This window comes from Gigantopelta aegis, chromosome 8, assembly GCF_016097555.1.
Source record: "Gigantopelta aegis isolate Gae_Host chromosome 8, Gae_host_genome, whole genome shotgun sequence".
NCBI lineage: Eukaryota > Metazoa > Mollusca > Gastropoda > Neomphalida > Peltospiridae > Gigantopelta > Gigantopelta aegis.
Window position 1 is genome coordinate 39,742,668 of NC_054706.1, and position 527,934 is coordinate 40,270,601.

The 527,934-nt window shown below is 36.8% G+C and overlaps 13 protein-coding genes and 1 non-coding gene across 25 annotated transcripts; 8 read left to right on the forward strand and 6 right to left on the reverse strand.

Moving 5' to 3' along the window:
* Window positions 1-474: 474 nt before the first annotated feature.
* Window positions 475-32,935, reverse strand: LOC121378333. Of its 7 annotated transcripts, none has more exons than XM_041506456.1 (5): window positions 32,198-32,935; window positions 19,410-19,501; window positions 14,711-14,932; window positions 3,023-3,222; window positions 475-780 (listed from the first exon to the last, which is right to left on the reverse strand). In XM_041506456.1, exons 1-4 carry the CDS (start codon window positions 32,279-32,281, stop codon window positions 3,030-3,032), a joined length of 591 nt encoding a protein of 196 aa, XP_041362390.1. In that variant the 5' UTR covers window positions 32,282-32,935; the 3' UTR covers window positions 475-780; window positions 3,023-3,029. The 7 variants fall into 7 exon arrangements, with proteins under 7 accessions (XP_041362390.1, XP_041362389.1, XP_041362391.1 ...); XM_041506455.1 differs by having other exon boundaries at window positions 475-1,095; XM_041506457.1 differs by lacking the exon at window positions 3,023-3,222 and having other exon boundaries at window positions 475-1,095.
* Window positions 32,936-39,946: 7,011 nt separating this feature from the next.
* LOC121380183 (ras GTPase-activating protein-binding protein 2-like) lies at window positions 39,947-78,714 on the forward strand. 2 transcript variants are annotated; one of them, XM_041508991.1, is made up of 12 exons: window positions 39,947-40,102; window positions 45,067-45,187; window positions 55,272-55,353; window positions 61,303-61,404; window positions 63,922-64,093; window positions 64,631-64,724; window positions 66,715-66,875; window positions 67,485-67,647; window positions 71,207-71,406; window positions 72,277-72,335; window positions 72,932-72,991; window positions 76,524-78,714. In XM_041508991.1, the coding sequence occupies exons 2-12, from the start codon at window positions 45,093-45,095 to the stop codon at window positions 76,752-76,754; spliced, it is 1,419 nt and encodes a 472-aa protein (XP_041364925.1). In that variant the 5' UTR covers window positions 39,947-40,102; window positions 45,067-45,092; the 3' UTR covers window positions 76,755-78,714. The 2 variants fall into 2 exon arrangements, with proteins under 2 accessions (XP_041364925.1, XP_041364926.1); XM_041508992.1 differs by having other exon boundaries at window positions 71,231-71,406.
* LOC121380277 lies at window positions 57,171-57,247 on the forward strand. The gene has a single exon (XR_005958912.1). It is a non-coding gene; the product is annotated as a small nucleolar RNA SNORD103/SNORD85 (small nucleolar RNA).
* Window positions 78,715-89,011: 10,297 nt separating the features above from the next.
* Window positions 89,012-248,478, reverse strand: LOC121379077 (dual 3',5'-cyclic-AMP and -GMP phosphodiesterase 11-like). The gene is made up of 20 exons (XM_041507541.1): window positions 247,101-248,478; window positions 139,804-139,965; window positions 136,213-136,302; window positions 130,816-130,953; window positions 129,559-129,579; window positions 119,951-120,021; window positions 115,838-115,901; window positions 110,948-110,995; window positions 108,925-109,068; window positions 107,923-108,066; window positions 105,133-105,279; window positions 104,620-104,727; window positions 101,710-101,819; window positions 99,676-99,763; window positions 97,897-97,997; window positions 96,928-97,005; window positions 96,147-96,210; window positions 93,228-93,302; window positions 92,540-92,623; window positions 89,012-89,660 (listed from the first exon to the last, which is right to left on the reverse strand). The coding sequence occupies exons 1-20, from the start codon at window positions 247,836-247,838 to the stop codon at window positions 89,484-89,486; spliced, it is 2,652 nt and encodes an 883-aa protein (XP_041363475.1). The 5' UTR covers window positions 247,839-248,478; the 3' UTR covers window positions 89,012-89,483.
* Window positions 248,479-262,252: 13,774 nt separating this feature from the next.
* LOC121379334 lies at window positions 262,253-271,497 on the reverse strand. 2 transcript variants are annotated; one of them, XM_041507906.1, is made up of 3 exons: window positions 271,413-271,497; window positions 269,196-269,635; window positions 262,253-263,327 (listed from the first exon to the last, which is right to left on the reverse strand). In XM_041507906.1, exons 2-3 carry the CDS (start codon window positions 269,633-269,635, stop codon window positions 263,093-263,095), a joined length of 675 nt encoding a protein of 224 aa, XP_041363840.1. In that variant the 5' UTR covers window positions 271,413-271,497; the 3' UTR covers window positions 262,253-263,092. The 2 variants fall into 2 exon arrangements, with proteins under 2 accessions (XP_041363840.1, XP_041363841.1); XM_041507907.1 differs by having other exon boundaries at window positions 269,196-269,737; window positions 271,413-271,487.
* Window positions 271,498-289,720: 18,223 nt separating this feature from the next.
* Window positions 289,721-310,900, forward strand: LOC121379659 (N-acetylneuraminate lyase B-like). Its single transcript, XM_041508308.1, has 11 exons — window positions 289,721-290,157; window positions 290,292-290,400; window positions 296,459-296,523; window positions 296,896-296,966; window positions 301,048-301,135; window positions 302,435-302,492; window positions 303,847-303,922; window positions 304,605-304,697; window positions 308,886-309,031; window positions 310,153-310,278; window positions 310,826-310,900. Exons 1-11 carry the CDS (start codon window positions 289,721-289,723, stop codon window positions 310,883-310,885), a joined length of 1,329 nt encoding a protein of 442 aa, XP_041364242.1. The 3' UTR covers window positions 310,886-310,900.
* A 7,524-nt stretch (window positions 310,901-318,424) lies between these two features.
* Window positions 318,425-371,198, forward strand: LOC121378521. 3 transcript variants are annotated; one of them, XM_041506727.1, is made up of 10 exons: window positions 318,426-318,616; window positions 329,549-329,781; window positions 340,650-340,761; window positions 344,500-344,822; window positions 346,079-346,109; window positions 348,008-348,032; window positions 349,009-349,430; window positions 363,271-363,512; window positions 369,181-369,232; window positions 369,362-371,198. In XM_041506727.1, exons 3-10 carry the CDS (start codon window positions 340,667-340,669, stop codon window positions 369,399-369,401), a joined length of 1,230 nt encoding a protein of 409 aa, XP_041362661.1. In that variant the 5' UTR covers window positions 318,426-318,616; window positions 329,549-329,781; window positions 340,650-340,666; the 3' UTR covers window positions 369,402-371,198. The 3 variants fall into 3 exon arrangements, with proteins under 3 accessions (XP_041362662.1, XP_041362661.1, XP_041362660.1); XM_041506726.1 differs by lacking the exon at window positions 329,549-329,781 and having other exon boundaries at window positions 318,428-318,616; XM_041506728.1 differs by lacking the exons at window positions 329,549-329,781; window positions 363,271-363,512; window positions 369,181-369,232; window positions 369,362-371,198 and adding an exon at window positions 351,478-351,712 and having other exon boundaries at window positions 318,425-318,616.
* A 3,399-nt stretch (window positions 371,199-374,597) lies between these two features.
* On the forward strand, window positions 374,598-392,697 carry LOC121378465 (bifunctional arginine demethylase and lysyl-hydroxylase PSR-like). Of its 2 annotated transcripts, none has more exons than XM_041506641.1 (5): window positions 374,598-374,714; window positions 380,937-381,655; window positions 382,479-382,614; window positions 383,320-383,449; window positions 391,618-392,697. In XM_041506641.1, exons 2-5 carry the CDS (start codon window positions 380,949-380,951, stop codon window positions 391,701-391,703), a joined length of 1,059 nt encoding a protein of 352 aa, XP_041362575.1. In that variant the 5' UTR covers window positions 374,598-374,714; window positions 380,937-380,948; the 3' UTR covers window positions 391,704-392,697. The 2 variants fall into 2 exon arrangements, with proteins under 2 accessions (XP_041362575.1, XP_041362574.1); XM_041506640.1 differs by lacking the exon at window positions 374,598-374,714 and adding an exon at window positions 379,538-379,687.
* A 12,551-nt stretch (window positions 392,698-405,248) lies between these two features.
* LOC121378238 lies at window positions 405,249-426,478 on the forward strand. Its single transcript, XM_041506316.1, has 9 exons — window positions 405,249-405,383; window positions 411,039-411,927; window positions 412,731-412,778; window positions 415,714-415,848; window positions 416,197-416,625; window positions 419,501-419,596; window positions 420,540-420,669; window positions 422,412-422,574; window positions 424,180-426,478. Exons 1-9 carry the CDS (start codon window positions 405,316-405,318, stop codon window positions 424,313-424,315), a joined length of 2,094 nt encoding a protein of 697 aa, XP_041362250.1. The 5' UTR covers window positions 405,249-405,315; the 3' UTR covers window positions 424,316-426,478.
* A 7,810-nt stretch (window positions 426,479-434,288) lies between these two features.
* Window positions 434,289-468,769, reverse strand: LOC121379661 (protein ecdysoneless homolog). Its single transcript, XM_041508309.1, has 17 exons — window positions 467,900-468,769; window positions 462,894-463,140; window positions 457,744-457,861; window positions 456,938-457,025; window positions 452,050-452,210; window positions 451,675-451,816; window positions 449,165-449,215; window positions 448,136-448,264; window positions 447,157-447,300; window positions 446,332-446,417; window positions 444,064-444,167; window positions 443,766-443,931; window positions 443,309-443,379; window positions 439,378-439,598; window positions 439,014-439,058; window positions 438,497-438,532; window positions 434,289-437,370 (listed from the first exon to the last, which is right to left on the reverse strand). The coding sequence occupies exons 1-17, from the start codon at window positions 468,767-468,769 to the stop codon at window positions 437,146-437,148; spliced, it is 2,904 nt and encodes a 967-aa protein (XP_041364243.1). The 3' UTR covers window positions 434,289-437,145.
* Window positions 463,138-483,319, forward strand: LOC121379009 (ragulator complex protein LAMTOR2-like). Its single transcript, XM_041507439.1, has 5 exons — window positions 463,138-463,206; window positions 469,834-470,068; window positions 479,300-479,462; window positions 482,252-482,341; window positions 483,086-483,319. The coding sequence occupies exons 2-5, from the start codon at window positions 470,001-470,003 to the stop codon at window positions 483,140-483,142; spliced, it is 378 nt and encodes a 125-aa protein (XP_041363373.1). The 5' UTR covers window positions 463,138-463,206; window positions 469,834-470,000; the 3' UTR covers window positions 483,143-483,319.
* An 845-nt stretch (window positions 483,320-484,164) lies between these two features.
* Window positions 484,165-502,373, reverse strand: LOC121378802 (probable endonuclease 4). Its single transcript, XM_041507124.1, has 8 exons — window positions 502,297-502,373; window positions 497,834-498,362; window positions 493,244-493,380; window positions 492,197-492,356; window positions 490,587-490,682; window positions 486,452-486,583; window positions 485,808-485,912; window positions 484,165-484,972 (listed from the first exon to the last, which is right to left on the reverse strand). Exons 2-8 carry the CDS (start codon window positions 498,360-498,362, stop codon window positions 484,758-484,760), a joined length of 1,374 nt encoding a protein of 457 aa, XP_041363058.1. The 5' UTR covers window positions 502,297-502,373; the 3' UTR covers window positions 484,165-484,757.
* Window positions 502,374-506,697: 4,324 nt separating this feature from the next.
* Window positions 506,698-508,086, forward strand: LOC121379662. Its single transcript, XM_041508310.1, has one exon. The coding sequence runs from the start codon at window positions 506,698-506,700 to the stop codon at window positions 508,084-508,086; it is 1,389 nt and encodes a 462-aa protein (XP_041364244.1).
* A 340-nt stretch (window positions 508,087-508,426) lies between these two features.
* On the reverse strand, window positions 508,427-525,418 carry LOC121379199. The gene is made up of 14 exons (XM_041507697.1): window positions 524,956-525,418; window positions 521,087-521,640; window positions 520,495-520,624; window positions 519,585-519,830; window positions 518,840-519,042; window positions 517,783-517,858; window positions 516,131-516,310; window positions 513,944-514,051; window positions 513,000-513,166; window positions 512,425-512,574; window positions 512,127-512,187; window positions 511,354-511,421; window positions 510,084-510,143; window positions 508,427-509,107 (listed from the first exon to the last, which is right to left on the reverse strand). The coding sequence occupies exons 2-14, from the start codon at window positions 521,618-521,620 to the stop codon at window positions 509,006-509,008; spliced, it is 2,085 nt and encodes a 694-aa protein (XP_041363631.1). The 5' UTR covers window positions 521,621-521,640; window positions 524,956-525,418; the 3' UTR covers window positions 508,427-509,005.
* Window positions 525,419-527,934: the final 2,516 nt, after the last annotated feature.

Genomic DNA, 527,934 nt, shown 5'->3' on the forward strand with positions numbered 1-527,934 from the left:
AATTATATATCCACAACTACGTTTACAAGATCTCTTTATTCCGATTAATTCTTTATAGTAATTGTATGCATAAACGTGCCTCCGATGTCACGACATAAACGTAACATTAATAAAAGCAGTTTCATTTTGTCAAATTTATATATATTCACCACACTTAGTACGGCCTACAACTTCTAAATTCCATAATAATGTTGAATTAAGCTAATTAGTTTACAAGAACAATTTGGGTTTAACTTGAGATTATTAATTAAATTTGTAAAATATTTTATACATGTAAATACATGTATAAAATATTTTACCATGTATTTTGATTCACAATGATTTCAACAAATAGAATTAATTAGCTTTAACATGTACAGATAAAATAAAAAATACATATATATATATAAATACACAGTGAAAAATCCATACCTTAAATGTATTTGTAAAAGAATAATAATATTATAAAAAATTTGAGTAAAAGAAATTAAATCACAAAACAGTTATTAGTAATAAAGTAAAAATCAAACGTGATGAACACAAACAACAAACATTGGAACCACAAACTAAAATAAAGTTAATTTTTTAAAAACCTATAGTCTTCCGTAGTTTGGTTTAAAGTGACAATGATCACAATGTACATAGGTTTCAAGTCCCCCCTTGCCACCATATGACAAAGAAGCCTCCCGGAACTTCAGTTCTCTCCTTAGTGAACGCCACGATTGATCATTGACAGGACCCATCCGGCTATGGTCATAAAAACGTCGGTTTCTTTCTGTACCCGTCCACATGGTGATGCTCCTGATAGCAAAACAAACAATAGTTTATCCAAATATCTACATTAGCCAATCAACTTAAAAGTCAATTCACATTTCAAGTGTCATTTGTTTTGGTCTCAAATTACTATGTTAAATTTTAACAATCCAATTTCATAATTTAAAATTAGCTAACTAGACCTATTAAACTTTAAAATGTGGTTTTCGTGGTGGCAACTGATCTGCGGGTATTCTGTAGTTCACTTGTTTAGGCTGTAATATAGGATATATTTTATCTTCAGAAACATTCAAGTAGTTCACTTTTCTATGACATATTCGGTGATCAGGCACAGTTCCATTTCTGAAATAAAATAAAGTTATAAAGTTATAACCACCCTGCCCATACCCAATCAATGTTACAGTTTTAGGACACAAATACCAATATTAAAATTGGTATTTGTTATTTAAGAACTTTAACTCCTGCCCAAACCAAACTTAAACAATATATATATACCAGGGGTGGAGAAAAATTACATTGTCAATCGGTCCGGCTTGATGTCATCATTAACGGGGTGTGTGTGTGTGTGTGAGGGGTGAGAGGGGGAAAAAGAAAGGAATAAAAAAAAAATTCACATCAGTTTCTCTCCCCCCCCCCACCCCCACAATTGTATATATTTTACATAATGGAATAAATAATATAAAAAAGGAATAAAAGTTATGAATTTAAATCCCATATACATGTATGTATAAAAAGTACGAGTATTCAGTACTGTGTCCTGAAAATTAATAAAAGATCGCACCGTTGAAGCGTTTGACCGCCTGAGCTAGCACATGTTTAGACAAAGAGATTAATAATGTCATCACTGATTGGACGAAATTTGACCTCTACTGGCTCTTGAGATAACCAGTACATGTAGCTATTCTGCTTACTCCCACGTGTTAACAAAAAAGTGGAAACCTTTTGTTAATTTTAAAATCCTTTATAATTATTGGATAGACTACATTGAACAGTCAACAATAAATACATTTATTGATTATTTAAGTATATTTTATGCTATTTCAAGCAGTTTGTATTGCACAAAAGTCTCTTGTTTAGGACTGGGACACTCGACCCGACAAAGCTCCGTACATAGGTGTCGACAGGTGTTGATTGTAACCAGTTGCAAACTCTGGGTCCTTTATTTTAATTGGAGTGTAATACCTTGATGGCTCTCTCACCAAGAATGGTGTTATTGTTAACGTCTGTTTTATCTCTTGACTGGCTCAGCAACTTTGACAAAATTAATGTCTAGCCTAGTGGCTGTGGACTGACACTACTGTAGGTCCGACTTCAGTGACTGACGCTATATACTTAGGCAGACTTTAAAATCACAGACGTCTGAAACACAAGCTGTACTGACCACTATTTATTTATTATTTTAAATAATGCATGAGATACCGATGTCTGGGCAGGCCGGTCCACTTGACGGATAAGAATTTGTTCCAATAATAGAAATGGACAGGTGCTTCGGTCCGACAAGAATGACATTAGTGGGACTGGCAAACACACGTTTTTAAAAAATAAATTCGGTCTCAGAGATCGAGAATCGGTCCCAGACCGGGAGAAAAGGGCTTTTCCCCACCCCTGATATATATATATATATATACAGTAACACAATTTATTGCAGAATGAGTGACTACTAGTCTTGAAAAGAAATAGGATAATATTAGTAATTGTTTCAGTTATGAGCTTTCACCATGACAATGGATCACAATCTTCAGAAAGTGCAACCTTACAAATTTGTTATGCTGAATTTAGTTAACCAAAAGATAAATTTAAAACCCAACCCACACATTGCACAATTATCATATTTAGTCACTTTATATAAAAGATGAAGTGAAGTTATGATTAAATATGTGTAACAAATAAAAATAAACTGTTATTTTCTTGTAGTTTTCATATATCATGTACATGTAGCTTTTGAGGTGTTATTGCTCAATTAATTAATTAAATGCAAAATAAATTAATTAAATGCAAAATTAATTAATTAAATGCAAAATATTTGATCAAAATAAACATCAGATGTTAGACAAAGTGGGAACACAAGCCAGTTAGTAGTAGTTACTGAAACATACCACCCAAAAAAGAAGAAAAACAAAACAAAAACACACCACACCTTGAAAATGGTTACCACAACTTGCAGATGCAATGATTGTAACACCAAAAATATGTTTACAACTACATGTACACAAGTGAACAAAACATATCCCATAAATTTAACTCTTAGCAGAAAGCACTCTACATGTACATGTATTTTAATCTTTGATCACATCTGTGTAAAAGTCATATGGGTGTAAAATCTTGAAAACATGACTGCGCTGAATCTTGCGAATTGATGGTGGTGGTGCTTTCTGCTCTGGTTCCAAAACAATATATGAACCAGGTTTTGGTTTGGGTTTTAACACTTGCAATTGTGCTTTATTAATGCTGGTCATTTCATTGCTTGTCCTGTAAAAAATAAAAACAAAGAAGAGTCATGCGACTCTGTAGTTCATCTCTTGGATTTGACAGATATTAAGAATACATTAAATAATGAACAATTTGGAAAACTGAAACTCCTAAAGATGCCCTAGGTATTTTTTTTCTTTATTAAACATCCCAAATCTTCAATTTAATCTCAAAAGAATTTCTAAAAAAACTACCAGCATTTTTTTATTATTATTATTATTATTGTCTCCAGACCATTTGACAGTGATAGTGATGGAGTACCCCAATACTTTGCATTATAATATATTCTACATGATCATGCACATTTAAATTTTTTATAATAATTTAATTTTTTTTTTAATGAAGTTTAAAGCCAGCAAAAACTCATGCATATGTGCACTATGATATATATATAAACATATAAAGTGTACATACATGTATACAGCAATCTGTGCTCATGTAGACATGTGCATATGAATATTATAACAGCTCAGCACAAAAATACACATCAGCTATTGGGTGTCCAACAAATACATGAATATGATCATATATGGGCAATTCCACGCTAAAGTGGACATGGAGTGAAAAAATCAAATCATGTTATTCCTTATATATTAAGATTGTTTTTAATGTAAAAATGTCTGGAGAATTACAGGATATCCAGAAAATGGAAAGTATCATTCTAATTACCAACATTATGTTTTTAAATGTATATAATGCGCAAAAAGAAAGCAACCGTTTTATAGTGTTAATCCTGTCTTTACAAGGAAATCTAATCTGAGTAAAATTCTTAAAATGGAAAGATGGCATGTTTGGTTGGCCAAAGAAGAAAATACTGGTGTTTTGAATGTTGTCATGTATGTTACCATAACCTCAGATAGATGAGGAATTTTATTATTAGGCATAATATCTTTCACTTATCGTAATACAATCTAGATGTTTGACGGTCAGTCTATATAATTGTAATTGGCCTGTGTTCCTTTGACCTGGTGTAATTCTCTTTGTTATTAACAATGTCACTGTTCAATAATATTTTTCAACTGCTGTCAAACATTTTAAACATTTACTATGTAATATGTACACAGTTTAGTGCTAGTTTAAATCTCCACTCATATACATATACATGTTACCGATATTGAAACTAGTTATCATTTGAAATATTAATATGAATGCTAGAAACAAGTATACTGAATTATTATTTAACTTATAAAATTATGCAACATATTTGTAAATCAAGTTTAAAGTAAATAAATATTGTTTTTCAACAGTAAATTCAGAGTGGTAATTCCATTACCGAACTGTGTAATTCCGTTACCGGCATTCAATGTTGTACAACAAAATTATGGACAGATAATTTGTAATATAATTTCTATTTTGTTAATCACAAGTCATTAGGTCATCATTCCATCATGAAGATAAATAATTATTTCATCATACTTCACAGAGTTTGTTGATGTTTTGCGGTGCCCGTAAAAATGGTGTCCGTTTTTACGTAATTCAGTTACCAAACTTTAATTAAGTACTCATGCACTACACCTTGCAGTAGGGAGTCTCACTTCTGCCCATGACAAGCACTAGTGCAGTACTAGTGTATTACATAGTTACATCATTATGATAATTTTTCTTATGTTGACTAGCTGAGTTTAATGCCTGAAATATCTCTCCAACTCGTAATTCCGTTACCGAGGAATTGCCCATATGCACATGCATATATATCCATACATACATGTGCACACACACACACACACACACACACACACACACACACACACAAACACACAAATACACACACAGTCAAGCCTGTATTAAACAGCCATACAAGGTTGCAGCCAAAAGAACAGCCAAGTCAGGTGGCTGCTGATTACAAGTTGTCACATGTACATGCACATCCTTGTTAGGTACAGATATGAAACAGTCCTTCAATAGTCATATGCACATTTATAATCCAGGACTTAAGAACAAAGTAAAACAAAGCATAAAAAGAAACTGGTGTTAATGATGAAATTAGATGACGGTGAGGAACAATGTGTGGGCCAGAGGTGTAATATTTTTACAAACTTTCTGTCTCAAAACAAGTTTCTCATTAGGGTAAATCATTACGTTAGTGTTCTAGATTTTCACTACATAAGATGATTGAGCCATTGTATAGTTCCCACTTTTTATTAAATGTTTCAACAGTTGCAGATTTGTTTTTTTTTTTTTGTTTTTTTTAATCTATTTCAAATTTGTCTCACTAAATATTTTGAACAGATATTTTGAACAGATGTGACAACAATTCCCCCCCCCACCCACCCCCAGCATTTTATCCTGAATTACAATTATTGTGATATCATAATGAAAAAAACCCACAATGTAAATAAGACATCAAATCGGTATGAGAGAATGCACATATGTACACAAATGAATAGACATTAATAAAAAGTAATAATAATCTGATTGATCAAGCTGCAAGTATTTCAGCAGGTGTGGTTCATTGTTTATTAACAATAAAATAGGGGCCCTAATTACTAGGGAACTGCCGTCTTTCTTCAAAAGGTAAAATTATATGCCTGTGTAGACCGAGCTAATTACTGCACAAACAGTTCTTTTGTTGTTGAATTTGTATCTAAAATCTGGAATAGACGGCATCCAGTTTAGGCAGAGTTTTATTGCTAACAGATTAATAGTAGCTGGATGGGATTCCGAAATCATGCCAGTTTACACAGAAATCTGGTTTTGGCAGTCCACTGTATATATATGAGTGTATGTGTTTGAAACTGTGTGTGTGTGGGGAGGGGGGGGGGGGGGGCACAGTCAGTGCTATTGCCCAGGAGATGGAAATTTGATAGGGGCTTCAAATATGATATTTCCAGCCTTTTGACCACAATCCTTGTTCTGAGGCCCCTACAAGTTGCCTTTTGAGTGGCAGTTCTGAATATTCATATCCATTCACAATGTTTTATTTGTATTTTTTTTTTTTTTTATTGTTGTAAGTAGTTGCTGAATGACAAACCAACTTTAAACCAATTTTAATCATATGAATTTAATATGTAGTAATGGGTATAATAAACAATGAAAGGGCACCTGTCAGCATGAATTGAAAGCTTGGTCCTGATCACCTCGATGTGGTTTTAGGACTCTGCATGGCACAAGTATTTAAAATTAAATATGAAAAAAAAAAGTTAATTAGAGATGGGGTCTGATGCCTGTTGAAAGTGACACTTTATATTAAGTATTATTTGTACATTACAGTTAAGAATTAATGCCTTTTTGTCAAAAATCAATTCCTAAATTAAATATCCCATACATTTATGATTAGAATACTAGTACCTTTTATTTATACATTTGTAGTGTAAAATAACAATTAGTTACCAAGAAGACCTGTAGTCCCGATCATGCATTCTAGTCTGAATTCTCTATAACAGTGTAAAATGTTCACTAAAGCTTGCTTAAGTGATACAGAAAACATCACTATATAAATATGATATACAAATATTAGTAATTTTATATTCTTTACATATTTTTTTTACAATGAAAATTTCATCAAACTGATAACATATATATGTATATACGAGTAAGTGCTTGCGCCTACTTTACACCACAATTAGCACTATGTGGATAAAACTACACGGACTTCTCTTTACATATGCTTATCATAATAATAAAAGAAAGATACATGTATATATGAAGATGGGTTTAAAAAAAAATCATTATACTCAAACAAATGCTTAAACAGAATCAAAATATATAAAGTAATATTCTATATTGCTTTACAGAAAAATCTACATATAAATGTAAATAACACAAAAACCAAAAGCACTTCATATCTGATTGCTAGTGTACAAAGAAAGTGGCCTAGTAAAAGGGTGAGATAAAGTATCAAGGTACATAGGGTTGCCATAAGTAAGATTAGAAATTAGCATGTTTGAGTGTAAAAGACAAGTTTAATTGGGATGGTTTTTGGGGGGCTGAAATATTTTTACTTGTCACCAAAAAGATCCACTGCATTCTCAACAACTAAAACTACATGTCTACACAGGGGTGGACTCCAGAACTTTTATATGAAAATCTCCATTGACTCTCCTTGCCACATCATATCTGTCCATCATTACATTCATACGCCGGTTTGTTCTATTTTGATCACATATGTAATCTGCATTGTCTGTGCCAGGGTATATCACTGGAAATACTTTGTCACAATGTGGTGCCAGACTCTGTCGGTTACGATACCGATTATCATGGCCTTCCTTTTTGACTCGAAACATCGGCAGTGGATTTCTGCAAATACATTACATATTTATAACTTGAATCTTTCTGCTTTCCCACCCATAACTACTCTACACATACAACACTACTGGAAGAAAGGACTATAACACAACTAATAAAGTAATACTGTATCAATATGATAGGTGGATACTGCATCAATATGACAGGTGGATACTGTATCAATATGACAGGTGGATACTGTATCAATATGACAGGTGGATACTGTATCAATATGACAGGTGGATACTGCATCAATATGATAGGTGTATACTGCATCAATATGACAGGTGGATACTGCATCAATGATAGGTGGATACTGCATCAATATGATAGGTGGATACTGTATCAATGACACGTGGATACTGTATTAATGATAGGTGGATACTGTATTAAAATGACGGGTGGATACTGCATCAATATGATAGGTGGATACTGTATCAATAAAACAGGTGTATACTATATCAATATGATAGATGGATACTGTATCAATATAACAGGTGGATACTGTATCAATATGACAGGTGGATGTTGTATCAATATAAACATGTGGATAGTATATTAAAGGCAAAAGTTATTGTGACATGGATTGTTTGGAGTAATAAATTTGTGAATGGATTTATGGATGTAAACCAAAGAAAATGTGCATGAAACAGCTCGAAGAAATGCAACCAAGCAGTTGTTGCAGCAATTGCATGCTTTGTGCAAGAAACACGGAATATTCGGGAGAAATCCTGTCCAGTGTTCACTATAAAAGACCAGACATTCAGTCGCAAATTATTGCCACTCTGTGCAGCCTTCAGAAGTCCGGAAGTCAGAAAAACACCATTAGTAACTGTTTGATGCAATTTCGTCATGCCACGCCTCAGTGAAAATGACAGATAGTGAGTCATAGGGATGATTGAATCTGGGACCTCGCAGCGTGACATCGCACATCAATTCAACATCTACAGAAACACAATATGGCACTTATGGCAACAATATCAATAAAACAACCAGGTCAAGGACTGTCTCCATAGCGGCCGACCACCCGTGACAACCCCTCGCCAAGACACATGGATCCAAATCACGCATCTGGAATGACATTCCCAGGAACTTTCTCCAGCATTTAGTGGCCTCAATGAGACGACGGTGCCAGGCCTGTATCAAACTCAAGGTGGACACACTCGCTACTGACTGTGTGAACTTCGCTCTGGACCCCTTCTAGTGATGTGGTTCATTTGCAAATAGCATGTGTGCTCTTTTCATGGACTATTGCTTGTTTCCATACCTTCGGACATTTCTCTTTCCATGTTGTAACATTTCATACACGGCAGTAAAAACTTATCATCAATTATCTTTGTCTTTTGTGTGTCACAATAACTTTTGCCTTTTAGTATATATCAATATGACATGTGGATACTGTATCAATGTGACAGGTGGACATTGTCACAAATTACAAAGTCAATGGGAGCCTTATGCCGAATGGCAAGCCGCAACCCATATTTAAACACTTGCTATATTTTAATGGCACTAAATTGTTATAAGTTCTTGTGGGTGACCAGACTGCCCATAAATAAAGGGTGAGGTGTATACCGGTAACATGTAACAATGTAACATAAGTCTGCAGGATGTTTCTATTATCAGTTCATTATCATTTAATCGGTGATCAGTAACAATGTACAGAATAGAAGCTTCCAGCCGAAATTATTTAGCAACTTTTGCTTTGAAATTATACCTTCAACTATTATGCCCATAATGTTTTACAACCTATTGATTTAATTTACTAAAAAGAAAACAACATTAGAAAACCTATTTATTAATTAATTAATTAATTAGCATTATTCCTGGGTACAAACTTCTATAATTATATAATGAGATTCTGTGAAAACAAAAATAGAAAAACAAGAAACCTACATGTATTAGTCTAGGCAGTTTGACTCTTTAATTTTCAGTTTTGTCACTAGTTGATAACAAATCATAACTTTATAAAAGTCCACCATAGAATATTCATGCATCAATTTTCAGAATTATATCCAGATAAAACTGTTTAAGACACATTTTTAAATTTGTAAAATAAATTATAAAAAAAAACACAGAATTTTTTTATTATGTTTGGACACCACATATTTTGGTTGCAATATATATAGTGGAACTCTACTTGACAGCTCTTCAGAGTTTACATACTAATTTCTATCACTTGAAAATCAGTTGTTTGAATGTTTGTACACCTGATCAGCTTGAAGTAATACAAAATATGAACATTCTGGGTATTGCATAAAAAGGTATCATTGTTAGAAAGTATAGCAATATATAAATTATGTTATGTTATGGCACCAAAATTTAGAACTATCAGATCAAAAATCTATAAGATAAAATTTTGAATGTGGAATTTCTATTTAAATCTTTTAAATTTAAATATCTAGGAGATGACCATCTTTTAAAAATTGTAAATGTTAAAAAGTTTTATTTATATATTTTTTTTAATTTAAAAAAAATTAAAAAAATTCTAAACTTCCTATATGTCTCTGTTTGTGAAGACTCCATGAGAATCATTATATTGGTTTCAGAACTACTGAATCAAAACAGGAGATAAGGTATAGCAATATATAAATTATGTCATGTCATCGCATCAAGCTTCAAAACTGTCTGATCAAAATCGACAAGAAGATAGAATTTTGAATGTTGAATTTCTATTTAAATTTTTTAAATTAAAAGATCTAGCAGATGATAGACTACTGAACATTATAAATGTTAAATTTTTATTTACAATTTAATACAAATTCAAAATGTCCACAATATCTCTCAATCTGTTTGTGAAGACTGCTGCTGAGAAGCATTAAGTACCGATTTTCGGAATTATACAATCAAATGCCTAGGACAAGATAAACTTTCAACTTTTCAATGTTAATTACATGACATGTATGTACTTAAATTTTTAAAATTTACTAAATATTTTAAGACTTGAAACTTTGAAGATATCTCACTATTAGTTTACAGTGGAAACTGCCCCAGTGAATCATAGCAAGTTTCAGAACAATCCCATCAAAACTCTATAAGACAGACATTTAAATGTTTAAACCGGCCTCGGTGGCGTCGTGGTTAGGTCATCGGTCTACAGGCTGGTAGGTACTGGGTTCGGATCCCAGTCGAGGCATGGGATTTTTAATCCAGATACTGACTCCAAACCCTCAAGGCTCAATGGGTAGGTGTAAACCACTCACACCAACCAGTGATCCATAACTGGTTCAACAAAGGCCATGGTTTATGCTATCCTGCCTGTGGGAAGCGCAAATAAAAGATCCCTTGCTGCCTGTCATAAAAGAGTAGCCTATGTGGCGACAGCGGGTTTCCTCTAAAAAAAACAGTGTCAGAATGACCATATGTTGGACGTCCAATAGCCGATGATAAGATAAAAAATCAATGTGCTCTAGTGGCATCGTTAAATAAAACAAACTTTACTTTTAAATGTTTAAAAACAACATTCATGTGCCCTAGAGGATCATTATACCAAGTTTTATAACAATCCAATCTTTAGGAGAAGATAAACTTCAAAGGAAAAGTTGATAGATGGACAACCATGGATGGACAATGGATGGACAACTTATGCCACACAAATCGGTATTAGAAAAGCTCTGCTGATAAATGTCATGGTGGAGCTAAAATATGACAGGTCTGACTGTACTCTAACAATGTCACAAAGAGAGTCAATTTTAATATTCCACACAAGAATGAGAATTATCAAATATTTCCTATTAGACCAAGTATCCTTGCGCTATGGGTTTTGAAGCAGATAAGCAATGATCTTGTATAGTTTAGAAATAACAATGTTTATCTTGTTATTATTGACAAAGACATAACCTAATGAATATATATCATTAAAATATCAACATTAAATTCAATATATATATTATTTATCAATATATATTTATTTTATCTCTGTATGCTGTAATATTCTAATCTTTTTTATGCAATATGGATTTTGAAGCGGAACATCCAGTTAACTTCTGAACAACCAATATTCAAGAAAAATAACTCAAAAGAAATGGAAACAATGTGTGGTGGTCCATACGGTAATTTCCATATGAATAATACACATCATAAATAACATCATTAAAAGTATTTTAACCATGTTGTCATATGTAAACCATATATAGCCCGCTAGCAACACAGTCTCTACCTGTACATTGATAGGGTGTGGTAAATTTGACAGCCCTTCAAGTTTTATTCTATTTTTATTATTATTATTATTATTTAAAAAAATGTCCACTACACAATTCATGTTGAATAGATGTGTTTTTCCAGTGTAATATGCACTTGAACGTTGTATAATCCTGACCCAATATATCATGGGGTGCATGTAAAATAAAGATAGAAGACTCATTCGGACGTCCACAGAAATAGACTGACGTAGGGGTGGTCCAATTGTCTTGTGTTTATTTCTCTAGTACTAACAGTAGGCAACAATGTCTTGTGCAGCAAGTGAATAAAATTCAATGTGAAAATTTGGGGATACAGGGATATTTATGTGTTAAAAAAGTGCCTTATACGTACCGCAAATTGGCAAATAGAAAACACTGCTTTATTTTTATCCCCCCAAAACACGTCTGTCAAAAAAATATTCTGATCTTTTGATGACACACAACTGCTATTTAAAGACAGCACTTCAAAACCCATACCACGCCATAATATATACCCAGATGATACCTTCTGTAATGCAATTCCAACATAAACAATGTAAGTTTGATGCAAGTAACAGATGCTAGCTATAAATCTGATTACAATTAAATACAAATTCATAAACCTTTCATAATGTAAATTAATTCTGAATTTAATATATTACAATCACTTGAACCATTGAACCATTTCCTTTTGTTTTGATCAATAGACAGAGTGGTTGTTTTAATATGTATGTGTCTCTGTGTGTGTGTGTGTGTGTGTGTGTGTGTGTGGGTATGTGTGTGTGTGTGAGAGAGAGAGCGAGAGAGAGAGAGAGAGAGAGAGAGAGAGAGAGAGAGAGAGCGAGTGAGAGGGGGGGGGGAGGGGAAGGACATACCTGTCTAAACAGGACACTGAATAAACCGTTATCCTGCCAAAACTGACTTTCATGATCCCCAAGTTTCTAAATTCTAAAATGTGACCTTTTAAACACTGGATCCTGTCTAAATCGGATAAATATTAAGTCCACGACGTCATCCGTGACAGATTTCACTGTATATACATGTATATAGAAGTTTTATCAGTGTTTTTCAGTATCGTCAATATCATATATTAGGAATAAAAACTGTATTATGTGAGCCTCTGGCAAGCATAACACATTATTTTTATGCCTAATATATGATACTGACGATACCGAAACACACAAGGGTAATAATCTCTTTATTATATAATCTCAAGCTTAATACAATGCGTTTTTGTAATTTTTGTAAACTGTACACGCAACTTTAATTTCAGTCCGCCGTTACTAGATATTCAAATGACGTAAGAATAGGTATGTGGTGCGGTGTCTTTTTGAATGGAAATGACGCCAAATTTGAATGACGTAATTTTGTATGTCCTTACATCAAAATAAATTAGTGCATAACGTTTTTTTGTTTTCTGAACACTGGACAGCTTACAGTGTAAAATTGCTATTGAAATGTTTTTGTTTGATGACTATAAATGCATACGTCAATTATGGAGGCAGGTTTTATCTCAGTCGGTGTCACCCTAGTACGTTTGCTTAAATGTCAATAAACCTAGTGCCATGACCTTGATTAATTTACATCTAATTTGCAAAGTTATCAAATTCTTAAAGTACCGGGGTATGTGATCTGAAAAATATCACAAACTTTGATTGCACTGAAAATGTAAGATATTATATGATAAAATTGTATATGTATGTATGTATATATATATATATAAGAATTAACGGCAATTATTTTTTGGTTCATGCAAGTATGAAGCAAAAAAAACAATGTATGACTATGCGTAAGGAATGATAAAGACACAAACACTGAAAGGACATACAGACCGACCAGTGAAGCCAAAATGTTGCTCTTTTATAGAAAAAAACAAAGCAATTATATTTTGTTGGCTTCAAAGTACTTTTGATACATTCCCTAATCAAACATTGCATTGGCATGCTATTTATGTATTGTATATAACTTACAGATTAGTTGTCAAGTGTACAGTTAATCTGTTAATCATGTTAATTTCCAGTCAACTGATGATACATTCATTGCAAGGTGTATTGGGGCGCTTGCAATATTTGACATGGAATGTGTATTCTCTGAGCCTGCAGTTGTAAATGTTTGTAATTACAAAGTACTGTATAATACTTTATTTTCGCGTGAATGAAATTCGTGAAAATATATTCCACGCGAATTATAAGGATTAAGAAAAACTGTAGGCGCTAAGCACTTTCTGTAAGCTTATTAACTAGTAAACAATAAAGTCTTGATTGGTTAAAGCAGAAAAACTATTGTTTTATGTGTATAGCACTCGTGTGTACATGTAGGATTAGTTCTACAGATTAGCGTAACAACCGGCAACACTAAGTTCCGTTTTTAAAACAAAATTATTGACATCTGTACTTCCTTTTTTTATTGATGGGGGTTGGGAGATTCGCGAAAATAAATGTTCGCGAATTAAGCCATTTTCATTAAATCGCGAAAATTTGATCCCGCGAAAATAAAGTATTCTACAGTACATGTAGCTGAAATAATATGAAACTCGGTTAGCTTTAATTATACTGAAGCAGTGTGTTAAACAAAACAAAAACATCTTTCTATTAATACAAGTTACTACATGTTCCCACTTTGACATTAACTAACTTCATTTCCATACTACAGACAGCATAAATTTTAAAAGCAAATGCCAAGCAAAACAACAAACATAAGCAAAACACTTTCCTGTAAAAACTGTGCAACAAACAAAAACATTGTAAAAAAAAAAAGCAGAAAGAAAGAAATGATGTTTTATGCCAGATGTTTTTCAACAATTAACAAAATTTAAGGATGGATGGAAAAACGGCTAGATGGGGTTGAATTTTAAAATATAATATCTGAAGAATAAATATTTCATAGATAATAAAGAAAAAAATTAAACTTATAAATTACAAAAATATAGCAAAAAATTATTGTTACTATATGGCTCAGATTGTAGTAAAAGATTTGCATGATTTCCACCAAGCACATAAATGTACATGATTAGACCAACTAAGTATTTATGTTTGCATTACATGAAATATACCAAGCAAAAACATCATTTCTGTGAAAGCATGACAGGGTACAAGTTAGCACCACACCTACATGAACACGAAGCCGTGTATTTAAACGATCCGGGATAGATGAGGCCGTAAATAGGATCTACATGGACCGGAGGCAAGCATGAGTGTCTGTGGAGTCTGTATTTATAGTTAGGATCATGTGTCACGTTCTCGAAAACTACACCACTGTCTGCACCAAGGATATTTGAGTCCAGTGCACCTATTTGCATCTTATTTGTACAGGTATTGGCCTTACGGGATCTAAAAATAGCAACAGAAAATATCCAGTTATTAAATTATAAAAATTAACTTGATTGCAATCTTAACTGCAAAAGGTACTTGCAAAAATGAAATACCACTTCAACTAATGACACTTAATCCATATCATCCATTAAATTTAATGTTTCTTGCAACAACAAAAAATGCATTTTAAAAACGTTATTTTACTGACAAAGAAATAAAACTGGTTACAGAGCAAAATTGTAGGTAGGTATCAAAACAAGGTATATTTACTTAGAGATGGGTACTGTACCATGTTTCTAAAATAGATTTTATTCATATTCAATGTAATTCAATAAGGTCATCACTCAGCAGTTCTGATTTCTGGCCCATCTACAGGTACAAGCACCATCCAGGGCTAGCTCTGCCACTTTTCAAACACAACTCGCAAATTTAATTTTAATTTGGTGAAATAATTTCATGTAATTATTGATATGTTTTAGAAAATAATATGGGTTTCTACAACTTTTTAGGCTAAATAGATAATTTTGTGAAATGTTCTGCACACCGAGAGCTAGCCCTGCTATTGCTTACTATATGTAAAGCTGCATTCTTGACTAACCATCCTTTTTTTTCACTTCATGCAAACTACAAAGTTTACACAATTACAGTTTTTGATAAAGTTTTATGCTTTCATTATTAACGAATATCTTCAATTGTTTGTATGCACAGTACAACATCTCTTACCACATTTTTCTGGAATGACCCATGATACCACAAAGTGACAAACACACTAAAAACAGGGCTAGCTCTGTCACTCGCAAAATTTGCCAATTGCGAATTTCAAAAACAACTGGCAAATTTTATTTTCATTTGGCGAAATAATTTCATGAAATAACTGATATTTTGTTAGAAAACAACTGGGTTTGTGCAGTTTTTGAAGTTTTATAGATAATTTGGCTTAATTTTCTGCTGACCCAGAGCTAAGGCCAGAAAAGTAAAAGTGCCTTTGAATGTGACCTAGACTGTATATAACATCTTTACAAATTGAAGAAAAGGGTGTTGTGTGAAGAAAAAGTTAATTGTCCTTTCTAAATGCTTATGTATTTTGTTTTTAAATAATCAAAATTGCAGCTTTAATAGTGTTGCTTCTATGTAGGGGTGTAACGAATATGATACATATCATGAAAATTAGGTTATAATACGAATGTGTATTCATGTCCATGAATACAAATGTAAAAAGGTTTTGCAGAAAGGAAGAACAGTTGTTGGTTTTTTTAAAGTAAAAAGTGATTAATCATGGGTGTTTTTTGATAGAAGCGAAATCAAGGTACACTTAGGGTATCAGTCCAATGCGTTAAATAAAAAAGGATTGGTCTAAGCACTTAATCTATCACAAAACAGGTCCGGAAATTATCAAAACAATCGAATCGGTATTACATTTTGGTTAATGTGAATTAGAAACAAAAATTGTACAGTTAGCATTATATATATATATATGTATTTGTGTATTCGTTTCGGCTAGCGACGACTATGAATGCAACTACGATAGAGATTGCTGTTTGGTGCACCGAATATTCAAGTATATCGTTACACCCCTATTTCTATGTGACAGTAACAGTTAGAACATCACAAGCAACCACTTCTATAGTGGAGTCAAGTATTTGTTGGCTTATAACCCAAGTTATAAGCCAACAAAGGTATTCCTTAAAAGCGGAGCTAAATTTAACCTGAGTGAAAGGGAGTCTTGACACGGATACAACTGCAGAATTAAAATAACCTGGGTTAACTGCTTTTTTTCAAATAGGGTGGATGCTTAAGTCATGTTACAAGACAACTGTGTAGATGGATCTATAGCCACCTAATTGAATATAAATAATACTTATTTGACATATTTTAAGATATGTTTTTATGGTTACCTAGCTAGGTCCATAAGTATAAATTATGATTTTAAAAAGATTTTAGACAATTTTCACTCCTATATCTATGGTACATAAGCAGCAGTTTTGAGGTATGTAGCCCTCGAAATTTTTGATGGCAATCAGAAGTGCTGCTACAAAAGTAGTTGCTAACATTAATTTGTGACATCATTATTGGGCATTTAACTTTGTTAATATCTGTACTACATTGACATCGCAAAATCAGTTAAATTTTAAGGACACGAAAAAAGTTTTGTTTTGTTTAACACCACCACTAGAGCACATTGATTTATTAATCATCGGTTATTGGATGTCAAAACATTTGGTTATTTTTAATTGATCTAAGACAGGATCTTTTATATATGTACCATCCCATAGACATAATAGCACATATCACAGCCTTGGATATACCAGTCATGGTGCACTGGATGGAACGAGAAACATCCCAATGGGCCATCCAACTGGGATCGATCCTAGTCCAAAAACGTGCACCAGGTGAGCGCTTTACCACTGGGCTACATAAAAGATTCCTTGCTGTTAATGGAAAAATATATACAGTAGCAAGTAGCACACTATTGTTCTAGGTGTACATTATTTTTCAATAATCAACACCTGTGAAACAATAAAATTTGAACTTTTTATGTGTACAGGTCAGGGATTCGAACCCACTACTGAAGGAATGCATATTCGTTGTAGACAAGTAGAACGCTTTAGTTCATGAGGATAAATATCTGCATCATCAAATAAATACATAATTTAAGACTCATAAACCTAATACTACTAATGATAGTAATGTATTTTGGTGGAACACAGTGAAGATTGTCAGAAACAAAATCGGAAATCCGAGGTTACACATTTAGCATGTGCATCATGCTTAATGCCAGCTATCCACTGCTGAGGATTTCTTGACTGAATCATTCAGGTTAGCTCCGAAAAGATCCTATTGTTTTGGGTTATTAGTTTTGTAAATATTCTTTGCCATTTTAACCAATATTTTCATTAAAAAAGGTAAAATAGTACTTAATTTAGAAATCAAGTAATTTGTTTTAAAGAATAATGGATTAAGTTGGAGAATATAATTAATGCACTCGGAAGTATAGATTCATGAAAAATAATTAATTCGCCCCTACATGGCTCATGGATTATTTTTCATGAATCTAGACCCCCTTTGTATATTCTCTATTACAGAATCCTGTATATACACTTTTGGCAAATTGAATGTTGATAAATCATAAAACTGAACACAAAACATTTTCGCTCAGAAATGTTCAAGAAACATGTATGCCTATTAACTCCCTCCCCCTTAATCACACGTCAAAAATGTAGATTTTGCCAGGGAAAATTCTACTGACAATTTTTAAAACTTTTGAAAACAAATCATGGCATTATCCCTCCCTCCAGCATATATGCTTGTGCATTTGTGAATCTGCTAATAATAGTGAATGGCCCCTAATGGCTATAATTTACAGCAAACTTGTATTTTTATATAGATAGTATGAAAACAAATGATTGCATATGCGACCACGTCTGTTGTAATGTAGAGGGCTGGATTCCATACACATTTGGTGGTGGGTCATAGCCAGGGCTAGCTCTGCCACTCACCAAATTCGCCAATTTTAAGAAAAGTTGGCAAATTTTATTTGAATTTGGCGAAAAAAAATTATGTGATAATTGATTTTTGGTTTGAAAATAGCTATAGGTTTTACATTTTGTAGATAATTTGGCTAAATTTTCTGTGATCACCCAGAGCAAGCCCTGATAACCCAGTGGTAAAGTGCTGGCCTGATGCACGACTGGTCTGAGATCGATACCCATCAGTGGGCCCATTAGACTATTTATCATTCCAGTCAGAGAACCAAGACTAGTATATCAAAGGATAGTGTAAGTTTAACTCATGGTTTGGTTTGTTTCTTGTTGTGGGGTGTTTCTGTTGTTTTGTTGTTGGTGGGGGGGGGGGGGGGGGGGGGGGGGGGGGGGGTAGATTGGAGGGTTGGATGATCACTTTGTCAGGTATGTTTGCACAGCAGTATTATTAAATAATTATTCATTTAATAATAAAAGAAATTTTTAATTCATAATCATATATTTCTTTTGAAAGGACCATGATCAAGGACATTTTCTGCAAGTTCCAAAAGAAAAAATATGACATGGTGTTGTGTTTATGATAGGATAAGCAAAAGATATTAACAAAAAGCAAAAGATATTGTCAAAAATTAGGAAAAATCTATAATAAATGGACCATATCATGGTGTTCTTTCAAATATGCTTTTTATGTCCACTTGTGATGTGTGAAAACCATATTTTTACTCACTGCTTCTTAATTGTTTAAAATATGGTTTTCACATATCACTTGTTGACATAAAAATCGTATTTGAAATCCACCATGAAATAACCTCTATTTATTATGCTATAGGCTGACAGACTAATATAAATGGTAGACTAGTAACATTTGGTTGAACTTGTCTGTTGTGATATTTCCTATTACTGCAAATGGTCAGAAATAAACCATTATAAATTAAAATGAGCAATTATTATACACATACATGGGTTAAGGTGTTAGCCATCTTTAAAAAAATATCATTAAGATTTAAACCTATTACCTCAAATTAACAAATTCACCCTGATCTGCGATCACTAGAGGTTCTTCACGTTTCTTAGTACGGCCAGTATTGTCAATCACAGGATCTGGATTCTAGAAAACATAAATGAATGAATGAATGAATGACGGGCTATTCACAATAATAAACATATTCGTGAATACTCAGTATACAAACCATATTATTAATAAATGTATATAATAATGTTGATTTCAAACTGTAAGGCATATTTTTAATTAACATTTTTTTCCTTTGATTTAAAAAAAAAGAAAGAATAAGTTGGCAATAATCACACTAGCACATTGTTCATAAGTTTGTGAAAATGCTGAAAATATAAGTTTAATATTTTTTTTAAATTCTTCGTGTACCACTACCACCATCTGTATGAACAAGACTGGCTAGGACTAGTACATTTTGCAATTTCAACTTAAAAGATTGCAAAAAACCCACCATTTTTTCAATCCATTATATGATTTTATTTTTAATCGAAATTCTCCAATTGTGTTTAAAATTCAGTGTTAGCAGTGGTGTTCTTGACCATGATAAGGCCAAACAAAAAAATAGGTGTGTTTCCGGTCGACCGACCATCCCTAGTTTTACCCCCCCCCCCCCCCGACCCTAATTTGTTTTCTCTTAAACTGAATTTTTTTTTGAAAAAATAAATAAATAAATAAATAAAACAAAAAATAAAAAAAAGTAAAAATAAAAGAGGACATCACCAAACAAGAGTATTTCCTTCCTTGCACATTGTTTACGTACTATTATACGATACATTTTGCACATGTAATTCCCTTCCGAAAAACATCGAGAAATTATGGAAAAGCTTTTGTAATAGTTCCTTCCCCTGATTAGCTACCACCGAACAGCTTAGTCGGTCACGGAAGTAACCGAATGTACGAACATAGCCTTGGTACAGGTTATTTCGATTAAATATAATCATATCAATTCAGCTTAATTCTCGTCTTCACTTAAATCAACAGGTCTTATTATATTAATGCATCTCAAATGTTTGCATAAAGTATTTAAATTAAGAACAACGAAATTAATACAAATGTCCCATTAATTTAAGGAAATACACAAACAGTGCATACCAATACTACTACTACTACTACTACTACAACAATGACAACAACAATAACAATAATGATAATGATGATAAATAATAATAATAATTATTATTATTATTATTATTATTATTATTATTATTATTATTATTATTATTATTATTATTATTATTATTATGATAGTATTCAATTTAAAAAAAATAAATAAAAAAAACCCTACCCTAATTTTTTGGGGGATGCAATCGGAAACACACCTATTTTTTTGTTTGGCCTAACAACTGATTCACAAGATGCATGACATTAAGATACAAAGTTTATGTACAACTGTGCTGATGACATTTCTAGTTGTAAAATGCAATCGGTGTGTACTGTATTTTATAAATTTATACAGATTACACTTACAACATACCCAAACCGAAATATATTCAACCAAAATATGACAATTTGGGTCAAAACATATCCACTTTTTGTTACAAAGGAACCCATATAAAAACACATCAACCGAAATGTACCAGTACAATTATTTTGGTCAAAATCGAAAAATATGTACCCATTTTGATTCAAAACATACCCATTGTTGGTCCAAATGTACCATGTCAGAACATACCATTATTTTAGTCCAAATGTATCCTTAATTTTGTCAGAAGTCGAGGAACATTTTTGTTCTCAAAATCTTGATTAGCGATATTTCTATTCAATTAAAAATTGATTAGTGACTACTGTTTAATGTTTTAAAATTGTATAGCGACTTTGAAACTTGCATATCAATACTGAACAAAATGTTTCCTGGAAGTACACTCATGTACCTATAATACTGAAATTAATGCAATCATAATTTTAATGTGAAAAATGAGAGTTTGTGTTATTCGCATTAATAATATTACACATTTATTTCTATGATGCTTTATGTATGTGTCCCACATTATTAAAACATAACCCCCTAAAAATTAAAATTCTAACATATTTATAAAACAGAACTGGAAAACACTTCATTGTAGGCAAGACAGACTAATTGTTGAATAGTCTAACAAGTTATGTGTCACACGCTATTGAAAAAAAACTAAGATTAAAATTCGAATACATTTATAATATAAAACAACTGGAGCACAATTCATATTAGATGAAAAAGACTAATTGTCCAATAGTCCTACAAGATGCCAGCCATGTGTGACGATTACTGGGTCTTAAATTTGGCCATCCTGTCAAAAGCCGACAGTGGATCTTTTCTTTTTCTTTACTGTTCAAGTTCCTTCAACTGTGTTGGCATATAATTGTTATGGTACACGTAAGCTAACATTTAGCCAGATTTAGATTTAGGATAATTTTCTTAATGTTTTTTCCTGTCCAACCAGTGTCCCCTGACTAGTATATCAAAAGCCTATCAAAGTGCATATAAAAGATCCCTTGCCACTAATGGAAAAATGTAGCTTATGATCTTGAGCTCTCAACTTATTATCGCAAGCTATCAATGTATTATGTTAAGCGCTCAACACATTAACTCTCGTCAACATGTATGTCTTTTTCTTTTGCAATTCTCTTTTTGGCTGTACAGTACTGATGCAGTCGAGAGCTCAAGATAATAAGTCGAGTGCTGGAGATAACAAATCGAGCACTAGAGATAATAAGTTGAGAGTTTAACATAATAAATTGAGCACTCAGTCAAATGCTCAAGATAATATAAGACAAGTAGCACTCATGATAATAAGATGAGGTAATAAGTCAAGTACACAAGTTAATAAGTTGAGTAGTTGAGATAATAAGTCGAGCGCTTGAGATAATCAGTAATGTGCTCAAGATAATAAGTTGAGTGTGCATTCAGCATGCACAAAAAAAAAAGGTTGATCGATGTTTACATGTGGCTTAAAAGTACTTTGATGATGTCAAATTACAAAAATGTAGATATCAAAATGCACGTTTCCACGTCCATCATACATGTACATATCACCTTAATAGAAAGTGGGTCTTATGTTGAGATCGCAACTTATTATATTGATGTTGAGGGCTGAACCTATTTTATTACCCATATGAACTCAAATATATGGGGTAATATTTTTTCGATCTCTGCAGTGTGCAGATTGCTTCTATAGCCACCGATTAGCTGGCTTAAAAATCACGACGTTTGGTTGCTTGCTTGCCATGGCCGGAACTTCACTTTCATTCATATAATGTTGCCATTCATGAGTCAGATTACACATACGTTATACGATCTACAAACATTTACAAAAACAAATGGACTCATTTGTTTCATAAACATGAAATCGTATATTTTCATAAGCAGCGGCTTTAGTAATATATAAAAATAATTATTTTCAAATGCAAATACAGTTGTATTATTTTGTACCGTAAACATTTGGCTGTAAAAAGAATGCCGTTATGCCATGACGTCACTTACATTATGTCATGTAATGCACGTAAGATTATATAACATAATGGCTGATGGCTTTTTTGAAGACTACAGTGGAATTTTTACATTAAAAATCAGTTAAAATTGACAATGGGTAATAAAGAGAATAACCAACTCGCTACGAGGAGTTACAAATTATCTGTCCCTTGTGAATGAATGTTGTAAAACCCGTGCCAAAGGCTCGGGTTTACAACATTCATTCACTCGGGACAGATAATTCATAATTCCTCGTAGCTCGTTAGTTATTCTCTAAATCTTGAGCTTTCAAATTATATTGTTGAATGCTATACCTATCTCTTGTTAATGCGTACATACCTTCAGTGGCATATAGTCATGATAACAGGTTGAGAGCTTGACATTATAAGTTGAAATCTTGAGATAAGATGCCGACATTTCAAAATAATAAGTTAAGCATTCGATAAATCAAGTTCAGATTTTGAGATATAAGTTGAAGTTCAGTATCTTTAATTTAAAAAGTAAGAAAAAAATGTGTGTGTCTTAAATATACCACCATACAGTGTTTCTGCCAGAAAGAAATTTTTGGGTATGGTGCTATGGATTGAATGCAATCACAGTCAACAGGGGGTATGGCAGACCTCCCCCAGAAAGAAATGGAGTATCGTTTAGGGTTAAGGTTAAGAAAATCATATAATAATGATAAGAGTAATTAATTTTGTCAAAAGGTTAACTTTAAAAAAAAAAAATCTGCCAAAAAATCTGAGTATGGCGCCATACCCATTATACCCTCTGGTAGAAAACCCTGCCATATTATTTATTTTATGGGTATATGAAAAGAAAGTTTGAGGCCTTAGGACATTTTAAAATACTTGTGTTTAACATAATAGTAGTTATTTTAACACTGTATGCAGGGCTTGAACTTAACGGCGGAAATTACCGTCGGTGAGATATAAACTGCCGTCGGTCGGGGGCGTCACCGATGGCACTTTTGTGCTGCCGGATAAAAATTACTGCAGTCAGTAAAGCTCCTCACCGACTGCAAAATGTATAAACTTGTATAAACATTATTTGCAAGTATTTAACATGGGCATTCGAGTCCTGGTTGTAGTTAATGGTTGTTCAATGGAACGAGTCATGCGCTTACCATGTATTGTTGTTTAATATACGTTCTCACTGCGGTTTGCCGCCTCGCTTTCGTGTTATGCCGCTCCCCTCCCCTATTTCAAGTTCGGCCGTCCCGCATTATTTTGTGTGCGCTCCTTTATTTTTTCTGCATCCCCCTATACAATTTACAGCACCCAGCTCCGCTATTTCAAAATGAAGACTTTTTTCACACTAAAAAATATCGATCAGTCTGCACACTGGACATCAAAGAAAACAAGCCACTGTGTGTACAAAAATGTGAAAGAAGAAAACTTCAGTAACTTACAACAGTTATCCTAAAGTAATTTAACAATATTTTTAACAGCCTTATTTGTGTCCCATATCAATATTCCAATGATATCACTTTACATCTCATTACAATAACAATACACTGGGTAAATGTTTTTGTTCGAACATTACTAATCAAGCCATAGGATTTCAAATTTCATGGGAAACACTTTTTGGGTTCCGTGCCCTGAGATCATGGGAACCCATCACAAGCTGTTTTTAGGTTCCATGAAAACAAGTTATGGGAACCCATTTCTTATACCATAATGCAATGGATTGTCAAAATGCTATGCAGGTTGGGTAATATGTTCGAATCTTGCCAACTGACTTATTATTTTAAATGACAACAAATAAAGGTTCCAATCCAGCCAACTGACTGTTGTTTTACATCAAATAAAGGTTCCAATCCAGCCAACTGACTGGGTTTTTAGGTTCCAATCCAGCCAACTGACCGGTTTTTTTTACATCAAATAAAGGTTCCAATCCAGCCAACTGACTGTTTGCATTACGGCCAGGTCTGGGCTGAAAAATTTGAGTCTGCCCAAGCTACCAATTATCCAACGCACAAACCCGTGGAAAGAGACACGTTTTCAAACTCAATATTTTTGACACAGTCGCGCCCCTTCCCCTCCCCTCCACATTATAATTTACATATGCATGCTGTTTTGACCGACAGCTACATAAATATAACAGTTCACGTCATTTCCGCCCTTAATGAAAAGACAGGAAACAGTGGAGCTTATTCGATTGTCACCTTCAGTACTCAAGTGCGTGCGTGATATCAGCAATAAATTTGTTGACTTCAGTGACAGTAATAAAAGGTTAATTATTTTTATCAAATAATATTTGAATTAAAATCTTATTTTAGGTCCCTAAATTTAACAGCGACACTACAAATAATTAGTGCCAGTGATTTTGGTTCAAATGTGCAATGTACATATGGATCAATTATTTATATATATGTGTACGCGGGTACAATGTAGGTCCATACCTATTATTACCTACATCATCGAAACGGGAATGGACTCGTGTTCTTTGGAGTAGATACCATGATGTCAATATGGTCGGGTTTGATTTGAGCGCGGTGTTGAACTCTCATTTGGGTTTACTCGAACACTGAGAAGTATGGCGAACACTAAAATCTGAATCGGGTGTCGTGATTGTGTTGAAAACTATATCTCCAATAGTTTTATATGAGAAACATTATTTGTATGAATTTATTACATATAGATAAATATTTTATTTTTTTAATCGACATCATAATCATGGGAAACAAAATTTCAGTTCCGTGGTTTTGCCGACACGCTACCGGTAACGATCGTTACCGTGAAATCCGATGGCCTGCTAATGCACCTGGAAGAAGCAGGTCAACTTGTCCCAGCGGTTGATCAACTCTCCCCACACTAGCTGTTTAGTTAATTTTTCCCAAAAAAGTTACCAACTTACCCCACATGCACTTTATTTTGTTCAAAGTACAATATATTAGATTTGATCGAACTGCAATATATTTCATGCCAGAACATACACTGGGAGTTCAAAGATGTAAATTGTCTCAGCAGTAAATAATATATATTATATATACTTATTGCTGGCTTATTAAGATTGATATTATTACAGAACATTGCAATGCATGCCCGTTTCATCATTCCACAAAAAATCGACAGATTGATATGTTATAGTTTCTTCAGTTTTAAGATGGATACATGATGTGATGCGTTTCATAACAATTAATATGCTCACAAGAGGATGGATTCATTGTGCACAGGGTTTTTACCAGAGGGTAAAACGGGTATGGCACCATACCCAAATGTTTTGCAGATTTTATTTTTTAAGTTAACCTTTTGACAAAATTAATTACTCTTATCATTACTGTATGATTTTCTTAACTCTAACCCTAAACTTAACCCATTTTCTTTCTGGGGGAGGACCCCCTATACCCCGTTGACTGTGGTTGCATTCAATTCCATAGCACCATACCCAAAAATTTATTTCTAGCAGAAACATTGCAATGGGGTGGATCAAAGTGGCTGTGCCGTTATTTGTAATTATCTGTCATATCCAAAACAAAAATACATGCTTGCGGCTAGGTTGTTGCAAGGTAGTACAAGCAATGCAAGCTATTTGCAAGCTAACATTTAGCTCGCGTAAGGTAGTCAATATTTTTGCAAGCTTGCCGCATGCATTTTTTCATTTGTGAAAGCATGCGCAAGCTTGCTGCATGCATATCTTCAACTGTGCAAGCTTCCCACAAGCATGTTTTCATTTTTGCTAGCTTGCTGCAAGCATATCTTCAAATGTGCAAGCTTCCTGCAAACATGTTTTCTTTTGCAAGCTTGCTGCATGCATATCTTCAACTGTGCAAGCTTCCCGCAAGCATGTTTTCATTTTTGCAAGCTTGCTGCATGTATATCTTCAACTGTGAAAGCATGTCTACACTTGTGGAGAAAAAGCTAAGTTCAAATAATTTTCATGCTTATTTGTTTTTTAATTCATAACTTCTTGTATGATTTATCAAATTCAGTGGGAACAGTGGCTAAACAACCAAACATACATGTAACAGATTTAGATAGTATTTACAATAATAATTAAAACAAAATTAATATTAATACATACGAATGATAATACAATATGGTTAAAACAGAATCATCTTGTAATGATTGGATTTTCAATTGGCCCCAAAAATAATAACATATGCATGGCCATGAGAGGATGACATGGGCCATGTTTGGTTGAAATTAGCCTGGTGGAATTTGAGAAGATGTTGAAAATGTCTGATTTTGAATCAGCCACGAAAATAACAACATTTAGTAAGTCATGAGAGAATCATTTGGACTAAGTTTGATTGAAAACTGCCTGGTGGACCTTGAGAAGAAGCGAATAAATGTCTCTGTCAATCAGAGGCCAGGGTAGCTATCTTGATTTTAAATCTGCCCGAAAAATAACAAACTTGGTCAGGGCCATGAGAAGATCATTACGAATACATATCGTTTAAATTTGCATGGTGGAACTTGAGTAAAAGTTAAAAATGTCTCAGTTATTCAGAGGCCAGGGCTGCCATCTTGGAAATTTTATTGGCCTGAAAAATAACAACACTTGGTCAGGTCTATAAGAGGATCATTTGGACCAAGTTTGGTTGAATCCTGCTTACTGGAACAGGAGAAAAAAGAAAACAAGAAGAAACAAACAAATGACTTTACACCACAGTGTGATCTCCAGATAGTGGAGGAATATAACCTAAAACAAGAAGAAGAAGAATATAGGACCAGGAGCTTTTTAGCATATAAGTTTAGTCAAGACTATCTCACATACATGGAACATGTCTATCAGACAGGTAAACTAATTTTGTAGCCTAAGTATCTGACAACATGTAGCACCTATTTTTGTTTTAACTGTTCATATTTTCCACTTTCAAACCATTGTTGTTTTTTTAAAGAATTATACAAGATGCAAGATGGCTGCCACTGATGATGGCGCAAGCTTACAGGAAGCTCGTTGCAAGCTTGCAGAAAGCTTGTTGCAAGCTTGCAGAAAGCTTGTTGCAAGCTTGTGGGAAGCTCATCGCAAGCGTGCGGGAAGCTCGTCGCAAGCGTGCGGGTAGCTCGTCGCAAGCTTGCGGGAAGCTCGTCGTAAGCGTGCGGGAAGCTCGTCGCAAGCGTGCAGGAAGCTAGTTGCAAGCTTGTGGGAAGCTCGTAGAAAGCATGCGGGTAGCTCATCACTCGCAAGGTTGTAAAAAGGTTCCAAATACTAGCTTAAACTGAACAAGCTTGCGGGAAGCTTGTCGCAAGGTTGTAAAAAGGTTCCAAATACTAGCTCGAAACGCAGTAATTAGGCCTACTACCGTGTAAAATATGCTTGTACAACCTTGTCGCAAGGTAGTTACAAGGTAGTTACCAGCTATTTATTAAGCTTGCAATTTTTGTTTGGGATGTTTACAATTTTATTAATTAAATATACCAATATTTTTTTTTGATTTTAAGCAATAATGTGCATTAATATTGTTCAATATGCACACCAGTTGGAAGTCCAAAAGCCTTGCCTAATCATTCCTTTACGGAAATAAGAGTAAACTCACAAAAATAATTAGTGCACGGGGCACGTTAAAGGTAGACTAAACTCCAGCAAGAGCTTTGTGTTGGAAAGATGCATACTCGGACCACCAACACACACTGACACTTTAACAAATGAAAAACATGTAATTTTAGAATTAATAAAAAAACATGATTATTCCTGCTAACTGGGGGCAGCCATTTTGTTTTGTTTTTGTGACATCCGGTGGTATAGCTTGGGGCGAAGTGACGTCAGCTCAGGTCCAACTTCTCTATTATGCACAGTGTAAACAAACGCTCTAATTTACGACAAGGCGCTTCGCTTTCATCAACCTGACTTGTAAAACAACATAAATGACGTGATAGTATAATAAACTATTTAACTAAATATATTTCAGTTTGCATCAATATAACGAAATGGAGTTATAGTATTTTTTTCTTTTAAAATGCATATTATTGGTAGGATACGTTCGAGCAAAAACGACCACTCTCGATACCCAAGTGATAATTTTATTTTCTTTGGGACTACGTAATTGGTCTGTTTTGTGATTTTAGATGGAAAAATCTACTTAATCAAGGGTTTTACAGAATTACTTACAGTAATAAAGCAAGACGGCTGGTAAAGTCCATTACGATTTGAAGTTATCACACAATACCCTGTGATCTTAATAAAAGAGGCACGTCTTTTTAGTGTGTCTAGACACAGTGTCTGGGGATCGTCTAAATATACACCTGCCAATCAAGAACCACAGTTACAGGCCATGGAAAGAAAAGACCAAGTAACCAAGAAAACACTCCGACTATTATGTCAGTACGTGGGTTAATTTATATACAAAATATAATACAGTTATTTCAACACTTTGACAATGATGGTATATTTTGTATTGAAAAATAAACCACATATACACATTGCTGTGTTACTGGGATGGATATTATTACAGAACATTGCGATGCATCTGCAATAATCAGGTATGTTTTGTTTCTTCAGTTCGAAGACTAATTCCTGACGTGACACGTTAGGTATTACGTAACCATCAGCTCGCCAGAGGGCGTATTCAATGGGATGGTACAAAATGGCTGCACCCGTTATATATAATAGCCGTCACATTTAACCGTTTTATTAATTAACTATACGATTATACTTGTTTATATTAAGCAATAATGTGTATTATGTATCGTTGAATATGCATACCAGTCCAAAAGCCTTGCTTTAGCATTCCTTCAAGTCAATAATTTTCTTAATGTGCACAGTGAGTTGCTTCCCTCTACTTAGAAAATTTAACATGGTGGGGATATTTTTCAAGGTTGTCGTTGAAGATTTATTTTGTCAATAATGATGCAAGTACTTCAATCGGGATTTTGTGAGTACGGTAGGTTATACATTTTTGGTTTGTGTGTCCATTTATTGCACTATTTCGGTTGAGAAACGGTTGAAACAAGTTTTTAATACAGGCTATATAAAATTACCAAATACTAGTACGAGCTGGTAACTTTTGGGAGACGAGCTGACTAACCAGTTCGAGGCAGGTTGGTAGGGGGCAGGTTGGTTTTGGGGCGAGCTGACTAGCATTCCACCTGTATGTGTTTGAAGAAAATCTTGTAATAAAAAAATTGTGTACTGGGGTACCACAATATCGCGGCACTTAACTATTTGGAAGAAATAAAGAAATATACTAACATATATGAAGGTAAATATACTTGGGTTGCAATTTGTGCTATATTTGCATCATGTCCATGCCATTGTGTCGACAAATAAATCCAGTTCTAACATTAAAACAGTTGATGGAAGTACGCCATAGCACTGGCTTCCGTCCAAAGGGAGGTTACCACGATATCACGGTAAATCACAAACGTTACAATACGGTGGACCGCACGGGTCAAAAATGGCTTTTTGTACACACATTTGTAGTAGTGTCTAGTAAACAAACTTCAACACAAGAACGAAGAAAAGTCAACTTAAAACATTTTGTTTTGCAAATGTAGTAAAATATTTACATTTTCCAATGGAAAAGTCCGTAATAATAATTATTATTCTTCTGCAAGACAGTCTGGGCATTTTTTTAAATTGTTCATCATATTAGTAAGATTCAACAGTTATATTATAATCAATATTTATCAAGTGAAACCAAGAATAGAACATATTAATAGTTGTGTGTTGTTTAAATTTGCCAATAAATATAGGCATGGCCCTTAAATTTTTCCATACTTTTCTAGAGGTCACGCATTCTAAATATAGTACCACTGTGACGTGTATAGCCTCGATTTGATTGTCAACAACTAGACAATAGTCTGATGATGTCAGAGCAGAATTATATGCATGTATGGTTAAGTACTGGGGCTATTTATAAGCATGGGGGTGTCAGTAAAATCACTCTCTCTGCTATTGTATGACCAAACAGTAAAACTATGAATACTTATAAATCCAAAATATTGACATTTCTTCAAATTTGTTTACGGGCAAAACAATGTGTTGTCTGTAATCACATTTCTAATAATAAACATGCCACCAAGGAGGGTTGCATGCTTAACCGCAAAAAAATAAATGCCGCGATATCATGGAACCCGTGATATTGTAAGCAAGGAGTACATGTATGTAGGAAATAGGAATTTAATAGGACGGTGCGCTGCTCCTATCCTAGGGTATGCAACATGGTTCTATACCATACTTGTATGCGCTAGGTTTCTAAATTAAAGTGGTGCCAGCATCTGATGAATGGCATAACGTTCTGTTTCTCCAGGATTATAGAGAGGCGCCCCTGGACTTGGACCTGGATGTTTTTACATTGCCAGACTCACCAGACACTTAATTTTCCCTGTTTAAATACTTTTTTTTCTCTTTTTTTCTGGTAGAATCGTTGGCCCTTGGGCCTAATTTTTGATGGGGGCACCGAGACTGGAGGGTACGGCGGTTGGGTTGGCCGGGGGGGGGGGGGGGGGGGCTGGGGGGGGGGGGGATACTCCACCGGAAGATGGTTAGGGCGGTAGGTGTAGGTTGTTTTGGCCATAAGAGTTGTTAGGTTTGTCCAGGGGACTGCCCCCCCCCCCCCCCCCCGAGCCTTCCCCGGTTTCCAGGCCACACCAAAGTCCCCAATACGATGGGTGTCCCTAAGTAAAACATATCCCCCTATTAAAAAAAAAACCTCCTGTGGCTGAAGCCTAACCTCCTAGTCACCTGCCACCCCTATTTTGAGGGCTAATTAATATATTTAAAAATATATATATATATTGTCCTATATATTTAGGACTGCCCAATCTAAATTTGCGTTACAAATTGTTAGTTGTTTGCTGTATATTAAATATTGTTTGGGAATATAACGCACAAAATTATTTATTGTAAAGTCTTTTTTCCGTGTTTGTTTAAATATCAAAATTGCCCCAGTAATTGTTCTGTCCCAGGTTGGACTACTGGCATCCCGTGGCCGAACCTGGGATAGACATGCTCGAAACCTTCGTGGTATAGGAGCATGTAAATATTTTATTGATTGACATGTATGTCATTTAGGAAATTTGGATTTCAAGTGAAATTACGGTGAGATATGTTATATTTATTGTGTACAAAGCCAAAACAAAGGTGAGAAAAGTGACTGTCGTCAACCTTATGTCAAAACTACCGAATGTTTGACATCTAATAGCCAATGATCAGTCTAATAGGCCTAAATCAATGGGCTCTAGTGGTGTCATTAAACAAAACAAATTACCTTTCTTTTGGCAATTAATTTTTATGATTTACAGTGTACATGAATTGATGAATATAATAGAATTAGAAGGTGGCGCAACAGTTGGGGAATTCCTATGAATTAGATAAATTCCAAATGCCGCGATTCAATGGCCTCCGCGATACAAGAGAGTTCGAATAAACAGTCGGCGTTTACTATGCCGGTCTCTTACCTGTAGACGTCTTAATGCCTCTCTTTTTCTTTGAAGTATTCGCTCTTTTCTTAAAGCATCCCAATGGTATGCGCTTCCAGACATCTTTACGGACTTGTTTTAGTATTTGGGAACGATTTCCGAGAATTTTTAGACCCCAAGGCTAAGCTGAAGTGGTGCAAGAAAGAGTTCCGTAGTTGCTATTGGCAGTAGACATGCGCAAAAAGAATTTTTACCTAAGCGATATAACGAAATCTCAAAATAGATTTCTTGATTAAGTGCAATTTAAAATATACGTTTCTTCTTCTTCTTTTTTTTAATTAGTGTAAAAAAAAAAAGAAACCGAAAAAAAAAAAAAAAAAAAACCGAAAAAAAAAAAAAAAGTCAAATGATTGATTGATTGATTGACAGACAGGCCCGCCCCGGGTTATAGCTAAAACGGAACCGTGCCAAAACGGCACCAAGCGAAAACGGAACTAAATTGGACAAAACGGTACCTGCGTTGGCTAAAACGGCACCGAAATTTATGGCTAAAATGGCACCATAATTGAATTTTATTTGAAGAATAGTAAATAAGACCCAAAAAACCAACAAAACAACTTAACTTAACATGGCGAAATCACATCGATTCAGCTGCTTTCAAGCTGTTCTGATGTCCATGGCTCAGTCCATTTTGATTAAAATTTTGCAGTACATTTGGTGTCAAAGTGTCACATCACTATTAAACAAATAAAATGTTTTAATCTTGTCAACTTTGTTGTTAGTGTGTCATCGGCTATTGGATGTCAAACATATGGTCATTCTGACACAGTTTTTAGAGAAAACCCACTGTTGCCACATATGCAACTCTTTTATGATAGGCAGCAAGAGATCTTTCATTTGCGATTCCCACAGGGAGGATAGCACAAACCATGGCCTTTGTTGAACCAGTTATGGGAAAGACTTCCGAATTCACCCCCCCCCCCCCCCAACCCCTATTCATCGCTCTGAACCCTAACCCTAATCCTGAAATTAAAAATAAGATAAGTTATATATATTTATATATGGTGCCGTTTTAGCCATGATAGGTTCCGTTTTCGCCAACAAAAATGGTTCCGTTGTCGCCAAAGAAAATGGTTTCGTTTTGGCACGGTTCCGTTTTAGCCTGGACCCCCCCCCCCCCCCCCCATAATTTTGGCTTGTTTTTTTGTTTTTGTGGGGTTTTTTGATAACCTTTACATCTCGACTGAATGTAAAAGTTATAGGGAAACTAACGGATCAAGATTAACGGCGAGAGTTACAGTAACGGGCAAATAACCTTTGAATGATGCCCCCGGATCCACCAAATAACTCGCGACTTCGGCGCTCGTTCAATTGCCTCTCCTCCACACACACACACACACACACACACACACACTACGGGCCTGACAGAAAATGAGCTATTCAACAATAATAATAATTAGGCCTGAAACGGTTATCACTGTGTTTCGCTGCAAACGTTTTATTTCTCTGACTTTTTGTGCTTGGAAGGGAAACGTCGTCTTGAGGTAGTTTTTATGTAGTAGAAACTGTTCACCGTTGATTAAAGTATGTCGTTTGAAACGAGATGTTGCATCGATACGTTATGAAATAAAATAAAATTTCGAGCAAGCAATGATTGTATTCCCTGTTACGGTACTGACTTGTACGTTACGGTACTGACATCCGTTACGGTACTGACAAACATCACAATTGAAATGTTGTCTTTCTCAAAGAAAAAAAAGAAGAAATTTGGAAAATTAAATTGCAATACTATGCAAATTAATTTCTGAACCAAACAATAGTACAATAATTAAACAAACAAATTTATTAGGCAGTTCGTTTAAAATGTATGCTAATCGGAAAAGGTAACCCTTCGCATGGCGACTGCGGGTTTCCTCTCTCATTATATGTGTGGTCCTTAACCGTATGTCCGACACCGTATAACCGTATTTAAATTGTTTTAAACATTTAATACCTAACAGTTCCGATAGCGATATATTGCCAGGGCTATCATCGATATCGGTGAATAATTAACAAATAAATAAGTTTTTGACATTATTAAAAGTGTAGGGGAGGGGGTTCATATTACAGCATGTAAACATAAATTTTATTTACTAAAATTATTTTGGAGGCAAATGTTGCCAAATTTCATGTCTGTACCGTAACGCGACTTTAACTGAAGCAACATTAGCGTAACCTATGTTGATTTAAATAAAGTTATTGTGTGATCATTTGAAAGTTGTCATTACCACTATTTTACGAGCACCGCAGGCAAAATCGCTTGTGTGCTTAAAAAATTTCGGTCAATTTGTAGATTCGCAATGAATTCTGTGTCTTTGGCAGTTAAATGACCATATGTGAAAATGAATGACGTGTTGGCTATGGCACCATGAAACATTGCATACAGCTATGCAATTTAAGTAAATAATGTCATTTCTGTAAAATGTAGTCAGTACCGTAACATATTTGTTCGTTACGGTACTGACAGTGTTACGGTACTGACACATTATTACATAATTACTGACAGAATGGGTACCATAAAGTGCAAAATAGATATTAATATTTGTAATTTTATATAATAGTATAGTGACTAATTTAGTATACTGTATACTAAATTAGACCGAAATAAATCAAAACTACCAAATAAAGTAATCGTACCGTTTCACATATTAAATCGAACTTCTCAAAATCTTAAATACAGTATGTTTTTGAAATGGCAGGAAACTATGTATGGCAGTGGCGTAGGAAGTTACCAAAAAAGGGGGGGGGGGCACACTTTTATATTTACACACTGTTACACTATTATAAAGCAAATATAAAGCAAAATATCTAAAAAGTGGGGGGGGGGGGAGCACGTGTCCCCTTGCTCCCCCGCTTCCTACGCCTGTGTATAACAAGTTTATAGAAAGAAAGAAAGAAAAATGTTTTATTTAACGACGCACTCGACACATTTTATTTACGGTTATATGGCGTCAGACATATGGTTAAGGACCACACCGATTTTGAGAGGAAACCCGCTGTCGCCACTACATGGGCTACTCTTTCCGATTAGCAGCAAGGGATCTTTTATTTGTGCTTCCCACAGGCAAGATAGCACAAACCATGGCCTTTGTTGAACCAGTTATGGATCACTGGTCGGTGCAAGTGGCTTACACCTACCCATTGAGCCTTGCGGAGCACTCACTCAGGGTTTGGAGTCGGTATCTGGATTAAAAATCCCATGCCTCGACTGGGATCCGAACCCAATACCTACCAGCCTGTAGACCGATGGCCTAACCACGACGCCACCGAGGCCGGTAACAAGTTTATAGCTACTTAACTATACCAGATTTTCTGGTGAGTACCCTGTCCTAGAGGAAGATGTTGGAATACTTACCCCTAAAAAATATATTTTCGTACGTACGAAATTATTTGAAGACAAAATCCAGTTTGGGCTTCTTATAAATAATAAGACGACCAGAAACACATTGATTATACAGACATTGATATTCTAAGCAAGGAAATATATTTAATATGTAAGTTTAATCGTAGAAATATGTTATTAGTCGGAAACATCTTACAATGCAGCAAACTCAGGAATGTCCCTTTAAGGTAAATGAAACTGACACATATCGATCAAAATGTGTTATAGTCTGTTCCAATAAAGGTCACAAATTACCTGTTTACTGACAATGTTCTTTTAAAGGGACATTCCTGAGTTTTTTGCAATGTTTTAAGATGTTATCAACTAATAAAATATTTCTACGATTAAACTTACATATTAAATATATTTTCTTGTTTAGAATATTAGTGGCTGTATATTAAACGTGTTTCTGATCGTTCTAATATTTGTACTAGGTTAATTTTCATTTTATTTCCTACAAATATTTTTTTTCGTACGTATGAAATTATTTGAAGACAAAATCCAGTTTGGGCTTTTTACAAATATTAAGACGACCAAAAACACATTGAATATACAGACATTGATATTCTAAACAAGAAAATATATTTAATATGTAAGTTTAATCGTAGAAATATTTTATTAGTCGGAACCATCTTACAATGCAGCAAACTCAGGAATGTCCCTTTAATTTCAAGAGTAAACACCACCTTGTACATGAATGAGAGCCCAAACAAGTAAATGCTAAATTAGGTAGACTAGCATTAAATAGATATTTACAAAATATTTACTTGTCAGTTTAATATGAAAGAAATAATTGACGAAAATCATTTTAATTCTATTCCGACACTAGCCTACTTCTTTCTTTTTTTTTCTTCTTGTTTTTTTTAGTGTATCAACTGCTTAAGTGACTATGGCAGTTGGCAACGTTTACATTCATGGCTTTGAAATTAATTTACCTGCGAGAAACAATAAAAATTATAGTAATGTTAGTCAGCTGGCTACTGACTCAAGACACCATGAATTCACGTGATTTGTCAGTAACGGAAATGCTGAACTCTCGGAATAAAATAGTTAACATCTCGACAAACAGAATAGCAAATACTCAAGCTTCACTGCTGTTTCTTTGAATACTATGCTTTGATGTTTTTAAAGCATTTAGGTCAACTACATCAACTTTCTCGTGACAAGCAAAATATGCGTATGCATTCGAGATAAAGAGAAAGTGAGGCGGGGAAATACAGCAGTTTTACAAAGGTACATGGACTTCGTTACATGTGACATATTATTGTAATAAATATAGAGATGATGGAGAAAAAAAAGAGTGAAGTATGTAGACTTCTGAATATCTACCGAAGTCTACCTTTGTTTGCCTTCACTTTTGGCACCTTGTACGGCGAATTCTGCTAATTTACCAAACTGATGACACAATAGTGCCTACATCGCATACCGCTTGAAACTAGAACACGCATTTGAAGTTGTGCTTATCGGTCAGTATTTTGAAGCGGTGTTTCCCATCAACGTCTTGAAACGTTTCAGAACCGTTTTGAAAATGTTTTAAGGACAAAAATGTTTGGTCGTTCCTATACAGTGCTTTTATTACGTTGTGAGAACGTTTCAACCCAAAAAGAGTCTGGACAATTTTCACACCGTTTCAGGTAAAGCGGATAGGCTGGAACGGTTTAGGTATTTATTGTGTTTTAACTAAGGCGTTTGCATCTTGGAATCAAATATGACCTAATACTAACAATGTATTGAGTGTGAACGTTAAAACACTTTCAAAACGATATTAAAAGGCTTGTGGGAACAGCTAGTGGATTGATTAAAACATTTTTCATAAAACATTTTGGGGACGTTTTAGAAGTAGTTTTAGTGGGAGCTCATATTAACATATGATATATTCAGGCAGATTGTTGATGCTGACGAGGATATTGGAATGTATGAAACTGGTGATAATCGATTTTCTTTTTCTTTTTTATTTCTTTCTCCCGCCGTCGCCGTGCGAAGGGTTACCTTTTCCAGTTGGCAGCAAAGGATCTTTCCTGTGTGAATGAATGAACAACACCCCAGCACACAAAACATACAGACTAGCTAGGGATATTTTATAGGCATGACCCCACAGACATGATAGTACATACCATAGCCTTTGTTACACTAGTTGTGGAGCACTGGCTGGAACGAGAAATAGCTTAATGAGTACACCGACGGGAATCGATTCTAGACTGACCGCGCATGAGGCTTAGCGCTTTACCATTAGGGGAATTGCGTTAAAAATACATTTTAAACGAATGGAACTGCCTAATAAATTTGTTTGTTTATTTATTTTGCTGTTGTTTGGTCCGAGAATTAATTTGCATAGTATTGCACTTTCATTTTCCAAATGTCTTCTTTTTTTCTTTAAGAAAGACAACATTTCAGTAGTGATGTAGTAACGGAAGTCAGTGCCGTAACGTGTAAGTTAGTACCGTAACAGGGGATACATTCATTCATGTGTGCTCCAAATGTTATTTTGAAAGTACAAACTTGAATTTGGGACTTTATCTGACAATAACCCATATATATATATATATATATATATATATATATATATATATATATATATATATGTGTGTGTATGTGTGTGTGCCCCCCCCCCCCCCCTTGGCACCTTCCTACGCCACTGGACTACCCTTACAAATGGGTTGAAATTGAACTCCTTAACTCCTCTCAAACGTGCGCGTACGGTAAGGCTACAGCTTAAGTTAAAGTTTGTTTTGTTTAACGATACCACTAGAGCACATTGATTTATTGATCATCGGCTATTAGATATCAAACATTTGGTAATATGCCCTATCACACAGTGCAAGCCCGTAGCCAGGATTTTTGAAGGGGGGTTCTTTAGCACTTCAGAAAAAGGGGGGTTCGTTCGAACCCTACGAACCCCCTGGCTACGGGCTTGCACAGACACATACCACGATCTTTGATCAGTTGTGGTGCACTGGCTGGAAATTGAAAACCTCAGTCAGTTGAATGAATCCACCGAGGTGGTTCGATCATGCAACGCAAGCACCTCATGCGAGCAATACAGTAATTATTGTGAATGGGTCGTGAGAGAGCAGGTTGTCACACGGTGTTGGGGGTTGGTTGTCACATACAATAACACGTGACAATCAACCCCGGTAACGCAAAAGCATGGTGAATTGCAATGTGCATTCCTGCATACGTACATGCATACATACACGCATACATACATACATACATACATACATACATACATACATACATACATACATACATACTTACATACATACCAAGGATGGTATATCAATTACTGTGGTATGTACTATCCTGTCTATGGGATATATGAAAGATCCCTTGCTACTAATGGAAACATGTAGCGGTTTTCCTCGGCCTAAGGCGAAGGCATGAGTGACAATCGGAGGCCAAAACAGATTTTTATCCCCTGTGCCCGTCAAATCCGACATGTATACAATATATAGAAATTCATACATTTATAAATACATACATGCATATACTTTTGAAAATTCATGTAGGCCTATAATCGTTCTTGTTTAAAGTATGGCATATTCAATAATTATTTTGTTGAAACTATTCTTTATTTTTAAATTAATAAAAGTCTTAAAACACTGAGTTGTGATATCCAATCACAAGAACTTCAACTTATTGTGTTTTACTGTATTTTCATACATTAGGGCCTAAACATATAGTGAAAACGAACCTCAGGACCTGTGATAACCAATCCCGTAACGGGGCAGGTTGTCTCAATTTTTATATTTTCAATAGCCCGAATCCTATAGGCCTATTTAAATGAAGCTGGGCAAAATTTACTTTTACACTATATGGCTGATATATAAACGACTTCAACTTTACAAGAAAATCAGTTGACAATAAGATTTTATAAATTGTAAAAATGTAACGACATAAAAAAATGTGACAACCAGTCCCGGTCTCCCCTAAATATTTGACATCCGGTAGCCGGTTATTCTTTATTTTCTTTTTTTATTTATTTTTATTTTGTAGTTAAACAAAACAAACTACGGATAACGCCTCTTAAGTAAAGTTTTTATGTTTAACTTCATGTGTTTCTCAAAAACTAGATCAACGATGACTGAACAGTTTTATGAACTTTAGGCCTAGGCCTACACCATTTCACTTTCATTTATTTATATTTATATTAGGCCTAACTTGTAACCTATTATATTTTTGTTTCCTTCTTAAACCAACATTTAATTAAGTGTATCTGTTATTTATTATTACAAATGATTTAACATTATTATGGAGGTGTAAAATTAAACTGTTAATATGCATTGTAAAAGACCAAGATGGTTCTATTTGCGATAACACTTCTTTTGCGGAAGTGGGGTTTACACTTTATGCAACGCGGGCTTTAATTGCGCAGACCGCTTCTGCGCATCGTGCATGTGCTACGGGGAAAATTCACTTTCCACTAACGTTGAAACTTTAACGAATATATAGTTGATAATCATATTTATTTTTCAATGTGTAAATAATTTCTTAACTTAAAAATACTATTTTCATCTTTAAAGGTGAGTATGAATCCCGGATGTAGCTTTTAAAAGACAAATAATGCATTTATTTGGAGTAGGGGTTATCCAACGTGATTTTTTTTTTCTTCTGGTATCTTCCGTGTGAAAAACTTCCTTTTGTTTTGATGATCATGTTCTGGAAAATACGCCCAACTCTAATTTATTTTGTGTGTTGTTTTCACTAACATTTTTGATAGTCAGTTTTTATTTTTACTTAAAAGTATCCAGTAGTATGAGATATTTTGTATGAATATCTGATCGAACGGTTGTTATGCATCATCATGCCAACTTCGATGGAGTGAAAAAATGTCTCATTCAAGTGAACTTTCTTACAGGTGTTTTTATTTTTTATTTTATTATTATTGCAAGGGTCAGAGAGATTAATTCTGTCAATGCTAATGTTGCATTATGATATGATGATTATGCACTACAAACGACTTTGTCATTGCTAACGAATCCATGACATTTCATCCCCTAGTCAGTTCAGTGTCAGGAAGTTTCACATGTTCATGTACATGTTAGGCAGAAGAAATTACAATACTTAGATAAAATTTAATAACAAAACACCAGTGACTGAATAATTTGATTTAATAAAACAACAATAACCGGGGCTGAAACGCTTTCCAGACGGTTCGTCCTCTGGACATTTCGTCCACGTACAATTCGTCCACCCACCTCGGACAATTCATCCACTCGATTACAACATTTAGACCAAGAAATCTAAAATGATATTTCTTAGCTATTGAAATGGTCAGTTATTTTCGTTTCGTGGTAAACTACTATAGTATATGAAACGAACTAAATTTTAGTGGCACTATCAGCTGGGTGCAACAATTTACCCAATACTACCCAGTACTTGCCCAATACCACTACTAACTATTATATCATCACGCAAGAACCCCTAAACCTGGATATTTGTTACACGTGTTTGCAGCGAATTGTATACACAGCAGACTCCAGTACGTTGACTTGCCTCCCTTCGTTCACCCTTCTATAATGGCAATTGCACAAGTTCCACACGAACACCGGTGCAATTTCGTACAAGAAAACGAAATGCGGAAGTAAATTCATCTAGTGGACACTGTTCCAATGACTATAATTGCTTGCAATTACACAAGTGCGTGCGATCATAGATGCAATTCAAAATTATTCATTGCGAGAAAATAAAACGCAGAAGTCCGGAATGCATTGCCTGGTTTATGTTCGGAAACGAAACTACTGTTAGTTGAAATTTTTTACTTTTCTTACATGTGGTAACCACAGGCCATCGGATTTCACAGTAACGATAGTTACCAGTAGCGTGTCAGCAAAACCACGGAACCGAAATTTCGTTTCCCAGGATTATTATGTCGATATAATTTTTTACTTTTTTTTTAATCTATACATACATATATATATATATATTTATATATATATGTATGATACAAATAATAATGTTTCTCATATAAAACTACTGGAGATAGTTTTCAACATAATCACGACACCCGATTCGGATTTTAGTGTTCGCCATACTTCTCAATGTTCGAGTAAACCCAAATCAGACACTGCGCTCAAATCAAACCCAACAAATTTTTTTAACATTGACATCATGGCATCTGCTCCAAAGAAAAAAAAGTCTGAATCCGTTTCTTTGAAAACTTTTTAAAAATGGCGATTTTGAAGTTGCAGTCGATAACGATCTAATATCTGTTAGATGTAGAGTTTGCAGTGACCATTACAAGTGAGATGCTTATGAAATTGCCCAAATAATTTTTTTTAAGATTAAGATTAAGATTTTTAGTACGATAAAAAAAAAGTTGTGATTTTCGACATCTTTCTTCCTATTGTACATGTACAATCGAATAAGCTCCACTATTTCCTGTCACAAAGCCTCAGAACGATGCTTACACATACGTCACAGCAGAAGGTGGAATTAAAGGTGCATCATAACCATCATATAACAGTACACTAATCTGACAGAAAAGTCAGTGATAGAGATCGAACAGTTATGAATATATTGAAAAATAAAGATTACTGCTGGCTTAAAAAAAAAAAAAAAAAAAAAAAAAAAAAAAAATATATATATATTGAACAAAAAAAGAAACTTCCGATTTGTACATATAGTATTTGTTGTGTTAAAGAATTCATTGTGTAATGAAATTATATAGGTAGTATTAGCCTTGAGCTGTGTTATCAGGATTCATGAATTGTATCGATTACTTTTGCACTGTTAATCGTCGACAACATGAAATTCAATTTGCACGTGCATGCATGGTTCGACTTGTCCCGTGTAGTATTCGGTCAATTTGTTTTACCTGTCTTACTGACATTGTTGTCAAGCGAACGAAAACGCTTCAAAATTTGTAAAAAGATTAATGTTTTTTACATTGTAGCATTTTTAGTATGCCAAGAATACCTAATAATTTACGCGAACGGACAATTGGCATGCTTGATGCTGGCATGTCGACAGAAGACGTTGCAAGGCATGTTGGGAGTTCTAGTCGAGCGAAGATTTCGAACGACAGGAAGCACCAACGATTTGCCACGCCGTGGACGTCCGCATGATCAAGACCGCTATATCATGAACACGCATTTGCGCAATCGATTCCAAACTGCCACTGCTACTGCTGCTAACACACCTGGGATTCATAATAACCGACCGGCGTCGTGGCAGGCCATCGGTCTACAGGCTGGTAGGTACTGGGTTCGGATCCCAGTCGAGGCATGGGATTTTTAATCCAGATACTGACTCCAAACCCTGAGTGAGTGCTCCGCAAGGCTCAATGGGTAGGTGTAAACCACTTGCACCGACCAGTGATCCATAACTGGTTCAACAAAGGCCATGGTTTGTGCTATCCTGCCTGTGGGAAGTGCAAATAAAAGATCCCTTGCTGCCTGTCATAAAAAAAGAGTAGCCTATGTGGCGACATCGGGTTTCCTCTAAAAACAGTGTCAGAATGACCATTTGTTTGACGTCCAATAGCCGATGATAAGATTAAAAATCAATGTGCTCTAGTGGCGTCATTAAATAAAACAAACTTTACTTTCATAATAACCGAATCAGTGGGAAAACTTCGTAATTGTCTGCGGGAGAACGGTTTACATGCACGATGTCCTTAAGTCGGATGCGTTTTGTCGTAATCGTCTTAATTGGGCACGTGTACACACTCGTTGGATACGGCGACGCTGGAATACCGTTCTTTTTTCGGATGAATCCAGATTTTCTTTACACCGTAGTAGAAATGAACGCTATGCTGACTGTTGTGTTCTTGAACGAGATCGTTTTGTGTGCGTGGGGGTTCTGTCATGGTCTGGGCAGCCATTGCCCATGGTTATCGTTCACCACTAGTCGTCATTGATGGCAAGTTAAATGCTCAACGTTACCGCGATGACATTCTCGCCCATCACGTCATTCCTCTGTTCCATAACAACGCCAACATCTCGATGATAATGCCACCTCTCATACAGTTAGACACACTGTAAATTTTCTTAGGACAAATAACATTGATTTCATTGATGACTGGCCCGCTAAAAGTCCTGATCTCAACCCCATCGAGCATGTCTGGGATAGTCTGGACAGACGATTGAGGTGTCCCAACCCACCCGCTAACTTCAACGAACTTCGTCAAGCGATCATTCAGGAATGGAACAATATTCCACAGGCAGAAATCAACACTTTAGTCAATTCTATGCTCCTGCGATGCACTGCAGTGGTCAATTCAAGAGGTGGTCATACCCGTTATTAAGTGGGTTTTTTTTTTTAAAAACCCCTACCACACTTGGTCAAAATTTCTCCCGGTTTCTGTTAACTTATGGCCATGATTTTTGCACCAAACGATGCACCATGGAACACTCTTTAAACACATATATAACATTTATTCCCCCGGTTTGATTTCATCACGTTATGTTCAAGCAAATTTAGCGGAAGTTTCTTATTTTGTTCAGTATATATATATATATATATTAGATGGATCCAGTAATAAGATGCAAAAGTACAAATTATATAAACACAATATTCAACTAGAGCCATATTTATTACACTATACCGTAAAGCTTTGACTAAATTACTTCTCAGTGACCACAAATTAAAAATAAGAGACTGGGCGCCATACAAAAAAACCCTTCACTCCAGTGGAAGAACGTTTATGTGACCACTGCAATGTAATTGAAGATGAACACCAACATATCACAATATGTAAGAAATATAATAGTCGTGTCAAATTATATGCATATATATCTAACTTTCCATAATTACCTATTGGGTCATTCCGTGTCAAATCACCCCAAAAAACAGATATTTAAAACCCGACTGTCTCAGATTTTTATGAAACTTGGTATACTTATTGATTGGGATCCCACAGCACTGAATTCCAAATTTTAGGCCAATCGGATCAGTGGTGTGGGAGATTTGGCCCCCCAAATTTTGAGATTTTCTGCCAAAATGGGCGTGGCCGCCAACCTTTGAACCCTCATATCTCAGGAACTACTGGGCCAATCTTCACAAAATTGGTATTGTTGGAAAGGCAATTTGACATGGATTCCAAATCTGCCATTATTGTTCAGATTGGAGAATGTTGGGATACACTGACCGTTTGACCTTTGTTATGACCTTGAAATTGACCGTGTGGATCATGTGACCTTGAAATTACCTTTCTTGTAATTTAATCTCCCACATGTTAACTAAAACATATACAAGTTTCAGAGGTGTAACCAGATTAGCCCTTGGCTAACTTTTACAAAAAAATGGCTAATAAAATGTGGAAGTGGCTAAAATTTTGGCTAAGCCATTTCAGGGCTCGAACCTAACAACGGCACTGACGGCAATTGCTGTCGTTGAGATATATTTGTCAATGTACATGATAAGCCCTGTTATGAAGCCGAATATTTAAGGACTGAGTGGCCTGCTTGGGCCAGTATTACATTAAAATGATTGACCCTCCGTTAATATCGGATCCTGTTTTCACCATACATATATTTTTTTTCAGGTTGCCACCTACACTAGAGATACGTCATGGTCATGGAAACTCCAAGTGCACAATGTGTCGGCCGTGAGTTTGTGAGGCAGTATTACACCCTGCTTCATGAGGCTCCTATCCATTTGCATAGGTAATGATGAATTATTAGTAACTTGTGTAAGAAAATTGTCAATGAAAATGTAGGCATAACAGATTTTGTGATTTCATGTTATTACTGGGCAATTCCACGGTAACTGATGCAACATTCAGACATATATTAACTTCTTAATTATCTTTTTTTCTTATTTTATTTCTTTAAAGGCATTCAATTAATTTCTTAAAAATATTGCAATAAATATGTCATACCTAAGTCGTGTCAAAAGAATATTTCATTGCATACAATCTTAGAGCAACTATAATCACAAATGAAGTGTGGGTAACTGACGCAACACAAAAAGTCACATGTATGTATTTGACATATTTTTGAACTCTAAATTTGAAACATCGTGTTTTCAGGTACATACAGAAATGTGTAGTGCACAAGTAATCTCTGATTACAAGCACAATAAAACAAGTTTTCTACATGGTATTTTTTAACTTTAAAAAAAAAAGGGTTATAAACGTAATACTGAAAGTAACTGATGCAACATTTGCAAATCATAAAAACTGACAAGAGCATATTTTAAAATACAACATTCGTCTTTGGCAACTGGTTCATCTAAATTAAAAGAAATACATTATAAAAGGGTATTTGAAAAATGAACAACATGATTATGTTGACGGGTGGGTTGAGGGTCAGCACCCCATTCCCAAACCTATCCCTGCTCAGAGCTTATTATTATTAGGTTGCCAAGGCTGGCAACCTGTTGTTTTTGCAGGCTGAGAACCTATTGTTTTTGCTGGGATTATTATTATTGTCTCCTCTGTTGTCATCTTGTAAGAAAAGTTCTGAGCCTATTTAGTTGAAATTTGATTGTATTAATATAATTGAGTGTATAGGTGATGTATATTGGCCTTTATCGAGAATTATGTATAATTTCTGTTTGTATGGCAGTTTCTGTGAATCTGACAGGTGAAATATCTTGAAATTGCAGATGTAATTTCTACTGCCTATTTACAAAAAAGTGTTAAAATATTGAATTAATCCGATGCCTACTTTCGGAGGAATAGGGATTTCTAATGTTGACCCTTGCCTGTTTCAGATAATGAAATGAAAATTGCACATATTTGTGCAGTTTGTATCTTTAAATCTATTATGAACGTGACAGAAATTTAATTTATATATTACGATTAATCATTTACTGCTTTATTATATCATGTGAAAAATAGTCTGCCATGTTATGTGCTTTCCAGTCATAAAAGATCCCTTGGTGCATTAGGAAAAATGTAGCGGGTTTCCTCTGATGATTACGAGTCAGAATTTACCAAATGTTTGATATCCTATAGCCGATGATTTATTAATCAGTGTGCTCCAATGGTGTCATTAAGCAAAACAAACTTTGTTACAAGCTGTCATGGGTACAGATGACGACTTACGCAGGAAAGGGTGTGGAGGTGGGGGAGAAGGGACTGCGGCCTGCCCACGCTTGGCAAGTGCATGAGAGCACAAGCAGCCCGACCAGGCTCCATATTGTTTTTTGTAAATTAAGTTCTGTGCCGATTTGATTGAAATTTGGTAGTTAGTTAGGTGACAGTATATGCATGTTGGGGGTGGGGTGTAATTATTGCTGTAATTAAATAACAAATATGTCTTGAGTAATAGGTATATGTGGGATTTGATGGTGGTGGTGGTGGGGGGGGGGGGGGGGGGGTAATTATTGCTATAATTAAATAAATATAAATGTCTTAATAACATACAGCTATTACAGCTTGGGAATCGGTTATTACCACTTGCAGTTATATTTATTATTTTAATATGCATGTACCTGCATTAGTTGTGATGAATTCTACTTGTAGAATGCAAGAAATTGCATTTTAGGACATAGGCTTTCACTATTTTCCACCAGCCCATAATAGCTTGGGCCCTGGATGTCAGAAAGCCAGTCTAGACACACACACATCCCCCCCCCCCCCCCCCCTCCAAACCACTTGTTTACATGTATGTACATCTTGATTGGAAGTGTAATGATTTTATTTTTTTGCAATTTCCAAGGGTATATACTGCAACCACTTTCTTAAAGGGGAACTAAACTAGTATGAGCTTTAAGCAGTTCATCTACATAAAATATAACAATGTATAAAGGAGATCTTAAAATGGTCTCGCCAGGATGACATTTGGATTAACAAAAATTACTATAATTTACAAAATACAGTATATCGCATTAAAAATGAAACTGAATATGAAAATATATGACTAAGATGTGATTAGTTCTTTGAAAGTTGTATAATTTGGAATGGAAAGTGCCATTTTTTGTGAGCACTCTGAAATAAATTGCTTGTTTGTTTTTTCTCACTCTTAGGATAGGGGCTAGAATCGTAAGTCCATTTACCTATCGGTGAGTCCAGTCACAAATTAAAAGTAAAAATTTGGTACATATAGGTATACATAGTATGCATAAAGTAAATTCATATTAAAAGTTCCTATAGGTGAAATATGAAAATTAGATGAGAAATGAAATTGATAGTGGTGGTGTTGTACGATACATACATGTATACAAACAAGTATGTGTGTACATTAAGACTATATCACCTCAACAACTCGTCGCTAGGGAATAATTACCAGTATTTTTTAGATCTTTCTGGATACATTTTGATTTTATAAATTAAAAAGTGCAGTTTTTGTGCACTAATACAAATGTTTACTTTGTTCACGAGCTCTTGTATGTTTTTTGTTTTTTTAAAGTTCATTTAACTATCAAGTTGTTGACTCGCAAAGTCAAAACTTGGTACATATATAACAAATGCACATGAGTTACTCATGTTAAAAGCTCATGGGGCTCAGTAATTGCCTACGTGGTCAAACTGCCCCTGGTAACTAAACATTAATATTTTGTTTGATTCACATAAGCTTTCTTATAAAGAAACATCTATAGGTATATATTTCAAATAAAATAACAGTTTGTATCTTTGATAGTCAGGACGTAATAGTTCCCCAGAATATTTCAAAATACCATTTCCGAATGATAAAAAACTAAACTTTAATGGTTTCCTGATCAGAAACTGACAGATATGTACAAAATGAGTACAATTATAGATTATAGGTATGAATTAGCTAATACAGCAAATTGCAACTTGATATCTTTATAATTGAAAACGTTTCTAGCATCCAAAAAGCCTCCAAAATCACTTGACAATTTCACGAGCTCTTGTACAGGGGTTATAAATGTAAGTTCATTTAACTATCAAAACTTGGTAGATATATAACATGCACATGAGGTACTCGTGTTGAAAGCTCATGGGGCTGGGTAATTGCCCACGTGGTCAAACCAACCCTGGTATGCAGGTATATTTTTCACAATTTAGTTTTTCTTCTAACTTTGGACCCTAACTACACATTAATAAAACATTAGATTCATATAAGCTCTCTCATTAAGAAACATCTATAGGTATATACTTCAATTCAAATAACAGCTTGTATCTGTGATAAATAATAAGGGAGTAATAGTCCCCCAAAATATAAAAAATATCATTTCTGAATTATAAAAAAAACCCTAAATTTTAAGGGTCTCCAGGTCAGAAACTATGACAGATATGTACAAAATGAGTACAATTATAGATTATCCAGGTATGAATTAGCTAATATAGCAAATTGCAGCTTGATATCTTTATAATGAATTAAGTTATTAGCATTCAAAAGGTGTCCGAAATCACATGACATTAGCAAAAGTAAAAAATGGGACAAACGGCCCTGCATTTGATCAACCATAATTTCAAAACAATTAGATTTTGGCCCTAAATGTTTGCATGCGTCCATTATTTATATGGAAGTATAAATGGGTAAAAATTTTTATAAAATTTGGAGATGGTGACCCAGGAACCTCTGGTTAAGTTGGCACAGAATGACCCTAAGTTAAATTGGCATGTATGCAGGCTTGTCTGTTCTGGTACATGTACAGCCCCATTGTTTTCCATTTCTTCCAGTTAACTTCGTTTACATGGTTACTAAGTATGAATTACAGTATTATTTTGCTTAATTTGGAGTTCATGGATGATGTTGGATAAAAATCTTTTGTTTCTGCTTAATGAGCATTTGGTTTCATAAACAAACGGGAAGTGAGATGGATTCTGTAAAAAATTATAGCACTGACCTCTTTGGTAAATCTCTGAAACTAATTTAAATGCTATCGTGATTAGAAAAATTAAAAGAAATCCATAACATTCAGTAAAAACATTGTGACTCGTGTTACTCTATCTCTTTTTTGTGACTCTTGTTAGATATCTATGCCTAATATTGTATTTAAAAAAGAGAGTCCTGTTGGTATCTTTTTCATAAGTAAGGACAGGGGATGCAGATATACCATTGGCAGTTTCATTCTACCAGGGGCTTCAGTGTGGTAAGAAAAAAGGGACTTTTTTGTGACTCATGATTTTTAATCCTGGATTAAAGCCACACATCCTAGTTCCATCCAGCGAAAATAAATTATAATTTGGTTAATCTACAAACCTGTAACACACTTGGATCACGTTTTTATCAAATGGAGTGAAAAAGCAGGTTTTATATCGATAAATACCATGGGAATCCCCATGTCCCAATTGCTTGAAATAATTTTGAAAGTTAGTATTCTGAAGCACAACAATGCCTACGTCACGACAAATTTCACAGACTTGGGGTGCGTTCCTTTCACCCCTCCTGGACTTAGCAAAATTATTGGTTTTAAGGGTTTGTAATGTTTTGTATTGAGACACTTGTCTGAACTTTATTGTTACTGAAAATGTTCACGAATTGTGAAGAAAAATCTCACAAATGAACAACTACAAATCGGATGTTGATTGCGCGAACCGTGCACGAGAAAACAAACCAAACCAAAATGATAACGGTCATGTGGTATACCAACATCTGTGACATTGAAATGGAAATATTCCCTCTAAAAATAGATTAGACTTTGTCTGCTCAACGTTTTTTTCTCAGAGGCCCGTGTCATTTTATGAAATACGAAAAATGCATTTTGTGGTATTACAAAAAACCAGGATTACCAAAAAACACTTCATGTGAATGGAAATGTATATTCTAAATAATAAAATGTAAGTAAAGTGCAATTTTATTTGTGAAAAAATGGGTTTAATAGCGAAAAACAACGCCGTAATGGTTAACAACTAGCCGTAACTAGGGTGTGTCCCTTTAACCTTCTGAGTACTGCAGGCAAGATATCTCACCCGACGTCACGTCAGTCGATATACTGTACACTGTATACAGTGCATTCCCCAATTCGTATTTCCCGCCGTTTTGCACACGACACGAAACGGAAATATAATTAAAGAAACGATTTTTTTTCAAAATGGTGGCTTTTCTTTTGATTTTTTCAATAGAAAATATCTTGAAATTTTGAGTGGTTTTCGGCAAGTATTTTCGCTTGACAACAATGGCGGCACGTCGCGGTCATTTTCAGGGATCGATAGCTGATTGTGACAGCTAATTTGATAATTTGATCGTTTTACCAACAACGAAAATTACCAAATATTGCAATATGAATCGTAGTTCGGGTTTAAAAAAAAATTCTGGTCAGAAAACCACTGTTGTCGGGAATAATGGACATAAATACTGGACAGCTGGCCACAAATGCCCTTAAGTAAACGCAACTTTTTCGAATTTTTTTTGCCTAATTTTAATCACCATTAGCCGATCTAAAATTTGGTGAACTAATCTAAAATAATAAAAATTACAAAAAAGACACGAAAATAATACTTACCGATTCATATATGAACTTTATTTCATGTATTTATAAAACATTTAAATGAATATATGTGAGTAAAAATTATAAACTTGTACCCACTAAACGTGGTTTTTGTTAAAAATGTATCCAGTAGTCTAAAGGTTAAAGAGACTGCCATAAAAAAAAAGTAGATTAATTAGACAATGAAGTTTTAAGACCAAAAATGTAAAGAAAAAAGCCCAACAAAATTATATCAGCAGTGAAATGTAGAGGGCATTTAAACACTGGGCTGTAGGGGGCCAACACAAATGCTACGTGGAATGAAGAAAATGAGAGCTTTCTTTGTATCAAGTTTGAAAGGTGGGATTTCCATGAAAGCAGTGTACAGTCATAGAAAGTCTGTTTTCCTGCAACTACAACTTATTTCCTGTCAATTTTTTATTATAATTTGACCATTTTCCCTGGTGGCATGGAAATCATTGGGTGTTATGTCAGTTACCATCAAATGTTAATTCTTTGTATGCCTATTTACCGGCCTCGGTGGTGTCGTGGTAGGCCATCGGTCTACAGGCATCGAAATAAGCATTGTCTGGTAACCCATTTACAGGTTACCACAAAATATAGTCTGGTAACCTATAGGTTTCCACAACTATACTGAACAAAAAAAGAAACTTCCGATTTGTACATACAGTATTTGTTGTGTTAAAGAATTAATTGCAGGGCTGCCAACCATTACGATTTATGCGGAATCATTACGATTTTCCATCTCTTATTACGCCATTACTCCCGTAATCTGAAAGATTACGGCAAATCCGCATTTTCCTGTTTTTTGGGAGGTTTTTTGTTGTAATAACCTACAACCCAGGGGTGGGGAAAAGCCCTTTTCTGCCGGTCTGGGACCGATTCTCGATCTCTGAGACCGAAATTATTTTTTAAAAACGTGTGTTTGCCGGTCCCACTTTTGTCATTCTTGTCGGTCCGAACCACCTGTCCATTTCTATTATTGGAACAATTTCTTATCAGTCAAGTGGACCGGCCTGCCCAGACATCAGTATCTCATGCATGATTTAAAATAATAAATAGTGGTCAGTATAGCTTGTGTTTCAGACGTCTGTGATTTTAAAGTCTGCCTAAGTATATATCGTCATTCACTGAAGTCAGACCTACAGTAGTGTCAATCCACAGCCACTAGGCTAAACATTAATTTTGTCAAAGTTGCTGAGCCAGTCAAGAGATAAAACAGACGTTAACAATAACACCATTCTTGGTGAGAGAGCCATCAAGGTATTACACTCCCAATTAAAATAAAGGACCCAGAGTTTGCAACTGGTTACAATCAACACCTATGTACGGAGCTTTGTCGGGTCGAGTGTCCCTGTCGGAAGCAAGAGACTTTTGTGCAATACAAACTGCTTGAAATAGCATAAAATATACTGAAATAATCAATAAATGTATTTATTGTTGACTGTTCAATGTAGTCTATCCAATAATTATAAAGGATTTTAAAATTAACAGAAGGTTTCCACTTTCTTGTTAACAAGTGGGAGTAAGCAGAACAGCTACATGTACTGGTTATCTCAAGAGCCAGTAGAGGTCAGATTTCATCCAATCAGTGATGACGTTATTAATCTCTTTGTCTAAACATGTGCTAGCTCAGGCTGTCAAACGCTTCAACGGTGCGATCTTTTATGAATTTTCAGGACACCGTACGAATACTCGTACTTTTTATACATATATGGGATTTAAATTCATAACTTTTATTCCTTTTTTATATTATTTATTCCATTAATGTAAAATATATACAATTTGTGGGGTGGTTTTTTCCCACTGATGTGATAAAAAAAATGTTATTTTTTTATTCCTTTCTTTTTCCCCCTCTCACCACCTCCCCCCCCTCCCTCCTCCCCTCCCTCCTCCCCGTTAATGAAGACATCAAGCGGGACCGATTGACAATTTTATTTTTCCCCACCCCTGCTACAACCCCTACGAATCACATAAATTGGACTCCCCCCAACTAGCCGCAAATGCGCACGGAAGTTTTTCGGGATAGCTTGTGAAACGACGCCATTTTGTAAAGATGTCGAAAAAACGCAAACGATCAGAGCCATATGAACTGTGCAAAGCTCAGAAAAAGCTAAAAGCAGTACAGAAGTATAAACAGGACTACAGGAATGAGTGGCCTGTTTTGAAGGCCAGTTCTGTTAGTAATACTAGTGCATTTTGCACTTTATGTCGTTTTATATGGAAATATTATTGCCAAAGGCACATCAAAATGAAGAAACACCAGGACATCGTTGAGGCCAGCGATAAAACAATTCATAAACAAATATCTGGATATTTTACACAGCAAAAGGGTTTATACGACAGGCCACAATTCACACGAAACTATGTAATTGTGTAATGAAATTATGTCCCGTGTAGTATTCGGTCAATTTGTTTTACTTGTCTTACTGACATTGTTGTCAAGTGAACGAAAACGCTTCAAAATTTGTGAAAAGATTAATGTTTTTTACATTGTAGCATTTTTAGTATGCCAAGAATACCCAATAATTTACGCGAACGGGCGATTGGCATGCTTGATGCTGGCATGTCGACAGAAGACGTTGCAAGGCATGTTGGGAGTTCTAGTCGAGCGAAGATTTCGAACGACAGGAAGCACCAACGACTTCCCACGTCGTGGACGTCCGCGTGGTCAAGACCACTATATCATGAACACACATTTGCGCAATCGATTCCAAACTGCCACTGCTACTGCTGCTAACACACCTGGGCTTCATAATAACCAAATCGGTGGGCAAACTGTTTGTAATCGTCTGCGGGAGAACGGTTTACATGCACGACGTCCTTACGTCGGATGTGTTTTAACGCAACGTCATCGTCTAAATCGTCTTAATTGGGCACGTGTACACACTCGTTGGATACGGCGACGCTGGAATACCGTTCTTTACAACGTGGTGATGGCAGGGTGCGCGTCTACCGTAGAAGAAATGAACGCTATGCTGACGGTTGTGTTCTTGAACGAGATCGTTTCAGGGGTGGGGGTTATGTCATGGTCTGGGCAGCCATTGCCCATTGTTATCGTTCACCACTAGTCGTCATTGATGGCAATTTAAATGCTCAACGTTACCGTGATGACATTCTCGCTCGTCACGTCATTCCTCTGTTGCATAACAATGCCAACATCTCGATTTTTCAGCATGATAATGCCACCTCTCATACAGCTAGAGACACTGTAAATTTTCTTAGGACAAATAACATTGATTTCATTGATGACTGGCCCGCTAAAAGTTCTGATCTCAACCCCATCGAGCATGTCTGGGATAGTCTGGACAGACGATTGAGGCGTCCCAACCTACCCGCTAACGTCAACGAACTTCGTCAAGCGCTCATTCAGAAATGGAACAATATTCCACAGGCAGAAATCAACACTTTAGTCACTTTATATGTGCCTGCGATGCACTGCAGTGGTCAATTCAAGAGGTGGTCATACCCATTGTTAAGTGGGTGTTGTTGTTTTTTAACCCCTACCACACTTGGTCAAAATTTCTCCCAGTTTCTGTTAACCTATGGCCATAATTTTTGCACCAAACGATGCATCATGGAACACTCTTTAAACGCATATATAATATTTATTCCTCCGGTTTGATTTCATCAAGTTATGTTCAAGCAAATTTAGCGGAAGTTTCTTATTTTGTTCAGTATATATGAAAGTTAGAATTGAATCCTGTTACTACTACGCGGTCGTTCTGAAATTGTAACGGTGCGCACGAACATCGGTACGAGAAATGAAATCCGGAAGTAAATTTATCTAGTGGGCGCTGCTTAAACGCGGATTGCCAAAATTGCTTTGCAATTGCACAAGTGCGCACGAACATCGGTGCAATTTTGTACGAGAAAACAAAACGCAGACATAAATTCATCTAGTGGACGCTGCTTAAACGCGGAGTGACTTGCACGCGAACATCGATGCAATTCCTGATGTGATAATGAAACGCAGAAGTCCTAAATGCATTGCCTGGTTTACGTTTGGAAATGAAACTACCGTGCGTTGAAATTTTTGTCGAGAACGAAAGACCGTTCTCGACTTCTCTAACATGTGGTAACCTCCCGGTAACCTGAACGACCGTTCTCGACTTATTTCGATGCCTGCTGGTAGGTACTGGGTTCGGATCCCAGTCGAGGTATGGGATTTTTAATCCAGATACCGACTCCAAACCCTGAGTGAGTGCTCCGCAATTTTCATTGGGTAGGTGTAAAGTCGGTTCTGCTTCTTTACTTCTAGATTAAGGCCTGGGTGAACCAAAAATGCAATTTGTGTTGACTAAATACTAGATAGGCTTATATCTTAAGTGTTTCAGCCATGGTGCCTAAGAACCATAATCCAAGTACACCCAGTGTGATGTCAACCAGTTTCTCTTATTGCAGGTTTTACAGCCATAACTCTTGCTTTGTGCACGGAGGCGTGGAGAAGCCCGGAGAAGAGCAACCACCTGTGATGGGCCAGTCTGTGAGTTAAAAAGAAAAATTTATTTTCTTTAAATAATTTCACTCGTATCTCCTGTGTTATTTTAACTTTCAGATTTTTTTGTTGTTGTCTGGTAATGTAATGGTGCTATTTGTATCAATGTCGATCTCTTGCCATGCCAAATGCTATTTCTTGTTCCAGCGGCATGGCATGTACTATTCTGTCTGGGATAATTAGTAGAAAAGAAGAGCCTTTACCTTTAAAAAAAAAAAAGGTGTTTTATTTTATGAATAAAAATGAGATATAGTTCAGGTTTTTAAAGTAGGCCTATGTAACTCGTGACCATACCCCTACCTACCCCATAAAATCATTTTGTAACACATCTCATAATTTCCACTCCTCTTATCTGTGTTTTAATACTGAATACTGTTCATAACTGTTTGGATTCCAAGTCAAGATTGTAGCCAGTCGCCTAAAATAAAGACAAAGAAAACGTCTTCATATGTTATTGCTGTCAAATCATTGGTGTGCGACTTGTCTTTTACAACTGGAAAATAGCTTTGGAAGGGGCGGAGGGATCTATAATGTCTGTGCTAATGTTATATCAGTAGATAAGGCACAAATAAATTATTTCCCAACTGAATATGTATAAATAAAATCTGTAAACTTTGAAATTTTTAACTAATAATGGTTGTATATATGTGAGAAACTATTCCTCACCAACACACCCATTTCGTGAAAATCCAACCATGTGACCTAGATTACAACATTAACTGATAACGACAAATCACTCGAAACATGACTATTAAAAAGCAAAATTTGTTGTACCTAATCATCAAACATTTATTATCAACAATGCAACATGCCTTAAACAGTATTTCATATTATTTGATCGTGTTTCTAGCTTTACGACGAGCAGACTGTTGAGTAGTAGACCGACGAAGTGGACATGCAAATGGTGCTTATTTATACCAGTTGAACAAAACTATCTTATGTTGTACATGTCAAGACATCTGTATTGAAATGCGGTTGCAATGTCAAAAAATAAAACCGGTTCTATGTCGGAATATCAAATGTTTGACATCCAGTGATCAATAAACCATACATGTGCATGTTTTGAATAAATTCTTCTATTAGTTAAAATACTTGCGTGATGTCACTTCAGTTTTGTAAATCTATATGAAAGAAATGTGAATAACGTAGTCTTGATTAAAATATTTCAACATGCATTGATTTGTCAATCAAGGTTTGGGATCTGGGGTGGGGTGGGGGGGGGGGGGCACGGCACACATGCTGCTACTGGATGAAGAAAAGTAGGGGCTCCTCCCTCTCTCTCTCTCTCTCTCTCTCTCTCTCTCTCTCTCTCTCTCTCTCTATATATATATATATCTCTCTCTCTCTCTCTCTCTCTCCTCTCTCTCTCCTCTCTCTCTCTCTCTCTCTCCCCTCCCTCTCCTCCTCCCTCCTCCTCCTCCCCCCCCCCCCCCCCCCCCCCCCCCCCCCCAGCTTCCTACGCCAGGGATATTAAAATATTGCTAAACAAAAGTATATTTTCTATAGGCTGGCGGACTAGTAAAATTTTGGCAGGCAAGTAAATTTTAGTTGGTTCTGGTCTGGCGGGCTAGTGAAATAATTTCCATTTCTGCACCCCTGAGTATGTCGTCTGGTGTGACGTCGGGCAAGATATATCTCGCCTGCAGTAGTCAGAAGGTTAATGTCTCAAATGAATTTGATTAGCCAATCAAAATTTGCATTGTATGCAGAATGAATTAGAATATTTTTTAGAAGAATTAATCAAACTTTATATTACAAGTAGCAAATTGTTTTTATTGTTTTTGTTTGTTAGTTGCTAATTTATAATTGGCTATGATGATTGATTTGCCCTCTCTGAGATCTGATGAGAGAACCATTCAAATATACGCAAATCTGAGCCAGTAAGGTACTGTTCTTAAGAACACCCACATTATAATTTTTTGTTGTAATTTTAAGATTGTTTCAGATTAGATTTAAACAAACAACAAAGGCTATGTATTTAGTTCTGGCAAAAGCAAAAGATTGACATCTATCAATAGTATGTAAACTCAAAATGTTTTACTTAATGGTTCTGCCAATATTATTGTATGACTGAAAAATGAGGATACAAAAACAACGACATCTGTAACTATTAATATCAATTTTATTAGACATATTCTTTCTGTAAAAAAAAGTAACCCCATTTTTCATGTTATATGGTGAACTTGTAGAATGTCAGTCAAGTTGACTATCCACTATTGGGCACAAGTTATCTCGGGGGGAAAAATACAGTATTATTAATTAAGAATTGACAGCGGGGTCATACAGTGTGCACATACTTGCATGAACCAAAAAATAATTGTGGTCAAATCTTATAATTAAATTTATATGCATACTTTAACAATATATAACTGAATTCATTTTGTTTAGCTTTAAATACACCTGTAGTATTGTTTGTGTGAACTTCATTGATACTTACGTCGCGTAAGAATGCAAACATTCATTCACTGTTATTTGAATTGGGTGATTTTGGTAAATGGCGTGGCTTAATTTTTTTCAGTTCGAGATATGAACGAAAAAAAGTAAGCACCTCTGGACCAAGCAGATTGCCATAAAGTGTATAGTCACATTTTTTTTAAAAATTATATACAAATCAATGATGAGAAGACCACATGAAGAATTGGAATTAACTATAAATGGATTGCTGCTTTAAAAAATATTTTAAAGCACCTAGGAATGAGTGATATATGGCAATCACAAAACCTTTCTATTCGTGAAATGGCTGTCACAACAAAATAGCATTGGACGAACGACCAGTATTACAAACATCAAAAAATAATATTTCCCAGTTGTCGAGAGGTAAAACCTAAAAACCTTTCAAAGAGCAAACAAATTTAGAAAATTATCTTAATATCATTCGTGAAAAATTATGGACTTGTTATGATAAAATTATGGACTTGTAAAAACTGTTGAGACAGAACATTGAAATACAATTCTATTTGAAAATAAGACTATGTACTATTTGCAATGAAAACAATATAGGAGACAAATTTCATTATTTATTTGTATGTTGTTTTTTCAATACTACCCAGAAAGAATGTCATGTCCATACTATTATATCTGACCAAATATATATAAATATGCCCATTCGACTATGCTTTGTGCAGAGATACGAACCTGATCATGTATTATGGTTGTCATTCAGATTACTTTGGATATTCCATCAATTGCCTTGACACTTGTAACACAATAAAAAGAGTTAACCATTGCAGTTTAATGGTAATTTGTAAACAATTTTTGTTTTAATTTACACTACACTTTTAAACACACACACACACACACACACACACACACCCCAAATAAAATGTTATTTGAGACGGTATGGTTTTTTATATGAATTTTATCTTTATTTATTATGTTGGCGCTGTCAAAATATAGAACATGTTCTATGTCTTCTGCTGCCAGATTTGTAATTCACACCAACATAGACGTGGTGTCTTTTGTCACATTCGATTCAGTATAACTGTGTTTCCTTTTTAATTAGTACCATACTCGCCAGACACTAAAACCAACTATTTATTTTTTAAACTATTTTATGTACATCATAAGTCAAATTAAAAATTAAACATTAAATATACAATTGGTTATATCAACTCTTTGTGCCCATATCCAATTAAGATTCAGGTATATTCATCCCTAGCCCTGTCTCGGACATGGCCAGTGGCTGGGTTTTGGACAGAATAACGAAAAACGATTGGTTAATTAAAATTTCTGTGGTCCTCTCACTCTGTTGCTTACTGTAGTTACAACAGTGTTTAAAATTTAGAAGATAAATAAAAAATATTTTCTTAATATCCCCCCAAAATAACCCTTAAAATAGTAAAGAATTATTATCCAAAACTGGAAATAACATGGCCACCTAAATTTTAAAATTTGGTGGGAGATGCCATCATTAAGTACACCTCACTTTGTTGTATCTGTAGTTTTATGATTTGAAACTAAAAGTAGTTCAATAATATCAAAAGAAATAACAAGGTTGAAAAGTGTCCAAAATCATTATTTGCAAATTATTAATTTTAGCACTGCCGATACCAGGCAACTGTTTTAGGCTATTTCAATTTCAAATATTTCCGAGAGAGAATTTTAAACTGGTAAAGGGAGAAATTTTTAGTAAACATATAAACATTAAACATATAATCCACAATAAAGATGAAAAAACCCTATTTGTAAACAAATTATGCGAGGACCAAAACATCTCCCTTGCCCCCCCACCCCACCCCACCCCCACCCCCACCCCGAAGGCTCCCAATTCCGACGCCCCAGATCATCAATGAATAATATAGTAGTTAGCTGTAGCCTATAGAAGAATGATTATAGTTCTACCAGTACTTCTTTGTAGCTAATTTATTATTTGATATTAGTGATATAAAACATCACAATACAAACCTGAGTAAATACAAGTTTATTAACAACAAAGCTTCCACGACCATCAGAATGACGGTAACTGTAACAGTTCTCTCTTATATTTTATTCAAACTGAGTTGATATCCTATTTAAGGTACATCTGATAGTATGATTGTGGTTAGGCCATCGGTCTACAGGCTGGTAGGTACTGGTTTCGGATCCCAGTCGAGGCATGGGATTTTTAATCCAGATACCGACTCCAAAACCCCGAGTGAGTGCTCCGCAAGGCTCAATGGGTAGGTGTAAACCACTTGCACCGACCAGTGATCCATAACTGGTTCAACAACGGTTATGGTTTGTGCTAATCTGCCCTGTGGGAAGCGCAAATAAAAGATCCCTTGCTGCTAATCGGAAAGAGTAGGCCATGTAGTGGCGACAGCGGGTTTCCTCTCAAAGTCTGTTTGGTCCTTAACCATCTGTCTGACGCCATATAACCGTAAATAAAATGTGTTGAGTGCGTCGTTAAATAAAACCTTTCTTTCTTTCTTTCAATGCAGTGGCCACTTTCCAATCAGCAAAACTAGTTATTTTGTTTGGTTGCACACATGCGACTTGGTAGTAATTTTTGGTCGCACTCGTGAATAATCCAGTTGCATATATGTGACCATTTGGTCTAGAACTGAGTGTTGCATAGCAATCATAAAGAAATCATAAAAGTGATATCCAGTGAAAAGTAATATTTGTGCTGAAAATATAGAAATCATATTTACTTTTTTTGTAAAAGTTAATGAATAAATTATCTCCCTTTGTCTCGTTTTTGTGGATTTTTTTTTTTTTGGATGATTGCTTTGTCAGGTATGTTTGCACAGCAGTAGTATTAAATAAATGTTAATTTAATAATTAAATAAAGTTAATTTTTATTCAATTTTTTTTGTTGGTAAAATCTATGGTCAAGTGAATTTTCTGGAAAAGTTCCATTGGAAGAAATATATCATGGCATTGCGTGTTTTCAATATAATAAGCAAAAGATATTGTCAAAAATTAGGAAAGATTTATATAATAGACCATTTCATGGTGTGTTTTTTTAATACGATTTTTATGTCAGAGTGACGTGAAAATCAAATTATGTAAGTTCCACAATAATCCAGAAGTCTGTTCTATGAATTTGTAATTGGCTATGATGATTGATTTGCCCTCTCTGATGTCTGATGAGAACCATTCAAATATACGCAAATCTGAGCCAAAGACCACCCACATTTTAAATTTTTTGTGTGAAAAGGTGTTCCTTGTGGAAAAGACTAGTGATACTTCAAGGAATATGATTTAATTACATGGATCTGCTTTCATTATGCCATCATGGTTATGTAGTAGAATGAGAGATGTAAGCTTTTTATCAAGTTTTATTAAGACACTTGTCCTTCACCACCTGTATAGCAGGCCTCTGAAAATTTTTGTTTGCTTGTTGCTCGCACAAATGTAATTTTACTCATATATTTACATTTATTTATTGTTTAGAAATATAATTGTGGGTATTACCGTAATACTTTAATTTGTAAATCTAATGTTTGTTTTCAGGAAATTCACAAGAAAATAATGTCACTGAATTTCCGCGATTGCCATGCCAAGATTCGTCAGGTTGATAGTCAAGCCACAGTGGGAAATGCAGTCGTCGTCCAGGTAATGGTCACTTCAGAATCCAGGGGGCTGGATATAGCCCTATGGTAAAGTGCTTGCCTGATGTGCGTTTGGTCGATGGCTATTTCTTGTTCCAGCCAGTGAACCACGACTGGTAAATCAAAGGTCTGGTATGTGCTATCCAGTCTGTGGGATGGTGCATGTAAAAGATCCCTTCTACTATTGGAAAGATGTGTACAGTATGTTGACTGGCGAGATATCTCGTCTGCAGTAGTCAGAAGGTTAAGTCGTGTAAATATGAATATCCTGTCCCTGCCTCAATCTAAGGGTTTTTAACCTCTATCACCTTTAGGTGACATATTTGATTATTCCTATTAATAAGGTCCTTGGGTTTGGACGTGTGGTGAGGTGAGGATTGCATCATTGTGGATTCGATTCCTCAGTTGGTCACTGATGGATCTCGGTTACTGTGATGGATCTCAGTTACTGCGTGGGTTTTACTTCAGGTCTCTTGGGCTACACGGAATGGTCAAAGAAATATGATGGAATCCTTTCGATTCCATCCAGAACTTTTATTGCAATTTCTTCGAGATACTGACTTTATTCTAAATTTTAATTTGATCTATCTGTGATATTTGTATTTTTTGCTCAGTTCTTTACACTGTTTCAATTTAACACTTTTATTTTTATATTGATGTTGATCATCACATTCAGGGCTTTTAGGATTTTAAAAAACCCACTAGTCATGGGATCAGTGTTTTTTAATATTTACTAGCCATGATTTAAAATTAACTAGCCCTACTTTACATTAAGTTAATATAATTTTACTAAATAATAGTCACAGTCAGATATGTTGCCTAAAGAGGGAGATTAAAAACACTAAACGTTGGGGTGGGGTCAGGATATTTATATTTACAAAATAGACGTAACTGCAACATTTGACTCTTCTTTTTTTTTTTTACTAGCTGTCGGGAATGGTAATAGTAGTTATTTACTAGCCCAACATTGAATATCACTAGCCATGGGAGTAGGGCTACCACAGTCTAGAAGCCCTGACATTCTTTTTGCCATTACCATAGTTTGACAACCAATAGTCGATGTATTTTTCGTGCTGGAGCGTTGTTAAACATCTATTCTATTCTGTTTGTATTAGTAAAATTGTATTTACTTAAAAGTTAGGGATGGGATGGTTTGGATTTAATTTTTGGTTTGATTTTCGGTATTTGGTCCACAGTTCGATTTATTCATGATACTTTCCATAAGTAGTACAAGTACTCCCAATTATCATACAAAATTTTTTATAAACTTTTTTTAACCTTTAACCTGGATTAATTTTTGACAAAAACAATGTTGACCTCGGGTGAGATATCTTGCCTGCAGTAGTCAAAAGGTTGAGAGCAAGGCATGTTATTTTTAATGATCATTTGTAAAATAATTGTAAATATAAAATTACATTTTGACTAGAAAACAAAAATTGCAATTTTACCATGTCATGTTAGCATGTTGGGTCACACATTGTTTTCCAGGATTTGAGTTCAGAGGGTTGGCAAAATAATTTTGGAGTGACAATGCTAGGGTTTCGGGGATAGTCTCCCCTATTTTGTTTCTTAATTCAGTTGTCTTTCTGGAGTACATAATATATGTGTCATATACATAATATAAAAGTCTAAAAGAAAGATATGTCAAGACATATTCCTGTAATGTCAAATCTTTGAGAATTTTAGTTTTTGTTTTGTTTATATATAAATAAAGAATAACTCAAATAAGCACAAATACATAATATATAGGTTTGATGTTGATTATTTAACTAAACACAAGTTGTATAAAAAGGTATCACTGATTTTAAAAGAAAAGAAAGCACAATTACATGCACATAATATATAATAGGATATTATTTAACTAGTAATTTTTATTTATTTTTTTGCTTGTACTGAAAGTGAAAAAAAAATCTGCAAAGATTTATTTAAAAAAATAAAAAATAAAGTGAAAGTAGTTCGCATACATTGTAGTTCTGGAACTGTGGACAATTTCATCCCTATAAAAATTCTTGAAGTTAACACATGTTCACTTTTTTCAATTTTGACGACTACTTTATGGGTCTATGGGATTACCAGCAAGGTATGAAAACATTTGTACATGTACCATTTAAAAAAAAAAAAAATAACTGCAGTTTGCAAATTGGGAAACGGTGTACCGAATCGTGGGCCTAAAACCGTTATTTTCGGTAATATCAAATAATTGTTTCATCCCTACTCAACGTAGGGCTAGTAAATTTTTAATTGTGGCTACTAAAAAAAATTAATCACTGATAACATGGCTAGTGGATTTTTATAAAAAAAAATTCTAATAGCCCTGAAAATGCTGTGGATTAAAAGAAGATTGTATCCATTGACCATGTCTGCATTACGCCTCCTGTAACCATTCTTACTTCATTATAATTTATGGTGACAAAATAGAATCAACCCAATGCCGGTAAAGGGAACGTGTTCTGTAAACCTTAGGTAAGGTATGATTTGCTTGCGTCAAATATAAAGAAAGCATATACATTTGCTCTTACAGGTCACTGGGGAGCTGTCCAACAATGGTGAGCCAATGCGTCGTTTCATGCAAACCTTTGTGTTGGCTCCACAGTCGCCAAAGAAGTATTACGTTCACAATGACATTTTCCGCTACCAGGATGAGGTTTTTCATGACAATGACAGTGAGGCAGATAATCTGGAAGAAGCTGTTGGTATGCAGTAAAGTTTTTCTACTAAAACAAAGATGTTAAAATGGGCGACACAGTTTAAATATTTTACTATGTACTTTGTATTGCCAGTTACGAGTAAAAAGTGTCATTCCTACTTTTCTTTTATGTAAGCATCGCAAATCAGCTTATAAAATATTTACGCTTAACGTTCCAAAGTTTTATTAAAAAAACAAAGATGACAGTCATGAGCACTTTTAGTACATCATTACACAGCTTCAGAAGGGGAAAAAACATCACAAAGTATGTCACTATTCTAGTCGTTTTCACTTTTGGTCAAACAGCACTTTTAATGAAATGAAAACTTGTAATTTTCTAATATTTGACTCCAAACTTTTATTTCTGTCTCTTTTCTTTTTTTTTATTGGAAAGTTAACCTTTATTTATTAATTGTGTAGCATAACGGTGGAAATGAGTGATTAAATTTGGTGTTCGTGTGCTGACTTTACAATCTTATAGATTGCTTTAGTTGTCATTTTTGTGTGAATATGTGTCTTAACTAATCACATTTACTCATTTCAGACTCTGAACATGAAATTATAGAAAATGGACAGCAGGTGGAACCTGTAGTGCCAGACAGCACAACAACATTTTACGAGTCACAAGCACCACTAAGGTACACTCAGATTACTTATTTTAACACTTTGACAGAAATCTGTCTTCTTAAACAGTCGTTTTGGAAAAGAAATCTTATGAACGGACCTAAATCTAGAATTGAAAAAGTAGAAGTGATAAAAATAGGTGAAGGGAACATTTATCCATACATTTTGTAATGTCTAATCAAGTTAAATGTTTTTTGTTTTTTTAAAGGTTCCAAGTTACACATACTGTTTTAATCATAATATTTTGTTATTAAATACTATTTCCTGTAATAAAATATAGGCAAAACAATATTTTTATAAAAAATCTTAATAAGTAACCAATTATTAATACATCCTTATGTTAAAATTAAAGTAATAATTAGTAATTTTCAGCATTAGTAAAGTGATTAAAGACGAGAACCAAATGGCACTTTACTGATTGCAACAATTTTTTTTAATGTAGTTTGACTCGCAAGGTGTTAAATGAGCTATATCGCTAAACAAGTCGAGTGTTTTGATTTTGGTTTTGAAATCGGGTTAGGTAAAAAAATGTTAAAGCATCTTTGACTTATCACTACTGTTTATATAACTTAAGACCTGAGCAGACGTAGCGAAAAAAGTGCCATTTCGTCAGCTAGATTAGGTTATGGAGGGTGGGGGGTCAAGGAACATTTTGTTCAGTATTACGTCGCAAGTTTCAGAGATCGCTACACAATTTTAAAACATTAAACTAGTTGCTAATCAATTTTCAATTGACTAGAAATATCGCTAAGAAAATGTTCCATGGGAATTAATTTTTTTGTAGCAGTTGTGTCACAAAACCTAACTTCAGACTGTAGAAATTAGAAATTAATGTGTTCCCTCAAAAAGTACATTTATTAATTCTCCATGATTTTTCTTAATTTTATTTGGATATATACCAATTGTTTTTTTTATAAGATGGCCACAAATGCCTGTAAGTAAAAAAACCCCATTTTTTTCCCTAATTTTAATCAACATTAACTGATCTAAAATATAAAAATTAGGAAAACCCACGAGAATAACTTACCGAGTCAAATATGGACTTTATTTTACATATTTATAAAACATTTAAGTGAATATATGTGAATAAAAATTATAAACTTGTACCCACTCGACGTGGTTTTTGTCGAAAATTAATCCCAAAGTGTAAAGGTTAAAGGGACTGTCCTGAGTTTGCAGTCATTATAAGATTTTTGCGACTTTTTGGGGAATAATATAACATATTAAATGCATTTTCTTTAGAATATCAGTTTCTGTATATTCAATGTGTTTGCAGTCGTGAACTAATGTTTGTTGCACCCAGTTTTCACTTTACATTGTGATATATATTTTTTGGTATGTATGAAATTATTGGAAGATAAAATTTGGTTTGGGCTACTACAAGCATTAGGACAACAACAAATACCTTGTTTATACAGACACTGATATTATAAATAAAATGTATTTAATTTGTATGTTACGTCATCGAAAAGGCTTTATTCGTCAAACACATTTACAATGGCTGTAAACTCAGGACTGTTCCTTTAATAGGTTTACTCCTTTAATAGGTTTACATACCATAGTTTGGTTTATGTATTCAAAGCCATTATTAACCTTCTGACTACTGCAGGCAAGATATCTCGCCCGATGTCACGCCAGTCGACATATTTTATACAGTGCATTCCCCAATATTTCCCACTATTTTGCACACGACACTGACCGGAAGCGGATTTATTAACCGGAAATGGAAGACAAGTCAGCTTCCTGTGTTTTTAGATTTTGTTTTTTCAGTGGATTATACCTTCAAATTTTGAGTTGAAAAAGTGGTTTTCGGCAAGTATTTTTACTTTACAACAATTGCGGCACGTCAGTCATTTTCAGGGATCGATAGCTGATTGTGACAGCTAATTTTCTAATAAATCTTATTGTTTTACCTTCAACAAAAATCACCAAAGTACAGTTATCATTTTTGTGATAAGGATGATTTTATGAAGAAGAATTGATTTGAAATTTGTTATCCATCAGCAATGGCTCGACTCATGGTGATGAGACGGACGACTCGCAAGCCCCGACCAGTCAGGAGGAAACTAAAGAGGAGGAAGAGGCTGAAGAGATATTTGAAGACAAGCCAGAGAGCAAGTCGCCAGAGCCACCTGCCGAGCCCGAACCTGTGGTCACGGAACTGCGTAGGAACCTTTTTTTATTTCTTTTTTTTTGTAATGGTTTATGTGTTGTAACATAGCTGAATAATATATGTATGGGCTAATTAAAATGGGTAAAAAATATACGAGGCCAGCTACTATTAAACCTCGGTTTTATTTATCATAGTCTTGAAAGTTTGTGTCGTCACTTATTTCTGGCATATATATACTTTAAAAATAAACATCATTAAATAATAATGTCCAACAGTTTTTAAAAAGAAATGTTTTAGAAATTGAACAGGTGTGCATGTGACATCATCAACATCGTTTACACAATTTGAAGCATTTTTCGTTTTATTTTTGATATTGCAATAACAAATACCAGTCAGTAAAATACACTGAATGTATTCGATTGTTAATCTACTGTTCTAGATGGATAACTCCTGTAAATACTGACAGCTGTGTTTAGGAAGGGAAAGAGTAAAACAATCTGGGCAAGTTAAAATTCTTAGAAGTCAAAACTGTTAGCTCATTTTTTAAGTCAAAACTGTTAGCTCAATCCTGTCAAAATAAGTGCAGTAATAATACTTCGACATCAGTCCACAGTATCAGATTTCCACCTGCTTTAGTAAACATTGTGCCTTGCTATTTTAGCAGCTGAGCCGAAACCATTCTCATGGGCTGCATTAGCTAGCAAAAACTCGCCCAATGTTACCATGCAGCCCCAGCCACCAACTGTTACCATGAAGTCCCAACCTGTCAGACCAGACCCCAAGCCAGACCCTGGTCCTACACCCCAGCCACAGAGAGGTCCAAGGTTTGTTTTAGCCTCAGTCTGTTTCTACTAATATTTATTTCAATCATCTGTGTCAAGGGGGAGAGAGAGAGAGAGAGAGAGAGAGAGAGAGAGAGAGAGAGTGAGAGAGTGAGTGAGTGAGTGAGTGAGTGAGTGAGTGAGTGAGTGAGTGAGTGAGTGTGAGAGTGTGAGAGTGTGAGAGTGTGAGAGTGTGAGAGTGTGAGAGTGTGAGAGTGTGAGAGTGTGAGAGTGTGAGAGTGTGAGTGTGTGAGTGTGTGAGTGTGTGAGTGTGAGTGTGAGTGTGAGTGTGAGTGTGAGTGTGAGTGTGAGTGTGAGTGTGAGTGAAAATGAAGTTGTATAATGTAAATTGACCTTGATAATTATAAGATGTCATTCCAGCTAATACCATCATGGACTTTTAAGTAGTTATTAAAATGTTACATTGGTGCTAAACTAACTTTAAAATATTGATAATAAAGTCTGTGAGTGTTATGTTTAAATACAGTAAATGTTAATTGGAGCAAATTTACCTGCTCCCTTTATCCAGTATTTCAAACTGTTTATGCACTATGCTAAAAACGCATGCAGTAATTTATGTATTGTTGTGGCGATGATGTTGTAAGTTGCGTCTGACACATGTTGTGTTTTGGTTGCCTGCCATGTTGTACCACATGTCTACGGTTGAAGTGAAATAACCACTGAGCTACAACAGCCATTTTGTGTTTAATTAAAATGGGGAAGAAATATACAATAACATGATAATTTCTAACAATTGCTTTTCTTTATCAAATGAAAAGTGGGAAATCAGCGCCCTCAATAGTTTAAGAAGTAGCAGGCTACAACAGTGATGATAGCGGGGGGTCTGGGGGCCCTCCCCAAGAAACATTTGAAAAATCTCACCTCTGAGATGCATTCTCATGGCCTCTGTTAGTGCAGAGTCACCATCCATTAAATTCAGCAACTGAACAATTTTACTCGAAAAGTAGGCGGCGGCAAAAGCTGTTTCAGGCGGCGATTTGCCGCCGGAGACCGGGTACTTTTGAGGGCTCTGGGAAATACTTCATTGTTTGTCTCATATCGGAAGCAATCTCTATAATAGTGCTATCTGATCCATAATTGTTTAATTGCCATTGATAATCATCTTGGTCAGGTAGTAAAAGTATTACTCTAGAATAAGACTGGACCGGTTTGGATAAAGACTGTTGGTTTGTTTTAAAAGTAAATGTTTGCAGATTTGTAAGTGTGTACAGGGAAATAACTTGCATAATGTAATTGCAGCAAATATATTACAAACATTTGTGGGACCATTCAAATAATATTTCTTGGCAGTGGAAAATGTGGCAACTTTTGTGTTTAGGCCAGTGTTAAAGATATCACATTGTGACAGATATACTACTCAAAAGAATTTAAGGGTCAAAAATTTATAACCAAATAAGTTTCAGAGTGTATTAGATTGATGATGTAAACTACACCAACAATTTAATTTATTGTTCCATATTTACAAAAAAACACAAATAAACGTCACTGTATACAAGAAAGTCACATGACATGCTGTCAAAGTTGAAGGTTGTCAAACATGGATTTTACACATTAGAACATTCATTTAATAGTGTGTGAATCCACCCCTGGCGCGAATACACTCGACACATCGTTGCCTCATGCTGTTGATCAGACGTCTGAAGAACTCTTGGGGAATGGCCTGCCACTCTGCCTTAAGAAGTTGACCCAGATCATGAAGGTTGGCCGGAGGGGCATGGTTATCCCGAACTCTCCTGCCTAATTTGTCCCAGGCGACTCTATTGGGGCCAAGTCAGGCGAATATGCTGGCCAATCTATCCTGGCGATACCTTGTTGTCTGAGAAAGTCCGTTACCACCCTGGCGCGGTGGGGTCTGGCATTGTCATCCTGCAGAACTGCCCCGCCGCCAATCTGCTGAAGGCTTGGGAGAACCAACTGCTGGATAATCTCATTCAGATAGCGGATTCCATTCAGATTGCCATCCACCACATAGAGGGGGGTCCTGTGGTGGATAGAGATGCCGCCCCACACCATGACGCTGCCACCACCGAAACGGTGACGTTGTCTAACGTTAATGTCAGCGAAGCGCTCCCCAGGACGTCTGTAGACACGAACCCGACCGTCGTTGAACTGTAGACTAAACCTGGACTCATCAGTGAACATCACTCGACCCCACTGAACACGTTGCCACCGCAGATGAAGCGTGCACCAGTGACGTCCGGCCGTTCTGTGACGTGGTTGGAGTGGTGGTCGAACAGCCTGGCGACGGCAGCGTAGATTATTGGCTCTCAGACGATTGCGTATGGTTTGATCAGACACTCGAGTTCCAGTCACAGTCCGCAGATTGCCACGTAATCGGCGTGCAGTGGTTGTGCGTTTACATAGAGCCATATTGGTGATGTAGCGGTCCTCTCTATTTGTAGTGCTTCGGGGTCTTCCCGAACGTGGGCGATTTCGAACAGAATTCGTTGCTTGGTACCGTTGCCACAGTCGGCCAACGACACTCTGACTGACACCAAGTTTCAGAGCAACATTTCTTTGCGTATTGCCATCCTGAAGCCAAGCAATAGCCCTTCCTCGATCTTCGATAGTCAGTTGAAGTCGTACCATTGTCGAATTTGGAGTGTGCACCGTACACGAACGCAAGCTCCAATTATACGGAAATTCAGCATTGGGAACATGGAATACACGTGCAAAGCATGCAAATGAAGCGCTTTGTGAAAAAGCAAGTTATGGGCACTTAGCAGACCTTTCGCTTTCGCCCTAATTTACGTGCGAATGTAAGCATGTTTTCGCCATTAGAACTAGTCGACAGTGTCAATGACAGTGGATTTTAATTCATTTATGGGTTGCTTAGACCCACTTTCGTCAAAATGGAACAATACCATGCATGACATTATGGTCTAGCTAATATAATTGACATTCAGAAAATAATGTCGAAAATATCGTCTGACCCTTAATTTTTTTTGAGTAGTATATATATTTAAAAGTACAATAGCAAAACAGGTGTGTATTTATGTAAATGATATACATGTATAATTATTACTGTAGATGGACTAAAATGCACACACATTAATGTACATATTCGCAATTAAAATAATACTTTAATGTTATTTTTCTTATTTCTGTGTACATGGTTACAGAATCTGTAAATGTTGCAGCTTTATTCCAGAATAGAGTTATTTGTATTTTTGCTTTTCATTTGTTAAAGCAGATTGTATAAGGAAGTTGCATGCTGCTGCTGTTACTCTCAATTTGTAAACTGGTGGTAGTGGTGACTTGTAACAACTGCTAAGTAGATGAAGATAAAGGATGAGTCATATCTAATATATTTCCTATAACACAACTAGATTTTTAAGTTTTAGATAGTTTTATGTAGACATTTAAGTCATTTCGCAACACCATCTGTTTTGAGGGGTTGCCATCTTTTCTGCTGTTGAACTGATCTGTTGTGTGTATTGGTGCATGTATGATCATATTGTATATTGGTGTGTGTAATTGTGTTGTTTGTACTGTTTGTTGTGCTGCATGTGTTGCTTATACTCTGGTTTTGGACTACAAGTGATGGTAGTCCTGATGCTTTCAGACCACCGAGGGACCGCACGGGTGACCGTGACCGTGTCAGCATCAGTCGCGATGACGGCGACAATGACAGCAATAGTGGGCGTCGGCCAACCACTCGCTTTCCAGATAGTCACCAACTCTTTGTGGGAAACCTGCCACACAACATCTCAGAAAAAGAACTCAAAACTTTCTTTGAAGGTATTCAGAATGCAAAATAGATCAAATATGCTTTTTAAAAAAACACCTTGAAAACATCTAGACTGGAGACTTGAAAGAACCATTGGCCCCGATTGTATTGTCACTGTGACTGCAGTTTCGTTGGACTGTAGATGAGACAAAGCTCCGCTTAACATGTTCAGATGATTTTTCATTCAACTTATTCCTCAATAAGTGGTATGCTTACTCACCAGATGGTAGTTTTTCAACTGCACGGCTACAAACCCAAGAACCATAACCCTAGGAAAATGTCAAAGTAATTTAGAATTTTGTTAAATGTTATCCATGCAGTCGGAGTTCTGTATATAACCAGTGGTCTCCACTCAAATTATGTATGGAACCAGTTTTAGCATGGTTCAGTTAATATGCATTCCTTTCAAAATGCTCATAGAAATTAAGATATCAAAAACACATTCAATTAGCTTTGTTATGAATTGGAGAATTTTACTTTAAAATAGTAAACTAGTAGGTTTATCCTTAATAAACTAGTTATTTGTTATATGAATAAATAACATGTTTCTGTGTTATTCAAAATGCTACATTACACGAATGGAAAGTAGGGTTTTTATCTGAAACAAAGAAATCATTGTCTACAAACATGTTGCTCTCTGTATTAACAGTACACAGTGGGGTTTTGATAATGTTTCCTCCATAATCCAAAGACAAAAATACCTAGGTTAGAGCAAAAATCACCATCCAAGATCACCAAGTATGTCATGGTTATAATATCCCTTCTTCTTGAACTATGTGATTGGATGGGACGGTCTTTCTAATTGATATTTACAGTAATAAATCCTTTGTGGTATTTGGTTAATGTGAGTAGCTGTACATACTGCTGTTTGTGTTTTTCAGATTATGGAAAAGTAATGGAATTACGAATAAACACGAAAAGTGGAGGTGGCAAGTTGCCGGTAAGTAATTTATTTTAGCATTAATTACACAATGAAAAAAGCAACAAATAACTAGTTCTGACCAGGGCTGGGGAAAATAAAATTGTTAATTGGTCCCAATTGACTTCGTCAATACTGCAGTTTTTGTATGTTTTTCTCTTGAATCATGAATATAGAATGATAAACATCTAAACATGGATAAAAAAAATTAAAAACTGTTTGATCACATCAGCGAATAAAATAATTGTAACCAGTTGCAAACTCTGGGTCTTTTTTTTTTTAATTGGGAGTGTAACACATTGATAGCTTTCTCACCAAGAATGGTGTTATTGTTAAGGACTGTTGATCCCGTAACCAGCTCTGAAAGAATGTCTAACCTAGTGGCACTGGATTGATTTTTCTGTAGGTCTGACTTCACTGGCCGGCGATATATCCTTATGGCAGACTTTAAAATCACAGACGCCTGAAAGACCAGAATATTTATTTCAATTTTCACTGGACATTTTTACTTAGATTAATGCTCAGTTAAAATGTTTGTAGTTTGTGTCAGTCCAATGAAACAGCATGTTGTAAGGTTGTTTGTACAATGTATCAATAATATACTATTTAAATTTCAGAATTTTGGATTTGTGGTATTTGATAGTCCTGACCCTGTTCAGCATATTTTAAAAGTAAAGGTAAGTTTCTTGTGTTAATTGTGTTTCATCTCTATGAAGGGATGGATGGATACAGATGGTGCTTATCTGATAGTTGTGACAGCGTAAAATTTTGCTTTTAATTTTTAGCTCTACATTGTTTTCTAATTGGTCCTCTACCAGTTCAACGGAGGAGACTGTACTATTAAAAAGTTTAAACTTTACACAGTGATTTATCCGTTTTTCAGTTACATCCCTTGAACTTGGGAGATGAGACAATTTGTTGGGCCATGTATGGGACATGTATTGCTTTAGCAGTATTCTCAGAATGCTTGTTTAGATCAGATTCTATTTTTTTTAACTTGACGAGTGAAGTTTTTAAGTCATTTGTGTCTGAATGCATGTTAACAAAAACTTTAGTTTTAATTAATACAAGTATTTTATAATTAAAAAATTAATCTGATTTATTTGTTGATTTTTATATTATTATTTAATAATAATTTTAAAAATGGGTGGTTACAAAGATGTGTAATTCTTTAGAATTCTTATTAATTGCTGTCACTGTCAGTAGAGAGGTTTTGTTACCCTGTCTGAGACGTTTTTCTTCTCATTCTCATGAAAAATTGACATTATATTGGAAAGCACACTGGTTTGGGATTGGCAAACATAAATGACTGTAAAGTTCACACAATTCTAACTGACCCAACACTAGTTTAATAGCATTTTGAGATAACATCACAGTGTGTTGTTCAGTTATGTTATTTGTGAAACTATTCTATCTGCAAAAGATCTCCAGTGTCTACTGCAAATCTGAAAGTTGTAGCAGTGATGTTTGTAAGTTGCGTCAGACTGGTAATGTGTTGACAAATGCCTATTGTCATATAACACCTACTTGGAATGAAGACTGCACATTCTGAGCTACAGTTTTCTTTGCCATCATCTATCGACTACCACTTAACATCCCATTGGGACATTCCATTTGTGATTAACTTGCTGTCAACTTGGCAGGCAAGAGTGACATTTTCCAGTGTGATAAGTTTTCTGGTTTACTCTATCCTCTCTGGATTGTAAATTTACAAAGACGACAAAATCTTAGCTTTGTCATGTTTGAAACTTAATTTTTTATTAATATCTTTAAAGTAAATAGGCAAGAGGAAGACTGGTGTTACTTGTATATTTAATAGTGTGGGTTTCATATATGTATATGTGTGTATGTATGTATGTATGTTACAATCAATCTGTGAAACCAGTCATTGCACATAATGCCTAAACAAATCAGTCATTTCGAGAAGTGCCTGTGACCACCAGGCAATACGCGAAATGACTGAAAATTCCAGGCATTTCACGAAATAACTGAAAATCATGGCCAGCCATTACGCAAAATAACTAAAGTGATTCAATTCTTATTGTTGACACTTGTATTCAGGCTTTTGGTCTTAAATATTGATAAAATCACATTTTAAGAACAAACAAGGATAAGTATATTGATTATACGATTTAAAATACTACTTAATATTAATTATTTATTATTATACAATAACTTAATTTTCAACTTTTGCTATAGTTTCAGATTAAAGAATCTTATAGAAAATATGCTTAATAACACTTGAATACACATGTATTACTAACAAACGGTTCTGGTAATTAATGTTTCTCTGGTTTATTCTTAAACAAACACAGAATCTGCCATATTATTGATGTCTTATTTTTCTAGGAGCTTCTTTTCAGCCCTCATTAGTTGTAATGGTTCGCTGGTTTATTTTCAAACCTAGTCTTGCTTTGTGTTTATATAAGCAAATGGATTAAGACATGGCTACTTTCAGTGGCTTCTTCTAATCCCTTGGCACAAATCTGTGATTACAGCACCATATGACTTCCATCTCTATAAAACTAAACTTTACTTACTGATGCTGATGTAAACCATACATAGTCAATGACTGTACGCCAAGCTTTTAATCACGAATCCAACTCTGGTGGACAGGGATACGTTAGGTGTAACTCTGCTGGTCCTAAGAGATGCGAGTCCAGTCAATGCAAATGTTTCAAAACCAAAATTCAATGTTCTAGCCATTGTCATGGTAGCCTTGTGTGCAAAAACAAGTGACCTTTCTATACCAATATGTTACTTTCATGATATGACACTGACTTCTTGATAACATTCAGCTTCATCTTCATGTACAACTTCTGAAATGATTTGTTTTGAGTTTAAATAAAACGTTACATTAGGACTTGAGTGGTGTGGTATTATAAATAGCTCTTTAGTCATTTTGCGTAATGGCTGGCCATGATTTTCAGTCATTCCATGAAATGCCTGGAATTTTCAGTCATTTCGCATATTGCCTGGTGGTCACAGGCACTTCGTGAAATGACTGATTTATTTAGGCATTACGTGTAATGACTGTTTTCACAGATTGACTGTAATATATATATATATATGTGTGTCAATTTATAGTCAGTTTGGTATGGATAAATATTGAAAGTAAAAGTATTTTTGGGGACCTTTTTCCTTTGCTTCACCTTTTTTTAATGCATTTTCCTTTGGTTCATCTCTTTGGTGTGGTTAAACATTCAGTTTATTTTTTGTAGCCATGATGATTGTAAGTTGCGTCAGACAGGTACCGTGTTGACAAATGCCTATTGTCATATAACACCTACCTAGAATGAAGACAGTTTATTTTTTGTAGCCATGATGATTGTAAGTTGCGTCAGACAGGTACCGTGTTGACAAATGCCTATTGTCATATAACACCTACCTAGAATGAAGACAGCACATGTTCTGAGCCATATTAAAAACATTTCTTTGTGACTGATGGGTAATGGTGCAGATTATATTGTAAGTTGCGTCAGACAGGTACCGTGTTGACAAATGCCTATTGTCATATAACACCTACCTAGAATGAAGACAGTTTATTTTTTGTAGCCATGATGATTGTAAGTTGCGTCAGACAGGTACCGTGTTGACAAATGCCTATTGTCATATAACACCTACCTAGAATGAAGACAGCACATGTTCTGAGCCATATTAAAAACATTTCTTTGTGACTGATGGGTAATGGTGCAGATTATATTGTAAGTTGCGTCAGACAGGTACCGTGTTGACAAATGCCTATTGTCATATAACACCTACCTAGAATGAAGACAGTTTATTTTTTGTAGCCATGATGATTGTAAGTTGCGTCAGACAGGTACCGTGTTGACAAATGCCTATTGTCATATAACACCTACCTAGAATGAAGACAGCACATGTTCTGAGCCATATTAAAAACATTTCTTAGTGACTGATGGGTAATGGTGCAGATTATGAGGAGTCATTTAAGATGTTACTATATTGATTCCATCTAACTTCAATGGTGAGGTCTGGTGGCATATTCCTTTTTGTTGCTTTGTAAAAAAAAAATAACAAATTCATAATTGGTAAGGACTGATATCAATAGGGTTAATTTAGCAAAATGGTAAATCTATGTAAATTAGCTGAAAATGGACCTCATGTTGAAAAAACCCTATTTGAGAAAATGCATTTCTTGTTGATTTCCCTGTTGATTTGAATTGATTATATATTTTGTTATTTTGACAGATGAGTCAGCCTATCAAATATAATGGTGAACACCGCTTGAATGTTGAAGAAAAGAAGCCACGTGATGGTCGGATTGGAGGTGGGCGTGGAGGACCACCGCGAGGAGGGGGCGGCGGCATGGGCCGGGGAGGATTTGGAGCACCTGGACGTGGCGGCATGCGAGGGGGTGGGGGACTGCCAAGGGGTGGCGGTGGATTTGGTGTGAGAGGGGGGGTGTCGGGAAGACGATGAGTAACTGTTGTATATGGTGCTTAAGAGAAAGTATGCAATTCTGAGCTTTTCTAGGTGGCCGTTATGTTAGAGTTGCTTCCCTTCCATTGCAATTATTACTGAACCAGAAGAGATTCTGTATTTTGATACAGTGTAACAATGCTATTAAGTATGAAATAAAATGGTGTTACAACCAAAGATTGAAGCACGGTTCCATAAATAAATCCTCCAGTGTAAACAATCTGGAAGTGAATACCAGTGTGTAACCAATTCATTTTTTTTGTACAGAATGAACATGCGCAGAACGGGTCTCAATTGGTTGACGCTGGTATTAAAACTGGGGCCTTGTCCTTAATGTCAACAAAATTATGGTTCTTGTGGTAACAGAATTGCATATTTTCATGTCTGTGAAAAACTGTCATTTGTGAACGGCTGCATAAAAGAAAGACAAAAAAAAATCATGATTTCCTGTCTGGTATTAATTCATAAGTTGAAAGGATTATAAATTTGTTGTACAGAATGTCCAAATACTTCATTATTTTTATACTGTTAACAAATAAAATACAAAATAGTTTTGTTTTGTTTGGTTTGACATTAAATTGGAAGCAAAAATCAGATTCATCTTAGATTCATCCTTTACCATGCCTTTTTGTTTTGGTTTCTGCATTATGTTCTTTGTTGCTATCATAGTTTGTATTTTTATGTGTGTATCTCTTTGTTGCATCATCTGAGTGAATTGAACGTTTGATAGCAACATTCCTTACAATCCGAGCTCTTTTCCAACTTTAGGTCTTAGCACATTTTATATTAGAAAATCTGTTACAAATAAAGTTTTTTTTTTTTTTTTCGATAATGATTCCTGTGTAGATCTGATTGTGGGTATTTATATTAAGTGGCAATAGGTGGGGGAAAAAAATCAGGTTGTATTGTTTGCATGTTTAGTTGCTACATTATTTACAGTTAAATTTTTATTTGAAGATAGTGTTTAGAAAGGTACCAAAAATGTATCGTGGGATGGGTTTGGGTAAAATGTTTTTAATGTTGAGCTATAGGTTTGTTTTGAATGTGTTATTTGCTTGTTAAAAGATATTTGGGGGTAAAGTAGAACAAGCAAAGTGTAAACAGGTGGTTAATTCCACTTTGACATTGTTCACTGTCATTAACTGGAACAAGTGCCATTTGTGATCTTACCACTTTATGTATGAACTGATCATGGATTGGTTGGTCATGTGTGAAAAAGTATTTATTTATTCCTTTATTTCCCCTCGCATTAAAAATTTTCTAAATAAATGTCATAATATATATTTCATACGTTGCTCACAATAAAATATCTATGGAAATATCTGCCAAAGGCATCGTTCACCAATATTTTAGACAACAGAATTTAGAGAGAAAAAAAGAAATTTGTTTGAATGAAGGTTCAACTTAAGCAGCATCACTTGGTGCCATTAGTCTTTCATTCACATATATCGGTATAAATTTATGTCTGAATTGAGGGTAAGTCCATCAAGGCAGTGGACGAGTTTTTGGTTGCTAAACCCACAAAGGATATTCAACAATTTTGTTTTTGTTTCTTCATTTACAATTGAAGCGTATTTGGTATATGATGTGGATTTTCAACCCATGGTCGTATTTAGTCATCGGATGAAAAATGAGCACATTGCCAATATTTAGTTTCAATGTAGGTAGAAAGAAAAAAAATCCTGAGTGGAAAACTGAAAACGTTCCCATTGGTCTTGGTTGTCTTATTTTCTCTTCAGTATCCATGTTTTCTGTGTAACATCTTGTCTGTGTTAACGTGCTATTCCTGGATTGTTTGGGAAAAACACACTGAAATGTATGTGCCTGGTACTCTACTCTGTCCCATGGGGCAGCTGCATTGAGTACTGTGGTATAGGTCCCAATAATGTAGACATTGACAAACATTTTATTGTCCAGCTGCACATTTTCAATAAAAGAAAATCTTTGGATTTTTTCAAAACTTGGTTTTTTTTGTTTTGTTTAAAATGTATTTAGTACAAATATTTACTTTTCATGTATGTGAAAGGTCAGTTTCTGCTGACTTGTAAGAGTAACCTATGTCAACAGCAAGGTCACACTTAAAACCTCCATAGCTGTAAAATAGCTTGTGTGTGTGTGGATCTTATTCCACTTGGTAATTTGTACATTTCCTTAATTTGTATGTTTCCAAGTAGTGGGTACATCACAAAAATTAGTGCTTGGAGATATATATATTTATATATATAAATTCTTTATTAAAAACTACTGATATGTGCTGTCCTGGCTGTGGTAAGGCCAGTTGAGGGGGAATGTTGTGGTTTCGTCTAAGACTACAAATTGACCATTGTTTAGCATCCAATGGCTGATGATTAAGAAATTGGTGTTTGGGGTGGTGTTAAACTAAACGGTATAAATTTTAAAAACATTTCTTTGAAAAGACCTGTCGGTGTACTGTAAGTAAGAAAATGCTAGCAAAGTTGTACAAGACGTTTAAATTCGGCAAATATGGTAATAGAGGGGCATATACCAGTAACATTGTGCACTTTGGTTAAAAGCATGAAACTGCACGTATACATCTTGATCCATTCCAAACATTCAGATATGGCCCCAAGTTGTCCTGAGTGGATCTACGAATTCCTTCCCCCATTCAGTGTAGGCATAGGCATTTCTTAATAACTAAAGTTCTTTTATTAATGCTACATCAATTCTAAATGTACTTATGAATAGATTAGAAGCATATGGGGAGAAAGGTTTGGGGGATTGATAAAGGGGGAGCAATATTTTGGTGTGAACGAAACCATTGGTATCAATATCTGACCATGTGTGTACGGTTGATCAGAAAAGGAGAAGCCATTGGAAAGATTAAAAAGCCTTGCGTACTATACTATAGATTACAGATTGAAAGCCTACCTCTTACAATTATGGCATCCTGGACGAGTGCATGGTTTGCACACTTTTAACCCTTTTGGCAGTAGGCCTACAGCACCTTTGCTCTGTCAACACTTTCAGGTTTATGGCATCCTGGACGAGTGCATGGTTTGCACACTTTTAACCCTTTTGGCAGTAGGCCTACAGCACCTTTGCTCTGTCAACACTTTCAGGTTTATGGCATCCTGGACGAGTGCATGGTTTGCACACTTTTAACCCTTTTGGCAGTAGGCCTACAGCACCTTTGCTCTGTCAACACTTTCAGGTTTATGGCATCCTGGACGAGTGCATGGTTTGCACACTTTTAACCCTTTTGGCAGTAGGCCTACAGCACCTTTGCTCTGTCAACACTTTCAGGTTTCTGGTCTTAACCCCACCCCAACTTGTGACAATACTTTGGCTTCCTTTGGAAATGTAACATCGAGTGAAGCTATGGAAGAGCGGTAGGGCCAATGATTTCTCTTTACCCAGGACATACACCATAGTGTCTGCTTCTCGACACTTTTCTTTTGAATTCTTTCTTGCTGCACCTGATGTATGTGTCCACATCAACTATTTTAGAATTGTATGAACTGTTAGTGATGTATGTAACGAGGAAGGAAATGTTTTTATGCAAGAATGCACTCACCACATTTTTTATTTACGGTTATGTGGCGTGTGACATATGATTAAGGACCACACAGGTATTAGCAGGAAGAGATCTTTTTTTTCTGCACCATCCTACATAACAAAGCCTTCGTTACACCAGTTGTGGGTTACTGGCTGGAATGGGAATCGATCGTATCATGCAAGCGCTGTACCACAGCTTCGTCCCACCCCTGTATGTAACAAATATACTGTTGGCATTCAGATCAATTATCAGGTTGCTAATAGGAACAAGATTCCAGGAAAGTAGGTAGGCGGTTAACATCATCCAACCATCAAGCAGAAACCTTTTGTATTCCTCACAACCAAAATTGTCACTATATACTGCTCTGAAGACAACAAAATAATCATTACACATGGTGTCGTAGTTATTCTTAAAGGAACCGAGTGTTAAATGCCACCATGTAACCATGAGGAAGCAGACACTAGGCTTTTAATTAGTGTTCAGGACGGTTTTGTCATCTTGTGTGCAACTGTCAACATGCGTATGCTTGTTATCCTGACAAGTTCTATAATTTGATTACCTTGAATCAAAATGGGAGTACTTTGGTTGCATTTGGTACAGGTAAATACTTTCCATTTTATGACGTCTTGGGGTATAGATAATTCCTGTCCCTACCTCTAAGGGTGTAACACTACTTCTGCTTTCCTTGGAAAAGATGAAATATCGGCCTGGGGTGCAAGAAACTAGTACCCATACCTTTATCTACATGGTCCTCAACCCTTACACCTTCAAAGATAAAGATGCTCCATACTTCCAGCCACTGAAAGAGGGACCTAAAACATGTTGATAATGCAAGGAATGTGATGTACTGTCGGTGCCAGAAAGGGAAGAGAATGGAAACCTTTCCACCCACCCAGGATGTCTTATTGCAGCACTTGGCATCAATTGCATACCAAGCTGGCATATGGTCCACCAATTAACAGCGAACACAATGCATCTACTCCAGAGGGGTGGGGATGGGTGTTTGTTTAAGACGGTCAATCCTGTATATTGTACAAGTGGCGTCAAAAGCTTGCTGTGATTTGGATATGTGTGGTTGCAAGATTCTAAATGGATGTGGTACTACATATGCACGTCAAAATCTTCACCTGCATTCATCTCATCTATTCACAATTACATTTAGAATTGATGCAGCATTAACAATGGGTGAAATCATGTGTTTGAATGCAGGCACATTAAGAAATCCCAACATGGAATGGGGGTGGGGGCTATTGTAGATTCTCCATGGCTAACGGGCACTGCTGACTGGGGTCCATATCAGAAAATGCTTATAATGGGTCAAAGTATATGTGTGCAAAGTTTCATAATTTTAACTGCACAATTGTGTTGTTGGCCGCTCCACTAAAAGTGGGTGGGCGACATTTGTAGACCCTCCCTGGCCACCAGGGGACGCTGCTGACTTGGGTCTAACTGAAAATGTTTGTTATGGGTCAACGTGTATATATACTAAGTTCCATGTTTTTAGCCAAAAGTGCACAATTTTTGTATTTGCCACACCACAAAATGGGGAAAGGGACATTTGTAGATCCTCCCTGGCCACCAGGGGACTTTAGGATAACAAGCAGTCATGGATGACTTAGTGGTCATGAGGATAATAGACGGTCATGGATGACTTAGTGGTCATGAGGATAACAGACAGTCATGGATGACTTGGTGGTCATGAACAACTCTGTGGTCATCAGGATAATGGACTGTTGTACATGTATGCCCTCGAGTCTTGGTAATCAACACTCTTTTTATAGTTGTTCAAATAGCAAATTGTGGAAATGGTCTTGTAAATGAACATTGTACATCACATTAGGGATCATATCAAATACTGTAGAAACTGGTTTTCAGAACAGTTAATGTGTCAAAATAACTGGATAATCCACAGATGTACCACAAAGTTGTCTGGAATACAAGAAGCTGCATAAAATAAAATTTGTTTCTTTCATCTTTCATCAAAAACACAAGTCTGATAGTGAATGGTTTATTGTGAATGCTAGTCGACCATTAGATGGTCATTTACATGAAAGCTACACTGAGGGAGGGGCTGCCACGTTGCTCCTGACATACATCCCCACTAATTACTACAACAGGAAAAAAGTAACAAATTTTTATGAAATATATTAACAAATTTTTTATGAAATATATTTTTATATTAAAAACAAATATCTGACTTGCCACTTAAATATTGTTTACATTTTGTGGTTTGCAAGATTTTGTTTTGTGGTTGATGTTTGAGAATTGTCATAAAATGTACCAGAAATTTAGGGTGAAACAAAATGGTCCTGGTTTCGGTCAAAGCAAAATAAACTTTAATCCATTTTGTTCAAACCGCAGGTAGAAAGATTTCTAATTAGTATAGCAGAAGTGGTGGCAGACAAACTAACAAATAATTGTTTGTGAATCATACAAGTTATTTACATGTATATTAAAGATACTTTCATAATAAGGGTTTTAAAGAAACTATCCCGAGTTCTCAAACCTAGCAAGACTTCAGTTTGTTCCCCAACAAAATAAACACACATCCTGCTTTTTCCCAGTTTTTTAAAACACCATCTTACTTTAAAAATTTACGTGATTTAAATATATGGATAATTACATTTCAAATTAACTTTGGCCGTTACAAAAAATTATAAATTTATACATATGAAATTATTTAAGAAAAAATTTATACTGACATGCTACAAAACATTACTAAGTCTATAAATACATTGGTTATAAAGAAATTCATATACTAAATTTAAGTATATTATAATTTTAATAATGTAAAAAAAAATATTTGCCAAAAATCTTAAAATGGCTACAAAATCGGTATAGTTCCTTTAATGCAGTTTGGTAATAAAAAGTCGAATAATTTTACTTAAAAGCTAACTGTATTACACACATTATGCACAACCAAGCAAGATTTGATCATTTGCTTTGATAATGATTCAACTGTCAAATAACCTACACAATTTAAATGTTTTTAAAATAAAGCTTTCAAAAGCATAACCCATCCTCTGGCAAAATTAACTAAGGAAATTAATATTAGAGTTTCTTAACAGCACTTAATGATGTGTACACATTTATTTTAAATAATATGCATATAATATATTTTTTAAATATAAAAGATATTTACAATTTTTAAAAGCCGGGTAGACCTATATTTGTAGAACACAATTTCACAACATTCACAAGTTTGTACTTAACTGTGAGCCTCCCCCCCCCCCCCCCCCCCTCCAGGCCAACTTCCCTAATTCTTCATGGTCAGAATTGAACAACATTCATAATGGTTACATTTCTTTTTAATATTTGTTTGCCAAAAACATCTTCAGTTGTAAGTGAGGGAGGGTGAACAAAAGAAATCTATCAAATGTTTCAGTTGGAAACTGGGACAACCAAGCCCAAGAGATCTATCTAACTGAAAAAGCCTTGGTATGTTTGAGGCAAATACAAAACCATAAGATATGGATTTTAAACGAGTTAGGCTACCAATCGTTACCAATCTCATGTCCCGAGTGAAATAGTTTCAGGATAATAAATGGTACCAAGTTTGTTATTCTATTTATTATCACAGCTAATTTTTTTTTAAGAAGCTTTCACACACCTATCCTTAAATTATGTGATATCATTCATGTGCTTGTCAAATTGTCATGTCATATATAGTACTGACAAGGTCAAGGGATTGTATGTGCTAAATTGTCTAGTAATTCTGTATGTGTGCCTGTTGGGTAATAAATAACTTTGACAGGTTTCCAACAAAATGGTTCTATCTTGAAGGATGGGGTTTTCATGTCTACAACAGAGACAAGTTTGGGGTTAGTTTTCTGTGTTTATAACTTTAAATAATAATAATAATAATAATATCAAAACACCACACTTGTTGCACAACACAAATCTCTCCGAGCATGTCTCGACCCCCCCCCCCCCCCCCCCGAAACTGCTCTTAACACATTAAGATCTTCCAGTGTAAATTCCTGCACACACTTAGAAGTGATGACAAACAACAACAACATGTACAACACTCACAAGTGTCATCTTCACAGCAGCATATAAACAAGTTTACCCACAGAACAAAAGAGTAGAACACTGAAGTGAGCCCAGTGAGAAATATCACAGCTATCTTAGATAACAACACATTCATATCCCCAACACTGAACAGTAATGACTAACAGTATATAATATATAGGTAAATATGTGATAATCTACGTATACGTGCATGTATGGCACTTGAACTTTTTAAAGAAAAACAAAGTCCAAGCGAGTGTTAAGTACAAACTCGTCTGATTATGCTTAACACTTTGTACAATTCACTAAAACAGCCAATCTAAACACTTGATTTGAGCACTGTGTATACATATGTAAATTATAAACAGTACATTGGCTTCATGTATAACATTCTGGTAGTTAACAAACACTCAGTAATGAAATATTAATAAGTAAACCTTGGATGTTGGTTAATTCGCACGACTAAATCTAGATCAGTATGATCAATTAGCAAATTAAGTTAGTGATTAAAATGTGTAAAAATTAACATATATATTTATTTAATTGAGATGTAAGTATCCCGACTTTAGTAAAAGAAGTTGAAATGTCATTTAAAATTCAAATTTAAAACCTCCAAAATGTGAACAGCTAGAATAGTGTAAAATTAAGTGTTGCAGAAATGAGTTTGTGAATGACAATGAAGGTGCTTGGGTAGAGATGAAACCATGGAGTGTGAGCATGATGAACGACTTTCTATGAAAATGCCAAACAATGGTCAAACAAAAGGCCACTTGTGTCAACCCAACAATGGCGTAGCATGAGCAGGGCCACGGCGGGCGGTTGCCCCGGGCACAAAATTCTGGACTGGTGGAATGGACTCGGGGAGTACTAACGGTCCACTGGTTAGTGGGTGCAATACTTGCCTTGCCCCGGGCGCCGACAACCCACGCTACGCCACTGCAACCCAATAATGAAGATTTCTGTGGCAATTATTTAAAACACTTTTACAAGACTGCACACCATGATCTATGTCTATATGCATATCATTGCAATTACTATGTCAGAATAATTCTGTTCATGTCACAATATCAAAAGGAACATGTCTGTCATTTTCTTAAAGTAAAATTACAAAGGTAATAGACATGTAAAAAACAATAAATCAATACATGTACCAACAGTTTTGAATTATTATTTCTATCTATTGTCTCATTTTGCTATTATATAAACCGATTTCCAAGCGACAGCAAACCATGTTGTACAATTGTCAATAGAGTAATAAAAATAACAAGTACCTTAAAAATACAGGGAAATTTAAATCTTACACCAATCAGTCTACCTGTAATTACTGAAGAAAAACTGAAAGGCATTTTTGGATTTTATGTTAATAAGTTTTAATTAAGATCCATGATCCATATTGTAAAGCCAACTAGGCTGCCACAAGTAGTAATGTGGTGTGGAGTACTTTTAAATAACTGCTCAGAAATATTCATTGGTGGGGGAAGAAGGGCAATTTGTCCAATACTCGTTATTCACAGAATAATTATTACCAGCACACAATACACATGTATGCATGAGTGAAAAATGTCAACCATCTACTTGGCGAGACAGGAATTGGCAAAAGTAAACATACTGTATAGATTTATATAACTGGGAAACAATGTGTTACACACCCATATCCAAAATATAAATCAAAATGGTCTTATCTGTATTAAAATATAATCTAACAGCCACACAACACACAAAGTAATGCAAGTGCTTCAAAGATATCAGTATCAAATTTAATTGATTTTTCTGTCCATCATTCTGAAAGAGTGAAATGTAAGAAATGCCTGGGCTCGTTGTGGTAAACAGTGATGATAAAATACCGGTATGCAGAGATTATTTTCTCGTTTCTGACAAAAGTAAGCCATGTATCCAATGCCCAGTTTATTATATTACTGATTACATTGCTGATGTCCTAGTGGTCAGACCTAACATCAAGAAATATGAAAAACACAAACATGTAGTAAAAATATCAAATATTAATATCTCATGACTCATGACTCATGTCATCAGATAAACTGACAAGATAATAAATATATAAAACTGTATATACAATGTCAGTACATAGAGATATAACTATATTGTCAAATGCAATAAAACAACAATTACATGTATAGTCCTGCATTCACTCCTCATTTGAGGCAAAGAGGTGGACAGTTAATAAATAAAAGCTAATAACAATGCTAAGGTACAAAATTACATCTGGCTAATATAATAGACCAGAAATATTAATGTTTTTTTACCAAACATAATGTGCAGGTATGGTCCCTGGCATATACATGGGCCAGTGTTAAACAGGGGTGCACAAAGTACTTGCCCGCTCACCAAATGCGAGTAAACATTCTGACAGACGAGTTAAAAAATGCAACTACCAGCCCGAAGGTCTATCTGTCTTTTTTTATTTCATTTGCCACGTGATATTGATCACTTATCAAATGTTATTAATAATGTTTTGTCAATATATTTATATATATCATTTGAAGTGAAGACACTGTATATTATAATATTGTTAATAATATATTGTTCTATAGACTGGTGGACTAGTAGAAATTCTGACGGGCTAGTAAATTTTAGTTGGTTTTGGTCCGGCAGGCTAGTGAAATATTTTCCATTTCTGCACCCCTGTTAAACAAACAACAGTCAAACACAAATACACATTCACAACACCTAAGTACCCTGTACAAAACATTCATCAACCATTTGTCTTCAACTTACAGATTGTCTATTATTTCAGTAAATCTATAAAACCACTATAAATACAGCTTTATAAAATAGTCCACTAGTAATTCCTTACTTTTCTTAACTAAAGTAGCAGATCAATTAATTTGTAACATTTAAAAAAACAATTATATTCTCTTTATATGAACTGTTGAACTTGGTTTAAAATGAAACAGACTACTTTTTTAAAAGATGAAATAAATATGTATGAACTATATTTTCGGCACGTGTGTGAATTCGATGACTGCCAATAATACATTGTATACTGGACCATAATGAAATACCCGTGCAAGAGAAGTGGATGTTTGTATGTGTTGATGTTTGTATGTGTTAACTGTAGAATGCGTAAATTGTCTGATCAATGAAACCTCTTCATAATGGTGGATAATGTGACGCATCAACCCAGAAACACCTTGGCAATTATTCAGATGCCACAATTTGCCAAAATGTAATCTGAATACAAGATTGAAGACTCCGTCTCATTTAAATAGATTTATTACATCACAACAAAATTCCCATAACCCAGTCCTGAGTCCTATCCACCACCACCACCAATAACATGTTACACAACCTTCAAGCAGGATGTGTCCTTCCATTTCAGTACATGATGTTAAGACTTATCAATTGCACAATCCAATAGTAGGATGTCTCATCAGTACACAATCCTACAGCAGGACAAGCCACCAGTCTATACAATCCTCCAGTAGCCTGTGTTGTCAGACTATACAATCCTACAGTAGGCCATGTTGTCAGACAATACAATCCTACAGTAGGCCGTGCTGTCAGACTATACAATCCTACAGTAAGCTGTGTTGTCAGTCTATACAATCCTACAGTAGGCCGTGTTGTCAGACTATACAATCCTACAGTAGGCTGTGTTGTCAGCCTATACAATCCTACAGTAGGCCGTGCTGTCAGACTACAATCCTACAGTAGCTGTATTGTCAGTCTATACAATCCTACAGTAGGCTGTGTTGTCAGACTATACAATCCTACAGTAGCTGTGTTGTCAGACTAAACAATCCTACAGTAGGCTGTGTTGTCAGACTAAACAATCCTACAGTAGGCCATGTTGTCAGTCTATGCAATCCTGCAGTAGGCCGTTGTTGTCAGACTATACAATCCTACAGTAGGCTGTGTTGTCAGACGACACAATCCTACAGTGGGCCGTGTTGTCAGACTATACACTCCTACAGTAGCTGTGTTGTCAGACTAAACAATCCTACAGTAGGCTGTGTTGTCAGACTACACAATCCTACAGTAGGCCGTGTTGTCAGACTGCACACTCCTACAGTAGCTGTGTTGTTAGACTAAACAATCCTACAGTAGGCTGTGTTCCTACAGTAGGCTGTGTTGTCAGACTAAACAATCCTACAGCACATCAACTGTCAGCAAGTGTTGTCGATCCTACAGTAGGCCGTGTTGTCAAACTATACAATCCTACAGTAGCTGTGTTGTCAGACTAAACAATCCTACAGTAGGCTGTGTTGTCAGACTATACAATCCTACAGTAGGCCGTGTTGTCAGACTATAAAATCCTACAGTAGGTCGTGTTGTCAGACTACACAATCCTACAGTAGGCTGTGTTGTCAGACTACACAATCCTACAGTAGGCCGTGTTGTCAGACTGCACACTCCTACAGTAGCTGTGTTGTTAGACTAAACAATCCTACAGTAGGCTGTGTTGTCAGACTAAACAATCCTACAGCACATCAACTGTCAGCAAGTGTTGTCGATCCTACAGTAGGCCGTGTTGTCAAACTATACAATCCTACAGTAGCTGTGTTGTCAGACTAAACAATCCTACAGTAGGCTGTGTTGTCAGACTATACAATCCTACAGTAGGCCGTGTTGTCAGACTATAAAATCCTACAGTAGGTCGTGTTGTCAGACTACACAATCCTACAGGAAAGTGTCGTCAGACTACACAATCCTACAGCACAGCGACTATCAGGAAGTGTCGTCGGACTACACACTCATACAGGGAAGTGTTGTCGGACTACACAATCCTACAGGGAAGCGGCGTCGGACTACACAATCCTACAGCACAGCGACTGTCAGGAAGCGTCATCGGACTACACAACCCTACAGCACAGCAACTGTCAGGAAGCGTCGTCGGACTACACAACCCTACAGCACAGCGAATGTCAGGAAGGGTCGTCGGACTACACAACCCTACAGCACAGCGACTGTCAGGAAGTGTCGTCGGACTACACAATCCTACAGCACAGCGACTGTCAGGAAGGGTCGTCGGACTACACAATCCTACAGCACAGCGACTGTCAGGAAGCGTCGTCGGACTACACAACCCTACAGCACAGCGAATGTCAGGAAGGGTCGTCGGACTACACAACCCTACAGCACAGCGACTGTCAGGAAGTGTCGTCGGACTACCAAATCCTACAGCACAGCGACTGTCAGGAAGTGTCGTCGGACTACACAATCCTACAGCACAGCAACTGTCAGGAAGTGTTGTCGTGCTTCACTTCATCCTCGTTCTTGTCTTTCTCAGTGTTCTCTGGGATCTGCTCGTCCTCCAGCTTCGTGTCCCGGTTCTCAGCCACCTTCTGCCAGTTGGATCGGTTCACCTGACAGCCATGTAACAATGGACTCAACGACGGGGACACTTTGGCAATGGCCTAATAGAGTGAGAAACAAAGAATATTTATAGTGACACCCCGGCACGAAAAACACACCATCGTCAAACAATGATGAATGATGATCAAGATGAATACAAAGCACTGAGTGTTAAAATAGATGTTAAAGAGTCACATTCATGAAAAAGACAACAACACATATCAACATAAAAAAAAAACATATATTCAAAAAATCGAAAAAAGTTGCGTTTAAATCTTCACCCCTATATCACACTGACTAATTAACGATCAACCACTGGATGTCAAATATTTGACAGTTTTGAGAGGAAACAAGAAACCTGCTGTATTTTCCATTAACAGCAAGGAATCTTCTGTATGTACATTGTCAGACAGGAGAGCTAGCTCTTACTACAGCCTTTGCTATACAAAGTGTTGGGCATTGGTTGGAAAAAAAACCAATGGGTCCACCAATGAGATTTGATCCTATGACTCGAGCACCTCATGTCTACAAACTGAGCTAAATCCCACCCCACAGATGGTGATGATTTCCTTACCTCATACACAGGCAGACACATCTCATGTCTACAAACTGAGCTAAATCCCACCCAACAGATGGTGATGATTTCCTTACCTCATACACAGGCAGACACATCTCATGTCTACAAACTGAGCTAAATCCCACCCCACAGATGGTGATGATTTCCTTACCTCATACACAGGCAGACAGATCTCATGTCTACAAACTGAGCTAAATCCCACCCCACAGATGGTGATGATTTCCTTACCTCATACACAGGCAGACAGATCTCATGTCTACAAACTGAGCTAAATCCCACCCCACAGATGGTGATGATTTCCTTACCTCATACACAGGCAGACAGATCTCATGTCTACAAACTGAGCTAAATCCCACCCCACAGATGGTGATGATTTCCTTACCTCATACACAGGCAGACACATCTCATGTCTACAAACTGAGCTAAATCCCACCCCACAGATGGTGATGATTTCCTTACCTCATACACAGGCAGACACATCTCATGTCTACAAACTGAGCTAAATCCCACCCCACAGATGGTGATGATTTCCTTACCTCATACACAGGCAGACACATCTCATGTCTACAAACTGATCTAAATCCCACCCCACAGATGGTGATGATTTCCTTACCTCATACACAGGCAGACACATCTCATGTTTACAAACTGATCTAAATCCCACCCCACAGATGGTGATGATTTCCTTACCTCATACACAGGCAGACACATCTCATGTTTACAAACTGATCTAAATCCCACCCCACAGATGGTGATGATTTCCTTACCTCATACACAGGCAGACAGATCTCATGTCTACAAACTGAGCTAAATCCCACCCCACAGATAGTGATGATTTCCTTACCTCATACACAGGCAGACACATCTCATGTCTACAAACTGAGCTAAATCCCACCCCACAGATGGTGATGATTTCCTTACCTCATACACAGGCAGACACATCTCATGTCTACAAACTGAGCTAAATCCCACCCCACAGATGGTGATGATTTCCTTACCTCATACACAGGCAGACACATCTCATGTGTACAAACTGATCTAAATCCCACCCCACAGATGGTGATGATTTCCTTACCTCATACACATCTCATGTCTACAAACTGAGCTAAATCCCACCCCACAGATGGTGATGATTTCCTTACCTCATACACAGGCAGACACATCTCATGTCTACAAACTGAGCTAAATCCCACCCCACAGATGGTGATGATTTCCTTACCTCATACACAGGCAGACACATCTCATGTCTACAAACTGAGCTAAATCCCACCCCACAGATGGTGATGATTTCCTTACCTCATACACATCTCATGTCTACAAACTGATCTAAATCCCACCCCACAGATGGTGATGATTTCCTTACCTCATACACAGGCAGACAGATCTCATGTCTACAAACTGAGCTAAATCCCACCCCACAGATAGTGATGATTTCCTTACCTCATACACAGGCAGACACATCTCATGTCTACAAACTGAGCTAAATCCCACCCCACAGATGGTGATGATTTCCTTACCTCATACACAGGCAGACACATCTCATGTCTACAAACTGATCTAAATCCCACCCCACAGATGGTGATGATTTCCTTACCTCATACACAGGCAGACACATCTCATGTCTACAAACTGATCTAAATCCCACCCCACAGATGGTGATGATTTCCTTACCTCATACACAGGCAGACACATCTCATGTCTACAAACTGAGCTAAATCCCACCCCACAGATGGTGATGATTTCCTTACCTCATACACAGGCAGACACATCTCATGTCTACAAACTGAGCTAAATCCCACCCCACAGATGGTGATGATTTCCTTACCTCATACACAGGCAGACACATCTCATGTCTACAAACTGATCTAAATCCCACGCCACAGATGGTGATGATTTCCTTACCTCATACACAGGCAGACAGATCTCATGTCTACAAACTGATCTAAATCCCACCCCACAGATAGTGATGATTTCCTTACCTCATACACAGGCAGACAGATCTCATGTCTACAAACTGATCTAAATCCCACCCCACAGATAGTGATGATTTCCTTACCTCATACACAGGCAGACACATCTCATGTCTACAAACTGATCTAAATCCCACCCCACAGATAGTGATGATTTCCTTACCTCTTACACAGGCAGACACATCTCATGTCTACAAACTGATCTAAATCCCACCCCACAGATGGTGATGATTTCCTTACCTCATACACAGGCAGACAGATCTCATGTCTACAAACTGATCTAAATCCCACCCCACAGATAGTGATGATTTCCTTACCTCATACACAGGCAGACACATCTCATGTCTACAAACTGATCTAAATCCCACCCCACAGATAGTGATGATTTCCTTACCTCATACACAGGCAGACAAATGCCATCAATAAAGTCTACTTGCATACTGGGAAGTTTGTCGATCTGTTCTCGATCCATCATCGCCTGCAAAGAGCAAAACATTATGAAGTAGCAAAACATAAAAAAGTAAAGTAATGAAGATATAGGGAATAGTAAATGAGTGTACCTTTGATACCATATATTTTACAAGTTCGATACAAATTAATCTTATGAGCAAAAGAGTCTTTAAACATGTTTTTAAATAATTTGTATGATAAATGGTATTAAATGGCCACAAATATAGTATTCTGTTCATCACCATGTAAACAATTAGAATGCCATAATCTATTATTAGCGGCATAAGAGCTGACATATTCAAATAATATATCAGAATTATACTTAGCCTGCAAACTTACAAATAACCCATCATAGTAAATAAATGTAACACAAATGAAAAGTCGTAAGTAGTGCTAGAAGATGCATTGACAAATTGTGTTAGCCCTTATATGAAGGTTAGTCACTGGAAAGCATTTGTCACAATATGATCTTTTCCGAAAGTTGGTGATAAAAAGCTTTATTACATAACAGTAAAATGTTGAGAAAATACTTATCTATGAAATAATACAGTAGCAGCAGCAGTTATTATTGGTTAGGACTTTGATAATGATCCTATGAATGTGTAATAAAGTGATGTTGTCAAGATACATACGACAGGTTTGATTTTAAGAGTCTCTTTTTCGATGTCTCCTTGTTCAAAGAACTCACTGGCAACCAGCATTGCTACCTACAATGAAAAACACACTACATAGACACTACGTTCACACAAAAGACACACACATGCTATTACCGTACTATACTCAGGTGTGCAGAAAATACTCACCTGTTCACCCAATGCGAGTGAAAATTCTCATGGACAAGTTAAATTTTTGGGTCTTTTTCTGACCGACTGTAAAGTTTGGCATTTTATTAGCATCAAGTCCTCAACTGCACGAAAATGGGTACAAAACATCCCGTAAGCTTTGGTGCAGGAGTTGAGGCTTGATTCACGATCCCATGTTTTTACACAATAGGGGTCTCAACCAGTTTTTGCTGGTAACATCACTAGGGACCAGGAAATATTTTTGCCTGTTATCAAGTTTTATTACATACCTATTCAATCTTACTATAGTGATAAAGACATTTTGAAACCATGTGATAAATGTATTTTGTATCACACACGTGTGATCTGGATCAGAATTTTTAAATGGGGAATTCCATTTTTATTTTTACTGCAGTTAGCGCCTTTTATTTACTGATGTCATATATGATTTACAAATACGCTACGTTAAAAGTTCCGGTCCAGATCGCACATATGCGCGATACAAAATAAATTTATCACATGGCTTGAAAATGTATTTTATCACTATAGTAAGATTGAATAGGTATGTAATAAATATTCTTGCACAAAATAAATTCGTGCAATAAATAAGAAGTGAAAACAATGTATGTGAAGTTGTGTATGTATATTCACACATTAGTTTGAGTCAGTCATGTGTGGTCTGGCTGGAAGGTTTTTATTCGGGCTGGCACAATTTGTAGCTTACTGTACAATAAGGGAAGTATTGCAGCTTTTATGTAAACTTATGTACGTTGATATACAAGGTTGATCATTACAGCGGTGACACACAAATGTGTTGACAGGTGATATGTAAACACGTTAATCGAGGCTGGCAAAAGTGTGACTTAAGTGCATTAATTCAGAGTTTTATTTAATCAAATTGTTATCTATCAGTATTATACATATTGTCCGAACCAAATTGTTAACAACTACGAAAAATTACTCTCCTACCTTTAATTGCTGTTAGATTTCCTCCAAAGTTTGTCCAGACACAAATCTTGAAAAAACCATTACAATGACACAGATTCCACATACCAGATGATAACCATGTCACCTATATCGACTTCGCTGAGAGCGCATAGGGAAAAAAGCATGAAAGTTTGTATCAGCTGCCATTTTGACTTTTTATGGAATATTCTTCAAGAGGGGTGAAAGGATAGGACTTAATCTAACAACATCATAACATGTTATGATATAAATCAAACGTGATGACGTCATATTATTAATTTTTATTATTATTATTATTATTTTAAAGATACCACTAGAGATCATCGATTTCATATTAATTGTGTCACATACTTTGGAGGCTTTCACCCCTCTTGAAGAGTATTCCATAAACAAGCAACATGGCAGACGGCAGAAAACTGCATGTATTTTTCCCTATGCAATCTCAGCAAAGACAATATCGGCGACATCGTTGCAGTCTCGTGTGTGGAATCTGTATATTTGTAGTGGTTTTTTTATGATTTGTGTTTGGACAAACTTTGGAGGAAATCTAACGGCAATTAAAGGTAGGAGAGTAATTTTTTGTAGTTGTTAACAATTTGGTTTGGACAATAGGCTATATTCACAATCAAGATGTGTTGTTTTGACAATTATTTTATTAATTAAATTAACACTGTTTGTTTATACAAACATACCCAACACTTGTTTCAACACGAAATGCAACGTAATTAACATGCACAGACATATATGCCACACAGACTTAGCGGGGTATGTGATATGGGTGTTCCGAATAACCAGCAGGAATGTCAGCCAATTGTGACCCCTGCATAAGGATGATTGCAGCCATCTTTGGATGTCTAGTAATTAATGCAATTAGTTTGTACCTGACGTAACAGAATTTTATTGGCTGGTACACTGACACTTGATGAACCCAAAATGGCAATATTAAAAAGTTAAAATGTTCTCAACTCAAGCATTTATGATGCATATGGGAAGACAATGAGCATAAACATGTATCAACAAATATGTCATTACGCCTGCTGCAATCTAAGTATTAAGCCTGCTTTAGGCTGAAAACCATTTCCACACAATCATTCTTCCTTCATATTCAATAAACATATCCAATGTTATTAGCCCATTAATCACTCATAACGGGGAAATATTTTTCATATTTTCTCAGTGGGAAATATTCTGCATTGGTATAATGTACACTAAAATTAGACGATTTGGTGCTTACAAATCAATGACTTTGTGGGTACTAAATATGACGATTTGGCGACTTGACGTCACATAGGTTAAAGAGCTTTGTTGATGTTTACAGCTTTCAGTGTTAAACTTGTAATAAAATGTCAGTTTATTCATGCAATTCATTACAGATTTTTTAACACAATATATAGAACATTGTTTTTTGAAATTTATCTGTGAACGTGATTAAAATACAAAGTTATAGCAATACTCAGAACAGTGTGTAAAGTGGTTTACATTGTTTCCGTATAGGCTACATATATGCATATCGAAAATAAAGGCTTTTTTTAAAAATAGCTGGGGGTAATAAATAGAATAATAAACTCGGTATCGGTTATTATCAAATTTATGTCCCTCATAAAATATTTTTTACTTGTCACTCTCTAAAACTCAGGGAAAGTGAAAATTATTTCACACAGGACATAAATTTGGTAACAATTGGCAACTTGTTTATTATGTAATGTTTTGATATCTTGTATTTGATGGTACAGTTTTTCATTCATCTTTTTAAAGTTAAATCTAAAGGATAAAAAGGCAAACAAGACTGAGTGATCAGTGTACCTTTTTCTGAACTTCCCATGGTTTCGAGATCGCAGCCACGTCTGACGCAGTCATCAGCATGGAACTAATGAAAAACAACACAAACACTTTAACACTGACCAAATAACAGTACACCAATCCCTACACTGAAAACAGAACATAATTACAAAAATGACATGCATGTTTTACACTAATTAATCCCTCCATGTCATTATTATTTCAATAAAAAATTAATGAAATCCTCACCACAAACCAAAAATTAGTTATTGCATAAAAAATCGCCCAGAAAGCCAAGTTTGATGTTCAGACTTATCAAATATGTGAACAGTGCATTTCATCAGCCACTGTGAAGTGATGTTGTGCAATAAATTCCTAGGCCTCTGAGGTAGGGATGGGGATGGGGATGGGTCTCCCCCAAATCAGAAAATTACGCATCTGAATGGGAAATTAATACATAGCTGCCCACCCCCCCCCCCTCCCCCATGTCCATGAGATTGCATTGTTTTGAGACAAGTTCAACAAAGCCAGCTATTGTAAAGTGAATGAGCACACTGAACACTGTACTTACACTCATATCGTCCAGCCAGTGCACCATGACTGGTATATCAAAGGCTGTGGTATGTGCTATCCTGACTGTGGGATGGTGCATATAAAAGATCCCTTGCTACTAATGGAAAACTAGCAGGTTTCCTTTCTGAGACTATGTCAAAATTACCAAATGTTTGACATCCAATAGCTGATGATTAATAAACCAATGTGTTCTAGTGGTGTCGTTAAACAAAACATGTTTTTGTATTCATACCGGAGCAAGTCTCGGTGGTCTTCGTTTCTCCAATCAGCACACTGTTTCTTCACCAGCTCAAAGAAAGTTCCACGATACCTGAATGAGAAGAACAACAACAAAAAACATACATTAGTATTTTTATTCCTTCAAAGGAAAGCCAGCACTAATGTAATATTATATAATATAAACTAGCATGCATGAAGCAGGTAAAGTGTCATATTATATAATATAAACTAGCATGCATGAAGCAGGTAAAGTGTCATATTATATAATATAAACTAGCATGCATGAAGCAGGTAAAGTGTCATATTATATAATATAAACTAGCATGCATGAAGCAGGTAAAGTGTCATATTATATAATATAAAGTAGCATGCATGAAGCAGGTAAAGTGTCAAGTGGATACTTCTAGTTATTCCCTCAGATGGCGGTATTAATTTGTTTTCATCTATTCTTGTCTTTAAATCCAGTAAAGGTTAAGTACACTGTTATGGGTATTCACATCGGGTGGTCTATCCCAGATAGAGGTGAATAACGTGTTGTTAATGGAAGAGAAGTCAGTGTGGTGGTCATAATTACAACTCTCTCAGCTGTGTACTCACCCATTTGGAAACCAATTGGGAAAAACAAATGATTCACAATAACCAGGTGTTGCCATGGAAGCAAAAATAATATACTGAAACAATAGGCAAGAGGTAAGAATATATCTATAATATATAAACTATATCTGAGGGGGAAAAGAGAGTGAAAAAAAATGTAGCAATGACCAATATAGTTTAACTTCCATTAAAAAGTCACACAAATATGAAAAACCCACCATCAAATTATCATCACAAATTCTAAGAGGTTTCAATTAAACCTATTTCAAAATATAAAGCTGTTGTCACAGCAACAGAAATACTTAATTGAAACTGGTCACAAAGGGGGTAAAACAAGCATATGGTGTGTGCAATGTATGCCCCATGCTGCGTGTTTAAAGTGATTCACCTGAAGTAGAGGGCGAGGTCGGTGGCGAGAATAGCACCTTCCAGGAGCTGGAGGATCTGTTCATAGTCGGTCTGCGGCACATGGCACAGGATGTCACTACCCTGAATAAACACACAATGTTAAACTTCACATTCACTCTTTTATCATAGTCGGTCTATGACACATGGCACAGGATGTCACTACCCTGAAGTAAACACACAATGTTAAACTTCACATTCACTCTTTTATCATAGTCGGTCTATGGCACATGGCACAGGATGTCACTACCCTGAAGTAAACACACAATGTTAAACTTCACATTCACTCTTTTATCATAGTCGGTCTATGGCACATGGCACAGGATGTCACTACCCTGAAGTAAACACACAATGTTAAACTTCACATTCATTCTTTTATCATAGTCGGTCTGCAGCACATGGCACAGGATGTCACTACCCTGAAGTAAACACACAATGTTAAACTTCACATTCACTCTTTTATCATAGTCGGTCTGAGGCACATGGCACAGGATGTCACTACCCTGAAGTAAACACACAATGTTAAACTTCACATTCACTCTTTTATCATAGTCGGTCATGGCACATGGCACAGGATGTCACTACCCTGAAGTAAACACACAATGTTAAACTTCACATTCATTCTTTTATCATAGTCGGTCTGTGGCACATGGCACAGGATGTCACTACCCTGAATAAACACACAATGTTAAATGTCATGTTTACTCTTTTATCATAGTCGGTCTGCGGCACATGGCACAGGATGTCACTACCCTGATGTAAACATAAACAATGTTAAACTTCACATTCACTCTTTTATCAAGTATTTCTCATGACCCACTGGTACATCAAAGGCTGTGGTATGTGCTATCCTGTCTATGGGATGATACATATAAAAGATCCCTTGCTGCTAATTGAAAAGAGTAGCCCATGAAGTGGCAACAGTGGGTTTCCTACTTCAATATCTGTGTGGTCCTTAACCATATGTCTGATACCATATAACAGTAAATAAAATGTGCTGAGTGCATCGTTAAATAAACCATTTCCTTGCTTCTCATGACCCATGAATGAGATCAAGTTCATCCTTTTGTCATATAAAGGACAAACCAGTATGAGCATTACAACCAAACAAAACCAACAAACTGCCTATTAAATAACCAACAAACCTTTTGACAAATTACCAACAAATGTTCTCAGTCAGCATGTTAATACAGTATTAATAGCATATTTAATAATACAGTATTAATATTTATTACAAGTATCAGCATGCATACTAATTATATAAAAGAATTCTTTCACAGCATGGTTTTTCACGGCACAGGCAGGAAGTAGACCAGTCTTAATGCACTTACTTGATGCACAGTCGATCTAGGATTGATCCCCGCCAGTGGGCCCACTGGGCTATTTGTCATTCCAGCCAGTGCACCATGACTGGTATATTAAAGGCCGTGGTATGTGCTATCCTGTCTGTGGGATGGTGCATATAAAAGATCCTTTGCAACTAATGGAAAAATGTAACAGGTTTCCTATCTAAGACTAAATGTCAAAATTTCCAAATATTTGACATCCAATAGCCGATGATTAATATATCAATGTGCTCTAGTGGTGTTGTTAAATAAAATAAACAAGCATCTTTCACGGCAGTTTACAATTTGCTCAGTGCCCTCAAGATACAATCCAAATGTTACAGCTGTTATTTCTATTTGCATTACTTAAATGTGTTTTTGTTTTGGTTCATGAAATGATATATTTCAAATTAATATCAGTGATCGTTTGGTCTTACCTTGGTTGTTAATATCATGATACACTGGTCAAAGTGGTGATGTTCTAGCGTTGAGGTAGAGTAGAGTTCGGCTAAAGGGGAGGATGTTCTGCAATACACGAGAGATTCCTTCACAACACAGGCACCATAAAGAATACATCAGTTTACATCTTAACTGAACACAAGCACATTCGTATTCAGCACTTCTCTCTCAAATTTCAATTTCACCAATTTAGTAATGCAAAGAGTTATACATGGATTTACAAAGTAAAACTTCAGAAATTAAATCAGGGTTATTCCATTAAGAAACAACACTTGTATGACATCAACGGCATAAGTCTTGATTACTCCCCTTTTCCCCACCACCACCGTTTATATTTGCCTGTAGCCCCATAACACGACTCATGAACAGTGTGGGCAGTGTTTCACATTAATATTATTAATACACACCAGTGTCGTAACAATTACTCAATATCTAACTAGTTTAATATTAGTATGCACATACTGAAATTGATTGGAGGTGGTTCGTTAGAACTATATTTGACCATGTGACCATGTATCATACGACTATCAAAACTAAACTGTACATTGCTGGCAATTAATTCTGATAGACAGGGTGTTCCATTTTGGGAATGTAGACTGGAAGAGAACACAGGTGACAGAACACATAATGGAATTGACAGCTGTGATAGATGAGTAACCAGACCATACTTAAGGTCGATGGGTGTTCAGGCACGAGTGCAGTAAATTGTGCTGGGGGAGGGTCTAGACTATGGCGAGCAATGTTTTTAGGGGGTTCGGGTAATGCTCCCCTGGAAAATACATTTTAAAAAAGAAAATTTACTTCAAGCAAGTGCTTGATGTTCAGTGCTACTAATGAAATGTTACAAATGAAAATGGCACACCTCAATACTATTTCAATTTAAAGTTAGGAATCCATTGGTCATTCCATTAACGTCTGAGAGAAAAACCAACCACAGTATATTATAAACAAGCATTCTGAAAGTACTGCTAAAGCAATACATGTCCCATGTTGAGCTCAACAAATTTTCATATCTCCTAAATTCAAGGGCCATAACTGTGTGAAAAATGGGTAAATCGCCATTAAAGTCAAACTTGATCTGTAACAGTACATGATAAAGTATACACAAACTTTCTGCTCAATATGTGGTGTGTCTGACACAGGTTTGTGTGGTGTGTTTTGTGCTCTAGTGAAGAATTATTGACTTATATCCTCTCGCTTTCAGCTGTAGCCGCCGGACAACCTGCCAAGGTGAAAAAAGTGGGCAGATGTACTTAAGTCCCACCCTTCCAGTACATAACCTCTCCACAGACAAATACAGCTTGGCACACCATGGTAACTGGACCTTTGCAGACCCAGGAGAGACTTGGGGGGGGGGGGGGGGGGGATCTCGGAGCAGCTGAAGCCCCAGAGGTGCAGTGTGCATGACCCATCGGTGTATGGACACGCACTAGCACTTACCAATCCAGACCCAACTATGGGCAACTAGCATGGTCAGACAGAGGATGTAAGTCACGAAGATTATCTGTTTAGGAGGAGGAAAACTCTAGGAAAAAACCACACAGGGCAGACTGGGCCAACCTTAAAATCACCCGGATAGGCAGCATTCATAAGTCTTGGTTGACAAGCTGTCTGTGAGAAGGCAAACTCGGATGTAACATCCGGGGAAACAGACCCATTCAGCAATCAACAAGCAATATGTCAAGAACTCCTTAGAAGATGGAATGTGCTGAAAATGCTGACTGTATACAGTAAGAGGATCTGCTTGAGAAAAACAGAGCACATACACAATTACCCATTATGGCCATTCAAACAGAAATCTGTTCAATATCTTTAGGCATTGTGAATTAAAGGTCTGAAAAACTATATGTCAGACAGACAGACAAACAGGCAGACTGAGAGATAGAGAGAAGGATGGAGACGAAATCTATAGTCCCCTCCAGTTATACCAGTAAGGGACTAATAACCTAAGGGTTAATTTCAGAGAGTCACTAATTTCATTTTATACTTTTTGTTTTCTGAAAACAACTTACTTGAGTTGAAACTGGTTATTTGTTCCTCGATGATCAAGATCGTGACTCAGACATCCAACAATAAGAGCCAGAATTTCTGTGTTAGTTAACACATTACCCATATGTCCAACCTAGAAAACAAACAACACATTACCCATACGTCCAACCTAGAAAACAAACAACACATTACCCAAATGTCCAACCTAGAAAACAAACAACACATTACCCATATGTCCAACCTAGAAAACAAACAACACATTACCCATATGTCCAACCTAGGAAACAACCAATCCAAATGTCCAACCTAGAAAACAAACAACACATTACCCATATGTCCAACCTAGAAAACAAACAACACATTACCCATATGTCCAACCTAGAAAACAAACAACACATTACCCATATGTCCAACCTAGAAAACAAACAACACATTACCCATATGTCCAACCTAGAAAACAAACAACACATTACCCATATGTCCAACCTAGAAAACAAACAACACATTACCCACATTACCCATGTGTCCAACCTAGGAAACAACCAATCCAAATGTCCAACCTAGAAAACAAACAACACATTACCCATATGTCCAACCTAGAAAACAAACAACACATTACCCAAATGTCCCACCTAGGAAACAAACAACACATTACCCATATGTCCAACCTAGAAAATAACACATTACTCAAATGTCCAACCTAGAAAACAACCAACACATTACCCAAATGTCCAACCTAGAAAACAACCAACACATTACCCAAATATTCAACCTAGGAAACAAACAACACATTACCCAAATGACAAACCTAGAAAACAACCAACACATTACCCAAATGTTTAACCTAGAAAACAACCAACACATTACCTAAATGTCCAACCTAGAAAACAAACAACACATTGCCCATATGTTCAACCTAGGAAACAACCAACACATTACCCACATGTCCAACCTAGAAAACAAACAACACATTACCCATATGTCCAACCTAGGAAACAACCAACCCAAATGTCCAACCTAGAAAACAAACAACACATTACCCATATGTCCAACCTAGAAAACAAACAACACATTACCCATATGTCCAACCTAGAAAACAAACAACACATTACCCACATGTCCACCCTAGAAAACAACCAACACATTTCCCAAATCTTCAACCTAGGAAACAAACAACACATTACCCAAATGTCCAAGCTAGAAAACAAACAACACATTACCCAAATGTCCAAGCTAGAAAACAAACAACATGTTACCCATAAGTTCAACCTAGAACACAAAAATGTCTGAAAATTACTCATAATTATTATCATTTAGCAATTTGAGTTAAATCACTGTTCAGGAATTATTTTATTTTGCTTCTGTTTTGTTACTGTTTTGTAGTCTGTAACTTGTCTGTCATTATAAACTGATGCAGATAATGAATAAGGGCCAGAAATATGGTACTGTAACAATAACAGTAACCGAAGAAAATGAACAGACTCCATGAAACCTGACACAGTAAATTCAGTACTGAATTAATGTCCGGTAATACATTTTAAAAATTGTATTATGACATACTTTATGCTATATGAAAGTAAATTCATTACTGTTTGAAAATACTTATATTAAGCACAATAATATAAAATTAAAATACCGTAAATCCTTCAATAGAGGCCTGCCTCGATGAGAGGCCGGATCTCAGAGTGCCTCGATGAGAGGCCGGGTCTCAGAGTGCCTCGATTAGAGGTCAGGTCTCAAGAGTACCTCGATTAGAGGTCAGGTCTCAGAGTGCCTTGATTAGAGGCTGGGTCTCAGAGTGCCTTGATTAGAGGTTGGGTCTTAAAGTGCCTCAATTAGAGGCCAGGTCTTAGAATGCCTCAATCAGAGACGGGGTCTCAGAGTGCCTCAATTAGAGGCCAGGTCTTAGAATGCCTCAATCAGAGACCGGGTCTCAGAGTGCCTCAATTAGAGGCCAGGTCTTAGAATGCCTCAATCAGAGACCGGGTCTCAGAGTGCCTCAATTAGAGGCCAGGTCTTAGAATGCCTCAATCAGAGACGGGGTCTCAGAGTGCCTCAATTAGAGGCCAGGTCTTAGAATGCCTCAATCAGAGACCGGGTCTCAGAGTGCCTCAATTAGAGGCTGGGTCTTAGAATGTCTTGAAAAAAAATAAAGGCCTGCCTTCTATAAAAGCCAACTTGTTTTATTGTAGCTTTATCAGGTTAATACTTGCCAAAAGCTTACAAGCATCTGGCAAGAACAGGAGAGGAGAAGGGGTTTCATTTCTCAGTGAGATGAGGTTTCCATATGTGAAAAAAGGTTTGGTTTACAAAAAGCATACATTAGCTTATGACTTTACAATAAAGCTGTGTTAAAAAAATTTGCATGCAAAAAAATGGAACTTTCCTTAAATAGAGGCCAGATCTCAGAGTGTTATAAAAAAAAGAGGAACTTTCCTTAAATAGAGGCCAGATCTCAGAGTGTTATATAAAAAAAGGGAACTTTCCTTAAATAGAGGCCAGATCTCAGAGTGTTATAAAAAAAAATAGAACTTTCCTTAAATAGAGGCCAGATCTCAGAGTGTTATAAAAAAAAATAGAACTTTCCTTAAATGGAGGCCAGATCTCCGAGTGTTATAAAAAAAAATAGAACTTTCCTTAAATAGAGGCCAGATCTCAGAGTGTTATAAAAAAAAAATAGAAGCTTGTAGTCCTTCCCACGGGAACTCCTTGTTTCATACTACAGAATTTACAACACATTATTTATTTCTGAGCCAAATGTTTTCTAAATTGTACACACATTGTTATTTCTAAAACACTTAATTTTCTTCTTATGTCAAACCAAACTGAAATTATTAAAAAAAAACATTTTTGTAGGAGGATGGGATGGACTATTCAAGGATTTATAGTATAACGACATGGTTCAATGCTAACCACATGCTGCTCAGCATTACCTTGATCATACAGAACATGGTCTGTGCCACATTAAAGGCATGTCTCCAGTTGTGGTAAGTCACATTGCGATAGTTTTTCTTCACACTCAGCAGCCATCTACACAGCGTCTAAACAAATTAAACACAAACAACTTGAGCACTTACTGTGATGACAAATCAAACGTACAGGTTTTCAGTTACAATTCTCCTTTTTTATTTATAATGAGTCAGTACTAATTGAGCACTCCTGAGGAGAGAACAAGCTCATCATAATCATCTTCACTACCGAATGAATCCACATGTACTCATGTGAATAACATTTTTTATGCATTAATGTGTGGGGGGTTTTAATATTAAAAACTGTGACAGTTTAGTGATACATTCTTAATAAACAATTCTGAATAATGTTTTTAAGCTTGACATGTTTTAATTAAAATTGATATTTAATAGTAATAGTTTAAGATCTATGTAAGTGTTAAAGTTACAACAACATTAAAACAGCAAACTGTCATATATCTGACAGCTAACATTTACCTCATAATTTATTCTAAAGTTTTCTATAAGGTCAAGGTCTATGAACATCCTAATTGTGGCCCTCAGAGTGCCGTCATCATCAAGACAGAAGTCGCTGAAATTGTAGTCCAGCAGATTGAAGTGGGATGCGGATGGAATGGAGAGTTTCTGAAACAAACAAAAATTAATGAATGATAGTACGCCCCAGCAGAAATATCAGCCACTGGTTCCACTTTTTAAAAATCAGATACCTTCTCACTCTACTGAGTTGCCTCACGACTTACTCTCTACATTTCAGTGCCATCCAGAAAGCAATCGGTTAAGAAGCACATACTCTCAAGTCTGAGAGTTTTTTCTAAGGAGTCACAGTCTGTATTTCTATAGTTACGATATGGTATGGTATGATAAAACCATAGTATCAGAAACACATACCTGCAACCTTCAGACTTCTATAGGAGCAATGGCATGGTAAGATAAAACCAAAGTTTCAGAAACACATGGCCGCTACCCAGTGTTTCTTCTACTAGAACGATGGAATGGATAGATAAAAGACATACCCGCAACCTCTAAGCTTCTCCTATAGGAGCGATGGCTTGGTAAGAAAAAACACATACCTGCAACCTCTGAGCTTTTCCTATAGGAGTGATGGCTTGGTAAGATGAAACACATACCTTCAACCTCTGAGCTTCTATAGGAATGATGACTTGGTAAGATAAAACACATACACACAACCTCTGAGCTTCTATAGGAGCGACAGCATGTCAAGATAAAACACATACCCACAACCTCTAAGCTTCTATAGCAGTGATAGCATGTCAAGATAAAACACATACCCACAACCTCTAATCTTCTATAGGAGTGATAGCATGTCAAGATAAAACACATACCCACAATCTCTAAGCTTCTCCTACAGGAGCGACGGTGTGGTAAGATAAACCACATACCTGCAACCTCTGAGCTTCTCCTATAGGAGTGATGGCTTGGTAAGATGAAACACATACCTGCAACCTCTGAGCTTCTATAGGAGTGATGGCTTGGTAAGATAAAACACATACCCGCAACCTGAGCTTCTTCTATAGCAGCGATGGCATGGTCAGATAAAACACATACCCACAACCTCTGAGCTTCTCCTATAGAAGCGATGACCTGGTGAGATAAAACACATACCCACAACCTCTGAGCTTCTCCTATAGGAGCGATGGCATGGTGAGAAAAAACACATACCCACAACCTCTGAGCTTCTCCTATAGGAGTGATGGCATGGTGAGATAAAACACATACCCACAACCTCTGAGCTTCTCCTATAGGAGCTATGGAATGGTGAGATAAAACACATACCTGCAACCTCTGAGCTTCTGCTATAGGGCGATGGCCTGATGAGATAAAACACATACCGACAACCTCTGAGTTTCTATAGGAGCGATAGCATGTCAAGATAAAACACATACCCACAACCTCTAAGCTTCTCCTACAGAAGCGATGGTGTGGTAAGATAAACCACATACCTGCAACCTCTGAGCTTCTCCTATAGGAGTGATGGCTTGGTAAGATGAAACACATACCTGCAACCTCTGAGCTTCTATAGGAGTGATGGCTTGGTAAGATAAAACACATACCCACAACCTCTGAGCTTCTCCTATAGGAGCGATGGCATGTCAAGATAAAACACATACCTGCAACCTCTGAGCTTCTCCTATAGGAGTGATGGCATGTCAAGATGAAACACATACACGCAACCTCTGAGCTTCTACAGGAGTGATGGCTTGGTAAGATAAAACACATACCCACAACCTCTGAGCTTCTCCTATAGGAGCGATGGCTTGGTGAGATAAAACACATACCCACAACCTCTGAGCTTCTCCTATAGGAGCGATGGCATGGTGAGATAAAAACACATACCCACAACCTCTGAGCTTCTCCTATAGGAGCGATGACCTGGTGAGATAAAACACATACCCACCACCTCTGAGCTTCTCCTGTAGGAGCGATGGCATGATGAGATGAAATACATACCTGCAACCTCTGAGCTTCTGCTATAGGAGCGATGGCCTGGTGAGATGAAACACATACCCGCAACCTCTGAGCTTCTGCTATAGGAGCGATGGCCTAGTGAGATGAAACACATACCCGCAACCTCTGAGCTTCTGCTATAGGAGCGATGGCCTGGTGAGATAAAACACATACCCGCAACCTCTGAGCTTCTCCTATAGGTGTGATGGCTTGGTGAGATAAAACACATACCCGCAACCTCTGAGCTTCTTCTATAGGTGCGATGGCCTGGTGAGATAAAATACATACCCGCAACCTCTGAGCTTCTTCTATAGGTGTGATGGCTTGGTGAGATAAAATACATACCCGCAACCTCTGAGCTTCTCCTATAGGTGTGATGGCTTGGTGAGATAAAACACATACCCACAACCTCTGAGCTTCTTCCATAGGAGCAATGGCCTGGTGAGATAAAACACATACCCACAACCTCTGAGCTTCTTCCATAGGTGCGATGGCCTGGTGAGATAAAATACATACCCACAACCTCTGAGCTTCTTCCATAGGAGCGATGTCCTGGTGAGATAAAACACATACCCACAACCTCTGAGCTTCTTCAATAGGAGCGATGGCCTGGTGAGATAAAACACATACCCACAACCTCTGAGCTTCTGCTATAGGAGCGATGGCCTGGTGAGATAAAACACATACCTGCAACCTCTGAGCTTCTTCCATAGGAGCGATGGCCTGGTGAGATAAAACACATACCCACAACCTCTGAGCTTCTCCTATAGGAGCGATGGCCTGGTGAGATAAAACACATACCCGCAACCTCTGAGCTTCTTCCATAGGAGCGATGGCATGGTAAGATAGAACCTCTAGTGCCACTTGCTGTTTGGCCATCGACCGCACTGTCATCTCGTACATCTGTGTGTTGCTGATTCCCATTCCACAGAAAATGGAAAATGCCTGCAAGCACAAAAGAGAAATACATGTGAAAAACATCTAACAACAACATATGAAATACACACAACTAGAGTAATACATGTGAAATACATCTAAAAACAAAACAGATTATTTTATTACCCATATGGGCAGTGAGGTGTGGGTGAATATATTTTTTATCTTTCTCTAGGGAAAGATAGAAGCCATTTTTCCCCACTGACGTTATTTTGGTGACGTCATCGGTTTCTTCGACTGTCAAGTCTCTCGTTGATGAGATTTTACAAACATGCTCTAAACTATTTTTTTGGTAGTTTGTTCACTTACAACTAGAAACATCAGTTCATTACGAATGTGACCTCTCTTGTTTAGTTGCTTACATTTGATTTGTGTATCTAAAGATAGCTTTTGACGTCATTGCTTTTCTTTCGTGATGTCATCAGTTTCCTCAGACTTTCACGTCTTGTAATTTGTATATTATATAGTTTGTGTCATGTAAGAAGTTTAAAGTTTAAGTTTTTAAACTATTTACACTTTGGGTAATAAATACAATAACCCACTTGATACCCGGAATTTTAGCGAGTGACTGACAACATTAATTTCACGAGGGACAGATAATCCCTAATTCCTCCTAACTTGTAAGTTATTGTTTATCTACTTTATGGCTACTTACTTACAGAAATAACGTATCCATCAAATCTGCCATTTTTGTTTCATTATGCGAACACAAAATGCCATTTACTATAATGAAGGTTTTATGACACCCAAACACAAAACTATACATCGGCTATTAAGTGGTTCCCATTTGCTACAGCTGGTTGTAGATTTAACATAGTCATTCTTAGAAAATTCATCATACACTACAACTAAGCCATGAACACAAACCTCAAAGAGATTTTCATCATTCTTTGTGAACGAGGTGCCATCCAGCTTGTTGACGAGCTGGCTCACTCCAATAACCTTGCCACTCGCGTTCCTGATTGGCATACACAGGATACCATGGGTTCGAAAACCAGTTCCTTCATCAGCCTTGTGAAAACAAACAGGACTGCTTATAACAGGAATAATTACAGTAGTTAAAAATAACGGTACTTTAATCCCTCTGGTTTATTACACTAAACCCTTATACACCCTGTAATTTTCAATAGTTTACTTGTACCCAAATAATGCTGGAGCAATAAATAGATTAAAAGCAACAATCAAAATTAAGTAAACCAGGGAACATTTTGTTTTCAAAATTTTCATTAGCAACATTTCTTGTTAATTGAAAAGTGATTAGCAACTACTGTTAAATGTTTTCAAATTGTGTAGCGATCTCGGAAACTAATGTAAAGAATAGCCATGCGATACTGAACAAAATGTTCCCTGTAAACATATCATAATTATTTTAACAATAAAATACATGTATTTTTAGAAACTGTACAATCCAAAATGTCAACATGGTTTAAAAAAGAAGCTAACTTCCCTAAGTTCAGAGCACCGAGGCCAATGTTCAGCTGATTCCAACATTACTGGTGTCGTTTATTTTCTTATTTATGTAATACATTCATTTTTCATAGCTTCATATTAACTATTTATTCACACTGTCAGAGCACCGAGGCCAATGTTCAGCTCATTCCAACATTACTGGTGTCGTTTATTTTCTTATTTATGTAATACATTCATTTTTCATAGCTTCATATTAACTATTTATTCACACTGTCAGAGCACCGAGGCCAATGTTCAGCTCATTCCAACATTACTGGTGTCGTTTATTTTCTTATTTATGTAATACATTCATTTTTCATAGCTTCATATTAACTATTTATTCACACTGTCAGAGCACCGAGGCCAATGTTCAGCTCATTCCAACATTACTGGTGTCGTTTATTTTCTTATTTATGTAATACATTCATTTTTCATAGCTTCATATTAACTATTTATTCACACTGTCAGAGCAACGAGGCCAATGTTCAGCTGATTCCAACATTACTGGTGTCGTTTATTTTCTTATTTATGTAATACATTCATTTTTCATAGCTTCATATTAACTATTTATTCACACTGTCAGAGCAACGAGGCCAATGTTCAGCTCATTCCAACATTACTGGTGTCGTTTATTTTCTTATTTATGTAATACATTCATTTTTCATAGCTTCATATTAACTATTTATTCACACTGTCAGAGATTACTTTCATGTCTGCATGTTAGTAAATGTTATGACCTGATGCGTTCATTTGTTATAGTTAATTGGCGATACTGTTAACACATCAGCAAGATAAATTCATTGCAGAAGCATCACTCACAGTAAATGGAATTTCAGGTACCTCTGTGTGCTTTTTTAATGAACCCGTTTCATTGGCACAATGAACATTATTATTTTGTAATGTCTGAGTAACTGAGAGGCAGTACATACCAATTGGATTATAAATTTCATATCAATCAAGCATTACACAATGTATTCTTGATTAATTAATTGGTAACACAATGTGAGGGACTAGACCGGTGAAATGTCTACTCTATTCATGGTTCAACAACCGGACAGTATTCTGACACATGTTTATTCAGTTGGGAGATTTCAGCAGTCTTGTTTTTTCGCAGGTTAATTGACAGAGTTCTAACATCTTGGTACTGAAAATCAATCCAGTTTTTGGAAAGGACAGGTTCCAGTTTATTCAGGGATTTAACATACTGAATATACAAGAAAATATTAGGGACCAAAACATTTGTCCGGTTTTAAGAGGAATCCCGTTGTTAAGATTCATATTACATACGTTTCACTGTGATAACAAATATAAAATAAATCAATTCACTCCTACAAAATAACTTAGTGCTGACATATATGCAGGTAAAAAAATATTAAAATTAAAAGTCAGTATTAATAACAAATGAAAACTATTAAGCTGACAGAGAACTAAAAACACTCACTGATGGATCAAATCTGTCATCTTCATAGACATCAGGGATGTTTAGAGTCTGAAATTTAATGAAAACAAAAAAACACAACTATTAAATATTTTCATACTTTTTGTTGGTTTGTCTTAAAATTTATTTCTTTGTGGTATTACATTAAAACCTTTTTTCGTTAAACAGTAATCAATATGCAACGGTACAAATTAAAAGCAGGCAAAATGAAAACGTCTAACTTACTAAATTTCACCTGGATGAGAAACAGCTTGTAGTTGACTATAAGAAGTCCAAGCAGCAACCTATTTTTTTTACCAAATCACAAAATTCAAATTTGCATCTGGAAAAATTGATTTCATTATTGGCACAATCAAAATGCTAAACTTGTGGTTGCCAAAATTATCCAACTCACTGTCACTGATACATTTAACAACAATGTGTTGTAAGATAAATCATCTCCAATAGATACTTGTGTATTATTCTCTATATCTGTGGTAATGTACCTCTCCTGTTGTAGCAACGTAACCAGTATGGGCTAACCACATAAATGCCATTATTAAAAAATCTTCTTATTTATTATACATTTTTCGACAGAACAGAAAATATCTTGACCAAAAGACCAGATTAATATTCTACAGCTCTTACATATTACCTCACTTAGACTATTGCTCCACAATTTGGGGAACCTGTTCAAAACATTCTATAGGAAAACTTCAAACAATCCAAAATCAAGCTGCAAGACTTATTACTGAAAAAAGCAAAGAAATGTCCACTGCAGAAATAATTAGCTCTCTCAAATGGCTTAAAATCAACGAGAGAATTGACTTTAGAACCTGCTAGTTTGTCTACAAAGTCCTCAACAAACTATCTCCATCATATCTAGAAACAATGTTTCAAACAACTTCAGAAATTCACTCCTTAAATCTGAGGTCAACTCAACATAATTATCTTTATGAATTAAAAGCAAGAACAGAATTTTATCGCCATAGTTTTTCATGCAGGGGAGCTAAACTGTGGAACACACTACCTTCAAAGATAAAATATTCTCAATCCCTCGCCTCATTCAAATCCAGTTATTTTAAGCACTATTCAAATAATAATCAATTTTAAGATATACCTTTGTTGTTGATTTTGTGTTTGTTAAAATAATTATGATGTATTGAGTTATCACGGACTCTTCTTAACAAATTGATTTAAATATTATTTATATATTCATAATATGTGCTATTGTTCCTCATGCTATACATATTACATGTATGTTGATGTTGTTTCTTTGAATGTATGTATGTATAATATCATGTATAGATTAGAGAGGGCCTCATGGGAGACCAGTCACCTTGTACTGAATGTGTTTACCCTCTGAAAATAAAGAATTTTATTAGTATTATTATTATTATTAGTAATGCCAATGTTAATGTATGAACACTATCTGCAGTGACGTACCTCTCTTGTTGTAGCAACGTAACCAGTAATGCCAATGTTAATGTATATACTACTCAAAAGAATTTAAGGGTCAAAAATTTATAACCAAATAAGTTTCAGAGTGTATTAGATTGATGATGTAAACTACACCAAATTTTTTATTTATTGTTCCATATTTACAAAAAAACACAAATAAACGTCACTGTATACAAGAAAGTCACATGACATGCTGTCAAAGTTGAAGGTTGTCAAACATGGATTTTACACATTAGAACATTCGTTTAATAGTGTGTGAATCCACCCCTGGCGCGAATACACTCGACACATCGTTGCCTCATGCTGTTGATCAGACGTCTGAAAAACTCTTGGGGAATGGCCTGCCACTCTGCCATAAGAAGTTGACCCAGATCATGAAGGTTGGCCGGAGGGGCATGGTTATCCCGAACTCTCCTGCCTAATTCGTCCCAGGCGTGCTCTATCGGGGCCAAGTCAGGCGAATATGCTGGCCAATCCATCCTGGCGATACCTTGTTGTCTGAGAAAGTCCGTTACCACCCTGGCGCGGTGGGGTCTGGCATTGCCATCCTGCAGAACTGCCCCGCCGCCAATCTGCTGAAGGCCTGGGAGAACCAACGGCCGGATAATCTCATTCAGATAGCGGATTCCATTCAGATTGCCATCCACCACATAGAGGGGGTCCTGTGGTGGATAGAGATGCCGCCCCACACCATGACGCTGCCACCACCGAACCGGTGACGTTGTCTAACGTTAACGTCAGCGAAGCGCTCCCCAGGACGTCTGTAGACACGAACCCGACCGTCGTTGAACTGGAGACTAAACCTGGACTCATCAGTGAACATCACTCGACCCCACTGAACACGTTGCCACCGCAGATGAAGCGTGCACCAGTGACGTCTGGCCGTTCTGTGACGTGGTAGGAGTGGTGGTCGAACAGCCTGGCGACGGCAGCGTAGATTATTGGCTCTCAGACGATTGCGTATGGTTTGATCAGACACTCGAGTTCCAGTCGCAGTCCGCAGATTGTCACGTAATCGGCGTGCAGTGGTTGTGCGTTGACGTAGAGCCATATTGGTGATGTAGCGGTCCTCTCTATTTGTAGTGCTTCGGGGTCTTCCTGAACGTGGACGATTTCGAACAGAATTCATTGCTTGGTACCGTTGCTACAGTCAGCCAAACGACACTCTGACTGACACCAAGTCTCAGAGCAACATTTCTTTGCGTATTGCCATCCTGAAGCCAAGCAATAGCCCTTCCTCGATCTTCGATAGTCAGTTGAAGTCGTACCATTGTCGAATTTGGAGTGTGCACCGTACACGAACGCAAGCTCCAATTATACAGAAATTCAGCATTGGGAACATGGAATACACGTGCAAAGCGTGCAAATGAAGCACTTTGTGAAAAAGCAAGTTATGGGCACTTAGCAGACCTTTCGCTTTCGCCCTAATTTATGTGCAAATGTAAGCATGTTTTCGCCATTAGAACTAGTCGACAGTGTCAATGACAGTGGATTTTAATTCATTTATGGGTTGCTTAGACCCACTTTCGTCAAAATGGAACAATACCATGCGTGACATTATGGTCCAGCTAATATAATTGACATTCAGAAAATAATGTCGAAAATATCGTCTGACCCTTAAATTCTTTTGAGTAGTATATGAACACTATCTGCAGTGACGTACCTCTCGTTATAGCAATGTAACCAGTAATGCCAATGTTAATGTATGAACACTATCTGCAGTGACGTACCTCTCTTGTTATAGCAATGTAACCAGTAATGCCAATGTTAATGTATGAACACTATCTGCAGTGACGTACCTCTCTTGTTGTAGCAATGTAACCAGTAATGCCAATGTTAATGTATGTACACTATCTGCAGTGACGTACCTCTCTTGTTGTAGCAACGTAACCAGTAATGCCAATGTTAATGTATGAACACTATGTGCAGTGACGTACCTCTCTTGTTATAGCAATGTAACCAGTAATGCCAATGTTAATGTATGAACACTATCTGCAGTGACGTACCTCTCTTGTTATAGCAATGTAACCAGTAATGCCAATGTTAATGTATGAACACTATCTGCAGTGACGTACCTCTCTTGTTATAGCAATGTAACCAGTAATGCCAATGTTAATGTATGAACACTATCTGCAGTGACGTACCTCTCTTGTTATAGCAATGTAACCAGTAATGCCAATGTTAATGTATGAACACTATCTGCAGTGACGTACCTCTCTTGTTATAGCAATGTAACCAGTAATGCCAATGTTAATGTATGAACACTATCTGCAGTGACGTACCTCTCTTGTTATAGCAATGTAACCAGTAATGCCAATGTTAATGTATGAACACTATCTGCAGTGACGTACCTCTCTTGTTATAGCAATGTAACCAGTAATGCCAATGTTAATGTATGAACACTATCTGCAGTGACGTACCTCTCTTGTTATAGCAATGTAACCAGTAATGCCAATGTTAATGTATGAACACTATCTGCAGTGACGTACCTCTCTTGTTATAGCAATGTAACCAGTAATGCCAATGTTAATGTATGAACACTATCTGCAGTGACGTACCTCTCTTGTTATAGCAATGTAACCAGTAATGCCAATGTTAATGTATGTACACTATCTGCAGTGACGTACCTCTCTTGTTATAGCAATGTAACCAGTAATGCCAATGTTAATGTATGTACACTATGTGCAGTGACGTACCTCTCTTGTTATAGCAACGTAACCAGTAATGCCAATGTTAATGTATGTACACTATGTGCAGTGACGTACCTCTCCTGTTGTAGCAACGTAACCAGTAATGCCAATGTTAATGTATGTACACTATGTGCAGTGACGTACCTCTCCTGTTGTAGCAACGTAACCAGTAATGCCAATGTTAATGTATGTACACTATCTGCAGTGACATACCTCTCCTGTTATAGCAACGTAACCAGTAATGCCAATGTTAATGTATGTACACTATCTGCAGTGACATACCTCTCTTGTTATAGCAATGTAACCAGTAATGCCAATGTTAATGTATGTACACTATCTGCAGTGACGTACCTCTCGTTATAGCAATGTAACCAGTAATGCCAATGTTAATGTATGAACACTATCTGCAGTGACATACCTCTCTTGTTATAGCAATGTAACCAGTAATGCCAATGTTAATGTATGAACACTATCTGCAGTGACATACCTCTCTTGTTATAGCAATGTAACCAGTAATGCCAATGTTAATGTATGTACACTATCTGCAGTGACGTACCTCTCTTGTTATAGCAATGTAACCAGTAATGCCAATGTTAATGTATGAACACTATCTGCAGTGACATACCTCTCTTGTTATAGCAATGTAACCAGTAATGCCAATGTTAATGTATGAACACTATCTGCAGTGACATACCTCTCTTGTTATAGCAATGTAACCAGTAATGCCAATGTTAATGTATGTACACTATGTGCAGTGACGTACCTCTCCTGTTGTAGCAACGTAACCAGTAATGCCAATGTTAATAGGAAACCGTGGCTCATGAGGACTGCAAGAGAAGAAAACTATGTAAAGCTCGACAATAGGCCTCGATATCTATATCATACTATATAACTGTCAATCAATGTTTTCATACAGACATGAAAATTAGGTAGAAAATACAATTCAATGACCACCAATGAGTTTCAGAAAACAATGGACTAGTACTTCATAGAAGTAAAATAATTGACTTTTGAAACAGTTATTGCTGAAATATAGTGCAAACAAATAAAAATAAAAAAAATTTTTAAAAGCAATAAAAACATGGTTCACTACGTGTGCTAAAGTCAATGAGATAGAGTCTTGCCTCTTTTTGTATTTGTAACACAGATAATCAGAATTATAAAATTTGTCCATACTGCATAACAAGACAATTAACATGACCAAACTATATTTCATTTCATTTTCATACTCATATCCAATTAAGATTCAAGCATGCTGTCCTGGGCACACACCTCAGCTATCTGGGCTGTCTGTCCAGAACAGTAGGTTAGTTGTTAATGGTTAGTGAGAGATAAAAGAGTTTAGTGGTCTTACACCTACTCATTGAGTTGCTAAAACTAGCTACAGGTGGGAGCCGGTACCGGGCTGCGAACCCTGTGCCTACCAGCCTTATGTCCGATGGCTTGACCACGACACCACCGAGGCCAGTCGACCCAACTATAGGTTTCTACAGAAAGAAAGAAATCAACACATGTTATTTAGTTATATGGCGTCAGACATATGGTTAAGGACCACACAGATATTGATAGAGAAAACCTGCTGTCGCCACCTCATGGGCTACTCTTTTCAATTAGCAGCAAGAGTTCTTTTATATGCACCATCCCACAAACAGGGTAGTATATACCACAGCCTTTGATATACCAGTTGTGGTGCACTGGCTGGAACGAAAAGTAGCCCAATGGTTTCTACAGACTTCCACTGTAATTGGAGTATCACATGACATTGCAGTATGATGTGGTATCTCATGGAATTGACAGGCCTAATACAAAGATCTTAAGTTTTGCTTGTGAATAAGTCTAATAGAGAAAAGTATTATTAGAGCAAAAAATGTACATTAGTGAAAACTGCTAACATGGACAATATAAATGCTGTTTTAACTCAAATATATCATTGTTAGTTTGACATGTAATATTTTTTTCCAGAGCAAAGGAAGATTTAATATCAGTACATTAAAGGTTAACTCAATAAAAAAAACCTAAACATAAATCCCGACAAAAAACCTGTTTTAGCAACATGTAGACAAATATTGATCTGAGATGTTATTATCTATCATTTCATTTCCATTAAATGCTATTTAAATTTTTTTCAATTATTGAAAATCCTGCATAAATATTGCTTTTTGGCTATGGGGCCACAACATGATGGCACAATGCCTCTGAAAATTATGTACATGTAATTTATGACAAAATAGAAAATAAATATAAACATTACAGTTGAGATATCAACCTAATGTTGTTAAATCACAAAAACCCCCACAAGAACTCCCAAAACAAAACAATCCAAAACAAAACAACAACAACAAACGAAAGGAGGAAAAGATGAAGAGATGAATGTGGATTATGAAAAAAGTCCAAAATGTATAATGTTGAATGGTTGTGTACCGAGACTGGCCCTAGTGCTAGAGTTGACCAACAGTTTAAAATGGCAGCCTCCATTCAGAATGAATGTGAAGCATCAGTCAAAACTATATTGTAAGTTTTGGACTGAAAATATAAAACATTTTGGACAAAAAGTCTGAAATTCTAGATAATCTGGAATACTTTCGTCTGTGTAGTGCAAGCTTCCTAAATCAATGGATGGGGGGGGGGGGGGGGGGGGGGGTGTTGGCCAACATCATACAGTAATTTGTTTTATCTATGTAGCACAAGCTTCCTAAAGCAATGGATAGGGTGGGGGTGGGGGGGGGGGACACCATACAGTAATTTGTTTTACCTGTGTAGCACAAGCTTCCTAAAGCAATGGATTGGGTGGGGGTGGGGGGGGGGGGGTAGGTGACACAATACAGCAATTTGTTTTATCTGTTTAGCACAAGCTTCCTAAAGCAACTGATGGGGGGTGACGACATCATACGGTAATTTGTTTTATCTGTGTAACACAAGCAATGGATGGGGTGTGTGTGTGTGTGTGACCGACATCATGAAGTCTGCTACAACCTAATTGGTTTAAATAAAAATAAATTATTTTGGGGGTGGTGGGTATATTTGTTTTTTAATAATGGCTCCTCCCCCACCACCTCCAATGTGATCTGGAATAACCCCAAGCATGCACTTTGATGTCATATTTTCAGTGAAGATTCCTTAGCTCAGTCAAGTTAAAAATATATATTTAGACATTATTTTGTTTATGACATTGTTTTGTTTTGACTGCAGTTACAACTGTTCATATCACACAACTAGGTGTTTATTTTTGTTTCAACTGTGTGGAATAGTTTTTAGTTCTAGTTTTTAATAACAAAATCTGACTATGTCTAGCATTATGTCTACATATACATACATGTATTTAGAGAATACTACATGAGCGACCATTAGATACCATTTATCTTACAAAGAGTTGTTTTAAAACATATCTAACAAGCAAAAGTGAGTTGGATACATTGTTAAACATCAAGCTAATGGACATGAACGTTGTATTCTATTTCTTACATATCCTAAAAAATCCCCCCAATTTTAAAATAAATTTAAATGCCTTTTCCAATGAAAACCTATTTATGGCGATTAGGCTTATAGTTAAATTGTGCGTGACAGATAAGTCAATTTCAGGTTACCGGGTAATTTGTACATCTTGGAGTGATTGATTCCACCGTTGTTTTTTTTCATTGGATGGTATTGCATTGGCATCTAGGAGCAGCCAGTCGTATGTCTTTAAAATGTTATCGGGTATGTAAGAAAACCCAATTATATTCATTCTTGCTACAATAACAGATGAAGCTGGTGATTTTGTGTGGATGATCATACAAAACAAACTGCACTTTAATGTCTGTCAGTAATACCATCAGCTGAGAAACAGCACCATCGTTTATTATAAGACTGGATTTTCTATAAAGTGCAAAGTATTAGTTGTCCAGAACATTGCAATTATGTCAAAATTCAAAATTATCTCTTAATATTCTCTAGTAATGTTGATGGGTACACCTATAAAAACAACCCTGGTAATCATGATAATTAAAGTCAGGATGTCTTTTCGCCTGATTTATAGTTTCAAACCAAACATTCTAACCCTGACTCAAGTAATGTCAACATTAACAATGATAAGCCATCAGGGTTTTTTTGGTTTTTGGGGTGGGGTGGAGGTGGAGAGGGGGGTTGTTGTTGAAAAATTTGGAATATTTAGCATGGTATTTTGTAAAATGTTTTGGAGTGCTTAGATAAAGGAAAAGGTTTCAACATTTGGTCATTGAGAACATAAAGTACAGTGAGACCTGTCTGAAAGGTTTCAACATTTGGTCATTGAGAACATAAAGTACAGTGAGACCTGTCTGAAAGGTCTCAACATTTGGTCATTGAGAACATAAAGTACAGTGAGACCTGTCTGAAATGTTTCAACATTTGGTGATTGAGAACATAAAGTACAGTGAGACCTGTCTGAAAGGTTTCAACATTTGGTCATTGAGAACATAAAGTACAGTGAGACCTGTCTGAAATGTTTCAACATTTGGTGATTGAGAACATAAAGTACAGTGAGACCTGTCTAAAAGGTTTCACTCCGGGGACCTAACATTTATCTCATTTAGATCCGGTGTTTAGAGGGTCGTGCTTTAGAACTGAGAAAATTTGACACCATGGATGCAATGTTTCTTCTCAGTCTGGTTTAGACAGGCTTCATTGTATATAGTAAACTTTAGATTTACATCCTGTGCATCAATGTAACCCATTTTACTGTGGACTTAACCTGTAAGGCGGTGACATAACAACTTCAATTACAAATGGAAGATGAGAAACATGTGATTTGAAAACATGCGATGGTGTTATATAATGAAAATGAACCTGTTAAAGGCCTTTGTGCAGCACAGACATGCCACTGCACACAAATACTGCTAATAATGATGTAGCTGATTACCCTTCTCGGTTGTACGTGTCATCATTGTCGAAGTCACTCGCCTGGAGGTCGTAGACCTGAGAAAACAAGCCCTACAAAACAAGACAGCATCTGTTCAGTACTGTAGAAATGGATTTGAAAACAAGCCCTACAAAACAAGACAGCATCTGTTCAGTACTGTAGAAATGGATTTCAAAACAAGCCCTATAAAACAAGACAGCATCTGTTCAGTACTGTAGAAATGGATGTGAAAACAAGCCCTAAAAAACAAGAAAGCATCTGTTCAGTACTATAGAAATTGATTTCGCTTCACTCGTCTAATGGATTAAAATAACTACCTTGAGTAGTTCAGATATCATTCTACTGCACGACCTGTAGGATGTTATTCAGAGACAAAATACATTACCGTCTAATTCATTCACGCACTAATGAACCTGAAATTAATTATTTAATACATTTGTTTCAGAGTAATGATACAAAAATAATAATAATAAAACATAATAAAACACAAACCAAAAATTAAAACATAAATATTTGATGAAGATGAAGTATGGAAATTATTGCTGTTCTGAAATAAGGATTTTTCTTAATAGAAAATGTTAAACCTTTAAACAAATTGAAATGAAACTACTTGATATGGACTTTTATTTGATTCAGGTATGTTAAAATAAAGATAACTTACATATGCACTTTCTCAGAGACAGGATAACACTTACCATGGGGAAGAAAAACAAATAAATGGGTCCACTGTGGGCAATAGATCCTATTAGAATTTGTGTACTCTTTTGAGTCAGTATATATTTATTATTAAAATAATACCAAGACACGCAAAAAAAAAAAAAAAAAAATTATATGTACAAGCTACTTTAAAAACATAACATAATTTAAAAAATATATCACAATGGATACATTCTGATGTTATTGACAAAAAAAAAGTTAAACAAAATAATGATAAATAATGTGAATACAAGTAATTAGTGGTAGAAAATAAAGATAAAATGCAAAAAGAAGTACAAAAACTGTGCTTTGTGATTATAATTCTACACCAGTTAAAATAAAAATGTCTGTATTAATGTTGCTGACCTCCATGTGAGTCAAATCAATGAAACAAATCACAAGAGAAAGGACTACAATGGCACCACATTATTTTCTTTATTTCCATGCAGCTAAATGTTAATACAATTTTATTGAATCAACTGTCCATATAACAAAATTATAAATTTACAACGTTGCATATTATTCAATGTATTTTCAATCGATTTCTTGATGCTCAGTATGGGTATTACAGAAACAACAGTTCACAGCTAGTACATGCTGGATTTGATTTTGATGAATAATAACACCATCGGATATTGGATGTAAATGGTTTGGTAATTCTGACACACAGTCTTCAGAAGAGACCCCACTACATTGTTCCATTAGCAGCAAGGGATCTTTTATAAGCACTTTCCCACAGACAGGACTGCAAATACCACAGCCTTTGATCTACCAGGTATGGAGCACTGGTTGAGATGGGGGAAACCCAATCCGAGAATGGGTTTACCAATGGGTTTCAGTCTGTCGACACAAGTCCCTCAGGTCAGCACTCACTGAGCTAGATCCCACGCCCTCTGCTGGACTTTATCCTCATCCTCTTAACAACACATCCTTCAATTAAGGCACTGACAATATCCTAATGTTTAATAATGATTTGAACAAAGTAATCATAAAACTTCATACTACACTTAAACAAAAAATTTAAGTAATTTATTTGCCTTATTTAATAATACACATTTTAAAGGAAAACGTTAATATACATTTTAAAACCCCAACAAAAATCAACAAATTTAGTTTTTTTTAATCACATTCATTGGATATATAAAAGAATCTAAAAGTTGACTAACAAGCAAGTCCTAAACTATAATGAGACTAACAGGTTTAATGCAAGCTAGAGGGTAATAGCAAATGTAAACATGGTGTTAATCATGTCAGGCATATACTGGTGCAGTTTGACAACCAACTACAAGTATGCAGACACTGGATGAAGAGTTAACGATACAATGCAGTGCTGTGAAACTTCATGAAATTATCAGGCACTGACATAAATTATGCAGTTTGACAACCAACTACAAGTATGCAGACACTGGATGAAGAGTTAACGATACAATGCAGTGCTGTGAAACTTCATGAAATTATCAGGCACTGACATAAATTAAGTTTATTTTGTGCAAATTCTCCAGTGGTGTCAATCTGAACCAGTGTTTACAGGCCTGGTACTTATAAAACTTAAGAGTCTTAGACTCAAGACTCTAACAGACTTTAATGTCAAGGCAACGCCATACAAACTGTTTGCTTGTGACGTCAGTTTAGGCTCTAAAGTTTTATAAGCATTAATGAAAATATGTCACCTTGAATTTGTTTGATGATGTGCTAATTATATTGTCATTGAGAAATAGTTAGTGACAATTACTATTAGTCAGACAACTGCACAACTTAAACATTAGTCTGAGGCAGACAATGACATAGCTTATAACTTAGCAGCTGCTATACACATAATGGCATGAATGTTAAGTTTGTTTTGTTTAACAACACCACTAGAGCAAATTGATTCATTAATCATTGGCTATTTTATGTCAAACATTTGATAATTTCGTCTCGTAGTCATAAGAGAAAACCTGCCACACTTTTCCATTAGCAGCACTTTTCCACAGACAGGACAGCACATATCACAGCCTTTGATATGCTAGTCAAGGGAAATGGTTGGGATGGAGTAAAACCCAATCAGAGAATGGGTCCACTAAGGAGCTTTAAAGGAGCCATAATATTGCAACCAACACACCTCTGGCCTGATCTAGATCCCACTCCTCATAACGGCATGGTTTAACAGTTACTGACTGTTATACAGGCAAAGACATTAGTTAAGAGTTGATGACTGTTATGCAACACTGACATTGCTAAAGAGTTAATAATCAATGTTATGCAAACATTGTTTGAGCGTTATGAATTATGCAGGCATTGGGATGGTTTAAGAATTATTGATTTATGCAATGATGTGGCTTAAAGGAATGCTTGGGCAAGGTTTTTGGACTGGTAGGCATATTCACTGATATTTAATGCACATTATTGCTTAATATCAACAAGTATATTGGTATATTTAATTCTAAAACATAAATGTGACAGTTATTATATATAACGGGTGCAGCCATTTTGCACCATCCCAGTGAATCCACCCTCTGGTGAACCAGTGGAAGGAAGGAAATGTTTTATTTAATGGTGCACTCAACACATTTTATTTACGGTTATATGGCATCAGACATATGGTTATGGACCACACAGATATTGAGAGAGGAAACCCGCTGTTGCCACTTCATGAGCAGACAATGAAATGGCAGGCTGTCCAGCACACCCTTATGAAAAAGTAGGACCCAAGCTGGAATGAAAATATAGAAAAAGTAGGACAAAAGTAGGAATGAAAATATAGAAAAAGTAGGACAAAAGTAGGAAAATAGAAGGAAAAAGTAAGACTGAAACAACAGATGTTTGTGTGTACTGCCAATGTGCTACAACATCTGTAATGTCATTATGAAGAGGTCGTTTCAGATTAATTTGCTCTGCCGGCATTGGAAGGTGTAAATTTCAGTGTAATGAACAGAATAACACTGATGTATGTTTGTTCCCTTTTGTGGTTGGATGGGGTAAATGTTGTAGTAATGATGGTCGTAGTAACAAGGTCTGACTACGGTATGTCTTAAGAGATAATGATTGTTACATACACACTGACATGTTTTAAGAGCTGTAACTGTTATACATACCCTGACACTGGTTAATAACAGTTATAAATTCTGTGAGTTTAAGAGTTAATGACAGTTCTGAAGACACCAACAGTGTATCAGAGTTAATGATGGTAATGCAGACACTGACATGGTTTATGAGTTAATGATGGTTATGCAGACAATGACATGATTTAAGAGTTAATGATGTGTTTGTAGACAATGATATAAAGAAAATTTAGGCAGATATAGGTAAAGCTTTCATGAGTGTTACGCAGACAATGACAAAGCTTTTATGAGTGTTAAGCAGACATTGGCATTGAGGACAAATTAATGTTAATAAAAAGTGTTAGAAAGACAGCCTGGATCGTGACCCCATGGTCTTATGCAGACAGTGACACAGATTAAGATTGAGTTAATTGTGTTGAGCAAATACTGGCATAGCTTTGGAGTTGATATACTAGTGGCACCGAGAGACAAGGATTATAATAGCTGTGCGCATGCAGATGAACAGTGTAAGATATTCACCACTTCTAGAGGCACACATGGCTCTTTGTTTTTATCCTGTAAAAGAGTGAAAAGATGTGACCAAAATGGCATGCAGTGTGCTACAGCTTGCTTCTAATTTGGATTCAGTTTTCACCTTGCTGTCAACTTTTAGCAAGCAAAAAGTTAGAATATATATGTAAGAAAAATTATTGAGGAAAACAGTCTTAGTATTAGAATTGTGTATTTAAATAAACAGAAACGTTGAGTTTAAAGAGAATCCTTGACATTGCCCTGTATCTGAAAACAGTCTGACAGTCTCCTTCTACGTTGTTACTGAACAGTGAAGCAACTAAAAAAAACTGCAGCAATAATTTTGCAGAGTGGAACTGAATAACCTGCTTTTAGCAACTCAAGGGTAAAATATTGCAATAAGACAACAGTGAATAAGTATGTGTGAATAAAATGCATGGAGCAGCCCACCTCAAGAGAAACAAGCACTCATCTGAACTGAGTCTTGACTTTCACACCATTGCAGCCCGCCTTTCCAGTTGTCAACAATCACAAGTGATTATTTTACTTGTCTACTTATCAACTACCATGTACATCTAGATTTATAAATTACAAATATTAATGTTAAAACATATTACAGCAGATCACTTGTTACACACCACAACAAACCAAGAAAAAAGACTGAATAATCTAGGGTACCTCAAAATAAGGTGATATCTAGTAGACAAGAAATATAAATAAATGTATTTTGTAGCTCGTGTCCGCATTATGAGCTAAAAGATAAATTTAAGCCATTTTCTATTATTATATGCTGATGATATGGTTATTTTTGTTAAAAGCGTTAAAGGTCTCAAAAAAATGTCAAATACTTTATATCAGTATAACACCAAATGGAGTCACTAGCACTGTCTCAATATTTCAAAAACTGAGATTGTAGTGTTCAGAAACAGCGGTATAATAAAAGATTATGACAGGTGGTATTACAATGGTGTTTTGCTTGATGCTGTAGCCCAGTTGACTTACTTAGGTATAACTTTAAAATCATCACCGACCAAGGATGGAAAGCCATGTATGCACTTAAGTTGAATTTAAGGACTTCTTTATCTGTTTATTACGTACATTTCAAGTATTTTGTAATACTGTTGTGAAATATGGGGATACTATAAAGTTAATTCAATAGAAAAGTTACATTTAGATTTTTGTAAGGATATTTTAAAAGTTAAAGGTTCCACAACCAACATGATGGTATATTTTGAACTATAGGTAGTTATCCCCTGTATGCAAGTATTGTATGTTAAAATACTGGTTTGAATTATTTAATACAAATAATTGTATATTGCATACTGCCTATGAGAAACTTGGGTCTAAATGTGAAAAGGATAATAATTGGGCAACTCATATCAAACAATTATTGTGCTCCATAGGATTTTAGGATTTATGGTTAAACCAGAATTTACTAGCAAATGCTAACTTCTATTTACCCATGTTATGGCAGAGAATTACAGATCAATGTAAGCTAAATTTTACAGGCATATTATAAATATCGACTAAATGTTCTTCTTATAGAGAATAATACATGGGCTAGTGGCCATTACATACCATTTATTTCACAATGAGTTGTTTTAAAATGTATCTAACGAGTTGTTAAATAAATGGTATCTAACACACACGAATGTATTATTCTATTTCTTACATATCCTCAAAAACCAGGTTTTAAGCACATTTTAACATCTTATTCGACTAAAAGTTATTTACAGCCATTGCACTTGTAGCTAATTTGCACATCACAGACACATGATTGTCAGGTTAACTATGTCACAGTGTAATCTATTTCCACCGTGTTATTTTTCATTGGATGCATGGCACTGGTGACCTGGTCATCACCTAGGAGCAGCCAGTTGTACATGTGTAAACAACCCATGTGTCATCAAAAATAACACATGATATTCTCACCAACAGGTGTATAAGAAATCTTTATAAATTCTTAGTAAAGGATATGACTTTACATAACTACCTTATAAAATCTATTCCATATTTGTATAAAAAGTGCCTCACAAGAATTCGATCGTCTTCACATAGCTTAGCTATTGAAGTTAGTTGTTACAATAATAGAGTAATAGAGTTTGCATATTTTGTCAACTTGGAGAGATTGAAGATAAGTTTCATGTTGTCAATTTTTTTATGATTTAAGAGTGTTATATATTAAAAATTATTATAGAGTGCATCCATCTATGTTCAAACTTTGTAAAACATGTTGCTCAGAGCTAATGGTTTGCGGTTTTCACTTGCCCACTGAGGCAAACCACTAGCTCTATTTCCAGATCAAATGTATATTGAAAAAAAAGTATGCTCAAAACTAATTTCATATATTTTTTTTTCTTTATCTGTTAAGTTTTTTTATTTCAATTTATTTTTAGAAAATAAGCTTGTGTTGTGAAACGTGAATGAAGAATATGTAGGGTACAACTTAAGTATAATTAAGCCAGCCATGATTGGTTTAGTGAAGAAAAAAAATCTTTCCTGTGTAAAGTAAACTAAGAAAAATACACTGGTAGGTAGATTAATTCTTAGAAATGAATCTGAAACTACTGGTGTCGGTATATTCAATAGTGAAGCTTTGATTTAACCCTTTGTTTTTAATTTTTTTAAATACTAGACCGTTGGGCTATTGGGTTAACATTTGTCACTAGCGCAAATTAAAAATTCTCTAGCATACTTGTCAACCTCAACAGGCCATATTGTTCATCAAAATGCATTAAACAAGACATACAAAATTAATATCCATCAGAAACCATTAGTGATTTGCAATCACAGCCTCCTAATTAGTCTTGATATTGAATACAGACTTCTAACACCGTGCCAGGATCGACTGTGACAGACCTGACCCTATACATTAACAGCGGCCAGATTGCTAATGGAGGAGGAGTGACTAAACTGAGCTGCAGTTCAATATTCAGTATTGTTATACATCTATAAAACTGCTCCAATCAAATTACTTCAATTGTAACATGTGACCAAACAGTAATTTCCAGTCTTGTAAACAAAAAGTGGTACTGGATACTGAAAAGTGTTATTGGATGCTAAAAAGTATTATATGAAGATAAATCACCCATTTTGCAATATGATATCACATGATTAAAAATATATGAAGTCAAAGAAGGTAATAACTTTGTTAAACCCTTAAAACCCCCCACCAAAAACTAAAATATTAAAATATAAGGTATGTTTTGTTTATTGTCACACAAAATCTGATTACTTGGATCTGTTTGTGTAGATAATTCTACAGGTACAACTATTTCTAGGCATACTAATATTCATGGAAGGAATCAAAAGTTAAAAGCTATTTAAAAAAGGAATCTTAATGTCGCAAACCCCAGTTTCAACCCGTAAAAATGGACATTAAGTTTAATTAATCTATAAACCTGTAACACATCTGGATGAACTTACAACCGAGTGAAACAAGAGTCTGTGACGTTGAAATGGTGAAATACCCTTAAAATAGACTAAAACTCTACTCCACAACTGTTACGCACACGTGCATTTTTAAAAATATGAAAAATGCATTTTGTGATATTAAAAACACTAGCATGACCCGAAACACTTTGGATGTCCGGAAATGGATAATCTAAACAATAAAATCTAAGTAAAGTATGATTTCAGTTATCACAAATGGATAATCTAAACAATAAAATCTAAGTAAAGTATGATTTCAGTTATCACAAATGGATAATCTAAACAATAAAATCTAAGTAAAGTATGATTTCAGTTATCACAAATGGATAATCTAAACAATAAAATCTAAGTAAAGTATGATTTCAGTTATCACAAATGGATAATCTAAACAATAAAATCTAAGTAAAGTATGATTTCAGTTATCACAAATGGATAATCTAAACAATAAAATCTAAGTAAAGTATGATTTCAGTTATCACAAATGGATAATCTAAACAATAAAATCTAAGTAAAGTATGATTTCAGTTATCACAAATGGATAATCTAAACAATAAAATCTAAGTAAAGTATGATTTCAGTTATCACAAATGGATAATCTAAACAATAAAATCTAAGTAAAGTATGATTTCAGTTATCACAAATGGATAATCTAAACAATAAAATCTAAGTAAAGTATGATTTCAGTTATCACAAATGGATAATCTAAACAATAAAATCTAAGTAAAGTATGATTTCAGTTATCACAAATGGATAATCTAAACAATAAAATCTAAGTAAAGTATGATTTCAGTTATCACAAATGGATAATCTAAACAATAAAATCTAAGTAAAGTATGATTTCAGTTATCACAAATGGATAATCTAAACAATAAAATCTAAGTAAAGTATGATTTCAGTTATCACAAATGGATAATCTAAACAATAAAATCTAAGTAAAGTATGATTTCAGTTATCACAAATGGATAATCTAAACAATAAAATCTAAGTAAAGTATGATTTCAGTTATCACAAATGGCTCTAATAGTACAAAATATGTTTTAGTGTTTAAAAACTAGGGTCTGTCAATTAAACAAAATTCAAAATGACCTTATACTAGAGGAAAGACTATATCACTTGGTGAAATTCACATCAGATACGAAAGTCCTCCTTGTAAAGTGTCATGAGTTAATTAAATGTTAAGAGAAAAACCGTAAACATATTCCAAATGTCTTTTATCTTGCATGAAACTTAAGATGCACAGTTGAAAGATTCAATTGGTGAAAGAAGGTAACTGGGTGAATACTCACACCAAATATTAAAGGCATTAAATAAACAGTTCAATAACTGAAACAAATTAGGGAATCTACAACTAGACAATAACCAAAATTTAATGTCTTCAACCATTTTAAAAATATTTTTTAAAACACCCTATAAATTCATCACAAAATATAACCAGCATGTAGCAAAACCTGTCTGAAAACATATATATATATATATATATATATATATATATATATATATGTACGGCCAAGAAACCATGTTCAATTGTGAGTACATATGACACTTAACCAATGTTTATCCTGAATTTAAGCCATGATTAGCAGCAGTCAGATGGCCAAACACCCAGTAAAAACATGTGCTGCATGCAATCCCAAAATAAAATAAACTGCCTTGAATGCTACTAAAAAACCCACAAAACAAATCTTGAATAAAAAAGTTGAAATTGATGAAAATAAATGTTAACTATGATGTTTTGTCTCAAACAGAATAGAATACAAATATATACGTATCATGCACAGAAAAGTTTAAAATATTGCAATTATTTATTCACATAAGAAGTCTAATGAGAAATAAAATGTAAAACCAAAGAGTGCATCGACAGAATAACAACTGTACACATCTGACTGTGAGGTGGAGGAAACGTCTACAGTGATAGGTTATAATACTCACTTGGTCACTGCCACAACACATCTGACAAATTAGTCACAGAAAAACAGTCAAACATATACACACAATCATTTCACTTTGCATAGCAGGAGAAAAAACTAAACATTCCAATAATGTGCCAAATACATGTACTTTAATGACTTGCATCAGAATTAAATCTAGGAAAAAAATCACCCTGTCATTAATTATACAATACCAAAATGGTTTGTTACATTTATTAATGTACACAGAAAAATAACAAGGTAACTTCTTCATAAAGGAATTTGTTTAAAATATTTAACATACTTAATGTATGATAAACAAAGATGTCACCACTATTTGTAAAAACATGGAGGAGAAACCCTTGGAAAATGGATGGACTAATGGTCAGATGAATGAATGTATGAATAGCTTGACTGAAGACATACACATACTTTATTGTGAATAGGCATGTACCTACATATTTTACTAATTTGCAAGGCCATCTACCAATGGACACACATGACATCCACATGACAAATAAACAAATGGAACAACAAAAGGATGTCATCAACAGATAATGGAAAGAAGAAAAAAAAGAAAAGAAATGTAAATGATGCATTTGACAAATGGCTGAGAAAGAATGTCCAATTGTTTGTCCCATGAAAGCCCCCAGCACACTGCTTTACAACAGCCATACCATGCCAATCACACTTCTATTAAAAGTGTCAATACAGGTCCAGTCTTCTCATCTCTCAGTTGTCTTTTCACCCAGCAATGGCTGCCCTTTAGGTCTGTGATGTCTAATTATTGTAATTAAGGTAGGAACCAACTTTTGTGATACACGTTCCTAACACAACTCCTGAAATTGCCCACGGCAATTGGCAATGTCATGGAGTTTTTAATTCTACAAAGCACTTTTTTGCCATGTACATTTTAAAGGGGTTGTAACAATGTAGCATAATAAATAGCAATATAAAGCCTAGTTGTGAACAAATTATGATGATAGTATCCCATTGTAACCAGCCAATCAAATTTGAATAATCCGATCACTTGGTTTGTTTTACAAGTTTCAAAGAAAGCTCTACTTACACACAGGTAGTTAGACCTATGTGGTATGGAGATTAAAGTATACAGTAGAGGAACCAGGCACCATTTGGGAAGTGACCACAAAATGTACAAATGGTACACATTGTTAGCATCGCATCTATCGCTAATGATAATGGCAACCAACGTGAAAACCAGGCAACATGTGGTAAAGGGAAATAACTCTGTTTGAAGGTGCTGGAGAGGAGTACTCACCTTGGTGAGCTCGTCGACGAGCAGCACCTGACAGCGCTCACACTGGAGGAGAGACTGGGTGTGCATCATGATCTTGTAGATCAAGTTGGCCAGGTTGTTCTGCTCTTCAAATATTATCCGAGCCAAATCCAACAAAACCTGTTTATAGAAAAGTTCTAATTAAAAAGTATCAGGGAGGCCGCATTATTGTAAGACATTGGTTAGAGTATCTAACTGAAGATTATCAGGGAGGTTGTGTGCATGTAAGACACTGGTTAGAGTGAGTATCTAATTGAAGATTATCAGGGAGGCCGCGTGCATGTAAGACATTGGTTAGTGTATCTAATTGTAGATTATCAGGGAGGCCGCGTGCATGTAAGACATTGGTGAGAGTGTCTAATTGAAGGTTATCAGGGAGGCCGCGTGCATGTAAGACATTGGTTAGAGTGTCTAATTGAAAATTATCAGGGAGGCCACGTGCATGTAAGACATTGGTTAGTGTATCTAACTGAAGGTTATCAGGGAGGCCACGTGCATGTAAGACATTGGTGAGAGTGTCTAATTGAAGATTATCAGGGAGGCCACGTGCATGTAAGTCATTGGTTAGTGTGAGTGTGTAATTGAAGGTTATCAGGGAGGCCGGGTGCATGTAAGTCATTGGTTAGTGTGTCTAATTGAAGGTTATCAGGAAGGCCACGTGCACGTAAGTCATTGGTTAGAGTGTCTAATTGAAGGTTATCAGGGAGGCCACGTGCATGTAAGTCATTGGTTAGTGTGTCTAATTGAAGGTTATCAGGGAGGCCACGTGCATGTAAGTCATTGGTTAGTGTATCTAATTGAAGGTTATCAGGGAGGCCACGTGCATGTAAGACATTGGTTAAGTGAGTATATAGCTGAAGATTATCAGTTTATTATGTATTCATTCCGTCTTTCTGAGATAAAAAATAATAATAATAAATTGAAAATAACTATTTATTATATTTAAAAAAAATTCTGCTATTCTTATGGAATAACTGGTGGGATTTAGCTCAAGACCGAGACACCTCAATTTTTCTTGTCCCAATCATTGCCCCATGACTATAATAGTGGTGGGATTTAGCTCAAGACCGAGACACCTCAATTTTTCTTGTCCCAATCATTGCCCCATGACTATAATAGTTTCTGGCACAAAACATGAGTTTCAAGAAAATCAATTCTTGGAGTGAGCTTTAGCAAGCTCCAAGGATTGATTTTCTTGAGACGAGTGTCAAGAAAACCATCTACAAAAGGACTTGTGCCAGAAATATTTTCTAGTTCAATGATTCTTATAATTTTAGTATAATTCTTATCAAATTCATTGCACTTTTTATTTGTACCACGACGTCACTACTTCTCTCAACTGATATATTTTACGTTACTAAAAGGAATGCATGCAGCGTTACGTTACATGACGTCAGGTACTATCTTTGCCTAGAGAATGATGTATATGTAATCAACAGGTAGTAACGGCAGTCTACCTCCTAAATGATGAGACCAGTTTAACCTATGAAAAGGGCACATTACTATCTAGGAGACATGTGCTACATGCTTTTTCTAGCACAGCTTTCTGACACCTTTCTACTGGACGATTGAACTAGATAGTATATCAAAGTCTGTGGTATGTGCTTTCCTGTTTGTAGGATGATGCATATAAAACATTTCTTGCTCATACAGGAAAATGTAGCAAGTTTCCTCTGAAAACTACCACATATCAGAATTGCAAAATATTTGACAACCAATGATCAGTGATTAAATAATCAATGTGCTCTAGTGGTATCATTAAACAGAACAAATATATTTAACTTTTAACATACGGGTATATGATCGTGGCCATACATTTAGCCTTTAAAAACACCTCATGGTTGATCCAATCACAATGAGAAGAGCTCAAACCTATATGGTAAAAACACTTCAACTGCATGTTCTAACATCTTCTCAGTAACAAAATCAAAGCTTACCAGGAGTCAAAATTGGCCAGTGGTGTTCTGAATGGCTGATCAAGATAATGACAATGTCAACTCATTACATGCCTTTTTTTTGTATTAACATGTTGTTGTATCACATTCTGACACCATGCTGTTCGGGATCTATTGAAGGAAACTGAATTGATCATCTGGAATGGATGGAGAGATCCAAGTGATGTAACCAATCTCAACAAACTATGTCAGCAAAATATTTGACGGTAATGCCGTTTATTGTCAGCTTGACGACCAACATGTATGTGTATTTGAGGTCAGGTCAGGTCAGGTCAGGTCAGGTCATAGGGCAGAAAAATATCCGCCCGGTCCCCCCTTCCCCTAACCCTAACCTTAACTCCAACCCTAACCCCAACCCTAGACCTAACCCCAGCCATAACCCCAACCCTAACCCTAACCCTCAACCCTAACCCTCAACCCTAACTAAAAATAATAATGGAGGGGACCGGGCAGATATTATACCACCCTTTTTATTGACAGCCAAGAGGACTCAGTTTAAACAGTGGCCCTAAGCCTTGTTTGTTTGTTTGTTTTGGTCAATGACACCACTAGAGCACATTGATTGATTAATTAATCATCGGCTATTGGATGTCAAACATTTGGTAATTCTGACTCGTAGTCATCAGAGGAAACCTGCAACATCTTCCCATTAGCAGCATGGGATCTTTTATATGCAACACTTTCCCACAGACAGCATAGTACATACCACAGCTGTTGACCAGTTGTTGTGTATTAGTTAGAATGGATGTACTGAGGTGGTTCGATCCTGGCCCTAAGCATGCGACATCAGAGTTTAAGTTGGAGTCATTTCTCTCTCTAATCTGGTGTATGAAAATGAAATTTTATATAATACTGAATTATTAAATAATCTATCAATATTTGCTCATTTAATCCATTATATTAGTTCACAATTACACTTACTATGAAGTATCAACCTCTCTGCTTCTTATATCCAGTGCATCAATAACTAATAAATCTTATTACCTACAGACTGAATGTTATAATGAGGGATTAATTTCAATAGATGTATTGCATCTTGTGACACTCGTTCAATGATATTTTGCTTTATTACCCCAGCTGATATTTTTTGCAGACCTTCGAGGTAGATATTTTCCATATTAAACAAGAGTATTGGTCCGTACAAAATTAAGGACCGCCTGGTAATCATAATCCTCCTCTGGCGAACAGTCGGCCAAAGTGGGAATTTCTCTGACCAAACCACACACTGATTTGGGGGGAAATTCCTTGTCTGAAGAAGACACCTTCTCAAACGACCCCATCGGAAATGAAATTGCATGGGTAGGACGTTGCGGAATGCCCGAATCCGCAAACTGTTCCATCTCAGGTCTCGCTGGAATCCCCAGTGGTGGAGGGACTGACGGTACAGTCACCAAAGGTGATGCCTGAGTAATCAACCCCAACTGAGGTGATTCTCCTAACCAGGCCATAAAACTTTAAAAAAGAGAAACATGGTCCCTCCGTGTCCGCCCCTGAGGGATAACGCCTGGCACCTCTACCCCGATTGGACAGGTCGGGATTGACCATAGGTGTAGTCACAGGCGCACCCAAAAAAGCCACAGTCTCCCGGATCCCTGCCAAAGGAGACAATGGAACTGGTGGCGTTGGTTGAACCAGGCTGTGCGAAAATTTGTACATGTATGAATCTTGCACCAAGTTCTGAACCCAGTGGACCATGTGAGGATTAGTCAACACAGGTGATGCAACCCCACTAGAGTGACCCAAATACTGATGGCGCTGCTCTGGCGCCCCAGCTACTGAAGTGACACCAACTGGCGTTACACCTGATACAATGCTGAATGGCTCCACGACCGAATCAGCACTGTGCGGCTTCGCGATAACGCTAAGTGGTGTGATCATTGAAGTAGGGCCGAGAGACACGTTGGTCAAAAGAACACCTTCAGGCACCATGACGAACCCACCACCTGAAGTCTGATATGAAGAATGGTGTCACGAAGCAGATGTCATTCTTGAGCTAATCGAACCCTCCACAGAGGGACCAATAACCTGGCATCCATCAATGCGATGGCAGTCAGAGCTGAGAGCCACAGCTGTTCCCAACATGACCGCACTCCCCACGACTGACGCCCCCGTTACCAATGTAACTGGCGCCACCTCCACCGACGGAGGCAGGTCCATGTCCCCAGGCGGAGTGGACCCCAACCTGGAAGACACCTTCTCTACTTCAGCCGATCAGCTGAAGCAGGAAGCAACAGTGTCCCCCAACACCAGTCGGCGCTGCGGGTTTACTAGCATCGCCATGACCTTGGCAGATAGATGAGGAGGTGCCCTTGTGCCTACCACTCGTCCGAGAGCTCTTCAAACTGGGCACCGACTGGCTGGCCCACAGCAAATCGGAATGGACCATGACCCTGAAGGTCACCTCTGCATTACGCCCGTCCCTTTTTCGTTGTACTATCCTCTTATGCTCCATATCGCGAGAGAGTTTCTTGACATTCCCCCCACGTGGATGTAGTGTGACATAGATGTCACACTACCATTCACACGAGCAAGAGCGGCAGGCCAGACACAGCAAATGCTTATAGAACTGTGGAAGTCATTTGAGACACCCACCCGCACCACACACATCTAACTGCTTCGAGCCAGAAGAAGCTGTATCTGACATCTTATGAAAGATTAAGAGAACTTAAGAGAAAATAAAACAAATATAATTTAATACACAAATTTACAAATGTTTTCAAGAGCTAGTACGAACACGACCGCAATGTAGGACTGCAGAATCAAAAACGAGGATATACGGTCTGCCCATGTGTGGGTGTATGTTATACATCTGGCAAGGGGAGATAATTCTGCAGTGTAGGTTATGATTCAGGGTCGTATAGCATTGTTGTTGTGCTAGTATGGTAAGTTGAATAAGACTATGAATATGTTATGGGTATAAGTCAGTTCTAATTATGTGAAATGTTTGCAATGGGATGGTTGAACAGTTTGGTTTAGACCAACTACTGATGATACTGTAGCCATTGGAGAAGGTGCTTCTGATTACTGAAGTTATTCCTTATTAGAAAGGGATTTTTTTTTTAGTGATCTAGTAATTGTATGTGACACCTCACCATCCTAAATTGTTCCTACATGTGAGGTTTGATGGTCCTGTATGCAAGATATGGTCCGGCAAGAAAAAGTTCACAGATGGGTGGACGTATGGACGAACAATGCCATACCATAACATGATTCGTCCATACCATAATATGACTCATCATTGATGGGCATATAAAAACACTGAATGAATCCTCTATTAATCCTACAAAAGCAAATATGAAGTTATTTTGCTTTTTCAGTTAATTAAGAGGTCAGGTGTACTTGGCACAGACAAACTATTTTGCCCAGTAACCTATCCCTCAAGTAATAAATTCATGATAAGCAAAAACCTAGGTCTGTTATGCACCTCATTCCTTCGATTCTCCATTTGTGATTTTTCATACAATTGAGCATTCTTCAATCCGATTCCACAAAATGCAAGATATGAAACAAAAACCTGAAAATTAAAATAATAAAAACCTGTAAAATGTTGTACATGAATAAAGGTTAATTTTATGTTTTAAATCCATAGCAACACCATATAATTTCAATAACTTTTAAAGCCTGTTCGAATTCACAAATTTTCAACAAAATAACATTAGCCAAGAGGCGTTTGGGGCCTGAACTGCTCACCTAAAATAAACTAACCATAGTGAACCATAGCAACAATGATTTACAACAGATTTTGTGACAGCTAATTTGACATTGACATAGGAAGTTAACAAATGAAGGTGTGCATACTTATGTATTTAACCCAAACCAATATCATTCACTTTTATCATAGCATATGCCTTGAAATTTTGTGAATTCTAATTTCACCTGTGACATAATTAGGGAATAAATGAAGATGTAAACTGGTGATGGTCAGAGTCATCAGAGGATCAATTTATACCAACTTTAGTGGAAATCTACATGGTGGAACTTGAGATCAAGTTAAAAATCTCTTAGCCAATCACAGGCAAAGGAAGGAAATGTTTTATTTAACAACACACTCAACACATTTTATTTACGGTTATATAGCGTCAGACATATGGTTAATGACCACACAGATGTTGAGGGAGGAAACCCGCTGTTGCCACTTCATGGGCTACTCTTTTCGATTAGCAGCAAGGCATCTTTTATATGCACCATTCCATAGACAGGATAGCACATACCACAGCCTTTCAGGGTTCCAGCTGCCGTTCGCCATTGTCGCCAATTGGTGAATTATCACAAATTTGGCTATAATCTGGTCAATCAGGCGATACAAAATAGCGATTTTGTTTTTTTCAACCAATGTTTCCCGAAATTCGGATTATCTTATTTTCCTAATATATATATATATATATATATTTAATGTCGCCGCCATTCCAAAGAAAATATACGCGCTAAACCCTTGCCCTTAATAAAATAAAATGTGGATGTAGTGAATCAACCAATCAAATCGTTAACAATTCCTCACGAATAAAATCTACATACAGGGCTCTGTTTGATCGAGTACTTCATTCGTATGAATATATTTATTTCAGTTTGCGTAAGCTCGGTATAACCTATTAAAACGCCAGATATGCGGGTCCACAATTTTTTATTTAAGTTTCACACCGAATTATATTCTTATGTTTTATCTACCAAGATAATTTGCATTTTGTATCATTGTTTAGGTTTAATTTTAAAACATTGTTCTAGTAAATCAAACGCTCGTTCAAATGCGATCTTTAATCACAGTTATCACGTGGTGACGCTAAGCGTTGAGGGACCGCCAGTGATTACAACACAATGCCACGACCAACCAAGTACAAACGGGATCGCGATTTGAAATCTCAGGTACAAATAACAGATATGCTTCTACCCGTTCGGGAAGTCCACATGGCTGACACCGACATCAATGAATCAACTGAAACTTGCGCCGCCACTACTGAGGATGAAACTAAAGATAATTATGGCGGCATGTACCTGGTTGACATTTTGACCACCGATAGTGATACTATTGGCGATTGGCTCTTTTGGCTATAAAATTTATATCGTGGCTATAAAAGTAAACATTTGGCTACAACTTTGGCTATTAATGAAAATTTTCCAGCTGGAACCCTGGCCTTTGATGTGCCAGTCATGGTACACTGGCTGGAACGAGAAATAGTGCAATGGGCCCACTGACGGGGATCGATCCCAAACCGACCTTGCATCAAGTGAGCACTTTACCACTGGGCTACGCCTCATCCCTCCAATCATAGGCCATATTAGATTTCGAAAAAGAACAACACTTGGTCAAGGCCATAAGAGAATTGTTTGGACCGAGTTTGGTTTAAATCTACATGGTGACCCCAAAAATAACAACACTTGCATGGTCATAAGAGGATCATTTGGACCACATTTGTTTCAAATCTGCCTGGTGGAACTTTAGAAAAAGCAAAAAATGTCTCAGCCAATCAGAGGCCAAAATGGCCATCTTGGATTTTGAATTGGTCAAAAACAAATAACATTTGGTCAGAGCCATGAGAGGATCATCTGGACCATGTTTGGTTGAAATCTGCCTGGTGTAACTTGAGAAGAAGTCACCAAATTAGAGGCCAGGGTGGCCATCTTGGAAGTTGAACCAGCCCGAAAAATAACAACCTTTGATCAGGGCCATAAGAGGATCCTGTGTGGTGAAATTTGAGAAGTTAGAAATGTCTCAGTCAATCAGAACTTGGCCAGAAAAATAACAGCACTTGGTCAGAGCAATGAGAGGATCATTTGGACCACATTTGGTTGAAACCTGTCTGGTGGACTGGAGTAGAAGTCTACATTGTCTTAGCAAAGCAAGAGGCCAAGATAGCCATCTTGGTTTTTGAATTGGCTTGAAAAATAACAACACTTGGTCAGGGTTATGAGAGGATCATTTAGTTAAAATCTGCCTGGTGGAACTGGAGAAGAAGTTGAAAACGTCTCACTCAATAACCTGTCAGAGTGGCCATCTTGGTTTTTTAATTGGCTTGAAAAATAACAACACTTAGTCAAGCCATGAGGGAATCATTTGGTTGAAATCTGCCGGGTAGAACTTGAGAAGAAGCAGAACATGTGAAAAGTTCATGTACTTAAGTGCATAAGGGAAATAAATCATAATTTTAAATGCCAAGTTTAAAAATATTACTCAAATACAAATCAAGAGTTAACTTTAATAACAACTGACTTAGTAAAGTTCACTGAAATGTTTAGATCAACAGTTGATTAAAAAAACAATTGTTTTAAAGTTTGACCCAAATATCTAATCAGTATACCAAAACTACGACAAGACAAACCTAAAAGACAAACCTAAAATTTAATCTTTATAATAGTTTGAATGAACTTAATTTATATTCTTTAGTTTCAACAGCTGCATGCTATACCATACACTTTTTCAGCAGCTGTAGAGATTTAATAACCTGCTTGTGAGGTCACAGCACACTCTTTGAGCAGCCGTCTTCAACCCAATCACAACATTTCTACTGGTATTAGCTCATGCTCATTTCCTTTTTAAAGCTTCAGCACGCAACCACAAAAAATGGCAAGCATTAACTGAATTATGTTGTCACTTGCTACTTTACACTTATCTACTGGGTAATATGATGAACCGAAATGTAATCAGCTTCGTGCGACACAATAAGACAATAATGGATATTTCATTAACAAGAGTAGCTAGGTGATTCCAATAGGAAGTTTAAAATTCATTAGTCATCATCAAAAAACCCATGTTTTTCATCTTTTATCTGCAAATATCACAGAACCATGTAAAATTAAACATGTGGAAGTGATACACAATTTGGTTTTCCTGCACACAGATTTAATTTTCCTGTAGCAATTTTATAACCTATTTTGTTGCATCTTAAAGTTAACACCATACATGAAGCCAAACATGATTATAAAGATATGTATTTTTGTATTACAGTTCTGAGTGAAGGAAAACCCTATTAGAATATCTGATATATTACAGTTAAATTAAAAACACTGATCCGATTCTGACCTTTTCATCATGTTCATCAAACGGCTCATCCTTGAAACTATTCTTGTTAATTGCCTGTGCAACTCCGATTACCTCCCCTTCAGAATCCTTAATAGCCATGCTAAGAATACTACGCGTCTTGTATCCCATCTGCACATCAATATCACTGTTAAACCGAGGATCCTGCAAGAAAACAAAATTAATAGCTATAACAGCTTTCTGGGTTTTTTTTACAAATACACACATCATATAAAATAACAAATAAAAAAACTTATGTCATCTTATACAGACCACCAAATTTTAATTAAACAGCTACATCATCTGTTCTTTCAAAACTTTAAATTTCTTTTCTTCCAAATAATTTTTCATAATGAATTGTCTGACACAGAAAATAAAAGTAATCTACTGAAATAAGTCGAGTACATGAACATATTATAATATGTACATGTGTTGGTAGTTATTATTTAGTAGCATTATCTGCATGATTTAAACATTATTGTTTTTACAATTTACTGGTACAATGTAGCTGACCAGCAAACTATCCAAAATAACATGTAGTAGCCCTAATCCACATAAATTAAATACATAGTATATTTTATTTGACAACTGAACATTTACTGTAAAATATTTCACACACTGAGGAATATTCAGTAAATAAAGTTGTGATTGTTATTAATTAACCAGTCAATTAAATAATTTCCCCATACTTGTTGATGATCCTCAACAGAAATATGTACACCAAAACACTTCCTTTGTGTCCACTTACATATCAGTGAGTAAGCATCAGCTCTGCCAACATCTGCTTCACACTCATTGCAGATTGTTTACATTATTTTAAACAGAATTTCTATGGAAGGAGACAACTTTTAAACTGGGGGTAGTGGGGATTTCCATGTGTATTTGTTATTACATCTGAATTGTTAATTTTCAACTATCACTGTGGAAAAAGCATCAATTTTCAAAATGCAAGACCACATGATTGTTTTAGTATTCTTCAAACACCAGATATATTGCATTTGTGGTGTCTGACATTTTCACCATCATATTACGACTGGTGTGAAATGAACAGGCACTGAACCTCACTGTAGCGCCTCCAGTCTTCATAACATGTCATATTACGACTGGTGTGAAATGAACAGGCACTGAACCTCACTGTAGCGCCTCCAGTCTTCATAACATGTCATATTGATCACAACGAGAAACAGTTTGAAAACACTAGACAGCTTATCAAGTCCATCATCTTCTCATATTGGTGATAAAACAAATTACTCGGTGTAGCCCAATGGACATGCTAAAGATGTTCATGTTCTGCAAATGTTTTGATCAGAAAAGACAATTGAAAACTACCTGTACAAATTAAGTAAAAATACTCATTATTTCAAGATGAAGCTGTCTATTTCTTCATTAATAAACTACTGACGGGCACGATGGGGGGGGGGGGGGGGGGAATTAGGAAGGAAGGAAATGTTTTATTTAACGACACACTCAACACATTTTATTTACAGTTATATGGCATCAGACATATGGTTAAGGACCACACAAATACTGAAGGAGGAAACCCACTGTCGCCACTTCATGGACTACTCTTTTTGACTGGCAGCAAGGGATCTTTTATATGCACCATCCCATAGACAGGATAGCACATATCACGGCCTTTGATGTACCAATCATGGTGTACTGGCTGGAGTGAGAAATAGCCCAATGGGCCCACCAATGGGGATCGATCCCAGGGAGAGGGGGTAGGGGACCTGATGCTAACTGCACCTGGGATGCTTATAGTTACTGCTAACACTGAGCTAGTTTGAAGGTCAACTTACAAGTACTAGGTCACTAAATATCTCTGGACTTCGTTTTATTTCCCAATCATACTATATTTATTTTATGTTTCATTCATTCTTTCAAGATAATATTACAAACAATACAATACTAACTACTGATGGTTTCATACAAATACACAAATATTTCTGTTGCTAATTTTTTGCTGGTAAAATGTGTTGGCCAGTTACTCCAAGAGGCAGATGGCATTAATCAGAATTTTTGGTAAAGACAGTTTGACAAGCCTACTTTATGTAAACAAAATGGTGTCGATTCCAAAAATAGCAGTCTTATTGACCCTACTTTAGACAAAATTGCCATTTTTGAGCTAAAATTGGCCAAAATCAGCTAATTATACCTAATGTACCTAATAAGCTTCTTAATCTTTTACAATTACTATTTTGTGGTGAAAGTCTGACCATAGAATAAAAATCTCATCAAAGTGACCAAATTTAGCCAATATTTGGCTATTCTGTTCAGTGGTATGAGACAACACATTTGGTATCTGACTGGTGGTAAACCAATGGCAGAAAAACTGCATTAGCTAAAAACAATTCTAGCCATGATCTGGTGTTTGTCAAATGCTTTCTACAAACGAAAAGAAACATGATTCTTTTTTTTAAATGTGAGGAACATTGCATGACAACAACCTATATAAACCTATTGGCTGTAGTCAAGCCAGCTTCTCAGCTGCAGGACAATATACAAGGGAAATATAAGAATGTCTTTGCTTTGGTGCTTTCCACCTCTTAAACAGACCAGGAACAGCCCTTAATGCCTTTCTGTCAGCCAAATACTAAAATCAGACAAACGTCTGCTGCTATATGCAGGGTTTTATATCTCACTAATTTGTGCACAACAGTATTTGTGTCTGTTCTGAGCACACTGAGGTCTTTTTAGTATAGAAATGTTAATAATAGTACAGAGTTGTACATACATTCAGAAATGCATTTCAAGTTATTTTAATCAATTACAACTTAACATTCCAATGCTTTTGAGGTGAAATGTTTTCTTGTTGGCATGTTTGTACTTGCTTGCTTATTTTAAGCATGATTATTTTGGACACACCCTTTATCGCCTCAGCTTTGGTGCAGTCTAAATCCCTGTGTGTGTGTCAAGCATATGGAATGGCTCTTGCTACTGGAAGAAACAGTTGATAACTATACATATGTGGTTTAACCTCTGGATTCTGTCCAAACATGACTGTCACCAGGGTGGATACAATATTTGGCACCCATGATGACCTGTAAAGGTTTGTGTAATACAATAAGTGTTGGCAAGTATATCTTTAATGCACAGCTTTTGAGGAACTAAATTCATATGAATGGTAGCTACGTCTTTTCATTAAAAATGAACAAAATATGTAGATATTTTTTAGCTTTATGTGAAATTAATGACATTTTCTTTACTACACCAGTCGTAATATGATGGTGAAAATGTCAGACACCACAAATGCAATATATCTGGTGTTTGAAGAATACTAAAACAATCATGTGGTCTTGCATTTTGAAAATTGATGCTAATCATTATATGTTAAAGGCATAAAACTAAATATTACATTTACAAGTGTTGACACATTATGCCCTAAACAATTCAAATATTCCCTAAAACAACTATTATTATTTATTAATACATGTAATTTGAAAGTTATTTAACACAAAATCAGTTATTTTTTCTTCAAGATCAGTGTCTTCTCTATAAAACAGGTGTATTTGGATATGTAGAATGCAATGCGGCACCCAAGTATGTAGTGTCACACGTAGAGGTTGTTGCTCACCAGCTGTACTATCTCAATGTGCTGTCAAAACACCAGGACAGAATGATGTTGATGTTATAGTCATCTGTCTGTATTAATCCTGGTAATCTAAACTTCAGTATGTGGATAGACTTCAGATATTTGCGATATTATTACAATAGAAAACTATAGGTAGCTTGGTACTATTGTTTGTGATACATTGCCAGATTTTGATGATCTGACAGCGTGTGACTACATAACACTTTCTTCATTCTTTGAAAGAAAAAGGTAAAGGAGAGAACACCATGTTTGTTGGTGTCAAGCTTAAGAGTGCTGTTGAAAAAACATACAATTTCATGTCTTGTTTTTGTGAACGAGACCAGGTTAAAATATCTTCCTACCATAATATACAAATCCACTTAACCAGTCAGGCAAATTTCCAACATGCAGCATAATGCAAATTTTAACACATGCAATTATATGGCACATCTAAGTGGACTACAAGAGGACATTCAAACCACGTATCATGGTTACAAAGAGGCTAATAGAGTTTTTCTACAACTTGGGTTGACTGACTATCATGAGATATCAATTTTTTGATACCATGGAACCCAAAGATTGTTCAGATAGAGATGATGATGGTGATGATGATGATAATGATACCAGAACTGATGTTGATTCAAACACTGAACATGATATACTATTAATGACAGTTCTGATAATGCACAACTAAAATCTGTTGTTTTAAAATGTTTTACTGTAACATATACAGTAGGATTTTATTACTGTACATGTAAGTTATTTTTAATAATCTATGTACCGTATATTGGTTAAGATGTAATAACACTGATAGTCATAATATGTCAGACTGTAATTTTTATTTGTATTTGGCTTTATAAATGAGATTTTTACATACTATTTATATTGAGTACAATATAAGTAGTATTCATATGGCAAATAACACACAGTGACCAAATATGGCCAAACATTGATCACATTGATGAGATTGTTATTCTTTGGAGAGATCTAGACCACAAAATAGTATTAAAGAATATTTAGAGGCTTATTAGATACATGTAGAACATGGTAACACCAGACTAACCATACAACAAATCTCTGATTTTGGCCATTTGTGACCAAAAATGGTCAAAATGGCAATTTTGTCTTCAGTGGGGTCAATAAAACTGCTATTTTTGGAATGAGCACCACCTTTTACATAATGTAGCCTCATCAAACATTCTTTACCTAAAATTCTGATTAAAGCCGTATACTTCTTAGACTGAGTGATCTTGGCCTTTTATTTTTGGCTCATAAACATGGAACCACCTTGCTCAATGAAGAACACACATACAGAACTAAGTCTTACCAAAATGCCTGCACTACAAACTGAGTTAATGCACTGGAATTGAAGCACGTGCTATGCCACCGAAGGCAGCGAAAGATGAACAAAGTAACTGTTAAGTGAATATGTCATGCTTCACAAGTCACACAAGAGAAAAACAGAGTTCACAAAAAATATCAAACACTGCAGTTGTCTTTTGCAGTGTAATTAATTTGTCAAAGCATAGCTTAGTGTAATGAAGTAATTATTTGATCTAAAGCACCGTGATCATGGCCTTTTGACATTTCAGTAACAAACCATTCCTGTCTTCAAAGAGATCCTTTATATCTTTTTGGCAAAAAACACCCATCAAATATTATCTAATTTAGTAAGATTTCACTTTACTTGGGGTCATCCTTTGCTCCTGCCATTTCTTTTTATACTGCTTTTTCGAAACCCCTCAGGTTTATTAACAAAGTTAACCTTGGTAAAATTTCCATACTTTGTAAGCATAAAGCACATGTGTGGACAATCGCAAACAAATCTTTGAAGTTCACATTAATTGCAGTGAGAATTCTGTGCCAATCAATGTGAAAGTTATTTAAAATGATCAATTTTTCTGTCATGCTAACATGACAGAGGATCATTGTGGAATGGATTTAATACTTTGGATCACGATTTTTATCAAGGAAGTGATCCGCTTTGACGTCACTAGCCTTATTAAAGACGGTTTGACGAGTTTTAACATTTCTAACCTTCAACATCTGTCAGGATTTCAAAACAGCTCAATTCACTCTTTTTCATTTCATACAAATTGACCATCTGGGTATACATACAAGTTGCAGTAAAACAGAACTATAGGTATTACACATATATCTAATACATTTTTGACATATTTGCAATAAAGCAGAAATAGGTTTTATTCATAGGCATATGGGCTTTCATAGGAATATGCCATGGGCTCCCATCAGTCTGATTTTTGCCCGAATTAAACGTTGATGCTTGAATCTGGAAAACAATTTTTTTCATATTTGCATTACTACTAACCAGCTATATAGGGTTCCAAACGAATCACTACCCATTTTTACAACTAATATTGTGAGTAGAATGATGGAAATACATGGTGAATTTTTTTTAAGCCAGCTCATTTTGCCCAGCAAACACCTCCATTGCTTTTTGCCCAAATGCAAGGACCTCCCCTGTCTCGTAGGCTTATGGTATTACTTCTCATCAATATTTGACATAAAACAGAAACAGGTATTATTTGTCATTGGTTTTTGACACAAGTAATTAGATGGTGAAAATTAACATGAGGGTTTTATGCTCGGTAGAAGAAAAAACCCCACCATAGGGGAAGAAAATTGACAAAATAATGGGTTTTCTAAAATTCATTTGAATGAATTATTCTCAGTGGGAAAAGTGTGAAACAAAAGACACTGAACATTTGAACAAAACCAATTAATTGTGTTGTTTATTGATGGTTAAAGTGTTATTTTAATAGATAGCATACTTTGAAAATGGCGCATAATACAAAATTAATAGGATTTTTTTAACATAACAAATCTACTGTACATACGAACACTGATGACCTATTGATCCCCAGTCTTCATGTTCCACAGTTCATATTCTATTGTTCCAGGATGACATGCACTTCCTTACTTCTTTAAGTCAAACAAAACAAACTTTGAGTTTTAACTTTTTTCTTCAAATCTTTGTATTTCATATTTTGTGATTTTCTTCTCCTGACCATCCCTATGGACTATTCAACATGGGACAATATTTCTCAGATGATGTCAACAGGTGGTTGACTGCAACTGTATGAACTATTCATGGTTGTACAGACAATTTCATGGTAGAAAAACTTAAAAGGGGAAATCTTGAACTGATGGGATGGTAGAAGGAAATACCGGGCAAACAACCTTCAGTTTAATATGTACAGATATTTAGTAGTTTTTTAATTGTATAAACAAAATTTGACATTAAGTTTAGTATCATGCAACATTTTAAAACATATACATTTATATAAATGTTTTTCACTGTACAATTTCAAAAAGTTGGATTTTTTTTTAATGAATCATGTAATGTATTGTGTATACAGAAAGGAGACTCAAAGATAACCTGGGAGGGGAGGGGGGGGGGGGGGGGGGGAGGAGGGTGAAATTACAATAACCAGGATTTTACACTTGGTATATTAACTATATTAAACAATTTTATACCAACATATCAATTTAAAAAAATGGGTATAACAAGTTGGTAGCTGGTTGAAAAAAGTACTAGTACTTATAGCGACAAATTATATTTATCAAAAACCCAGATGTGAGAAAAATCACCTTCTCAAAATAACCAGTATCTGAGGATTAAGTGCAATTTGTTGACATATTTTGCACCACATAAGAATAAATGTTCAGGTTAAATTATGCCGAGCCATTTAGTAGGTCAAAAGTCTATGTGATGATGTTTTTAATAAACACTCCATTGATGACAACGTTTGGAAGCTGAATTTTATAATTTCTAGTATTGAAAATGGAAAATAACTCAGTGGTAACGTGCTTGCAATGAACTGCAGGAATGAATCACTTTGATGAACATTTTGTGTTTATGACAATAAAAAGATGTCATGTGTGCTTTACCGTCGATGGGGAAAATGTCTTGCTATCAATCTGTACTGGAGAGTTGCCCATGTGGAGACAGTCAGTTCCTTAACCAGTGGTAGTTACAATATCTCAGACACTGTGGGCCAAATTTACAAAGCCTGTTTTTGTTTTACATGCATGTAACTACCTACATTTACAATGCTTAAACACCTGTTTATGACTTACATGCATGTAACTACCTACATTTACAATGCTTAAACACCTGCATTTAAGAGAAACAGGCTACATAAATTCAGCTCCTAATGACTACATATTTGAGAATGTGCTGGGCTGAACGCACATTATTTTGTAATTAAGTAACCAGTGTGATTGCAGTGAAAAGCACACAGTGTTGATTTCAACACCTACATGAAGTGTCATACGTTATGAAAACATAACTTATGTAACGCTGAGGTTTGTGTACTCCCTGTATTGATCTGCGTCTGAGACACACACACACACACACAATCAATAAATGTCTAATTATAAGCACCACTTTAAGAATGAGACTTTTTAACTCTTTATTGCAGGCCTAAAAATTCGGCTTTTTTCACGAGAATCCATGTAGTTCACGGGAATCCTCCAATTCTAAACATTTTCAGAGAACTTTATCAACACTGTTAGTATATAGACTTATGTGTCATGTGCTACTAACTGTATATGGATTAGTGTATATAAAACAACCCCTACTACTGACTGGAAAGAATAAACAATTTGTCAGTAACAGTGTATCCAAGTATAAAACAAAAAAAAAAAACAAACAAAAATGTGTTTTTTTACTAACAGTTTGTTTAGTTGTTGGTTCCATTTTCTCTTTACAGTCAAGTTTTTTTTAGGCGTCTTACCAGCCCCAAGTTCTGCCAGCAAACGTTTTGCTAATGGTCGCAAACTAATTGATTGGTTCCCAACATGACCATTTGGTTTACTGTGAAGCGCATAAACCAGTCTAGCGGACGTTTTTCCGCTCGGTTTGGCTGAACGCAGCCCAGGTTACTTTTCGAAGATTGCTTATTCGTAAAAAGCGCATGGGATACTTTTGCCGATGTATTTTGCGCATTGGTTCAATGTTTGTATGGATATTACTGAAGTACATTTCCGCTACCGACAAAAAGATTTATTGATTAAAAAGAGTAGGTAATTTAAGGTTGGCAATTTGGTTCATAGAAATGGACCAACAACTGCCAGACTATTCTCGATAAACCTCTATGTTTCGAACATGCATGATAACCAGACTATTTTTTATTTTATTTTTTTAATTCTGTAACGTTTTACTCACTGATTATTCAATTTCATAAATTTGTGTAAATATTTCATGCGAATCCAAACAGATTTGGATGTTTATGATTGTGCGAATCCTGGCGCAAATTGGATTTAGAGATTCGCGCGAATTTTTAGCCCTGTATTGAAAACACTTTAAGTGAGGCTGAGCTTGGCTTGTGATGATTTAGACAAACAAAAGTGCCTCACCAGAAATATGTTCAAATAAACACATTTGGATGTTAGTAAATTTCAGTCTTAGTTTTGTTTTTCTGTCTTAAACTGTTTTGTGGAATGTACCATCCTGTTAATGAGAGACTGCATATATCACATTGTTTCCCGTTTGTGGTAGAAGTAGCAGGGGGGTCTTTATCTCTCACTCTGTGTCTCCTCAATCAAGTGTCAAATTGTCATTATATTAGCTATAGTTTAGAAGATATTTGACAAATTTGACAAATCACTTGAAGATATTCCTTCCCTTTCCTTTCTCCAGTTCGTCTTGACACTAGATTTTAGTGTTCCCCAAAACACATACCGGTATCCATATATACAATTCAAAAAAAGTAAGGGAACTCTAATAAGAATTTACAATTGCCAAAATTGTAAGGTATATTAGCTGTGGGGAATGGTCATATGATAATAATTGGACAAACATTACAACCGGCAGTCAGTACAGAAGCCGAGGTCCCTGGATATCCAGAGCGTATATACAACATAGATGAAAAAGGACTAATCGAGAATCACAAGCCTCCAAACGTTGTTGCCTCCGGTAAATCAGTACCAGTTGCAGTAACACTTCCGAGGTCGAGCATGACGACAGTGATCAGATGTGGCAATGCCATTGGACATGCTATCCCTCCATATTTCATTTTCAAAGGGAAGCGAATGCGAGTCGAGCTACTGGAAGGTTGTTTGCCAGGAGCTAAAGGAACTGTCAGTGATTCGGGCTGGTCCAACAGTGAAATCTTCCAGAAGTATGTTGCAGAGCACTTTGTCAAGTACTCTGTCCAGCCAACAGCAGAGAAACCAGTGTTGATATTGTACGATGGTCACAAGTCGCAAGTCTCCATAGCACTGAGTGAATGAGCGAGAGAGAAACACATCATCCTGTTTGTGCTTCCAGCACATACCTCGCATGTACTTCAACCAATGGATGTTGGTTGCTTTGGGCTGTTTGAGAAAATCTACTACAACCTTAGACACATGTACATGCATGAGCATTCAACAAAGGGCATTGAGAAGAACTGTATATGTCGATTGGGTTGGCAGGCATACACAAGGGCATTAACACAAGCCAATCTGCTGGCATCTTTTAGAAAGTGCGGAATTTTCCCTTTTGACAGACATGCAGTAAACAAATCGCACTTTGTGCCAGCTCAATTGTTCAAGTCTTCTGAAGATCAGGCAGTATTACACCAGAAGAATCCAACAACACGAACAAAAGGAAATCATCAGAAGTCACCGATGTTACTTTGCCATCGTCTGCAACAGGATCCTTCTCGCAACTTGATGAGACTATGTTCGGTTTTGCAAAGCCCACAAAGAAAAGAAAAGTGATGAGTGCTATTGCAGATGGTAGAGCAATAACCGATGACAGTACTCTCAAAAAGATGAAGGACCACCAGAAATCACACCCGCCCCCAAAGAAACAGATTCAGAAAAAGTCATCTGTGGTGAAAAGATCCAAAGATTCTCCCATACCATCAACATCTGGTTACCACCTACTCAGGTAGATAAAGACTCGGATTCAAACACTGATGATGATGAGGTGTGTTGCAATCTCTTCCAACCTGTTGAAATCAAGGAGAGTGCCTCGATTATCTTTGTCACTTGGGCACAGTGTACATATCCCACGTGCCAACACTGGACACACTTAAAGTTTTGTACCCCGAAATTCTGAATTTTGGTGCCCTTGTCATAATAGATCTAGATCTTGACAATAAAATCTACTCATGTGCATCTTAACAACTCTGATCCGATTTCACAACAATTTGTTTATAGTTAAATACATTTGACTTCGTTGATAGTTAACTGCCCTATTTCTGGCGTGAACAGGGCACCATACACGGTTGTGACATTCCAGGAAAGCCCTGTGTGTGCTACCCAATTAGGTGTTCGTAAACTAATGACGTAACATTTGTCTAGCGGATGTTGACAAGCTATGTAATGATGGCCATACATGTTTATTTCATGGATTAAATAATCAATTTACAGGTAAGAACAACAATTTGAAGTTTCGTTTTGTATATTTCACGAAATTTGCGATCTACGCTTATCCATTTGGAAACTAGTAATCGGAGGATATTACAGTAGGTTTTATGACCACCAAAGATCTTGAAGGAAGATTGGAGTCAGAAGTGAAATTTGAAATTTGACCTTTTTTTATCAGTAAATCGCAAATTCAAACAATAAAAATGACTAAAAACAAAACAATAACAACTGTATGATCAACAGAATGAGAAAGATTAACAGAAATAATGTTCCACAGTGATTAATGGACCTTCCTGGAAATTGTCAAAATCGAGAATGACACCCCACACATGTGTACGGGGCAACTGCGTGATGCATGTGCAAACTATGGAATGTGTTTCGGTGTGTTGATAAACAGACCTGAATGTTCTTTACTAGGATGTCTGTGGTCAAAACGTATGTTCGATCTAATAGTTGATATTAACATTAATATTTCAGGTTCCCCTACTTTGTTTTAAAGAGTATACATACTGCAATGTCTACCAACATCTACAATACCAGAAATATCTACCAATACCTACAGTACCAGCAAGGCATACCAACACCTGCAGTACCAGCGAGGCATACCAACACCTGCAGTACCAGCGAGGCATACCAACACCTGCAGTACCAGCGAGGCATACCAACACCCGCAGTACCAGCGAGGCATACCAACACCTGCAGTACCAGCGAGGCATACCAACACCTGCAGTAACAGCAAGGTATACCAACACCTGCAGTAACAGCTGTAGTACCAGCAAGGTATACCAACACCTGCAGTACCAGCAAGGTATACCAACACCTGTAGTAACAGCTGTAGTACCAGCAAGGTATAACAACACTTGCAGTACCAGCAAGGTATACCAACACCTGCAGTAATAGCAAGGTATACCAACACCTGCGGTATCAGCAAGGTATACCAACACCTGTGGTAACAGCAAGGTATACCAACACCTGCAGTATCAGCAAGGTATACCAACACCTGCAGTAATATCGAAGTATACCAACACCTGCAGTACCAGCAAGATATACCAACACCTGCAGTAATATTGAAGTATATCAACACCTGCAGTAATATTGAAGTATACCAACACCTGCAGTAATATTGAAGTATATCAACACCTGCAGTACCAGCAAGGTATACCGACACCTGCAGTACCAGCAAGGTATACCGACACCTGCAGTAATATCGAAGTATATCAACACCTGCAGTACCAGCAAGGTATACTGACACCTGCAGTACCAGCAAGGTATACCAACACCTGCAGTAATATCGAAGTATACCAACACCTGCAGTACCAGCGAGGTATACCAACACCTGCAGTACCAGCAAGGTATACCAACACCTGCAGTACCAGCAAGGTATACCAACACCTGCAGTACCAGCAAGGTATACCAACACCTGCAGTAACAGCAAGGTATACCAACACCTGCAGTAATAGCGAAGTATACCAACACCTGCAGTACCAGCAAGGTATACCAACACCTGCAGTAATATCGAAGTATATCAACACCTGCAGTACCAGCAAGGTATACCAACACCTGCAGTAACAGCAAGGTATACCAACACCTGCAGTAATATCGAAGTATACCAACATCTGCAGTGCCAGCAAGGTATACCAACACCTGCAGTGCCAGCAAGGTATACCAACACCTGCAGTGCCAGCAAGGTATACCAACACCTGCAGTGCCAGCAAGGTATACCAACACCTACAGTGCCAGCAAGGTATACCAACACCTGCAGTGCCAGCAAGGTATACCAACACCTGCAGTAATATCGAAGTATACCAACACCTGCAGTGCCAGCAAGGTATACCAACACCTGCAGTGCCAGCAAGGTATACCAACACCTGCAGTGCCAGCAAGGTATACTAGTAATTACACTAGCATGTTTTGACCAACTGTAGCTAAACTGATTATCACTAATCTCCTCATCAGGCTGAAGCACATACTACCAGTACAGAAAGAAAGCAAGTGATTTTTACACTTCATAGCATCATTAGACAATCACAACATGGTGTAGTGGAAAGTCACTTCATGTTTATGCTAGCATACATTTATAATTCATATGTGACTGGTACATGAACTTAGAGAGAGAGAGAGAGAGAGAGAGAGAGAGAGAGAGGGGGGGGGGGGGAGGGGAGGGAGGCAGGGAGGGGGAGATAGGAGAGAGTGACGGAGGTTGTGCATAGATGCATATGCTATGGCCAATGACAGTTGCTTTTTGCACCTTTATTTTAGCTTCACACACAATAAATCTAACATATCCAATGGTAATTTTTAGATACTATATTTGACAAATAGTAGTTTTTATTTCTTTTGGATCATCTTTTAAAACTTAAACTAAATATTTTGTCTAAAATTATGAAAAATAAAAACATATTGACATGTAAATGTCACTGTCTGCTCAATACCTGACGGGCCAAGGAAGGTAGACTGGTTTTGTGTCAATGCATTGTAATAATATAGCTAATTCTGAGTTGGAATGATGTCAGTATTCCATTGACATCACTTGGCATATCAACAATAGACTGGTTTTCAGAATGCTGAAAAAATTGTAATACAAAATTACTATTGAAAACTTTTTGTTTGAAAACTACTAATGTACCAGACTGTGGATAATGAAATGATTAACTGCAAACATGACCTGGATATTACCACGAAACTGTGATCATGTATTCAAGTGCTCAAACGTGGTTCGGTTTCCACATTAAAATCTAGAGCTACATTATGTCAATACTAACACCGAAAGATAAACAAACTTTGAGATTGCCTCACACGCACTCTACATTATCAGGCTCGTACTATTTGTATTAGCAGAAATAAAATGGGTGCAGTGCAAATTTGATCACCAGGTATTTATGTTTTGATTGGCAAACATTATTACTGAAGATTAAATAAACCTGTGATGACACATAATGTGTTCTGGTGTATTCTTTGTGATTATTCATGCACGCATCATTATATCCGGAAATCTTTTATACAAACACTTCTCTAGTCACATGCTCAGACAGTTGTCTTCTGTTGAATATGCCCAGAGAGATTAATGATTTTCATGCTCCACTGTTATACTGGCAAAATCTAATGAAAAATGTAAGATGTTTCATTTTGATATTGAACACAGATGCATTAGCCTAAAGCATTCAATTTATTCAGTCAACATGATACACTATATATAATAATTTAGGGGATACACACATGATATACTATATATGATAATTTAGGGGATACACACATGATATACTATATATGATAATTTAGGGGATACACACATGATATACTATATATGATAATTTAGGGGATACACACATGATATACTATATATAATAATTTACGAAATATACACATTATACGATATATAATAACTTAGGGGATACAGGCATGAAATACGATATATAATAATTATGGAGATACACACATGATATTCTATATATAATAATTCTGGGGATACACACATGATATATAATAATTATGGGGATAAACACATGATATACTATATATACTCTTCAAAAACAGAAACTTGACATTGGTAAAAATAATGGTTTGGGATTATTTTTACAGAATCAAAGACATCGTAAAGACAATCAAGTAAGTGAGCAAATGGTAATGCAAAAAACCCACTATAAAACATGTTCAATGTTTGTACTGAAACGTAAAAGCGCAATCCTCAGAGAAGCATGTGCACTGTAACTGTGTATGCCGAAACCTTCGTTGGTGGGGCATAAAAGGCCACATCACCAGTGATTCAAACAGACCGCATAACGACACTGTGAGTAACACAATAATACCAAGATTGACATTAGCTCAACGCAATAATGCCATTGGGAGATTGCAAGCAAGGGCAACTCAACAAGCTATGGCAGGGCACTTTGGCGTCTCCAGACCGACCGTCTCCCACCGCTGCTCAAGATCGATTCATCCGAGTATGTCATCTTCGAAATCGAACCACAACAGCAACAACCACAGCAACAGCAACACAAATCCCTGGACTACACAGAATTTCTAATCAGACAGTTTGTAATCAGCTGAGGGAGACAGTAATTTTCCCAAGATACTGACATTTTGCCCACCCCTATGTCACACATATGTCTGTGTACATGTTTCAGGTGGATTCCCAGAAATACTGTTTCGGACATGTACACAGTAGTCCCCTTCCCATGATCTTTGGTTGCTTGCATCATGTCTACCAGGTTTTTTTATTTTTAAACTTTAAAAATCAATGTCGTTTCTTTTTTTGAAGAGTATATAATAATTATGGGGCTACACACACGATATACTATATATATATATATATAATAATTTAGAAGATACACAACAATGTGAAATGCTACAGTTTAACAGTTTAATACCTTTCAGATTCACAGATTGCATTTAATGAAATTTATCAAATGTGACACATAATATTTGATGACATTAAAACAAAGTGAATGATGTAATTGATAACACCCCCTTAATTGCTGTCAAACACGATGCAACGAAAGATGTGATATACTAGCTGTAATGCATCAGTCAACAAGCAAATTGATGAATATACTGTAAACCATCCTACAAGGACACAAAGCCATTGGGACATAACAAGCACTTCAAAATGTCCATTATTTGATACCCATACTTTGTGGAATTTTTCACGCTCGACAAGAAATTATACATAATATGTATTGCTGACTTGGGCTTTATTTTCATTTTCCATGCTTGTTGAGATAAAGCTTAGGAACTTCCATTAATAGTCAATTAATAAACACAACGATGCAGGATGGATACATTAATGTTCTGTTATAAAACAAAACTGTTATGAATATAGCTTTCGACTGCAGATTGGTTCGATTTGTCCAAAATACATGTACCGTAGTTGTTTTATGTCACTTATAAACTTCATTATTTCATCAAAAGAACTAAATCACTTCTTGTACAGCTTCAAAAACACAATGGCAGTGCACTTTCTAAAATACTTTATTTGAAAATTAATTTATTTTAGATCATTAAAACTGAAGAAAAAACCCCGATCACATGATTTAAGGCAATGTGTAGATGAAAGTATGATTATGTTGAGATTAGCTAGATTATGTCAACATTATCACACATTTCCAAACATTTAATAGGTCTTATTAAAAATATTCATCGTTCTTAAGAAGAAATTAGCTTCTGACTAATCTCTAAAGTAACTCATCTTTCAATCTACACAATAAATCCACATGAAAAACCAATAAACATCAATAAATAGACCACTTTTAACTAACTGCCAACTATGAGAAAAAGCCTGTCCACTTCCAGAGGTTCACTGTATAATTACTACATGTGTATATTCCCCGGAGAAGATAATTAGGATGTCACCTCCTGATCTCGAATAAGCTTATTATGTCTACAACTTTGAACAATACTTCTTTGACGGTGCTTTTGCACTACACACATGGTTAGCAGAAAGTTACGATCACCATATTCTAAAAATATAAAAAATTCACCAAATGTATAATTTGTGGACAAAATTATTAAATGATGCAAAGCTTCAATAATATTACAACTCATAATATTGTGATAAACAGTACTGTATCATTATATTTATTTGCTTTGTGAATGATAAAATGTTTCATTAATTGTTTAAATGCTCGATATAATAATGAACTGTGATTATTAACAAAATATTCATGGAATCATGTTAAAGCAACCATGACACATACACACACACACGCGCACACACCAGACCTGTCAACCCTCCCGGATTCCACGGGAGTCTCCCGGTATTTGATCAAATCTCCTTTTACCTGTGCGGGAGACAATTTCTCCTGTTAAATGACATTTTTGTAAGCATAAAAAACCCCGATCCTCTTTTGTCAAAATAACATAAGGGAAGTAACTCTGCCTTTTTTTCTCATTCGGAAAATGTCGACTACTTTCGGTTTCTGAGAATGCAACAGGCCGAATTGTCCCGACTGTTTAACCTTTGCCGAAGTGAGAATTGTGGGATAGCCTATTTATATTGTTAAAACAGCACACAGAGTTTATAAAATGACGTGTTATTATAATGTTTGTTGTCATCGTAATGGCTACGAAGCGTGTTGCCGCTAATTCAACAGGCTGTGTATTGACATTCAGTGTTGCCATATAAAAAAACCTATCCAATTTAGTTCTAATAACACCTCTGAATTGTAAAATGTCTTCCCACTGGATTACATAATGCAACTATGACGAATCTGAACTGCCAGACTCAGAGTTGACAGCGATACACACAATGCATGTTTAAATCACATGTCACAGCAAGACAACGAAAAAGATCAATTAGCTGTATAAACATACTTGTGTCAGTTTGTGTGTTTGTATGTTTGTGCAGTAAAATGTTGGTTATAAGGGTACACTTCAAGAAATTATTTTTGTACAATTAAAAAAGGTTGTGTTTGACATTGACATAAAGTTACTCACGGAAATGGGTATAATTCCAGTATATTTCACACGATGTCCGTAATGAGCTTTTACTTACGATTAATGAAAATAAAATGTTTATTGCATCATTATAATGATTTTAAATAAGTACCACGCCACCGTTCCTCATTATAGTAAAAACTTAATATTAATTTATAAGATTTATATAAATTTGTCTTTGGTACTTAGGTACACTAACCACAAATGATAATGTAACGCAACCTGTAAGGCTGTAAGTGTAATACCGTAAATGTACTAATTAATTTTTTTATTTCTTGTTCATGTTCTTAACATTTTTGGATAAAATATTGGGTTTTTTTTAAAATATGTATTAAATCATAATAATATTTAAACTTAAAAATTTAAAAAAAAAGAAAGAATTATTATTATTATTATTATTATTATTTTTTTTAATGCCAATATCTGAGGTTAACAAGTATATATGACATTATGTAGTATTCATATAACTTATTATAATAATGTTTTTTTTAAATCTTGCGATTTTGGGTTAAATTGTGTGAATTTAAAAAATCTCCTGCTTTTTCAACACGCACCTCCTGCTTTCTCTTGACTAAAGGTTGACAGGTCTGACACACACACACACACACAAACACACAGAGCATACTACATGGGTGGTCGTTAGATATGACGAAAAGCGAGTTGGATACGTTTTTAAACAACAAGTTGTAAGATAAATGGTATCTAACAGGCACACATATTGTATTCTATTTCTTATATATCCTGAAAAAAATCCCCAGTTTTAAAATAAATTTAAATGCCTTTTCCAATGAAAACCTATTTATGACCCTTGCGCTTATAGTTAACTTATGCGTCACAGACAAGTCAATTTCAGGTTATCGTGCATGTCACGGAGTGGTCGATTTGACCATTCTCTTTTATCTTTGGATGGTATGGCATTGGTGACCTGGTCATCACCAAGGACCTGCCACTTGTATGTCTTTAAAATGTTATCACACATAGATGTGTTAACAAGTATGTGTTATCAAAAATAACAAATGATGTTCTCACCAACAGTTATGTAAGAAACACAAATTCTACATAACAATAATAATAATAATAATAATAATAATAACAACAACAATAACAATAATGATAATAATTACTATTAATAATACTTGTATTGTTTTATTGGCAAAGGGTTGTTTGACCATCATAAAATAGTATGCTTGTTTTCTAAATATCAAATCTTTCAGACCTTTTGGTATATTCAACAGAACAATAAAAAATTTTTTTACATGCTGTGAGAACCCAATGTGACGACCTACAAATCGTTTTAAGATTCTTTCTGTGGCAAGTACAGGTCATGTGTGATGAAGAGTGATTCCACCAGCGTCAGGCCGGTCAGCACACAGAACCAGCAGGCCTGTTGTGACCAGACCTTCACACTGGACATAACTCTTAATTATCATTACTACCCAGCCTGTATTACAAAAGACCGGAGGAAAACTCCAAGATAAACCTTTTCCATTTGCATTAATCCCCGCCATTAAGAGCAGAAGTGCAATTGTCCACAGTTCATAAGCCTGTCAACCTGCCTGTAAGTGGGTTTTATTTGAGAACTATATATCAGCCAACTGTTGTGTGCGCTGAGTGAATCCCGTCCTATAATGTAGCCATTGACCTGCGCTATCACGCTTCACGCTCAAACTGTCCTATGGTCATTTTCTACCATTTAAAGCTTTCACTGATCCTCCAGCTGTAAATCAAACTTTGAGAGCAATCAATCTGCTGAGAAATGCTGGTATAGTTATACGGTGGGTATGTGACAAGATTTTAAATCTCCTCCATTAGCACCCTAGTGCATCGATCGGCCAGGCAAATCTGTGTTGCTGTAACAATATCTAACTTAGCAATGACGTCCATACCAGACCATCTGCCATGTATTTTAAACACAAATATTGTTTTAATTTAGGTTTTTAAAATGATATCGTTTGTTGCCCCAGAAACATCATGGTAATATCAGAGTTGATGACCGATATCAATAAATAGGTAAACAGACTGCCATAGTTTACTGTCATTGTAAGATGATTCCAACCAAAACATTATTTTAAAAACTAAAATAACACAGTTAACTACAGTTTCTTTTTTAGAAAACCAGTGTCTATATATTCAATGTGTTTTTGGTCATGTGTTTGGTCAAATGGGATTTGGTCTCCCAAATAATTTTCGTACATATGAAAAAAATAGATATTAGAAAATAAAATAAATATGAAATAGTACAAACACAACAGGATGATCAGAAACACATTTAATAAATAGCTACTAAAATTTAATACAGAAGAAATGATTTAATGTGTAATATTAGTCATTAAAACATCTGTTAGTTAATTTCACAAACTGAGCAGTCCCTTAAGAAAACTCAAAATGCTAATATTATGTTCTATTATTGCGTTTTATGAGATCTTGTTGAGAAGCTATAACAGCTCTCACATACCTGCTTAATGAATGTAATAACATACTACTGATAATTGGGCTACCCTGCACTTTGAATGCATCCAAAATAGTTCAAACAGTAATTATATACTCTGTCAAAAAAGAAACGCATAGGTGATAGGGAAAGAAGAAAAGTGTTTGATTTTACAAAATATAAATTTTTTGTACAATGTTGTTGAATGACCATGTTTGTTAATGTTCCTGGAATGGAACAGCTTGCCCAAATGCACCCTAAAACAAATTTAACACACGTTGTGGCATGTTGTGCGACAATTGCAGGAAATCAGCGTGAAATGGTCAGACTTTGGCGAATGCATGTGAAACTTGGAGAAAAGATTGGGGTAGTGATGGGTATTTAAAGCTGCAGTGCTCGCAATGATGCCTTATTTCCAGTTCGATGTAGATGAGTTACAAGATGCCAAGACTAAGCCTGCCGAATCGAAACATTGCAATAGGCCGCCTCCAGTTAGGTGAAAGGCAGTCAGCAGTCACATGCTACATGAAGGTCCATCAGAGCACCATTTCACGTCTCTGGGACAAGTACCAGCAGTTTGAATCAGCTGAAGACCAACCCAGAAGTGGAAGACCTCACATAACAACTGCAACACAAGATCGCTACATCCAGGTTCTGCACTTGCGTCACCGAACTGCCACAGCAACGAACACTGCTGGACGCATACCTGGTTTGAGAAGGGTGTCTGCACAAACCATTCTGCCCCGTCCTGCGATGTCAACATCGACATTTACGTATTCACTGGTGCACGAATGTACCGGGGTGAAACTTGGGAAACTGGTGGCGAGTATGGTTCAGCGATGAATCACATTTCCTTCTACAGTGATGTGATGGACGACAACGCAATGAATGTTTTGCCAACAACTGCATCGCCCAAGTTGACAGATTCGGTGGAGGGAGTGTCATGATGTGGGGAGCCATCTCATACACCGGCAGAAGTGAACTTGTGTTCATACAAGGCAACCTGACAGCTGTATGATACCGGGATGAAATTCTTCGCGATCACATGCTTCCCATTTTGGATCGACAGAGAGAACTCTTTCAGCAGGACAATGCCAGGCTGCATACGGCACATGTAACAATGGATTTCCTATAGAATGAGAACATTAATGTACTGCCATGGCCATCAAGATCGCCAGATCTCAACCCCATTGAACATCTATGGGACGAACTGGACAGACGTGTACGCCAGTGTGACCCGGAGCCTTGGACGCTTCCGCAACTGTCACATGCACTGCAGGAAGAATGGGCTAGGATTCCGAGACTCATTCAGTCTATGCCAAGGAGATGTCGCGCAGTGATTACTGCTGCTGGTGGCCACACAAGTTACTGATTTCAGCTTCCTCGTGCGACGTTGTTTTGTGACGAAAACGCCTCCACTGCCATCAGTTCATAGCACGAACATTGCCACATACTCATGTCAAATTTTACTGTGATGCGATCATAAATAATGAAATTATGCCACTTTGTATTAAAGAGATAATTCCGTGAATATTTCACCTACGTGTTTCTTTTTTGACAAGAGTATATATTGAAACAAGTGTACTAGTGAAGTATGGTACATGATACGCCCATCAAAAGTAGACTGTGGTGACCTAGTTATGGCATGCAACACACCACATCCCAAGTTGTACTTGCATGCAAGGTTTGATGATCCTATATATGAATTGATAACAAATATTTGTCCCGGACAAACATTTGTTTTAATGTGCAGTAATGCATCAAAAGTAGATCGTTGTGAACTAGTTATGGTACGAGACACACTGTCATCACAAATTGTATATGCATGCAAGTTTTGATGATCCTACATGTATACGCATGGATAGACAAAAAATGTTTTCGGACATACGGACAATGTCATAGCATAACACAGACGGATGGACAATGCCATACCATAATACAGATGGATATACAATGCCATACCATAATATGATCTATCAAAGATGGGCAATATAAAAATAATTATAGTGTGAAAATTGTAATAAATATATATATTTAATGCTCAGTATAAAGTATAATAATTAGACTATGTATGCAGACTACTTATATGTCTTTTTTTAATGGCTCCAGTAGTTAGTGCTAAAGTTATATTTCTCTTTTACATTAATAAAAGATATTAAACACTAGAAAGACGATACAACACACCTACAATCAAGCTACCAACAAGAGAGATCTGTGTGACCTTGGAAACCATCAACACTAACATTCACATCTGTGGTTGATGACTAAACCGACCTTGTTCAAATGTTTAGTTCATGCTTTAATCTTGTTTGTGGATGTTGCGTTGTTTGTTTGTTAGTCCCCTACCGGTCCAACCAGAGGGCACTATAGGTATCATCTCTTGTTTGTGGGTGTTGCGTTGTTTGTTTGTTAGTCCCCTACCGGTCCAACCAGAGGGCACTATAGGTATCATCTCTTGTTTGTGGGTGTTGCGTTGTTTGTTTGTTAGTCCCCTACCGGTCCAACCAGAGGGCACTATAGGTATCATCTCTTGTTTGTGGGTGTTACGTTGTTTGTTTGTTAGTCCCCTACCGGTCCAACCAGAGGGGACTATAGGTATCATCTCTGTCCTTCTGTATGTCTGTCCGTTTGTGGATGTTGCGTTGTTTGTTTGTTAGTCCCCTACCGGTCCAACCAGAGGGGACTATAGGTATCATCTCTGTCCTTCTGTATGTCTGTCCGTTTGTGGATGTTGCGTTGTTTGTTTGTTAGTCCCCTACCGGTCCAACCAGAGGGGACTATAGGTATCATCTCTGTCCTTCTGTATGTCTGTCCGTTTGTGGATGTTGCGTTGTTTGTTTGTTAGTCCCCTACCGGTCCAACCAGAGGGGACTATAGGTATCATCTCTGTCCTTCTGTATGTCTGTCCGTTTGTGGATGTTGCGTTGTTTGTTTGTTAGTCCCCTACCGGTCCAACCAGAGGGGACTATAGGTATCATCTCTGTCCTTCTGTATGTCGGTCCGTTTGTGGATGTTGCGTTGTTTGTTTGTTAGTCCCCTACCGGTCCAACCAGAGGGGACTATAGGTATCATCTCTGTCCTTCTGTATGTCGGTCCGTTTGTGGATGTTGTGTTGTTTGTTTGTTAGTCCCCTACCGGTCCAACCAGAGGGGACTATAGGTATCATCTCTGTCCTTCTGTATGTCGGTCCGTTTGTGGATGTTGCGTTGTTTGTTTGTTAGTCCCCTACCGGTCCAACCAGAGGGGACTATAGGTATCATCTCTGTCCTTCTGTATGTCTGTCCGTTTGTGGATGTTGCGTTGTTTGTTTGTTAGTCCCCTACCGGTCCAACCAGAGGGGACTATAGGTATCATCTCTGTCCTTCTGTATGTCTGTCCGTTTGTGGATGTTGCGTTGTTTGTTTGTTAGTCCCCTACCGGTCCAACCAGAGGGGACTATAGGTATCATCTCTGTCCTTCTGTATGTCGGTCCGTTTGTGGATGTTGCGTTGTTTGTTTGTTAGTCCCCTACCAGTCCAACCAGAGGGGACTATAGGTATCATCTCTGTCCTTCTGTATGTCTGTCCGTTTGACTGTCCCACATACAGTTTTCCAGACTTATTTCCCCACAATGTCTCAAGATATTACGCTGAAATTCTGTGTCTAGCTTTATCATGTACTGCTACAGATCAAGTTTGACTTTCATGGTGATTTACCCATTTTTCTCACAGACTTTTGGCCACTGAACTTCATAGATTAAGAAATGTGTTGGGTCTAGTAGGGGTCTTGTATACATGTAGCTATAGCAGTAATCGCTGTAATCTAAAACAAAACACTGCCCTAATACAAAACTTGCTTTGTTTTCACTGTATGAAAAGGCTTAAATGTGCTTAAACATGTACTGGAATAGAAACTTGGCAAATAAATAAATAAACAAATGTTTGACTCGATAATGAGTTGAACAGTTTGTAGTACACATTAGCACATCTGAAAATGCAATTAACATGTCATAAATCTCATAAAACTAGTAATAAAATGAGATCGACTTTTCTGACACATTTATCATGTATGACAGTGTTTTACGACAATATTATTCAGATTGTGTGGTGTGTATACATATGTTTACATAGAACATACAAAGTTATATATTATACGTTTAGCTACCTATACAAAATTATGCGTGTATGTTGGAATGTTTTTGTGCCTGAAGGCAATGAAATCAGAAGGACATCTGTACAATGAACTGAATAGCACTGGCGTTCTAAACCTTCAATGAAGTAACATGATATTTCATATCTCTTGTAAGGTTTGTCCCTGAAGTTTGGAAAGTCTGTAATAACTTGGGAGTAATTAATGAATAATAGATAAAAATAAGTACAGTATAAAACAAATTATACTGGTTATTTAACATTAAGTAGGCTTATGGGCCTTCAGCTGGCAAAGGAATTCAAGCAAATAAGTCTCATTTTGTCAGCCTCAAATAATATATTGATTTTTTTTTTTAACCAAATGCGGTTTGAAAATGTTTAATTATGTTTCTCCTCAAACATAATATGTTTTCTACTCTGCCTTTTCAAATGGAATACACACAAGTCAAATTACACACAGATACTATCTATAAGCTTTTTTCTGATGTTTTTATCCTGTTTTGCTGTCTTTTCAAGAAGAAGAGGCACCAACTAATCAGCTAATTAGTTTCCCTGATTTTCCCGTTGACCTAGCTTAAGCAGAATGTCATCACAGCATTGACCAACAACACAAGTACTATCTTAATCAAGACCATTACCAACATTTAGTCAAATCAACTTTGCCAGTTTGAGAATAGCTTTGCTTATCAATACAGCCAACAAAGGCAACTGAATGTAGCTGCTCCTCCGCGAACCTTAATAAAGTTAGTGGAAACATCTATAAGCTGCAGCGGACATAAAGAACCACTCTGTGTGTCAATAATCCTGTCTGAATGGAGATACTGACTTACCAGACCTAATAAATATCAAAGTTCACTCTTCTTTCTTTTTTGTCAGGATAAAATCATAGAGAAAAACTTGACAGCATTGATCTCTGCTAATTACGGAAAATATCATTATTCAACGGGAAAATATGTGATTCAACTAGGAAACAGACATGCATCAGTTAATACTGAGTAGATAAGATTCACAGGTATTATTCAGTGCTAATATTTACTGCTAAAAGAGTTCTTACACAATAAATCTACCAGCTAATTATTTTCAGGGTATACCAATATTCACAGGTGACTAAGAACAAAGTGTCATTCATCTTCTGGAAATGGATCACAAACACAATGAATGTATTTTTCGTACTGATTGACAAAACACCCACATTTTAAACTTGAATAGGTCAGTCCTGATTTAATCTTTTTCTAATTAATTCCACTGTATATAACAAGTCTCAGTTATACTGTCACTTAATATCTGTATGAGAAACTATAATGAAATTACTGGCAACGGTTTGATTTAATTTGTTATCCAATCTTAAATTTTACACTTATTAATATTCATTTTTGACACATCACAATGCACTACCAGATCCTAGCTGTTTGCTGCAACTTTACTCTGTAAGTTTACAGACATGGTTATTTTTTAAACAGATGACAGAACATTTTAAAAACAAGAGTACCAGTGAGGAGTTTGATGGAAAACCATAGATATTAATGAATATGTTATGGGTCCTCTATGAATCTGTATGCAAGATATGATCTGGACAAGGATTTACTGTTATATGCAGTAGAGCATGAACAGGTCACAGTTACCTAGTAATAGTACGCGACACACCATCCAAAGTTGTTCCTACATATGAGGTTTGATGGTCCTGTATGCAACTGTATGCAAGATATGGTCCAGACAAGGCTTTACTGTTATATGCAGTAGAGCATGAAAAGTAGGTACCAGTGACCTAGTAATAGTATGCGACACACCACCATCCTAAGTTGTTTCTACATGTGAGGTTTGATGGTCTTGTATGCATCTGTATGCAAGATATGGTCCAGACAAGGATTTACTGTTATGTGCAGTAGACGATGAAAAATAGGTCCCAGTGACCTAGTAATAGTATGCGACACACCACCATCCTAAGTTGTTCCTACATGTGAGGTTTGATGGTCCTGTATGCATATGTATGCAAGGTATGTTCCAGACAAGAAACAGTTAACAGACAGACATACATATGTACGGATGGATGGACGGACAATGCAATACCATAATACAACCCATCATAGACTGGCATATAAAAATACTGTTAAGGCCCCACACCACCATCTGTTGTCTTTACTAGCAGTAGCAGCTTAATACAGTCCCATTTGGAAAATAGGTCTTCAGGGGATAACTCAAAATTTGTGTGGTCAACCTATACTGATTTTTTCATATCACTTATCAAGCGTTATTATGTTCAGAAAGTGGTAGTCACTTATTCCTTGTGATATCATGCTATTTTTCACGGAATTTATCCCGAGAACTATCTGCACTGAAATGCATCTAGGAATGAATGGTGGAATGCACATTACCTGAACACTGGCCTGAAGCTAGAGGTGTAAGATTAAAATCTAGCATTCCTTCAGAGGTAAAGGACCACCAGAATGAATACTAGTAACTCATCCTTCTACTGTACAACTACTGGGACAGATAGTTAACATATAGTGCATCATAGTACAAAACACAAAATTAATTAGCATCCACGGTTTAACCTGTCAGTTGCCAAATCACCAAATGCAAATTAAAGTTGAATTTGGCGAATATATTTCATTATTAATTCGCCAAAAAGCTAATTTAAAAATAGTCTGTCACTTATAGATATACCGTCATTTTTGCTGTTTGGCTAAAATTAATGAAACTTGAATTAGGTGACAGATTGTCTTGGCAAATTCATCAAATTGCTAATATTATATGGACTTCAGCGTAAACCCTGAACATCTTTGCAATAGATTGTATGAGAGAGTGAGAGAGTGAGAGAGAGAGAGAGAGAGAGAGAGAGAGAGAGAGAGAGAGAGAGAGAGAGAGAGAGAGACAGACAGACAGAGAGAGAGAGAGAGACAGAGAGAGAGACAGCGAGACAGACACAGAGAGAGAGAGAGAGAGAGAGACAGACAGACAGACAGACAGACAGACAGACAGACAGACAGACAGAGAGAGAGAGAGAGAGAGAGAGAGAGAGAGAGAGAGACACAGACAGACAGAGAGACACACAGACAGAGAGAGAGAGAGAGAGAGAGAGAGAGAGAGAGAGAGAGAGAGGGAGGGAGGGAGGGAGGGAGGGAGGGGGAGGGAGGGAGGGAGGGAGGGAGGGAGGGAGGGAGGGAGAGAGAGAGAGAGAGAGAGAGAGAGAGAGAGAGGAGAGAGAGAGGGAGAGAGAGAGAGAGAGAGAGAGGAGAGAGAGAGAGAGAGAGGGGGGAGGGTGAGGGAGAGAGAGGGAGGGAGAGAGAGAGAGAGAGAGAGAGAGAGAGAGAGAGAGAGAGAGAGAGAGAGAGAGAGAGAGAGAGAGAGAGAGAGAGAGAGAGAGAGAGAGAGAGAGAGAGAGAAAGAGGGAGAAAGAGGGAGGAATGGTAAAAATTCCTGCAGATTGAGACATAATTTAGTGTTGATTGAAACCCTTTAGTCAGACATTTAGCCACCAAGTGAAGTTCATTGAGAAGACTGGTCACCGTACACATATACTGGTGGAAAGAAATAAGAGAACACATGGTATCTGAGGCCAAATTTAATTCAATACTTGTGTAGTGATGCCCATATAAAATATAGAAAAATGTAATGTATCACTGAATATAACTAATGTGGTCTTGACTGACAGTAACACTGTTAAATTTCCTGATACTGTGGATGAGGGTTTTGGTTACAGTCAATAGCCAATATAAAAATGTGTGTTCCCTTATATCTTTCAATGAGTATATATAGGACCATTTAACTGCCATACTGTGATCCCAAGGATAGCGGATTTGTTGATGTATTTATGGGTTCACTGAATCTGGTCACATATCTAAAGTTTGAGTAATCTTTCTGTTCCAATGAATTTAATCTGAAGGGCTTTGAGCATTTACTAAGAAATGCCTTTTTTCATTAAACCTTTTTGTTTCCGATTCATAAACCTATCACACAGTTCCCTCAGATGTTACCACATGTCACCATTAATAATATAGATTCACTGTCATTTTGTGGGAATTTGTTTTAAAAATCAGTACCTGTTCACCAAGAGAATGCAAACATTTAAAGAATGCATGTTTAAAAGAAGTTCAGAAATAAATGTACAATGTGCACTTTCAAGTTTACAATTAGGTGCTGTGGTACTGTTAGAGGCAGCTGTGTTTTTTCTCCTTTTTTAAATCATGATTTCATCTATACTGAAGCGGAACTTGTGTGGATAAATAAACATTTATACAAACAACTGGCAGGTTATTATTAAAGACTACTGAAATTTAATGGCTGCAAGGTATGCTCATAATACCACCTATTTATGTTGTATTTATCAATGTATGTCTGTCCCATTCATTCACAGGTTTAAATCTACCGGAGCTTCCCTGCATGGTCATGATCATGAGCATGTAATCCTGTTGAAAGCTATGTAACCCCCATCTCCAATATCACATATAGCAGCACAATAGGGATATGTTTTTATACTTTCTACATTCAGTTTGTTCCATAAAATTGTACATGTAGGTGTTTGGACATATTAAGTTTCCTTCTGAATTAAAATTGTTAAAAAATATTCAGTATGACAATTTTACTATAAAATTAAAAGTTCATCAGTGTTAAACATTTTTGTAAGAACTTGGCATTTTCAAATATTTTAATTGGCAAGTTTCAAATATTTTGTCTGGTCAGCCCCAGTATTTTTAATGTTGAACCCATGTCAACTAAAAACTATGTGAGCATTAACGGGTATACGTGCACACACTGACATACATATACGGCAAAGGTTGGTGCAATCTAAAGGTTTTTTTTTTAAAGCAAAATAGAATTTGTTAAAATGTATTTTGTCCATAAATCTGAAGAAGATACCCGTAATCATGACATTGATATATGTACAGAGAGAGATGGGGTCATAATTTCCTTACTAATGATAAGATTATATTCGGGTATGTGAATGATAAAGTGTAAAAAGGTACTATATATAGTACCTTCCTACTCACACCATCATTCCAGAATAAGAAGGCACATTTTAATGAATGCTACTCAATTCTGACAAGGGTATCGGAATTTAATGGCTTCCGGCACTATAACTGGTAGTGTTTTCAGCATCATTCAATTGAATGCAAGAAAGAATAAACAGTTTATTTGTGTCTAAGAAAAGCTGAAACATGACCTACAGCAGACAATGTGACAGAAGTGTGTCAGTCACTTCCAACAAGCTACAGCAGTGACACAAATATTGGTTGGGCTTCAGCTAGCCATACTAATATAAATTACATGGTTTCCGCTTGCCAACAAACAGTCTGTGTGGCTTCTGCCTACAAATGTTCAGCAATTAAAAAGAAAATAACTAATTAACATTCCCCTGCACGTTATTCCTCACTGTGGAGCGAGGTAGTAACAGTAGTGTGGAGTTTTTCAATGAAGAGGCAAATACAGCAAAACAATCACTCTGTTTAAAATAGGTTGTAAGCATTAATTTCATCTATGCCATTTATACACAAGTTTCCATTCTACAATGGTGTTGTTCTTTTTCAATGTTTAATGTTTAATCTGTATTGTTAATAGTTTATATTGTTTTAAGTGTAGTTTGACAACGGTTTAATTGTCTGAATAATAATATTCACAACAGCTCCATACACTGTGGTTTGACCACAAACTGTATCATTCATTCATTTATTGATTTACCAGTATATATGGTAATTAGTTTCATGCTTATATCCAATTAAGGTTCACACTGTCCTGGGTATATACACCTCAGCTATCTGCACTGTCTGTCCATTAGGTTAATGGTGGTTAGTAGTTAGTGAGAGAGAAGTCAGTGTAGTGGTCTAACACCTACCTACCGAGTCGTTAAATTCACTCTGGATGGGAGGCGGTAACGGGAGGTGAACCCAGTACCTACCAGCTTTATATCTGATGCTTAAGCACTACAACAAGCAGGCTGGTTTGTATTGTTCATATACCTGTGCCTGACAGCCAGTTTTCTGTTGTATGGGTTGTTACTAAATATCCAATCAATCAACATGCTACTATGTTCTTCCAACTGTTCAACTACATACTGTTGTAAAACAAAGATGTGAACAACCAAATATCCAGGTCCCTCACTCCTTTTTACTGATCAAATTAGCGAGTTTTCAATTTCTAAAAAAACAATACATTACATTCATCAGCTCAATCAGTTTCACCCAATTCTGCTGCCAGTAAAGAATATGATGCAAAAATGTTTGATAGAGAAATACTGTCCAAATTTTTCCAATTATGGCAACTGGAACAATTCAGCCAGTAAAAAGAAAGAAATGTTTTATTTAACGACGCACTCAACACATTTTATTTACGGTTATATGGCGTCAGACATATGGTTAAGGACCACACAGATTTTGAAAGGAAACCCGCTGTCGCCACTACATGGGCTACTCTTCCGATTAGCAGCAAGGGATCTTTTATTTGCGCTTCCCACAGGCAGGATAGCACAAACCATGGCCTTTGTTGAACCAGTTATGGATCACTGGTCGGTGCAAGTGGTTTACACCTACCCATTGAGCCTTGCGGAGCACTCACTCAGGGTTTGGAGTTGGTATCTGGATTAAAAATCCCATGCCTCGACTGGGATTCGAACCCAGCCTGTAGACCAATGGCCTACCACGATGCCACCAAGGCCGGTTAAATTCAGCCAGTAGTTCCCAAATATTAATTCAGAATTGCTCTCATCATACAGGGCTCGACCTTAGCGGTAGCTCGGGGTCTTTTAGCTACCGATTTCTCACTTGGGCTACCAGATGTCTAAACACGGTAGTCCGCCGGGCTACTAAATATTTTGGCACATCCAGTTACTACACAGTCAACAAGATGCTTAAACACCTAAAACAACATGTTTAAATAAAAATAAATGATTTGGTTGTTTTCTCGTTTTAATTTTTTTTTAATTAAAATTATGTGGATACTAATTTTTACCGAGGGATACCAGCTTTCATAACCTGGTAGCCCGGTGGGCTAACACTGAAAAATGTTATGGTCAAGGCCAGCATTATATGTAGTAGCATTCAAAATATCATTAATAGATTAAATTATTGCAACTCTATCTTGTCTTTGACCTCCACAATTATTACAGACTGAATCTTTTTTTTTAATTGGTGAAATCTTTGTTGCAATCGAGATGTGTTTTCAACCGTCATGAAACTTATCTGCTGGCTGCAAAAATATCTCATAACGGTGTCTATTACTCATCGAAAAAGATTAGAAAAAGAAATTCTTCGATATTAAACAAAAAATGTAATTTTTTCAGTCATGTAAAAGAAAAAAAAGGAATTCACATCAGATGGTCATGATGTAGTGACTGACAATGTTGATAGTACGGCTAATTTGTTAGACTGAAGCAAAGCAGCAAAATTAATTCCAGATGATGATATTGTAGCAACTGATCATATTCACAGTCACAGTGAGGAGTATGTGTCAGATTCACACACTGTTCTAACAATACTCTGTCAGATACAAAAAGTTCAATCTGTGGACACCAAATGATCATGCTGTGACTGATGATGTTATCCATGAGATGTTCTAAATGAAGTAGAGATGAAGACCAAGTCAAAGGCGAAATAAGATTCTGATGGTGAAAAATCTCATACAGAATTCTCAGTGTCAGAACGGTCCACACAGAAGAAATGATTATTTAAAATTATAACTAAAATATTTTTGGTTTTATTATAATCTCGGTGATGGTGAGAAACATTTCTCATCTTCACTGTGATCATAATATAACCATATCGTCCATTAATACTGTTTGTTACACTGATGCATGAATGCATTACAATATTTCTCATCTTCACTGTGATCATAATATAACCACATCGTCCATTAATATTGTATGTTACACTATCCATGAATGCATTACAATATTTCTCATCTTCACTGTGATCATAATATAACCACATCGTCCATTAATACTGTATGTTACACTATCCATGAATGCATTACAATATTTCTCATCTTCACTGTGATCATAATATAACCACATCGTCCATTAATATTGTATGTTACACTATCCATGAATGCATTACAATATTTCTCATCTTCACTGTGATCATAATATAACCACATCGTCCATTAATATTGTATGTTACACTGATGCATGAATGCATTACAATATTTCTCATCTTCACTGTGATCATAATATAACCACATCGTCCATTAATATTGTATGTTACACTGATGCATGAATGCATTACAATATTTCTCATCTTCACTGTGATCATAATATAACCACATCGTCCATTAATATTGTATGTTACACTATCCATGAATGCATTACAATATTTCTCACCTTCACTGTGATCATAATATAACCACATCGTCCATTAATATTGTATGTTACACTATCCATGAATGCATTACAATATTTTTCATCTTCACTGTGATCATAATATAACCACATCGTCCATTAATATTGTATGTTACACTATCCATGAATGCATTACAATATTTCTCATCTTCACTGTGATCATAATATAACCTCATCGTCCATTAATACTGTATGTTACACTATCCATGAATGCATTACAATATTTCTCATCTTCACTGTGATCATAATATAACCACATCGTCCATTAATACTGTATGTTACACTATCCATGAATGCATTACAATATTACAACAAAAAAGGTTTGTTTTGTTTAATGACACCACTAGAGCACATTGATTAAATAATCATCGGCTATTGGATGTAAAACATTTGGCAATTTTGATATAGTGTCTTATAGAGGAAACCTGCTACATTTTTCCATTAGTAGCAAGGGATCTTTTATATGTATCATCCCACAGCCAGGACAGCACATACAATGGTCTTTGATATACCAGTCGTGGGGGACTGGCTGGAACGAGAAATAGCCCAATGGGCCCACCGACCGTGATCGATTATAGACCGACCGTGCATCGAGCGAGCGCTTTACCACTGGGCTATATCCTACCCCTACAACAGTACAATATTATTGGATGATATATGGCACTTACAAACTAATTACCTTTTTAGTACTAACTATCATGTCAGCATGATTTGGCAAACACATATCAAGCAATTAAAAGAGTTTGCATTTACACCTCTCTGTTTTCATTGTTAAAGTTATAGGGATATTCAGACTAGTGTATAAAGTGGTTTACATGCATAGACACAGACAATGGAAATAAAAAAGGACCTTAGAGAGAAAAAAAATAGTTAGGTAATAAATAGAATAACCAGTTATTAACAAAGTTATGTCCGTCATGAAATAATTTTTAGTTGTCAATTGCTAATTAAAGCTCGTGACAAGTGAATATTATTTCACTCAGAACATATATGTGATACGGTACCAAGTGATAACTCATTTATTATCCTCTGTTTACTCATTCATAAATTCTAGCTTAGGCTAATAAGATGTTTTTGAAATGAAACAAAATATTTCCTTCTTTTTTGGGGTGGTGGAGGGGGGGGGGGTGGTGGGTAAAAATAATGGGCATCAAGTCAAATTTCAGAAATAAAACCTTGATTAGTATATAAAATCCATTGCATGTTATTTTTGAACTGTGGTAATCTTCTCTCAGCTAATATAGATTACATAATGAATATTATATGACATAAGCAACCTATGGCAACGGCCATCTACCATCTGAAAAACGAAATCAATTAACCCAAGAAAAGGATGTTTTACAATCAAGCTATAGTATGCAGACACATTTGTTTTCTTCTATCACCGCAGTGTATTAGCTAACTGAATTAGAATAACAGCATTGGTGGACAAAACCAATTCACACAGACCTGATGTCAGCCACCTTACAGCTTCGACATAAGGTGTGAAATCCCGGAGTGTCGAGTCTCGGGAGGGGTTTATCATCATTAAAAAGACATCTGTGTTTTTAACATTTGTTTCTCATATTAAATAAACTGTATCGTTAATGTGTGTCTGTGTGCGTGTGTGCTTACCTAAAGGATGACAACTCATTTGACAATTCCCAAACTGGTTTGATAATTTCATCCAGCACTCACACTGGAATAACAATCTCAGTGTGTGTTTAAATCAGATTTCTCCTGGGTAATCAGAAAGAATAAAGAGTTAAGTTCAATCATAGAGCAGAAACATTTATAACAATTATGGAAAGTCTTTCAACAGATGTTGACAAATATGATATACTTTACAAATGTCCTTATATTTGTTCTTTTAATAAAAATGTCTGGTAAACTTGGTTATTTTGAAGAGAATAATTAACCTATTTGTATGTCAAGACATATACATATATCCATCCTCCAATTCCCCCCCAAAGACTTCTGTAACACAAAAACTAGGTCCAAAATAACATAATGTTCAGATACAGTCAAAAAATCAATTCCTATTTGTGGATGTTTATGGGTTTTAGTCATGCAAATTAAAAATAGCATTTTGATCTTGAATTAATGTCTTTAATGTGTTCTTGGATTACAGCAAATAGGTTTGGTTATTTAAGTTAATAACTAGCAATCCACGACAATGAAACCACACACAGACTGACAGACTGCAGGACTAAATACTGACATTTGACACAACAGAGATGGCTTCCACAAGATTATGCACGAATCACTACCGTAATCACCCACCTTTCTTGTAGTTACAAACCAATGTAGATCTGATCAACATATGGTAGCAATCATCGTCAAATGATTTTTTACAAAAGACCACAACTTGAATCCACTTAACTAATGTTCATGATCTTAATAAACAAGATATGCCAATAAATATTCAGATATCAGGCCATAATAAAATAAATGCTAGATTTACATCCATTTTGATTTTCAAAATAGGGTTGGGGGTGACATTTTATTATTTTATTTGATATTTTCAGGATACTGGAAATACCACACATTGAACATCATATGTTAAAAGGATAAATATTGTTTTGGCTAATAAAACTCTCCAAGGATGGGCCATTATCCTCTGGGCAGGCAAGAGAAAATCTGGGATTTATTTAGGGCCTTATGACACATTAAGACTTGCATACAAAGATATGTAGAGTACGATGACTAGTGGAACACTCACTTGAGGTGTGGTGGGTTGCAGGGTCAATCCCCCTTGATGGATAGCCTCAGAGAATATTTTGTCATGGATCTCTACACAAATTACAGAGATTTCTTCACAAGTTACTAAATGGCTTTAATTAAATTAAGTTTCACAAAACAAAGATTCATTTGTGGTTTTCTTATTACAACCAGTGCTCTAGTGATACATCAAAGTCTGTGGTGAGTATTATCGTGAATGGGAAATGAATGTGTTTTCACGAGTTTCAAACAATAAGGTTATTTCTTTCCATTTGTCATAATTTCTACCTTGCTTTGGTGTCATATTTATGGACATGGTGCTGTGCAATTTAAAGAAAAACACAACTAAAACCTCTTAAAATGGAGGTTGGGGCAAGTTATAGAGGGAAAATGTCATTATATCAAATTGCATTACATATCTTTTTTCAAAAAAAGCCAAAAGTTTGAAAAAAAATCTAAAATTTTACAGATTTAATATCCGGGAAGATTTCCCAATTTGACATTAACATGAAAAAATTCCCAAATCTAATGTTACTGCTGCTGCTTATGATGATGATATAACTTGATTTGTACTTGCATCATTTAATTTCAACCATTTGGGCATGTACATCAGAAGCCTGGTGTGCTGGTTAAAACAAAGATCAATGTTTAGCAGGAAGGACTCTGACATCAGTGTGGAGTACTGTCTGCCTTACTTCCAGGCATATTCCCAGTGTTACCCAACAAGTGTCTTCGGTGCTGTCTGACCGGCTCCACAAATACACCAACATATTCATGTACAGTGGATAGGCAAAAAATAACACTGATTAGCTACTATTTAACATTTTATAATTTTGTAGCTGAAACTAGCACATCAAATTGCTAAGTGACAATCAACAAAATTCCCAGTGTTAAAGCACTCACCTGGATCAATGCCCTTCACCTATTGGGCTTCTTCTCATTCCAGCCAGTACACCAAAGGCCATGATATGTGCTATCCTGTCTGCTGGATAATGCATTTATTTTAATCCCTTGCTACCAATTGAAAAATTTAGGTGTCCTCTATAATAAAAGACTATACACATGTATGTCAAAATTACCAACTGTTTGACATCCAATAGACGATGACTAATAAATCAGTGTGCTCTAGTGGTGTAGTTAAAGGTCTACATTTATCAAAAATGTAATTCACTATTGTTTGGTATCTACGTATACCTTTTAAAATATATATGAAGTATCAATAAAATATTATGTGGGTTTTTTTACCCATTTTTAATATATTCGTAATAAAAAGTCACGTTTTTTCCATTGCTTGCCAAAAAGCCTCTGAACTCCAAGAGTCAAGTCACATGACCCCATGATGCACTAACCGGCATAACATGAATGCTTGATTCGCAGCCTTTCAGTCATTTTACATGGAAGTGCAACACGTGTATTTTTAAAACGTGAAAATGTTATTCTATTGAATTGAATTGTATGTGTGGAATATTATTTTGAAGATATCTTTTAAATGTGAAACATGGTGAACCATTGTTCGGTGTATGGATGTACAAAAGCTGCAGTTAAAGGCAAAAGAAGTTTGCATATTTTGCCGAAAGACAAACCGACATTGTTTGGGATTCGATTTGCAGTGACCACGTCACACCTGGGGATTACGACAATTATCTAAGATGGTCGATGGGAATGGCACCAAAACTTTTGTTAAAGAACTTGTCTGTTCCAAGCCTGTATCCCCCTTGTTCAGCCTACTTGCAGCCCGGAGCCCGAACGTCGCCAGGAGACAAAAAACAAATCCCGAATGTTAATGCCGAGGTGTACATTGTTCATATTTGGCACAAATATACACCTCAACATGATGCATTTATATGTTAAAAAAACTAAATGTAGGAAAAATATTTTTTAGAAAAAAATCGCATTTGTTATGTTCGGGCTGTACAATCCCGAACATCGCCCGAAGACAAAAACATTGTTAATGCAATTTTTTCTAAAAAATATTTTTCCTACATTTATTGTTTTAACATATACAGTCAGACCTCGTTACAACGACCGTCGTTACTGCGACATTTACATCAATCAGACCACAAATTGTCAGGAACAAACATACATCAGTGTTATTCTGTTCATTACAACACCTTCACACCTTCCGACACCGACAGAGCATATTAGGAACAAACGTGCATCCGACATCTGAAAACACCTCTTTACAACAACATTACATAATCACAGATACCGTAGTATATTGGTAGTACACACACAACAACTTAGATTCCTTGATCTCGTAGTGAGCTGACTGTGTCACATGCTGTGTCACATGCTGTCCGATGTCTGCGAAATCTGTAGACATGTATTGCTTTTGCAAATAAGCCTTTAGTTAACCAATTAAAGGATTAACTTCGAACAATAAAATCTTCTATTTTCATATTTTGTAAACGAAACAGGTACCAATCGTAGATGTCTGTAACCAAGTAATGATTAGACTGACGATGAATGCGGCTTGTTTAATATATTTAATGATGTTTTTTAAAAACATATTTAATGTATGTATGTGTATTTGTTGTTTTCAATAATAATTGCAATACATTAATTATTTAAATGCTATCCAGTCATCAGTTAATATTAATTAGTATTTTTTCTAAAAAATATTTTTCCTACATTTATTTTTTTAACATATATAAATGCATCGTTTTGAAGTGTATGAATATGAACACTGTACACCTCGGCATTAACATTCGGGCTTTGTTTTTGTCACCGGGCGACGTCCGGGCTCCGGGCTGCAAATAGGCTGACCGCATTTGGCTCGACGGATCATCGTCGGTGTACTATGGTTCAAACTGATAGGGAAGTACCCCTAACGGATTTTCTCCTTCTTCCTCACCAATCGAGGTAGCATTTGAATAAATAGACAAATGCGACAAGTCCAAAATGTCCAAAGTAATGTCCGATAAGAATGAGCTATTTTCTGAAGAATCATTACATGCTGTTGCCATGCTAACCTACTAATGAATGAGTGGAATTCAGCTGATGCTATGTCACAGGTCAGATGCAGGTGAAATCAACTGGATCAGTATTTTTTCCCCCCGAGCATTTTACAAAAAGTTGCTTATTAATAATTGGGGTGGTATTTTTGTTTTTTATGGTTCATAATGTAACCTTTATGTATTTTTTTAATATACTGTGTATTAATAATGTACCATGATTGTGGACCTTTAAACAAAACAAATGTGAACAAAATGTTTTCCGGTACAACATGGACATTTGCTTGGATGAACGAGTCACTAGCAGATATAAAATGATATCATGCTGGTTTAGACTTCTCCATCAGGCCCATTGCAGTGGTAATAAGAAAGACACTCCAACACAATAAATGTTAGACCAGACAGAATGTGTGAAAAACAACCAACACCGAAGGATCACACAGCAGGTGTTCATCATGTACTCTATGTAGAACTCTCAAGGATAGTGACATGGGTTTGTTCAAGCACATAATTGTTGGTTTCATCTATTCACAAGATGAAAAACCCTACCTAGAATTTCTGTTACCTATTTCACTGACAGTTTCACATTTCTCACAGGGCAAAATCAATTAGCTTAATTCTATAAATCAGTCCATGGTTAACAGTTTCTCCCATTCCACTCCATCCCCCAACATAAATTTGATGCCTTTGAGTTCACAAGCTCGGTCAAGTGCTAAATCAGATTTAGGCACAACCCTGTTTTGTCTTTTTAAAAAAAGAACAAAATAAAACAAAAACAAAAATTATTTTAATCTTATTTTAAATGGTTATTACCTACATGTAAGTCAAAAAATATAAACACTTTCATAATGGGGGGTGGGGGGTTAATTGGGGGGTAGAAGAGGAAAAGAAAGAAAAAGGGAGATAACACCCACACCCACTACAAACACATCAATAACATACACACTATAACATACAAAAAGTACATAATAAAATATTAAAGGGACATTCCTGAGTTTGCTGCAATTTTAAAGATGGTATCGACTAACAGACTTTTTAACAATTGTAATTACATATTAAATATATTTTTCTGCATAAAATATTAGTGACTGTATATTAAACATGTTTCTGATCGTCCTAATATTTATACTAGGTTAAATTTCATTTTATTTCCTAACATATATGTTTTCATATGTACGAAATTATTTGAAGACAAAATCCAGTTTGGTCTTCTTACAAATACTAAGACGACCAGGAACACATTGAATATACAGACACTAATATTCTAAACAAGAAAATATATTTAATATTTAAGTATTTAATATGTAAGTATTTAATATGTAAGTTTAATCGTAGCAATATTTTATTAGTCGGAAACATCTTACAATGCAGCAAACTCAGGAATGTCCCTTTAATGTACTCATTTGGCAGCACTGGGTGTGGCTTCCCACTTGTGGCATGTACCACCTGGCACTTTCAGTCTTTTGTCTGCCACATTGCGAATGGTGCGTCTTGTCTTTCATGATGAAATAACGTAAATATATTCTTTATTTTACTATAGTACAAAATAACATTCACATTATCAAACTGACATACTTTTCTATGCACTGTATATCAAGAGTTCCTTCATAATATAAGTGTTCTATAAAAGAATATTTTAGATGCCTATATATGGCTTTAATTTGGCAATCAAGGAATTTTATGTTTTAATCAATACAATACGAAAATGCTTTATTTCCGTGCTTACATATGATGTATACATATAACTATACATGTATATAAAGAGTCTGGTAACAATGGCAAGTTTTAGGTGTAGATAGTATGTACACAACTATGCATTCAAGTAACATAAACCTTCCATAATGTACACTGTCAAGTTTTAGAACATCCTACATTATCAATTACTGTCAATTACAATGTCCATGAGAGAGGTTTAGTGCCCAGGAGATGGCAGCTGTGTGAGGCTGTAAAGCACCAGCAAGAGACAACAAGGCCCCCAAGAGCAGATAATACCTCTGTCAGCTCCACAGCCAGGCTACTAGCAAATCTCACTACGACACTACCAGCACACTGAAATCTTTAACCTCTGTCAGCTCCACAGCCAGCCTACTAGCAAGTCTCACTACGACACTACCAAAAAAACAAAGTTTGTTTATTTAACGATGCCTCTAGAGCACATTGATTTTTATGTTATCATCGGCTATTGGATGTCAAACATATGGTCATTCTGACACTGTTTTTTAGAGGAAACCCGCTGTTGCCACATAGGCTACTCTTTTTTTTTACGACTGGCAGCAAGGGATCTTTTATTTGCGCTTCCCACAGGCAGGATAGCACAAACCATGGCCTTTGTTGAACCAGTTATGGATCACTGGTCGGTGCAAGTGGTTTACACCTACCCATTGAGCCTTGCGGAGCACTCACTCAGGGTTTGGAGTCGGTATCTGGATTAAAAATCCCATGCCTCGACTGGGATCTGAACCCAGTACCTATCAGCCTATGACGATACAAGCACACTGAAATCTTTAACCTCTGTCAGCTCCACAGCCAGCTTACTGGTGAATCTTACTACGACACTACCAGCACACTGAAATCTTTAACCTCTGTCAGCTCCACAGCCAGCCTACTGGCGAATCTTACATCGACACTACCAGCACACTGAAATCTTTAACCTCTGTCAGCTCCAGCCAGCCTACTGGTGAATCTTACTACACTACCAGCACGCTGAAATCTTTAACCTCTGTCAGCTCCAGTCAGCCTACTGGTGAATCTTACTACACTACCAGCACACTGAAATCTTTAACCTCTGTCAGCTCCAGTCAGCCTACTGGTGAATCTTACTATGACACTACCAGCACACTGAAATCTTTAACCTCTAGCTGTCAGCTCCACAGTCAGCCTACTGGTGAATCTTACTACACTACCAGCACACTGAAATCTTTAACCTCTGTCAGCTCCACAGTCAGCCTACTGGTGAATCTTACTATGACACTACCAGCACACTGAAATCTTTAACCTCTGTCAGCTCCAGTCAGCCTACTGGTGAATCTTACTACACTACCAGCACACTGAAATCTTTAACCTCTAGCTGTCAGCTCCACAGTCAGCCTACTGGTGAATCTTACTATGACACTACCAGCACACTGAAATCTTTAACCTCTGTCAGCTCCAGTCAGCCTACTGGTGAATCTTACTACACTACCAGCACACTGAAATCTTTAACCTCTAGCTGTCAGCTCCACAGTCAGCCTACTGGTGAATCTTACTACACTACCAGCACACTGAAATCTTTAACCTCTGTCAGCTCCAGTCAGCCTACTGGTGAATCTTACTACACTACCAGCACACTGAAATCTTTAACCTCTAGCTGTCAGCTCCACAGTCAGCCTACTGGTGAATCTTACTATGACACTACCAGCACACTGAAATCTTTAACCTCTGTCAGCTCCAGTCAGCCTACTGGTGAATCTTACTATGACACTACCAGCACACTGAAATCTTTAACCTGTCAGCTCCAGTCAGCCTACTGGTGAATCTTACTACACTACCAGCACACTGAAATCTTTAACCTCTAGCTGTCAGCTCCACAGTCAGCCTACTGGTGAATCTTACTATGACACTACCAGCACACTGAAATCTTTAACCTCTGTCAGCTCCAGTCAGCCTACTGGTGAATCTTACTACGACACTACCAGCACACTGAAATCTTTAACCTCTGTCAGCTCCAGTCAGCCTACTGGTGAATCTTACTACACTACCAGCACACTGAAATCTTTAACCTCTAGCTGTCAGCTCCACAGTCAGCCTACTGGTGAATCTTACTATGACACTACCAGCACACTGAAATCTTTAACCTCTGTCAACTCCAGTCAGCCTACTGGTGAATCTTACTACACTACCAGCATACTGAAATCTTTAACCTCTAGCTGTCAGCTCCATAGTCAGCCTACTGGTGAATCTTACTATGACACTACCAGCACACTGAAATCTTTAACCTCTGTCAGCTCCAGTCAGCCTACTGGTGAATCTTACTACACTACCAGCACACTGAAATCTTTAACCTCTGTCAGCTCCAGTCAGCCTACTGGTGAATCTTACTATGACACTACCAGCACACTGAAATCTTTAACCTCTAGCTGTCAGCTCCACAGTCAGCCTACTGGTGAATCTTACTACACTACCAGCACACTGAAATCTTTAACCTCTGTCAGCTCCACAGTCAGCCTACTGGTGAATCTTACTATGACACTACCAGCACACTGAAATCTTTAACCTCTGTCAGCTCCAGTCAGCCTACTGGTGAATCTTACTACACTACCAGCACACTGAAATCTTTAACCTCTAGCTGTCAGCTCCACAGTCAGCCTACTGGTGAATCTTACTATGACACTACCAGCACACTGAAATCTTTAACCTCTGTCAGCTCCAGTCAGCCTACTGGTGAATCTTACTACACTACCAGCACACTGAAATCTTTAACCTCTAGCTGTCAGCTCCACAGTCAGCCTACTGGTGAATCTTACTACACTACCAGCACACTGAAATCTTTAACCTCTGTCAGCTCCAGTCAGCCTACTGGTGAATCTTACTACACTACCAGCACACTGAAATCTTTAACCTCTAGCTGTCAGCTCCACAGTCAGCCTACTGGTGAATCTTACTATGACACTACCAGCACACTGAAATCTTTAACCTCTGTCAGCTCCAGTCAGCCTACTGGTGAATCTTACTATGACACTACCAGCACACTGAAATCTTTAACCTGTCAGCTCCAGTCAGCCTACTGGTGAATCTTACTACACTACCAGCACACTGAAATCTTTAACCTCTAGCTGTCAGCTCCACAGTCAGCCTACTGGTGAATCTTACTATGACACTACCAGCACACTGAAATCTTTAACCTCTGTCAGCTCCAGTCAGCCTACTGGTGAATCTTACTACGACACTACCAGCACACTGAAATCTTTAACCTCTGTCAGCTCCAGTCAGCCTACTGGTGAATCTTACTACACTACCAGCACACTGAAATCTTTAACCTCTAGCTGTCAGCTCCACAGTCAGCCTACTGGTGAATCTTACTATGACACTACCAGCACACTGAAATCTTTAACCTCTGTCAACTCCAGTCAGCCTACTGGTGAATCTTACTACACTACCAGCATACTGAAATCTTTAACCTCTAGCTGTCAGCTCCATAGTCAGCCTACTGGTGAATCTTACTATGACACTACCAGCACACTGAAATCTTTAACCTCTGTCAGCTCCAGTCAGCCTACTGGTGAATCTTACTACACTACCAGCACACTGAAATCTTTAACTTCTAGCTGTCAGCTCCACAGTCAGCCTACTGGTGAATCTTACTATGACACTACCAGCACACTGAAATCTTTAACCTCTGACAGGGGGTGAGATTTAGCTCAGTTGGTTGAGTGCTCACTTGAGGTGCTTGCGTCGTAAGATCGAAACACCTCAATGGATCCATTCAGTTGATTGGGGTTTTTCTCATTCCAACCAGTGCACCACAACTGTCTGCTTTCCTGTCTGTGGGAAAGTGCATATAAAAGATCACTTGCTGCATTACAAAAAAATGTAGTGGGTTTCCTCTGATGACTACGAGTCATAATTACCAAATGTTTGACATCCGATAGCCGATGATTAATTAATCAGTGTGCTCTAGTGGTGTCATTAAACAAAAAAACTTCTTCTTAACCTCTGTCAGCTCCACAGCCAGTCTATTGGTGAACCTACTATGACACTACCAGCACACTGAAATCTTTAAATGCCTAAAAATAAACTACAGACAACTGAGACCATTAAAGAAACCCAATCTGTTTACAATCTGCCTAACCTGGAGCGACATAGGGCATCAAACTCAAACTTGTAATCATTTCAGTAACTGCCATTAACTATCGGCATTTCATGAAGGAGTGAATTAATATGCTCCTTACGAAAGTAGTTCAATAGCAGACTACAATGCAAACAGTTTCATCATCATTTTTCAAATGGCAGAAATAACTTGGGGACATTTATGTAGTTATTCATAAAAAATATTTAGTCTCATGAACTTTCTTAGACAGGACAGCACATACCACAGCCTTTGATATACCAGTAAAAAAACAACGGGTTAGGACAGGGAAAAAAAACAAAAAAAAAAATGGGTCAACTGAGCTAGATCCCCCCAACCCCACCTTGTGACCCACAAATAAAACCTGCAACATCATATACTCTACTATTACTTGTTACATATTTTATCAGTAATCAGTAATTTGATTGTTAAAAACAAGAAATAATTTGAATGAAAATTATAAGGCCTCTTTTCATAATTTGATAAAATACTTTTCGTGTTTTTAGACCAAATATTTCTGTCTTGTAAAGCTATATTTCATATTTTATATTTATTTAAAAAATGATATGTGTATTTTATATTTATGTCTTATGTTCCAAACCACTGAAAATAAGACATAAATATAAAATAAACACATAATGTTAAAAAAATATAAAATATAACTTTACAGAAACGGAAATATTTGGTCCATTATGTTTACTACTAGCTACACAATGTGTTTAATTATGAAGCACTGAGCTGCTGCCCCATTTGCCCTGTCTTTAACATGGCCCTGATCGCCTTGTCAAAAATATAGTTAGTATTAGAGGCGATTAATACCTTCTAGACATTTCTAATCAGTTATTTCTGGATCGTCACGCTTCACCGGGCAGGTTAATCAGACTGAAGAGATGTAAATGATCAACATCACGGCCTCATCACGTAAGATGTACAAGACTCATTATCTGTCCACCAGCATCACAAGCTTGGGGCGTAGCCACGTGGTAAAGCGCTCACTTGATGTGTGGTCAGTTTAGGATCAATCCCAGTCGGTGGGCCCATTGGGCTATTTCTCTTTCCAGCCAGGGCACCACGACTGATATATCAAAGGTTGTGGTTTGGTGCATATAAAAGGTCCCTTGCTACTAATGGAAAAATGTAGCTTCTTCTCTAAGACTATAATTCAAAATTACCAAATGTTTGACACCTAATAGCCGATGATTAATAAATGTTCTCTAGTATGGTACAGTAAACAGAGAGGAAAATGTGTGTATAAATTTTGGACTGTTGGCACCCAACCTCATGTTGCAAAGCTTACACACTCACACATTATTGTAGGTATGCACTGCACATACCAAAGGTTATTTGTGAAATTTACATACCACGAATATGCTAATAGTACATATTTGTGCAAAAAACAACCACATATTAACATATTAATCTGGTTTATAGTAACTTTTATTAAGACTTGGGTATGTATAATTAAGCAACTTTGATTAAGCAAGTCTATATATAGAGGATTCATCATGAGTGTTTTTTAATATGGTAAATATCAAATACTGATTAACTAGACAAGGTTGATATTTTACATATTAAAAACACGAGTAGTGAATTCTATTTATCCTATAACACTTCTAAAATAACTTTTTCATTCGATATTTAGTAAATTACAGTATTAAAGTTGCCTCCATCGGTAATATGATGTCATCACGATTAGCACAAATTACTTTGACGTGACACACTTTAACTAAATCTTATGAACACGTTACGCTCAGGTATCATGGCTTGTAAACAAATTAACCATTCACAGCAACACATTATTACTGAGACCGTGACAATTTGCATAAACCTTTAAATTTGCATACCATTATTAACAGAGTTAATAAACTAAATTATCATATGGGTTTATGACATGGGTACATTATAGTATATATATATACAGGCTGGTAGGTACTGGGTTTCGGATCCCAGTCGAGGCATGGGATTTTTAATCCAGATACTGACTCCAAACCCTGAGTGAGTGCTCCACAAGGCTCAATGGGTAGGTGTAAACCACTTGCACCGACCAGTGATCCATAACTGGTTCAACAAAGGCCATGGTTTGTGCTATCCTGCCTGTGGGAAGTGCAAATAAAAGATCCCTTGCTGCTAATCGGAAAGAGTAGCACATGTAGTGGCGGCAGCGGGTTTCCTCTCAAAATCTGTGTGGTCCTTAACCATATATCTGATGCCATATAACCGTAAATAAAATGCGTTGAGTGCGTCGTTAAATAAAACATTTCTTTCTTTCCTTGATCAATAATCATATTGTAACTAGTTTGTATAACAATAGTACTATTATCTTCTTGACACCTATAAAAATAAAGACAACATGTAAATAACATGACTAATAGACTTGTAAACACATTTCACTGCAGGTTTTTTATGGTCTTGAATATCACAGACTTGCTATTTTGGATGTTACACATAACCACAATACCTACATATACATGTACATGTATGTTATATAAAGATGTTTTTTTTTTTTTTTTAACCACACCATTAGATCATACTGATTAATTAATCATCGGCTATTGGATGTCAAACTTTGGTAATTCTGACATCCCTCCCACCTAATACAGCAAGGGATCTTTTATATGCACTTTCCCACAGACAAGAAAGCACATACCATGGTGTTTGACCAGTGTGGTGCACTAGTTGGTATGCTATATGATGCATACTTCATCCCAAAGGCCTATTGTTATGATTTGCACATGACCATGTTCCAGTGCTACAAACAACCAACCCCCTTCATCCTCCTTTTACTTGAAAAATCATGTCATAGGCCTCCAAAAGACTGGTTTATTTGGAGCATCAGACTGAAATAATTAATGGGAGGAATAAATCAGTATTATTTTTTGATGAGCTATTAACCTGCTTGCATTTAGTTTGGGAACCCGATATTGCAACTGATCCATTAAAGTCTTAAATAATGCATGAAGCTTTGCTTCAAGATAAAGTTAGTACTGAGAGCAACAAGAACAGATAAACAGACGCCTACAACTTCAGAATGGCAGACGGGTTGAAGGATACCTATACAGTGTAATATTTTACTGTCTCACTTTCCATACACAAACTATACTGACGTCCAAAAATACCCTACACCAATACTCCGAGAGACTACTGAAGAAGAAGAAAAAAATATGTTGCATGTTTAAAACATACACATTCATGAGAGTGGTGTTTCAGTATGTTGGGGAAAAAAGTTCATTCCATAAAAGCAGAAAGATATTTAACACCATTTTATTTCCATTATCTAAATTATAAAAGATATTACATCAATTTTTCTTAGTATAGTTTCTTTTGGACATCAGTACAGTACATTACAAAGTACTAGTAATGGGTTATTGTTTACTATTTCCAAACATTAATTAACTTAATTACCATAGGCCTAATTCACAAAGCTCTTGTTAAGCAACATCACATCATCCTTAGTAGTCCTTTTGCATTGCACTGTGAAATCACAAACATGTAGGAGTTTAATGAATTAAATCTATTACATGTCAGACAAAATGTGAAATAAAAGTGTTAACAGTCATTACTGAAGATAACACCCTTTTTATAGTAAAAAAGTATTATTTGTATAATGCTCAAATTCAAAACTGAGGAAGTCAGTCAAGGATTAAAAAAAAAAAGAAGCTTATTTTTTTAAAGTTACAAGCTTTGCTCATGACAATGAGGGGTGGTGCAGATGGTATGGCCATGGCCATACCACCTTTTTTGTGTTATATTTGTTGTATCTGTAAAAATGTTCTTCACAGGTGAATTTGAAAGGCTAGTCTGGCAACCTCAAGCCGTACCACTGTTTTTTACACTGCACTGCCCCTGATGTTATATATAATATCATTTACTACTGCAAAATACAAACACACCAACAGGTTTAATAACCTGAAAACAAAGACAGAAAATATTGCCAAATAGAACATTAATGGTGATGATCTTGGTTTTAAATTGTAGAATTAATACATTTGTATGTGACATAGACAGCACCTATAGCCAAAATAGAAAAATACTCATGATGATCTGCACGTATACTAAATGGTTAAATAATAAAAATATACCACAGACTGATGCTTTAACCTTTGTTTCTGTTCTCATTTTTTATTTACCATTGTTCCATAAATATGGTTATAGGCAGGGAGTTTTGGATTACAATCATCTGTTCATTTCAGTACAGAATGATAGTAAAATATTAATCTTACTCCTGAGATTCTATCAACACTTGATACTTTCTGTATCATTTCAAAGATATGTTTCAATTGCCAGCTATTGGTAATCAAACATGCAGCAACTGTCATGACAACGACAATGATGATGGTGATAATAATATGGATTCCCATGTGTATAAGATAATATCCCAGCAAATGAAGCAGATAGAAGTAAATACATAGTGGATCAGTAGGTTAACAGGTCAGTGGGAAGAGAAGCCTGCTACTGTCACATGGGCTACTCTTATTACCAATCAGCAAACTATGGATTTTTACTTTTTATAGAATAGCACACACAATGTTATAATACCCTAGTCATGACACTCTGGTTGGAATGGGAAGATCAATCGTATATGTTGGCTGCAGTAGGTGCCCACATGCAGATCGGTCTGCATTATATAAATGTTCTCAAATAATGCTTACATGTAAACACACTGCCAATTACAGTCAGATTTGTCATTCATTTCGTAATCGCCATCTCTGTTAGTACCGAGTTATAATTTCATTTCAACTTATTTTCATGCTTATATCCAACTGAGGTTTAAGTGCACTGTCCTCAGCACACACCTCAGCTATCTGGGCTGTCTGTCCAGGACAGTGGATTAGTTGTTAGTGAGATAGAAGAGGGTGTAGTGGTCTTACACCTACCCATTGAGTCGATAAAAGATGATATGGGTGGGAGCCAGTACCAGGCTGTGAACCCTGTACCTACCAGCCTTATGTCCGATGACTTAACCACAACACCAAGTTATAAAACATGACTGAAATCACTAGAATTACTTGTTTTTAGTTACTAGGTCAACTCTTCAACACTGCTTCAACTACAACCACCCAATGGAACTGTCTTCAGTCTGCAGCCATTTGAATGGACAATGGATTAATCTACTTAAACATAACACACATGTGGGTAATATGGAACAAAGGAATGATTTATTTAACAAAACACTTAACACATCTTAACTGTCAGATGTATGGTCAGATGTATGGTTGAGGACCACTTATATAATGAGAGGGTACCTGCTGCCACCACATGATGGGCTATTCTTTCCAATTAGCAGCAAGGGATCTTTTGTATTTAGCATCCCACACACAGGATAGTACATACCATGGCCTTTGTTACACCAGTTGTGGAGCAGTGGCTGAAATGAGAAAATAGCCCAATGGGCCAACCAATGGGGATTGATCAAAGACTGAGTGCACATCAGGAAAGTGCTTTACCAGTGGACTACGTCCTGCCCCTTGGGTAATAAAGCCGTAATAATGACCAGAAATACCCTTTTATAATGCATGATATCAACTAACACTTATTTAGTACCTCATTTAACTACTACAAACATGATGATGACCAGAAATACCCTTTTATAATGCATGATATCAACTAACACTTATTTAGTACCTCATTTAACTACTACAAACATTATGATGACAGAAATACCCTAGATATACTTTCATATTTTAAACTAGAACATTTTGTTATACTGAAATTTTAATAATTAAAACAAATTAAATCAGCCAAAACCATGGTACAATTAATGGCTGCAAACTCGGGATTGATTGATTGATTGAATGTTTGTTTAACGACACCCCAGCACAAAAATACATATCGGCTATTGGGTGTCACAAATGGTAAGTATATGAACATATTTATATACACTCATGTAAAACCACAGTGTAAGGAGCTGTGGGGGGGAAGTATAATACAATATATAAAATCAAGTTAAGTATAGTCAGAAGAATATTTTTATTAAATCCAATTTTTCACCATTAATTTAACTATTTGTAATTGTAGGAATGCAACATTTTCATTAAATTTGACAGGAATATAAATCCCCAAAGTTATTTATCATTCATGCCTCTACTTAAGATATATGCCGCAGGTGACATCTACTGACATAGGTGTTTAGTAAACATCACCTTAGTCAGTCAATAATTTACGTTATCAAGTTGATGAGGCATGAAGAGTGAAAATGAATTGAGATCGCTATGATGTGAATAACGGCTCTAGCCAAGCAAAATAAATGCATTTTCATACAAACTAACTCAGGAGACGAAAAAATCAATAACTTTCTTCAAGCAAATAAAGGACCGATTTTTTCTAATCCTGTAAATCTATTGCCACCATTATAAGCAGACAATATAGGAGTTCGACTGTGCAAGAAAACTACCTAATGTCGGACATAAACAAAACTACCTACGTATCTAAAGCTAACAACTTGACATGAAATGTGGCTGCTCTACTCTAACAGACAACATGAAACCAAACACAATTCTCAGCCACTTGCCTCCACTGGGACCTTTTGTGTGGCAGTTAGTTCCAAGTAAACATAATACTACACAAGTTATTTACACTCAGCAAACATCTACATTCATTGAGTCAGAAACTCACACAAATTGCGGTCATAAAGAGAACACCAGTTACTATTGGTTTACACTTCATCATAGTGGATATTACAGTGAGCTGTAATCCTAAAAATGCATCTAAATGATAATCATGAGATTCCAGAAATACCTTCAATACAGTGTTTTTGTAATATAACCCAGTCAGTGCAAGCATTTTTTCCCCAACAGGGCCAGTAATTCTTCAGTGCATTTAACCATTAAAATCTCAGACCATTACAAACTGATTAAATAATTCATGATTATATTTTCAAAAGTTGTATTCACAAATGAAACCTAAATGACAAAGTTTGCATTTGTAAATGGTGTTTTTTTAATCAACATTCATTTTTCTTTTGTTCTGTGCTCATAATAAATAAAAAAATTAAGATTCAAGCAAGCTGTCCTGGGTCTATACCTCGGCTATCTGTGCTGTATACTGAGGACAAGAATCAATGGTTATCTGTTATGGTAGTGGATAGCGAGAGAAAAGTTAGTATATTTGCCTTGAGCTGTGAACTCACTCTGGGTTGGAACTGCAAATCCAGCACCAGCTGCCCTTGTAAAATTATCCTATTACAAGAGTATACTACTACATGTATTATAATTGCTTTGCAAATATTTAAAAAAACCCCAAAACAACCCAAAACAAACCTGTCATCACCAACTTGTATACTGGTCCTTTCACAGCTCATTGTATATTGATTTGCTAATTATTAAACCCTGTCAAATCAGTGAGACCATTGGTTTTAAAAACATCTGTTTGGCTTGCAATTCAGGGGTTGGGTTTTTTGGGTCTGCTTATTCAGGACAAAACAGGTCTTTTGTATGCACTTTTTCAAAGACTGGGGTAAGATTTAGCTCAGTTGGTAGAGCGCTCGACTTAGATGCTTGGGTCATAGTGTCAAACCTCTTCGGTGATTTAATTGTTTCCCCTGCTCCCCGTCCCATCCAGTGACCCATGACTGGTATATCAAACGCCTTGATATGTGCTGTTCTGTCAATATAAAACATCCCTTGCTACAAACAAAATAATTCAGTTTTCTATTGAAGACTACAGGTCAGAATTACCAAATGTTTGATATCCAATAGCCAAGGATTAATTAATCAATCAATGTGCTCTAGTGGTACCAGTAAACAAAACTAACTTTTTACAACCTTTTTTTCTCCGAAACTGAATTTAGTACGCATCACAGCCTTTGGTATGAAAGAAAGAAATGTTTTTATTTAATGATGCACTCAACACATTTTATTTACGGTTATATGGCGTCAGACATATGGTTAAGGACCACACAGATTTTGAGAGGAAACCCGCTGTTGCCACTACATGGGCTACTCTTTGTGATTAGCAGCAAGGGATCTTTTATTTGCGCTTCCCACAGGCAGGATAGCACAAACCATGGCCTTTGTTGAACCAGTTATGGATCACTGGTCGGTGCAAGTGGTTTACACCTACCCACTGAGCCTTGCGGAGCACTCACTCAGGGTTTGGAGTCGGTATCTGGATTAAAAATCCCATGCCTCGACTGGGATTCGAACCCAGTACCTACCAGCCTGTAGACCGATGGCCTACCACGACGCCGGTTAAATTCAGCCAGTAGTTCCCAAATATTAATTCAGAATTGCTCTCATCATTACAGGGCTCGACCTTAGCGGTAGCCCGGGGTGTTTTAGCTACCGATTTCTCACTTGGGCTACCAGATGTCTAAACACGGTAGTCCGCCGGGCTACTAAATATTTTGGCACATCCAGTTACTACAGAGTCAACAAGATGCTTAAACACCTAAAACAACATGTTTAAATAAAAATAAATGATTTGGTTGTTTTCTCGTTTTAATTTCTCTTGTTTTAATTTTTTTTTTAATTAAAATTATGTGGATACTAATTTTTACTGAGGGATACCAGCTTTCATAACCTGGTAGCCCGGTGGGCTACCACTGAAAAATGTTATGGTCAAGGCCAGCATTATATGTAGTAGCATTCAAAATATCATTAATAGATTAAATTATTGCAACTCTATCTTGTCTTTGACCTCCACAATTATTACAGACTGAATCTTTTTTTTTAATTGGTGAAATCTTTATTGCAATCGAGATGTGTTTTCAACCGTCATGAAACTTATCTGCTGGCTGCAAAAATATCTCATAATGGTGTCTATTACTCATCGAAAAAGATTAGAAAAAGAAATTCTTAAGTATTAAAAAAAAAGTGTAATTTTTTCAGTCATGTAAAAGAAAAAAAAGGAATTCACATCAGATGGTCATGATGTAGTGACTGACAATGTTGATAGTACGGCTAATTTGTTAGATTGAAGCAAAGCAGCAAAATTAATTCCAGATGATGATATTGTAGCAACTGATCATGTTCACAGTCACAGTGAGGAGTATCTGTCAGATTCACACACTGTTCTAACAATACTCTGTCAGATACAAAAAGTTCAATCTGTGGACACCAAATGAGCATGCTGTGACTGATGATCTTATCCATGAGATGTTCTAAATGAAGTAGAGACGAAGACCAAGTCAAAGTCGGTATCTGGATTAAAAATCCCATGCCTCGACTGGGATCCGAACCCAGTACCTACCAGCCTGTAGACCGATGGCCTAACCACGACACCACCGAGGCCGGCAACTTTGGTATGATAGTCATGGGTGGAACAAGCAATGCCCCAGTGGGGTAACTGCTTGGGATCACTTTCCATTAGTGGCCTCTCCACCACCGATGTGGCCAATGTACTAAGTCCTGCCCACCTAGCTATTACTGGTTTCTATTGTTGGCACAGACACTTTATCAAACTCACTATTATGTCAAACTAAGAGGGCTAATAATGCTCTAAGAAATGATTGCAAGTTTTGGTGTTCCAAGAAAAGCCATGAAAGCTTTCATTACAGCTCCCATACACAGGTCCATTTATCTCATTATTAAGAGCCAAAGGTAAATGACATTGTTAACACCAGCTTCTAGCCGAGATCTAACTTTAGCAACAGTCAGACTTGTCTTTTGTTGCTTTGACCTAATTCCTATTTAAGCTTCTGTTCTTGGGCAAAGTTTCCATCAAATGTCACTTTTAAAAATATCTTGTTTCCATCTGAGTGTCAGCCAGACAGTTGTAGCATTGCAGTGTATTCACAAACGAGATGCCTAAATGTTAATGTATAAACCACCAACTAATAATGAAATGACTTCATGAATCAAAATGTCTATAGTTATATGTCTATGTCTGACAGCAAAACATTCTGGCTATATACAAGTACAGCCAATGTTTGAATACATAAGGTAATAAATATCAGAAGATGTATGAAGTCAAGCAAATTTCAAAAAACTATTTACTATGACAATGACTATGCTGGAAGAGTATTGGTTTTAGGAAACATGTTAGTTATATCTTTGAGTACACATTACCTATAATTTCAGCAGTACTCATGTAAAAGTAGCTGGATGCAATTTAGAAACTCTTTTATTCATTGCAACTTTTTTGTTCCAGCAGAACTTGATTTTTTTTCTTCGTAATAATTCAGAAAAAAAAATCTTTAAAATCTAGGTCAAATACATTAATGAGTATTAGATTGTGAATAGACCTGATTGTGAACAACATTAGAAAACACTTATAGAACCAACAATGTGTTTGAAGAGTTCTTCAACTGTCTAGTACAGGGAAATGCATGGAGCACCAAGCACTATGTGAGCCTAATTGGCTGCCATTTACCCTTTGTCAATATTGACTTCAACAAGCCATAACTGCTTGTTAGTTGTGCCAACTAACCGAGTGGTTCAGACAACATGGAGGAAAACAAAACACTAATTGCTACAGACTCCATCTGTCCACATTGATTTTAATCTTAAGAAATATTAACAAAATCTGTTCCAACAAGTGATTAACACAATCAGATGTACATTGTTCCCAATGAACTTGCCAACTTCAAATCGATTTTGTTAAATTTCTTGTACAAAGAAAGTCTAAGAACCCACAATTTCCTTTATCAGATTATAAGATATACTTGCATAATATTATTAGTTAAGACATGGGCCTTACAGCAGGCACTGGCCCCTACCCAGACTAAGTTTTAATAGCTCCCTAGAGAGATGTGAGGCCACAAAACTGACCAAAATGTTTTTGTTTCTGGTAGTCATGGAGAAGTCTGAATCATGTTTATTTGGTAGTCTTGAAGAACTGAATATACTAGTGGTATGGAGACCTCTGAATTTATTATCTTTGGTAGTCTTGAAGAACTGAATATACTAGTGGTATGGAGACCTCTGAATTTATTATCTTTGGTAGTCTTGTGGAACACTAAATATATTGGGCCAAACATACGAAACCTGTTTTCTTAAACATAAGTGTTTAAGTAGAGTAAATATATGTACATGTAGTGTTTTATGTATATGACAAAAACAGACTGACTGTAAAACTGACCTCATATCAATTGTGTTGAACTCTGAATATACATGTATTATCTGTGACAGTCTCACAAGTGAACCTCTCAGTATATTATTCTTGGTAGGGGACTTAGAGAGTTCTGTTATCAGGAAAACAAAAGAAATATTTAACAATATCTGAGCACATTTTAAACTATGGTTATTTAATTTCTAACATATGGTTATTTCAAGATTTGGTTGATAAAAGGAGAGGAAACCTGCTGCTGTCACAGGCTCATCCTATATATGCACTTTCCCATTTACTACAGCTTTGATGTACTAGTCATGGGACATTGACTAGGATGAGACGCATCATGCGACCCATCCCACCTGAAGCAAACACTGAGCTACAAGTCCATCACTGATCCAGTGACCCATCACACCTCAAGCACACACTGAGCTACAAGTCCATGACTGATCCAGCGACCCATCATACCTGAAGCAAACACTGAGCTACAAGTCCATGACTGATCCAGCGACCCATCATACCTGAAGCAAACACTGAGCTACAAGTCCATGACTGATCCAGTGACCCATCACACCTCAAGCACACACTGAGCTACAAGTCCATGAATGATCCAGTGACCCATCACACCTCAAGCACACACTGAGCTACAAGTCCATGACTGATCCAGCGACCCATCACACCTGAAGCAAACACTGAGCTACAAGTCCATGACTGATCCAGCGACCCATCATACCTGAAGCAAACACTGAGCTACAAGTCCATCACTGATCCAGTGACCCATCACACCTGAAGCAAACACTCAGCTACAAGTCCATCACTGATCCAGTGACCCATCACACCTCAAGCACACACTGAGCTACAAGTCCATGACTGATCCATGACTGATCTAGTGACCCATCACACCTGAAGCACACACTGAGCTACAAGTCCATCACTGATCCAGTGACCCATCTCACCTCAAGCACACACTGAGCTACAAGTCCATGACTGATCCATCACTGATCCAGTGACCCATCACACCTAAAGCACACAATGAGCTACAAGTCCATCACTGATCCAGTGACCCATCACACCTCAAGCACACACTGAGCTACAAGTCCATGGCTGATCCAGTGACCCATCACACCTCAAGCACACACTGAGCTACAAGTCCATGACTGATCCATCACTGATCTAGTGACCCATCACACCTCAAGCACACACTGAGCTACAAGTCCATTACTGATCCATCACTGATCTAGTGACCCAGTGCCCTCAATAGTTTAAGAAGTAGCAGGCTACAACAGTGATGATAGCAGGGGGCAAAGCGGGGGGTCTGGGGGCCCTCCCCTAGAAACATTTGAAAAATCAAATTTCGATGTGAACTAATCGCATTTCAAGACAAATTAACAACTATTTTGGCACCTTGTTTGGATCCCTTTTGTAGGAGACTTTATTAAAGAAGAGAAAGCACTTTTTTTTTACCATCAACGAAAAGTAGGCGGCGGCAAAAGCTGTTTCAGGCGGCGATTTGCCACGGGAGACCAGGTACTTTTGAGGGCTCTGGTGACCCATCACACCTCAAGCACACACTGAGCTACAAGTCCATCACTGATCCAGTGACCCATCACACCTCAAGCACACACTGAGCTACAAGTCCATCACTGATCTAGTGACCCATCACACCTCAAGCACACACTGAGCTACAAGTCCATTACTGATCCATCACTGATCTAGTGACCCATCACACCTCAAGCACACACTGAGCTACAAGTCCATCACTGATCCATCACTGATCTAGTGACCCATCACACCTCAAGCACACACTGAGCTACAGGTCCATCACTGATCCTGTGACCCATCACACCACAAGCAAACACTGAGCTACAAGTCCATCACTGATCCAGTGACCCATCACACCACAAGCAAACACTGAGCTACAAGTCCATAACTGATCCTGTGACCCATCACACCTCAGGCAAACATTCTACTGCTGAGCTACATCCTGCACCACTCTCAGCCACCTCGTCAGATCTCAGAATGTCTTCTTATGTGGGTAGATTTTGACACACTTCCATCATAGAACTGTGACATATTCAGTAGGCCAAGCATTCGCAAACATATTGACAGGTACCATAAATCGTCTACTGTCACATCACATTCATCCAATGTTAGATGCGAAGAACTGCGATCGCTCACTCTCTTGAACAGGCTACTGTTCAAGCATGCCTGTCGTGGATATGACCTCCGACTTTACCCGAAAGTTCTGTCCAAGACAGGTGTCCTGCTATGAACTAGGAGCACTGGATGTCTGGTAGCCACAGGTGCAAGATTATTTTCTTGATTGTAACAGGTTACCAATCCAACCAGCTCCAGATAAAACACACATTATAAAACTAATCACAGAAACAAAAATATACCAGAAAGACGATTAAAATGCTGCTAATAGGTCACTGTTTCCGGAGTACAAATCTTCTTTAATTATATGCTTAATGGATACATACATCTTATGCATGGCTCAACAAAATTAAGCTGAGAGAGAGAGAGAGAGAGAGAGAGAGAGAGAGAGAGAGAGAGAGAGAGAGAGAGAGAGAGAGAGACAGAGAGACAGACAGACAGACAGAGAAAGAGAGAGACAGAGACAGAGGCAGACAGAGAAGGGGGGGGGGGGGGCATTTAATATACATTACAAAAATGTAAATTCCATTTTCCTCTGTGCTTTTCAACAGTTACCACATGTATACTTTGATTAACCAGTATCTAATCCCCACCACCAGTCATATCTGCATGACTGACAGGTTACAGACAAAGCTAAAAACAACACAAGATGACCAAAATATCAGAAGTAAATCGGTGAACAAAGGAGCTTTATATTATTATTCCCTCATGGTCAGAATCACAGCTAAGCTGGTTTAATCCCAGAGTCATCAACATATGTGTGAATTACATTTACCGTTAAACTCAACTGACTTTCGATAATTACTTAGCCACAAAGTATAAGGATATTCACTGGCAATCACTGGGCATACAATAGATTAGGCACTGATCACGACATGCATGGAGAACTAGCAATCTGATTAATAGGCCTTGAGGGCAAGGCAACTGAGCATGCACCAGGTTATGGCTGGACTAGCCATGGTATATAAGTACAGTAGAATACACTTGTAACGAATATGCTTAAAACAACTACTGCATAGAACGAACTAATCGTAAAGTCCCATTTTATATCCCTATATATTAATAACTAACCTATGCAAATATTAAACTTTGTTTTGTTTAATGACACCACAAGAGCACATTAATTTATTTTAATCATCAGCTATTTGATGTCAAACATTTGGTAATTTTTACATATAGTCTTAGAGAGGAAACCCGCTACATTTTCCCCATTAGTAGCAAGGAATATTTATATGCACCATCCCACAGACATTTGGTAATTTTTACATATAGTCTTAGAGAGGAAACCCGCTACATTTTTTCATTAGTAGCAAGGGATCTTTTATATGCACCATCCCAAAGGCAGGATAGCACATACCACAGCCTTTGATATACATGTCATGTGCACTGACTGAAACAAGAAAGAGCCGAATGGAGCAACTGACAGGGGTCGATCCTAGACCGACCGCGCATCTAGCTTTACCACTTATATAACTGGGCTACTATACGTCCCGCCCTTTATCAGTGAGAAAGTGTATACTAAAGATCCCTTCATTTACATTAGCAACATTCTCGTTTACTCCAGCAGTACGGACAGATGAATCGTGAGCCTTAATTGGATAGAGAAATGAAAATAAGTTACGTCATCTTATAATCAATCAAGTTTTCCAGAATACACCAGTTACCAGCAACTGAATTACCTAGTCGTTACCTGGGCCACCTTTCAGTGCATAGTCGTGTTGCAGGCACTCATTAATGATGGCCTGTTTTCTGCTGCCTTGTCATAGGCATTCAACATTAAGTGCAAAAAAAATGCACATGTTTGATAACACTATGAATTGCTCGCATCAATTAAAGTGACAGACCCTAGTTTTTAAACATGCGCCATATTTGTCACTATTAGAGTCAGTTTTTATATTAATGATATCGGACATTATTTACATTTTATTGTTTAGATTATCTATTTTTGTGCATCCGAAGAGCTTTTAGTCATCTTGGTGTTTTTAATACCATGAAATGCATTTTTCATATTAAAAAGGCACATACTGCTGAGAAGTAAAGGTTATGGGGATGAGCTCAAGTTTACTTTTTAAGAGTATTTCCCTATTTCGTCATCACAGACTCGTTTGTAACTTAGTCCAAACGTGTTACAGGTTTGTAGATTAACCAAACTTAAAAATCCATTTCCATTGGTTGAAACTAGGGTCTCTGACTTTCAACTGAATAATACAAATTTGTTAAGAAAAATGTTAAAATTAATACACTTCAATATTATTTTGAATGCTACAAGCAAGAGAATATGAAATGTTACAACCAGTAAAAAAAGTACTTCTATATCTGGTTGTTTCAACAGTTTGTCAGTCTGAGGTTATTGATAAAAATATATGTCTACATTCAGTTACTCCATCAGTCTGTGTGAAGTTATTGATAAAATATATAAGTGCATCTGATCATTCATTAACCTGCATGTCGTGGTTCCGATGAGTCTTAATTGTGAAGCTCTCACTTGGAACCCTGTCTGAAGACACAGACATCAGTTAATTGCAATGTGTTGTAACAGGTGCAGTAATTCCAGAATTGAAAATAAATTCCATTTTGTAGCTTTGTGTAAGTGTTAATCTGTATATTGATTTCTGCCCACACCCAGCACACTCCATGTCACCCTTCCTACCTGGTAAAAATATGCTAGTTACACTGCAAATTTAGCTCTTTTTTTTGTCTTCTACATAATGTAACAGGAATTCTGTCATGTGTAGTCCAAAAGTTCCATTTGCATATGTTCAGTAAATATAAAATGTAAGAAAAATGAACTAGATCATGCTTTTATTTATTTGAGACCCTACATAAAACTGCCAGATACTATCATACCTCATACCTTCTAACAAACAACATATTTAAACAAATTATGCAGGTGATTTTGTTGGTGGTTTTTTTTGTTTTCTTTCTGTTTTTGTTTTGTTCTTTTGTTGTTGTTTTATATATCTTTTCTTTTCTTTATTGTTTCATTAGGGTGGGAAGGGGGTGTTACAATAATGTAACAATAAGGAAGATGAAGTAGATTTTGACTTTCATGTGTTGCTTTAAATGTTTGAGCATGTCCCATTATGTTTGTGCAGTTCTTTGATATTCTTCAAATTTTCCACCTTCCCTCTTATATCTAGTTACTTGAAATTATTGTGCCCTAGCTTTTACAATTAGGTATGCACTATAAAAAATCACATTTTTTGTATAAAATATATACATGTATTACCTACATATAATATTAACAGATCACATATTTCAAAGTGCACATTCATCTCAAATCTCAGCATACCATATTTTTCATGAATACATCAGGAAACATTCCTGGACTAAGTAAGGTTTTCTTCTGAATAAAAGAAAAATTTGTACCATCATTACCCCTACGTGTAAAACAAAAATAATTTTGTATACATTACAGGTGGATGTCAAAAAGCAAATTGCTATCATTAAATGTAGATGTGTTTGTCAAACAAACGTCAAAAATCAATTACTTCTCTCAAACAGATGAAACAAACTGACATTCATTAACTCTGATAATGGCACTGTATTGAACATCTTTTGATAGCAATTTCATGTAACAGCAGGGTTGTAAATTAACATGAAAACCATGGTCGCCAACAGGGCCAGTTGAAGAACAATCTTACTGGACCTTCTCAAATTCAACTAGCCCTCCGATTATCATACTAAAATTTAACTGCACATCCAAAATAAAAATTAGAATGTTCTTTGTTGAATAATAACAATGTGCTTGCCGTATATAGTCTATTTGCTTCAACAACAAAAAAGAAGATAAATTGGCATGTAACTTCATAATGAATAAAGTTAAAATTCATATAAAACATGTTAAGTTTTAAACCCATAACAACTCAAATAAAAAAAATTGAAAAAGAAACCCAGTATGAATAAAAATGTTTCTTTACAAATTACCATTAAATTATACAGATTAAATCTAATTTTTAATACAGAGGTGAACACAAAATGCTAACTTAACTGCATTGTCTATGAAGTAAAATAGAATGCAGTACAAAGCAGAAGAAGGTAGAACTGCACGTGCTTTAGTATGGGAGTGGCAGTCATCTTTGTGGCGATGCAAGAGGGATGACACACTGGAGATGCAAGAGCGGTGAAATAGCCAGTAAAAGATTTCCTTGGGAGTGGCTGTCCTCCTATAGACAAGACACTAGATAGAGATCCATGGAATCATCAACTATTTTGCCAAATGCCAATTCGACTCTGCATTGTGAAGAGATATGACTTTGATTATGTATTACGGTTTTGTTGTTTATATTACCTTGGATGTTCCATCAATTGCCTTAAAAGCTAAATCAGAAAACAAGATTTAACCTATTCAGTTTGGTGGTAATTTGTAAAGATTTTTTGTTTGTTTACCCAAAACAAGGAAATGTTTTATTTAACGACATACTCAACACATTTTATTTACGGTTATATGGCGTCAGACATATGGTTAAGGACCACATAGATATTGAGAGAGGAAACCCGCTGTTGCCACTTCATGGGCTACTCTTTTCGATTAGCAGCAAGGGATCTTTTATATGCACCATCCCAGACAGGGTAGTACATACCACGGCCTTTGATATGCCAGTTGTGGTGCACTGGCTGGAATGAGAAATAGCCCAATGGGCCCACCAATGGGGATTGATCCCAGACTGACCATGCATCAAGCAAATGCTTTACCACTGGGCTACGTCCCGTCCTGTTTGTCATTTATATGATGTATGATTTTTCTTGATGAATTACCATTAATTTGTGTCAGACATGTACAGCCAGCAGTAGGTGTAATAAAATAAATATTGAAAGAAAAATAAATCTGTGAAAAAACAACAGATCATAACAGAACCAAACTTTATTACATACCTATTCAATCTTACTATAGTGATAAAGACATTTTTGAACGTGTGATAAATTTATCTTGTATCACACATATGTGCGATCTGGACCGGAACTTGTAAATGGGGAATTCCCTTTTTATTTTTACTGGAGTAGGGCTGTTTTGTTACTGACATCATGTATGATTTACAAATTACATCACAACGCATTTGAAACATTACACAAGATTGCCGCAGAGTATAATTTTTAACGTTAAGTAAATCCATGAAAGGAGGATTGATCATAGATTTAAGAAAGTGTCTTGATGACGTTTAAATTAAAAACCGATTTGTAAAAAGTAAAAGAAGGTATGTAATAAATACAGAACCTCACATATATTGTTTTTGCTTCATATTTATTGCACTCATTTATTTTGTGCAAGAACATACCACTCGACAGCTTCGTGTTCTCGTGGTATATATATTCTTGCGCAAAATAAACTTGTGCAATAAATAGGAAACAAAAACAACGTATGTGATCTTTTGTATTTTTATTATGCCCAGGACATTACACGTCATATTGGGAACACATGTATTGTTTATTACAGTAATATTTGGACAGTTATGTCGTCATTGTAAGTCTTGGTGTCAATACTTAAGATCTGATCTGGTATTATTTCATGCAAATCACAAAACTTATAACAATACCGACAAAAACAATTAACTGACCTTTGGAATAATCCCCGTAATAATGGAAAATTTCATATTGTTATTGTTTATTTGCGCGCATGCACACAAGTTAGTTTGAGTTAAAGATTTTGATTTTGACCCAGAATAATATAAGCTAATTAAATATGATTAATGTTTACCATAGTTCATTGAATAACAAATGTCAGTGCATTTCATTTTTAACTTGTACTATACTCGCCAGACTCTAAAATCGATGGTCGCCCAACGGACTACCTTTATAAAATTCTTAGTCTCCCTTAGCCAATAAAGGTCGCCGCGGGCGACAGCTAATTTTCAACCCTGTAACAGCATAATTTATTAATATGTAAGACTGTAAATGAAAGGCAGTATGAGAATAATGGAGCCAGCAGGATGTCATCATTTCACCCATCTCGTTACTAAGAACCAATATGTGCATCACCCCCATTGTATCACCGTAATTAACATGTTGGCTCTGTTTTCTCCACGATGCCATTTATTACAATACACATTGAAGTCTTTATTTCTAGAGTCACATTGAAGTCTTTATTTCTAGTCATATTGAAGTCTTTATCTCTTAAGAGTAATTTTCATGAAGGTATTGTTTCCAGTGGTAGTGTAATCTTCATAGCAGCTTTTATTTATAACACAGCAAAATCTAGATACAGTCAAACTCTGATAACTCAAACTTTGATCTCTCAAACTGAAGCAACAGTCCCAGCTGAATTGCTATACAAACTAACAGACTTAAAACAATTTAAACCAATTTTTGGGTCCCACCATAGATATTTAATTTGTTTTTGCTCTCAAATGAGTGGATCATGTTAAACAAAATTGAATGTTTCTATTGTAAATATTTTTATATATATATATATATATATATATATATATATATATATATATATATATATATATATATATATATATATATATGAAGAGTTTAGGTGCAAAACGCAATATATCCATTTTTTTCATTTTCAGTAAAAGTGATTTTTTTAATTGGCGTATATTGCGTTTTGATAAAAAAAAAAAGGGATTTACCCAATACAATTTCATAAGGATCAATCGCGTTTTGCGGCAAATCAGCGGGCCTACGATTAGCCCTTACTGACATACAATAATGGCTTTAACTAAAAAAAGAAAGAAAATGGTTTATATCGTGTTTTGCGCCTGAACTCTTCATAATATACTTAGTGTACTTGGCATTCAGAATTTCAATTTGTTAATTACGTTTTGCCAACTTTCAAGTGAGCTCTTTTCTTTTGTTATTTGCTTAAATTTAAAATATACACAAAAGGAATATGCCTTAGGCACTGGAAGATGACAGCAGCTAGGGGTGGGGTGTACTGCCATTTACATATTAAGTTTGGGAGGGTGCAATGCACCATACATTTCTTATAATATTAAAACAAAATCATTCATTTACAATGCACTTTCAGTTCTGAGGTGTGCTGTACGAATCTCAAAAACTCAAACTCCCTGAAATTCTCACTATTTCGATGTCCACTTCAAGTTCGAGTTACTGAAGTTTGACTGTATATAATTGTAAAATGTGACATCTCTAATGTTTGTAAAAACACACACCATAATCTTCCACCCATCACACTATCTAATCAGAAACTAATTAAGCCAGGATTCCTTAAGCACAGTATGCAGGCTTACAAGTGATCTGTAATGCATAGTCCTAACTACTCAACTAGTCTGTTTTCACAGATCGATTGCTTAAGATGGACTTTTTAACAACATATACTAGTGTAATGGCCGTCCCTTGATTGTCCATTAATTAACTGTATATTTTAAAACAGACCTTCAACTATATCATAATCATTGTAAAGCTTTGCATACATTCCTTTCATAAAACCAGATAGGTGAAATGTTCACAGCAAAACTCCAATTTTAAAACCCGACATTGCTACTTTAACTGGGAAAGAATAGGACTCCATTTACAAAAATGACATTAACAATCGGTTTCAATGTTATGTTTTTGTAAGTTAAAAAGAAAAGATTGATTATTTCAATACATTTCAGTTTTAATATTATTAAACATATTTATAATGTTTGCAAAGCTATAATTTATGAACCCACTTTATAAATTGGAATTAATTATAGCCATTTTTAGCTGTTATTACGACTATTAGTGTGAAAATTTTGTCATTGTTATGTCAGTATCTATACTACATCAATTGTTCGGCTGTTTTACTAAATATTATTTTAATGCCATTACCTATGTGCAAATTAATGATAATTCTATAAAGTGTACAGTTGTAAATTGCTACATACTCTTTTGTCCCACCTCAAGGTCCCACTATAATTTTCCACCTTTATGTCTGAGTAAGCGTGACCCATGTTCGAAACTGCACCATGGTGGACAGCCCGGTTATTGTTGTTGTACGTAGCTATTTGAATTTATGCTGCAAACCAAAAAGGGGTATTATGTATTACATGTAATAAAGATTGAACATTTCAAGTTTCCTACCCCCTCAAATGTTGTTAATATCTTCAGCAGACCTTCCAATTCTGTTCTAGCCCCCTTGTGCCACATCATGTTAGCTGCAAAATCCATGACAGCTGTCCCATTAAGGGAGCATTCTGATTGGTTAATCCCTTTGGCATGTCCCATCGACTAGGATATTCTTCTTCTTTCAAATTTGTAAAACTTGTCTCATACAGATATTCCGATCTGAGTGATGAATTGGGCAGTTGTTTGCAGGTCCTCCCTGGATCCCCAGAGCTTTTGATGTAGGTCTGTTCCATGCGGCCAGAAGTGGCTTCTCTCCGAGTTGTGTAGTGAACATTGTTGTAGGATATGTTCTGGTGTTTGCAGGCCTGTACCACATTGACAGTCACTTATGTGACATATATTAAGCTTGTGGAGATGGAAGTTTAGGTGGCAGTGGCCTGAAAATTGTAGTCTGGGCTCGTCTTTCAAGCATCTCCCATGGGTCGTGGTTTGTCACTCCTTGTAGTGTTTTCCGTCTTTCCTTCTGCTTTTGCTTGATGATCATCTTAATTTCTTCATAAGAGGTGGGGTCTGTTTCCTGAATCATCTTGCTTCCAAATTTTGCTAGTGAATCTGCTTTTTCGTTTCCAGCAATGTTGCAGTATGCTGGGATCCTCTGCAAAGATGTTGTTGTGGTTGTTAATAGCTGTGACAGTAGGGTGTAGATTTTTTGTGATGTTGTGTCTTCTGGAGATGGGAGCTTTTGGATTACTGATCTGCAGTCAGTGAAGATTACTGCATGTGATGGTGGGAAGAGGTCTTGGCTAAGGATCTCTAGTGCTTCATGGACTGCTTCAGCTTTAATGTTTGAAGTGATCCAGTTGGTATAGATCTCGAGATTGTTTTTTCCATTTGGGAATTTTATGTAGAACCCCCCTCCTCCATTTTTGATGGCTTCTTCTGCTGATCCATCAGTGTATATATGTGTCCAGACTGTTTTGTTGTGCTAGGATATAAACGGTAGCCATGTGTGATGGTCCACTATGGGCAACCTACACAGACAAGTCAACAGCAACTAGGTCCACTTAACGAGCTACTCTTGGCATACTAATCTTCCAAAACTATATGTTGCTCCCTATTTTATTTTTTGGTGGACTGTTCAAAATTGCGCCTAATTTCCTTCACAAAAAGTGTGCACCCTTTCTCTGTGCTCCCTTGCACCTGCCAGGGCAGGCAGTCCCTCCTTCAACCCACCCCACCCCTTTCCTGTCCTGGACAGAGGAGCCAACCGAGGCCAGCACTTCTTATGCCCAGGACAGACGTGTGGCTACAACAGCTTGTTCTGAATGTGCACGTTAAACACTCTGACCTGACCTGACGGCGAGCACTCTCAAACTGAAAGTCGCACTTTACTTGTGACAAGGGCTGATAGCCCAGCCAATGCATTCCCCTTGTCCTGCCCCAAGTGCCTTATGTGGCATTCAAAATTACCAGATCATGCGGTCTGTGACTGTAGCTGTTCACTGTATTGTCACATATGGTCATGTGACAATTGTGGGAGTAATTATCATCCTGAAATTCATGTTACGTTTTTTCAGTCGGTAATGTTAATAATGAGCTTAATTTATTTATGACATTACTTTACAGTTTAATGCACCCTCCCAACAAAACAATAATATTAGAAATAAACTAGTGTCCAAAAGAAAGTATACACACTAAAAATATTAATAAGTTTCATCAAAATGAGAAAAATTTGATAAAACAATACTTAAACATGTCTCATGTACAAACACAACATTTCCGGGAACAAAACGCGAAACAAATTGACACTGTACGCAAATACCACATTAAATTTATGGAAAAACGACTTTGGGTGATGTAGCACGAAATCCACGTGCAGACTACTGATATAAAACAGCTTGTCCGACAGGTCACGAGTACAGCAATCAAAAGCACACCAAAGTTATGCCAGGATTAAGCAGTATTGAGAGGGAGAGAGCTATTGGAATGGCCCAGCAAGGAGCCACCAACACTGCCATTGCAAGAACGCTCGGCTGCACCCGCGTCACGGTCAGCAGACTGATGCAACATCTACGACAAACCGGCCACACAGCAGACAGGCCTAGGAGCGGTAGACCACGAGTCACCATGCCAGGTGAGGATCGTCACATCCGGACAATTTATCTGAGGGACCGCTTCATGACAGCGACGTCAATGGCAGCGATGGCACTGGGACATCATATCTGTTGACAGACAGTGTATCGCCGATTAAGAAACTTCGGTATTCGAGCATGTCGACCCTACCGCAGAGTTCACATGACACCTCAACACCGACGTAACCGACTGATATGGGCCAGGCGATATCGACGTTGGCAAGTGCGTAACTGGCGACACGTGATGTTCACGGATGAGAGTAGGTTCTGCCTGTTCAGGAATGCTGGTAGGGCACGAGTATACAGACGATTAGGTAAACGTGTGGCGCCAAATTGTGTTCCACAAGTCCACCCATTTGGAGGCGGTAGCGTCATGGTTTGAGGAGGGATCTGCGGTGATCTGAAAACGAGGCTCGTTATTATTCACGGCAACCTGAATGCTCAAAGATATCGGGATGAAATTTTGCGGCCCATTGTGCAGCCATTTATGCAGCAACAACCACATGGCATTGTCTACCAGCACGACAGTTCGAGACCTCATACGGCAAGGCTCACCATCGACTTTCTTAATAACGCCAACATCAATGTTTTACCGTGGCCAGCATGTTCTCCAGACATGAATCCCATTGAGCACTTATGGGACTACCTGGATAGGCAAGTTAGAGGACGGCCAGTGGCACCAATCACCACTCAACAACTGGAACAATGTCTCCTTCAGGAATGGCAACGCATCATGCCTAACGCCATTCGTCGTCTTACGTCATCAGTGCGTCGACGTGTTATGTCGTGTATTAATGTGCATGGTGGGCATACACACTATTAATTCGACATTTGATGACATTTTGCTGAAAATTGAATGACATTTTACAGATTATGAAGACTTGTTGAACAATTATTGTACTGTGCATTTTCACAACCTGACCCCCCCCCCCCCCCCCCCCCCCCCCCCCCCCCCCGTTTGTGGGTCTCAGTCAGGCGCTATTTCCATGTTTGAATGATCTGACATTGTTCACACTAGATGGCAAGAGTCTCATCTAATGAAATATATACACATTGATTTTCTACATGCTTTTGTTTTCATTCCATGGTTTCCCAAACACAGTGTATACTTTCTTTTGGACATTAGTTTATAATACTTGTTTAAAGAAAAAACACTGTTTTGTATCTTAAATTTGCTATGTGAAAGACTGGTCCCAGCACAGGTCAAACAAAGATGGCGGACAGTTGGAAAGAATAGGTTTTTACCATTAAAATGACAATAAAACAAGTAATTTATTATTATTATTCATCAAACTTATAATGCATTTAAGAACAAAAAACTGCATAATATTGCATGATGGGGTGTTTTATTTATACTGTGCACAAATTATTGTTACTTAATATGTGAAAGGCCAAGGGTCTGATCAAAATTTATAAGTCGCGGTCGGGCGTATTTTCGATCGGAATTTTATACTCCAATTTGTTGCTTCCGTGTATAAGCCGACTCTCTTCTTTTGGAAAGTGTTTCCAGACTTCAAAAGTCGGCTAATACATGGCAATATACGGTATGTTTGGCAAATAAACAAATCTAAACTACTGTTTATTTATATTAAGAAATACAAGTAAATATACTGAGAAATATTTTAAAGTGAATGTACACAGAACTATAGTCAGTACATGTAATTAGTATTACTTTGTAACTTAAACAATATTTAGGCCATCAATTACAAGTTTTACATTAGTGTTTTTATTATTCAGTTCCAAGTCATCATTTACTATAGTCCTATTAGTCCTCAAAACTTTTTAAAATACCTTGGATGTGACCTTCATGGATTCAATGTACTGTATTATTGAACTTGTTTTACAAATAAACTTTTTGAACTTTACTCTGGAGTTGTTGTCAAATTTAAGTACAGCGGTACTAAAACTGTAGGGTCACCTGAGGGCTATTACACTAGAAAAGTTATCTGATTTAAGATTAATAGTTTGTAACAAAATGTTGAAACTGTACACATGGAATTCATTCTACCTATCAGCAAAGACAAATATTTTTGCAGACTACACACTACAGATTACATTGAAAACTTTTTAGGTGAAAAACTGACATTAGTTTATTTTGTTTAACACCACTAAAGCACATTAATTTATTAATCACCGGCTAATAGATGTCAAACATTTGGTAATTTCTGACAGTCTTAAAAGAAACCTGCTAGATGTTGTCATGAGCAGAAATGGATCTTTTATATGCACTTTTCCAAACAGAATAGCACATACGATGGCCTTAATTGATGGTATCATAATAAAAGTGTTTGCATGTATAGTGAGCCGGAAACCAATGTAGGGAGCCTACCATGTACCATGAAATAAAAACAAATTCATTCTGCAAACTCTGTATTATATTGTCAGTAATTTTATCACAAATCTTGTATTTTGCTTTATCACACACAAGCTGACAGCGTATCATTTGACAGATTAGTTCAGCAATAAACTGAAGTAACAAAAATGATATGAATCAAATCTCAAATATGATATGCATCAAATCTCAGAATGACATAATCTGGAAAAACAACAACTTTGTTTTCTGTTTTTCGATCTGCTTACTTGCTGTCATTTAACATCTATATATCATATTATAACATATATTAAAGACATGACTTATTTATATTAAAGACATGACTTATTTATATTAAAGCGATGACTTGTTTATATTAAAGCGATGACTTGTTTATATTAATGATAGTTTTGTGCCATTATAAAATTTGGCATGGTTTCTGGTTTCAGTTTTTATTGACATTTTTATTAAATTTGTTCTGTCAGAAAAACAGTCAAACAGTCATGTTCCAGGCTTGTAGGTCTATTAAAAAAATAAAAATACTAGTCAGTCGGGATAATAAATATAAAAATACATATAGATATTATCACTAAGGTCGATGGCGGCAGAAGGTTTCTCCTTCTGTTAACCAAGTGCTGGAAACTAAATAACAGTAACTTAAAAATGTATTCAGGTGTTGTCCAACAAAAAGGGGTGAATTTACGAATCCTATTTTTATTAAATGCAGGTGTTTAAGCATTGAAAATGTAGGTAGGTAAATACATGCATGTAAGACATAAAATGCTTTGTAACTCTGGCCCATATTCTTTTCCTTTTCAAAATGTGTATTGTTATGAATCTATGTTCAATAGCTTTGTTTCCAGTCAGTTACGTACAAATATGAAGAAATATATTACTAATATTAATATACAATTACATCTCATATAAAGCAAATCCATGAGGAAAATCATAGTGAAAACCCCCAGTTTGTTTATTGACAGCACACAGCAGAAGAACATCACTAACACACACAGAGCACACATTTAGCTAGGTCACACACTGGTTATGAGAAACACCCAGTTAGACTGACCAAACCATCCCGGATTGGCAAACACAGCTGGGTGTCTTAATAACCTCTTATTAATTGCAGAAAAATATTTGATTGGCAAAATCAATGAGGCAGGCAGATAAATTGAAAAGCAAACAATTCTGACATTTGCTGAAGAAAGCAATATTCGTCGCGCAGAGCTAATGCCCATGAAGATTCCGTTAATGTGTCCGGGGCTGGACTGGGATCATTCTCTTGCACATAAATCTCTAATCCTTCAACACAGAGTGGAGCAAACCATCATACTGGTAAAAATCTATGGCAAATTAAGGAACTGAATTTCAATATAAGGAGATCGTAGAAGCTATTTTAGTCAGTGTGGCGCATAAACTGGCCCCTCTATGTGGATGTCAATTGATTTATGGAGGATCAAGGGGATCAGACAGCTCATGGAATCATTACATCCACAAGAAAAGGTTAATACCCCTTGCCCCGGTGGCACAGTGGTTAAGCTACTGGCTTCAAAGCTGACAGGTGTGGGGATCATATCTCAGTAGTGTCTCAACTCCACTGTCAGGGTACAGCTCCTTGGGGAGGTGTAAGGCTATACGGTCTGTTTTATACATTTTAACAAACATTGGTGCTTTTAATTTACTCTTACATGTGGCTACACAGTCAACTATCTAACATGTCATTTCAACTATCTAACATGTCATTTCAACAAACATAGGTGGTTTCTATTTAAACTGTTACAGGGGAGTCTTATTACCAATAGCTTTATGATAAAAATTAATAAATCAGATACTGACAGATGTACTTTTTTGTACATCAACAACTGAAATGGTACACCATCTATTTTGGAATTGTAATATTATAAGACATTTTGGGTCATAATTCTTAACATGGATTGAAACAAACTGTCTTCATGTTAAGAATCTTAAACTAAATTCAGATTTAATATTGTTTGGTGTAAAACATAAAATGGTTGTAGAATTGAATTTTTAAATCTTATTCTTCAAAGTCTTTCTCTATTTAAATGCAAAGTGAAAAATATCTTACCAAATAATAAACATCTAAAAAAAAAAACTAACTATAAACAAAATATCAACTTGAAAAGTATTCTATTTCAGAAAATGTAGAAAAACAAATGTGAACCCAGTACCTACCAACCTTATGTTCGATGGCTTAACCACGACACTAGATTACTACAGGTAATCTTATTAACACACAAGTGTGATTAAGAGGTGCATTAGCTAGGATCAGGTATGGATAGCTGTAGCCAGTGTCCACAAAGATATCTATGGTTGTAACACAGCCACATTGGAGAGGTGTATGTCTAGGATAATATATAAATATAGGCACATGCACATAAAAATAATTCTGTTGCAACAACACTGCCATGTTAGAGAAATGCATTCTCTAGGTCACAACAACACTGCCATGTTAGAGAAATGCATTCTCTAGGTCACAACAACACTGCCATGTTAGAGAAATGCATTCTCTAGGTCACAACAACACTGCCATGTTAGAGAAATGCATTCTCTAGGTCACAACACTGCCATGTTAGAAAAATGCATTCTCTAGGTCACAACACTGCCATATGTTAGAGAAATGCATTCTCTAGGTCACAACACTGCCATGTTAAAGAAATGCATCCTCTAGCTCACAACAACACTGCCATGTTAGAGAAATGCATTCTCTAGCTCACAACACTGTCATGTTAGAGAAATGTATTCTCTAGGTCACTTAAGCTTGGCTTACATATAAACTCTGTACCAAGTTGCCGACTAAGGCAGACTGACACAAAAAGAAACGTTTGTTTGGGAACACATGTAATGGATGAGGAAATTTGAAACATGTTCCACTGTGTAGATCTGTTGCAGAACATCTGCATCAATTCCATATTTTATGGAAACCAGGCTTTAATGCAAAAATACTTGTATCACACTGCCCTTGAAAAATGATCTGCAGTTTGGACAAGTATGCTGTGTCACAGCTGCACATTAATTACATTGGATAATGATATATTTTCTGATCAGTATCAACATTAATCAACATCACCCACTGTATTTAAGAGAACATTGTTAAACAGTGTAAATTCTTTTTAAAATATATTACTAGCTGTTTGAGTTTACTCTTCAGATGATCAAAATAATACACACTTACTGCTTACAAGTTACATTGTCAATGTCACTTCAAACTTAAATATATTACTAACTGTTTGAGTTTACTCTTCAGATGATCAAAATAATACACACTTACTGCTTACAAGTTACATTGTCAATGTCACTTCAAACTTAAATGCAAATGAAAACTTGATTGAATCAAGTAAATATTATTAAGTCTTGAAAAACCTAGGTTGTTTTGAAAAGCAGTTTTATTTAACGATGCACTCAACACATTTTATTTACGGTTATATGGCGTCAGACATATGGTTAAGGACCACACAGTTTTTGAGAGGAAACCTGCTGTCGCCACTACATGGGCTACTCTTTCCGATTAGCAGCAAGGGATCTTTTATTTGTGCTTCCCACAGGCAGGATAGCACAAACCATGGCCTTTGTTGAACCAGTTGCAGATCACTGGTCGGTGCAAGTGGTTTACACCTACCCATTGAGCCTGGCGGAGCACTCACTCAGGGTTTGGAGTCGGTATCTGGATTAAAAATTCCATGCCTCGACTGGGATTCGAACCCAGTACCTACCAGCCTGTAGACCGATGGCCTAACCACGACGCCACTTTTTTTTATGAGCTTTTGTAGACAAATTACTTCTTTTTTCATTTTAGTGTAATCTTTAGTTATTACTTTACAAAACACAATCATACTTGTCACAGTGGCAGGCTAGATACTAATTTTATACACTCATTAATTTTCAAACAAGAATTATTTTAGAACATTCAAAGCATTTTTGTTGTTGTTTTTCTTGTATGCATTAAACCTGTTTACATCACATATACAAGCATGCTATTATTGTTTAATAATAGCATGCTACCAAAATGTGTATATGTGATGTAAACAGGTTTCATGGTTTTGACAAGATACCACACAAAAAATATCTTTTTCCTAAAATGTTCAAAGATTTACTATTAATGATCTGACTTTTATCCTTTGGTCCAACCGGCCTCGGTGGTGTCATGGTTAGGCCACATTAATCAACATTAATAAAATATAAAACAATATATCCTGATCCTTTACTGTCAAATGTTTTGCCATTTTTGTGACGATCAACGAAGTTCAAACGAAGTTGATGACGACACACCATTGGCTACACTTCATAAAATGTAGACAGAACTGGTGTGGTCGGCCCTGGTTTTATTATCATCCTGTACAGACAGCTAAGGCAGATAATTATCATCACTGATGAGTTGACGATATTGTTGTAATTATTGTAGAGATGACCATAACAAAACCATTCTCCAATCAGACCCTAAAGTTGAAGAAACCATACACAACATGACCTATTTGCAAGTTATATGGCTTCTGCTTAGAAATAAAGCAAACAAAAATAAGTTATTTAGTAACCATAGTAAATTTAATATCCAAGATGGCAGACTTCTGAAATGAAAAAGACCAAATTATGCAAATGTGTACAACAAATTAATTATCATGGTTCTTTCCAGTTTGTTATAAGAGTATTTTACTGTATCTGACAAGTCTGTTTTTGCATAACCCATTCCTCATTTACATATTAAATTTAAGATGCCATTTACATGATGTGTTATGCAAAAATGGAACGTTTTCTCAGAGGCGTGTTTATTTGACATGGATTAGCAATAGCTATGTCTAACAGGTTTAATATGTAAATACTTGTCATGGATTGGTATGAACAATATTTAATATGGGTTTAATGTGTAAGCATTCAACATGTGTTAGTATATAACAATATTTCACATGGGTTTAATAGTTAGTATGTAAGAATATTTGACATGGTGTTCCATGTCTAACTATAAATATTGGACTATTGTGCTTTTATCACTACACCACATCTATGACTGACAACATGAGTTTATCGATGATATTCATAAAATAGTTCCCAAATATGCTCATCACACACTAGCTGCTTGGTTTATCAAATTAATAATGACATATGTCAATTTCAGTTTGGTTTTAACATCACTCTGAAAATACAACGGTGTCTAGTTTTTAATCAATAGTAGTAAACATGCAAACACCATCAGAACATAATATATTGATACTGAGATGTATTTATAGAAATAAACAAGGTTATTAGGATGCTGTGCTGTTTAGAAGAAAAATCTACAAACTAGAAATGTATGCAAGGTTCAAAGATGCACATGCCTGTAAGGATCATAATTCAACCTTGAATTTAAAATAAAAAGAAAGAAATACAATACAAAGTTAAATTAATCCTTCATTTCTTGTTATTTTATTATAAATGCAACCTTGAATTTAAAATAAAAAGAAAGAAATACAATACAAAGTTAAATTAATCCTTCATTTCTTGTTATTTTATTATAAATGCAAAACTCCACTCGCAACTGTATCCAGCACATTACAACACCTAAATTTTTATGGACTTTTCACACACCAGACATTTTTATTGTCACGGTGGCCGATGCTCAATGTTATAAAATCAGTCTTTGTTTATAAATTTCTGTCATTCGTTTCCATGACTGGATGAAAAGCTTACTAACCACATAAAACAAGATGATTCGAGTTATGTCAAGTCAATGACTAACCATCATGAACCAAAAAACTAGATTATTAGGCCTACAAAGCACACTGTTGAATTAAAATTTAGTAAAGTTCAACTTAAAAAGTAAATAATCCATTAGAACAGCTATACGTTCCACTAATTGTGGGAATAAATGATGATAAAATTCAGTCCAATTCTTATAAACAACAAGTTGTGATTTCTGAAAAACCTTTTAAAAACTCACAAACTTATTACCAGTATCAGGTAGCAAAACACATATCACTGTATTCATCGAAATCCCTACCTGTTGAAGCAAATGTTTTCCCCCAATACAATTTCGTGGGGAACATATATAAACTTCGCTCGCTACAGTCTATTTCTGACCCTGCTACAATTCCTATACACATGCCTGCTGAGATGAATCAAAGACATTTTCCAAACAAGGTATTAATTAGATGGTTTCATCCAACTGAAAACGCTAGCAGACGACAATTGTTACAGAATGCAACTAGTCATGTGAATTGTCGCTTTGAGAAATAGAAAACTGGTAAAAGTAGGACTAATTTGTCTTGATAGGTTAATAGACCTCTTTCACATTCTCATTGCGCAAAGAGTACTGTCCCTTGCCGAATTGGACGGTATCGAGGCTATATACAAATTGGGGGGGCATGATCGACAGTTGTCATGAGCGTCGTGAGTAGCTTCGTAGGAGCTGTGAATCTCTAGTGAACCAACGTACATATTTCATATAAGATGTTAAAATGGCTGCGAAAAACGGTCTACTAAAGTTTACATCGGAATGGTTTAAAAGAAAGAAAGAAAGAAGTGTTTTATTTAACGACGCACTCAACACATTTTATTTACGGTTATATGGCGTCAGACATATGGTTAAGGACCACACAGATTTTGAGAGGAAACCCGCTGTCGCCACTACATGGGCTACTCTTCCGATTGGCAGCAAGGGATCTTTTATTTGCGCTTCCCACAGGCAGGATAGCACAAACCATGGCCTTTGTTGAACCAGTTATGGATCACTGGTCGGTGCAAGTGGTTTACACCTACCCATTGAGCCTTGCGGAGCACTCACTCAGGCTTTGGAGTCAGTAACTGGATTAAAAATCCCATGCCTCGACTAGGATCCGAACCCAGTACCTACCAGCCTGTAGACCGATGGCCTGCCACGATGCCACCGAGGCCGGTCGGAATGTTTAAGACCAAAAGCAGTGAAAGATTAACTTAGAAGAAGTCTCTGGAGCTGCCTGTCAAGGGTATTTTAACAACGCAAAATTAAAAGATTCATACAATAAAATTAACTTTAGTGGAATGTGTTTTTTTACTTTTAACAATTTGAATTATAGTTACTCACGCAGATTTTCAGTGATGTTTAATTCTTCACATGTATCAGTATTTAAAATTTAATAAAATATGCCTCCCCTTCCCCATAAAACCCCCCAACAAAACCCCTAACTTACATAGACCCTTTATCACAGCTCTATTTTCCTCTTATCGTTTCATTAAAAAACAAGACAGTCGTACAATTACTAATCAATGTTACATGTCTATCCACAATTTATTTATTTATTTATGTATTTATTTATTTACTTATTTATTTATCTTATTTTATTTATTATTTTATTTTATTTTATTTTATTTTCACTATCATTTATATCAGATACATACAACTTCACTTGAAATAATATCTGATATTTACAAAGTTTTAAAACATAATTATTATATGAGCCGTCACAGGCAAAAACCTACAACTTAGCATGACGTCAGAAACCGAGTAAACGCGGCTCAAAGTTTGACATCACATGTAAACGCAGAAATAAAAGTTGACATGCTGTTTGCGTTGTTTGTTTTGAAGAATTTAGAAGATGACATCTTCTTCTTTACATGAAGATCAGTTTGAAGTAAAAATATATCTGTATGTACAATGGTGTTTGGTTACTATTTTGTACCCGAGAACATTGGTCGAGATCGTTAGCGATACCATCAGCTCTTTGATACACATTTACAAGCATAGGGCGAAGTCCTGTATATTGATATGGTATGCAAGTATCACACGTTTTTATAACGTACATGATTATACATAACATAAACTGCAGCAACTTTTCCAGAGTGGTAGACCCATGCAACCCGATACGATCCTAATTTGATGTTTGGTCTAACTTATGAATAGTGTATATAACTTCAGGCCCATAGCCAGCATGATTAGCGGGGAAAGGGGTGGGTGGGGAGGAATCGAAATTTCATGTAAATGGAACTCATCAAACGCGAGCGCCAAAGGCGCGGAGCCGTAGACGGGGGGTGGGGTGGGGTGGGAAGAGAGGGTTTCCCCTTGCCAAACAATGAGATGACGCCGGTTACACTCGAGAATACTACACCAGGGGTGTAGCGTGATCTCGACCTGGGGGTGGGGTGGGGTGGGGGGGTGGGGTGGTGGTTTCGAATATAAACCAAGTGGACCTTTTCCTATTTTGTTTTTGCACCAACAGAAACTCCATATGTATAAACCTGTATGTTTTAGTTCTGAAAGCGGACCATTTGCTTCAGCCGGGGGTGTGTGTGTGTGTCGTCCGAACCCCCCTAGCCTACGCCCATGTACACAAACTTTTGTTGCGACATATACGTTAACAAGTTGCATTAAGTTGTGGTATCATACTATGCCTGTAAAATGGCCTGGTCACAGAGCCACAACAAGAAACTGTTTGTTTTCAGTCGTACCAATGTATTTATAATAAATGATACATGGCATACTTCTCACATCCCACAAACAGAATAGCATACACGATGTCCTTTGATGGATCATTGGTTGGGACTGGAAATAATCTAATGGGCCCACTGAGGAGGATCGAACTTTCAGGATGGGTGGGTGGGGGGTGGGGTGGGAGGGGGACTATAGCCCCACTTTTTAAACCCGGTTTAAAATATGGCTTTTGCCCCCCCCCCACCAACTAGACTGTGTCCCTCCACTACATATTGTGCCCCCTCCCCTCCCCCAACTCCAGATATCGTTCCTATGGGCCTGATTCTAATGTTTTATATACCATAGCTCAACTTTCATATGTATCATTTAATTTTATTCCAAATACCAAACAAAATTTTAAATAACTTGTTGAAAAGAAATCCCGACAAGAATCCTGAATGTATTTATCTGTATAATGCTTTATAAATATTTAAATTATGTTAAATACAATAAATATCTGCATACATGGCATAAAGATAAAGATTTTGCAGAAAGGAAAAACAGTATTTATTATTTATTTTTTCTTAAGTAAAAACTTATTAATCATGGGTGTCTATTGTCTAGTCCAGAATAATGTTCTTTTTATGGAACACTAACATGTCCACAGAAATAGCCATAGTATGTTGGGAGTTTCTTAATGTAAACGTTTGTGACCTTATTTTTTATCTGTTTGTTTTTAGGGAGTTTTGTTGTTTCTGTTACTTAAGCAATGTATATTGCTTGCTGTGATCGCCCCAAGCATTAGAAAACAGTCGGAAGTTCACTCGCAGCAAACAAAATGGCTGCCACAAAACCCGATTTGGAACCAAACATTTAATTTTTTATTTAAATAATAAAAAGTTAAAATAGGTGTATATCATTATCAGAATTTAAAAATATACCATTGCCTTTGCAAGCATATATATACTTATTTTTTAAATATTAATAATTGCTTTGATAATAATTCACATTTTTCTAGTCGGAATCAGACACTGCAAATGTGACTAACCATATAATGTAAACAGAACCATATAATGTAACCAGAAGTTATGGATAACTTTATTTTGTGTGTTTTGTTGTTTGATATGTATTAATCAATTTAAAACCATATTTGTATTGACAGAGTTCTTGTTAAGAATTATACAAGTTTAGTTTGCTTTAATCAGCTATTTAAATGCCTACATATTGAAGTTACATTGCATACATTGCCATACACTAACAAAATATGCTCGCTCGTGTCTTACATTTACAGGCTGGTTGAATGAGATTATGCGACATCACACAGGTGTTTTGACAGAAGCAAAATCAAGGAACACTTTAGAGTATCAGTCCAATTAATGCACTGAATAAAAATGGATTGGTCTAAATGTGCTTGATCTAATACAAAATGGGTCCAGACTCTGGACATTATCAAAACAATCGAATCGGTATTGTGTTTTATTTTTTCTATTTTTACAGTTTTGCATGACACATATGTAGGCCTATTCGTGTATTCGGTTCAGCGAGTGATGAATACAACTGAAACCATGATACAGATCGTTGTTCGGTGCACCAAATATTCCAGTATATCGTTACATCCCTAGTTTCCACTGCGCTGGTTTTATTACAGAAACTGAGTCAAGAGATTTGGAGCATGAAAGTGACCCCGATGACAACGATGTTCAAGTCTGAAAATACATGTATATATATTTGCCAAGCAACATTCAGCACTGTTTGTGTAGCTGTGATATTAATATTAAGAGTGAACTCTTAATGGAGGGGCACATTAGATATTATTTTTACCTGATAACAGAGAAAGACCGGCTGCAGCCGAGCCACTGTCATCAATATACCTGTCTGAGTTTATACAGCATATATATATATGTTCACCTGTCACAAAATCAATACAGCCAATATTATACGACACTAGTGTTACTCCATATTCATTTCAATGGAAATGGTCATCAACTGTGTATATCAATCAAATAATACCAATCTTGTAAGCTTGTATGGATTAACAGAAAGCACCTGTTTCCATAGGGACAGAAAGTGTTATGCCATGCCTATGCTCATATATAGTGAAGGTCCAATCAGGTAATCCTGGACACAAGCTCTAACACAGAGTTCCTGCCCAGAACAGAATGTCTTCTTACAGTGTTTACAAATTTCCATGGAGCAGCTCACAATAGTAATTACAAACATATTCACAAGTGAATGACTAAATCTGATTTGACGTCATCATAATGAAAAGAATGAAACGTATAACAACTGCCTTGATTCGATCTAAATGAATCAGCACATTAATGATTCTCATCTTATATCTCATTCTAAGTATTGGCATTCAGGAGGATAAATGTTGTTGATTTGTGCTACAGTATTTACAAATGTAGGTATAGAAAATTAGTATATGTATTATATGACAACAATAATAATAGCAGTGCAAATGGCATTTTCAGTGAAAGGAAACCAAAGGAATCTGATTATTCTCTACTAACACCTCAGCACATTTTAAACTATTTGGTGTCTAAAATATGGTGTGTTAAAATATATCAACTTCAATTACCACTGAATGGAAGTTGCCGCTAGGGACAGTTTGACATGCACAGGTTTCATGTAGTCAGTTTCTGTACAGTTTAAGTAGAGCTGAAAGTAACAAGACAGCTTGGTCGGGAATGAAAATAAACACTGATACGTTTTATTGACAAATCATCAAAGTTGTAGTTAGGTAGACAAATTGTCGTGTATTGGAATCATCGTCTATGAGGCGGGCTGTGTGATGAATAAGGTTAATCTGACTTACTGTCAACTTGAATGCACTCGGTCATTACAAACGTCTTAATGTGTCTCTCACAGATTTCTTAAATGTCATCATTTTCAGGTACAGACAAGAAGACAAAGTGTTACTTCCAATAGCAATAAAACATTTCCATCAGGATGGCCCACTTGAAAACAACAAAGGAATTTATGTTTAATGACATTGTGTAACCAGTGATTAAACTAGACAGGAATTAAGCAGCAGAGTTAATGTTTTAAAAAACCCTGGGGTAGTGACAGTTGCCAATCAATAATTAGCAACTTTTATTTAACATTTTAGACTTGTGAGTGCATGATTTTTAAAACCTACACAATGATACTTACTGACCAGACAGGACAGATTAAATGATCCACAAGGAATTATTATATGTATATGTATGTGGTGGGTGTCTTGTCCAAAACTATGTTTGACACCTAATTTTAGCTGATTAAAATGTCCAGCATGCTATAAGGTGTTTTATCAAACATTTCTTTCATTTCAAAAATCAGTCACCCCTGTCACACTTATACATGTTCTGTGTCCTCAAAATATGGGCTGAATGCAGTAAGAACTTGTATAATGTGGCAGAAACCCAGCAGAAACCTGTATGGATGTAGTATGGTCTTCACGGTCGCGATGGAGCTACCATGCCCATTTAGGACATGTTCAAAATGCACATGGCGGCTTCACGTTCTGAGCAACACGCAGTAAGGACTTAATAAAGACTTAATAAAGACATAATAAAGACGGCATTGACCAGTTAACGACTTAACTGACACCTCCATTGACATCCTACAAGCATTGTGCGAATGGCAAAGAATGGATGGGGTTCTCACCGAGTTGTCACTGGGTTGTCAGTGCGTAATTGCTATGTAATATGCATTACATCAATGGAGTTATCACTGTGTCAGTGGAGTTTTCACTACATCAATGGAGTTATCAGTACATCCTCTTCATGCTTGTGCTATGACCATGGTACATCCATACCAGGTTGTAGATGACTGCATTAAGTTCATATTACATTGTTATTATGTTGTTTGGGTGCTTACCATGTGCTTACCAAGTCTATGGCATGTTCAGAGAATTTAGTATAAATACTGGACCCTTACACCATCCTTTCTACCATAGACACTTGGCTATGAACACACACACAGCCAGCAACGTCTCCAGCAACTTGTTCTGCTTCAAGGACAACAGGCTCTACTGGATGCACAAGCTGCACTTGTGTTGGTGTGAAGGAGGAGAAGGAATAGAAGACAACCTAGATCTTGCTGGGTGCATCCTTGGCTTTCGGCTGAAAGAAGACTTCAATATAGCCATTATGACCAACTGATGGCAGAGTTAAGAATGGTAGATCAACAGTCATTCTTCAATTTCCTGAGGATGCCTCCTGAGATGTTTGATGAACTGTAGGCTTGGAGCTTCTTGTTGTACAAGATGGGGTACGCCTCTAGCCATTCAACCATGGACTCCTCCTCTTCTGTAGTTAAGTCAGTCACCACCTTGGCCACCATGGCCTTCTTGGTCTTCTGTCTGGCCACACTGCTATGGTCTGTATCATCACTGTTCTGGACCTTGAGCCCTCCCAGTCTCAGTCACAGGGGCCTCTGATGCAGCATGACTTGCCTCGGACTCAGCAACACTGGCATCTGGTGAATGACTTTGTAACCTCACTCTACCCTTTTCCCGGCCTTTGCCTTTCTTGGACACCCTCGACATCTTGGGTCTGGGCGGCATAGTTGTTGACTGTAGACTGTAGTTGAACGTAGTTGTGAACGTAATTGTGAACACAAGGAAACTTGAAAAAGCGCTGCGCATGGTGCAGTATTTATAGAAACCTGAAGCACACAATAACAATGTGGTAAGCGCGTGGTAAGAGTGTGGTGTGATCTGATTGGACGTAGTAAGAATGTGGTTTGATCTCACTGGATGTAGTGTGTGTGTGATCATGTGCGTGATAAGAAATCACGTAGTATGAACTTTATAAACGCAATTGTTTCCGAAAATAACAAGTTCCCGTTGCGTTCATCAATATTTTTAGGACACAGTGAGATCTTGATGAGTGTGATGGGTTCTATAAAAGCTTAAAGGTTACCTTTATAATAAAGTAAATTAAGTTCAAACCAGTAAACACATTTTTTACCAATCTGTAGTCAAATATCAGAAGATGAGATTACTTATCTTTTTATTTCCAATAAAGGCTGTTTCAATTTTATTAAAAACATTTGTTTAAATCTTACATTAAATTGCTTTTTGTCTAAAAGGGAAAAGTGCCATTGAATTAGGTGGCTGGGATATTGTTCAGTCGGTACAGCACTCACCTAAGGCATTGTCCAGTCTGTGGGAAAGTGTATATAAAAGAGCCCTTGCTGCTGATGGGAAAAATGGACCGGGTTTACCAAATGTTTGACATCCAATAGTCGATGATTAATTAATCAGTGTGAGTGGTGTTATTAAAGGAGACCGGACACCAAATCATATATACGGCGTAATGAATTGTTTGCCGTCATAAACCACAACACGCAACTACCGCGCTCCCCATATTGACTAAGTTAAGCGTGCCAGTCTTGGTTGGGGTTTTTTTTCGCCGATCTCCGATGTTTGCCGAAAACTGTCGACAATAGATGAGCTAGACCCGTGACGTCATCGATGAGAGGAAAACTGAAGAAACTACCAAGCAGCATGGACGAACTTAGCGATTCGAGTGACGAAGAATTGTGCCCAGCTTGTGCTAATAGCATCAAACCGTATCAGTTTGAACCACGTATCAGAGACTTTGTCCCTAATCCTGGAAATGTTGTCTTAGACGAAAATTTTGATGAATCAACTGCCAACGAAGACGAGGAAGCCACACAGTCATAGACTAGCATACAAGCATTTTTTTAAACATAATTTTTTATGACATTTTTAATGTAAATTGAAGCAAATGGACCTAATTAGAAGAAAAGCACACAAAATGTAATAATATTTCATCATAAATCTTGTTCAGCATAGTTGTAAATATGACACGTCAGTGGATATTCCAGAGGCCGATTTCACAAATTTGCAAAAAGCGTCCCCTCCTCACCAAAGCAAGATATAATAATTTAACAAAAAACTTTGTTCTCTTAACAGTTACCCTCCAAGTTTTAATGTATTTGGTTAAACCGTGTATTTTTAATTATTAAGAAAATGTGTTACCAGTCTGCCGAAACTGTCCACAGCCGGGTACAGAAACACAGAATGTTGGAAAATATTATACCGTTGCCACATACTGACAATCACTTTACAACTAATATGTCTTATCGACAATATTATTATGTAGTTTTTGCATTTATTAATATAAAATACAACAGGCCCATAGGAACTGGGGAGGGGCGGGCCTAGGGGCTTGTTCTCCATCACACACTCTTAGGAAGAAAATGTATGTTTTAAATTTTCACTACTTTGCATAAATAAAGACGATATAAAGATAAAAAATCTAGTTTGTATCCCTCACTAGAGACTGTATTTGTCCCTCCGCCCCCCCCCCCCCCCCCCCCCCCCCCCACACACACTTCCTTTTATCTTTATGATTTTGTAATCATGATTTCAAACCAACTGTTTCAGGTAGTTTGCTCCACATACTGACATAAAACACATTTGTTATATATTGGAATAAAATAAACATAATTACAATATATCCAGTGTTATTTTCTTTAATCATTCATGGAGGAAGAAAGAAGTCCTGATGAAAATATATTACACGTCAAATATATTACAGGTAAAACAAAATAATATATGATGCTTATTCCATGTGGTAACTATTGTTAATTTTGCTTTAAATTGCTAGATGCCAAAAGTGATTAATTATATTATTTTATGGCAACAGTCGAAAATTAGATGACCAATTGTTTCAACCTTTACCAAAGGTACCAGGTTTTCTGCCAGAAAATAATTTGAGGGTACGTAATAAAACAGGCCCGTAGGAACTGGGGGAGGGGGGGTGGAGGGGGGTGGGGTGGAGGGGTGCCCCTCACTTGTGAGCTTTTCTTTATCACATTAATTTTTGCCATTGTAACCAAAATCTGATGTAGAGTTTATACCCAGTCTGTCAGTGCCCCCCCCCCCCCCCCCCCCCCCCCCCCCCCCCCCCCCCCCCCCCCCCCCCCCCCCCCCCCACCCCCCCCCCCCCCCCCCCCCCCCAAGTTCAAGTTGTTCCTACGGGCCTGTAAAAACTAAATATATTCAAAGGAGTATATTGGGTGGTTATAGGTTTGAAATGTTTTTTTTATTGAACATTTTATTTCATGCACTTTTATCAATTTTAAACAGCAATTATGTTACTATAATCTATCGAAAAAATCAAACATTATATATATATATATATATATATATATATATATATATATATATATATATATATATATATATATATATATATATATATATATTAATTTCTGAGATTTTTTTAGTACATACGGTACATATAAGTTTACCCTCCGCACCCTCTGGCAGAAACCCAGGGTAGGTATTAAAATAAGTATTTGGTGTAGAGTATTTTTAATATGACATACAGAAAGCATTGAACAGTACAATTTTATTATGCTTTAATAATCAACACTAGCTTTAAAATTATTTAACCATCATTCCTTCTGGCCAGAGTACATATGTTGTTCTTGCCACAAGTGTTAGCATTTTAATTTTAATGAAAATATACTGAACTGACGATAAACATTGTTAACTAACGTAATAATTCACGTTTTGAAGGTGTTTTATTATGAGGTTAACAAACCAACTAGATCAAGAGACGTTAGTATGGAGTCGTTATGGGCTGTCGGTGAAAATTAATTTGGTAATTATAGGTAAATAAATATGAAGTTTAAATATTCGTATGTGAACAAATTGCAATACCTTTATTTAATGTATATCTTAAGTACATACTTGTTTTAATTTTCACATTGTAAATGTACCATAACCTGCTGTATTTAGTTGGTGTAAAGCCCATTCGACGACAATAATGCGTCCATGTTTCAAAACAACTTTCGGGGTTTTTTGGAAATCGAAACCATGATGTTGGCCGTTTCTTGGGATGCATTGCTGTTACTGTTGCAGTTAAACACTGCGCAGTTAACCATCATATAATTACGTCGACAGTATATAATAACACTAATTATCTTGTAAATTAAATTTCCGATAAACCTGGAGACAAAAAAACAAAAGACGACTAAAAGGCACAACCAAAGAATAAACACATGTACCGGTATTGCTTGGTAACTCTCACCGATGACGTATTGCCTCGCTTTCATTCAGATCTATGCATAATCCCGCCCACTTCTGTTTTTACCCCAAACCTAAGACACGCAGCTGACCGGTGCCTCGCAGCGAGCCAGACATTAGAGTAATGCGGTCTTTGACGCTAACTTAATCCATTACACACTACATGTCTTTTGGTGTCCGGTCTCCTTTAAACAAAACCAACTTTTAACTGCGAGTTAACTCCTTTGTCTGGTGACATAATTCATGTGATTTTCCCTTATAGTGATTTACTGAAAATTATTAACATATGAATAATGATGTCATTCTTCTTTTTAAATCAATTTTAAAATGTTTTTCATCATTATTTTAGTAAGATACTTAATTTACAGTGCTTTTGTGAAAGTGAAAGTAGGAATAAGACTTTTTACTCATTGTTGGGAATACAAACCATATACAGTAAAATGGATTTAAACCTGGTTAACAATTTTATGATAAAGTTCACCTTTAATATATTAATAAAGGTTTTCTCCTGACGATATATGTCAACATTTAGTGGTTTTAAACAAACATTACTTTTATAATATAAAATTATTTACACACACACACACATTCACTCGCTCACACACACACACACACACACACACATTCACTCGCTCACACACACACACACACAATAAACATCAATCTTAAAAAGTGAATGGTAACATGCGACATTAACATTATGGATATGGTAATAAGTAATCTACTGCCCTGGACAGTGAACACAACAGCAAAGTTTACAATATATTTCATGAAGCCAACCATCCAAGTAACCACATTATCCATGGCCAAACAATTCATTTCAGATTGACGTCAACTTAATTGATACGAACCTGCACATGAAATATGTTTGTCAATTGAGTTATTCCAATAGGAGTGCAGCTTTGTCAAATTCACAAAGCAAGTGACAATTTTTGACAAGTTAATGTGGCTTAAGTGTTTTGTATGAAAGTTATTTCAACTGAAATGAAGTGGCCCATGAAAGCAGTGCGTTCTGTTATTATTACTATTACCATATCGCTATTCTAAGAAATATGCAAAAGGATTTAGGCAAATCTTTGTATTAAACAACTCTTATTATTATGAACATGTATACATGGTATGTGAATGTAAGTGAAGCTTTTTTTAATATACAGAAATAAACAAGTCAAATTGTAATGTTGCAGTGTGAGAAATATTTCTAATTCCCCAATATTCTATCATAAACTGTCTTTTTACAAATTTATTATCAATAATATTAGCATACACATCCAACTAAAACCTGCCTTTATAAACATTTTGTATTTTAAATATTTCTTCCATTATGCTGCCCAATCCTCGTAACATAAACTACTGTTTAAACTTTTATTATTCAAAGTATATTCTGCAAATCAAAATTATTAAACTCTCACTGCAAATCAAAATTAAGTCTCTTTTGTTTGATTATATTCAGAAAGAAAATTATAGCTGAACCATTCATTATATGTTGAAATATAATTCTGCTTTTTTCAGTTATAAAGAATTTTAGAAAATAAATATTTGGCACAGCTATGCATGAACATAAAGTTATGAACATAAAACACTTTAAGTAGTATCAAGCTGGCAGTCTGGTAGCTATACAGTTGGGTGGTTCTTTTTGTGTGGCAACTCACAAAGATATGTATGTATCAGTTACATGTTATATCTAGGTATCAAAGACAATTAACCATTACACAGACCTACAAATAAAAAATCACAAATTAAATAAACAAAGCTCTATACACTGGTGCATCATTTGAGATTCATTTTATCAGGCCACAGATAGCTTATTACTCTTTAAGTAAATACAGTAGTCACAGGGACCACTGGTGTAGGAAGATCTAGTGTAAACACTTCATTGTTGTTAGGAGGCCTTGAGATAACCCAGTGGTTGGAGAAATCAAAGCCTACAGATTGCAGGTACAGATATAATACTTAGCTGGAGACACACATGGAATTGTTTACAATCTGATGAATAAGCAATATAAATATATATACACTGGAGACCAGCTTTTAGTCAAAATCAACATACTGTATATTAAACCAGATCTTGAGTGTAACTAAATAGCCTAACACAACTACGCTATGGTTCTGATAACTGAAGGCACCCAAATGAAATCAATTTTTAGTCTGTTAGTAAAGGGGGCAGAGTCTCTAGTGGGGGTAACAAGTCACATTTTTATATTTATTTATACAGAGTAGAATAAAACTGAACAGGGGGACCTGCTCTACCATATTTCTGTGGACCTGTTAGGTAAAGCTGGAGAAGCCAGTCACTAGTTATAACAAGGCATCAGAAAGGTTGTAAATTACCTCACAGTTTAGCTATAAATATTGTAAATTGCCAGTAGACATACTAATTTCTATTTTTGGTAAAAATGACCTTGACCATTGATGCAGATACGTGAAATACAAACTCATTCAAGATACCACAATATTATTTCTATTTCTATAGGTGAATCAAGTTTCACGAAAATCAGATGATATGAAATCGGTAACGTTGTAATTTCTATCTTTAGAAAAAGATACCTTATCAAAACAAAGAGGTGAAACACAAACTTGTTCAAGATATCATGATCCCATTCCTATATAATTATTATGAAATTTTCATGAAATTTTTATATACACAAGTTTAAAGAAAACTGGATGAGAAATGAAGTCAGTTGAGCAGTCATGTCGTTTTACATACATGTATACATACTTACATATGTACGTACATACATAAATACTGACATACAGACTGACAGGCATGCGGATAATAAACGGTTACATAGTTTACAGAAGGAACCTAGTAATAAACTTATTTGTCTGTTCCCAAGTATTACTATCAGTGCTGGAAGAAGACAACTTTGATGTAATGAAGACTGAAATACACACTGCACAATGGTGATCAGAAATTGTCAAACGAAAGTCCTCGGGTAACGTGCATTTCAAACTGATATATATGTGACGATTATGTATAATTACAGCCACTGTTTACTGCCCATGTATGAAGGTGGTGAAGACGACATTTTATCGACAGTGGTTTTAAAAACAAAACAGCTGAACTGCAGTCAGTGCACATGCTTTGTTGAGATCACCTGCTAATCACTGCATGGTCTCCACCTACAGGGTCATTTAACATTAACAACCAAAGCATTAAAGTGACAGACCATAGTTTTTAAACACTATTTTAACTATTTACAATCACTCAAATCAAACATGACTTATAGTTTATTGTGTAGATTATCCATTTTTGTACATAGGAAGTATTTGCAATCACCCTGGTTATATTCTAATACCATAAAATGCATTTTTCATGTTGTTAAAAATGCAAGTGCATCCGAGAAGTAAAGGTTATGTATACAAAGTTTTACTTTTACAAATATGTCTCCGCTTCAGCATCATAGACTTATATTTCACTCGTTTGTAACTTTATCCAAATGTCTTACAGGTTTGTAGATTAACCAAATTTATATCAAGTGTCCATTTTTACGGGTTTAAAAAAACGTTCTGCAAATTTAATTATACCATAGAGTGGACATGTCATTTTAACACAGCGCTGACGAGGTGTACTGAATCAAATACATGTATATATATGACTTTTTGTTTGTTTTGTTTAATGACACCACTAGAGCATATTGATTTATTCATCACTGGCTACTGGATGTCAAACACTTGGTAATCTTGGCATACAGTCTTAGAGAGGAAACCCGCTACATTTTTACACTAGCAAGGGATATCTTTTATACGCACTATCCCAGACAGGATAGCATATACAATGACCTTTGATATACCAGTCTTGGTGCACTGGCTGTAACAAGAAATAGTCCAATCGGCCCACCAACAGGGATCGATTCTAAATCAAACATGCATCAAGCGAGCGCTTTACCAATGACTGTTTGAGTTAAAAACCTAAAGCTTTGTCACTCACATGAACAAAAATTATGTAACTGCCACATATGAACTGACTAAAATTTCACTGCACTAATGTCTTTGTAATGTGGTTCTCATTCCAACCAGTGCACCACAACTGGTCAAAGGCTATGTGCTTTCCTGTCTGTGGCAAAGTGCATATAAAAGATCCCTTGCTGGATTAGGAAAAATGTAGCGGGTTTCCTCCAATGATTACGAGTGAGAATGAATCAATGTGCTCTAGTGGTGTTATTGAACAAAACACACTTCTTATTATGTGGTTTCCCTATATTAACTTGTAATACGGTTTTTAGCTTGCTTTATTTATTTATTTATAAACGTGTACAGAAATATGTAAAGTGATAAATGAAGGACAACGAACTGCAGGCTCTCAGGATGGTGAACACACCAGGATCAATAAAGTGGGGTAAACTTAACCAACGTGTTTGTCGACAAAATACACAAACTTAGCACCAGTGTCTGAGAATGACACTTTCTCCATTGTGTGTTACAAGACATGCCGCTCAGTTGGACTATTTAAACACCCAAGTGCCGCATGCCCCAGCTGGATGAGACACATTAACACAAGCCAGTGATTGTTCCACACATTTACATGCCACTTCAATCAGGGCTAGATGTCAGTCTCATCAGCAGAACACTATCAGAAAAACAATTACAACACATCTCGTCTTGTAGGGCTTTATAGTTGATGCCAAAACTACTTTTGAATCACTAAATCAATCATTAAAATGAATGGATGAATAATGGATGGATGAATGATAGATGGATGAAAACAATTTCCAAATCTTAGTTGAATTAAGGAAAAGAAAGGCTTGTTTTCTTAATGACACCCCAGCACATATTAAGCCAGACCTTGACACCATTACTCCCCTGAGACTAGTACCACGGAAGGTAATATTTAGCCCTCCTTTGCATTTGAATTTATATGGTATCAATATGGTAACAACTTAAATGGCTCCCCATTATCTAAATTAGGGAGCAATTAATCACTCCCTTAAAGTTTTGTTTCATGGTAAGGTCTGCTTTAAGGTATTGTCTGCAGGTTATTTTATCTGTTGGCTTTATCTGAAGGAATACCTGCTGCTTCCACACAAGCTACTACTTATGAAAAACAGTAAGGTGTCTTTTATATACATTTTCTTACAGACAGGATGGTACATAGCATGTGAGACACTGATAGGATGGTACATAGCATGTGAGACACTGATAGGATGGTACATAGCATGTGAGACCCTGATAGGATGGTACATAGCATGTGAGACACTGATAGGATGGTACATAGCATGTGAGACACTGATAGGATGGTACATAGCATGTGACACACTGATAGGATGGTACATAGCATGTGAGACACTGATAGGATGGTACATAGCATGTGAGACACTGATAGGATGGTACATAGCATGTGAGACACTGATAGGATGGTACATAGCATGTGAGACACTGATAGGGATAGAATAAAACATGGGTCCATGAGGGAGACCAGTCCTACAATACTGCACCTCAGGCGAGCACTCTGCCACTAAGCTACATCCTGCTAGATGATAATCACAAAATAAAGAAGTGTCCATTGTTAACCATGTTTACATGTTCACTATTAGATGTAAAAAACCTACCCCAAAAGACCCACACAAAAACCCCCACATTATACTCCATGATCAAGTATTAGCTGGACTGATTCATATCTCATGCCAAATCCAAGATGAATAATGAGAAATGAGCTTTAAAAAAGATGGAAAACAACATGTTATTAGTATCAAGAACGTTTTTCTTTTCTTCTCAAGGAACACAGCTCTCGGGTGAAGCCACTCGTTAATTAGGTTCGTCCTGTTCTCATGATTTATTTTTGTCATTTCCAAGAAGACCTGCTTGAACATGAATCGGATCTCCTCCAGAGGCATGCCATGCAGATACAGGTTAAATACAACACACAAGCAAATCGGTCTTCAGCAAACAGTTAATGGGTTTGTGGCCGAGGACGGAACGTTTGATAGATTATCTATATGACACCCTAATGCACATCATTCACAGCTCAGTGGAGAGATGACACTTCACTTACTGGCCGACATCTTCTTTATAGGCATCGGGCTGTAGCTCACCGGTACAGCTCTCATTTGAGGTGCAGTGGGTCATAAGATCAATTCCCCATTGGTGAACCTATTGGCCATTTTCCATTCCAACCAGTTATGTTGAAAAAAATATGCTACAAGTAAGTCAGCTTTTATCAATTTCTGTTGTATTATACTGTGTTTTCATCTCCTATTTTTAAAACATCTTGCATTAAGCAAATACTGTAATGATACACAGCATGTTACTACAGTAATGATGAATCTTAAATCTTACAGATAGGCTTGCAGATATTATTTCAGACAATGTGCATCTTCTTCCTCTTCAGCTAACACTTGCTACCATTCATTCATTCATTCATTCATTCATTCATTCATTCTTATCCTTGTGCTTATATCCAATTAAGATTCAAGCAGTGTCCTGGGCACACACCATAGCTATATGTCTAGCACTATGGATTAGTGAGTGTTTAGTTGTTAGTGAGAGGGAATTCAGTGTAGTGGCCTAACATCTATCTACCATGTTAATAAACTAATTCTGGATGGGAGCCGGTACAGGGACACAAACCCAGTACATACCATGCAGCCTTGTCCGATGGCTTAACCATTACACGGCCAAGGCCAGTCTGCTACTATATACCATAATTCAGTTATATACCAAAATACTGGTAACAAGTGGGACAGAATGACTGATATAGATGCTTGAATAAGATACGTTTGGGGACAATTAAACATATGTATTTTAGACAATATTTTGTTGGCTCATGTAGCAGGTCACAGAATATTATTTAAAAAATCTTTTCAACCCATTATTTTCTATTAATGTATTCCAGTGATTGCACCGTGACACATGCACTTGTTTTTCACTTACTTGCCCACACAAATTCAAGTTAAGAAAACTATGGTACATGTCAGACAGAACCAAATATCAGTGTGTCAATGGTGTCATTAAATGTAAAAAAAAATGTAGAAGCTCTTATGAACAATGATTTAGGCATGCTGTAGCATATGTAATTTGCTTAAAAGTATCACCACATGAATTATGAGAGTCAGGACAAAAAGCTAAAGTTGACAAGTGCCTTGTGGTGACACTCAAACATTAGTAGTGGCTCTTGATAAACAAAACGTCTAACAACCATGCATATGTATGAAGTATCATTTTCCAAATCATTTCATTCTGCTTCAGATAACTGAATGAGACCATTCCAGGGCTCCCAACTTAATGACTGCACCAACAGTAATTGCTGTCATCGAGATATAAATGACCATAGGTCAGGAGCAACAATAGCAAATTGTATACATCTGATGTACAGTATTATAACATTTGAACATTAGAAATATGTCTATAAGCAGACAAATCACCTTTCAGTCATGTTTATTTGCTGCAAAAGTCACTTTTTAAAAATTGTTGAAGGTAGGCTCAAAATTACCGCCGGTCGACCGTTTAAGCCACAACAAATTATTGTTAAATTGGTGTGGGAGACAAATTCTTGAGTTTGAGCCGTGCTATTTTATTCTTGGTACATTGTTGATCCCAATCATCTGGGATACTTGAGTATTGTGATCAACAATAATAAAAATATTCATGGTCCAGCATCAATTTATGTGTATTATGACAACCTACACTGATTTTGATATTGTCTTACTTCAAAAATATAGTGCAATTTTGTTCAACAACTGTGCGGATTGTTAAAAATCTCACTTTTCCTTTTCTGTTTTGTGTGTGGATTTTGATACTTTCCAAATGTTTCTACCATTAAAACAAATTCAATAGCCCTTGGTTCTGACTAGTACATTTTTGGTTTGGGCTAAAAAAAACATTATCAACAAAATTGCTATAACACATTGGACACTAGCCAAGGTTTCTGTAAGGGCTAGTAACTTTCTCAAACAGTTCTCAAACACTGCCATATAATGGGTCATATGATCTGTTCTTGGTGGATTTGTCCATTTTCCTGTCTCACATTAAAAGCTGTTGCATGCACTGTGCAGCATATGGGAAAATGCCTATAACAATCTCATGTTTCTTCTTCAGTTGGAATAGCATGTATGGTATCAGCAAGTTTTTTCTTTTGATTTCTCGACAAATTGTTGAAATAACTATATGTTAGACAACTATTCCTTAAATTCCTTCATTACCACAGCAGTCAATCATAATGGGAAACATATTTTTCATATTTTCTCAGTGAGAAGAAATATTTTGCACTGCTGGAATGGACAATATTATTGGACGATTTGATACTTACAAACCAATGACCTTGTTGGTACTAAAGATTACGTGGTCACCATTATGTGGCAAACATACAAATTGATATCAATTAATTTAAAGAGTTCACATGACAAGAGAAAATCATTTCACTTGGGAAATAAATTGATAATAACTGGCAACTCATTTATTATCCTTTATATTGATGATGGGGTTTCAATAATTATCAGTCAATCCACCCAACCCTATACCTATCAATGAAATCATTCATCCATCTATTCTTCGAACCTTGCTACAACCCTCCTACCTACCAAGATGATTATCAATCTAGTTATGTGTCCGTCCATTCTTCCAACCTTGCTACCAAGATGATTATCAATCTATTTATGTGTCCATCCATTCTTCGAACCTTGCTACAACCCTCCTACCTACCAAGATGATTATCAATCTATTTATGTGTCCGTCCATTCTTCCAACCTTGCTACCAAGATGATTATCAATCTATTTATGTGTCCGTCCATTCTTCCAACCTTGCTACCAAGATGATTATCAATCTATTTATGTGTCCATCTATTCTTCGAACCTTGCTACAACCCTCCTACCTACCAAGATGATTATCAATCTATTTATGTGTCCATCTATTCTTCGAACCTTGCTACAACCCTCCTACCTACCAAGATGATTATCAATCTATTTATGTGTCCGTCCATTCTTCCAACCTTGCTACCAAGATGATTATCAATCTATTTATGTGTCCGTCCATTCTTCCAACCTTGCTACCAAGATGATTATCAATCTATTTATGTGTCCGTCCATTCTTCCAACCTTGCTACCAAGATGATTATCAATCTATTTATGTGTCCATCTATTCTTCGAACCTTGCTACAACCCTCCTACCTACCAAGATGATTATCAATCTATTTATGTGTCCATCTATTCTTCGAACCTTGCTACAACCCTCCTACCTACCAAGATGATTATCAATCTATTTATGTGTCCGTCCATTCTTCCAACCTTGCTACCAAGATGATTATCAATCTATTTATGTGTCCGTCCATTCTTCCAACCTTGCTACCAAGATGATTATCGATCTATTTATGTGTCCATTAATTTTTCCAACCTTGCTACGACCCTCCTACCTACCAAGATGATTATCAATCTATTTATGTGTCCGTCCATCCATCCAACCTTGCTACAACCCTCCTATTTATGTGTCCATCCATTCTTTGAACCTTGCTACCAAGATGATTATCAATCTATTTATGTGTCCGTCCATTCTTCCAACCTTGCTACCAAGATGATTATCAATCTATTTATGTGTCCGTCCATTCTTCCAACCTTGCTACCAAGATGATTATCAATCTATTTATGTGTCCGTCCATTCTTCCAACCTTGCTACCAAGATGATTATCAATCTATTTATGTGTCCATCTATTCTTCGAACCTTGCTACAACCCTCCTACCTACCAAGATGATTATCAATCTATTTATGTGTCCATCTATTCTTCGAACCTTGCTACAACCCTCCTACCTACCAAGATGATTATCAATCTATTTATGTGTCCGTCCATTCTTCCAACCTTGCTACCAAGATGATTATCAATCTATTTATGTGTCCGTCCATTCTTCCAACCTTGCTACCAAGATGATTATCAATCTATTTATGTGTCCATCTATTCTTCGAACCTTGCTACAACCCTCCTACCTACCAAGATGATTATCAATCTATTTATGTGTCCGTCCATTCTTCCAACCTTGCTACCAAGATGATTATCAATCTATTTATGTGTCCGTCCATTCTTCCAACCTTGCTACCAAGATGATTATCGATCTATTTATGTGTCCATTAATTTTTCCAACCTTGCTACGACCCTCCTACCTACCAAGATGATTATCAATCTATTTATGTGTCCGTCCATCCATCCAACCTTGCTACAACCCTCCTATTTATGTGTCCATCCATTCTTTGAACCTTGCTACCAAGATGATTATCAATCTATTTATGTGTCCGTCCATTCTTCCAACCTTGCTACCAAGATGATTATCAATCTATTTATGTGTCCGTCCATTCTTCCAACCTTGCTACCAAGATGATTATCAATCTATTTATGTGTCCATTCATTTTTCCAACCTTGCTACGACCCTCCTATATCTACCAAGATCATTATCAATCTATTTATGTGTCTATCTATTCTTCGAACCTTGCTAGGACCCTCCTACCTACCAAGATGATTATCAATCTATTTTTGTGTCTATCCATTCTTCGAACCTTGCTACGACCCTCCTATCTACCAAGATGATTATCAATCTATTTATGTGTCCATCCATTCTTCCAACCTTACTACGACCCTCCTATCTACCAAGATGATTATCAATCTATTTATGTGTCCATCTATTCTTCCAACCTTGCTACGACCCTCCTATCTACCAAGATGATTATCAATCTATTTATGTGTCCATCTATTCTTCCAATCTTGCTACGACCCTCCTATCTACCAAGATGATTATCAATCTATTTATGTGTCCATCTATTCTTCCAACCTTAATCTATTTATGTGTCCATCTATTCTTCCAACCTTGCTACGACCTTCCTACCTACCAAGATGATTATCCATCTATTTATGTGTCCATCCATTCTTCCAACCTTGCTATGACCCTCCTATCTACCAAGATGATTATCAATCTATTTATGTGTCCATCCATCCAGAAACTCACCTCCCTGTTGTTCATGTATTAATTCATGTTATCTAGTGTACACCTATATATAGAATATCAGGATACTTCATTTTGATATCGTGGTTATTTGGTAAGGTTTAGATAATGGTGTAACCGGCGAACATCAGCTATTATCAAACCGAGTCAAATAACTACGATATCAAACCGAGTCAAATAACTACGATATCAAAACGTAGTAACCTGATATTTTTTAAAGCATGCCACCCCTTTTCAAGTTATAGTTTTGTAAAATGTTTCAGTCAAAAGTGGTATTGAAACTATTAGAATTATTGTGTAGAAACTACTACCAGTAGTCTAATAATAGCAGGTGCCAAAAAGGATTTTGGGAATGATATAGCCAGCCAAAAGTTATGTGTTTCCAAATTTTAAATAAAATACTTTGATTATATTTCAAAGTCTGTTGTGTCACAACATTACAATTTGTGTACCTTTTTCTGTAAAAATAAACAATTTATATGTGACGTGGATATTGACATCTATGACTGCTAGTGACTATGATGTCAGACGCTGTTACAATGTGACCGGCCTCGGTGGTGTCGTGGCAGGCCATCGGTATACAGGCTGGTAGGTACTGGGTTCGGATCCCAGTCGAGGCATGGGATTTTTAATCCAGATATCGACTCCAAACCCTGAGTGAGTGCTCCGCAAGGCTCAATGGGTAGGTGTAAACCACTTGCACCGACCAGTGATACATAACTGGTTCAACAAAGGCCATGGTTTGTGCTATCCTGCCTGTGGGAAGCGCAAATAAAAGATCCCTTGCTGCCTGTCATAAAAGGGTAGCCTATGTGGCGACAGCGGGTTTCCTCTAAAAAAAATCTGTGTGGTCCTTAACCATATGTCTAACGCCATATAACCGTAAATAGAATGTGTTGAGTGCGTCGTTAAATAAAACACTTCTTTCTGTTCCAATGTAAACATTCTTTGCTGGAAGCTACTTGCTTTTTTGTTTCAAAATGTTTAATTAAAAATGCTGGCTACTTTCGAATGGAAGCGAATAATGGAGAACTGAAAAATAAGAGGTAATTTGATGTTACAGGAAGTGTAAATGCTATATTTATTAATGCAGTTCAACAATTATTGCTGTAAATGGATGTTTGAAAAATGAGGCAATGACCTATCTGAAAATTGAGCAAACATCCGCCATGCGCATAATTCATTTCCTAGTGACATGACAACACATAGCAACACCAAGGTTATCATGCTAGCAGTGAAGGTGTTATCAGACATACCACTTTGAATTATCATGTAGTAGTTATCAGTTCACAAGAAGCATGGTTGCAAGACATGATAAAAACATGTAATTCAGATAGTGCTCATCTCATACTACTGCTTCTAGTTTCTACTATCACACTGTACAGTATGGGCTTTACAATATGTATCTTATGTATGAGAAACGTTCAGCTGAAGACAGTGTGTTTGTCATTTAAAGGAAGAAAATGCTCAACACATTTTATTTACGGTTATATGGCATCGGACATATGGTTAAGGACCACACAGATATTGAGAGAGGAAACCCGTTGTTGCCACTTCATGGGCAGCTCTTTTCGATTAACAGCAAAGTACCTTTTAAATGCACCATCCCACACAGGATAGCACATACCACAGCCTTTAATATACCAGTCATGGTGCACTGGCTGGAGCGAGAAATAGCCCAACCGACAGGGATTGATCCCAGACTGACCACGCATCAAGCGAACACTTTACCACTGGGCTATTTCCTGCCCTGTTTGTCATTTTAAATGATGTATGATTTTTTTCTTGATGAACTACCATCAATTCGTGTCAGACATGTACAGCCAGCAGTACGCGTGACAGAAACTGGTTGTCTAAATGCAGATGATCGGTGCTAAGGCATCCATCAAAAGGCCTGGACAATTAAACAAAGTGAACATATTTCATTACTGGAGACAATAGCCCCACAGTGAAGTGACCTGACCGACATGTGGCTCCAGTCCCCACCTACACTGTACATCAACACTTGAGGGTACACTACTTACTTACCTACATAACCTACTTGGCATTTAAATGCTCAGTTGAGGTTTTTACTTGAAAGTTTACTTGCATCGTGTCCTTTTACTGTACAAAATTGGTCAAGTGCAATTCATTGCAAAAACATAAAATTAAATTCTTTGCTGTTCTTATAACAAAAAATTTAATATTTTACTCACTTCAGTATTAACAGATGTATGATGTAGTTCAGAAACATGTGTAACTGTTTTAACATCTTTTTCATAAAACTAGAGTTTTGACAACACAGCCTCACTTTTGGTTCATAGCAATAAATTTAATGAAAATGAAAACATGACATGACTGTTTTCTTAATGTTTATAGGACACCACAGCATGTTTACAGGGGGGAAATTAGCACAAGTAAATCATACTTGGGACACTTTTTCAGGTCACTCAATGATGCAGTACACCGCTGATAAATTAATTTATTACAACAGACATAATGAAATACATACAATGGGAATTTTTAGCACAGAAATTGTGAATTTTCAGTGCTATTTTCTTTTAAGAAGGTGCCCATATTCGGACCCACACAACACCTGGATAAATCCCTGTGTGGACAACTCACTATTCAATTTGAACCATTATGGTCCATTAAAAAGTGGCAGCTATCTTTGTGACAGCATTATGATGCCTGGCCAAAAATACAAGATTGGCGCCAATAGTTTTCTTTATCTGAGATATAATAAACTGATTTATGATGGCCGTTTGTTTGCTTCAAACACTGCCCCAGGAGACCTCAAGACAACCAACTGCTGCCACATAAAATAAATAATTGATATAGCAGTAACATGCAATTATATTTCTCATACATTTCTACCAATTGAGCTGTCGGTCAAGTCTAAAAGGTGGAGTATAAAGCTTGAATGAGGCCAGCAAGCAGCACTGAGAATCATCATCGATCATCACTTACAACTGTTTCAGCCTGTACATTCACTGTTTATTACTCAGTCAGCTATCAAGTGTTCTCATATCATAAAACCAAAATGATCAACTGTTAGTTGATCCTAACTGATCATCAGAACATATAACAAGTGTTTATTTCTGTACTAGGTAACCCATGAATGGCCTCAGCTACTCCTCATACAGCCAACAGCACTGACAATACAAATACCAATACAGTCAATACACTAGTAACACCAGTAATTATCAGACCAGTGTCGGGTGAACACCCATAATACCAGGTGAACACCCATATTACCGGTCTACGTGACAGTGTAAACACAAATAGTAAACAGTCACTAATCTGTACACAGGCAATTCTGATAACAATCAATTTGTGATCTTAACATTTAACAAAACTCAAATAGGGCCTATGTGACATAAAATTTAGCAAGGTTGGCATATATATCAAAAATTATTTTTCATTTCAAATTCAACTTATTTTCATGCTTATATCCAATTAAAGGTTCAAGCATGCTGTCTCAGCTATCTGGGCTGTCTGTCCAGGACAGTGAGTTAGTTGTTAGTGGTTAGTGAGAAAGAAGAGGATGTAGTGGTCTTACACCTACCCATTGAGTTGTTAAAACTCGCTTTGGGAACTGGGAACCCAGTACGTACCAGCCTTCTGTCCAGTGGCTTAACCATGACATAACCGAGGACGGTATCAAACATTAAACAAATTTACAAAAATTACGTTTAATTTGTAAAGCAGCTGACAGAAGACTTTTGATGTATTTTGATAACATGCATTAATGTGCACTATTTTGTGTTGTAAATAGCCTCAATCATCAAAGTCAAGCTGCTTACAGAAAATTAGAATTTAGTGGGGAAAACCTGCAGTAGTGTGCAAAAGTAAAGTAACTGAATTGTGAGTTTACAGAACTTTACATGTCCTTCACATGTTGTTTACCATGTTTATTGGTAATAATTCAAATGTTATCACGATTATTTAGTCATGCATCTCTGAGGATTCCTATAGCTACACATATGTGCACAAATGCATAAAGACTGTAATGAAGCTGAATTATTTATGCCCCTTAGGTTGATGAAACAGACTTCTGTAGAAAGGCAAATGAATTTTAAAAAGGAAAACATGTCAGCCATACAAATAACAGGGGTTTTTTTTCTTCTAGTTTTTTTCTTTTTCCTTAAAATAAATAAATTATTATTACAGTACACAATACCACACTGTATGAAAACGTATCACTATGAAATACAGTCTCGTATTGAGTGAATCCAGACACTAGCTGGATGGCACAATTAGAGCATTAAAGAAAAACCCATGTCCTCAAGCCAAATAATAATTACACGTTTTAATAAGCCGCACATAATCTGCAGCAGTGCCGGCCTCCATCTCAGATCACTGTATTCTTAGCTCAGACACTGCCTACACATTCTGTAGGTCTCAACCATACATCACTTGAAATAACACTCAACAGGTTTAATACTCAAACTACTTCACGTACGTCATGTCAAAGTGTCATTGACTTGATGTTCATTATATTACATCCATTCATGTGCATGGTAAACACAAATGGGATTTTCAATCCTTTATACTCCAAATCATCTGCATGTTTCTCTGGTCATGCACATGTCTATTGTCACTGCCAATATATTGTTTGGTGTTGGTCGGTGTCAAGTAGGACACTATATAAACCAGACTGGTGTATGCTCATACAGGTATGTCACAGTGTTAAGCTTGCAGTATGAAGTGTGAAAAACTGCCCACGAATATATACTAGTTTCACTCACACAGGTGTCAGTGCACAGGGTTTACAAGGAGAAACACTGAAAGTCAGTTTATAAGTTACAGGTATTCAAATGGTATTGACCTACAACCAATGTAACATTGATATCCAAACGGCACAGCTGTTGTCTTACCTACAATATGTATACATCTGTAGATACACACATTTTACTTACATGAAGCTATAAGCATATAATATATACACACACACACACACACACATAGATACATACATACATACATACATATATATATATATAATTTCTACAGAAGTCTGTATATACACACACACACACACACACACACACACACACACACTTGTACAAGTGTATATACATATACAGAGCATATATTATACATACTGTTACTAATAGCTTATATGAGCACTTCAAATGCCCTGACTTAACATCAGCTTTTTCAGAGTTCTGCATTAATGCTCGTCAACATGCCCGGGACAAGTGGTTTTTGGTGTAGGACAAGTAAATCATATTAACAACTTGTCTGACCAGAAAGTCAAAAGAAAGTTACAATATATTGACAAAATGATAATTTATTACTAAATTAACACTGATATGCTTTGTTTTAATCGTGGGGAAGTTCTGATGCCTAATGAGACAATTATCCTTCACTATGTTTTGAAAACACTACCCAACTCACCAAACTCTCTACCCCATGTTTTGTATTAATGCATTCCATGATACCCCTTCCCCCATTACTGTTATGTAATTTGTTTTGAAGAGCTCTACTCCAAGGTCATTTCTGTGGCTGAGACAGCACTCAAATATTAATGATGTTCTTCTCATGTTTCTACATGAACAAATCTGAAATGTTACAGTTATCTAAAATATCTCCAAAACTGAGTCATAATATCTTTATAGAAAACATGAGAGAAGAAAAACATGCAGGATTTCTGTGACTGGTTTTATGTCAACTATGAAAATAGAGTGAGTCCTATGCCGTGTGTAACCTCCATTTTATTGTAGAACACACTGGACTATACATAAGGAAGAGTAAAGAAATTAATAACTTTCTATTCTTAGACAGCACTGGAACTTATGACTTCATTGATGTTTGCGAGTCCTTGTGAAATGTGTGATTTGTGAAGTTTGAGACTTCTGTGAAAGGAAAATGCTATTTCCATGAATGTAGAGATCTATATGTACAGTATTAAAGGGCTTCTACAATGTTTACAATATCCACTAGCCATGGGATCAGTGATTTTAAAACATTTACTAGCCACGATTATAAATTCACTAGCCCTACATTACTTTATACAATTTTACTAATAGTAATAATCGGGTATGTTACTTAAAGAGATTAAAATACCAAGTTTGGACGGTGGGGGTGGGGGCAAGATATTCATATTTACAAAATGGACTTAAATGCAGCATTTGACAATCTTTTTTCACTAGCCGTCAGGCATGGCAATAGTAGTTATTTACTAGCCCAACACTGAATATCACTAGCCATGGGAGTGGGGCTACCATCATCTAGAAGCCCTGTACTAGTAGGAAGCAAGCAAAACAGTTTCTTTTTCTTATCATTTATTTTCATAAACTTGCAAAATACAGATTATGGACAAAGGTAATTTACATGCACATACAGGTTAAAAACTACACTTCTTTATTTTTATTTAAAACTAGATTCTCAACATCTTCAAACTGCTGACAGAATAGTTGACCTCAGATGTTAAGTATATATAGATCTACACGTAGGCAGCCAGGAGCCATTCTCTTCCAATAGGCAGTTATAGAGGTTACCAGCTCTGTTTATGAAACTCAGACAAACCATTCAGTCTGGCTCCAGTACCCTGTCCAGGGCTGGAAGTAGGAAGTAAAATATGACCTGTTGTTATTTTCTTTAAATACCATGCAGCACTTGATAGAAATAAGCAGAATTTTTTTCACTAGTCCACCGGACAAGTACATCTAGAAATCTACTTGTCTGCCAATATTTTCACTTGTCCAAATTAATGGTTTGTTTTATTCAAGTACCAGGACAATGTTTTTGATTGCTCAAAATGAAACAGGATTATACATTTTTACTTGTCCACTGGACAACCATTGAGATACATTTTGCTTGTCCCAGCAGATTAACATTTGTCAGGACAAATGGAAAAGTGCTTATTTTGATCACTGGCATGTCAAAACAAATATGTCCTGCTGGAAATAAGACAGCATGAGGTGAGGCGAGGGTTTGGGATGGTGTGTGAAAAATTAGGACCTCCAAGATATATTATAGAGCATTATGGAACTAAAATATAGCAGAATCATGGGCAAAATACCAATTGAGATAATCTCTCTTGAAAAATGATCAGCAATTTTTAGTAGTTTTCTATTTCAGCTGCTAGGTCTAAAACATGACTGGTTTAACTTTTCACAGGCCGCTATTTGAGCCCTACAGTGTGTAGCCATTCTCAGTAACATTTTATGTTAGAAAATACCAGTACGTGGACAGCTCTCAGCTGCACATGGACACATTACATTCATAGCTCACAACTGACAGAGGCGGACAGCAAATGACATTCAATAATCAACTTCACAAACAGCTTTTGCTGTCTATCTTATTTTTGACAGTACCAGTATTTTAAATGATAGAAAATTCTTGATTTTTTTTCTAAAGCTATAATATAAATATTATGTTGCTCCCCATGTTTGTCTAAGACTTCCACATTGCCGTTAACAAAATACTTCTTAATCTTTAGCATTTGTTTTTATCTTGAAATCTGAGAAGCAATTATTAAAAACTGCAATTATTTAAAAACCACTTCCAACTCCAAACAATTTATTCCGAGCTTTGAGGTCTACCAGTGTCCAGAGCAGGGTATTGAAGATGAAGTCATATTCTGTCTGCATTCCTCGTCTTCTCTAGATGTTTTGACTTTCTTCTTTTGTTAATATAGCACATTCTTTGTTTCTCTTGGTGTTTCTTTGTGTACCTCCTGCAACTACGTACACTTTGTAGCAGACGTCTCGCTTGATTTGATTAATGTAATGTTCTCTCCTCATCATCTTCCTTTCTTTAGGTGTCAGTGGATTTCTGAATTATTAAACATAATAAAAATTATATATTTTTACAAAAAACAATGGATCACAAATGCTTTTAACAAATTAACATAGTAAGGCAATTGGTATAAAACTTATTTGAAATTTGTTTTATTTACTTTATTCACCATCAGTTATTAGCTACATGTCAAACATAATTTGGCAATTCTAAGATGTATTTCAGAGGAAACCCAAGTTACATTAAAACATTCCATTAGCAGCAAGAGATATTTTATATATGCTGTCCCACAGAGGGCAGCACATACCATGGCCTTTGATATACACATGTATTGAGACAGAAAAAGACCTAATCAATGAAATGGGTCCACTGAAGGGGTTCGATCCCACACCAGACCAGCATTCTACTGAGATAGATCCCGCCCCCTGAAACTTATTTCATCATTTGTTTTACTTAATATTACTAAACTTAAGCACGAAAAGCCAACCTCAGCCACTGGACTAGGCTGGTAGGTACTAGGTTCACCTCCCACCTGGAAAAAGGGTCTCAGTGAATATGTATAAGGCCGCTACACAGACGTCTCTCTCACTTAGCCACTAACAACTAACCAACTGTCCTGAACAGACAGTCCAGATAGCTGATGTGTTTGCCCAGGATAGCATGCTTGAATATTAACTAGATATAAGCATGCTTATTTCATTATAAATGAAATGAAATTGGCATGAAAAAAGGAACTTTTATTTTTAACTATCTGTTGATTGTTACAAATGTGCAACCGTTGCTTAGATCATTAGGGTATCTTGGGTCTGGAAAAATGTATATACAGTAAAACTCCTCTCTTATGACCATTTGTGGGTCTTATTATATTTGGGTGGTCCTGGTATAAAATTACCAGAATTCATAATATTAAATACACATTTGATCCTCCCAGTTTGTCAGTGACATTGTTTTCATTTTTAAATAACACTGATTAATTATGAGATAACACTATACTGGTATTTATGAAAGTGTCACGGAAACTGCAAAAATCTATTCTTGGACCACATCAAGTTACTTGCCAGTTTGTGACTGACATACACACACTTCAACTACTCATTTAATGTGTTGACAACAATTTCCAGGAAACAAAACACCATGAAGCAATATGAATTTGTTAATCTGATTAAATTTAAATTACCTTCAATTTTTGTTAGCAATTAAATATAGTACAATATAGCATGTGGTGGGTTTACACAACAACCAGTCAAATGAGTCACTATATAATAAGTCATTATTTTTAACATCCTTCAATGTATAACTTATATAATTAAAAAAAAGGAATAAATTTTGACACTATGATGCAGACATTGGATCAGGTCCAAGTATCTCCATTTTAGTCTTTACTTTTTGTCATTTGTACATGAATGTACAGGATAAGTAATGCTGTACCAGTCATATTTGTGTGATAAAAATGTACTGAAACCGATGGCCGAGTTCGACATAGTTTACTGGTCTTAATCCATAATAGTGGGATGGTCTTAATGCCAGATTAATTTTATCATCAAATTCAATAAGGAAATATTCATCATTCCGATGTTTAAAATATTAATTTTTAATAGTGGAGAGGTCGTAAAACCAGGGTGGTAATTAAAAATGTTTTCAATTAATGTTTCTGATAATACTGCCAATATATACAGTGAAAACCCTCTAAACTGGACAGCCTATGGACCAAGTCAAATGTCCAGTTTAAGAGGTATCGGGTTTAGAGAGATATAGTTATTTTCTGATTTTTTAAAAAAGGACCATGAAAATTGTCCGGTTTTGAGGGAATCCCAGTTTACAGAGGGTCCGGTTTTGAAAGGTTACACTGTATATATATATATATATGCCTTCCTAAGTGACTGAAACAGCAGTTGCCCCAGGTAAGATGGGTCACAGGATCGATCACCCTTAGTGGACTTCTAGATTGTCTTTTCAATCTTTGTTATGGAAAGGTAATGCATGACTTCTCTAAAAGACTCATAAAGATCAATTGATAAACAAATTAAAATACCTACATGTACATTATACATGATAAGAGGAGCTTAATGTATGTTGGTTCAATTTTCAACCTTTTTAAAGGAATAGAATACAATAGAATAGATGTTTAACAACACCCCAGCACAAAAAATACATTGGCTATTGGGTCCATTTTAAAAGACTGTTTTTAAAACTAAATATTTCCAAGTGATAAAATTAATAATACTTACTTTTGTTATTTCCATGGTATCAAAATGAGGCAAGATACATGTACATCTTCTCAGCTTAAAAAATATGAATTGATCACAATTCAGAATTACTGCCAGTACAGTATCATCTGTCAATGTCAGCCTGGATTCATCACTTGAGGTTTCCATGACAATTTCTAATCATAGAAAAACACAATACAATAAGTATTATGGGTTTTTTTTTGGCCTGTGGAAAATTGGCTTTACAGGAGGACACTTGAACAGGTATGTCTTCTTGGGTCATTCTTGTGATATGTCAACTCTTGGTGATATTTAACAAAATTACTTGTGTAAAGGTTAGCTTGGAATGGCTCACAATTGTTTGTATTATCAAAGAACATGAATTCTGTGAATCCATATTTGTCAGGCTCCATCGCTTTTCTTCAAGCTTTTGTAATGACTAACATTAAGGGCACAGATCATAGCTGTTATAGATTTTCACCATTAATAACTTTAATAACACATTATTTACAACTACTCATTTACATTATCAATTTTGAAAAATCCAGCATATTTGTAATTATCCCGAGGTTTGTAAGCTGCTTGAAATCCATTTTACGCCAAATTCAGAACAAGGATCAATGACTTTATAATGATTCTGTGATCACTATCAATAGAAACTAGTAGGATTTCAACGTTTAAATTGAACTAAACCCACTTACTTGATAGGCATCTGGTATGTTGACAACTTCTCCAGTTTTTCCAACATAACCAATGATCCCGGTACCCCATGGAATTCTAATCTCTTGCTCCCTGTGTTTAATATCTTCATAGGAAGAGGTGCTACCAACATCAAACAGTTTAGAGACAAGCCATTTCTCATTGGTACCTTTTCCCTGAACGAGAAAGAGAGAAGTTCTGTCTGCATTAAGCAGAATACACATGTTGAGGAGTATTTTGTAACAGAGACTGGTCACATCTAGATCATTACATATGTCAATCACAAGCTCATACATAAGTTCCTTCTCGTCAAGGGCTTTTAACTCACTTTTCGATTTGCGCAGTTTTGACTGTTGTGAGTTTAGGGATGCCGAGAGGTTAACGGGACCAAGGAAGGTAGGGGTTCCATCCACTGTTGATAATATAGGCTTCAGCATCCCTCCCTTGTCAAACTCCTGCGCAGAAATCTTTCGCACGGGTGTGTTGGTACCCGAACTTGGTTTTGAGTTGGATCCGCTGGAATTGCTCTGACTATCCGACTGGATTGGTAATCCACTGTGACTTATCGCATGAGCGATCAGCCATCCATCCACCATGCTGCGCCGAGCTTTGCGTGCAAAATAATCATGAACAAACTCGGTGTGCTCATCCATCCATCTTTCCATTATATCATACTCCTCCCGAACCTCTGGGGACAGGAGGGATTCGGTTTCCCTATCCCCCTCCCCTCCTGACGACATGGTCTTTACTCCTCTGTAGTTAGTGCGTTTGGTCCATGTGGCTGGCCGTGGAGATAGCCTGCTACCAGTGTTTTCCCGATTTGAATCCAGTTTGCTTTCGTTTTGATTGACAGCTTAGCTGCTATAGCGATGTGTATGTTTGAATAGGTAATGAAACAGCAGTCGTTCAACAATCGATCGTCAATTGCAAATATTTATGGTTGGGAATATGTGGACGACGTTCATTTGTTCGCTCTCTCTGGGTTTCAGTCGGTCCGCCGTCGCTCGGGGTTTCCCAGTGACTGGCGCTCGCTGGAACCCTCGTTCGGCTCGCAGTCGTCTTCCGACACACGCGTAGTCCACCACTCCATTCTACTCACAGCCCTCTGTGTTGTCGAACCCTCTATGTTGTCGATTTGTTTGCTGATCGATCCTCGAGGGTTTGTGTGCACTAACTGTAATCTAAGAGACGAGGCAAACCCACTAATTGGGCGACCAGTTATAACCAGCAAGTCGACCGTAAATTCGGCTCACCTAGAGCGGTAATCTGTCATAGTCTCCAGGCGAGATTATTACCACAAAAATATCGGCTCCAGTCAATGACGCACGCGCTTGCGGTTTTTCTCATGGGATATCTAAACAAAACGGTGAAATTCATTGGTTATGGGGTCGCCTATCTATCTGTACGTGTTGCTGGCGTAAGCTAACTTTTTATTGGATAAATAAACTTTGTAAACATTAGCAATAATGGTATTTTAAGGTTTGTGGCGCAAATTAAAAGTCTGTTATGCTGCGTTCATTAGACGTCGTGATTATCGTATCTCCCAATTCACAAGTTGTGAAGAGCGTTCATTTGGCGAAATAACCGCCGGCAGTAGAGGAGTATACTAGGTGGTTATGAGTGTGCCAAACTAGGGCCTCCATGAGTCCAAAATATTGGACTCGGAGTACTCGAGGGTCAAACTGGACCCGGACCCGAGTACCCGACACTTACATTAGAGGATAATGAAACCAAGGAATAAAGTAAAATAGCATTATGCATCTTAATTCCAGCGCTGAACATAGATGCCAAATCATGTATTGCATTCCACACGTTCGACATTTGTTTTCGCTCCATGCCTCATAGCCGTACAATGTAACCGGCGGTAAGCATATGGCAAAATGACGTGAAAAATAGAGTGCTCGTTTTTTGCACGGGTACTCGAGTCCTGTGTACGGAGTGTCTGCCCGTGCCCGAGTACTCGTGGAGACCCTACTCTTAATATTTTTAAAAGTATTATTATTTAACGACGCACTCAACAAATTTTATTTACGGTTATATGACGTCGGGCATATGGTTAAAGACCACACAGATATTGAGAGAGGAAACTCGCTGCCGCCACTTCATGGGCTACTCTTTTCGATTAGCAGCAAGGGATCTTTTATATGCACCATCCCACAGACACGATAGCACATACCACGGCCTTTGATATACCAGTCGTGGTGCACTGGCTGGAGCGAGAAATAGCCTAATGGGTTCACCGACGGGGATCGATCCCAGGCCGACCGCGCATCAAACGGACGTTTTACCACTGGGCTACGTCCCGCCCCTACTCTTAATAATGTCAGAAGTAACTCCGCTGTAAGTTGATGGGGAATGGCAGGTGTGTGGCACGGATAGCCACAAGAGACAAGTACCAGTCACACTTGGAGAGACAAGGACTGGGATGTGGAGGTGGACAGCGAAAGAAGTTGAAAGATAAGAGTTGCTAGATCGGGAAGAAATTAGATGGAATTCAAAAGGAGAGAAAGATAATAATAAAACAATTGCATGATGTATGTTTTGTTGTTGTATACACTGAATATATGAACACCACACTTATTTAAAGAGGGGCGTGACGTAGCCCAGTGGTAAAGCGCTCATCTGATCCCCGTCGGTGGCACATTGGGCTACTTCTCGTTCCAACCAGTTCACCACGACTGGTATATCAAAGACCGTGGTATGTGTTATCCTTTCTGTGGGATGGTGCATATAACAGATCCCTTGCTACTAATAAAAAAATGTAGCGGGTTTCCTCTAAGACTATGTCAATGTGCTCTAGTGGTGTCGTTAAACAAAATTAACTTTTTTTTGTACCAAACTGCTAAAATGAAATAAAAATGAACAACCGTACTATCCAGTAATTCGTTTGAATTACAACCGCAAACATCCTGAATATCTATCATTTTACAATGCATTATTTTCACACGCGTGTGTGTGTATGTGTGTGTGTTAATTTCAGGAGTTGAGGGCATGATCCCCCCCCCCCCCCCCCAAAAAAAAATTGAAAAGTAAATGTCTTGATATGCAATTTCCTGCGTTCTATAAGCACAAGCCATCATGGAAAATTTGGATAAATGCCAATATAACTTTTTTGACAACCCCCCCACTCCCCACTCCGCCGTACCTGACGCACGCACACACACATTTTAATTTGAAAATGTATTCATAACCCAATTATATTATAAATAATTGTCTGCAGTTTATTTCACAGGCAGGGTCAAATAAATGTTATTAACGAATAGCGAATATTTAAAGCAATTGAAAACTCGTCTACAAACGTAATGTAGTTGATTACATTAAAGGAGCTCAATCACGGATTTAGTGGGTCTTGTTGCTCTAAATATGCATTATAAATGAAACTTACATTCATTTGGAATACAAAACCTAGTTATTGTATGATCTAAAACATTTTAATTGAACTACGATCGAGGGAATTCCATGATACGCTTCATTTTAAAAATTTGGAACTCTTCTTGTGATGAGACATAAAACATAAGGAAAAACAGACTCGTAGTGATGAGGCTATATATATGACAACCGTATAATGTATTTTTGGATTTTATATAAACGATCGCCGTGTATAGAAAGAAAGAAATGTTTTATTTAACGACGCACTCAGCACATTTTATTTACGGTTATATGGCGTCAGACATATGGTTAAGGACCACACAGATATTCATGGGCTACTCTTTTCGATTACCAGCAAGGGATCTTTTATATGCACCACTCCACAGACAGGGTAGTACATACCACGGCCTTTGATATACCAGTCGTGGTGCACTGGCTGGAACGAGAAATAGCCCAATGGGCCCACCGACGGGGATCGATCCCAGACCAACCGAGCGCTTTACCACTGGGCTACATCCCGCCCCGCCGTGTATAGAGACTTGGCAAATGAGGGCCGGCTATATACATGGCAAATAATGAAAAATATATTATTTCATGACGAAAATAACCGCGAATACGTTGAAATAAAATAATAAACAGTCGGAAAATGAACTCACCATTTATTATTATTATTATTATTATTATTATTAGGCGCGTGTGCAAATTATTTTGACTGGTTTGCAGAGTGGTATTTCGGTTTTAATGTATAGCGTAAAAAACCCCCAGTGTACTGTTGCATGTTTTGTCGGCCAAAGGTTGGCTAATTATTACTTAACCCAGTTGAATCCAGTTCTACGTGCAGGGACAAGTTCAGCCTGCCGTTTGTGCGTGTGTGCGCACGCACGTTAATCTTGCATTTTTATAGCCAAAACGCCTCCAGATAAAACACCGCCCCTCCACCCCAAAAAGGGATACTAATAATAATAATAATAATACAGGGGCGTAGCGTAAGCTGGACCTGGGGGGTGGGGGTGGGGGTGGGTTCGAATATGAACCAAGTGGACCTTTTCTATTTTGTTTTTGCACCACCAGAAACTCCATTATTATGTATAAACCTGTATGTTTTAGTTCTGAAAGCGGACCATTTGCTTCGGGGGAGGGGAGTATTCCATTTGTATGTACTATTTTTTAATAACTTATTTTAACTTATTTTCTTCTCTTTTTTTTTTCTTCTATTTACCCTACGTCGCAGAGGACGGTCAAGCGTTACACGAGCTTGGTAAATCGTTTTGACACTGCGGTTATTCGGGGAATGCCTGTCACGTGACTCAAAATAATACGTCACACCTCTGCTCTCCAAACAGCCGTTATTTTTCTCAGAATTATGGACCGTAGGCCTACCCACAATTCAATTATTTTTATAAAATATCAATAATAAGTGTGATATGGTGGTTATGTAGATGATTCAATAAAGTACTTTTAGCTACAAATCAAATGTATATATTGTCATATAATACCTTGTTGGGTCAATAATTAGGTCAACCATCTGTGAGAGAGCGCGTTTAACTATGTATATACTTTTGTATGTACTACTAAATCATGCAAATTTGATTAATAATGTGGGTATTTTTTTACTCTAAATATGAACAAGATATGTAGCTTCTAATGTGTTCGAGTCACGACCGATTTTTTAAAATGTTATATTTTACACCATATTTTTGTTAATAAAGTGCTTATTTAAAACAAAATATGGAAAATGAAGTCCAAGGATAATGATCGGACATTGGGTATGATCCAAACCACCAAGGGTGTCCGACCCAAGATTAGACCACTTTACCCAAATTCCACAAATTGCATACTGGGATGCTATTTTGGAGAAAATAATATATATATATATATCCGAAATTAGGCCTGCCTGTGATTTAAAAGAAGAGTTGAGAACTGTTAATTCTACAATTAAAGGAAGCAAGAGTACCAGTGAGGTACAAGATACGCACGCCGGGAGGTATGGGCAATATTTCCTTTATTATGTAGTAGTGGGTGGAAAGTAGTTTGTTTTGTTTAACAACACCACTAGAGCACATTGATTTATTAATCATCGGCTATTGGATAGATAGATATCTAGTTTAACGTGCCCATATACCACTAAGGTTTCGAACACGCCTTGGCTATTGGATATCAAACATTTGGACATTTGACATGAAATTTTAGAGAGAAGAAATCCGCTACATTTTTCCATTAGTAGTTAGAGATCTTTTATATGCACCATACCACAGACAGGATAGCACATACCACGGTCTTTAATATACCAGCCATGGTGCACTGGTTGGAACGAAAAATAGCCCAATGGGCCCACTAATTTTATTACTATGTTTTGTAGAAATATGGCAGGGCGATGATCATCAGAGTAATGATAACAAACAGCAGGGCGACACTAAACTGGGGCATGGCGCATGGTCATAGGGCTTTACGTGCACATTCAGAGCAAGCTGTTGTAGCCCACGCCTATCATGGGTAAAGGTGCTGGCCTTGGCCGGCTCCTCTGTTCAGGACAGGAGGCACAGCGCAGCTAACGCCCTTCTGTATAATGCCAGCTAGAACACTATTCATTCAAGTGCTTTTATAGCAAAAGTAAACACATAGATGCCATTATGTTAATGTGTGACTTCATCCCCCTGGGTTTCATTCATTTGATAATCCAGTCATAATAATTCCCTGTTTTTAAGGCAAATGATAGTATTAGTAGTACAAAAAGATAAAAACAAGTTATTTTATAATTGTGCCACATGCTGTACATAAATCATAGAATATTAATATATGAATATACACAAAGATTCGAAAATACAGCATCCGGTCAAACAGTCCATGAGACGCTCCAAACATTTAAAATATTTAAAAGCACATTGTGCTAACTACTAAGTAAAACACAATTTATTATGCGTTTCTTATAAAATGCAATACTGATGCTAAATTTCAATTGGGTTAACCAGTATATACGGACAGTTCTACTATTAGAGTACAAGACAATGGAATAACAGTTCCAGTGTCTACACTGATTGACCAGTACTGTAGTTGGTGCTGAACATATCTAATGGGTTTGGTAAATGAGGAATAATCATGAAAGTATTCGCTGATGACGATTGCATAATTATTAATGTAATCTATTACGATTGCGATTATATGGCATTTTCAAACATTGTAATCTATTACGATTGCGATTATATGGCATTTTCAAACATTGTAATCGATTACGATTGCGATTATATGGCATTTTCAAACATTGTAATCGATTACGATTGCGATTATATGGCATTTTCAAACATTGTAATCGATTACGATTGCGATTATATGGCATTTTCAAACATTGTAATCGATTACGATTGCGATTATATGGCATTTTCAAACATTGTAATCTAATACGATTGCGATTATATGGCATTTTCAAACATTGTAATCGATTATATTTACTGATTACGATTACTCCATCTCTGCTTGAGAAATAGTTTGAAAGTTTGAATGTCAGTGTTTGATTAATGTTAATGTTATCCGAGTTTTAATATTCATATGAGATAATAGAGTACCGCGCCTAACATCATTATCTATAAGTCCCAAGATATTTTAAACAAGTGCAAAACAAATTAGAGACATATCATTTAATGTATTAGCTAATGTAGTTAAACACTTCACCTCTTTTACTATTATTACTGACAGACCCAAACAAACAGAACCTTGGTCGAGTACTTTTAAACAAATCCATTTGTTAAGTACCCAAACGACCCAAGTAAAGATTGTACCCGAATTGTCCATTATTACGCAGGTGATTCTATGATAAATTGCAATCGAGACGTAGACGTAATGGGACGACACCCACTTAACTTACTGCAGGCTTTGGAGGCTTCAGGTGAAAAAGCTGTCTTTATCAAAAGTCCATCCCCACCCCTCTAGAGTGGGTGCATTTTGTTAACTGTTCGCTGGTGAGCCATATTTCAGCTTTGATAGGAAACCTGTTTTGAGTGCTGCAGTCAGGCATCCTGGTGTAAACGAAATGGTTTCTATTATCTTCGCCATGCTTCGTTTACAATTTTCAGGTCGCCGAGCTTATCATACAAGATAACTGTATAACATTTCAGTAGCCGAAGCTGTGGATCATCTGTATCTGCGTTGGTGCAATGGCTGGATTTTTGATGACAAGCGTGGCCAAGCATTTCACTTAAGCCAGGATGCCTGCTTCCCTGCATACCTTTTCTTTGCTTCTCTCCTATGGATGCTGTGATTGCTGTTCATGATGTAAATTTTGTCCCACACCAACGCAAGGAGGTCATCATCGGGTGCAATTATGGGTGTCTCCCGAGTCTTTGATACCACATGGGGGTAAAACAAAAAGATGAGAATATGGGTTGCCTTTGGTACAGGTAAATACTTTACATATCATCACATCAATGGCATATATGACGTCCTAGGTCAAGGGAATAAAAAAATCCTTCATATGTGTCCATGTAGAACATTGCCATTCCACCCGAGGGTACATAATGTGTTGTCAGGGACGAGGCTTGCCGAGTCTCTGACATCGTATTATGTACCTGAGGATGGAATAGCCCTGTCCCACATGGATACATAATGTCCGTTCTCTACCTACGTGTCTGACCATTTTTTGGACAAGTACAGCTGTCCCCTTTTTGAATGATAACCGTCAGAAAGCGAGACAAAGAGTAGTACTACCTGGCAATGCCCATCCTTTAAAAGTGGGAGGGGCAAGATCATTGATAGAAATTATGCATACTACTTGCAAATTGTATGTGACTTATCTGCAAGTCGCAAATCTACAATGCTGCATCCTATTTCCCTGGATGGAAACGATGTTGGTGGTTGTGGGGAAAGAAGCCGGATATTATTTCCTAACAAAGACTTATACTTTGTCCTGCTGACACTTCGCTCATCACAAACAGTCCATGGCTTGCTTCAGATCAGCCACTCCATATTATATAGTGCACATCCAATGTTTTTTCTATCAAAATCAGCAAGAATTGCCACAAACAATTATCTCTTTGTCTTTTTTCTTTTCCGTCAATTTGTCAAATGTTACTTGTTATTTCTTAACATTATCATTGAATTTGTGGCATTTTTGTCTGAAGTAGTTACAAATAGTTGTTGAGTCTCAGAAGTGATATTTTTCGTGATACGGGCTTTCTGAATTCAGTTTATACAAAGTTCAGTAACTCGTTGCTTTGGTGCAATTCTCGAAATGTTGAGTGCAGCCAAATGATGTTTTATGTACACCCACGGCTCACTAACACAAACTCGACAGACCACCTGTCTTCTTGGAGAATCTGTTGATAGGTACTTCCATGATCTCATCCATTGGTATTTTAGTGTGGTTTTCACCATGCAGGGATCCATTAAAATATTACGTTCAAGAGACTCTAATAAAAAGAAGGGATTCGGAGCTTTTGGATATTTCTCATCACTACATTAAAGTAACTAATGCTTTGGTCAGTTTTGGTGATTAATAGGAAGTGGTAAGCTGTTTTAAGGAATCCTTCCCCATGTCCTGGACGTTGGAAGTGGACCACATTAAAACAATTTTAGATCCACATTTCTGTGGCCATTCCTCCAGGGTGTGGCGGTGTCAGTTGTAGTGCTTGATTGTTTACTACTTTATCAATTGTATCTGAAGCCTGTTCCTAGTTTAGACTTAAAACGGCAATTTCTGAAAAAAAACATTCTTATTTTCCATATTGTCTGCTGTTATGGTAACAGGACATTATAGACGATTGTATATTATCAGGATGAGGGTCATCACATGTTCAGTTTATGGAATTCATCTAAAGATGATCTTATGGGTGCCATAAACAACTGGTTGTGGTATACCCTGTTTAACAATTGTCCCCCTTCAGTTGCGATATCAAATTTGCAAGAAAAAAGTGAATGTGAAAAAAAGAAAGAAAGAAGTGTTTTATTTAACGACGCACTCAACACATTTTATTTACGGTTACATGGCGTCAGACATATGGTTAAGGACCACACAGATTTTGAGAGGAAACCCGCTGTCGCCACTACATGGGCTACTCTTCCGATTGGCAGCAAGGGATCTTTTATTTGCGCTTCCCACAGGCAGGATAGCACAAACCATGGCCTTTGTTGAACCAGTTATGGATCACTGGTCGTTGCAAGTGGTTTACACCTACCCATTGAGCCTTGCGGAGCACTCATTCAGGGTTTGGAGTCGGTATCTGGATTAAAAATCCCATGCCTCGACTGGGATCCGAACCCAGTACCTACCAGCCTGTAGACCGATGGCTTGCCACGACGCCACCGAGGCCGGTTGAATGTGAAAAAATAAACGTTTTCATAATACTGCAAAAAGAATTCATTATTATAATTTATGAAACAACTACTAGATCATTGATAAACTTCCACATTAATTATGTTCATCATCAACTATTTTCCAATAAAATATCAATATAATAGCATACTCGTAACACATTCAGCATAGGTATTATATCTGTGACGGCGATTTTTCGACATTCTGATTATTAACCTGCTACAAAGCTGTAACAATACAAATACATGATGTAAAGATTAAGGGGGTTTGAAACATGTTTAGTGAATCCATTAGAAAATTTGACCATTTTTGAGGATCTTTTGAATATGGCGGCCATTTTGGATGTTGAAAAATCAAACAACATTTAACATACACAAGTGAATTTTTTTTGATGACCCCCTAGCAAATAATTGGTGGCCTGGGGTGTGTGTGTGTGGGGGGGGGGGGGTATGCACATTTTATTAGAAATCGGTTTCCACCATCGGATTACTTCAAACATAAAGTGAACACTTTTCAAAAAGATACCAAGTCCGATTAGACTGACTACTGGGATAATGAAAAATGCTGCATGATTATCGCTACCTACACATTTCCAGTAGCTCACCGGCCTCGGTGGCGTTGTGGTTAGGCCATCGGTCTACAGGCTGGTAGGTACTGGGTTCGGATCCCAGTCAAGGCATGGGAGTTTTAATCTAGATATCGACTCCAAACCCTGAGTGAGTGCTCCGCAAGGCTCAATGGGTAGGTGTAAACCACTTGCACCGACCAGTGATCCATAACTGGTTCAACAAAGGCCATGGTTTGTGCTATCCTGCCTGTGGGAAGCGCAAATAAAAGATCCCTTGCTGCCTGTCGTAAAAGAGTAGCCTATGTGGCGACAGCAGGTTTCCTCTAAAAAAGTGTCAGAATGACCATATGTTTGACGTCCAATAGCCGATGATAGGATAAAAAAATCAATGTGCTTTAGTGGCGTCGATAAATAAAACAAATTTTACTTTCATTTCCAGTATCTTGTTGGCAAAGTTGTCAGGCGCGGGTTCAGGCGGGGCCCAATAAGCCCCCCCCCCCCCCCATGTTTGGTCCCGCCCACCTGTCAAGGACCTTTAAATTATATTTTTAAAAAACCCGGGTTTTGGGACCCCTATTAAAAAATCCAGAATCCGCGCCTGGTTGTCCACCTAGGTTGTGATCCTAGATATACGTAAATATGATTTTATGTGGCAAATCTTTTACCGCACACGGGGTCCATTTTTCGAAAAAATTGTGATTTTCCCCGGGTACGGACTCTGATCTAATTCCACTTTAAGAAGAAGTAGAAGTAGATGAAAGAATAATGATGAATGATAAACAATGCTTTTTAACAGAGAGAGAGAGAGAGAGAGAGAGAGAGAGAGAGAGAGAGAGAGAGAGAGAGAGAGAGAGAGAGAGAGAGAGAGAGAGAGAGAGAGAGAGAGAGAGAGAGAGAACTAATTCCACTTTAAGAAGAAGTAGAAGTAGATGAAAGAATCATGATGAATGATAAACAATGCTTTGCTTTTAACACAGAGAGAGAGAGAGAGAGAGAGAGAGAGAGAGAGAGAGAGAGAGAGAGAGAGAGAGAGAGAGAGAGAGAGAGGCAGAGACATACAGAGATACAGACATACAGATTATACCAGATACTGACACTTCTCGATTTGTCCCGAGTCGATGAGGGTTGTACCAGATACTGACACTTCTCGTTTTGTCCCGAGTCGACGGGGGTTGTACCAAATACTGACACTTCATTTGCCGTAAAGTCATGCATAAATCACTTGTTAAAATCGCATCAGTTAAAACCATACATTTTGTACACATTTAGAGGTTTCTGTAATTTTGCCTATGTCGATATAAATAGATACTGATGTGATGAAATCGTTACTTTCTGTTCATCATTTCCGATATCATCTGTATACTTAGGACCTTAATTTCTGTGTTTTATATGCGCGGAATAGTGACAAGAGTTTGTTTTGTTTAACGACACAGAGCACATTGATTTATTAATCATCGGCTATTGAATGTTAAACATATGGTAATTTTGACAGTCATAGAGAGGAAAACCCCAACATTTTTCCATTAGTAGAAAGGGATCTTTCATATGCACCATCCCACAGACAGGATAACACATACCACGGCCTTTGATATACCAGTCGTGGTGCACTGGTTGGAACAAGAAATAACCCAATGGGTCCACCGACGGCGATACATACTACACCGTCCGCGCATCAGGCGTTTACTTTACCACTGGGCTACGTCCCGCCCCGAATAGTAACAAGATGCGAAGAGTAAATATGACAGTGTGTGTGCGTGTGCGTGTGTGTGCGTGTGTGTTTGTGTGTGCATATGTGTGTGTGTGCGTGCGTGTATGCGTGCGTGTGTGTGCGTGTGTCTGTGTATGTGTGTGTGTGTCTGTGTGTGTGTGTATATGTGTGTGTGTGTCTGTGTGTGTCTGTGTGTGTCTGTGTGTGTCTGTGTGTGTGTCTGTCTGTGTGTGTGTGTGTGTGTGTCTGTGTGTGTGTGTCTGTGTGCGTGTGTGTGTGTGTCTGTGTGCGTCTGTGTGTCTGTGTGTGTGTCTGTGTGTGTGTGTGTCTGTGTGTGTGTGCGTGTCTGTGTGCGTGTCTATGTGCCTGTGTGTGTGTGTGTGTGTGCCTGTGTGTGTCTGTGTGTGTGTGTCTGTGTGTGTGTGTCTGTGTGTGTGTGTCTGTGAGTGTGTGTGTCTCTCTGTGTGTGTGTGTGTCTGTGTGCGTGTGTGTGTCTGTGTGTGTGTCTGTGTGTGTGTGTGTGTGTGTCTGTGTGTGTATGTGTGTGTGTGCGTGTCTGTGTGTCTGTATGTGCGTGTGTGTGTGCCTGTGTGTGTGTGTCTGTGTGTGTGTCTGTATGTGTGTGTGTGTGTGTGTCTGTGTGTGTGTGTCTGTGTGTGTGTGTGTGTGTGTGTCTGTGAGTGTGTGTGTCTCTGTGTGTGTGTGTGTATGTGTGCGTGTCTGTGTGTGTGTCTGTGTGTGTGTCTGTGTGTGCGTGTGTGTCTGTGTGTGTGTGTGCGCGTGTCTGTGTGTGTGCGTGTGTCTGTGTGTGCGTGTCTGTGTGTGTGCGTGTGTCGATGTGCGTGTGCGTTTGTGTGTGTATGTATGTGTGCGTGTGTGTGTGGATGTTGACGTTGTTTAATTAATGGATGTTTGTGAGTATGCGCATGTGTGTTTGCGAGCGTGCATGTGTTTATGTATTCATGTCTGTCAGGCGAGCACTTTACCTCTGGACTGAGTTCCGCTCCCTCATTTATTTAAAAGATATTAACCTTTACCTTTTGTAACGATACAGCTGTTCAACAGCTACATAAAGTTACAGTAAAACGACTAAAATTCGTCTACACTATCATACACTGTTTAAACATTGTTTTACGGAATTGTGTGATGTTTATAACACATGTAGGCCTATGTTCTGGGGCCATCTGATAATATTTCTTCTCCATCAAGGTTTTGGAAATACATGTATGATAGTGATCAAGGGGGAACAACTGTGAATTAACATTCCAAAATGGGTTATTTACCTTGCATACAGTTTTAACCCCCTCCCCATCTAATCAGGTAACGGAAAATGTACGAGAAAGTGTGGATTCGTCAGAAATAATTAACGAGCCCAGCAGGGACCATTTATTTATTGTTCACCAATCTACACTTTCGAGTACTTTATTAAACTTAATCGAGTAAACCCACAGATGGCAAATAGTAACTCGTGGCTAAAGATGCTACCTGCAATCGAACCCACAGATGGCAAATAGTAACCTCCCACAAATGGCAAATAGTAACCTGCCGCTAAAGGTGCTACATGCAATCGAACCCACAGATGGCAAATAGTAACCCATGGCTAAAGGTGCTACCTGCAATCGAACCCACAAATGGCAAACAGTAACCTACCGCTAAAGGTGCTACCTGCAATCGAACCCACAAATGGCAAACAGTAACCTACCGCTAAAGGTGCTACATGCAATCGAACCCACAGGTGCTACATGCAATCGAACCCACAGATGGCAAACAGTAACCTACCGCTAAAGGCGCTACCTGCAATCGAACCCACAGATGGCAAACAGTAACCTACCGCTAAAGGCGCTACATGCAATCAAACCCGCAGATGGCAAACAGTAACCTACCGCTAAAGGCGCTACATGCAATCAAACCCGCAGATGGCAAACAGTAACCTACCGCTAAAGGCGCTACATGCAATCGAACCCGCAGATGGCAAACAGTAACCTACCGCTAAAGGTGCTACATGCAATCGAACCCACAGGTGCTACATGCAATCGAACCCACAGATGGCAAACAGTAACCTACCGCTAAAGGCGCTACCTGCAATCGAACCCACAGATGGCAAACAGTAACCTACCGCTAAAGGCGCTACATGCAATCAAACCCGCAGATGGCAAACAGTAACCTACCGCTAAAGGCGCTACATGCAATCGAACCCGCAGATGGCAAACAGTAACCTACCGCTAAAGGCGCTACCTGCAATCGAACCCACAGATGGCAAACAGTAACCTACCGCTAAAGGCGCTACCTGCAATCGAACCCACAGATGGCAAACAGTAACCTACCGCTAAAGGCGCTACCTGCAATCGAACCCGCAGATGGCAAACAGTAACCTACCGCTAAAGGCGCTACCTGCAATCGAACCCGCAGATGGCAAACAGTAACCTACCGCTAAAGGCGCTACCTGCAATCGAACCCGCAGATGGCAAACAGTAACCTACCGCTAAAGGCGCTACCTGCAATCGAACCCGCAGATGGCAAACAGTAACCTACCGCTAAAGGCGCTACATGCAATCGAACCCGCAGATGGCAAACAGTAACCTACCGCTAAAGGCGCTACATGCAATCGAACCGCAGATGGCAAACAGTAACCTACCGCTAAGGCGCTACATGCAATCGAACCCGCAGATGGCAAACAGTAACCTACCGCTAAAGGTGCTACATGCAATCGAACCCACAGGCGCTACCTGCAATCGAACCCACAGATGGCAAACAGTAACCTACCGCTAAAGGCGCTACCTGCAATCGAACCCACAGATGGCAAACAGTAACCTACCGCTAAAGGCGCTACATGCAATCAAACCCGCAGATGGCAAACAGTAACCTACCGCTAAAGGCGCTACCTGCAATCGAACCCACAGATGGCAAACAGTAACCTACCGCTAAAGGCGCTACATGCAATCAAACCTGCAGATGGCAAACAGTAACCTACCGCTAAAGGCGCTACATGCAATCAAACCCGCAGATGGCAAACAGTAACCTACCGCTAAAGGCGCTACATGCAGTTTTTCAGTTAACATAATCAAATTATTACCATACATATAAATACTACAGTTAATAATAATAATAATAAAGAAGTAGTAGCAGTAAAACTAGTAGGCCAGGTGGTAGTAGAAGAAGACGAAGAACAAAAAGCAGAAACAAGTAGAAGAAAGAAAATCAAACGCTGTTTGCAGTAATTATTATTTATTATTATTATTATTGTTGTTTTTTATGTGGTAAACCCTTATATTGTGTTGACAGATCAAACACGTCCTGGGTCGACTATAAGCTTTCACTCGAACTAAATGATCAGTCCCGTCAGTGTTATTAGCTATATTTCCCTCGAACTGGTGATCCATAAAATATCAACTGGAAAACCACCGAACAGGATTAACAATTGTCGCACTTACGCAGTTAGTTATTACAACCTTATGATTAATTATTTAGGCGGAACGAACGATAGATGAATGGGGGAATTGCGTCAATAGCCAGGCACTACTTTCTTTACAACACTTGTCATATTGTTCTGTTCTGTTCTGTTTGTTGAGCGGCTATCAGTAATGGTCTTTATAGTACATTTTATTTCAATTTATTTTCGTGCTTATATTCAATTAAGGTTCAAGCACGCTGTCCTGAGGACACATCTCAGCTGTCTGAGCAGTCTAGTGTTCCGGTAACTGTTAGATGGATCATGATACCAATCAAACAATTAGTGCACACACGGGTCTCGACTAAAGCTTTACTTTGAATACATCCGGGTAACTTAATCAACTGTAACCATTTCAGCAACTATTAAGAATTTGTCATTTATTTATTTATTTATTTTATTTTATTGCACTTACATGTAATACACAGCCAGTATCTAATTAGGAATTCAACTGGTGTTACGGAAATATCCGATGTTGACCGAATGGTTGGGTCGAACTACCTGATGGGTCGAACACTTTCTCGAGCACCGGCGAGGTTCAAGCCAACGTGATTCAAGTGTATAATAATAATAATAATAATAATAATAATAATATTATTATTATTTATCAGTATTATCAGTGTCGGGCTTGTCACTAAAGTAACTGTATAAGTCAGTACAGCAGCTGCTGGTGCTCGTCTTCACTTTCATCCACACTCTGGTCAGTCCCGAGGAGCAGGTTCGTCCCGAATTACCGGCCTTGTCAGCCGGGACTCCTTCCAACTGGCCCGTCTCGATCATGTAGCCAATTCGCCCCATCGCGTCCAAAACCTGCTGTCGGCTCCTCGCAATGTCACTGTGGGGAAACAATTAGTGCGGGGCGAACATTAAGTCAATGCCACACTTTCTATGTCCGTTCGGACTAGGAAACAATGAACACGCATTTTGTAATAAGCGCTGTATCTAGCCTAAAATAACTTAGAGTGCAGTTAAAACAAAAACGAACCAGTTAGACAAAAAACCCACAAAATCCCCCGACCCCCCCCCCCCCCCCACACACAAACTCTTGCGAACTAAAAGGACACTCTTTTGTATTTTATTTATTTATTTATTTATGGATCTGGTGCTACCCCCCCCCCCCCCCCCCCACCCCCCGTTAATTACGGTTTTATCAAACGAGTTAAAAGTCCATACAGTAAACCCTAGACCGAGTCACCTCTAGCCCTCCCCTTATTGATATGTTGTAAGGGAGTGCTAGAGAGAACTGTGTGTAATACTTCGGCAATCGTCGTCAACCAAATGGTAGCCAGCTAGTCGTCAAACGTACACGCTTGATTCGTCGCCTGTGCCACCATAGCTCGGCAAAGCACAAACGACAGCCTGTTGTCGGTTTCAGTCAACACGTGCGTTTGCCGATTTCAAATTGTAGGGTTCGTCTTAAAAAATTAAAAGAGCAATCTTGCGCTGTACGAAGAACGTTCAGTTGAGGATACGGTACTAGAGTCTTTAGTTAAAACCGGTTTGATCTTGACAACGTATTATCGACAGTCGTACCTTCCCATTTCAGAATTGATCTTTTATAAAGTGTTAGTAGAACTTTCAAAGTTTAGTTTGTATACTAGTAACACATTAATCATGTATATATTTTTAAAATAAAATATACTAAAGTAGACAATGAACGTTTTCACTTCTTAATTTTACTGTTAAAATCGACAAATTCAAATAAATATTATTTCGTTTGGAAAGGGTAAAGTTGGGGGGGGGGGGGGGGGGCGCGGGTTGTTTACTGACATCAAAGATAAAGCATACTGATTTAATAATCATCCGACCCCATACAACCGTAAACAAAATGTGTTGAGTGGTGCGTCGTTAAATAAAACCTATCCTATCCTTCCTTCCATCTGCTGTTGGGTGTCTAACATTTGGTAATTTTGACATATAATCTTAGAGAGGAATCGAGTGCATGTGCAGGGGCAGGATATTGGAGGTCGAAACCCTTACTTGCCCAAGCTTACAAAAATTGAAATGTATTTTTTGGGGGAGCATGGCCCCATATAAACTTCGCTCAACAGTCTATAACCCAAACCCCGCTGAAATCCCTGCACACGCGCCTTGGAAACCCGCTACATTTTTTTTTTAGCAAGGGATCGTTTATATCATATGTACCATCACACAGACAGGATATCACATACCATGGTCTTTTATATACCCGCCGATGGGGGTCGATCCTAGACTGACCGCGCATTTCCAAAAAAACACCTTTTTAGGTCTAAGTAATGGATAAAAATAACATATAGTCTTGAAAAATGTTACGTAAATCGAACACAGTACTCTCTTCCTCTACCTCTAGAGCGTTACGTAATTAGTAACACCCCCTTACATGTAACGCGTATCAAGACAAATCACCCACCCACCGACCCCAGGAAAGGCGTTGTACCATACCTCTATGGATATAAATATGTTTTGGAGACACGAGACGACCCCTCATTCAACAGTTAAATTTGTTTAAAAATTGCGAAATCTCACGTGATCTCTTGTTCGGGAATTCTATACTTGTGATAAGCCAATGAAAACCGAGATCGGTACGAGCCCGTCAAAAGTGTCCCACTTTCAAAATACTAGCTTTGTTTTTGACCTGGATAAGCCAGCGTAGTGAAACCAGTGCGGAGTGCGGCGTCATATATGCACCAAACGTAATTGGATTTCCTGTTCTTTATGCTTAAATAATAAAAGTATTCCGGATACTACCGCTTTAACAACACTTAAGTTTAATGTCATGACTATGTGGAATCAGATGTAGGGGAAAACGTGTATTTTAGACACAGTAGCTGGCTACCATTTGGTGGTCGACGATTGCCGAAGTATTACACAGAGTCATCTCTAGCCCTGTCCTACAACATGTCCATGTGTGTACAAACCAGACGATGGGCGTCAGAAGGGGACAATATAAGTTGTAGAAGCATCACGAGGGGTATATGGCTTTTTATGTACCCTCTGTGTGTTCTTTTACCCCGAGCCGAAGGCGAGGGGGTAAAAGAGCACACATAGGGTACATAAAAATCCATATACCCCGAGAGATGCTTCTACAACGGATTTATCTTGCCGACATGTTAAACCATATAGCCAAATAATCAAAATAATTATTGCTTTAGCATTAACTGGGGTGGCTGGAAATTGTTGGAAATTACAGACTTAAGAGAATTTGGCTCCGCCCACAGGGGTATAAGGGATTTGTCCAACGGCAAACAACCAATGAGATTAAAGAATTTTACATGAAGGCGAGATAATACCGGCGTACGCTGTTACTACATGTTATGTATGCTTATTATTACACTGTTGCGACTACACAACGGCTCAAAATGTTTGGTCACACTTCCGATCATTCTCCGCATGTAAACACGGCTAGACACCGATGTCCAATATTGGTTATAGAGAGCTGAAACTATTCGGATTTTAGGTAATTGTTCGTATTTCACATGTCGGGATGTTAGGCATTATGTTCCATACGATTTACAGTACATATATTGACGAAAATATGAACGAAGTAACGTGAGGTTTACCTGTCCAATTCCCGTATTTTTACATTTAACATCAATTTATACCATTTAATAAACCACTATAATTATTATTAGCTTTGTTTAAGAACATTCAATCGTTATTCTTTAAAATGCAATTATGATGGCAATGTTTGGTGTATTCTGTAGAATGTAGTGATTGTTTATAAACAGCATATCAAAAATCAACTCAACGGTTTTGTCCATTACCCTGTGTCTGGTTTTGTCATGAGATATAGTAAACAAAATTACGGTTTAGTTTTTCTGTGTATTCATATAAAATAAAATATTGAATGTTTTCTTGTTTGTGTGTTGTTGTTTTTCTTTTTAACAGCAGATGCTTTTAGCTGAAAGCGATGCAACCTTTAACCACCATACTCCACTTATTAATGATATTTTGTAAAAATAATTGAATTATGGCAATGGTCCATAATTCAAAAACCAACATTGCTGAGAGGGTTGACATGGATTTCACTTCATCATGGTGTAGTTAAAGTGATGCAATAGCTAGATTTGGTCTGTAAAATTTAATGTAATTTTAATTTATTATTCATTTTTAGAGAAATAAGGTCCTTAAATCTGTGACAGTATGCCTTTAAAATGTGTGTGTGTGTGTGTGTGTGTGTAGCAGGTAAATAAACACTTTTATTAAAAGTGTATTTGTTGCAGGCAAATGGATTAAATTGATCACCATTCGGTTTATAATTCCAAACTTTAAATAGCTATTAATCGGTACCATTCCTACATTTCTATGAAGCACCGGTCTGCTTGACGAATACTATTGGAGTTACATCTGTACGCGGTGTGCCAAGCCGCAAGAAATATTAGTTGATAAAACACCCACTCATCTCCCCTGAACATAAATCATAAGATACATCATGCTATGTAGTTTTGTTTTATTACATATATGCATACACAGATAGATATTTTATCAGATTGAATATGCATGCCTATTACGTGTTTTATGTATAGCGGTTATGTAATGCCCACCTTTAATGGAAATGTTGTTTAATTAGTTAATTTTTCAATATTGAGTTTAAAAATAAACGGCCATTTTTCAATTTAATGTGTGTAATGTTCTTATATCCCACCGAAACGAGATCGCCGGGTTGGCTGGAATGACATTAATTTTGTCCTGCTATTTTCGTGTTTTAACTAGGTTTCTGGATATAGCCTATTCTGCGTATTGACGAAACCAAACACTGCTCTGTGACAAAATCAGATGTAAAACTGTCAAGACAAAACCGTGAACCGCGATCCCTAACGACATGTTTTAAAACGTTTATAACATTAAATTAACTACTGCCACTGCGACAAGTATGATTGTGTTTTGTAAAGTAATAACTAAAGATTACACTAAAATGAAAAAAGAAGTAATTTTTCTACAAAAGCTCATACAAAAAAGTATTCGAAAGTCATAACTTTATCGATAATTAATAAACATTGAATAAACATTACATGATTTAGGTTTTAAAATCAACTTTTTCATATTTTTTTATAGACCCAAACAGTGACATATTTATTTTAGTTCATCTAAAGTCGGAAACATCTTAAAATATATTGGTAACAAGGTAAAATCGCGTAAACGTATACCACTGGTCATCTTCATAAATCAAGGCTAATATTCGTTCCTCGTATTCAGCCTTGATACATGTAGTCAAGATTACTGATATCCACTACTAGCGCCCTCTATTGGAAGAAAATTTGTAACACCGATTATGTCCCTTACACGATGACATCGCTGACCAATCACAGCATCGGTAACATGTGACAGTCTTGAAAGCAATATAAAAAATTAACCGCCGGACGCTGACGCTGCCATCTTTGTTTACAATAACAAGGGAATCTATAGGTTGCATAGTACCAAAGAAAAGAGTACCGTGTCAAGGTTCGACGTGCACCGTCAAATGTTTACGGAGTAAAAGCAGCTGTGGGTGTGATTGGTAGTAATATGTGACATTGATTATTTGTGCAAATACTATTATCCATTGACAATAAATAAATACACTTTTATTTGTTATACAGTTGTTATGCAGTATATACCAGAGGTTGAAACTAATGCGGGGTACCCCCAAAAATGGAACTGCAATTTTCAGCAAAAATGACGGTTGCTATTAAAAACATAAATTAAATCTCTTAAATGATACGTGACCCCCCATTTTCTTGCAGCTAGATTAGATGTGAGGTGCCACACTTTCTATTGCTGTACTTCCTGGGTGTGTTGAAACGCTGCTTATATCAGTTTTATTAGTAAACGTTAACATTATCGGCAATAGGAATTGATTTGGTCTAATGGAACAATATCAAAAATTAACCGCCGGACGCTGACGCTGCCATCTTTGTTTACAATAACAAGGGAATCTATAAGGAGCGTTGCGATTCGTTGCAATCAGATCTCATCGCATCCAATGAAATTTAAGCATTTTGTGGCACGATTTCTTGACGACATGTATCAAGGCTGAATACGAGGAACGAATATTAGCCTTGATTTATGAAGATGACCACTGGTCTGATGGTGATGCCCATTCTATCGATAGCGGACATTTGACCTAACATGTTGAGCCGCTGTGGAATCCTAACAGTGTGTTAGGGAAGGGGACGGGTACCAAACGACTAAGATTGATACGTTCATGAAACAGTTTGTTTCTAGATTGACTGTCACAACCAATACTAAGGTCGACGAGAGACCATTCCTGCACCATCGTTTTGACGTCATAGACGATATTTAACCCGCCTCGGTGGCGTAGTGGTTAGGCCATCGGTCTACAGGCTGGTAGGTACTGGGTTCGGATCCCAGTCGAGGCATGGGATTTTTAATCCAGATACCGACTCCAAACCCTGAGTGAGTGCTCCGCAAGGCTCAATGGGTAGGTGTAAACCACTTGCACCGACCAGTGATCCATAACTGGTTCAACAAAGGCCATGGTTTGTGCTATCCTGCCTGTGGGAAGTGCAAATAAAAGATCCCTTGCTGCTAATCAGAAAGAGTAGCCCATGTAGTGGCGACAGCGGGTTTCCTCTCAAAATCTGTGTGGTCCTTAACCATATGTCTGACGCCATATAACCGTAAATAAAATGTGTTGAGTGCGTCGTTAAATAAAACATTTCTTTCTTTCTTTCTTTCATACACGATATTTAACGTAAGATAACGAACAGTAATGATGTCATACTTGTAGTATATATTTGAACTGTCGTAGAACGGAGGTGTGAAGTCCATTTTCTTTCCTATGAAGCGGTCACCTTCTCCGTCCACTTGGAACAGCATATCGCTCATGTTGGTCACGACAAACCGCCCCTCCACAATGTCGATATACACCCCGGCTGTTACGTGGTATGCAGTGTCCCGTTTCTTCGTGTTTCCTATTTTGAAGCGGTTCGGGCTACTCGTTTCTTGCTCGCAGGGGTCCTTCCTCGGACTTTCCTCGAAGTCGTCGAAGGATGACGATGGACTCGCTTGCTTACAAGGAAAACACGCACGCAGTAGTGGCAGATTTCTCTTCTTGGCATTGTTGTTTACGTCAAAATACAGAGATTGAATTTGGTCAACCAGGCAGGATTTTCTTCTGCCTATTTTGGCCCTTCTTTTCATTATGTCCACAACAGGCATCATCTAAATAAACAGTATTTATCTGTTACAGAAAACGGCCGTTCACAGATAGGAAAGAATAGTTCACTAAGGAATTGGCCCCCTCACCTAGGTACGCCTACGCCTCTGAAAATAATCCATTGACACAAAACATTAACTCACTGATTTAACACAATAATTCACTGATACTCCCTACAGTAATTATCCCGTCATTGATATTAACTAATAAATAGTGATTCAATGATATCAACTAGTAAATCAAATATATTACACCGGTAGAGGACCCATTGTGTGTGTTTGTCTGTCTGTCTGTGTGTTGGGGTAGTTAACTGTACACGGAACGTTAACGTGTTATGACTTATGCTATTATATGGGGGTGGCAGTAAACGTTTACTGCATGGAAGACAACAGAGTGGGCAGCTCTCTCGAACTTATAAGTTCAATACGGTATTGCCTGGCATTTTGACACATATGCACTAGGGTAGAAGACCACAGTTATTTGTGAATCTTCAGCAGATATTTATGCACACCAGACCATGGCATCCTATATGCCCTCATATGGTTTAAAAATAAAGAAAGATACAAGTATTTTTAGTCTCAGTGCAATAACAAAACGAGTCGTATAAAGAAGACTTATTTTAAATATATTTAGCTAAAGCTTTGTGTTATTTTCATCATAATATGTCCAAACTGCATGCTTTTGGGTGTATCTTTGACGTTGATCAAACCCATACAAACCACAGCCAAGCGAGAGTTGGCGGATATTACACATATATTTATGGAAACTTTGCCCATCAAACCTTACAAAAAACATCATTTGAATAAAGGTTTAGCTATTCAATTTTTCACAAAATCAGCTGTTTGAAAATTACCCAAAATGATCACGCCCCACTTTTGTCACAAGGAAAACCCGGTGTATGAATACCAAACCTCATAGCTAAACCATTTGCACTGCTGGTGATGAACCAATTGTCATTTTTAAAAGTAACTCCTTGGCTATCATTAAAATTCCTATTCCAAATAATTAGCCTTCAAACATGGAACTGTGCAAAACAAGCGAACTCTTTGTGCGGGTACACAAGGGAATTAACTGTAAACTGCTAAATAGGGCTAACTAGTGCGGTCAGTTTTACTATTGCAATAGTATTTCGATAGTTAAAATACTGTTGTAATAGTATTGCAATGGTGATAGTACTATTGCAATAGTATTGTGAATTCCTAAATCGCTTGATAACTAATATGAATAGATATTTCACAAAACTATTTACCTGTCTTCCAATATGTGTGTGTGTGTGTGTGTGTGTTTATGTGTCCACTGTGTGTGTGTGTGTGCGTACGTGCGTGCGTATGTATCTATGTTTGTGTTTGTATGTATGTCTGTATTTTAGTTATTTGTAATAATATCACTAGGTAGTGAAATCATGCGTTGGTTGTAGACCATATTTCATGCATACAATCGAAACTATCTATAGTTGAGCAAACAATTGCGATAGTTATCGTTAGTTGAATTAACTATCAATGCATTTCTATCGAGGCACTGACTATCGCAACATATCGATAGTTCAATGTATTGTTACACCACTAATTATTATGCACACACTATTGATTTGTTTTCTCTCAGTAGTATGCAGTAAAATATATACACTACATATTGGCCTGTACTAGGTGTTTATTAGAAGACAACTTGATTTTAAATAATAATAATAATAATAATAATAATAATAATAATAATAAATAAGTAAATTGTGTGGCAATTGCTTTAAACCGATGCATATAGGCAAACTGAATATGCATACATTACCTTGTATTAATAAAAACAAAATGTTTTTAAAATGTCTGATCCAGACTAGTAGCAGTCACAATAAATGAATGCAATAAAAGTGAACAATTGGATGACGTCATACAACTACGTCATGTAACAACATCACAGAATGGACAAATGTGCCATTTTGTCGCCCATCTCCCATTGAAATCCATGTTAAATTGCCCAATTTTAAATGAAGATAGCCAATAGAACGGGTTCTCGTTGGCACTAACAACATACACCATTGGGAATATACATTATATAAGCATTTATTTTCACTAAAAAATTCAGAACATTTCGTCTCAGTTTTATTACTATATGATCGCATCTGGCTGTAGTACCGATCCGAACAGGTGGTTCATTAACCGATTCACTCTGGCTGTCTCTTACGCTATACACCCATGTCCCAAAACGTCTATGCACAAGATTACAAAGTAACATGGGCAAAATACAGCTAGAAGGTTTACCATTAAACATACATATTGGTTTAATTCTTCCCCAATTTCTAGAAGTGAATATGTGAACCATAGCATGTGTCACAATTTTAAACTATAGTGGACCGTGATCAATGAACTCTCACCCAGATCTTTAAATTATTTAATTCACACAAAAAAGCACATTTTCGACCATTTTTTCTTTAACAAACTGCCATTAATAAAATAGCGCTTTTCAAGTAGCATATTGGTGACTTTTTGTCCAAAGTATTTAGTAATTTTTGTTTTGAAATGTTAAGATTATAGGCCTACTAAGAACTACTACGAGAAACAAATTAATTTAGATGGAATATGTTTAAAAGGCGACATGTTAACGCATAGGTAATGTTTTAAAGTTTCAGTTTACTATTTCTATGTCGTCCGTTGCCGTATTTCTGTGGTTGCGTCGATTGCGCGCAACAGTACGTACGTTTGAATATTTCTCACATCGTTGACTTTTGCGTGGGTAAAATAAACAAATATCTGTCACATTCAAGGAAATGTTCATAAAAATGAGGTTAAAACGATTCAACTTTATGAGTGGGTTAATATAATTTGACCAGTTGAGATCGCCGTCCAAAGAATTTTACCACTTTACAAAATTTTATTTGTATTGCGAAACGGTTCGGGTCCAAATCGGTTTTGTCATTATAGATTAATATTAGATTTGTATATAGATCTACATGATTAATATCCCTATCCGATACGCCTGCCATGATATGCCAAATAGTCATTTAGGAGATAACCATATGGAGTTTTTAGATTTGCCGGTGTTATTGTCTATTTGATCCCGCAAATGTAATGTTTGACCGAAGGCGTTAAACTAGCCTGAGGTGAAAAAAAGAGAAACATTTGCGGGCATCCTACAGGAACGTCCACGTGGTGCTACAACACGCTGTAAATAGAAACGGTGTGACGAAGAAATTGAGACCGTTGCTGATTTCTATAAAGGCCGTCACATGTTGAAAACATAGCTCCAAACCTTCCAAGCGCATTTCAAGATCTGTCCGCCGGATTGTAAGGCAACAGAACTTGATGCAATACTCGACTAGTACGGAACCTATCGCCCTCATTTCGTGTAGCTTTCTCTGAAATCAATACACTGATCAACATACTTTTGGTGATTTTCGCAACCAGTGCAACCAGCGAACGTTCGTTTTCGGCCTTGCGAAGAGTGAAAACATACCTACGTACAAGTATGTCGCAGAAAAGCTTAAATCACCTGATGCTTTTGCATGCACATAAGGACAGATTGGACAGCTTGGATATGAAATCTGTAGGCAATGCATTTTGCTGTGGTCACGACAAAAGAGTGTTCAACTTCGGCAAATTGTAAGTACCGGTAATGCAAAATAGCAACACATTTTATCACAATCAAATGTTATTTATAATGTCCAGAAGCCATTAAAATCGTTTTTCCAGTATCTACTTAAAAAAATTTCACGGGGGAGCATGCCCCCGGACCACCTAGCAAATTCGAGCCACTTCGTGGCCCTCAACATCGCTAATCCACCGCCCCAATGTCACAATCGTTCGGGCGGCACATTTCTTAATACTTTTTAAAAATGATTTTCAAAGACTGTAATTTAAAAAAAAAACGAATTTTAAAAACAATTTTTGTCTGTCCTCTGCTGTACTGCTTTCTAGTTATTGAAGTCTGCAAAACTCGCACAATATATAACCATTCATTTGCTTAACTTATAACACGATTGCAAGACATCAGAATTGTTAAATTCGTTTTTCAAAACTTGTGTCCGTGAACTTGGTTTGGATGCACTTACTATAATGTACCCTTGCGCGTGCTGTAACCTCACCGTGGTGCAGGGGTGTAACATTCTCTTTGAGAATGGCCAATACAACACAAATAAATTTTGAGTAAAAGTCAGTATGTATCTGTGATATTTGTGTTTTTGCACGGTTCTTTACACTGTGTTTTTGTTTAAATCTTTAATTTTTATATTGATGTTGATCATCACTTTATTTGTTTGCATTACCATAGTTTGACACCCAATAGCCGATGTATTTTTCGTGCTGGGGTGTCGTTAAACATTCATTCATTCATTCATTCATTCATTACTTTAATGTATGCTGACGACACTTCGCTGCTGACGACACAAACCGATGATCTTCAACAACAACGCGTACCGGGACTACTGCAATACTTGGAAACTGGAAATCAACACCTCAAAAACTAAAGTAGTAATATTCGGTGGAAACAAAAAAGACTATAAAAGTGGATGTTTTTTTTTTAGAAAACGTTGAGCTAGAAAATGCAGACGAATATAAATATCTTGGGGTTTGGCTTCATAAAAATAATAAATTTAACATATGCAAAAAAATATTTCGAACAAGGTCAGAAAACTATTATATTTTAAGAAAATACAACGAACTTTGATTATCTTTTCAATACTGAATCAAATTGTTCGATTCTGTTGCAGTACCAATATTATTGTACGGATGTGAGTTTTGAAAACCTTAATATGATAGAAAAACTCCATATACAATTTAAAAAATATTTAACCCCAGTTAGAAAAAATACCCCTGTTTTTATGTTGTATGGTGAATTTGGAAGAAAACCCTTGTATTTGATTATATACTGTAGAATAGTTTGTTTTTGGGCTCGACTTCTAATAGGTAAAAGTACAAAATTATCCCAGTGTATTTATAAACTAATGTTTTATGACTTAATTAATATGACACAGAATATAAATGAAAAAAAAGTTTGTTTATTTTATTTAACGACGCCACTAGAGCACAATAATTTTTTTTACCATATCATCGACTATTGGACGTCAAATATATGGTCATTCTGACACTGTTTTTAGAGGAAACGCGCTGTCGCCACATATGCTACTCTTTTACGAGGCAGTGAGGGATCTTTTATTTGCGCTTCCCACAGGCAGGATAGCACAAACCATGGCCTTTGTTGAACCAGTTATGGATCACTAGTCGGTGCAAGTGGTTTACACCTACCCAATGAGCCTTGCGGAGCACTCACTCAGGGTTTGGAGTCAGTATCTGGATTTAAAATCCTATGCCTCGACTGGGATCCGAACCCAGTACCTACCAACCTACCAGCCTGTAGACCGATGGCCTAACCACGACGCCACCGAGGCCAGTCGAATGTAAATGAATTATACATATTAGAAACATACTTTACATATTTTGTTATAACAGTGTTTTGTGTCTATGTCACATTTGGCCTCAGACTAGAGTTATCCACCCATTTGGTTGTCCAAAATACGGAAGTTAATGCGAGAAAATATAGTTTTCTTGTGATGTGATTAATGGCTGGGGAGCTGCTTAGTATACTGGATTGTTACACTGGGTTTGACAGGTGAGAGGATGCAGTTAGTGAATATGTGCACTTGGTTTACACTGGATACTGCATAATGTCCCCCAGAGCACATTGAAGTCATGCAAAATTTGTGTAAAATGCAGAGAAATGGGTGTGATTCGGTCCCTTAGCCCACGTGTGTTTGTTTACATTGATATAACGCGGAAAAGAGCTGGACAACAGATGTCGTCCTTTCGAGTGTTCAATGGGCCCAGGCAGGTAATGTTTCCCGTGAAATGCTAATGGCCTGGTGAAATTAATAAAAGTGCTACAGCCACTGGGGCTACATGAGAATACATAGTGAAATTAATTGTGGTCTGAGGCCATTTAAAACATCTGTAACATTACAACTAGACCAGTTTACTCAAAACTGGCATAGTAACATTACCGAATCAGGTACAACTCTTTAAAGAGAAAACAGAATTTGAAAGTTATTTCAACATCTTAAACAAGAAAAATGATATTACTTTTCTCCGATTTCGTCTATCTAGTCATTTCTTACCAGCTGAGAAAGGTAGATGATCAAGCATACCGAAATAATAAAGGACATGTACGTTATGAAATATAGACGATATCGCAGATGAGTTTCATTATCTATTTATATGTAATAAGCTCAAAGAAGCGCGAATGAGACAGCTCAATAAATGTTATTTTGTAAGACCTAATGTGAATAAAATGAAAGAACTCTTCAACTGTAAATGTGCCAGTACTCTTAAAAGACTGTGAATTTATTAATATTATAAATAGCAACTTTTCCTCCTACAAACCTATTTCATTTTGCTTGATTTTCTGTTATTGATTTTTTGTATGTATGTATGTATGTATGCCCACAAATGACTGTCAGGTCAGATGTTGGGAATTAACGTGCTTATATCAATTTAATGTTCAAGCACGCTCGTTGCGAGCACGATTTCTGACTAGGGCCAGAAACTGTGCTCACAACGAGAGGGGTGGGGAGAATGTTAGTAAAAAAAGAGAAAAAAAAAAAGAGAAAAGAATTAAAGTTAAAAACGTTTATACAAATGATTAGATAAAAATACTAATTAATGGTCAAATAAACTTTATTTACAAGGAAGTTAAAAAGTGTTTATACAAAGGGTTAAAAAGGGTTTCTACAAATGATTACGTAAAAAGTAGAATACTGACAATAAAATATGTCTGGTTAATCTGGTATTTATATCGGAGAAGAGTCGACGGGAAGGTCCGCCCCATTTTTAATTCATTTCCCTAGGCCGTCCCATCCACCACCTCCACTATAATGGAAATGTTAAGAATTGGAACGTGGAAACTGGTGAATGATATCATCTCCATATTAACCGTAACATGAGCCCGCATAAAACTATGTGATTGGGGCTGTGACTTAACTTAAGTCAAAAGAGCTATCACCTAACTTTTAACATAACCGCCCCAACTAGCATCCATTTAAAACAATGAGAAGGATAAAAGAAAGAAAAAAGTTAAATAATAAAATAACAATAAAACAGTAATAATAATAAAATTAAAAAAATAAAAAAAATAAAAATAACAATAAAATTTATATAAACATGTCATAGTAGTAAATTAAAAGGTGTTAATGTAAGTAGAAAGGGAAAAGGTAGATTGTATTTTAGTGTCCAGTCGTATAAAAGTGAAGTAAAATTGTGGGCAATATTAATGTTAAACCCCCTCTGGAATCCCAATAAGGATACCAATCAATACGAGAGGTAGTTCCAATAGGGGTTACATAATTATTAAAATATCTAAAATAATTTTGTTTTTATTAATCACATATGGTTAAGAACAAAAGTCAAAAAGTTAAAACGTATAAGGATTACCAATATACAGCGTATTACTCCTGCCAGAGAGATTAGACATAATGTAACCCTTGATAAATTAAACGTATAAAACACAGCATAAGACATAGAACACACACACACACACACACACACACACACACACACACACATACAGCATATATACATATACAATTATTATAAAGGGGGGGGGGGGGGCAAAAAAACCCCACAACAAAACCAACAACAAAAAACACAAAACAAACACATACAAAAAAAAGAAAACAAAAGTGGAGCCAAGACAAAAGACTAGGATTTAGGTTGATATATACAAGGGCGCCAGATATTAAGTTCTATATTTGAGGGGAATATTTACAGTGCATGTAATGTCTAGGGGTATATGAATGAAGGAAGGAATGTTTAACGACACCCCAGTAGGGCTATATGAATTATGAATACTGCAGTGGTCCTTTCCAGAAGCGGTTTATTCCTAGTTCTGGGTAACTATCATCGAGAAAGACATTTAGACACACTGCCCAATTTACTAAAGTACAATCGCCAGTGGCGGCAAAAAGGAGAGGGTAGGCTAGCCACATTTGTTCATATGGAAGTTCCTATTTTAGGCTACAAGAAGCCAGGAGCGGATCCTGAATTTGGTAACGGTGGAGGGAGGGAGTTGCGATACTCCAAAAGAGGCAAGCCCAAGCCCGCTGAGAGTAAATCCGCGCGTGTGTGTGTGTGTGTGTGTGTGTGTGTGTGTGTGTGTCATGGATACGGACCCCGGAAGTCCTTAAAAGAAAAATGGTCACGGGCCCCTCTCGAAACAGTCCATTGATTAACACTGTATAAGATGAGGAGAGAGGTGAGAAAAAACAAACAAACAAACAAAACACAACCCCCCCCCCCCCACACACACATGGGGGTGGTGGGTGGTGGTGGTGGTGGTGGTGATAGAAGGGGGGCCTCAACAGGCGAGGTAAGGGGACCAATGCGAACAGTTAATTTTCAAAATACATAGTTTAGGTTTTAATCCCTGTATCTGAAACATATTTTAATAAGGCTTTAAAAATAATATGACTGTTAACTTTATCACGATTTAAAAGATTAATAGGATTAAAAGATATATTTATATCGGAAAACGTTTTCTCTAAAGCCTCACGGTGTTCTCGATAAAGGTCGCATTTGAATAAATAGTGACCAACATTTTCAACAACATGGCATTTATCACATTTATCAGATTAAGCTAATCCCAACATATGCATGGTATCCTTTAGACCCACCGATTGTCTAGTTAAAGTACCAGTATTTTTAACATTATTTAAGATAGGACCAATTGTATGAACTTCAGGTTTACGGGCATAATGCCAGGGCCTTGTTTTATGATCCCAGTAATTTTGCCATAGCTGAAAAATAAAAGGTTTAGCTATGGAAAAGAGTTCAGTAACCCCTAACTTTACCAAAGTGGATATTTTAGTTTCTAGTAGGGATTGTTTGGCCAAACGGTCCGCAGCTTCGTTTCCCGGGATTCCAACTAAGATTATCTGTAAATATTACATAATTACCAGGTGTATTTTATTTGATCCAAACTAGGGCTTGCTGCATGGCAGCTAATTCTGTTGTAAATACAGATAAATTGTCAGGTAATCTGATGTGCGAGCCTATTTGAGAATTACCATCACCATTAACCACAATCTAATTAAAATTAGCTCCACTATTACATGTGGATCTAACAGCAACCCGTTGGAGCTCATGTCCAGTTGACCTTTCATTCGACCAATCAAAACCTTACTTGCAAAATCATGCCAATGATTTGAAAAGAATTTGAAAACATTCGGGATTATGCCGAGGGTATACGAAATGATTCGGGTGAATTTTATATAAAATTCGTTTCAAGACGAAAAAAAACACGTGATGGTATAGCCATAAAATAAGTTTCTGCTAGTATACAATCCAGAGTTTATTAGTGTACTTTCCCCCCTGTTTTTTCAATGTTGTAATAGACCAACAAGCTCGCCTATTGCATAAAGTCTCGACCGATATTTTTAGAATTAGTATGCTCCCGAATAACGTTATAAAAGGCGAAGTGTAATTGGTCGATATTTAAATTGTTATTTATAGATGAAATGTCACCTGGACATGGGAGTCCACGCAATGCTTTTAGATCTACTGGTGAGACCAGTAGAGCTAATTTTAATCAGATTGCATTAACAACAAAGGCCATTCCGGTATTGCCCGACGTAGGATCTTTCGATCCATCTGTATATATACGAGTGTAATTATTATAATTAGCATACTGGGATGCCTAGAAAATTACTTTTTTAAAAAGTGTTATATCATTTTTGTCTACTTTTTTGATAAAAAAAGGGGAATATTTGGTTGACTTAGTTCCCAGGGATTGGTACTTTGGCATTTAACATTGACTATGGGGGTCTCCAATATACCAGCCGTATCGGCTATTTTAGACACAGAAGTAACAAAAGAGTCGCCCAGATTTTGTGTTGATTTTGATTTTAGACCTATAGGGTTTAAATTGTCTGGAGTAAGTTGTGAGACAGGACTGTCAGGTGTAAGAGTTTTTTTGTTTAACCAATATTTAAGATATAGGCATGGTCTTCTAATTTCAAGGGAAGGTACTCCTAATTCGGTATATAAACTGTCTATAGGGGTGCATTTAAGAACTTTGGCAATAATTGTGCTTGGTTTTGGATCCTATCCAACCTTTGTAATAGGGGTCTGGGAGCACAACAAAAGGCTTGTGCCCCATATTGCAGTCTAGATAAGATGTGGGCATTATAAATTTTAAGCAAGGTTTTGCGGTCGGAATCCCAATCGGTCCCAGAAAGCACTTTTAAAATATTAATAAAATGATTAGATTTAGAAATTATTTCAGTAATATGGGACTTAAATCTAAGATTATAGTCAAATGTAATACCAAGGAATTTTATTTTATTGACTTGGGCAATAACCGTCCCATTTAGATTTAAGTTTAGTTTTTCCTGGGAAGGAACTAGTTTATTATGAAAGAGTATACAAACTGTTTTTTAAAGGAGATTTTGACCCCCCATTAATCTGCCCAAGACTGTAAATTATAATATCCTTTTGGATAAAACGTTTAAGTATGCTAACCATGCGACCGGCTCTCCAAAAGGCCGTATCATCGGCAAAAAGGCCTAGGTTAAGGGGACTTTTAGTTTTGTTTGTTTCGACATTATCAAGCATATAAGAACTCAGATCATTAATGAAAATACTAAAAAGGGTGGGGGCAATAACTGAGCCTTGTGGAATGCTGTTATCCAAGGATAGTTCTTGGGAAAAATATCCATTAACATTAACTCTAAACGACCTATTGTGAATAAATTTTTCAATAAAATTAAACATTTGTCCTCGAATTCCTAATTTATAGAGTTTAAGCAATATGCCATGTCGCCATGCCATGTCATACGCCTTTTCTATATCAACGAAGACACCAACCACCTTGTTCCCTTTGGCAAAAGCCTGATTTAAATTGGTTTGGAGACGAACAAGGTGGTCAACGGTGCTGTGGTTTTTACGAAAGCCACTTTGAAGATTGGTAATTAAATTATTCGATTCAAGGTAATGGGTTAACCTGTTATTTACCATGGCCTCCATAGTTTTACACAGGTTCGAGGTCAAAGAAATAGGTCGATAATTTGTGGGATCGGAAAGATCCTTCCCATATTTGGGAAGACTAAATACATCGGCCTTTTTCCATTCGGCTGGGATATAGCCTTGTTTCCAAATTTGATTGAATAGCATTAAAAAGCTGTCCAATGTTTTAATGGGCATATTAAAAAACCCAAAAACATAAGAAAATTTATCGGGTCCTGTTGCTGTACACTTTTTATATTGGAAGGCTCTAATAAATTCGTCAATGGTGAAGGGTGCATTGAAATTTAAACTGTCATCAGAATAGTTTGCATTTCGTGAAAGGCTATTTACCTGTTCCAATTCCTCCTTATTTGTTTTGAAGAGAGGGGAAAAGTTATCATTACTACTATTGAATCGAAATGTATCTGCCAAGAGATCAGCTTTTCCTTGGATGCTCATATTTGTTTTATTTTTACTTAAAACTTTGATAGTAGAAGACTTTCCCCTGTATTCTTTTTATTTTTGACCAAACCTCACTAGAAGATGTGGAAGTTGTGATAGTAGAACAAAAGGCTTCCCAAGACGACTTCTTGGCTTCGAGGACTTTAGCTGCAACTGCATATCTCAAATTATTTCTCAATTTAATGGATTCAGACAGATCATTGTTCCACCATGGGACATTTTTGGATGAAGAAAATCCCTTTGTCACGGGTATACACCGTTTGGCTATAGTATCTATGGCTTCAGTAATAGTTTTATTAAAAAGATCAATATTATTTGAGAAAAGGGAGCCGTGGTCCAAGTTGAAACAGCTATCATAAAAACCCTTCCAATTGGCTTTATCCAATTTCCATTTGGAGATATGTCTGGGCATATCTGACCACTCTATAATTGTGTTATATTTAATAAATATTAGGTAATGATCACTATTTAAATTATGTGTAACATACCATTCACATTTACTAGCCATCTTTGAACTGACCAATGATAGATCAATACATGAAAATGTGCCATGAATATCTGACAGAAATGTTGGTGAATCATCGTTGAGACATACTAGATCTTTTAGATCCAGGAATTCCTCCACAATGGAACCCTGAGTGGACGTACATCTGGATCCCCAGAGGATGTTGTAGGAGTTGAAATCACCAACTAAAAGCATATCATTACCCAAATGTTTAGTAAGTTCCATATAGTCGTTTACGACCAGGGATGCCTATGCTGTTCCAGGGCTTACATACATATTAACAATGTCAATATTATTATCTTTTCCAAGAATTCTAAGCCCCAGAGCTTGTATGCATGGAGAGTGATTCGTGTGAGGGAGAACTTTATATGACAGGTTATTTTTAACATAGGTGGCCAGGCCTCCTCTAGCAGTAAAATTATTATTATAAAATTCACCTGTATAATCAGGAATTTTAAAATTGCTAGTGGATGTTTTTTTGCCTTTTTTTGATGGGTCAATCCATGTTTCCTGGACACAAATAATGTCGGGAGCTGGGCTGTTTTGTTTGATAAAGCTTACCAATTTTTGACCATGACCTGGCGAATGAAGGCCCTTTGCATTCCACTGAAGAATGATAAGTCCACCACTTGTAGTATTAGTTTGTCCATTTGGACGTGGACTATTACTAGTATGAGCGGAAGTGTAACCCATAATGATGGCAGGATGTATCAAACTACGAATAAAAAATCAAATATTAAATATTAATTTTGTTTTTTAATCCAATTTACCTCTAGTTTGATCAGGAATATTTCCTGATCGGTTTTAATATACCCAGGCTTATCCCCATCCACTCCAACCTCATCTTCTTGGTTTGGATTTAAAGGAAATGTGTTCTGATACCAGTTGTGAGTTCTGGTTTCAACACTCGAGGCAGAAATATCAATTCCAGCGTGATATTTAAGTAAATCACATGCTCCCTTAAGGGCTCGGGAGACATCGTGATTAGAAAAGTTAGAGAGTGGTTTGGGGTGGATTCTGCCATTTAGAAACAGTCCTGCGAGTGTCTTGACTAGCTGAAGACCCGTGATCCCATCATTAGGACGTGCCGCAGAACTGTGACCCGCTGTCACAGGAACTCTAACCTTATCGGCATAAGAAATCTCCCCCTGGACATCCCAAACCTTAGACGGGAGTTTAGGATTCGTATTCTTGCCGGAAGGCGATTTGGGAGTTACCTTTTGCCGAGTTCTTTGGGCCAAAATTATGAACGCTTTTAGACGGTCTGGACATCTAATGTCATGAGTACAGTGGTTCCCTCCGCAGTTAACGCAGAAACGGGCACCAGTGCAGGGGTTGTTTCTGGGACGTTTGGGATGTTTTTGACCACATCGAAAGCAAACTGGTAGACCCTTTTTGTGTCTGCAATGTTTGATGGTATGTCCCCAGCCTTGACACTGAAAGCATTTAGACAAGTAGATACATCTTCTGTCTGTCTGTTCATCTAATAGGATATCAAGATACCCGTTAACCCAAATTCTTACATTTTTAATTCTGAATGTAGGGTTTTCCGATACCAGTTTTTGGTGGACTTTCTCACTGTCTGCGCCAGTAAGTGCAGTTTTAACTATCATTCTGAGATGGTCCAGAATTTCATCGGGTCTCTGGAGGCTTTTTACCGGTTCCTCCCCTATGGGCTGAGGGACTAACCCACAATCCCTGACCTTTCTCTTAGGTTTAACCACCTTGAAGATATGTTGGTGAACATCAAGGTCAGCCAACTCTTCTTCCAAGTCTAGAAGAGGGTCAGCCGGAAGAACCGACGAGTCCCCACTTCCAAGGGTTTTAACCTGGCTGGCAGAGAGGTGTCTGTGTCTAGTAGCCCTAAATGTGCTTTGTTCCACATTCACTAGTCCCGGTAATATATCAGGTATGACCCCATCGTCAACAAAAATATGTTTATCTGGAGTACTGTTTGTGGACTCTTTGGTTAGTCTTGTCATTGAGACAACACATGGAATGGCAGCCCCCTTCTTTGAAAAAATACCAAACCTGTCTCCAATTTCCTCGTTGGTCTTAATGAAACACTGCCCATTATCAAGCCTAGTGTAGTACACGGTTTCATCAAACCAGTCCGAACAACGACTATTTTTGGTTTCCCCAAAGTAATGTTGGAAATAACAGTAATCAAACATATTTGGGTCCTTCCCATCTAACCATATTCTCCGTATTCCTTTAAGGAAATCCATATCCCTCTCATCCATCGCAGAACCCACAGGGCTACCTTTTTTTTACCCACACTATAGTTATTAGTGACCGACTTGTAGACTCTGTCGGGGGTAATTCCAGTGTCAGAAATAAATGGCTCTTCTGGGTCTACGAATTCATAATCTGTGGCAGGTCTTTTCTTGAGATTCTGGGGGGGGGGGGGGGGGGGGGGGGGGGGGGGGGGGGGTACGGCGTAGCGAATTGGGGCTACTAGCAATATTTTCAACAGAGGGTCTAAAATTTAGATCCCTGGCAGATTTGCGTTTGCATTTCCCTCCCTTTCCCTGCTTGGCATCTGAAGGGGAAGTAGTTTTCAGAGCAGATTTAAGGAAGAAGTTAGAGGGGGGCACTACCTTTAGTTTCTGTTTCTTTTTGTTTTATTTTTCTTGTTCACCCAAATAACATGTCTATTGATTTTTTTTTAATTTGTATTTATTTATGTTCATACCAGAGATGGGGCGATTACTTGACAAAAGTTATCAATCACGATTACGATTGCTTAATAATGTCACGATTACGATTACGATTACGATTACAAGAAAATTGAAAGTAATCGGATACGATTGCGAATACATTGTCTAGTAATAATGATTACAATCATGATTACATTTCCACAAATATGCACGAATAGTGAAATGATATTATCAACATGAAATTATTCACTTTATTTTACAGCCATACTGATTTCATTAACTGAAAGACATAATGGATAATTTTGGATTATTTATTAAATGATTTCAAAAATTTGAACGTATGTATGCTGCAGGGAGGGAATCAGTTTCCCAAACCAGATTTATTATTTTTAAATTTGGATTATAGACGAAAAGGTACCCATAACCCTAGGTATAATTACTGTATCAATGCGTAAAATATATCTTATTACACATCTTATTACAGATCTTATTACATACATCAATACTTACATACATACATACATACGTATAACATACATATTACATACATACATACATACATATTACATACATACTTACATACATACATACATACATACTTACATACATACATGCATGGGACAATTTGTGAGGCCAGAAAGGATTTAATTATCCCCTGCGCCAGTGCGTTAATATCTATGTATGTAATAGTCAACTTCGACATACATACAATATATAGATATTCATACATCAATACATACTAGCCAGTGCCAGATCTGCCCACTGTTTCATGCACGTAAGCGGGATCGACCGCGTAGATTGTAGGCCCCATGCATATGGTTGAGTTAAAAGAGCTTCCTTTTTATGGAAGCTTCGATAGCTCAGAGCGTATCGTGGTTAGTCTTGCAATTTGCGGGCGAATCGGTGCCACAGGTTCGAGTCCCAGCAACGGCATGGGACAATTTGTGAGGCCAGAAAGGATTTAATTATCCCCTGCGCCAGTGCGTTAATATCTATGTATGTAATAGTCAACTTCGACATACATACAATATATAGATATTCATACATCAATACATACTAGCCAGTGCCAGGTCTGCCCACTGTTTCATGCACGTAAGCGGGATCGACCGCGTAGATTGTAGGCCCCATGCATATGGTTGAGTTAAAAGAGCTTCCTTTTTATGGAAGCTTCGATAGCTCAGAGCGTATCGTGGTTAGTCTTGCAATTTGCGGGCGAATCGGTGCCACAGGTTCGAGTCCCAGCAACGGCATGGGACAATTTGTGAGGCCAGAAAGGATTTAATTATCCCCTGCGCCAGTGCGTTAATATCTATGTATGTAATAGTCAACTTCGACATACATACAATATATAGATATTCATACATCAATACATACATGCATACATATTACATACATGCATACATATTACATACATACATACTTACATACATACATACTTACATACATACATACATACATACATGTATGTAATAGTCAACTTCGACATACATACAATATATAGATATTCATACATCAATACATACTAGCCAGTTCCAGGTCTGCCCACTGTTCCATGCACGTAAGCGGGGTCGACCGCGTAGATTGTAGGTCCCATGCACATGGTTGAGTTAAAGAACTTCCTTTTATGGAAGCTTCGATAGCTCAGAGCGTATCGTGGTTAGCGTTGCAATTTGCAGGCGAATCGGTGCCACAGGTTCGAATCCCAGCAACGGCATGGGACAATTTTTGAGGCCAGAAAGGATTTAATTATCCCCTGCGCCAGTGCGTTAATATCTATGTATGTAATAGTCAACCTCGACATACATACAATATATAGATATTCATACATCAATACATACTAGCCAGTGCCAGGTCTGCCCACTATTTCATGCACGTAAGCGGGATCGACCGCGTAGATTGTAGGCACCATGCATATGGTTGAGTTAAAGAGCTTCCTTTTTATGGAAGCTTCGATAGCTCAGAGCGTATCGTGGTTAGTCTTGCAATTTGCGGGCGAATCGGTGCCACAGGTTCGAATCCCAGCAACGGCATAGGACAATCTTTGAGGCCAGAAAGGATTTAATTATCCCCTGCGCCAGTGCGTTAATATCTATGTATGTAATAGTCAACCTCGACATACATACAATATATAGATATTCATACATCAATACATAGATACATACATACATACTTACAGACATACATACATATTACATACATGCATACATATTACATACATACATACTTACATACATACATACTTACATACATACATACATACATACATGTATGTAATAGTCAACCTCGACATACATACAATATATAGATATTCATACATCAATACATACTAGCCAGTGCCAGGTCTGCCCACTGTTTCATGCACGTAAGCGGGATCGACCGCGTAGATTGTAGGCCCCATGCATATGGTTGAGTTAAAGAGGTTCCTTTTTATGGAAGCTTCGATAGCTCAGAGCGTATCGTGGTTAGTCTTGCAATTTGCGGGCGAATCGGTGCCACAGGTTCGAATCCCAGCAACGGCATAGGACAATTTTTGAGGCCAGAAAGGATTTAATTATCCCCTGCGCCAGTGCGTTAATATCTATGTATGTAATAGTCAACCTCGACATACATACAATATATAGATATTCATACATCAATACATACATACATACGTACATACTTACATACATACATACATATTACATACTTACATACATACATACATACATACATACATACATACATGTATGTAATAGTCAACCTCGACATACATACAATATATAGATATTCATACATCAATACATACTAGCCAGTGCCAGGTCTGCCCACTGTTCCATGCACGTAAGCGGGGTCGACCGCGTAGATTGTAGGCCCCATGCATATGGTTGAGTTAAAGAACTTCCTTTTATGGAAGCTTCGATAGCTCAGAGCGTATCGTGGTTAGCCTTGCAATTTGCAGGCGAATCGGTGCCACAGGTTCGAGTCCCAGCAACAGCATGGGACAATTTGTGAGGCCAGAAAGGATTTAATTATCCCCTGCGCCAGTGCGTTAATATCTATGTATGTAATAGTCAACCTCGACATGCATACAATATATAGATATTCATACATCAATACATACATACTTACATACATACATACATACATACATACATACATACATACATACATACATAAAGTAAACAGTGTTGGTAGTTTGCTTTGTGCCATTTTATAAGGATCCAATTGTATTGGTAAAAATTACAAGTATCATGGTCTGGGTGTGTTTATTTTGGTATTATTAGAAGCGCCGCGTTTCGTAGAACATCTATTAAAATCGTCTTTTCGGTGTTTATATTTTAAGCTAGTTTAAGGGAAAACAAAGGTTTATCTTGATGGACTACTTTCAACTGGGTGTTTGCTTAATTAGTTATTTGTGGTTGTATCTGTGGCAGTGTGACGAAGACTGCCCATGGAATCAAGCTTGATACGACTGGCTAGGTGCCCGTCTGCAGTTGTAGCCACTAAAAAAGGAAAATAAATTTTGTCACCGTATCGTTGGTGGACTTTCACACCCGTGACAAAACGAGGCATTGTCAAGCGTTTCATAGTTGAATTCAGACCCGTGACAATGCTGTATATGCATTGACAGGAACACAAGTGTTTTATTATAGATAGGGTAGGGCACAGCGACCGTCTATATATTGCTAGCTAGAACACTGTATTCATTCAAGTGCTTTTATAGTAAACGTAAACAAGATACATGCCATAATGTGAATGTGTGTCTTCATCCCTTAGGTTACATTCACTTGATAATCCAGTCATTATGATCCCCTGTTTCTCAAGGAAAATGATAGTTCTACTATGGGAGATCAGTTCTACTGATTGACCCGTACTGCTTCTAACTATAGGCACTGTTACTAGAGTTGATGCTAAAAATATCTAAGTTTAGTAAATGATTTATGAGTAATCATGAAAATAATTGCTGATTACGATTACATTAACAATGTAATCGATTACGATTGCGATTACATGGCATTCTCAAACATTGTAATCGATTACGATTGCGATTACATGACATTCTCAAACATTGTAATCGATTACGATTGCGATTACATTAAAAAATTGTAATCGATTACAATCGATTATGATTACAGATTACGATTACCCAATCTCTGGTTCATATACATATATATATATATACTATAGACATATGACTCTTGCAATCTTGACGTATGTGTATATATATTTATTTGTTATATGTATACAATCTTCTGATGCTACCGATTGGTGACCTTGAGCGAAATAAAGATCTGTTCTGTTCTGTTAACACTGGTTCTCGATGTAAGTTGCCTTAAAATATTTAAAATAATTTTCATAATTTATTATACGTACATGTTTTGTTGAACAACATGCATGCTTTGATAAAACACTGAAAAGTTTTTTGTTTGTTAAAGTTCTGGCTATGAACTATACCACTAAACGTTTGACTCACTGAAACAGGTGACGTAGTTAACAATATTTACGTCTAATTCATGCTTTAGTTTAATACTTTTTGTGGGTTACTTTTGAAAATAATTGTAGGCCTCAGTCAAAGGTGAATATGCCAGGAGTAATAGCTTAAAACAGTCACAAACCTGAACAAAGTTGGTAACAAGCTAAATGTCACAAAAGTCGTAAAAAGTGTGGTTCGTATTGGACATATTGACCACCTTAGTGGCCAACATTTTTTGTTTTTTAATATTTCTGTTTCTCAAATCATCGTGACCAATGTGTTTTACAATAGTCTTGATACAATATATATATATATATATATATATATATATATATATATATATATATATATATATATATATATATACACACACACACACACACACACACACACACACATGTATATAACAGATATGTAGGCGCGTGTTCAAGAGTGGGTTTTGGGGGTGAAAACCACTCCCTGGTCAAGCAGAGTTTCTCTTCTTTTTTCCAATATATTTTCAAGAGAAGCACGATTCGACCCTACCCCCCCCCCCCACCCCCATAATCTTCGCTCGCTACAATCGTCTCTCTTCTACATAAGTTCCTGTACATGCGGCTGAATATGAAAAAATCCCCAACCCACAGGCTTATCTCACCTCGAATATTGAAGGGACCTGTTAATCCCCTCCCCACCACAAGAACATGACCCCAGCACCTGCTTATCATCCAGTCTATGAGGCTTTACCTCAGAATAATTGCGTAAAATAACATATCCCAAGGAATAATTCATTACCACTTTAAAAAAAAAAATCTAATCACTTGGTAAGTGGCATGGACCCCCCCCCCCCCCCCCCCCAAAAGAAGAAGAAGACCCCCCCCCCCAAAAAAAAAAACCCCAACCCCACCAAACCACCCCACCCAAAAAACAACACAAAGCCCCCTTGGGAACTGTCTGAGCAGTGGTCATCACGCAACCAAAGCACGAGGCCTTGCAACCGTTGCCAGCAAGCCCGACTGAAGGAGACTACGCTGTTCACAAGGTCACGTTGCGGGATGGGCATGGACTCTGCCTCACCATGTTTTCATACGGGAAGTTACTCGAACATCGGATCGCGGGCTTCCCGGTGTACGCGCCAACCACCACCTGCGAAGACTTCGGATCCCGCGACTCCAGCGAAGACACCCCCACGTAGGAAGAGTGCCGCCGTCGAGTCACAGGCCCGACCTGTGGTCGTTACCAAACGGAAGGCAACCGCTTCTCCAAGCGACCAACCAGCCAAGCCAGGCCCTCCGTCTCAACCGCCGAAACAGGACATGGAACTGTCTGAGCAGTGGTCACTCCTGGCCGGCAAGTTACATCAGCGATATGCCCAGATAGTCAAGGTCAACCTCAAGGATGTTCGTCAGCTCATCACGCAACCAAAGCACGAGGCCTTCCAACCGTTGCCAGCAAGCCCGACTGAAGGAGACTACGCTGTTCACAAGGTCACGTTGCGGGATGGACATGGACTCTGCCTCACCATCCGCCGGAAGGGATTTTACCACCAAGGCCTGCTAATCCACGAAATGGACAACCCGACCCTCCATCGTGTCATAATTTCCGGGAAAGACTACCGTCCAATAGCCAAGCAGTTAGCAACCTCTCCATACCGGCAATCCATGCCGCAATTCGACGTTACGAACTTCATCGGCTCTCCGTGACGACATCCTCACCACCAACCTCCTTTGCCTCTGTGAGTATGGACTTAGTCAGACTTTAAATATTTTCGGCCGTCACTTCAAAAATTTTGTTTATTTTTTTGTAAACAGTCTGGCACCCTTTATTTTTGGCAGTCCGTCTAAATTGCTCCAATCACCTTCAACTTTGGATGAGCAGTCTAATTTTTTGTTTGGCCTCAATTTTAACCGGACATGATTGTTCTCGACTTTACTAAATTTTTTCCAAATTCCGCCCACCTCAAACTTACCCCTCCCCTCCTGCCCCGGAATTGGTCACTGGCGAAGTCAGAGGTTAAATCCGGGGTAGGCGTGCCTGAACCTTAGTTGGATATGGGCACGTAAATACAGTTCCACATCCACATCTCGGTTGTCTTCACTAATAGTTACACAGCAGGCCCGTAGCCAGCCATATTTGCGGGCGGTGCGTTGAGATAATAGGTGGAAGTAAATTTATATCATGGGTGCCGAAGGCACTCGAATCGAGCGCCCCTGGGGCGCGACAGGTCTAGGGAGTTCTTGGGCATACTTCCCCGGAACATTTTTAAATGTAGATGCGCAGAGGTGCATTTTTGTGATGGGTTTTTAATATTTTGTTTCAGGTAATTTGAGGTCGTAGCGCGTAAATTTTTTGATAAGACTTCAAGAGCAGCAGTAAACTTTAAGTACATTAAAATTGTAAAACCGTTAACATTGATGAATAATGTACTTAACTGAGCATATTGCATATGTGTATGGGTAGAAGAAACGTAAATATATGGAACGTGCGTATGCTTACATAATGGGTACATCTTGTACAATATTTTATGATAATTTTCAAATACGCCAATAGGCTATATACTTTATGTCTGATCCGATCATGCATGTCCAAGGTAGAAATCATCAGTCGTGAAATTTAATTTGACGCTTATGTTCAAGTATTTTGTTGAAAAACATATTTGGAACGTCTAGTGATCAGTTTAATTAGAAAAAAATTCCCATCTTTATTCGTCGATGGTGCAATGTTGATAATTCGGGCATTAAAAAGAAATCCTCTAAATTCGGGCAAAACTCAGCCTGCTCCCCCCCCCCCCACCCCCACCCCCAGAAAAATTGGAGCCCGTACGCCTGTGAGGGGCTGTATGATGAGTATAATGTATGGGCGTCGATCTGTGGGGGACAGGGGGGGGGGGGACGCGTCCCTCTCACTTTTCAACACCAGGGGACAATCTATATAAATGTCCCCCCCAACGTTTTCGTTTAGCACACACACACACACACACACACACACAAACACGTCCCCCCACTTTTAAAGCCGGATTGACGCCCATGGTATAATGTTATCATTAACAGACAAGGATTCATAGTTTGTAAAAACAGGAATCTAGAAAAATAACAATTGAATCACTATACGCGCGCGTGGTAAAAAAGAGACCCCATCAGTCTTTAAATTTTGGTATTGATCATAGCTTTGTTTTCTATTCTATCCACTGCGGGGAATGGTATGTAGCATCGGGTTACAATCGATAAAATTCTATAGTAAATGGGTAATGCATGCATAGCAATAATATACAATATAATAACATATGTTATGTATCAATGTTGTCTGTTCTATGCGTGGTATCAGTTTTCAAATACTTACACAGTTTAATTAGCTGTTTTGAACTGTCGCTGGACAGTATTTGCGTTAATTTTAATGTTGATGGTTTATTGTAATAAAACGGTTTAATATATTTATCTCTTATGTTACTGAAGAAAGGACACACTAGAACAAAGTGATATTCGTCTTCTACTACATTCATATTGCACAGACGACAAATTCTATTATTCCTATCAATATTGTGGTATCTGCCCGTTTCTATAAAGAGATTATGGGAAGATAATCTATATTTACTCAAAATATGTGTATTTCAAGGCAATAGGTTTCTGAAGATAAGGTTGTAAACAATAATTATTAACAACAAATTTGTATAATAAAGTTAAAGTTTATTTTGTTTAACGACATCATTAGAGCACAGTCATCGGCTACTGGATGTCAAACATTTTGTAATTTTGAATATAATAGAATAGAATAGATGTTTAACGAAAAAACGAAAAAAAAAAAAAATCTCCAAAACTGAAACACAATTTGTTTTCATATAACGAGGTATATTCTAAATCACTCACGTGCATGTTCTTTATATGAATTATATGATTTCTAAATCAGACATTCTAAATTCATAAGAAAAAAGAAAACATAATATGTCACTGTTAGCGCCCCATAGATGACCTGACCTGTATGTAAAAAAAAAGATAAGTTGAAACCTTTGATCACCTGTCGCGTCCATTTCCCATCATGGCGACTCGGTTAACGGTAAGAATATAGTTTATAATCCGTTGGTCTTGAAAGGGTACCGACAAACTGACTCGACATTATGAGTTAATGCTAAGGATGCTAAAATTAGTATAAAAACATATGCCACCTTACAATTGTTATTCTCGGTTGTCTTAACTAATAGTTACACAGCAGGCCCGTAGCCAGCCATATTTGCGGGCGGTGCGTTGAGATAATGTGTCATGTCATGTCATAGGGTTTTACGTGCACATTCAGAACAAGCTGTTGTAGCGCACGCCTGTCGTGAGCACAAGAGCCGGCCTTGGCCGGCTCCTCCGTCCATGACAGGAAAGGTGAGGGGAGGGGAGAGGAGGGACCGCCTGCACTGGCAGGTGCAAGGGAGCACCAGCAGCCCGATCAAATCGGTAGCAGGCGGGTGGTGGTGGTGGTGGTGCTATGGAATTTGAATGGAGCAGTTAAATGCCAAAGAGAAAAGGTTGCGCAATTTTGATTGAGGGAATTTGGCGCAATTCTGAACGGTCGGTCGAAAGGTATATGGCCGAGCTAATATAGGTTTTGATATTAGTGAATCGAGAGTAGCTCATTAATTTTATACCTTTACGATGCTGTGGTGTCTCCCTATGTTCCCATAGGGCCCTTATAAAGGGCCTGACCGCTTCTGGTCGAGGCATCACCAAGTACCAAGTTATTACCAGCAGCAAGTATTGGGGGTTTGGGTGGGGGAGGCCGATATTCTTTTGTTCAGCTTCCCCCGGGTGCATTGCAATTGTGCACTCGGAACGGTATTTCTTTTGGCCGGTTCCTTATTAGAGTACGTGCTGGACCATTAAATGGGGGCGGGTGCATTGTTATCATTTGTCAATGCACCCTGTGTACTGATGCAGTGAGCGTGTAGTCTGTGTGTGAATCCTAGTTTTGTGTTACGGTTGTACCTATTGTCTTAAGTCCCTATTCTAGTGAGTTCAACGGTCATTCATGACCACCCATCCCCCTCCGTCCTTGTATAGCATTGAATACAATGACGGAGGGGGAGTTAAACTAGCCTAGCTATCTAATTTGAAGGGTTAAACCCTTATAGTGTAGGTATTGGTTTAAAAGCCTAGTGCTTGGCATACTTAACTTTATTACCAATGCAATAAAACGAAACTAACGGTGGCAAGTAACAATTGTATACATATATGCACCGATCTAGGTACTTAGTTTGAAGAATTTTGATTCCCGCCCCCTAAATATAGGATTTTAGAAGGCTTACTTGGTTTGTCTTCAGGCTATCTGGATAGTTGGGTATCGGTTTTCCTGCATGTCTTTGCTTCTGGAACCCTAGATGACTTACCTTAGTTAGCTAGGATGGAATGCATCAGTAATAAAAAAAACAAAAACAAAAACATGGTGCGGGTGCAAAGACAAGTTCGTGCAGTTTATTTACAGTTTGAGATAATAGGTGGAAGTAAATTTATATCATGGGTGCCGAAGGCACTCGAATCGAGCGCCCCAGGGGCGCGAGAGGTCTAGGGAGTTCTGGGGTTGTAAGCAATAATTATTAACAACGAATTTGTATAACAAAGTTAAAGTTTATTTTGTTTAACGACATCATTAGAGCACAATCATCGGCTATTGGATGTCAAACATTTTGTACTTTTGAATATAATAGAATAGAATAGATGTTTAACGACACCTCAGCACGAAAAATACATCGACTATTGGGTGTCAGACGGTAATTTTGACGCTACATTTTTCCATTAGCAGCAATGGATCGTTTATATACAGTACACCATCCCACAGACAGGATGGCACACTGGTTAGAACGGTAAATAGCCCGATTCTAGGACATCCCCCCCCCCCGGATATCCCCCCCGATATTTCTCCCGACTATTTCCCCCCAGGACAATTCCCCCCGGTATACCCCTCAGTAAATCCCCCCCCCCCCCCCGGTTTTGATATATGACATTTTAAAATGTTTATGTATTGTTTGCTTGTGTTTTGTTTCTCCTGTAAATGTATTATAACTGTAACCTTGTTTATAGAGATGAGCTGTATAGCTAAACGTTAATAAAGAATTTAACTGAAATTGATTTTATACAGTAATAGAGAACCTTTGAAGTAGAAAATTTGCTTTCTAATCCTCTTAATTCAATTTCCAGGTAAGATTAGCACTTTTGCTATTGTCTACTAAAGAGCAATGTTTGAAGTTGCAATTTGTTAATTGTTAATCCTCTTAATTTGATTAGCAAGTAAGGACTACAGTAAAGAAACAATCAAGGATACTAAATGGTTATATCAACCTAAGCAATTAGTGTGAAGTCTGAAGCTGTACAATAACCTGGATACTGACATTAGAAATATGGATGATATCATTCATCAATCTCCACTTTTCAATTCTTAACATTTCCATTATGGTGAAGGTGGTGGATGGGACGGCCTAGGGAAATGAATTAAAAATGGGGTGGACCTTCCTGTCGACTCTCCTCCGACATAAATACCAGATTAACCAGACATATTTTATTGTCAATATTCTACTTTTTACATAATCATTTGTAGAAACCCTTTTTAACCCTTTGTATAAACACTTTTTAACTTCCTTATAAATAAAGTTTATTTAACCATTAATTAGTATTTTTGATCTAATCATTTGTATAAACACTTTTTAACTTCCTTGTAATTGAAGTTTATTTAACCATTAATTAGTAAAAAAAAATATTTAATCATTTGTATAAACGTTTTAAAGGTTTTTTTTTTTTACTAACACTCTCCCCACCCCTCTCGTTGTGAGCACAGTTTCTGGCACTAGTCAGAAATCGTGCTCGCAACGAGCGTGCTTGAACATTAAATTGATATAAGCACGTTAATTCCCGACATCTGACCTGTCAGTCATTTGTGGGCATACATACAGAAATATTGTGTTCTAGATACACACACCATGGAGAGTGTTAACTCCACCATGGGTCAAGCTAAAATAATTCATGAGGGTTATATTTATGTAAAACAGAAATATCTTATAGGCGGTGTTATTTCTTATGAATGTGAGTTGCGAAAAAAAGGAAAACTAAACAGTGGTCAGTGTAATGCTAAAATACAAGTTTTAGATGGGGAAGTTGTTTTCAATGTTTCACATAAAATATTATAAAATAATAGTGTTATTTATTTATACCACTAATGACTGGGGGGGGGGGGGGGGGGTGACCGGGAGATGACATAGGGGGAAATGACGGGGGGGGGGGAGACCGGAGTGAAATGACTGGGGGGGGGGGGGGGGGGGGAATCCCTAGCTACAGTTTTAATTTACCTCATGCATTTTTATACTGATGTTGTTCATCACTTAAGTTATGCATTTACCATAGTTTAACACCCAATAGCCGATGTATTTTTCTTGTTGGGGTGTCGTTAAACATTCATTCATTCATTCATTCCAAGCTGTATGTGTGTCTGTGCGCGCAGTTCATGGGCGGATCTAGAATTTTGTAAAGGGGGAGGGGTAACAAAATTCTAAAAAGGACAAGTTTGTGTTTGCCGATATCGCAAAGAAAGCAAGATCTGTAAGGTGCTTCGAGACATGCTTCCCGGGAAATCGTGGGGAAAACATGCTCAGAAATGCGTTTTCAGGACAATTTTGTGTTGCATGTTGTGGATAATTAATTGTTTAAATTAAAAGTGATTAAGAAGGGCACTCCGGAAGCAGGGAGGGGTCAAGAACCCCTGTGATGGTATATTATCTTTTTGAACTGTAGACTTTTATTCTGTTGTTTGAATATTAATTTTTTCAGAAATTGCAGGATTTTGTAGTGAAGGGTATTATCAGCGCTCCGATGACACCGTTCCAACCGAATGGGTAAGCTTGTGTTCTTTATTTTAAATCCTACTGCCATCTAAGGATTACTCCACTATTGGCTGCTTGTAGGCGGGCGAGTATAGTTTCACTGAAAATAGTGTCCCTTCTTTGCAATGTATTTTGTTGGAATGAGAACTGATTTGTCGTTGTGCAGTTAGCTGTAGTTCAAGGTGGCTTTGTAGCATCATATTTGTTTTACATTTGTAGCAAAACGAAAAGAAACTCAGAGGAACCACCATAGTCAGATATATAGTCAAGTATATAGTTTTTGCATTTATTTACATAATTTATCGGCGTCTGGCACCCAATAACCGGTGCTTTAACTTGCACGAACTGGTTCTTGTATTCATGTTGCTGGTTAACTATTTGCAGCGACCATGACGTGTCAGTTCTTGACAAATACGTCGATCATCTTGTCAACAGCAGGATCGATGGTGTCTTCAGTACGTATATTTTAAAATTATCATTGAAGTGTTTGTAAAACAGTAGTTGCGTGAGATGGTTACTTTATGATGGTACTCGTGGTATGCATGGTTATTTGCACAGATTCGACGTTTTGATATTTTGATGTTATGATTGACAGCTGACAGTACCGTGTGCGACAGCACGAGACTATCTGCTGTCAATCGAAACATCGAAACTGAACAAATAACCATGCACGAATACGTTTTTGCGGTGACTGACTTTTATTACACCGCGTTTAGCCAGAGTCACCTCCATCCCTCCCCTTATTGATATTGATATGTAGGTGAAGGCTAGAGAAAACTCTATGTAATGATTTGACAATCGTCGACAACCAAATGGTCGCAAGCTAGTGCGTCTAAAATACAATTTTTTTCCTAAATCTGATGCCACTGAGCTTTTGTTTGATTGTTCTCAAGTCCAGTCATTACATTAAACTTATCTGTTGTTAACCAGTACCAACGTGTCACACCGGAATACACTTTGCTGTACGTCACCACAAGAAAGTACAGTGTCATGTTTCTTCGTGTAACAGCGGAATACACTTTGCTGTACGTCACCACAAGAAAGTACAGTGTCATGTTTCTTCGTGTCACACCGGAATACACTTTGCTGTACGTCACCACAAGAAAGTACAGTGTCATGTTTCTTCGTGTAACAGCGGAATACACTTTGCTGTACGTCACCACAAGAAAATACAGTGTCATGTTTCTTCGTGTAACAGCGGAATACACTTTGCTGTACGTCACCACAAGAAAGTACAGTGTCATGTTTCTTCGTGTAACAGCGGAATACACTTTGCTGTACGTCACCACAAGAAAGTACAGTGTCATGTTTCTTCGTGTAACAGCGGAATACACTTTGCTGTACGTCACCACAAGAAAGTACAGTGTCATGTTTCTTCGTGTCACACCGGAATACACTTTGCTGTACGTCACCACAAGAAAGTACAGTGTCATGTTTCTTCGTGTCACAGCGGAATACACTTTGCTGTACGTCACCACAAGAAAATACAGTGTCATGTTTCTTCGTGTAACAGCGGAATACACTTTGCTGTACGTCACCACAAGAAAGTACAGTGTCATGTTTCTTCGTGTAACAGCGGAATACACTTTGCTGTACGTCACCACAAGAAAGTACAGTGTCATGTTTCTTCGTGTAACAGCGGAATACACTTTGCTGTACGTCACCACAAGAAAGTACAGTGTCATGTTTCTTCGTGTCACACCGGAATACACTTTGCTGTACGTCACCACAAGAAAGTACAGTGTCATGTTTCTTCGTGTAACAGCGGAATACACTTTGCTGTACGTCACCACAAGAAAGTACAGTGTCATGTTTCTTCGTGTCACACCGGAATACACTTTGCTGTACGTCACCACAAGAAAGTACAGTGTCATGTTTCTTCGTGTAACAGCGGAATACACTTTGCTGTACGTCACCACAAGAAAGTACAGTGTCATGTTTCTTCGTGTCACACCGGAATACACTTTGCTGTACGTCACCACAAGAAAGTACAGTGTCATGTTTCTTCGTGTAACAGCGGAATACACTTTGCTGTACGTCACCACAAGAAAGTACAGTGTCATGTTTCTTCGTGTCACACCGGAATACACTTTGCTGTACGTCACCACAAGAAAGTACAGTGTCATGTTTCTTCGTGTCACAGCGGAATACACTTTGCTGCACGCCACCACAAGAAAGTACAGTGTCATGTTTCTTCGTGTCACAGCGGAATACACTTTGCTGTACGTCACCACAAGAAAGTACAGTGTCATGTTTCTTCGTGTAACAGCGGAATACACTTTGCTGTACGTCACCACAAGAAAGTACAGTGTCATGTTTCTTCGTGTCACACCGGAATACACTTTGCTGTACGTCACCACAAGAAAGTACAGTGTCATGTTTCTTCGTGTCACACCGGAATACACTTTGCTGTACGTCACCACAAGAAAGTACAGTGTCATGTTTCTTCGTGTCACACCGGAATACACTTTGCTGTACGTCACCACAAGAAAGTACAGTGTCATGTTTCTTCGTGTCACACCGGAATACACTTTGCTGTACGTCACCACAAGAAAGTACAGTGTCATGTTTCTTCGTGTAACAGCGGAATACACTTTGCTGTACGTCACCACAAGAAAGTACAGTGTCATGTTTCTTCGTGTCACACCGGAATACACTTTGCTGTACGTCACCACAAGAAAGTACAGTGTCATGTTTCTTCGTGTAACAGCGGAATACACTTTGCTGTACGTCACCACAAGAAAGTACAGTGTCATGTTTCTTCGTGTCACACCGGAATACACTTTGCTGTACGTCACCACAAGAAAGTACAGTGTCATGTTTCTTCGTGTAACAGCGGAATACACTTTGCTGTACGTCACCACAAGAAAGTACAGTGTCATGTTTCTTCGTGTAACAGCGGAATACACTTTGCTGTACGTCACCACAAAAAGTACAGTGTCATGTACGCTGTCGCTCCATAACACGACTCAAAGACAGAGTGGGTGTCCCACACCACTCCCACCCCCCTTCCTGCCGTATGGGTACACTTCAATGTAACATCCTGTATTATGTATTATTTATAAGGTAAATATCAAGCTGAGCAAGATATTACATGTACTCCGCTAAAACCCAATAATATTCACACTGGCTTAGGAAGCGGGGGATGGGGTTTTTGGGTGGGGGTGATGTTGATATGTTAAGGGGGATGTGCCCCCCAATTTTTTAGATCCAATACCAGCAGCGATGGTTTATATAAATGTATGTGTGTGTGTGTGTGTGCACGTGCGCCCCCCACGTTTTGGCACCTTCCTACGCCACTGATTCACCTGCTAAACGCTGCATTTTTCGGGGCACTTCGAATTACGAGGAGGGGGTGCGCATCTCAGCACCCTATCATGGCCGTAGCTAGGAGTTTTTGTTTGGGGGGGGGGGGGCATCTGAGTAGTTAATAGTCTAAAACTCCTTAAACAGTTAAGAAGAGATTTTTTTTTAAGTTTCTATAATGCTTTCCTTGCCCCCCCCCCCCCCCCCCCCCCCCCCGCGCTAGCTACGGCCCTGTCTTTCCTTGGATCCGTGCCGGTAATGTCATCTGATAATGTCATCTGAATGAGTCCGTATTCCCGACATGTTTCCCCATATGATCGAAGCAAGTGACACGTGACCGCTAAAATCAAATTATAAAAGTTTTCTGCGACCATGGTGACGTCATGAAGGCGTGATAATGGGGGGTGGGAGTGGTGTTTACAATATAGTTACCTCATCGATCATTCGATCATTACACCCGTCACTCATCGACTGCACTGGATTTTTTTTTGATTTTTTTAAAATATATATATATATATATATATATTTTTTTTTTTTTTTTTTTTTTGTGGGTTTTTTTCCGGGGGGGGGGGGTGGGGGTGGGGGTGGGAGCAACCCACACAATACTATGCCACTGCGTAAAAGGATGAGGTAACTACTACTTATTGTATGAACATTGCTAGTTTTCTCTACTATGAAGTATTTTTAGTAACAAATATGTAGTAGTTTACATATATATAAAAAGAGTAAACTCCCCGAGTGTCTTGTGATATCATAATTTATCAGAACGAGTTGATAAAAATGTGAAATCCGAGGCTTGCCGAGGCTTTTTTACTTTTATCAACGAGTGCTGATAAATTATGATATCACAAGACACGGGGGGGGGGGGGGGGGGGGGGGGGGGGTATTCTTTTCATCATCTATTATCATTCTTTTCATTTGCGACAGTTGTAAACAATGTCAGTAATGTGGGTTGAATGATAGGTATATAAAAAACCGTGGTGTGTGAGATACCTTTCTACTAATGGAAAAATGTAGCAATGACAACCAATAACCCGATAATTAATAAATCAATATGCTCTAGCGGTGTCGTTAAACAAAACAAACTTTTAACTGTGTGTGTGTGTGTGTGTGTGTGTGTGTGTGTGTATCTCTTTTTGACTGTATGTGTATGTATGTGTGTATTCTTTCTGTTTATGTGTGTGTACGTGCAAATGTATTTATTTATTTATTTATTATGTTTAATAATAGTTCACGGCACAATGGGCGAGGGTTTGAGTTTGACAGTGAACGAAAGAAAAGAAATGACAGAAGCCTGGGTAAAGGCGTCCAAAGATAAGTATGTAACTAGAAAGTAGCAATCATTACCAATAAACTCTGATCGACTTGGAAAAGTCTGCAAAACTATCTATTATTCAACCACACTGTTTTCTGCCCTCCTCATTCTTCTGCTTTTTCTTCTTCGTCTTCATCCTAATCATCATCCTCCTCCTCCTCATCCTCTTCATCATTCTCTTCATCATCATCATCATCATCATCACCAGCACCATCACCATCACCACCGCCATCATCATCATCATCATCACCATCATCATCACCACCATCACCATCATCATCATCATCATCACCACTACCACCAGGCATGTTTGTGTGTTTCAAACACATAATGGTCAATGGTAGAGATAAAGGCATGTTTGTGTATTGCAAACAAATAATGGTCAATGTTAGAGATAGAGGCATGTTTGTGTATTGCAAACAAATAATGGTCAGTGTTAGAGATAGAGGCATGTTTGTGTATTTCAAACAAATAATGGTCAATGGTAGAGATAAAGGCATGTTTGTGTATTGCAAACAAATAATGGTCAATGTTAGAGATAAAGGCATGTTTGTGTATTTCAAACAAATAATGGACAATGTTAGAGATAAAGTCATGTTTGTGTATTTCAAACAAATAATGGTCATCACCATCATCATCATCATCACCACTACCACCAGGCATGTTTGTGTGTTTCAAACACATAATGGTCAATGGTAGAGATAAAGGCATGTTTGTGTATTGCAAACAAATAATGGTCAATGTTAGAGATAAAGGCATGTTTGTGTATTTCAAACAAGTAATGGTCAATCTTAGAGATAAAGGCATGTTTGTGTATTGCAAACAAATAATGGTCAGTGTTAGAGATAGAGGCATGTTTGTTATTTCAAACAAATAATGGTCAATGGTAGAGATAAAGGCATGTTTGTGTATTTCAAACAAATAATGGTCAGTGTTAGAGATAGAGGCATGTTTGTATATTGCAAACACATAATGGTCAATGGTAGAAATAAAGGCATGTTTGTGTATTTCAAACACATAATGGTCAATGGTAGAGATAAAGGCATGTTTGTGTATTTCAAACAAATAATGGTCTATGTTAGAGATAAAGGCATGTTTGTGTATTTCAAACACATAATGGTCAATGGTAGATATAGAGGCATGTTTGTGTATTTCAAACAAATAATGGTCAATGTTAGAGATAAAGGCATGTTTGTGTATTTCAAACAGATAATGGTCAATGGTAGAGATAAAGGCATGTTTGTGTATTTCAAACAAATAATGGTCATTGGTAGAGATAAAAGCATGTTTGTGTATTTCCAGGTTGAAATACGTCATCGTTCAAGTTGGGACAGAAAATCTCAGATCCAGCATGGAACTAGTAAGTTTATAATTCACGTTTTTTAAGTGATGATTTTGTAAATAAACCAATTCTGTTTTATAGTTTCACTTTTTAAGTGATGATTTTTGTAAATAAACCAATTCTGTTTTATAGTTTCACTTTTTAAGTGATGATTTTTGTAAATAAACCAATTCTGTTTTTTAGTTTCACTTTTTAAGTGATGATTTGTTTTAATAAACCAATTCTGTTTTTTAGTTGTATTACTTGTCTCACCCTCTCTAGTTATAGCTGTCAGTCTATGTTATTATAGTTGTTCATTACAAAACGAATTCAAGTTGTTTCTGTCCTGATCAAAGTGTCCACCACGTGGGACTTGGATGAGACATTGCTTAGTTCTGACTTGGGATTGGGTAGGTGAAAGGAACAGAAACTACTATGCATTCTGAAAACAATTAAATGTTTTACAGTTAATTAAACTTTTACCTTACTTTTCCAAAAGAGCCTAAATGTTTAAATTACATTTAAATGGAAGGGATGGGTATTTAAAGATATGAGCCTATTTCTGTAAAATTCTCAATATGCAAATCTGTACCACTGTATGGAGTTATGTATTATTTCCAGCATACCTACTGAATTAGTAAGTAAACAGACCGTGTATAATACAATGGAATACGCAGATTAGCAACATGGTTGTTATTAGACTGTCTGTTTGTGTTTCTGTCATGCGGTTTGTGACGCCAGATTTTTTTTTTTGTATTTTGTATTTCTGCCATGTGGTTTGTGACGCCAAATGTTTTTGTTTGTATTTGTGCCATGTGGTTTATGATGTCAGATTTGTTTGTTTGTATTTGTGTCATGTGGTTTGTGACGCCAGATTTGTTTGTTTGTATTTGTGCCATGTGGTTTGTGACACCAGATTTGTTTGTTTGTATTTCTACCATGTGGTTTGTGACGCCAGATTTGATTGTTTGTATTTATGCCATGTGGTTTGTGACGCCAAATTTGTTTGTTTGTATTTCTACCATGTGGTTTGTGACACCAGATTTGTTTGTTTGTATTTCTACCATGTGGTTTGTGACGCCAGATTTGTTTGTTTGTATTTGTGCCATGTGGTTTGTGACGCCAGATTTGTTTGTTTGTATTTCTACCATGTGGTTTGTGACGCCAAATTTGTTTGTTTGTATTTGTGCCATGTGGTTGATGATGTCAGATTTGTTTGTTTGTATTTGTGCCATGTGGTTTGTGACGCCAGATTTGTTTGTTTGTATTTGTGCCATGTGGTTTGTGACACCAGATTTGTTTGTTTGTATTTCTACCATGTGGTTTGTGACGCCAAATGTGTTTGTTTGTATTTCTACCATGTGGTTTGTGACACCAGATTTGTTTGTTTCAGGCGAGACATGCTCAAAGCACCGGTGTATCAGCGATTGCGTGTTTTTCGCCATCCTATTTTAAACCAGCAACCATCAGTAAGAACATCATTTTGATTTGATTTAATTTGATTTAAATCCCTCAAGCGAACAACTAACTAAGGCAGACCAAACATTATCATGGTGCAATTCAACATAAAACGTGTTCTAAATGTACTGAGCACGAATCGTCTAGGGTATAAAACGGTAGTGTGTACGAATCGTCCAGGGACGGAACAAAATGGGTACGAATGAGCGAGCTATGTGGCTATCGATTATAAAAATCCATAATCGATTGAGTGGGGAAAATATTAACTGTAATAGTTCCTCCAGTGTAGATGATAGAATTGATATAAATTATGCTGGGGTTTGGGTTTGTTTTCATGTGTACCTAATTTTATACGGTAAAAAGATATTAAATAGTTATTAAAAGTAAAATTTAGTTTTTGTAGGGTGAACACGATAACAGGTGCTTATGATTATAACCGATGCTCGATGATGAAATTCCAACCGATACCCAATGTATTATATAAAATTCAATTAGCCATAATATACGGAAATTGTTATTATATTAAAATTAATATATTAAAGTAATAAAACAAAGTAATAAATTAATGTTTTAATTTACTAACTAATGGTAGATGCAAGATGACTAATATTTTAGTAGGCAGTACGAGTAGCCACTGATCGTTGAATTAATTTGAACTGAGGTAGTTTCTACATCCATTGTTTGAATCTTCAGGCGCGTTGGTTAGTTACATGGAACATGTGGCAGAATCGGCGCCAGATCTCCCGTTCTACTACTACGACATCAACTTCATGACGAACGTACACTGTAAGTAAGAAAGAAAAAAATGTTTTATTTAACAACGCACTCAGCACATTTTATTTAAGGTTATATGGCGTCAGACATATGGTTAAGGACCACACAGATATTATAAGAGGAAACTTCATGGGCAGCAGGGGTTCTTTTATATGCACCAGCCCACAAACAGGGTAGTACATACCACGGCCTTTGATATACCAGTTGTGGTGCACTGGCTGGAATGAGAAATAGTCCAATGGGCCCACCAACGGGGATCGATCCTAGACCGACCGCGCATCAGGTGTGCGGTTTCCCACTGGACTACGTCCCACCCCACTGTAAGCAAGAGTCTACTATGACATCAACTTCATGACCAAAGTACACTGTAAGCAAGAGTCTACTATGACATCAACTTCATGACCAAAGTACACTGTAAGCAAGAGTCTACTATGACATCAACTTCATGACCAAAATACACTGTAAGCAAGAGTCTACTACGACATCAACTTCATGACCAAAGTACACTGTAAGCAAGAGTCTACTACGACATCAACTTCATGACCAAAGTACACTGTAAGCAAGTACACTGTAAGCAAGAGTCTACTACGACATCAACTTCATGACCAAAGTACACTGTAAGCAAGAGTCTACTACGACATCAACTTCATGACCAAAGTACACTGTAAGCAAGAGTCTACTATGACATCAACTTCATGACCAAAGTACACTGTAAGCAAGAGTCTACTACGACATCAACTTCATGACCAAAGTCAACTTCTATGACCAACTTCATGACTAAAATACACTGTAAGCAAGAGTCTACTATGACATCAACTTCATGACTAAAGTACACTGTAAGCAAGAGTCTACTACGACATCAACTTCATGACCAAGGTACACTGTAAGTAAGAGTCAACTACGACATCAGCTTCATGACCAAAGTACACTGTAAGTAAGAGTCTAGTACTTCACTACACTGTAAGTAAGAGCCATACGACATCAGCTTCATGACCAAAGTACACTGTAAGTAAGAGTCAACTACGACATCAACTTCATGACCAAAATACACTGTAAGTAAGAGTCTACTATGACATCAGCTTCATGACCAAAGTACACTGTAATTAAGAGTCTACTACAACATCAACTTCATGACGAACGTACACTGTAAGTAAGGATCTACTACAACATCAACTTCATGACGAAAGTACACTGTAAGTAAGAGTCTACTACAACATCAACTTCATGATGAACGTACACTGTAAGTAAGAGTCTACTATGACATCAACTTCATGACGAAAGTACACTGTAAGTAAGAGTCTACTACGGCATCAACTTCATGACGAAAGTACACTGTAAGTAAGAGTCTACTATGACATCAACTTCATGACCAAAGTACACTGTAAGTAAGAGTCTACTACGACATCAACTTCATGACCAAAGTACACTGTAAGTAAGAGTCTACTACGACATCAACTTCATGACCAAAGTACACTGTAAGTAAGAGTCTACTACGACATCAACTTCATGACCAAAGTACACTGTAAGTAAGAGTCTACTACGACATCAACTTCATGACCAAAGTACACTGTAATTAAGAGTCTACTACGACATCAACTTCATGACAAAAGGACACTGTAAGTAAGAGTCTACTATGACATCAACTTCATGACGAAAGTACACTGTAAGTAAGAGTCTACTACGGCATCAACTTCATGACGAAAGTACACTGTAAGTAAGAATCTACTATGACATCAACTTCATGACCAAAGTACACTGTAAGCAAGAGTCTACTACGACATCAACTTCATGACCAAAGGACACTGTAATTAAGAGTCTACTACGACATCAACTTCATGACCAAAGTACACTGTAAGTAAGAGTCTACTACGACATCAACTTCATGACCAAAGTACACTGTAAGTAAGAGTCTACTACGACATCAACTTCATGACCAAAGTACACTGTAATTAAGAGTCTACTACGACATCAACTTCATGACAAAAGGACACTGTAAGTAAGAGTCTACTACGACATTAACTTCATGATCAAAGTACACTGTAAGTAAGAGTCTACTACGACATCAACTTCATGACGAATGTACACTGTAATTAAGAGTCTACTACGACATCAACTTCATGACAAAAGGACACTGTAAGTAAGAGTCTACTACGACATCAACTTCATAATCAAAGTACACTGTAATTAAGAGTCTACTACGACATCAACTTCATGACCAAAGGATACTGTAAGTAAGAGTCTACTACGACATCAACTTCATGATCAAAGTACACTGTAAGTAAGATTCAACTACGACATCAGCTTCATGACCAAGGTACACTGTAAGTAAGAGTCTACTACGACATCAACTTCATGACCAAAGTACACTGTAAGTAAGAGTCTACTACGACATCAACTTCATGACCAAAGTACACTGTAATTAAGAGTCTACTACGACATCAACTTCATGACAAAAGGACACTGTAAGTAAGAGTCTACTACGACATTAACTTCATGATCAAAGTACACTGTAAGTAAGAGTCTACTACGACATCAACTTCATGACGAATGTACACTGTAATTAAGAGTCTACTACGACATCAACTTCATGACAAAAGGACACTGTAAGTAAGAGTCTACTACGACATCAACTTCATAATCAAAGTACACTGTAATTAAGAGTCTACTACGACATCAACTTCATGACCAAAGGATACTGTAAGTAAGAGTCTACTACGACATCAACTTCATGATCAAAGTACACTGTAAGTAAGATTCAACTACGACATCAGCTTCATGACCAAGGTACACTGTAAGTAAGAGTCTACTACGACATTAACTTCATGACCAAAGTACACTGTAAGAAAGAGTCTACTACGACATCAGCTTCATGATCAAAGTACACTGTAAGTAAGAGTCAACTACGACATCAGCTTCATGACCAAAGTACACTATAAGTAAGAGTCTACTACGACACCAGCTTCATGACCAAAGTACACTGTAAGTAAGAGTCAACTACAACATCAGCTTCATGACCAAAGTACACTGTAAGTAAGAGTCAACTACGACATCAACTTCATGACCAAAGTACACTGTAAGTAAGAGTCAACTACAACATCAGCTTCATGACCAAAGTACACTGTAAGTAAGAGTCAACTACAACATCAACTTCATGACCAAAGTACACTGTAAGTAAGAGTCTACTACGACATCAACTTCATGACGAATGTACACTGTAAGTAAGAGTCGACTACGACATCAACTTCATGACGAACGTACACTGTAAGTAAGAGTCGACTACAACATCAGCTTCATGACCGGAATACACTGTAAGTAAGGGTCCACTACAACATCAGCTTCATGACCGGAATACACTGTAAGTAAGGGTCCACTACAACATTATCTGTGACTGGCGTATGCTATACGTAAAGGTCTAGACAATATCAATTTCATAACCAGTATATACTGTAAGTTAGTCTACTATAAAATCAACTTAAGAAATAGTCTACAATACTATAAGTAAGAGCCTACTACAATATTAACGTCATAACCAGTGTATGCCTTTAAGTAAGTCTAGTACACCGTGAGTACGAGTCTACAACAGTATCCACTTTACAACCGATTTACATTAGAATCGCTTTGCTCCCGGTGGGGTCTGGATAGTTCCCGTCCCAGTTTTTAAAGACTGTGGTATGTTACTGTACTATCATATCTATGGGAAAGTAATTATAAAATTAAGGCAAAATTCCCGCTTGCGGCAGTTTTGAATCTGCCTACAGCAAATTTTAAGCCAGTAACATTTGCAATAAATAAACACGTATAAAATTAAGGCAAAATGCCCGCTTACGGAAATTTTGAATCTGCCTACAGCAAATTTTAAAACGGTAACCTTTGCCACAAATAAACATAAAATTAAAAACCAAAATGATCGCATCGACAAATCAGTTCAGTTCAGTTGAGGGTGTTTAACGTGCACAGTGAGAGCAAGCTGTCAAGTTCTGACAATCGCCAGCTCTTCCGTCCAGAACAATATCCCATCAACAGACGGCAATCAGTTTTATTCAGTAGCAATTCGTTTCGCAGTTACGATAATTCCTGGTTATTCCTGTGTGTCAGCAGCGGGTCTCTCTTGACCAACTGCGCAAATAAGCACATCTCAGACACCAAATATCTATATGTGTTGATGAGACGTTAACGAACTTTTCGTTTATTTGTGTTCAGTGAACGTGCGCGAGTTCTTGGAGCAGGCCTCGTCCCGCATCCCGAGTCTGCGTGGCGTCAAGTGCTCGTCTCAAGAACTACCCGACGTCTTCGACCAGGCCAACTGCATGGACGGCCGCTTTCAAGTCCTCATAGGAACTGATGAGGTCATACACATAATGCAACGTCTCTCTGTCTCTCTCTCTCTCTCTCTCTCTCTCTCTCTCTCTCTCTCTCTCTCTCTCTCTCTCTCTCTCTCTCTCTCTCTCTCTCACAGTTTTGCTAAAAAACAAAACAAAAACAATGTTTTTAACAGCCATAATTTTTAGAATTTGGCTAAACTATCTGTCATGGTAACCTATAGTATTTAATAAGCCCTGATCTTAAGCCCTGGTCTTACATTAGAAAATTAACATTTAGAATTTTAAAAAAGTAATTACTGTTCATTGTGTTTGTATTTATTATATTTCCAATGTGAACAAACACGAATAACGCCAAAATAACGCTAATTATATATAATTTAATAAATATATGGGGAGATTGTTCAGAAATTATATTTGAAAATTTAAGCCCAATGATTTAAAAATGAAAACGAAATATATTTTTAAGAGCAAGAATTAAACACCGGATGTTGCTAAATAAGCGAGTGTCCTGCACATGTTGGTGGTTTTTAGAACGATTGACTCTCGTTACATGGTGCTGGTGTCTCACAGATGTGTTTAGGGCGTCACCTTGCATGATTGCAGTTTTTCTAAAAAAAAATAGTGCTTGAAACTGAAGATTTTTCTGATGTGTTGTATTGTTTTGATATTTTGTTTCATTGTTTGAAATTTGCTTTATTAGTTTATAAAACGTTTCTGTTTCTTTATGCTACATAAAGTGCTTAAGTTGAAAACACTAAATACTCTTTTCTTGATGGTGAAGAAGGTTAAACGTAAAATGCGTCAAGTAATTATTGCGCCGATATGTCGCACTAACTTTTTGCGTTACTATTTGGTTTGCATTAATTTCGTGATTTTAAAGTATAACCGTTTATATCAAATTCATGCTGCCCTCTTTTGCCCAGAAAAGTGTCATCCCCATGTACTACATTGTCATTGCGGCTTTTAGACTGAATGTCACACCTTACAATAAGGAGGAGTGTTGTATGAATGCCAAACACTAGAGATAACTGATTTTAAGAATGATATAATCAAAACACTGTGCACTTTCTCAGTATGGTATTGCCTGGATACAGTGACGTCCTGTCGTTTCACCATGTACTGTCTGTCAAACATTCTATTTGTAGCAACTACTCCCAGCCCTGTGTTTGGGTGTCCAGGTGCCGGTGTTGAATTCGTACGTCGGTCCGTGCTTCCACAGACTTCGTGAAGCATTCCTGTCCGGGGACATGGACTCGGCCAGAAAGGAGCAGGTGACAACTATATAAGCTGAACATAGCTTTCCCCAATGATCCGTAGAGGGCTGTGTCTGATGGCAATCAGTTTAGTTTAAACACATTTTGATTGGCTACTCTATGATGACAACATATATGTCAAAGCCAACCCGTCCAGTAACACAGAAGTTGCCTGGTTTGAGGGGAGATGTTTTTAGGATAGCCTAAAAGTCAAAATATGGAGAATATAACACACATTAAATCAGCATGTTTTAATGTTTATACTCCAGTATTAATTTGCAACATCTAACCTAATTTGCATGGATTAGAATAGAATGGCTGACCTTTAAACTTGTGTGAAACGTTACCACCCCCCCCCCCCCCCCCCCCAATATACTTTCCATTTCATGTTCTGGGATAACTTTGTGATACTAATTCAAGAAGGACAAGCATAACCTAAAATAATGTTAATTCGTTATCTATATAGCATATGGACACTTCACTAGCCTGTTCGACCAAGTTCAAACTTGCATTTGTTCAACACGTTGTCATGTGATATACTTACAAAGAGTTATATATGTTTCAGAAATTTGCCAGGTCAGTGGTCAGGCTGTGTACGAAATATGGTAAGATTATAATTTTATGAACCCCATTACAGCACGCCATACCACTAGAGACGTGAGTTACAAGGTAGATGGGTTGCTGTAGGTTTTCAGAACCAGTTTGACGACGAGACTCATAGAAATGTTGTCGTGTGTGTTATCCGGTGTCATTAAAAGTTTTTTTTTTTAACGACACCACTGGAGCACATTGATTAATTAATCATCGGCTATTAGATGTCAGATATCTGGTAATTCTGACACGTAGTCACCAGAAGAAACCCGCTACATTTTTTCTAAAGCAGCAAGGACCTTTTATATGCATATATGACAGGAAAACACATACCACAGCCTTTGTCCAGTTGTGGTACACTGGTTGGAATGAGAAAAACCCAATCAGTTGAATGGATCCGCTGAGGTGGTTCGATCCTGCTATGCAAGCACCTCAAGCGAAAACTCAACTGACTGAGCTAAATCCCGCCCACTGACGGTGACTATAACTTACTGGTTATATCTAACCTGTTATTCTTTGTGGTTTAAAAAAAACAGTTTTAATTCTTGCCGACAAAATTCCGGGGGGGGGGGGGGGGGGGGGGGGGGAGGGGAGGAGTACCAGTGTGTTGTTTTGTGGTTTCTACTACATTATGTCTATCGTATGATTCTAAAAACAGTTTACTGAAAATGCTTCTTATCCTCACAATTACACCTAGTACACGCGTAATTTAATTTTATATTTATATTTATTGGCATTTAAAAAAAACAGTTTTAATTCTTGCCGACAAAATTCCGGGTGGGGGGGGGGGGGGTGCTTCCAAGGCGATAATGAGGGGGAGGGAGTACCAGTGTGTTGTTTTGTTGAGGGTTTTTTTTTGGTGCTTTTTTGTTTTGTTTTGTTTTGTGTGTTTGTTTGTTTTTTTGTAGTTTTTGTTTAGTTTTTTGGGGATGGATGGGTTGTTTTTTATTTATGATTTGTTTGTTTGTTTTTGTTTTTGTTTTTGTTTTGTGTTGTTTTGTTTGTTTGATTTTGTTGTCCATCTTGAATTGGAAGGGGGGTGGGGGTGGGGTTGGAGGGTGGGGGGTGGGGGTGGGGTTGGAGGGTGGGGGGTGGTGTATGGGTTGATTTGTGCCCAAATTAAACAAAAGTGCCCGAATCTGGATTACAACGTTTATTCATATTAGCATGACTACCAAACAGCTATATAGGGTTGCAAACGAATCACTACGCATTTGTACATGGATTGCAACTATTATTGTGGGTAGAATGATGAAAAGTGTTCAGGCTAACTGATTTTGCCCGAATTTTTTCTGTTGTTTTTGCCCTAATTTGAGGATTTTCTCCGGGGTGGGGGGGGGGGGGGGGGGGGGGGGGGTAGGGGGCGCGGGATGATGCATATAACAGATTCCTTGCTAGTTATGGAAAAATTGCCAAATATTTGACATCCAATAGCCGATGATTAATAAGTCAATGTGCTCTAGTGGTATCGTTAAACCAAACAAACTTGACATAATGTACACCGTGGTTTGACCCTTACCTTTATCAATTTATTCCGATTATCGGTCTTAAGATGCACTCAGACAAATGTTTACAGTATCGAACGCGTCAACATGGTACCAGATACGAATAATAATTGAGAAAACAAGCAATAATTCTAGAAAAAGTCGAATTAAATATACAAATGACCACACATAATGACCAGCCAAAAGACAACAAAAGAAAACATCCACCAATATAAATCTAGATCATACTTCCGTTAATAGATCAGTATCCTAGATTATACCAGGGGGTGAGGCGTAGCCCAGTGGTAAAGCGCTCGCTTGATGTGCAGTCGGTTTGGGATCGATCTCCGGCAGTAGGCCTAGTTCGCTATTTCTTGCTCTATCCAGTGCACCGCGACTGGTACATCAAAGGTCGTGGTATGTACTATCCTGTCTATGGGATGGTGCATATAAAAGATCCCTTGATGCTAATCGAAAAGAGTAGCCCATGAAGTGGCGACAGCGGGTTTCCTCCCTCAATATCTGTGTGGTCCTTAAAGACATACACTACAAATATTTCTACCACTCAAAATGTGCTAATATTTCACCTATTTATTCTACAAGCAAACATTGGGGTGTCACCAGGATACATTTTTTTTTTAAAAACATCTCGAACGTTGTGTCATTTTCTTCTATTTTGTGAACAAATACCTTGAAATTGAAATTTGCCTTAATCTATACGTGTTAAAGAGTTTTTTAAATTGAAATACATGTCAAATTTAATTTATATTTGTGTGCATTATAGAACTTATTTTGGTACAACGTAATATCCATTAACGTTTGTATGTTCTTGACACAAATGCATGTCTACTTACTAGAAATTAAATAATAAAGATAGGTCCCCGGCCTATTTAAAAAAAACTATTTAAAAACATATATCCCCTACCCCGTACTATTTTTTAACGTTGTGTAATGCAAAATGCAATAACACTGTCTTGTCTAACTATCAACATTTCTAACAATTATATATATATATATATATATATATATATATATATATATATATAAATAGACCAGAAAGCACCTTACAACACACATGTATGTCATGCGTGGAACCAAGTGGAGGGGGGGGGGGGGGGGGGCACCCCTTCGAAAAATTCATGTACATACAATGCATTTATTGGAATTTAGTGGGGGAACATTCAATATCTTGCTCAGCTTGATATTTTTGTGGAAGATTACGTTAGTATATTTTTGAATACTGTAGGTGCCCTTTTTAAATATTGCACCCCTCCGTAGAAAAATCATGCATTCGCCCCTGTATTGTGTATTTATTTGATATGGGCCAGTATTACATAATACTCAAGTAGCCATCTGTTACACTCGCAATTAGGACCCATGTCTACGATCCGTAAACCGTGTCAATGTCTCCGGTTAGCAAATTTAGGATTGAAGTCACTTGTTTTGACTTCGTACACAATAAATAATAATTATAATATATATTACCGTAATCTCATTTCAAATCAATATTCTGTTATTTTTATTATTATTTTAATTATAAGATTTTCTTCTTACACAATCAGGTGCATTAGTAATTTTCAAACAAAATATTTTCAATTTCAATTTTGTATTGGAATTTCCCCGTCATTCCAATTCAACAAGCTACCAGAGTATTGTCTCATATGTGCGGCAGTTGTGCGCGTAAAAAACACGCGAATATGCCTTTAAAGCCGCACACCCTAGTTCCATCCAGCGAAAATAAATTATAATTTGGTTAATTTACAAACCTGTAACACACTTAGATCACGTTTTTATCAAATGGAGTGAAAAAGCAGGTTTTATATCGATAAATACCATGGGAATCCCCATGTCCCAATTGCTTGAAATAATTTTGAAAGTTAGTATTCTGATGTCACCGGTAGAAGCACAACAATGCCTACGTCACGACAAATTTCACAGACTTGGGGTGCGTTCTTTTCACCTCTCCTGGACATGTTCCAACTGTTCTGTCCTGGTTGTATCCCCTCTCCAGATATCGTAGGACTTAGCAAAATTATTGGTTTTAAGGGTTTGTAACGTTTTGTATTGAGATACTTACTTGTCTGAACTTTATTGTTACTGAAAATGTTCACGAACTGTGAAGACAAATCTCACAAATGAACAACAACAAATCGGATGTTGATTGCGCGAACCGTGCACGAGAAAACAAACCGAACCAAAATGATAACGGTCACGTGGTATACCAACGTCTGTGACATTGAAATGGAAATATCCCGTCTAAAAATAGATTAGACCTTGTCTGCTCAACGGTTTTTTCTCAAACGTGCGTCCGTTTTTCAGAAATACGAAAAATGCATTTTGTGGTATTACAAACACCAGGATTACCAGGATTACCAAAAAACACTTTAGGTGAATGGAAATGTATATTCTAAATAATAAACGGTAAGTAAAGTGCAATTTTATTTGTGAAAAAATGGTTTTAATAGCGAAAAACAACGCCGTAATAGTTAACAACTAGCCGTAACTAGGGTGTGTCCCTTTAAGTTAAAGTTTAACCATATGACCGACGCCATATAACCGTAAATAAAATGTGTTGAGTGCGTCGTTAAATAAAACATTTCCTCCTTCTTCCTACATGATACCACGTCTACGTGAACAGTCGTTCCAAATACTCTGCTTTTCTCACTGGTTCGATGAAAGGTCGAAACAAAACGTCATTCGTTCAGATCTGCTTCCGATTGATTGCATTTCAAATCGTTAGAAACCGATACTGAAATACCAACCTAATAATAATAATAAATAAATAGTGGTAGCAGCCGTAGTAGTAGTAGTAGTAGTAGTAGTAGTAGTAGTAGTAGCACTTGGATTGAAAGACGTAGAGTAATATGGTTGTTGGATCTATGCCACCGATGAACCTTTTGGCTTGTCCTAAGTGGTTATGGAAGATCCCCTTTTCAACTAAAGAAAGAAAAAAATGAGAAAGGAATAAAAAATAAAATAAATAATATACATGTATGTATACAGTGCAACATGTGTAACATGTCAAAGACGACATTTACGAAATGATATATATATAAAAATAAAATAAATAATATACATGTATGTATACAGTGCAACATGTGTAACATGTCAAAGACGACATTTACCAAATGATATATATATAAAAATAAAATAAATAATATACATGTATGTATACAGTGCAACATGTGTAACATGTCAAAGACGACATTTGCCAAATGATATATATATAAAAATAAAATAAATAATATACATGTATGTATACAGTGCAACATGTGTAACATGCCAAAGACGACATTTGCCAAATGATATATATAAAAATAAAATAAATAATATACATGTATGTATACAGTGCAACATGTGTAACATGTCAAAGACGACATTTGCCAAATGATATATATAAAAATAAAATAAATAATATACATGTATGTATACAGTGCAACATGTGTAACATGTCAAAGACGACATTTGCCAAATGATATATATATAAAAATAAAATAAATAATATACATGTATGTATACAGTGCAACATGTGTAACATGTCAAAGACGACATTTACCAAATGATATATATAAAAATAAATCATGGTGGCTTTTGTATATTTTTTGGGACTGGACATAGCCCAGTGGTAAAGCACTTGCCGATGCGTGGTCTGTCGGTGGCCCATTGGGCTATTTCTCATTCCAGCCAATGCACCATGTTTGGCATATCAAATGCTGTGGTATGTGCTGTCCTGTGAGTGGGATTGTGCATATAAAAGACCCCTTGCTACTAATGGAAAAATGTAGCGGTTTTCCTCTCTAACACTTTATGTCAAAATTACCAAAATTTTGATATCCAATAACCGATGGTTAATAAATCAATATGCTCTAGTGGTGTCGTTAAACAAAACATTTTTTTTTTTAAATTGCGGATTAATTTTGATATTGGCTTGGAAAATATGATAGAAAGTAACTTCAATGATTTAAAGCTATTGAATATCTTTTAAAGATTTGATCAAGTAGAACTCTTAGACCACTGGAAAGAAAAGGAGTATTAAAATATCTTGGTATTAGAAAATTAAATCATTTATTTTCCTCTATTCCAAATCCACCTATTAACTGTACATGAGAACATCAAAAAGTTTTCAATTTTATTTGAAAGGGAAAACTTGAGTTAAACGCATACATATGAATTATAAAATTACAGATAGAGGAATTAAAGTACCAGATATAATGGCACACGGAATTGCTTGGGTCAAAAGGCTTGCATGTATGGATTCAAAGTAGAGATATCCAATGGTGTTGAAGTTAATATGTTAGAAAATATTATGGAATTTGATTCAAAATATATAGAATAAAATATTTTACCAAATTTGTTTTAAAATTTGGAGAGATACTCATTTATCTCGGTACATCGATCTGAATGAATGAATGAATGAATGTTTAACGACACCTCAGCACGAAAAATACATCGGCTATTGGGTGTCAAACTATGGTAATGCAAACAAATAACGTGATGATCAACATCAATATAAAAATTCAAGATTTAAATAAAAACAGTGTAAAGAACTGTGCAAAAATACAAATATCACAGATAGATACTGACTTTAACTCAAAATTTCAATTTGTGCTGTATTGGCCATTCTCAAAGAGAATGTTACACCCCTGCACCACGGTGAGGTTACAGCACGCGCAGGGGGGTACATCGATCTTTAACTTTGATTGTTTTTATCTTGAATCATCAACGCAGAACGATATACATCAAAATTTGAAGAAAAAAAAAATCAAATTGTATACATTTAACATAATGTAATAAATAAAAAAAAAGAATAAAAGATATGCATTTCAACTCCCACATATGTATATACAGAGCGAGTATTCAGTACTGTGTCCAGCTAATTAATACTAGATGACACCCAGTGATTGAGTTTTTAAATTTGACCTCAACTGGCTATAAAGTCCGAACCACGTTGTTAACTGAGATAGATTACTCTCCTACCTTTAATTACCAGTAGATTTCACCCACGTTTTGTCCAGACAGAAATAATGAAAAAATACCCCGACAAAACATTACATTGACAAAGGTTCCACATACCAGATGGTCACCTATATCAACTTCGATAATATCTCCTGGGACTAAAAACGTAATTTTTCGACGGCTGCCATTTCTGTCATCACTAATTAATAAAATGCTGGGTTTTCTTAACAACTAACCCACTGCCCTGGACAGACAGCCCAGCTAGCTGATGTGTGTGCCCAGGACAGCGTGCTTGAACCTTAATTAGATATAAGCACGAAAATAAGTTGAAATGAAATGAAATACAGAGAGGGTGGTCTAGATGTAGTAGCGAGTGAAATTTCTAAAGAATTCGAATCGTGCTTCCCCAAAAAAGATCTTTAAAAAAAATATATATATATATTGTGAAAAGGGGAGTGATTCGATCCCGAAACCCTCCACTGCACACACACCTACGCATTATAAAGTGTATTCTTGGTTTCATGTCGCGCATCGAATTTTTATGGTATTGCAGTTATTTTTATAGTCTCAGTGGTTTTTTTCGTTTTTTATTTTATTTATTAATTGAAACCATCTACTAGTAATCGTGAATGTGATTTTTAATGTCCGTCTGAATTATATCTTTCATTAAAGTGACAGACCCTAGTTTTTAAACACTAACACGTATTTTTCACCATTAAAGCCGTTTTTGATAATTTAAATTAGAAGTGCTTACATTTTATTATTTAAAATATTAATTGTGTACACCCTAAGTTTTTGCAATACATGTATCCAGGTTTTTGTAATATCCGAAAAAATATGTGTTTCATGATTCTAGAAACGCACGTTCGTCTGAGACGTTTGCCCCACACCTGTCTTGTACGCTTATAAGTAAGGTATGCGCCTTTAATGTCAAATAACATCCTAAAACTTGAGCATGACCGCTCCCTCTCTGTTTACGTGGATATCCAATGACGGTAATCATATGCATATTAATTGTGTCCTTTAGTATAATATATCCACACATCAATACTGAATGGAAGGCGGCTGCATATATTCTATTCAGCGGCACTTTCAAACCAGTTTGCAGCGAGCTATTTCTGGACAATTGATGATTTGTGTGTGTATCGGCAGGGGACCAATGGTTACACCGGCCAGGTAAGCGACTAGTTACTGTCGCCGAATACACACCAAGGCACGGATCCTGTTCTGTAACCGTAGCTAGATATCTGTGTTCAAGGAAATGGAATAAAAAACGCACATCTTTCTGTGAATTAGGCATCAGCGGAACTGTTCACTTTGAAAGGGTAAGTTTGACGAGAAGAGTAGAGTAGAGTAGAGTAGAGTAGATTAGAGTAGAGTAGAGTAAAGTAGACTGTCGGCCGCTACACGAGTAAGAGGCTGTGAGAGAGTGCCTAACTTGGGGTCGATATTGAAAATAAGTGACACTGTTAGAGCTACAGATTACTGCAAACATTTCGTCTCGGAAATCAATCCACGTTTCACATAGCAGCGTTACCGGAAATTTTGGTCGCTATTGGAACTACATTAAAACACATTCTTGTGATAGTGTGTGTTTTTATAGTAATCAGTCACATAGCCGGAGGCCTTTCCATGATTCCAAGTAGTTCTAAAACTTAACTCCAATGCTAACCAGGATTATGGTGTACAAGTCCGTAACTAGTGAGAGGAATACGAAAAATACCCATTTAGTTTGAAACTGACATGGGTGTTTTTCCCGATGGAAAACACTATGTTACTGTATCCTGGTTCTTTTAAATCCAGTTTTTAACACTCGATACGTGCTGGTTCTGGAATCAGCAATAACAGGACTTAAGATGTTTTAGTAGCAAGTTAGTTAATTATAGATTAAAACAGTTAACAGTAATTTGTTTAAAAAGATGCCAACTAGAAGGTATTTCAGGTTATGTGTTAAATGTCACACAGATTGCACTCCCATGCCTCAGAGTTCACGAGATGACATAGTTTCTGTTTATTGTATCACTTTCGTCACTTTGTCTTCATTAGTAAAGCTCTCACCGACAGTGTAGTACTGCCGCTATTCGGCGTTAACCGTTATTCTAGTCCATTAGCAAACTGTATAGTTCCCTAAAGTATAAACATTAATATTAAACTTATAAGTAAATCTGATCTAGATACCACTGTTTATATTTCCGTACCTCTGAAATGAAGTTTTTATAGATGTTGATTTGTTATAAATGAAATCGGTAATGAATAGAGGCTATTTCATGGGAGAGGAGGGGGTCGATTTTAATGCCATCGAGTGATGTGTGAAAGCACATTTTCACTCATTGTGAAGTAAAGAATAAAAAATCACGAGTTGACATAAAAATCTTGTTCGAAAAAACACGACGAAAAGGAATATTTATTATATACATATTTCCTAATTTGTGACCAAAGAAACCCAAAGCCCACTATTACAAAAAGAAGCAACAACACACTAAAAAGGGACCCGTTTTACGAAGCGACCTTAGCGCTCAGATCACCTTATGTGCATTATGTAACTATGCAGTTAAGGTGGTCTTAGCGTGAAGATCGCTTCGTAATACGGATCCTGTTCTAAAACACATCACGCCATGATATATTTCGCTGGACCGAGCGGAACTTTTGCATAAAGTTAACTTTACCATGAACTTTATAAAAGAAATGTCAATCAAAATTAGTCTCTAACCCCGGTGATATAAATATAAATACCGTTTCTATATTTTCACTGTAGCTTAATCCTATAAAAAATATGACTTTTACAGCGAAATTATGACTTTTCAAATTGACCGAATATCACCTTTATGGGTTTTGTACATCTATATATTGTATGGCTATTTATAAATATATTAAGGTGGAACATTAGTCATGTTAACAACTGTCTTGTCATTTGTAAAGAGTCAGAAGTTTGATGATTTTCTGAGGTGAAAACCATCAAGTTGTTGATAAAATGGTCAATTCGTCAGTTTCACGCTATGACGATAGCAATGTTATTTCACCTACTTGTTCACAATTTACCAAGTATTATACAATACAGAAGGCTCCTATCTAGGGTTTGTAATAGGGGAACCTAATATTAAAGAGACCGTTTTCACATCCCTGCCATTATAACACGTTTTCGCCAAATAGAACCTTTTTAACGACTTTTTCGTGTTTAGAATATTTGTAGTAATTATTTTTTCAAACGTACTGAATTCCTGAAAGGTAAACTAGACTTAGGGTTTTTACAAATATTAAGAAATCAGTTTCTTCCATCAACCTTATGACTAAGACTCCAGATAGGTGAGGTATGTGCCCAGAACAGGTTTTTTTTTAAAAACTTAAATAATAAAGCACTGTGCAGGAAGAAAAAGCAGTATTAACTGCGTCAGGTTGATACCGTCTTTTACCTACAACTGTCACTTATTAATGATATTAATCTGTCAATAACAATCGCTGTGTGTAGGCACCTGTTCATGGTAGAATATACACAGTGCGTGGACTTATTTTCACGGACGGGTATTAAGCACAACTATAATGTCTTTTACCGACGAGGACTTAAATATTCAATGCATGTGTGTGAAAAGATAGGTTATTATTATTTTACTGTTATTCGTCAGTGGGCGTACGGACTTTATTACAACAAAGAATACATTCGTTCACTCCATTGATGTCATACGTTAACAACACCACACCCACCTCGCCTGACTGCTGGTGCTTTGTGACTGGTTTGTAATTTGTTTATGATAACACCCTGCACTGAGAGGTACGATATATGTAGACACATTCACACACCCAGGCATGCACGCACACACACACCGTTTTTATATATTTTCATTGTAGCGAAAAAGGCAAAAATGACGAAATATGTTATCAATCTATTGCACTGTTGGCGGTGGTGTTTTATATATTTGTTTTGTATATATTATATACTAGTAGATATACGGACAAACAGGTAGATACATACATACATACATACATACATACATATATACCTAGCTACACACATACATACATACATACATACACAATCGAAATCAAGACCATATCTCTGTACAATGCAGTCGAATGGGTATTTAGCAAAATAGCGGATTATTCTATGAATATCTATCTAGTGCCTCGTATATAGGAGGACGGCCACTCCCGATGGGATCCTTTACTGGACAATACATCCACTGACCACTACAAAGAGGACTGCCACTCTCAGACACGTTTACTAAATCAAAATGAACACAGGACTGAGCTCATTGGAATGAATACATTTGTGATGACATGCACTCACGAATCAATATCATAACAGTGATGATATCAGGTATTCGCAAAAGATGAGCATATCCTGCCCTACCGGTGTCACCCGTCATGAGTTCTACCACTACAGCTGTCAAGTCCGTCACTTCATCCAAAACGACGAAACAATAAATGTGCAGTAGTTTTACCAAAGAAATGAAAAGGTATACACAAGTTCAAAATGTGGAATAACCTCCGACATCATTTTGGTCAGTGGTGCATCGTATTTGGTACATATAGCCTCCAAATGTCTAACATAAAACGTTTTGAATGCCCCCATGAGGTCTCTGGACATCACAACCCTGATGGAACAACTTCTGTGCCAGAATGATATTGGGGGGGGGGGGGGGGGGGGGGGGAGCTCAATGGGTTGAGTGCTCGCTCGAAGTGCTTGCGTCGCAGGATCGATGTTGTGTGAATATGTTTAAATGTTTCGAAACAAGTGATTTCGTACGACGAGACAAATGGAAGAAATAATTTTGCATTATAAACAGATTTATTATTTCAGAAACCTTCATTTATTTACAGTTTCTCGTAGAAATAAAACAAACGCTTTGTTCTGAACGATCGATATTTCGATTAATACTAAAGCTACAAGAAAAGCCTTTTATAAAGAACAGAAACTGAGAGCAACTGAATATCGACTGGTGTGCTCGATAATCGATATGTTATAATGTAGTGCACAGCAGTACGGCCTATGGTGTTACCCAATATGGTGCTGTGCGAAACAATGTATCATTTAAGCTAAGTTTTCAAGTACGCTGTCATGGACACAGTCCAGGATCCAAGACTGTGTTGAGAGGATTTGGGTTAAAGAGGAAGAACGTACCTGGAGGTGAAAGGGGCAGTTGTTGTTGCTACCGTCACATACTACGACGTTCACACAGGATGACAGAAATGGTCAAGTACTAGTTATCGCTCTTAGGACATTCTATGATCTGTCGCAGATCAACGAGCTTTATATGAATATCTATGTATCGTCTACTATCTATTCATATCAGACAACTTCTAGTCATACATTCTACTATATATGGCATATCACACACACTCTTAGTACATTCTACTATCTATGGCATATCAGACGAACTCTTAGTACATTCTACTATATATGGCATATCACACACACTCTTAGTACATTCTACTATCTATGGCATATCGGACAAACTCTTAGTACATTCTACTATATGGCATATCACACAAACTCTTAGTACATTCTACTATCTGGCATATCTGACAAACTCTTAGTACATTCAACTATCTATCGCATATCAGACGAACTCTTAGTACATTCTACTATCTATGACATATCAGACGAACTCTTAGTACATTCTACTATCTATGGCATATCAGACGAACTCTTGGTACATTCTACTATCTATGGCATATGAGGCGAACTCTTAGTACATTCTACTATCTATCGCATATCAGACGAACTCCCTTAATACATTCTACTATCTATGGCATATCAGACAAACCCTTCTTAGTACATTCAACTATCTATGGCATATCAGACAAACTCCCTTAATACATTCTACTATCTATGGCATATCAGACAAACCCTTCTTAGTACATTCAACTATCTATGGCATATCAGACAAACTCCCTTAATATATTCTACTATCTATGGCATATCAGACAAACTCCCTTAATACATTCTACTATCTATGGCATATCAGACAAACTCCCTTAATACATTCAACTGTCTATGGCATATCAGACAAACCCTTCTTAGTACATTCTACTATCTATGGCATATCAGACAAACCCTTCTTAGTACATTGTACTAATTATCGCATATCAGACAAACCCTTCTTAGTACATTCAACTATCTATGGCATATCAGACAAACCCTTCTTAGTACATTCTACTAATTATCGCATATCTGACAAACCCTTCTTAGTACATTCAACTATCTATGGCATATCAGACAAACCCTTCTTAGTACATTCAGCTATCTATGGCATATCAGACAAACCCTTCTTAGTACATTCAACTATCTATGGCATATCTGACAAACCCTTCTTAGTACATTCAACTATCTATGGCATATCAGACAAACTCCCTTAATACATTCTACTATCTATAGCATATCAGACAAACCCTTCTTGGTACATTCAACTATCTATGGCATATCTGACAAACCCTTCTTAGTACATTCAACTATCTATGACATATCAGACAAACTCCCTTAATACATTCTACTATCTATGGCATATCAGACAAACCCTTCTTAGTACATTCTACTAATTATCGCATATCTGACGAACTCTTAATACATTCAACTGTTTATCGCCTATCAAACTGTTAATACATTCTACTATTTATCGCATGCTCTACGACTGGTATATCAACGAACACGTGCCATAAAGAATACACATAAAAGAGCCCTTGCTTCTGTTGGAAAGTGTAGCGGGTTTTCTCTAAAGACAAATGTCTTATTTATTAAATGCTTGACATCCAGTAGCCAAAGATTAATAGATATATGTGCTTTAGTGGTGCTGTTAAACAAACACTTTCAAACTTTTGCTAAGTGGACAATAGTTAAATTTCCGTAACATTCATCAATATAACGTCATCCCATCGGTCCAGCCGCAGCAATATATAATCAATTACGTCGTCGTCGTCGTCATTTTATATCGGTAAGTTGTCTTATTGGGCGTTATTGTTGGGGAACAAAGATAATTCAAAATAAACTTTGAACTTTTAACGTTATTATTAGTAAGCATGTTTTAAATTTAATTACTGGGATTGTCTCCTATTTCTTTTACGTTCATCTGGGTATGACCCCCCCCCCCCCCCAAAAAAAAAAAAAAAAAAAAAAAAAAAAAAAAAATATGACAACGGTTTGCGGATGATTTGCTGTTGTTGTTGTTGTTAATACCCCGATGAATGTAAAAGAAATAACAATCCTTAAATAACGTCATCCTATTGTTCCAGAGGTAGCAACGCTAGTTTATTAATTTCTCAATGAATGTAAACATTACGTTGTCAGGGAACGTCATATCTGATGACGACATTTTATATTGGTATTTTTTCTTCTAATTGAGCGTTATTCTTTATGACAAAAAAAAAAAAAAAAAAAAAAAAAAAAAATAGTATATATATATATATATATATATATATATATATATATATATATATATATATATATATATATATATATATATATATATATATATGAATTTTTAGCGTTATTATTTGTAAGTATTTTTAAAATTTAATTGTAAGGATTGTCTGTTATTTATTGTACTTTCACCTGGATATATATATATATATATATATATATATATATATATATATATATATATATATATATATATATATAAAATATTATGCGTTTACGTAACTATGCCTCCAGTGAAAAAAACCAAGTTTTAGTGTTTCTCATGCATGGTTGAGGATACTCTATCAATTTATCATACTTCCTCTTTCCCCATGTTTTTTTTCATCGTTCTTTTCATCCATGGGACAATGGTGGTTTGCTCGACTGCATGAGTTGTTTGTCGCGTTCCTTTACGAAACTAATCTATTTTAAATATACTGACGGAAAAAACAAACGCAAGTTTTTTTTCGGTGGTAAATATTTCAAATATTTTATTGATGATTATATCAGTTAGGAATTTTAGGTTATGTCTTCATTACTGAATACATTTTGACACGATTTGTTGTGTTCTCACACACGACGTTTGCATGAATAACGTTGAAATGAGGCTACCCTACGCCATTTCCTGATCCAAATCAATAAGGTGTGTGCCTACTCTTCTTACCATTGACCCAATCAAGTTGTCCATGGTTCTTTGTGGGATGCTATTCTACTCATGAATAAGAGTCTGAGTGAGCTGAGCGACGTTGTTTAGGACGTTGACCTCCTGTCCAGCTCGTCCCACAAATGCTCGATCGGGTTCAAATCTGGACTGTGGGGTGGCCAAGCGAGCATTGGGACATTGTTTTGGTTGAGGAAGTTAAGACAAACCCTCGCAACGTGCGGCCTCGCATTATCCTGCTGTAACGTTAGGTAACGCGCATGGATAAGTGGAAGGACGTGAGGCCTGGTGACCTGACCCCGATATCTTACGGCTGTAAGATTGCCCTGGATGATTACGAGAGGTGTTTTCACGCCATGAGAACTTTTCCCCCGAACCATAACAGACTCTCCCACAGTGAGCCAAGTGACACCGATTTGGTGCATGAGCACGCAGCCATTGCAGTCGATATTGACGTCGCTTGGGTGTAAGTTGCGGACCAACGTAGGGACGTCGTGGCCTTAACTTGAACTCCCGCAACCGATTCCTAACCGTTCGTGGACATACTGGGCGACCACGAGTGCCTACAACCTGACTCACCGTCTGAAATCGGTTACGGAGGTGTGTGCGACGTATGCCTCTATCTTGACGTGGCAACGTAACGCGCGGCCGTCCGCTCCTGTGACGGCCAGCTAATCTTCCTGTGGCTCTGAGACGCCCAACTAAACGAGCTATTCATTATGTAATATAAGAGAGCTAGCGAATGAATTCCACTTCATACTAATTTGTCCATTGTTTATCGAATTGTGTGTGAAATACATTAAGAACAGATTAATTACTATCGTTTTAAAAATGTTTTTAGACTGGTTTTAACATTCTTAATACCAATAAGGCTGACCTACTTCGCGTTTATATACACGGAAACAGGTGAATGATTTATTTTTTAATTATATATAATTAAATTTTCTTTGCGTCTATACACTTTACGGCAATCTGATTGGTTCAGAGGTGCTTACTTTTTTTCATATCGCGATGAACCGAAAAAAATTAAGCCACACCTACTACCCCCCCCCCCCCCCCCCCCCACACACACACACTGACTCGCACTACTTTTGTGCAACAAGCCGGATTATTCTTACAATCATATTTAGATATTTTGAAGAAAACACACGTGAAATCTACAAAAAATGTATACGATAAATTAATGGAAAATGCTATAGCAGAGTAAACATATAGATATATACGCATTGATTTGTTTAAAAAAGCACACCCAAAACTACAACCTCTTCGCTAATCATGACATGAGACTCGGTCGGTGGCCAAAGAAATCATGTAGGAAACTTCACTTCTGTAACTTACTTGTAAGCAATGTTCTACAGCTGTTGGCGAAAATTAAACGGTTCCACCAACAGCATAAATCTTAGACATGTTCTCTTCGTTCACTTTCATAAAATATAAACTAAACACAAATAGGACAATTCCTTCCAATATAACTAAACGATCCGTAAAAAGGCACAGCAGCTAGAGGAAATGACGTAATTAAAAAAAAAAAATCACCTGATTCAAATGATAGTGAATGAACGTTCGCATTCTTACGCGACAAAAGTATCAATGAAGTTTACACAAACAATGCTACAGGCGTATTTCAAGCTAAACAAAATAAATTCAGTTATGTATTGTTAAAGTATGCATATAAATTTAATTATAAGATTTGACCGCAATTATTTTTTGGTTCTGTGACGGAACATGCTCTTAATTTCGTTTTCGCCTGTGGCGATATTAATTGTTTTAGAGGGCCGTGTGCAGTTCCCATATGCACTTAAGTCCAGATGGCCAGTAGTTACGTAATACCTCCGCGAGTGCGGTTTTTACAACCGTGATTTTGGCGACTAGGCGTCATTGAGTCTGACCATCTGAGAAAAAAAATACCGCTTGGTCGCGGTGGAAATAGCACTTGTAGGGATTCGGTGCCGCGATGTATCCCCAGGCGATATTTGGTTTTTTAATAAATAGCTAGGGTTTTAGAGATATCGGGGAGAAACATAGGAAGGCTTCCAGAGATCGCTGTCCGTCCGGACTGGTAAATAATTTTATTTCTGCTCTGTGTATAACCTTGATGTGATTGATGTGACTTTAAATATTTTAATACTGTATTATACCAATATTATTTAGACGGTGCTGCCGGTCATCTGATGCAGTATACTGTAGGCTCACCGTTCTGATATATATATAAACTGTAGGTTATTGTCTTTATTGTGATAGGTACCAGTATTAAGTCTGTATTACAAGGTTATTGAATGAGTAGTTAGGGTTAATTAAAAATTAACCAGTTAGGAATAGAGTTGTAATTCCTTTATTAATTAAGTTCCCCTGGAAGCGTTTCTCAATTATCACACGTTACTGAATGAGTAGTAAGGGTTAATTAAAAATTAACCAGTTAGGAATAGAGTTGTAATTCCTTTATTAATTAAGTTCTCCTGGAAGCGTTTCTCAATTATCACACATTACTGAACGAGTAGCAAGGGTTAATTAAAAATTAACCAGTTAGGAATAGAGTTGTAATTCCTTTATTAATTAAGTTCTCCTGGAAGCGTTTCTCAATTATCACACGTGTGGGTGTTGTGTCACGGTGAAGTGATTAGCATATTGTGTAAACTAGACACCTAGATATTAACTAATTAAGTGATCAGTTCTGGGTTGTTATTATTTGTTGTTGTTAATTAACTACTGCGGCAGTACATTTGTCAGCGTAGGTTAATACAGATTCCAAAGTGTATTGTGTTTTTGTTGTGTTTTCTAGTGAACTAAACGTGCTATAATAAAATATACTTTATCTAAGATCTTATCTCTGATCATACCTAGACGAGCCAGCGGGTATAACCGCCCGTTACAGAGAGATCTAATAGATATACAGTTAGGAGAGATATTTGGATAATCGTGTTTCATTCAGTTACGGGTATTATAGGATCCCCATGATAGGTTCATGCAAGTATGAACCAAAAAACCGACGTGCACACTTTTGTATGACCCTCTACGCGGGCTCATACAATGTGCACATCGTTTTTTCTGTTCATATTTGCATGAACCAAAAAATAATTGCGGTCAATTCTTAAATAAAAAAAACACCCATTATTTGTACCCTTAATAATAAATATGTTGATACTTGATTAAACACTGGAATTGAACTATAATTCGTTAAAAACACCAACATGACCACTTCCTAAACAACGTAGCCCAATGGTACAGCGCTCGCTCGATGCGCGGTCGGTGTAGGGTCGATCCTCGTCGGTGGGCCCATTGGCCTATTTCTCGTTCCAGCCAGTGCACCACGACTGGTATATCAAAGGCCGTGGTATGTGCTATCCTGTCTATGGGTTGGTGCATATAAAAGATCCCTTGCTGCTAATCGAAAAGAGTAGCCCATGAAGTAGCGACAGCGGGTTTCCTCTCTCAATATCTGTGTGGTGCTTAACCATATGTCTGACGCCATATAACCGTAAATAAAATGTGTTGAGTGCGTCGTTAAATAAAACATTTCTTTCTTTCTTTCTTACTTCCTAAGCATACTTGAGCAAAATACCAAGTGCGGCGAATCATCGGACGCGCCGATACACCGGACACGGTTGTATAAATGAATTGATTATACATGAATTGGGTATACATAAATGGAGTATACATAAATGGAGTGTACATGAATTAGTTATACTTGCATTGATTATGCATGAATTGGCTATATGTGAACTGAGGTTACAAGAATTGGTTATAAATGTATTGATTATGCGTGAATTGGCTATATGTGAATTAAGGTTACAAGAATTGGTTATAAATGAATTGGTTATACATGAATTGAGTATATATGAATTGAGTATACATGAATTGAGTATACATGGATTGAGTATACATGAATTGGTTATACATGAATTGATTATGCATTAATTAATTATACATTAATTGGTTATACATGATTTGGTTATGCACGAAATGGTTATACATGAATTCATTATACATGAATTGAGTTTAATATGAATTGCGTTTACATGAATTGCGTATACATTAATTGAATATACATGAATTGATTATGCATGAGTTGATTATGTAATGAATTGATGAATTGGTTATACCTGAATTGAGTTTACATGAATCTGATTTGATATACATGTACATGAAATTATTTTATTGCTATAAAAATGACACTATATACATTTTACCCCGTATCTTAATTTTCAGTATGTAAAACAAGTTATATAAGACACACACCACGACTTCTGATATACCGGTCGTGGTGTACTGACTGGGATGAGAAATAGCCAGTGGACCCACCGACGGGGATCGATCCTAGACCGCTGCGCATCACCACTGAGCTACGTCCCGCCCCTGTTAGAGATTGGGGGAGAAGCACGACGGATTCAACAAGAATACATGATATCGCTAGATCTGTCGTTTTGTCTACATAATATCCGGTAGTAAAGGATTCATTATAAAAAATTAATAAACACAACCACCGACGACGACGACAACAAGAACAACAACAAACAGACAAACAACAACAACAACAAAATAGCCCAATATTTCTGTTATCAAAAATGAATGCAAACATAGTGAAATATCGAACGTTCATCAACGTGTATGATAATTGATCGAATTAAAAACGAGACACCGACCATTGTACGTGGGTGTGTACATGTCAGTGGACCTATATTAAATGAGTAGACATCGACCATTGTAAAGGGATGTGTACATGTCAATGGACCTATATTAAATGAGTAGACACCGACCATTGTACGTGGGTGTGTACATGTCAGTGGACCTATATTAAATGAGTAGGCATCGACCATTGTACAGGGATGTGTACATGTCAGTGAACCTATATTAAATGAGTAGGCATCGACCATTGTACGTGGGTATGTACATGTCAGTGGACCTATATTAAATGATTAGACACCGACCATTGTACGTGGGTGTGTACATGTCAGTGAACCTATATTAAATGATTAGACATCGACCATTGTACGTGGGTGTGTACATGTCAGTGGACCTATATTAAATGAGTAGGCATCGACCATTGTAAAGGGATGTGTACATGTTGGTGAACCTATATTAAATGAGTAGACATCGACCATTGTAAAGGGATGTGTACATGTCGGTGAACCTATATTAAATGAGTGGGCATCGACCATTGTACGTGGGTGTGTACATGTCAGTGGACCTATATTAAATGAGTAGGCACCGACCATTGTAAAGGGATGTGTACATGTCAGTGAACCTATATTAAATGATTAGACATCGACCATTGTACGTGGGTGTGTACATGTCAGTGGACCTATATTAAATGAGTAGGCATCGACCATTGTAAAGGGATGTGTACATGTTGGTGAACCTATATTAAATGAGTAGACATCGACCATTGTAAAGGGATGTGTACATGTCGGTGAACCTATATTAAATGAGTGGGCATCGACCATTGTACGTGGGTGTGTACATGTCAGTGGACCTATATTAAATGAGTAGGCATCGACCATTGTACGTGGATGTGTACATGTCGGTGAACCTATATTAAATGAGTAGGCATCGACCATTGTACGTGGATGTGTACATGTCGGTGAACCTATATTAAATGAGTAGACATCGACCATTGTACGTGGATGTTGTACGTGGGTGTGTACATGTCGGTGAACCTATATTAAATGAGTGGGCATCGACCATTGTACGTGGATGTGTACATGTCGGTGAACCTATATTAAATGAGTGGGCATCGACCATTGTACGTGGATGTGTACATGTCAATGGACCTATATTAAATGAGTAGACACCGACCATTGTACGTGGGTGTGTACATGTCGGTGAACCTATATTAAATGAGTGGGCATCGACCATTGTACGTGGATGTGTACATGTCGGTGAACCTATATTAAATAAGTAGGCACCGACCATTGTAAAGGGATGTGTACATGTCAATGGACCTATATTAAATGAGTAGGCATCGACCATTGTACGTAGGTGTGTACATGTCAGTGAACCTATATTAAATGAGTAGACACCGACCATTGTAAAGGGATGTGTACATGTCAGTGGACCTATATTAAATGAGTAGACACCGACCATTGTACGTGGGTATGTACATGTCGGTGAACCTATATTAAATGAGTAGACACCGACCATTGTACGTGGATGTGTACATGTCGGTGAACATATATTAAATGAGTAGACACCGACCATTGTACGTGGGTATGTACATGTCGGTGAACCTATATTAAATGAGTAGACACCGACCATTGTACGTGGGTGTGTACATGTCGGTGAACCTATATTAAATGAGTAGGCACCGACCATTGTAAAGGGATGTGTACATGTCGGTGAACCTATATTAAATGAGTAGGCATCGACCATTGTAAAGGGATGTGTACATGTCGGTGAACCTATATTAAATGAGTAGGCATCGACCATTGTACGTGGGTGTGTACATGTCAGTGAACCTATATTAAATGAGTAGGCATCGACCATTGTAAAGGGATGTGTACATGTCAGTGAACCTATATTAAATGAGTAGGCATCGACCATTGTACGTGGGTGTGTACATGTCAGTGAACCTATATTAAATGAGTAGGCATCGACCATTGTACGTGGGTGTGTACATGTCAGTGGACCTATATTAAATGAGTAGACACCGACCATTGTAAAGGGATGTGTACATGTTGGTGAACCTATATTAAATGAGTAGACACCGACCATTGTACGTGGATGTGTACATGTCAGTGGACCTATATTAAATGAGTAGGCATCGACCATTGTACGTGGATGTGTACATGTTGGTGAACCTATATTAAATGAGTGGGCATCGACCATTGTACAGGGATGTGTACATGTCGGTGAACCTATATTAAATGAGTAGACACCGACCATTGTAAAGGGATGTGTACATGTCAATGGACCTATATTAAATGAGTAGACACCGACCATTGTACGTGGATGTGTACATGTCGGTGAACCTATATTAAATGAGTAGACACCGACCATTGTAAAGGGATGTGTACATGTCAATGGACCTATATTAAATGAGTAGGCATCGACCATTGTACGTGGATGTGTACATGTTGGTGAACCTATATTAAATGAGTGGGCATCGACCATTGTACAGGGATGTGTACATGTCGGTGAACCTATATTAAATGAGTAGACATTGTACGTGGGTGTGTACATGCCAGTGAACCTATATTAAATGAGTAGGCATTGTACGTGGATGTGTACATGTCGGTAAACCTATATTAAATGTCTCAATGGACGAGTATGTTGATGTTACTACGGATGAAATATTGAAGTAAGTCCTCTATGAATTTAAAAAGAAATGTTATTTTCCTAATTATGCACCAGGCATTAATGGATGCCACATTCTCATCACTGGATTACAAGACACACATGGCAATTATTTGCATCGGGAAAGATATTAGAGTGTAACGTCTCTCATAGCTGTGGGTGTGACCATGCTGGATACAAGTTCAAGGACATTGGCTGGCAGAGGGTGTGTATTTGGTGCCAGAGTTTGGGGACATTTCGAACTTTTCTTAAAGGTTAAGAAGGCTGCTCTCTTGCCACACTGGATGGAATTCCTTTATCGCTTTCAAAGGAATATTTTAACCCTCCATTTATTCCTATTGAAGACCCACCTTACCCTTTGAAGCATTCTGAAAGACTGGCTCCTGAAATCCCACCATCTCCTCCCTTAATTACAGGATGGTGAGAAACACTTTTTATTACCTCAACGGGGACTCAGTCGGGGAAATAAAAAACTTAATGTTTGTCACCAATCCATCTTTCCATCCATCTAGCCAGGCGTGAGTGCAGGAAATTGTACGGGGGGGGGGGGGGGGGGGGGGGGGGGGGGGGGGGGGGGGCTTCTAGACTGCGGAAAGTAAAGTTGTCATGCTCCCTGGGAAAATACACACACACACACACACACACACACACACACACACACACACACATACACACACACACCAGACGAAAACTACAAAGTAATCCCCAGAATCTCAAGTGAATTAAACATTATACTGACGTGTGTAGTCCTGTTAAGGGTTCGCATGACGAATTTGCATATAGTTTGTAGAGCAAATTTGCATATGAGTAAATGTACTTTTGCACGACCTCAGGTCTAGGTGGGAATTTACTTCTGGAGTAATTTTACTCATGAGTGCACACTCACATGAGTATGTTTACGTATGTGAGTAAATATACTTACGCGAGTTAACAGGTGCATGCGTTTAAGGAATTAGTCAATGTTCAGTAAAACAAATGCATCTATGACTGTACCATCAAAAAATACGGAATCATTTAGGGGTTTCCGGCACGATACGGCTTTTGTATAAAAACTCTTGGTATGTGCAATCTTGTTTGTAGGAAATGTGCATAAACAGGTTAATACTACTGTTTTTCGGTAGTAAGAGTAATTTTCACTTTCTCTTGGCATCGTCATCATCGTCATTATCGTCGTCGTCGTCATCATCGTCGTCGTCGTCGTGGTGGTCGACGTCGTTATCGTCGTCATCGTCATCATCATCATCGCCACTATAATCACTGCTACGAAGACCATGATCATGAACTATTTTAAAAGCTATGGCATGGAGGAAGTGTGCCCAGTGACGGTGCCCGGTATGGTCGTATGCCTGAGTGTGCTCGCTAAGCGGTATGGGCGGTGGGTCGGCCAGTGTCAGCCATGGGACACTGCTCTTGTGTTTCTCCACTTGGCCGTGAAGTAACACGTTTCGCCGTCAGAAAGCTCAGTTCGTATAGTCCTAGGATTACTACAGGAATGTTATCGTCATTTAAATCTCACACACTGTTTACCACCACGATTAACATAAAAAAAAAAAAAAAAATTATATATATATATATATATATATTTTTTTTTTCTTTCTTTTCTTTCTCAGACGACTGTTTCATATTCATTTCACTGCACACAATGTGTCTGTAATAAACTGCATATATATTAACTCGCCTTTTACTGGAGAGGGGAGGGGTTGCAGAATCGTCAGGGTTGGTGGCAACGGCCCCTGGTCCTCTTCTGCGCCTATGTGAAAGTTCTCGTGCTGTTTCCTGGTGGTAGTAGCCGTCCGTGTGTAACGAACACGGGTTTCCTCTCCAACCTCACTGACCTCTCCCCAGGACTGACAGGTCAGGTCACTAAGTTGCCTGCCCAGAACAGCGTGATTGAATCCTAATAAGCCTCCAGGTATCAACACTGATGTGGTTGCACCCTCTGTGGGTACGTCTCTATAACGTTTTACAGCTTTGACTAAAGGGTTTTAAAGAGACTTACATACAGAAACAGCACGTAGTTGAAGTCCGGGGATTTTGTTAGTCACGAGTCTAGATTTATAAACGTTTTACAAGACAAAACAAATTACACTCATGAGTAAAGATACATGCATTGTGTATATGCATATTTTACCCACGTGTGCGTTTATATGACTTCTGTATAAAAGGAAGATGGCCTGAGTATAATCTGATTTGGAAACATTTGCTCAGGTAAGCATGTTTTGCTGTGCGTACACGTGACCAAAAATAGTCTGAAATACGTAGGTCTTACTTTTATTTATATGCAGATGTTAATTTGAATGTGGTCTCCACTAGGTGCAAATTATTCAAAATTGCACATGTGAGTATATTTACTCATGTATGCAAATGCGTTCATATGACCAAATTTACTCAGGTATGCAAAGTTGCATATATGTAAATAAATACTCTTGTATGCAAATGTGTACATGTGAACGATGCTTTAGTGTCTTATCTAACGTAGTATCTAGTGTTCAACGTATGGTGGGTCTAGCTCAGTCGGACGAGCGTGTTCAACGTATGGTGGGTCTAGCTCAGTCGGTAGAGTGTGTTCAACGTATGGTGGGTCTAGCTCAGTCGGTAGAGCGTGTTCAACGTATGGTGGGTCTAGCTCAGTCGGTAGAGCGTGTTCAACGTATGGTGGGTCTAGCTCAGTCGGTAGAGCGTGTTCAACGTATGGTGGGTCTAGCTCAGTCGGTAGAGCGTGTTCAACGTATGATGGGTCTAGCTCAGTCGGTAGAGCGTGTTCAACGTATGGTAGGGTCTAGCTCAGTCGGTAGAGCGTGTTCAACGTATGGTGGGTCTAGCTCAGTCGGTAGAGCGTGTTCAACGTATAGTGGGTCTAGCTCAGTCGGTAGAGCGTGTTCAACGTATGATGGGTCTAGCTCAGTCGGTAGAGCGTGTTCAACGTATGGTGGAGTCTCGCTCAGTCGGTAGAGCGTGTTCAGCGTATAGTGTCTAGCTCAGTCGGTAGAGCGTGTTCAACGTATGGTGGGTCTAGCTCAGTCGGTAGAGCGTGTTCAACGTATGGTGGGTCTAGCTCAGTCGGTAGAGCGTGTTCAACGTATGGTGGGTCTAGCTCAGTCGGGAGAGCGTGTTCAACGTATGGTGGGGTCTAGCTCAGTCGGGAGAGCGTGTTCAACGTCTAGTGGGTCTCGCTCAGTCGGTTGAGCGTGTTCAACGTATGGTGGGTCTAGCTCAGTCGGTAGATCGTGTTCAACGTATGGTGGGGTCTAGCTCAGTCGGTAGAGCGTGTTCAACGTATGGTGGGTCTAGCTCAGTCGGTAGAACGTATTCAACGCATGATGGGTCTAGCTCAGTCGGTAGAGCGTGTTCAACGCATGGTGGGTCTGGCTCAGTCAGTAGAACGTGTTTAACGTATGGTGGGTCTAGCTCAGTCGGTAGAGCGTGTTCAACGTATAGTGGGTCTAGCTCAGTCGGTAGAGCGTGTTCAACGTATGATGGGTCTAGCTCAGTCGGTAGAGCGTGTTCAACGTATGGTGGAGTCTCGCTCAGTCGGTAGAGCGTGTTCAGCGTATAGCGTCTAGCTCAGTCGGTAAAGCGTGTTCAACGTATGGTGGGTCTAGCTCAGTCGGTAGAGCGTGTTCAACGTATGGTGGGTCTAGCTCAGTCGGAAGAGCGTGTTCAACGTATGGTGGGTCTAGCTCAGTCGGGAGAGCGTGTTCAACGTATGGTGGGTCTATCTCAGTCGGTTGAGCGTGTTCAACGTATAGTGGGTCTAGCTCAGTCGGTTGAGCGTGTTCAACGTATAGTGGGGTCTAGCTCAGTCGGTAGATCGTGTTCAACGTATGGTGGGTCTAGCTCAGTCGGTAGATCGTGTTCAACGTATGATGGGTCTAGCTCAGTCGGTAGAGCGTGTTCAACACATGATGGGTCAAGCTCAGTCGGTAGAGCGTGTTCAACGCATGGTGGGTCTAGCTCAGTCGGTAGAACGTGTTCAACGTATGGTGGGTCTAGCTCAGTCGGTAGAGCGTGTTCAACGTATAGTGGGTCTAGCTCAGTCGGTAGAGCGTGTTCAACGTATGATGGGTCTAGCTCAGTCGGTAGAGCGTGTTCAACGTATGGTGGGTCTAGCTCAGTCGGTAGAACGTATTCAACGCATGATGGGTCTAGCTCAGTCGGTAGAGCGTGTTCAACGCATGATGGGTCTAGCTCAGTCGGTAGAGCGTGTTCAACGCATGGTGGGTCTAGCTCAGTCAGTAGAACGTGTTTAACGTATGGTGGGTCTAGCTCAGTCGGTAGAGCGTGTTCAACGTATAGTGGGTCTAGCTCAGTCGGTAGAGCGTGTTCAACGTATGATGGGTCTAGCTCAGTCGGTAGAGCGTGTTCAACGTATGGTGGAGTCTCGCTCAGTCGGTAGAGCGTGTTCAGCGTATAGCGTCTAGCTCAGTCGGTAAAGCGTGTTCAACGTATGGTGGGTCTAGCTCAGTCGGTAGAGCGTGTTCAACGTATGGTGGGTCTAGCTCAGTCGGAAGAGCGTGTTCAACGTATGGTGGGTCTAGCTCAGTCGGGAGAGCGTGTTCAACGTATGGTGGGTCTATCTCAGTCGGTTGAGCGTGTTCAACGTATAGTGGGTCTAGCTCAGTCGGTTGAGCGTGTTCAACGTATAGTGGGGTCTAGCTCAGTCGGTAGATCGTGTTCAACGTATGGTGGGTCTAGCTCAGTCGGTAGATCGTGTTCAACGCATGATGGGTCTAGCTCAGTCGGTAGAGCGTGTTCAACACATGATGGGTCTAGCTCAGTCGGTAGAGCGTGTTCAACGCATGGTGGGTCTAGCTCAGTCGGTAGAACGTGTTCAACGTATGGTGGGTCTAGCTCAGTCGGTAGAGCGTGTTCAACGTATAGTGGGTCTAGCTCAGTCGGTAGAGCGTGTTCAACGTATGATGGGTCTAGCTCAGTCGGTAGAGCGTGTTCAACGTATGGTGGAGTCTCGCTCAGTCGGTAGAGCGTGTTCAGCGTATAGTGTCTAGCTCAGTCGGTAGAGCGTGTTCAACGTATGGTGGGTCTAGCTCAGTCGGTAGAGCGTGTTCAACGTATGGTGGGTCTAGCTCAGTCGGTAGAGCGTGTTCAACGTATGGTGGGTCTAGCTCAGTCGGGAGAGCGTGTTCAACGTATGGTGGGGTCTAGCTCAGTCGGGAGAGCGTGTTCAATGTATAGTGGGTCTAGCTCAGTCGGTTGAGCGTGTTCAACGTATGGTGGGTCTAGCTCAGTCGGTAGAACGTATTCAACGCATGATGGGTCTAGCTCAGTCGGTAGAGCGTGTTCAACGCATGATGGGTCTAGCTCAGTCGGTAGAGCGTGTTCAACGCATGGTGGGTCTAGCTCAGTCGGTAGAACGTGTTCAACGTATGGTGGGTCTAGCTCAGTCGGTAGAGCGTGTTCAACGTATAGTGGGTCTAGCTCAGTCGGTAGAGCGTGTTCAACGTATGATGGGTCTAGCTCAGTCGGTAGAGCGTGTTCAACGTATGGTGGAGTCTCGCTCAGTCGGTAGAGCGTGTTCAGCGTATAGTGTCTAGCTCAGTCGGTAGAGCGTGTTCAACGTATGGTGGGTCTAGCTCAGTCGGTAGAGCGTGTTCAACGTATGGTGGGTCTAGCTCAGTCGGTAGAGCGTGTTCAACGTATGATGGGGTCTGGCTCAGTCGGGAGAGCGTGTTCAATGTATAGTGGGTCTAGCTCAGTCGGTTGAGCGTGTTCAACGTATGGTGGGTCTAGCTCAGTCGGTAGAACGTATTCAACGCATGATGGGTCTAGCTCAGTCGGTAGAGCGTGTTCAACGCATGATGGGTCTAGCTCAGTCGGTAGAGCGTGTTCAACGCATGGTGGGTCTAGCTCAGTCGGTAGAACGTGTTCAACGTATAGTGGGTCTAGCTCAGTCGGTAGAGCGTGTTCAACGTATGATGGGTCTAGCTCAGTCGGTAGAGCGTGTTGAACGTATGGTGGAGTCTCGCTCAGTCGGTAGAGCGTGTTCAGCGTATAGCGTCTAGCTCAGTCGGTAGAGCGTGTTCAACGTATGGTGGGTCTAGCTCAGTTGGTGGAGCGTGTTCAACGTATGGTGGGTCTAGCTCAGTCGGAAGAGCGTGTTCAACGTATGGTGGGTCTAGCTCAGTCGGGAGAGCGTGTTCAACGTATAGTGGGTCTAGCTCAGTCGGGAGAGCGTGTTCAACGTATGGTGGGTCTATCTCAGTCGGTTGAGCGTGTTCAACGTATAATGGGTCTAGCTCAGTCGGTTGAGCGTGTTCAACGTATAGTGGGGTCTAGCTCAGTCGGTAGAGCGTGTTCAACGCATGGTGGGTCTAGCTCAGTCGGTAGAGCGTGTTCAACGCATGGTGGGTCTAGCTCAGTCGGTAGAGCGTGTTCAACGCATGGTGGGTCTAGCTCAGTCGGTAGAGCGTGTTCAACGCATGGTGGGCCTAGCTCAGTCGGTAGAGCGTGTTCAACGCATGATGGGCCTAGCTCAGTCGGTAGAGCGTTTTTAACGCATGATGGGCCTAGCTCAGTCGGTAGAGCGTGTTCAACGCATGATGGGTCTAGCTCAGTCGGTAGAGCGTGTTCAACGCATGGTGGGTCTAGCTCAGTCGGTAGAGCGTGTTCAACGCATGGTGGGTCTAGCTCAGTCGGTAGAGCATGTTCAACGCATGGTGGGCCTAGCTCAGTCGGTAGAGCGTGTTCAACGCATGATGGGCCTAGCTCAGTCGGTAGAGCGTTTTTAACGCATGATGGGCCTAGCTCAGTCGGTAGAGCGTGTTCAACGTATGGTGGGCCTAGCTCAGTGGGTAGAGCGCTCACCTGAGATGTTTGGGTCATGGGATTGAACCTGTCGGTGGATCTTTCTCTCATTGGTTTCTCTCTCGTCCCAACCAGTACCCTACCACTGGTGTTTTTGTTGTTCTGTCTGTAGGAAAGTGCTTATAAAAGATCCCTTGGTATTAATAAAAAATAAATAAAATGTAGCGGTTTTCTCTAAGACTATATAATATTATTCGAATTATCAAATGTTTAACATCCAATAACTGATGATAAATTAATCAAAATGTTTAGGTTCGAACGTTTAATAAAGCATACCCACCTGAAATGGATCCACTTGATTGTAGATTTTAGCTACAAGTGTTAATTCAAAAGCCTTCTTGTAAAGAGTTTTGCTTCTTGAAGCATATTTAGGTCCAAGCAAGCTGTTTGGACTGTCTGGCTGTCTCTCTAAAGCATGGGTCGGGACGTAGATCAGTGATAAACCGCTCGGCTGATGTACGGTCGGTCTGGGATCGATCCCGGTTGGTGGGCTCATTGGGCTATTTCTCGTTCCAGCCAGTGCACATCGATAGGTATATGAAAGGCTGTGGTTTATATATATGTTATCCTGTCTGTGGAATGGTGCACATAAAAAAAAGTTTTATTTAACGACGCACTCAACACATTTTATTTACGGTTATATGGCGTCAGACATATGGTTAAGGACCACACAGATTTGGAGAGGAAACCCGCTGTCGCCACTACATGGGCTACTCTTTCCGATTAGCAGCAAGGGATCTTTTATTTGCGCTTCACACAGGCAGGATAGCACAAACCATGACCTTTGTTGAACCAGTTATGGATCACTGGTCGGTGCAAGTGGTTTACAGCTACCCATTGAGCCTTGCGGAGGACTCACTCAGGGTTTGGAGTCGGTATCTGGATTAAAAATCCCATGCCTCGACTGGGATCCAAACCCAGTACCTACCAGCCTGTAGCCGATCGCCTAACCACGACGCCACCGAGGCCAGTCATGGTGCACATAAAATATCCCTTGCTACTAATGAAAAAATGGAGAGGGTTTCCTCTAGATACTATATGTCAAAATTACAAAATGTGTGACATCTAATAGCCGATAATTAATAAATCAATGTGCTCTAGTGGTATCGTTAAACAAAACAAACTTTTTAAAACTCTAAAACAGATGTTAGCGACCAATGATATATTTATGTGTAAATGTATATATTTATTGCAGACACTTCAGTACGCACCATGGTGAGTGACGTCACGGGACTGGTTGTGGCAGCTGTAATTGTCGCTGTCATCGTCTTTATACTGGTCGTGGCCATATCGTGTTACTGTTGGAGGTATGTCTGTATCTTACTATTGTTGGATGTATGTCTGTATGTTATTACTGCTGGAGGTATGTCTGTATCTTACTATTGCTGGATGTATATCTGTATCTTACTACTGCTGGAGGTATGTCTGTATCTTACTATTGCTGGATGTATGTCTGTATCTTACTACTGCTAGAGGTATGTCTGTATCTTACTATTGCTGAATGTATGTTTGTATTTTACTACTGCTGGAGGTATTTTTGTATCTTACTATTGCTGAATGTATGTCTGTATCTTACTATTGCTGAATGTATGTCTGTATCTTACTATTGCTGAATGTATGTTTGTATCTTACTACTGCTGGAGGTATTTTTGTATCTTACTATTGCTGGAGGATGTCTGTATCTTACTACTGCTAGAGGTATGTCTGTATCGTACTCCTGCTAGAGGTATGTCTGTATCTTACTACTGCTGGGGGTATGTCTGTATCTTACTATTGCTGAATGTATGTTTGTATTTTACTACTGCTGGAGGTATTTTTGTATCTTACTATTGCTGAATGTATGTCTGTATCTTACTATTGCTGAATGTATGTCTGTATCTTACTATTGCTGAATGTATGTTTGTATCTTACTACTGCTGGAGGTATTTTTGTATCTTACTATTGCTGGAGGATGTCTGTATCTTACTACTGCTGGAGGTATGTCTGTATCGTACTCCTGCTAGAGGTATGTCTGTATCTTACTACTGCTGGGGGTATGTCTGTATATTACTACTGCTGGAGGTACGTCTGTATCTTACTATTGCTGGAGGATGTTTGTATCTTACTACTGCTGGAGGTATGTCTGTATCGTACTCCTGCTAGAGGTATGTCTGTATCTTACTACTGCTGGGGATATGTCTGTATATTACTACTGCTGGAGGTACGTCTGTATCTTACTATTGCTGGAGGATGTCTGTATCTTACTACTGCTGGAGGTATGTCTGTATCGTACTCCTGCTAGAGGTATGTTTGTATCTTACTACTGCTGGGGGTATGTCTATAGGTAGTACTATACCAAATAACTTCCGGCTGGGTCAAAGTTCGAGGTGCACCCAACTTTTGATAGAGAAGTGAACACCACAAGTCCTGTGATTGGTTATAAATGTGAGTGTGTTGGTTGTAAAAAATAATAGTTTCATCTGGGTAAAATAAATGTGCAATTTTATTTCATCTAGTACCAATGTGTCAAGTAGCCTTGTGCTTGAAACATGTATGGGGTACCTGTAAAAAAAAGTACTCAAATTTTGTGCGAAACTAGGGTAGTCATAGACGCTACCCGTTATCTCAGAAACGAGCAGCTTGACCCCCATTTTTTTCTGATTCACTTTAAGTGTAAGGGGTGGTAGTATTTATATCCGTGGCGTTTATGTCGGTTGATACGTTGCAGGTAGGAGTTTTAGCCGCATATGTTACTATTGTCGTCTATGGGATTTGATTTGGTAGTATACACCCTATAGCACATATTCAGTGCATAATAAAAAATATTATGATTTTGTCATTTTATTTAATTAAACTATACTGGTTGATTAATTAGCCATCACTCGATCATGCAAGTTCACAATGACCTTGACCTTGACAATAATCTCTGTACGTGGCTCTGAATGGAGTTTGAATCAAAGTTAGCACTGAAGAAAAGTTGGTTTTGGCCTATAATTCATACTGTAAAGATTTCAATAATTTCTTTTTACATGGTATTTGACTTGCCATATACAACTGTTCTTAAATATGGTATTATATATAGGCAACCTGAACTAAGATTTTAATAGCAATTTATTTTTATATTAAAAATAGCATGTGCCAATAGTGGGTTAATGTCTTTAGTTTCCATTAACATTGTTAATTTTTTATGTATGAAATTCTGAAAACTCAAATTTGTAAAGAAGTTGATTTTTATTGTCATTTTGACATATTTATAGGGTGCTAAGTTATATTTTAGACAAATTTGTAGTTTTTTGCAAAATTTAAAGTAAATTTGAAGAAAAACTTTACCAAAAACATAATTGAATTTGTTGTCACTATTGTGCCTTCTGTTCTTATTTGTACATAACAATAAGGTTGTTAAACATATACTTAGATCTCCAGATCATTTTTGTTTCTTAATAATCACTTAGTTAGCTCTCATGAAAAGCATTTTGAGTTTATACTAGATTCAGAACCAATTTTTTTCAGATTTGATTATCTGCCTTGGATTAAGTTGATAATTTATTTTATTGTTAAAGCTGTATTACCTAATGTTACTAGCTAAATAAAATGCTGGATTACAGATTGTAGGAATACATCTAATGTACATATTGTATTCATCCGGATTAGAAAATAATGCAAGAAAATAGATGTTCGGGTAATTTTGTCATTTAAAAATAGTTTTTTTCAGTAATTAATCAAAAATAAATGTGTTAAAGCTGCATGAATATTCCAGATATCACAACTATTAAAACCTCCAACTACAGTAGGCTATAAATAAAATATAGTCAGGAATATTGGTGGCTGCCAATGGTTTTGATGGTTCATTATGAAAATCAGCATGGCGGATGGATTTGAAATTCCCACACCTGGTAACTTGAAGACACCCACACCCAGCATACAGGATTTCCTCCCAACACTAATGTTCAGGACATTAAGTCATTACTTCATACAGGTACAGTCATGTTTGTGTTTCCTTCCTCAGACAGTGTATTTTTTTAATACTGATATTTCTTTGATGTGCCTGTTAAGGTCTTCATAATCTAGGGGTCAATCAAGTGCATGTGTTTTAATGGCATTCTTTAAAGGGGTAGAGGTACTCTGACTATCTTTGTTGTCTCTACATATATACCTGAGTACACACACCCAACTGAAAGTAAATATCTTCAGGAGTTTTATTTTAAAACATTTTGTTGTTTAATATGACATATTGCATTTGTACAAAACTATATGCAATATATATGCTTTTTGAGGTGTACATTATATTAGGTTGCACTGTAGAAACAACACTTTCAGTGAGGTTGTCAGTTTATGTCAGAATACACCAGATCCTGGTTGTCATAAAGACACATAGCTGGACACTTTTTGAAAAATGTATGTTATCAGTATAGGTAGTACTATACCAAATAACTTCCGGCTGGGTCAAAGTTCGAGGTGCACCCAACTTTTGATGGAGAAGTGAACACCACAAGTCCTGTGATTGGTTATAAATGTGAGTGTGTTGGTTGTAAAAAATAATAGTTTCATCTGGGTAAAATAAATGTGCAATTTTATTTCATCTAGTACCAATGTGTCAAGTAGCCTTGTGCTTGAAACATGTATGGGGTACCTGTAAAAAAAAGTACTCAAATTTTGTGCGAAACTAGGGTAGTCATAGACGCTACCCGTTGTCTCAGAAACGAGCAGCTTGACCCCCATTTTTTTCTGATTCACTTTAAGTGTAAGGGGTGGTAGTATTTATATCCGTGGCGTTTATGTCGGTTGATACGTTGCAGGTAGGAGTTTTAGCCGCATATGTTACTATTGTCGTCTATGGGATTTGATTTGGTAGTATACACCCTGTATATTACTACTGCTGGAGGTACGTCTGTATCTTACTATTGCTGGAGGTATGTCTGTATCTTACTATTGCTGGAGGTATGTCTGTATCTTACTATTGCTGGATGTATGTCTGTATCTTACTACTGCTGGGGGTATGTCTGTATCTCTCTGTCTCTTTCAATGTCTCTCACTGTCTCCTTAGCCGTTGTTATTGCTATTTTAAGGCGTATCGAATACAAGCGAGAGAGGAAAGGGAAGAAGAAGAGGAGTTCAAGTATGGTAACGAGTAGCACCGCCCTGGGACACCCACCTTACACCTACTCCCCCTACTGTGTGCCCACTACCTACAAGTACCCGCCTGTACCTCCCGCCATGCACTTGGCGGCCTACCAGCCACAGTACATACCGGCGTACAACCTGCCGGGACTTGTCATGAGTGGCGAGGACCGAGCTAGTCCACGATATGCGGATTTCAAATTCACTGAGGCTGTTTACATCAGCCAGCCTAATGGAGACGTGCCGCGGGAAAATGATTTGTGGAAATACGGTAAGTTATTCATTCTAATCCAAATTAGTCACTTAAGAATGAAAACCTTTGAAATAAATTCCAGAAATCACGGATTAGCGTTGGGTGTTGCGTGGAGGTAATGTAACTTATTTAGGTCCGTACAAAAATTGTCATTTTAATTATAATAGGAGCGGGACGTAGCCCAGTGGTAAAGCGCTCGCTTTATGCGCGGTCGGTTTGGAATCGATCCCTGTCAGTGAGCCCATTGGGCTATTTCTCGCTCCGGCCAGTGCACCACGACTGGTACATCAAAGACCGTGGTATGTGCTATCCTGTCTATGGGATGGTGTATATAAAAAATCCCTTGCTGCTAATCGAAAAGAGTAGCCCATGAAGTGGCGACAGCGGGTTTCCTCTCTCAATATATATGTGGCCCATAACCATATGTCCGACGCCATATAACCGTAAAACAAATGTGTTGAGTGCGTCGTTAAATAAAGCATTTCCTTCCTTCCTTCAATTATAGTAGAACACACTTCAGGCACAATAATGACTGACCCACTGATACTACTGAAACAAGACAAATCGTTTTATATTTTTCACCAATGGCAAACAGGGAAGTAAGAAATGCTACCTCGAACTTTGACCCAGAGGAGACGACGTTTGATGACTCTGACCTTTAGGACAGAGGATGCTGGCTTTGCGTGAAGTTTTGAGCGGCGCATTGAAGAGGTGTCGGAGCACCATACCGAATTCTCTCTAATTAATCAGTAACAACTGACTGTCAACGCCCGTCCTCGACAAACAGACGAGGCGTGTGCCCAGGACAGTGGTTATACAAACCTCAAGTAGATACAAGCATGATTTTCTTTTTTCAGTTGAAATAATAACGTAAACGTGTAAACCGAGCATGGTTCAACCAATGGGTAATGACTTACACACAAAGCAGCAGCATTTCACTTGACGTGAACCAGGAACCAGTTTTATAGAAAACCGTTGGCCTAGTTTTGCACATAAAAGTAAATCTACGACTGCACCTCAATTTGTATTATAGTTTGAAGTACACATATTACAATCATCCATCTTACTTAATTATGTACATTTCTCTTCTGCATGAAATAAATGCAAAACATGAAATATTTGCAAACGTAAACTTAAGATGATTTATGAAATTGGCTCCACAACAATAACTACGGATATCGGTTGTCATAAAGAAACGAATTATTTAGTTTTGATCAGTGTTTTTCTTTTTCCCACATTGATACACCTGTAAATATTTGTTATCTCTGTTTCAGATCGCCCCAAGCCTCGTAGACACCCAGACTGGTGAGCTGATTTTCGCATATACCAGGCATACAATCCATACTCACACAACACACACAATTCATACTCACACAACACACAATCCATACTCACATAACACACACGCTTCATACTCACACAACACACACAATTAATATTCACACAATTCATACTCACGCAACACACACAATTCATACTAACACAACACACAATTCATACTCAAACAACACACAATTCATACTCAAACAACACACAACTCATAATTAGATAAACAACACACACAACTCATAATTAGATAAACAGCACAAACACATTTCATAATTAGATAAATAACACAGATCCACTACTCATAATTAGATAAAGAACGTACAAAACTCATAATTCGATAAACAACACATATACAACTGATAATTAGATAAACAACACACATACAACTCACACTTAAATAAACAACAACAACAACAACACACACATACAACTCTTAATTAGATAAACAACACACATAACTCATTATTAGATAAACAACACACACAACTCATAATTAGATAAACAACACACACAACTCATAATTAGATAAACAACACACACAACTCATTATTAGATGAACAACGCGCAGAACTCATTATTAGATGAACAACGCGCAGAACACAGATTTAGACAAGCAACACCCATCACCCAACCCCCAAAGTCATTAAACATTCAGATAAGCAACGCATACTCCATATTTAAACGACAGCCGGAAGCGACGCACGGCACTAAACGAAAGTAGATATGTACACGGTTTGTCATGTAGTCAAGTTTAATCTGATAAGAAACAGAGTTGTCAGTATAGTCGTTTATTTAACAAAAGCAGTGTTTCTGCTCAGTGAAACTTAAGCGCTTGAAACAAGTAAAATTATATTATAGTAAACAATTACAGGGATAACCGACTAAGTGTCAACTTTTTCTTTAACATAATCAAAATTAGGAACTACTTTTACATTAGTTATTATCAGCAAAGGAATGTTGTATTCTTCTTCTTTCAAGTTATTTTCGTGCTTATATCTAATTAAGGTTAAAGCACGCTGTCCTGGGCATACACCTCAGCTATATGGGCTGTCTGTCCAGGACAGAAGGTTAGTTGTTAGTGAAAGAGAAGAGGGTGTAGTGGTCTTACACCTACACATTGGGTAGTTAAGACTCGCTCTGGGTGGGAGCCGGTACCGGGCTGCGAACGCAGTACCTACCGGCCTTTTACACTGCTCAGGTCGAATGATGAATGCCGCTCAGCGAAGCCTCGCGTCACTGACCATTCTAACCTTCGTATCACATACAGCCGTGAATTCGCGCCTGAAAGTAACAAAATGTCCTAATAATATTGAGACAACCAGATGAACTGGTGTACCCAGCAAATCAATGATCTGTTGTGACGTTTATTTGACTGGGAAAATAATTACATGGATGTGTTTGATTGTGTTTACGGGGGCGGTACGTAGCCCAGTGGTAAAGCGTTCACTTGATGCGCGGTCGGTCCAGGATCTCGTTCCAGCCAGTGCTCCACAACTGATGTAACAAAGGCCGTTGTATGTACTATTCTGTCTGTGAGACTGTGCATATAAAAGATCTCTTGCTGCTAATCGAAAAGAGTAGCCCATAAAGTGGCGACAGCGGGTTAAGAGCGTCGTTAAATAAAACATTTCCTTCTTTCCTTCGATTGTGTTTACCGTCTCAAACAAAGGAAATCCATCCCCTTCTTGGCATTACTTCTAAATATATCTTGCAAAAAACAATTCAGAATAATGTTATTGTTAAGAAAAAAGCCTATAAGATCAATGACACACACACACACACACACACACACACACACACACACACACACACTACATGCATTATGTACATGCACATATATATTATATAAGACACCATGTTTTGTATTATTTCAGGCTAAAGAAAAGTTATGAAGAAACGGTAAGTTTTCATGATTTTTATCATGTCTTACATTTTTGAATGTACTCCAACTGTGGACACGGAGAGTATTAATATTTCACAGCTAATAATGTGTGATCTAAATGAGCATGTTTGACTTTGCAACCTTGATAACATACTTTCGATTAACAAAGCATTAAAATTACCTATAACAATTACATATTAATTAATGTTTAGCTAGAATATAACTGTTTCTACACCCAGTGTGTTTCTGGTCGTCCTCCTGTTTGTAGTAGCACAACGGAATATTTTACTTCCTAAAATCCAGGTTTTAAACGAACGAAATTATTGGGCGTTGTATCCAATAGGATGACCAGAATTATACTGGGTATACAAGCATTCTTAGTTTACGCACTAAAATGAACTTACTGTGTAATATTGACGGTCACAAACGCTCTATTAGCCGGAAATGTGTTACACTGATTATAGCATTAGGAACTCCGATTTAAAACTAAAGTTCATAGGACCATATAGAATAGATATTAGATTAGAACAGTAAGCACAACGTAGAAAATGTCATAAGGGAAATGATTCTGAATGAGACTTTATTTTTAAACAAGATCTCACAAAATATGTCTTCCGTGGTGTTTGCCATATCTGAGCGATAGTGAGGAATATATTCGTTCATTTATTTTCGTGTTTAAGTCATGTGCCAATAGCACGGCTATATCGGCTATTTGTGAAAACAGAGGTTAATGATAATTTGTTAGTAGTGAAAATAATTATCAGTCAATCTGACAAGACCAGAATAAGTATTATAGTGTTTAAATCCGACCTTTGTTTGCGCCTGACATGTATCTTTGAACTGTTAAATAGACCATAGCCAAATTGCATCATCATTAACATCACCTTCTTCTTCTTATTATTATCATCATCATCATCATCATCATCATCATGAAGTGAACAATATACTAGTACTTAAATGTTCATTTCAAATTGCTAAAATATTCCTTTTCAGGGTAAAATTTTGAATATAGGAGACGACGAAAAGAGTAAACATTCTTCCATCCATTCGAAAAAAATGCCAGCACACTCGTCCAATGTGCAAGAGACGAAAACAGTGGACGAGTTCATGATAGTGGACTATGTGACCACTGGCGACGCACCCGCCAGTTCACCAGTGTACACGGCCGTCATAAAACAGAGAGAAACTTCTTCTCTTCACAAACCGTCGGCCTCCCCTCCCAAATCGCCGCCAGCGCCATCTACCCCACCACCATCACCACCACCACCTCCTGACCCTATCCCGGTGGCAGTCGCCAGTTATTCCACTAGACAGGAAGTAAGAGTGGATTCAGTGCTACAGGAAACGGAAGTGACCAAAGATACGGAAACTGAAGAATATTTGCTTTCGTATCGGCAGAGAAGACCAAAAGAAGGGTCAGTTGCATCTTTACCGCCAGGTGACAGTCTGCAATGACTGTTGCGTTATGCTCGAATCATATCTAATATTGATGTATTCAAGTGTCCGCTTACAATTTCTCAAATATTCTTATATGAGGTAACCAAATTTATAAGGAATTTAATATCAACTTTTATCATATCAATTGAAATGTTTATTTCAATGAATGCTTTTACATACTATCGTGTCTTCAAAAACTACAAACAGGGTTTCATAGACAATCCCGATATGAACAATATGTTCTCATTATTCATACGTTTGATGACTTCAACTTTTAAAACATGTTTTGGTTATATTCATTTCGTTTAATTATATTGTTATTATTTGAATTTTATGGTCACGGTTATTACAGTTAGTATTACTGTTACTGTTCTGTTATTATTATTATTATTATTATTATTATTATTATATACTACTTGCATAAAATAACTAGAATACATCAGTATTAGACAAATTTAGTGAGTGCTATATTCTAACATATACTAATTCATTGTGCATTTTTAAAATTATAATGCTTTGCCTGGTTCTACTAAATGTTACATGCTGCACTAGTCTTATATATTGTTCTATTAGTAGAATAGGCTGATTGTTTGTTTTCTGCGCCAGCACTTGCACATAGAATAAAGTAAAAGTTTCATTAAAAAGAAGTAAGTAACAAAATAGGTCATATAATACATGGTGTCATTTAGGGATTTTTGCTTTACCTCGTGTTGTCATTGTATTGATAATTATCCAGGAGTGCATGCAGGTAGAATTATCTCAACATCTATTTTGATAGTTATTCAATAGTACATGCTATTATAGCTATCTCAAAATGTCTTAATAGTTATTCAATAGTACATGCTATTATAGCTATCTCAAAATGTGTTTTGCTATGTATTCAGTAGTGCATGTCGTCAACGGCTTGAACTATTGAAAAACTATCAAAAACATCTTGACGACATGTACTACTGAATACATAGCAAAACACACACACACACACACACACACACACACACACACACACACATATATAGTTATATATAGTCATAACAAAATGTATTTTTATACTTATTCAATAAGATATGTAGTCATGGTTCTTCTAAACTGTAATTTGATAGTTATTCCATAGTAAATGCTGTATGTCATAGTCATATAATAAATGTGCCTTCTGCGGATTTTAGAGGGGCGGCACGTAGCCCAGTGATAAACTGCTCGCTCGATGCGCGGTCGGTCTGGGATCAATTGCCGTCGGTGGGCCCATTGGGCTATTTCTCGTTCCAGCCAGTGCACCACGACTGGTATATCAAAGACCGTGGTATGTACTACCCTGTCTGTGAGATGGTGCATATAAAAGATCCCTTGCTGCTAATCGAAAAGAGTAGCCCATGAAGTGGCGACAGCGGGTTTCATCTCTCAATATCTGTATGGTCCTTAACCCTATGTCCGACGCCATATAACCGTAAATAAAATGTGTTCATGCGTCGTTAAATAAAACATTTCCTATTTCTATTCTGCGAATAGTGATCCTAAACACTAACATATTTAGTGATTTCATTTCAAACAACGTAGATGTTGTAGCAGTAGTTCATGTTTGCAATTAGTATTGCTATGTCATGATTTACAAGAATAGTGCATTTCAAGTTAGAATAAAATTAGTAGCTTCAAAGTTGAAGTAAAGATGAGTCAGATACTTTTATCTTAAGAAATAATAATTTTTGTGTTGTCAGTTTTTGTGATTTAATGTAATGACAATTTGTATTTTCACATTTTCTTCAGATCTGACCATAATAACCGTCATAACCATAATAACCGTCATTAACGGAAATCTATTAGTTTTAATGGAATACAACTCATATATCTTAGCCTTCTTAAATTTGAATTTTCAAGAACCAGTTTAAGAAGGTAACGACGTTAATAATCATAATCACGACCTGCCGTGTAGAAAGTATGTTCTACAGTCATCATTTGAGCGATCGTCTTCAAATGAGCGGATCATTTCTGATTGATGTCCAACTTGGTTTCAACTTTAATTCTCTTTTCCAGTACACCACAGAGCAACAAATACAACTTTAGCAGATATAACCCAAAGTTAGATGTACTGAAATACAAAGCCTGTAAAAACCTGATTGTGTGTGTTAAACCAAGAAATCTCGTCCACCAAGTCTGATCAATAGACCTGGTTTAAGAACGCATGTGCTTACTGCAAACATTTACTGCGTGCCAAACTGTACATTAATGTCAATAAAAGTACATCCGTGACAAACGCATTTACACAAAATTAGTTGCTGTTGTTTTGTGTTATATGGTAATATAGTATAGTATGTTAGTATTGCACCTCATAGTATACTACTACAGTGTATCTTGCCGTACATGTATGTGTGGTAGTGTGATTTCTAGTGTATCATATGTTAGTATTGCACCTCATAGTATACTACTACAGTGTATCTTGCCGTACATGTATGTGTGGTAGTGTGATTTCTAGTGTATCATATGTTAGTATTGCACCTCATAGTATACTACTACAGTGTATCTTGCCGTACATGTATGTGTGGTAGTGTGATTTCTAGTGGTATCATATGTTAGTATTGCACCTCATAGTATACTACTACAGTGTATCTTGCCGTACATGTATGTGTGGTAGTAGTGTGATTTCTAGTGTATCATATGTTAGTATTGCACCTCATAGTATACTACTACAGTGTATCTTGCCGTACATGTATGTGTGGTAGTGTGATTTCTAGTGTATCATATGTTAGTATTGCACCTCATAGTATACTACTACAGTGTATCTTGCCGTACATGTATGTGTGGTAGTGTGATTTCTAGTGTATCATATGTTAGTATTGCACCTCATAGTATACTACTACAGTGTATCTTGCCGTACATGTATGTGTGGTAGTGTGATTTCTAGTGTATCATATGTTAGTATTGCACCTCATAGTATACTACTACAGTGTATCTTGCCGTACATGTATGTGTGGTAGTGTGATTTCTAGTGTATCATATGTTATAATCTTTCTATAACATTTACAGTAGTCTGTGATAGTATATTGTCTCGTTTCTGTGCTAGTGTATATTGTACTTTCTGCAGTAGTTTACTAGATGTGATGGTAGTGTTTTGTGATATCTCTCATAGTATCTTGGATGTTATACTTACTTGTTTTAGCGGTAGTGTCTATTATACTTTCAATGGTAGTATATGTTTGTAGACGCCATAGTAGCATATTTGTATATTTCTTATTTCTCTGGTAGTTAATTTTCTTAGTTTATATATAGTTTCTATAGTATGTATGTATTTTGTCGTAATTGTAGTAACATGAAGTGCTGTAATACATTCTCTCTCTCTCTCTCTCTCTCTCTCTCTCTCTCTCTCTCTCTCTCTCTCTCTCTCTCTCTCTCTCTCTCTCTCTCTCTCTCTCTCTCTCTCTCTCTCTCTCTCTCTCGGCACCTACTAATATGAAATATACAACACGAGGTTATATATTTGACAATGACTTGTTGATATATCCGCTGTTCTGTTCCAGAAGGCGATTTGCACATTATAACGCTATAAATGCACATTACTGCTACCATTTCACATTTTAACCAATTTATTTACACAATACTTTATGAAATGATCTTTGATTTGCTTTTACATAAAACATTTGTCAATTATTTGTTCATCTTTAATTTACCCACTTATTACAGTTTGTATATTAGCTGAACAATTGCTATATTGGTATATGTCAACTTCTTTTCTTCATGTATGTCAATATCACCTTGCATATTTCATCTTCAATCTTTGTATACATTTCTAGTGATTCCCTTATCTGTATTCCGTAACTTGGCTATTAATTGTTGTGCTATATGTTTTAAGGAATATGTTATTGTTGTCAAGTGTATTATGTATTACTATGTAGTATGCAAATGTAGACCTGTAAAACGGATATCTTCTCTACAGAGATGATAGTATCATACACTGACAATTCACAGAAATCCACGTGCACCCATTACTAACAAAAGTAGTAGACACACACGCGCGCACGCCTGCACACACACACACACGCGCGCGTGCGTCATCCCTGTATACACCTCTGCTTTCTTTTGTTCTGTCTGCTAGTGTTTTAATCAAATTATACTACATGTTTTTAAACCAATTTTTAAAATGATAAATATACTTCTAGTAATGTCAGCATTGTACCGCTATAATTATATAATTATGCAACATCCAGACAAGCTCATTTGTTTTGTTGTTATCTTACACAGTTAAATAAGAAACGTTTGGTTTTATCTAATTTACTTACGAATTTATTACTTTATGTCGTTTTTCTTCAGTAGAAAAATAAATCACAAAAATATTGTTTATTATAATATATAATATGTTGTTAAAATGTAGAATAGTATAAAATGTATGTTTTTAACTGTATACGATAGTATAAGATGTACTATATATATATATATATATATATATATATAATATATATATATATATATATATATATATATATATATGTGTGTGTGTGTGTGTGTGTGTTGCTAAAACAAAGAATATTATTAGATATATGTTGTTAAACTAGAATATTGTAAGATACAGTTATACAGTTATAAGGAAGACTTTTGTGAGATTAATGCTCATAAAATCAAAGAATTTGTATGACTAATATTATTTTAAAGCAGTTTATGGTAAACCTACAGTAAAATATATGTAGTAAATATTTTTATGAACAACGTTTGCTACAAATGCAAGTTGTATTAACAATGTTCTGCTTTGCATTGTCCATCCACTGGTGTGCGCTATGTTCATAAACTCAGTCAGTCAATAAAGTGTTATTCCTTCTGTCTTTTGTTCTTTCCTCCACCATAGTTTAGACTGAACATTAAATACATGTTTACATCAATGCTTTGTCTTCCTTCTGCTTCACCTAAACACTTCCCAATTCCCTATAGAGGAGCCGAAAGACATGTTACTGGGGCGAGTGCAGTACAACTACACACACACACACACACACACACGGCAAAACTACAAAACCATGATAGCAGTTAAACTGTATTGTAAAACGTTTGTAAAACGGTTGTAAAAGTATATATATATATATATATATATAAGAGACAGGGTGTGAGGTGGAGTGCGCAGTATTGGTTTTTCATTGACCACCAAAAAGTGAATGTGATATTGGTATTCGCCATACACGTATATAGAGCATTAACATTTTGTGACAAAAAGCAGACTGGACAGATCTTCTTTGCTTAAATTGTTGGGGTGTTTTTTTTAAAGAAAGACGCTTAATAATAATAAAATATAGACCAGATATATTTCAAATATGTATCATTGGATGTTTTAAATGACAATACCTCACAATGAATCATTTATAAATCAGAAGATTCCCAAACAAATTCTAAAAAACAATGATTGATAATGCTTATCTTTAACTACATATGCATACATAGGCCTACATACATAAATACATACATATATATATATATATATATACGTTTATCCGTATTGTCTTAGAAATGTTTTAATATATGCACTGCCTATTTCCCAATCCCTTTTCAGTGATTTTAGTTTGTAGACAGGCTGTTTACACCACAGGTGTGTTTTTGTACAACACCTTCCTATACTGTTTGCTAGCTGATCCATAATAATTCAGTTTAGTCAGTGTAGTAGACTTGTCTAAACAATAAATCATTCAAACCAGAGTCGTAGTTGCATCTGTAGTTGCATGTTCATATCAATGCATGTTAAACATGTATTACAAATTAAAGTTACAAGATTACACCTAGTTACGTCAACAAAACAACAGTTAAATGTATTACTATTTCATGTCTTACCATTTTCACAACCTAAAATCTAATTGGTGCGTTTTCACAAAGGTTCGATATGTTTGATCGACGCACATTTTGATAATCGAATTATCTTTGTGTGTGTGTGTGCGTGCGTGCGTGCGTGCGTGCGTGTACTGTGTGTGTGTGTATAATTATATGATGTGCAGATAAGCGTGTAGCTTAAAGCAATACAAGAATTGTAATTGTAATTACTTAATTTACAGCTGTTTTACAGCACACTGCTCTACATAATTTACAATTTAACACAGGACTACATAAATTTTAATCGTTTCCATAACAAACCACACTTTAAAACTATTTTTTATAACACACAATATAATTTATAACTGTTTCTACTGCAAAATATACTTTACAGCTGCTTTAGCACATAATACTACATACTTCTCAGCTGTTTCTATAGCTTACCACACATGATTTACAACTGTTTTTTCAGCATGCTGCACTGCATAATTCACGGTTGCTTTACACATACCACACGGTATACTTTACAGCTGTTTCCCAGCTCGCTGCACAACACAATGTATAGCTGTTTTTACAAAACAACACATTATGCCATTTACAGCTGATGTAATATCACGCTGCACTATTTAATTTATAGCTGCTTTACATCATACCGCACTGTACAATTTATAGATGTTTCTACAGCATACCGTATTACGTAATTTACCTTTGTGTTGATAAGATATAACATATAATTTACAATTGTTTCTGTTCTACATAATGTACAGCTAGTTTACAGCACGGTACATTATATATATATACATAGCCATTATTTACAACACACTACAAAATTGAAAGCTGTTTTCACATGTCACCAGTGTAAACCTGTTTCTACAGTACGTCGCATTACATAATTTAGGGGCAGTGACTTTAAAAGTAATAAGAATCTCAAGCAGTGAAAAAAATAAAATAATGATACAACTGTTAGAAACAGTTTGCCAAACTTATTAGAATGAAATTTATATTTTATAATAATTTGAAAGTACTTGGCTAATTAAACAAAATGCCGTATTCTTCGTGTCGGAGGAGGGTGGGGGAAAGCGAACTCTCGAGCGAGAATCAGTGTATTTGACATGTAATAGCCGCTGATTAAATAATGCTGCTAAAAGTGCCACAACACCCTCTGGTATTATTCTCTTGGACATTACTCTTGTGACAATAGAACCCTTCTCCTCCAGACAGTACCCATTATCCAGCTAGGACAATTCACTCATTGGGTCTACGGTTCGAGAGAGACGGCCACTTTGAGATAACTCTCAGACTATTTAAAACAGCTCTCTGATAAGCAGTAGTTACTAGATCCACGACTGCCACACCAGAAGCCGTGCTGTATACAGCCCTGTCTGCGGGCAAGTGCTAACACAAGATCACTTGCTGCTTTGTTAGTAAAAAGTAGCCTATATGTCGGCAGAAATTTTTCGTGTTTTTCCCTCTACGGGCAAATGTGGAAATAAGCATGGTAGATACCCAACAGCCGTACTTTAAAATGTGCTGATGTGTCTTGAACAGACATTCCTTACCTTTAAGCACTATACGAGAGATGACTCGAGAAAACCACGGTTCGGCAGCCAGGGTCAATGGATCGAAAAGACCATTTATTATCCTGTTCAATTATTTAGACCCAAAGATTTTTACAAATGTTACGTTTATTTCCTATTCGATATTTGTTTTCTTTGCATTTACATGAAAACAAACCCAAACCCCGACAGGTTTTATATACAAATCATCATATAAAATGCACGAAGTTGACTTAATTCCACTTTTTAAAAATCTCTGTGTATTCGGAATGCACGTTATTTCTTCTATAAATAACTAAGGTAATTTGCATATCAAAAGCATCATTCTATAGTGCGTTTCAAACTAATGTTCGGTTCTATCGTCCTATCCGCACAAATCGTAGTATGACCTATATTTAAGAAAATATCTGTAAACATGAAGCAGGCGCGGATTCAGGTGAGAAGTTCAAGTGACAAAACCTCAGTTTGAAAAAAAAAATATGTATCAAATATTATAATTATATTGTGGAATACACAAGCGCGCGCGCTGAAGGGACAGACAGAGAGAGAGAGAGAGAGAGAGAGAGAGAGAGAGAGAGAGAGAGAGAGAGAGAGAGAGAGAGAGAGAAGAGACGTGATTTATGTAACGACGCACTCAACATATTTTAATCTATGGTTATATGGTTATAGGGAGAGAGAGAGAAGAATATGGTATGCATGCGATTGGTGGAGGTGTGACCCTCTGCACAACCCCAACCCCACTTAAGGCTTCTTTTGTATATGGAGCGGGACGTAGCTCAGAGGTAAAGCGTTCGCTCATGGTAGGTCGACTGATCGATCCCACATGGTGGACCCATTGGGTTGTGTCTAGTTCCAGCCTGTGCACCACAACTGATGTATAAAGGCTGTGGTATGTGCCATCCTGTCTATGGGATGGTGCATATAAAACGTCCCTTATTGCTTATCAAAATTGCTTATCGGAAACAGTGGCCCATGTGGCGGTAGCGAGTTTCTTTCTCACTGTCATAATGCTCCTTAACCGTTTTGTCTGACGCCACATAAACGTATATCAAATGCGTTGAGTGTGTCGTTAAATAAACATTTATCTCGTATGTATGTGTAGTCTATATGCATTTCTAGTCGATTAGTTTATAGGTTGTTAGGTTGTTTGATAGTGAATGATATGGAAATAAATTGTTTTTGGTGATACATAGTTCATGCATACATTAAAGTAATACTCCTGATGGGTATGGAGAAATAACTTAATCAGTCGACGAACTCATTTCTTCATCACTATCTTCGTTAAGGGGGACTATCACAGGGGGTATTTTATTTCTTATAAAACTATTTTGTTTTCTAAAATCTTCTTCGATCTTTATTACATGTTTAACTGCGTCAGAGAAGTGTGTAGGTGTGACAGAGTTCAATGCATGTGCAAGTTCTCTCCGCACCGTGGTCATTTTACCATCATTATGACGAGCTATGTGCCCTTTGACTTGACTCCAGATCAGTTCTATCGGATTGAGTTCAGAATGTCTTGGCGGCAGTCTTAGACACAAGTGCCCATGGCGTTCAGCAATATCATCAGTAACAAATTGCTTTGCACATTTGTTACTTTTCACAAGTTCATAAAGAACTTGCTTTGTCATGTTACTCTCAAAAGGTATATTTTTGTTTCGTAGCCACGACTGAATTTCTTCCTTTTTAGCGTTTAGTGCAGGACATCGTGTAATCTCAGTTAATTTGTTGTGGTAGCTTGCGTTATCCATGACGATAACAGAAGGTTCTGGTAGAGAAGGCATAAGTTGTTCTTCAAACCATTTGATGAAATTGTCATGATTCATCTCACCATGATAGTCTCCGTCTGTTTTTTTTAGCCTCAAAGATCAATTCACAGCCATCTATCAATCCATATTTTTCACAGCCAGCATGACAAATAATAAGTCTTTTTTCCTTCCCAGTCACCGAACAGAGTTTAGGAACTCGATCAGCAGCGTCTGATTTCGGCAGGTGATTGGCGGTACTTGTGCCCGGGTGGATATCTGTCCAGTGGTGGGATGTTGTGTGGTTGACATTCACCCAGGTCTCATTACACTATTAAATACCCCTGTTCTCGTAAACTGGATATTTCATGGAGATAGGACAGTCACCTGTCTGATATATTGGCGTCCTCAAAAATCACTTTTCCGGTTGTAGACATATGTTGGTATTTAAAATCGAGGTCATGGAGTGTTCTTCGTAAAGTTGATATGGATATGTTGATTCCACATTCCTCCCTTAAAGCCACGTTAATCTTATGTAATGTAGGTAATTCGCCCTCTCTATAAAATCTGTATACTCGTCGTCTAATAACATCTTTATCAAATAAATCGACGAGTTTTCGGTAGCGTTTTTTAACAGTGATTTCTGTGCTCGGATTCGTAGAACTTAGATTTTTCACAGTTCTTTTTACTGTTGAAACCGAAACTTTAAGTGCAGCGGCAACTCGATCGACAATTCGATAAGAAGCATACCTAGGTCTACCGCGCTGATATTCATCTTCAAAATAATTGAAAACGTTCTTAATACACGATTTTACATCAACTGAAGTGTTTTTCGATTTATCCATATCTTTCCTCAAATAACAATAACAAGAATGTCGACTAATACATTTTCAATGAATTTATATAACCTACCTAACTTGTATTTTACGTGGTTTACACATTGCTACAATAGCACGTGCAGTCATAGATCGAAATAATGATGTTATTGACCAAGCAATGCTATCGTATTTTGGACATTCAGGGCTGTGTATGCGGGATGAAAAAGTGGTTGAACCCATACGAGTCCGAACAATAGCCCTTTGGGTTTTCGCATTACAAATGTAACACCCCACCCCCAAACCCCAGCCCCTAGCACCACCATATATACTATATATATATATATATATATATATATATATATATATATATATATATATATACGTATGAGTTCCCAATTTAGAGGCAAAATAAATAACATTTTTATTATTATTTAATGTTGGTCGCCTTTGACATTTTATCTCCCCCCCCCCCCCGGTCTTCTGGGTCCGGCCCTGCATTAAATTTATTTTTAAATTTGGAAAGCACATTCCTGCGGTGTGTGAGGTGATTTGTGTTTATTACTGTGCTACACCTCAGTTGTGTTGTGTTAGGTATGGTATGTTAATATAGAATTGATATAATAAAATAAAAATACATAATACATTAGCTAAATTGATTAAATATAATGCACCTACAAGAAAGGGTTACATGTTCTGTTTGTTTACATCTATGTTTAACGGAAAGATTAGACAATGCTGTTACACACTGCAAAACAATAATAACCTTGATTTAGTGAAACAAGCTATAATGGCCTTCACGTAGCCTCAGATCCCAATCTTTTGATATGCAAATGACCTTAGTTATTTATAGGAGAAATAACGTGCATTCCGAACACACAGAGATTTTTAAAAAGTGGAATTAAGTCAACTTCGTGCATTTTATATGATGATTTGTATATAAAACCTGTCGGGGTTTGGGTTTGTTTTCATGTAAATGCAAAGAAAACAAATATCGAATAGGAAATAAACGTAACATTTGCAAAAAACTTTGGGTCTAAATAATTGAACAGGATAATAGTTTCCATATAACCGTAATTACAATGTGCTGAATGCGTCGTTAAATAAAACATTCCGTCCTGTCTTCTTTCTAACATTTCTTTAAGATATAATAGTGTTTTTCGTTTTCACTCCTTTATTTTTTTTAAATTATTGTTTGAATTCTTAATTTAAAACTGCAATGTCGCAACCTATAACACTTTAATACTTAACGGAAAGATAACTACAGTTGTCATCAAAAAAAAAAAAATAGTGTTGCTATATTATCCCGTTAGTAAATCATATCACCTATCTTGTCACGACGTTACAAAACGAAATTTAAAACACATATATTTAAGACTGACCTTACAATATCAAACATAATGTTTACTTTGTTTTTAAAGACAGTACTTCCCTGAGGCGATATAGGCTCGTGGGATAATGTCCAAAGCGAAATGCCTTGGAAGACAATATCTAAAGGGAAAATGTCCTGAAGATAATGTCCAAGTGGTCATGTCCTGACGACAATATTCGAGGGGTAATGTCTTGAAGGATAATGTCCAAGGGGTAATGTCCTGAGGATAATGTCCAAGAGGTAATGTCCTGAGGATAATGTCCTGGAGATAATGTCCAAGGTGTAATGTCCGAGGGGTAACGTCATGAGGATATTGTCCAAGGGGTAATGTCCTGAGGATAATGTCCAAGGGGTAATGTCTTGGGCATAATATCCAAGGGGCAATATCTTGGGGAATAATGTCCAAAGGGTAATTTTCTGAGGATAATATCCAAGGGGTAATGTCTTGGGGAATAATGTCCTAGGGGTAATAATGTCCTAGGGGTAATATCTTGGGGGATAATATCCAAGGGGTAATATCTTGGGGGATAATGTCCAAGGTATAATGTCTTGGGGGATAATGTCCAAGAGGTAATGTCCTAGAACCGTCGATAAACCCTAAACATTCATCGTATACAAAATATATAACGTGATAATCGAGCACACGGAAACACCCGACGGGTAACGTGTTTTAAATTTATTTTTAAAATTATCACCTGAATCATCACAACGAATGTGTTCATGTAATCACAATCGTAATCGATTACAATGTTTGTGAATGCCATGTAATCGCAATCGTAATCATTTACTTTAAATTTTCTTGTAATCGTAATTGTAATCGTAATCATGACATTTTTAAGTAATCGAAATCTATTACTTTCGTAATAAAACGCACGCACGCACATTTTATATAAATTGTCTATTTAATCATTCTCGAAAACAAATCACCTATAAATAATTAAATAAACAGAATACTTCTAATATACCTTACAATTTGTACGTGATACTGACTTTTACTCTAAATTTTAATTTGATCTATCTGTGATATTTGTATTTTTGCACAGTTCTTTACATTGTTTTTATTTGACTCTTGAATTTTTATATATTGTTGATCATCACTTCATGTTTTTAATTACCATAGTTTGACACCCAATAGCCGATGTATTTTTCGTGCTGGGGTGTCGTTAAACATTCATTCATTCATTCATTCATTCTAATATACCTATGTAATAATTTCTTACATGCATGCTATGAGAAATGCAGTGTTTGGTTTTTATTTGTGGTGTAACGAGTGAAATGATGTTTAACGTCACTCGAGCATGAACTAAAACAATGTTTAGAGGGTTACAGGGGATCCCTATCTATATTCACTGACCTCGCCTACGCCTTATGGTGACTTTATCAAAACAATGTTTAGAGGGTTACAGGGGATCCCTATCTATATTCACTGACCTCGCCTACGCCTTATGGTGACTTTATCAAAACAAAAGTACACAGATTTGGCTTGCTTTTATTATTACACCTTCTTAGCAATCACCAAACTATTGAAACTATCGAAATGACTAATATTAAATTTTATCAGCGGCTTCCATTGAAAAGAAAAACATTCTTGATATTGCTTTTAAAGTGTTTTAGCTACTGGTCGGGTAGCACAAAAGCCTGTCAAGTCGACATTTGTTAAATCACAGCTATGGCTGTGGGCTAGAAGTGATAAACGCCAGCCGTAACATATTTATTGGAGTAACACCCGTGTATCGCGGGTCACGATGTTGAGTCAAATCATGGTCCACTGACTAAAGGCTATACCTGGTAGTTCTATACAGGCGTATTCAAATGTAGTGACAAGCTGGTCATTAAACATGGCGGTGTATGTCCTGGTCACTTTAGGGTATTATTACAGTTCCTACTATTATGTCTATACAACACAGCCAGCGAGTTGTTTTCTAGGGAGATGGTGCGACGTATAAAAAGGGCAGCTACAGTATTCCGAACTAAACCGAACTATTACACGAAGATGCGATAGTTTGAAAATCGAATTTGACCTTGAGAACACCAAACAAGAGGAATAGCCAATTTGATTAAAATGGATATGGTTAGTAACAAATAACAAAACAAAACAAAACAATAAAAATAAAACTTGGAATGTAGTGGTAATGATGATTAAGGTGACGATAATGAAACAGAAATCCTGAGTGTTTCATTATAATTACAGTAATAATAATGAAATACCTCAGAAAACTGAGTGTGTTGGTGACAATACTAATGACTCAACTAAAAAAAATGAGTATGACAATAACAATGATAATGACTCAACTCAAAAAACCCTGAGTATGATGATGACAATGATAACGACTCAACTAACAAAACTGAGCATGATGATAACAATAATTATGACTCAACTCAGAAAACTGACGTATTGGAATTATGATTATTGTAATCATAATAAAACAGGTAAATATTAGCGGTAATGGGTGCACACATTTGAAACAAATATTAGCGGCAATGAGTGCACGCATTTGAAACAAGTTCTACCATTAGAGCCTTATGCTGGTCCAGTACGTGATAAGCTGAACGTGTTGTTTTAGGGACGTGGTGTTTGGCGTCTCGTCTCACGACACCGACCCCTCAACGTCAGAAAACGAGACTTACTACCGATCAACGTACGAGCCAGAACCTAGCTTTGGAGGGGGGATTCCTGAGGATCAAATCCAGCAGGAATACGTTGCCAGGGTAACGAGCCACGGTGGTGATCATCAGCATCATCACGGCGGAGAACATCATCATCACAGCATGAAAGAGGATGACGAGCACCACGTGGATTATCGAGGTAACAGTTGTGTATAGGATATACTTGTTGATTAAAATATCAATTCACTGTGATATCCTTGTTTATTAAAATATCAATTCACTGTGATATCCTTGTTGATTAAAATATTAATTCAATGTGATATCCTTGTTGATTACAATATCAATTCAGTGTGGTATCTTTGCTGATTACAATATAAATTCACTGTGATATTCTTGTTATTTACAATATCAATTCAGCGTGATATCCTTGTTGATTACAGTATCAATTCAATGTGACATCCTTGTTGATTGCAATATCAATTCAATGTGATATTCTTGTTGATTACAATATCCGTTCACTGTGATATCTTTGTTGATTAAAATATCAATTCAATCTGATATCCTTGCTGATTACAATATCAATTCACTGTGATATCCTTGTTGTTTACAATATCAATTCAGTGTGACATCCTTGTTGATTACAGTATCAATTCAATGTGATATCCTTGTTGATTAAAATAGCAATTCAGTGTGGTATCCTTGTTGATTATAATATCAATTCGGTGTGATATCCTTATTGATTAAAATATCAATTTCAGTGTGATATCCTTGTTGATTACAATATCAATTCACTGTGAAATCCTTGTTGATTAAAATATCAATTCAATGTGATATCATTGTTTATAAAAAATATCAATTCACTGTGATATCCTTGATGATTAAAATATCAATTCAATGTGATATCATTGTTTATAAAAAATATCAATTCACTGTGATATCCTTGATGATTAAAATATTAATTCAATGTGATATCCTTGTTGATTACAATATCATTTCACTGTGATATCCTTGTTTATTAAAATATTAATTCAATGTGATATCCTTGTTGATTACAATATCAATTCACTGTGATATCCTTGTTTCTAAAAATATCAATTCAGTCTGATATCCTTGTTGATTACAATATCAATTCAATGTGATATCCTTGTTTATTAAAATATCAATTCAATGTGATATCCTTGTTTCTAAAAATATCAATTCAGTCTGATATCCTTGTTGATTACAATATCAATTCAATGTGATATCCTTGTTTATTAAAATATCAATTCAATGTGATATCCTTGTTGATTACAATATCAGTTCACTGTGATATCCTTGTTGTTTACAATATCAATTCAGTGTGATATCCTTGTTGATTACAATATCAATTCAGTGTGATGATGATATTCTTTATTTCCTCCATAAATGAAGATTGCATACAATCACACGTTCAAATTAAATAAATAACACAAAAAGAGAGGACATGCCCTTCATAACTATTTATAACAGTTTAGAAATCCAACCGGATGTACTGACGACAAAGATGTATATATTTTGATATGGTTAAAATAAACGCAATCCACTGATGAAAATCAAGACCATTCAGGTCATTGTTTTCTCCTCCCAAAATACAGTTCATGAGATTTTCGTCACTTTGGTCACATATTGTAACATACTGGTCAATAGACATAATGTTTGCTAGTAATTCAAAAGCAGCATTTCTTTCTGTTATTAGTTTTTCACAGTGTAATAAAATATGTTTAGTATAATCTAACGTTTGTTTATCACATAGAATACATTTCCTTGGAAAGGTTTTCATGCTACCTATTTTTACGACTGATGATAAAGTTATTTTACAATTTGGATGAACGTACGCTATTTTCCAAAGAATGTGGACACCGATATCGAGGTGAATGTCACAGAAGCAGGAAAGTTCAGGCGTTCTATGAAGTTTAGTTTGGTAACTCGTATTCTCAAATTCCATTAGTTTTCTGTTTACTATTGCACGCCAATGGAGTTTATCTATGAATTCTCCGTATTTCACATATCTGTATATCACATCAGTAAGATTATATTTCTTAATCACATTAAATATATCGCTTATAAAGTCGGCATGTGTTCTTATGCCAATAAGATATTGTCCAAGTTTCCAAAGAAAGAGTTTCTTCGATATATGTTTAGTTTCCTGTCGGCACAAACGTCCAAGTAGCAGTAGCTTGCACTTGTCAATATAGGTCTGCATTGACCATAGCCCCAGAGTGGCCGTGGTTGTAATACTAGGCGATCGCTGATCTAGACCTTGGGCTCTTCTAGCAAACTGTCTCTGAACCCGTTCCATCTTATTAATATTAGTATCAGAGATATCAAAATATAGTTCACAGGCATAAAATGATGATGGCAATATAACTCGTTTCCAGATTTTAGCGCTTGCAATAGGATTCAAACCGTTTATTTGTAATCCAGTCATGTACAGTGAGTTAACTGTTTTAGTAGCTTTTTCACATGCACGTTCGATTCTTTTCTGACAGGAATTATTACTGATAAATAAAACACCTGCATATTTCGTTTCTTCAACATGGTTAATTTTACTTTGCCCCAGAAGAAATGTATTTCCAGTGTTACAATTGCGTTTGTTATTAAATAATATGGAACAACTTTTGTTGGGATTATATTTTAAACGCCATTTGGTAGCATACGAGTAAACCGTATTAATTAGTGTTTGCATACCTTTAGTTGTTGCACTTAAAATAATGGTATCATCCGCAAGCAATAGTCCTGGTATTTTTATATGTGCCATACTTATACCATAGCCAGTCATTCTCAGTTCGGTCATCAAGTCATTGATAAAAAACAAAAATAACCAAGCAGACATACAATATCAATTCAGTGTGATATTCTTGTTGATTAAAATATCAATTTCAGTGTGATATCATTGTTGATTACAATATAAATTCAAGGTGATATCTTTGTTCATTACAATATCAATTCAATGTGGTATCCTTGCTGATTACAATATAAATTCACTGTGATATTCTTGTTATTTGCAATATCAATTCAGTGTGATATCCTTGTTGATTGCAGTATCAATTCAATGTGATATCCTTGTTGATTACAATATCAGTTCACTGTGATATCCTTGTTGATTGCAGTATCAATTCAATCTGATATCCTTGCTGATTACAATATCAATTCACTGTGATATCCTTGTTGATTACAGTAACAATTCAATGTGATATCCTTGTTGATTAAAATATCAATTCAGTGTGATATCCTTGTTGATTATAATATCAATTCGGTGTGATATCCTTATTGATTAAAATATCAATTTCAGTGTGATATCCTTGTTGATTACAATATCAATTCAATGTGATATCCTTGTTGATTAAAATATCAATTCAATGTGATATCATTGTTTATAAAAAAATATCAATTCACTGTGATATCCTTGATGATTAAAATATTAATTCAATGTGATATCCTTGTTGATTACAATGTCATTTCACTGTGATATCCTTGTTTATTAAAATATTAATTCAATGTGATATCCTTGTTGATTACAGTATCAATTCAATGGGATATCCTTGTTAAAATAGCAATCCAGTGTGATATCCTTGTTGATTATAATATCAATTCGGTGTGATATCCTTATTGATTAAAATATCAATTTCAGTGTGATATCCTTGTTGATTACAATATCAATTCAATGTGATATCCTTGTTGATTAAAATATCAATTCAATGTGATATTGTTTATAAAAAAATATCAATTCACTGTTATATCCTTGATGATTAAAATATTAATTCAATGTGATATCCTTGTTGATTACAATATCATTTCACTGTGATATCCTTGTTTATTAAAATATTAATTCAATGTGATATCCTTGTTGATTACAATATCAATTCAGTGTGGTATCCTTGTTGATTACAATATCAATTCACTTGGTATCCTTGTTTCTAAAAATATCAATTCAGTCTGATATCCTTGTTAATTACAATATCAATTCAATGTGATATCCTTGTTTATTGAAATATCAATTCAATGTGATATCCTTGTTGATTACAATATCAGTTCACTGTGATATCCTTGTTGTTTACAATATCAATTCAGTGTGATATCCTTGTTGATTACAATATCAATTCAGTGTGATATCCTTGTTGATTAAAATATCAATTTCAGTGTGATATCATTGTTGATTACAATATAAATTCAATGTGATATCCTTGTTGATTAAAATATCAATTCAATGTGATAAACTTGTTGATTGAAATATCAATTCAGTGTGTTATCCTTGTTGATTAAAATATCAATTCAGTGTGATATCTTTTTTTATTACAGTATCAATTCAGTGTGATATCCTTGTTGATACAAATATCAATTCAGCACACGCGCGCGCTATGACTAATCCAAACTATAATTACGTAACGCTCGTGAAGAGAACGAACTAGTCAGGCACACACAACTTACAGTTCGGTACCCACAATAAGTCATGTTCAACTTTGAAGAATATAGACTGACACTCTGGGTGTGCAAATTTGGTAATCTTGAAAATTTTTATATATTCAAGATGGCGTAATAAAAATAAGGACTAAAGATCCCTTTCTGCTAGTGACAAGGACTTTCATTCGGGTCCTTGTTGGAGTTCTAGGTGTATGATTAGTACCAGTCGATGGAACACCCATGCGCGTTACGCTATATAGCCTGTCTTCATATATACCCTGAACCCACAAACGGGACTTGAACGCTCGTGATGACAAGTAGTAGGTTTTGGTTGCTCATTTAAAAAATGTGACGAGGTAAACACATATTGGGTTGGTTTTTTATTTTTTTAAAAATAAAGTGCAACTTACTAATATGTATCTCGAGGAGTTATTCCCCTTGTTAAAACTTTTGAAGTGCTGTGTTAAACCTTTAGTTTAAACTGAACTATTTGTATTTGTTTGTGATAGTGGCTTGTTAACTTTTATAATCTGAATCAGTTGTGAATATCTCAAGTTCAAGTTAATGGGGGTTTGGTTTTTTTTAAATGTCTTTTAATTATTTGTTTATTGCTTTTTACAACTTATCGGCAATGACATTATAAAAAATATAAACATATAATAAAAATAAAAAAATGTATTATAAATAAAGATATATTCACTACTGTTCAGAATAATGGTGATTAGTACTTTATCTTATTAAATACATTATGAATATATATAACAACATATCACGGTTTTACTGACATATCTTAATTAGATGTGTCATTATTAAGTATAACGAGTTAACATAAACTCAGTGCTACCTGGGTACAGTTGTAAATATCAGTAGGATAATAGTCGAATTACCATGTAGTTATCAGTTTTATGTCTGTAATGAAATCATTTTCAGTTGTCATGAACTTTAGCGAGTGACAAATGAAACTTATTTCACGAGGGACATACATTTTATAATAACTGGTACCGAGTTTATTATTATTATATTTATTAGCATGCTATGTTGTATTGATTTTTTTATGTTCGATATACAGAAACTTTCAAAAGCACCGAACACGTTTTCCATGGTGTTACTGTAACTTTGTGGTTGATTTCAACATGAATATTAAAATCAAAAGTTATCTTTAATCAGTTTAAAATAACGTTGCTAAAGTAATTGTTTAATTAAAAAAAAAATAATACCCCCCCCCCCCCCTAAAAATAATAATAATAACAATAAAGGAAATAGACGAATAGTTTCAAGTTTGTCAAATCGTTAAATCAAATGCTGTATTCATCAATGATGCGCCGTTGCTTACTATGCATTTAAATCACCCAATCACGTAGCATGTTTTAAATACACAAGAACACTGCAAGAAAGCAGATATAAGTGAATCACTATTGTAGTTATTTTTATGTTTTTGTCTCTTACAGTGATTCGAAAATCTGGCAGAAAACCATCATGGCTGGAATCCACAGGATCATGGTATGTATTTCAAACTTTGTATAGTTTATATATTTTGTATTTGAAGTAGTTATTGTGTAAGAAGACATAATATAAACACTGGTGACTTCATGCTTTGATTGTTTTTTTCTTTTTCTTTTTTTCTGTCAGGTTTAAAAGAGGAAAGAAAGGCTCTTCGTTGAAGAAATAGCGGACCATGATAAAGGACAATTAACTGACACTATCAACACCGATGTAAAATGTTTCTTGGAATGTACATATAACGGTTCAATCAACGATACTTCAAAACGTCCATTGACATTAGTGTTATAGAATACATACAGTTGTCATGTTTGTCTTCTTTACACACATATTTGTGTAATGACTGCATTGGTGGGACACAAATCTAGGTCATTACGTCATTACTGGATTTTGTTCTCTTAGTGTAGGATTGTAAAACTTAGCTAGTTTAATTTATCTTTGGTTTTGGGTTTCTAAACATTCGTTTTTCCAAATCAACGTCATAATCATATTATCACCTCAACTGACATAACTAATGCATCCATGTACAAAGAGAGATATAAAACACAAGAAGACGGCCATGTTAAAAACGTTCAGCTGACCCACCCGCCACGCGTCCACTATGAGCCTAGTTACGGCTTGAAAATAGTCCGAGATGCACCACACTGAGAGACTGAAATGGCTGAGGATGTTGGTCAACTAAATGTTCTCCCGTCAGATTAGTAGTGGCACTATTACTTCTGTCCGTGACAGGCATCATCTTGCTAAGGATTCGACTTGGCTAGTGCCTATACGTGTGTCATAGTTATATAATGAATCAGATTTTAGTTGATGGATATACCTGTGTTACAGTTATATAATGAATCTGATTTTAGTTGGTGGATATACCTGTGTTACAGTTATATAATGAATCTGATTTTAGTAGGTGGATATACGTTTGTTATAGTTATATAATGAATCATATCTTAGATGGTGGCTATACGTGTGTTATAGTTATATAATGAATCAGATCTTAGCTGGTGGCTATACGTGTGTCACAGTTGTATAACGAATCAGATCTTAGCTGGTGGATATACGTGTGTTAATTATATAACGAATCAGATCTTAGCTGGTGGATATACGTGTGTTATAGTTATATAATGAATCAGATCTTAGTTGGTGGCAATACGTGTGTCACAGTTATATAATGAATCAGATTTTAGTTGATGGATATACCTGTGTTACAGTTATATAATGAATCTGATTTTAGTTGATGGATATACCTGTGTTACAGTTATATAATGAATCTGATTTTAGTTGGTGGATATACGTGTGTTATAGTTATATAATGAATCAGATGTTAGCTGGTGGCTATACGTGTGTCACAGTTATATAACGAATCAGATCTTAGCTGGTGGATATACATGTGTTAATTATATAACGAATCAGATCTTAGTTGGTGGATATACGTGTGTTATAGTTATATAATGAATCAGATCTTAGCTGATGGATATACGTGTGTTATAGTTATATAATGAATCAGATCTTAGTTGGTGGCAATACGTGTGTCACAGTTATATAATGAATCAGATCTTAGCTGATGGATATACTGTGTCATAGTTATATAATGAATCAGAACTTAGTTGGTGGATATACTGTGTTATAGTTATATAATGAATCAGATCTTAGTTGATGGATAATCGTGTGTCATAGTTATATAATGAATCAGATCTTAGTTGGTGGCTATACGTGTGTCATAGTTATATAATGAATCAGATCTTAGCTGGTGGATATACGTGTGTCATAGTTATATGATGAACAACATGTTACCCGCTCTATATACGTGTAGCATGATAGTTATATGATAAACCAGACAACAGCTAATGAATACATGTATATGTATACTCTTCAAAAAAGTTGGGGAACTCTAATAAGAATTTACCATTGCCAAAATTGTAAGGTATATTAGCTGTGGGGAATGGTTATATGATAATAGTGAATTAATTGGGCAAACATTACGACCGGTAGTTCAGTATTACAGTAGGTTTTATGACCACCAAAGATCTAAAACTAAAAACAAAACAATAACAACTATGTTCAACAGAATGACAAAGATTGACAGAAATAATGTTCAACAGTGATTAATCGACCTTCCTGGAAATTGTCAAAATCGAGAATGACACCCTACGCACGTGTACGGGGCAACTGCGTGATGCACGTGCTGATGTGTTTCTGTGTGTTGATAAACAGACCTGAACGTTCTTTTCTAGGATGTCTGCGGTCAAAACGTATGTTCGGTCTAATAGTTGATATTAACATTAATATTTCAGGTTCCCCTACTTTTTTGAAGAGTATAGATCGTGTTGATTATACACGTGTGTTCGGTAGTTATGTAGAGGGCGGGATCTAGCTCACTGATAGAGCGCTCGTCTTTCAAGTGCTTCAGTCGAACGATCCAACTCCATCGAATGGCTCATTTTCCGATTGGTTTTACCGTTATAGTTAGTGCCCAACGACTGGTATATCAAATGTCGTGGTATGTGCCATCATATCTGTTTGAAACAGTATATAAAAGATCCGTTGCTGCAAATGAGAAATGTAATGGATTCCTCTAAGACAACGAGTCAGAATTATCTAATGTTCGACATCCAATAGCCGATGATAAATTAATGGGCTCCAGTGGTGTCGTTAAACAAAACAAACTACGTATTTGTGATAGTTATATGATGAATCATTAATTATTTTAACTGGTCGATTTACTAATTTTGATAGATATGTAGAGAATGGGTCTACTATACGAGTTCCCTCAGAGACCGTTTATAATACGAGTGTACGACACAAAACAGGCGAGTTGCAATAGGTAGCACTGTATCAAATGATATCCGGCTAATGTTAAGACGTTGTAAAGACGTTTCATTAAATCGAAATTGAGCCATGCAAGGTTCCACTTTCTTCACTTAACTGGGGAAGGGTTATTCATATCTGTGGGTTATTATTTAGTTGATATAATGTATAGAGTACTTTTAGCCACACATAGACGGACGGACTTCCATTTTTGTAAGGGGGGGGGGGGGGGGGCAGGGCTCACCCTGGATCAAAAATACCTATAGCCAAAATATTAGCCAAATGGAATTTTTATTAGCCATATTGAAAATGCTTTAGCCAAATTTGTTTTACGCAGTACTGTATAGAGTATTTATATATGAATATGAAAATGTATCTTTTTCAGCTAATTGTGTACAAACTGGAATAAATAGGAATAACAAAACCTCAATGGGGGTAGGGGCAGTTAATATATTACTTCGATTTTTCAGCGGGAGCGGGCTGGGGATGGGGTTATACATTATCTTCAGAGTTTGACGCCAGCACCACATACACCCACCGCCACTTCTAAGGCCTATGACATTAAATTAACAAACATACAGAAATATGGGGTGGGTGGATGTTTATGGAGGGTGTTGTTTTTCTTTCTTCCTTTTTTCCCAAATAAAAATTTGAGAGCTAATTTTTATTTTTATTATTGAGCACATTATTTATTTATTTATTTATTTATGTTAGTTTGAATTAATTTCTTTTTTTGCTTTTTTTTTTTTAATGACCCATCAGTTCCCCCACCTCAAACAATTTCATAATTTGTGCCACGATGTTGCTGTTGATTTCAGCGTCGTGTTAAATGCTTATTGTGATTTCTGCTTGCAAAATACCTCGGCCGGGGGGCGAGGCTGATTTTTGCCCGAATTAAACAAAAATGCCCGAATCTGGATTACAACGTTTATTCATATTAGCATTAAACAACTATATTTTTCAGTTGTTTTTGCCCGACTATGAGGATTCCCCCACCCGTCTTGTACGCTTATGCAGCCGCATTCGTTACGTTGTAGACTGGTATAGTCCAGCCTATGTAAATGGTCTGTTAAGGAACGAATGTCAGATGAAGTTAGCGGACAAGCGATGTGAAGTACAAGATCCATTTCCAGTCAGTTTGTAGAGTTAATATACAAATTATCAACATTTATAGCATAGATCTTCATGGTGCACCTACATGTATAGGCTATATAATACTGTATGTGAGTAATCTATGTATATGCTATATAATACTGTATGTGAGTGATATATGTTTAGGCTATATAGTACTGTATGTGAGTGATATATGTATAGGCTATATAGTACTGTGTGTGAGTGATATATGTATAGGCTATATAATACTGTATGTGAGTGATATATGTATAGGGGCGGACACAGGGGAGAAAATGGGCGGTAGTTTCGATAACTTAACAGTAAATGCCACCCGTGTGTCATAGATAGTATGTCGAGGTTAGCATATCTAGAGGGCTAAGCTAACCATGGACTATCTAGTGGATGCAGACATAGCTATAATGTTAGCGTCCCATTCATTTCATTTTAAAATTATATGTTCAACGAAGTTTAACTTTACATTGTTAGTTTTTGTGTGTGAGCTTCTTCCAGCAACACCTCCTAATGTAATGGGTTTTAGTTTTAGTTTTTGTTCCCTTCCCTATGGATCTATGAGTGAGTAACTAACACCTTGGCCTGTATGCATCATGTCTAAATGTACACTGTCTACTAATATACTAATTCAATCCATTTTGTAACCGCAAACCAATAAAACTCTTTACACATGTTTATATCTGTGCTTTTTATTTTGATTGATAGCCATTGCGTTTTAATAAACCATCAACGGACTCTTGACAATGAATGGTAACATAAATTGTGTATAACTCACTCACTCACTCTCTCTCTCTCTCTCTCTCTCTCTCTCTCTCTCTCTCTCTCTCTCTCTGACAGACTGTTACACAAAGAGCTCTCTAGCCCTGATCCAGCAAATAAACAGGACAGAGCTAGAAAACACTCGAACTAGTGTTCTGCCAATTAACTACACCCCACCCCAACATAACGACAAAATATTATATGAAACAAACTTTAACTAATGAAAATATAAAACAGGGATGTAGGCCTGATTTGTCAATTATTGGACAAAAATTATGACCCATGACCCCCCCCCCCCTCTCTCTCTCTATGTATTTTATACTAATACATGTGTGTGTGTGTGTGCGTGCGTACGTGTGTGTGTATAACACCCAAAGATAAAGGATATTGACAGAATGGAAGCAGATCAGTAAAACAGGGATGAAGGCCTGATTTGTCAATTATTGGACAAAAATCATGATCCATGCCATCCGATTATTAGTTGACATTGTCGTTAACGTTGCCGGTGCCTTTGTCGTTGGCGATGTTAAAGCATTACATAATTATGATTGCAAATGTTTAAATTTGCATGTGGTAGGGAGCCTATAGTATTTTATGTATGTCGCTTTAGTCAACATTCTCGCCATATGCCAAACATACAGTGATCTTGAACGAAATTGAATTTGTATGTTCTTTCCGGATACTGGCATGTACAACAGAGGGCGCTCGGGGCACGCTTTGTTTCTACAGGCTGGACGGGTTTAATTCATACGGAAATACACAGCAATCCAACAGACGTTGTGTTGACTGGGCGCAGGTAAGTGCTTCTATTGTGTGTCGGTGGCGGGAAGAGAGGGTGGGGGAGGGGCGCTCCATTAAAAGGCGCTTATATAATAGCCTTATTTTAGTGTCGAAATGATTGTTTTAAAAACAGCCAAAGAAGACATTTGTTAATCAGCAATATATGAAGACAATTTTAGAAACAGCAATGTTGGTTAGAAGTAAGACATAACGCCACTGACCATGGATTGCACATCTGGAAGTAGTTGACCCACGACCCAGAGAGAAACCCGAAATCTTATAGTGTCTTAATTCGCCACTGGATAGTAGAGATTCCAGTTCACTTCGGATTTACAAACATTAGTTAGGTGTGAGAAAATAGTGTTTGTCTTATCAGGGTGATACCCTCATTTAACTTCGTACATACCCGACAAAACTTAAAGCGACTCAGTGATCCGTGACTGGTCGCTCTAAGGCCGTGTGCAGGCACGGCCGAATCAAACATTTATTGGTAGTAAATCATAAGACAGAGATGAATTTTAGTTGTAGAATGTAGGAAATTGCATTTCAGGACATCTAGTTTTCAAACGTTTTCGGGAGAGCATGACCCCAATGTTGGCCGAACCCCAAGAAACTTTGCTTTGCACCCTCAATCTCAGTCAGTCAGCCCCCCCCCCCCCCCCATCCCAATGACTACTTGCTTCCGCCGAGCCTGGTATGTTGATTGCCCACTAGCTTGGGAAACAGGATATAAAAGGTCCATAAAGATTAATCGGAAAGAGTAGCGTACGTGGTGATAGTGAATTTTATACCTTATGGTAGATATTGACAGTTGTGTTAATTTGAATATACCGTCAATAATAGTGTTAATTTGATAATATATACGGTAAAAGAATGTCTGGGATAGAATGACTGTATTTTAGATGCTGACATGGTGGGGTTTATACATACAAAAAGATAAATTTCGTGAGATTTATATGGTCGATCGTGTTGTACTCATAGTATAGCTCTATAATCAAACTCCGTTGATGATACAAATTAAGAAAGCGTTGCAAATTAATGCATACCTCCTATTCTTCTAGTGAACTGCAGAAAACATTGCATATTATTATTCAGCCCATAACTGCTTTCTGCTTTTTATATGAAGATATATTCGTACAAGTTATTGGCGTGTTACATAATACCGCCCTGTCAACAACGTACAACACAGTAGGTGACCATGTCACTATATCATATTTTAATTTCGGATTATCGTCGCGGCATATAAAATACAATGCAAATATATCGATTACCTACGTCCCAGAGTCCTATAACTTATAAACGAGTGGCGTCTTCATGTGTTGTGTAGTCGGGGCCGCCACTAGGCAAGTGGAGTGTCACTAAAACTATATAGCAGGTTAAAGGGTTATTTAAAGTCATTTCCAAGTTGACTAGCGAGGACGATCTCGCGAGGACGGTCTCCCCTCTCCCCTTAGGGAGAATAAATTGGTTCCTTCGGGACTTCGACTGTTGTGTGACGTACACAGAGAAACGAGCCACCGTCACCATATAATGGTGACCCACCAGAGGCGGCAGAGGGGATGTCAATGCCGGCGGCTCCACTACCTGTTGCGACCTCGGCTGCGACGTCGCCCCGACCCGTCCTGTCAGCCTAAGAAGCCAGACAAGCCAGCGTCTCAGCCAGCGGTCGCTTACCAACGTGATCGTGGTTGATCCGTCAGCCAGCCCCACGTTATCGTGGTTGATCCGTCAGCCAGCCCCACGTGATCGTGGTTGGTCCGTCAACCAGCCCCACGTGATCGTGGTTGATCCGTCAACCAGCCCCACGTGATCGCGGTTGATCCGTCAGCCAGCCCACGTGATGGTGGTTGATTCGTCAACCAGCCCACGTAATCGTGGTTGACCCGCTGACCAGCCTCACTTGATGGTGGTTTATCCATCAGCCAGCCCCACGTGATCGCGGTTGATCTGCCGACCAGCCCTACGCGATCGTGGTTGATCCGCCAACCAGCCCCATGTGATCGTGGTTGATCCACCTACCAGCCCCACGTGATCGTGGTTGATCCACCTACCAGCCCCACGTGATCGTGGTTGTTTCGCCGACCAGCCCCACGTGATCGTGGTTGCTCCGCCGACCAATCTACTTAAAATTAGAAGTTGAAAACATTCGGGATTATGTCGAGGGTATACGAAATGATTCGGGTGGATTGCGAAATGTGCCGGAAACTAATTGCAATATAAAATTTTATATAAAATTCGTTTCAAGACGAAATAAAACCCGTGATGGTACAGCCATAAAATCTGTTTACACTAGTATACAAGCCAGAGTTTATTACTGCACTTTTCCCCCCTGTTTTTTCAATGTTGAAATAGACCAACAAGTTCGCCTATTGCATAAAATGTCTAGCCCAATATTTTTAGAATTTGTATGCTCCCGAATAACGCTATAAAAGACGAAGTGTAATTGGTCGATATTTAAATTGTTATTTATAGATGAAATGTCACCTGGACATGGGAGTTTACGCAATGCTGTTAGATCTACTGGTAGACCCAGCAGAGCTAATTTTAATCCGATTGCTACGCCGACCATCCCCACGTGATCGTGATTGTTCCGTCGACCATGCTCACGTGATCGTGGTTGCTCCGCCGACCAGTCCCACGTGATCGTGGTTGCTCCGCCGACCAGTCCCACGTGATCATGGTTGTTCCATCGACCATGCCCACGTGATGGTGGTTGCTCCGCCGACCATCCCCACGTGATCGTGGTTGTTCCGCTACGTTGTTAAGCACCTCAGATTATGGAAAGACTATCTTCCCAACAACGACTTCGTCCAAACATATCCAGTCGTTGTTGATGTCAACCTTTCCCACCTTGCCTCCGGACTTAGGCTTTTTCAGACTTTAAAACTTTAGGTCTAACTTCAAAATGCTATGTTTATTTTTGTATATATATATATAAATAGTCCGATACACTTTACTTTGGCAGCCCGTCAAAATTGCTTTAATCACCTGCATTCCTTTCGTCTGAGTAGTTAATGGTACCCCTCTATTTTTTCCAGACCACTGATTGCAGAGACGTTTTTGTTTTAGGCTTTAAGTCGAACTTCGAACTTGGTATTGTGGGCCGAATTAGGAATACCTCTTCCCTATACTCAGTCACTAGCGGTTGGGGCCAGGGTGGTCGTGCCTGAACCGTCATTGGCTATAGGCACAAGAATAGAGTTTATGACAGACCCTTCTAGTTTTGAAATGCTTGTTTTGTCCAATCGGAGAAAGTCCTCTATTATTATGCTCCAATTCCTTTCTACTACCTTTATGTGAGCTGTCAGTTTTTGTTCATATTCTAGTATTTTGCTCTTTATAATACATGACTGTTATTTACAAATTTCTTTCAAATTAAATGCGGATCCAGGATATATATATATATCGCTAAACCCGCCAAAAAACCACACTCCAACCCATACCCATATATAGGGTTGAAAAAAATCATGATTTTGTTTTTTAAATAAAAACAATCTGATTTTAAAAATTTAAATCGGATTTTTTAAATTTAAATCAGATTTATTTGATTTTTTAAATTTTTACTTTAATTTGGAGCTTCTGAATTGAAAGAAAGAAAGAAGTGTTTTATTTAACGACGCACTCAACACATTTTATTTACGGTTATATGGCGTCAGACATATGGTTAAGGACCACACATATTTTTTTAGAGGAAACCCGCTGTCGCCACATAGGCTACTCTTTTACGACAGGCAGCAAGGGATCTTTTATTTGCGCTTCCCACAGGCAGGATAGCACAAACCATGGCCTTTGTTGAACCAGTTATGGATCACTGGTCGGTGCAAGTGGTTTACACCTACCCATTGAGCCTTGCGGAGCACTCACTCAGGGTTTGGAGTCGGTATCTGGATTAAAAATTCCATGCCTCGACTGGGATCCGAACCCAGTACCTACCAGCCTGTAGACCGATGGCCTGCCACGATTCTGAATTGAATACTTGCTCCCTATTAAATACACGATTTGGAAGCTTCACTGCATTCTAAAAGGAAATACTTCGAACATCTAGAAATGAGGCAACAAAATGCATTTTGGGGATTATTGAGTTAATGTTTAAGTACTTGGTGTTTAGCCAGGATGGCTATATAAGGTGATTTGACACGTGAAGTCAGTGACTTCAAGTCACATCTGTTAGATCTGACTCTAGAGCATCCCCAAATTCGTCCAATTTACCACATTGAAGCAGAGTGGCTTCACTTGACACCTTCTATTGTGTTGATCTCCCAGGATCATCCCAACCATAGATTTGGGGGAACTGTCACTGATCAGTATGACTTGTTAGACTACATGGTGTTGAAATCTAATTGCAATTCAATTATAAATACATGTATATGTAAAAATAATTATCTAGCGTAAGTAACAATTGATTTTAAATAACACTTCATGTTTTGTACTGCAAGTTAATTGATAAATCACAAATAAATGCAATAATCATAAAAATCGAATGAAACATAATAAAAAATCAAAAAATCGAAATGCATGATTTTTTTGCAGTGATTTAAATCATGATTTAAATCAAACAACTCTGCCCATATATATATATGGGTTTTTTTTTAGGGGGGGGGGGGGGGAGGTTGAGTACCTAAAGTGGAAAAGGCGCATGGACGAACTAGTAAAAAGGCCATTCGAATGAAAATGTAAATGGAAGTCGTTTGAATATATTTAGGGAGGGACGGATCCCCTAGTACCACCTGGATCCGCCTCTGTGAAAACGCATACTTACCTGCACCTGTTGCAATACGGTGTGATTTTTAATCACGGTCTTCGCGCCCCGCTCCTCTCTGCTCGGAGACTACGTGCTGTCACGCTTGTTGCACGCCGTCAACCCATTACATATTGTATGAGCTCCATTTTTCATTGGTCTAATTCATAACTAGATAACGCACAACGAAAACACTTGTGTTATTAACGGACAATATACTGGAGTATCCTGTTCGTCTGGAAATGTTTTGGGTTTGTTTGTTGTTTGTTTCTTTGTGGGTTGTGGGGAGTATTTATTGATTTTTAAAATATATTGATAATTTGGGAGGTGTGTGTGTGTGTGTTAGACGGTGACTTTATGTAGTTAGAAGCTACCATTATTGGCGTGGTTAGTTTAACAGTAAAACTGTTTTTTAATCGAATAATGTGCATCGAAATAAAACTGTTGTGAAAAGACTGCCGAACGTTCCAGCATGCATGCTAATACTATCACTAACCTTAACCCTAAACTTACGCCTGAATGAACTGAATGCTGGAACGTTCTTAAGTCTTGCCCGATCGCGTGTGACGCAACAGATTTATTTACGCATGTGGTTAGGATACGGCGATTGAAATCACTGGTTTCTATATTTTTAATAATCGCTCGCGTCCGGTTAGGTTACAGCTTTATCAAGGTTGTCAAACGTGGCGCAGGTTGTGAGCCGAGTGGTCTATGCTATGTCCGTCACCATTTTTACACACTTCATTAATAACATATTTTTAAACCTTAATTGAAGTGTCATAGTGTACAGTTCAAAGATTTTTACCTGGTATACATAGTCACTGATATTTAATGAACATTATTTCTTGAAGGGACTGTCCTGAATTTACTGCCATTATAACATATTTGCGACTAACAGACCCGTTATAACGACTAAACATTACATAAATATAGACAATACTTAACACGGGACGCTTTAAGTGGGGTGTGGTGACCTTTCACTGCAATCTCCCCCCCCCCCCCCCCCCCCCCCCATCATTCGCTTCATCCGAATTGGTTTTATTTAGGGGAAGAAGTAACAGCTTGGTTGGCTAGTGTTTCTTGAGGGAGATTACCTTTATATAATCATGTTACCTTGGAGCACTGCCCTCTTTTAGTGTTGGCATTAATACATAGTCATACTTTTATATGTCGGCGGGGAGGTAAAGCGCATGCCAAATGCGCGGACTATCAAGGATCGATCCCCATCGGTGGGCCCATTGGGCTAGTTCTCGTTCCAGCCAGTGCACCATGTATGGTATATCAAAGATCGTGGTGTGTGCTATCCTGTTTGTGGGATAGTGCACATACGATTCCTTCCCAGTAATAAAAACAAAACAAAAAATGTAGCTGGTTTCCTCTCGAAGACCAAAATTACCTAATATTTTATAAATTACATCCAATAGCCGATGATTAATACATCGATTTGCTCTAGTGGTGTCATTAAACCAAAACCAAACCAAAAACCAACTTATTTTCCAGATTTGAACAGATATGGCGGACTCGAATTTAAAGGCTTCGGGATCAGTGGTCAACGGCTCAACTGCTAACAACAGCGTGAAGAACAAGGGACTTTCTGCCGACAAAAAGGAGAAGGCTAAAGAACTAACGGACAAATTCGTCCAGCTGCGAGAGGAGGCGCTCAAGAAGGGGCTGTCTGAGAAAGAGATCCGGGAGAGTTTTCTCCGCCCTAGTAAATCTAGAGACTTGAGAAGGCTGCTCTCTAACAAGACGTTCCAGACTCAGGTGCTAGTGTTGGTCTTGGCCGTCACCGTGGCAGTCAAGTTCGGGCTCAAAGACTTCGTCCATGGGATGATCTACGACTCGAGGTGTCTCATCAGCAATAACATAGTGTTTTCAGAAATTGCGCGGCCCTTGGCAGATTGCGAGGTATGTAGAAACCTGAAGTCTGTGCCCATTGAACGACACATATCGGCGGAGACATTTCTTGAACAGTACGCCTACACCAAAATACCGCTGTTGGTGAAAGATGCCACTACCAACTGGACGGCTATGAGCGTGTTCACCTACGACTTCTTCAAAAAACTGTACACGGAAACTGAAGGAGCGCTGGTCTCCGTGGAGGAGGAATGCCAATTTTTCCCCTACAAGACGGAATTTTCTACTCTAGAGGAAGCATTCAACATGTCGGACGCCAGGGCACGCTACGAACCCGGAGAAGAACCTTGGTATTTTGGCTGGTAAGCAGGAATCCGGGATAAACACACTGTATTTATTTGTTTTCTTATGAAGTAACCCAGTAGCCGATGTGTTCTTTGTGTTGGGGCGTCGTTGAACATTAATCACAGCAGGAGCGTTCTCAAATGGTTACATATATCCTAAGCTACTGGTTCCTATTTAAGTATTAAAAAAACATAGCAAAGCATTTCAGAATTGAGCGGACTAAACTAAACAAAACAAAGGGCACTTTTTAAAAATACAATACGAGTAATTGAACAAGAGTCTGGTGCCTTCAAATGCATAAAGTAAAATCTTTAAAGACCAAACAATTTCTATAGTCGACGTTCCTGCTAGGCTTGAATTTGTTGGATACCCCATACCCTAATTAATTCATATCCTCTCCCATGCTAATTCCCATTCATATGATACTTGATAACGATAGAAAATTGTAAACAGATTGTAAACACTTAAGAGTAGCCTAGACACATTCGTTAGCTATGAAAGCGAGTCATGTTAATGTTTCAGAACGGGCGTGTGTGGAGGTGGCGGTGGTGGGGGGTGTTAGCTCAGTGATATACCATTCGATTAAGTTAATGCCTCTGGCTCGATCTGGGATCGGTCGCCTTCAACAGAAATATTTAACCCCTTCCCACAACTGGTGCACCATAGGCCTAGATATGGGAAAGTGCACTAAATAATGATTTGCTGCTTGTTCGGTAGAAGCAGCCTATGTGGCAGCAATTAAGGCGCTTTCCTCGCCGTCTGTCGACCAGGTGTCACATTAACCATATGTTCTAACAAAATTTAATAGTCGTAGTTTAAGATATTTCTTTTAACCCTCAGGAGCAACTGCCACAAGGAGGTGGCGGACAAATTACGTCAGCACTATCGCAGACCCTACTTCCTGCCCAACGACTCCGAATCCAGCTCCATTGACTGGCTATTCATGGGGGGTCCGGGGATAGGAGCGTTCATACACGTGAGTATTCCACAAAATCATTCTCATCATTCACTCATTTGTTAGTTCACCAGATTGTCATTTAGGTTGAAAGCATACTGGTTGTTCCTACGGATGTTCACCACAATGCAAGTCAAAAGAAATAAAAACAAAAACATTAGTTGGTTGAGATGAACATCTTATAATTGGATGCAACTATCAGTGACACCGAATAAACTTATAGTAGACGAGACATTTAATTCCATTATTTTTATAGTTTGTATAGTTTTAGTTAAATATTTTTCTAAAAATTAAGTAAACCCCATTGATTATAATAGTTATTTTTATTGTAGCTTTATCCTTTTGAAAACTAATTATCAGCAGTCAGCATTATATGTAGGGCAGGACGTAGCACAGTGGTAATGCGTTTGCATGATGCGCGATTGGGCTAGGATCGATCCCCGTCAGTGGTCCAATGGACTGTTTCTTGTTCCACTCAGTGCACCACAACTGGCATATCAAAGGCCGTGACACGTGCTATCCTGCTGTGGGATAGTGCTTGTATAAAAGATCCCTTGCTACTACTGAAAACATGTAGCGGGTTTCCTTTCTAAAACTAGACGTCAAAATTACCAAATGTTTGATATCCAATAGGCGGCGATTAATAAATGAATGTGTTCTAGTGTTCATTACCTGTAAGTAAGTAGTAGTAAAACTATTAATTTCCATTACGTATTTCCTGTATAGCTGGACTCGGTGGGGCGGCCATCTTGGCAGGCTCAGATCTCGGGCGCGAAGACGTGGCAGATGATTCCGAGTCCGGAGTGCGAGTCGGTGTGTCACGAAATAAACATCACCGTCGAAAAGGGAGACATCTGTGAGTACTCGCAACATTGACTTCCCAGTACACTCGGGTCCATTAAAATACCATAAAACTAGCGAGTTGTTTCTAAACGTATCTGTCTACTAGACATCTGCATGGTCCTTAACCATATGTCCGACGCCGATATAACCGTAAATTAAACGTGTTGAGTGCGTCGTTCAATAAAACATTTCCTTCCTTCCTTTCTACTAGACTGTCTAGCGGAATGCAGTATAATATACTGCGTACACTCGGGTCCTTTAGATTCTATTTAACTAACGAGTTGTTTCTGAACCGTATATATTTTGACAATTCTAGAGTATTCTGTATACATCAACCACCTGAGAGTGATTCACACAATACTCTAGAATACTGTGATAGTATGGAACAGTGTTGTAAACATGTCATTTGTCGCATCATTTTTTAATTTTCATCGTTTGAGCTTGAATGGTAAACATTTATATGGTACTGTCAATGCCTTGATTTTGTGGAAGATTAATTATCCCTCTTTTCATTGCCGGTGGTCCTTGCCGGAAGTATGAAGTACCTACGTATTTGGTAGCAATAAAGAGTACCATTACCTAGACATCAGTATCATCAACTATGACACGTGTGCCTCGGCGAAGCATAAATAGCATGCAGTGCAAGCCTTGGGCCAGCCTCTATCTGAACCGCATTCATTTGCAAACAGTTACCTGTACTGGTTATCCTTTGTGATATAAATGTCCTATCCATATGTATAAGACCAAACAACAAGTAGTTGGCATCATTTGGCATCCTATTCCCACAGCTTAAGAAATAGTTGACTGAGATCAGAGATCATCTGTCCCCTACCTTTATCATTCTTTGGACAAGTACAGCTGTCTCCTTTCTGAACGATAACCATACAAAAGACAGATAGAAAGTAGTACCTGGCAGTGAATTAAGGTAGTCCACAATCCTGTCTGTTCAAGAGTTGAAAATGGGAGGAGCAAGATAACTGACCAGGATTATGTATACTACCGTACTCGCATAGCATCAACAATACTGGGTGGAACCGATGGTGGTGGTTGTGTAGAAAGAAGTTGGATATTGTTTCTTAACGAGGACTTTGGTGATCTCCAGTTGACACCTCGCTCATCACAAACACCCTGTGGGTTGCTTGTCATCAGCCATTCCACATTACATAGTGTACATCCCAGTGTTTTATCTCATCGAAATCGGCAAGAATTGTAGCACAGAATAATTATTATCCCTTTGTCGTGTTTGTTTTTATCAATTTGTTAAATGTTACTTGTTATTTCTTAACACAATCATTGTATTTGGTTTTGGTATTTTTAAGTAGTTGAGTCTCAGAAGTGATATTTTCCATGATTCGCATCTTTCTGCATTCGCTTTACACCAAGTTCAATATGTATGTAGCTCGTTGCTTTTGTTTTATTTCTCGAAGTGTTGTTGGGTGCCGCCAAATAATTATGTAAACATGTACATCACTAGTTCACCATCACACTTGTCTTCTTACATAATACGTGAATACATGTACATGTACATCACTAGTTCACCATCACACTCGTCTTCTTACATAATACGTGAATACATGTACATCACTAGTTCACCATCACACTTGTCTTCTTACATAATACGTGAATACATGTACATCACTAGTTCACCATCACACTCGTCTTCTTACATAATACGTGAATACATGTACATCACTAGTTCACCATCACACTTGTCTTCTTACATAATACGTGAATACATGTACATCACTAGTTCACCATCACACTTGTCTTCTTACATAATACGTGAATACATGTACATGTACATCACTAGTTCACCATCACACTCGTCTTCTTACATAATACGTGAATACATGTACATGTACATCACTAGTTCACCATCACACTTGTCTTCTTACATAATACGTGAATACATGTACATGTACATCACTAGTTCACCATCACACTCGTCTTCTTACATAATACGTGAATACATGTACATCACTAGTTCACCATCACACTTGTCTTCTTACATAATACGTGAATACATGTACATCACTAGTTCACCATCACACTTGTCTTCTTACATAATACGTGAATACATGTACATGTACATCACTAGTTCACCATCACACTCGTCTTCTTACATAATACGTGAATACATGTACATCACTAGTTCACCATCACACTTGTCTTCTTACATAATACGTGAATACATGTACATGTACATCACTAGTTCACCATCACACTCGTCTTCTTACATAATACGTGAATACATGTACAGTTCACCATCACACTAGTTTCACATAATACAATCACACTAGTTCACCATCACACTCGTCTTCTTACATAATACGTGAATACATGTACATGTACATCACTAGTTCACCATCACACTCGTCTTCTTACATAATACGTGAATACATGTACATGTACATCACTAGTTCACCATCACACTTGTCTTCTTACATAATACGTGAATACATGTACATGTACATCACTAGTTCACTATCACACTCGTCTTCTTACATAATACGTGAATACATGTACATGTACATCACTAGTTCACCATCACACTCGTCTTCTTACATAATACGTGAATACATGTACATGTACATCACTAGTTCACCATCACACTCGTCTTCTTACATAATACGTGAATACATGTACATCACTAGTTCACCATCACACTCGTCTTCTTACATAATACGTGAATACATGTACATGTACATCACTAGTTCACCATCACACTTGTCCGTGAATACATGTACATGTACATCACTAGTTCACCATCACACTTGTCTTCTTACATAATACGTGAATACATGTACATGTACATCACTAGTTCACCATCACACTCGTCTTCTTACATAATACGTGAATACATGTACATGTACATCACTAGTTCACCATCACACTTGTCATTACATCACTAGTTCATCACACTACATAATACGTGAATACATGTACATGTACATCACTAGTTCACCATCACACTCGTCTTCTTACATAATACGTGAATACATGTACATCACTAGTTCACCATCACACTCGTCTTCTTACATAATACGTGAATACATGTACATGTACATCACTAGTTCACCATCACACTCGTCTTCTTACATAATACGTGAATACATGTACATCACTAGTTCACCATCACACTCGTCTTCTTACATAATACGTGAATACATGTACATCACTAGTTCACCATCACACTCGTCTTCTTACATAATACGTGAATACATGTACATGTACATCACTAGTTCACCATCACACTTGTCTTCTTACATAATACGTGAATACATGTACATGTACATCACTAGTTCACCATCACACTTGTCTTCTTACATAATACGTGAATACATGTACATGTACATCACTAGTTCACCATCACACTTGTCTTCTTACATAATACGTGAATACATGTACATGTACATCACTAGTTCACCATCACACTCGTCTTCTTACATAATACGTGAATACATGTACATCACTAGTTCACCATCACACTCGTCTTCTTACATAATACGTGAATACATGTACATCACTAGTTCACCATCACACTCGTCTTCTTACATAATACGTGAATACATGTACATGTACATCACTAGTTCACCATCACACTTGTCTTCTTACATAATACATGAATACATGTACATGTACATCACTAGTTCACCATCACACTCGTCTTCTTACATAATACGTGAATACATGTACATGTACATCACTAGTTCACCATCACACTCGTCTTCTTACATAATACGTGAATACATGTACATCACTAGTTCACCATCACACTTGTCTTCTTACATAATACGTGAATACATGTACATCACTAGTTCACCATCACACTCGTCTTCTTACATAATACGTGAATACATGTACATGTACATCACTAGTTCACCATCACACTCGTCTTCTTACATAATACGTGAATACATGTACATCACTAGTTCACCATCACACTCGTCTTCTTACATAATACGTGAATACATGTACATGTACATCACTAGTTCACCATCACACTTGTCTTCTTACATAATACGTGAATACATGTACATGTACATCACTAGTTCACCATCACACTCGTCTTCTTACATAATACGTGAATACATGTACATGTACATCACTAGTTCACCATCACACTTGTCTTCTTACATAATACGTGAATACATGTACATCACTAGTTCACCATCACACTCGTCTTCTTACATAATACGTGAATACATGTACATGTACATCACTAGTTCACCATCACACTTGTCTTCTTACATAATACGTGAATACATGTACATGTACATCACTAGTTCACCATCACACTCGTCTTCTTACATAATACGTGAATACATGTACATCACTAGTTCACCATCACACTCGTCTTCTTACATAATACGTGAATACATGTACATGTACATCACTAGTTCACCATCACACTCGTCTTCTTACATAATACGTGAATACATGTACATCACTAGTTCACCATCACACTCGTCTTATTACATAATACGTGAATACATGTACATGTACATCACTAGTTCACCATCACACTTGTCTTCTTACATAATACGTGAATACATGTACATCACTAGTTCACCATCACACTTGTCTTCTTACATAATACGTGAATACATGTACATGTACATCACTAGTTCACCATCACACTTGTCTTCTTACATAATACGTGAATACATGTACATCACTAGTTCACCATCACACTCGTCTTCTTACATAATACGTGAATACATGTACATGTACATCACTAGTTCACCATCACTCGTCTTCTTACATAATACGTGAATACATGTACATCACTAGTTCACCATCACACTCGTCTTCTTACATAATACGTGAATACATGTACATGTACATCACTAGTTCACCATCACACTTGTCTTCTTACATAATACGTGAATACATGTACATGTACATCACTAGTTCACCATCACACTTGTCTTCTTACATAATACGTGAATACATGTACATGTACATCACTAGTTCACCATCACACTCGTCTTCTTACATAATACGTGAATACATGTACATCACTAGTTCACCATCACACTCGTCTTCTTACATAATACGTGAATACATGTACATGTACATCACTAGTTCACCATCACACTTGTCTTCTTACATAATACGTGAATACATGTACATGTACATCACTAGTTCACCATCACACTTGTCTTCTTACATAATACGTGAATACATGTACATGTACATCACTAGTTCACCATCACACTCGTCTTCTTACATAATACGTGAATACATGTACATCACTAGTTCACCATCACACTTGTCTTCTTACATAATACGTGAATACATGTACATCACTAGTTCACCATCACACTCGTCTTCTTACATAATACGTGAATACATGTGCATGTACATCACTAGTTCACCATCACACTTGTCTTCTTACATAATACGTGAATACATGTACATGTACATCACTAGTTCACCATCACACTTGTCTTCTTACATAATACGTGAATACATGTACATCACTAGTTCACCATCACACTCGTCTTCTTACATAATACGTGAATACATGTACATCACTAGTTCACCATCACACTCGTCTTCTTACATAATACGTGAATACATGTACATCACTAGTTCACCATCACACTTGTCTTCTTACATAATACGTGAATACATGTTTATCACCACTCATTCAACAGTTAAGAGTGAGAGCTTTTGAATATTTCTCATCTCTATATAAAAAAAACTCATGTTTTGATCATCATTTTGACAATTTAAGACAATAACACTGTAATAGTAACTGGTAACACTTTTTAAGGAATCTTTCCCCATTTCCTGTGTTCAAGTGGACCATATTTAGGAGATGCATGTGGCCATTCCTCCAGTGTGTCGATTGTAGTGCTTCATTGTTTACTACGTTATCAAGTGTATCTTCTGCCTCATTCCATGCATGTGGAAATCGAAAAGAAAATGTTTTATATACCAGATAAGTCATGCCTGTAGTACTTTAAATACAGATCTATATCGTTGTAGTCTTCCTATGGATCCCTCATGTAATTGTGGACTTTGAAAACACTCATCATCATTTCTTTGAATGTCAATTTTATAACCAACAAAAAACAAAACAAACAAAAAACAAAGAACACCACAAAGAAGAATGCATTGTTAAAATTTATGAAACTACATGTACTATTAGATCATTGATAAATTCCCACATGAATTATGACAATCATTGACTATTTCCCGATAAAACTATCAAAATGCATGTATACCTTTAACACAAGTCTAGGTATTATGTTTCTTCGTGACCATGTTTGATTAAGTCTGTATAATAATGTTAAGATGCCATATCTGATCATTTTTCTAAATATATTTCTGACAGCCATTTTGGGTTATTTCCTATCTGATTATAATCGATCTGCTACAACACTATGGGAATAAATAGACAAGATAAAAACATTAAGAGGATTTATATTTGGTGAAACCATTAACATTTTTCATCATTTTGGCGGCCTTTTTTAATGATAAGCAATATATGGTGGCCATAATACAGTTTGAAAATGATTTGATCGAATTGACTATTCGTGGGTGGAAAATTACAAGGTTCTGTGTGCACAAAACCTCATTTTGAGAAATCGCCACTTGAAGTTTGGAGCTGCCATACCCGAGTCATAGAGAGGTCTTTGCAATAGTTTTAATATAACAACTGTGTCTGAAAATACCATATTCCAGGACCGTTTACTATGTAGATAATTTTTATCAAATAGGATGTATAACTCATTTATGGAAAAATTGCAGATAGAACCTTGTAATTCTTAGGCCACGTATTCTTAAATTAATATAAATCGATACACAAATTTAAAAAATAGACCAAATATTTACATATATGAGTGAGTTTCCGTCCTGACCCCCTAAGATTAAAAAAAAAAACATTGCGCCATCGGATTCCTTGGAACACATTCAATTAGAATAGAATTAACTTCAAACATAAAGTGAACAATTTCCTAAAGAGACCAACTTTGAAGCTAAGTGGAAAACATTGCGTCATTATCAGAGGGGCACTGCGTCATTATCACAGAGGGGCACCCTATTTAACAGCGACCTACACATTTCCAGTAACAGGTTGTCGTCCTAGGTTGTGATCCTAGATATATGTAGATGGGACTTTTAGTGGTAAGAAAAATCCAAACCTATACGTAGCTCCCTACCTTTTATTTTAGAACGACCATAAAAATTGCGCCGAATTTCCTTCATCAAAATGAGCACCCATTTCCCTTTTGGCTTAATCCTACGGGACATTCCAAATTACATAGCACCATACCACCCTCCGCCTGTTACCGGCTACAGTCGGACTGCTGGTGCTCCCTTGCACCTGCCAGTGCAGGCGGTCCCCACTCCTCCCACCCCCACCCTTTCCTGTCCTAGACGGAAGAGCCGGTCGAGACCGGCAGTTGTGCCCAGGATAGGCGTGCGATACAACAGCTTAATCTGAATGTGCACGTTAAACAGTTTGGTCTTGGTCATAGTGGAAAGCCTTTTACAGCACGCCGCAGCCAGTTTTCGAAAAAGAAACCCCAAGGTTTTGCACCATTGGTAGATGGTAGGGCGTATGAAATGACTATGGTACGAAATTAGTAAATACGTACGAAATGACCATGGTACAAAATGACTACGGAACGAAACGATCAAATTGGGTATGAATTGAAAGATATGAAATGACCATAGTGCGAATTAATTAGCAACCACAAGGTTGCCAGAATTTTATACGGGGACTGGGAAACCCACTACTGGGGGGGGGGGGGGGGGGGGGGGGAGGGACACTATGTATGTATGTATGTATGTTTGATTTTATAAAATATAACCGTAAAAAAGAGGAAAAAAGGTGTGATTGGTGGGGAGGGGCATTGATCCCGTGCCCTTTCCATCCCCGGCTACGCCACTGCTAGCAACCGTTCCGACGTTTGGTACAACCGGGTGAAACACTGATGTCATGGTGTAAATCTTCGAAATTGTTCAAATAGATCGGTAGGTTTAATACGTTTGCTTGTCTGCAAATCTTTTGCACAGTTTGGGTTGAAAAACGATGCAAGTTTATTTGGAAGTGGTCCTCATGGTCGGCTCAAGAGATGAAAATAGTTTTGGATTATGTGTATTAATGTCATCAAATCGGTTGGTCGTATTTGTGAAGTGTTAAATAAATGACCGTTTACTTTTCAGTTGTGTTCGATTCTAACGAGTGGTACCACGCCACCTTCGTAGAACCCGGGGAGCTGAGCATCACCATCGGATCGGAGTACGATTAGCTGACCTCCACGGACAACTCGGAGTTACGCTAGGATCAGACTACCAACTGTCACGACCAAGTTGGCCAACTCGACGGTTGCGTTGTAATTTCCTCAACTGCCAACTTACGATGGGTGCGCTCAGATTAACAACTAATTGGTTGTAGAAGTCGTATACGACAAACATCGGGTTGTAAGAGCGCTCAGACTAGCAACTACACAGTCGTAGAAGTATTAAGAGCAGAAAGTTGGACAACTTTGTGCTGTTAGTTGGTAGTCTGACTCTAGCATAAAATAAATTTAAAACATTATGTTGCCAGAAATCCGCAAATTAATTCTTTTAAAAACAACCAAATAAATATGTAATAACAAAACAACCCCCAAAACCCCCCATGAAATAACAAACAATCCCTAATGTTTATACTGATGGTATACTTTTTAGTTTCATATTTATTAGCTTGCAAATTTCTGTCTCAAGTAGCCGCTGACTACAAATGTGTGGCGGGATTGGGGAGGGCTGCTGGACATATTTTTCCTTGCACCCAGGCGTACAGATATCAATTCCATGAAGCACTTACTATATATACTTGTACCTACTTAGGAAAATAATTTTCACGGTCTAAAACACTGTGCTTGGGTGTTTGCGAATTGTTTTCCTTCCGTAATTTATTTGTTGTTTTGTTTAGTTTTTAACTTGTAAAACCTATGGTATTTACAAAATAAACTTGTTGCATAACCTTGTGTAAAACAGTCATTGTTAGAGATAACGGTATTGCCGTATGTCATTCGAGTAGTATCTTACTTCAGTTCGTCCTGTTAAATGTTGTTTTATTACTTGTATTATAATACAGTTGCAGTAATCACTTGGACATATTTTAGTTGTTAACCAGCTTTGGGAACGTTATTCTTTTGTTACCAATTATTTCAGTTATTGTGTTGTATTTTATTTCTTCCTCGTTACGTTTGTTAAGTGTGTTGTTCTGTTAATGAAATAAACCATTCTGTTTGGTCGTAAGTGGTCTTTTATGTAGTTTGTTAGAAATACGCATACAAATGTAAAACAAAATACACGCACCACTGCTTGTCTTCCACAACTGACGTAGCGCGGGGGGGGGGGGGGGCGGAATTTGAGGCGAATTCCACTAAATCGCACTTCTAGTTTTCCCTATCACCGTTTATATTTTCTTGACGCCCCATAAGACTGTCATAGACAGTAGGCGTATGGGTACCCCCCCCCCCCCCCCCCCCCCCAATATACAATCCTAGCTATGTCGGGTTATTTGCTATCCTGTCTGTGAGCTACTGAATGTCAAACATTTGGTAATTCTGACGCGTAGTAATCAGAGGAAATCCGTTATATTTTTCCAAGGGATCTTTTATATGCACCTTGCCACAGACAGGAAAGCACATACCACGGCCTTTGACCAGTTGTGGTGCACTGGTTTCAACAAGAAATAGCTCAATGGGCACCAACGGTCATCTATCCTAGACCAACCGCGCATCATTTTCATTTCAACTTATTTTTGTGCTTTATATCCAATTAAGGTTTAAACACGCTGTCCTGGGTACACACGGCTATCTGGGCTGTCTGTCCACGACAGTGAGTTAGTCGTTAGGAAAGCACATACCACGGCCTTTGACCAGCTGTCAGTTTATTGTATCCACCGAGGTGGGTCGATCCTGCGATGCAAGCACCTCAAGCGAGCACTCAACCGACCGAGTTAAGATGGATATAAAAGATCCCTTGCTACTAATGGAAAAATGTAGCGGGTTCCTCCCTGATGTGTTCTAGTGGTATCATTAAACAAAACCAACTTTTTCCTCTTTAATGCTAGGCACAGATTGTTGAGTGTCACGACAAAGTTGGCCAACACGACGGTTGCGTTGTAATTCCCCAACTCGCGACTTAGACGGGTGCGCTCAGATTAACAACTAATAGTCCCAGGCTAACAGTTTTGATAACTTGAACCCTTCTCTTATACCTTTTAAACCATTTGTTATTTCAAGTTTATCATCTCAGAAGTTACCAAATGTTGGTCTGCTCTGTGAAATCCATTGCGAATTTTATATAGGGCACATATTTCATGGGCACCCTAGAACTTTCTAAAACTTGTTTTTATAAAATGTTTCGAAGTGGTTTTATGGAAAGTTGTGTCACAAATGATGCAAAATAACGCAATATAATGTTTTAAAGTAGATATACCATGAGGAAATTAGCTTGTGTCTTGTAACGACGTAGATAAAAAGCAAAATATAGGTATTACGTTTCCGGCGACGTCGGCAACGGTGTCGTTTACATTTAGCTCGAATATTAAATTTACGTTAACTAGCTCTATTTCTCAAAAACTAAGTCCTATATCAGTGCAACTTGGTTTATAGCTGTGCCTATGTATGTTTAAAAGATTATTTCAAAGTGTTCTTTTTTTAGCATTTAGCTCTGTTAAATTTTCTAATTTATATCCAGTTTTCGCATTTTTGCCAGCTGTGTACAAGTTTTTAAGTCGTAGATCAATGAAACTTGATTTATAGTTATATATCTCTTCATTTGAAGGCTTTTAAAGCATTTGAAATAAATTAAATTTATTAAAATTGAAAAGTTATTAATTTGCCTTTTAACATGCATTGGGATCAACATTTCTAGATGCAACTATGGGCGACATGGAATCAATTTTAATGTTAGCGAGACATTTAATTCCGAGGAATTCTAGTATTTATAGACTCAAATGTAACATGTGTTCAAGAAACATGTGTCATGTATGTTATCAAGAGTGGGACAAATAGTACATTTCCGAAAAAAATTATATGAAAATGATGCAACTGCATAGAGACTTTTGTATTGATCAGCTGTTATTGTTATTATATACACATGTTCGTGCTTTTCTTTTCCGGTGTTCATATATTTCTATCATTGTTTGAATCGTCACCTATATAGTCGTTCAAGCAGCCATTCTATAGATTACCATATTTGTAAAATAAGGGAGGGAGGGGGGGGGGGGGGGGGGGGGGGGGGGGGGAGGGTATTTTTACCTGAATGCTTGAATCTGGATAAAAATATTTAGGCCTATTCATATTTGCATAACTACCAAACAGGCTTTCAAATGAATCACTTTGCATTTTACATGGATTACAACTAATATGAGAAGAATGATGAAAATACATGTACTGGGTGAAACGTTTTCGTGCCAACTCATTTTGCCCGAATGTCTCCATCGATTTGTCCAGTTGAAAAGCGCTCGTTAATGCACGGTCTGTTTCGGATCGATCCCCGTCGGTGGGTCCATTGGGCTATTTCTCGTTCCAGCCAGTGCACCATAAATGAATGAATGAATGTTTAACGACACCCCAGTACGAAAAATACATCGGCTATTGGGTGTCAAACTGTGGTAAATGCAAAACCAGTGCACCACGACTGATATATCAAAGGCCGTGGTATGTGCCATCCTGTCTATGGAATGGTGCACATAAAAGATCCCTTGCTACCAATAGAAAAATGTAGCGGGTTTCCTCTCTAAGACTATATATATGTCAAAATTACCAAATGTTTGACGTATCCAATAGTCGATGATTAATAAATCAATGGTCTTTAGTGATGGTGTTAAACAAAACAAACTAATTCTTCCATAGGTTTTGCCATAATGCGAAGATTTTCTCTATCACTGGGGTGGGGGAGGGTGACCCCGATTCCCCCTCGTCGCTGGCTGTTCTCCACAAAAGTGCTGAACAGCATGTCACATGATTAGCACGCGAGCATGACGGAACACATTTCATTCCCTGCCTTCACACATTTATTATAGGAGCAATCGGTTTCATTCCCTGCCTTCACACATTTATTATAGCAGCAATCGGTGTTTCATTCCCTGCCTTCACACATTTATTATAGCAGCAATCGGTGTTTCATTCCCTGCCTTCACACATTTATTATAGCAGCAATCGGTGTTTCATTCCCTGCCTTCACACATTTATTATAGCAGCAATCGGTGTTTCATTCCCTGCCTTCACACATTTATTATAGCAGCAATCGGTGTTTCAATCAAATTGGTTGAGTGAGGTAAATCTGATATAAAAAGAGTGAACAAGCTTGCTTTTGATTACTTATTTGAGGTAGTTACCTAGCCACGGTTACTTGGTCACCTTAAAAGGCACGACGCCATGGTTCACAACTAGTGAGTATAATATTGTTCCAAGCAAAATACCTGTTTGTTCGAGTATCCACACCACTCATTTGTGCAGTAGGTATTAGGTGTACCCACTCTTTTCGACGTGTATGAATCACTTTATCATATAATATGTTTGGTTGTGGGAAATCTGAGCCATCACTCGAGGAGCCATTATTCAAGACTAAAACTGCAATGATAACGAGTTGTGGGTACAACCCATTTTAGGTCAAGTTAATTATAACCGATATCGCTTTATGGCAGGTAATTATGAATCGAAAATGTGTACACTATATTATGATCTTCCATGCGTTGCTGAACACTGAACGTATTAATTTCACACTTGCAGTCATACATAAATGTATCCATGCATGTTAAGAGCTGTAGGCCTACTGGTAAATGATTAGAAGCACAGTTCTTTGAGACCTGTTCTTTAAGACCTGTTAGTTGGGCACTGTGGTACCTACTAAAGACATCAATGTTGGTAGCCTGCAATACCAGATCACAGATACAGAGAATTAAACAACGAGGGTTAAAAATAGCATTAAAATGTTTTTAATGTAAAGCCGATGATTAATAAATGAATGTGATCTAGTGGTGTTCTCAAAATAAACTAACTTTTTAGGGAGAGTATTTTGGCGAAAAAAGAACGGAGAAAAAAGAAAACCTATAATTTCAAAAGACATGCAAGCTTTAAAATGGCGGATATTTTTTTGCAGGAACACCGTTACAATTTTATAACACCTGTCACTTAATCGATAAATTTTATAACACCTGTCACTTAATCGATAAATCATGGACCGCGTTGCAATCGACACTTCGTATATATTTGATCGTCACTGAAAACCCCAAATGATGGATTCAGAACAAAACACATAGGTTCCAGGGGCGGATCCACATCTCATTGAGCGGAGTGTGTGTGTGTGTGGGTGTGGGTGTGTGTGTGTATGTGTGTGTGTGTGTGTCTCTCTCTCTCTCTCTCTCTCTCTCTCTCTGTGTGTGTGTGTGTGTGTGTGTGTGTGTGTGTGTAGCGGGTTTCCTCTGCTGACTACGTGTCCAATAACCGCTAAACAAAACACACTTTTTGTCTTAGACTCTTTATGAACATCGAACCTGAGACTTACGTTTCTGACAAACGTCTGTGTGGCGGCAGCGGGTTTTCTCTATTCCGTAAAATGTCGGCCTCGGTGGCGTCGTGGTTAGGCCATCGGTCTACAGGCTGGTAGGTACCGGGTTCGGATCCCAGTCGAGGCATGGGATTTTTAATCCAGATACCGACTCCAAACCCTGAGTGAGTGCTCCACAAGGCTCAATGGGTAGGCGTAAACCACTTGCACCGACCAGTGATCCATAACTGGTTCAACAAAGGCCATGGTTTGTGCTTTCCTGCCTGTGGGAAGCGCAAATAAAAGATCCCTTGCTGCTAATCGGAAAGAGTAGCCGATGTAGTGGCGACAGCGGGTTTCCTCTCAAAATCTGTGTGGTCCTTAACCATATGTCTGACGCCATGTAACCGTAAATAAAATGTGTTGAGTGCGTCGTTAAATAAAACATTTCTTTCTTTCGTTCTATTCCGAAAAACTGTCAAATAATCATGTTACCTACCAATAGCCGTGATTCAAAAGCTACATCCTCTCTCTCTCTCTCTCTCTCGCTCTCTCTCTCTCTCTCTCTCTCTCTCTCTCTCCCTCTCTCTCTCTCTCTCTCTCTCTCTCTCTCTCTCTCTCTCTCTCTCTCTCTCTCTCTGTGTGTGTGTGTGTGGTGTGTGTGTGTGTGTGTGTGTGTGTGTGTGTGTGTGTGTGTGTGTGTGTGTGTGTGTGTGTGTGTTGGACTGTTACAGTGTATAGGAAATATAAATTATCGTATGATGTTTACCTGTAGGGCTACTGCGCACTGTCATCAGTGTTGTCAACTGGCTGCAACAGCTTTGTGCTAGCGTCAGCTTCAACACTGTGCTCGCTGATAACATCGGTTAGGGATTGGCCATTCAATCCAGTTCAATTCAATTAAGTTTAATACAACATAATGAGCATACAAACAGTATCAAGTATAGATTTAGGTAAACTTTATGTAATATTTTTTTCTTAAAAACAAAAATGGCTCGAAAAAAACATTTCTCAAATATGTGATCTAGTTAATAACCGTGGAGAATTCATTACATAAACTGAATTTAATTATATTTATGACTTAAATGTGTCTTTTTAGAATAGCAGGGAGTCATTAATTCGCTCAGGGTATACCCTAAAAAGCCCACTCTAAAATTAGTAAGATAGATACAAACATGTATAATTTTTAGTAAGAAAAGTCTTAGCGGTCACTGTATCATTAATTAGTTGAAAATGTATAATCGAATATATATTTTTTAATCCTCTCCTCTCCAGCAACAGATGTAATATATAGTAATTCAATAGAACATCTACTTCCCATAGTATCACAGAGCATTAATAAACTACAATACAATGGATATATAGGAAACTAATCACGTGTATACAATTGTTATCAATCTGAACATATTTACTCTAACAATACTCTTTATGTATTATATATATACTCTTCAAAAAAAGAAACGCAAAAGGGTACAAATGGGTTATAACTCGGATTTTATGTTTCCTACCGTTTCATGCTTTGTGAATATAAGGTCATTGCATGTCCCAAACACATTCACACGGTTACATTCGATAAAACGCAGCTACTGTACAATAAAGTTCCAAAATGTGAATATTCGCAAAAACGCAGCCACGTGCAAACCATGTCACCACTGCACGTGCGTTGTCTGCACGTGCAACATGAACACCGACAGTATAAAAGTGCAGGGTGTTCGCTTGCCTGGCCTCTGTATCTGGCCGACAGTTGACAATCCAGGACATGCCACGTCTCAGTGAACCGCAGAGAAACAATGCCATCGGCCGACTAGACGCAGGCGAATCCAGAACGGCCGTTGCCAGGGCATTCCATGTGTCCCCAAGCACCATCTCCAGACTGTGGGACCGTTACCAGCAACATGGATCAACACGTGACCTCCCTAGATCCGGTCGACCACGGGTCACTACCCCCGGGCAGGACCGCTACATCCGGGTACGCCACCTTCGGGAACGATTGACTACTGCCACCTCCACAGCCGCAGCAATACCAGGTTTGCGCAGGATATCCGACCAGACCGTACGGAACCGCCTACGTGAGGTAGGAATTCGTGCCAGACGTCCAGTTCGAGGTGTCATCTTAACCACCACAACACCGTCGACTCCGACTGCAGTGGTGCCAGATTCATCGACAATGGCCTCAACTGCGATGGAGACAGGTGTGGTTCAGTGACGAGTCCCGATTTCTGCTCCGACGTCATGATGGAAGATGTCGCGTGTATAGGCGTCGTGGTGAACGTTATGCGGCAAACTGCGTGCAGGAAGTGGACAGATTCGGCGGGGGTAGTGTCATGGTGTGGGTAGCCATCTCACACACTGGCAGAACTGACCTGGTCCACGTGCAGGGCAACCTGAATGCACAGGGCTACATTGACCAGATCCTCCGGCCACACATCGTTCCAGTTATGGCCAACGCCAACGCAGTGTTCCAACATGACAACGCCAGGCCTCACACAGCACGTCTCACAACGGCTTTCCTACAGAACAACAACATTAATGTCCTTCCTTGGCCATCGGTATCACCGGATTTGAACCCAATTGAGCATCTATGGGACGCGTTGGACCGACGCCTCCGACAGCGACAACCACAGCCCCAGACCCTGCCCGAGCTGGCAGCAGCCTTGCAGGCCGAGTGGGCCACCATCCCCCGGGACGTCATCCGTACTCTGGTTGCTTCAATGGGCAGGCGGTGCCAGGCAGTTGTCAACACACGCGGAGGCCACACCCGGTATTGACTCCAGATGACCTTGACCTTGGTGGTGTGTCCTATCACTTACTCACAATGGACTAGAGTGAATTGTGAACAATCCTGCAACATTTGGTAATTATCGGACTCACCATTCAATAATTAAATCAATTCTCCAAATGTTACGACAATGTGGTTTTGCGTTTCTTCTTTTGAAGAGTATATATATAATGTTATTTATGTTCAACATTATTTGTAAGATAGTGATTCAGTGTCCCATCCCTGACATTATCAACATTTCTGAGCCAATAAAAAAAATTATGTATATTTTGGAAGCAAATGTTATGTTGTCGCCAAGTTTCATGTCAGTACTAACAGGAAGGAAGGAAGGAAATGTTTTATTTAACGACGCACTCAACACATTTTATTTACGATTATATGGCGTCAGACATATGGTTAAGGACCACACAGATATAGAGAGAAAACCCGCTGTCGCCACTTCACGGGCTACTCTTTTCGATTAGCAACAAGGGATCTTTTACATGCACCATCCCACAGACAGGATAACACATACCACGGTCTTTGATATACCAGTCGTGGTGCACTGGCTGGAGGACGTTAACAGACGCTACATATAACCTAAGCTGATTTACATATGGTTATTGTGTTAAATTATAGATGGTTCCGTTATAGTCACCACATTGCAACACAACCATCATAAGCGTACGAGACAGGGCTGGAGTAAAACCTCAAATTCGAGCAAAAATGATACAGATATTCGGGGAAAGTGTGCTAACCTGAGACCTTTTTACTATGTATTTCCATCATTCTACCTTCACAATTAGTGGTAATACATGTAAAAATGCGTAGTGATTCGTTTGTAACCCTATATAGCTGTTTGGCAGTAATGCTAATATGACTAAATGTTGTCCAGATTCTGGCAGACAAAAGCCAGCCTGCGCCCCCCCCCCCCCCCCCCCCTACAAAAATAGGAGCCCGTACGCCTATATCCACTGAAGGTAAGAAGATGCACAGCACACAAGACACCAATGTGGCATCATGTGCTCATTCAGAAGCCGACACAAGACTACCGTTACATGCTCTCCATTGTGCACATACTGACCATACTGATTAGATCGGCTGACGCTGATGTTGTGGTCCTTTCTTTTGCCTATGTTCAAACTATCTCTTGATAAATCATGCATTGTTTATGGCATGAAGAAACACAATAGAATGATATCAACTCATAACACTGTAGCCAGACTAGGAGAACTAAAGGAAAGAAGAGGTGTAGCGGTCTTACACCAACCCATTGAGTCGTTAGAACTCGCTCTAAGTAGGAGCCGGTACCGGGCTGCGAACCCTGTACCTACCAGTCGTATGTCCAACGGCTTAACCACGACACCACCGAGGCCGGTACAAAGGGCAAAGGCACTTGGATTGTTCCATGCAGTTAGTCTGGATCTGATTACACGTGGCTGCAAGAAGGCCTGCAGACCTCCCTACATTTGTTTCACAGCATTGCTTCCATACACTGAAATATGTAATTGCAGCAATGCATTACCCTGCAGACTGGTTATAAATTGGATAATGTTCAACAAATTTGGGTTTAAACGTTTTATATCTAATGGGTCCCACACATGATTTTTAAGTATATGTATATAAAAAATATATACTTTATTGTTATCATGTTCATTAAATTCCTTATGTCTAAAAACATGGAATTAGCAACTTATATCAAGTATTTATGTATCCTGACATTGTGTTTTTTTCGACGGCGGTCTTTTTAAAAATCGAAATAGCGGCTACATTTTGAACAATAGAAGTATATTTTGACATAAATTACTTGACTATGTGATCATTTGAAAGTTGTTATTTCCACCATTTTACGAGCACCGCAGTCAAAATCGCTTGGGTGATTACAAAGTTTTCGTCAATTTGCTACTAACGGTGAAATGGGTAAGTCTATTCAATGTGAGTACCGTAGCGCAGAATCGCAATGGATTCAGTGAATTTGGCCGTTAATTAACCTTATAACTGTGTAAAAAGCAATGGTATGTTAGATGTGGCACCATGATATATTGCATACAGCTATGCAGTTTAAGTAAATAGTGTCATATCTGTAAAATGTAGTCATATTTTCCGTTACGGTACTGACTCGGCGTTACGGTACTGACCCAGTATTACATAATGACTGACATAATAGGTACCATGAAGTGCAAAATAGATATTAATATTTGTAATTTTATAATAGTATACCAAATTAGAGCGAAATAACTCAAAACTACCGTATAAAGTATTTACAGACACTTAATGCGTACCGTTTCACATATTAGATGGAACTTCTCAAAATCTGAAATACAGTGTGTTTTTGAAATGACACGAAACTTTTTATAATAAGTTTATAGCTACTTAACTACATGTATACTAGATTTCTTGAATCAATGGTCTGTTGTTGCCTTTTATTAAGTTAATGGTTCCTGACGCGAATCCAGAGGAGGATGTTGGGTGTGGGGTTTTTTAAAGCTTTCTTGTGGCAACCAAAACATGCTCATGCATTCGAGATAAAGAGAGAAAAAAAATTAGGCGGGGAAATACAAGTTTACAAAGATACATTGACATACTGTAATAAATACAGAGATGGTGAAAAAATAGTCACGTATGTGGACTCTGAATATCTATCATTTGAAAGTATAAGCTTGTCTGCTTTCATTTCTGGCACCTTGTCATCAAACTATGCTAACACTCCGCCGACCCATACGTATTTTGTATATGGTCCTCAGTAGTGCCTACATCACACACCACATGAAACCAGAACAAACATTTGAGGTTTTTCTTATCGGTCAGCATTTTGAAGCTGTGTTCCCACGAGTGTCTTAAAACGTTTCAGAACCGTTTTTGAAAATGTTTAAAAATAATGACTGAAAACGTTTTAACCAAAAAGCGTCTGAACTGTTTTCACACAGTTTCAGCTAAAACGGATAGGCTGCAACAGTTTAAGTATGGAATGGAATAAAATATGACGTAATACTTAAAACGTATTCAGTGTGAACGTTAAAACGCTTTCAAAACGATATAAAAAGGGTAGTGAGAATAGTACAGCTAGTCGATATTGATTGAAACATGTCATGAAACAGATTGGGGCCGTTTTAGAAGTGGTAAAGCGCCTGCTCCATGCGCGGTCGGTCTGGGATCGATCCCCGTCAGTGGGCCCATTGGGCTATTTCTCGTTCCAGCCAGTGTACCACGACTGGCATCAAAGGCCGTGGTATGTACTACCCTGTCTGTGGGATGGTGCATATAAAAGATCCCTTGGTGCTAATTGAAAAGAGTAGCCCATGAAGTGGCGACAGCGGGTTTCCTCTCTCAATATCTGTGTGGTCCTGACGCCATATAACCGTAAATAAAATGAGTTGAGTGCGTCGTTAAATAAAAACATTCCTTCCTTCCTTTTAGAAGTAGTTATAATGGGAGCACATCTTAACATAGGCCTATTGCGATACATTCAGGAATATTGTTCATGCTGATGAGGAGTCAATTGTGGTTAATGGAATGTATGGAATCGGCAATTTTGTTTTGTTTTGTTTTTACTTTTTGTTTTGTTTTTTGTTTTTGTGGCCAACATACAAGACTTTCATTACTGTAAGTGGATTAATTTGGCATCGACTTGATGGCGAAATAGGGCCTCTGTAAGTGTAGGCCGTTCGAAATGACCTTTACATTGTGGAGTTAGACCTACCCACTCTCCTGTAGCTATCTATGAAACACGAAAGTAAACTTCAAGTAAATATTCATTAACTGTGTTAAGTTTAAAGAAAGGAATATTTAATTTAAGGACGCGTTCAACACATTTTAAATACGGTTATATGGCGTTGGGCATATGGTTAAAGACCAAACAGATAATGTGAGAAAAAACCCGCTGATGCGAAGGGTTAGTCTACCTTGTCCAATTTGCAGCAAGGAATATTTAATGAATGATGTTTAACACGGCACAAAAAAACAAAAAAACTCAGATTGGCTAAGGATATTTTATATGCAGCATCCCACATACAGGATAGTATATACCACGACCTTTGTTACACCAGTTGTGGAACACTCGCTGTAACGAGAAATAGCAGAAAAAAATTCCTCAAATTCGGGAAAACAAGATATAGATATTCGGACAAAATGAGCGTGCTTGAAACCTTTTTACCATGTATAATTTCCATCATTTACCCAACAATATTAGTTGTAATTGTTGTAAACGTTTGGCGTAATGCTAATATGAATAAATATTGTTATCCAGATTCGGGCATTTTCGTTTAATTCGAGCAAAAATCATCCTCCCTCACATACACCAAAATGGGATCCCGAAGGCCTATGTTTGTCAGTACCATAACGAAGGTCAGTAAAGTAACGTGTAAGTCAGTACCGTAATAATGAATAAAATCATTCATATGTGCACCAAATTTATTTTATTTCATAAAGTATCAATTCTGATGCAACATCAAGTTTCAAAAGAAATACTTTAATCAACGGTGTAGGCTACATTGTCTACTGCATCGAAACTTCCACAGAATTTCTCTTTTAAAAGTATTTATTTCGCACGTATAAAAAATTAAGTGTCACTTTCAATTTATTAGTCTTATTTATTATTTAAAGCCATTTGAAAACCAAATAAGAAGTTGAAATCTAAAAACCCGAAACGTTTTGATGACAGGCTGGTAGGTACTGGGTTCGGACCCCAGTCGAGGCTTGGGATATTTAATTCAAATACCGACTCCAAACCCTGAGTGAGTGCTCCGCAAGGCTCAGTGGGTAGGTGTAAACCACTTGCACCGACCAGTGATCCATAACTGGTTCAACAAAGGCCATGGTTTGTGCTATCCTGCCTGTGGGAAGCGCAAATAAAAGATCCCTTGCTGCTAATCGGAAAGAGTAGCCCATGTAGTGGCGACAGCGGGTTTCCTCTCACAATCTATGTGGTCCGTAACCATATATCTGACGCTATATAACCGTAAATAAAATGTGTTGAGTGCGTCGTTAAATAAAACATTTCTTTATTTATTTCAAGTTATCCAATAATTTAAACAAAAGAGTGACTTTATATTTTTGAAAGTAGAAACCTGAATTTGGAACTTTATCGGACCCATATCGGATATCTAAACATTGGCTAAAATTAAATTATTTCCAGTAGGATCCTAAAAATTCTGCACACACACACACACACACACAAACACACACACACACACACACACACACACACACACACACACACACACACTCACACACACAAACATATACGCACACAATTTAAATTCATTACAGTTTTTTATTCTTTAGTTGAATCTTCTCTTGATCTTTCGAGGCAATAATCATATAAAATAAAAATAAAATATCCGATTATTGACAAAATAAATCGAAATGTGAAATATATATCTGCTTCATTACAAAATGTTACTTTATCACCAATGAAAATTAATTTGAAGATGGGCAACCCATAACATAGAGTGTTATTTGTTTCATATTCTCAATAGTTGCGCTTGTCTGCTTGCTGCCTGTGATTTAAAACGGAATATATATCAAGGGACCAGTGTAGTAATTGATTGACTGGTGCTTCATATGAACGTTAATTGTACGTAACAATCTGCAGTCGTTGGTTGAGAAGCAACATCATGGTTGACTGTACCTTGGATGACTATATTGGTCAAAAAGGAACGTTTAGCGTTCAGCTGACTACCAAGTTAGTCGCGTTATTAAAAGACCGTTGATTTTTAGTTTATAGAACTGTATCGGTATAAGATAAATGTGATACATATTCGTCCTGTTTAACAGTAGCCATTCTTAGTTCTAGTTTTTCAACATCCATGTTGATTGATTATGATTCAGTTTCGTTTTCACGGTTTTACTACTTTTAGACTAAAAGACTCGCAGGATTTGTGCCAGACAGTACGAAGGGCAAAATTATTATATATGATTTAAAATCTTGGAAGTTAATAATATATTTGTATAATTTTTAGATAAATTATTAATAAGAGAACTGCTGTTTCAGTGTTTAAAATGTGTCAAAAGTACCATCAAATGATCAACGTCCCAAACTGCGTTTACATAACGCCAAAAACACGAATAGGATATTTATGGAAATATTATTCTACATTTTTCACAATGATACATGAAACAAAATAGATTGCAATCAAGTAAACAGGAAAGAGTGCGACATTTCTAACTGCGCATGTGTTTGCAAAAAATATTGTAACGCACACGTGCAGTTCGTCATTTTCCATTTTAAAGGCCACTACATGAAAAAAAATATATTTCTTAACTATGCACAGTTGACGAAGACTTAGTTTAATATTTCTTTAAAAGGAAAAATTCAATTTGTCAAGCGTTTTGGTCCAGTCCGCCTTTTATCAGCACACATCGCTAACACTTGATGTCAATACTGACAGGCATTATGTTTATACCAGTGAATAGTTTGTAAAATATAATTTTTTTAATGAATTGATTCATAATTAACACAATTTATACACTGAAATTATTTACAATTGTTATGAATGGATTATGAATACTATTCACTACAATAGAGGCACAAAAATGTAGCATACCTTTTTGGCAGATCGAATATAATAATTGAAAACAAATTCTAACAACAGGGGTTTTAAAAATTGTAAAAATTAAATGCTTTGACCTTGTTGATCTGGCACGTGTGAGGTCATATGTGACACACACCGAATATTAATTCATCTTTCTCCATTTTAAATCAATTTCTACGAGTCATGTGGCCCTGTCATCATAAGAAGTTATTTCTTACCAAAATATAAAAATTAATATATGTCAAATTTGATATGAGATAGGTAGCACCACTTAAAACATAATATTACTTTGTAAACCTCCATATGATGCAAACAAAACCATTCACAACTGCAAGCCTTGTTGTTTTAGGTGGGCACTCACCTGCCATGGCCCGTTTTAAGTGCCTACCATGCAGGCTACAAACAGCCCGTGTAACCGCCTAATGTTGAAAAATATCCCGCCTATCAAAGTACCCTACAGTTTTAAGATGAACATCATGTTCAGAGTTTTAGGCTGAAGATTATTAAATATTAGCCATATTTAAGTTTCATTTAGCCAAACAGGATTTGGCAAGCTACAGCTTAACCCTGCATGTTGAGGTGTCATGTTTAAGCTACATGTAAGACATTTTTTAAAAGTTGATATGGTTAATTGACACTTTAATAATAAGCTGTCATGTCTAATGTGATTGTTCAAATTCTGTAAATGTAATGTTCATGTTCTCACAAACATCACATTTAAATTATTACTAGAAAGGTTAACATTAAAGTTTACATTTCTTATAGTTTTCCAATAAAAATTATAATAATATCAGTGACATTGTTCATCAATGTATAATGTAGATAATGTTTCTTATATCTATAGGTTGACCAATCTGAATTGTTAAGTATTGACAGAAATACTTCAAGTAGATATTTATTTAAATTACAATGTTGGAATCAAGGTATTCAATTATGTTCTGGCCGGAATTTTTTTTTTACTTGTTTCCTATTACATGCTGGAAAAATATAGGGTAGGTACATGTAGGTAGGAAAAACATTTTATTTTGGAAAATAATTTTATTTATGAAATATTAAATAAAGGTGTTGACTACTGGTATCCAAATTACCTCTGCATGTATACAAATGCATTATGCAAACCAACAATACCATTCATCGCAGTGTTTTCCCTAGAAATGAAGTAAGGCATGGTAAAGTGATGTTTTGGGGGCATATTTTATGTTCAGTTTTAAATATAAGGGCTTTTTTTTCCATTATACAATTTTCAAAAGGACAAAAACCTTATGGCCATTTTATTTTCTATATCTATTTCATAACTTAATTTAAAAAAGGAAATATGTAGTCTATCCACATAGGTGTGTTTAAAGGCTTCTTTTTACATGGGCAACTTATAAATTTATAAAAGGCAAGGCATTTTGATTTTGAGGCCAACATAGTGCTAACCTGTCTTGGGGAGAGTACATACAAAAGATCCCTTGCTGTTTAATAATAGGCAGAAGGTTTACTCTCATACTAACACTTAACGTCTGTACTGGTCCAGGACAGACTTGGTTGAACCGTAATTGGATAGAAACCAGTAAATAAGTTATAACAATTTCTTTTAATGAAAACTGAAAAGAAGGGTCCTATATTTATCTGTCCAACAATAACATTATTATTTTTTTTTTATGAATATTATCTTTCCTAGTGTATCTAAGAAATGGTAGACTTACCGATTTTATAATTTGCAATGTTAGTTTTATTCTGTATGCATCCAGTACACACTTGGTTTGAAGCAATCAATTGGTCCAATGAATAGAAATGTAGTACAAATGCTCAGGATGCTCAAACGAATGTTGAAAAGTAAAGTTTGTTTTATTTAATGACTCCACTAGAGCACATTGATTTTTATCTTTAATATCATCGGTTATTGGACATCAAACACAAACACACGAAACGCATTGAGATCTTACTGACATATTTAATCATTTGATTTGGCAGTAAACTCCATCAGTATCGGTAAACATTCCCTCCCCTAGTTCAGGCATCGAAATAAGTCGAGAACGGTCGTTCAGGTTACCGGGAGGTTACCACATGTAAGAAAAGTCGAGAACTGTGTTTCGTTCTCGACAAAAATTTCTGAATGTAAACCAGACAATGCATTCCGGTCTTCTGTGTTTTATTTTCTCGTAAGGAATTGCATCGATGTTCGCGCGTACTTGTGCAATTGCAAGCAATTATAGTTTTTCCGCTTTTAAGCAGCGTCCACTAGATGAATTTACTTCCGCGTTTCGTTTTCTCGTACGAAATTGCACCGATGTTTGTGCGCACTTGTGCAATTGCAAGCAGTTTCGGCAATCCACATTTAAGCTTCTGTCGCGGGTCAGGCCATTGGCTATCCAGAGACCGGACCTGCGACAGACATGCTCAAAACTCCAGTGGTATATGAGCAGGTTAATACATATCGGGTTCCGCGTTTAAGCAGCGCCCACTAGATAAATTTACTTCCGGATTTCATTTCTCGTACCGATGTTCGCGCGTACCGATACAATTTCAGAATTATTATTATCTTTCATTGTTGTATAATAAAATATGAGAAAATAGTAAACAGAACATTTTAATTTTAATCAATTTATTTATTCAATTGTTCAGTTATTAAATATGAGTCACATACTTGTAAAGAATTATATGTAATACATTAAGAACAGTGATAACATAGAGAATGAATCATAAATACATGTATACTACAATAATCATCTAACACACATACAAGGGCGTTAAAAGTAGTAGTAATAGGAATTCAATTCTAACTTTCATATAGTTGTGGTAACCTATGGGTTACCAGGCTATATTTTGTGGTAACCTGTAAATGGGTTACCAGACACAATGCTTATTTCGATGCCTGCTAGTTTTTCAGAAGGTCACTAAATTTCTACACGGCCAGTTTGTCGCTGGAGTAAATCATTAAATATAGTTATTATTATTATTAATCGGAACACCTCGCTACGCTAGATGTAGAGTAAATCGGAAAAGATCGCATATATTCGTGAAAACAATTTTCCGACTCTTCGCCCGGTATCTTACGAAAGTTACCGAACTTCAATTTGAAGGGAAGTAACTCCATCAATCAATTGTTAGAAGAAAACATTTCGTGGCTAACGGGTCGCCAATAAAACTAAATTTGTGACAGTAAAACCACTGATATACGTCCGCAAGTCGGAAAACACAGTAGGGTTATCCCCTAAATGACACCAAATTAGTGCTTGTGATAGTTTTAGAATGTTTTCGTGGAAATCGTTATATTAAAAAAAACATTTTTGGATATACAAAAAAAGTTTTATGGTTGGCAGGTTCAAATTAGGGTCAGTCGGGTAACCAGAAACAAACAATATTTTATGATACGCCTAATGAATATTCCTATGATATATAAAATATTTAATCTTCTGTATGTATCTATCCTGAACTCACCGATGTAAGTTTTATATAGAAGAGAGTTTTAGTGTCCCAAATGGATTTGATTAAACCAATCAAATTATGCTTTATATGATATGCAGATTAAATTAGAATATTATTTTAATTTACTCTGTTTTGATAACACTATTAATTGAAATATAAAGTATTATTGTCTAACTTGTGAACTATTACCAACTACTGTGGTTTGTTTTGGCAGTTTTTACTACTGTGCCAGCAATCATGAATCATTGTACCAGTGATATGTGTCGAAAATTTTTGTCTGATTTTCATTGTTTTTTTTGTTATTTTTTTTTTTGTTAGGATTGTTAAATAGGAACTTTTTTTATTTTGTTATTTTATTTTATTTTAAATGTATTTATAGCGCCAGATATTTATATATTGATAATGTCAAAGGTTGGGGCCCTGAAATCATCTTACAATAGATACATAAATATACAGTGCATTCAGTAAAATTACTAGTTAATTGAAACAGTCAAATTTGGAGCACAAAATTAATGACAGACTAAATATATAATAAAAGAGAAATTAAACAGATAGACAGAGAGAAAAGAAGAAAAGAAAAATCCATATTTCCAAATATAGGAAACAAACGTTATTGGCTTTTAGGTTACAGAAACCCCCCCAAAAAACCCCACCACCAACAGTATGTGTCTTATATTGGAGTTATTGTTAACTATTAAGGCTAAGTTTAATTTTCTAGACATCTTTGCCAAGGTGCCCAGTTTTCATCAAACTCTTTATGTGAACAGTTTTTATAGAGTATGTGATTTTCATTGTGTTAGTTATATATTTTTTAATTAATTAAAACTTCCATTCACAATAAATAAGATGTTCACTGTGTTTTTAGTTTTAACAGTATGCAGCCAGTTGTGAAGTCATTTTCCAGCATGTTACATGTATTTGTATTTATAAGTAATGTTATTGCTCAGAGTTTCAATAAAGAATTGAATTGAAGTCACTAATTGTATGTGCAGTAATTAAATTGCTAATCACCTTAGTGTGTCTTTATAGTGAAACCTATTTATAATATAGTCTGGTCATATGTAACAGCAAGCTGCTAATTTCTGTGTTTGTAAAACAAAAAGTGGGGAACAGGAGAGTGATAAAATGTGATGGCAAATTGTATTTTAATGTCTTAAAATAATTTCATGTAATAATTAATTTTCTATTTTCTTAGAAAATAACTAGTTTAATAGATAACTTGGCAAAATGTTCTGATCAGCCTGAGCCAGCCCTGAAAGATTTGATATTGAGGTAACAAACCACGATAACGAGCCGTGCACCCTGATAAAATAATCTAGTGACAATGCCTCAAATTATTTACAGTACATATTTTTTTTTTTTTAATAAATTTCATTATTGTTCTTTTTCAGATCTGTAAATGTGGGCAATAATTTTAGAGGGTCTGGTGGTTTTCAAAGAAGCCTTAATGTTCGAGGAGGTTTTCAAAGAAAGATGAACATTCGTGGTGGTTTCCAAAGAAAGATTAACATTCGTGGTGGTTTCCAACAAAATGCTAATAGTCGTGGTGGTTTCCAGCAAAATGCTAATAGTCGTGGTGGTTTCCAGCAAAATGCTAATAGTCGTGGTGGTTTCCAGCAAAATCGTGGTGGTTTTCAGCAAAATTCCAATAAACGTGGTGGTTTGCAGCAAAATTCTGGTAACCGGGGTGGTTTCCAGCAAAATTCCAATAAACTTGGTGGTTTCCAGAGAAGCACAAATCTGCGTGGTGGCTTTCAGAAAACATTAAATCGTGGTGGTTTTCATGGGAATGCCAACAATAAACCAAACACAAATTTTGCTGGATTTGGCAATGTGAAATCTTTTGATGCTCGACTCCGACTTGGGCCAAAAGTTACATTTGATGCCAGACAAAAGCTACAAAAGAAACCTGTCGATGCAAGGCAGATGATTACAGGGCCTGGAACAAATATGATTAAACTAACAGGCACCACAAGTCAGAACTCACAGAATGTTTCAGGTGCACGCACAAACTTTCAGTTGGTTAAAGTTAGTCCACTGGGGGCACAAAATACTGTAAGTCCGGTTACAAAAGTATTCAACAAAATCACAGCTCCTGAAAGTGATGCCAGAAGTAAAATATTGAAAATTCAAATTCAGAAAGGGACATTTGATGCGAGGTCACTTATTGCATCAAAGGGAATGGACCTGCAGACCGAGATCTCCACATCACAGAAAGCTGTCCCACAAGTGAATGTGCCAGGGGTGGGTGAAGTTGATTCAATCACACGAAATGTACCCGTAAGTTCATGTAGTGTATGTATTATGAAGTTAGGATTAGGATATTACAATCTTTGACTTATTACAGTTAGCACCATGTACCTAATCTTGCTATGTTCACAAGGATAAATCCTACACATTTTGCTAACATTACCTGTAACATTTATTTTCTTTAATTAAACATGAAAAAAACCTCAAACACCAGCAGATTTCTCATGTATTTCAACTTCTACATTGTAAACTGTAGGCATAATTTTACAATTAACATTTTCCATACTCTATCAAACAACCTCACTGATTTTGCTTTATCCCATCCCAACCAGTGCAACATGACTGTTAGATCAAGGGCCGTGGTATGTGCTGTCTTGTCTGGAAAAGTGCATATAAAAGATCCCTTGCTGCTAATAGAGAAATACAGTGATCAGGTTTCCTCATAAGACTATCATTAAACAAAAGACCAAATATTTGACACCCAATAATCAATGATAAGTAAATCAATGTGCTCTAGTGGTGTCATTAAACAAAACAAAATTTCAATATAAGAATCCATGAATGAATGAATTTTTAATGACACTCCAGTACAAAAATACATTTAAGACATTTAATACACCACGACTGGTATATCAAAGGCTGTGGTATGTGCTATCCTGTCTGTGGGATGGTGCATATAAAAGATCCCTTGCTACTAATGGAAAAAATGTAGCGGGTTTTCTCTCTATGACTGTCAAAGTGACCAAATGTTTGACATCCAGTAGCGTATGATTAATAAATCAATGTGCTCTAATGGTGGCGTTAAACAAAACAAACTTCTTTTTTATTTTCAGATGCACAACAATGGTGTGGATGAAGGAGTTGGTTTGTTAACTAAGACAGTAAGTGCTACAGTTTGCCTAACGTCAGTGTGCACTGTATTTGGTTTGCTAACTAAGACAGTAAGTGCTACAGTTTGCCTAACGTCAGTGTGCACTGTATTTGGTTTGCTAACTAAGACAGTAAGTGCTACAGTTTGCCTAACGTCAGTGTGCACTGTATTTGGTTTGCTAACTAAGACAGTAAGTGCTACAGTTTGCCTAACGTCAGTGTGCACTGTATTTGGTTTGCTAACTAAGACAGTAAGTGCTACAGTTTGCCTAACGTCAGTGTGCACTGTCTTTGGTTTGCTAACTAAGACAGTAAGTGCTACAGTTTGCCTAACGTCAGTGTGCACTGTATTTGGTTTGTTAACTAAGACAGTAAGTGCTACAGTTTGCCTAACGTCAGTGTGCACTGTATTTGGTTTGTTAACTAAGACAGTAAGTGCTACAGTTTGCCTAACGTCAGTGTGCACTGTCTTTGGTTTGCTAACTAAGACAGTAAGTGCTACAGTTTGCCTAACGTCAGTGTGCACTGTATTTGGTTTGCTAACTAAGACAGTAAGTGCTACAGTTTGCCTAACGTCAGTGTGCACTGTATTTGGTTTGCTAACTAAGACAGTAAGTGCTACAGTTTGCCTAACGTCAGTGTGCACTGTCTTTGGTTTGTTAACTAAGACAGTAAGTGCTACAGTTTGCCTAACGTCAGTGTGCACTGTATTTGGTTTGTTAACTAAGACAGTAAGTGCTACAGTTTGCCTAACGTCAGTGTGCACTGTATTTGGTTTGTTAACTAAGACAGTAAGTGCTACAGTTTGCCTAACGTCAGTGTGCACTGTCTTTGGTTTGCTAACTAAGACAGTAAGTGCTACAGTTTGCCTAACGTCAGTGTGCACTGTATTTGGTTTGTTAACTAAGACAGTAAGTGCTACAGTTTGCCTAACGTCAGTGTGCACTGTATTTGGTTTGTTAACTAAGACAGTAAGTGCTACAGTTTGCCTAACGTCAGTGTGCACTGTCTTTGGTTTGCTAACTAAGACAGTAAGTGCTACAGTTTGCCTAACGTCAGTGTGCACTGTATTTGGTTTGCTAACTAAGACAGTAAGTGCTACAGTTTGCCTAATGTCAGTGTGCACTGCATTTCTGCAGACCGAGCTAGCATACTGTAATATAAATGTGAATTGTCACTAGTTACTAGTAGTGTCCTTTAACCACTGAACAAACACTTGTATTATAGATGTGAATTGTCACTAGTTACTAGTAGTGTCCTTTAACCACTGAACAAACACTTGTATTATTGTATCCATTATTTATTACCAATTACAAACACATGTATGTGTACATGAATCATATGCTGCATGCCACCTGGTGTTTAATTTCTGTCTTCTGATACGTGACAAGACTCTGGAAAGAAAGAAAGAAATGTTTTATTTAACAACGCACTCAACACATTGTATTTACGTTTATATGGTGTCAGACATATGGTTAAAGACCACACAGATATTGAGAGAGGAAAACCGCTGTCGCCACTCCATGAGCTACTCTTTTCGATTAGCAACAAGGGATCTTTTATATACACTATCCCACAGACAGGGTAGTACATGCCACAGCCTTTGATATACCAGTCATGGTGCACTGGCTGGAATGAAAAATATCCCAATGGGCCCACCGACGGGGATCGATCCCACACCGACCGTGCATCGAGCGAGCGCTCTACCACTGGGCTACATCTCGCCCCGACAAGACACTGGGGGTGCACCCCCAATCCAAACTTTTGAAGTGTTAAAAAAAATCCAGTGGTTACTAAATGAATGTAATTAATTAGTTTTATTTTAATTGGAAGGGTTTAATATATATTTTTATCTTGGTTGGCTAGGTGGTTCTGGTGAAATTTGCCGTATTGTTTTTATTTAATGACACCACTAGAGCACATTAATTTATTAATTGCCAGCTATTGGATGTCAAACATTGGTAATTCTGACAGTCTTAGAGAGAATACCCAGTACATTTTTCCATTAGTACCAATGGTATATGGACCATACCACAGACATGATAGCACATACCACAGTCTTTAATATACTAGTCGTGGTGCATGAAAAATAGCCCAATGGGCCCACTGACAGTGATCGATCCTAGACTGACTGCACATCAAGAGAGTTTTTTTATCACTGGGCTACATCACGCCCTATATATATATATTCAGCAAGTTTAGCAGATGGTGGATAAATAAATACATGTAGTGTTTTCCCTAGCTTGTTTTAGCATTATGCAGCACCATGCCTCAATAGTCTAGCACCATCTTGCCTTAATCAGCACCATGCTGCCCTTAGATTAAAGAAACCTTTTTCAGTAATTAATTCTAAAATTGCCTTTATAAAACACATAAAAAGGTATTAATAATTAATAAAATATGCCTTTTATATCTTTTGCCATTCATTTATTAAAGCAAGCACATAAATTACATTAATGTTTATTTCAATTAATTTTTGTGTATTTGTAATGAAAAACAAGTGTCCTGAAAATGGTGAAAATGCCCCAAAAGTGTTTGGTTTACCATGCCGTGCCAAATTTCTAGGGCAATCACTAACATGTATTATTTCACTATTACTAGTATTAGAGTAATTTTTGATACTTGAAATCAGACATTTCTTACATTTTATTATTTAGATTATCTATTTTCATACATCCGAAGTGTTTTTGGTCATCCTTTTGTTTGTACAACGAATTTTTTTTTTCGTAATTCTAAAAATATATACATGTACATCTGAGAAGTAATGGTTATGGAGACTAGCTCTAGTCATTTTTAGAGGGTATTTCCACATTTTACTGTCACAGACTCCTGTTTCAATCTGTTTTAACGTACCAAATACATTGTATGTTGCAGGTTTGTGTTAAGTGTCCATTTTCATAGATTGAAACTAAGGTGTGTGACTTTAATGTTTGTTTGTCCATGCAGGTAACAAACGTGGCGAGTGACAACTGTATTACAGTTACAAACAGTGGTTTACAGGTGACGAGGACTGTGCCCTCATCTAGCATCACTTTTGATGGCAGTTCTCTCAAAGTGACTAAGAAAGCACACGCTATTGAGGTGAGTCATGGTCCTCTTATAGTTCTGTATTATTATGGCTGTATGTAAGCTGCATATCTGGTGGTTATTTGGCGGCCAGCTAGAATTAGTGCTTCAAAGGTTCTCGGCCTGTTCATTAATAACTGGGTTTAACAAAGCTTGTGGAAAAGTGTATATAACAGATCAGTTGATGCTAATCAGAAAGACTAGTGTCACAGTTGATATATATTATGAAGTATTAGGCAAACTTTCCTTTTGTTATATTAAGTTAATATATAATATAATATATTGATAAATAGTTTGCAGATAGGACCTATCATTGATATGTCTGTCAGAAATATTTAATACCAATTTGAATTATGTTTTTAGAGTTCAGAATCGGTGACCAGTATGGAGAACAGGCGTACAGGTACCATTCACTTCTCTCAGTCCCAGTATTCCAAACTAGTTGGTGTCTCCACCGGGGATCATTACGACTCGGACGACGCTGGGCTGGAAGAGGATGCCTTTCCCATGACACTGAACATCACACGGACAGCGAACATTGTGAAAACTGTCACCAACTCTGCAGTGACTCAGACACCCAGCAGCCAACCTGTTTTAAAGAGGAAGTTGAGTGCCCCGGTGTGTTCGGGGCCTCTGAAGCTCCTGAAGACCGGCACCAGCTCGTACACCCCGACAATTCGAGTACCGAGCATCAGCAAGCCACCGTTGGTGACGGTCAAGTCAGACAGGACCAATCCACCACTTAGAAAACAACCCAAGCCTGCAGTCAAAAGTGTAGAAGATATTCAGCCAGTAGGTTTTTCAGTGACCTATCTTTTAAAATCCACGAAAGGAATTTAAAAATCCAACAAGACATAGATGCGAAATTCACAACGGTTTCCTACAGATCAAAACTACATAATATATAGATAGTCAAGGGCTTTTAGAATATGGTTGCGTGTTGCCCATGGCTAGGATTTGTTTTACCATCAGGCTAGTAAATAGTTTTTTTCACAATGCCTGATGACTAGTTTTCAAAAGAAGAAGAAAGAACCCCCCCACCCCACGATATGTGATAATTTTTCCATACCAAATGCATATTAAAGCGAAATGTATTTATCATTAGCATATATCATCTCTAAAATTAATTTACCTACCTATTCGGTTTAATTAAATTTAGTAGAACAGACAAAAATTATTCTTAGTAATAGACGGGGTTTTCCGATTGTCACCCAGCAGTTTATGACATTGCCGATAGATGGCGTAACTGTACGGCCGCCATTAAGGGAGTGAAAATCACGCAACAATAACATGACGGCATTGCAGCTGGGTGCAATTTCAGTATTTATGACTTTTTTGGAACGTTTTGCAAAAACAAAAGCAGTCTCTCGGATAATTCAACCTTATTCAAAGATTGTATATTCATATAAATATCGGTGGAAATCTGTGAATGATTAAAAACATAAATAATAAAGCACCTATATACGCCAATAAAAAAGCATAGCGAATAAATTAAACACACGCAAGTGTAAATAATTTTGATGGTTATTAAGTGAAACTTTACTGAATGCATCCTAAAATATAGAAAAGTTTTTCAATTATGTACATTTGTAGAAAACATGGTGTACCATTTAAAAAAACAAACAAAGACTGACCTTCGATCTAGAATAGATGTCAACGTTTAGCTGTTACTATTATTAGATCTGGGATATTCCAGATGTGGTCACATGGGTTTGAAGTGGGGTGCAGTTAACACTGCCAAATATTTATCTCTTATTTATTTTTTATTTTTTTTATATACATACGAGTTATTATGATGTTAAATGTGTGCGACAAAATGATAAATAAATAATGTACTGATGTAACACGCATGCATGCCACACCAAAAATCGCACCAACACCCATTTCGTCAAATTCTTTTATAATTATTATAAATTTTTTATAATTATTTTAATTAATTAATAAATAAATAATAATAATAATAATATCGCACCCACACCCATTTCGTCAAATTCTTTTATAATTATTATAAATTTTTTTAATTATTATTTTAATTAATTAATAAATAAAGAAAAATAAATATTTATTTGTTATTATTTTATAATTATAATATATATTTTTAAAATTATTATCTTTTATTTCTTGGGGGGAAAAAATTAATCATCCACAATATACACTAAATTACCCCGAAAATTAGTCATAAAATGTTCTATATGCTAGTTAATTACAAAACGAACCACTTTGACAAAACAAAACAGGAGCTTAGGCTGGCGTGTGTGTGTCATCTGATACCCTCGTCTGTTGAGGCTAAAATATTGTTTTAAAGTTCAATATATTAGGCTATACAAGTGTCCAGGGAAATTATATTTGTTAGCATAAGTTTAAATTATTCGTTATGCTTTTATGTTCGCGTGTATATATACATGCTTTATTATAAATTTACATTTTTAATGATTAATACACTTCCACCAACTTTGATATGAATCTACAATCTTTAAATGAGGTTGTATTATTCGACATACTGGTTTTGTTTTCACAAAATGAACTAAAATGGTAATAAATACTCAAAATGCACCCAGATGCAATGACTTCACATGTTATTATTGTGCGAATTTCACTCCCTTAATGGCGGACCGATCACTTGATTCTAAACATGGCCGCGCACAGTACTTTGAAGTCATTGGCCAATAAACCCGTCAATATATTGACATTTTTTTAGACATCGGTACTAAAAGATTTGTTACTCTTAGTAATACACTGAAGATGTAATGTAAATGGTAACCATTCACGTTTCACTAAATCATTTCCCATTTCTAACAATGTTAACCTTTTCTAATAAAACTAATTTTAAACAATGATGGCAGTAAAAAAAAAAACGGAAATGGTAATTGACATGTAATATATATGCAAAAAATAGTGTCACATGATATTTAAGAGATTTAACTAATATGTTTATAACATTACAAACTACAATTATTATCTAGTTATCATAAAGTATTTTAATCACATTAAGGTTTAGGTTTTTTTGTCAAATTTATGGTACAGATAATAATAGATTTTTAACTGTAGATAGTGCATTTTTAAAATTGCTGATCCCATGGCTTGTGAATTTAAAAAAAAATCTAGATGCCATTGATAAGCTCCAGCATCTTTCTGGGTATCAGGTACTACAGCAGTTGGGTCTAGTGTTACTTTGTTATTGGAAACCAATCTTAGAACACTTCTTTAAAAATTATTTATTTCAATAAGTATATTCTAAGTAAAATTGTTACCTTCAGTTGCTGCTGGGTTAAATTCATTTGTGTTCTATTTTTGTTTTAAAAAAAATAATCAAATTGAAGCGGGGTTTTCTTTCTGTTTATTTTGAAATTACATGTGTATATTGCACTTGAGCTATGATTTTAATTTCTATTTTAACTGTAAAATCATGATCTATCACGGTATCAAATTGAGATACGTTGGAGTTTAATTTCTATTTTAACTGTAAAATCATGATCTATCAAGGTATCAAATTGAGATATGTCAGAGTTTAATTTTTATATTAAATTTCAAGCGTAAATTCCCCATCCAGAGCCACTGTTTTAGAAATATTAAAAAAGAATAAAAAAGTCCTTTTTGTGCAAACTGGTCTCCAGTAACTATCATGATGAACTGCTATATATTTGTAAATGTGATGTTTGTTCTGCAGGAAAATGACACAGTCAGTGATGTTGTTAACCCGCTACAGGGGTACCGGGTGTATGTCACTAACCTGCACCCCATTGTAAATCAGGATGATATCATCGTAAGTATTGATGTTATAATCATGTGTTAATTAGGATGATATTGTTGTAAGTATCAATGTCACACCCCATTGTAAATCAAGATGATATCATCGTAAGTATCAATGTTGTAATCAATTGTTAATTAGGATGATATTGTTGTAAGTATCAATGTCACACCCCATTGTAAATCAAGATGATATCATTGTAAGTATCGATGTTGTAATCAGTTGTTAATTAGGATGATATTGTTGTAAGTATCAATGTTGTAAATCAGGATGGTATTATAAGTATCGATGTCACACCCCATTGTAAATCCGGATGATATCATAAGTATCGATGTTGTACCCCATTGTAAACCAGGATGATAACATAAGTATCGATGTTGTACCCCATTGTTAATCAGGATGATATTATCATGATTATTGGTGTTGTTAATCAAGATGTTAATTATCATTATAAAGATTGATGTGTAAATTAGCTCTAACTTCATAAACCTGCACCCACTTGTCAGTTGGATGATAATTATCATGATTGTTAGTATTAATGTGTAAATTAGCTCTAACTTCATAAACCTTCACCTACCTTATTATTAATTAGAATGACATTATTGTAAGTACTGATGTATGTGCAGTTATACCACCAGTGGAAATGAGAGTCAATTGTTTTACCAATAGGTTATGTAGGTGGCTTCCTGTGTGCGTCTCTCACTTTACTCTTCATTGTACAGATTCAGCCACAATTAAAGCACCAAGGCCAAGTTCAGTCACCGCTTGTCACCAACGTTTGCTACATATTTTTACACTACACAGTAAACCGAATTACCACTTCGGGAACCAATCAAATAGTTTGTGAACGTTAGCGAAATGTTTGCTGGCTGAACTTGGGGCCAGTGTCCAGTCTTACCTGTACCACGTAAAGTGCTATATAAAATTAACCTTGTCTTGTTTTATAATTTGACTGTAGGAGTTGTTTGGTGCCATTGGAGCGTTAAAGAAGGCCAAACTGATAAAGCAGGGAGTTGCAGAGGTTGTTTATCTCAACAAGGATGACGCGCAGAAAGCTGTCGTGAAATACAACAACAGAGAACTTGATGGTTTGTCTTTCTTCGTTTCTGTTTAAAGGCAGAGACCCTAGTTTTAACCCGTAAAAATTACACAATAAGTTTAGTTAATTTACAAACCTGTAACTCATTTGGATAAAGTTACAATAGAGTGAAAGAAGAGTCTGTGACATTAAAACAGGCAATATCCTTAAAAATAGACTAGAACTCAAATCAATAAACCGCTACTTCTCAGATGCACATGCATTTTTAAAAATATGAAAAATGCAATTTTTGGTACCACCAACACCAGGATGACCCAAAACACTTCGGTTCTATGGAAATGGATAAGCTAAAGAATAAAATATAAGTAATGTTTGATTTCAGTGATCATAAACAGCTCTAATAGTGAAAAATATGCTGTAGTGTTTAAAAATTAGGGTTTGTCCCTTTAATAATAATAATTATAAAATATTAGTGGCACTACACCAGGACATCTCCATCTACTGTAAGAATTAAAGATTTTGTTTGTATTTTTGTTTATTTTTAAATTTTACAATTATTATTGGCTACAGTAGTTAAATTTGTTTAGAAAAGCATCATTTATGTTTTAACCTTCAGACTACTGGATTAATTTTTGACAAAAACCATGTTGAGTGGATACAAGTTTTTAACTTTACTCACATATATTCACTTTAATGTTTTATAAATATATACAATAAAGTTCATATTTAAATCGGTAAGTATTATTTTTGTGGGTTTTTCAAATTTATATCCTATTTTAGATCAGTTAATGTTGATTAAAATTGGGCAAAAAATATAAAAAGTTGTGTTTACTTACGGACATTTGTGGCCAGATGTCCAGTATTCATGTTATTGCCAATAACTGTGTTTTTCTGACCAGATAAAAAACAAAACAAAAAAACTGATTCCTATCCCAATATTTGGTAATTTTCGTTGTTGATAAAACAATCACATTTATTATTAAATAGCTTTCACAATCGGCTATCGATTCCTCAAAATTACCGCGATGTGCTTCCATTGTTGTCAAGCGAAAATACTTGCTGAAAACCACCTTTTCAAATAAAAAATCTCCGGTATTTTCCATTGAAAAATAAAAACTAAAGCTGCCATACTGTCAAGTAATTATTTCCTGTATTGTATTCTTATTTCCGGTAAGTGTCATGTGCAAAACTGCGGGAAATATGAATTGGGGGAATGCACTGTATACTTGTGTGACGTCGGTCGAGATATCTAGCCTGCAGTAGTCAGAAGGTTAAGAAGCAATGCAATATGTTTCATAGTACAAGATTCCAAGCTTATTGTATCATCAGTTTTCTAGGTCGGTATCCATTTCCTGTCCCAGATATTGGATGGCCTTAATTGTTAGGTTTTCATATTTTATAGGACCACTTAATGCTATATTCCTGATTACAGATTGGTGATTGTTTTTGACTAATGGTCCTACAACAAGCTCTGACACTATTAAATACTTTGTAGATATTTCAAAGTATTAGATTTGTATTTGAAAGTATTAGATTAGGTTTGTGTTAAATTGTGAAAATTTAATCTTGTGACAATAAAGTATTTTACAACATATGGCCTCGGTCAGTGAAACTTAAGTAAACTTTATTGGCGCACCTATGGATGTTTATGGTAGGAGAGAGATTTAATAATTCTGCTGAATTCTTGTTTGTATTTTTTTAAATCCCATTCTTTAACCATACATTACAATTTCCATGTTTTAGCCATTGACAAGCAGTAATCTGAGGACTGTAAACTCTTCTTGCTTGTAGGCCAAGTTATGATGGTAAAACTGCTGACCTCGGCTCCAGCAGCTGTGAAGAAACCTGCTCCAGTGGTTCCTCCAGTGGTTGTTCCAGTGGTTCCTCCACCGGCTGAGGAAGCAGCTAGTGGGGATGAGGCACCTTCCAGTGAAGCTAAAGGTCAACCTCTTAAGTAAGTCACATGATTTCACTGTCAGTATCACCTTAGTTGGTGTTGGGTTCATTCTGCCATTATGTATAACAACAGCATGATTTCACACTCTCAGTATCACTTGGGTAGGTGTCACTTTCATTCTGCCATTATTTATAATGACAACAGCATGATTTCACCCTCTCAGTATCACCCGGGTAGGTGTCACTTTCATTCTGCCATTATTTATAATGACAACAGCATAATTTCACACTCTCAGTATCACTTGGGTAGGTGTCACTTTCATTCTGCCATTATTTATAATGACAACAGCATGATTTCACACTCTCAGTATCACCCGGGTAGGTGTCACTTTCATTCTGCCATTATTTATAATGACAACAGCATGATTTCACACTCTCAGTATCACCCGGGTAGGTGTCACTTTCATTCTGCCATTATTTATAATGACAACAGCATGATTTCACACTCTCAGTATCACCCGGGTAGGTGTCACTTTCATTCTGCCATTATTTATAATGACAACAGCATGATTTCACACTCAGTATCACCCGGGTAGGTGTCACTTTCATTCTGCCATTATTTATAATGAGAACAGCATGATTTCACACTCTCAGTATCACCCGGGTAGGTGTCACTTTCATTCTGCCATTATTTATAATGACAACAGCATGATTTCACACTCTCAGTATCACCCGGGTAGGTGTCACTTTCATTCTGCCATTATTTATAATGACAACAGCATGATTTGACACTCTCGGTATCACCCGGGTAGGTGTCACTTTCATTCTGCCATTATGTATGACAACAGCATGATTTCACACTCTCAGTATCACCCGGGTAGGTGTCACTTTCATTCTGCCATTATTTATAATGACAACAGCATGATTTGACACTCTCAGTATCACCCGGGTAGGTGTCACTTTCATTCTGTTGTTATATGTAATGACAACAGCATGATTTGACACTCTCAGTATCACCCGGGTAGGTGTCACTTTCATTCTGTTATATGTAATGACAACAGCATGATTTGACACTGTCAGTATCACCCGGGTAGGTGTCACTTTCATTCTGTTATATGTAATGACAACAGCATGATTTTACATTCTCAGTATCACCCTGGTAGGTGTCACTTTCATTCTGTTGTTATATTTAATGACAACAGCATGATTTTACATTCTCAGTATCACCCTGGTAGGTGTCACTTTCATTCTGTTATATTTAATGACAACAGCATGATTTTACATTCTCAGTATCACCCTGGTAGGTGTCACTTTAATTCTTTTGTTATATGTAATGACAACAGCATGATTTCACACTCAGTATCACCCGGGTAGGTGTCACTTTCATTGTGTTGTTATATGTAATGACAACAGCATGATTTGACACTGTCAGTATCACCCGGGTAGGTGTCACTTTCATTCTGTTATATGTAATGACAACAGCATGATTTTACATTCTCAGTATCACCCTGGTAGGTGTCACTTTCATTCTGTTGTTATATTTAATGACAACAGCATGATTTTACATTCTCAGTATCACCCTGGTAGGTGTCACTTTAATTCTTTTGTTATATGTAATGACAACATTTATCTGGTAATCTGAATGCAGTGTTTTTTATTGCAGGTTGAGAAAGCAGGTGCCTGTTTCATCTCTTGGTCCTGAACCATCAAATGTTCAAATTCCAGTGCTGCACAAAGCTCTGTTCAAACTTGGAGCACCTACTACCAGCAATCCAGTCACATTTACTGTCAAGATTTAGACGAACTTGGAACACTTACTGCTTACAGTCCAGTCACATTTACTGTCAAGATTTAAATAAAGTTGGAATATGTACAGTTATTGTTAACAGTCCAATCATGTTTTCTATCAAGATCCAGATGAATTTGGGACAGCTATAGAAAGTAGTTTAATGTTGTTACTGTCAAGATATAAACAAGATGTTAAGACTCTTGACAAGTTGGTGCATAAGATAATAACAATAATTGTGATGACAATGGGGCTTTGTATGGCCGCAGAAAATGCTTGATTGTTATTCTCAGAATACAATATTTGAATCTGACAATTTAAAAAATAAATAAACATTTTATATTTCACACTTCATCTTACAAGTTACAAAATAGTGTAAAACTCAAAATAAAATACACTTCTTATTTTAAAAATTGTGCGATTGCATTTGTCAAAAAAAATTCCAATACAGCATTATGATTATTGTGAACTGGGTTATTTGAAAACTCCGAACTACATTTAGTGTTTATGGATTGGTACATGTTTATTTTGTAGACCATTTCAGTATGAAAGTTTTGATTTTGTTTTAATAGGTTTGTTATTTTCTCGATGAAGACAGTCCGGCATTTACTGTTCATAGCATACATTCTGGTGTTTACTTAATTAAGTATTAAGAATTAAGATGTGCTAATTTTGGAAAGTTATCCACAGAATCATTGAGAAAAACAAGCTTTTAACATTTCTCTGACGTTATATCACAAGCTGTGTGATAATAGAGAGCTAGCTACTGATTGGTTTAGGTCACCGATTGATAGTATGTGTGTATGTGTTTACTATTATCCATGTAAACATAGTTACATTGTGTTTTGTACATTTCTTTTGTCTCATATATAAAAAAAAAAACAATCATGCTGATAATTTAATTTTCTGTGTACTATATTTAGATGTTTCTTTCTGACTTGTCTGTCATAACTGTTGGTTCATCTGTAGAGTCTGGATATAGTCCGTCACCAACCAGCTTAAATTGCAGCCGAGCTACGCCTTGCTACGTTGAAGTTAAGCACCGCTGACGTGATGGTCCGTCACTGACATAACTCAAACTATACAATATTATAATCTAACAATACTGAAGAACAAAAGTAACCGTTACAAAAAAATAAAACATACCGGCAATACCCGACATATGTCATTAATGTGAAGTTTAATATACATGTAGTTATTTTAAGAAATGCATTTAAACTAATTTCTTCAGAGCTACATGTACTAGACCATTTCCAGCTAAATTTCGTGAGAAGCTTCCAATATACCTTGTGAAACAAAATTGTTAATTTGGTCATTCTGAATCACACAGCCCTCTCCCAAGGGAATGAGAGTGGAGCCAAAAAATAAGACCATTTTTAGATATTTTCTTCTCTTCCATTGAAAAAATTAATTCTTGAATTTGGTCGTCCTCATACCCCCATGGGAATGAAGGGTGGGACCCAGAAGGGACAAATTAAGCTAAATTAAAAAGAAATTTTCTCTACTTCCAGAAACTTGTGAATTTACTTAATGTTGGGTCCCCTGTTTGTGCCTAATGAGGGGTGAACTGTAGTAAGAGGTGTGTAGAGAAATGCTTTTTACTGCAATTTCTGGCAGGCTTGAGCCACCTCCATCGATTCAACTGACTGGTTTTTTTCTCTCATTCCAACCAGTGCACCACAACTGGTCAAAGGCTGTGGTATGTGCTTTCCTGTCGGTGTGCTCTAGTGGTGTTGTTAAACAAAACAAACTTTACTTTGCATGACGGGCAATTACATTGTGTACAAATTGAAAATAAAATGTCTATGACATTGTAATTGTTTTTTGCCAAGCTGTAATAAATAGTTCACGGGATTTGACTAGTTTTAGGCAGTGTAAAATATGTTTATGTGAAACAGAAAAGGTATGCACTTTCATTAGAACTTGAATGCAATGAACCATCACATTTAGTTTTGTTCCTGGTACATTATAAAACACAACAATCATTTGGAAAAACCAAAATTATTTATTCAAGCAATCTATTTTTTCCAAAAAGAAAATACATAAATTGGAGAATAGTATATTATACTGCAATTGCATGCAGGCTATATTATAGCATCAATTGCAAATAAATGTATGTAAACTAGCATATACATGAATCAAATTGATCACTTCCTACCAGACGGGAGAAAATAAACTAATTTTAGTTGGGTTTTTTTATTTGATCTACATACTAGTATTCACTGTGAATCACTTGTTTGTAACAGAACAGTTAAAAAGTATTGTCTTGAAGGGCAATATCGCAGGTATCAATGTTAAAGAGTAGATAACAATTTTTGGATAGTATAAACTTGTGGTACTTTTAAATGGAAACAAAAAGAACTGAATATTATACAAGTCCTGTATTTATATATAAAATTAATGATGGAGTAGTACCTAAAGGATGGTGAAATGTTTTACTCGAGAACAAATGGCTGAACTGTATGCTATTTAAAATTATTTAACTTTTTTTATTATTAGACTACGTTAAAATAAAATTAAAATATGGTACATAAACATCTACAGTACATGCACAAAATGTTCTAAAACTGATACATCTCCAATACTAGCAGTGAAATTGGGTGTATCACACATGCTGGTAAGAAACTAATACTAGGTGAAATGGCAAATACTAGACTGGATCTCATTCGACAAAAATTTATGTAGCATATGAAAGACATAAAAAAAATTCAAATCTTCTGCAAAAACCATACAAGAAATACGTTTATGTAGGTAACAAGTAATACTAGTATATCATAAATCATTCCATACTTAAAAAACCCAATAATAAAACTATTTTAAAAGATTATTATTCATGACAAACTAATACGTTGGAGGATCTGAATATGCCAGTAGTTTATGAAGCCATCTAAGCACATTTATATGTAGACTTGTTGCCATGCCCATGGGCTACACATGTGTTAATTCAATAGGAGGGATGCGAAATGCTGCATTTTGATGAGTGCAATTTTTCACTCCTGGCTTTTTTTTAAACTAAAGTCTGATTATTAATGAAAATAAAGAGACCATTTTGGTGTGCATGTATGCCAGACATTAAATGGTAACAAATTATTATTATTATTTTAATTGTTTTGCTTCTCAAATAATTTGTAGGTTTTTCAGAATGAACTTTTTGTCACCCAAGTATTTATGTACATACCATTAGCATCTAAAGAAAACTAAAATGCCTCAAACTGAATAATGAACTTATTTGCCAGTTGGCATACAGTATTTCAGTATACAGATTTTTTTTTTTTTTTTAAAGATATTTTAGCATGATGTTAAATTTTAAAATGTACCGGTAGATGCAACTAAATATACAGAATTTTTTATTTTTTTAAAGATATTTTAGCATGATGTTAAATTTTAAAATGTACCGGTAGATGCAACTAAATATACAGAATTTTTTATTTTTTTAAAGATATTTTAGCATGATGTTAAATTTTAAAATGTACCGGTAGATGCAACTAAATATTAATAAATGATAACTATTTTATAATAGCACACACATGTAAGCGTATGAGCCGGGGGCAGTCCTGGAGAAAATCCTCAAATTCAGACAAAAACAATAGAGAACATTTGGGGAAAATAAGCTAGCCTGAACACTTTTCATCAAGTATTTCTATACCCACAATATTAGTTGTAATCCATGTAAATATGTGTGGTTATTCATTTACATGATATAGCTGTTTGGCAGTAATGTTAATATGAATAAATGTTGTAATCCAGATTCAGGCAAAAATCAGCCTGTCCACTTACAAAAATTTACTAACACCAGGCTGACCAGCACACCCTTATAAAAAAACAAGTAGGACTTAAAAAAGTACTTGGCAACATTATTCATGCTCATACTGAGTAAACGAATGTCTTAAATACAACAAAAAAAGTGGTATTAATGAGAAAACATGTAAGTAATTTTTATTTGGTGCTCAGTTTGTACTTGTATTTTTTGTTGTATCCACAATAATAAGACTCAAAAACAGCACAAAAAATTACCAAATTTTAACAGTGATACAAGAGGCAAAAATACATAAAAACTAATGTGAGATAAAGACAACTCAAAAACCCATGTACAGGTTCAATATAGTAGTTCTACAACTCCAGTACTCAGCAGACGGCTTCATTGGAGTATTTAAGGAGCACACTACTTACACGTACATGTAGGCAAAAGTAACAGACATTAAATTTCATCTCACATTGACTTCCAGGGTGTAAATTTAATATGTTGAGATTATGTGCTGCTACAAATTGGGAAGGAAGGAAATGTTTTATTTAACGATGCACTCAACACATTTTATTTACGGTTATATGGCGTCAGACATGGTTAAGGACCACACAAATATTGAGAGAAAACCTGCTGTCACCACTTCATGGGCTACTCTTTTCGATTAGTAGCAAGGGATCTTTTATATGTACCATCCCACAGACAGGATAGTACATACCACAGCCTTTGTTACACCAGTTGTGGGATCACAGGGATTGATCCTAGACTGACCGTGCATAAACCACTGGGCTATGTTCTGCCCCCACAAATTCGGAGATACAGTATATCTTGCTGCAAAATTATATATTTTTTAAAATCCCATAACTGTTGACTTTTATAATAACACAAGCAATATGTACACTAACAAAACTTTGCGGTATTTTCAAACAAAACAGGAAAAACTAAGCATTTTAAACAAAAAGTAGGGGGAAAAAAAGCAGGATCGCTGGACAGCCTGTAACACATGTATTAATTATAATACAAAATTTAATTCATTAAAAAATAATAAATGATATACACATGTATATTATTTTAATTTTATAAAATACAAAAATGTTCAGTTTAACAGCAAGTAGATTAGCAATTCAGTAATAATAATAATGTAGGTAATTTGAACAGAATAATTGTTTCTGTAATGTAAATATTATTTACATGTACTGTTAAAAATAAAAATCATAATACAATAGGTGCTTTTAGCAAAATGTATACTGTGCAAATAAGAATACTGTCAAAAAGTTTGATAAAATATTTGATTATGTCAAATTTATTCAAATACACATAATTAAATAATATGGTAGCAGCAAAATCCTCTAAGATAAAAGAACAAGCAAAACATTATGTCAACATCAGAACACAAACATATTCCTCAGTTAAATTGTAATAGATATATTTAATAAAGGTGCTATGTCAAACTTTCTCAACCTGGGTGGGGGCATTTTAAATGATTCATTTTCTATTTTAAAAAACTGGTGATTGAGCACTACCCCTTGTCACCAAAATCACAGGGCAGTGGCTTTGTTGTTATAAGGGGTGATGTTAGAAACAATCAGGTTGGAAAGCTTTAAATTAAGTAAACAAACCTTAAATATTAAAACAATGGTCTGTGTAACATTTGTTTTCAAACAGCGGTTGGAAATATGACATTGCTTGCATACTTATATTACTAATTTTAGTACAAAACAATAGAAGTGTTTTTTATGTCACAACTATAAGCAAAATAATAGTCTACAGGCTTAATAGTTCAGCATATACTATTTGTGTTGCATACATAATTACTAGCATATCAAACCTGTCAAATGTACAGAAAACGTGCCCTAGAGTACGATAAAAGACACATTAAAGCTAACTCAGGTATTTAAGATGGCGTCCAAAATTACCACCATTATCTGTTTTATCATCTTTGTAACCAGATGTATTAGAAATGTAAAGAAAGTATCTAAATCATTAAGCACATGATTTGAAAAACAGAAATCTCAAAAATTAAAATGGTGGCTACTACAGTGGTCAATATCTCCAGCACGAGCCACACATTTTACTACTTTTGTGACTTCCAGCTGGTCATCAGTTTTTTTCAGGTTTGGGACTATTTTATGCTATTACTTCTGACCTATTCTCCACTGACTGATCTTAAAGGAATTTTAAAAACAAGTAAATAGCCCACATTTGTTTGAGTTCATGCTGACAAGACTTGAAGACGAGAACGGCAGTGAAGTGTGCTGTACCACACAGCAGCAGAGTACTACACAACTGGTTATTAATTCATACGCTTCTTTGAAAACTGTCTTACAAATCTACATCAACTGAAACAAATGTGGATTACTTAACTTTGTTCTTTAATTCCTGGCAGGCCCCAGCTGACAGAGAATTGGCCAGGAGTAATAGCTTAAAATAGTCCTAAACCGTAACTAAATTGGTAACAAGCTCAGTCACAACGTCAGAAAAAGTGTGGTTTGTATTGGACCACTCATTTATTATGCCTTAAAAAAATAAAAATAGAAAAATAAATAATTGGTGTTTAGTTTGAGATCAGATTTCTGTCCATAGAACCCCCAGTTTATGTTAAATAACTACCATGTTGATCACATTGCATTTTAGCCTGAATACTCTGACTGTAAGAGAGCTAGATGGACATTTGGACATAAATACGCTCTCATTACAGTCAGAGACCAAGCTATGTAATTTTTTGGCAATCGCCTACCACCAAAAAGTAGTCAAAGATTTCCACTCTAATACCACAACAATCCTATGTTTGATGTCAAATACATTTACATCGAGCTCTCTTACAGTCAGAGTACCCACTGTAGTGCCAACCATTTTAATTTGAGAAATTTCTGTTTTTCAAATCATGTAAATAATTATTTAATTGCATTATCTGTGTCTGAAAAGCTATGTGTAGACACTTTCCTTTCATTTCTATTGTGTATGATTGCAAAGATATTATAAAATAGATAATGACAGCCATTTTGGACACTGTCGAATTCCTGAGTTAGCTTTTCATAGATTTGTAGGGACCTTTGATATGTGTTTTATCATACTCTAGGCCAATTTTTCTGAAATGTTCAGCTTGTTAACAACTTGTTCCAGGTTTGGACTATTTTGAGCTATTACTATAGGACAAAAACACTAGTACAGGAGGGCAGTTCTTCCCACCTTTGTCAGAAATGTTCAGCTTGTTACCAACTTGTTCCAGGTTTGGACTATTTTGAGCTATTACTATAGGACAAAAGCACTAGTACAGGAGGGCAGTTCTTCCCACCTTTGTCAGAAATGTACACATCTAGCAGTTTATCAATAATGAAAAAAAAGCTAACTGAGTATAATTTAAAATTGACTATGATAACAATGTAAATGAGCTGCTGTTGAGAGGGCAGTATTACTCTCTACTATCCATGGAATTAAGAACACAGTCATTCTGTTGTCCAAGTAAAAAAGTAATGAATTTACTATCTAATGTGCATTTATGCATTGGTTTTCTTACATAACAAAAACATATAAACATACACAATTTACAGCAAGTCAAAAATGTAATTTCATAGTTCTCATATAAAATATAAAAAAGAATTGTCAGAAAAAGGCCTGTATAGTTTCAAAGTTTTCCCATAATAAAGAATTATTAGAAATAAGCTTGTAAAAGAAATGAACGGTCTTTCTTCAAACAACACAGATACAAATGTTTACATAATTGGTTCAGACTCAACTCCAACAGGAAATAAAAGAACTAAACATGTGTGCCTTTAAAATCACAATTATTAATACTTCTAGAAACTGTTGATGTACACTAGTGTAAAATGTAGTTCAACACGTTTTAACAATACGATCACATGTGGATTTGCACAATCAACAGTTACACTGGGTTGGCTCAATATAAAGTATCTTTGGTTCTAGTCAAACAGTCCATTCGACCTGATCTAATATAAAGGCTTGGCATTTCCGTTTGAGCAAAATCTGAGATTCCTATTATGTTATGGATACCTTTGTCTGTTGCTGCCTTCAGTATCACAACCATAACCATTGGCAACCTGTTTCAGCTGGAGTTGTATGAATGCCTAAATATGTTGGTAAGTAACAATATATTTTTAAATGGCTTCTTAATAACAATATCAAATAACCGAAAGCTATCTTTTTTTAAACAATTTTTTATTGATATATTATTATTAACTTATTATATTATCACTATGACCGTGCATACATTTTGTTTAAAGGATTAAATAAAAGAACTAGGAATCATTTCCTATGAAACAAGTCCAGTCTCCAAACTTTAGCCATGTCTCCATCTTAGCAGGAGTGGTGGTTTAGGATCGATGCCCATCGGTGGGCCCATTAGGCTATGTCTCATTCCAGCCAGTGCACCACGACTGGTATATCAAATGTCATGGTCCTGCCTGTGGGATGGTGCATATAAAAGATCCCTTGCTACTAATGGAAAAATGCAGTGGGTTTCTAAGACTGTCAAAATTACCAAATGTTTGACATCCAATAGCCGATGATTTATAAATCAATGCGCTCTAGTGGTGTCGTGAAACAAAACAAACAAACTTTAACCATCTTAGCAAGCCAAAGTAGCGTTCAGTAGTTACATGTATATAGAATGTAATGTATATAGAATGGTACCTTGGCCTGCGAAGATGCCATGTCTCCAAACTTTAACCATCTTAGCAAGCCAAAGTAGCGTTCAGTAGTTACATGTATATAGAATGTAATGTATATAGAATGGTACCTTGGCCTGCGAAGATGCCATGTCTCCAAACTTTAACATAGTATTTTTTTTTATATTAACCATGAGTAAGTTTATAAGCACAAGGCTTGGTTGTTAAAAACTTGCTTAACTTAACCACTGGTTAGCATTAATTCACACGGTTAAATTCAGTAACCAAAGGTTTGATAATCTGGTTAAAAATAATTCACAAACACAAGTATAGCCCTGGGTTAATTAATATTGAGTAACTTCCATGCAGACAGTGTAAAATAATTGGTTACAGCTTCATTGAAATCAGTTGGAAGACTGTGCAGGCAGCTTGAAGATAAAACAACTGACACCATTTAAATGAAATCTTCAACTAAACAAAATATTTACATATTGGTCTGGGGCATAGCCAGAGAGGAAAAAATGCCGAAGCAAACTCAGACCTGTAAAATAAATATCAGTGTCATGGGAAAAATAAAATAAATCTGGGGAAATTCCAGATGAGGCAAGTGCCTCGTCTGCCTCATGCTGGCTATGCCATTGTTGATACATGTATGTACAATATATTAAATTACATTTAAATTATTTACTGAGTTCACTCGGTGGGTAAAACAGGTTGCCAATGTAACTAAAATATGTATTTTTGAAAACAGATAAGTAAAAGAATACTATGCGGTAATACTTGTTCAAGCAAAAGGACTACATAAAACTGGCTCATAATATGCATCATAAAATGTGACTACACACAATAAAAACACATGAATCTACATTAACATATTTCAAACAACATTTACCAGGTTTATGTCAACAAAATCTGTTAGTTATATTATTGCTGGTGTTCCTGGTATGACAATCATAAAATATTTGCAGTAACACATCTAAAACATTTATATTAACTTACAAATGTATTTAATCTTTCTGTGACATATCTTTATATATACATGTATAGTACTAATGTGCAATTATACAACAGATACAGTTAACCCTTTTAAACTAATCAGATTATCATAATTAACAGAAGTTATTATATTTTGATGATGACAATAGTTAATAGGCCTACCCGCCAAATAAAAACACTTAAAAATTGTAGTTGTATACAAAAATAACAATATATAAAATAAACAAAATTATTATTACAAAAAGGACAGTGATGAATAAAAACTGTCAAAAAACCAAGTTTCCAATGTGTAAAACTTTGGCTTTTGCCGAACTTGAGACAAAGAACAAGTTTTTAAAACTGTCAGTTCTTCAACAATGAAAATATTTACAAGTTGTTATGAAAATGGAAATTAATTACTAGTATTTCAGTAAACGTGGAACTATGATATTTGAAGGCATATTTTTGACTATTAGAGCCGTTTTTGATAACTGAAATAATTCTTTATTTAGATTTTATTGTTTAGATTATCCATTTCCGCACATTCGAAGTGTTTTTGATCATCCTGATGTTTTTAATATCACAAAATGCATTTCTAAATTTTTTTAAAAACACACTTGAGTCTGAGAAGTATTTGACCATTTCAAAGTCACAGACTGTTCTTTCACTTTGTTGTAACTTTATCCAAATGTGTTACAGGTTTGTAGATTAACTAAACTTAGTGTTAATTTCCACGGGTTGAAACTTGGGTCTGTCCCTTTAATAATCTTTTGAATAGAATATACCTCTCTTACAGCTACAATAACTTTCAGTTAAAACTGATCGGTGCTGCAAGATTCGTCAGCACTAGATTCTTTGCTTTTTGTTTTTCTTCTTGTGAATAGATGTCTGATGGGGAGAGACCAGGGGCACTGCCCCATAGCTAACGATATTGCATTGCCACCCCCCACTCCTCATTGTAGCAGGGATTAACTGCTCCCCCCCCCCCCCCCCGAGTTCTATGTTGTTTTCAGAACATTACCAATTTTGATAATGACACATGTACCCAATGAAGTCTACTGATCACCATACCACTACACTATTTTACAGGAGCTCACAATATTTTCAAAGTATCAAATTTAAAAACTAGTATTTATATCTTGGTTTATGGTGAAGTCTTTCGTTTGTAAACTAAAATATTTACATGGAACTTGATGTTTTGATTTAATTACTGCAACATTAGTACAAAAATACTTTGTAAAACAATGAGGTTATGAGATGTGTAGATTCTACAAAAGTTTTCAAAGTACTAATGCACGCTATAAACATGGCTGCCTGAACACAATTGTTAAAACCTCAATGACAAACACAACCAACAGATTACAATGGAAATATTTGATTACAGTTACAAACATACAGATTGTCAGCATTCAGTTCTACAATTCCTACAGTCACAATACAAATGTAGTCAGTTATTCTATATACGGTCACACTAGTCTTAGGACAAATGATCTCTGAACTCAACAACTAATTACTCTACATACTGTCATCAGATCACACCAGCTATTCTACATGAAGGTCCCTTGTTGAAACAAAAAACCAAACAAACCCCACAATAAATAAGAAAATATAACGTGTACATCTGTTACCATATTGGGGCAGTGCTTATTAAACTTATACACATGGTTCATATCCTGGTATCAGCTCACACCTAGAAATGAGGTGGTTATTATTTGTATTTCAACTTCTCTCCAACAACCAAACATTAAACTCTGTCCTGACAACACAGCCCAAATAGCAGAGGTGTTGGCAAAGACAACACATGTTTAAACCGTAACTTAATATAAACGCAAAAATCAAGTTAAAATAAAATAAAAATGTACAAAAGGAAGTTAACACACTAATCACAACAGTGTGGTACAGAATGGCCACATTAAATAGTCTTCCTGACATATTAACTAACAGATGTTTGACAAGGAAAAGATTTAGTTTGGTCCTGGGATGAATTGGTCTACATTATGAAGGTTCTTGGAATACAAGCATACATACTTCTGTTGTAGTTCACATCAAACTATCACATACACAGAGGTCAAATTAGAGCATAAAAACACTAAGATTATAAAAACCTGTCTTATAAAAAAATATTCTCATTCTAGCAACATATATAATCTATCTTATTTGAGCATTGTAACAGTTTCTTGTGTACACAATTTAACTGTTGTTAAAAGTGATTGTCCCAATTTTCCCCACTACCCAGAACTTTCACTGACTGGAAATCATTTAACATTCCAAGCCAGCTGAACCTGAAAAAAGCTGGTAAGACATTTCAAAAGAGGAAACCAAGTTTTTATGGATGGGACGACAAACAAAATACTGCAGTCATGAAGAACACCACTATTTTCAGTCAGAATTGTCATAAAATCAAGTGTTCACCTCGAGATATGAATATATCCCTGCATCGTACAGATTTCAGCAGATGCGGCCAGTATATTGTGGCTGTAACAATACAGAACACCAATACATCTTTGATGTGGTGTGTTGGTTAATCTGATATTGGTTCAAATATTCTTGGCATAGCAATTTAGTTACAGCGCCTTATACTACTTAATGAACACACTATTGACAAATGTTTTGATCTATGCAATGGCATTTAAATATTCAAACACTTTCCAAAATGGCTGATCAAAGTACCACATGCTCTGACATTATAAAGTTTTAAATGGATTAAAAATAAGATGTATTATAAATGTATTAAGTTTTATCTATTTGAATAATTTTGATCCACAAAATAAAATACAACTAATGTATTAAGTACAACTAATATAGTAAGCTATGTCAGTACAACTGTTTGTGTACTTTATACTGCATAAAATATAGCTAGTTAATGAAACTAATTCAGTACAGCTGTTGAATGTGTATATATATATATATATTATATATTTTATACTGGCTAAAATGCATGTAGTGTAGTAAGCTACAATCCAGTACAGCTGTTTGAATATGTATATATTATATACTTTATACTAACTAAAATTTAACTTGTGTAGTAAGTTATGTCTGTACAGCTGTTTGAATGTGTATATTATATATACTTTATATTGGCTGAAGTACAACTTGTGTAGTAAGCTGTTAGTACAGCCGTTTGAATGCGTATATATATATTATTCACTTTATACTGGCTGAAATATAACTAGTGTAGCTGGCTGTCAGTACAGCTGTTTGAATGCGTATATGTTATGTATTTTATACTGGCTGAAATACAACTAGTGTAGTAAGCTACAAAGTCAGTACAGCTGTTTGACAACATATATATTATTCACTTTATACTGGCTGAAATACACCTAGTGTAGTAAGTTAGGTCAGAACAGCTGTTGGAATGTGTATATATTATATACTTTATACTGGCTGAAATGTAACTTGTGTAGTAAGCTGTTAGTACAGCTATTTGAATGTGTATATATTATCCACTTTATACTGGCTGAAATATAACTAGTGCAGCAAGCTATGAACTGTTCAGCTGGTTCACGGCCACTGGTCTGCGTCTTCGTGTGGCACATGTATGCCCATGCTGTTGAGGATGTTGGAGGCAGGTCCGGGCAGTCCCTGTTGTGCACTGTACGACTGCAGCGTGTTCTTCACGATGTTCAGGTCGATGTTCACTGGCTTGAAGTCGTCGTCCTCGTCGTCAATGTCCCGTGCGGCTTTACGCCTGGGCTGTGAGCTGCTGCCAACACTGGCTGCAACACTCTGAAAATACAATTATTAAAACTTAAATAGGCTGTTCGCAAGCTATTACCATTATAATATGTTTCCATGTTTTAATATCAGTGCAAACCAAAGTACATTACTGACATTTTACTGTGGCATAGTTGTTAAGTCACAAGGGGGATTTTTCATTCCAGTACCACCTGTAACCCAGAACGAGTGCACTGCTAAACTCAATGGGGAGATGCAAGACCAAATACACCTAGTTTCACACACCTTGCAGGTGTTATTATGGGTACGTCTCACCAGTGTAGGATCCCAAATTGGGAATAATTATCAGGCATGAATGCAGATTCTGTGTACCTCAACCTCTAATGACATTAAGATGGCTCAATTGACAGCAAGCATGGAGCACAGCCTTGTTAAGTAGAACCCAGTAGCGGATCCAGACAATCCATTTAGGGGGATCTCAATGACATGTGGCCAAAGGCCATAAACATTCCTGAAGGGATTTCTCGTAAAAAAAAAAAAATATGTTGTAAAATTTTGGGGGGCCTTAGGCCACCCCGATCTACCACTGGTCCCATTCCAAAAGGAAAATACTGCTGCTTCAACATTGATTTTATTCTCATTGTCCATATACAGGGCTCAAACTTAACAATGGCAACGATGCCAATTACCGTCATTGAGATATAAATTGCCGTAGATCAGGAGCATCACCAACGTAACTTGGTGTACATCATCTGCCAGCGTATAACATGTACATTTGAAATACATACTGGAAAATAACCTTTCAGTCATGTGTATTTGCTGCAAAAGTCAGTTTTTAAAACAATTGCCGTTATTTCACCCAAGGCAATTTAAAAAAAGAATTGCCGTGGGAGACAAATTCTTAAGTTCGAGCCCTGCATATATGTTTGTGATGTCCTGCATATATGTTTGTGATGTCCTCACAAACAATGTCTTTGTCTCCGTGTTATTTTTTGGTGGTGTTTTTGTTTTGTTTTTTTAAATGTCATGAATGACATGCAAGTTTCCATTCATTAAACATGTTGCACAATGACCATTTTTATTAGTCTTGCACACATTTGAGAACTAGTATGCACCCAGTCAGACATGTTTGCACCTTAAAGGATGTAAGAACGGTTCAGACACCGGTAAACATTACCTTCTTCGGGGTAGACTGGCTGCTGCTGTTGGTACTCTGAAATGAGAAACTTCCATCATCTCCAGCACATAGCAATATGGTTGAGCTCTTTCTATAATCATAGCAACGCTATTCTCATTGCTCTTGACATGGTAAAACATACTGTATAGGGTTTAAGCTATCATCAATAAGTAGACACTGTTTTTATACATATTCAACGTGTACTTTGTAACAGTAGCTGTATAACTTAAATTCAAATCAAATCATATAATTATATATTGTACAAAGAAACATGGCACATTTTAAAAGATAGGAATTATATCATTATGATAGGGATAGTGTGTGTGGGGGGTGAGGGGGTTTGCATTGACAAGCCTTATGATTACATAATTTTAGAGGGGCTTAATGTTACAAAATGTTACATGTAGAAGGGGAGAGGTATAAAAAATGCAAAATTATGTCATTGTTACATCGGATTGTTACATATAAGTGAACCCTGTGACAATGCTAGAGACAAGAGAACACTTCATACTAATACCCTCTTCGGTGTAGATGTGTTGCTGCCATTGCTGTTACTGCCATTCTGAAAATATAAACACTGCTTACTAACTTCTGAGATAAGTAATCGCAAAACACAAATGTGAACAAATAGTACAAATGTTCAGATATTAACTGGAACATTAATTATGACTGAATACATTACTGAAGTTATTAAGAGATGTTACTTAACAATACCAAAGACTCATTTGACACTTAAACTGCATATCAAACATATTGATGCTATTCTTTCCACTTTTACAAAGTTTTATTACCAGAATCATAGTTAAGTGGTGCCTAAACAACTACTGGCGAAAGGAACACATGACAAAAGCACAACATTAAGATGAGCCTGTACAGAATACCTGTTTTGGAAATCGTTCAAAACTTTTGCCAACTTTTGTCTTGGCGAGTTCCCTATCCATCAAGTCCATGTAATCGTCAAGCATGGCGTCGTGTGACTTTGGCGTCTGTTTTGCCGTGGATTTCTGTGATGTCTTGTTGCTTGGCAGAATGAGGTCATCATCACTCTCCCAGTCATACTCGCTCATGTCCGAACTTGAACAGTCATCGTCATCTTTAAATTCTGTAAAACAATCACTTTGTAGTCTCTCTGTTACCATGTCAGGGTGTACACCACCACAGCACTCAATCTTAATTAACAGATATAAATACAACACCACCTCTCCCTTAAAATGAATCAAAGAAAATAAACAAGCATCATTAACTATCATTTGCTACCTTTAGCAAAATGTCCCCAGTAAAATACTTTCCTCTCAGAATTTGTTAGATCAGGCAGTTTAAATCTGAAGGATATTTTGCTTATTCAAACAATGAAAGGACTATCAATTTAAATGTTTTCATACTTTTTCTCTGTTTGTTTTGTTTAATGGCACCACTGGAGCACATTGATTAATTAATCATCAACTATTGGATGTCAAATATACTGTATTTTCCGGCTTATTACACGCACTGGTGTATAAACCACACCCCTTGTTTTTAGACCAAGTTCCGATCTTTGTTCGTACATAAACCACACCTTTAAATAAGCCGCAGTTAAAATAAAGCCACAATCTTAATTACAGTTAACTATTGTTTGTATTTAATAATAATAAAGATCCATTCTCCCTTAAATTCAAACAATAACTAATTGTTGATTGTGTTGCTTTCAGTTTCATTTCACCTAATGGGAAAGTTTCGTAAACAAAACACCGTTGACAAACCCCGCTATTTTTACAAAAATATGAACAAGAACTTGATAATGCTAATTTCGTAAGCTTGCATTAGTTGCAAAGAAAAAAAAAATACATGATAATATTTTATTTGTTCCAGTATGATTACAAAGCGTGAACCAAAAAAAAAGAGGGCAAAAGTGAAAATTACTAGTACATCTACTCACTCGATTGCAAAACACGCATTTCTCTGTAACCTAACTAGCGTGCCGTGTGCAAAAATTACATATTCAAACGAGGTCGGGTCAAGCTGGATATGTGGCAGTGAACCGAAACTAAGCGTGCAGTCCTATCTATCGTTTACAGGTTCGACATTGTTTTATAACTTTTAAATGACGGCCTTTAATATATATATATATATATACTCTTCAAAAAAAGAAACGCAAAAGGGTACAAATGGGTTATAACTCGGATTTTATGTTTCCTACCGGTTCATGCTTTGTGAATATAAGGTCATTGCATGTCCCAAACACATTCACACGGTTACATTCGATAAAACGCAGCTACTGTACAATAAAGTTCCAAAATGTGAATATTCGCAAAAACGCAGCCACGTGCAAACCATGTCACCACTGCACGTGCGTTGTCTGCACGTGCAACATGAACACCGACAGTATAAAAGTGCAGGGTGTTCGCTTGCCTGGCCTCTGTATCTGGCCGACAGTTGACAATCCAGGACATGCCACGTCTCAGTGAACCGCAGAGAAACAATGCCATCGGCCGACTAGACGCAGGCGAATCCAGAACGGCCAATGCCAGGGCATTCCATGTGTCCCCAAGCACCATCTCCAGACTGTGGGACCGTTACCAGCAACATGGATCAACACGTGACCTCCCTAGATCCGGTCGACCACGGGTCACTACCCCCGGGCAGGACCGCTACATCCGGGTACGCCACCTTCGGGAACGATTGACTACTGCCACCTCCACAGCCGCAGCAATACCAGGTTTGCGCAGGATATCCGACCAGACCGTACGGAACCGCCTACGTGAGGTAGGAATTCGTGCCAGACGTCCAGTTCGAGGTGTCATCTTAACACCACAACACCGTCGACTCCGACTGCAGTGGTGCCAGATTCATCGACAATGGCCTCAACTGCGATGGAGACAGGTGTGGTTCAGTGACGAGTCCCGATTTCTGCTCCGACGTCATGATGGAAGATGTCGCGTGTATAGGCGTCGTGGTGAACGTTATGCGGAAAACTGCGTGCAGGAAGTGGACAGATTCGGCGGGGGTAGTGTCATGGTGTGGGCAGCCATCTCACACACTGGCAGAACTGACCTGGTCCACGTGCAGGGCAACCTGAATGCACAGGGCTACATTGACCAGATCCTCCGGCCACACATCGTTCCAGTTATGGCCAACGCCAACGCAGTGTTCCAACATGACAACGCCAGGCCTCACACAGCACGTCTCACAACGGCTTTCCTACAGAACAACAACATTAATGTCCTTCCTTGGCCATCGATATCACCGGATTTGAACCCAATTGAGCATCTATGGGACGAGTTGGACCGACAGCGACAACCACAGCCCCAGACCCTGCCCGAGCTGGCAGCAGCCTTGCAGGCCGAGTGGGCCACCATCCCCCGGGACGTCATCCGTACTCTGGTTGCTTCAATGGGCAGGCGGTGCCAGGCAGTTGTCAACACACGCGGAGGCCACACCCGGTATTGACTCCAGATGACCTTGACCTTGGTGGTGTGTCCTATCACTTACTCACAATGGACTAGAGTGAATTGTGAACAATCCTGCAACATTTGGTAATTATCGGACTCACCATTCAATAATTAAATCAATTCTCCAAATGTTACGACAATGTGGTTTTGCGTTTCTTCTTTTGAAGAGTATATATATTTGCCGAGAATTATATATGTATAATTACATGTAATATAACGAAATACATTACAACGTTATGCTCTGTATAAATTAGCGGGCCAATTAGATTGGAAATTTCGACAATTAATACAAACATTACAGGTACTCCGATTATGTGATTTTAATTCGCAAGCTTCGTACTAAACTTAAATTTTGATATATTAATTAAAAACATTACAAACAGGTTAGAAACAGCGGCGTTAAAGATAGCAAGAAACTGTTTTGATGTCCTTATTAAGGTCCGGCTTTTGCAATTGGCCATAAATGGTCATGACATTGTAATTGTATCACGTGACATTGTTTAGGCTGCCACTGGCTTTTTTATCTGCAATATCGAACATGCAAGTTGGGTGTGTTTACTACAAAGTATAACAACACTACTTTGTATAATATGAGGGAAGTTACTTCATTTTAGAACATCTGACAAACACATCTCATGCACTACTAACAATAAATGTTACAGAAATCAAACTAAGAAAGTTCGCGGACGAGTCCATTTTTGAAACTGTAAGTATAACGATACACAAGTGATGTATTATTTCTAGCCTGACTAGACTATTAATAAAGAGCCATTCCATTGTAATACTTCAGTCCAAGTCATTTGGTATGCTATATCATTATTATGAGAATGAAAAAAAAGAGTTCTGGTTTATATGCATAGCGGTTACCATAAAATTCATAAATAAAGTGCACCATTTTATAAACCGCACCTTGCAATTCACAGTAAAAAAGTAGCGGCTTATATGCTGAAAAATACGGTACTTGTACAAAAGCTAAGAAAACCACAAAATAATTCAAATTGGTTTAGCAAAATATCTGTCAAAATCTTTTAAAGTGTTACAAAAATACTAAAATAAAAATGTATTTTTGTTAGTTAAAATACCAAATATATCAAAATATTGAGAAATCTGTCTGTGTATAACATTCAGCAGACTGGCATACCTTTAAATAAGAGGTAAATTAATATTAATGTCACATGTTCAAATGTTGCAGCTCTCTTTTAGAGTGTAAACTTTTGCTGTTCACTTGTACAGCTACATAAATCATATTTGTTAAAGTTGTTAGTGTTCCATCAACAAGTGTACATTATAATAATAATAATATACTTGACAAAATGTTGAAGAGCTAGTTCATGGCATAAGTATTAAAAAGCACAGTGGATGTTTAAAATATAGCACTGATTACCGAATATTTTCTGCATAGACTGAATAATCCCTGTCCCATCAAAGTGGATCTCATCATCATCTGTGGCATTTCTGTACAAATAAACACAACAAATATGCAAATATTCGGTAACAATAATCACTTACAAAATATTTGTATTTGTAAAATGTAAGGAGAGGCCTAAATACATAATTTGGGTTAATCCCAATACCATACAATCTCTTCATGTTTGACTACAGATTTTCAACCTTCGACCTGAACAACATTTCAGTTGTTTTGTGAAATTGTGTAATTCTGTTTATATTCTAATCAATGTTATCAATGCACAGTATTCCAAACTGAATTCAAAACTGAAACTAACAGTAAGTGGTTTAAAAGTATATGATTATTCAAAACTGAGTACTAAAATAAGATGAACAATAAGTGGGTAAAAATGTACGTGATACAAATGAGAGATCATTCCCCCCAGGGTGCTCACTTGGGAAACTCTGCTCCATCTAGTCCAGATACGTTGTCAACAAAAGCCTTCATACTGCTCGCAATACTGTCAAGGTCAAACATGTCAACAGACTGTTCTGATTTTCCTGTTGCCTTATTCATCATATTGTCCAGCGATTCAGGTGTCAAAGTCAACCAGCTGTCATCTGGAAGTACATATTTCACACATTACTACCAGTCTCAGTGGACAATCAACACATGCATTATGGAACACTTGAAACCCACCAAAGAATATTACTAGCTTAAACTCAAATCCAATGTTTAAAGTATGCCATTACCATCAGAAGGTTGTAGTTTTTTCTCCATGGCTTTAAGTTGTCTGCTGTCAAATGTGATGGAGTTCAGCAAATCCAGTATTTCTATTCCTGGTTCTCTGTTGTGACTAAAAATTACAAAATAAATAACACAAACAAAACTGACAGAATAAAGCAAAACACATGGGCTGTGTAAAATGTAAAGTGGTGCAACAATCAAACATCGTTGGTGGTACACATGTACAGTAAATGTTAATGAGTATAATAGTATTTGTTGACATTATGTGTTGCATTGCGTGCCATTTTAAAAGTAAGCCATGTATCAAAATTAGATTTACCAACATTGATAACTTAAGCCACAAAGTTTTAACTAATGTGTAATTTAATGTTAAAAAAGCAGTAATATATTACAATGCCTAAAAACTAGTGTCAGTCACTTTAATACCCCATACCATGTTTTTCTTTAGACATCAGGGTTCATACACCTTGGAAACAAAAAATTCCAGACCTTTTTCAGACTTTTCCCCAAGACAATTTTTTTTTTTTCAAGACTCATGTTACTCAATACCGTATATCTTTGCCTGTAAGTCGATCTCGGCTATAAGTCGAGTCCCTAATTTCAAGCCCTGAAAACTTATTTTTTTATTGACCCGTTTATAAGTCGACCCATGAAAAACAACTTATAAATATTGAAGTATTTCTTATTTTCAGCACATGAGAACAATAATGTACAATATTTGAACAAAAGAAAATTATTTTACAAACTTCGGTTTTCACGTTTTGTAGATCGCAAACAAGTAACATAGCATCAAAACGAAATATTCCCTTAGTAGATAGTGCAAGCTGTTTGGCTGTTACCGTATGGCACTGTACAGCATGGGTTTGTGCACAGACAACAACTTTATTTATAAACACTGACAACAGATCACTACAATAAAACTGAAAGTATCAGTTAATCACATGTTTTGTCGCCATATTAATACATGTAAGGAGGATAACTCTGGAAAGTACACTGGTTTTTATGTCTAAGCTGTTTTAAGGAAAAGCTCAGTAATATTCATGAAGATAATCACCGACAAAACATTGTTTGAACAACCATTAATGCCAGTGACCAGATTTAAAAATAAACTCAGGCAACATGTAGTTAGTATTGTTTACATTTTTGCTATTAGTGATGACTGTTATTTTAACTAAGTGGACTGTTCTCTTGGCATGTGAGTGAGATCGCACGCCTTTTTGCGTAACCAAAACCGTTCTATTGCCAAAAAAAAAAAAGGTTATAAAAAAATAAATGCGTCAAATTAACATATTTGAGTATAAATACAGGGCATACTTCAACAATAACACTTGTAAAATAATCCCCAAAACGGTAATATTTTTGGGTGAAATTTTTTTACCCTCTTATAAGTCGACCCCCCAAGTTATAAAATAATTTTTGGGTGAAAAAAATTCTACTTATAAGCGAAGATATACGGTACATCTCCCCATATTTTTGGAAAATTTGACAAAATGGACAATCTTTTTGTCCTATGCATTGCGCAAGCGCGTACTTCAAATCTTTGGTAAATGTTGGCAATTGTCAGTCTCGACTTCCCAAATAACATTAGTGCTGCAATTGGAAAACGTCGTCAGATTCTGCCGGTTTCTCACAACCGAAATTTTCTACTTGAGTCCTAAAGACGAATTTCCATACTTTTTTCAAACCAACTCGCAAAAAAAGGTATTTTCCCATACTTTTTCCAGGTCTGGAAAATGGATTTTCCAAATTCCATACTTTTCAAGATTTCCAGACTCGGTACGAACCCTGAGACACTGCACTTTGCATCATCATCACTTACACTATCAGGGTTTAACCTGAATTACCAAACATAACTTGAAGTTGAATTTGGCGACTACTTTTCATAATTAATTCACAAAAAAACTAATTAATATATTTTGGATGGCTCACTGTTAATTTTGTTAAATCATCTGTACACATGTTCATAATTCATTCAGATCACCACAGAATGTTTAGAAATTCAGCATAATTTTTGCAAATGAAATACATCACAGTGTTTCGTTACCCATGAGGAGTATATTTAATGTGTTTGTCGGGTGAGGTCTACCGATTAGACTTCACAGATGAACCTGTTTTGTTATTATACTATTTTATTTGGCTAATTTGGCTAAAGATTTTCTGACCACATTCTTCAAATTGCTAGTAAGCTTAAACCCTGCAATATCCATTTATTTGACATACCTAAGAAGAAGGTATGTTTTATTTAACGATGCAGGACAAAGCAACATTCTCACCTGCTTCCATTTGCAACGTGTTCAGTGTAAAACTTCTCAGCATCTTTTAATAATTCTTTATACAAATTTGATCCTTCCAATTCATCCTGGAACATTATAAAATGTCACAAAGTCAGGAACACATCTCATAAACTGAGAATAACATGGTTCTAACTTGTCTTTTTTAGATAAATGTATTTGCAATTTCAGTTCCATTGTGTATTAAGTATACACTAGGAATGTTGTAACTGAGATAATACAAGAGGTCGTAAATACCCAACTCATTCAATGATGTAGTACAGCAACAGAACCATGACATTTGAATCTCATAATGTATTTAACTCAGTTTTAACCAAATTGTCAGTTAGAACCATGTAGAACTCAATTATATTAATAAAATCAATGATAAGCAAAACAAAATTACAGTGAGTTAATACATTTACAATTTATGATATGAATTTTATTTTTTATTAATATTCTACAAATTGTTTCATCAAATGTTGATTTGTGGACTATTTTTAAGATAAAATGTTTAACACATGACGAGGTAACTGTACATTAAATGCATATCACTTAGTTTTCACCACAACGTGCGTCAGTCAGGTGTCATGTTTGTTTAGATCCAAAAAGGACTTAACGAGACATTACTATATTAAAATTTTTAATAGTAAACAGTCTGTTTCAAGATAGCTCGATGTCAAATTCAATTATATTTTGTACATGTAAAGTATGTTTGAGTGATATAGACAAAATGTTAGTTTCATATTTTTTATTGACAATAATATACACAAATAAACTTTCAACATCAGCGTTTTACATGTAACATAAATATTTGATGCAGCTCACTTTGAAATATCCGCTGTTTTTCAGTGCCCACAGATACCTCTGCCACCGACTGTCACGGACACGTGAGTGACCATTCTGAGATGATGAATTTGATGACTTGTAGTAGGAAGAACATTTGGCACAGAGAATTTCAAAACCATGGGACTACAACAAAGAAACAAGACATTAAAAATCAATTTTTATTTAGCTTGAAAAAAAAATCAATTTAGTTAAAAACTAATACAAATTATAATATTGAATATTGTAATTGTACTATCACTATTTCGATTATACTTTTATACACAACATCGTTATTAGAAACATCAAATTCAACAATAGACACAGTTTGCATATAATTCGACTAATGTTCAGTATTTATAAATTCATACTGACATTAGTTCTTAATTCTATTTTAGTGCTCACTGTAAATAATTCAGATAAATGATATTTGCAAACTATTTCTTATGTTATAACTTATATATAATTGCATATAATTTGGAATCAATTTAAAAAGATAGTAACCCACTAATAAGACCATATTTATTAAGTCCCATGGGTGGTCTTGATAGTAGGGTTTCAATGTACTTGGTTTTGATCTGGAAGTATTTACGAAAATTCTTATAAATCAATAAAGAATCTACATGTAGACAAACCTTAGATATATTATTATTCAATAAAAATGGGGGTATATAACAGAGATTGATTGGATAAATTTTCTATTATAAAGATACATACTTATAAACATCATGTGTTATACACAAATGCAATGTATTGCACTACATTCACGTTTTGTCCACTTATGTGTTAGCCACACACACACCCTCAGAAAGCTATGTCAATGCATGATGTCATTTCAAAAGAGTGCTACAGGTATCAGCTTAAAAAGAATCTATGCAAAACACAGAATATATTGTGCAGTATCACATCATGATTTGCTAAAATGCTGAATAGTAGTTGGTAATCAATGTTCTAACGGAGACGATGAAAAGGCGTTATTAACCAGTTTCATGCCGAGGTCATGAGCTTTGAAGTGTTTGTCTGAAGCATTTGGGAGAATCCAGCCACTTCTTCTGTCTGGCAGGAACTGCTGCTGCGTGAGTTGTGCATACAGACACCTCGTAAACTTCACCTGAAACACACAATGTTAGGTGCTAGTAGAAAATTAACATCCACAAAACAATAGGAACTACGTTTCTGTTGTAAAAATATACTGAAAAGGGTGTTTTTTTCATTGTGAAGTGATGTACACCCACAGCTAAGTTCCCCTAACCTCTAGATAATAATAATAATTCAGGGGTCAAAATTTATCAGACATTACTGCCAACACATTTGGTTGCAAACTAAAACAAATCAAAACTTTTTGGACCAAATATGAATATAATTAGATTAAAATAAAAAATAAATGCCTAATAAAAAAAATTAAAATGCCTAATAAAAATACAATCTAACTATGACTGACATAATTTAAAATAGGGATGAAAAGTGATAAACACAACAATAATATGTTAGTTGTAATTCAGCTTTAAGCATGCATCAATCATGTTAAGTTTAATAAACGTGGAAAGTGTAACATCAATAGATCTGCCAAATTATTCTGATTGGACATTAAGGTAAGCCGAGATGTTCTGATAGTGGAAAGCAAGCAGCAACAAACATGTCTAATAATAATCATTTCTGAGGGTGATCACTATCTAGGAATAACATGTCTGACAATAGTGTTCTGTTAACAATAATCAAGGCAGTAATATTATATTAAAATAAATGCAATAAATGCTGTATAATATTTTGATGTAGATATATTTAACTCAAACAAATGTGTTAGTTTAAATGTCAATAACTGCTAGTTTGTTGGGATGATAAGCAAATATATCTACCAGCTCGTGGTCATATTGTCAATGATGACAGAATTTTTACCACTGAATATTATGTTCATATATGACTGGCAATATATGGAAGTATTCATAGAATATCCTAATTATACTTAAGTAAAAAGACTATAGGTCTTAAATAAATTATAAAAGTTCATTACCCGTGACAGAATCTTTTCTTCTGGTTTAAAATATTGCATGGTCCTGCAAGCCTGTAAAATAGGAATCAGAAAAACAAGATGAATGTTTACTGAACTGAACAAAGGATATATTTTAGAATGTCATAGTGACTATGTAAGATACACAGTACATAACCATTCATGCAGTGATATTTAGACTGCACAAGTATCCTACAAGAAGTTATTTAACCACATATAAGGGTAGAACAGAAGTATTAAATGGTTTGGAAAGGAGCGTTTAACACATTATTGATTAATCTGTAGTTATTAGGTGTCTAACAGGTAAATGTTACAGTAACTGTGATCCTTAGTTTTGTGAATAAGATGAGAAATACACTGTCATTACAGATTATTCCTGATTAGCAAAGACAAAAGGAAAGGAAAATTTGCTTAATGACACCTCTGTACATTTTAAAATTATGGTCATTTGCAATCTATGACCGAGTTAAACTTAAACCCTGTACCTAGCTGAAAGGTGTTTACCAGATGTAATTTACTGCTCTATAATTGTCATGGGCACTTCATCTCGTTATTAATCAGTCAGATGCTAATCAAAATAAAAGTTAATCATCTCCAAAAACAAATTACTGTAAATCATAAAAATAATGCATCATGATATCTATTATCATTGCATTGGGACTTGTACACATTAGAATATTAATTAGGGGATAATGTCACTGTGTTTCATTGGTTTATTTATCATAAAATTTGGATTTAGGGACGAGACGAAGTCGAGTCCCTAAATCCAATTTTTTTGTTGATAAATCCTTAGAGTTAACAACGAAACACAGTGATATTATCCCTATTCTAATACTACACCTATTAGGAGTATCTGTAAGCAATTTTATTGTGGTTTTATTAAAGAAATCCCCCAATTTTTAAAAACCTCATTATTTATTCTCCTTACTGATGATATTCAATGAAAACACTTGTAGTAAGTAAAAAGTATGACGTAATATCTTTTTCGTTCTCTTCACATGACGTCACTGACTTAGGAGCGAATCAAAGGCAAATTTATTGGTATTATAGTCTAGTGTTTTGAACATGATTTATTGTAATACAGGATACACTGAAAGATATGATTGGATTTTACATTTGTGAGTGGTATTTCAACCTCATATTGATATGATTGGATTTTACATTTGTGAGTGGTATTTCAACCTCATATTGATATGATTGGATTTTACATTTGTGAGTGGTATTTCAACCTCATATGGATATGATTGGATTTTACATTTGTGAGTGGTATTTCAACCTCATATGGCTATGATTGGATTTTACATTTGTGAGTGGTATTTCAACCTCATATTGAAGTATTTCAAGGAATTCGCCTGGTTTAATTTTGTACAAAATCCACGTTCATGGGGTAGGTCTACAAGTTTATAACTGTTGCTAACATATTTTCACTTAAAGTTTTTATAAATACATAAAATAATATGCATTTACTAAAGTGTAAGTATTATTTTGAAAAGTTTTTCAAAATTGTGTGATATTTTAAAGCAGTTAATGTTGTTTAAAATTGCATTAAAAATCAAGTGATTTCCATCTTGTCTTCTTTATCAATTTTATTGTCCCAAAAAGTATGTTCTAAACAAAAATAAGGTACTTCAGATTGTGATATAATTATTTCTGATGAACCTGCTTGTACCCTTTTGAGAATAGCAGTCCACAAGACACATGGTGGTGACTGCTGCGATCGATCAGCGACCGAACCTTACTTGGGGTGGGTGGGTGCACGTTCATTGCTTCTAATGAAGTATTAAAAGTTACAATGGAACGAAATAATAATAAAATAGTAACAATAACATCATTTTCATCTGAAGTTAGTAAAAAAAAAAAAATTATTTATATCGATGTTTAAATATTAATGAAGACGCGGAATTAATATACTAATGAAAACACCACACATGAGGCTAAGTGACAACATATCAGACAAATTCTTGGAATTTTGTCATCATAATAAATCCTGGTTGCCCATGACAGCGTACATCTATCGTCCGATTTATCACGAAAATTAACCAATGGAAAAAAAGCTTATATGAAAGTTGTATTAGAATCTTTATTAATGTGTCTGGTAAATGCTATGTTTATTTGACATTGATTCAACAAAACCGGTTAGTTAGTTTGTAGTAGTTTCCTCCATATCTGATACCGAGCATTATAAAAATGACAAAGGGGGACGCAAATATAATACATAGATCTATTTAATGTGAACAAAACAACTCAAGGACTGTTTGTTTTGCTTGCCCAGAATTAAATTCTTTTAAGCTGTGTTTTTTTCTTAATGATTATATGATTACTTTCTATGAACATAAAGTGTTGTGTTTTTCATTCTCACAGATGCACATGTATCTTGTGTTGGCATGTTTTTTGTTTTCTTAGTGGTGTTATTGATTAAAAGTATAATGGGTCAAGTAATTATCAAGCCAATATATCAGTCGTATTTTTGCATTAATATCTACTTGCATTAATTTTATGATTTACAGTATTACCTTCAAATCAAATGGATCTCTGTAGTAAAATGCTGTAACACCTCTTGCAATAAGAGAAGGGTTTTTATTCAACATGGCTGACAGATTTGCAGGAAGATAGACGTTTGCATGATGAGTATTTTCTTTAACTTTTTCTGGAAAACTGTCAGAAAACAAGACTTGAAATATTACAATCATACATGTACCTGTACACAATGAAATCTGTTTAAAAAAGAGACTAGAATATACTAAAACAATTCTGATGTACAAAAAGATTTCTCACAGACTACTGACAAAATACATGTACATATATAATCATGATGATGTGCATAATTTAAATTTTACTATTCTGGTAATTTGTCTTAACAATTCTGTTTTTAGACATTATGGTCCAACCTTCCAAGTCGTCTGCGAATGGCTTTCTGGATCTCTGGGGAGGCTCTGGTTGTCATGGCATTTTCACGGACATATTTAACTGCATTCTTTAGATGTTGTGTGACTTCGGCAGGTGACTTTGTCATGGGAATGATGTGCAGTTCACCTTGGTGAATATAAATCTGAAATGTCCAAGTAATATTAATATCAATAAACATGTTTAAAGAAAACTGTCAGCAGAGTGACTGTATAACTTGCAGTTCTGTTCAGTATGCTATAATACTGAATTCAATATAAATTTAGCAATTAAAGATTCAAAAATAAATATTAACAAAAACTATCTATTGTATTCCCAGCACATCCCACACATGCTCAATGGGATTCAGGTCGGACGACCTTCAAGGCCAATCCATGACAATGATGTCCGCATTCTTCAGATAATCCCTTGTCAAGATGGCCGTGTGGGGTCTGGCATTGTCATGCTGAAAAATCAGGCCTGGACCATGAGCTGCCATGAAGAGCACAAATTCCTGGGTCAGCACCTGGTCGCGGTATGCAGCAGCGTTGAGGTTGCCATGGATGACAAGAAGTCGAGAATAGCTATTTCTACTAAAGTGTGTTGAGTGCGTCGTTAAATAAAACATTTCCTTCCTTCCGAATCTGTCAACTTCACTGAAACAACACTGAGCATGACATTCACCATGTCATCTCCAAACCCTCTGCCTGCCATTGGCAAATTGCAGTGTGAATCTTGATTCATCGCTAAAGACAACTCTATTCCATTCTATTCCATTCCCAGTCCATCGCAAGTGGCGTTGTGCCCACAGCTGACGTTGACGTCAATGAAATTAGGTCAAAATGGTTCCAGTATATGGGTGCCCTGTGTGGAGGTGAGCAGTTCGCAGCTGATTTCGGATTGTTTGTGTGAACACCCGACGTCTAAAAGGTTAATTACTGGTTGCTGTAGCTTTCATGAAACGGTTGCGAAGGTGATGTAACACAATATGACGGTCATCTGCCTGTGACGTCACACGTGGCCTCCCCGTTTGTTGTACTCGTGTCCGCAGATCATAAATTGCCCGTCGACTGCAACCCAACACAGGCCTGCACAAATTAAAAATTTGCATAACCTGAAAAGGGGTTATGCCAAAAGATTTTGCATAACCTATTTTGTTTTGCATAACCTGGTTTTTTCTTTATAATTAAAAAATATATATATACTTAATTTTGAGAAACAAGAGAGTGGCAATGGTAAGTAAAAAGTATATATACTACTCAAAAGAATTTAAGGGTCAGACGATATTTTCGACATTATTTTCTGAATGTCAATTATATTAGCTAGACCATAATGTCACGCATGGTATTGTTCCATTTTGACGAAAGTGGGTCTAAGCAACCCATAAATGAATTAAAATCCACTGTCACTGACACTGTCGACTAGTTCTAATGGCAAAAACATGCTTACATTTGCACTTAAATTAGGGCGAAAGCGAAAGGTCTGCTAAGTGCCCATAACTTGCTTTTTCACAAAGCGCTTCATTTGCATGCTTTGCACATGTATTCCATGTTCCCAATGCTGAATTTCCGTATAATTGGAGATTGCGTTCGTGTACGGTGCACACTCCAAATTCGACAATGGTACGATGTCAACTGACTATCGAAGATCGAGGAAGGGCTATTGCTTGGCTTCAGGATGGCAATACGCAAAGAAATGTTGCTCTGAGACTTGGTGTCAGTCAGAGTGTCGTTGGCCGACTGTGGCAACAGTACCAAGCAACGAATTCTGTTCGAAATCATCCACATTCGGGAAGACCCCGAAGCACTACAAATAGAGAGGACCGCTACATCACCAATATGGCTCTACATCAACGCACAACCACTGCAAGCCGATTACGTCTGAGAGCCAACAATCTACGCTGCCATCGCCAGGCTGTTCGACCACCACTCCTACCACATCACAGAACGGCCAGACGTCACTGGTGCACGCTTCATCTGCGGTGGCAACGTGTTCAGTGGGGTCGAGTGATGTTCACTGATGAGTCCAGGTTTAGTCTCCAGTTCAACGACGGTTGGGTTCGTGTCTACAGACGTCCTGGGGAGCGCTTCGCTGACGTTAACGTTAGACAACATACCGGTTCGGTGGTGGCAGCGTCATGGTGTGGGGCGGCATCTCTATCCACCACAGGACCCCCCTCTATGTGGTGGATGGCAATCTGAATGGAATCCGCTATCTGAATGAGATTATCCGGCCGTTGGTTCTCCCAGGCCTTCAGCAGATTGGCGGCGGGGCAGTTCTGCAGGATGACAATGCCAGACCCCACCGCGCCAGGGTGGTAACGGACTTTCTCAGACAACAAGGTATCGCCAGGATGGATTGGCCAGCATATTCGCCTGACTTGGCCCCAACAGAGCATGCCTGGGACGAATTAGGCAGGAGAGTTCGGGATAACCATGCCCCTCCGGCCAACCTTCATGATCTGGGTCATGTGTCGAGTGTATTCGCGCCAGGGGTGGATTCACACACTATTAAACGAATGTTCTAATGTGTAAAATCCATGTTTGATAACCTTCAACTCTGACAGCATGTCATGTGACTTTCTTGTATACAGTGACGTTTATTTGTGTTTTTTTGTAAATATGGAACAATAAATAAAAAATTTGGTGTAGTTTACATCATCAATCTAATACACTCTGAAACTTATTTGGTTATAAATTTTTGACCCTTAAATTCTTTTGAGTAGTATACATGTATACAAATGTTTAAGAGATTTAAAAATAATAATAACGATTAGAACTATTGTAATAAATCACCAAAACATAGTGAATATCAGGCTTGACCTATTATATAAAACAGATCATCGTGTGTGCACGTGAATAAATAAGAATTAATTGCAAGGCAATTGCTTACAATTAATTTTATAATATTAGTCTGTTATGTGTATATAATGTCATGACATTCAGTTGTGAGTGGGAGACTCGGTGCCATCTTCCTCATCTGAGGAACAGTGGATACTATCACTCACCGATGCACGAACGAAAGGGTCATTCGTGCAATTTGTGCAGGCCTGCAATGTCAGCTACTGACGTTCCCACGTGAAACATGTGTCAGACTACTGTGAGCAAGTAACGATGAAAACACGCGTGCTATTGTAGTCAAGCGACCAGTGGCACATGCAAAACCACTTCTGCCTCAATGGTGCTGTGCACGTGTTATGGATCGGGTCACGTGGGCTGTGATGGGCTTCAAATGGAGTGTCGACATTGTCATTACAATATTTATTCCTGAAAAATACCTGCTTTCAACACTCATTGACTTTATTCAAATTTTAGATTGTGAAGTTTTTAATTTGACTCAGTATATGTTAATATTAAGTCATGGTAACTATGACTTACCCTAAAATCAGCAGTCTTACATACATGTACATGTATAGAGGCAATATTTGCTACTTAAAATTACTGCAGATTCCTCAAATTAATTTTCTTCTTTTTCTTTTAATTAATTAATTAATTAATAATTAAACTAATTATATCAGTTAACTTTTAAAGGGACACACCCTAGTTATGGCTAGTTGTTAACCATTACGGCGTTGTTTTTCGCTATTAAACCCATTTTTTCACAAATAAAATTGCACTTTACTTACCGTTTATTATTTAGAATATACATTTCCATTCACCTGAAGTGTTTTTTGGTAATCCTGGTGTTTGTAATACCACAAAATGCATTTTTCGTATTTCTGAAAAACTGACGCACGTTTGAGAAAAAAACGTTGAGCAGACAAGGTCTAATCTATTTTTAGACGGGATATTTCCATTTCAATGTCACAGACGTTGGTATACCATATGACCGTTATCATTTTGGTTCGGTTTGTTTTCTCGTGCACGGTTCGCGCAATCAACATCCGATTTGTTGTTGTTCATTTGTGAGATTTTTCTTCACAGTTCGTGAATATTTTCAGTAACAATAAAGTTTAGACAAGTAAGTATCTCAATACAAAACGTTACAAACCCTTAAAACCAATAATTTTGCTAAGTCCTACAATATCTGGAGAGGGGATACAACCAGGACAGAACAGTTGGAACATGTCCAGGAGAGGTGAAAAGAATGCACCCCAAGTCTGTGAAATTTGTCGTGACGTAGGCATTGTTGTGCTTCGAGCGACATCTACCGGTGACATCAGAATACAAACTTTCAAAATTATTTCAAGCAATTGGGACATGGGGATTCCCATGGTATTTATCGATATAAAACCTGCTTTTTCACTCCATTTGATAAAAACGTGATCTAAGTGTGTTACAGGTTTGTAGATTAACCTAATTATAATTTATTTTCGCTGGATGGAACTAGGGTGTGCGGCTTTAATATCCTAAAAACATTCATATCACAAAATTTAAAAAAAGAAATGTCCTACACTAGCTAGTAACAAAACATTTTATCTACATGTATATATTCTGAAATTTGTTTTTAATAATCAAATGTATGTTGTACAACTGAACAAAACACAGATTTAAACTAGTGTTTAGAATCAAATAAACTTTTGTCCTTCTAAGTCTGCACCAACCGATCCATGTTTGATTAATAATCAATTAAAATGTACAATGTGATTTGGGTTCTAAATCTCCTATTTTCAGCAGTTTTTTGACAGACTGGTATACACACACAAACACATACTCTATTTTCAGCAGTTTCTAGGCAGACCAGTATACACACAAATACCTACCCTATTTTCAAAGTTCTAGGCAGACCAGTATACACACAAATACCTACCCTATTTTCAAAGTTCTAGGCAGACCAGTATACACACAAATACCTACCCTATTTTCAAAGTTCTAGGCAGACCAGTATACATATAAATACCTACCCTATTTTCAAACTTATAGGCAGACCAGTATATACACCACAAATACTTACCCTATTTTCAGCAGTTTCTGGAGAGAGCCATTTGGGTAGAACTTCAGCGGCTTCAATGAGGAGAAACTCGCCATCACTGTCACTGACCCTGTCAAAACAACAATCACTGTAAGGCATCATGTGACAGTCTTTGTGTCTGTCAGTGAGGTAGATCTGTCACTATGTCATATCTGACATTGTATCACATTTCTGTAGCTGTCATATTTCTCTGTGTTATATGTCTCTCACAGTATCAGGTCAGTCACATGTTGTTCACTGTGCAATGCATCTGTTACTGTTTTATAGTTTTGTCACTGTCATATTTATGTCACTGTGCCATGTCTGTCACTATGACACGTTTGTCACTGCATTGTATTTCTGTCACAGAGTTATATTTACCACTGCCAAACATGTGCATGAAATAGGGTGAAACCATGAAATCAAATCATGATAGGCAAGGCAGTATTCAGTGCTATATATGTATAGAAATACGGGGGGGGGGGGGGGAAGAGACACCACTTTGAACTCTGACCTAGTGAGATGTTATGTGGTATAGTACTACCACTAGCATGCACAACATTTATCTTAAATTTTTATGTGCATCAAAATATTATCCACAAATTTAATTATATAACTTACACTTTTACAGTAACTGATCAATTAAGAACAGGATAAACACTAATAAAAAAGATAAAATCTGTCCATTTTTCAAACAAATAAATTCTCAAAAAAACATCTTTAATATCTGTCTGTCTAAATTAATCATATTTATAGTATGGTATATAAAGACAGAATATGACACAAATGTTTGATGCAAACATACATACTGAACAACTAGAGAGGGAAATGCTCGTGTCAGTCGGAACAGAAGGAAAACAATGAACCATTCATCATCAATGTTGTCACCATAGTTTGTACAACCATGAAGATGTGGTGGAATATTGCCTGAAAACAAATTACAATTATCATCAAGACGATACTGTTGGTACATTATGTACTGCCATTTCCTGAAAACAAATTACAATTATCATCAAGACGATACTCTTGGTACATTGTGTACTGCCATTTTCTGAAAACAAATTACAATTATCATCAAGACGATACTGTTGGTACATTATGTACTGTCATTCCCTGAAAACAAAAGTATAATAATTACAAGACATACTGCACTGAAGTTTATCTCAGAATAGGAAGTCATCATTAAATTAACCATCTACAAGTACTGTACCTGTACTACACATTGTAACTGGCAGTGTTCTCGCTGCTCCATTTAAGCAGGGCGGCCAGCTCTGCTATTACATTTTGTCACCCTCCTTTACTTTTTCTGTTCCCCTCTTTATTTTCCCGCACCCTACTATATTTTACAGCACCCATCTCCGCTATTTCCAATTAATGCACACTATTTTCCACAAAAAAAGAAATCGATCAGCCTGCACACTGAACATCAAAGGAAACAAGCCACGGTGTACAAAAAAACAACTAACGGAAAACTTCAGTAGCTTACCACAGTTCCAGTAACGTAATTTAATAGTATGTTTAACTGCCTCTATTGTGTCCCATGCATACCATTATCCATTTGTATGTTTGATGCACACAATAAAAGTTATATTTTATTTGTGCAACGAAAACATTTTATTTTTTATCGATTCGCCAATCTCAGACTGAAAAACAACTTATTTGGCACCAAATTTATCACGTGATCAAAACAGTCATTCTGTCTTTTGTGTTCACTAAATATTATCTGATATTTTGATTTAATTGGTTGTAACATGATTTTTACTTTCCGTCATTTGTTTATTCAGTAATTCTTTAAAAAATATTAGAAACTTTTTATTTTGGGGATGGGATATCACCACATAAAAACAACGGAAGTGGTAGTGTTCATCATTAAAATCATTTGTTGGGTTCCAAATAATATATACAACGCCTTTACAAAAACAAAACTTTTTATCAGATGGAGATATCAAAAACGATTGATTCATTCGATGAAGATGGGAATAAAATGAACAGAACATTTTTATCCCACATTAGCGGATCATCTTACAATTTTTATAATCTTACAATCTTTATTAAAATAATATTAAAACTTTGATAGGTCCAGCAAAACAAATGTCAGACTGACAACATCTCTGATTCAACTAACGGTACATAAAAGATGAGTCCGCTTGCATGTACCAACTTTTTTGTACCAAATACTGGGTAGCAAAATAAGGAATATGTCTTTCCACAAAGTCAATCATGCTTTCCCATCTTCTTCTTTTTTTCCCGTTGCTTTTCGGCCGGCAGGTTAAGGGTGGGAGGTTTAAGGGTGGGGTGGGGTGTCGCGTATCCGCCCTCCTTTAATTATCACCCAGTGAGAATACTGACTAGTATACATACTCTGCTTTTGCAAATCAAGAGAATAGTCTTCAGACATGTGACCTTGTTAACAATATTTACGTGCATTCTGCTATTTTAATTATTTATAATTGAAAGACCGGCCTTGGTGGCATCGTGGTTAGGCCATCGGTCTACAGGCTGGTAGGTACAGGGTTTGGATTCCAGTCGAGGCATGGGATTTTTAATCCAGATACCATCTCCATACCCTGAGCGAGTGCTCCGCAAGGCTCAGTGGGTAGGTGTAAACCACTTGCACCAACCAGTGATCCATAACTGGTTCAACAAAGGCCATGGTTTGTGCTATCAAAACGCCATATAACCGTAAATAAAATGTGTTGAGTGCATCGTTAAATAAAACATTTCTTTCTTTCTTTTATAATTGAAAGATTTGTCTAGCTTATTTTTAAAAGAATTTAGGCATCTATTTTTATTCTTGTCATCAGTACATGTATATATATATACAGGATTATAAACGAGTTACCAGTTATTATCAAATTTGTCCCAAGTGAAATATTTTTCACTTGTCACAAGTTTTAGCGAGTGACAAGTGAAAATTATTTCATGAGGGACATAAATTAGCAAGTGACAAGTGAAAATTATTTCATGAGGGACATAAATTTGATAATAACTGGTACTGAGTTTGTTATTCTATTTATTACCCCAGCTATTTGGGTTTTCTAAAAGCCTTTATTTTTTATATACATCGGCTACACATCTACAAAATGTATGTATAAGAAATTATGTAAACCACTTTGGGGTTTTCTTTATTATTATATTTTTTTTTTTTTCTTACTTGTCATTGGGAATGGTACACAAATCTTTTACTAGCCTGACTGTGATACACATTCGCTACAGATGTCGGGCTACCATATTCTAGAAGTCATAAGTGTATATCCCCATTTAAGCATATGAGACTTGAGGTTGAGGGGGTGGGGTGGGGGGACGCGGCAGCAACTGCATGTTCCAGTGCTGGAACAGTCTTCGAATTGGGCACAAATTATGGAGATATACATGTAAAATGAGCTGACCTGAAACCTTTTCACCATACATCTCCATCATTCTACTCACAACATTAGCTGTAATTGATTTACAGCTAATGATTCATTTACAACCCTCAATATATAGATGTTTGGTTGTAAAAGTTTGTTTCTTTAAGGACACCACTAGAGCACATTGATTTGTTAATCATTGGCTATTGGATGTCAAACATTTGGTAATTCTGACATAATACAGTCTAAGAGAGAATACCCGCTACATTTTTCTATTAGTAGTAAGGGATCCTGTTTGGTAACTACTAATGATAATATTCATAAAAAGGGCCCAAAACTGCCAGTCGCCAAATTACATGACCAAAGCCCTGTTTGTGTGACTTTAGGAAAATGGGAGCTCCCATCAATAGAGCACTCATTTTGATTAGCAGCAAAGGATTTTATATTCACCATCCCACAGATAGAATAGTAGCTTAGGTCCTTGTTGATTCGCAGTACTTAATACTTTTATTACTATATTTAAAAACTGCTTTGTAATTGTTAATTGAACCAACCATGCAAACTTTTTTTTACAGGACTGATGCAATCAAAGTGCATATTCATTTTCAATCAGCCTACCCCCAAACACCAAATGAAAAAATGTAAATCTATTCAGTCACATTATTTAGTATTTTTAAGTATAGAAACAAAATGTCAAAAGAACAACTGTATATAGTTGAAATTTGCATTGGGGGGGAAAAAGAAATGTTTTAACATTTGTATAGATTTAGATTTCAGCAGATTGCTGCATGGTATTTAAAATATTGCTTGCAAGATATTACGGTGGGACAAACTACTTTTGATGTTTTGTAAATTTATATACTAGTTAGTATAGCTATAGTGATTTTATTTTTAATCTAAATATTTTATAATAAGATTTATTTATTTATGTAATACTGATTATACATATATTGTTCCATAGTAATATCCATATTTTTAATGTAAAACTCAATACTGATCTATAGTAACATCCCATTTTACGTTTACAAGCCACAGGATTTCAAATTTCATGGGAACCACTTTTTTGGTTCCATGCCTTGTGATCATGGAAACCCATTGAAAACTGTTTATATTAAAAATATATATATAACTTTTGTTGAATAGTCATACTCGATATATTAATCATGGGAAACAAAATTTTAGTTCCATGATTTTACCGACACAGTACCGGAAATAGTAATTTTCATGAATTCCGAGGGCCTGTAGAAAAATGATAATAATATTAAAAGTTTGATCAGTTAAGCAAAATGAATACTCTTGAATATCAGACCGACAATATCTGTTTTAACTAACCATACATAAAAGATGAGTCAGCTTGTACTATGTAGGCCTACTAAGGGGCAAAATAATGGATAGGTCTTTCCACAAAGTTGACCAACACACAACAAATTACGGTAACCATCAGTGTGTGATTTTTGTTTAAAAAATTAAAGTGCCATAAGGACTCCATGTTTACAAATCTTGAGAGCCCGCCAACAATCCATCGTGTCATAATATACACTAAGATTTTTTTGTAAATGGTATACTAGCAATCTTGTTCTGAAATGTGATGTATTTATGATAGCTGCTAGGCATGTTATCAGTTTTGTTAAATATAATTATTTGTGAAACTCAGCTGTTACTCTATATGTAGTAAATTTTGAAATTATCTGTAATAGGATTAATAAACTTGCAAAGTTATTAATGACACAGGATAGGATACCATGGCCTTTGATATACCAGTTGTGGGGCACTGGTTCAGACATGACAAAAACCAATCCTATAATTGGTCCACAGAGGTGGTTCGATCCTAGAACCAAAGCATCCCAGATGAGCATTCTTATCAACTGAGCTAAAGCCCGACCATAATTTTATAATTAATGCAAATGATAATTTCAATTGGCAAATGTCAGATTAAAATTTAATGGAGACTTGTATACATGCATTGTTTAAATAAAATACTTTAACAGTAATTTAAAGTTTGTTTTTGTTTAATGACACCACTAGAGCACATTGATTTATTAATCATCACTGACATCAGCTATTGAATATCAAACATTTGGTCATTGTGACACGATCGTAGTCCGAAGAAACCCACTACATTTTTTCATTAATAGCAAGGAATCTCTTATATGCACTTTCCCAAAAACAGAGACACACATAGTACCATGGCTTTTGATATATTAACAGTCGTGGGGCATTGGCTTGGATGGTTAGCAGTAATTGTGCATGAATCATGCTACATTATATAATTAAATTTGGTGACATTTTAAATAAAAAATGTTTTACCTGTACACTGAGTACAACTGTAGTAACCAATAAGTGTCAGTATGGACTTTGAAATTATCAACATCAAATATTAAATGAAGTTTTGTATTTTTTCAATTAGATGTAAATTACATGTATCATATATGTAATTGGATATTAATCATAATGCATTAAAGGTAAAAAGTAAAACAATTAAAACAAACGGCAAAAGTGTCAGTGTGTGTTTGAACTAAAGAATGTGTTGGGGCGGGAACTAGTAGTAGTGTTGGTAATAAAAGTTTGAGCGTGAGTCATTTTTTCAGTTTCACACAAAGTTGACAAACCTTTGCTACTGGCGACTGGGGTTAAACTGAAGGGTTCATTCTGCCATATATAATCAATTATTAAAGGTCCCAAATGAGCAAAAATGACATCCACTTGTTCTTCGAGGTACGCCTTTAGGTTCTGCTCGCTTACGGTGTCAGGAACTGACGGAATTAAGTAATATTCAATAGCCTCTTCGGGTTTAGAAATCCGTTCCGCCATCGTTCCTGGTTTTTCTTCTCCTTTTTTCCCCAAAGAGTTATCCCGCTATTTCCGGATTTTAGTAACTACAGTCCGTCACACAGAGAACGCCTTTTTTTTTATCATGTTATGGTCAGAATTTACTACAACTTATTTATTTATGAGCCAATTGATTTATAAATTGCACACTAAAACTGTATTTTTATGTTATTTTCAAAGCACGTTTACTTTTCGTCTTATGACAAACCAAACTGAACGCCTTTTTCCATGCTATGAAATTACTACAAGTTATTTATTTCTGAGCCGATTGATTTGTAAATTGCACACAAAAATAGAGTGGGGTGGTGGTGGTGGTGGGGGGGGGGGGGTTGGTTATGTCCAAACACTTACTTTTCTTCTTACTTTAAACCAAACTGAAATTATTTACAAAAAACCCCAGAAACACCCCCCCCCCCCCCCCCCCCCCCCCCCAAACATTTTGCTGGGACGGACAAGCTTTTTATCATAAGGGTTTTCACATCACAATTTTCTCAGCTCTACTGAGGTCAGGTCAGAGAGTTTAACGTGCACATTCAGAGCAAGCTGTTGTAGCGCACGCCTGTCCTGGGCGCAGGTGTCGGCCTCAGCCGGTTCCTCCGTCCCCAGAACATCAACTCTACTGATCACAGATAATAGTTATAGATACGTGTTCAAAAGACCGACCGCCCAAAAGTTTGACTGGTACCGTCATCTTCTCTCATATCACATTCATCTAACGGTAGGCGCAAAAATCAGTACAGAATGAATGAATGAATGAATGTTTGTTTAACGACACCCCAGCACAAAAAAATACATATCGGCTATTGGGTGTCACAAATGGTAAGTATATGGAAATATTATTTATATATATTTATGTAAAACCACAGTGTAAGGAGCTGTGGGGGGAAAGTATAATACGATATATAAAATCAAGTTAAGTATATGTTAAAACTTTGTATAGAAGTCAAAGTGTTTTAAAAACTTTACAATTAACATTGGATGGAATTTAAACGATTCCAAAACATTTCTGTTGCCAAATATATCATTTCTTGTAGGCTTGAGATGATCACACTCCACCAAAATGTGGTGCACAGTCAGTGTACACTGACAGTGTTCACATTGAGGAGGAGGGTTCTTCTTTAAAATAAATGAATGCGTCAAATATGTATGGCCGATGCGGGCACGGCATAAGACCATTTCATCCCTCCTGCATCGCCTGTAGGATGACTGCCACTCTCCCAGGACGGCCTTGACAGAATGAAGCTTATTCGCAACCGCACCGTCCCAATCATCTTGCCAAGTCGAAAAGATATATTGGTTAATATGAAATTTAAAATCACTGTAGGGGACACCAACATGGACACGGGGCAAGTTCAAAGCAGACTTGGCAGCAACATCTGCCTTTTCGTTACCCTCAATGCCAACATGGCTGGGTACCCAACAAAATATAACATTTCTATTGGCAATTGATAAAAAGACACACTTTCGTATCACCATCGCAACTAAGGGATGCTCCAATTTCATGTACTGTAGAGCTTGGAGACAAGAAAGTGAGTCTGTAAAAATAATATACTTAGATGCACATGAATCCTTAATCTGTTCCAGGGCTTTAATGATTGCCCAAATTTCAGCAGTAAAGATTGATGCTGAATCGGGCAATCTCATGGAAATTATTGCGTCTGATGGAAACACTGTAGCACACGCCACACAATTCCCATCCCGTGATCCGTCTGTGTAAACAGGAATGTAATCACAATACCTCTCTTGGATTTCCATGAAATGTTGTTTATAAATAACGGCATCTGTGCGATCTTTTTTTAGATGCACAAGATCGAATACAATTTTTGGTGGTTTGATACACCAAGGTGGCAAAATAAAATATGAAGGCGTTTCCAAAATGTCTGTTAAATCAATGTTGGAAACTGATAAAAACTGCTTAATGCGAAGACCAAATGTCCGAATCGCATTCGGTTTCGCATCAAATAACTTCATATATTTATTATCAAACACCGCATTGTGTGCAGGATGTTTTGGCATTGATTTAATCTTTGTAGCATACTGCAGAGAAAGCTTTGCACGTCTAGCACCCAAACTAGGTTCGTGTGCATCGACGTACAAGCTCTCCACAGGAGATGTTTTGAAAGCACCAAGACAAAGCCTAAGTCCCTGATTGTGTATAGGATCTAGCATTTGCAAGTAAGACTTACGTGCTGACCCATACACAATGCACCCATAATCAAGTTTAGACCGAACTAAAGATCTATAAAGTCGGAGCATAACCTTTCGATCTGCTCCCCATTCAGTCTTGCCAATAACTTTTAAGATATTGAGGGCCTTTAAGCCCTTCTTTTTCACATACTGTAAATGAGGAACAAAAGATAGCCTCCTGTCAAAAATAACCCCCAGAAATTTGGTCTCCTCCACAACTGGAACCGGAGTTTTGTCCAGAAACAGCTGTGGATCTAAATGGTGACCTCTTTTCTGGCAGCTATGCATACAGACGGTTTTTTACTTTGAGAATCGGAATCCATTGTCAGTTGCCCATTGTTGAAGTTTATTCAAACAAAGCTGCAAGTGACGTTCAATGATACTCATACTGGACGACCTGTAGCAAATCTGAAAATCGTCGACATATAACGAGCTATCAACGCCAGGTTTTAAACACTGGGTGATGCTGTTAATTTTCACGGAAAAGAGAGTTACTGACAGGATGCTACCTTGAGGCACACCCATCTCTTGGGAGTGAGAATCGGATAACGTAGATCCCACTCGTACCATGAAAGACCTATTCTGTAAGAAATTTGAGATAAAGTCAGGCATACGGCCTCTTAAGCCCATGCCATGGAGGTCTTTCAAAATCCCATACTTCCACGTGGTATCATAAGCTTTCTCGAGGTCAAAAAAGACCGATACCAAATGCTGGTTATGGATAAAAGCATCCCTACAAAACGTTTCAAATCTAACAAGATGATCAACCGTGCTACGTCTAGTCCTGAACCCACATTGCATGTCAGTAAGCAATTTGTGGGACTCAAGATACCAGACAAGTCTACGGTTGATCATTCTTTCCATGGTTTTACAAATGCAACTTGTCAAAGCAATAGGGCGATAACTGGTAGGAATTGTTGGATCCTTACCAGGCTTAGGAATAGGAATCACAATGGCTTTTCTCCAGTCAGAGGGAAAGTCACCAGAAATCCAGATTTTGTTAAAGATATTTAATAGAACCATTAAGGATGATTCAGGTAAGTGTTTTAAGAGTTGATAATGTATTTCATCTGGTCCTACCGAAGTATCATGGGCTCTACGTAGAGCGTCCTGCAACTCCTCCAAAGAGAAGTGCCTGTTGTATACTTCAGCATTTTCAGATGAAAAGTTAATAGGTTGCTTTTCAGCTTTATTTCTGACAGATGTAAAAGCATCTGTACTGAAAGAAGAAGAAGAGTTATGAGAAAAATTGTCTGCCAAAGCATTGGCAATGTCACGATGAGACGTAACATCCGTGTCATTGACAGACAAATGGCGAACTGTATTATTGGATTCTTTTCCCTTGATTTTACGTATCCTATTCCAGACAGATTTCACAGATGTTTGAGAAGTCAACTTGGAGACATAATTTCTCCAAGATGATTTCTTACTCTGTCTGATAGTTTTACGAGCCTTTGCCCGAGCAATGCGATAACTATTCAGGTTATCCCCGGTAGGTTCGCGTTTGAACCTCTCGAGGGTCCTGTTTCGCTCTTTGATTGCATCTTTGCATGTCTCATTGAACCATGGTTTATTGAAACGCTTCGGTACTGCCGAAGTCTTAGGAATAGTTTCCTCTGCAATATCTTTCAAGATGGAGGTGAATAAAAACATGGGATCATCGGCACCAGTCATGGCAGTTTGTTGCAGTCGAGTGCTGCATAGATGCCGAAATTTATCCCAGTTAGCCCCTGTCAACCTCCATCTCTGAACTCTTTCAAGTGATGGAGGTCCATCATTCTCCAAAATAACTGGAAAGTGGTCACTACCACAAGGGTCTGGACAAACTTTCCATGAGAAATCAAGACAAAGTGATGGACTACAAAGGGTTAAATCAATGGATGTGAAAGAACCACTTGCAGGATGAAAGTATGTATGACTTTTATCATTAAGTAATATTAAGTCATTTTTGAGAATTAAGTCTTCTAATTGTTTACCTCTAGTGTTTATGTCATCGCATCCCCACAAAGTGTGGTGTGCATTAAAATCTCCCATGATAATAAAGGGAGTAGGGAGTTGATCAAGAAGACCTTGAAAGTCCCTAGTGTTAAAATTGTAATTGTTTCGAGGGGGTAAATAAACTGAACAGAGAGTAATAGTTTTATGAGCTGTGACCTTTACGGCCACAGCTTGTAAAGTCGACTTTAATATGACTTCACTCTGGGGAATGTTTTTATTTACAATAATGGAAACGCCCCCAGACGCTCTGTTTTCACTCTGTTGACATTTATGGTAGAGATTAAATCCTCTGATGTTAATACTGTCAGTATCCTTCAGAAAAGTTTCCTGAAGACACACTGCAAGAGGATTATACTTTTGAATTAGAAGACTTAATTCATCAAAATTGGGCCTAAGCCCACGACAGTTCCACTGGATAACTTTATTTTCCATCGGGAGGAAGTATGGGTTTTATCTTTGGCTTTGCTGGTGGTCTTTGTGATCGGCAATGATCTGGAGATGAAATCTCCATATCATCATCACCGATATCAGCCAAAGTATCATACATATTGCTGATCGGGACCGAACGTAATTCGATCTTTTTCAGCCTACCAGACAGTACTTCTGTAGCTTTCTTTGGAGATTTCTTTGTGTCATTGCCCGTCTTAGGGAGATTAGTGCTCGACCTATTTGGTGGATTTTTAAAATCCATTGACACTTGAGTTTCAATTTCCTTTTTCTGGGGTGTGATTTTTTGTTTTTGTGCTGCTTTTTGCACCTGTTTTTGCGTCTTCTCAATATCAGACAGTTTCTTGTACTTGGCTTCATCACAATGCCAAGTGAGGTCTGTGTTGACTGCAATACTTTTAGTGGCGACTTTGGCAGCAGCTGCAGCTGCATATGACTTGTCACCGACTGTAGGCGTTGCTGACTCCACCAACCTCCTGGCATCCGTGAAGGACAGTTTATTTTGTACCTTCACCTGTTGAACTCTTTTTTCCAGCTTCCACCGCGGACACTCTCGCGAGTATGCACAGTGGTTGCCCTTGCAGTTGAGACAAAGTGTATCGTTCTTACATGTCTTGCTGTCATGGTCAAATAGACCACAACGAGCGCATGTAAGTTTTCCACGACATGTGTTCTGACCATGGCCAAACCGCTGGCATTTGAAGCAACGCAAGGGGTTTGGAATAAAGGGTTCAACAGGAATATTAAGGTAACCGGCTTTGACAGATTGAGGAAGGGTAGGGACGTTAAAGGTGAGGATACAAGTATTCGTCGGTAACAAGTCATTGTTTCGACGAACCTTTATCCTCCTCACAGCAGTAACTCCTTGTATACGTAAATTTTGGCATATTTCTTCCTCGCTAACACCTTCCAAATCTCTGCATCTGATAACTCCCTTTGACGAATTAAGGGAGGAATGCGCAGTTACCTTAATTGGAAGACAAGAAGTCCGAAACTTCGGTGTGGACCCTTTTAAGGGTCCCATCTGTATTTGGTATAATTTTTGGTTGATCCATATTAGATTTGAAAATTTTTTCATCAACCATGCCCCCACCCACCACCGGGTCCAACAAGGGGACATGGTGCTGCGGATAACCAGCAGACAGCCATGCCAGGGATACATAGTTGATATACTTGGGCATTAAGAAAACAAAATCACCCAATTGACCCTAGCCACCGCCCCAAGAGCAACAAATACATATGGTATATAAAACAATGTTTGCTCTTGACTAAATGTAAACAAAACAAAGATTGTATGCTCTCGAGCTTGGCGTGACCAGCCGATTGATCAGGTCGGGCCTACCTGACCACCCGTCTATTTGAACTCCGGGCCAAAGTGATGTATTGTCAGAAGTCATACCCGCAGGTATGCCCCAACTCAATCACCAGGATCCCATCATCCATTTTCACGGGTCGAACCTCACGGCAAATACATATGGTATATAAAACAATGTTTGCTCTTGACTAAATGTAAACAAAACAAAGATTGTATGCTCTCGAGCTTGGCGTGACCAGCCGATTGATCAGGTCGGGCCTACCTGACCACCCGTCTATTTGAACTCCGGGCCAAAGTGATGTATTGTCAGAAGTCATACCCGCAGGTATGCCCCAACTCAATCACCAGGATCCCATCATCCATTTTCACGGGTCGAACCTCACGGCAAACAAGGCGCCCCAAAAGGGGAGTTGTACTGTATTAGTCATTCTCAAGGAGAATGTTTCACCCCTGCACCACGGTGAGGTTACAGTACACGCAGGGGAAATCAGTACAGCGACGAGCAAATGTGATCGTTCGCCCGTAGTCTTTTATTTACTAGGCTATTTATTTATTTATTTATTTATTATACTTACTTATTATTTTTATTTATTTAAATATTACTCTTTATTATTATTATTTATTTATTTAATATTTACTTATTTATTTAAAATTATTTTTTGGTATATATCTATTTCAATATTGATTTATAGTTATTCAAAAGAAAAAACAAAACAATAACAGATTAAATATCCTGTCATAGTTACTATTGTAGTTTATTATTATTTCCTTAGCGAAGAAGAAAGTCAGAAGATAGGTTAGGTCTGTCGCGACCGATTTCGTCTGCTGCACTCTGTCAACGCGGCCCATTTCTACGGAGAACTTGTATGCAGCCGAGGTGTTCCGAAAGTGTACGAACCATAATAAAGTGGAGATAACTCAATAATCACAACACGCTGAGATGTTGCGACCTAAAACTCTCACTCAAGTTTTAAGTCAGGCCAATACAGGAGGAGTTGAAAGCACTTTGTAAGATATTTTTGTAATCTTTTGCTCATACAATATATCTTTAATTTATTTTCTTTCATAAAATATATATATTGGTTTTATAGCATAATTATTTAGCTTTTGATTTAGGCATAGTCCATTATAACTTATAAGAGACCCTCCCATTTTAAAAATAAATAAATTTATCATCCCAGAATTTCAGTTTGTTTGTTTTGTTTCACGACACCACTATAGCACATTGATTAATTAATCATCGGCTATTGGATGTCAAACTTTGGTAATCTCTAACTCGTAGTCATCAGAGGAAGCCTGCTACATTTTTCCTTTAGCAGCAAGAGATCTTTTATATGCACTTTTCCACAGACAGGAAAGCAGATACCACAGCCTTTGACCAGTTGTGGTGCACTGGTTGGAATGAGAAAAAGCCCAGTCAGTTTAATGGATCCACTGAGGTGCCCAGAGCAGTTTTGATGTACATTATTCTCCAGTGGTAATAAGAACATCATAACTGTCCTTCTTCTTCTGCGTTCAGTTTCTTTATGCTCCTTGAATCCAAATCATGAGTTTTACCACCTCCATGAACTCCACAGTCAGCAGCAGGTCGTCTCTCTCGCCCCAAAGTTTTTCTCCGATTGTTCTGGGTTGTAGCCAGATGTGACAGTGTTGTTGACATTCAGATGCTTGTTTGACTAGTTTGCTGCAGACTCGTTTCCTGTGATTCCACAGTGTGCTGGAATCCATTGAAGTGCAGCATTGTTGGTTCTGGATATGATGCTGAGCTGGTGTTTGAAATTTCTGGTGCCATTATCTTGGGACTCATTTTGGACTCATATTGGATGTATGCACCAACCCCTCCATTTCGGACTGCACCTTCTGATGATCTGTCTGAGTAGACATGAATCCAGTGCTCTGTTGGATAGTGAGTTCTTAGGTGTTCAAGTGTTAGTGCTTTCTGTGCCTCAACTGATTGGTGCGCTTTTCTTTCAATGCCAGGCCGGATGTTCAGGCAGACAGTAATGTCTTGGTTTTCCTCTTCATTTCTAGTGTATGGAATCAGGATTTCCCATTCTTATGGATTTCTGGAGATGATGTCTTGATTTTTTAGTTGAAAGTTGTTTTGATAAGTGTTTGAAGCTGCTGCGCTTGAGTCTGTTGATATTTGGATCTTGTATTTTCTGGTTCATTTGGTGCGTTTCTAGCCTCTTGTATTTCTCTGCCTGTATAAGTACCTTTTCTTTTCTTCTCTCGTGACAGGGTGTACATTACCATTGTATACTTGTTTAAGGGTTTTGATGTCTGATCCCCAGGTGGTCCCTGCAAGTTTCTTCAGAATTCTTAATTTGAGAAGTGTTGTTTTCTGCGTGTTCTCAATGTGAGGTACCTATGTAAGGCATTTGTCAAATGTGATTCCCAAATAAGTCAGGGTATCGTTCTGTGGTAGGCAGGTATCTTCTAAGGTTATTTTGTACTTTTCAGGCTTGGTGGAGAGTGAGAAGAGAGTTGTTGCCGTTTTGTTCTTGTTGATCTTGACTCCCCAGTTTTTGGTCTAGTTGCTAACTGTGTTGGTTGCTTCTTGTATATATGAATTGCTACAGTTGTAGTGTATTCTGCTCATGTCCAGATGGCTAGGTCATCTGCATGGAGTGCCCAGCGGATGAATGGAGGGAGTTGCTTTAGTAAGTCGTTGATAAAGATGATAAATAGTGATGGGGATATTACTCATCCTTGTGGAACACCTTCTTGTAAGTGAACAAGTTTGCTTTTGTTACCATCTAGCTTGACTATTGCATGTCTTCTGGTCAGGAAGTTTCCCTGGATACCCATTCTTATGAGTATAACTCCAAATGTCCGTCTTGCTCTCTTACGGTCAGAGTGCTTGGAGTTAGAATTTTTCCAACATGCTAAAAAGAAAAATGTCATGTACCCAAGTTATTGTTATTGTAAGGAGATGCAAAGTGGCATCATTGGAATACTGACATTCAAATTCAAGCTTTATTATTACAATAAAAATAAAAATGGGTCTACTTGCCTTGTCCCCTGTTAAAACAGTTTCGACTTCCATACTAAACAGACAACACTGTTTACATGTTGGTATATGTTTTTATTTTTCATAATTTTAGACACATTTTACCATTGATGAATATTTTCAGGGTTTTTTCCAGAGATTACGAATGGTAAAATTACCTGCCCTGTAAAATCATGGAAATTAAGGGATACATTTTTTTAAATTAAAGTACATGAAATGCAGTGTCTAATTTCAAAAGATTTTAAACCCATAACCATCTAGTAGGGACACTTACATTGTAGGATCCATTTTGGTTTTATTATGTACCCTCAAATTATTTTTTCAGGCAAATAGCCTGATGTAATGGTACGAGCTAAAAACAAGAGTAGAAATATACCGTTGTCAACCATAATGGTTTGACGCTGGAACAGTTTAATCATTAACTTTTAGCATCATGTAAATTTAAATGATAAATATCTAACCTTAGCTTTTTTGGCTCATTATGAATTGTTTGCCAAACTGAACTTCATTTTGTACTACTAGTAAACTGATTTTCATGCTTATATCCAGTTACAGTTGGAGCACACTGAACACAGGTCATCACTCTGGGCTGTCTGTCCAGGACAGTGGCTTGTTATCAGAGATACATACATACATGTACATACATGCATACATGCATACATGCATGTATGTACATCTATAGTAGGTGAAATATTTTCAGGAACATTTATGTCCCATTACACCATTATTATTTTTCATATATATATATATACAAAGTATTACAGGCATTATTAATTAAAACCCTCAACGTTTATTATTTCAAACAAACATGCTGTGGGGAAATTATAATTTATTTGTGCATCAGTTGTCTTTGTCTAAAAAAAAGTTGTTTTGGGTGACTGTCTATAATCTTGAATGAGTTAATTAGGAGGGGAGTGGATATTATGGGATGTGTTACAGAATAATATGTCAAAGTTATGTTATGTTTTTTGTTTTTTTAAATCTAATTTTTTTATTCTAAAAATATGATTTTCTATAGGCCTACACATGTGTTACTAGTATTTATTACCAACGAGATTAAAGATAGTCTAAAGAGGAACAGAAAATCTAATATACACGTATGTATTATAATGTTGCTAAAATTAACTGACAGTGACAAGAAAAGAAGGATGTGGGGTGTGTGTGGAGGCAATCGTTATGTTACTTTAGTGCCCAGGGTGGGTTACAGTATTGTCATAGTTACATAATCTTTTTATTGGGGCAGGGGTTAAACAAATGTCAGATAAAACATTTTTATAGCACATTTCATAGGATTGTCTGGTTGATTATTGTAATGCAATTGCTCAGACCAAAAATCCACTTGCCAGGACCAAGGAATCATTTGGGATCATTTTATAAATATTTAATTATTTTTTCAATAATGGTTTTCTCTTCAGTTGTGCTTGCTTTGCTGTAGTGGTCTGTCCTACATCTCCCCTTTCAACAGCTTTGTATCATTTGAACTCACTTTGCTGTAGTGGTCTGTCCTACATCTCCCCTTTCAACAGCTTTGTATCATTTGAACTCACTTTGCTGTAGTGGTCTGTCCTACATCTCCCCTTTCAACAGCTTTGTATCATTTGAACTCACTTTGCTGTAGTGGTCTGTCCTACATCTCCCCTTTCAACAGCTTTGTATCATTTGAACTCACTTTGCTGTAGTGGTCTGTCCTACATCTCCCCTTTCAACAGCTTTGTATCATTTGAACTCACTTTGCTGTAGTGGTCTGTCCTACATCTCCCCTTTCAACAGCTTTGTATCATTTGAACTCACTTTGCTGTAGTGGTCTGTCCTACATCTCCCCTTTCAACAGCTTTGTATCATTTGAACTCACTTTAGGTGGGAGCTGATACTGGATTGTGATCCCAGTACTACATGTACCAGAGTTAATAATAATAATAACAATAATAATAATAATAATAATAATAATAAATTCTTTATTTAGTGAAGGTTACACAGTTAGCAAAAGCTAATCTTCCCTGAGGCCCTCAAGTACAAACAATACAGAATTACAATACATACATTTATGAACAAATAGAAAATGCATATATGGCAATAAACATATGTACAAATGATATTATATCCGAAAATATTTCTTGAGTCTATATTTAAAAACAGCAGTATTTGGCTATGATCGGATAGCTTTAGGTAATTGATTCCAAAGTACTGGTCCAGAGTAACTAAAAGCATGTTTAAATAAATACATTTTAGGTTTTGGAATTAATAGATTTCTATCCTCTACATTTCGAAGCTTGTAGGGATTTTCTCCAACATATATATATATTTTTTTATTTTTGTTTAATAAATTTTATTGTCCCCAGAATATAAAAAGGCAGTGTCAGGGTTGGGGTGCCCTGAGCTCACTGTCTCACAATATTTTTTAAATGTCATATGATATACACAGTTTTATATACATACATATAAATGGCAAAATATATACACACGAATAAATAAAATCCATGTATATTGTTGTTGTTGATATTTTGTTTGTTTGGGTTTTTTTATTAATATTGTCCAACATATATTAATAAGTTTGAAAGATAGTTTGGTGCTTCATTGTATAGACATTTATAAATTTGTAAACATTTGTGATAGTGGATTCGTGTTTCCATTGTCATCCATTTTAACTGTTTAAATAGTGGGGCAGATGGAGTAATAGGATCTACATCTAATATCATCCCTGCAGCTCTCTTTTGCAGTTTTAGTAAACGTTCTAATCCATCCTTATTACAGTTTTCCCAAATTACACAGCAGTAATCGATGAGTGGTAAAATATACCCATTGTAGAAAAGTTTTCTTGCATCTAAATTTAAATACCTAATGATTTTCGATAACAGATACAGACGTTTAGAGATCAAGGAACACACATGTTTAACCTGATTTGTCCATTTTAAATTATTATCAACTTTAATTCCTAAAAGTTTTTCACAATCAGTGTGTTGCAGACGTTCTGAATTTATTATAAGAGAAATATCATTTTGGATTTTAACTTTTTGTCTTGTTCCTATAGTCATATATTTGGTCTTTTTTGTGTTTCTGAACATTTTATTATAGGAACACCATTTTTCTACACTATTCAGATCTTGCTGTAGTTTATCTTGAATTTGAGTAACAGTTTTCCCAGACATGAACATTGTTGAATCATCTGCATACATACTTGTGGTACAATGTTCAATGTATAGTGGAAGATCATTTATGTACAGTATAAAGAGAAGAGGTCCTAGTATGGAACCCTGTGGAACACCATGAATAATGGATTTAGGTTCTGATGTTACCATTCCTATAGTGACTTGCTGTGTCCTGTTAGTTAAATAAGATTGGAACAAGTTAAGAGAATTCCCTTTGCAGCCATAAATGTTTAACTTTTGAATCAGAATTGAATGGTCTACAACATCAAAAGCTTTTTTGAAATCAAGAAATATGACTCCATTTAGATTTCCTTCATTGACATTTAAGTTCTTAAGCTCATTATAAAGATAATTTATTTGTACAGGAGCTATCTTAAACTTTTCCTCATTAGGGAGTCTCTCCTTTACAAAACGTTCCACTTTCTCGAGATTTGGCATATATCCAGAATTAGTTCTCAAATTTTCAATACAAGAAGTAAAGAAGTCATTAAATTTGTTTGCTATGTCGGTCTTATCCTTAAGTGTTGTTCCATTGTCAGATTTCAGCTCTGCTGGACTTAATACATGTGAAGGATTTAGCTCATGGATACATTTCCATAATGATTTTGGATCCCTAGAGTCATTCACCACAGCAGAATAGTAGTTTTGTTTGGCTTTGTCTGTAATTTGTTTAGTTTTGTTCCTCCACACCTTATATTCATCCCACGTACCTAGCTTGTGATATCTGTCTCGTAACTGTCTGGCTTCTGTTATTTCACAGGAATACCAACCTGGCTGCTCTTTCCTCTTGACTCTTTTTGTAACTAAAGGGGCATGCTTGTCTAATACATTGTTGAAAATTTTGTACCATAATTTTAAGCAAGTATCTAGATCATCCTCAGATTCCACAGAATAAAATGGGGCATCTAGTAAATCATTAACAAACTCCTCCTTATTTAAATGTTAACAATTTCTGTAGGTAATAGTATTGTGTGCATTTTGTTTTGTATGAAATTTGCCATTTTTTGTAAGGCAAACAGGATAATGGTCGCTAATTGAGTATTGAACAACATGAGATTCCTGTACTTTGCTACGATTGGTTACATATATGTGATCAGAGTTTTAGAATTTTGTGTTATCCGTGTTGGGTCAGTAATTATCTGTTGTAAATTGTATATTTCTAACATGTTTAGCCATTTTTGAGGTGTGTTATTTGCTATCAGGAGATCAATGTTAAAATCACCAGTAAGGATTATATTAGAATTATAATGCATTGCTAACTAAATTTCCTCTTCAAGCTTATCAATTTTAGAGGTCTGTAGCTAAAACAGTAAATTAGATTTTTTATAAGTAGGTTTGATCTCAAGCCATAATGTTTCAATATTACTTACTTCAAATTCAGTTTTTCTTTCAAAAGATAAAAGATCATTTAAATATATTGCCCAGCCCCCACCTAAGTCACTGGTCCTATCTTTTCTTACCAATGTATACCCAGGTATTGAAATGTGGTCATTTAAAATGTCACTTGTGAAAAATGTTTCACAACATCCAAGAATATCTGGGGGATTTGTAGTATGAAGAAGGTTAAACCTTACTTCATCTAACTTGTGTTGTAATCTATTTACATTATGAGAGCATATTTTTAGACCTTTGGAGGTAAAATTGAATACATTGATAGGATCATTGGATAGAACATTGGGAGTTTCATTACAAAGAACATATGTACAAGAGATAAGTAACAATAAATATATACACACGCATGCTAATCTGTGACTGACACTAAAGTCATGGTGAGACTGAGGAAGGGTTTGATCCCTTTCACAGAAAGTGTTATTTACACAGTCCACAGAGGAAGTTACTAAACACCCAGGGTGTGAAGTGTCACAGTTTGTATCAGCAGGATCACTAATAGTATAAACGGATGACAGGGGTGAGGTATGTAATTGGTAGTCACCTCTACTAATCTCTTAATTACACAACTGGCATTAATTGGAGTTAAAGAACAACAGCTGTTTTCTTCCAGTGTTACTGGCAAATCAGGGGAATTACAAATACAGGTACAATTATCACATTCTTGACACAGAGAACTCAGTGTGTCGAATCTGTTTTTTAATGATAAATGAAGAGCACTGTCTTCATTAACCACACTGGATGCGTTAACTAATCTGCCCACCACACACTTCGCACTAATCAAATTAAAGTCACTTGTTGAGTCCGATGATATTTTATCCCTCTGACCTGAAACAGGCCCCAAAACATGGTTTGCATTAGCAATACATGCACATCTAAACAGATTACAGTAAGAACAGTTCACTGTGGTATTACATCTGTTTGTGACAGTTATGTTTTTGGCTTGCTCTTCCTTGTCAAATCTTCAGAAGTGTCGGCAAAATTTTCCTTTATGTCCAAACAAACCATAATGATAACATTTTAATTTTCGCCCAAACCTACATGATCCAGTGTCATGATTATGTTCCCCATAGTTCATGCAGGTCTTTGTTGCAGTAGCAGTTTTCATAATTCCAATAATGTTATTGATGTTCTTCAGATACCTTGATGTGCCCTTTCTATTCATATGTATTCCATCTCTTACAAAGTACTCACTCTCTGCAGTAGTTACAAACTGGGGAATGAACATTATACACAAAAAGTTGCACAGATTTTCTAGTACAATATTTGCATCATGCACACAAATGTCTGACCTTGGTAAGAGTCCTGATACAATGATATTGGCATCTTTGTTTGTAAATGCCCTAGCTGCATACAATAAACTCTCATAGTCTTCTTCAAACTTCTGTAGACTTCTGTATCTTGCAATATCATTCCCTCCTACCTGGAGGATGATGTTTTTGTAGCTTGACAGGTCCCGTTTCATTAACTCACCAGCTATTCTGTCAATTGTTGCACCCCTGATGGTTAACACGTCAGTATCACTCAGGCCTTTAGGTTTTATTCCTTTTAAAATGGAGGATCCTATTATCAAAGTGTTTTTGCCTTTCCTTTTATAATTCTTGTCAGAAGTTGTAGAAATTATGTCCAAATCATTGTTAATGTTGTGTTCAGTATCTGTTGATTTGTTTTTGTCTGTATACAACACACTGACATTTCTGCTCTCTACAACTACTGGAATATGTTTAGTATGTTCCATTTGTATTACAACATCCATGGAAGGTGGAGATGGTTGTGTCGTTTGTATTTCTGCATCCACTGAAGTTGAAAAAGTTGGATGTGGTTTGTACATGTACATCCATAGAAGTTAGTGATGTAGTTTGACAGCATTTATTAGTTAACACAGATGGCTCTGTCTGGCATTGCATATCAGTTTGCACAACATCGGTTTGACACCCAGCATCAGTGTTGTTAGTGTTGGAGGGACATGTATTAATATTTTCATATTCAAATGACCTCGAGAGTTCCGTGATCATAAAACATTAAAGTTTGACACCCAGCATCAGTGTTGTTAGTGTTGGAGGGACATGTATTAATATTTTCATATTCAAAAGACCTCGAGAGTTCCGTGATCATAAAACATTAAAGTTGGTGTTCTTTAACGGCACCACTACTAGTGCACAGGCAACATTTTATTTTCATTAGTGATATTTCTAGTCAAGTGAATATTGATTAGCAACTACTGTTTAATGTTTCAAAATTGTGTAGCAATCTCTAAAACTTTAGTAGTGAATCGTGATGCGATACTGAACAAAATGTTTCCTGGAGCACATTGATTTATTAATCATCGGCTATTGCATGGCAAACATTTGGTAATTTTGACATGTAGTCTTAGAGAGAAAACCCGCTACATTTTTCCATTAGTAGCAAAGGATCTTTTATATGCACCATCCCACAAACAGGATAGCACATACCACAGCCTTTGATATACTAGTTATGGTGCACTGGCAGGAACAAGAAATAGCCCAATGAAATTACTTTTAAAGTAAGTTCAATGATTAACTACTATCAGCATAAACCCTGCTTATTTATAGTCCATCATGTCAGATAATCGCTAGATTTCTTTCTTCCACAATATACATGTATGTACATATGACTTAATACTGTTTCATAGAATTCATATCTGTGTTAACACGAATCTCTTATATTCAGGTTGCTCAACAATGAAGGGTCTCTGTTGGCCTATTCGGGTTATGGTGACAAGGATGCTGCAATGACTGCAGCCATTGCCAGCAACATTTGGACTTCCTATGTGAAAAGTGGCATGTTTGCGTTCACCGATGACAAACTGGAGTGTGTGCTCATTGAGTGCAAGGTTAAGAGTTTTGTCTTATCATTATTTTTATAGCATTCTCAAATATAGTTTACCATTTTAATTTTAATTTATTTTAAAAAATTAATTTAATTTTATAATAAAATATGGAATTTTGGCAAGTATTGTAATGAAAAAAAAGACCAGATTTGATTTCATGACATCGGGCACGGTGGAAGCAGGTAGACATTGAGGTGTGTGTGTGTTTGTGTCTGTGTGTGTCTGTGTGTGTGAGTGTGTGTCTGTGTGTGTGTGTGTGTGCGTGCGTGTCTGCATGTGTCTGTGCGCATGCATGTGTGTGTGTGATTGAGATTGAGGGCGAAAAGCAAAGTTTCTAGGGGTTTTGGGGATATGCTTCCCTGTAAAAAATTAGATGTCCTTCAATGCAGTGTCCTGCATTCTACAAGTAAAATACAGTTATGCCTTAAGATTTACTACCAATGATATTTTTGATCCAGAATTATTGTAGGGGGAGGGGGCTAGAGCCCCTCAGCCCCTGCTCCGCCATGCCTGGACACGTCTAGCCCTCAAAAACTGTCTATATACTTAAAATGATGACTTATTGAAGTAAGTCTATTTACTAAAATGTTTTATAGAATCTTGCAACAGAGTTTATTAGTACAGTCAGACCTCATTACAATGACCGGCTTTACTATGAGCAAAATTGTAAAAAAATGTTTTATAGAATCTTGCCACAGAGTTTATTAGTACAGTCAGACCTCATTACAATGACTGGCTTTACTATGAGCAAAATTGTAAAAAAAATGTTTTACACACCATCAGCATTAGTCATTACAATAGATTTTATTCCAAACTTGGGATGCCATAATAATAATCTCAAAAACTATTTTTAGACACAGTCATAAATTGTGTACATAACAAACTGATCAGCTTGCATGCAGCAAGAGTTCCAAGAGTAATCTGATTCTGATAGCTCTGATTGGTCAATGTGCCACAGAGCACTGTGCATCAAATCACATTCAAGTCATATGACTAGCTGGTCTGTCACTTTGTAACAAACAACTACGTTTCGAAACAAAAATGAAACAATTGGCTTTGATTCTGTTACTATATATATATATATATATATATATATATACATACATACATACATACATACATACATACATACATATATATATAAATAACTGTTGAAATACAAATTTATACAAATGAAGGTTCATTTGATTTTTTATATATATATATATATCTACACATGTATATAAAAAAAGACGCAAAAGTCGATCGCTGTAAACAACTTGAAAAGGACATTTACACCTCTACTACCTTTTTATTCCTTTATTCCATCTACTCTTGAATCGAAAAATGTCTATACCAATAACCTAAATTAATTTTTAAGTCATATATTGAAAACTTACATGGCAGCACAGTAATTTAAACAAAATTATTACAAATATTAAACAGGTCTTCCTATAGGTATCAACGTTCACTTGATGCGCGGTCGGTCTGGGATCAATCCCTGTCGATGGGCCCATTGGGCTATTTCTCGCTTTAGCCAGTGCACCACGACTGGTATATCAAATGCCGTGGTATATGTTATCCTGTCTGTGGGATGGTGCATATAAAAGATCCCTTGCTGTTAATTGAAAAGAGTAGCCCATGAAGTGGCGACAGCAGGTTTCCTCTCTCAATATCTGTATGGTCCTTAACCATATGTCCGACGCCATATAACCATAAATAAAATGTGTTGAGTGCATCGTTAAATAAAACATTTCCTTCCTATAGGTATCAAAACTGCTGATTTTGTAAACATATACATTTTACATGCGCTGTTTGTAAATTGTATTGTGCATTGTTTTCCATACACATCAGATTAAAATTCTGTGCGCTATCCTGCTCGCCACCTTAAAAACGAAAGTGAACAAACATTTCACTTCTGAAAATACTTCTTTATAATGAAATAACATAATCAAAGATGCCATTACAGGTTGAATGTGGGAAGTATCAATGACCAAAGTTAGTATCCTTGACCTTATTCAGTTATTGTGAGCTGACAGTGTCAAGTGATAGCAGAGTTAATGATGTCTGTTACATGTACATGTAAATCTGCAAACAGGCAATTGCTTTTGAAAATAAGCTTTTAACTTAAAATAAATTATGTCTTCATTTTTTATGGCAATTTGTAAATGTATCTGACTGAAGCAGGTACCGGTCACAGATGTCTTTAACCAGTGAATGATCAACAGTGAATGATCACCAGTGAATGCACCTTAATGTTGATCTTTTGATAACCAATTTAATAATGCTTTTTAAAAACATATTTTATTAGATATACATGTACATGTATTTGTTGTTTTTGATAATAACTGTAATGCATGAAGTATTTAAATGTCGAGTCTTGTGACATAATTATCAAATAGTAATAACTATCAAGCAGTGATCAACATGACCATGGGCCGGGATGTTTTTATTCCTATTGTGTCATTGGACTGGCAATTATTTTACATTTATATCAGTTTAGTCAATCATGTTTGGTCCAGCAAATTTCGATTCAAGTCAGCAGAATTTGTATCTTCCTGGACCGAATGTCTGGCATTTATTTTAGCCAATTTGACCCCTACTATTAATAACATTTTTCCTTTTACATAATTATGACAAGAGAGATAACTCATGACAAATTCACTACAACAGCAAATTCAATGTATAATGACATGATGGACGAACATGGTCGTTGTAATTTGGTTTGACTGTATGTGATAGATCTTAGCTCAAGATTATTACTTACAAAATTTTGTTGTTAATAACTTTTGACATTGTTTATTTTTTTCTAGGATGGCAAAGTTGGTCTGACAAAGGTTGCCAATCTTCTGCTTTGTATGTCATGCAAGGATGTTGTCGGATTTGGGATGCTCAAGGCAAAGGTATTTTTCACTGTATCACCTATATGGCAGATAGATGTGTGGCAAGACAACATATTTTAGTGCTATGATGTCACGATATGGTAGAAAACATGCTGATCTTGGACCTAAAACAACACTCCATTAGGCATTAGTGTTGGGAATTCATTCTGGAGGGGACAGGTATGCTTGGAGCAAGCTTGAACATTTCAGTATTGTTTGAAAATGTTGCATAAAAATAGAATGACAGTTGGTAATAAATACAATACTTTTTTATTAGTCCCTTACTGGTCCAATCGGAGGGGACTAATTGTGTCACCTCTGTCCTTCTGTCTGTCTGTCTGTCTGTCTGTCCATCTGTCCACAATGCCTTGAGATTTTGAGCTGACATTTTGTGTTTAGCGTTACAGATCAACTTAGAATTTAATGGCGATTTACCCATTTTTGACAGTTATGGCCCTTAAACTTAGGAGATAGAAAAACAAATTCAGTATTTTGTTTACATTGCCTTGAAATATTGATGCCCGGACCCTCCCCGTCTTGTGTGCTTATATCATGATTGGATGTGCCATAACAAATTGAAAACTGAAAAAAAAGAGAGACAGATTTATGTGTTTATTTAAAATTATTTGTACCTGTTGGTAAAAACAGCTTCAAGTTCATCAGGCATCCCTGTGTTGTTTAAAAATTGGGACTTAAGTAGCACTCTGATTTCCGATTGTAAACCGCATTACTGTGATTAGAATATTCTAGCTTATCGTTTTTCAGCTGCAAGCCCTGGCTGAATACTTGGAGGAACCATTGTCACGAGTTGCAGCCTCCTGATACATGATAGCGCTGCAGCAACAGTTGTCTTACATAGTGACCTGTCTGTGGTTATGACCACAATGTTTTGTCAGTAACCGTCACTGGATGCCAATTGTGTCAACAAGATGGATGATTATTGTGTATTTGTTGTGTTTAATTGTTAACTGTAATATCTAATAATAAATATATCAGGTATTCGTGTCTTTGTTGTTATGACAATGTCCAAAAGCTGATGTTTGTTCAAGGATGGTGTTAAACATTCAATTGTTCTTGTTAGGACAAAGTGTTTTTGGAAATTTTGGAAAAAACAATTTCAAAATGGGCAAGTTATCACCACAAATTGGAACAAAGTACATATGTTTATTGCAGTCATATTTTTGCTATAAGAAACCAGATATTTCTTTACAAGATCTCTGCACTTAGTTTTATCAGCCCTTCAGTTATGAAACATACCAAGTACACAGGATTCAAGAGAACAAACGAGGGAGCGTAGCCCAGTGGTTAAGCGCCTGCTTGATGTGCAGTTGGTTTGGGATCGATCCCAGTTGGTGGGTCCATTTGGCTATTTCTCATTCCAGCCAGTGCACCACAACTGTTCTATGTGATATCCCGTCTGTGGGATGGTGCATATACAAGAGCCCTTGCTACTAATGGAAAAATATAGCAGGTTTCCTCTCTAAGACTATTTGTCGATGATTAAAAAAATGTGCTCTACTGGTGTCGTTAAACAAAATAAACATGATGAAATGTGACTTCAATTAGACTAGTCAGTTTGGATTTGTTTCTGTTCTATCCCCAGAAGAAGATCGCTTGGTATAGTCAATGCCAGAGGTTTGATCCCTCTGTGAACTTTTCTTTGTGCAATTTATTGACGGCACAAAATGGTTTATTAAACACCACCACACGATTTACAGGTTATAATTATTTAACACTTTCATTATGTTTTAAAGTAGAACTGCTTATTCATAGTAGGTTGCTAGGATACATACTTTCCTAATAATGTAAAATGTAGCAAACTGGAGTTATAAACGACAACAAAATTTGATGGTTTTTGGCTTATTCTGATAAGCCTGTTTAATTTAAATGTTCAGACTAGCTACAAATCTACATGTTCTTGCTACCAGTGTACCACTGGTACACCCCGAAAAGATGAGAACAACACTGGGTAAACAGGAAACATTTTGTTTTCTAAATCTTGAATAGAGATATTTCTAGTCGATTGAAATTTGATTAGCAACTACTATTTAACGTTTTAAAATTGAGTAGTGATCTCTGAAACTTGTGTAGTAAATCGCAACCCAATACTGAACAAAATGTTCCCTGGTAAATGTTAATACATATTCATTCTTTCAGAATACCGTAAATAAAATAAAAAAGAAGAAAAAAAGTTCTAGTGTATTTTTTCAACAAAAAAGAACCAACTGTAAAATGCAGTGTAAGAGCATTTTTTTCAAAAATAATTAATGTTGGCATATTGCATAGCATAGTGTATTCAAAGTCTGTCATATTTGTATAGATACACCACTACTTCCTGTGAGTAAACCTAAATCTAGTTTTCCTCTAAATCCAATCTCTTGAAAGGAAACGTATTTCAGTGTGTTGCATGTTGAAAACTCCACAGTGTCACAGACCCTCAGACTATCAACATTTCATCTGTTGTTAACTCGCGAGGCTTGCACAAGGAATGAAGTAACTGTATTTCATTTTCATAGCCGACACCGCCAGGTGTCTCCAGAATCATGGGAATGTTTTTAAACATCGATTCATTCATAACATAAGAAAAACCTTTGAGGCCAATTTTACCCTTTCCAATGTTCTCATGTAGATCTCTGTGACTTCCTCTAATCCCTGAAATATTAAAAAAAGAAACTTCGTTTAGACATTTAAGAATCATCACTGAATGAATTGATACTTACCAAGTGACTATTTACACTGATTTTTTTTCTTTGGCCGTGTGAACAAAATGGCTTTTTAAACACTACCTGGTTGAAGATTTTGGCAGCACAAAAAGTGCATTATTAGTGTTTCCTTAATTATTCATTCATTAGTGTAACCTAGTGAGTAGTGACCTACCCCCTGTCCCCTAAACCCCCAGCCCAAATGAAAAGCAAATTTATATATAAATGACCCTCCAGTTGCTTTCATCATCCTACATGTATGTATGCATGTTATGATTAGTGTCTGTACTTGGTCAACGGTGAAATGGGTAAAGGTAGTACTAAACCAAATAACTTCCAGCTGGGTCAAAGTTCGAGGTGCACCCACTTTTGATAGAGAAGTGAACACCACAAGTCCTGTGATTGGTTATAAATGTGAGTGTGTTGGTTGTTAAAAAAATTAGTTTCATCTGGGCTAAAAAAGTATGCATTTTATTTCATCTAGTACCACTGTGTCAAGTAGCCTTGTGCTTGGAACATGTATGGGGTACCTGTAAAAAAAAGTACTAAAATTTTGTGCAGAACTAGGGTAGTCATAGACGCTACCTGTTATCTCGGAAATGAGCAGCTTGACACCCACTTTTTTGTGATTCACTTTAAGGGTGAGGGGTGGTAGTATTTATATCCGTGGCGTCTATGTCGATTGATACGTTGCAGGTAGGAGTTTTAGCCACATATGTTACTATTGTCTATGGGATTTGATTTGGTAGTATACACCCTATAGAGATGCTGTGTGTTTCACTTGCCTACTGAATCGTTGATGTGCATAGCCTTCAGGTACTGGGAGCCAACAATGTCATCAAAACTCTTGACAAAGTTCTTAAATCCTTCTTCAGTTGCCAGATCAAATCCTGAAATATACTCACTATATGTAGTAACAGTTGGGTGTTTTCAATTAAATATGCTGGAATTTGGTCATTAAATTATCTTATTTTTTTATTTATATTGGTTTTATCAATTTTATCAATTAAAATAAATTACTCATTAAATGATTCCTTTTCCATAAAATGCTATAAGCCGAATTTACAAAGCCTGTTTTTGTCTACATATATTTCCAATGCTTGAACACCTGCGTTTAAGAAAAACAGGCTTCGTAAATTCGGCCTTATAATTTTAACTGACATATTCTTGCCATATTTTTCTGTTTTAAGGTATCCTACCTGCAAGGTTAGAAGTATGAGTTTAGTCTGATAAACTGTTAAGAGTGAAACAAAAACATTTAAAAAAAAACCTTTGTGGATCTTAGTGATCCAAAAATCAATCTAATTAATGTGTCCTTTTTGTATAAGCGTCGTATAATAAATGTTTGATGTTCAATCTGTAGATTACATTGGGATAGAAACCACAAAAGCAAAACCTGCACATGTTTGTAATAACTTGAAATGAGTACCTGCGGCAAAAGCATGGCAGGTATCAAGACAAACACCCACTCTTGATTTGTCCTTCACTTGTTCAATGATTCCGCTTAGCTCTTCAAACGTCCCACCAATTGTGTTGCCTTGGCAACTCATGTTTTCCAGCACTGACCAAAAACAAATCATACTAAAGTGAAGATCCATATTGATTATGAATACAATTAAGAGTTGAAATAATTGAGATTATTTAATATTGTACTAAATGTATGATGTAAAAAGTAATTTTTCTAAACAAAACAATTCTCAATGGTTTCCTTGTCAAGTATTAAGTAGCACCATTAACTGCATAAAAATAAAATCAATTTAAATTCACGGAATGTATGTAAAGCAACTGCTACGGCTATTTTGTGGAAAAATAGTTTTTGTTTAACGATACCTTAGCACTTTGGCTGTTTGGGGACTAAATGGTTATTTTGATACATTTTAATAATAACTGACTACAATTGGTCTCATTTTTGGGGTGGTCCTAATACCGAATTACCAAGACTATTCAGAATGATGAATGTTTGGTAAATATTGATTGTATTCCCGGTTGTCGTCAACAATGTCTAAACTGAAAAAAGTAATAAGGGATTACAGTGTATTGACAATTACAATGAACCGCTATGATCATCAGGTGTCAAGCCTGCTTTGGTTATTTGTGAGCTTGGGCCCGGTTATTAGTACACCATCAAGATTAGCAACTTGACTTTCTGACATGCTGGAATTTCATTTGGAAATGAAATACAGTTGATATCTTTCCACAAAACCAAGTTGAAAAATTCATTTGTTTAAATAAAATGTATGACTGCCCAGTCACTGCAATGTGGCCAACAAAATGTCAACGAATTCCAATCATGTTCAAAAATGAAATAACTTTATAATAACAAAGCACCTAATAAATGTATTGAATGATGTGTACTTCAGTTATTTAAAAAAATTTTTTATATGTTTTCATTTAATTTTGATTTCTTAATTGAGATGTGTAAGAACCGCAACACAAGCTAAGGTACTGTTGATAAATATAGACTGACAGCTAACCCAGAGCATGCACACATCACACTACCTGTTTATTAGGCTGATATAGATAATGACTGCTACCCACGGGACTGTGCAGTTTTTGAGGTAAAACTTGCATTAAATAAACATCATAGCACTAGATTATTTGTCCACTGTTCAGTTTAGACGGGTAAATATTCATATTAAAAGATGTGTTGAACCATTCGGAACACATCAGACCATCCGGCTTGCTCGGGTCTATTAATCAACATGGGAGTGTTTCTGGGACGAAGGCATTCTATCAACAGGTCGATAAGCATGTGCATGCTGCATGATATGGTCAAAAACTATTTTAAATATGCATTTTAAAATGTACTGCATCGAACTGCTTCAAAACTAGTGTTCGTTTCAGACTACTTCAATGCTGAAATACTTAATTTTGTGTCGGCCACTTATTTGCAGGTTTGATACCTTTGTCCAAGTAAATAAACATAAGACTATTTAATTACTTGTTAGAGTAATTAACTTTAACACTATGGCGAGGACAACTATCAAGATCTTACCATGTTATTTATTGTTTGTCGCTATTGTGACATGATAAGTAAATGCTGTGGCCGCAATTACCATTGGGTCTGACTTTACTAGCCATAACCTGTAACAGCGGGGTGGTCTTAATACTGGATTATTGTTACTATTTTTGGTCTTTACAGTAACCGGGATAGCCATTAGGTGGGCTTTCACTGTGCTTGCAATGCTCTATGTGAGAGAAAAACCCTACTATCTCCACTTATATGGATCTTTTATATACACATACCACACTGTCATCCTTTGATGTACATGTCAGTGGGGCCATTGGGTTATTTCTCCTTTCAGCCAGTGCACCACGACTGATATATCAAAGGCTGTGGTGTGTGCTATCCTGTCTGTGGGATAGTGCATATAAAAAATCTTTGCTACTAACGGAAAAATGTTGTGGGTTTTCTCTCGAAGACTATATGTCAAAATTACCAAATGTTTGACATCCAGTAGCTGATGATTCATAAAACAATGTGCTCCAGTGGTGTCATTAAAAAAAATAAAATCCTTTGATACACAAGTTATGAGATACATCAAATAAAACATTAATCACATCAGAAGACACACAGCCAAAAGGACACTGTACCATGTTTAAAGTTAAAACGTTTGTTTTGTTTAACAACACCACTAGAGCACATTGATTTATTAATCATCAGCTATTGGATGTCAAACATTTGGTAATTTTGACATATAGTCTCAGAGAAGAAATCCGCTACATTTTTCCGTTAGTAGCAAGGGATCTTTTATATGCACCATCCCACAGACAGAATAGCACATACCATTGCCTTTGATATATACTCTGTCAAAAAAAAATGCATAGGTGATAGGGAAAGAAGAAAAGTGATTTTACAAAATATTGTTTTTTTTGTACAATGTTGCTGAATGACCATGTTTGTAAATGTTCCTGGAATGGGACAGCATGCCCAAATGCACCCTAAAACAAATTTAACGCATGTTGTGCGACAATTGCAGGAAATCGGCGTGAAATGGTCAGATTTTGGCGAATGTACGTGCAACTCGGGGAAAAGATTGGGGTAGTGATGGGTATTTAAAGCTGCAATGATCATTTTCATTTTGACGTAGACGAGTTACAAGATGCCAAGACTAAACCTGCCGAATCAAAACATTGCAATAGGCTGCCTCCAGTTAGGTGAATCACAGTCAGCAGTCGCACGCCACATGAACGTCCATCAGAGCACCATTTCACGTCTCTGGGACAGGTATCAGCAGTTTCAGTCAAATGAAGACCGGCCCAGACGTGGATTACCTCGCATAACAACTGCAGCACAAGATCGCTACATCCGGGTTCTGCACTTGCGTCACTGAACTGCCACAGCAACAAACACTGCTGGACGCATACCTGGTTTGAGAAGGGTGTCTGCACAAACCATTTGAACCGACTTCGAGAAGCTGGTTTACAGGCTAGGAGACCATATGTTGGCCCCATCCTGCGACGTCAATATCGGCATTTATGTGTTCGCTGGTGCACAAATGTACAGGTGTGGAACTTGGGAAACTGGCGGCGAGTATGGTTCAGCAACGAGTCACGTTTCCTTCCACAGTGACTTGATGGACGACAACGTGTTTACAGATGCCGCAATGAACGTTTTGCCACAACAGTGTCGCCCAAGTTGACAGATTCGGTGGAGGGAGTGTCATAATGTGGGGAGCCATCTCATACACTGGCAGAAGTGAACTTGACAGCTGTATGCTACTGGGATGAAATTCTTTGCCATCAAATGCTTCCCATTTTGGATCAACAGAGAGGACTCTTTCAGCAGGACAATGCCAGGCCTCATATGGCACGTGTAACAATGGATTTCCTACAGAATGAGAACATTAATGTGCTGCCATGACCATCAAGATCGCCAGGTCTCAACCCCATTTGAACATCTATGGGACGAACTGGACAGATGTGTACGCCAGTGTAACCCGGAGCGATAGACCCTTCCGCAACTGTCACATGCACTGCAGGAAGAATGGGCTAGGATTCCACGTGCCCGGATTCAGAGACTCATTCAGTCTATGCCAAGGAGATGTCGCGCAGTGATTGCCGCTGCTGGTGGCCACACAAGGTACTGATTTTAGCGCCGACATCATATAACCGTAAATAAAATGTGTTGAATGTGTCGTTAAATAAAACATTTCATTTCGTGCGATGCTGTTTCGTGACGAAAACGCCTCCACTGCCGTCAGTCCATAGCAAGAACATTGTCACATACTCATGTCGAATTTTACTGTGATACGATCATAAATAACGAAATTATGCCACTTTGTATTAAAGAGATAATTCTATGAATATTTTGCCTATGCGTTTCTTTTTTGACAGAGTATACAAGTTGTGGTGTACTGGCTTGAAGAAGAAATAGCCCAATAGGCCCACTGACGGGGGCATGTCCAAAAATGCAGCAACATGTACATGCATGTTCTAGAAACATGTTTATATTAAGTACTTTATAACATCATTTTTAAAGAATTGCAAAGAATTATATTTTGTTTAAATATAAATATATTGGTGTAAAAGACAAATGGAAGAACACTATGTCCAGTACATACCTGTAATGACATACTTTGTCTGAGAATGACCAATGTTAATACTTTCAGCTATTGTATGCAAACATTTTTCAACAGATATTGCACCACAAGTGGATCCTGAAAAAAAAGTTTTTTGTTTTTTTAATTTAAGCATGCACTAACGAACTACCGGTAATTAACATCCAATTACAAATATTATCAACGAATAAATAAATTTCTAACTGTATGGTTTTGAAGGTGAAATATAAAAATAATATATATAATACTTTTCTGGGGACAAGAATGTCGGAAATGGGAGTAAGCTTCTGTAGATAATTTATTTTCACATTTAGCCTACATCCTAGTGAGGAGGCTGACCAGATACAAGTTTTGAAAAAAGACACCAAAGTATTTGAAAGTGCACAGCAATCTTTCCCAGAACACCACTGGATTGTCACGGTGCTTCAATTTCCCCAAACCACCCTTGGACCTGTACCTACTAGTCTTCATATGCAATATAGTCATCATATATATACACACCACAATTTCGATATTTTAGTAATTAATGGACCTTCTTTGTGGCATTTCTAATAAAAAATTCTACCAAAAACCATATGGATGTCAGACATTTTATGTAATGTGAATCCACAAGAAATGACTGATAAATTTAGAATTTGACATTAATAAATAACACAGAGGATAACAAACGAGTTACAAGTTATTATCAAATTTATGTCCCGAGTGAAATAATTTGCTGTTGTTATGAGGGACATAAATTTGATAATAACTGGTACTGTGTCTGTTATTCTATATATTACCACAGCCATTTTTTACTTTATTTAAGAAACCTTCTGTTTTCATTATGACTACATTTATATAGAAGTAATGTTATGACTTCATATTTTATTCAAGATCACAGATCATGTTTAAAAACAAAAGTTCTACTATTAGCAATATTTAATACTACTATTTAAATGTTTATTCTGTGAAAAGAATTAGTAATGATTTGTATTAAAATAGCATTCTATTATAAATTAACCAATAAAAAGTGAGAGACATACATTGTAAATGCAAATTAACACTTTAAAGTATGTGACATCATTGTGTATGTTTGCCCAATTGTGATGACAACATATTTAGTACCGGCAAAGTCACTGGTTTGTAAGCATCAAATTGTCCAATAATATTGTACGTTACACCAATGCATGATTTTTATTTTTATACTTATGAGTGCCCACTGGGGTAACAAATCATAATTATTTTCTGAACATGGAAATGATGATCCAGTTTTGTTTCTTAAACACAGGTGTTTAAGCATTGTAAATACATGTAATTACTCATGTGTAAGTCAAAAACAGGCTTTGTAAATCGAGTCCAATGTTTTCTAATAGATACTGATGTTACTATAATCTAAGGCGATTTTCTTGATTTTCATTTATGGAAATCTAGTCTTCTGGATTCACATCGAAACAGGAGCCCTGATTGGTTGGTATCCACTGGGTTTCAGCTGGTAGTGGGATACAAACCCAGCATCTACCAGTCTTAAACTGTACAACATGACCACTGCATAAACATGCTAATAAATTATTTTATTATGCACTGTTGAGTACATGTATAGTGAGTCCTGTTCTGTGATCTATGGTCTGTGATACCTGGATGGAAATTATACAGCATGAGTCCAAGTGTCTCGCATCGACACAGTTCATCAACTAGCAGATCCCGACTCTTCTGTAGCTTATCAGGGTCAGGAGATCCCAGATTCATCAGGTACGACGCATGGGGCAAGATCATACTGGGGGGAAAACCATGTTCCTGAAGTGCACAGTATCAGATAGCAGAAGATATAGAAAACAAACAAACCATAAAACAAAGATCTCACGTAACCACAAACGGTGTAATCAACAGCTGTCTCCAGGTTTGAACAGACAGTAACACCCTATAGTCTCAATACCTTTCAGTTAAATTTACATAGAGAATTACAGGTGATTTTTGTGACAGAATTGTCACAAACACAAGACATTATGCTAGTTAGAAAGCATGTTTAAATTTTTATATCCAAACTATACTACAATCTCACAAGGAAACCTACAGCAATCAAATAAAATTAATGTACTAGTACCCGGTAGTAGTAAATTAATACATGTAAGTAAAATAATTTTAAAACCTTTTTGTTACTCAAATGCAGTTAACTTACTAGGGTAAACATATCAAAAACATGTACATTTGTATCCTTATAAAAGATTATATTCTTATCAAAATGTCAGTTTTCTATGATTGACCCAACATCCTGGTATTAGATTTTTTATTTTTTTTATTTTAGATTAAGATACAACATTTAAAAAAATCCCAGTAATGGCTAGGTTACAATGGATATTACTAGTATTTAAATATTTGAACACAAACATTATTATCTGAAAACAAGTATTACTATTTAAATGTCTGAATACAAACATTACTATATAAATGTTTGAACATAAAAATTACTATTTAAATGTTTGAACATAAACATTACTATTTAAATGTTTCAATATAAACATTACTATTTAAATATTTGAACACAAACATTATTATTTAAATGTTTAAATACAAAGAAATAAATATTTAAATGCTTGAACATAAACATTACTATTTAAATATTTGAACACATGCATTTAAATGTTTGAACACAAACACTACTATTTAAATGTTTTAATACAAACCATGCATGCAGCTCGAAACTTGACGGCCACATCCTCTTGGAGCGGTTTTGAGTTCCACTGCCGCTGGTTTCTCAGGAACAGGCCAAAGGATGAGGCACCAATCTGAACTGCTTCCATGACAGATTTGTGTACTCCACCTGTCAAACATTGTCAGCCATTAATTGCTCCCCGAACTTAAGTTATGGTGAGCCATTTAAGACATTACCATATTGATAACCAGGGCTTCTAGATTATGCCCCACTCCCATGGCTAGTGATACTCAAAGTGGGGCTAGTAAATAACTACTATTGCCATGCCCGACGGCTAGTGAATAACATTTCTCAAATGGTGCAGTTAAGTCTATTTTGTAAATATGAATATGCTTTCTCCACCCCAAACCCCCAGTGTTAGTGTTTTTAAGCTCTATCACCCTCTTTAGGTGACATATCTGATTACTATTATTATTTAGTAAAATTGTATTAACTTAATGTAAAGTAGGGCTAGTTAATTTTTTATTGTGGCTAGTACATTTTTAAAATCACTGATCCCATGGCTAGTGGATTTTATAAAAATTCTAGAAGGCCTGGATACCATATAAAAATGCACATGCTAATTAATGGGATGGGATGGGAACTCTGTTTACGTGCCCATATCCACAGAGGTTCAGGCACGCCCACCTCGGATTTAGCCTCTGACTTCGCCAGTGACCAATTCCGGGGCAGGAGAGGGTAGGGGAAAGAGGAGTGTAATATGAAGGGGGTAATTTAGAAACGTGGTCTGACCACTTACAACAAAACATAAAATAAATAGGGGACTTAAAACTTTATACTAATATTACTTTAAATTAATATATTTTGGAAGCACCTCAATCTAATTAAAATTAGCTCCACTATTACATGTGGATCTAACATCAGCCAGTTGGAGCTCATGTCCACCAATCAAAACCTTACTTGCAGAATCCTGCCAGTGATTTAAAAATAATTTGAAAACATTCCGAATTATCCTGAGGGTATACGATATGTTTCATGTGAATTACGAATGCCTTATTTAGACCAGTAGAACTAATTTTAATCAGATTGCTAACAACACTGCATAGTCCCCAATGTCCAGGTAACATTTCGTCTGTAAATGATAATTTAAATATTGATCAATCACACTTCGCCTTTTATAATGTTATTTGGGAGCATACAAATTCTAAAAATATCGGGCGAGTCTATTTTAGTGGCTGCAGTACAGCGAACCATACCAATACGTACGGGGTGGGTTATCAGTCTTCAGTTTTACATTACAAATTATTTATTTTATAAAATAAAACATGTTTTAAGGCATTCGTAATTCACATGAAACATATCGTATACCCTCAGGATAATTCGGAATGTTTTCAAATTATTTTTAAATCACTGGCAGGATTCTGCAAGTAAGGTTTTGATTGGTGGACATGAGCTCCAACTGGCTGGTGTTCAATCCACATGTAATAGTGGAGCTAATTTTAATTAGATTGGAAGCACCTATTCAAATAAGATTAACTCAGGTTATATGGTTATATTTAATATTTAGTAGGTGCAGTATATTTTTCAATCGGGCTGGTCTAAAAGCCTAATATAATAAAAAAAACAATAAATAATATAATATTTATTTATAATAATACATTTAATTACTTTTAATCTTAAGCCCTGGACTAATTAATGGGAACTACAATTACTACTTGAACTACTCTTATGTGAGTGATGAGCAGCAAGAGCGATAGCTCCCCTTAAACAGTGAGGTCTGCAAAAACATTTGGTTAATAACAAAAAGATGTAATTAAAGAGATGCCACATATATCAGTTTCCAATCAGCATTGTTATAAAATTTTGCTTATTTGTACCTGAAGCCACCCACATACTAATTTTATATGGACACAGTGATAACAAATGAAGAAGAGAAACATTGTGTTTTACTTTGAGCAGATGCATGTATAACAACTGGGAACTGGGAACTCTATTTACGTGCCCATGTCCATTGAAGGTTCAGGCACGCCTGCCCCGGACTTAGTATCTAACTTCGCCAGTGACCAATTCCGGGGCAGGAAGGCATGTATAACAATGATTTACCTTGAACAGATATACTTATGAGTATCTTACTTTAAGCAGATGCATGTACAAGAGTGTCTTACCTTGAGCAGATACATGTACTTGAGTGTTTAACTTTGAGCAGATACATGTACTTTAGTGTTTTTCCTTCAGCAGATTCACCTAATTGAGTGTTTTACTGTGAGCAGATACACATACTTGAGTGTTATACCTTGAGCAGATTCACCTAATTGAGTGTTTTACCTTGAGCAGATACATGTACTTGAGTGTTTAACTTTGAGCAGATACATGTACTTTAGTGTTTTTCCTTCAACAGATTCACCTAATTGAGTGTTATACCTTGAGCAGATACATGTACTTGAGTGTTTAACTTTGAGCAGATACATGTACTTTAGTGTTTTTCCTTCAGCAGATTCACGTAATTGAGTGTTTTACTGTGAGCAGATACACATACTTGAGTGTTATACCGTGAGCAGATTCACCTAATTGAGTCTTTTACCTTGAGCAGATACATGTACTTGAGTGTTTAACTTTGAGCAGATACATGTACTTTAGTGTTTTTCCTTCAACAGATTCACCTAATTGAGTGTTTTACCGTGAGCAGATACATGTACTTGAGTGTTTAACTTTGAGCAGATACATGTACTTGAGTGTTTTACCTTGAGCAGATACATGTACTTGAGTGTTTAACTTTGAGCAGATACATGTACTTTAGTATTTTTCCTTTAGCAGATTCACCTAATTGAGTGTTTTACTGTGAGCAGATACATGTACTTGAGTGTTATACCTTGAGCAGATTCACCTAATTGAGTGTTTTACTTTGAGCAGATACATGTACTTGAGTGTTTAACTTTGAGCAGATACACCTACTTGAGTGTTTTACCATGAGCAGATACACCTACTTGAGTGTTTTACCTTTAGCATACACCTGAGTGTTTTACCTTGAGTAGATACACCTACTTGAGTGTTTTACTTTGAGCAGATACACCTATTTGAGTGTTTTACTTTGAGCAGATACATGTACTTGAGTTACTTTGAGCAGATATGCCTACTTGAGTGTTTCACCTTGAGCAGATACATGTACTTTAGTGTTTCACCTTGAGCAGATACATGTACTTGAGTGTTTTACTTTGAGCAGATACATGTACTTGAGTGTTTTACTTTGAGCAGATACATGTACTTGAGTGTTTTACTTTGAGCAGATACACCTACTTGAGTGTTTCACCTTGAGCAGATACATGTACTTTAGTGTTTTACTTTGAGCAGATACATGTACTTGAGTGTTTTACTTTGAGCAGATACACCTACTTGAGTTACTTTGAGCAGATACATGTACTTGAGTGTTTCACCTTGAGCAGATACATGTACTTTAGTGTTTTACTTTGAGCAGATACATGTACTTTAGTGTTTTACTTTGAGCAGATACACCTACTTGAGTTACTTTGAGCAGATACACCTACTTGAGTGTTTCACCTTGAGCAGATACATGTACTTTAGTATTTCACCTTGAGCAGATACATGTACTTGAGTTTTACTTTGAGCAGATACACCTACTTGAGTTACTTTGAGCAGATACACCTACTTGAGTGTTTCACCTTGAGCAGATACACCTACTTGAGTGTTTCACCTTGAGCAGATACATGTACTTTAGTGTTTTACCTTGAGCAGATACATGTACTTGAGTGTTTTACTTTGAGCAGATACATGTACTTGAGTGTTTTACTTTGAGCAGATACATGTACCTGAGTGTTTTACTTTGAGCAGATACACCTACTTGAGTTACTTTGAGCAAAAACATGTACTTGAGTGTTTTACTTTGAGCAGATACATGTACTTGAGTGTTTTACTTTGAGCAGATACGCCTACTTGAGTGTTTTACTTTGAGCAGATACACCTACTTGAGTGTTTCACCTTGAGCAGATACATGTACTTTAGTGTTTTACTTTGAGCAGATACATGTACTTGAGTGTTTTACTTTGAGCAGATACACCTACTTGAGTTACTTTGAGCAGATACATGTACTTTAGTGTTTTACTTTGAGCAGATACATGTACTTGAGTGTTTTACTTTGAGCAGATACATGTACTTTAGTGTTTTAGTTTGAGCAGATACATGTACTTGTCTTTTACTTTGAGCAGATATGCCTACTTGGGTGTTTTACTTTGAGCAGATACATGTACTTGAGTGTTTTACTTTGAGCAGATACATGTACTTTAGTGTTTTACTTTGAGCAGATACATGTACTTGAGTGTTTTACTTTGAGCAGATACATGTACTTGAGTGTTTTACTTTGAGCAGATACATGTACTTGAGTGTTTTACTTTGAGCAGATACACCTACTTGAGTGTTTCACCTTGAGCAGATACATGTACTTTAGTGTTTTACTTTGAGAAGATACATGTACTTGAGTGTTTTACTTTGAGCAGATACACCTACTTGAGTTACTTTGAGCAGAGACACCTACTTGAGTTTTACTTTGAGCAGATACACCTAACTGAGTGTTTTACCTTGAGCAGATATATGTACTTGAGTGTCTTACCTTGAGCAGATACATGAGCCCCCACAAACATTGGACAGTGGAGACATTTCCTCCCTGTCTTCACAACATGCCCCTCTTTCTTGACATCTTCAGTTCTTCTTGTTGTTTTCTGAACCTCTTTCTTCACCTCTGTCATCTGCTCATCTTTTTTACTTCTAGATTTTTTTACCTCTTTCTTCAAAGGTTTTTCATCAATGTTTGTAATTCTATTTGTAGCGCTTTGTTTTTTGGATTGAGGTTTCTTTTTTGTAGAGATTCTCTTCTCTTTCTTTCTTACCAGTTTCAAAGCTGTTTGAAGACTTTCACTTTCTGTTACTTTGGTCTTCAATTTTTGTTTTGGTGAAACTGTGTTTGAGACTGATAATGAACCAACATTATTTTCTGAGGACATATGCTGCATGTCTTCAGTTTCTGTTTTCGTTTCCAAATATTCTGACTTCGGTTTTTTCATTCTGACTGAAGCATGGCATCCATTCGACTTGTGTTTTCTGGCTTCCCTTTGTGTGTATCTATATGATCTGGATTCCATCTAGAGTGACAATAACAAAAACTACATATGTCTATGTTCGGCATGGCAAACACTTTAACATTAAAAATGTCATGTAACAGATGAAACCCAGATAAAGAATATTTCATCAAGAGACATGAATATTCACATTATGTCCCAAAATAGGAAGAATGACCAATATAGATCCATGCTTGCAACATTACTAACGGACATGTGAAGTGGGGGAGGGTACATGTTATAGTGCGGGAGGGTACATGTTATAGTGGGGGAGGGTACATGTTATAGTGGGGGAGGGTACATGTGAAGTGGGGGAGGGTACATGTTATAGTGGTGGAGGGCACAAGCACATTTATAAAATTTATAATATATAATAATATAGTAGAACAATTTGTTTTAATGTTTTGGCTCTTGTGTCTCCCTTCCCCCACCCCCACCTTCCCAGTGCTTTTAGTCACATATGTTACAACTGTCTATGATATTTGATTTCGTGGTATGTATCCTATGTGAGTCACTGTCAATTTGATTGATATCAGCTCAACTGGTGTAGCTTATTGTAATCAGATTGATATTGTGCTACAATGTTGGGTTTTTGGGGTGTTAAACTTGTTAATTTAGACTAGATACACACACCTACACACACACCCCCCCCCCCCCCCCCCCCCCCCACCCCCACACCCACGTTTTTTCTCAGTAGTTCCAGTTTGGTTTTTTGTAGCCAAGTACTATTTCCATTTGAGAGCTAATGCGAACATTTGGACAGTTATAATCGCTCTCTGCATATTGTAACGAAAACAGGGGATTTTTGTCTACCACCAAATATAGGTAGGCAATGATTCCCACTCTAATACAACAATAATACTATGTTTGACATTAAATATCAATACATTGATCATTTTCCAGTTAGCCAATAACAAATATTTGACATATATTAATCACTAATATACACACACTATATATGGAGAAAGTAACAGCACCCCCATTCAACAATGTTTATAAAAAATGTACGTCGTTTTGCCATATGCTTGCAGCTGCAGCCAGTTGCATTACAGGGCTATGAGAATGTGTGCAATGCAATACAATAGTATGATTTGGCGTCCATGTTTAGTGCTGTAATTAAGATACATAATGCTATTTTACTGTATTCCTTAGTCTCATTATCCTCTAGTGTAAGTGTCGGGTACTTGGGTCCGGGTCGAGTTTGACCCTCGAGTACTCAAGCCCAATATTTTACTGTATTCCTTAGTCTCATTATCTAGTGTAAGTGTCGGGTACTTGGGTCTGGGTCGAGTTTGACTCTCGAGTACTCAAGCCCAATATTTTACTGTATTCCTTAGTCTCATCATCTAGTGTAAGTGTCGGGTACTTGGGTCCGGGTCGAGTTTGACTCTCGAGTACTCAAGCCCAATATTTTACTGTATTCCTTAGTCTCATTATCCTCTAGTGTAAGTGTCGGGTACTTGGGTCCGGGTCGAGTATGACTCTCGAGTACTCAAGTCCAATATTTTACTTTATTTCTTAGTCTCATCATCTAGTGTAAGTGTCGGGTACTTGGGTTCGGGTCGAGTTTGACTCTCGAGTACTCAAGCCCAATATTTTACTGTATTCCTTAGTCTGATTATCTAGTGTAAGTGTCGGGTACTTGGGTCTGGGTCGAGTTTGACTCTCGAGTACTCAAGTCCAATATTTTACTTTATTTCTTAGTCTCATCATCTAGTGTAAGTGTCAGGTACTTGGGTCCGGGTTGAGTTTGACCCTCGAGTACTCAAGCCCAATATTTTACTTTATTTCTTAGTCTCATCATCTAGTGTAAGTGTCGGGTACTTGGGTCTGGGTCTAGTTTGACTCTCGAGTACTCAAGCCCAATATTTTACTGTATTCCTTAGTCTCATCATCTAGTGTAATTGTCGGGTACTTGGGTCTGGGTCGAGTTTGACTCTCGAGTACTCAAGCCCAATATTTTACTTTATTTCTTAGTCTCATCATCTAGTGTAAGTGTCAGGTACTTGGGTCCGGGTTGAGTTTGACCCTCGAGTACTCAAGCCCAATATTTTACTTTATTCCTTAATCTCATTATCCTCTAGCGTAAGTGTCGGGTACTTGGGTCCGGGTCGAGTTTGACCCTCGAGTATTCGAGTCCAATATTTTACTTTATTCCTTAATCTCATTATCCTCTAGCGTAAGTGTCGGGTACTTGGGTCCGGGTCGAGTTTGACCCTCGAGTACTTGAGTCTAATATTTTACTTTATTCCTTAGTCTCAATATCCTCTAGTGTAAGTGTCGGGTACTCGGGTCCGGGTCGAGTTTGACCATCGAGTACTTGAGTGTAATATTTTGGACTAGTGGAGGCCCTAATAACCCTCCAAATGTCCATCTACCTCTCGAACAGAAGAGTACTCTGGCCAGGCTTAGTCTCAATATCCTCTAGTGTAAGTGTCGGGTACTCGGGTCCGGGTCGAGTTTGACCATCGAGTACTTGAGTGTAATATTTTGGACTAGTGGAGGCCCTAATAACCCTCCAAATGTCCATCTACCTCTCGAACAGAAGAGTACTCTGGCCAGGCTTAGTCTCATTATCATCTAGTGTAAGTGTCGGGTACTCGGGTCCGGGTCGAGTTTGACCATCGAGTACTTGAGTGTAATATTTTGGACTAGTGGAGGCCCTAATAACCCTCCAAATGTCCATCTACCTCTCGAACAGAAGAGTACTCTGGCCAGGCTTAGTCTCATTATCATCTAGTGTAAGTGTCGGGTACTCGGGTCCGGGTCGAGTTTGACCCTCGAGTACTCGAGTGTAATATTTTGGACTAGTGGAGGCCCTAATAACCCTCCAAATGTCCATCTACCTCTCGAACAGAAGAGTACTCTGGCCAGGCTTAAAATAGGAAGAAAACAAAAACTGCTTTGGAAATAAAATAAAAAATTCTTCTTTTTTTTTTACCAGTACAGTTGTAAAAAAAGAAAAACCATTGTTCAACATATAAATAAAACAGCAATGCACACCCATACTATCATAGTGCTCACTGCAGAATGCAGTCCACTCGCAGTCAGATGTTTTTGCCTTGTATATATCTTGCTGTTTTATATTGTTAAAATAATGACCAATGTTTTAATAAACTACACATAAAAATCCATAATAGTTTTATTTTTAAAGCACTTTCCTTTTCCTTGCATAATGCCATGCAAAACTGAAGTAACTGGCCTAAAACACTTCAAATGGTGACTGGAATGAGGTATATATAGTTGCCAGAAGCTGCTTAACTTCACAGTGCTAATCACATGATACTCTCACTGGGTTATTACATAATTAGGCCTTCACTAACACTGGGTTATTAAAGTGTGCACTGTCCCTTACACAAGCTATTCTGATTACTCATAACAATTAGGCCTTCACTAACACTGGGTTATTAAATTGTGCACTGTCCCTTACACAAGCTATTCTAATTACTCATAACATAATTAGGTCTTCACTAACACTGGATTATTAAAGTGTGCACAGTCCCTTACACAAGCTATTCTGATTACTCATAACATAATTAGGCCTTCACTAACACTAGGTTATTAGAGTGTGCACAGTCCCTTACACATGCTATTCTGATTTATACACAACAAAAATACTTTGATTTAGAAACAAATAGACTGGGTTATTAAAGCATGCATAGTCCATTACACCAGCTATTCTGATTAATAGACAGCAGAAACAGGCCTTCACTCATACTGGGTTATTAAAGTGAGCACAGTCCCTTACACAAGTTATTCCGATTTGACAAATACGCTGCATGGGTTATTAAAGTGTGCACAGTCCCTAATGAGCTATTCTGATTAATAGACAAAACAGAAATCATACAGTTATTAAAAACTTAATAATCCCGTATTTAAGTGTGAACATTTGTTTAAAACATACTGTCCGTAACTTAATATTGCTAAAGAATTACATATTTCTTACTCTTTGGCTTACCTCAAAACCAGCTCGTCTTTAAACAAACTGGGGGTTACCTCCCCTTATGATGGCCGTCATCTAACAAAATTCCCCCTAAAACTTATTTTTTGGAGACACATACACACAATTGAATTGAAGTAGCCTATCAGGGGCATGTGGATTTATTTAAATAGTTTGTTTTGCTTTGTTTTATTTTCGTTTTTGTTCGTGTTTTGAGAGCGGTTTCACAACTACACCGTTACTGTTACGGATAGTCGTAGATCACCTCTTAAAGTGTTGTTGACGTTGAAGCAATTTATGATTAAATGGTATGCTAAATGTAATAAATATATTGACTAATATATAATTTTTAAAAGAGTTATATATAGCCCTTCTGATAATGCCGTCGTTTTTAAGTCACAAACCGCGGCGATCTGCGAAACCAGCCAAAAGTTTAATTCGAGATCTAATTGATTGGTTCCCGAAGTGGCCATTTGGTTTATTGTGAAGCGTATAAACCAGTCTAGCGGAAGTTTTAGGCCCGTTAAACGATTTGAGCTCTTACCGAATCACGAATAGAAGCCTGTTTTTCAGCAATCTAATTAAAATTAGCTCCACTGGTTAATCACTGGTAGACCAGTAGAGATTATTTCAGTCAGATTGGTTTTTCGGCCCATTAGCATTAGCTATCAGTATCCGTAACAGTAAGGGTGTGGTTGCAAAACGTCGAAATTAATATTAAATTTTAAAATTCCATACTCCGCCTGGTTTTGAGATAATTTATGATTACCGTACTTGTTGATGTTGTGAATATGTCAGTTAGGTATTATTATAAATTACTAAAACTATGTAAGGAATATATAGCCCCCTCGGTAGCATGTACAAATTATAAATATTAGCTCCAAAGAATTGGGTATAGTATTTGGTGTGCCTCAAGGCTCTATTCTTGGGCCTATTTTATTTCTTATGTTTAGAAATGATCTTCCATTATCTACCCAAAATGTCAGTGTAGATATGTATGCAGATGACACATTACACACATCTGACAGACATGTGTCTGTAATAGAGGTTACGTTACAAACAAACTTAGATTCCGTAAACTCTTGGTGCATCAATAGTAATATGTCTATATACCCATCTAAAAGTACATGTATGTTAATTGGTACACAGCATAAATTGGGCCAAACTGGTCAGTTGTAACTAAATATCAATAATAACCCTATATCAACTGCTCATTGCCAAAATCATTTAGGACTTTGTGTTGATTAAACTCTTAGCTGGAACACACAAGTTGATCATCTAAACATCATCTTCTCACCCCAGAATCAAAATCTCTATACTATAATGCATATATTCTTCCCATATTTGATTATGGGTCAGTAACATGGGGTCGCTGCAATAAAACATACCTTGACAGATTAATAAAGCTACAAAAAAAAGAGAAAAAAAAAGAGCGGCTAGGCTAATCCTTGATAAACCACTGCTAACTCCTTCACAGATCTCTTCAAGGAATTACAGTGGTTGCCTTTTGATTATAGGTGCACACACCATACGGGTACATTCGTATATAAGGCGTTGAACAATCTGACACCTGCATATATAAGTGAATATTTCATACCATCATCAGGCTCTAATAAATATAACCTGAGATCAGCAACGCATAATAATCTTGTATTGCCATGACCCAACACTGAATTGTATAAACACTCTTTCGGATATTCCGGTGTTGAAACATGGAATACAATCCCAGATTCTATTTTAAAAAGTGTATCCTTACCTTCATTTAAAGGACAATATAAAAAAAAAAATCACAACAACACTGGCTCTTGAAAATGTTTAGTAAAATCTTTACTTTAAATTCTTTAAATTCTATTTATTTATGATTATATCAAGTTGTGATAACATTTGTTTGTATATGTAAAACAAATTGTGTATTAATTATGTATGCATCAGGGTATTTACCTTATAGTTACGATGCATTTAATGAAGGATAATTATGTTGTGTTTTGTTATTACATTGTTTATTTAATTATATGCAGAGTAATAATTTTTAATGCTTAATAGATATAAGGCCACAAGGGAGATCAGTGCACTATTTTTGTAACTTTCTTTAGATAAAGATTTATTATTATTATTATTATTATTATTATTATTATTATTATTTGTATTTAACATATTTCAAAATATTTAAATGCTGATGTTCCATACAGACCTGTTTTCTTTTTGTATTCTTCATCATATATGTCAACAAAAAGGTTTTGGTAAACGGGTTTCTGGTGGTGAGTGTGGCAAACATTTGGGTCGAAGTAGGACCCCCCCCCCCCCCTCCCAAAAACAGAGCAACAATTAATAGCACTACTGGGAGAGCAGATAACTGGGAGAACCTTTCAAATGATGATAGAAACTTAAAACTTGGCACAGATAATCTCCACGGGGAGTTCCTCACATCCAATCACATCCAATCCTTAATCCCATATAGACACACAGTGACGTAGCTATGCCGCCCCTCCCCCAATCGACCCTTTTTAATTTTTTACTGTGTTAAATTTAAAAAAATCATACATACATACATACAGAGTGTTTGTTGCCCCTATCTAAAATCCTGGCTATACAAACACACGCACACGCACACACACACACACACACACACACACACACACACACACACATGGAATATATAGATTTACAGAAACCATAAAAGTCATATTTTCACTGTAGTTTAGTTACAGTGAAAATATAGAAATCATATTTATATTTTTGTGAACAAATTCATGATTCAAATATGTATATAATAAATATACAAGTTTATGGTGTTTTTTTCGAATACGATTTTTATGTCAACTCGTGATGTGTGAAGACTATATTTTCACAAATCACATGCATATAAATTGCCGCTGAAAATATTGAGAAGAATTGAAACTGCTTGGGCTATTTTTACAGTGTGTTTTGTTATTTCTGTTGTTTTGTAGTATATTTTACATATTTAATGTGAAACTAAGTAGGCCTATATAAGTTACTTTCACATTACTTTTACTTTCACATTCGGGTTTTCTGCACTAGGCGCTACGCTATTGTACATCTTGGAGGACGCACCCCTCCTCTCTTCTACAGCCACACACACTTAAAAACTACCCCCCACCCCCAAAAAAAACCCACAAAAACAAAACAAAAAAACAAACAAACAAAAACAAACAAAACAAACAAAAAACCCAAAACAAACCCAAACAACAACAACAACAACAACAACAACAAAAAAAAACAGCAACAAACTTACAACGAAATTGTAAAGTATCAATATGTGAAACTATATACAAACAAAAATAACCTTTTTACTTTGTAGTTATTTGATATTTATTTTCAAAATACATGTACTAATATTGCGTTTGCGTGACTAGTTGACAGAAAAACGAAACTGTAGATGGGCAAAAAAAAAAAACACAGTTTCGATTTGATTTGACCATAGTTCCTGTACAACATAATACGTATGGTAATTCCTTCCACCTTGTGAGTACGGTCAATATTCTAAAGTCTTCGTGCTCCAAGAGCTGTTTTGACAATATATTTTACATATTTACAGACATGGCTACACGTGCAAATAGTTCGTGAAGTTGTCTAATAATACTTGAATAAATTAAAAACAAATACACTATCTCTGTACATCTGGACAATTAATAGATTTAGATCAATATTGAAATCGTTTTAAGTAACCAAATATAACATAGAGATTAACAAATTAACAAATAGAAAAGAAATAGGTAATAAACAGACAAACCAATCAATTGCTTTTTGCATTGCAAGCTTTGTATACATACAACTGTATACTTTGGTTAAAGGGATATTTTCCCAGTAAAAATAAACATATAAGAACAAGTTATAATAATAACAGAAATATACATGTAGTACATACACCCGTTCTATAACACATCCGGACTATCCAATCAATCACTGGATCTGTACAACATGGATGTTTTGAACACATCCAGACTATCCAATCAATCACTGGATCTGTACAACATGGATAACACATCCAAACTATCCAATCAATCACTGGATCTGTACAACATGGATGTTTTGAACACATCCGGACTATCCAATCAATCACTGGATCTGTACAACATGGATGTTTTGAACACATCCAAACTATCCAATCAATCACTGGATCTGTACAACATGGATGTTTTGAACACATCCAGACTATCCAATCAATCACTGGATCTGTACAACATGGATGTTTTGAACACATCCAAACTATCCAATCAATCACTGGATCTGTACAACATGGATGTTTTGAACACATCCGACTATCCAATCAATCACTGGATCTGTACAACATGGATGTTTTGAACACATCCGGACTATCCAATCAATCACTGGATCTGTACAACATGGATGTTTTGAACACATCCACAACTATCCAATCAATCACTGGATCTGTACAACATGGATGTTTTGAACACATCCAAACTATCCAATCAATCACTGGATCTGTACAACATGGATGTTTTGAACACATCCGGACTATCCAATCAATCACTGGATCTGTACAACATGGATGTTTTGAACACATCCAAACTATCCAATCAATCACTGGATCTGTACAACATGGATGTTTTGAACACATCCGGACTATCCAATCAATCACTGGATCTGTACAACATGGATGTTTTGAACACATCCGGACTATCCAATCAATCACTGGATCTGTACAACATGGATGTTTTGAACACATCCAAACTATCCAATCAATCACTGGATCTGTACAACATGGATGTTTTGAACACATCCGGACTATCCAATCAATCACTGGATCTGTACAACATGGATGTTTTGAACACATCCGGACTATCCAATCAATCACTGGATCTGTACAACATGGATGTTTTGAACACATCCGGACTATCCAATCAATCACTGGATCTGTACAACATGGATGTTTTGAACACATCCGGACTATCCAATCAATCACTGGATCTGTACAACATGGATGTTTTGAACACATCCGGACTATCCAATCAATCACTGGATCTGTACAACATGGATGTTTTGAACACATCCGGACTATCCAATCAATCACTGGATCTGTACAACATGGATGTTTTGAACACATCCGGACTATCCAATCAATCACTGGATCTGTACAACATGGATGTTTTGAACACATCCGGACTATCCAATCAATCACTGGATCTGTACAACATGGATGTTTTGAACACATCCGGACTATCCAATCAATCACTGGATCTGTACAACATGGATGTTTTGAACACATCCGGACTATCCAATCAATCACTGGATCTGTACAACATGGATGTTTTGAACACATCCGGACTATCCAATCAATCACTGGATCTGTACAACATGGATGTTTTGAACACATCCGGACTATCCAATCAATCACTGGATCTGTACAACATGGATGTTTTGAACACATCCGGACTATCCAATCAATCACTGGATCTGTACAACATGGATGTTTTGAACACATCCGGACTATCCAATCAATCACTGGATCTGTACAACATGGATGTTTTGAACACATCCGGACTATCCAATCAATCACTGGATCTGTACAACATGGATGTTTTGAACACATCCGGACTATCCAATCAATCACTGGATCTGTACAACATGGATGTTTTGAACACATCCGGACTATCCAATCAATCACTGGATCTGTACAACATGGATGTTTTGAACACATCCGGACTATCCAATCAATCACTGGATCTGTACAACATGGATGTTTTGAACACATCCGGACTATCCAATCAATCACTGGATCTGTACAACATGGATGTTTTGAACACATCCAAACTATCCAATCAATAAATGGATCTGTACAACATGGATGTTTTGAACACATCCAAACTATCCAGTCAATCACCGGATCTGTACAACATGGATATTTTGAACACATTTGAACTGACACTCAAAGCAATCATGTACAAATATCAGTTGGTCTATTCTTGCACAAGACATATGCACAACACAAAGAATATGAACACAATTTGCTGTTCGATTTGTCCATTTTTCGCTTAAATGGGTAAACAATTTCTTATAATACAAACATATGAACTGACAAAATATGAACTTGTAATACACTTATATCATTTGCAATGTCATCCATATATACTCTATATATACACACATTTCTGAAACTATACGTGCGCCCACACAAGGACACACACATGTGGATTTCTGTATAATACTGTTGGTGTTTGAACGTTTAACAATACAAAAATTGTCCATTCATGCCAAACTTATAAAATGTTAATGTCTTTTAGTAGAAACATACATGTACCTGTCCTATCACAGTTGGCTATGTTGAGTCGATATTCACCCATTTTATATTAACAGTAGGACAAAAATCGTGCCGATATTAACTCGGTCAGTAACAACACGTTATGTCGAGTTTATATAAGCTCATTCCTACTAACAATGGGATATATGTCGACTTGACATCAGATCATTATTTAATAACAGCGAAACATGTCGACTTGATATCACCTCATTATTTACTAAAAGTGAGACATGTGTCAAATTGATATGAGCTCGTTATTTAATAGCAGTGAGACATATGTCGACTTGATATGAGCTCGTTGTTTACTAACAATAAGACATATGTCACCTTGATATCAGCTCGTTGTTTACTAACAATAAGACATATGTCAACTTGATATCAGCTCGTTATTTACTAACAGTGGACTTGGTATGAGGTCGTTGTATAATAGCAGTAAAACATGTCGAGTCACTGTCGTCGTGTGTATGTTCTAGGAGGCAGGGGTGGACATTCTCCATCTAGGTTTTCTGTTGACTCGAGGAACATGATCATGCGAGAATTTCTCTTATCCTGAAAACGAAAGGGAGAACAGGGTTTAGACTTTTAGTTCAAGAACATAAGTGGGTGGGCGGCAACAGGCTTTTATATATGACGTTTTGCCATCAGGCGTATCTGTTTTCATAAAAACGAAAGTGAATATGGTTCAAAATGTGCCTTAATATATTGTATTTAGTTCTGTTCCCTACCATGAAGGCGATTTATTTTTGTTTTGTATTCTTTGCAGGCTTTACAATTCATTTATGTTTTTCATGTAAAACTAGCGAACAGAAACTTTGACTTGTGAACATTCTCTACACGTATAGTGTAGTTGGGTGGGATTCACTATTGAGAAGTTCTTACACCTCAAACGTGTTTGTACATATAATTGACGATTGTTTAATATTTTAGCTTAAGCACATCGTCCTGGATACACAATTCAGCTGCCTGGCTATAAGTCAATGGTTTAGAGTGAAAAGAAACTCGCTGCTGCCATAGGTCTACTCATCGATTTGTAACAAGTGGCGTTTTATAGCACAACCAAGTCATCAACTGTGACAATAATGCACACACCCAGGCTTTCTGCCAGAGGGTACGAAGGGTAAAAGTATCTACCCCGAAATCTTTTAAATTAATGGATACATTTTTATAATTTTTAGACTGATTATAGTAAAATAACTTATGTTTAAAATTGGTCAAAGTATATGAAATACAGTGTCCAGTTTTAAAAGATTTCAATCCCATAACCATCTAGAAGGAGCACTTATGATCTGCTTTGTTTTTATTACATACCCTCAAATTATGTTTTGGCAGAAAGCCTGACATTCCAGTTGTTATTCTATACATAACCATATAACCCTAAACATAACCCTTATCCTATCTCTTAACTTGAGTAGGGTTGTGCGAGGTACTGTTAAATGAGTACAATCTGATATGTTAACCCTTGGCCGGTTGCTATGAGCTACACTGCACACACCAACTCTACGTAAACGTCTGGCTAACAACTCACGTTCATTCTACTGGCAGCTGATGATCTTCTAACCACGACTGCTGGGTCATCATCACTGTGCTGTAAGACAAAACCCAGAACACCACGTGACTAAACACACCATTATCTCAATGACAAAACAACATCAAATTTCTAGAATTGTTAAATCACAACAATGAAAGAATAATAAGACAGTTAGTTTTGTATTGTTCTAAAGCCTTTGAAAAAAAAATATTGTGTACAATTAAGTACATGTACATGCAAATGAATAATTATAAAGTTTCAACTTTGCTATATAAATATATATGAAGAGTGCACGGGAATAATCTACGATGTCACACGTTTGGTATTTTGAGATAATGGAAGTTTAAAGTTTACTACTCTGTAGTAATGCAGTCGTGAACTATTTATACCTAAGCAAGCGTGTTTTACCAACAACTATTAATGGCCTACCATGATTATAGATTTTTATTTCATTGTGTTACTGTGGCCTTGGCATACACGACCTTTAAAACACTGACTCTCTGTTTGGACATCACAGGTTATTCTATTGTATTTTGTTTTTGATAATATGATGTCTGGTTCCATAATATAGTGGAACAATAATTATCTGGACCGAAAGTGAGGTGTATAACTAGAACATGAAAGTTCGCCCGTGTGACCTATTTTGACGTAACGTCACCGAAATATACATTGCTAGCGTGACATTTCCTATTAATGCATTTTAAATACATTTATACGTGTGAAGGAGCATGTTATATTACTGGAGTAGTTTGAAGTTTAAAAGTACCTATTTTAAATATGGGTTAGAGCAGATAATCAACAAATATGTCAAAAGTGGACATCATAGGTTATTGAGTAAGAAATTTTATATAATTATGTACCTATTATTTATTTATTTTATTTATCTATCTATCTATCTTTCAAATTAATATGCATGCGCACTATGCCGGTATACATGTCAATGCGGTATACATTATGCTTAAGGGCTATTAGGGCTAATGCAAATAAAGTTTATTATTATTATTATCAATTGTATAATTAAGATTTTATTTTAAATGCTAAACCAACTTTCGTGGCTTGAAAAGCATTGCAAGCATCTATAGACTTCACATTCCCATTATATTCAGTATCATTATGATTGCAACCACAATTTTTTTTATATATATGGATTTTTCTCGATGCACGTTACAAACGTTTGAAGCATGTGTGCGTGGGTGTGTGTGTTTGTGATTATTGTTTCAACTTAGAATTAAAACCGGTGAAACATGAGTTAATGTAATATGCTTACGTCATTGTCACTGTAAAACACATCAGCACCACTAGCATTGCTATCACGCGAGGAATTACTGGACGAACCTGCAAAAGCAAAACCACCTCTCGTATATATATATACATATATATATATATAATTAAAAGCAATCCAGTTAATATAAGAATATTGCCATCTGTTAAATAACTCAAAGAACAAGTTTTTTTTTATCAGCCAGATTGAATTGAGACGTTAAACTACAAATATGTTTAATCATTGTTATGTTAGACGCTTACAAAAGTTAAGTTTTGTTTAACTATACCACTAGAGCACATTGATCTATTACTCATCAGCTACTGGATGTCAAGCATTTGGTAGTTTTAGAAGAAACCTGCTACAGTTCTCCATTAGTAGCAAGGGATCGTTTACATGCACTCTCACACAGACAGGACAGTACATACGACGGTCTTTGTTATACCAGTTGTGGGGCATTGGTTGGAACAAAAAACTAACAACAAGAGAATAGAATGAGTCGACTGAGGTGATTCGATCCTACGACGTAATGAAATCTGAGCGAGTGTTTTACCGACTGAGCTAGATCCCGCCCCATAAATGCTAACAATACCCTATGACATGATGTATAGGTGAAAAAACGCAATGACAGGTGAGTAATTCAGTGACAGGTGAGAATCTCAGTGACAGGTGATGTCCAGGTGAGTAACTCCTTCACCAGGTAGAGCAAGCGTTGAGGATTTCTCAAACAAATATTTATCCTGTATATTTGATGAATAACTTTATAAAATATAACTTACTGAATCTTTCAGACTCGCGTATTGATATTAACGAATTTGGTGATCTGGTTTGATACGGTTCCTGCAAGTACAAATGGATTGCAAGGTAAGTACAAGAAATGGCTATCACGTTTTATAAGAATACACGAAAATCCTTAACTGGATATAAGTGCGAAAATAAGTTGCAATGAATGAATGAATTTAGAGAGTAATAATATAATATTGTATAATAAATATATCATCTTTTTTCTCATACAAATTTTAAAATGGCATTATTTTCTATTAGAAGACAATCCTGGCAAAAATATTATATACTCACCGATATTCGTGGTTGTCGTTTCTTGGTGCCTTTCTTTGAAAGCATTCGCTGAAGCAGGTTTCCCCCAGTTCGGTTGTAAACCTCATCAGCTGTTGTTTCTGTGGCAAGCCAGATTTTCGAGTAGTTTTTACGCATTTGTTTCAGGTTTTCCTGCAGGAGTCCGATAAACAATTACAGTAGGTATTTTCTAAATTACTGCACGAATTTTGTTTGTTCAGTTACAGTAGATGTTTATCAAACTAATGCACTATTTTAGTTTGTTGACTTATACTAGGTTTTTTCTAAACCAATGCATTAATTTAGTTTGTGTATCATTTTGATAAGTAATCGACTATAAGTTTATAGAATTCTAATCAATTGCATATTTGAAAGTTGACCAGTTGGTGTAAACCGACTATAAGTCATGATTGATGATGACACTAATTTTAATATTATTGTGGTCAAATTAACCGTATACATTATAAACAAAATTAATCAGAATTCTAACTTTGTTATACGTAAACATAGTAAAAGACCTTTGCGGTAAGAAAGTTACAGCGTCCCAAACCTATTGCAAACAAAGAATCTAAAGTAACCTTCTTTTTCTTGAACGAATTTGATTCTTCTCCCTTATTTTTTTCTTTCCAGTCACTGAACAGCTTAAGCGCATCATCTGTGTTGAAGTCTCCCTTTTTCACAGACTCCATAATTTGAATTAATTCTTCTTGATTCGACTTCCCGAATGCTGCAGAATTTGTAGTACCTATTTGAATAACACAAAAGATGGGTTTTTTTAATATTAATTTATTTTGTTTTATTTCAATATACAAACAAATGTCGACAAAGTATTCTTACCGATGTCCTACTTATTATTATGTGTTTATATCTAGCAATGTAATAGTTACTGGAGTAGCCGACATTCGCGTCCAGTGTTCGTTCCAAGAGCTCCCTGTCAGTTCGGATGACGCAGTATCTGATTACATTGCAGCACTAAGTGACAGAGTTAATGAAAGTGGTATTTATGCTTGAACCTTAAATACGGAAATTCCTAGTGGGCCTACACTTCTTTTCTGATATGATAGCTTTTCCTTGACCACCAGTTGAATACATAATATGTACATATATACAATATAGACACTTTGGTTACCTTTACCCGATAGAAAAGGTTGAAATATGATAAGGATAAAAATAATCAGTTGGTAGATACGAGGTTTTTATAACAGATAAACAGTGGTTTTCAAATACGTGTTTTACTTATTTGACATTTTCGATACTTTCTATTACCTGGACATGTACGAGGTGTTGACAACAAAAAACAAAAAAGATTTCTGCTTTTGAAAGAATAAAAAAGTAAAAATCGTCAAAACTGTACACACGAGTTTTTTTTAATTCGGCGACGTCCTGTTTCTGATTTGAGAGAGCGTCTAAACTTGTTTCCCGCACCTATGTTGTGTTAACAGTAAACTAATATAATATCAGTTTCACCCTTTACAAAAAGAAACTAGACTAAATTAAAAGTCTAGCATTAAGCATGGCTCACCATTTTGCTTGGACATGCCCATGAAATCAGCAGCTCGTTGAGACTTTAATAATGTGTCACCTGCGATTTCTTCGGGACCCGGTCGTACTACTACTGGCTCTGTGGTAGCTAAAAACACACACACACCATTGTTAATATATACATGTAATTAATAACACTTAAAGGGACAGACCCTAGTTTTTAAACACTAAGACATGTTTTTCATTACTGGAGCCGGTTTTGATCACTGAAATCAAACATTACTTATACTTTCGTGTTTAGATTATCCATTTCCGTACAATCGAAGTGTTTCTGGTCATCCTGGCGTTCCTAATACCACAAAAATTCATTTTTCATATTTTTAAAAACGCACGTGCGTCTGAGAAGTAACGGTTATGGAGTCGCGTTTTAGTCCATTTTTAAGGGTATTTCAACGTCACAGACTCTTGTTTCACTCTGTTGTATCCAAATTTGTTACAGGTTTGTAAATTAACCAAACTTAGTGTCCATTTTTATGGGTCGAAATTAGGGTCTAGGTGAACAATATGCCTTAGTGTTTAAAAACTAGGTTTTGTCCCTTTAAGCTGCAATCTCGAGTGTATTCATACTATTAAATATTAATAATATAGAATAGATGGTAATCCTTTTCGATATCTTTTGGCAACAATTGCTAATTTAGGTACATGTAGTTTACATATTTATTATTGTTTTAAACAATATTTATTCCGTCTTTTTTATGGCGGTAGGATTGGTCGCCAGTACCTTTTCCCACAAATTTAAACCAGATACATTCATATGGAGTAGGATAACGGACACACATGACTGGTAGTAGCAATGACAATAATAATTGATAATTAATTGAACGTAAAGTGGTCAGTTACTGACTGCAGGTTAAAGAGAAACAGAAACAAGTTTACAAAAAAGTGGAGTGGACAGAGAAACAGAAACAAGTTTACAAAGAAGTGGAGTGGACAGAGAAACAGAAACAAGTTTACAAAGAAGTGGAGTGGACAGAGAAACAGAAAAGAGGAAAAGTTAAAGCTTGTTTTTGTTTAACGACATTGAATTATGTTTGACATTCAATAACCGATAAGTAATAAATCAGTGTGCTCTAGTGGTTTCGTTAAGCAAAACCAAACTTTAACTTTAACTCTGATGATATTTAAGAAATAGAATACTACACTCGTGTCCGTTAAGTACAATGCATCTTATACTTTGCTGTTTAAAAACGTATACAATTCGTTTTAGCTCGTTAAGATACGTTTTAAAACAGGTCACATTTATTTGCAATTTAGAGTAATCAACAGTAGCACATATATAAAGGGTGGAATTTACGAAAGCTATTTATCTGTCAGTCACATGTAATTTCCCCATACAGTCGTGTATATATTATATAGTGATGACCAGACCTAAACGCGGGTGTTTAGTCACGTGAACACGTTTGTCCGCGTTCAGTGCCATGAAAGAAAGAAATGTTTTATTTAACGACGCACTCAACACATTTTATTTACGGTTATAATATGGCGTCAGACACATGGTTAAGGACCACACAGATTTTGAGAGGAAACCCGCTGTCGCCACTACATGGGCTACTCTTTCCGATTAGCAGCAAAGGATCTTTTATTTGCGCTTCCCACAGGCAGGATAGCACAAACCATGGCCTTTGTTGAACCAGTTATGGATCACTGGTCGGTGCAAGTGGTTTACACCTACCCATTGAGCCTTGCGGAGCACTCACTCAGGGTTTGGAGTCGGTATCTGGATTAAAAATCCCATGCCTCGACTGGGATCCGAACCCAGTACCTACCAGCCTGTAGACCGATGGTCTAACCACTACGCCACCGAGGCCGGTCAGTGCCATGAATGCTAAGAAGACACGATATGCGATAATTCTAGTGTAGGCTCTGATTAAAATAAAGACACTTGCACGTGCACCTCGTAGACATGCTAGACACGAGGAAGGAAGGAAATGTTTTATTTAACGACACACTCAACACATTTTATTTTACGGTTATATGGCATCAGACATATGGTTAAGGACCACACAGATATTAAGAAAGGAAACCCGCTGTCGCCACTTCATGGACTACTCTTTTCGATTAGCAATCCTACACATGATTAAAGCATCTGCGGCGAGCACTGTACCGTCTGAGCTAAATTCCACCCATTGTAGCCTGGTCACTGTTTGTCTGTTTGTGCTGCATTTACCTGAGTTGGTTCGCGCACGAGAAGGAATTGGAGGTAGATGTGGCTTAGGTTTTTCCGGAGCTGTCCGCGCTGGAGTTAGACGAGTGTTGTGTTTGGCCAGTCTGATGTCTTCCGCTGTACTGTAAGGTTCTTCCATGTTACCACCGTCTTGTACGATGCCACCCATAGCAATGTAATTAGCTGTTTGCGAATAAACGTCAAAACTAATTAGATACTGTATGTATATAAACGTAAACACTAATTAGATGTTGTCTGTACGTAAACGTAAAAACTAATTAGATATCGTCTGTAAGGAAACGTCAAAACTAATTAGATTGGTGTGTGAGTAACGTAAAAACTATAAATCGGATTAGTTTAAAAAGCCGTCCTACTTTTTGAAGTTACACAGTGGAAAAAAACCTATGTAATACAGACATGACATTCCGCACAAATGGTTCGCAAACAAAAAGTGTTTCAGAAGTGTATTTCGTCCTTGAAAAAGACAATGGGCTGTAGGAAGAGACAATGTTGGTCGTGAACCATTGTTTTTAGTACGTATGTAGGCCTACTGTGATATATGTTGAGTAGGTTCTCACTGATACAGCAGTTTGACGTTTTGTATGACGCCCTATTTTAAAAGTAGCCATGTATCCAGGGACAGATACAGCATCACCTTAAATCACCTAATACAAATATATAGCGAATTATATTAACTAAATATATTAATAAAAATATGTTAATAATTAACTGAATAAAAAGAAAATTAAATCATTTTAAAATAATAATAATAACAGTAAACAAATAAATTAAATAAACAAAAAAATATATTAATTAATAAATTAATAAATTAAAATAAATGCCATGTAACGCTTGAACATCAACATTTAAAATTTAGATAAAAACAATGTCGTTGTGTTAAGTGGCAGGAAGTTGTCTATTACGATGGGTCAAACTGACATTGCATCACTAGTATACTTACTGTACATAGTATACAACATACATTTCCATTTCCAGTTTGGATTTTGAACTTTTAAATTTCTATACAAATACTTACCTTCATTCATTCATTTCAATTATTTTTGTGCTTATATCCAATTAAGGTTCAAGCATGCTCTCCTGGGCACACACCTGAGATATCTGGGCTGTCTGTCCAGGACAAAGGGTTAGTGGTTAGTGAGAGAGAAGTCTGTGTAGTGGCTTTGCACATACACATTGAGTCGTTAAAACTCGCCCCGGGTAGGAGCCGGTACCGGGTTGCGAACCCAGTACCTACCAGTCTTATGTCCGATGGCTTAACCACGACACCACCGAGGCTGGTATATATATACTTTTGTATTATATTTACTTTTTCTCACAACTTAACACTGTGGTTTTACATAATTATTACTTTTTTTTATTTTTTTTTATTTCTAATGTAAATCATATTCATGTACTTATTTTTCTTTGACACCCAATAGCCGATGTGTATTTTTGTACTGGGGTGTCGTTAAACAGTCATTCTTTCATTCGTTTCGATATGTATGTTGTTGTTATTTAGGAGTTTTTATTTGTTTGTTTGTTGTCTTTTGTTTGTTTGTTTGTTGTGTATGTTTGCCTGTCTGTCTGATTATTTTGTTTTGTTTGTTTTCTTTATATGCAGGCTTTGTAAGAATATAAGCATTTAGAATACTTACATTCAATTTGATCGCCATCATTCCCATGTGCCATTCTAATGTACATGTCGCACGTCGTCAAAACGGCCTTCGTTTCCTAATAGGAAAATTAAGACAATTAACAAATGCAGAATATATATATAAAGAGTTAATCCATGCAATGACGATCTTCCACCAAACGATTGCTATTCAAATAAAGAAAGCATTGGTTTATTATATTAAAATGGATTTTGCATCCTGAAGTCTTACGTGGCTTGTTTTAATACATGCAGTTTTGGCCACTCAACGGATTCCTCGAATAACAAGGATGAGGTATAATCACACACAGACGCACATACACAGACAGACACGCACACACAGACACACACACACTCACTCACTCTCTCTCTCTCTCTCTCTCTCTCTCTCTCTCTCTCTCTCTCTCTCTCTCTCTCTCTCTCTCTCTCTCTCACACACACACACACAAACTGACACACGCGCACGCACACACACACACACACACACACACACACACACATGGACACACTCACACGAAAACGCACACACGCGCGCGCGCGTGTAGAGTCGCTTGTATGGCAGGTTTCTCCTGTCACTCACTATACCCACTGTATGGACAAATAGCTGTGGAGTACTATTAAACAAGTATATAGTGTAGTGAAAGGTTTGCTGTTCACTTCCCATCCGTAACATATCACGTGACGAACATAGTCTGAATTTACCTATTGATGTACTTTGATTTTCGTGTTTATATCCAATTGAGGTTCAAGCACGCTGTACTGGGCACACACCTCAGTTATCCGAGGTGTCTGCCCAGGACAGGTGTGATTAATTGTTAGTGGTTAGTGTGAGAGAAATCGGTTTAGCGGCTTTCAAACCTCAAACACTTATAATACAGGGCTCATTAAACGTTTTGGGCCCAATAATTTACCAAGCCTGGTTTTCACTTACATACATTTGCAATTCTTAAACACCTACGTTTAAGAAAAACGGGCTTCGTTAATTAGACCCTTTGTTTTTATTTTATTATTCTTGCAAGTAGTGACTGTAACATTTGTTTTTACTAATGTATACAACTTGCCATGAAATCTCGAATGAACTCCGCTAGCTCATGATGTCCCCTGCTATCTGCCAGCTCTGAAGGATTTAATCCGGAGTTATTTTCTATCTGGAAAGCCACAACCGATCCAGGAACGTCGAGCAACAATGCACAGAATTCCGACAAACCATTAGCAGCAGCAAAATGAAGTAGAGTTGGAATTTCAGCTGCACTTTTAGTTGTTCCTGAAAATTAAAACCCGCTAACTGTAAAGCAGTGTAATCGTTTTATAAGTTTCCATTTATAAAGAAAGAAATGTTTTATTTAACGACGCACTCAACACATTTTAATTACGGTTATATGGCGTCAGACATATGGTTAAGGACCACACAGATATTGAGAGGAAACCCGCTGTCGCCACTTCATGGGCTACTCTTTCCGATTAGCAGCAAGGGATCTTATACGGAAGCACATACCACGGCCTTTGATATACCAGTCGTGGTGCACTGGCTGTGACGAGAAATAGCCCAATGGCCCACCGACAGGGATCGATCCCAGACAGACCGCGCATCGAGCGAGCGTCCATTTATAAAGACAAACAGAAAAAAGTGTCATGTGATTCTATACTAAAAATGTACTTAAGACAAAACAAAAAACCCATCAAAAAAACCCACAACTTAAAACGAAGGCCTGTAGGTTAGACAAGAAGCAAAAATAACGTATCACAAAATAAATAAGATGATTAATATTGTGCATTGCAAGTACTGATTGACGAACAGTTTCCTACCTTCTAATACACAGTTTTGTATTTTTTGAAACAGAAACGTCAAGCTGCCGTCTTCGGACAAACTCCGCTCCATGATGTCTACCAAGGCGTGGTCTAACCCTTCAGTGTCCTTCACCTTGAACACCTGCTGCAGATAGCTGGCACTTTGAAAAGCGCTTTCATGTGGAGACATGTAGTAAAATGGCTGCTGGTGGATTTCCTTTCCATCTTGAAATACTTGGAGTTTGTACGAACCTGGAGGTTTGTCTGCGAAATAAAAAACAACAACAACTAACCACTGATCTACGTACCTTTTCTGTTTTTGACACCGTATGGTAAAAAAGCTGTAATAGCTGATGGTATTTTACTAAAGTGCAATGTCAATGTTGTTGCTTTGCAATGTTATAGTATCAGTATTTTGTAAATAAATGTGGTTACAGTATCATATACATGTACATCACTGACTTAGTACATATTCATGAAAGCATATAACTTTAAACTCAGAATTGTTCGTTTAGGATTCACTTTTGTTGGAAAAGGTAAGTATAAATATACATCTAACAAAACTTCCATCGTATTGTGGCCAAATACTTGTACAGATTAATAATTAAAACTTTTATTAACATGTAACAGTTATCATTATAAGCGTACGTTTGCACCTCGACTGGTTTCCATAGTTAATAAATATGTAGTTGTGGGATATATTAAATAGTAAACAATAAAAATATTAATTTTATAGTGCATAAAATATGATTTATCGTATAAATATAATTAAAATAAATAAAACTAAAACTGAACTGAACTGAACTGAAATTAAACCTAAAACTAAACCAAACCAAACCAAACCAAACACAAACACACACACACACACACACACACACACACACACACACACACACACACACACACACACACAAGCCACTTGACTTACTTGGAGTTTTGAATCGGAATGTATATGGATTCAGAGATTTGGTGTGGAATACTTCTGAGTCTCCTACAAATCCCACCTGCAGCGTACCTTCTAGCGGAGTGGAACAGGCCACAATGACGTGTTCTTTTGCCTGGAATCAAACCGTGAAACGCCATGTGACAACCAAATGTTCAAATGAAACTATTTAATTTTAAGGGACTTTTGACAGAAAATAACACGAACTGCCTCTGGTACAAAGATTGGCGATGTTAAATAGTGAGCGTTATGTTTTTATAGCGAATAGCATTGTTTGTAATCGCGGTTATTTAAATTATTTGTTTAAAGATATAAAACGTCTTATGGATTTATATAGTAAAATGATGTATCTACTATACAAAACATGATTTTTCTTTAAAAATGATAAATAATGCCAATACGGTTGTTGCTGATAGATTTTATTTTTTTAGTATTTTATCTCCCCCCCCCTCTCTCCCCCCCCCCCCCCCCCCCCCCCCCCCCCCCTTATTTATTGGTGGTTATAATGTGTAAAACAATAAATAATAAAACCGAATAAAACCTGGACCGCATTCAACTTATAGAGAATGTTACAAACCCGGTAGACTTTGTTTGGAGATACTTCCTTCACGATGGACGTCTGCTGTGGAGATAAGCGTTCCTTTCTCTTTTTGGGCGTTGGTCTTCTCGTTTGCTGTTCATTTTTGTCAATAATATCGATATACTCCGCCACAATGATCCTGTTTTCCTTCGGATCGTTGGCAATCACGTCACACCTCTTGTCTACTAAAACACCGTAAGTGTCCTTTATGGAATTCTTAAAGTCTTCGACACTGACGTAACACAAAAGTATCGCCAGTGATGTCCCTTGAGAGATGTTGCTCACGAGAGGCAGAAACCACGATGCTTTGTCGAGGATGAACGTCGTCATGTCCGGCGATGTGAGGACGATAACGAGGTAGGAGTTGCGCACGGCCAGCTCTACCTGTGGCGGGTTTTCGTATTCCAGCTCGTCGATGTTGATGCTGTCGATGCTCAGATTCTGTCGCATGTCTTTGGCGAACAGCTTCTTGACATACGTGCACCACTGACTGGCGTCATCGGCGTGCAGGATCGTGCAGTGGGTCTTCATGGTGATGTCTCTTCAATGTACTGAAAACAAGACAGTCGCTGTTGACCATTCCCGACGAGTAGTTTAATATACCGAACATATCAACTGATGCTTTGTTAAAGGCACTGTCCCTGCTTATTACACAGTGTAAAATATGTTTGGCCATTACAGCCTGCTTTTCAATGAACTACTCATGTTTTGAAATTTACTGCTAAAACGTTCATTTCTGGCAAATCTAATAGTTTGTGACCTCACAATTATTCATTGCATGCAAAACAGAAAAATTAAGTACTTTGGGAACATAAATCTATACTTATCGAGCCTTTGGTTTTGGCCGAGGTTGATATAAATTCTTCTTTAAAAATATCCAGGGCACGAATTATCCGCTTATCACATGCCAGTCCATACTATCGTATAATATGATTGTGTCGATAACTGTGTCTAACTACACACAAATTTTATACATTTAGGTGACAGGTTTTTAGCTTAGATGGTGAGAGTCGGAGCTACGTTCCGGGGGTTTGTTGCTATGTTTGGTAGTACATGTAGTAGCAATATGATAAAATAATAGTACTATCAAAGTTATCTTCCCACAGACAGAACGTTTTATATAATTAGTAAGTTTAGTTTTAAAAGTCAGTGCTAAATATATCTATGTTCACTGTCATATGAACTTCCAGCACTTCTCTAGAAATGTTTTTCGAGCTAGCAGAGAGAGAGAGAGAGAGAGAGAGAGAGAGAGAGAGAGAGAGAGAGAGAGAGAGAGAGAGAGAGAGAGAGAGAGAGATAGAGAGAGAGGGTGGGGAGAGGACAAGAAACACATTATAATATATAATTTGCTTCTTGTCTTAATGCATAGGGTACACTAATAGAAACATTTTACACAAGAAATTGTGTTTTACGTAATTGTTTTGTTAAAAGGCTGTTAGAAACAATGGAAGGAAGCAAACTGAACATGGTCTCTTTAATGAACACGACTGGATATGTATGTCGCATGTTATAAGACGGTCACATTACAACATGAGTCACACATCCAATGCGCTCTGTATAGAAATCTACTTTTCTCGTGACATTTATATGTAAATAAGATAACAAATTAGCATATTAAATGCAGACAGACACAGATTTCACACGGTCAAAAGTTTGCAGTGTTCGTCCTATCTTGGGTCATTTGCGTATTAATATACTCCTCACAAATAGTTAATAAAATTTTGAAAAGAAGTATCAATTCACAACAATCTTAAAATGATTTGATGTGCTATTAAAGCTTCACACCCCAGTAAACACATTGCCCATGCATCGAGTTTTAGTGTGTGTGTGTGTGTGTGTCTCTCTCTCTCTCTCTCTCTCTCTCTCTCTCTCTCTCTCTCTCTCTCTCTCTCTCTCTCTCTCTCTCTCTCTCTCTCTCTCCATGACTGATGAGCTGTAATTGCTCTTTGAGTGTGTTTAAGAATAGACACACGTTTGGAGCCCAAGTCGACAAATAAAGGGGAATACCCATACATGTTTACTGTTGGTTCAAGATAGATTGTATTGCAGGTGGCCTACATGGGTAATGATTTGTGGCGTGTTGCCAGGTAAATACTGTTAAGCACGCCTTTCGAGGGCACAATATCTGACCTCGCAAAAGAGTTCTGTCCAAGACAGAAATGTTTAGCTGTCGATTTTTCAATGAATGTAAGCGGATGGCGTTAAGATTCAATCAACTGCTAGGCACCCGTGTGTGACGAGCTAATTTCTCGTTTTGTCAAAGTAGATCGTCCTTACAGATCGTACTATACCAAACAGGTTTCCCCGGGCAACATGTTAACATGTGTGGCTAAACGTACTACATGCAACATATCAAACCATGAACCATAAATAGTAATACTACTACGCATCCCCCCCCCCCCCCCCCCCCCCCCCCCCCGCCGGTATTAACTGAAGAAAGTAGAATCTTTGTCGGTTTGTTTTTGATATATCACGATGATTTTATAGCACTCTATATAGCATACATTTTTTGTTTAAATAAAACTCTCTCTCTCTTTTTTACGCCAAATACTGTCACATTTATCACCAGTAGAAGCACAGTCGGTATTAACAGCTCTATCAAAATATTATGGATCACTTTGACCCGGCCGAATGTTATTTGGTATATTGTTACTTAAAGAGGATTTGTTTTATTTTCTTATTGTAAAATCTATATATATATATATATATATATATATATGTATAATAAAATGTATGAGTGTGCGTCTATCTATCTCTCTCTCTCTCTGTCTCTCTCTCTCCTCTCTCTCTCTCTCTCTCTCTCTCTCTCCCCTCTCTCTCTCTCTCTCTGTCTCTTCTCTCTCTCTCTCTGTGGTGTGTGTGTGTCTTGTCAGTGTGTGTTATTTTGTGTGCTCTCTCCTCTCCACCGGCTCTGAGAGGATCTGTCTCATCTCTCTCTCTCTCTCTCTCTCTCTCTCTGTCAGTGTGTGTGTGTCAGTGTGTGTGGTGTGTCTCTCCTCACGCCTCCCTCTCTCTCTCGTGTCTCTTTCTCTCTCTCTCTCTCTCTCTCTCTCTCCTCTCTCTCTCTAATCTCTCTCTCTCTCTCTCTCTCTCTCTCTCTCTCTTCCCCCCTCTGTGAGTGTGTGTGTGTGTGTGTGTGTGTGTTCTGTAGTGTAGGTATGTGCCTGCGACACGAGACATTTCTACACAGTTGTATGATTGTTCTGACGAGTATAACGTGCATGTACAGTTTATATTGAACAACACACGCACACATCCTATACTTTGGGAGTACAGTGTAGCTAAGTGGTGAAGCCTGCGGTGTGGTGGGTCGAGGGATTTGTCTGTCTCCACAGGCGGATTTGTTCACGTCTTAATACATCAAAGGCCGTGGTATGTATGTCTTCTGTAAGAATGTGAATATAAAATATCCCTTGCTGATGTTGGGTAAGAGTACTCCGCGTGTCCGAAGTGGGTTTCCTATGTGGATCAAGTGTTCAAATTCCCATGTTAGACACCACACAGTCCGACATTAAAATGTGCTGAGGTGTCAACTAATAGTCTTTCCTCACACCAACACATAAGCGTGCGAGACGGGTGGGGGTGGGCAGTGCGCTACTGCCCCTAGTGCTAAAGAAAAATCTCAAATTCGGGCAAAAATTATAGATATTCGGGCAAAATGTGCTAACCTGAGACCTTTATTTCCATCATTCTACCCACAAAATTAGTTGTAATCCATGTACAAATGCGTACCGTAGTGATTCGTTTGCAACCCTATATAGCTGTTTAAATGTTACCCAGATCAACAAACAACATTTAATTGAATGCACGCTCGTAGTTACTGTGTTGAAAGAAAACAACACTGACTTCAATGTTTAGACACTTACCTACTGGACGTCTAGACGATGGTCACCCTACATCCGTCTGCAACACCAATGTAAACAGCAGTACTTCACAGGTGATATGTTGTGTTAACCAGATTTCAACAAACGATTGTGCGTCGATACACTCTAAGTACAAATAGATTGTGATTATCTGCGTGGCACAACTAAAAATAACCAGGAAGTTGACGCAAGCCACCGATTGGTTTTTCAAGGGGAAGTTTTCAGCCGAATAATAGGTCATGTTTTATAGCGATAAATACACTGCCTAACAAAGCATACGAGAAGTGGTCATACCTATATCGATGTACTTGAGATATACATTACAGTATCGTGATATCCTACTTCCTAGTAGACCAGCGAACTGGTCTTAAGGTAGCTGAAAACTAATTCAAATGCATGACATTGTATTTTCTAGATCTTCCGCATTACATTTTATAGATGAGTTGTTTCGTCTTGTTTTTGTTTAGCGACACCACAAGAGCACATTGATTAATTAATCATCTGCTATTGGATGTCAAACATTTGGTAATTCTGACAGATAGGTCATCAGAGGAAACCCGATAAATGTGTGCTAACGCAACAAGGGATCTTTTAATGCACTTTCCCACAGACAGAAAAGCACTAGTTGTGGTGCATTGGTTGGAACGAGACAACCCCCAATCAGATGAATGAGAGCACTCAACCAACTGAGCTAAATCCGCCCTTTATAGAGTAAGCTTTGTGGCGAAAACAGTCTCTCTCTCTCTCTCTCTCTCTCTCTCTCTCTCTCTCTCTCTCTCTCTCTCTCTCTCTCTCTCTCTCTCTCTCTCTCTCTCTCTCTCCTCCCCCTCTCTCTCTTTTTCTATCCTCTCTCTTTATAGAGTAAGCTTTGTGGCGAAAACAATCTCTCTCTCTCTCTCTCTCTCTCTCTCTCTCTCTGTCTGTCTCTTTCTTTCTCTCTGTCTGTCTGTCTGTCTGTCTGTCTGTCTCTCTCTCTGTCTGTCTGTCTGTCTCTTTCTCTCTCTGTCTGTCTGTCTGTCTGTCTCTCTCAGTTTCACTCCATATCACCTTCACTATTCTCTCTCTGTGTCACTCTATATCTATCTCACCTTCCCTGTGTCACTCTATATCTATCTCACCCTCTCTATCCTCTCTCTGTGTCACTCTATATCTTTTTCACCCTCTCTATTCTCTCCCTGTTGTCACTTCTCTGTATCTCTCTCTTTCTTTTTATCTTCTCTCTCACTCTCTCTATCCTCTTTTTCTATCCTCGCTGTGTCACTCTATATCTGTCTCTCTGTCTCTGTCTCTGTCTCTCTCTCTCTCTCTCTCTCTCTCTCTCTCTCTCTCTCTCTCTCTCTCTCTCTCTCTCTCTCTCTCTCTCTCTCTCTCTCTCTCTCTCTCTCTCTCTCTGTGTATCTCTCTTCCAGTCATTAATGCACGTAGGTTCTGGACAAGCAGCCCACATAGTTAGGTTGAGTTCCCAGAACACTATAACGTCCACCTTATACAATCCGATTGAAATCAGCTCTACTGGTCTAGTAATTAACCAGTGGAGCTGATTTTAATCAGATTGCTTATTATATACGCACATACATCATTATTCTGAACAAGTATGGCAAAGTGACTGTTTTAAAAATCTATAATATCGTAAGGGATATAGTAAGTTAGGGCGGGACCTAGCAGGCCCAAGAGGAAAGTTTCCCTTTTTATCTAGAACTTGTCTTTTTTAAAACTGCCCTCTAATTATTTTAGGAAGTGATTTAACCGAGGTTTAGATCTATGTCACCCAGTGGTCAATGTCACAGCAGTAATTCATCGCAGGCCTCTCTTTCTCCTCGCGTCTCACGAGCACAGTGGCAGAACATTGTATGGTCATCATGTCATTTCAACTTATTTTCGTGCTTATATCCAATGAAGGTTCAATAACGTTGTCTCTGGGCACACACCTCAGCTATATGGGCTGTCTGTCCAGGACAGTGGGTTAGTTGTTAATTGTTAGTGGTTAATGACAGAGAAGAGGGTGTAGTGGCCTTACACCTATCCATTGAGTCGTTGAAACTAGCTCTGGGTGGGAGCCGGCACGGGCTGCGAACCCTGTACCTACCAGTCTTATGGCCAATGGCTTAACCATGACGCCACTGAGGCCGGTGTGTGGACATTGACAGTATCACCAGGTGTGTGTTGTTTTGGTTATTATTTAAATGAGGGTGATTTCAACGCAATTTTCTGAATGGCAACATTAGTCATTTTCAAAAAGTGATTTTAAGGATTATTTTAGAAAATGTTACGACCTAGTGTTTTTAGATAAGCTGCAGTCCGATTTTCTGCCATCTGAGTGGAAAGATTGTCTATCTCGTGGGGCATTATGACGAGTTATACAGCACAGCGCGAGTGCTTGGTGGGGTCAGAACTCGAGCCTTTTCTCAAGATGTTGCATCTCTTGACAGATAAATGGACTCAAAGTTAAAACGAATATCCTTCAAGTTGAAGAAGACAAGTAGCAGTAGTCCTATAAACAGAGCCAAAAAAGGACGCTTAGTTTTTGAGTATGTGGTCACAGAAAGGTAACATTTGTCTTGTGGTGAGCATGAAACCATTTGATGACAGCGGATGGCGGATGGCGGATGGCGGATGTTTCAGATTTTAACATTCATAATTCTGTAGCTGTTCCAGCTAGAAATGAGGTGTTCTATACGAATTTCGAAAACTCGAACTCACTGAAACTCGAACTATTTCGTCGAGTTATCTGTATACATGTATTCAAATAAAGTATTGAGCGGTACTCTCATTTTTTAAAAATGGCTGACAGTACTTCCACCAAACCATGATACAGGTGTTTTGAAATAGTGGGCCGTACTTCTACCAAAACATGATACAGGCTTTTTTGAAACAGTGGGCGGTAGGGGCTGTATTTATATCAAAAACAGTGGGCAGTACTTCATTAAAACATTATACAAGTGTTTTGAAACAGAGGGCAGTACTTCATCAAAACATTATACA

Excerpts from the sequence above, each read along its gene's own strand:
- LOC121379661 (XM_041508309.1), bottom strand. The coding sequence starts at position 468,769 with ATGGGACCCTTAAAAGGGTCCACACCGAAGTTTCGGACTTCTTGTCTT. Across the intron at positions 444,168-446,331 it reads CACGTTGCAAATGGAAGCAG|TCACAACAGAGAACCAGGAA; the intron begins GTGAGAATGTTG and ends TGTAATTTTTAG. Across the intron at positions 437,371-438,496 it reads GCCAGTCTACCCCGAAGAAG|AGTGTTGCAGCCAGTGTTGG; the intron begins GTAATGTTTACC and ends TTGTATTTTCAG.
- LOC121378238 (XM_041506316.1), top strand. The coding sequence starts at position 405,316 with ATGGTTGACTGTACCTTGGATGACTATATTGGTCAAAAAGGAACGTTT. Across the intron at positions 405,384-411,038 it reads AGCGTTCAGCTGACTACCAA|ATCTGTAAATGTGGGCAATA; the intron begins GTTAGTCGCGTT and ends GTTCTTTTTCAG. Across the intron at positions 416,626-419,500 it reads GTGTAGAAGATATTCAGCCA|GAAAATGACACAGTCAGTGA; the intron begins GTAGGTTTTTCA and ends TTTGTTCTGCAG.
- LOC121379077 (XM_041507541.1), bottom strand. The coding sequence starts at position 247,838 with ATGTCGTCAGGAGGGGAGGGGGATAGGGAAACCGAATCCCTCCTGTCC. Across the intron at positions 108,067-108,924 it reads ATGATGAAAATCTCTTTGAG|GCATTTTCCATTTTCTGTGG; the intron begins GTTTGTGTTCAT and ends TTGTGCTTGCAG. Across the intron at positions 97,998-99,675 it reads TCATGATATTAACAACCAAG|GGTAGTGACATCCTGTGCCA; the intron begins GTAAGACCAAAC and ends GTGTTTATTCAG.
- LOC121379199 (XM_041507697.1), bottom strand. The coding sequence starts at position 521,620 with ATGAAGACCCACTGCACGATCCTGCACGCCGATGACGCCAGTCAGTGG. Across the intron at positions 512,575-512,999 it reads ATTCGTTCAAGAAAAAGAAG|GAAAACCTGAAACAAATGCG; the intron begins GTTACTTTAGAT and ends GGACTCCTGCAG. Across the intron at positions 509,108-510,083 it reads CAGCTGCCAGTAGAATGAAC|GATAAGAGAAATTCTCGCAT; the intron begins GTGAGTTGTTAG and ends TTTCGTTTTCAG.
- LOC121379009 (XM_041507439.1), top strand. The coding sequence starts at position 470,001 with ATGTTGCGACCTAAAACTCTCACTCAAGTTTTAAGTCAGGCCAATACA. Across the intron at positions 470,069-479,299 it reads GGAGGAGTTGAAAGCACTTT|GTTGCTCAACAATGAAGGGT; the intron begins GTAAGATATTTT and ends TCTTATATTCAG. Across the intron at positions 479,463-482,251 it reads GTGTGCTCATTGAGTGCAAG|GATGGCAAAGTTGGTCTGAC; the intron begins GTTAAGAGTTTT and ends ATTTTTTTCTAG.
- LOC121378333 (XM_041506453.1), bottom strand. The coding sequence starts at position 32,281 with ATGTCTGGAAGCGCATACCATTGGGATGCTTTAAGAAAAGAGCGAATA. Across the intron at positions 19,502-32,197 it reads AGGCATTAAGACGTCTACAG|AATCCAGATCCTGTGATTGA; the intron begins GTAAGAGACCGG and ends TATGTTTTCTAG. Across the intron at positions 14,933-19,409 it reads GGTGAATTTGTTAATTTGAG|ATCCCGTAAGGCCAATACCT; the intron begins GTAATAGGTTTA and ends TGCTATTTTTAG.
- LOC121378802 (XM_041507124.1), bottom strand. The coding sequence starts at position 498,362 with ATGGAATCCAGATCATATAGATACACACAAAGGGAAGCCAGAAAACAC. Across the intron at positions 492,357-493,243 it reads AGTTTCGAGCTGCATGCATG|GAACATGGTTTTCCCCCCAG; the intron begins GTTTGTATTAAA and ends TGTGCACTTCAG. Across the intron at positions 484,973-485,807 it reads GCACATCAACGATTCAGTAG|GGATTAGAGGAAGTCACAGA; the intron begins GCAAGTGAAACA and ends TTAATATTTCAG.
- LOC121379659 (XM_041508308.1), top strand. The coding sequence starts at position 289,721 with ATGGGCATGGACTCTGCCTCACCATGTTTTCATACGGGAAGTTACTCG. Across the intron at positions 302,493-303,846 it reads TCAGATCCAGCATGGAACTA|GCGAGACATGCTCAAAGCAC; the intron begins GTAAGTTTATAA and ends TGTTTGTTTCAG. Across the intron at positions 304,698-308,885 it reads CTTCATGACGAACGTACACT|TGAACGTGCGCGAGTTCTTG; the intron begins GTAAGTAAGAAA and ends ATTTGTGTTCAG.
- LOC121379662 (XM_041508310.1), top strand. The coding sequence starts at position 506,698 with ATGGATGTTTTGAACACATCCAAACTATCCAATCAATCACTGGATCTG.
- LOC121379334 (XM_041507906.1), bottom strand. The coding sequence starts at position 269,635 with ATGATGCCTGTTGTGGACATAATGAAAAGAAGGGCCAAAATAGGCAGA. Across the intron at positions 263,328-269,195 it reads AGTTCAAATATATACTACAA|TGACATTGCGAGGAGCCGAC; the intron begins GTATGACATCAT and ends GTTTCCCCACAG.
- LOC121378465 (XM_041506641.1), top strand. The coding sequence starts at position 380,949 with ATGGCGGACTCGAATTTAAAGGCTTCGGGATCAGTGGTCAACGGCTCA. Across the intron at positions 381,656-382,478 it reads GAACCTTGGTATTTTGGCTG|GAGCAACTGCCACAAGGAGG; the intron begins GTAAGCAGGAAT and ends TTTAACCCTCAG. Across the intron at positions 382,615-383,319 it reads GGATAGGAGCGTTCATACAC|CTGGACTCGGTGGGGCGGCC; the intron begins GTGAGTATTCCA and ends TTTCCTGTATAG.
- LOC121380183 (XM_041508991.1), top strand. The coding sequence starts at position 45,093 with ATGGTCATGGAAACTCCAAGTGCACAATGTGTCGGCCGTGAGTTTGTG. Across the intron at positions 45,188-55,271 it reads GCTCCTATCCATTTGCATAG|GTTTTACAGCCATAACTCTT; the intron begins GTAATGATGAAT and ends CTCTTATTGCAG. Across the intron at positions 64,094-64,630 it reads TAATCTGGAAGAAGCTGTTG|ACTCTGAACATGAAATTATA; the intron begins GTATGCAGTAAA and ends TACTCATTTCAG.
- LOC121378521 (XM_041506727.1), top strand. The coding sequence starts at position 340,667 with ATGGTGAGTGACGTCACGGGACTGGTTGTGGCAGCTGTAATTGTCGCT. Across the intron at positions 344,823-346,078 it reads AAATGATTTGTGGAAATACG|ATCGCCCCAAGCCTCGTAGA; the intron begins GTAAGTTATTCA and ends TCTCTGTTTCAG. Across the intron at positions 346,110-348,007 it reads CCTCGTAGACACCCAGACTG|GCTAAAGAAAAGTTATGAAG; the intron begins GTGAGCTGATTT and ends GTATTATTTCAG.